This window comes from Anabrus simplex, chromosome 1, assembly GCF_040414725.1.
Source record: "Anabrus simplex isolate iqAnaSimp1 chromosome 1, ASM4041472v1, whole genome shotgun sequence".
Lineage (NCBI taxonomy): Eukaryota > Metazoa > Arthropoda > Insecta > Orthoptera > Tettigoniidae > Anabrus > Anabrus simplex.
Window position 1 is genome coordinate 970,414,119 of NC_090265.1, and position 576,716 is coordinate 970,990,834.

Consider the following 576,716-nt stretch of genomic DNA (forward strand, 5'->3'; position numbering starts at 1 on the left):
CATTGATGATTTATACAGCATATCAATCCGATGTCTTATAACTAATTACGTCAAGACTAGAGGCGGGGCATGGTAAACTCGTGTCTTCATCCCGAGGTGGTGCAGCTCTTTTCAGGCACACCCCCATTGGAGGTGAGCTGCATGTACAATTTCTACCACATACCAGCCCTCCTGTCAGTTTTAAATTTCTGGCAGTATCGGGAATCGAACCCGGGCCCTCAAAGACGGCAGCTAATAACACTAACCGTTACGCTACGGAGGCGGACGTGATTTGTTTGTGTCTTATACACTACCTGGTACCTGGTACGTTACAGCACTTAGTTTGGACTGAGTTCTTTTTAACCGTGATTTGGTTGGTTTCATTTTCTTTCTTTCTTTCTTTCTTTCTTTCTTTCTTTCTTTCTTTCTTTCTTTCTTTCTTTCTTAATCTGCTTACCTTCCAGGGTCGGCTTTTCCCTCGGACTCAGCGAGGGATCCCACCTCTACCGCCTCAAGGGCAGTGTCCTGGAGGTTCAGACTTCGGGGCGTGGGATACAACTGAGGAGGACGACCAGTGCCTCGCCCAGGCGGCCTCGCTTGCTTTGTGAACAGGGGCCTTGCGGGGGGATGGGAAGATTGGAAGGGATAGACAAGGAAGAGGGAAGGAAGCGGCCGTGGCCTTAAGTTAGGTACCATCCCGGCATTTGCCTTGAGGAGACGTGGGAAACCACGGAAAACCACTTCCAGGATGGCTAAGGTGGGAATCGAACCCACCTCTATTCAGTTGACCTCCCGAGGCTGAGTAGACCCCGTTCCAGCCCTCGTACCACGTTTCAGGCCGGACTGGTTTCATTTTACTGAAACAATTATGCGGTTACAGGGTATAGAGTTTTTTGGTTTTGATGATTTGTTTTAGGTAATATACCGAGGTACTGCTTCTGTATATTACACCTTTTGTAATATTTACAGTAGTCATCAGTTAGAAAAACATTGTTCATGGTTATACCGGGTGGTCCACCAGCCCTTGCGATCCAGTTGTATGTATCCCTTGACATTTACTACAATTCTGAAAGACATCGGTCCCTCTCCCTAAACAGGAGTAATATAACAAGATTTGTGTTTACGGGGTAGAAGAGAGCAGGCATCGTGAGCGCCACTAATAATTCATTATGGGTACCTCGAATGAACTCGTAAAACGAGTACCGGTGCAGATACGCAAAAAACGTATTTTAAAACAGGGGGTGACCCATAGACCGGGAGCGCGGTACTGTATAGCTTGGGAAGTGGGCGCCGTTGATCAAGTGTCGTTGTGGCTCACATGGCAAGCGGGTGGGGAGATATGTGATAGTGGACAGTGCTCGAGGTAGGAGGTTCGAACCCCACATACGAATTGTTTTAACAGCCAATTGCCTGGGATGTGGTAAGGTTGCATACTTGATTGCTTCCAACGACTGATTTGTTTATTTTACCCTGTATCGTTGTATTGGGTATGGTGCTGGGTTGGACGAGAATGAGGAGATGATGGTCTGTGGCCGGTTCGCTACGCCGTACATATTCCAAGCTTCTTAGAACGCAGATAGGGCAAAGTATGCCCCATTGGAACGAAAACAACATGCGATGGCAGGAAGTACAGTATGTAGCTGTGCGAATTTTCTGATTGGTGGTTGGTTCAGACACATGGGAACCCCAGTATTGAAATGGCGTCACCGAAGCCTCCTCAGTAACCCAAGCCCTGGAGAGCGTCACTCTGTGTTAAATGCTTGGATAGTGCGGAAGCACAAACTCTGATTGGTGATCGTGATTAACGTAGTGATATTCCAGTAACAGTAACTGGTTCTAAATAATATTTTAAATTGTGCAGTTGGAAGATTTTACTGTTCCTGAGTAAATGGAAGAGTATATTTTGGCAGAGTTTACTTTCAATATATAAAGACGGTGTTTAATGACCGCTGTGTAGCAAGTGTAGAGGAGATGTGCTATTGTTTCACTACTCCGCGACGGGCGCGTTTCGCGAGGAACTTTCGTAGCGAACCGTGTGCTGCTCTTAAAACTGTATTTTTACCCTTTAAGTTAAGTGTTTATTATAAATGTATCAGTGTGTTTAGCTGATCTTGTAAAGAGAAAGGGTATTCCGGCTCGTAGCATTGAGCGGCGAAGATTTTGTCAACCAAAGTCTTCTGTGTTCCAGTGAATTATTTTCCAGCAAGATGATGGCTATGCATGTAGAAGAAGGAAGTGCATTCCCACATGTTAATGCTGTGATTAACATGGTGTAAATCCCTCAATCAGCGGGGATGTAAGCTGCTATCCTGGTATCCCGAGAGTCGTCATGTGAAATTCAGTTAAGACGCATGTGTTATTTATGGCATGATATGTAAATTATGTTAAGGTACTAGGGCAGTGTAGATAGGATATTTTAATTTCATGTAAAGTAAGCCTGACGGCATGTGTTTGTTTAATTTTGTTACTGTGATCGATTCGGATACGATAATAATGCATGTTTATTTTATTTTCATTTTGCTTTATGATTAGATGATTGGGAAAATGAGGGATTGATAGGATTAGTTGTTGTTTATTTATGTATGTTACCTAGTGTAGGATATTCCGAGTTTTCCATATATATATATATATATGCTAGAAGGGCTAGATTGACAGGTTCATCTTAATACAACATTAAATACGTATTATTTCATTTTATTTCAGTTATTCAGAGAGACAGGGATAGCTAATCTGCATGACGCATGATTTTACGGAAGCTGACTGAAGGAGCTGCAGAACGTCGTTGTTAGAAAAAGATCTTTGAAGTTAAGTTGGATTCTGTATTATATAAGTATTTTTCAATATAAGTGTAATGTATGTATTAATATGTTTAAGAATATATGTATATAAGTGTTTTTCATAAATGTAACTCCTTAATAGTATACATATGGTGTGTAATTTCAACTGCCGCATCTAAAAAATAGCTTACGGAGATATTATATTTTAGTGGTTTGCCCCCCTGACAAATCTCCTAGTTCCGGCCCTGGTTATATATTAACTGGTGACACCATCAACATGTGAAATGTTAAGGCCGGTCTCCACTGATTAACATTTAACACCAACATGTTAAATTTAGCATGTTACAATTTACATGTATATTGTGATTGTGTCTTCCAATTGACTTTGCATGTTAACTCAGAATGTTGAGGTTAACACTTTTAACATGTTGGCGTGTTTTCCGCTCCAAGTGGAAAACATGTCAAGTCAATTCGTTGTTCGGGAGATGTTGGCACAGCTTCGGCAACTTCCTTTCCGTTTCCATATCAACAGATAGCCAAACGATGCAAACGACGTGCTTCTCGTGAAGTAGGATTATAGTTACAACACTCCGCAACACTCATTCTCTTTGTTATAAGCTACAAATACAGTACTGGTACCGATACGCGCACGTGTGTCGTTCTCTCTGCACTATACTAAAATTTATAGTCAGAAATGGAGTAGAGCAAGATTACTTTGGACTTAATTAATGATATAATAGAAAAGCCTTGTTTGTGGGATGTCTCATCATAGGAATCTAGTGATAAAGCGAAGTAAGCCAACATTTTCCAGGAATTCTAAATTATCTATAATTGTTCCCGCGAGTGCATCGAAAAAACCTAGCGTTCCTCCGCTACCAGTACAGTCGAGTATTGCTAAAAAAAAATTTTAAAAAAACAACCGAAAATTCGGGGCGGGAGCGGACAAAATTTATACTTCAAAATGGTTTGCTTTTGAAGCAATGAGCAGGATGACGGGAGGAAAATGTGTCTAATAGAACTGCATTTCTAAATCATAACAAGAAGCAACAGTGGCAATAACAAAGGCAAAATCCTCTTCATCTGAGTCCATTGTCCTTGTCTGAAAATACCAGACACCACCTAAATGTATTACCACAAATTGATATGATGAACTACCTATATATAAACAAAGAAAGTCAAGTTTAATATGTTTATTAAGTGTGGACACAATGTTAAATGAAACAGTATTCAACATTTAACATTTAACATGTTGATGGTGTCACCAGTTAACATTTAACATGTTGTTGTTAAATGTTAATCAGTGGAGACCGGCCTTTAGGCTTAAATGTTTAATACTGTTTCGTGTAACATTGTGTCCACGCTTAATTAACATGTTAAACTTGACTTTCTTTGTTTATATATAGGTAGTTCATCATATCAATTTGCGGTAATACATTTAGGTGGTGTCTAGTATTTTCTAACAAGGACAATGGACTCAGATGAAGAGGATTTGGCCTTTGTTATTGCCACTGTTGCTTCTTGTTATGATTTAGAAGTGCAGTTTTATTAGACACATTCTCTCCCCTCATCCTGCTCATTGCTTCAGACTTTTCTGATTTTTTTGCAATACTCGACTGTACTGAGAGCGGAGGGACGCTAGGTTTTTCGATGCTCTCGTGGGAATAATTGTAGAAAATTTAGAGTTCCTGGAAACTGTCGGCTTTCTTCGCTTTAGCTCTATTGCTTTGATGAGACATCCCACAAACAAGGCCTTTCTATTATGTCATTAATTAAGTCCAAAGTAATCTTGCTCCACTCCATTTCTGACTAAATTTTAGTATAGTGCAGGGATAACGACACGCGTGCGCGTACCGGTACCGGTACTGTATTTGTAGCTTATAACAAAGAGAATGCGTGTTGCGGAGTGTTGTAACTATAATCCTACTTCACGAGAAGCATTTCGCTTGCATCGTTTGGCTATCTGTTGACATGGAAACGGCAAGGAAGTTGCCGAAGCTGTGCCAACATCTCACGAACAACGAATTGACCTGACATGTTTTCCACTTGGAGCGGAAAACACGCCAACATGTTAAAAGTGTTAACCTCAACATTCTGAGTTAACATGCAAAGTCAATGCAATGTTAAATGAAACAGTGTTCAACATTTAACATTTCACATGGTGATGGTATCACCAGTTAACATTTAACATGTTGTTGTTAAAATAATGTTAGTCTGTGGAGACGGACCTTTACACAGGTCAATCGCGATACCGTCCATTTTACACATTTAAAAAAAAGTACTGTTGGCAGCTCACTGTCAAGGGCAGGGAGTAAAGAATACAGGGAGCTGCCCGCTACACTACTCTCTGTGGCTATGCTTGAAGCCAACGGCCACGCCCCCCATGGTTACCAAAACATGACAGTTCTTACTACAGGGCCCACGAGAGTTGAAGTCTGACGTTTAGCGCCACTGGCAAGAAAAAATTGACTAACGCTGTTCGAAATTGGCCTGTTGCTATGGCAACGATAACAGAGTTGCAACACTTTAGGACGCTATCACCACGTGGGTTGGCTTGCTCTCGGTCGCTTTTGTGATAGTATTCCGAATGGTACTGTGTTAGCTGTACTAGTCGTTGCTGCTTAATGTGTATGTTTTCAGAATATTATGTTAGGTGTTAGTTTATTTCTTTAAGTTTATCGGTGACTAGTTGTTCCTAGTTTTGTTCGTCTGTAGATGTTAGCGATCTTGTAGTGTGACTATAGTGTTAGTGTGAAGTACTCCATTATTCGTTAAGAATCCGTGTAGTTTTATTTGATCGGTTCTTTTGAGTGTTTAACAATGACTTCCAAGTCAAAAGAAACGCCAAAAAATACAACTGGCCGAGGTGTGACTGTTCAAAGCCAGGGAAGAGCAATGATTGTGTCAGTGACAGTGACAACGAGCAGGATAGTACAGGATATGATATGGATGGGATAGAGCCCCTTCTAGATGACTGATTGCTGTCGGCAGAGCAGTGAGTACCTTTTATTATTTTACAAATATCTCGGTTCAGTGCTTTGTGTACATTGCATGTCTGTACATTTTATTGCTATTTTCTGAGCAATTACAGGGGAAAGTCCGAATGTCTCCTTAATTCCATCATTGTCATTCATATTCTGACTGATTTCTTTTCTCGATGAAATACCGTCTTCCTTTTGTGTTTATTATACCGTAGTTTATTCCCGAATTGTACAGGTACCGTTAACAATCGGCGTTAAATAATAAAAACTATCAATGTGGGTAGTGTTGTTCTATACTGTAATTAACATGTGCATTTGTTGAGGTTATTGTCAGAAACTGATGTTTTTGTTAGTGATTATGAAATCTCTTTTTTATATATATCGATAATGTCGTGTTCTGTCTTAAATGCTGGAATTATTAACACGAGCTTAGGAACCGGTCAAGGGTAAATGAATTGCATTAGGCCTAGGCCTACATGTTTTATTAAACACTCAGCCTGTCTGAAAGGTGGTAGACCGCGAATTGAGGTAACTATGACAACGCAGCGTACTTCGTAGTTACAGCTTTCCCCGCTCACCTGTCAGACTTCAACTCTCGTGGGCCCTACTAATTTCTCGGGAGTAGGGAAACTTCGAATCGCTCAATTAAGTAGAATCATTTAAAAATAACACGGCGACTAGCTGTAACAAAATTTTCTGGCGAACAGACCTATTAATGCTTTTTTACTAAGCTCTAAGAAAGCGATTCTCATGACCCGCAGCCTTAAATCTACTCTCTCGCTAGTTGACTATCGGTACTATAAACCCAGTATATTAAAAATAGTAGATGCAAATCTTCATCAGATATCAGTAAAGATAAGGAGTAGGCTATTAATAAGGGCATACCGCAATCTGAATGCTTTAGGGGAATGCGTAATGAATCACCAAACTGGGCTTAGCAACATTTCTTACTGCATATTTCGGAGTGTTGTTGTGATTATTGTTTTAATAGGAAGTAAAACCATCAAGTAAACCATCCTCTGACACAACTGGATACAATGCAGGACTCAGCTAAGGGCCCCTTGGACGCCAACCCACACTCCGAAGTTAAGACACCGTACCTTTAGGTCATAATCGCCTTTTACGACACGTGGTGATGATTATTGTTTTAAGAGGCAATACAACTACTCAACCATCCTCTATTAACACTAATCACAGAGAAATGAAGATATCGGCCAAAGAAAGACAAGGGCCATGTAGGCCGAGAAAATTAAAGACTCCCTAGCCCTCTAATCCTCTTACGGCCTCGGGGTCGGAAAAGAACAAGAGTTGACCGTCGGAGGTCGGAAATGTTAGATTAAAATTAGCCTGGAAAAAGTAAGTGGAAGGAATGCCAGGACTCAGCTAAGGCCCTCGTGGTTGCCAACCCATGCTCCCAAATTGAGAGTTCCTGGGGCCCCTTCCAGTCGCCTCTTACGAAAAGCAGGGGATACCGTGTGTTTTATCCTACTACCCCCACCTCTCTACGGACTTTTACGACAGGCAAGAAGTACAACTGGGCAATCATCCTCTATTAAAACTAATTAGGAGGGAAAATGGGAGGTATCCGATACTTCGAAAAATGAAGGTATCGGCCAAATGAAGACAAGGGCCACGAAGGGCGTGAAAATGAAAAACTCCCTAGGCTTCGAGTGCTCTAATTCTGTAGGAAGTAATCGCCACGTAACGAAATACCCCAGAAAGTAAATATCGCCGCCCGATGCTCTTCTTTTCTCTTTTTTGTAATGGCTGATCACTGCTGCCAACCTGTCTGATTACATATTAAAATCACCAGACATAACCATAACAAACTAACCTCAATGTAAACACCGATAATGAATGTTTCCCTACCCTAGTAAATGATAAAAGTTAAGATGAAATAAATCAAGATATTCATAATTAAGTCGGTTTCCACGCTCAATGAGAAATTAAGGAAATAAACACCCTTTCTCACTCAAATTAATGTTACATATATCTGTCTTTATTTTGATATACAGTAGGCGTACTATAACCATATTCTTGAAAAGAGGGACGTGTTAAACGATGCAATTTGTTTAATAAGTCTTTGCAGTGTGATTTTCGAAAGTTCCAGACATCCAATGACTTCCCTTTCTTTTGCGCGAATATTTCCTTCTCTCTTCAATACCGGTAACCAGTAAGGAGAGAGACCGGGCATATTTTCAGCCTGCAGGCTGGTTATATTTCACGGTTATCAGGAAACATATAGGAATACTAATGTGCTAAGCTACGTGAACGGAAATTAGGTCAGCTTTCAAGCTCACTGCAGAATTGAATATTAGTTCTACTATCTACTTCTATCGTTTTCACATACACCGAGGTGCCAGTATTTCGTCCCGCAAGAGTTCTTTATGTACCAGTAGATCTAGACATGAGGCTGGCGTATTTGAGCACTTTCAAATACCGCCGAACTCGAATCCGCCAACCTTAGCTAGTCATACATTCTCTCCTTCACTCAATTAAATTAATTTTAAACATTTCCTGCCTTTATTCTGATGTATGCATTACTATAACTGCATTCTTAAAGGAAGGGGGGAGGGAATACAGATTGTATAATTCATTGCGATTTCTGCAAGTTCAAGGACTTACCACATAAGACATATGTCCTTCCTTTTAATAATAATGCTAACAGCTTTACATCCCACTAAGAACTTTTACGGTTTTCGGCATTTGGAATTTTAAACATATTTTCAGCTTACAAGTTGGTGTATCTCAAGCTGTCAACATTACGGAAACCAATGTACAGGAGCACTATGAGTCAAACAACATTACCAGATTTTTACATATATATTGGCTTAAATCACATGAAGACAGGTTGTGAGGCAAGAATTGGATAGGAAAGAGGGCTAGGCTTTAAAATGTAAATAAGCGCACAGACACAGCACTAGCCTGAAATGAAAATGACGGGCAAAAAAAAACTTCAGACCTACCGACTGTGGGGTTCAAATCCATCACCATCTCCTGAAACCAAGCTCACAGCAATGTGATCAAACTGCACAGCCAGTTCACTCAGTTTCCTATGACGCGTAATAGGCCTACCACATGGGCGACCCACTTACCTGTATATGGATCTTCAATTCTTCAATTATACATGTATGCAAAAACATTATGCACCTGAGTAAGAGGTACTTCCCTAGTTGGTTCTCTGATTGGTGCACGTATAACAAATATGTTTGGGAAGAAATACTTTTATTTTATATTTATATCATAAAGAAGTCATGTTGTCATAGCAAAACGAATATGCCACGAAGAAATGAATCCGAAGAGAGAAGCATTATTTACTGCAATAAATATTAGTTTATTTACATGTTAAGCGATATGTAGTAATAATAATAATAACAACAACAAACGTGTGCAATAAGGAAAAAGGAAATAAATACAAGTAAATATAAATATAATTTACAACATTTAGAGCCATTCCATGGTCACTGAATTACAAAGCAGGGGTATGAATAAACAAACATAATAAACATGAATACTAATATTTAAAAAGCAAAAATCAAAGTCATCTCCGTACAAACCATGAAAGCCATTGGAAGGGTGGAAGGTGAAGGCTTCCGCTATCCATGACGTTGGCACTTGGTGGGGTGGGGTGGAGTGGTTAGCTCTACGCATGACCGCCTTTGCCCCCAATAGTTAACCTGGTACTCATTATTCATACGCAAAACATTCCTTCCAAATTACGTTAAACCCCTGTCACTCATTATTATTATTATTATTATTATTATTATTATTATTATTATTATTATTATTATTATTATTATTATTAATAATAATAAATTATTAATAAATTGCAAATGGGAAATATCCCGGTGGCAACGGTCACTTACAGTAATGTGATAATAAAGTTAACATAATTACCCAACTACAACGAACGAACGAACGAACGAACGAACGAACGAACGAACGAACGAACGAACGAACGAACGAACGAACGAACGAACGAACGAACGAACGAACGAACGAACGAACGAACGAACGAACGAACGAACGAACGAACGAACGAACGAACGAACGAACGAACGAACGAACGAACGAACGAACGAACGAACGAACGAACGAACGAACGAACGAACGAACGAACGAACGAACGAACGAACGAACGAACGAACGAACGAACGAACGAACGAACGAACGAACGAACGAACGAACGAACGAACGAACGAACGAACGAACGAACGAACGAACGAACGAACGAACGAACGAACGAACGAACGAACGAACGAACGAACGAACGAACGAACGAACGAACGAACGAACGAACGAACGAACGAACGAACGAACGAACGAACGAACGAACGAACGAACGAACGAACGAACGAACGAACGAACGAACGAACGAACGAACGAACGAACGAACGAACGAACGAACGAACGAACGAACGAACGAACGAACGAACGAACGAACGAACGAACGAACGAACGAACGAACGAACGAACGAACGAACGAACGAACGAACGAACGAACGAACGAACGAACGAACGAACGAACGAACGAACGAACGAACGAACGAACGAACGAACGAACGAACGAACGAACGAACGAACGAACGAACGAACGAACGAACGAACGAACGAACGAACGAACGAACGAACGAACGAACGAACGAACGAACGAACGAACGAACGAACGAACGAACGAACGAACGAACGAACGAACGAACGAACGAACGAACGAACGAACGAACGAACGAACGAACGAACGAACGAACGAACGAACGAACGAACGAACGAACGAACGAACGAACGAACGAACGAACGAACGAACGAACGAACGAACGAACGAACGAACGAACGAACGAACGAACGAACGAACGAACGAACGAACGAACGAACGAACGAACGAACGAACGAACGAACGAACGAACGAACGAACGAACGAACGAACGAACGAACGAACGAACGAACGAACGAACGAACGAACGAACGAACGAACGAACGAACGAACGAACGAACAAACAAACAAACAAACAAACAAACAAACAAACAAACAAACAAACAAACAAACAAACAAACAAACAAACAAACAAACAAACAAACAAACAAACAAACAAACAAACAAACAAACAAACAAACAAACAAACAAACAAACAAACAAACAAACAAACGAACGAACGAACGAACGAAGCAGATATATGGAAGGAAAGTATAACAAGAATTACTGCTAGTTTAATATTCTAAATCGAGCAACATCATATAAAAATTCACATACAACTTAAGTATTTACAGTGCTTAACAATATGGCTTACAATATTATAGGTTGACCTTACTACTAGCTTAACATTATAAGTGATAATAAAGTGAAGTTATACCGTAATTACCCTACAACAACAACATTACAACAAGCAAGTAATACTACTAATTTAACTTTCTAAATCCAGTGTCATTATATACATATTCACACACAACTTAAGTATTTCCAGTATTTAACACTACAAATTACAATACTATAGATTGAACTTACTACTAGCTTAACACTACAAGTGATAATAAAGTTAAATCATACTACCTAACAACTACAACAACTCAAGTACAAAAAGGAATTCCATGGAAAAAAATATTACAAGAAATACTACTAGTCATTCTAAATTCAGCATCATGTACAGTTTCATACACAATTTAATTATTTCCAATACTTGCCACTATGGCTTACAAAACTATAGATTGAGCTTACTACTAGCTTAACGTTACAAGTGATAATAAAATAAAGTTAAAAACATTGTTAATTAACCAAGAACAACAGCAATTACAAAAAACATGAGTACAGCAAGCACTTCCCTGGAAAGAGAATACCACAAGAAAAAGCCTCCCAGTTTCACAATCGAAACCAAGCAGATATTACACAACCTTTGCAGCTCATCTTTTGTAGCATTTTCTGATGGAGAAACTCCATTCTGCCTTAACCATGACTGTAAATTAAAGGAAAAATAAAAATTAATTTCTGTAACATCATTAAACATCATTCAGTAAAAGGAAATATTCAATGAAGTATAATTACCACTAATTGATCCTTCCTCCATTTTGTTGTCGGTTGATGCTCAACAAGCTTACAGTGATATGGTGCATTATCCATTACAATAACACAGGGTCCCATATTTCTTAATCCTACGATTAATTGCGTTTTCACCCACATCTGAAATTTCTCGCTGTTCATAGCACCATGGTAATCCTGATTTCTCTTCAAGTTTGTAGCAAATATCAAATCAGCACCTGTAAGAATTTTAAGTTTTAGTATGAAGTTATTTCTTCTAAAAAAAGTATTCCCTAAAATATGAGATCACCCCTCTTCAAGGATAGGCCTATTAATTGATTAAAAATGTGATTTCTGTTGAATGATACAAAAAGCTGTCTGATTTTAAGTGAAACCAACTACTAAGGAGCAAAGTCACCTGATGATGAAGTCAATGAATTACTACTTACATTACTTTATCGTAACATCTCTCATGAATGTATCTCCATTAGTAGGCCTATATCTGGATTAGAAGTCCACGATCACTTGCATTAAAGATATAAATATAAACACCCATTTCAATACCTTAGAACAAATGTAATTGCTGCGAACACTGAACCTATATCAGGCAGTAAGAAATAAGAAGCTTGGAAGGTGTTCAACAGTCAGGTAATAAGCACTGATTCAGGTGGAGATTGTCGAATGCAGAATAAACATAATAAATAGGCCTACAATACAAGTAATTTACTGATACAAATATCCAGTAACATTATATGAAAATACACTGGGGAAGTTGCAAAGAATTTGGAAATTTATTGAACATCTCCCTTGGTAAATGACTCCAATCCCTAACTCCCTTCTTAAAAAAACAAATATTTGCCCCACTTTTCATCAACTTTATCACTGTACTGTGATCTTACCTACTTTTAAAATACCACTGAAACGTATTCGTCTACCAATGTCATTCCACACCACCTATCCACTGACAGCTCGGAACATACCACTTAGTCCAGCAACTCGTCTCCTTTCACCCAGGTCTTCCCAGCCCAAACCCGACAAAATTTTTGTAACGCTACTCTTTTGTCAGAAATCACCCACAACAAATCGTGCTTCTGTCTTTTGAACTTTTCCAGTTCTCAAATCAAGTAATCCCAGTGAGGGTCTCATACACAGGAACTGTACTTAAGTTGGGGTCTTATCAGAGACTTATGTGCACCCCCCCCCTATATCCGTACTACAAACCCTAAATACCCTCATAAATATGTAAAGAGAGATCACCTCACTATAATAAAATGAAGTAAAATAAAGTAAGAACATACCAGGTACAAAGCCATCTTTCGTTCCAGCATGAACAATAACCAGTCTTCCTCCCTCAGACACAGGTCGACGAATTACTCCTTGAACATCGTGTCCAGATTTGTGTGGTTTATTCCAGGAGTATGTGGGTGACCCTGAAAGATAAATGCAGAATTGAAATCAAAGACACCTGATGAAGATAAATTTTTCCAAGATTTTTTTATATAAAATGTAATATATAACATATATATTCACCATTCATAAAATTCCAAGTCTCATCCAAGAAAACAACAGGTTTTGGTTTCTCACTGTCCTTATTACACATGTATTCCCTCAGAAAACAGGATCTCTTAAAACAAATGTCTTCATTTTCTCTAACATACGCATAGGGATCACCTTTACTCCACACAAACCCCATGGCCTTCAAAATTCTTCTTAATGATGCTTCGGAGCCCTTGTACAAATAAGTGTCATAATTTGCTTTCATGTGGTCGAAAACCTTTCTTACAGTTACGACTTCTCCTGTGGGAAGAAACAAGAGAGTTACAAGGGACTCAAAAGAGCTGTATGACAATACATGCACAAAACATTTCTGGGAGCTTATCTCACCTGCGTGCCAATTTCTATAAATAATGTTGCAACAGATTCCTTATGAAGTCACCTTACCTTTATGTAATTTATCATAAATAAACCTTGCTATCGCTTCCTTAGAAAAAACTGTCTATGTCGGTCACTGGATGTTCACGCTTCCGGCGTTTACCTGGTGTAGAAAATTCAACTCCCTTCTTGAAATTTCCTATTACTTTTCGGACTAAACCGAAACTACACTGTAAGAATACACACACAGAAATATATTACATACACATATACCGTAAGTCAACATGAATACACAAAGGTTAAGTCTACAAACCGTACCGAAGTCGACACAAGACATGGTATAGGCCTAGGCCTAGGCTTACATGATCAGGTTAGGTTAGGTTCAGAATGAAATACTGCTCCATTTCAACTGATTGTCATTATGCCAGAAACTTATCATAGAAACAAGATAAAAACGAACACTTACCCCAGTTAATAATGCAACTCTTGCCATTAGCTTCGTATCACTACGACTGATACCTTCTTCGTCGTCTTCCTGTTTCAATTGCTCGTAGCAATGTACAAGCATTTCTTGACCTGATGCTTGTAAAGGACGTAACCTTGGTTTCCTTTTCGGAGGAGTTCTTGCAGATTTTTCTTCCTTCTCAGACATCCCAATCGAATTCTGTTCGTATAAGTATGGGACGAAATAGGAACGTAATTAATAAAATGATGTGCTCATCATCTCACACAAACTATGTTATTAAATGCATTATCCGAACATGCCACAATTCTACTTACCTGGTATTAGCCAAATAGATTTACAATCCCACAGAAAAAGAAAATATGCTTTAAATATTCTCGCAAATGTGTCGCTAGTGACTTTAAAGGCAATGCGGTGGCAACACGCAATTCACGCTAGAACAGTGACTGAACGTTGCCAACGTGCCAGATTAACGGTAACAGTAAGACGTCGTATCGGCAAGTAGGGTCCCTAAACTGTACGGTTATCGACACTGAAAAAGACCCAACAGCAAGAAAAGTTACTGTAAATCAATACCTTAATATTACAGGGGAGAAAGGGTAAGGTTGCACCCTTAGGGTACGTCCTTACACGCCCGGGACTTCAGATGGGAACGCTTCAAAAATAGTAGCTACTGCATTCACCTTCAAAACAAATTTCTTCATGGATCGATCAAATAATTACGGTTTGAAATGTGCTGAACATATTCTGGTGTAAGGAGAAGGTATCCAATTTTCCCTTCTAATGGCCTTAATCCACTCTGCTCTCCTTTCTTCATGAACAGGAAACTACAGGAATAATTGACGATAAACAAGTCTAACCTAAATCTTCTTATAAAAAAGTGGACGATGCTTCTGAGACTCCTAAATACAATGGAGGTAGTATAATGTACTGTACTACATATTAAAAGCCATACTTTAGAATCTTACCTGTAAAATGTTATTCCAGGACTATTTTTGGATTTCCGATTCTTGCAACCGTATGCACAACACTACATTGTAAGAGTTACAACATCAACTAAATATTCGTATCTCTTTTCTTAGCCTACAACGAATACAAAGCCTGCCCAATATCCACTCATAGCTGTCCGCCCTATGGATGCTATATTTGCCGCTAGAGGCGCTGCAATTCAACCTCACATGAACACCTCGGTTGGCGGTATTTCTACACGTTGTATGCTTACTGGTGACGTCTACTACGAATGTTAATACTGGTAGAAATAATGAAACTAAATAATGATTTTATTTTGTCCGAATCCTTGGCTGAATCGTCAGCGTTGAGGCCTTCGATTCAGAAGGTCCCGGATTCCATTGCCGGCCGAATTGGTGATTATAATCGCATCTACTTAATTCTTCTGGCTCGGGGACTGGTGTTTGTGCTTGTTCCAACACTTTTCCTTTCATATTCAGACAACACACTACACTTCCAACCACCAAAGGAACTTGATATAATGATTACTAGACCTCGGATTTTTAGGTGCTAAAATGTTATTTTAGCTGCTTAAAACAGGCTCTCAAATAGGCTCTATAATACTTTTAGGCAGCTGCAGTTTTACTTATCTTAATATGCATTATTGAAAATACCATGTTGATTTTGCTAAATTCATTGTAATTCGTTAAGGGGAAATATAAGAAAAAAAATTCACTCACCTCTTTGCTGCTAACGTCACAGAATATAATTTTACCATCAGATGTGAAATGGGTAAACTCTTGTAAATAGAGGATGATTTAGAACCTGACACTTTCGGCTTAATTCACACACTGACGAAACGGGAAAAGGGTATTGTTAAAATACGTCAATTATATTACACTGGTGTACTGCTGCGTTCCGTTTTGTAAACAAGGCTTTAGAAATAAAGTTCTGGAAGTAGTTTCCATGAATTTCCTTGCCAAGAGTCAACTAGGGAATTATGGATTAAAGCAATAAGCAGACAATGTATGGTACAGTAAATACGCAGGCCTTGTGACGGCAAAAATTAGGTTACTCATTATTATTGCTCCTGTTCAGATGATAATAATTTCCTTATTCTGTTGTGTAGGTGGTACCAAAGATAAGTTATGGAACCCTAGTGACCGCTCCGTCGAGTGCTGCAATGGCATATATTGGAGGGTATTTGGTAAGAGTTGTCGAAGACCACATGCCCTGTCAATAGTGTGTTGATAAATTTAGTAATATCCAGAGTCCATCTCAACTAACGTCATTAATAAAAATCAAAGACAGAGGTGGTCTCACGTCTCAGGTATCAAAAGCCAAGTTTTGTTTCACTGCTGATGAAACTGGGGCAAGTAAGGGACGAAATGTTAGCGGTAACACTGTGCAGTCCAAAAATAGCACAAACATTAACCGAAATACTGTTGCCACGTATTGCTAAAAATCCTGTTCTACAGTATGGGAAAAGTGATCATCCTGAGGAACTAAGCAGAATAATACTGCAGAAGTTTCTGCGCCCCTCTGTCACTATCTACGCTAATGGCATGTCAGATGAGTATCGCCGAGAATAATTCTCGAGAAGAAAAACAATTTATGAGAAGAAAATATCAAGAAAAATGGTTAAAGTCGTTTCTTTCCACTGAAAATCTACAGTGCGCTAGTAAAAATATCTAGTGCAGACCTTATATCCTTTTAAATGACAGACAGTTACGTGTGTTATCTGAAACGAAAATCCCCAGCTGAATTGAACTCCTAGGGGAAAAGGTGAACATTTATTATTTTCTACTTCATTCTGCTCAGTAACGTATATAATATATAGGAAGTATAGTGTAGAGGTACATTTTTGCAGGTTTTAACTCCCGTTAGCAATGCTAGCGAGTGCTGACGTGAGGTGGTAAACTAGCGCTGCAGTGGTCAAGACGCGCACTGCCAGGCGGACACTGTTTCTGAAGAGAGCACTGCGAGTGAACAGGCTTTGTATTCCTTGTAGGCTAAGCTCTTTTACAGTTTAGCGTGTCGTACAGTGTTTGCATCTGAAAATTCCCACAATTACATTTTGCGTTCACCGTATTCAGTTCGATGAGCTGTGATAGATTTTAATATAAAAAAAAGAGCATGCGTTTTCGCGCCTATTTACTACCACGCCCCCTATGTAGACCACTGTCGTTTGGCTTCACTCTCAGCGCTCCAAGGCATCTCCCTGTGTTCTTTACTCCCTGGTCAAGGGGGGCGAAGATAAGCAGAGAGGACAGAGGGAAAGATAGTATACTTCACTGTGATGTTTTTCAATCAACGTGTAGCTCAGCTGTTGTGAAGTTTCTTTGTGCGGTTTTTGCTGTTGTATACTTGTATGTATGCGGCTGCGGGGGTGTAATGTTTACAATGACACCCATGTGGTGAATTATTTTTGTAGTTGTGCTAGTGGTATCAAAATGATTTCGAGTTACGGTCCAGTAGCACAAGCATTGTTAGGAACTTTGTTGACATGGGGTTTGACTGCGGCGGGAGCTGCTCTGGTTCTAATATTTAATGGGAAACAGGTTGGTATAACCTTGGGAAATGTTTATCTTTCCTTTAGGTGCAAAGTATATTGTGTTTCCGTATAGTGATTAATATAATGTGCAATATTTTTCACCTTACAAAATAATTGATTCTATTGCATGCCGGCAATTAAGAAATGAGATTCAAATGTAAGAGAGTCGGTCAGTCAATCTATCAATCATCATTCATCTGCATTTAGGGCTGTCGCCCAGATGGGAGATTCCTTATCCGTTGTTTACCTAGTCTTTTCTTAAATGATTACAATACAATGAACGTGGAAATTTATCGAACATTTCCCGTGATAAATTTACCAATCCCCAATTCCTCTTGCTATATATGAATACCGGTATATGCGCAAATTTGTCCTCTTGTATTTCATTTATCTTCATATTATGATCTATTCTACCTTTAAGCCTGGAACAGTACCCTTAATATTATAATAATCTAATCTAATAATCTTATAATCTTGTAAATATGTATTATAAGCTTGTAATTTCCCAACTGTTCAATGGAATTTTGTAAAATCACTTTATAATTACCCTGTCAAACTGTGATCGTTCAACCAACGGCATTAAATAGTGTTATGAACATTGACGCCAGACACTTTATACCCTTTCTCCCCAAACTGCTTCCATGTAAATATATGTATAAACTTTATAATTTCCTATGATTTTCTAATAGAGTAGCATCAATTATTCTTCGGACCACCACCACTTCTGGACACTGCTAAAATACCCTGTGATTTTACGCATTGGTGCTGACTACTGTGTCTATAAACATATATTGTTTTTCTGTATCAACACTGAACATTGGTGTTTTTCCCATTGTAATATGTTGAGTTTGTTTCTTAGTATTTACAATGTAAGTACTAATCAGGTACCTGATTTATGCTTTGAGGTGGTACTATGATTGATGATGCCCTCAATGAAGGACGAAACATGTCTCAAATGGAAATGGTAATAAATTCCTAAATGTTTAAAAATTTATAATGTATTGAATAGGTGACACGATAAACCCTTTAGCATCCTACTTCACCGTTTAGTCGAACAGCTAGTCTCCTTACAGCTAAGTCTTCCCAGCCCAAAGTGTGTAAGATTTTCGTTAGCTACCATTTTATCGCAAATCACGCAGAACCAATCGTGCTGCTTTCCTTTGGTTCTTTCCCAGTTCATGTATCAAGTAATCCTGGTAGAGCTCGGCAACTCCAACTGAGACCCTTAGGCATGCTCGACCAATAGTGTGTACAAGGGTGTGTCTCCTGACGAGCCAGTAGAAGTGAACATCTGCCAATGTTGCCGATTAGTGACTGCAATTCAGTGCTCGCCTAGCTCTCAAGGGAGACGTTTCCGTTAAGTCAGCATTGAAGTGCTCTAGCTCCGTGCTTTGTCTGCCACCGCGCACGGCTTGGCAACACCGAGCATGAGCCAGGTCTAAACCAGTCCTACCCACCATCCTCCCTCTGTCACTCCTACTGACGAAACTAGTGCTTACATCGCTCACATTTCAGGGTCTTACTTCAACTTGTCGTGCTATATAGACCCCATGCACTGGAATTTATACTTTGGCTGCACCTTAGATAGGTCTATAGCAATGCAGTCCATTTGATTTCATGAATCTAAATCATCAGCTATATCTTGCTGGAATCCTACAAGGTTGAGCCTCAGTGGAATAACCTTTCCTAAACCTCAACTGCCTACTATCCAACCACTTAGTAATTTTGCAAACCTGTGTATAATAATCAGAAAGAATGCTTTCCCAGAGTTTACAAGCAACACATGTCAAGCTGACTGGTCTATATAATTACCTGCTTTACATTTATCATCCTTTCCTTTGTACTATGGGGCTCCATTCATTTGGTATAGGTCTTTTATACAAACAGTAATCCAATAAATATTTCAGATGTGATGCTATGTCCCAACTCATTACCTGTAGTATAGCACCAGAAATGGCCATGCGGTTAGGAGTGCGCAGCTGTGAGCTCACATCCAGGAGATAGTGGGTTTGAACCCCACTGTTGGCAGCCCTGAAGATGGTTTTCCATAGTTTCCCATTTTCACATCAGGCAAGTGGTGGGGCTGTACCTTAATTAAGGCCACGGCTGCTTCCTTCCCATTCCTAGGCCTTTCCTGTCCCATCATCGCCATAAGACCGACCTATCTGTGTCGGTGCGACGTAAAATAAATAGAAAAAAAAATCTTATCAATTCCAGTTGCTTTTCCAGCTGTGTATCTTTTTTAAAAATAACTTTGTGATCATAGGTAAATTTCAGTACTTTGTCTGTATTAATCACTTTCTCAACCCGAACATTATCCTTATACCCAACTATCTTTACATATTTTCTCCCAGCTCCATCCACGGGTACGTAATCATGCAGCCCAGGGATTTTTAGATGTCACCCTTACTCTCTAGGTAACATATAACATACATAGCCTATTTAACTTAGTATCAGTCCTATGCTATAAACTCTAAAAATCTGAAAATTTGTACACACTTTCAAAAAAATGATCTTGTACTGGCCATGACTATTCATTTTATCACTCACTGCCAATTGAATTCTAACCGTGCACTTCAGAGACCTCGGGAGTGACACGTGTTTATTTAGATCACACATCGTACAATGCAGGAAATTATCCCAATTACACCAAGCTGTAGTAAAATGTTCATCTGCCCACTATCTACCAGCAAACTGATATACAGTGTCATCTAACATACATTAATAACTCTTTATTACTTAATTAATTAATAACTCATGGTTAAAAGCTGGCGCGAATTCGGATATGATATTTTACGCACATGAAACCTAATCTGACCATGGTCGGATATGGGATTAAATGTGTTAATATACTGCTGACTCAATACTTCTTTCTCCTATAAATCTTACATATAGGCCCTACACTTGCCTTGTCCAATAATGATCCCTGGAATGTCCTTCCAGGAACTTGTTTCTACTTTAAAGTACCTACATATATCCTTCCATTTTTCCCTAAAATTCATATGACAGTGAATTATGTTTGCCATCATGTTATTCATAGCTGACTTTTTGTCTGAATTCAATTTCCTAGTAAGTTCCTTTAATTTCTTCTCTCTTCCACAACCATTAACTCTTATTTCTTTCCCACTTTCACCTTCTTCTTAATCTCTCTATTTCTGTGTTATAATATATTAGGTTTTTACCATTGCTTTCCACCTTTGGCAGTACATACCTGTTTTTACACAATTCAACAATTGCTTCAAACCCATCACATAGACTGTTTTTATTTTTTATTTTCCATTGATTATAATTACTTTTTAAAAACTCCCCCATGCCTCTCTTATCTACTTTATAACTTTCTTTTTTATCACATTTATTCTTAACTATGGCAAACACAGCTTGATTTCACTTAGGCCCTATACCATCTATTACTTCATTTTCTCTATAGAATTCATCTTGTGTTAACTGCACCATATCTAGAATATTTTCCCCTCTAGGTGCTTTCATCACATTCTGATTCAGCTGTCCTTACCAGATTAACTTATCCACCATTTGTTGGTCATGCTTTTTGTCATTCGCATTGCCATCTCAATTAACATGTGCTAAATTGAGTTGTCTATCTTTATATTTGTGCCTTATACCTAGAATTTCATGTTTCTCATCCTTAAATTTTTCATATCTTACAAATTCTTGTTTTCACCAGTATGAATACTCCCCCTCCTATCATTCGTATCGTATCTCTGCCCAAATTTGTCCTCTTGAATTCCAACTTTATCTTCATATTATGATCTTTCCTACTTTTAAAACTATACTCTCAAGCTTATTCATCTGCCTATGTCATTCCACGCCAACTCTCCACTGACAGCTCGAAACATACCACATTAATCATGAAGAATTTAGGGCCTTTGAGAGTCCACCTACTCAATACAAAATACACTTTATCAAACCACTTAGTAATTTTGCAAATGTGTCTGATATAATCAGAAAAAAGCTTTCCCAAAGCTTACAAACAACACACATCAAGCTGACTGACCTAAAATTATCCACTTAATGTTTGTCATCTTTTCCCTTGTACACTGGGCCTACTGTTGAAACACTCCATTCCTTTGGTATCACTCCATCATGCAAACAGTAATGAAATAAGTATTTCAGACACAGCCCCAGTCCATAGCCTTTACCTTAATATATCCTCAGAAATCTTATCAATCCCAGCTGCCTCCCTAGTTTTCAACATTTGTATCTTTTTATACCGAGCTCGATAGCTGCAGTCGCTTAAGTGCGGCCAGTATCTAGTAATCGGGAGAAAGTGGGTTCGAGTCCCACTGTTGGCAGCCCTGAAGATGGTTTTCCGTGGTTTCCCATTTTCACACCAGGCAAATGCCGGGGCTGTACCTTAATTAAGGCCACGGCCGATTCCTTCCACTTCCTAGGCCTTTCCTATCCCATCGTCGCCAAAGACCTATCTGTGTCGGTGCGACGTAAAACAAATAGCAAAAAAAAAACTTTTTATAAATGTCTTTATTATCATAGGTGAATTTCAGTATTTTGCAAATATTAGTCACCCTTCTATCTGTACATTATCTTTATATCCAACTACACCTTTACATATTGCTGACTGAATACTTCAGCCTTCTGTAAGTCCTCGTATGTGCACTCCCCTTATTCATTAATGATCTCTGGAATATCCTTTGTAAAACTTGTTTCTACCTTGAAGCATCTGTACTTATCCTTCCAGTGTTCCCTAAAATTCATATGGCTGCCAATTATGTTTTTCATCATGTTATCCTTAGCTGATTTTTTCACTGAATTCAATTTGCTAGAGAGCTCCTTCAATCTCTCCTTACTCCCACAACCATTCCTAACTCTATTTCTTTATAATCTGCTCTTTATTCTTAATCTCTATTTCTCTATTATAATATAATGGATCCTTACTATTCCTTACCACTTATAAAGGTACATATCTGTTTTCACACTCCTCAGCAATTGCTTTAAACTCATCCCATAGGCTGTTTACATTTTTATTTACCATTTTCCATTTATCATAATAGCTTTTTGTAAATTCCTCCATTCCCTTTTTATCAGCCAAATGGTATTGCCTAATAGTCCTAATTTTATGACTTTCCATTTGAGCACATTTATTTTTATTTTTAACTAACAGCTTTATGATCACTTATAGCCTACCGTCTATCACTTCAGTTTCCCTATAGAGCTTATCTGCTTTTATCAGCACCACATCTAGAATATTTTTCCCTCTAATTGGTTCCATCACTTTCCAGTGTTCTCCTCAGAAATTTTTGTCAGCCGAATGGCAGGAATGAGTAGCCGGACGGTGAATACTTTGTAAAAAAAAAAAAAAAAAAGATAAAGTTTCAATTTATTCCCCTCAGGGCATTAACAATAATATCAGACAGATAAACATTAACTGCAAAACTGAACTAGTGTTATTATCACGAACATGACATAACGAAGTATTCTAAACTTTTACTGTTCTACTGCTCGCTAATAATCATATAACACCAGGGCTGTGGAGTGCCATACGGGTTTGTGACGTTGTGCGGAATCGAGTGCTCGCATGCGATTCTGCACTAACCCCCGCTTGTGCACAACATTATGTGATAGTCAAGGTAAACATTTAAACTCCGATGTAATTGATGCAATTATATCGATAATAATGAAAATTTTTCATTTAAATAAACAATTTTAAGGTCTTTACATTTTAATTTGAAGCACCTAATGATTCAAATATGTATTAATATTTAATATTATGTAATTAGCACATATCTAGGTTAAGTTAGCCAGGTGGTCTGTAAACACGGCATGGTGGTGTGTCCATTAAAAGGGTCCTAGGGAGAACACTGACTTTCTGATTCAGCTGTCCTTTCCATAATAACTTATTCACCATTTGTTCGTCATGCTTTCTGTTGTTCGCGTTCCCTTCCCAGTTATAATTTGGCGAGTTCAGATCACCCTCACCCGCTACAATAACATTCCTTTCTGTGTCGTTCCTCACAGAGCTGATCATCTTCTCAAATAATTTTCCATCAGCGTCAGCATCAGCCTTGCCAGGTCTGTGCACTCCAAAAACATCAAGTTGCCAATTGTCTTTAGAGATGAGTCTTACACCTAGAATTTCATGTTCTTCATCCTTAACTCTTTTGTAGAAATCATACAAATTCTTCTTCCACTAGTATAAATACTCCCCCTCCTATCATTCCTAACCTGTCTGTACGATAAACATTCCGGCTCTGTGAGAAAATTTCTGCATCCATAATATCACTTCTCAGCCTTGATTCAATTCTTATTACAATCTCTGGTAAATATCTCTTATCAAATTACTTAATTCTATTCTTTTCTTTACAACACTTCTACAGTTTACCACTAATAATTTTGTCATTCTTACTCGACTTTATGCTTCCTATACTGTCATCACTGCTCCCCGGTCCACCCCGTTTCCCTGAATGTACCTCCCTATAACTCTTCTAAACAAACCCGCTAACTTAGGCTATATGTAGCATTGCGGTTCAAGTGAAGGCCACCTGAGTGTAGATCCCTATCTCCTACCCATCCTTATCTACAAATCTCACTCCTAGTTTCCCACATATCCATTCCATAGTCCATTTAAATCTCCAGTCTCCCTCCATTCAATATCCCTCCTACACAGCATTCCACACCAGAAACATGGTCTGCGTTCATTTAACGGTTCAGAACACTTGTTGTCTTTATATTTGACTTGAAGAACTGCGGTATCTTTTAATTCCTTTAAATTTTTGAGGCAGATTTGTCCACCATACCTTCCTCATATACCTTTTTGAACATTAAATGAGAGTCCACAAGGAGACGGTGCTCTAGCTGTTCATCAGACATGTCAAAAATCAATCTGTCAAGTAACATTTCTTCAAGATCGCAGACCTGACAGTGCTCGCTTAATCGTTGCAACTCCGCTAAATAGTCTGGTAATGATTCATTAGGTAGCTGATAGCGCCTGTTAAATTTAAATCTTTGCACAGATTTGCTCAGTCTCAGGTTGTAATAATGTGATAACTAAGTGCATCACTGTATGATGAATCGCTTATCTTGTTAGGAGCCGCTAATGAGCAGAGTGTTGCATGTGTAGTTTTACCACAAGCTGAGAAAAGAATTGCTTTTTTCTTCTTCTTCTTTTTTTTTTTTTTGTTATTTGTTTTACGTCGCACCAACACAGATAGGTCTTATGGCGACAAAGGGATAGGAAAGGCCTAGGAGTGGGAAGGAAGCGGCCGTGGCCTTAATTAAGGTACAGCCTCAGCATTTGACTGGTGAGAAAATTGGAAACCATGGAAAACCATCTTCAGGGCTGCCAACAGTGGGGTTCGAACCCACTATCTCCCGGATTCAAGCTTACAGCCGTGCGCCCCTAACCACACGACCAACTCGCCTGGTGCTTTCTTCTTTATGTTGGAAGTAATATCATTTGCTTCAAAATAGAATTCTAGTTGTTGTGTATACATCTCCCATGATTTAGACGAGCCCAGCATGAACTTGCTTAAAGGACCAACTGTACCAGTAATAACCTGCTGCTTTCATGGTTAGATTTGGTCATTTTTTACAATCTTATATCAGTTGTCTCCAAGAATGCTATGTTGGAGTTTGACTTTGGGAAACTATGACTATTAGTTAGAATATCGCCATGGATCAAAGCATGCATGCAGCAGATTACCATTGCTGGATTTAGGGAAAACTCACCCCAAAACAGCAGATGTCTTGCTGTTGGAGGAAACTCCATCAGGCTCCCCACTAACAGCCAAATGGTTTGCGAAAGCTACAAAAAATGACTTGCTTCTATCAAGAGTTACTAGGGCAGTACTTCTTGGAATGGTAGAGGATCTGCCTGTAAATCAGTCATCAAAACTTACGGCGCTGAAATCTTGACAGGTAGCCATATTAATTTAATGAGGATGCCTTCTTTGGGGTAATTGAGTTGTAGTTCCGAAGAAATACAGAACTGAGGTACGTCAACTTCTTCATACGGTTCACCCAGGTATCTCCAAAACTAAAGCCATCACATGCAGTTACGTATGGTGGCCTTTTATGGATCAGGATATTGAGTTTATGATAGGAAATTTTCCACAGTGTGTGGAAGGACAGAGCGAACCCCCAAAGGCAAAAGTTATTCCATGGGAAAGTACTTCAAAGCCTTAGTCTAGATTACATATAGACTTCTGTGGATCATCAAATGAGCATGCTTTTTTGATCTTAGTGTATTCTTACTCGAAGTGGCCAGAGGTTCGTGAAACAGGAGGCATGATGACAGTTCAACGGTAATAGATTTCCTACGAAATGCATTTTTCACTCGTTGAGTTCCCAACGTTTTAGTATCAGATAATGGTACAGCATTTAAATCAGAGGAATTACAAACGTTCCTCAAAAAGCACAGAATAAAATATTGTTATACTGCCCCCCTGGCAGAAAGAATGGTACAAACAGTGAAGAGCCAATTTAAAAAATTCAAGTCATCTAATTGGAAATGGGAATTGGCAAATATATTGCTGGCCCTGAGAACTATACCGTCTGCAAAAACTGGTCTCTCACTTGCTGAGATGCTAATGGGTCTTGTTTGAGGACGATGTTGGATAAACTTCACCCAGACTCTACAACCACTAAAATGGAGAAGCAGTTATCAGGGAATGAAAAGACAGATCAAGAACTGAGATACTTTGGAGTAGGAGATACTGTATATTTCTGCAATTATGGCAAAGGCAATAAATGGTTACCAGGTAAGTTTGTTGGATCACATGATAAATGTTGTTATACGATTTGAATGAAGGAATGAACTGAAGTTCATAGACATACAAATCAACTTTGGAGCAAGAGAGAAACAGCAAATACTGCGGATGAGTGTGATGTGGAAGAGATTATGCTGGAGCAAGTTCGACCTAGACTTTGCTACAAGAAAAGACGAGGATGAGGTTGCTATAGCTACACCACCACAAGTAGAAGAGCAAGCAATCAGTTGTGAAGAGGTGGCCGTCACTGCCTCACAGTGGAACAATGGATGACTCTGCTGGAGAGATAAGTCTCCAACGTTCCAATTGGCAGTGCAGACCTCATAATTGGCTCGGAGACTGCGAGATAACCACAACAAAGAAAGATTGGGGGGGGGATGTCAGAGATAATTATGGGAGCCTTAACAGGAACCGCCGGCCCCGTGGTGTAGGGGTAACATGCCTGGCTGGTTCGAGGTCCACTCAGCCTACATGATTAGAATTGAGGAGCTATCTGTCGGTGAGATAGCGGCCCCGGTCTAGAAAGCCAAGAACATTGGCCGAGAGGATTTGTCGTGCTGACCACACGACACCTCGTAATCTGCAGGCCTTCAGGCTGAGCAGCGGTCGCTTGGTAGGCCAAGGCCCTTCAAGGGCTGTAGGGCCATGTGATTTGGGGGGGGGGGGGGGAGGTTAACAGGAACCTCTATCTAGAGGGCCATGCCTATGAATTCCAAGAGAAGAATTAAAACAATTGCAGGCTTGAGTAGGAGATTCTGTGCGTACGACACTGAATTGCATGTATAAATTTGGTTAATAAACATACCTACTCTTATGACACTGCCTCTTTCCTTGCTTGTAGATTGGTGCAATAACTACTTTTGTACGATCAGATGGTTCTTTACCAAAGTTCTGTGCTAACCTTACCACTCTTTGAAGTAATTTTATCCATATAAAATAAGAGATCCATGGCTATAATGATGATGCCAATAATGAATGATTACTCTCCTTGAATGAAGAGGGTGAAAAGGTATTTACATTGTTGAAGTTGCAGGAATGTGTAAGTGCTCTGATTACTTTCAGTGTTGAATCATAAATTGTACAGACTTTATGTTTTGACTGTCTCATTACTTTGTGCATAAGCTAATTCAATGAAAACCATTATATAACAGTGAGTTATAAGGCCATTTTTAAATATTTTATAATGTAGAATGTACATTATGAGAGAAATTGTAGGGGTGTTTTGTGTATTGTACTGATATTGTGATAATCCACAATGAGTATTAATTCACTTTAAGTAATGTTGGGTGACATGGGTTCTAAGATAATATGATAAGAATTGAGTTATTAAAATGCACTTGTTGTAGAAGATAATCTTATGTTTATGTCCTTATGGACATTATTGGTAAAGGAATGTTCTGTACTTTTTCTATGGAATCTTTGTGAAAATGCATCTTATGGTCAGTAGTTGGGTTCACTAATAGGAGCATATTTGTAATAAAGATGTGTGTTTAGTTTCTAAATGACTGACTCTTATGTATGTATGTGTGTATGTATGTATGTATGTATGTATGTATGTATGTATGTATGTATGTATGAATGAATGCTGTACATTTACCGCAATAAGATTAGAACTCATTGGTATAGATTTCTTTCATATGCAAGAACTGTTCCTGTCACGTGCTGAGTAGAGCAGACATGATCCTAGGTCTAAATATATTAATAGTTCATCGAGTCATGGTTTCAGCTATATGTAACTGTATAATGTACAATCGTGGGATGAACCTGGGAATTTGGGAATTTAAGTTGTAAGGAATGGAACATTTTGTAACTTATTATTATTTTTTAAAATGTGAAATATTTCCTCATTTTTGAGAAACCACATTATATTCAAGGATTTGCATTCTCATTTTGTTTTCAAAATCTTGACTGGATGAAATCACAGTCATCCTATGGCTGGCAATGAAATCTGTGCCAATAAATTGTAGTTTTATGCCTTTAAATATGACATTTTAACTAATTTATTATTTCTTGTTTTCAGCAAAAATTACTTGATGCTAGTCTTGGTTTTGCCGGAGGTATAATGGTTGCTGCATCATATTGGTCATTGTTGGATCCTGCTATTGAAATAGCAGAAGAATCCCAACTTTATGGAAAGAATGGGGAATACTCATTTATACCTGTTGCTCTTGGATTTTTGTTGGGAGCTGGTTTTGTGTATTGTACTGATATCGTGATATCCACAATGGGTATTAATTCACTTCAAGTAATGTTGGGTAAGTGACATGGGTTCTAAGATAATGTGATAAGAATTGAGTTATTAAAATGCGCTTATTGTAGAAGATATTTTGGTTGTGTCCTTATGAGACGTTATTGGTAAAAGAAGATTCTGTACTTTTTCTGTGGAATCTTTGTGAAAATGCATACAAGAGACAACCTTGAGCCACTAAGCATCATGGTGATAGTCACTTGTTACACTTTTGCCATATTTGGGGAGAGACATACTTTTGATATAGCCTACTCATGTGATTGCCTTTAATGCAGCAATCTCTGAACTTTCAGCATCATGTATGTTCAAAGTGGCAGGCTAATAGGCTTACAACAACCCTTGAATAACAGTCCTCAGTTTTCTCTTCTGTTTCAATTTTATGTCAACTTTTGTCACTGTAGATCCCAAGTCTTTCTACAGCATTGGTGTTAATACTTCCCTTGGTACACTAAATTGAATTTTGAAACTGTTACCACAACAGTAATACGATACACCAATGATATTTACATTTTGTGTAAATACTTAAGTCTCATTACAACGTGTGGTTCATTAAACCTAGAAATGTTCATTGAGTGATTTGCAGTTGCAACACTTAAGTTACGATATTAGCACCTTTTGGCTACTTCCAAATTTTCGTGAAATTAAACTGGTACTTTTGTGGTTATAAACATTTTGATCCATTACTTGATTGGCATAATGAAGTGGGTATGTGAGGAAATGGTAAAATGTGTCTCGACTTGTACGCAGTCAATGCTTGTGTATGGCACTTTAGGGATGTAGATTTTAAAAATCAAATCAAATGGACTACTTCTTTTTGATCTATTCTGAAAGGAATTAATGGGGATGGACTGATACAAAAAAATTGTAGAGATGAATAGCAATCACCACTTGATAGATACCCGAATGTCAGTTGTATTTTCAGTTCTGGTGATAAGGCTTCACACATTACAATGTATATGTAATCATATTTACAGCTTTCCCCAGCAGAAAGCTGAATTGTTTGAAATGATATGGGAACTTTTAGAATCTTCTACAACATCCCAAATGCAAATTCAGCAAGAATGATGTCACACGCATGCACAGTAGCAGCGATTGAAGATGGATTGAGGCCTTTCCGATACCTGAAGCCACTTCGGAATGCATCACCAGCCTGCTACAATACGAGGTATTCAGCCGCTACGGTTATCCGCGGTGCATTCTGTCAGACAACGGGAGTCAGTTCACGTCAAGGAAGTGGTAGCAAATGGTGACAGAATGGGGTGTAGAGCACTGGACAACCCCTATTTACAACCCATGCGCCAATCCAACGGAATGACGGAACCAGGAGCTGAAAAGGATGCTACGGGTCCACCTAATAGACAAACAACATCGGTTGTGGGACGTCAGATACTGCGGTCACTCTTTGCCCTGTGACGACACATCAACGACGTGGAGCTGTTTCTTGGTCGACAGCTATACGGCACCAGAGATTGGGAGATTCGTCCACCACCCACTTCTGGTCAAGATGATGCAGCTGTTTACCTAGCAGAGTGGCAGCAACAGCAGGACATCAAGGAGATGCGAGCTTTGGCCGAGAAGAGATCCCTTACCCAGGCCAAGGCTCAAGATGTCGAAGAGACTCATTTCTTCCTACCAGGCCAACAAGTACTGCGACATAACCACCCAGTCAGTAATAAGATTGGAGGGTTTCACGCAGATCTCGCACCTAAGTGGGTTGGTCCCATCAAGTTCGATAAGCAGCTGGGCCATGGGGTCTAGTTACTAAAAATCAACCTTCCTGTAAGGTCCACGCGTCGGAGTTGCGTCAAGTCACCCAACCGCTGCGCATGCAGAGTAAGCCTGGAGGAGAGGTTACTAATGACACAGCACAGTCTGGTCATCGGTGGGGAGAACGCATCAACTATCATTGAGGAAGATTCTGGCAGCGAGGTAACCCTGACTCCCGATACGGCACAAGCTGGTCAAAAGGAGGAGAGCACATCCAGCGACATCGAGAAAGGCAAAGTCGACAAGTGTGATAGTCTGTAGAAATTGTTTCAAGTTATAGGGGGGATATTGACGCAAGTGTGACAAAACTGATATAACTTGAAAATAATATTCTCTCACCCAAGGGTAAATAATGCAAGTATCGAGCTCGAATTATTATTATTATTATTATTATTATTATTATTATTATTATTATTATTATTATTATTAGTATTCGTGATGTACAGTACATCCACCTATTAGTTTCATTATTAGTTTATGATCGCATTATTTGTGAGGTTATATGAGTTTAGTTAATGTAAGAACCTGTGATTAATATTATATAATTTATTATTACCTGTATTAATGATTTGTAATCCATTACAGAATTGTGAAACACACTGTAACATCCAGAATGGTACTGGGTAGACGAGAACTCGGTAGAATATTCTGTACATTATATCTGGGCCTTAAGCACCCTAGAATGTATGAGAAAATGTTTCTTTCTAGAAGCCTGGCCAGGCACATATATAAAGAGGTGGTCTTGATGGTAGAGTTAGTTACTGTTTAGTTGGTGTTATGGTTTAATGGGAGTATACTTGTGGCCATGTGTTGTGTTGAACCGACATGTTGTCAGCAGTCAACTGTTTCAACTGTGTTTTAAGGTTGCGATTTCCATGTGGAAGTGCTTAGTGGTAGGCATTTTTTTAAAATGTCGGGTTGTTGATGTGTATATTTTGTTTGTGACAGCAGTGATTAAGGTTATGTGTATGTTTATCTGAAGTTAAGATGAAATAAATATGTTTACCAACTGACATCATATTGTGTGCATCTGTGTGGATACTTCAGGAGTCACGTGTGGTTAACTACGAAGAGCTTTATATGTTTCAGCAGCTGAATGTTCGGTTGTTAGCGCTGCACTTCTTGGAGGGCTCCAACGAAAGAAAACGGGAGCTTTGCGTAGAGAAGAGAAAATGAGAATCTTCTTGCGTTATGCAGGTGATCAAGGATTTCAGCGTGGAATGGGAGAAGATGTGGGAGTGAATCAGATCATTGTATCTCTAACATATACAAAAGTACGAGTGTGAGCCAATAAATAAGTCGCAAACTGAATTGAGGCAAAAATAATCAAAGTAACTTTGTGACATATATTTCACTTTTCCACATATTCACTTATCCCATCTCTTTACAAGTTCTTGAAAGCCAGCAGCAAAGATGTCCTTTGGTTGCTGTCGCAGCCAACGTGTAACCTCAAAGATTATGGCATCACCTGTATCAAAATGATGGCCACCCAAATGATTTTTTTAGGGGCCCAAACAGATGAAAATCATTGGGATGAGTTGATCCACACGCTGCAATGTGGTTGCAGTTGACACCTCCGCAGGACAAACAGGACGCTCCCCATCTCTGATGCTTTTCCTTCCATGGTTAAACTTATGGATCCAATTGAACGCAGCTTTCCGTGAGAAACAGTTTTCACCATAAACGGGATGCATTTCGCGGTGCACTTCTTCTGTGGACAGTCTTTTGGCCCACAAAAAATGCACAACTGCACGGTGTTCTTCCCGTGTACAGTCATGCAACACATGTGCCATCGTGCATTAATAGCCTCTGACTGACTGAGTGCCTGTGAGATATTGTATGACAAGCATACATATGCTGCCATCTGCTGGCAAAACTTGCGCGCGTAATTTCAAATAGTATAAGGTACACACATGTTTGCAACTTATTTATTGACTCACCCTCGTAATGACTGCCATCTTAGCAAATGCAGACCAGTGGATACGATTTCCTGTTAATGACAAATGCCCTTAAAAGCTGCAAAATTCGAATGGCAAGAAAAGTACAGATTTCCTGTGGCTATTGGATTTATCGATTGTACTTGTGTTTTCATAAAAAAAGCCTAGTAGATTCAAAGATGAATACATTAATTGAAAAGGAATTGCCAGCATTAACCTCGAAGCCACATGTAATGCAAAGGAATAATTTACAAGCATAGATGCTTCTGGACCTGGATCTCTACACGATTCTCGCATCTGGAGAAATTCCCATGTGTGCAGAGTACTAGGAGAAAATACAGCAGATGTTGTGCTACTTAGTGATGCTGGTTATGCAGTTGCGCCCTGGCTGATGACACCGTATCTGAACCCTGCAACTCCAGAGCAGCTAACTTATAACAAGTGCTATAAAAAGGAAAGAGTAACAATTGAAAGGTGTTTTGGTCAAGTAAAACAACACTTTCCTCTACTACAGAGTAAAGTAAAACTAGCTACAGAGAAAGAACCTTCACTGTTCTTTGCCGGTTTGTTCTACATAACATTGTTAAACATCTAAATAATCAGGAATACGACATGCCCGAAATTGACAAAAAATGTAAACGAAATCATTGGGGAAGATGAAGTTGCACCATCTTTGCTTACAAGGGAGAGAGAATAATGAAGGCAAGATGACATTGCAAGGATTCTATATGGTTTTCAGTGATAAGTGAGCAACTTTTTTCCAGTGGGTTGTTTGCGACAGTATTAACCCCTTGACTACCAATTTGATTTGCTGCACCATAACACTGGATACTTATTTAAAATGGAGGCTACAATACAGAATGCCCCATGCGACAAAAAACATGACATAAATCATACAATTCACTACATAAATCATTGAAATCTTGTGAACATGTTTAAAAATGTTTAGACATGCCTTTTCAGTAGTTGATATTGGTGTGGTAACTCCTGAAACAAAAATGAAGGTGTAAAGGTACTTCACATTTCTCGCATTCCCAGGTTGTTTCTCTGCGTTTTCCTTTCGAAGTACAAACTTTGCAGGCCTTAGTTGTATGAAGCTTCTTTGCTGTGGGAGGAATATGTCTTGGGAAGTGTGCCCATGTCTTTGCCTGGAGTCTAGCTGGACAATCACCATTCGAAACCCTTCCTCTTCCTTTATAATCGGGCAAAGTTATAGACTGAAGAATCTGATCCGCCAAGTCCAAGTGAAACTCTGGGAAGGGGGAGGTACAGTTGAGTGAGACGGTGGAAGAAGCAATTTGGAGGAATAGAAGAGTGGCAGTTTATGAACTAGACAAGGAAATTACAAGATAATAAACTTGGGGAGTGATAAAAAGAATTGGGGGCAGGTTGGCAGGGGGTTGAAGTGGTATCAATAATAAATTTTGGAAAGAAATTAGCAAAAATGGGACAATGATAAGAGGGCATAGTTAAACTATTCAATAAGATTTTTGATGAGGGGAAGTACCCTAGGGAGTGGGAAACAGGAATTGTATGTCCAATATATAAGGGAAAGGGTAGCAAAAATAGTATGAATAATTATAGGGGAATATCTCTGTTAGATTCCTTAAGTAAAATTTATACAGGGGTGTTAGCAAACAGGTTAAGTGAATGAGCCGAAAGAAAGAAAGTATTGTCAGATTACCAAGGGGGATTTAGAAAAAAGAAAAGAATAGTGGACAATATAATGATAGCGAAGACGGTTTTGGAGAAGTATATGAGCTTGTCAAGAGGTAAGGTCTATGTAGCGGCAATTGACTTTGAAAAGGCGTTTGATAAGGTGAATAGAGGAGCTCTGTTAGAGAAATTGGGTAGGTTGGGGGTTTCGGAAAAGATGATACGGGCAGTAGAGGCAATATATAAGGCGATGTAAAATTGGGAGACAATAGGTTGAGCAGACCCTTAGAGTCTAAGGTGGGTTTAAAGCAAGTGTGTAAATTATCGCCAGTATTGTTTCTTTTATTTATTAACGATATCTTGGATGGACATTGGGGAAACAACTGGGCCGTACCGGTGATTATTGGGTTGGAGATACCAGGATTGATTTTTGCTGATGATGTGATATTGATGACTAACTTCAGGGGAGATGTAGAACTGCTTAAATGCAGTGTCGGATTTCACAAAGAAATGGGCCTTGAAAATTAACAGGAATAAATCTAAAGTGCTAGTTGCCCAGGTACACAAAAGAAGGAAGGGGGATGGGAAATGGGTCGTGCAGGGAGAAAGGTTGGAACAAGTAAGTAAGATGGAAGAATATTTAGGGGTCATTATTAACAGAAAAGAGACTTGGGACGACTAAATAAGAAGAGCGAGAAGCAGGGGTATGGCGGCCCAAGCCTCAGTCAAAAACTTGCTGGCTAAATTTCCAGGTATCAGTTATAAAACCTTGAGGTTAGTTTTAAGATCGGTGGTTTTTGGTAGGGTAATGTATGGGGCTGAAGTCTGGGGGTTGGATGAGAAAAGAGTGGAATTAAGACAAATCATTAGTAATTTCGGTAAGTCGGTGATGTGGCTCCCGCAGTGCACAGCTAATGCAGGGGTGGAATTAATATGTGGGGAAGATTTCAAATTTGAGTGTGTGAAAAGAATAGTTAAATATTGGACTATTTTGAAAAGATAAGAAGGCAGGAGGGTGCTACAAGCCACATACGAACAACAACTGAAGTGCATGTATAAGGAATGCTGGCTAGTAAAAATTAAAAGATACTTGGAGATGATGGGCTTAGGGTACATGTGGCGGTAGGTGTGGACGAAGACAGAGGCCAGAAGGCTGAAGATGCTTTCGAGGAGGATTAGAGATATGCAAATGCAGAAATTATTGGAGGAAAGTAGACTAAGAAGTTCGCGTAGTGTTTTGAATAAAGTAGAGGAAGTAACAGGGATAAATATTAGATATGTTGATAGGTTAAACAGGGGAGGTTGGTATGGTGGCTGATGGGACTACATAAGAATAAGGGTTGATTAAAAGGTAGAGACAAGACAGTATGTATATTATGTGGGGCAGTGAACGACGATTTTCACTTACTAGGTAAGTGCGAAAAAACAAGTAAGATAAGAAATAGTTAATCGAGTGCCAAACATTGGAAACTATTAGGAAAAGGGGATGAGCAGACTATTATAAGGTGGATTATCAAGCAGTGGAAAGACGAGGGAGAGTTGAACAGGTATCTATGTGCGATAAAAAAATCCTTTGAGTGCAGGATGAAAGAGGGAGAGTCATAGGGTGGATATGTGCAGGTGTAAAGGATGTGAATGCATTGTGGTTTGTCTTGGTATGATGAAGTGATTGGTGATAAGTGTAATGGAGGTATGTGCAGTGAATTCAAAGATGATGAAGTATAGATTAGAGGGGGTACGGGGGTATTTGTTTGGAATGGTGATGTGTGTTCATGGGAAGCTTGTTGAATAGTTCGATGACATTTAGTGGATGGAGTTTGTATGGTGAATTTAATGGTAAGTGGAGTGCTGGGGGTGGGTACATAGTTGAGAAGGTAGAATTTTAGCCTGGAGGTTAATTATGACCAAGTTATAACACAGAGTATTGGGTTGGTGAATGATGTGGTGTTTTGCAACTGTAGAGGCCTTATTGATTGTGATATGGCAGGATGGTATGCAATTGTTGACTATCAGTGTAATGGAATCCAGCAGGAGTATTCCAGTGAACAAGGAATGTGGCGCAAGTAGCTGAGTGGACAAGGACACATGCGGAGTATGTTGAAACGCGAAGTCGGCGGTTCTTGCAGCAACGATCTTTTATAACTGATCTATGTAGAATGTAAGGAATGAGAAGGGCTAGGTTAGTCTTACTTAAGGTAGTCATTAGTATTTACTTAAGGTATCTAATTAGTATATAGATTTTGAGTTTATTATTGTTATTATTATTATTATTATTATTATTATTATTATTATTATTATATTTTTTATTTGGACATGTGCAGTTTTCTCACTATTTATATACAGTAAGAGATAGTAAGGAGTGGTAGGTAAGGGAGAGCAGGACATACCCGTAAGAGGATGGGGTAGTACGGGCCTACCCCATATAAGTAAAAGAGAGATATATGCTGAAGGAGGAAGGGTACAGGATGGGAGTGGTTTCAGCTTCACAAGACCGGCCGCAAATGGAATGGTGAGAAAGTTGCGCTGTCATCTGGTAGGGGTTGTTGGGTGCTTCCTTTGTGCCCCACAGATAGGGCCGGTCGTGTCATCACTGGGAGGGTGGCCTTTTTCTCACCAGGGTTGATGACATGGCCGGACAGCACTAGTAGTAGGTCGGTAGTTTATTTACATTTTTTAAATTTATTGATTTTTTTTTTTTTTCATTTCTTAATATCCAGCGGGGTCGATGGACGTGCCATGTAGGGACTGAGGCTGACTGCTGTGGTGACCCTCCCTAGGGAGTGTCACGTTTCGTGAGTATCTGATGGACCTCATGGCATGCCCAATGAGCCTCATGTTTTTCTTTTTTCCTTTTCTTGTAAGGTGTTTTCATTGTGAACATGTATTTGTATTTTTATTATTTTTTTTCTTTTCTTCATATCCAGTGGGGTCGATGGATGTGCCATGTAGGGACTGAGGATGACTGCTGTGGTGACCCTCCCTAGGGAGTGTCACATTTCCGGTGTATCTGATGGACCTCAGGGCATGCCCACTGAGTCTCATGTTTTTCTTTTTTCCTTTTCTTGTAAGGTGTTTTCGTTGTGAACATTTATTTGGGCTGAACGCCTGTTCTGTTCAATAATAAATACTAATACTAATCAGCTAGAACTTTCTCTGAGGATGCTCCAAATTTGGAAGATGATGAACCATTCTCACAACAGGAAGTTGAGCATATTATCCTTCTACAAAATGACAGTAAAGCTCTGGGTTGGGACAGTATATCAGCCAATATTATCAAAAACATTCACCTTTGTTTCCCATACTTGTTTGTAATTCTTTTCAACAAATCCCTGAATTTCTTCGCTTCTGCCTGGAAACTTGCAGTTGTTAAAATGATACCCAAGAAAAATTCCTTCAAATTCACCATTAAATCCTTCAGACCAATTAGCCTATTGCCAGTACTAGGGAAGATATTGGAGAAGTTACTAATTGATCATGCGATGAACCACCTGAATACCCATGGTCACCTGAGCCAAAAGCCTCAAAAAATGACCGAAGATGATGCCCTTGCCGTAGTTTCATGGATTCAGCAAGTTTTCAGAATGAAAAATAGCTGTATTGATATCCCTTGATGTAACAGGCGCTTTTGATAATGCTTGGTGGCTCTAAAATTCTATTCCAGCTAAAAGGAAAGCATACATTATCATTATAGACTGTTATGCCTTTCAGCGTTCAGTCTGCAAGCCTCTGTGAATGTACTAAACGTCGCCACAATCCTCAATTTGCAACTAGTGTTGTGGCCTCATTTAGTTCTATACCCCTTATCTTGAAATCGTTAGAAACCAAGTCTAACCATCGTCGTCTTGGTCTCCCTCTACTTCTCTTACCCTCCATAGCAGAGTCCATTATTCTCCTAGGTAACCTATCCTTCTCCATTCGCCTCACTTGACCCCACCACCGAAGCCGGTTTATGTGTACAGCTTCATCCATCGAGTTCATTCCTAAATTAGCCTTTATCTCCTCATTCCGAGTACCCTCCTGCCATTGTTCCCACCTGTTTGTACCAGCAATCATTCTTGCTACTTTTATGTCTGTTACTTCTAACTTATGAATAACATATCCTGAGTCCACCCAGCTTTCGCTCCCGTAAAGCAAAGTTGGTCTGAAAACAGGCCTATGTATAGTTTCGTCTGGGAGCCGACTTCCTTCTTACAGAATACTGCTGATCGCAACTGCGAGCTCACTGCATTAGCTTTACTACACCTTGATTCAATCTCACTTACTATATTACCATCCTGGGAGAACACACAACCTACTTGAAATTATCGACCTGTTCTAGCTTTGTATCACCAAAAGGAAAGCAATGTCCTAAAAACTTATATAAAATAATACAAGCATACTTCTATAATCAAAAAGTTACACTCAAAATTGGAAATGCAGTCACTACTAAATATGTCAGCAAGGGATGTCCACAGGGATCAAACTGCAGCCCGGGATTTTAGAATATCTTATGCGAAGATCTCCTACAATTGCCTCTTCCAACCGAATGTGATGTAATTGCTTATGCTGATGATGCACTTCTTCTAATCAAAGCTGATAACCTGCCAGGATTAAATGCTCATGCAAACTCATCCCTAGAAATATTCTTTCATTGTGGGTGTAATAACAAACTACAGTTTAATCGGACAAAAAAACAAAAAACAAAACAAAAAAAAGCATGTTTGTCACAAGAAGGAAGAGAGTTAAAATACCAAAAATTATGATGAGTGGTCACTTAATCGCCCTGGAGGATCGTCTTCTATATTTGGGGATTATGCTTGACAAATGTGTGACTTTTAGAGCTCATTTGAACAGACTAAAAACCAAAGCAAGTAAGTTTCTACAAGGTATAACCATTGCCTGTAGGCCATCCTGGGGCCTCAACTCTGAGGTACTAAGAGTAATTTACCACACAGTTTTCATACCATCTATTTTATATTGTGCTTCTTCATTCTGCTCTACATTGGGTAAGAAGATGGCTCAAAGAAAACTGATGCAAATTCAACAAGGTTTTGCTCTTCATATCCCCGTGTCTACCGCACTATGTCCACTAATGCTGCAGTTATCATCTTAGGAATTCAGCCTCTATTTCTAACTGCAATTGGTAAAGATGAACTGGCACTACTCCAGAAAAATAAAGCATCACCTTTTCGAGATTGCGTTGGAATCAATCTGGACATCCTAACACTTTTAGGAGACTAACCTTTCCATAACTGATTTACATCTTCACAGACGAAAGGACTTCACACCAAAGAGCTCTATCAACGTCGATAAACCTTCGACTTTCGTCCTTCAAATAAGATAAATACATCTATAGACAACCGAATGCTTTTTCCTTGCTCCCACAATTACGTAAGGAAGACTGTTATCTTATCATAACACATTCGACTTTCACTCCTTCAGCCAGTTAAATAGACTATAGGCAGCTGAACAGCCATTTAAGAGATCTGTTGTCGTATCACAACATACGATATTGACATCTGTAACAGTGTATCAGCTTTGCTTTTTCTTATCTTCAGGGAGGCACATTTCTGTTTCATTATAAAGACTGAGCTGTTTACTGCCCTATCCCAACAAGTTTTTCAATGCTCCGGAAAGTATATTCATGTGAACTTATGACATGCAGCTTGATACTGCAATTTTAGCCAAGGAGATTCTAATATTTTGTATGTTTAGACTGACACCTATAATGATATCCTCTTTTTATGGCTTGTAAGAGCAATCAGGATCCTGATTTTTCACCATACAGGTTTGAATTTGAGGCTGATGATGCCCTTAATATGGGCAAAACATGTCCCTTAACATTTTATAATAATATTTAATTTCTAAAAAGATCTCTTTGTATTGAATAGGTGGATATATAAATAAACACTTGTAACATACTTTGTATTTAGTTAACAACTGTCGCTCAAGCTATCAAAACTCCATCATCTACACAGACGGTTCTCGAATACCTGGTGATGTAGAGAGTGAACTATGCAAGTTATGTGTATAATTGTCAATTTTTTTTTTCGTGTAAGTTGTACTATCAGTAAGTAGAAGCAATATATTGTTGTATTTTATACCATTTGGGCAAAGTAAGTGTATGGCTGTGTTAAACAACCAAGGAATGAACACGGGGAATGTAACTGTGAGAACTTACAGAAGACAGTAAGAATTCAGTCAGCAGTATGTAAAGATGTTGGGATATAAGAATAATGTCCAGATAGAGGTGAATAATTCTGGAGAAGTATTGAAATTTAAGTATGATAATAAGTAGGGGCCGCATTTTTTGGTAGTAACGATATGCACAAGTTTTTTTGATATCTTCTTTCTTGTCTATATATGCCTTCCCAAGTACTAAAAACACCGTAATTTAGCAAAATGAACTCGTGAAATATCGCGAAATTTGATTTATTGCGCAAATAATCACGAAATATACACCACTTGGTGCGAAAAATGCGAAATGGCACCGGAAGAGCTCTCCAATAAATGTTTAAATGCTTCTGAGAACTTGACTATTGCAGTTTCCTTCTCATTTACTTGATAGCGCTGTATATTCTCCTCACAAATGCACACAAAGCGGTACGCACTGTGTATCGAAAGTATGTGTATTTAGTTCCGTGATATCTAAAGCAGTTGATAAAAATCAATATCTGTTATCGATTACAGCAAATAGCGCTGTGGTCGTAACAAGATACAAGACCGGTCGTAGATACAGCAGTGCACAATGAGAGTTCGTTACTTACAAACATTTATTGGCAAATGTCCAACAATTAAGTATAAAAATGCCGAAAACTGAAGTCACAACAGGTTTTTCGAGGGCCGAGGAATACAACAGTGAGGGGTTCTATGTATAGTACGCGAACTTTTTCTTGAGCCCTAGTTTCCATTCAGCACTATGGAGTTCAGGGCTCAAGAAAAGGTTAGCGTACTGTATTTGATGCTGCAAGAAAGATTCTAATGTACCAATAGTGTACCGGTAATATTCGTAAAGTGGAAACGTGCGATATACACTGCAGAGAATCAGAATGAAGCAAATGAACATAATTCTAAGCAGCAAATAACAATCAACAATACTTTACAGATCATAAAGGTGTTGAAAAATATAGAGAGCAATTTGTAATAGACACAAAAAAAGCATTCATGCAAGCCAACATTCCTCTAGAAAAATAGGATAATCCTGGATTAGGAAGAGAATGAATATAAAAGGAAAGGTAAATAATACTGTCTTTACTGTAAAATATGACGGTATTGGTAGGCCTATTGTAAATAAATCGCCTGCTTGAGTAGTAATAATGTTATTGTTTTTATGTCCCACTAACCACTTTTACGTTTTCCGGAGACGCCGAGATACCGGAATGTTGTCCTGCAGGAGTTCTTTTACGTGCCAGTAAACTACTGACACGAGGCTGACATATTTGAACTCCTTCAAATACCACTGAACTGAGCCAGGATCGAACCTGCCAAATTGGGGTCAGAAAGCCAGCGCTTTAACCATCTGAGATACTCATCCCGACCGGGGAAAAAGAGCATATCCATGAACATCTTCCAGAGCTGTATGACTTTGCAAAATGCAATGAAAGCACATCTGGTTGAGGAAGTGAAAGAAGACAGTGTTAGCAAAGTTTTATCAGGTTTTATAAAAGACCACAGTGAATTTGCATCCAAGTGTTCGCAAGCATTATGATTTCCGACATCTAATGTGGTCAGCGAGAGGAGCTTCTCTGCTTGCACAAAGACACTTCCTGACTGTCGCACAACTCTGCATGCTGTTAATGTTGAAACCATGCTTAGTTTATACTTTGGAGACAAGTAATTCAACGTCTAAAAATGTAGGCTATGTATAAATGTATATCACAGGGCAGATCATCTAACTTCATTTCAAATTATCAGCGATTTATATTTTTATTTCTATAACAATTTGCATATTTGGTTTTTCTAAGATTTAATAATAATCATACATTACAAAGGTTTGCTTTAAAACCCCTTATCAAAAAGTTAATGAGTAGGAGGCCAGCGCTCCAGCGGCATTATGGTGAAATTTTCCAGTTACAGCTTTATGCTGGGCTTCACAAGCGATTTTCAAGGCTGGTATAAGGAGCGCAGCAAGAGATCCACTCGGCCGAGGTCCTACATAGGAGGCTTGTTGTGGTTTCTCAGTGGTGTACTAGCCGCCAATGTCTTGGAAAATGTAGCAATCCAACTGATGAGCCCACTGCTACACTGGGGTCAAATGCTGGTATTTCACGATTGAAAAGGCAAGGCAGTTTGGGTTTTGGAAACATTATTCCAGTGAGGCTCAACTGTGAAGGATTACAGTAAGATACAGCATGTAATTAGATTAAGTTGATCAGATGGACTGTACTGCTATTGTCCTATCGAAGGCTTTTGATAGGGTAGATCATAGGAGACCGCTGATGAAAATGAGGGCTATTAGACTAGATAAGAGAGTGGTTGAATGGGAAATCAGGTAATTAGAGTAGGTAAAGCATTATCTGATCCTGCAATGACTAAGAGGGGTCCTGCAAGGCAGTATTATTGGTCTTTTATGTTTTGTTATGAATATTGATCTTTACTAATAACAACATTTGAGGTGGTATCTGGTTGTTTGTTTGGTTATGGATAGGCTCGAAAACTACAGGATTGATTGATCTGAAATTTGGTATAGCTTGAAATCGCAAGTCACACAAGGGATACTTTTTATATTTTTATATTTTTCACCATTTTGAATTGTGAGGGAGGGTTACAAATTTTGGCAGTGTTTGCCCAACATCAACTAAGATAACGGGCAAACAGTTGAAAAATGAAGTGCACAATGTGGCCTTGAAATTAAATTTTCTACAAGAAATGTCATACCCATTTTCTTTGTAATACTAATGGTTTTGGAGAAAATTCAGCCTTCTTGTGTTTTCAGCTGTGGTCCATAGCAAAATAACTAAAATTACAGGTGATCGGTTGACGTTTTCGATAAATGAAATGCACCATGTGGCCTTGAAATTAAATTTGTTACAGAAACTTCATTTGCAATTTTCATGATTTTTTTTGTTGAGAAAATTCAGCTTTTTAACCCTCGTGAAGTGGCGGTCATTTATCCTGTAGTGGCAGCGATATTTTACCGGAGTTGCAGACTTAGTACAAATTGTGTTAAAAATCGCTGACATGTTATACATACATAAACAGCACACCCTTTTATCTTCAAAAGTACAAGCAATAAGTTGATGATGATACTAAAGCTGTTATTTATCATCCAAAATGTGTAAGAACAAAAAATTTTGGAATGTTTATTTTATTTGTTTCTGCAAAAGTTTTGCTATGTTTATATTTAGGTAAATTTAAAAAAATGACATATACAACAGGAGCACCAGTTCATAGTAAAGAGTTGCGTACCAGTATATAGTTTATAATACTGTTCTTAGCTGGAAAAACTGTACAACAATGTACACAACAATTGTATGCTACCACTTGTACATTTCACTCAGAGTCACTTGGGTGGGTTTTTCTTTTTACTCCACGATATACAAGGCTCCAGAAGTGCACTAGTTTATGATAACACCCCTGGTGAATACCACCTTTACATCCTGGACACCAGAATATAGACTCCTTCTTTTCTTGCAAGCACACAACACTTAGGTGATTGTTATTCTGTGGCAATTTTTCGAGAGCATGAGAGGGGCCTCCTTGCATGACCTGTTGGCCTCACAACTGGAATTGTGAACTGTTCATTTAGAAATCCCCTAACTATACTGACAATGAAGTATCGTCTTGCTAAAGGCCTATCAGTGTTCTTTATGTACAGGATGTATGCATCAAATAATGTCATATCTAGAAGATTTGAGAAAATTTGCTTCCAGAACCTTCTGGTCGATCTGGAACAAGTGGCATGGTAAATGCACTTATCTTTATTATCTACACCTCCCATGAAGATATTTTACTTATGAATCAGTAGTGGTTTCAACCCTTCATTTCCCTTTCGACTCCTTACAACATTGTCCTCAGCGTGACATCCAGTTGTCAGACAATAAACTGGTTTCCGTGTTGTTGTTTTTTTTCTTCTTTATAAGCAGCCAGTAGAACGTCACCTTGCCTAAAGTAAACAGTTTGCCTAGGTTCAAGTTTTGTACCTAAAACAATCTGAGACATCCCTTTGAAGATTTATTCACTGTTCCTGTGAGGAAATGATTTAGTATTGCTGACATGAGTACATATCAACACTTCAGATAGATATCAGAAGGAAAACTGGCGATTAAATTTAGCTGGCTCAGTTGAGACATGTGTGGCTGGCCGCTGAGTATGTAGCAACTAGCACAAGACAGCAGGATTTTGACGCTAATTTGGCTACGATTTACACTAGATTAGTGCAGCATGCTATTATAAAAACTATTTCATGATTATGACCGAACATTTTTCCTTCAATTGATTCGTAATTAGCACATTTCGATAAATAATAATTCGATTACCGATATAAAATAAAGAGCATGTCAAAATGCCTGATATCAGGCATTGCCACTGGGCAAGTGCATAAAATGCCTGATATCAGGCGTTTGCCACTTGGAGGGTTAATATTTTTGGCTGTGGTCACCTTCACTAATAAATAGGCTGCTCATTTTGCCTTTAAGTAGGAGTCATATGAACCCATCTTCATCATCATTCATGTAAAGTCGTTGGTTTGTTAACAGGCCATCTGAAGAATGAACGCACCATTCTACGGAAAGCTTTTGGAGGCTAAAGTTGTGTTGTTGAGAGTGTTATGCGAGCTTATCCATATTAATTTTAGAACTTCTGTGGGCTATAGTTTATTTAGCCATTTTCATTATCACAGTGTTATATTTATATTCTTTGTTTCTATCTTTTTAATATTGTGTATTTTTAGTATTCATATTTAGTGGGTCAATAATTCACATTTTATTTGGATTACGTTTGTTTTCCGTGTTTTTATTTCTTTAATATTGTGTAGGTTTATCATTCATATTTATTTTATTTATTTATTGTCTTGTTTTATATGGCGGGACTCAGGCTATGAAGCCTGCTATTCTGTCCGACCATACATACACCTACATGAAGAGTTAAATATACACTAAATTATCTACAGTTTAATATCTTAAGGTATCAATTAAATGTTTTAATTAACGTAATAACTTAGCTATGATCTAATCCTACTATGTTATAAGAAATCATTATTATTTATTAACCAGGTCTGACAGAGTTTCTTAAAGCGGAGGTGGTTTGACACGCTCCTAATTTCAGCAGGTAGGGAATTCCAAATTCGGCTGGCGGCGACTATAAATGATCTGCTGTAGCCAGTTGAGCGGTGAATGGGAATGCTTAGTACTGCAGTGGATGATGATCTAGTAGGAATACTAGAAGGTGATGCTAGGTAATGGAATTGTGTGGCAAGGTATTCAGGTGTGTTAAGGTTCAGTATACGATGTAACAGGGAAAGAGTGTGTAAATTTCGTCGCTCTCTTAAGCGTAGCCATGAAAGCCTACCAAATGCAGGAGAAATATAGCTAAACCTTGGTATATCTGAAATAAATCAAACGCATGCGTCATGTGCCCTTTGGAGCTTGATAGAAAGTGAGGCGTTCAGGTTACTGTATACTACGTCACAGTAGTCGAATATTGGCATTACCATACTTTGGATAAGCAGTTTTCTTACATTTTGGGGGAGTAAATCTCTGACTTTTTTAAGGGAATGTAAGGAATAAAACACTCGCTGACATATACCTGTTACGTGATCATTCCAACTAAGGTTTTTATCCATTATCATCCCTAAGTTTTTAACTGTGTCTTTGAATTGTAACTGAGTGCCTCTTAATGTTACTGAGTGGGTATAGACGTCTGTAAGTCGTGTGTGGTTTTTTTGGGTAGCTAAAAGAATACACTGCAATTTTTGGGCATTGATTTTTAGTGCATGGTCATCGGTCCACCTACATATTCTTACTAGATCGTCATTCATATTATTTATTGCAGTCGGTAAGTCACGAGGATGTGCATGTGTATATATCTGTATGTCGTCTGCGTACACATGATATTGACAATGTTTAATTACTTGTGTTAGTCCTGAAATAAAGATCGAAAATAGGAGTGGCGCTAGCACTGACCCATGTTGTATTCCAGTCTCTACAGATTGCCATGAAGAGAAATTTTCACTTGTAGATACACACTGCCGGCAATCAGAGAGATAGGAATACATCCAGGATAGTGTGCTTTGTGAGCAATTAAGAGCACGTAATTTTGCTATTAGTATGTCCGTGTTAACACAGTCTAAGGCCTTACTAAGGTCTAGAAGAGTTAAAACAGTAACTTCTCCCTTATCCATAGCTACTCCTATGCCATTTGTAACTTTAAGCAGTGCAGTAGTTGTGCTGTGATTGCTTCTAAAACCAGACTGGTATTTGTCAAGAAGCATATTGTTATTTAAATATGCGGTTATTTGTCTGTGAACTATTTTCTCCAAAATTTTGGACAGAAATGGTAAAATGCAAATGGATCGAAAGTCTTTGGGTTTCACGGGATTGTTGGTCTTGGGGAGTGGGCGAACAATTGCATATTTCCAAAGGGAAGGGAATATGCCGGTTATCAGTGAGGTATTAATGATGTGGGTTAGAGTTGGTAGGATTACGTCTAGAGTTTTTAACAGTAACTGTGGAACAATCTCGTCACATCCTGTCACAGTTGTCTTTATTGATCGTACAATTTGTCTGACTTCTGCAGGAGTTACGAGGGAAAAATGTAACTGTTCTCCTCCGTTGTTAGTATTGCCATTGTGTAGAATTTTGTTAATTGTCTGTTCTTTTGTTGTCCCGTCAATGTTAACGGGTCTTGTATTAAAGTATTGGTTTAAATCATCCAGTGATAGTTTAATGTCAGCAGTATGTATTTTATTTCCATTAGGAAAGTTGTTAAAAGCATTTGTAAGGGGATTAGTATTAGGGGGCTGTGTAGGTATGGGAGCGTAGATTCCGCTCAGCTGACCACCAGTAACCTTGCCGAAAATAGAAGCATGTTCTGCACTCTCACTTTGAGTTGCCAACCTGTACGCTATCTTGCCTAGTTATTATATGTAAGTCTAATGAAGATATAATCTAAAAGTAATAGTTTGAATAGTAATTATAGTCTAGTAATTAAAAGTCTAGTGTCTAAGTTAGTTAAAACTGTAAAATGTGTAGTGCCGTGTTAGTTTCAGTCTGTCGGTTTATTTAATCCTGTCCAATTCCGCTCGGCTCGACACACGGTGTTTCACAATAATTGTACCGTCTATTATCCAACAGTTGGACACAGAAAATCTAGTGATCGCTTCTTGCAACAGTTTCATCCTGATTGACGTGAGGTCTTCTCTAATTGTTTTGCCCGTTCTTTCAGTTTCTTTTTAGATTTGAATAGTTTGTTCCGTTTGCGGTACGACACAAACTTCACTATTATCGAACGCGGCTTATCTATACTCATCTTGCCTACCCTGTGACTTCTGTCTATGTCCTCGTGCGTTAAATGTACTCCAATACTGTCAGCTAGCTCGATGACTATTTTGTCCGTGTCCTCGCCACTCGATTCCCGCACCCCGAACACACGCAGTGATTGCTGCTGCTGATATTGTTTGAAAGCATCGTCGGTCTTAGTTTCGAGCTGTTCCCTGAGGTCTGATATTGTATTGTCTCTGGCTTCGAGCGCTTCCCTCATCTCCTTGAGTACTTTCGTATTAAAATCTATCGTAGCTTTAAGTTGATCTATAACGGCCCTGGCTACCTGGTCTTGTATGATGTTTGCTAGCATGGCGAGTGTTTCCTTGTCTCTCAGAGCTTCCTGTTGGGCGTGCTTCACTGGGCTGTCTGTTGTTGCTACCTTTCCTTTCCCTAGCATGGCTGTTTACAAGAAGGATTATGTTCTTAATTACTTGTGATACACTTTGAACTGGCTGTTCGTAGCACGGTAGTTTTACTTATCACTTAGTTGAAAGTTCCACACGTAAATGCCGATCTTACACCTTCAAAACACTGATAAACCTGGAGACTGAAACACGCGCTACTAAGCACTGGTCGCCATTTTAGGGTATTTAGTAGGTATAGATTTCACATTTCACAGACTACAATATACACTACCATGTTCTGTAGCTTCTGACACCAGTTGTAACGTGTCGGTGGAGTAGACAAATAAACACAGCATCTGGTAGCATTTATTCTACATACATACATTATCATTATAGACTGTTATGCCTTTCAGCGTTCAGTCTGCAAGCCTCTGAGAATTTACTAAACGTCGCCACAATCCTCGATTTGCAACTAGTGTTGTGGCTTCATTTAGTTCTATACCTCTTATCTTTAAATCGTTAGAAACAGAGTCTAACCATCGTCGTCTTGGTCTCCCTCTACTTCTCTTACCCTTCATAACAGAGTCCATTATTCTCCTAGGCAACCTATCCTCCTCCATTCGCCTCACATGACCCCACCACCGAAGCCGGTTTATGCGTACAGCTTCATCCATCGAGTTCATTCCTAAATTAGCCTTTATCTCCTCATTCCGAGTTCCCTCCTGCCATTGTTCCCACCTGTTTGTACCAGCAATCATTCTTGCTACTTTCATGTCTGTTACTTCTAACTTATGAATAAGATATCCTGAGTCCACCCAGCTTTCGCTCCCATAAAGCAAAGTTGGTCTGAAAACAGACCGATGTAAAGATAGTTTCGTCTTGGAGCTGACTTCCTTCTTACAGAATACTGCTGATCGTAACTGCGAGCTCACTGCATTAGCTTTACTACACCTTGATTCAATCTCACTTACTATATTACCATCCTGGGAAAACACACAACCTAAATACTTGAAATTATCGACCTGTTCTAGCTTTGTATCACCAATCTGACATTCAATTCTGTTGGATTTCTTACCTACTGACATCAATTTAGTCTTCGAGAGGCTAATTTTCATACCATACTCATTGCACCTATTTTCAAGTTCCAAGATGTTAGACTGCAGGCTTTCGGCACAGTCTGCCATTAAGACCAAGTCGTCAGCATAGGCCAGGCTGCTTACTACATTTCCACCTAACTGATTCCCTCCCTGCCATTTTATACCTTTCAGCATATGATCCATGTAAACTACAAACAGCAAAGGTGAAATATTACAGCCTTGTCTAATCCCTGTAAGTACCCTGAACCAAGAACTCATTCTACCATCAATTCTCACTGAAGCTCAGTTGTCAACATAAATGCCTTTGATTGATTTTAATAATCTACCTTTAATTCCATAGCCCCCAGTATAGCGAACATTTTTTCCCTCGGTACCCTGTCATATGCTTTCTCTAGATCTACGAAACATAAACACAACTGCCTATTCCTCTCGTAGCATTTTTCAATTACCTGGCGCATACTGAAAATCTGATCCTGACAGCCTCTCTGTGGTCTGAAACCACACTGGTTTTCATCCAACTTCCTTTCAACGACTGATCGCACCCTCCCTTCCAAGATGCCTGTGAATACTTTGCCTGGTATACTAATCAATGAGATACCTCGATAGTTGTTGCAATCCTTCCTGTTCCCTTGCTTATAGATAGGTGCAATTACTGCTTGTGTCCAATCTGAAGGTACCTTACCAACACTCCACGCTAATTTGACTACTCTATGAAGCCATTTCATCCCTGCCTTCCCACTATACTTCACCACTTCAGGTCTAATTTCATCTATTCCTGCTGCCTTATGACAATGGAGTTTATTTACTATCCTTTCCACTTCCTCAAGCATAATTTCACCAACATCATTTTCCTCCTCCCCATGAGCTTGACTGTTTGCAACACCACCATGATGATTTCCTTTTACATTGAGAAGATGTTCAAAATATTCCCTCCACCTCTCCAGTGATTCCCTGGGATCTGTTATGAGTTCACCTGAATTACTCAAAACACTGTTCATTTCCTTTTTCCCTCCCTTCCTAAGATTCTTTATTACTGTCCAGAAAGGTTTCCCTGCTGCTTGACCTAGCCTTTCCAGGTTATTACCAAAATCTTCCCATGACTTCTTTTTGGATTCAACGACTATTTGTTTCGCTCTGTTTCTTTCATCTACGTACAAATCCCTGTCTGCCTCGGCCCTTGTTTGGAGCCATTTCTGATAAGCCTTCTTTTTACGTTTACAGGCTGCTCTCACTTCATCATTCCACCAAGATGTTCGCCTTTTCCCATCTTTACACACAGTTGTTCCTAGGCATTCCCTTGCTGTTTCTACTACAGCATCCCTGTATGCCACCCATTCACTTTCTATATCCTGAACCTGCTTACTGTCTACTGTTCGAAACTTCTTACTAATCATATCCATGTACTTCTGTCTAATTTCCTCGTCCTGGAGATTTTCTACCCTTATTCGTTTGCAGACAGATTTCACTTTCACCCTAGGCCTAGAGATACTTAGTTCACTACAGATCAGATAGTGGTCTGTATCATCGAAAAATCCCCGAAAAACTCGTACATTCCTAAAAGATTTCCTGAATTCAAAGTCTGTTAAGATATAGTCTTATTATGGATCTGGTACCCCTAGCCTCCCATGTGTAGCGGTGAATAGCCTTATGCTTGAAGAATGTATTCGTAACAGCTAAACCCATACTAGCACAGAAGTCCAGCAAACGCTTCCCATTCCCATTAGCTTCCATATCTTCCCCACATTTACTAATCACCCTTTTGTATCCTTCAGTTCTATTCCCAACTCTCGCATTGAAATCGCCCATTAGCACTATTCTATCCTTGCTGTTGACCCTGACCACGATGTCACTCAATGCTTCATAAAACTTGTCAACTTCATCCTCATCTGCACCCTCACATGGTGAATACACGGACACAATTCTTGTCCTAATTCCTCCCACTGACAAATCTACCCACATCATTCGCTCACTTACGTGCCTAACAGAAACTATGTTGCGTGCAATGGTATTCCTGATAAAGAGCCCTACCCCAGACTCTGCCCTTCCCTTTCTAACACCCGTCAAGTACACTTTATAATCTCCTATCTCTTCCTCCTTATCTCCCCTTACCTGAATATCACTTACTCCTAGCACACCCAGATGCATCCTCTTTGCTGACTCAGCAAGTTCTACCTTCTTTCTTCCATAGGCCCCATTAATATTGATAGCTCCCCATCGAATTCCATTTCGTTCGCCAAGTTGTTTCCAAGGAGTCCCTCGCCTGTCAATGGGAGTGGGACTCCATTACTCCCATAGGTCCGAGGCGTGCTTAAAGTGTTCTGAGCTCGGTAAATTCATGAAGCAAGATGCTGCCCTACTTGCACATAGTCCAAGTGAGGATCTCTCCTCTAACGGGTTATGAACCACCAGTGAATTGTGTAGTCCTAGCCGCCGGAGCACAAGGAGGGCCACGACTCAGAATATGTCCGAGATGCCCACTCCCATTCCATAGCAACTGGTATCCCGACTCTCAGGACCACTTACTAGGCCACTCAGCCGTTGCCCATGGTTCACCAACTAGGACGTGACTACAGTAACCCACAAACATGAACCATGCATTTATTCAAAGACTAATTAATTAACCCAGATAATTACTTAACAGCTACACAGGCACACCAGGACCCCTATTTACACTGCATGCATGTGCGCTCTTTCTTACTAATTGTTCACACCTGCTTGTACAGAATGTCGTTCAGGATCTGGGGACGAGTTTGAAGGCCACTGACAGCGCTGTTCAACTCGAGCACGTCAAAATGGGGAGTGATGATTCACATCAGTACTGAGAATGTATGTGTAGAGGAATTTCGTGACTATAGCTGCAACGATGCTGAAGCAGATTGACCCTTGCTGGGAGGGCTACATAACAGCCCTTTCCGATGCTAAATATTGCTATTCTGCAATCCAAGGAATGTGCAAGAAGCGTGATTTCTTGGTATCAAAGAACGAGATCAGTGCTGTATTGAATAATAAAAGGCAAAAACTGGGCTTAATTCCAGAGGGGAGAAAACAGGCAATTCCATGATCAGCCATCAGCTGTACACCTGAAGTGCTGAGAAAAGTGAAGGCCCTTGTCTCAGGTGGTAACCCTGCCTCCCAAACTACTATGGCACGTAAGTCGGCCAAGTCTGTTTCAACTGTTAACACCATAATCATAAGGACCTGCAATTAGAAAAGCGGCATAAGTGCCAAGTTAACGAGTTGTTGCCTCGTCACATTTCAGAATTGTCAAAACACATCAGATGTAAGGCTTTTGAGGCGTTTGCTCTATTAACCAGCGTTTCATCTTAGGTCTAACACTAGACTCATCAAGAGTGGGATGTGTTAGATCCTACCCACTGACGCTGGGGTGTATGCAGGTGAACTTATCAGAAGCCCTTATAAGAGGCACAGTCTGATAACTGCATACGGGAGATAAATCTCCACAATGGAATTATTGCAATTCCAAATGGAAAATTCTAAATTCCCATGGAGGGGACAGCTGGGAAAATTTGGTGACATTAAAGCATATGTGTACCTTAGTGATTGTTACAAACCCTGCTCTATTTACTACCGCCCTAAAGACAAAAGAAATGATCAAATGTTGTATAAAGAATGCCAGGAAATTTTCCAATGGGTTTCGTGATCAAAATTGGATACTGCTACATTGGCAAATTGTGTCGCTAATAATGTAAAGGTGAACTCTACATACTATCAGCAAGAGGTTTTAACACCAAAATCAGGTATGGGTACATCAAGATAAAGCATCCTGCCACACCTTTCGTTCAACATACCTGCCAACTTTCCCGATTTAGGCGGGAGACTCCCGATTTTCGACAGTTTTTCCCGCCTCCCGATTATTTTATCTTTTCTCCCGATTTTAGCTTATTTTTTGGTGAACTTCGAACATTTGATTTCAAATCCCGCCATTTCAGCTTTTTTACGCCAGTGGCCGGAAGTCCTTCGCTCATTGGCCGCTTTCAAACGAAATATCGAAGTTTATTAATGGGAGAAATGTGCGCGAATGTGCGATGTTTATTGAAACCTGTATATCGCGACGCGTATATCGATTGTCAATCTCTCGTTCTCGCGTGCTATGTTCGTGTTCGTTCACGTCAGTCTAGTCGATTCCATCCTCTTTGGTCGATTCTAGAGACTAGTCGCTTTCTTAGTAATTTAGTGACATAATTTCAATGATAACGACTAGTGACTTTTCTAGAGATTTTAGGAGCCATTTGGAGACAATTCTGACTAATTGTAATTTATCTCAGTATAAATAAAATGTTTTGTCTGTACATTGCTCAGAATTTAAAAAGAATGATATTTCCGTACCGGTCGTGACCATAGTAACAAGGGGGAAATACACGTTTTAATTTTCCGTAATTTCTGTCTGTCTGTATGTATGTCTGTACGTACGCAGGCTCATCACGAGAAAACGGCTGAAGAGAATTTAATGAAAATCGGTATGTAACGTTGGGGAATAAGTCGCTACAATCTAGGCCATAAATAATTTTATTCACGCTGAGTGAAATGGTAGTTTAGGGGAAGGCCTAAAATTTAATTCGCAAATGTTTATGTTATTATTGGCCCTAGCGATAAATACTACATAACTAAAGTTATATATTATTAAATTTCCTATGATTTATGTCTTATGCATTTTTACCGTACCGGCTGTGATAACGGAGATATTCATGAATGTGGATTTTTTTTCCTAAGTCCGTATCAGCGCCGAGGTACAAGAAAATGTGTGAACACAATTTTATGTAGTCAGGGAATAAGGAACTACAGTCTATGCTATAAATAATTTTATTCACTCTGTTCGAAATGGTAGTTGAGGGGAAGGTGCCAAAAATTTTATTTTTAATTACCTATCTTAGTGGTCATATTGTACTACATAACAAAAGTTACAGAGAATGCAATTTCTGATTATTTGTCTTATTCAGTTTTGCGAGAGACAATTCTCATGATTGATTCGTATTGAAACTGACTTAAGCAAATTATCACAAAAATATACTCTATTATCACCACCTATTCAATACAAGCCACATGCTATGTGAATGAAATCTACATGATACTATATACACTTCTCAGGGACATTTTTCGCCCCTTGTTAAGGGCATCATCAACCATTAGGAAACCTTAAGTTCAAATCTGAAACATACTTTTCATTGTAATCCATGTATGAATAGATAATGTTTCAGATATGTGACCTTAAGTTTACCTAAAGGTTGATGATGCCCTTAACAAGGGGCGAAAAATGTCCCTGAGAAGTGTATATAGTATTACGTAGATTTCATCCACGTAGCACGTGGCTTGTATTGAATAGGTGGTAATAATGGAATAAATTATTTTTGTGATAATTTGCTTATTCAGTTTTACCGTTCCGACTACAATAATATTGGTGGTGATGGTGATTAAATTTTGAAGATTATAAGAATGAGGAAAGTCATGAAGGAACGATCGCTTGAATAACACAAGAGGAAGTCATGAAAGAAAGGACGACTCGCTTTACATTAGATGCTCTAATATCACAGATTCGGAAGAAAACTAAATGTGAAGGCCTCCAATATAGAAAGCTCATAAAATTGATCAACAATTACATTGACCATTGTTTGTTGTGATGTGCTTTGTGTATTCTGCTGCCATTTATCTACGATAGACGGGATTACTGCTGCGTTTCAAGTATAACAGCCTGTTTGAATATTGGCGGAAAGAAGCTGGGGAGTGGGGAGTTAGATCTCTCTCTTGTTTAGCATGCCATTCTTCTGGTTCATAAATTTTCTGATACTACTGGTACGTAACACACTGGATCATCATAGTATTCCAGCTATTCGATCCCTACTCTGAGGTAGTGATTTGAATGAGCAGTGTGCACACTTAAACAGAATAATTACACAGGAATGTTCGCGGCTGTCTGCAGCCTGGTCATTCTAGCTCTGAAACTTTGAACTGATAGGTTGACACTGCAGTACTTTTCGCTAAAAGTGAGAAAATGTGCTGTTTTCATTTTATCGAATATTTCGTATGAAAGCATTGCTTTTAATCACGACATTCATACTGGCATCGTCGTAATGACATGTTGACTTCAGTTGGGAAAACTATAAGGACAGTCTTTCTGAGAATTCCATAGCGAAACACGGGAACATCAGCTAGTTATTTGATCCAAATAGCATTGCGCTTCACATAGTTGCGCGGGCACTTGATGCAATATATTAATTTTTGCATTTCTAAGTAATGGCACTGCCTGCTGTCATTTATTGATGGATACAGTACTTTTGCATCCATCTCTTGGCACAGGCCAGAGTAAAGTGTAGCTTCCACCGCAGTCCCAATCAACATCCATGGCTGTGACAATATGGAAGTTGCTGGGGTATGGGTAGTGCTGAGTAATGACATTCAGAGCACGACTGGTGCATCTGAGTGTTATGAAAGGTGCTGCTTATAGGGTCAGTCGTGCTGCAATAGTACTTTCTGATCCAGTGAGGAAAGCAATGGGAAACTACCTCACTCCTCATATTGCCTAGTATGCCTCATTTTGGTGCTGCCATTGGTTTTTGGAGTTTCCTTATAACTGCATAACCTTTGGTGGTGCTATTTGAGGATCCAACCAGCCTCTGGGCTGATGACCTAACAGACAGACAGAAGTAATGGCATCTAAGTGCATGACTGATTCACACATGTGGAGCATGAGTTCATACTATTTTCGGTAGGCTTATCAGAGACCGATTATCCCACTCACGTACTTCCTGTGAGGGAATAGAGATGTGTAATTTTTAGCCTTGTAGTCTCGTATAGCAACAGTCGGGCTTTGAGACATTAAGTCTTTTAAATATATCGTAGTACTGTGTTGCGCAAGACATGAAGAATAAGCAATTTTGACCAATTTTATCTCCTGATTTTTCCTGATTTTCAAATCGAAATCTCCTGATTTTTGGTTTTGTAAAGTTGGCAGGTATGCGTTCAACCTGTTTGTTCTTAGAGAGAATTGAGATGGAAACTGGAATCTGTGCAATTCCTTTTACTGACATTCCGATGAAGGCACCCGATGGGTCACCCATGAACTTCTATGCATTTTGACTCCTAAAAAGGGCTTTAGGAAATAGACGTCCACGAACTATCAATGGCCTCTGGAAAGCCTGTTAGGAGGAGTAAGATAAGATGGACATGCTAGCTGCAATGCAAATTATGTTGTTGGGCTGTAGCTAGAAATGCTGGATTTTCAATTGGGCATGATCATTGGTGGAGACATGGCTTTTCATAAGCTAATTACCCTTCAAACATCGTCCCCAAAGATCCCGAATGACCTTCTGTAGATTAACACAATTCACGCTTATGTACTTCCACAACTGACATTGACAGTCTAAATCAGTTCTACAGTTACTTTGGCTGTTGCTATCACAGTCGTACAGCTCATAGCCCATGCATGACAGTCTCACAATTCCTCATGATATAGACCATCCGTTCTCTGCCCCTTGCCGATCCCACGTTGAACTCTTCCTTGTTGCACCAGGTGTGATGCTCACTACACAGCAGCTGGGCGAAGAGACTCAACTCCTTGTCGACAGATAGATAGAATGAACACTTAAGTTCCATGGACTGAGCACTCACAGAGACTGACACACATTTGCACAAACAATATTCCGTTTTCATAATACAAAAATCTCTACTGAAAATCTCACTCCACAAGCCAACTGGTCGAGAGGTTTGCTGGGTTCTGTACCTGCTATGTACGATTAAGTACTAAAATATGATGCAGATGTGTATTAAGTAGCTTTTATATTTTAGTGCCCATTTTCAACTATTTTAATGATCTTAGTTCCTATTTCTGAAATTACTTTAAGTGCTTATTTGTCTGCTTGTTTTATCCAAAATAAATGTCTAAACTTGTGGACTTGGATATCTCACCCATAAATTTCACCTTCAAACTCAGGTCTTTATTAATAAGAATGATAAAATCCTGAAATTTTATAAATAAGAGCCATGAGTATTGTGTGTGTGATGATGTTTTTATTGTAAGTATAATACATTGTGCTACATTGGATAATATTTTTTCAGTATCATACTAGTATGAAAATGAAAACCTACAACCTGTTTTCCAATCATTGACCGGGTCAGGGATGGAATGAATGAAGCCCCCATGTTGCGGCGAGGATAGGAGTTGTGTCAGCTGCCGAGGCCTCTCGTACTCCTCTGGGGCAATGATTAATGACTGACAGATGAAATGATATTGGAGAGTGTTGCTGGAATAAAAGACGTTAGAGGAAACTGGAGTACACAGAGAAAAACCTGCCCTGCCTCTGCTTTGTCCAGCACAAATCTCACATGGGGTGATCAGGATTTGAACCACGGAACCCAGCGGTGAGCGGCCGACGCGCTGCCACCTGAGTCACGGAGGCTTATCATACTAGTATAAATTTTCTTAATGAGTGTTATATTGTAAAACTTGCATGTATTTTACTTATGATCTAACGAGTTCAATGGTTTATAATTTTCAGGTGCACCAAAAGGACATTCTGCCAAAGAAACTGCTGTAGATCTTGCTACCTGTAATAGAAATGGAGTTGATGGTCCTTGGCTCACTGAAACATCAATTGAAGGTAATCATAAGCAAAATGAGTGATTAAGTCGAAAGAATTTTAAGTACCATATGGTATATAATGTCGTATGTCACAGATTTGTGTTCTCACATTTTTAACAATGCTAAGTGTTACACCAATAAACATGAATGGCAGGGGTCACCAACTAACCCCATGATTTTCATTTGTTAAGCCATACAGATTATACATTATTTTTAATATTCATGATCTAGGAATTCAATATACAGTGAAACCTCGGAATGCGAGTAACTTGGTCTACGAGTGTCTTGCAAGACGAGCAAATATTGTAAATAAATTGTAACTTGATAAGCGAGTGAGGTTCCACAATACGAGCGTCATGTCTGCCTACGTTTTCCTCTCCCCTGTTCGTTTGTTGAATGGATGAACGAGGTTTTTGGTCCTGTAGTGAAGAAATACCTTTCAGAAAATAATCTGCCATTCAAAGTCTTGCTGGTTATGGACAGTGCTCCTGCTCATCCTCCAGGCCTTGAGGACAACTTACTGGAGGAATTCATGCTCGTTAAGGCCGAGTTCCTTCCTCCCAACACTACTCCAGCCTTTGGATCAGCATTTCGAACTTCAAGAAGCTATACATCAAAGCACTATTTGAGTGATGCTTCGAAGTGACCGAAGAAACAAACCTTGCTCTCAGAGTATTTGGAAGAAATTATTTCCCCATCATGAACTGCCTGAATATCATTGATAAAGCCTGGGATGGAGTCACCGAGAGAACTCTCACTTCTGTTTGTGGAAAGCTGTGGCCTGACTGTGTTCTTGGACATGACTTTGAGAGGATTGTTGGTGAAAATGAGCCGCCAGTTGTGTCCTTAGGAAAGACTATGGAGTTGGAGGTGATTGACGTGGACATTCGAGAGCTGGTGGAAGAACATAGCCAGGAACTGTCCACCACCGAACTGATGGACTTGCATCACAAACAATGGGAGGAGGTTATGGAGGAGATCTCGCGCAAGGAAAAGTCAATGGAATCTCTCACTTCAACTGAGATTCAGGAGAAATGCAAAATGTGGGAAACGATGCAAAATTTTGTAGAAAAACACCCCCTGAATAAGGCTGTAGCAGTACAAGCGATGAATCAGTTCATTGACAATGCATTGTCACATTTTCATGAAATCCTCAAAAAGAAGCAAAAGAACAGTCATTGGATAGGTTCCTCGTTAAAGTTGCACGAAAAGGAAACAATTCCAGTGAGCCAACAGAGAGCAGTGATTCCGTTAGTGAAACTCGTGCTACACAGTAACTCTTCTCATGTCATCGCTCATCTCCCTCCTACCAACAATGATTCTATTGTAAGGTAAAGTGCAGTTTAATTTGTTTTAAGTTATATTTTGTTTCAGAACTGGTATGCGAATAAATATTTTTGTGTTGTGGACGAATCATCCACGTTTAAATGGTTTCTAATGGGAAAACTTGCTTTGATATACGAGCACTTTGGATTACAAGCATGTTGCCGGAACGAATTATACTCGCAATCCAAGGTTCCACTGTATTACATTTTCTGTTAGGTTTCATAAAATGTGATGAATAAAGCAGTTTTTCAGTGAAATTTTCTTCATTAGGGAAAGTTTATCAAAATTTAATTCTAGTACAAATAGATGGCTACTGGTGTAGGGATTTACTTCTTACTATCAACACTGTAAATTAATAATAAATTAATAATAATGATAAAACAGATGCTTTTCTATGCCCTAAAACTTCAGTGATATCCAAAAATTATGAACACTGAAGAATGAGTCAAGGAATAAGATTTTAAAAATTCTGTACCTTCGTAAGTTTCTTCTTGCCCACTAGTATCCATAACCTCTCTGGTAGGGGCTTGTTGAACAATATATTCAGTTTCAGTCTGAACTTTCACATACAGTAATTTGCAACTAAATTCACGGTCGGAGCTTTCGAGTCCCTCGTCAATTTCTTCCCCAGTCAGTTTTGGCCATTTTTACATTTTTTTAACACGTGATGGAAACAGAATAACGGTTCAAGCTACACATTCAAATACCACAGTAAGAGTAACACAACAAAAAACTGTCACTTGTCCCAACTAAACATACAAATCCAGAATAGCAATAACAAAACTGTGAACTGTCATCTGAGGCTCTAATTTTCGTCAACCTACAGAATATCCGTCGGAGACAAATTTTACAATTGTTTGAAATAAATGAACCAATGAAATGAGAGTTAGGACCAAGAAATGTCACTGGGGTCAATGACGAACTGCCTCGTTTGGTATGTGACTGTTAATGATCTGAAATGTATTGGAAATTACAAGAAAACTTTTCAGTATAAATGCTACTATAAATAAATTTATTTTCTCCAGATTTTACAGTTTTTCAACCTAATTAATCTTTACGGAAAAAATAGAAAAGAGAAAATAAATACAAATCAAGACAAGACCGAACTGGGAAAATACAAAACACTATAAGGATATAAATAATAGTCAACATTATTAATCAAAACCAGATGGCAAAAAACGGCACACAAAACAAAGCAAACCAAAAACAATGGCCTACCTATAAAAAGGTCTACTTACAATGGGCATGCATCAGTGCGTGTGTATCCACAGCCAGCTGCCTGTCCCATCATCAGCAGAGTCAGGCAGCGGAGTCCTGACCTACGACATCACTCTGACACACCCACGTCCTCACCCCACTCTGGCTGCTTACCTACATACCTGCTACTCCTATTATAACAACTACAACAGGAGAAACAGCATACATACATACATTCTTCTAAATTCTGCTTCCTTTAACCTCTTTATACAGCATTTTCTAACTACCTCTAAAAACTTGCTTATATTCCCAGGTTCTTTCCACTCCTTCACTGTCCAGTTAATGATCTTCTGTTCGTTATCTGGCTGTTTCATGGCTTCCAATTGTACCTCACTCATGAATTTTTCTCTCTCCACATGAGTTCCCTTACATGCTATTAACAAATGAAACTCTTCTCTTGTATCACCCCACAATAAACATATCGAATTGTCCTTCATTCTTGACTAATCCTTATTCATATAAATACTCACCATCCAACAAATTAGTCCTCTTCTCTCTGATCTGTTCACATTTTCTATTCTTATGTTTACTACTTGTTTGATTCTATTAAACATGTTTAGGGTCGTCCTTCTCCTACGTTCAGCCTCCAGCTCCTGTGTTTGAATATCTTTAATCCTTTTTTAATGTATTCCTCCAACACACTTCATTCCTCCTTTCCCATTCCTTCCCCCAATTGTTCCTAAACCCAACCTCTCACTAATACTTTTCACCTTATCAACCCAGTAATCTCCAAACACTCTCTTCATGATATCAACCTCTATATACTCATTGCACATAACTCTAGCCGCTGCATTAGCTGTGCAGTTTGGGAGGCCCATTACAATTTTGCTAAATCTGCTAACTATCTGATTCAGTATAATACGATCCTTCTTAACCCCCCATACTTCTTCTGTGTATAACACCCTACTTAATACCACTGTTTTAAATACCATTCTCTGTATATTAAAATCAATCCCCGGGAATTTATTTTCCAGTATTCTTATTTAATGTTAAAAATTTAATTATGGTCCGTATAGAATCGGAATTTACAATGTTAGTTAAGGATGAAAGGTTTCCACCTGTTCAATACATTGACATAGTTACTTAATTAAAATATCACATATTTGTTAGTATCATTATGGTACCGGTTTCGGTATCTCCCATGCCATCATCAGCCAATGAAAATTTGCAAGGTATTTTAGGTAATTACATGAAATATTAGTACAGTATAAAAACATATACAGAGCATGCTAACCTGTGTTGTGAAATTTTACAATGATGATATATACGTTAAAATCTATGTGGTTGAAATACAAAGGCCGATTGATCTTTTAGGGTGTTAGACACGCCATAAAACACAACACTTTCTTATATGTCAAAAAGATTTTTACAGCTAAAATATATGTGAATGGCCTTGGAGATTACAAGGTGTTGCTTTAAAAACTTCGTTATTATGCATAAAGCTGATTACATCCAAAAAACAAAAAACCTTTTCAACAATGACTTTTCCTATTATTAAGAAAGACCCAAGTCAGTCTTTACAGAAGCAATTGAAACAAACATTGAAAACATCTTCATTCCTCTTTAACGAATACAAGAAGCAGAAATTAATTAGCATGAACCCCGGCCTTCCTACTGCTAAAGCACTGCCAAAAATCCACAAGGCCGGAGTCCCCATTAGGCCAATTATTAATTACAGACCTAGCCCCCTTTACAAATTAGCGCAGTATATACAAAAATTCCTTTAACAACATTACAGATTCATGGCAAACAAATCCATAAAGAATTCCGTAGATTTCACTAAAGAATTAATTAAATTCCAATTACAGGATTACCACACTATACATTCTTTTGATATAGTAAATATGTTTTCTAACATCAAAACCAATAAATTGCTTCCCATCATTGCCAAGAATCTGAAAAAATACAGTCACTTAAGCAAGCTTGAAATCGATGAATTCATGGCTGTTTTAAAATTGCTGATCAGTAACAACTATTTCATTTTCGACCAGATTATTTATAAACAGAATGGCCTTGCAATAGGGTCTCCGGCCTCAGGAATTTTGGCAGAAATTTATTTAGATTTTTTAGAGGACACACAAATAAGTAACAATGAAAAATTCAAGAATGTTCTGTTTTGGTCTAGGTTTGTAGACAATACGTTTGTTATCCTAGATGAACGCATAACCAACGCCTCTACAACTCTTAATAATTTTAACACTATAGATACGGATATAAAATTTACACAAACTTCAGGTACAATTCAAAATGATTCAACCCACCCCTTAACTCACAAATGCGTAACCTATAACAGCTTAGTGAATCGTGCTTTGGATAAGGAAACTTGGATAAGGAACTGAACATCATCCGAGCTATGGCTAAAGCTAACGGTTTTAAAGGGATTTTATAGAATGAATAATAAGCAAATTCAAATATCGCCCTCATACGAATCTGATGAAAGATAGAACAGAAGCAAAGGAAATCAGTCAATGTTCTGGAAACACCCCGTTTACCGCCCCTACTTCTCCTTCCCTAGCGCTTCATCACACAGTACAAGATACAAGCAGACACACTCGTTGCGCTGCAGCCGTCAAGCAAGGTACACAGCTCTAGAGGTGAGTCAGCCGTATCAACATTTAGATTCAATCAGTTTCTCTATCAATTTTCTCGCTTTTCTTTCTTTTAACATAGGGTTTCATCATTACAGGTTTCCATTGAACTGAGAATCCATGTCCGCTTAACAACTGTAGGACAAATTAATATTACAGTTCAACCACTACACATACATCATTAAAAATACCACGTTTTTATACTCAACAAAGATAAGAAGACGGCTCAGTTTTAATAATCCTATTGTATATAACGAACTTTTAATCCAACAAAGTAACATATACAACTTCAATCCTTTAATTTTAGGATCGCATGTGAAGCCAGTATTACGAGTGTATAAGACCACTCACATACCAAATGAGGAATTTTATATTTTGACTTGCAAGAGTTTCCTTGTCACTCATTATAGTTTTAATCTAGCACAATAAGATGTTAATATTTAATTATAACAACATTTTATTGTCTGTATATATGGAGTTAAGTATGACAATATGCTGTTCATTGTTTTGAACGCCAAGTTTCTACACACTTTCCATGCAGCTAATGATGGTGTTAAAAATTGTGCACCGAAACATGTTCTGTAATTTGTAATAAATAATGTCGTAAATTATCATCCAACAACATTGCATATGTATTGAAAAGGTGGAACCTGCTATATGCTAATTTAATTGTGATCTCAGTTCAATACGGATAACAGCATGAAAATCCTTATGCATCTAAAATAACAAAAGTGTCATCTACATATCTTGCCCAGTCGTCATCATTATCATCATCTGGGTATCCTTCCAGTGGGCCGGGTAGGGCTTTTGTGGACAATATGCCTCTGTCGGTTCCTGTCATTATGGAGTTCCTCTCCTTTCACATCCTGCAGTGTTGTTCCTTTCTCGATAAGGTCTGCATTTATTTGGTCCAGCCACCTTCTTCTGGGATGTCCAACAGGTCTCCTTCCAGATATTGCCATTTCCAAGTATTGTCTGGGGTTTCTAGTCTCTTCCATCCTTTGCACATGCCCAAACCATTTCAACCGTGCAATGCGTAGTCTTTCTTCCATCGTACAGGTCACTTGCATGTCATTTCTAATGCACTCATTTCTAATTCTGTCTCTTGTTTTTTGTATAGCAGATTCTCTCTTTGTTTGGAACCATTCAGATCTACCATTTCCTATTTGTACACTGCTTTCACAGATTTCATATAGCAATTGGATCTTACGAATTAGAGAACTTGGAACCCTTAGTTTATGCAAACATTCCCATATTTTCTACTTGGAACACTGCCATAGGCTTTTTCTATATCTAGGAACACTACTATCAGATCTTTCCATTTTTCCCAGTACTTTTCCGTTAGTTGTCTATTGGCAAAAATTAGATCTATTGTTCCTCTGTTGCCTCTGAAGCCGTGTTGTTCTTCTTTAAACTGATGTTCTATCCTTGTTAATCTCTTTGCTATGATCTTTTCCAATAACTTGTGGCAGTGTGGTAGCAGGGTAATTCTTCTGTAGTTTGTACACTTTCTTCTGCTTCCTTTCTTGAATACTGGTATGATCAATCCTTTTTTTCCATTCATCTGGTATCTTATTTTCTCTCCAGATTACTCCTAGTGTTTGATGTAGCCACTGAAGACCTTGTATGCCTGCCGTTTTGATTATATCTGCAGATAATCCATCTACTCCTGATGAATTTCCTCTTTTCATGCGCTTAGGGCATTTTCTGTTTCTGACCACGTAATTGGTCTTTCTTCTTCTCCATGTTTGATAGGTTCATTGTTTTCGTGCTTCTCTTCTTCATTGCCATTTTACAACTTGTCGAAGTAGTTTCCCATTTCTTCTCTGATGTTTTTCATATTGCGGGTTACTATTCCATCCTCTGTTTCAATTGCTTTAATATCCTCTTTGTCTGATCTCCCACTCTTGAATATTCCATACAACATCTTTTGATTCCCTTTTGATTCCTCCTCTAGTTTTTAGGTGAACGTCCTCCAACTCTTATCGTTCTCCTCCTTCACAATTCTCTTCACTAATAATTTTTTATCTCTATATATTTGTTTGAGGTAGGCTATTTTTTGGTTATCTTGTAGTAAGACACTTTGCATTTGTTTTTGCTTCTCAACATCTTTATGTTTCTTTACCATATTTCAGTCTTTAATAGCTTCTCTTACTTTTTCACTCCACCAACTGCTCTCTTTCTTCATTCTTCCTCCACTTGTTTTGCCTCATACTTCTACTGCATAACTCACTAATGTTGTTTCAAACAGGTTCCATTCCTCCTGTGCACTTTGTGTTTCATTTTTTGGTACCTTTTCCATTACTAACTCTTGAAAAGGTATTTTATTTGCCTCATCTTTCAATTTCCAATCTTTTATTCTTGGTATTTTCTGTGTACTTGATGTTCGCACAACCTTGTAGTTCCAGTCAGCTATTAGTAGCCTGTGATCAGTCTAAACATTCACTGGGAATAACTTTTACCTCTCTCATGCCTTCTCCACTTTTTCTAAATGTTATTACATAATCAATGACTGTTTTACTTCTTCCATCCCAGCTGTATCTGGTTATTTTATGGCTGTCTTGTTTCTTGAGGAAAGTTTTTTTTATTATCATGTTATTTCTGGCAGAGAAATCTAGGACATTCTTGCCTTCAGCATTCCTTCCTCCATTTCCAACGGGCCCCATTACCTCTTCATAGCCTGTTTTCTATCTACTCCAACTTGGGCAGTTAGATCTCCTATTATTAAAATTATCCTCATGTACGGGGTCCTCCATTTTCTCAAGGAACTCTTGCTTTTCGTCATCATTACATCGTGTCTGCAGAGCATATACTTGGATTATTGTGAGACTGTTACTGCCAAGTTTTACTCTGGCTTTGATCATTCTTTCATTTATATATATGATATCTGTTATGGCTTCAATATCTTATTGTAGCACAAATCCAACTCAGTTCTTTGTTTCCTTCTTGTTACCATGCCAGAGTAGCTTGTAATCTTCCCTCAGTTTCTTTGATTTCATCCCCTTCCGTTTTGTCTCACTCATTCCTAATATATGAATCTTCCTCCTTTCCATCAGGTCAACTATCTCTTCACAGTTGTTGGTCAGTGTAATTATATTCAAGGTTGCTACTCTCAGTCTGGTTTGTTGGTAAGGTCTATTCTGGTTGTAATGTCTTTGATCGGTATATCTTCTTGCATTTTCAGGATAAGCATCAGCCTTCTTAGGGTCATCATTAGTTTCTGAAATGCCAGAAGTGGAGTGTTTTTCTAGTATGTTCGATCCGAGGCTTGTCCGTACATTGAAAGCAGTCAAACAATTACTTCTTTACTGGCTTGCTGGGCCAAACATAAAGAAGGATTTTCTTTTGGGGTTTACTCCCTTAGCCTTTGAGGATCCCTCCTCATCCCACAAGGCAGTGGGTTCCATCTGTACTACCCCAGAGGATGGGTTGCCTCTTCCGCCAGCTCTGCTGTACCGAATCATCATCTCCGCCTTCGCTGCCGTTGAGGTCTTCACCCGTAACCCTTCCGTGATATACCCCACGGGACTGGGTCCCTGTCTGAACTCAGCCATCCTATCACTCTGGCCTACTGGAGTGTAAGATGCCCACCCCCACGACGTGGACGCGCCAGACAAGAATTACTCAAGTGGAGGACAAGGAAGGTGGCCCTGTCTCCCTTGAGCAGGGTTGATGGTTGTATATGATGCCCTTTCTGTTGGTATATTGTGTTATCTGTATATATAAAAGAACATTTCCCGACCGACCGGAATGAATCTCCTGTTTAAGTAAGGAAACCTAGGTGATGTGTTTTCGGCAACTCCACTTAAGGGGAACTAAAAAGGGGGTGAAATTTTAAAACGAGCATGTCTACAGTATATCTCAAAAGCTTAACATGTTACAGAATTGAAACATGGTATTTTTTATCTCTGTTAAAAGTAAAAAATCATGTATTTTTTGTTTTTGGAAAAAACATTTAGGTGGGGGTAAAAGTGACTGAAAATGGGGTTGAATTATTTTAATTAAGATACTGATATCTCATAAACTGAAGATGTTACTGATATGAATTTTGGTGTTTGGAATCTCCTTTTTAAAAAAATATGTATTTTTTGTTTTCAGAAATCCACTTGGGGGGGCAGGGGGAATTGAAAAATTAGTTGAATTATTTGTATGAAGATACTATTATCTCAAAAACAAAAAAATTTTGCAGACGTGAAAATTAGTTTTTGGAAGCTGCTTTAAAAGTAAAGAAACACGTATTTTCAGAAAATCCAATTGAAAAATTAATTGAATTAATTGTATGAGGATACTACTACATCTTATAAAAACTAAAGTTGTTACAGACATGAACATTGGTATTTGGATCTCCTTTAAAAACAAAGAAAAATGCATTTTTGTGGGGAAAGGAGTTGAATTTCTTTTATGACACATTTCTCAAAAAACTGAAGATGTTAGAGTCGTGATAATTGGTATTTAGAAGATCCTTTACTATTAAAGAAACAAGTATTTTTTGCTGCAAAATTCACTGAGGGGGGGTGGGTGGGGTGTGTGTGTGTGTGTGTGTGTGCGTGTGTGTGTGTGGGGGGGGGGGGGAGAAAGAGAGAGACTTGCACCAGGCTACTGTCCAAGATTAATAAAAGATCTGATGGAAGGGTGTTTTCAATAGAAGAAAGGATGGCAGCAAATAATATACTGCTTAAACAATGGAGAGACGAAGACAAGTTCATGCAGTAATTGGGGTCTTAACAGGGACTTACACACTCTCTCCTGTACATCTTTACTACAAACCCTAAATACCCACATAATCATATAAGATATGTGTAACCTTTATTTATAACCTTGTTAATGTGAACCTGATTTTTCACCCTGTTGATGATCATCATCCTGCTGTCCATCTCACAATGTTGTTGAGTTCTTTCTTTTTGCAGTTGCTGACAATTCAGTGTCTTATTTGTTACTCTATACAGTAAAACAGTTGGTCACCCTTCTTGTGTTTGTAGATTTACTAGCTCATTAACCTCTTAACATAGCAATTATTTACAAAATTGCAGTTCTTTTTTTACCTATTTTTTATTGTTAAAATGGACTATTTATTGTAAAACAGTGACAGTAGTAACAATGAAAGTAGATTTTATGAACATAACAATGAAATATAAGCCGCTGAAAAGTTCCTGTTTGAAAATCCCGAGTATACTCGTGATATTTTTTTAATAGGTTCTTTTTTAACCCTTCAGTACTCGCGTGGAGTTTTGTCACACCAGTGCTCGCTCGGGGTAAAATGTTAAAATGTTACCCCGTTCCTTCGTGTATATTTACTGTAACTTAAAAATGAAATTATGCTCTTTTTATGACTCACTTGACAAAGGGCCCTGTAAATGAATAAAACACAATTAATGTAACTCCTACTATTGCCATTAGTATATACACTATGCAGAAAATAGATATCTTGCATAATTTCAAAGCAGACAATCTCGTTCATAATAGCACTGGAGTTCATAGTCTTATAAACTAGAAATATGAACATCAATCACACTTCATTACTATTTGAACACTGACGTTTAGCCTCTTTTAGTCACTATTGGTTTTCTTGTTGAGTCACGGTACTGAAATGGTTTTGGCACATACTTTTCACACAGCACACAAGAGTTTTCGCTTTTCCTGTCCCGACTTCTAGGACATACAGCACATCGTAGAGATGATCCTGGTGTTTTCCTCTTCAAGGTTGGAGTCAGAGAGGTCTGGAAAATTTCTTCCTTAACATTTGAACTCATTTCAAGGCTTTCACTCTGATACTGCGAGGCAAACTTGTTTGGTCTGCTCCAATGGCTATCCTAGGTTTCACCAGTCCCATTGCAATTGAGCGATCATCAATAAAAAAATTTAAAATGTAATTAGATCCGTAACGTCACGTGTTTTCAGCCTAGACCCAGGCAAGCACGATGAAACTTTGTTGTGAGCATGAGTATGAATGTTTTTAGGAGGCACTATGGTGCTCCATTTAGTCACCATTACGTCTATATATGTAGTTTTCGCAGGGCCTGTTTGAAGCGTCGTCATTTTCACTCCTGGATGCATTGGCACATTCCTCTTCAGGTAAGTCAGTAACATCCTGTTCTGAGAGTAAATCATGCTCTGATGTTTCTGTGTTGTCCTCTTCACCATCGTTGTCTGAATCCACTAATTATTTGTCAGATAATTCAGAAAGGAGTTGACGAATTCGTTCCTGGTCCTTGCTAATGTTCCCGGCTATATCATGACTCATATTTACTGTCTATACTAAAGTAGCTAGTCGTTCTCACAATAAACACACACGCAAGAATGAAAATCAACAAAACATGAGTCTGCCAATTTACTTCCGCCAGTGCTCGCATGGGGCAATATGTTACCCCAGTCAACTTTGTGTCACTGCCAGAAACGTACTGACGCACAAAGATTTATGACAGGCAGGTCAGGAGGTGCCACACAGTGTCCTTGAAAGGTACACAACAGCCCAGTATACAGTACACGACAGAAAAAAATCGGCGGCCGTTTTCCAAAGGTTGGGGTAATTTATTACCCTGCGTGAGTACTGGAGGGTTAACTTACATGTAAAATAAACAACACAACAGTAAGCAGATGGCAAGTAAGATAACATGACACTCAATACTGTACAAGAAAGACATTGTTCATATGTTTGTAGCTGTGTGAAATGCCCTAAAACAAGGATCAACGCACAATGCTACATCGTACTCCTTACACATGTACCTGGATTCCCTTTGTGCCTTCTTCCCTCTAGCATCGCACACTCTGCTACACATTCTGCATATCCTTGGATTTTGTTTGTTATCTGTTGGAGGAATTACGGAAGGAAAATGGCGGCCAGTAAGTCGCATTGGGGTTGCTTTTGCTGATGGATGACCTTCCGCTTTCGGAGAAAATTCCTCTCTGTGATGTTGTGCAATTGTTTTCTGAGCGACAGCCACACGAAAGTCAAGAGTATTCTTCTTTCCTCCGTGTTTTTTGAAGATGACAAAATCATTCCATACTGCTAGTTCTAAGAGGTAAAAAAATATCATCCTATAAAGCTTTTTTCCTCTCTGCCATGGCAGGGGGTTAGTAGCGGTTTGTTGATCTACTTTATCAACACCCCACATTGTTTCATTATACGCGAACACAGATTTTGATTTCACAACTTCCTTTTCCCGTCCTCTACATCTTTCCATTTCTGCATTATGGATGGTTGATAGGATGCAGACATCTCTTGTCTTTCCATTTTATTGCAGTCAGTTTACCTCGTTGGAATGCTGCAATCTCCCCCTTCTTGAGTTTCGTGCGCCAAAAATTTGGAGGCATATCTGCTCTATTGGTAGGCACAGTGCCTAACATATCCATGCCATTGGTAATCAGAATGTTGGCCAGTCGGGTAGAACTGTGATAGTTATCCACAGTTAGACAGTACACCTTATTTGACAGGGGTTTCATCAGTGTCATAACAACTTGTGATGGCATGGGTAGATGTTTGTAGTCATCATCAAATTTAGAGCCCTTATTCGTATATATGATCAGTGGCCAAACATAACCTGCAGCTGACTCACATAGCACGAATGTTTTGATACCAAATCTGGCTCTCTTGAGAGGCAGATATTGGACCCAGATCAGTCGCCCTGTATACAGCAACAGGCTTTCGTCAATTGTCACATCCCTTTTCAGGGTACACACAGTTCTGAATTTAGTAGACATGTGATTCAGGATAGGCCATATTTTCTTTAGTTTAGGTGGTGGATGATTTTTTGCAACATATGTACCATTATCTGAAAAGTGTAGGTACCTCTTTTTAAGTTCACAAATCTTCGGAAAGGAAGAAGTTAAGAATAATAAATTACACCACCTTTCCAATACTTGTCTTTCCTTATATTTAGGATATAAACATTACAACTGGTGTTGTAAGTTGGGACATGTTTCACTTAACTGTCGTAAGCATCATCAGCCGAAAATAAATCTTAGCCGGAAAGTATATTAGGGTAGGGCCCCTAACCAAATACGGTAGAGACAATACGCGACACGGATTTAGCCTTGTTAAAATTAGAGACAATTCGACGGTGGCGCCCCTAGTTACTTGACCTGAGAAAATCGCGCTAAAATTTAAATATCAATGGAAATGTATATACAGAAATGGATAAATAAATTACGTCTAGAAAGAAAGTGTTATTGAGATATTAATTTCGAAGTTGGTAAAGCAATTCTGGATAAATGAATGAAGAATTATTTAAAAGGTTATTATTCAAAGACTGAAATTAGACATATAAACAAGATGTGAAATGGACTGCTGTGAAATGGCTTGATCTTTCATTTATGCATTACTTTTTTAGCTTTAGCATTCCTGCCTGAACTCTTATGGTTGGATTTGTCTTTTTTCTCATTTAAAAACATTGTATCATCACATTAAGACACTTGTCAATAAAAATATCGGCACATTCCTTACTCTGCGAACCATGTGACCTTGCGGCGGTGGGGAGGCTTGCGTGTCCCAATGATGCAGATAGCCGAGCCGCAGGTGCAACCATATCGGATGGGTATCTGTTGAGAGACCAGACTAACGAATGGTTCATCGAAAGGGGGGTAGCAGCCTTTCGGTTGTTGCAAGGGCGGCAGTCTAGATGATTGACTGATACGGCCTTGTAATAATACTCAACATGGCTTAGCTGTGTTGATACTGCTACACGGCTGAAAGCAACGGGAAACTACAGCCGTAACCACCTCCCGAGGACATGCAGCTCTCTCTGTATGAAAGATGTACTGATGATGGCTTCCTCCCGGGTAAAATATTCCGGAGGTAAACTAGTCCCCCATTCGGATCTCCGGGTGGGGACTACACGAGAGGGGGCGATCATCAGGAAGATGGATACTGACATTCTGCGAGTCGGAGCGTGGAATGTTAGGAGTTTGAATCGTTGTGGTAGGTTAGAGAATCTGAAAAGGGAGATGGATAGTCTAAAGTTAGATGTAGTTGGTATAAGTGAAGTACGTTGGCAGGAAGAACAGGATTTTTGGTCAGGCGACTACCGAATTATCAACACGAAATCAAACAGGGGTAATGCAGGAGTTGGTTTAATAATGAATAAGAAAATAGGGCAGCGGATAAGCTACTACGACCAGCATAGTGAAAGAATTATTGTCGCCAAGATAGACACCAAACCAATGCCCACCACAATAGTGCAGGTCTATATGCCTACTAGTTCAGCGGATGATGAAGAAATTGAAAGAATATATGAGGAGATAGAAGATTTAATACAATATGTCAAAGGTGACGAGAATCTAATTGTGATGGGAGACTGGAACGCAGTGGTAGGCCAAGGAAGAGAAGGTAGCACAGTAGGAGAATTTGGATTGGGACAAAGGAACGAAAGAGGAAGTCGGCTGGTTGAATTCTGCACTGACCATAATTTAGTCCTCGCCAATACTTGGTTCAAACACCACAAACGACGGCTGTATACGTGGACGAGACCTGGAGATACTGGAAGGTATCAAATAGACTTCATTATGATTAGGCAGAGATTCAGAAACCAGGTGTTGGATTGCAAAACTTTCCCAGGAGCAGACGTGGACTCTGACCACAACTTGTTGGTCATGAAATGCCATCTGAAGTTGAAGAAATTGAAGAAAGGAAAGAATGCAAAAAGATGGGATCTAGACAAGTTGAAAGAAAAGAGTGTGATGGATCGTTTCAAGGAACATGTTGCACAAGGACTAAATGAAAAGGCCGAAAGAAACACAGTAGAGGAAGAGTGGAGAGTCATGAAAAATGAAGTCAGTAGGGCTGCTGAAGAAATGTTAGGAAGGAAGAAAAGATCAACTAAGAATCAGTGGATAACTCAGGAGATACTAGACCTGATTGATGAACGACGAAAATACAAGAATGCTAGAAATGAAGAGGGCAGAAAAGAATACAGGCGATTAAAGAATCAAGTGGATAGAAAGTGCAAGGTAGCTAAGGAAGAATGGCTGAAGGAGAAATGCAAGGATGTCGAAGGCTGTATGGTCCTGGGAAAGGTAGATGCTGCATACAGGAAAATCAAGGAAACCTTTGGAGAAAGGAAATCTAGGTGCATGAATATTAAGAGCTCAGATGGAAAGCCACTTCTAGGGAAAGAAGACAAAGCAGAAAGATGGCAGGAGCATATCCAACAGTTGTATCAAGGTAACGATGTAGATAATTTCGTTCTGGAACATGAAGAGGCTGTTGATGCTGATGAAATGGGAGACCCAATTTTGAGGTCAGAGTTTGACAGAGCTGTGAGTGACCTAAATAGGAACAAGGCACCTGGAATTGATGATATTCCCTCTGAATTACTGACTGCCTTAGGAGAAACCAGCATGGTAAGGTTATTTCATTTAGTGTGCAAGATGTATGAGACAGGAGAAGTCCCATCCAATTTTCGGCAGAATGTTGTTATACCTATTCCCAAGAAAGCCGGTGCTGACAGGTGTGAAAACTACCGCACTATTAGTTTAGTATCTCATGCCTGCAAAATTTTAACACGTATTATTTACAGAAGAATGGAAAAACAAGTTGAAGCTGAGTTGGGGGAAGATCAATTTGGCTTCAGAAGAAATGTAGGAACACGTGAAGCAATCCTGACTTTACGTCTGATCTTAGAGGATCGAATCAAGAAGGACAAGCCCACGTACATGGCATTCGTAGATCTAGAAAAGGCATTTGATAATGTTGATTGGACCAGGCTATTTATGATTCTGAAGATGATAGGGATCAGATACCGAGAACGAAGAATTATCTACAACCTGTATAAAAATCAGTCTGCAGTGATAAGAATCGAGGGCTTTGAAAAAGAAGCAGCAATCCAGAAAGGAGTGAGGCAAGGCTGCAGTTTGTCCCCTCTCCTTTTCAATGTTTACATAGAACAGGCAGTAAAGGAAATCAAAGAGAAATTTGGAAAGGGAATCACAGTCCAAGGAGAGGAAATCAAAACCTTGAGATTTGCCGATGATATTGTTATTTTATCTGAGACTGCAGAAGATCTCGAGAAGTTGCTGAATGGTATGGATGAAGTCTTAGGTAAGGAGTACAAGATGAAAATAAATAAGTCCAAAACAAAAGTAATGGAGTGCAGTCGAACGAAGGCAGGTGATATAGGAAATATTAGATTAGGAAACGAAGTCTTAAAGGAAGTAGATGAATATTGTTACTTGGGTAGTAAAATAACCAACGATGGCAGAAGTAAGGAGGACATAAAATGCAGACTAGCACAAGCAAGGAAGAGCTTTCTTAAGAAAAGAAATTTGCTCACTTCAAACATTGATATCGGAATTAGAATGATGTTTTTGAAGACTTTTGTGTGGAGCGTGGCATTGTATGGAAGTGAAACATGGACGATAACTAGCTCAGAAAGAAAGAGAATAGAAGCTTTTGAAATGTGGTGTTATAGAAGAATGCTGAAGGTGAGATGGATAGATCGAATCACGAATGAAGAGATACTGAATCGAATTGGTGAGAGGAGATCGATTTGGCTAAATTTGACGAGAAGAAGAGATAGAATGATAGGACACATCTTAAGACACCCAGGACTTGTTCAGTTGGTTTTTGAAGGAAGTGTAGGTGGCAAGAACGGTAGGGGTAGACCAAGGTATGAATATGACAAACAGATTAGAGCAGATGTAGGATGCAATAGTTACGTAGAAATGAAAAGGTTAGCACAGGATAGGGTGGCATGGAGAGCTGCATCAAACCAGTCTATGGACTGATGACTCAAACAACAACACATGATGCAATTAATTAACATTTAATAGCTTGTATTTTTTCTCTTAACATGAAGCCTACTAACAGCAAGAAAATCTATAAAATCCTGGCTCTAATCTGACAAGAGGGATAAAAGAAAGAAAAGGATGAAAATGTTGTCGATAGTGATGCTTTGAGGAATATTTATGTACAATTAGAGTAAAAATGTAACATACCCTTGGCTGTATAGTTGAGGATTTTTAAAGTCGCTGGCCTGGAAATGATCTGAACAGATCTTATAATTCTTATATAAGCGTAATGTCCCTTCTTTCTTGTACACCTTATCCAAATCACTTCTGTGACATTTCAAAACCCACATATCACACCTACAACAACACATTGGTATTGAAGGTTAACTGCTGCACTATACAATAAAATAGGCATATTACATTTTAAGCCAGTTAAAATATGGGTCGAGCAGGTCAGAAGATTATGAAGTACTATAAAAATCTGTCACTGGAAGAATATATATGCAAACACAATATTACTTACATTTTCTTGTCACAAGGGAACCTGAAGAACGACCACGCATTCTTCTCTACTTCATAGTTACAGCAGCCAAACACAGCACATACCTTTTCCCTCATCTTGAGAGGAGATAGCAAGGAATGACACACACTACTATTTAATTGTGTCATCTCACTGAAAATGCATAAATAACTCCAAAACTTCACACAAAAATACACGTGCTCTTATGACAGAATCAGTAGTTTTCAGGTCTACTCGCTAGAGAGAGCTCCAATAGCTGTCCCTCGATATCTCGCTCAGTGCCGCGTATTGTCTCTACTGTATTTGCCCTAACCTAGTGTCCTTAAAATACGTGGTACCCTAAGATTAGTCATTTAATTTATAGAAAATCAAATAGGCTTAAAACTAGTGTGGAAACACTAACAATGTTTGTCATGGCTAAGAGAAAAAACACACAATCATGTTGACAGAGGTTACAAACATAGAGTACAACATAGAGCTGGTAGTGAAGTACAGTAATTTAAAATGATATAGGATATCATTACTATCAGTTAGTCAATAAGAATGTTCATACATAAAAATGATTATTATATTTATTGGAATGAAGAAGGTAATTAGAACGGTTGACTAATTAAATCTCATTCTTGTATAGGCACGCGAGTCATGTACGAGAAATCACATATTGCAGTTAACATGAAGTAGTAGCACTTCCAAGGATTGATCACGCCTGAAGCTGCTTGTAGGTAGAGGCCAATTCCAGTTCCTCTAAAATAATGGTTAAAGCCGAAAACAGGTGTCCTCATTTTTACTGGGAGATCAAGATCATGGATGGAGAAAATAAGACGCAATGAGCGTAATTCAAAGTCTGAAAATTGGAAAGAGAAAAGAAAGTGTACTCAGTGCCTTGAAAATAGAGTGTTCAAAAAGAGAGTCTAAGATCGCTTACCTCTTATGTTGGAAGAGTGTTGACTGGTCACCTTAGCCGCTCGAGGGGGTCTGGTGAGCGTCTGCCCGTTGCTACTTGTGTGTATCGGTGTGCTTGCTTGGGCGGTGAGTAAGTCGGGAGAGGAGGGGTAGGCGCAACAATGAGATTGCTAGAAATTGGCAGCGGAGTTGTGTTATGGAGAGGGGGTAAGGTGGAATCTGCTATTACGACTGGAGGGATATTTAAAGGTTTATAGTTGAAAATTTTTGTGAAATTATTAAGATTTATGTCAAAATTAGTGAGTAACTTTGGGACTTGGGACTTGTTCTTCACTACACAGCTGCTGTTGTTCTCAGGGACATTGTTCATATTATTATTATTATTATTATTATTATTATTATTCTTTCTTTGTTTCGGCCTGCTGTGGACCACGTTATTTCAACCGTTTGCATCCTTGAGCTTTAATTCTTCCCCAGTACTCACGCATTCTCGTTCTGTGAGCCTCCTTCCTTTCATCAGTCCACTTCTTGCCTGTTTTCAACTTTGGCCTTTCTTGGAACCTCTTGTATCCCTGGAGCTTTTTCTGGAGAAGAGCACGTTTCTGGATGTCTTCGAGTGTGATTCCTATTTCTTGAAGGTCTTTTTCAACTTCGATAAACCAGGGTCCCTTGGTTTTCTTGTTAAGAAAGTAGGAAAAGATCCTATTGGTTTGTCTCTGTGTGCTCATGTGTGCTATATGGCCATAAAAATTAATCCTCCTTTTCCGAATCGTGTCCGTTATCCTCTCCATATTCTGGTACAGATCGCTGTTGTGTCGTCTCCTGTACTCACCATTTTCATTGATTGGTCCAAAAATCTTTCTCAGGATTTTTCTTTCTTTAGCTTCTAGCTTCTCCATCAGACCTTTTCTGTTCATTGCAAGGCATTCTGCTGCGTACAGTGCTTCCGGGTGTACAACCGAACAATAATGCCTAAGCTTGGCGTTGATGGACACTGATCTTTTGTTGTAGACATTCCTAGACAGCTGATATGCCACCTCCATCTTGTTGATTCTGCACATGATTGCTTCTTTCTCAGAGTTGTTAGGTACTATCCACTCGCCTAAGTACTTAAACTTTTCCACCTGCTTGATTTTTCCCTGTTCCACAATGAGCTCTCTGGGGGCTGGCTTGATGTTGGTTATAAACTCTGTTTTTTGGAAAGAGATTTGGAGGCCAGCTTTTGCTGCTTGGATTCTCAGTTGGTTAATTTGTTTTTCAGCAGTATCTAGGGAATCAGAAAAGATCGCTAGGTCATCTACAAAAGCTAGGCAGTCTATGATAAGATCATCTTTCTTATATCCTATTCTAAGGCCATTCTCAACCTCTTCCTTGCACATCTCCTTGCACCATTCCCGAATGATTTTCTCCAGAGCGCAGTTGAAGAGAAGCAGTGATAGTCCATCCCCTTGCCTAACACCAGTCTTGATTTCAAAGACGTTCGAAATTTCTCCCCTGAATTTCACCCTGGACGTAGTGCTGGTTAAGGTCTGTTGAATGATAGCTCTCGTTTTGTTGTCTAAGCCCATTTCCTTCAGAATGCGGAGGAGTGTGTGTCGGTCTATGGAGTCGTAGGCTTTTTGGAAGTCAACAAAAGTAACTACAAAATTCTTATTCCTGGATTTTAGGTACGACAGGACAGACTTAAGGTTCATGATCTGCTCTGCACAAGATCGTCCTTTTCTAAAGCCTCCTTGGTATTCACCCAACTGTGAATCAAGTTGCTCTTCTGCCCGAGTTTGAAGGGCTTTGGAGAGAATTTTGTATGTTACTGCGAGAAGGGAGATGCCGCGATAGTTGTTTACATCTGTTTTGTCACCTTTCTTGTGTAGGAGATGAATCAGGGCTGCTGTCCAATCATTTGGGATCTTCTCTGTTTCCCAGATCTCGCGAATGATCTCAGTTAGTTTATCGATTGCCTTTTCACCTGCAGCCTTCCAGAGTTCAGCAATTATCGCATCTTCTCCAGGTGCTTTGTTGTTCTTTAATGATGTAATTATCTGTTTGATTTCCTCTTTTGTGGGGGGAGAAGAGTCTGGGTTGGGATGTCTGGATTCTTCAAAGGTGAATTCTGATTCTGGTTCTTCGCAGTTAAGAAGAGATTCAAAATATTTAGCCAAGATTTGGCAGTTATCCTTGTCGTTGTAGGCTACTTCTCCATTTTGATCTCGGAAGTGTAGACTTGGTGGGGTGTACTTGGTGAGGTTGTGTTTGAAGGTTCTATAGAAATCCCTAGTATTATTCTTATTGAAGTCCTGCTCGATCTGTGTCAGTTGGTTTTTGTCAAATGCACGCTTTACTTGGCGGATCACTTTTGCTGCATGTTTCCTAGCCTCCAGAAAGTCTTCATATCTTTCTGGATTCTTCAGGGAATTCCATCTTTGCCAAGCGATTTGTCTTTGTGTTATGGCTTCATCACATTCTTGAGTCCACCACGGATGCTTCTTTGGTTTCTTTAGCAATACTGTCTCCTCAGCCATTTCAACAATGGCATTTTTCAGTTGTTCCCAATTTTCTGTGTCCAAAGACTGAAGTTTCTGAGTGAATTTTTCACTGGTTTTCAGCTTTTCTGTATCAAATTTGCTAGTTTTCTTTATCTTAACTCTTTTGGTGTTTCTTGGATGAAGCTTAATTTTGATCTTGGATAGATTGTGGTCTGAGTCAAGGTTAGCACTTCTCAGGACTTGAACATTTTGGATCTCTTGTATTGCTTTTCGTGCAATGGCAACATGATCTATTTGAAATTCTCCCAAGTGAGGATTTGGTGATATCCATGTCTTTTGTTTTCTTGGTAGATGTTTGAAGGCTGTTGACTTAAGAACAAGATTGAATGCCTTACAAAGCTCTATAAGCCTTTCCCCTTTTCGGTTGGTTCGTCTGTGGGCTGGATAGTTTCCAACGATATTTTGGAATTTCCTTTCTTTGCCAATCTGGACATTGAAGTCTCCAAGCAAAATGATTGTGTGTTTGTCAGGAATTTTTGATATAACATCTTCCAGGTCCTCCCAGAATTTGTCTGTTCCTTCTGGGTCTTTCTTGTTTGCCTGGTTAATTGGTGCAAGTACGTTCACAAGCGTGTGTACGTTGTTCATACTCCGAAAGCTAAGCATCGAGACCCTGCTGTTAGGAGAGCTGAAATCGGTGACTGAATCAATAATTTTCCTGCTGACAATAAATCCTGTGCCGAGGTGTGGAACAGTTTTCATCACACGTTTGCCAGTTTTCCCTTTGAAGATTCTATAACCTTGTGATTCAAACGCATGTTCATCAGTAAACCTTGACTCTTGAATTGCTGTAATTAGGATTTCATGATGGGAGAGGACATCCGTAAGATGTTTGAGTTTACCAACTTTCAAGAGGGAGTTGGCATTAAAGGTAGCAAAAAAATTTCGTTGTTTGTGGCTGATTCTGTTCCTAGGAGTCTCCGATACCTCCTTGCATGTAGGTGCAGGCTCCCCAGAATCCGAAGGCCTGCTTGCATCCCTCAAGGCGACGGTGGATTGGTTACCACCTGGGGTACAATTTCCTGTTGAGTTTTCCTCCATGCTTTGCAGTTGAAAACTTGTAGTTTGGGGTCGGTGTAGTTTTACATCGACCAAGTTACTTCCAAGGTTGTAAGCCTTGGAGAGAGCCTGATATTCGACTCGGGATGGCATTTCCTCCATACCCCATGCTTCGGTTCTCCCGCCGGTACTCGGGTGGCTGATTGCAGTGGTTTCCCACTGGGCGATGGGGGCGCCACGTCCCTACGCCATATTATTATTATTATTATTATTATTATTATTATTTAAAATATTGATCCAAAAAATGTATTTTCCAATCCGGTCATTAAGCTGTTTTTATTTACGAATTTAATAATGTGGGGGTCCTGATCAATTGTAGAATAATTGTGGCCAGAATCCCTCATATTATGGTTGCTCATAGCAGAGTATTTTTTATCCTTTAAGGCATTATAATGTTCCAAGTATCTAGTTCTAAAACTACAGCCAGTTTGCCCAATATAAAAAAATTCACGCTGGGAGCATTTAAGTCTGTAAATACCAGTTTGAAAATTTGTCCTGAGAAGTATTTACCAAGTTGGAACTAAAGAATATGTTCCGATTAGTGTTGCGGGTTCGGTAGGCAATTCTGATATTATGCTTCTTAAACGGGTTAGTAATGCTGTGTATTGCCGGGTTAGTGAAGGTGGCAGTGTTTATTCTTTTGGGCTTATCTGGACTTAAATTTGTAGCATTTTTTAATTTAATTTTACCAATAATCTTGTTGATAAGGTTAGGTTTATAGCCGTTAAGATTTGCAAGTTCTTTTATGTAATCAAATTCATTTTTCTGGTTAGGAGGGGATAGTGGAACATTTAAAACTCGATAAACTATAAACTGTAGAAAGTTGCTTTTTTATGAGATCGAGGATGTAGACTCATTCTTTATTGTCAAAGGAGCAGCGGAGGGCTTTCTGTAAATTTGGAAAATAAAATTATTATTGGCTCTGGTCATGGTTAAGTCCAAGGAGTTTAAAGACTTCTTGATTTCATCTTCCTTAGTGAACCTGATATTGCAGTCAAGGTCATTGAGGGTCTTTAATATGTTATCACTATTATTGTGGAGTGCGGCGATGATGGCAAATGTGTCATCGACATATCTTAGCCAAAGCTGTAAACCATTGATGTCCAATACGGTCTACAATCAGATTTATCACTTGTAAGGAAGAAGTTGACGAAAACTTGGTGTAGCTAATATAGGTGTCTTGGACCAATACATTTGATATGTAGGTTTCTTTACAATGCTTTGCAGTATTGTCAGCATGATAAAATTATACATGTTGTCAATTGTTGTGCCCTTCCATTCCAGCGCATTAGTCTGTCTTGCATATTTGTTAGTCTCGGTCACCAAAATATCTATAAAATCATTGTCAATGAACTAACTAATATAGTGCATAACGTCTTCACTACACAGCTGCAAATGTATTTCAGGGTTAGCCTTGAAAGGAAAATGTGGTGGGGCAGGTGGTAGTGTTCTGGAAGTATCAATTTCACACCACTGTCTGGTACTTGCAATATCACAGTCAGATGAACTTCAGCTATCACTTTCTTCTTCTGAACTGTACTCAAAAACTTCTTCAGAACTATCAGACTCACTAAACTCAATGTCAAACTCTTTTTCACTCTCCATTTTCACGTAACAGACAAAGTACACTTGGAAATAAATACGGAAAAGCCACTAAAATGAGCTGCCTGAGTCATCGACATCCACTATGGTTGAGTCAGAAATGTTTGTTTGCAAAAATAGAAACCTACAGTAATAATTTCTTAAACATCTGTTGGAAATATTGAGAAACAACAAGAAATTAGTATATTCTGGCCTTTAAATTAGGTGCCGATCAGTGAGTAACATAGTTTTGGAGGAGTGTTGGTGTATATGCAGGATATCACAGGAAGGTAGTTAATTATTTCTTGCATCATTGTGATGGAAACAACAAAACCTATGTCATTCCCGGTCCAGTTCACCTTTTCAAGAATGTTAAAGTCATGCTCAGTAATAACAAAGTGACTGGACAAGTAGAACCTGAGACCCTCTAGACCAAAGGCCAGTCTGCTAACCATTTAGCAATGGAGAGTGATGTGCACATTTCTGCGAAGGTTGAGAAAGCATGTTAGGTGATTCAAGACTCGAGCTCACACTTGTCATCATTTTGAACAGGTTAACAAATAAATGAAAGGAGATTTTAGAGTTACGATGTATTTCCTCAAACAGCAGTGAGCGATAATCATGTAAACAGTGTGCATGAAAGTGTAGGATATTGAAAAAATTATTCACAATGAGTGCAAACATTGTTGTTTAGTGCACCAATAGGTCATTGAATGGACCCTTCTTTTCAGCATTTGACGTGGTATCAGAGTAGTGACAGGAAATGAATTGTATGTCACCTCTTTGCACCAGGAACTAAGTGAAGCGAAATGCAATGGAAGCACCCAGTACCTCTACCACGAAAATAGTTTTGAGTTGCACCATGGGCAATGAAGGTGAAAGGGGTCTGTAACATATTATAAAGAACAAAAGGCCAGGAATGATGGGCTCTGGTGTTGTGTTATTACTAGAGACGAGAATTTGCCTATTTGCCTATTTTATTCCTGTGTTCAGAAACGTAGACTTTTGAGATATAAATCTGTTTTAGGGTCCTTTAAGCTAGATTGCGTTAGTTTTATTGTGCCTATAAATGCCTGTTTCAGGGGTTTGTGCCTATTTGGAGTATAATTGCCTATTTGATGCCTTTTCAATGTATTTTAAAGAAGCCGATTTTCTTCCAGTGCATTATATTGTAACTGATGTGCTCGACAGTATTATTTTCTCACTTCTCAAGATCTGTTTACCCCACGAACAAAAATGGGAATACTTGGGAGTCACTAGAAATAGTTCTTGGGAAATTTCCGTCAGGAGAAACAAGGAACAATTTGACCTTGAAGCCTTCAACCCCTCCAACCTTCTAAGACATATGCGAGAACCAATCAACGTTGAACCCTTACACCACCTTCTCGATGTGAACTGTTGTATGCGTGCGCTTTATCTTCAGAGCGTGTTGTGATTTATTGTGAAGAAGTGTGTCTGTGGCAATGCCCAAAGAAAAATCACTTGGCGAGTTGGCTGTGCGCTTAGGGGCGTGCAGCTATGAGCTTACATCCGGGAGATAGTGGGTTCGAGCCCCACTGTTGGCAGCCCTGAAGATGGTTTTGCGTGGTTTCCCATTTTTACACTGGGCAAATGCTGGGGCTGTACCTTAATTAAGGCCACGGTCGCTTCCTTCCCACTCCTAGGTCTTTCTTGTCCCATCGTCCCCATAAGAACTATCTGTGTCGGCGTGACGTAAAAAATGTAATTGCAAAGAAAAATCGTCGAAGTCCTACTAGCTGAAACGGTGGATCACAGGTGATCCCAATTTCACTACGGATGGAAGGGTAGTCTTCTGCCAAGCTTGCTGTATAGAGGTAAGATCGTTTGTTCCGTTATATTATTTTGTGACTGAACTACGATCGCATTTCATTGTAGCATTTATAGGACTAATTTACATAATGTGGTAAGTTGTTTTGTTGCAATGCTGTGTTAGTTGTGAACTTTCAATCATTTATATTGCTAAAATGTAAATAATCATTTAATTACTGAACGAGGAGTTAGAACGCCGGTGGCATTTTCTCACAGAGTGAATGAAAATTAAAAATCGGTATTTTGAACTCTGATTCAATTGCCGTGAAAATAGAGATTTACAACTGAAATATTTTCTTTCTTTCTTTCTTTCTCTTTCTTTCTTTCTTTCTTTCTTTATCTGTTTATCCTCCAGTTTAGGGTCTTCCCTTGGACTCAGCGAAGGATTACATGGATCCCACCTATACCGTCAATAGGGCAGTGTCCTGGAGCGTGAGACTTTGGGTCGCGGGATAGAAGTGGGGAGGAGGACTAGTACCTTACCCGAATGGCTACATCTTCTATGCTGAACAGGGGCCTTTGTGAAGGCATGGGAAGATTGGATGGGACAGGCAAAGAATAGGGAAAGAAGTGGCTGCGTCTTTAAGTTAGATACCATCCCGGCATTTTCCTGGAGGAGAAGTGGGAAACCACAGAAAACCACTTCGAGGAAGGCTGAGGTGGGAATCGAACCCACCTCTACTCAGTTCACCTCCCAAGGCTGAGTGGACCCCGTTCCAGCCCTCGTGCCACAATTCAAATTTCGTGGCAGAGCCGGGAATCGAACCCGGGCCTCCGTGGGTGGCGGCTAGTCATGCTAGCTACTACACCACAGGAGCGGACTACAACTGTAATGTCATTTTTAAAAATCGTGAGTAAATTTCGTCGCCTCTGTGGTGTAGTGGTTAGTGTGATTAGCTGCTACCTCTGGAGGCTCGGGTTTGATTCCCGGCTCAGCCAAGAAATTTGAAAAAGTGTTACGAGGGCTGGAACGGGGTCCTCTCAGCCTCGGAAGGTCAACTGAGTAAAGGGGGGGGGGGTTCGATTCCCTCCTCAGCCATCCTGGAAGTGCCCTTGAGGCGGTAGAGGTGGGATCCCTCGCTGAGTCCGAGGGAAAAACCAACCCTGAAGGGTAAGCAGATTAAGAAAGAAAGAAAGAAAGAATACTGCTAGATGCAGCTTGGTGAGACTCTGGCAAGCACATAGGAAGGATCTCTCCTCTACGCTACTCAGGTATCGTTTCACGTCATTTTTATGATTTTTCACTCGGCGAACTCGACAGGAAACTGCCAGATTATAACTGAACATTTTAGAGGACATATTTCCATGTAAATTACGAATTCTCTTGTTTCTACTTTAAAGTTTTGTACTTGGAGAAACATCACCTCTAATTGTCTTTCTCTATTTTGTATGAAACAAATGCATGTTTATACTGCCCGACTCGTTGGCTAAATGGTCAGCCTACTGGCCTTCGGTTCACAGGCTCCCGGGTTCGCGTCGGGGATTTTAACCTTAATAATGAATTATTAGTAAATTCCAATGGCTCTGGGGCTGGGTGTGTGTGGCGTTTTCAGCATTAGAAACCATCCTAGGTAGGGTCTTCATCTTCACAGACATTCAGGTCGCCTTATAGTAAAATACCCGCACCAGGCCTCTCCGGAGGCGATACGCCATTATTAAGTTTATACTAAGCATTACTGCCAATTAGCCCAGCTGTAGAAATACAAGAACATTGTAATTTAAGCCAATTTTATTATTTTTGAGATCAAATGTGAAAAGATATCATATAGATCAACATAGAAATACCGAGCTCGATAGCTGCAGTTGCTTAAGTGTGGCCAGTATCCAGTAATCGGGAGATAGTGGGTTCGAACCCCACTGTCGGCAGTCCTGAAGATGGTTTTCCGTGGTTTCCCATTTTCACACCAGGCAAATGCTGGGGCTGTACATTAATTAAGGCCACGGCGGCTTCCTTCCCATTCCTAGGCCTATCCTACCCTATCGTCGCCATAAGACCTATCTGTGTCGGAGCGATGTAAAACAAATAGCAAAAAAACATAGAAATACTGCGATGCATTTGACACGAATACAGAGAGCGTTGTCATCGCAGTTTTTCTACTAGTCGTCTGTGAACAGCGACCAACAACAATTTTCTATAGATCTATAGCTAATATTCCCCTGCATAAACTGGAGCATCTTCAAACTTCAACAAGCTGCCGGGAGCAACCACCGAGTTGGACACGAGTGGGTTTCGCCCGGTGGAGTCATTTAGGGTTGTGAAAGAAGTCAGGAGAAATTTTGACCGAACCTCTGGGAAGGTAGACGCTGTAAGCAAAAAGTTCCATAAGAGTCCTGCAGGCGAGTCCATGATGGAAAACGACAGGTTTTTTTTTTTTTTGCTATTTGTTTTACGTCGCATCGACACAGATAAGTCTTATAGCGACGATGGATAGGAATTGGAAGGAAGTGGCCGTGGCCTTAATTAAGGTACAGCCCCAGCATTTGCCTGGTCTGAAAATGGGAAGCCACGGAAAACCATCTTCAGGGCTGCCGACAGTGGAATTCGAACCCACTATCTCCTGGGAGCAAGCTCACAGCTGTGCACTCCTAACCGCACGGCCAACTCGCCCGAAGACGGTAAAAGTAGCCAGGGTGCTACGAGGTGAGGTAGATGAAGCTGTTGAACTAAAACCAGATGAAGTGGCTTCATTGAAGTTTTGTCCAATCACTTCCTGTGATACTGAGGGATTTCTCTGAGTACAAAACATTCTGCCTGACAGGAGAACAAGATTGTTACCCGAAAACATTGAAACGTTGCTTGTTGTAAATTACTTTTATAGTAATTGAGCATGTTATTAATTATAAGTATTTTTTCATGCCTATTTTGTTGCCTATTTTACACGTTAGTGCCTATTTACATGCCTTTTTTGGCTAATTTAAGAGCCTATATGCCTGCCTATTTTAACTGTTTTTAGTGCCTATAATTCTCGTCTCTAGTTATTACATGACCAAAGTATTCCCATGAATTAGGTGCTCTTTTATGCAAATTGCTATAAAAGATCCTTGAACTTTCACCCTGTAATCTAACTCTACAATTTCTACTTGTTTTTTCCCTCTGAAGGAATTGCTGAGTGATCTACATATTTATATGAATAACAAAGTGCTGATCTTTGTGACCGCTAAGTTCCCATTATAGCCCAGATAAAACTGTAACATCCTTCTAGCTTCTAGCTTACAATCACTGTGTCTGTAGGCTTTCAGCTACCTTGAAATGGTATGTAGAGAATATGCAGCCAATACTGACTCTTGTAATAATTTTTATATAATAAAACATTATTTTTTTAATAGTTCTTCATGAATTTGGGCATATTTAACCACTGTTCTAAATGTATACAAATTTGTAATTTTTGTTGTGGATAATTATCAACAAATTTTTGTTCCATTTTTGGTATAATTGATTATGTCTAAATTTATTAATTTTTCTCCAGTTTGGTGTATTTTCAAAAATGTGGTGTAAATTGATAACAAAATATTCATATACTGTTAATTATTATAATTATTTTCTTTCATATTCCTTGCAGGGTTTCAGGACGGTAATTATCAGTCCTCAGCTTCATCTAGGAGAAGGAATGTGAATTCAGCAACTCGCAATGTCCGCAATTCGATGTATCTAAACCATGAGACTGAAGATTCAAATACTGAAGTAATATTGAAGAATAGTAGATGGAAAAGAATTCTGCTTTTAATAGTAGCTGTGACTATTCATAATATACCAGGTATGTTAATTACCCGTATATACAACATTCCATGTAATTTATTTTTTTACAATTTTCTTTACATCGCACCTACATAGATAGGTCTTATGGGCAACGATGGGATAGGAAAGGGCTAGAAGTGGGAAGGAATTGACTGTGGCCTTAATGAAGGTACAGCCCCACCATTTGCCTGTTGTGAAAATGGGAAACCATGGAAATCCATCCTCAGGGCTGCCGACAATTGGGTTCGAACCCACTATCTCCCGAATGCAAGCTGATAGCTACATGACAGAAACCACGCAACCACTTGCTCTGTGCATTCCTTGTACAGTTACCTATTGGCACTATTACAACTTTAAAATATCTCTCTTTTGACATTACAGGATTTCAATCAATCCATCACTACTGATCTGCATTTAGGGCAGTCGCCCAGGTGGCAGTTTCTCCATCTGTAGTTTTCCTAGCCTTTTCTTAATAGATTGCAAAGTAATTGGAAATTTATTGAACATCTCCCTTGGTAAGTTATTCCAGTACTTAACTCCTCTTCCTATAAACAAAAAATTGCCAGAATTTGTCCTCTTGAGTTCCAACTTTATCTTCATATTGTGTTCTTTCCTACTTTTAATGATACCACTCAAACTTATTCGTCTACTATTGTCATTCCACACCATGTCTGACTTGTTGGCTGAATGGTCAGCATACTGGCCTTCAGTTTAGAGGGTCCCGGGTTTGATTCCTGGCCGGGTCGGGGATTTTAACCTTCATTGGTTAATTCCATTGGCCCTCGGGCTCCACCACAATAACACGCCGTTACCGCCCACCCTCATCAGAGGATCTGCCTTACAAGGGCTGCAACCGGCTAGTAATAGCCACACAAATTTATTATTATTATTCCATGCCATCTCTCCTCTGACAGCTCGGAACTTGCCATTTATTACAAGTAACTAACCTCATGTTTTAATCCGTATTGAAAGTCTGTTTAATTACAGCAAACAGTGTTTTATGATAAACCACCTATTCAATACATCAAAATGTTATTACATTTAGAGATTCCTCATTAATACAAAGTTATATGCGAGACATGTCTCGCTCCTTTATAGAGCATCATCAACCAATCTAGAATCTCAAAGTTTGGTTTTTGTTTGTAACTAATGACTTAAAAACTATTGGTACATTTTACAATCTTAAACTTATTTTACTAAAATATCATAGAAGGCAGAATCATTGGTAGCGTGCCTTATTAACAAGGACTTAATAGTGGAGAAGTTGATAAAAATACATTCATTTAAAATTATGGTAGAATAACTTTGCTCTCAAATATTTTTAAACAATTAGTATGTCTAAAATCTTGAAGAATGACTTGTGATTCAATCTTAAGAACTAATAAGTAGGGTATAGTCATTTGAAATTTGAAAATGAGATTGGGCTAAAAGTTTATGTTATCCTTTGAGGAAAGAGTCCAGGAAAGAGTCTATAAAATTCTAAGATCTCGTTATCTTGATAATTGAAACATGTGACAGGTTAAACCTTAGTCTTCACGAAATTTAAACTTTTCTTGTCATTTGACAAGTATGTACTTGTTGACATCAATGACCAGAGATTTGAAGCAATGAATGAAAATGAAGAGTGGTTGAAAGGGACGTAATTCGACAAACTTTGTAGGTAAAAGTTGTTGAATAGGCTATCGCTTGTTGGCATGTCCCTCCAATTACTGCTTGTCTGTCTGGTGTTGTCTAAAGTTGCATAGTGACTGCGTATTGTTTGTTTGTTTGTTGTAACTTACCACTTAATCGAGCAGCTCGCCTCCTTTCTCCCAAGTCTTCCCAGAAAACCAAACTCTCATTTAAATTTCGAGGAATTTTGAATGTAATGTGCACTGTTCAACCGCTGGGAAGCAAAACATTGGCTATAACATGAAGCTCTAAGTTGAAGCACATATCCTAAATGTTTTTCTAGTGCCCTTGGGATCATAGATAAAAAATGCATTCTTTACATTTGTGTTGTTTTATTGGAGCATGTCCGTGATTTCATTAATAATTGAAAGTGGTTCCTGGTTTGTTATGAGTAGACCTCAGATTTTAGGCAAAATCCTGTTTTGTTCCTGAAGAGATAACTTAAAATTAAGTTGTATTTACATGTATCATGTATTTATAAAGTTAACACATTCGCGCCCGGATCCGAGTTATTGCCTATAGTGCATGACCATGCTGTGGACCGTATCTGAGTTAGCCCTGATAAGCGCAACCTTGAACTGGAGCTGTTCCTACACCGCTGGGATCTATTTTGGTCACAAATATGTGCAAGAGAGATGAAAATAATACCCTTATGAATGCTTCTACTCACCAGAAACCACATGGCCATGGCGATTTTCCCTCCCAATACACTTTCTTTGTTTTGTTTCTGAAGGTAGCGTAGCGCTGGCACGACTAGCTACGCTGTTGGTTTGTGATTGCACAAGCGTATGTATAATTGCGTTCTGAAGTGTAACCATGGTGTGTAGGGACAATATAAATGATGCAAGTGATGTGAATTTACAAAGCACAGTTTTTCAGCTGCTTGAAAATTACCTTGGCCAGGGGTATAGCGTTGGACTCGCGAAACAATTACGGAAACAGAACACTGCCATATGTGGAACAATACGGTCAAATAGGGGTGTACCAAAAGATCTAAAAGAACACCAGGCAATTCTCAAACGGGGGAAAAAGTGAACCCGACATACATGTACAGTCACCTCTCTCCGAAATCTCAGCTCCATCTACTTCATCAGCTAAAAGTCAATGTCCCGCGATTTTGCCTCCAGAAAGGGCACCGGCCAAGGATCCATCATTTAGGTTAGATGGAAAGAGAAAAGAGTATATTCTCTTGAAGTTTCCACCATCAAATATTGTCAAGTTCCCCTGAAGAAGGTGCAAAGTGTGCTTCAAAAATAAAATCGCTATTTTTGTGGAAAGTGTGGTGTTCCCATTCACCCAGCAAAGTGTGACATTACCTACCACACCCTACAGGGGTACTAGAGTACTTCATTACGGTATGTGGAAAATTTTGTTTCCATATCTTGTTTAGTTTAGAACTTATTGTGAACAGAATTTGTTGTTGTTTGCTCTGCCACTAACAGCTGGAATAGCTGGGCCAGCCTTTTAAATAACCACTCAGATTATGGGGATGAATGTGTTAAAAACGGTGGTCTGATAGTGCCTAAAAATGCCTAAAATGGTCTTAGTACCTATATTAGCCTCTATTCCTGTAATTCCTAAATCAATTAAAAATGTTAACTTGTTCTGAGGAAGTAAAGTATTTGCCGACTTTTTTTTTTTTTAGTGGCTTTATGTCGCACCGACACAGATAGGTCTTATAGTGATGATGGGATAGGAAAGGCCTAGGAGTTGGAAGGAAATGGCTGTGGCCTTATTTAAGGTTCTAAGAACCTCCCACAGTAAACGCCCATAGTCTGTGTGTCACGAGCAGGGAGAAAGTGTTCATTCACCTGATGGGAACAAAACTCCTTGTTTCATTCTGTCAGAACATGTCAGTGAGTCCATTTGTTCATTGTGTGTATTACGCCAAAAGTGTCACCTTACAAGTCATCTGTAATTAAACGGTGGTTATAGGAGTTTTCTCATTTCACATGGGATGGTAAAATTATATTTTTCACATTTCGCCAGTGGCGGTGCGTGCTATATGTTCATTGGTTCAGTGAACCCCCTAGAAATTAATAAGTCTATGTAAAATGGTATATTACAGCCTGTTCCTTTAATAAGCTCTGTATATCCACACGCGTAGTGGGATTTTTGACATCAACACTCTGTTGCTCTTCGGAACCAGCGGAGAGGTTCAATTTCAGGACTGTGGTAGCGGGGCAGTGAGATGTAAGGAGGGTGCACAAGGCGAGGGGCTGTGAGGAGCAGGGAAAACATAGCCCAGGAATCGCTGGTGACTGGACCAGCGATAGACACGAGTTACATCGAGCAGTTCCGAAATTAGCCGAAGCACTGTTAGAGCGCGCGGTTAAAGTTTGCCGTATGCAGTAGACAGACCTTGCCGTATGTGGTAGGTTTGTGAGGGGTTTTAATTTGACGATTTTGCAGTTCTGATGTAATTAACCACAATGAGCCAGAATATTTTGGTAACTACGTTTTGTATAGAATCAACAGGCGTTCGTAGCCTGTCTTTTTGTAATTAATGAGTCGTTTCATTTGTAAGTAGTGATGGCCATTATTGTTTTAAGAGGAAATACAACTAGGCAACCATCTATATATAAAATAAGAGTTTTGTCTGTACATAGCTGAGAATTTAAAAAGAATTGTATGTCTGTGTAACGGTCGTGTCCACAGTAACAAGGAAATGCACTTTTTCGTTTTCCGTAATTTCTGTCTGTCTGTCTGTATGTATGTACACGCATCATGAGAAAACGGCTGAAGAAAATTTAATAAAATTCGGTATGTAAAGGCTGAGAATAAGTCACTACAATCCAGGCCGTAAATAATTTTATTAACACTGAGTGAAATGCCAGTTTAGGGGAAGGCCTAAAATTTAATTCTCAAATATGTATGCTATTAGCGGTCCTATCGATAATTACTACATACCTAAAGTTATATAGAATTAAATTTCCGATCATTTATGTCTTATACATTCTTGCTGTATCGAATATGATAACAGAGATATTCGTTAATTTGTAATTTTGTTGCTAAGTCCATATCATCACCGAGCCACAAGATAATGGATAAACAGAATTTAATGAAAATCGGTCTGTAGAGTCGGGGAATAAGAAACTACAGTTTAGGCTCTAAATAATTTTATTCACCCTGGACGAAATGGTAGTTCAGGGGAAGGCGCCTAAAATATAATTTTTGTATGTTCTTGGTCGTATCGAAAAGTACTACGTAAAAAAGTTATAGAGAATACCATTTCCGATCATTTATGTTTTATTCAGTTTTACCGTACCGACGACGGTGTTAGTAATATTTCAGACTGGAAGAAAACTAAATCTGGGGGCCTACAATATCGAAAGGTCATGAAATCGATCAACAATAACATTACATGGACCATTGTTTGTTGATGTTCTTTGTCGTTTATGCTGCCACTCATCTTCGATAGATGGGACTACTGCTGCGTACCTAGTATGACAGTCTGTCTGAATATTGGCGGGAAGTAGCTAGGGAGTTGGATAACTTTCTTCTTTAGCATGCCATTCCTCTGGTTCATACATTTTCTGATACTGCTGGTACGTAACACACTGGTTCATCACAGTATTCCACCTATTCGACCCCTACTCTGAGGCGCTGATTGGAATACTCAGTGTGCAAACTTAACAGAATAATAACAGAGTGGAAGCGTAGTACAGTTCGTTAAAAGTGAGAAAATGTGTGGTTTTTCATTTAATTGCAACATTCCTACTGACGCCATTATAATGATATGTGTTGATTTCAGTTGGGAAAACCACTCTTTCTGATGTTGTAAAAAGGCTTATGGAGAGTGAGTGTCTGCCATTATAATGAAAATTCTACAACTTGATTGTAACTGATGGTAGGCAACAGGGCCTACCATTAACATGAAAATTCCCTAAACCAGTCTTCCATGAGAAAAGATGTCTGGTAAATTCCCCGTCGCGTTTCTGGAGTAATGTTAAGAACTATGCAATTTAATACAATCTTACTCACAACGTGTACACTACCTAATCAAGAATTCCACAGCGAAGCACGGGTTAATCAGTTAGTCCTCTATATAACACTAATCATAAAGAAAAAATGGAAGGGATCCTACGCTTCGAAAATGAAGGTGTCGGCCAAAGAAAGCCAAAGGCCGCGAAGGGCGTGAAAATGAAAGACTCCCTAGGCCTCGAGTGCTCTAATACTGTCGGGGTCGGTAAAGAACAAGACTTGATCAAGAGAGGTCGGACAGTGTAGATGAAAGTAAGGATCCTGGTGCAAGTAAGTGGAAGCAATGCCAGGACCTTGCTAAGGGCCCCGTGGTTGCCAACCCACGCTCCCAAGTTGAGAGCCCCTGGAGCCTTTCATTAGCTATACGTGTTTTTATAAAAGTAAGCAGCAAAATACGTCAATACATAAACAACAGTAGTCTGCCTAAGACGTTCTTGAAGAAGTTATTTGTACACAAGCAACGTCTCCAAAATCAGAGGAAATTGGATCAGCACATCATATTCTCTGTCCTTCATCTTCATTATTTTGGTAACTTCTTCGAGTTGTAGCCATGTCCCTTCAAAGAAAAGTCGCGTTTCTAATCAAGCAATGTCACTACTTTACATCTATGTAAACATCAAGTAACAATAAATCTCAACACGTTATTTCCGACAGCAGTGAACCCCCAGACGCTTTATCCACGCGCCGCCACTGCATTTCGCCCTAAAGAGTTATTATCAATTTAGGAAAATAAAGATGGTATTTAATTTATAAATGTTTATTAAAATAACTAAAATTGAAGCTGCCTAAAATATATTTTAGAATCTGTTTTTTCACATTTGGGAGCCTATTTCAGGCACCTAAAATAAACATTTTTTTGCACCAAAAATCCAATGTCTAGTTATGACATGATGGCCTACTTGATTCCTCCTGGAATCCAGATTCAGTCTCATGAGATGTGTCCTGGAACAGATCATGTCATAAACTTCTTCTCCTTCTTCTTCTTCTTCTTCTTCTTCTTCTTCTTCTTCTTCTTCTTCTTCTTCTTCTTCTGCTTCTGCTTCAAGTTGGCTCTAATGTTTTTCAGTTTTACAGCTGCATGTGTTTTCTTATGGCAACTCTGTGCAGAGGGGTGTTGCATATTTTTGTTGTGTTTTGTAGTGCGATGTTTTGTATGAAAGTGATGTGTATGAAGGCAAAGTCAAACACGTAGCCCCCGAGCTGGCGGAATTTACCAAACATTGTTACAATCTACGGTCCAGCCAGGAATCGAACTTGGGGCCCTCTGAATCCAAGACCAGTACATTTTAAGTAGATGGACATCCTAGTCTTACTTGTGCAGAATTATTGATTATGAGCAACCTTGAGCAAGATGTTTAAAAGGGCAAAGGAACACTACATTGTAACCAACAATTAAGCTATCACAGTCGTAGATTTACCTGCTTACATTTTTCCACCTTGATTCTTAGATCTGTGCAGTAATAGAACTAAAATCTCTGCTTTTCAATAAGATTTAACTTACAAGAAAACCCTTCCATCTATAAATCTCCTATCTGGATTTGGTACGATGACTTCAGTATGAATGCTTTATTCTGCCATATCAAAATTAGATGCCCAGTTAATATATTTATCACCTATTTTGGGGTGTCAGAGCTTGCTCATTTAATCACCGCATAGACAGGAGTAAGCAGCCGGAAGCAGGTAGGAAACCAAACTGACAATGGTCGTTTTTACAGAAGTACTAATATCCCATGCCCCTGTAACTCGGTGACTATGGCTGATTTTATAGAATATGTGATGAGCATCCTATTATTCCCATTCTACTAGTAAGTTTTGGTACATTTGGATATTGGTTGTTTTTGCCAGAAACCCTTCAGTTTTCAATAATCTCAGTCAGCATGTTGAGATACCTTTGTATTATTGCACCAAAACAAATTGAGCAAATCTTGTAAAAAGCTGAAGAGCAAGTCTCCTCACTTACCTCAGCACCTCGTCTTGTGCCGCCTGCTAATCTCCTTGTTGGATAACGCTCATCAGTCATCAAAAATACACTCAGTTTCCACAGCAACTCACTCACTAACTTATTCACAAAATAATCACTGCCATGTTATGGCATGTGGCCTCCGGAGAGGCCTGGTGCAGGTCTTTTGAGTTGACGCCACATAGGCGACCTGCGCCGTCTGTGATGATGGGGCCCTACCGAAGATGATTTCTAGTGTTGAAGACGTCACAAACACCCAGCCTCCAAGGTATAGGAATTAACTAATGAAATCTCCCCTGTGGGTGGGAGCGGTAGAATAACACCCACGGTATCTCCTGCCTGTTGTAAGAGGCGACTACAAGGGGCCCCAGGGGCTCTGAACTTTGGAGCGTGGGTTGGCGACCACGGGGCCCTTAGCTGAGTACTGGCATTGCTTCCACTTACTTGTGCCAGGCTCCTCACTTTCATCTATCCTATCCGACCTCTCTTGGTTAATTCTTGTTCTTTTCCGACCCCAGCGCTATTAGGTTTGCGAGGGCTAGGGAGGCTTTCATTTTCATGGCCTCCGTGGCCCTTGTCTTCCTTTGGCCGATACCTTCATTTTTCGGTGTCGGATCCCTTCCATGTTTTCCCTCCGATTAGTGTTATATAGAGGATGGTTGCCTAGTTGTACTTCCTCTTAAAACAATAATCACCACCACCACCATCACTTAACTAATGAAAATTAAAATCAACGACCTGGCCGGGAATCAAACCCGGGACGAAAGGCCAGGATGCTAACCATTCAGCCATGTTGCTGGACACGAGAACTACTGTGCATAATACATAATTTATTTTGCATTTTAACTACTAGGGTAACATTTAATATACTGTGAATAACGACTTTAATAGGCCTCAATATATATTTAAGGGACAATACTGTAAATATCTAACAAAATAGTTTAGTAATACTGTATTAATCATTATTAATCAATTAATCAGTCAAGCAAAAAGTGAAGTATTTAAAATCATTTAAAAAGCAATTACTGTGCAGTCACTAATCATCATCTAAGGGTTCAGTTCTGGACATTTCGCTATCACTTTCGTCAGGTTCACTTCCACTGTCATGGCTGCTGTCATCTTTGTCATTAGTTATTATGATATACCAGGCAAGTTGGCCGTGTGTTTAAGGGCGTGCAGCTGTGAGCTTGCATCCAGGAGATAGTGAGTTTGAACCCCACTGTCGGCAGCCCTGAAGGTGGTTTTCCGTGGTTTCCCATTTTCACACAAGGCAAATACTGGGGCTGTACCTTAATTAAGGCCACAGCCGCTTCCATCCCAGTCCTAGGCCTTCCCTATCCCATCGTCGCCGTAAGACCTATCTGTAATAGCAATATAAATGGTCCGTTATTGATAAATTTTCCAGCTAACTCATTCCCGGTTGCCAGCGTTTCGCCCCTGTGTGCTAGGCTGGGCTCATCAGTTGGTACCTAGCACACCTACCAAGATGCATGGCTAGTGCATACCATGGAGGCCACTGCGTAGACTAATTGTAGCCACCGGCAGTGCCAATGCACTATGAGAGACTGTCTCATTACCAAAAAGTGATGCCTGCTTGGCTATCAGATGATATGGTTGTTGATTCCCATAGGGAATCTGAATCTCCACAGTATGCACATCAAAATCTATATCAGACCTATCTGTGTTGGTGCAACGTAAAATCTGATCCCAACTTGGCAAGTTTGATCCTGACTCAGTCCGGTGGTATTTGAAGGTGTTCAAATACGTCAGCTTAATGTCAGTAGATTTACTGGCACGTAAAAGAATTCCTGGAGTACAAAATTATGGCATCCCACTGTCAGTAGCCCTGAAGATGATTTTCTATAGTTTTCTATTTTCACACCAGGCAAATTTTCACACGGTCAGTTTCTCCCCACTCCTAGCCATTTCCTGTACATCGTCACCATAAGATCTATTTTAAAAAATAAATATAAAAATGTATGTGTTTTGTCGCAGCTTTGTTAGAATTTGATTTTGGGGCCATGGCTTTCTGCGTGTTGTGGTATGAGGCGTTGGCAGTAACAAGAACTGAATTGGGTTCCAAATTAGGGATCAAATTTGTCTTTCAACAAACGAGTATAATATTAACTGTACATATCTTTGTGGTAGTCTTCTCATTTGTTGTGAGACTGGTCATTAATCGGTGCATTAGGAACAAAACCTCTCATACTACCAGCATGGAGAATAATCAGTCAATCTCTCGAGACGGGGAGTAACACTACTGAAGTACGATTGTCAGTCCAGGCTTTGGGCATAGTGGAATGGCTACTATGTATGTATGTATGTATGTATGTATGTATGTATGTATGTTTCCATATTTGATAGAATGACCTTCTTCCATAAAAATTAACTGCAATGTTGTTGTAGTTCATAGTGTTCCCGGCAGAAGCCTAGATACCTGTTACCGTGAGTGCAACAAGATTGAACCCTTCCTCAAGTTCTTGGTTTCTGCCGCAGTCTTAAGAAACGGCAGGCATCATAGACTAAGAAGAAGGATAGCTGATTACTTGACAAATACAAAACAGTTCGAAGTATGTGAAGAACTAACCAGTACGTCAACGGAGGGTTCCGTTAAATGACCGGACATTGTAGTCTTCGATAGCAAATCCAACAAAGGTTTCATTATTAATCCAACAGTCAGATTTGAGCTAGATGAAAAGCAGTCCAAATAGTTTGATACAGAAAGGAAGAAGACTATGAGCTTTGCTTTCATGATTTGGGGCACAAGTATAAAATGAATAACTGGATAAGTCATTGGTATATTGTTTGGCATGACAATCACAAATTTCTCTGTGAATATTTTCAAAAGGTTTCTCCTCCCTACTAATGTTCTGCAAGAAAGGTCAACTGTGATTTTAAGAGATTCACTCCAAATTGTACATATAATGTGTATGACTTAAAAAAGTAATGCCCCCCAAAAAATGTTTATTGCAACATTTTAAAAATTCATATGAAAATTTGTTAAATGTATTTTAATTTCTTAGTGTCCTTGTGGATTAATCGGTAGGCTGAACCTTTGTAGTTTCTCTAGTATTAAGGTAACTATCCTTAGTTGATTTTCTCTCTCTGACAAATTTCTTTTCGATTTAAACCCTGTAGGTTTGCCAAAGATATGATGTGCTTTTCAACAAAGGTCTGCTTGAATATTTTAGGTATTCATGGGCTGATATTTGGATGCCTGGTGGAGGGACTTACTGTTCTATAAAGCTTGTCCGTGTTGCTTTCATGCAGCTGGTTATTATGTGGCATGTTTCATTTAGGGCAACTTCAATTTTCTTGGTGTGAATGGATCTGTTCCGTGCTGGACAAGCATATTTTACTGTTGAGAAACAGAAGCCTCTCCTTGTTCTCTTTAGGACAGTGGGGTTTGCACCCCATTTACTGGACGTGAGTTTCTTCAGGGTGTCGTTCCTTGCCACATCTTTCTTGGCTGTATAACTGCAATGCAACCCATTTACTGCACATTAACTTCTTCAGAGCTGTGCGGTTAGGGACGCGCGGCTGTGAGCTTGCATCCGGGAGACTGTGGATTCGAAATCTCCGCTGTTGGCAGCACTGAAGATGGTTTTCCGTGGTTTCCCATTTTCACACCAGGCAAATGCTGGGGCTGTATCTTAATTAAGGCCACGGCCGCTTCCTTCCAACTCCTAGACCTTTCCTATCCCGTCGTCGCCATAAGACCTATCTGTGTCGGTGTGACGTAAAGCCACTAGCAAAAATCTCTTCAGAGTGTTGTTCCACACCACAACTTTTTAGGTTTTATAACTACATTTGTTCTTGTGAGTGACTTATACATATGCCCAGGTATTGGGGTGAATCTGCTTGCTTCAGATTTTGCCCTTACTGTGATATCTTCAGTTTTTTTTCTCGCATTTTTGAACGCAGGTGGAAGGCGCACACCAGTTTTTGAAGGATTTGGTAATGCATTTTTTCAACTTGGTACGTTGACATGACAGACAGGGCATCTGAGAGGATAGTATGATAACTTATATACAGTTAAACAAGTACAAACACTAATCTTATCAAGCAGTGAAATACTCATCCATTCTGTTCACTGTTCCACCTGCTCCTCAAAAACAATGTTTCAAAAGAAATCTGTTTCTTTTCAAGATTTAGATATAAAATATGTACATTGCATGTTAAATATTGAGGTTAATTATTCAGACCCCCCACCATGTAGGGGTAGTGTGCCTGTCTCTTACCCGGAGGCCCTGGATTCGATTCTTGGCCAGGTCAGAGATTTTCACCTGGATCTGAGGGCTGGTTGAAGGTCCACTCAGCCTACATGATTACAATTGAGAAGCTATCTGATGAGGAGATAGCGGTCCTAGTCTAGAAAGCTAAGAATAACGGCCGAGAGGATTCATCGTGCTGATCACATGACGCATCGTAATCTGCAGGGCTTTGGGCTGAGCAGCTGTTGCTTGGTAGGCCATGGCCCTTCAGGGCTGTTGCACCATGGGGTTTGGTTTGGTTTTATTATTCAGACTGGTTATCTTTGAAATATGTCCTCCAGAACAAGTAACTCTTTGGATATGTAAATGGCAACTGGTTCATTACAAATAAGTGTTTCGAGGGGCAGAATGACCTGCAGTACTTTTTATAGTATACCAAATCACAGTCCGAGTTCATTATTGGTGAAGTTGTACTATTGCCTCTTTCGTGGGACAGTACAACACCCTTGAGAATAATTGTTGTTGTGTTGGTACGTCAACATTATATTATTATTGAAAACGCACACATGCCGTGCAATGAGAAATCATTACATTACATTTACATTACTTTTCTTTGCTATAAGCTACGATGGATTTCTGTCTATTCCTGCATTTTATAATATGGTATCTATCACAGAGTTCCAAGCATAACTCACACACACATGTGTCGTTTGGTTCGTGATATAATTTGTTGCGACACACCTTGTGGTGAAAACCATGGATCGCCAGTCTCGTCGTCACGTGTCGCACAGCATGATTAGCTTCCATCCAGGTCCTGTCTTGCAAGTCCTTTGGTATGTTGTTTTTCTTCTCATTCAGATCTTGTATAAGCTGTTTAAAGCTGGTACTAGCTGGAAGTATGAGCTCGCATCTCAGATCCTCTATTAAGAAGGTCTCCCTGGTAAGCTCATACACTAGCCTCGATCTTACATTCTGCGGGACTCCTAGAATTCTCTTCAGGTATCTGGCCTTTACTCGCTCCAGTTCTCCCAGCTGTTTGTATGTGAGGTATTCTCCCACTAATTCTAGGCCATATGTCAAAACCGGTAGTATCTTCAGCCTAAACAGGTCCATAGCTGTGTTGATCGATAGTTGCGTGATGTTTCTGATTTCATTCATAGCTCTAGTGGCCGCCACTGCTCTAGATCTTATATGTAGTCTGGAACTCTTTCCTGTCGTTTGGATTGTGATACCTAGGTATTTAAAATTGTTACCCCTCTTGAGTAGTTTACCATTGCATTTGACGTTTTCTGCTTCAGTGAGCCTCCCTTCCTAAACACTACCAATTCCGTTTTCTCTTCGTTTATCTGGATGTCGTTTCTCTCCGGCCATTCACATATTGTGTTTATCGATATTTGCAGTTTATCTATATCTGTCGCTGCGATGGCCATATCATCAGCGTATATGTATGTGCTTGTTCCTGTCATTCCTTTGGTGACATCGTACGTAAGGACATTAAACAGGATAGGGCTGAGTGGGTCGCCTTGGAGGACACCATTCGTCTGCGGCAGCCAGTCTGATATGCCTATTCCATCATGTATCTGTATGTGATTTTCTGCCAGTATATTTGATATCGGGGTCGTTGTGCTCGTTCTCCCAATCAGTTCCTCCAGTTTATCTATTAGTACCTTTCTGTTGACTATATCAAAGGCTTTTGAGTAGTCAACAAAAACCACATATAGTTTTCCTTTTGGCCTTTCTATCGTCTGCTTTATTTGCTCCAACAGGTTTCCTACTGCCAGAGTCGTGGACCTTCCCTTTCTAAAACCAAACTGTCCCTTTGGTAGAATGGGTTCTAGCTTCTCTGCCAGCCTATTGGCAAGGATTCCTGTTAAGAGTTTCAGTGATGTAGATTCCAACGCTATTCCTATATACGCGTTTGGGTTCTCTGTGTCTCCTTTACCCTTGTATAATTTGATTGCTGACTTTCTCCATTCGTCTGGTATGCTTCCTAGCTCTAAGCATTTATTTAGAAGGGAGGTCCATATCGGTAGGTATTCTTGTGCTGTTTGCTTTAAGTGTTCACTTCTTATTCCATCTATTCCTGGAGCTCTGTTATTCTTCATTTTCTGTATCGCTCTCGCAGTTTCATCCGTGGTGAAGATCTCATTACCTTGTGGAGTCCTAGGTGTCTTAATCATAGGTCTTGTTTCTTTTGAGCAGATTACTATTCTTATATGATCTATCCATGTTTCCATGGGTATGTTGGGCTGTATTTTCTGCTTTTTCGGTCTCAGAGCTCGGTAAGGGTCTTCTTCTGCCTCCTCTACTATTTTCTTATGCTCTTCTTCCAGGTGTTGCTTTTTCTTCTTTCTTATTAGGTTCTTGTATTTCTTTCATTCTCGTTGTATTCTTCAGTGGTTGCGCTTGCCATTTGTTCTCTAGTTTTATGTAGTGTTTTCAGTGTCAATTTTCTTTGTTCATAACATTCTCTGTCGAACCATGGCCTCGCCTTCCTATTTGTATCTTGTGTGGTGGCCCCATTTATTATAGTTGATTTCAGCCATGTAGCGGCCTCATCAATATTTCCTGCTCTTATTGCTCTTTCAACCTTATCTTTTTCTTTCATTTTCTCTTTAATTTTTTTCATGTCCAGGACCTTGTCAAATGTTATATTTTGTCTTTCTTCTAATTTGCTAGTTCTGACGTTTTCTATATTTAATTGTACTGGAGTGTATTAACGGAATACTGCTTCTTCTTTTATCACTGTATGTCAACATTATGCAACCTGCTTCTTATTTAAAATCTTTCTTCTATGCAGTATGGAAAGACAGTGTTTCTGCCAAGAAAACTGCCTGTGAAAATTTGTTTTTCTCCAATGTGTGTGTACATTTTTTTTCTGCAATCACTCACCACATGCTGATTATATCAACAATATACTGCTGTAACCATGACAACAAACCTGCAGTCACTTCCTTCTGTAAATGTATCTTTATTTTATAATAGAATACACCTTTCCGAAAGGCACTGTTCTGAATAAAATATGAAGACCTTCATTCTGACCGGTATCAAATTTTCTTTGATTTGTTAAATTAGGCCAGCCCATGGTGTAGGGGTAGCGCGCTTGCCCCTTACCCGGAGGCCCCGGGTTCGATTCCCGACCTGTTCAGGGATTTTTACCTGGATCTGATGGCTGGTTCGAGGTCCACTCAGCCTACGTGATTACAATTGAGGAGCCATCTGACGGTGAGGTGGCGGGCCCGGTCTAGAAAGGCAAGAATAACGGCCAAGAGGATTCGTTGTGCTGACCACATGACACCTCATAATCTGCAGGTCTTCGTGCTGAGCAGCGGTCACTTTTTAGGCCTTGCCCCTTCTGGGCTGTTGCACCATGGCATTTGGTTTGGTTTCTGTTAAATAATGTCCACTGCCAAACTCATACTCTTTTTGCAAGGGAATCCTATCTGCATCTGTATTACAGTATTATACTAAAGCTGTATGAGGAAAATAGATGATGATGATGATGATGATGATGATGATGAATATTTTTAATTTGACCAATTCTCTTACTAGACTTGTTAGGCATTTTTAAGCATTTATTTAAAATTGACATTGATATTTATGAAATGAATTGAGGATTTGTTATCTTGCAATTTCTTTGCAGCTATGGCAAAATTTTCTCTGAATTTATGTCTATCCTGAAATATTATCATTTCCTGGTTATATTCATATGCAGTTTATTATATCTATATCTAAATTACAAATTGCACATTAGTTCAACTTTCTTTTCTTAGTGTAGTTTTTTTTTACTCGTGTGTTATTGAAATTGTCATCTTATCAGGTAGTGAAGTGATAACATTTTTCCATTCTGTTCACTGTTCCTCCTCTTTAAAAGGAACATTTTTAAAAAATCAGTGTCTTCTCAAGATGTATATACAAAATTTACTATCTTTTCACAGTAATGTTATTAAATTTTGTGTATTATTTTCCTGTATATTAAAAACACCTTTACTTGTTCCATCTTAAATGGGCACATAAACAGTAACCTCTTTAAGATCTATTCATGTAACCATGTACAGTGTATGACATAGATATGTGCTTAATTTTTTAGAGGGACTTGCGGTTGGTGTAGGATTTGGAGCCATTGGAATTTCTCAGTCTGCAACATTTGAGAGTGCTAGGTAGGAAAAATACTCTTAATTTCTGTGTTTAAGGATTTGCATTTATACCACACAGTGTGAACAAATCCTCTGTGTATCATGAGTTTAAACCTTAGGATTCACTGGTTTTTTCTCTTCTGAAATGGCAATAACAACAAAATTTTTAAGTTGCACTAGTCAAATTGTTACTGTCAATGTTGCACTCTGTTGTGTGTATAGTAAATAGCCTATTGTATATATTCATTTTCTTTGCATGTTGGAGGATGATATGAAAGGGAATGGTATAGTTTGTCATTCATCCATTTTCCTTGATTGAGAAAAGGAATTTGGTTTTACGCGAAGGTCTTGGAAACAATTGTGGGACTAGCATGTGCATTTACTCTTTCCCTCAACATGCTTTGCCATGCAAGATCTGCATTTTTTCACATGGCTTCTTTTTTTGTTCCTATTTCAGCTTATACTCTTTTATGTTTCAAATATGCAAGCCGTTATTAACTGTCTTAGTGCCAGGCCCGGGTGCTCACAGTATGCCAAGAGTGCCAGACAGATTTAGAGAATTTTGCAGGTTCTCACTCTCTGGACTAAATAGTTCACAAATGCTATAACTATGACTTGAAATTTTTATTGAATGTTAACAAGAACACACTCTTACTGCTGGCCTAAATTAAAACACTAAAATGCCCTTGGGTATTTTGAAAAAAAAAAATTCCAATTTTCAAACACCAAAATTTAAAAATCAGAAACAAAACAGAAAAAACCAGAAAATTTAACTTAACGATATAAATTGATGACTTCTTTGCAATGTCCTATTTCAGATGAATAAACATGTAAAGTTTTACATTTTTATCTTGAGTATTTTAAGAGTTATGTACAGTGGTATCGTAATATACAATTGGCATGGCCAACAATGGGATCGAACCTGGCACATGGGTTGTAGTCAGGGTGACCAGATGGTGATAGATTATCATAGTTCACAAGATGAAAGAATCTCAAGATCAATTGGAATCTGTTTTTTGAGAACATATTTCCATACCATGGAATATAACGGGAGTTTTTTACCCAATAATAAAATATGCTCGGCCTTCTAGCTATACCCATTTCCAACGAAACAGCAATGAAAGCCTTCATATCAGTTAATGTAACCGGGCGCCACTGCTGTGCTCTGGCATGTGGTGACAAGACATGATTTCTCATATCTGTTTGTCTCTGTAGTTATGAGGTTCCATAACTGAGCCGTGAAAAATAAAATAAAAATACGCTATAGGTTTGCGTCTGACGAAGGGGCGTGTCTTGGGCCAGGAGTATCATAATAATCACATGAGGGTTGGTATTTTACATCTTGACCTAATTGAATTTCACGGAAAACATGAAATTTTTGCTGTTGGGTATTGTTACAGCCATCATCATCAATACTGTCACTCAGACGGTCATTACCACTTTCAATGTTTACACTCGGACAATGAGCACGTGGTTCAGTGTTTACAGAAAACTCGCCGTTATCACTCCAAATAACACTTTCACTTTCCCCTTCCTCACATGTTGGAGGAGTGAATTCCTTATCTGAGTCTTCATCATCCCCTTCTTTACTAAAAATTATTAAGATATACAGCCAGTTCGTCATCGTTAACAAAAATAACTTCTCCCGCTAGTCGCCATTTTACTCACACGACATGGAGATCATATTGAAATAATAACATTAAGTTATTTATTAGACCACCTAATCAATACAAAATCGTCTTGGATGATTTAGCTAACAAATTTATGTAAATCATCCAAGACGATTTTGTATTGATTAGGTGGTCTAATAAATAACTTAATGTTATTATTTCAATCTACATCATCAATACGGACCAAAAATGATATTTATTACATGTAATGGAGATCATATGTCGTAGATGAACACGGACTTTAGAAATTCAGTGCATGATAACGAATGAATTTACGCACTATCTAGCGACGTAGTTAAAATCTAATGACAATTCTCTATGGACTGGACACATAAAATGTTGCAATTTGATGGCCCATGTTGTACAAACTCGTATAGAATTGCGCGCTATCCAAACAACGATATATCGTGGTTGGCACTTTACGTGTATATACGAAACAACTGGCTCTCTACGGGTTAAGAATGAGAATTTGCTGTTAAATATTATAATCCTCATTGTAAATCACTAAAATTCTTATTTACAGGATATTAATAGGTCCTGAATTAATTAGTCCTTCAGCAAGATAGTTGGGAGTCAAGTGGATATACATTTGCATCAGTGTGCCCCTTTTAATCAGTAAATGATATTGTTACATATTTCAAAAGAATTACTATGTTGAATATAAAATAATTAGAGTGCAAAATGTAGATACAGAATATTTTATTGTTATTTATGATGATAATGCTTGTTGTTTAAAGGGGCCTAACATCTAAGGTCATCGCCCCTTATTGTTATTTAAAAGACTAAGGCATTATGAGAATAATTATGATTGAGAAAAGTGACATTTACCCTGATTTCATGTTGTTGAACATTTAATTCATCCAAGTGCCTTATTTAAATATGGACATTAGCAGCCTAGTCATGGCTCCCAGCTAGGCTAGAGCGAACAGTTTTAACATCATGCGGAGTGATGAGGTGGCCAGTTTCTTTCTGCTCATCCAAGTGGTGACAATGCTCAATGTTGCTTAACTTCGGAGATCCATGGGATCTGGTTTTTCAACATGACAGTGTCGTTAGAATATATTTTTTTCAAATAAAGTATTATTCCAAATCAACTACAACAATATTAGAATTAAATGCATGATCCTTGGACCTTGCATGTTATCATCATAATCATCATAATTTTCCCTCTCAAATTTCTGTGGTGTGGTTTGCTATTACTTCTAATCTTCAATCCCTTTAAATACTGTATAAACATTTAATATGACTGTTCCTCTAAAACCTTATATTATTTTATAACTTCCCTGATTATAGGGTTGTCACTAGAACATTATTTTTATTATTAATAACTAAAATGTATGTGCCCATTTACACAAAATTGTGAAAATTGTGTTTTCATATTTGTCCTTGTCAGTTCTTTCATTTGCTCCCCTTCTCACACTGACCTGCTGTGGTGTTTAACCTATTCATATTTCTTTCCGTAAATGACTTGAATCACTACAGTTTTGTTCCTTTATGTTACTTCTAGTATATTTCACTATACACATGGCACTGGGCTACAGGCCCTCACCCTGTCTCTTCTATATAGTTGATATTGCTAAGGATTGTAGTCAGTCTAATCTTTTTTTAGTTACTTCCCAACCCCAGTCACAATACATTTATTTTCATTATTGACTTATGCTTTTCAGTGTTTCTTCTGCAAATCTCTGGGAATGACAGAGCATCTTCAAAATCCTTGATTCACAGCCGATATTGTGATCTATCATATTGCATACCTACCAACTTTCCCGATTTACGCGGGAAACTCCTGATTACAAGTAACTATTCTCATTTTGGTTCCGTATTGAAGTTGACGTATGTCTCAAGTATTATTACAATATTATAAGTCCGCCTGTTCAATTCTCCTGATTTTCGACAGTCTCTCCCGCCTCCCGATTATTCTATTATTTCTCCCGATTTTAGCTTTTTATTATTTGTGAACTTCAAACAGTTGTTTTCAATTCCTGCCATTTCAGCTTTTTTTCTTCTACGCCAGTGTCCGGAAGTCCTTCGCACATTGGTTGCTTTCAAACGAAATATGGACGTTTAAAAATGCGTGAAATGTATGCGATTGTGCGATGATTATTGAAACCTGTATATCGCAACGCGTATATCAGTTATCCTTCTCTCGTTCTCGCGTGCTATGTTCGTGTTCGTTCATATCAGTCTAGTCGATTCTAGATACTATAGAGCATTCCAACCTTAAAATTCAGTACAGCAGTAATGGGATAATTCCGTCTCTTTCCTTCTCCCATGTTTTGCAGGTAACGCTGTCCTACTCTAATTCAGCGGGTTTGCAAAATACTGTATCCGTAAATCAGAATGTTATCGGTTAAAACGTGTGAATATCGTGTTATGTACAGAATTTCAAGGCGCATTTGATACCGTTGACAAAAAAAAACCTAAAAAAATTATTTAGTGTGAAAATGGTAATATAATGGAAAGTTTCACCGCCGTTGTCCGGTCCCAAGTCCGGAATGAGAAAGGAGGAGGGTTTGCTGGTCTGGCACCCAGCTGTAAAACTGCCGACGCTGAGTGTTGGGCAGCGGTAAATAACCTGACTCCCTAAGGGGGCCAACAGCTTCGTGCGGATGAACCCCTTTAGGTGGGGTGATGATCCCCACAGTGGAGGAAATGCCACTGGAATCCATTATGCAGCGTCTGTTCTCTAGGTTAGGGGCGGCTGCACAAGGTGTCCGTACTCCAGAGGAGCGGCCTCATTATCATCTCACTGGATCGCATCCAGAGTTGTAGCTCGGGACCTAGTCCCACACAGGTGACACCTTGACAGTCAACCATGGAAGGTCTTTTAAGGAATACTCCACCGGCTGAACCAAGAGTTCAGAGAAGGCAGCATTCAGATACGGTGGGCTGCCACCTAAAAGATACCATGAAGTCGGAGGCACGGAAATACCCCAGTACTTCATACACGAACGAGACAAAATCAAGAATCAAACCAAAGCAGATAACATACTTCTCTACACACAATGTAAACTCCCTCATGCAAATCGGTAAACTAAAAGTGATTACCGACATAATGGACCAACACAAAATTTTTATCATGGGATTACAGGAAATTAGAAACACTGACCAGGATGCCTTTGAGTCACAAGGGTACAGACTTTATAAAGGTATACCCGAGAAGAGAGTGATGTAGAAAACCCCACAATTTGGAACAGGATTTTTGGTCAGCCTTAAAATAATGAACTCAGTTCAAGAATTCAAATCACAGTCTCCACGACTCTCAACGCTCACCTTAAAAGCATCTAATAAAATCTATACTATAATAAATGCCAATGCTCCCACTAATGATAAAAACAACTCCTCAAAAGACCACGAATAAACAGAAGAATTTTGGGACCTATTGGACCAGACCATAGAAAACATCCCCAAACACCATGTAAAATTATTAATAGGCGACTTCAACACTCAACTAGGCAGAGAATGAAAATACCGTGACATCATCTGAAAATGGCCAGCACACAAGAAGAAAAATAAAAATGGAGAGAGACTAGTTGACCTGTGTAGAAACCATAGTTTAATCTCAAAATCTACATGTTTTAAGAGGAAACCTCAAAAACTTAAAACATGGAAACACCCTGACTACACATCTGTATGGACAAATGCCACCACAAAGAGATGTATAACGTCAAAGTCCTCCGAGGAATAGACACAGGTTCAGATCACTACGTAGTTAAAATTAAAATTAAACTCACTCCCCAGAGGAGACAGCACAAGCATGCCCTTAAAACTAAATGAAAAATAGATCCTACCCAGCTAATCAACAACAAAAATTACCGGAAAGCAACTGAAAAAAATAAAAATCACTAATAAACTTGAAGACTTAGTACACAACCTTAAACAAATTGCAGAAGACCTGGCTCCAATTAAACCACGTAAAAACACCAATGGTGGAACAGTGAATGTGATGAAACAGTGGAGAAAAGACATGGGGCATGGCTATTACATCAGTCCCAAAAATCAGAGATATCAAATTCTAGTAAAACAGAGAAAAGAAACTACCCAAGTCTTAAGAAGAATAAAACGACAGCATCATAAGGACACACTGCAGTTAATTGAAGAACAATTCAATAACACTCTATCAAGGGACTATTACAAAACCTTCAGAAAGCAGCTCCAAAAATATCAACCCCGGACCCTAGTGATGAAGGATAAAAATGGTAAGCTGGTTCATAACAATAAAGGCAATGCAGAAATTTTGGCTGAATATTTCAACAAGCTTTTAAATTGTGAGGAACCTACAGAACTCCTTCATTTGGACACCAACACCCTGATAAAAACACCACCAGAGAACATCAATCCCCCCACAATAAAGGAAGTCTACCAAGCTCTGAATAAATTAAAAAACTACAAAGCGCCAGGTGAAGATGAGACCTTTGCGGAAATCTGGAAATATACAGGAACTTCAGCAAAAGTTGCCCTCCATCAACAACTTGTCTCTATCTGGATTAAAGAACAACAACCAGAACACTGGACAACAGCCCTCATTCACCCATTGCACAAAAAAGGAGACAAAACTGACCCTAATAACTACAGGAGAATCTCGCTGCTAGACATAACATACAAAATATTTTAAATAATCATCCTTAATAGGATAAGTTTACAACTTGAGAAAGAACTAGGAGAATAACAAGGAGGTTTCAGACCTTGGAGGAGCTGTCCTGATCAGATCATGAGTCTTAAGTTGATAATGGATTATAACAGGAGGAGAAATAGAGATATGGTGATAACATTTGTAGATTTCAAGAAAGCTTATGATTGCATCCATAGAGAATCTCTGTTCAAAATTTTAAGACACGTTGGACTGCACCCCAAATTAATAAACATGATAAAATTGACTCTTTCTAACACCAAATCAGAAGTGAAGTTTAGGGGTAAAACATCAGACACATTTGAAATTAAAACTGGACTACGGCGGCGAGATGCTCTCTCACCACTATTATTTAATTGTGCTCTAGAAATGGTAATGAGGGAATGATTTAGGAAATGTCCCCCCCAAAATAAAGATTGGCCAAAAAATCAAAACAAACTGCCTGGGATTCGCTGACGATTTAGCATTACTAGCAGTGGACATAAAAGAAGCAATGAACCCAAATATCAGAACTTCAAAACATTGCAAATAAAATTGGCCTCAAAATATCATTTGAAAAACAGAAATTATGCTCCAAAAACCAACACAACTAAAAGAAGTTACCATAAATGGTAATAAAATCAAAATAGTAACTCAATTTAAATATCTTGGAGAAATAATAACACATAACCTAAGTGAAAAAAAATCTCAATCCAAACAAGAACAAATAGATTAGCTAAAGCACAAAAATTAACATGGGATATCTACAAAAAGAAATGTCTATCAATAAATGCAAAAATAAAACACTACAGAACAGTTATAAAACCGGAAGCTACATATCCAGGGGAAACACTTTTTCACCTGAATAAACAATCAAAGTGACAGACTTCAGAAAATTGAAAGGAGGATTGGAAGAACCTGCATCAACAAAAAATACCAGAAAGATGGACAGTGGCGGTTAATACGTAACAAAGTCATGTACAAAGAGCTAGAACCCATTACAGATACTATGCGTAAGAGGAGACTGGGATTCTTTGGACATATCATGAGGATGCAGAATTCGAGACTTCTGAAACAACTAGTACAACACAATCTCGTCTCAAAAAATACCACAGCAGGATGTAAATGGATCAGAGAAGTAAGAGAGGATCTGAAGGAAATAGGCCTTACAACAGAAAACACCACAAATAAGATAAAATTGAATACAAAACTCAAGAATACAAACCTCCGCTTTACCCTTACACAAAACAAACCAACAACACGCATATTTTCAACTGAGGAAAGGGCAAGAAGATCGAAGCGTCTGAAGTACTGGGAGCACCGCAAAGCCCGAACAATCCCTTCAAAGAGACCTGAACGACGGACTGACTAAAGTGATCCTATGTGGTCATAAAAGAAGAAGAGCCGGGCTGAGTGGCTCAGACGGTTAAGGCGCTGGCCTTCTGACCCCAACTTGGCAAGTTCGATCCTGGCTCAGTCCGGTGGTATTTGAAGGGGCTCAAATACGTCAGCCTCGTGTCGGTAGATTTACTGGCACGTAAAAGAACTCCTGCGGGACTAAATTCCGGCACCTCGGCGTCTCCGAAAACCGTAAAAGAGTAGTTAGTGGGACGTAAAACACATAACATTATTAAAATAGGAAGAAAAATGGAAAGTTTCGCCAAATGCAAAATCTTCATTGCATAGAACTTATCATGTTGTAACTCCTATTTTGTATTAATTATTTTCCTAATTTTTTCACTGCTGGTAAAGAAACATTTCAGCTCGATGTAGATAAGTTTATTTTTAAATTTAAATGATAAAAAAATGCAGTATATGCATTTATTTTCAGTCATGTTCAGGGAATTTTATGTGCAGGCACGAAAAAGTCAGTCGCTGGCCAGTGTCTTTCCTATTGAATTTGCATGGGGGGTCAAAGTGAGGCAAATGGTCTTCAGATATGGTAGTTATTTTTAAAACAATCCCGAAGTTCTTGTCTTGCTTAGTTCTTAATTTGTGACAGGAAGAATATCTCCTTGAATTTTGGTTTCCTGCATGACTCATCTGGCTGTCTGTCTGGCTGGCTGAAGTACCGGTAGTGATCTCCCAAACATGCGCTTTTAACATTTCCAGACAGTCGCATGCAGTGCAGTGCTCATTTTGTCAGTAGTATGTATAATAGTGATTAAATACTTATCAGTGACATGTACAACTCTTGAGGGAAAGTGTATTTCGTTTGTGTGGTTTGTGAGTTCGTGCTCATGCGTGGGAATCTAATTTCGAACAAAAAGTGCAGAAGGATCATGGCGTGGTTAAAGTAAAGCAAATGGTCTTCGGATATGGAAGTTATTTTTAAATCATACCTCAAGTCCTTATCTCATTATCTCTTAATTTATGACAGGGAGAACTTCTCGTTTGTTTACGTTTCATGAGTGACTCGGCTGGCTGAGCTTTTAAATGTACTGACAGCCATGTGCAGTGGTGTTCATTTAATTAGTATTATAAGATTGATTAAATAAAGATCAGTGATATATATAAAATATTTAATGGCGTGTGGCCTCCGAAGAGGCCGAGTGCAGGTTTTTCGAGTTGACGTCACATAGGCGACCTGTGCGTCTATAAGAATGGGGCCCTACCTGTGATGAATTCTAATGCTGAAGACGGCACACAAACCCAGCCCCCGAGCCATTGGAATGAATCAATGATGGTTAAAATCTCTGACCTGGACGGGAATCGAACCAGGAGCCCTCTGGACCAAAGGCCAGCACGCTAACCATTTAGCCATGGAGCCAGACAAGATCAGTGATAAATGTATAGTTCTTGAGGACAAGTGGATTGTGTTTGTTGTGTTTGTGTAGTCTGTGTAGTTGTCAGTTCGTGGTCGTGCTGGGGGGGGGGTTCTTAGTTCGAAGAAAAAGTGCAGAAGGATGTACAATGGATCGTCAAATTAAAAAGAAACTGTCCGTAGGTAAACTCAGGGGAAAAGAACGCAATATTATAATGAGTGTCCTGGATTATTTTTGAAAGACTATGAATATGAGCTGCACAGTCAGTGAAACAGCTAAAGCTATAGGTTGTTCCAAAAGAACAATCTATGCTATAAGGAAGGAACACACACACACACACACACACACACACACACACACACACACACACACACACACACACACACACACACATGGACCTTTGTGAACTCCCGGGGGGGGGGGGGGGGGGGGAACAGAGGAGGACGGCAGAAAAATGCAAGGAAAATTAAATATGATGAAATTGTGGAAGTGGAGTGCGTCGGGTGGTTCACTCTCTTTTATTTGCTAACATACTCCCGAATTATAACATGAATTTGAGTCGGGTAAATGGAGAAGATCCTTTGCCACAATTTTCCAAAACTACGTTGTATCGCTTCTTACATGATATAGGCTTCCGTTATTTAAGACGGGGTAATAAAGCAGCTTTCATTGAATTTGATGAAATTATTAATTGGAGGCACAGATATCCCAGGGAGATAAAAAATTTGAGAGCACAAAATAAAGCTATAATTTACACAGATGAATCGTGGATAAATATTGGGCAGACAATGACAAAAGAATGGAAGGATACGACAGTGAAAAGTGCATGGCAGGCCGCCATTGAAGGGGTGAGTTCGGAACTTGGGCCACCGAAAAGCCGAGGACCGTGATTTGCCTTAGTCCATGTGGGTAATGAACATGGTTTTGTTCCAAATGCTGAACTAACATTTTTATACCATAAAATTACGGTGGATGCCCACGAGGGAATGACTGGTGAAATTTATGTGAAGTGGTTTTCGGAACTACTGATGCCAAACACTCCCGAAGGTGCCGTGATCGTGCTGGATAATGTTGCTTATCATTCTCGTAGGTTGGAACCTTTGCCAGTGGCTTCTTGGCGAAAAGATGACATCGTACAGTGGTTACGTGAAAAACAAATATCTATTGAGGACGGGATGCTCGAGTGAGAATTGTTGCACATCACTTCTCAGCATAGGGTTCTGTATGATAAGCAGAGAATAGATGAATGGCAAAAGCGGCAGGTCGGCAGATTCTACGTCTCCCGCCTTATCACTGCGAGTTAAACCCTGTTGAGATGGTGCTGTCCCAGGTGAAAAACTACATCTGATATCATAACGTATCATTCAAGAAAAATGATATGGAAAATTTTATAACTGCTGTGTATAAGAACATAAGACAGTTGGGCAAATTACGTGAAAGAAGTAAAGAAAAATGAAAGAGATTTGTGGAAAGCAGACGACTTACAGGATGATGTCGACGATGAAAAGTTTTTAATAAGACTTTCTTCATCTTCTGGATCATCCTCAAGTTCATCTCCTGAACCCAGTTCATCCAAACCGGGAACATCAGGACTTGCAGAAATGATAGAAAGTGTACGTCCAATGTCTGAGAGCAACGCCAGTGATTAAGGTATGTTGCATTTATTTTACCATCCTACAAATATTAATTTATGAATGAATGAACTTAAAATTACAAACGAAAAATGTGGTACTGTGACGCCCTGTTTGAGTCATACTCAAGTGTGATCTTCACGAGTCGATTTCGCAACAGCCTGCTCCATCTACGCTGTACTGCAATTTAAGGTTGGAACGCTTTATAGTCGCTAGATATGGATTCTTTCTTGGTAATTTTAATTTAGTGACAGAATTTCAATGATAACGACTAGTGACTTTTCTAGAGATTTTAGGAGCAATTTGGAGACAGTTCTGACTTTTTAAAATTTATCTCAGTATAAATCAAATAAGAGTGCCTGTACATTCAGAATTTAAAAAGAATGATATTTCTGTACCGGTCATGACCACAGTAACAAGGAGAAATGCACGTTTTAATTTTCTGTAATTTCTGTGTCCGTATGTATGTATGTATGTACGCCCATCACGAGAAAACGGATGAAGTGGATTTAACAAAAATCGGTATATAAGGTCGGGGAATAAGTCGCTACAATCTAGGCCATAAATAATTGTATTCATGTGAGTGAAATGGTAGTTATGGGGAAGGCCTAAAATTTAATTCTCATATATTTATGTTATTATTGGCTCTATCGATAAATACTACCTAATTAAAGTTATTAAATTTCCTATCATTTATGTCTTATACATTTTTACTGTACCGGCTATGATAAGGGAGATATCCATGAATTTGGATTTTTTTGCTAAGTCCATATGAGCGCCGAAGTACGAGAAAATAGGTGAACAGAATTTAATAAAAATTGGTATGTGAAGTTGGGGAGTAGGGAAATTCAGTTTACGCTATAAATACTTTTGTTCACCTTGTTTGAAATGGTAGTTTAGGGGAAGATGTCAAAAATTTAATTTTTAATTGCGGTACCTATCTTATTGGCCATATCGAAAAGTGCTACATAACAAAAGTTATAGAGAGTACAATGTCTGGTTATTTGTGTCTTATTCAGTTTTACCAAACCGACTATAATAATATTGGTGGTGATGGTGATTATATTGTGAAGATGATTATAAGAATGAGAAAAAAATCATAATAATAATAATAATGTTATTTGATTTACGTCCCACTAACTACTTTTTAAGGTCTTCAGAGACGCCAAGGTGCCAGAATTTAGTCCCGCAGGAGTTCTTTTACGTGCCAGTAAATCTACCGACACGGGGCTGTCGTATTTGAGCACCTTCAAATACCACCGGACTGAGCCAGGATCGAACCTGCCAAGTTGGGATTAGAAGGCCAGCACCTTAACCGTCTGAGCCACTCAACCTGGCGGAAAAGAAAAAAAAAAAGAATCGTGAAGGAACGATCGCTTAAATAAGAACACAAGAGGGAGTCATGAAAGAAAGGAGGACTCACTTTACATTAGATACTCTAATATCACAGAGGCAGAAGAAAACTGAATGTGAAGGCCAGCAATATAGAAAGCTCATAAAATTGATCAACAATAACATTACATTGACCATTGTTGTGATGTGCTTTGTGTATTCTGATGCCATGATCTCCGATAGATGGGATTACTGATGCAATATATTAATCTATGCATTTGCTAAGTAATGGCATCTGAGTGCTTGACCGATTCACACGTGTGGAACACGAGTTCATACTATTTTCGGAAGGCTTATCAGCCTGCCTGAATATTGGGAGGAAGTAGCTGGGGAGTTACGGTATATCTCTCTCTTCTTTAGCATGCTATTCCTCTGGTTCGTAAATTTTCTGATACTGCTGGTTTGTAACACTCTGGATCATCATAGTATTCCAGCTTTTCTATCCCTACTCTAAGGCAGTGATTGGAATGATCAGTGTGCACACTTAAACTGAATAATGACACAGGAGTGTTCGCGGCTGTCTATATCCTGGTCATTCTAGCTCTGGAACTTTCAACTGTTAGATCAACACCATAGTACTTTTCGTTAAAAGTGAGAAAATGTGCTGTTTTCCATTTTATCGAATATTTCATATGACAGCATTACTTTTAATCGTGACGTTCATACTGACGTCAAAGTAATGACCTATGTTGACTTCAGTTGGGAAAACTATAAGAACAGTCTTTCTGAGAATTCCATAGCAAAGCTTGGGTATAACAGCTAGTTATTTGATACGAATAGCATTGAGCTTCTCATGATCATGCGGGCGCTTGATGCAATATATTAATTTATGCATTTGCTAAGTAATGGCATCTGAGTGCATGACCGATTCACACATGTGGAACATGAGTTCATACTATTTTCGGAAGGCTTATCAGTGACCGATGGTCTCACTCACATACCTACTTTCTGTGAGGTAATAGAGATGTGTAATTTTTAGCTTTGTAGCCTCGTATAGCAGCAGTCAGGCTTTGAGACAATAAGTGTTATGAATATACCATAGGACTGTATTGTGCAACACATGTAGAATAAGCAGTTTTGACCAATTGTATCTCCTGATTTTTTCCTGATTTTCATATCAAAATCTCCTGATTTTTTTGTTTTGTGAAGTTGGCAGGTATGACAATCCAGTATATTTACATAACCCTTTGCAAATTCCATTTATGCAGTTCCTTGGCCTAAATTTGAGTATTCATGCAGTGATTATTGATAGCATAACGTCAAGTCCATCGACATTAGAAAATCAACAATATTCTGGATCTCTTTCACTTGAAATGTGTATACTATTATTACAAAAGAAGTCCCTTCTTGAAAACAGTGATTCAGATGTGGCTACATGTTCAAGCTAAGGGTTAACATGATGTCAGTATGTCCATAGCCCAGAGCTATGTATAATAGTGAAATATACTAGTTACATAAAGAAACAAAAAGGTAGTTATTCAAGTCATTTATACGAGGGTAAGTCAAATATAAACAAGCTTTGTTGTAACTATTTTGTTTATGAGAATTGCATACATTTTGCATTGTTCTTACTTTTCAATATAAGTCTCCATCCTAACTATACACTTTTGCCACCAGATAGGTAGTTTCTTCATGCCATTTTCAAAGAAGGTAACCAGGCATATCTGAAGCCAATTGTGCACAAACTGTTTCACCTCCTTGTTTGTTGTGAAGCACTCTCCACCAAGAGCGACCTTCAGCAGCTCAAACGTGTGGAAGTCACATGGTGACAAGGCTGGACTATAGGGTGAATTTAGCAGAACAGTCCAGTGCATTTGTGCGCATGTTTGCTTTGTTAGTCTTATGGTATGGCGTCTGGCATTGTCAGGAAGGAGCAGCACAGAGCCGATTGGGATGACGTGCCTTTTTGATCTGTAGGCAACGTGAACCTAATGAAACAGATTGCAGTAGTAGGCCGCAGTAATGGTCGGACGTTCCTCGAGAAATCAACCAGCAGTACTCCTCTGTAGTCCCAGAAGACCTTGCCAGCAGACAACCACTTCTGTGCTTTCACCGGTACCCCCTGTGGGTGGGGGACGCAGATGAAGAATATACCCACAGTATCCCCTGCCTGTCGTAAGAAGCAACTAAAAGGGGCGACCAAGGGATGATTGTATTAGAACGATGAAACTACTTGTGATTAGTACCATCACACAGGGATCACCATGGGTTGCCTTTACTTGCGAGTAGTACCACTATGTTAGGTACACAACAGGTTTGTGATTAGTGGCAGCAGAGTGGCTGCACTGTGGGTTTACAGTACCTGTGATTAGTACTACTATATGAGCGACACCATGGGTCTGCGTTGCCTGTGATTGGTACCCACTATGTGAGGAACACCACGGGAATATCGGCGCCCATGATTACTACACCTATGTGAGCTATGTGAGGAACACCATTGGTTTGCATTGCTTATGAGTGGCACCATTATGTGAGAAATACCCTACGTCTGCGTTACCTGTGTGACGTACAATACTTGTGAGTAGTACCATAATGTGTGGAACACCGTGAGTCTACTCTACTTTTGATTAATACCACAACATGACAAATACCATGGTTCTACTTTACTAGTGATAAGTAGCATTATGAGGGGCCGTTGAGCTGGATTTTGGACCCCTTTAGACATCAAGCATCATCATTTCACGAATGTGCTTTAGAAGCAGTCCCTTGGTCAGTAATACTATTGTTTTCAGATAGTTTCTGGGAAGGTGGGGCATTACGGGTCGGATCCACTGATTGTCTTAAATTCATATTCATCCATCATCATGTTTTGAATTCTGGTCAGCGGTTTCTTTTGGGCTTTTAAATTGTCATTACATTTCGTCTCATTTCATTCCATTAGGGGCCGATGACCTAAATGTTAGGCCCCTGTAAACAACAAGAATCATCGTCATCACCATAGCTTTCACCTGTGGCTTCTCGTCGCACTTCCACCACTCCTTACTGGCCTTTTTTGATGTGGAAGTGTAATGGTGGACCTAGGTCTCATCACATCGTCTCAAAAAGGTGTTACCTTCCGCCTCGTGCCTTTTCAGAAGCTCGTGAGAAATTGCAAGCCGTGCATCCTTTTGCTCTTCATTCAGCAGCCTCGGGACCCAACAAGCTGACACTTTTTTGGAATCCCTGGTTATTCTGGATGATTGTCAGAACACTCCCATGGCTGATCTGAAGCACAATTGTTCGCGTATCAATTTCAATAAGCTCTCAAACAGGCGCAATGTTTGTGCTATGATGCTGGTGCGAGGGTGGCATGTTTACAACTCTCTCACGTCCATCCTTGAATTCATTACATCTTTACTTCACCCAGACCCATGAGAGCGTTCTGTCCCTGAACTGTGTGTGTAACCAGCGACGAATTTCGGCAGCTTTGACATTTCCTCGGACAAGAAATTTGATGGTGATGTGTTGTGCAACGTGCGGGTGTACTTCCCTCTCGCTCATCGTGAGACTCAATATAGCATGGATGAGACATCCTAAGCTATGACGCCCCTCCTAGAGACCCCTTCTTGCGTGCTCTATTGGCCTCAAACCACATGCGCACCAAACAAGTGCCAGAATCAAAAAGGCTCATTTATATATGACTTACCTATGTAGAAAGGAACATGAATAGGATAAACACCATAGCTGTGTGGAAAGGGGAGCAACTGAAAGAAGTAACAAGGACAAATGGAAACAAAACTTTGTGCATATTGTTGGATTCGAACCCTGGACTGGCCAACATGTAGTCCTGACTTAAACCCCATTGAACATGTATGGGATTCACTTAGAAGGAACATCAGACAACAGAACAACACCTTTCCACAGTTGAGAACAACATTGCTGAAGGAGTGGGATAGCAGAGGCTATCCAACAACTTGTGAACAGTATGCCCGAGCATTTACACTACGGGTGGAATAACCCATTTTTACTGACTAATGTCCTCATGAAGTGCAATACAAAATTTAACTTTGTTTTGTTTGGCCATAAATTTAGTAACAATTGACAAAAACTGCCTGAGAAGAGATCAAAAAGAAGAAAAATATCAAGAACTTTAAAATGTAAGGAAGGTTTTGAGTTAATGCATGTTATAAAATATGCTTTTGTAAAATTTAAATGAATATTGCGAAACCAGTACATTTTAATGGAAGAAATTAAGATTTTGCATAAGTAATTGAAGAGTACCACTTTTTTTTTTGTTTGTTGGTTAGTGTACGTTGTTTTAAGAATATTCTCTTGACAAAATTTTGACTTGATTGTTGTTTGATATATCCACCTTTAAGGGAAGATCAAACCACTTGACAAAAATATTAAACACCGGAGACAATGAAACTTAGTTGTTAAGACTCATTAACAGGGCCGGGATGTTTATGACCTAAAGATGTTAGAAATACGCAAGCATTTATGACATTAAAATGTTTGAAAATATGACAGTTGACTAAAATATTTTGGTCACATTTTCAAAATCTTCAAAATCTTGCTGCTGTTGAAATTAAAATTTTATTGAAAATATACTCTTAAATCTAGCCCATTCAAAAATAATAAATAAGTAATAATAGTGATTTGTCACATTTTTATGGGCGATCAGAAAGAATTACCGTAGCAGATGACATACATTTTAAAGTTTTCAAATAGGAACGATCTTCTGTTTTCACGCAACATTGACTTGTAACGGAAAAAACACCGCTCAACAGGATGTTATTGGGGCATATTTGAAATAAGTCAAGTCAATTGAGGCTCACCTTCATGGAATGTTGCTTCTTGCCACTCAGAATGTCGCTAATCTTGGAGAAAGTAGAGTGCTCTTCATTCCGACCCAGCACACACTGTAGTTTTACATTTACACATTCACCAACTTCACCACGCACAGCCTTTAACTCACTTTCAACATTTTTCACCAGTTGAAGGGCATCACAGAGTTGAACACCAGTTTCCTCTAATTGCATGATTGCTGTTGATATTATCGTGAAATTTGACTTGATATAAGCAAGATCTCCTGTCGGTGTGGTACTTGAAAACAGCGTCTTGGCAGTTTTGATGGAGGAAGCTTCGCCTTTGTTCATTGCATTTACAACATCTTTGATAGCATTGTAATTAGTACAGTAGTAGTCTGCGGTATTAAGCCACGTTCCCCAACATGTGAGGATGGGTTGGGGAGGCAATGGCACAGAAGGAACCATTTTCTTGAATTTCTGCACTCGTAGTGGAGCTTTGATGAAGATTATTTCCTCTACTGAAATTAACTTATGCGCATCAGGAAAATGTCCACAAATTTCTTCCGCAACTCTATTTAGTGCATGTTAAATGCATATTACATGTATCATTTTAGGGTAGAGAAGCTGCAGACCTTTGTCAGCTTTCACCATATAGGGAGCTGTATCAGTGACTAGGAGTAGAACGACTGAGCTCGATAGCTGCAGTTGCTTAAGTGCGGCCAGTTTCCAGTATTCGGTAGATAGTAGGTTCGAACCCCACTGTCAAAAGCCCTGAAGATGGTTTTCCATGGTTTCCCATTTTCACACCAGGCAAATGCTGGGGCTGTACCTTAATTAAGGCCACGGCTGCTTCCTTCCCAGCCCTAGCCCTTTCCTGTCTCATCGTCACCATATCTGTGTCGGTGCGACATAAAGCCAATAGAAAAAAAAGTAGAACGTTTTCTCTCTTCACTCCTTCAGGCCACAATAGATTCATTGCATTATTGAAGGTTAAAAAGGAATTGTTGAGTGGTTAGTTCTGTCCAGTGCTTCACAGGAAATTAGAAATTTAGCTCCTGCTCGGTCTCCCCATAGAACACCAACAACAGCGTTTGCCACGTATCTCCCTTCAGCGTCGGTGGTTTCATCAATAGAAACCCAGATCTTGTTATCAGCAACACAGGATCTTTTTCTATTTAAAACATCTTCGTAACAGGTAGTCACGGAGTTCTTGCGAAATGTTGTTGCATTTGGAATGTGCTGATTAGTGTATTTCTTCAAAAACTTGCTGAAGTTCTGATTATTAACTTTCTCCAGTGGTATATCAGTAGAGATCATCATCATACATAAATCCTTATTAAAATCTGAAGTTTTGCTTGTCATAGACGGTGACAAAATTCTCTGGAACAGGAGCTGTTGATGGTTCTGTGATGTAACATTTCGAACCAAATTGTTTTTATTTTTTTCTGTACTGCAGTGTTGTTCAACATTAAACCACTTTTTAGCTTCTATTTTAATTTCACACAGCTTACAGAACAAAATAGTGCCACCTGTACTGAAATAATTATCTCCAAACTCCCGCACAAATACTCGTAACTTTTCACTTATCGAACCGTTCGTTTTTTGGCATAATGAACCGAGAGTATTCACGATCAAACACGCATACAGTGAAATCTGTCCAGTAACTGAGCCCACTGTACCTTTCTATCACCCTCTTCTCCTTTGGCACCCCCGTAAAAACAATTCTACCTGCTAAGTTATTTACAGAAGCGGTTGACCTTGGCACAAAACCTGACAGTAGCCATCCTCAACTGTTCTTATGCTTCCTTTGCATCTGTCACTTTCTACTCATCTGTCTCTTTCTATACACCTTACCTGCCAATTCCACATAAATATAGGGCTGATGACCTTCGATGTTAGGCCCCTTTAAACAACAAACATCATCAACAAGCAGCACATAAATATATATTTCTAAGAAAGATAGTTGTAAGAAATTACAGACAACAATTAGGAGATGTGAAAATTCTGTCTTTGAGATGACTGCAAACAGGTATGCAAAAATGGAAGAAAAAGAGTTAAAAACATGACAAAAATACGAAAATTCACAGGGAAATATGACCATTATGTGAAAAATTACTGGAAAATGACAAAGAAAACATTAATGAAGCCAGAATATTACTTTATATGACCCATGGAAAATGACTACAATTTTAGTCACCGTAGATAAAAACATGCTTAACCTGTATTTTCCATGAAAATAATTTAAAGAAAAAAATATGGCATCTCATCAACATCCGGGCCTTACTCATTAATATAAAGTGGCTTTAATCCAGATATAGTATTTGTTTTAATAAATGACAGTGACATGAAATGGCCTATGGTTTTCAATGCCAGGAGTGTCCAAAGTCATGTTCAGCTCGCCAGGTGCAGGTCTTTTGATTTGACGCCCGTAGCCGACCTGCACGTTGTGATGAGGTTGAAATGATGATGAGGACAACACATACACCCAGCCCCAGTGCCAGCGAAATTAACCAATGATAGTTAAAATTCCCGACCCTGCCGGGAATCGAACCCGAGACCCCTGTGACAAAAGGCCAGCACGCTAATCATTTAGCCATAGAGCCAGACATCCTATGTTCATTAAGGTAGAAAGTTGCATCCCCAAGTGTAAAAACTTATTGTTATTTCACATAAAAACACATATTTTCACATTTTTTAAATGTATATACATATTTTAAGAAAATCTATAATAAGCACATAAATCGGCAATATTTGCTAATTAATAAAATTTAAAATGCTTCCGTGTTATAAAATAATGCTCATATTTTCATTTTACGATTATGGTATTGTTTTTGACAGTGTATTTAACATCCTGTATCTGAATATTTCGGCTATTTACAGACTTCCCTCCAGAAGTTCTAAAACTTGCTGGTCACTGGCTACGTCGTTACATTTAGACAGCGATTTGATTTGCTGCACAAGATGTTTCCTTGCATGATGTCATTCCAACTCGCTTTTATAAGTCAGCCTGCTCGTGTTTTGTTTATAGAATATCAGCGAAAGGCAATCACGGAGTGATAAGGTGACGGGTAATAACGTTATGACATGGGAGACTGGGAAGAATATTGCCTTACCATTAGGTAGTGGGATTTCATTACTCCTAAGGTTAGCTGTTCGGGTCCATATATCATTCCTGTGGTCGTGTGATTTTGTATGGATTTCTATGAAATATTTCCTTCAGTGTCCGCTGCTATTCTTTTTATTGAAACAGTGATTCATCGTAAATGCGTGTGTAGTAACCTGCAAAATAATGCCAAAAGAGAAGTCTAGTACAAGGTCGCGTCTTCAATAATATGTAGTGGAATTTAAAAGCATTTTCACTACTGATGGAAAAGTATTATTTTACCAGCCGTGTGGTAAAACAGTAAGTGCAGATCAACGTTCTCAAGTAACCCAGCATTTGTCTGGAAATAAGCATACTGCGGCTGCTTTGCATGTGCGTTCGTGACAATTACTAATAGCTGAACCGTCTACTTCAAATGCAGGCCCATCTAAATATTCCCAGTATTATTTAGATATGTGCAGAGCATTTGTTTGCGCCAAAATTCCTCTTGGCAAAATAAATAATCCGGGACTGAGAAATTTCCTAACAAATTGACAGTATAAAGGCCTAGAAAAACATATCAGATTTCAAAATAACTGTCAACATTTTAGATCAGAAGACTCCAAATTTTAGTCCACTGGGGGTCAAATAGGGACTTTAAGTGGAACTCAGATGCCAGAAAATGACATTTCCTGATAGGATGGAATTTATTTTTTATCTGTCTAATGAAATTTCAATTAAAGAACAACAAAACAGATAATATTTCACTAATTACGTTTTCAAACATGCATAGGCATATGGGCACACAATTGTACACCTAACATTTTGCAATTGATACATATTGAGGGCTACAAAATGAAAAGTTAAAATTTCCATTACAGATTTGCTTTTTTTTTTTTTTTTTTTTTTTTTTTTTTTTTTTTTTTTTTTTTTTTTTCTAAATGACAGAAATGATCAATTTAAAACTTTTAACGTACCCCAATGAGACCAGTGAAGCTGTGTTTTTAGACTCCAACATGATGTTGACAATGTGCCTCCATTTGTTACGGTGTTGGTATGCTTCTTCTCTCTGTAGAGCATTCCATGTTTCTTCTGTCTTCTCTAATCTGGTCTAACCACCTTTTCCTAGATCATCCAATGGGTCTTCATCCCAGAGCATTCGTCTCAAAATACTACCTTGGAATTTGAGTCGGCTGCATCTGCTTAACGTGTTCTAGCCACTTCAACCTTGCAACACTCAGCCTTTCTTCCATTGTCAGGCTGACCTGCAGGTCTCTTTGTATCTATCTGATCATTCCTGATTCTGTCTTTCCTGTTTTCTGTACAGCTGATCTAAGGAACTTCATTTCATAAGCTTGCTGTTGACTTTCTTCTATTTTATGCATGATGCAACTCTCCAGACTATACTGTATGTCATGATGGGCAGGAGAGAAGTTTGAAACATGGTCTCTTACTCTCTAAGGAACTCCCTTGTCCCATACTATGTCCCGTACTTGATGTAAGAAGTTGGATCCTTCTTGCACCCTGTTCAACACCTCATTCTTGGTATTTCTATCATTTTATATTTTATTCTCCAGATATGCGACAGGCTTCGGCAGCCGGCACAGTTCCTATCCTCACCACCAGTCGGGGGCTTCATTCATTCCATTCCCGACCCGGTTAAATGACTGAAAACAGGCTGTGGATTTAAATTTACTCCCCAGATATTTAGTATTCACATATTCAATCTCCTCTCCCTCAAGGGTTAGGTTAAAAGGTGTATGTGTCCTGCCAACTTTTATTACCACAGTTTTGCTCTTGCCCACAGTTAACTTTAAACTCAACTTCCAAAGATCCAATCTCCTCTGAACATCCCTCTCACTTTCTCCCCAAATGGCAACATCATCAGCAAAAACAAATGCATCAAAATCTTCATTATCTTTTACTTTGAGTTTTCTTGTAATAGTATCCATGAGTGTAATAAAGAGCAATGGGGAAAGAGAACTGCCTTGTTGGACACCTCTTCTTATTTTAAACCACTGAGATCTTCACATGTGAGAGGCTATTTACTCCTTGCATTTCTTATTGATTTTATTCAGATAAACACCATTATCTGAAATGAAAAGCAGTTTCCATAACCACTCTTACCAGAAAGTACTTAATTTTGTTGTTTCTTCTCTGTCAAGAATATTTCAGATTCAGTGTGGCTTACAAGATCTTTTCGAAGACTGGAGCCCTTTGCAGAGAGGCAGCTGGAAGACTGTCGCTGTGGGTTCCGGTGCAGCAGATCAACAACAGGTCTCAAACTGTCGTTACGGCTCATCCACGAAAAATTTTATGAGTTGTACATATACACTGACTGACAGTGACAATGCAACACCAAGGAGGAGTGGTTCGAAAGGGATGAAAGTTGGGGAAAAAACAGAGACGGCACGGATGAATAATTGATGTTTTTTTCAAACCGATATGCAGGTTACACAATGCGCACGGCATCGACTCAGTAGGATGTAGGACCACCGCGAGCGGCGATGCACGCAGAAACACGTCGAGGCACAGAGTCAATAAGAGTGCGGATGGTGTCCTGAGGGATGGTTCTCCATTCTCTGTCAACCATTTGCCACAGTTGGTCGTCCGTACGAGGCTGGGGCAGAGTTTGCAAACGGCGTCCAATGAGATCCCACACGTGTTTGATTGGTGAGAGATCCGGAGAGTACGCTGGCCACGGAAGCATCTGTACACCTCGTAGAGCCTGTTGGAAGATGCGAGCAGTGTGTGTGCGGGCATTATCTTGCTGAACAGAGCATTGGGCAGCCCCTGAAGGTACGGGAGTGCCACCGGCCGCAGCACATGCTGCACGTAGCGGTGGGCATTTAACGTGCCTTGAATACGCACTAGAGGTGACGTGGAATCATACGCAATAGCGCCCCAAACCATGATGCCGCATTGTCTAGCGGTAGGGCGCTCCACATTTACTGCCGGATTTGACCTTTCTCCACGCCGACGCCACACTCGTCTGCGGTGACTATCACTGACAGAACAGAAGCGTGACTCATCGGAGAACACGACGTTCCGCCATTCCCTCATCCAAGTCGCTCTAGCCCGGCACCATGCCAGGCGTGCACGTCGATGCTGTGGAGTCAATGGTAGTCTTCTGAGCGGACGCCGGGAGTGCAGGCCTCCTTCAACCAATCGACGGGAAATTGTTCTGGTCGATATTGGAACAGCCAGGGTGTCTTGCACATGCTGAAGAATGGCGGTTGACGTGGCGTGCGGGGCTGCCACCGCTTGGCGGCGGATGCGCCGATCCTCGCGTGCTGACGTCACTTGGGCTGCGCCTGGACCCCTCGCACGTGCCACATGTCCCTGCGCCAACCATCTTCGCCACAGGCGCTGCACCGTGGACACATCCCTATGGGTATCGGCTGCGATTTGACGAAGCGACCAACCTGCCCTTCTAAGCCCGATCACCATACCCCTCATAAAGTCGTCTGTCTGCTGGAAATGCCTCCGTTGACGGCAGCCTGGCATTCTTAGCTATACACGTGTCCTGTGGCACACGACAACACGTTCTACAATAACTGTCGGCTGAGAAATCACGGTACGAAGTGGGCCATTCGCCAACGCCGTGTCCCATTTATCGTTCGCTACGTGCGCAGCACAGCGGCGCATTTCACATCATGAGCATACCTCAGTGACGTCAGTCTACCCTGCAATTGGCATAAAGTTCTGACCACTCCTTCTTGGTGTTGCATTTGCTCTGTCAGTCAGTGTATATCATCAGCATGGAGAGGTCAAGGTTGCAGCAGGTGTTGGAAGTGATGTGCCCGGGCTTAGTGGTTCAGACGGTTGAGACAATGATGTCTTGCTCGAGAGAAGTGTGAACTACCTGACGGAGTCTCTGCGGCACATGAATGGAGGGATCACAACGTCTGAGCTTGGCAAGTTTGATCCTGGCTCAGTCCAGTGGTATTTAAAGGTGCTCAAATACGTCAGCCTTGTGTCGGTAGATTCAATGGCATGTAAAAGAACTCCTGCAGGACTAAATTCTGGCACCTTGGCATCTCCGAAAACTGTGAAAGAGTAGTTAGTGCGACATAAAGCAAATATCATTATTATTATTATTATTATTATTATTATTATTATTATTATTATTATTATTATTATTATTATTATTATTGGACGTGATGCAGATACCAGTGAAGATCACCAACCCTGTCTTGATGGGGCAAAGTTAAGATCCAGGGGCAGATTCCAGGGAGTTTGAAATGCAGAGGGGGTGGAAATAAGGAAACACATTATCAACCACCCTGTTTAAACTCTGTCTGGAGCATGTTATGTGTTGAATACCACTGAATCCAGGATGTACCATCTACAACAGAACCCTCCAGTACCTGACCTTTTTGGATGATGATGTCTTGCTCGGGAGAAGTGTGAACTACCTGATGGAGTCTCTGCAACACATGAGTGGAAGGATCACAACATCTGGGCTTGTGGATCAACCAGGACAAAATGAAGTACGGAGTAAACACTATAAACAAAGCAAGATTTTATATCACGTGAGGCTGGAATGTGCAGGTGACACCTACAAGAGAATGGCACAATTAAAGTACCTGGGAGCCCTCATGACTGAGTACAACAAGGTCAGCAAGGAGATAAAGGCAAGGGTGACAGCTGGTAATGGGTGTTACTTTGCCTTCTGGAAGATTGAAACTCACCCTGTGCCAGGTCATAATCCATACGTTTGAGACATGGACTCTAAGCGAGTGCGACAAGAGCTTTCTACGGGTGTGGGGGAGAGAGATCTTGAGGAAGATCTTTGATGTGGTTCACGATCAAAGGGAGTGGTGCATCAGGACTAATGAAGAAGTTTACGCCCTGTACGGTGACTTTGAGATTTTCACAGGGGCCAAGAAGAGGAGACTGGGATACCTCGGGAAGGATCGACCAGGACGGATCAACAAAGAAGATTGTTGACCAACATCCTAGCAGCGAATGCAGACAGGGTAGGCCAAGGACAAAATGGCTGGGCAACGTCTCAAGAGATTTGGAAGTGTTATGGATCTGGGCCTGGAGAAGGAGAGCTCTGGACCGAAAAATGTGGGCGATTGCTATTGGAGAGCCCAGGGCTCTTCATGGAGTGTAACACCAAGAGAGTGAGTGTGCATAGAGAATTTTTTTTTGCCACATCTCAGCCATCTTATAGCAGTATGATAGGGAAGATCAGGCTTCACTGATTCAGTATCCTGTAGGAAAGACTTGAACCAACTGTGTCGTAGTCCATGTAAGCAGATAAAATTGAAATAGAAATCACAGGTATCATTACGGAAGGCATGGTCACTGATTTTCCACATAGTGCCTTGTGGTGAAGGACACAATGAATGGCGATGGTTTTACTTCTTTGGCCTCACGCTCTGCATAAATTTTTCCTAGAACACCAGTTTTTGTTCCAGACATATTCCTTTCACCATCTGTAGTGACACTTTTCAGTTGGGACATATTGAGATTTCAGCACTTCTTTGAAAATGTCTTCCCTTGTAGTGTTTCCATACAAGCTAATAACATCATCTGTAACTGAACGAGTTGGCTATGCAGTTTGGGGCATGTAGCTGTCAGCGTGTATTCGGGAGGTAGTAGATTTGACCCCTCCCCTGTTGACAGAACTGAAGGTGGTCGGTCGTCTGTGGTTTCCCATTTTCACACCAGGCAAATGCTAGGGTTATCCCTTAATTAAGGCCATGATTGCTTCCTTCCTACTCCTAGCCATGTCTTATCCCATCAGCACTGTAAGACTTATCTGTGTTGGTGCAACATGAAACAATAGCAATAATAATAATAATAATAATAATAATAATAATAATAATAATAATAGAATCTCCATCATTGAAAGCACACCTGCTCATGAAATTTGTCATGTTCCTTGTTTATTAATAGTGAAGCAGACAACTTGTGGATATAGAATTGTTTCGATTTCAGTTTGTGCAGAAGACTATTACTGACCTTGTTTGCTTTGAGCACTTCATTATGTGATAAACACATGTTAGTTCACGGTAATTTACACACACAACTGTCATCCAGTTCGTTGAAGGACTTCGTTTTACAAATCTTATAGTGATATTCATGTATGGCCAAAGAGTTGACAAAGTATTGGAGGTCCTGGTTCGTGTTGGTCCATGTCTTGTTTAACATTGCTTTGGTCGAGCAGAATTCCGTCCATATACCATCCCTTTCTGCCATTCTTTCTTCCAAGAGTTTCATCCAACTGGTTGTATAAGGTGGAGCAAGCTGGAATCTCAATTCTTTGATGGAGAAAGGCTCCTTTTCAAGCTCATACACCAGTCTTGAGTGAGTAAATCTGGACACACCGGTGGTTGTCTTTAGGAAACATGCCTTGAATTCTTGCTGTCATACATGGTTTTCATGGTGGCTGCTGGTGCTGCTCTTAGTTCTGTGTGAAGCCTAACGGAGTTTGCTATCATTTGTAATATCAAGCCAAATTATTTAAAACGTCCGACTCGTTGGCTGAATGGTCAGCGTACTGGCCTTCGGTTCAGAGGGTCCCGGGTTCGATTCCCGGCCGGGTCGGGGATTTTAACCTTAATTGGTTAATTCCAATGGTCCGGGGGCTGGGTGTTTGTGCTGTTCCCAACATCCCTGCAACTCACACACCACTCATAACACTATCCTCCACCACAATAACACGCAGTTACCTACAAATTGCAGATGCCGCCCACCCTCATCGGAGGGTCTGCCTTACAAGGGCTGCACTCGGCTAGAAATAGCCACACGAAATTAATTATTTAAAACTATTTACGGTGTATAATATATTTTTGTAAATCACTCTGTCATATGGAGATATTCTACCTCACTTCCTGAAGTTCATGTATACAGTCTTTTCAGTGTTCACCTTCAATTCATTTGTATCTGTCCACTTTTCCAGTGCATCCAATGCATTTTGCAGCTCATTGATATCATTCAAACCTATTACCATATCATCAGCATACAAATATATGATTATGTCATTTGATTCCTCTCTTATCACCCTGTAGAACGCCAGTTGTCTGTGTGATGATGTTACATTGTCCGAGATGATGACCTCAGCACGTTCTGAACCAGAATAGTGGGAGCTTTGTCCTCCACTGGCGTATCAATTTTCGATGAGATCTTCTACTCTTTTTAATTTTATTTTACAAACTTGGTTTTACATCGCCCCTACAAAGATAGGTCCTATGGCAGTGATGGAATAAGAGTGAGAAGGAAGCGGCCATGGCCTTAATTAAGATATGATGTTCATTTTGAGATTGTCGAAGGCCCTAGAGAGATTTATAAACAGCGTTTTTTCAGTGGGGCAGTGTGAGGAAGTTTCGTATGTCGTCCAGTTGGTTTCTTACAGCATGTAGTGTACTCTTGCAAATCCGAACTGCTCGCCAGGAAGTTTGGTGTTGATTTCTTCTGTGATTCATTTGGTCACTAATTTTGTGAGTATCTATAGCAGATTATTCTCTAGAGCAATCCCTCTGTAAGAGATCAGACCATGCAAGTCACCTTTTCCCCTTTGTATAGAACTTTTAACGTGGAGATTTTCCATACATTCGGAATGACCCTAGCAGCAAGCATAGATTTATTAGAGATAGGAGTGCCGAGCGTGTTGGCTGTGCGGTTAGGGGCACGCAGCTGTGAGTTCGCATTTGCGAAATAGTTGAACGAACCCAATTTTCGGAAGCCCTGAAGATGGTTTTCCATGGTTTCCCATTTTCACACCAGACAAATGTTGGGGGTGTACCTTAATTAAGGCCACGGCCACTTCCTTCCCAGTCCTAGCCCTTTCTTGTCCCATCGTTGCCATAAAACCTATCTGTGTCGGTGCAACGTAAAGCCAATTGTAAAAGAAATGTTTTTAAAAAAAAAAAAAAGTTTGGAATAGTGCATCACCTGGTGTGCATACTAAAAGTGCCATCAGGTCTTGGTGGTTTTCCGTCCTTTAGAATAAGGATGGTTTCATTGACCTCGTTGATTGAGAACAAAGTGATGCTGTTGTAGTCTCTTTCTATGTACTAATTTCTTGGATAAACTTTTGTGGAACTCTGCTGATTTAGAATAAGTGTGAAGTGTTCCTCCCAGGTGATCGTATCTATTTTTCCAGTTGTTGGAACTTGTCATGATCTTAGTGCTAAGTATGGGTCCTTCTTTGCCTCTTCCATGATCCTAATTGCTTTGAATTCAATGAAATCATTTCTAGTTTTCCATAGTAATTCTTTATAAAGTTTCTTCTAAAGGCTGTAGTTTGTCAGATCTTCTACATTCTGGTTTGTCTTCACCACATGGAGAACTTTTAGGACTTGTTTTCTTTTCAGATAGCAGTCCTGGAACTTTACGTGATTACCGTGATGTTGGCAAACTTGATAATGTCTTCCAGTACAGATGCCACAGGATCCAATTCTTTCCCCTTTATCTTATTGTTGTTTAATTCAGCGATTTTCTGTGCGCTTTGCTTAAGGATGCTCTTGTTGAGTTTTGAGAATGATATTTGGCACTTAATGATTTGAATGTCCATCTAATTCAAATGTCACCGAGACAGGCCAATGTTTCTTTAATGGTGTTTCGGAAGATGAGTATCATAATCAGCTATGTGGTGAACGACACAGAAAGGAACGTTATTGCAGCTGATGATCTGAACTTGCCAAATGTTAATTGGGAAGGGGATGCGAATGACAGAAAGCATGACCAGCAAAGGTGAATAAGTTGTTACGGAAAGGACAGCTTAATTCGAAAGTGATGGAACAGACTAGAGGGAATAATATTCTAGACGTGGTGCCGATAAAACCAGATGAGCTCTACTGGGAAACTGAAGTGATAAATAGTGTAAGTGATCATGAAGCTGGCTTTGTTGTATTTAAAAATAAGTGTGCCAGAAAGGAATGTCGTAAAAGTAGGACCAGTAGGAAATACCATATGGCTGATAAGAGGGGATGGGGTAATGGAATGGGTTTAAAGCAATTGTTGACGTGTGTGAAAACAGGTATGTACGTCTAAAACTGGTAAGGAATAGTAAGGACCCATTATATTATAAAAGGGAAATGAAGAGATTAAGAAAGAAGTGCAGATTAGAAAGAAATAGAGTTAGGAATGATTGCAGGAGTAAAGAGAGATTAAAGGAGCTCACTAAGAAATTGAATTCACTGAAAAAATCAGCTGAGGATAACATGATGGCAAATAAAATTGGCAGATATATGAATTTTAGGGAACAATGGAAGGAGGAGGCAACCCATTCCTCTGAGGGTAATACAGATGGAACCCACTCCACTGCCTTGTGTGATGAGGAAGGATCCTCCAAGGCTAAGGGAGTAAACCCCGAAAGAAAATCCTCAGTTACGTTAGGCCTAGCAAGCAAGTAAAAGAGCTTATTTGTAGTTGCTTTCAAAATACACAAGAGCCTCAGAATGTATTTATCAACTAAATTAAGACTCCAGCATGAACAGACTCATGTCATGGATGATGGTTTATGGCCTGATGATAGACAGAGTCTTGCAAAAATGCAAAAATCCCGGTGGAGACTAACACGGATTGGGACCATCAACTTACTCAGCCTCACAGGAAAATGTGAAAAACTAGTGGACCTCATGGAAAGGAGGAATTTAATGATACTGGGGCTGAGTGAAACCAAATGGAGAGGGAAAGGAATAAAGAAATTAAGAAAACAGTATACACTGTATTGGCATGGAAATGACAAAGACATGAGGAACGGTGTTGGTTTCATCATGAGTAAAGGTCTAGAAGGAGACGCTGACATTCAGTATGTTAGTGAGAGAATAATAAAGGTGACTGTGCATTTAGGGAAAGAAAAACTAACTTTGGTACAGGTGTATGCACCTCAAATAGGATCTTGTCAAGAGGGTAAGAACCAGTTTCTTGATGTTGTGGAAAAAGTTATTAGTAAAGAGAGAGTAATCATTATAGGAGATCTGAATGCACAGATAGGGACAGATAGTACAGGACATTAGAACGTAATGGGACCTCATGGATATGGTGGAAGACATATAGAAGGTGAACATCTCCTTGACTTCTGTATGAGGAATGGGTTGATGGTGAAAAATAGTTGGTTCAAGAAGAGACAGAGCCATAAGATAACACGATACAGTTGGGATGGACTCCAAAAGACTGTAATTGATTATGTCATCTCAGATGAAGATGTCAGAGTAATACCCAGCGAGAGTCTTGACAGTGACCACCGTCTATTAGTAGCAGACGTGAGAAACTTCTATGTACCAGGGGAGTTGGCTGTGCGATTAGGGTCGCGCAGCTGTGAGGTTGCTTCCTGGAGATAGTGGGTTCGAACCTCACTGTCAGCAACCCTGAAGATGGTTTTCCGTGGTTTCCATTTTCACACCAGGCAAATGCTGGGGCTGTACCTTAATTAAGGCCACGGCCGCTTCCTTTCCTCTCCTATCCCTTTCCTTTTTCAGCATCGCCGTAAGACCTGTCTGTGTCGGTGCGACGTAAAGCTCCTAGCAAAGAAAAAAAACTTCTATGTGCCAAAAGTACAGAACAGGAAAATGCCAAAAATCAAAGTATGGGAACTCCAGAAAACAGACAAGACAACTGAGTATCAGAACCAGATAAAAAACCCTGTTACCAAGAGATTAAAGGAAAAATAGAGAGGCAGAATAGACCAGATTAAGGGACACATTGGTTAAGGAAGCAACTGAATTTTATGGAAAAACAAGTATGAAAACAATGGAGAAGGAAACACCTTAGTGGAAGGAAAGAGTGAGAGCAGCAATCAGGGAAAGAAATCTCTTGCGGAAAGAAAGGGATCGGGAGAAAAATAAACCGGATCTTACTAGAAACGAGGCAAAGGTCAGAAACCTCGAACAATCATACCGAAACAAGAAACTGGTTGTTATAAGAACAGTCACAGAAGAAAAGACCAAGGCATGGAATATATTCACTCAGAAACTGGAGGAAGACGGCAGAGGCAATAAGAAACTACTGTATGGTGTTATCAGAGGTAAAAGGAAGCCAATAAATACTATAAAGGCACTTGAAGATGAAAATGGAAATCTGGTTAGCACAGAAAGTGTCATGGGAGAAGTCCTGAAGAACCATTTCGGCCACCTACTGAATAGACCAGTTCAAGAACAAAATACGGAACCAGAAATCTAAGCCTACAGTGAAGAATCTCCCATCACCTGGACAGAAACTGAGACAGCCTTAAAATCTATGCTTAAAGGAAAATCTTGAGGTGCAAATGAAGTGAATGCGGACATGATAAATGCAGCAGGCATCTAGGGTATACAGTGGCTGCACAGAGTACTAAATGTCGTATGGACAGACAACAAAATACCTGCAGATTGGAGCAAGGGTGTTATAATTCCCATTTCAGAAAGGCAGCAGATGGAAACCCACCAACTATAGGCACCGTGTGTATAGCACTGTGCTGCTGCGAGTGGATACTACGAGAACTACTTAGAGGTATCTTCATCAACAGCTCACCATAAGAAGCTGAAATATGTGTGTTGTTTACATGCATTTATTCAATTATTTTTACAATGTTGTCTTAAGATTATTATTTTTTAATGACGCAATGTTCCGACAGAATGATGTGCTTGTGTTGTGACTGCATTAACAGATGCTGTAATACAAAGCTTTCCTTCACGACCTCATGAAATGGATTTGAAAAGACTGTGTCGTAGCAGTAAATCGCAAGAAGTGATTCAGGATTTGTACATTTATTTAATACATAACACTTTACAAAATGTAAAGGTTAACAATTACAAACAAATTATTATAGCAATGTTAAATTTCAAAGTAAGCTACATTAGGCCTTCTTTTTTAAAGCACACACATCACAACAGATACATTGTATTCTATTAACATAGTCTTAATGATAGCCATAATAATAATAATAATAATAATAATGAAGAAGTTGGATGTCAACACCAACTTCTACAATACCAAGCAGAAGACGGTGGTAATTGCCACGACTGTAATTGTACGGAAATTTATGGGTTCAATTTCTACGTTAAAATTTAGTGTAAATTAAGTTTTATTGTGCTTTGATTTCCTAAAATCTGTACAATTGCTTGAATATCATTACCACAAAAGTGTGCAAAATAAATAAATAATAATAATAATAATAATATACCGTATTGTACTACAGACCACAATGTGACATTTTATAGTGTTTTGTCACAACATCACAAAATGGATTTTGAAAGGCAGTAGACATATATAATTACAGAAATAGGCCTCCGTTACACAATATCAGTAGTTCACAGATATTCCGCATTGTACATACGTAAAGTTCTGTCCTCGCCCCGAGGTTGTGCAACTCTTTTCAAGCAACCCCTAATGAACATGAGCTGCATGTACCCTCATGTCAGTCTTAAATTTCTGTCTGTATCGGGAATCAAGCCCGAACCCGCGACGAAGGAAACTAGTGGCACTAACCGTTATATTACATAGGTGGCCGTGATCATCATATTATAAATACAGACACAATCACTTATTGGCAATGTTAAAATATTCTGATAGGTTCGTACCCCACTGTCGGCAGCCCTGAAAATGGTTTTCTGTGGTTTCCCATTTTCAGGCAAATGCTGGGACTGTACCTTAATTAAGGCCACGGCCGCTTCCTTCCCACTCCTAGCCCTCCCCTGTCCCATCGTCACCATAAAACCTATCTGTGTTGGTGCGACGTAAAGCAACTAGCAAAAAAAAAAAAAAAACTGATATTTTCTCCTCCTGCAATGTTTTTGATAGTATACATTTGGTTTCAAAATCTGGAATTTCAATTGGTCCAGCATCAGACCTGTGCCTTTTTATCAGACAAAGGTCCTTTAAGCTCTTCTCCGTGGTTTATTTCTCTTTCCCCGCTTTTTAAGTGTGAGGTCGAGACCATTCACAAGGGTGATCAGTACGCGACGTGACATGTTCTGAGTAGATTGTATAAATAACAGCAGAAATATTCTTTTGCCATAGCCTCCCTAGCAACATTAACCTACACTAACATGATAACGTGTTAGAATTAGAACAAATATATTTTTCTGAAGACAACATTGTTGAATGTGTACATGAATAATCTCGTTATCACCACAAATAATACATAAATTACTATGATGCCTCTATCATTTAATGGTAGTGTATCTAGTCTCCTATCATATTTGCAGTTATTCGCTCTGTTGCTATTTCCTGCAAACAGTTTTTCTTTAAAATGTAATACATGACCACTTTCTGGAAGTTCGGAATACTTTGGTCGCTTGTTGTTGCATAAAACACTCTGAAATCCCACTGTTATTATTTAGTCGGCCATGGCAGCACGCTGTCAGACAGCAGAGATATGTACGCGGTGATCGCATTAACTTACAGTGTTCGCCACTTGTAGCGCAGCGGTGCATTTTTCTCATAAGCGCACGGCCTATAGAGGAATAACACTGCTGTCTCATGGGCTAAAAATTCTAGAGAAGGTCATAGAAAGGAGATTGAGAACCATCATTAGCCACAGTTAGAGGAGGAGCAATATGGATTCAGAAGTAACGGATCAACAATGGAATTAATTTTTAGCACTCGCATGCTGATGGAAAAGTATTGGGAGAAAGGCAAGATCCTGGTCATTGTATTCCTGGATATAGAAAAGGCCTACGATAGTGTTATAAGAGATAAGATCTGGGAGTGCCTAAGGAAAAGAAATGTGCCTGAAGGACTGGTAAGGAAAATTCAGATGTTGTACAAAGACTGTACTAGCTGTGTACAAATTGGGGAAGGTCGATCATCATGGTTTGAGACCAAGAGTGAAGTTGAGGAAGGAAGTGCACTGTCCCCACTACTGTTCATCACTGTTATGGACAATATAATGAAGAATGTCAAGGAAACGTTACGTGAACTGAATGCAGTGACCTATGCTGATGATGTCATGATTTGGGGTGAAACAGAAGAGGAAGCACAGACCAGACTCAACATGTGGAAATCCCAGTTCCAGGAATATAACCTCAACATCAGCGAGACCAAGACAGTAGTGATGGCAGTCAACAGAGAAGGGTGTCCAGCAAGTGTAAATCTAGGAGACCACCAGCTAGAGTGTGTGGTTAGTTTTCCTTACCTTGGAAGTGAAATCTCCAGTGATAATTTGATCAGAAAGGAAATTACAAACGGAGTGCAAAAGGGATCAGAATTCTACCAACAATTAAAAACACTTTTATGGGATGACATTATTCCAAATCCGGCCAAGAGATTCATCAAGACTGCAGGCATCAGAGATCAAATTTCTTAGATCCACCATCCAGAAGACCAAGATGGACAAGAAATGAGGAGGTGAGGAAAGAAGCCAGAATAAAGACATCTCTATTAGACAGAATCAGCACATCCAGACTACAGTGGTATGGACATGTGATGAGGCCTACTAGAACAGCCAGAATAAATTTGGAAAGGCAGGTGGAGGGGAAAAGACGTGCAGGAAGACCTAAAACCCAATGGATGGACATGATCAAGATTGATCTAGTTGTCGGAGGATGAACAGTGGATGATGTTCTCCATGACAAGTTGTATATGGAGAGGAAGAAGTGAACAGTACCCGGGAAACTGGAACTTTACAGTGATGATGATGACGATGATGACGATGATGAATGGAAAGATATGTATAAATGCTTTAAGGCAGAAATAGGTTCCAGAAAGGACATTCCAGGGATCATTAATGAACGAGGGGAGTGTAGACGTGTATATGTGAGGACTTAGGGAAGGCAGAAGTATTTAGTCAGCAATATGTAAAGGTAGGTGGATATAAAGATAATGTCCTGATAGAGGAGGTGACTAATACGGGTGAAATACTGAAATTTACCTATGATAATAAAGCCATTTATAAAAAGATAACAAATTTGAAAGCTAAGTAGGAAGCTGGGATTGATAAGACGTGTGTATGTATTACAGGCTATGGACTAGGATATAGTGCCATATCGGAAATACTTATTTGATTACTGTTTGCGTGAAGGAGTGATACCAAGTGAATGGACAATTGCAATAGTAGCCCCAGTATACAAGGGAAAGGGTGACAAACATAACGCAGATAATTACAGGCCAGTCAGCTTGACATCTGTTGTCTCTAAGCTCTGAGAAAGGATTCTTTCTGTATATATTAGACACATATGTGAAATTATTAACTGGCTTGGTAGAAGGCAGTTCGGGTTCAGGAAAGGTTATTCCAGTGAAGCTAAAGGTGTAGGATTCCAGCAAGATATAGCAGATATTTTAGATTCAAGAGGTCAGGTGGACTGTATCACTATTGACCTATCCAAAGCTTTTGATAGGGTAGATCATTAGATTACTGACGAAAATGAGGGCTATTGGACTAGACAAAAAGGTAGTTGAATGGGTGTCTACATTTCTAGAAAATAGAACTGACCCCTCACCCATTGACAGCATTGGTCTTCCGTTGTTTACCGTTTTCACACCAGGCCAATGCTAGTGCTAGGTCACGATTGCTTCCTTCCTAATCCTAGCCCTGTCTTATCCCATCGTTGCCATAAGACTTGTCATTATTACCCGAATGCTAGCTCACAGCTACGTGACCGGAACGGCGTAGCAGCTCGCTACGTCACGATGTACATTGACATGCCAAAAGTCTTGAGATAGCAGTATAGTCAGTGGCATCTTGGAAGTGCCCAGACCTGTATCAGGTATGAGCTGACATCTCGAGAATGAGTGTAAACACCGCATGTGTTGTATGTAATAGATAAGAAAAATGTTCCACCAATCAATAAATTTATTGTGGATGAATTACTACACTAGTACCGGTTTCGACCTAGTGTAGTAATTCATCCACAATAAATGTATTGATCGGTGGAACATTTTTCTTATCTATTACATTGAATCCAATCAATACGGAATATGAAACTTATAAATAATAAAACCGCATGTGTTGGTCGTGGCAAGGCGACGTGGAGTGTTGTCTTTCAAATGGGTCGTGATAGTGGTGGCCATATGGATGGGGAACATTGCATTGTCGAAATTGTGCGGCCATTTAACATTCCTCGATTGATGGTGTCACGTGTGTGTTGGGAATACCTCATGGAAGGCATTACCACCCACAGTGAAAAGCGCAGTTGCCTACAATTGTTGCTTAATGGTCACGATTAGTGGTGTCTAGCTATTATAATTGTCCGTGGTAACAGACAAACCACACTGGCTCATATCACATTCACATTCGATGCAGGAGGTACCAGACGCATGTCCAGCAGGTCAGTGCAGGTAACGTCAGGGGGATATAGGAGCAGGAGACCTATCAGAGTGTCGTCGTTAACACCATGATACTGGGCACAGCAGCTCACCTGGAAGTGTTACGTTGCTAATTGGACCCTGGAGGACTGGCGTGATTAGCCGATGGTCTGATGAATCACTGTTCCCAGTATTTTGAGGTGAAGCAGGGTTAGGATCTAGCGCAGGGTCCACCCAACATAAACTATTTTAAATAGTTTCTTTGATAGATTTAGACAAGTCAATACAGGATCAAATAAAATATCTAATATGGTTAAGTTTATCAACCACCTGAACAAGTCGTTGACCAGTGACTGCTATGTTAAACTGCTTGGTGTCCACTTGCAGCCCTTCATGGATTTTAGTTATCCAGGAGGATAATGCACCATGTCATTGAGGAGCGTTCTGAAGAGTTTTAACGGCTGCTGTATAAATGCTTCAGCCATTGCTGTAAACTTGTGAAAACGAACGCAGGAAGTGATTATGATGGTTATAATTCCAATGGAAACAGTGCTGACATGAAGGAGCTAAATTAAGATGTGCCTGTAAAACGTCTATGTGCTTACAATTGTAAATGTGAAATGAAAAATGACGTTCTTGGCACAATGTCCAAATAACTAATACATATGTGTACAATGTATAATAAGTACCAATTTAAACAAATACTAATAAAATATTATGTAATGATAGTAAGCCAGTAAGCCTGGTTGTCATTCTGTAGTCTATTTCCTAGACTTGACACTAGTTATAAAATTGTAATCATGTGTGTCTGTTCAAATATGTTGTCATGCAAAGCCCTAGGACTCCCTGTAACACCCACACCAACATCTCCATTAGTTGAAAGCGACACTTCCAGGACTAAGGGGTTTTTACCGCAAGAACCGAGCGAGTTGGTCGCACGATTATCGTTGCGTAGCTGTGAGCTTGCATTCAGGAGATGGTGGGTTCGGATCCCGCCCTCAGTGCTTTCCCATTTTCACGCCAGATAAATGCTGGGGTTGTACCTCAATTAAGGTCAAAGCCACTACCTTTCCAATCCTCTCTTTCCCATCATTGCACCACCGAAAATCTCATTTAAAAAAAAAATTTTGTACAATTGGCTTAATGTCGCACCGACACAGGTAGGTCTTATGGCGACAATGGGATAAGGAAGGCCTAGGAGTGGGAAGGAAGCGGCCGTGGCCTTAATTAAGGTACAGCCCCAGCATTTGCCTGGTGTGAAAATGGGGAAACCACGGAAAATCATTTTCAGAGCTGCCAACAGTGGGGCTCGAATCCACTATCTCCCGGATGCAAACTCACAGCTTCGAGCTCCTAACCGCACAGCCCACTCACCACCATTTTCCTTCTGTACATTACAAGGTTCCTAAAATGTGACTTTCTTCACATTACTCGACTCCTGTCTGGCTCCATGGCTAAATGGTTAGCGTGCTGGCCTTTGGTCACAGGGGTCCCGGGTTCGATTCCCGGCAGGGTCGGGAATTTTAACCATCATTGGTTAATTTCGCTGGCAGGGGGGCTGGGTGTATGTGTTGACTTCATCATCATTTCATCCTCATCACAACGCACAGGTCGCCTACGGGTGTCAAATCGAAAGACCTGCACCTGGCGAGCTGAACTTATCCTCGGACACTCCCGGCACTAAAAGCCATACGCCATTTCATTTTCACTCGACTCCTGTGAGAGACAACCATTTGAAACTTAGGTTCTCTGTATTTAGATTTTGCATGTTGTTGCCATTTAGCGATCAACGTTCACTTGACACTGGTCACTAAAATCAGAACACGTAAAGGAAGTTGTGCTGTGCTTACCTTCCCTGTCAGCCAAATACAAATACCTATCGATCGATGGATTGTCAGAGGCCTGGTATTCGGAGCAAGAGGCACCCTTCCTAGTCAGACTTTATTACAAAATGTGAAAGTTCCATTCTGACAAATATTAAAAGAATACAATAGAATTCCGCTGTAACGAACACCAGTATAACGAAATAACTATTTTTTTTTTGTCCCTTCCTTTTTCCCTATTTTTTGTGTGTTAAAATATTTCATTTTAACGAATTTTGTAGTTTTAGTTTAATTAAAATGGAGCTCTTTTCTTTTCCAATTTGACCATATTTTCTCAAATTAAAACTCAAATTCATCCTGTTTTATGACCAACAATTTTCTTGTTACATTATTTCGTTATTCAGACGATATGATTGCCATTTTCCATATATGTACCGTACACGATCGAGAAGGCAATAGCTTTTTTGTAACCAATATGCTTCACCTGTCATCCAATGTAAGACATCACTCTCTTAGCTGAGTAGGAGCACGAAGTTTGCAATCCACCAATGAACACTACACTTTGTGTAACGAATAGGCTTCACCCATCAACCAATGTAAGACGTCACACTATTGACTGAGTGGGATTGCGATGTTTGTAATCCATCAATGAACGCAACGGTTTTGTCGCATCATGAATTGCACGTTTCTTCTTCATATTTAATTTGCAAAGCAACTTGTTTCTGTTAAGGTTATATCATTAAACTTGCAAAGTTCGTGTGCATTTCGTTAAATAAATAATTTCATATAATCGCAAATGGATAAGCAGAAGTGGCAGCAGTTTTCATTTAGTGAAAAACGTATAATACTTGCGGAAGTAGAGAAAGGTGGAAAGAAAGGAGAAGTAGCGAAGAAGTATGGCATTAGCCCGTCAACACTTTCTACTTTTTCAAACAGAAAAGTAAAATAGGGGAAAACATTGATGCTGATGCCCTAGGTCGACAGCGTTAGAAGATCAGGACAGCCGACTACAAGGAGGTGGACCAAGCCGTCTATACGTGGTTTGTGGAAATGCGGAGTAAAAATATTCCAATGAATGGCCCACTGTTATGTGAGCGTGCACGATCTTTCGCACGTTCGCTTGGGTCACCTGAGTTTATGGGTAGTGCTGGTTGGCTTCATAGGTTCCGGGAGAGATATGGCATATACCACAAAATTATAAATGATGAAGCTACCGATGCCCCGAAGGAAGTTGCGTCTTCATGACGGCTGGAGACTCAAATGGATGCCTTGAAGGAATATTCGCCGGCAGACCTTTATAACGTAGGCAAATCTGTGTTATTTTATAAACTAAGAACATATCTCAGCTCTTTTGTGTACCAATTCCACGGGGACGGACAAACTGAAGCCTCACATAATTGGGAAGTTTGGGAAGCCAAGGTGCTTCAAGGGGGTGCAACAACTGCCCTGTGAATACAGGCATAACTCTAAGGCATGGATGACATCTTTTTGCTATTCAAAGAGTGATTGTTGGACTTGGAACATTGGATGAAGGCCGAAAAGGAGAGACTTCTTTTATTATTGAACAATTGCTCTTCTCATAATTGTGTGCCTCGCCATTTGGAGCATGTAAAAGTTGGATTTTTGCCTCCAAAAACAACTTTTCTGCAGCCGCTGGATCAGGGTATAATTCATGCAGTAAAGCGGCATTACCGAGCTCATGTGGTCCGTCGAATGCTGTGCAATGTTGCCACGAATAGAGACATTAACATCAACATGTTGGGAGCAATGCAGATGTTTAATGCTGCATGGAAATCCCTGAATGCAGACATCATCACAAGCTGCTTTAGAAAAACTGGAGTGGTTTTTATAGAAGACGTCGCAGAAAGTGAAGTGTTGGATGATGTGGAAACCAAGGAGAATGGAAGCATTTGTGTACAACGTTGGATGTGCCATCTACGGTAAGTCTTACCGACTACATCAATGTAGATAGTGATGTAATAGTTCACAAAGAAATCACCAGTGAGGAAATTGTGGAGGACATTACAAATGATAGAGATCCATGTGATGAGGAGGAAGAGGAAGGCAACTCCCAAAATGATTGTGATCGACAGAGCTTGACTCTTCAGCAGGCAACAGGCATGGCACGCAGTCTTCAAGATTTTCTTGTGTCACAAAGTGATGTGCCAGAATCTGTTTTAAATTCATGTGCAGTGGTTGTTGACTCTTTGGAACGAGCTTTTCTGTCTGGATCTGTTCATAAGAAAATCACATACTTTTTCAAAAAATGATGTTCTGGAACAATGTGTAGACTTGCTGGTACAATGTAAAAATAGATTTTCTGAAAACATCTGTCAATACTGTAATTCATAATGGTATTTTGAAGTTACATAGATCCTGCAACAGATATAACAGGGCAGATGACGTCGTAGTTCCGCCCCTAAAAACAATAATAACTAACGGATGTAAAACTGGGTGAGTTCTTAAGAATCGACTTATTTCAGTATAACAAATTAATTTCAGAGGTCCCCAAAATGTTGTTAAACTGGTATTAGCAATACCGATTCTGAGAGAGACTACAGATCATTCATTTTTATCTCTACCTCAGAACGTGATTAACACTCCTCGCCAAAAAGAGAAGACAACACCATTAACAGTTACAAATGTCTACTTTTTGATATTTGTAAATTCTTTTGAAATTGTATCCTGATTGTATTCCGGATCCGAATTATCACCTTTGTTGGAGGACGGAAAATTTATTTATTTCATTAATTAATATATATAATCTCACACACACTTGCATGCATAATCCTTGATATAGCCCTTTTAGGCATTAATGATGATGATGCTTGTTGTTTTATGGGACCTTACATCGAAGGTCATCGGCCCCCTTTTAGGCATTAAAATTCTTTTCGGTTGTATATATCGTCCACCAAAAGTCGGGTTCATTGATACATTCCTGAATTTTATGTATTCTCTTGTAATTAATTATAAAGATATATTCGTTGTAGGTGATGTTAATGCTCGGTTCAGTACTGGGACGTTTCAAAGGGAAAATATATGTGGTGTGCTCAATGCTTATAACCTCGACTGTCTTCCATTCAATCCAACCTTTCATACTGCCACTTCCGATAGTACTCGTGACATAATCTTATCCTATTGCAATGAGTTGGTGGTAGAATGTGGACAGGAACCAGATGCCGGTTTTTCTCGTCATGACATGCTGTATGCTGTATTCACTTTATCCATGCCAAAAAAGAAAATCCTAAAACAATTCTTGTTCCGAGACTTTAGTAAATTTGGCTTAAACAATGTCCATGCTGATGCTGAATTAATGCCCTGGAATGATGGTTTTTTTTTCATTTTTTTTTTTTCAGTCTAATAACGTAGATCAAAAAGTCTCTCTCTTCAACAGCTTTGTATGACAAGCATGCACCCCAAAAAAGAATTCCCGTAAAACACCAGTCATCACCAAGGTTCAGTAAGTATTAAGGAGTTGAGAAGTAAACGGGACAGAGCCAGGAAGAAATGTATTAAAACAAAACTTCCAGATGATTGCAAGCGATTCAAAATCTTATGTTAGGAGACAAAACAAGCCATTGTGAACACGAAAGTGAAGTACCTGTACCTGTAAGAGCACCTCAGCTTCTTGGCGTGCTGGAAAATCACTTGGTATTGGAGTCAGTCACTCTCTAGATAGTCATATGCCTTCTACTCCATCTGAGTTGAGCTAATGTTATACAATGAGTGGCCAAATGTTACAGGAAGGGGTGTCCTATTAGAAAATATGCAGTGTATGAACCCTGAGCATTGCGCCTAGCTGCAGTGTAGCTGAGCAGTCTGCCACAGACACTAGTGTCCTGGAGATGGCAACAAGTCACGAGTTACCAACTTTGAACGTGGGATGATCATTGGCGCACGGTGCATGGGTCATAGCATTGCGGAGGTTACAGGCAAATTTGGATTTTCGATGTCAACAGTGTTGAGGGTGGATTGCAGAGAGAATATTACCACCCACGTAAACCGCTGCATGGGAAGACCATAGGTATTTCATGAACGGATATCACATCGTCTCCAAAGAACCGTACTGGGCGCTTGACGGGCTACTTTGAGTCAGATCACTGTCTAGTTGAATTTTGGGAGTCAGGAACCCATTTCTACCAGGCCTGTAAGGTGGCAACTGCACCACATAGGCTGCACCAACCGACGACCAACTTGTGTCCCTTTGCTGACACCTCAATACAGAGCTCAACGATGTACATTGGCCTGGGAACATCGACAGTGGACCATGGAACAGTGGCGGTGTGTGGTAAAGTCAGATGAATCCTGGTTCCAGTTGTATCGAGTTCCAGTTGTATGCCCCATGAAGCTATGGAGCCTGCGTGTCAACAAGGTTGTGTCCAGGCGAGGTGGCTCAGATTTTGTCTTGGCGGTGTTAGGCCCCACTGTGCGGCTGCAGAGAGCACTGACAAATGCACATTATGTGGACATTTCTTCAGACCACCTGCTTTGCTTTCTGGCTCTAGAGTACCCTGATGGAGATGCCATGTTTCAGTTGGACAATGCACCATGTTACCGCCCTGTGGTGGCACGCAGGTGGTTAGAGAAGCACTCCAATGAAGTTACGACCATGATTAGCCCTTCCAGATCCCCTGATCTTAATCCAGTCGACACTTTATGGGATGCTGTTGATGCTGGTGTAAGCTCCATGAACCCCGCACCAACTCCACAAGACCAATTGTGGGTAGCAGTGCAAGATGTGTGGGTCCAGATCCCTCGAGAATGATTCCAGTACCTTGTAGATTCGATGCCTCACCATATTGCTGCTGTTTTGAGGGCTCGCAGAAGAGCAACTCATTACCATCACATTCATTGTCTTCCCATGGCTTTTGGCCACTTAAGTGTATGACGTCAGTCTCAACTCCAACTCTCCAAAAGTATCAGAGACTGCCAAACATTATAGATTTCTTCCTCCAAGTAAGAGAGATAAATTCTATTTCTGTACATACACGTTATACAGGGAGAAAAAGCACTCAGATCAATTGGAACTACAGCTAAAGGTCAAAATAATATTTCATTGTCCATGATTTCTACCTGTATTGACATATATCAGTGAATCAGTCAGTCAATCAATCAATACTAATGTGCATTTAGGGCAGTCACCCAGGTGGCAGATTTCCTATCTGTTGTTTTCCTAGCCTTTTGTTAAATGATTTCAGTGACATTGGAAATTTTTTTAACATCTCCCTTGGTAAGTTATTCCAATCCTTAACTCCCCTTCCTGTAAATGAATGTTTTCCCCGATTTGTCCTCTTGAATTCTAACTTTATCCTCATATTGTGATCTTTCCTACTTTTAAAGATGCAACTCAAACTTACTGTATTCGTCTACCAATGTCATTCCACGCTATTTCTCCGCTGACAGCTTGGAACATACCACTTAGTCGAGCAGCTCGTCTTCTTTCTCCCAGTTCTTCCCAGCCCAAACTTTGCAACATTTATGTAATGCTACTCTTTTGTTGGAAATCACCCGGAACAAATCGAGCTGCTTTTCTTTGGATTTTTTCCATTTCTTGAATCAAGTAATCCTGGTGAGGGTCCCATACACTGGAACCATACTCTAGTTGGGGTTTTACCAGAGACTTATAAGCCCTTCTTCTTCGCATCCTTACTACAACCCCTAAACACCCTCATAACCATGTGCAGAGATCTGTATCCTTTATTTACAATCTCATTTATGTGATTACCCCAATGAAGATCTTTCCATATATTAACACCCTGATACTTATAATGATCCCCAAAAGGAACTTTCACCCCATTAATGCAGTAATTAAAACTGAGAGGACTTTTCCTATTAGTGAAACTCACAACATGACTTTTAACCCCATTTATCATCATACCATTGCCTACTGTCCATCTCACAAGATTATCGAGGTCAGTTTGCAGTTGCTCACAATCTTGTAACTTATTTATTACTCTGTACAGAATAACATCATCTGCAAAAAGCCTTATCTCTGATTTCTCTTCTTTACACATATCATTGATATATATATATAAGAAAACATAAAGGTCCAATAATACTGCCTTGAGGAATTCCCCTCTTAATTATTTCAGGGACAAATATACTTTAATTCTCTGAGCTCTGTTTTCTAGAAACATAGTCACCCATTCAGTCACTCTTTTGTAAAGTCCAATTGCACTCATTTTTGTCAGTAGTCTCCCTATCAAATGCGTTAGATAGGTCAATCACGATACGGTCCAATTGACCTCTTGAATCCAGGATATCTGCTATATTATCTTGCTGGAATCCTACAAGTTGAGCTTCAGTGGAATAACCTTTCCTAAACCCAAACTGCCTTCTATTGAACCAGTTATGAATTTCGCAAACCTGTATTATATAATCATAAAGAATGCTTTCCCAAAGCTTAAATGCAATGCATGTCGGCAGAGTGGTTCAGATGGTAGAGCGCTGGCCTTCTGAGCTCAAGTTGGCGAATTTTATGACACCACATGGCAATATGGTATCCTTTCAGTCCTGCAAACTGACTGGCCTATAATTTTCAGCTTTATGTCTATCACCCTTTCCTTTATACACAGGGGCTGCTATAGCAACACTCCATTCATTTGGTATAGCTCCGTCATGCAAACAATAATCAAATAAGTACTTCAGATATGGTACTATATTCTAACCCATTGTCTTTAGTATATCCCCCGAAACCTTGTCAATTCCAGCTGCTTTTCTAGTTTTCAACTTTTGTATCTTACTGTAATTGTCATTGTTGTCATAGGTAAATTTTAATACTTCTTTAGTATTAGTCACCTCCTCTATCTGGACATTATCTTTGTAACCAACAATCTTTACATACTGATGACTGAAGACTTCTGCCTTTTGAAGATCCTCGCATACACACTCCCGTTGTTCATTAATGATTCCTGGAATATCCTTCTTGGAACTGGTTTCTGCCTTAAAGTACCTGTACATACTCTTCCATTTTTCACTAAAATTTGTATGGCCACCAATTTACTATGCAACGGGGGAAAAACGTTTTTCACACTGGTAGGTGTACTTTGTGTATTTCTGCCTCCTGAATTCAAAAATGACACTGAAAATATTGTATCACCCACAGCTTTGGCACAAAACGTATACTTTGTTAATAATGATATCGCATATTGAAGTAGTACATATATATGGCACATGAATCATGCTAACAAGTTTAAACCAAGAACCTATTGAAATATGCACACAGTGAACAGATGCATACAGAGAATGTGGTAAAAACATGCACTAACGTAATTCATTCTGTGCTTTCTTAGTTGTCATGGCGTGGCCCCTGCTTTTCCTCTTATGGGGCATGTCTGTGTGCTTTCGGGGAAGCATCCAGCAGTAGTCACTCACATCCGAACATCCCAAGTTCCTTGGTATTGTCGTTCCATGTCCTTTATATCCTGATGGAACCTTTTACCCTGTTCCTCACTTACAGCATCCAGGTTTGGAGGGAAAAAGTCTAGGTGAGAATGTAAAAATTGTAACTTCAAAGTCATTGAGCATCCCAGCATTTTCAACTTCGTCAGCATGTTCTCCAGTATGTCGACATACTCTGGGCTACAATTGTTTCCCAGGAAGTTTTGAACCACACACTTAAAGGCAGTCCAGGCTTCTCGCACCGCGGCATTCATTGAATTAAGGAAATCATCTTCGAGCATTACTTACCGAATATCAGGACCATTGAACACACCCTCCTTCAGCTTAGCATCTGACAGGTTGGGGAACTTGTTACATAGATATTTGAAACAGTTGCCATACCTAGGTAATGCTTTGACAAACTGCTTCATTATGCCCAGTTTGAAGTGCAGAGGTGGCAAGAGTATTCTGTCTCTTTCCACTAGAGGGTCACACTTGATATTTTTGTCCCCTGGAACCAATTCCAACCTTCGAGGCCACTGATTTTGCTCCCAATGTTTGTCCCATTCACAGATGAAACAAGGAAACTTGGTATATCCGGTCTGTTGTCCTAAAAGCATACCCAACACTTTCAAATCGCCACACACCATCCAGTTGTGATTCTCATAATGAATGGTAGTAAGAAGCACCTTCATGTTGTCGTGTTTCCTTCAGGTGCACAGAATGGCCGACAGGTATTGAGGCATGCATGTTACGATTGTGCAGCAGAACTGCCTTCAGACTTCTTTTAAATGAATCAAGGAACAGTCTCCAGTAATCGGGTGCGTACGGAATGGTGAACTGACCCATCAAACATTCTACATCACTGCAGTACACGTCATTTTGAGAAAAATATTGCGTGAATATAAAGTCCCTTTTTCTATAAAATGTAACGGACGTTCCGGGTGCTAAGAAATGTCTTTCACGCACTCTTGACCCTAGGAGCTCTGCTTTATCCTTTGTCAGTCCCAGATCTCGGTCTAAATCATTTAGATCTGGCTGAGTGTACAGAAGCGGGGCCTCATCTGTGCCTACTTCAAAGTCATTATCATCAGTCTCCTGCACGGCATCCATGTCATCACTCTCATCCGTATCTAATGTCTGCGGAGGCTGTGGTACAGGTAAATCCGGGCCATGTGGAATAGGACGAATAGCTAAGCGAATGTTGTTCGGATACTCAATAGTCTTCTTGTTGACACCAATTACCTTACAAGAGCAGAAGTAGCAGTCGTCGGTATGATCCTGTTGCTCTCGCCAGACCATAGGGATGCCAAATCGTAATGACTTCTTTCCTGCCACCCACCGTCGTAAATCTTCTACACAGACAATGCGCACGACCTGTGGAGCCCATGGTTTATCGATGTCGCCGAGTTTCACTCCGAAATAGGCATGGTAGACCTTTTTTCACGAAAGTAGTAATGTATCTTCGGTCTTTTTTTATCACAAGTTCACCACACATATATAACAAAAACTGTTAGGAGAGTTTACACAACCTCAGGTAGACATTCTGCACTAAGACTAACACGTATAGTATTATACTTCCTTCCACAAACACAACACAGTGACGAAAAAGCAACGTCATTTGCAACGTGACAGTTCTCTACGTGCCACTAGGAGCGCAAGTGTTGAACAGTTGAAAGCGATGTACCGGTACCGCTTCTGAGCTTCATATTGTGTTTTCATGTCTATTATAATAAACACTAAAACCCCATATGAAGCTCAGAATATCAATCGGAATATTATTATAATACCATTAAATTGCATTACCATTAATGACAAATTTATGCGATTTGTGCAAAAACTGTGGATGATACGATGTTTTCAATATCATTTTCGAATTCAGGAGGTCGAAATACACAAAGAACGCCTACATTTTCGAAAAACGTTTTTGTGACCTTAATATTTGTTGCATGGTGTTATGCTTGCCATCATGTTATCCTTAGTCGACTTCTTTGCTAGATTCAGTTTCCTAGTAAGTTACTTCAATTTCTCCTTACTTCCGCAGCCATTTCTATTTCGTTCCAACCTGCACCTCCTTCTTAGTCTCTTTACTTCTCTGTTGTAATATAGTGGATCTTTAAAATTCCTTACCACCTTTAAAGGTAAAAACCTATTTTCACATTCCTCAACAATTGCTTTAAACCCATCCCAGAGTCTGTTTACATTTTTATTTACCGTTTTCGACCGATCATACGTTTTGAAAACTCCCTCATGCCTGTTTTATCAGTCATATGGTACTGTCTAATAGTCCTAATTTTAATATCTTCCTTTCACATTTATTTAACTACCACAAAAACAGCTTCGTGATCACTAATACCATATATTACTTTGGTTTCTCTATAGAGCTCATCTGGTTTTACCAGCACCACATCCAGAATATTTTTTCCCTCTAGTTGGTCCCATCACTTTCTGAATCAGATGCTCTTCCCATATTAACTTATTTGCCATTTGTTGATCATGCTTTCTGTCATTCGCATTACCTTCCCAATTGACATTTGGTAAATTGAGATCACCCACTATAATCACGTTCCTTTCCTTATCGTTTTCCACATAGCTGATTATCTTATCAAATAATTCCGAATCAGCGCCTGCGCTACCCTTTCCTGGTCTGTACACCAAAGACATCAAGTTGCCTATTATCTTTAGAGATGAGCCTTACACCTAGAATTTCATGTTTGTTATCTTTAACTTTTTCGTAGCTTACAAATTCTTCATTCACCAGAATGCATACTCCCGCTCCTACCATTCCTGTCCTATCTGTACGATACATCCTCCAAGTTCCGTGTTAATGGGTCTTCAGTGCTCTCAAAAAAAGCGCAGGAGCTTACAGAAACAAGTTAAAAGCTGACGCTGTAATGGCATTAATGGCTGTAAGGGAGGAAATCGAATAAAACGGGTATATTAATTTTGAGAAGTCAGCCAAGGTGAGGAGCAGAGAGAGAGCGAGAGTGAGTGGAAGAAATGAATATTTTTCGTGAGTGAATAATAAAATGCATACGAGTATGTACATTTCGACGCCTGATACGTCAAATTATTTTAAAATTAGTTTTGTTTTATTGTAAAGTGATGAATATAGTGCTTTTCTAATCGAAATCGACTTTCAGTCTATTAGCTCGTGTTCCATACATTGGTACGTGTTGAAAAGATCTTAAGTACGGAGCAAAACTGGCCAACCGGACACCAGTGGGATCCGAACCCACAACCTGCCGATTTCGCGTCGGTTGCTGTACCAATTGAGCTATGGTGACCTAGGTCATCCTTGTTCTGTTGGAAAGGATCTAAGCTACAGGTCTGGCACTACTGCCATTACACTGTAGAGTGCGTGTAAGTCGCCCGTTGAGGGCCAAGTCAATGAATATTGAATTTTCACGACCGCATTGTAATGGAAATCGACTTTCAACCTGTTAGGTCGTGTTACATACATTTAGTGCGTGTTGAAGAGATGTTAAGTGCGGAACAAAAATGGCCAACCGCACACACAGTGGGATGGTTGAAGAAATGTTAAGTACAGAACAAAAATGGCGAACCGGACACACAGTGGGATGGTTGAAGGGATGTTATGTACAGAACTAAAATGGCCAACCGGATACCAGTGGGAGGTTGTGGGTTCGGATTCCACTCTTCAGCTGTGGCACGGAAGATACCCTAGTACTTTTAATACTAAAACAGGTTCCGGGAAGGACATTCCAAAAAATTTTAATTAACACGGGAGTGTGTATGTGAGGATTTACAGAAGGCAGAACAGTGGGAGGTTGTGGGTTCGCACATTGTACAAGCATGCAGACTGGTTGCGTGGCTATGTGGTAAGAAATGCGTTCCTTTGCTGCACGTGTTGGTGGCTATGAATTCTGGTGATCTCGTGGGGACCTTAAGGCTGATGACACACGAAGCGGTTTTTGCCGCCTGTGATTTATACACAGAGCGGTTTTTGCCGACTGTGACGAAACCATTACCTGCTCGATCTTCTGCATCTAAAATGACTGCTTATAAGCAGTCATCGGGTGCGTAACGAGCAGGCAGTGGACAAAACACATTAGTGAGCGCGACGTTAGGTGAGGAAGCTAGCTAACATTATATAAAAATAAATTATTATTCTTATTCCAAAAGTCTACTTACTCTATATGTCCTTTTACGCGTATATTATTGAATTTCAAAGATACTTCATGATATCTATTACAGGAATACCTACCAATGATGCAATCGCCGTGTAAATTCAGCCACGGCCGACTGGATCCCTCGTTAGAGCGACGCATCAAATCGGCCGTGATTCAGCTAAATGTATTAAATCAATGGCGCTAGAGCGCGCACAAAGTCTTCAAAACGCTCGCTGCACCTCCAGCTAAATGACAGGCCGAGTCGGCAAGTCTGCCGCCTGTCGGCGAGCACCGCTGTGTCTGTTTCATTCCATCTGATACAATAGAAACATGCGCCGACTCGGCAAAAACCGCTCCGTGTGTCATCAGCCTAAATGGCGTTACGGGCCTAAAACACTTGAATGAGAAAGTTTAAAAAAAATAGAATCTACTAGTGTAAAGCATATAAACAGCGGTATTGAGTTCACGATGCCTCCTGAGGTAGACATCATGTAACAGACAGTGTGTATAGGTTGAAAATAAAGGAGTTCATTGAGAACGTATCGAAAAACCGTTACATACTCATTATACTGATTGACTGCATTCAGTTTTGTGGAAAATTTTTGCTCGCACTGCGAGGACACGATCCTTCAGTTGATATGTGACGAGATTTCTCGGAGACAACCAGAACAACCATTACTGTCATCATCCACAGTCTTTCCTAGGCACTCGGTTCACTTTTATAGACGGAGACATTTCTTACGCATCGTGTCTTAAAATTCCAGTAGAGAATTTTTTTCGGGATCTGTTTCTTAACGATCTCAACTAGTACGGTTGTCCGTTTAGAAGATTTGGAGAAAAATGAGCAAATTACTAAAAAAAAAAACCTTTCACTTGCTTGTTTTGGGTTGCACAGCGCTCGTTTATCAAGTTCGGTTAATGGGCGTAACAATGAACAAAGTGCGCATTGCTGTTCACGGTCTTCATTCTTGCCTATACACCTGTGTGTTTCCCGCTCGTCACATTCGAATCTGACCTATTACTTTTTCAGGGGACTTACTTACCTCCACCTTCTCTAATTCGGCAAATAACGCTTGACTATTTCCGTATATATGCAATTTTCACATCAGATTCTCAGTGATGACGTCCTTTGTGTGGAAATAAAGAGGGTCGTTGGTAATATAAATAAGGCATTCTGTCTGTATTTTGCTCTGTTCGAGTGCAGTTGACAGTTTTGAGTTGTTTTGTGTGAGATTATGAAGAAACAAAGGCGCAGTTGTAAAAATTCTTCGAATATGTTTTGCTATGTGTGTGGCGAGTTGTCGAAAAAATCAGAGGTTTCAAATTACTTAACTTCTCAAGACAACCTATAGATAGAGCCCAGCACGGATGCGAATATCCGCGGATATCCGCGAAGTTCCCACATAGCTGATTACCTTATCAAATAATTCCGCATCAGCGTCAGTGTCACCCTTTCCAGGTCTGCACACCCCGAAAACATCAAATTCCCTATTATATTTAGAGATTTTCATATGTTTCTTCCCGAACCTTTTTGTAGCTTACTAATTGTTCTTTCACCAGTATGAATCCCCGCCCCCCCCCCCCCACCTGCCGATCCTGCCCTGTCTTAAACACTCCAGTTCCGTGAGAAAATGTCCGCATCGATAACAACCCTTCCGAACCATGATTCAACTCCTATTACAATATCTGGTAAATATCTTAGTGGATGCTATATAGTAAAAGAGGAGGTCATTCTTAGGACAGCCCGTCGCTTGTGTAGTTTATTTTTATGCCTCGTACCACCCATTGCATATATCATGAAAGGTTTGAAACAATTGGAAGAGGATGAATCGAACATATGTCAGGTGAGATTACAGTGACTATATTAATAATAAGAATATATTGCAGCCAGATGACCATATAATGGGTTACAACAGTAGGTTACAAGGTTACAGAGTAAACATGAAATATTGTCACACGACATACTGCGATTTAACAGATGCTCGAGGCGGTTTAGTCTTTGCTATAGTCAACTATGCTATTTTCCTTGTTGCCACACAATGTTATGTGGTATTTGTCGCATGGCTTCTCACACATATACATTTTTTTGTTCGGTTCATGATATTTTATGTTTTTGAAAATTTTGTGATGGAAGCCGTGTACGGCGAGTCTTGTGACTACGCTTCTTATTTCCTGATTTTCCTTTGTTCATCGTCTGTCGTTCATTGCTTCCGTTGCGTAGAAATCCAGTGGTATGTCATGTTGCTTCAGATGCTTCAGCTCAAGTACCTTCTCCATTTGCAGGGTAGATGGCAGGTATAGTTTGAACAGGAGGTCTTCGATATAGAAAGGTTGGTTCCCTTGCTAATTCATAGATTAGTCAGGGCGGTGATGTTCTTGCCACGCCCAGTGCTCTCTTAAGGAATCGTGCTTTCACTTTTCCTATCGTGGTGAGGTCAGTTGTGGTTAGCCTTTCCCATATTAGCTCTAGGTCGTATGAGATAGTGGGATTTATTTTGGCGTGGAAGAATGTCATTGCTGTTCGTAGTGAGAGTTTGGTTATGTTCTTCAGATCGTATATTCCTCTGATGGCAGCTGCTGCTCGTTTCCTTATGCGGTGTCTGAAAGACTGGCACGTTGTTTGCAGGGTGATGCCAAGGTATTTGTAGGTATTGACCGACGTGAATTCTTCTTCGCCGAGGGTCATTTTGTTTTCCTCTGCTAGTCCCCCCCCCACCCCCTTTTTCGGAAAGCCATGTACACTGTCTTTCTCTGGTTTATGCTGAGATCGTTATCAACTGCCCAGTTGTGAAGGTGGTTTAGTACTTTCTGTAGCTCTTGCCGGTTTGGGAAACCCGGGACCATGTCGTCTTCGTATAGATAGAGAGAAACTGAAGTTGTTTCCCCTAGAATCATTGTGACGTCTGCTGTCGCAACGTTAAACAGGGTGGGGCTCAGTGGGTCCCCTTGCAGTACTCCTTTTCTGGATTATTTATTTTTAGACCGATATTCCGTTGCATACTTCCACTTTGTTGTAGGCCAAAATCACCCGTGTGGTCCCGTGGTCCTCCGTTAACATATATTCTGGTTTCTGAATAAGCTTTGATCTGGTCAGTAATTCGAAGGCCTTTGTGAAGTCTACGAATACTGTGTGAAATATTCCTTTGGAATGTCTAAGTGCTTCCTGTATGTCTTTTAATAGATTACTTATGGCATGCAAGGTGGACCTTCTTTTCCTGAACCCAAATTGCTGGTCAGGGATCATTGGATCTAGTGCCGGAGTGAGTCACTTGAGGATTAGGTTTGTAAAGACTTTGAAAATGTTATTCTCCAGGGCAATACCACGGTATGAGTTTGGATCATTGCTTTTGCCTTTGTAGATGACTTTTATCGTGGATTTCCTCCATTTGTCTGGTATTTCCCCTGTTGATAGGCATCTATTGAACAGGTCTGCGCATAATTCGCTTAGCGTTTCTGCTGAGTCTTTTAACCAGGGGCGGCCTGCAGCACATTGCCTATTGGGAAAATAAATTAGTTTAAAAATATCTGCAATCAAATACAGTGCATTGAAAAAGACGTCAGCCGAAGAATAGGAAATTATTCAACTCCCCTCACAACCAGATAACTACTGGTACGCTCCACGCCGGGTGCTGTGCGATCACAGCTCAGCGAGCTTTTAGCCAGAAACCAGGAACTCTGCTTTTTGCGCATGCGTGCCGAACTTTTCCGATACAAAGAGAATGTGTTCCGATAGGCTGTGGAAACAACAGCCAAGACGTCACTTCACAGCGATTCTTCGTTCGACCACAGAGAAGCAGCACTTGCATTACGAACGATACGAGAACGTGGCAGCTGGCACCCTCTTGTCTCAGCGGTAGTATTTAAGAGCGGATCGCTCAAAGCAAACGGGAAAATAAAATACTGCAGAGCTGTTCGCGCCAGATCTTCTAATACCAAAGAGGATAGAATACTACCAACTTGCCTATTCCATAGCCACATTTGTAAATCGAAGAACTATAAAAATTGTACATTTTATGTTGTCAAAATAAGGACATGATTTTGTAATTTTCTTTAATTAAAAATGTCTAGTTTATAAATAACACTATAAAAACATAACATATAATTTTGCATTACGACGTTGCTGGTTTTATTTCAATGATGTTGGTGACATCGGGAAGTTCTGTTTTTGCGCGCTCACACCATGTGTTTCAGTTCGTGAATATTTTACCATTGCAGGTGTTATTGTGTGTTTAATTATATTAATTATATAGTTTTATAGTTCTTATGAGGAATGTGTATATGTGTTGGGGTGGTTTGCGTGTTTGTTCAGTGTGGAAAACTCAGTGGAGAGCCTCTTGAAAACCACATACCGGTATGTTTCTAAATATTTTTATTTTTTGGAATGGGGATGGGTTACAGCACACAACTGATTTTCTGCACCAGCCGCCACTGCTTTTAACATCTCATTAATACAGTGTGTCCAAGTCTGTGCGGCCGCCATGTTCGTCCCAACCAGTCCAACAGTTGCTTGTATCACGGCAAGGTTAGGGACAAAGAAAGCGAAAAAAATGTGAATTATTTAAAACGAAACATTCTGAATCTCATAATTATAATCTCTACTATATATTTATTACTCGACAAAACAGTAAAATAATGACACTAACGGACAAATGTAATATCATCCAAGTTCTATATTAGGTTGATAGCATGTAGTCTACACAGATTGCATGAGCTTATAACTGATTCTACTGAAGGCTACATACTGCGTGTACATAAGGTATATGAGAAAATGTTAAAACTCTAGTTCACAAGTTATTCGATGTCAGATAAACGCTAAATGGAAAGAAGTCTCTCGGACATCTGGGCTTCTTAATCATGAGGCGATGACATGGATGATTCACACCGATTGAAATAATTTATCCCATATATACTCAGGGCCTACCAAAATAAAAATTCGGGGCCCCTCAAATAAAATCTAAAACCTATTAATAACTAATATAAATTTAATCACAACAGGTTCAGAGGGCCCCGGGTTCGATTCCCGGCCGGATCGGGGGTGTTAACCTTCATTAGTTAATTCCAGTGGCCCTGGGGCTGGGTGTTTGTGCTGTCCCCAACATTCCTGCAACTCTCACACCACACACAATACTATCCTCCACCACATAACACGCAGTTACCTACACATGGCAGATGCCGCCCACCCTCATCGGAGGGTCTGCCTTACAAGGGCTGCACTCGACTAGAAATAGCCACACGAAATTATAATTATTAAAAATATCTTGCAATAGGTTTTATTTGACTGTCTCCTTGGTTTAAGCCGCTGAACTGTCAACTGTACACCACTGGCAATTATTCCTCTTAGTACCAATTATAAAACAAACTATTTCGACTGATTCTACAAAACCGCCCTGACTATTTCCGTGCAGAGAGACATTAGGCTTTTTTTTTCTAGGAGTTTCCGGGCTCCGTAGAGGCCCGGGCCCGCCTGCAGTTCAGGCCCTAACGTTACGCCCCTGTATATACTGCGTAATACAGTGAGACAGGCGACTTCTACATACGGTGACCAGATGGATTATCTTCAACTGCACTATGTTCCTAAACCGGTTTACTTATTGTGCATGATTCTCTACCTGCCCAAATTTTCCTTTACACTCTTTCCCTGTGCAAGTGTGGTGGAATCATTGTAGTCGACACTGAGGCGTGTGATTTAAGTGAAATTTAAGATGAAACTCATCTATGAAGTGCTCGGGGTGATAATTAGAAAGGAGTATCTCAAATTGCTGGAGGTGGCAAATTTTCCCAGAAGTCTTAAGTGAGTGTCCAGTGTTATTAACTACTTGCATGTGCATAACATTTTAAGTTAAACAGGTGCATCTGACAAAATTCCCATTGATTTACCACACTATTTTGGGATCACTTTAGTGTATCAAACACAATTTAAATTACAGATGCATGTGCTGCTACAGATTTGCTGCTAAAAATAGTTTTACATTTCTTTCTTCTCGAATGAGTATTTAGCCTAAATGCAATGTAGCTCGTTATGAATGTGTTCAACAACTCATGACAGTCAGGCATCAGAATTGCAGACATTTCGTTTTTCACTTTAGATACCAAAAAGCGTTTTATGTCAATAAGACTTGTTTTACGACTTCAATACATCAGTACAGTTAGAAAATACTTATACTATTTCGAATACAAACTGAAATGCAAGCTCATTTAAAACCACAATATGCTCTCTTTGAAACATGTAATTTGAGTTAACCTCTCATTTAAATATTTCTCGCAATGCCTGAAATTCTTCTTAATGATCTTATTTAGATAACCTAACTAACAATACAGGGAATTTTTTTCACTGGCGGTCAAGCCTAGGCTCGTTTTGCTTAAATGTTGAGATATTTCATGTTCTTGCATTTGCACTTTTTGCTGACACACTAATTGCTTAGCGTAATCAATAAAACCTGTTATAGCCTATCATCCTCATCATAGCTTCGTTTTGTCACATCCGTCATACATTGAGAGAGCATGATCAACTTCAAGTTCTCTTGGAACTATAGTGCTATAGGGACCGTGCGAATGGCGAGTGGTGCGCTCTTGCGACTACCTCAGAAAACGTTTGATGGGGTAAGCTGCTGGCCAGCGCTCCATTTAGTTTATGTCGGGGTTAACTGAAAGAATGGAGAGTCGAAGGAGTAAAAGCAAACAAACTTTCACTCATCTCCCAGTAAGGAATTTACATTAACTTTTATTGAAGGGGACTTCTACTTCAGATTAAAATGAACTAGCCTCGTTTTATTCACCCTGCTTTATTATGAGACATAAGGTGGATTTTACAGCATGGCAAGCCTCTCAACATTGGCCAAAACAGAGAAAGCAATGTCTCTTCAACCCCTGAAAGCGTTTGGGACCGAATACAATGTATCTTTGTCACTGTAAGTACGTCAGTGTGCAAAATAAAGAGGTAAAAGTGCATACACGTGCCCCTCAATTTGACAAGCAAGAAAGAGTTTTCTTAAGAAAAGAAATTTGCTCACTTCAGACATTGATATAAGAATTAGAAAGATGTTTTTGAAGACTTTTGTGTGGAGCGTGGCATTGTATGGAAGTGAAACATGGACGATAACTAGCTCAGAAAGAAAGAGAATAGAAGCTTTTGAAATGTGGTGTTACAGAAGATTGCTGAAGATGAGATGGATAGATCGAATCACAAATGAAGGGATAATGAATCGAATTGGCGAGAGGAGATCGATTTGGCTGAATTTGACGAGAAGAAGAGATAGAATGATGGGACACATCTTAAGACACCCAGGACTTGTTCAGTTGGTTTTTGAAGGAAGTGTAAGTGGTAAGAACGGTAGGGCTAGACCAAGGTATGAATATGACAAGCAGATTAGAGCAGATGTAGGATGCAGTAGTTCCGAAGAAATGAAAAGGTTAGCACAGCATAGGGTGGCATGGAGAGCTGCATCAAACCAATCTATGGCCTGATGACTCAAACAACAACAATCTTTGAACAATCTCATCATCATTCACAGCTTATCCCGCCTGCGCAGAGGAAGTACACTCAAGAAGTTGTCGCCATGAATTGCAGGTCGGTTGCCCTTCCTCACTCATTTATTTATAAACTGAAAATCTGCTGGAATTTCAACCACAGTCATCGGGAATTGAGGCAAGCCGCTCGCTACCTCCTTTGTAATAGTAGAATAACTGAGGAAAACTGGCTTGTTTTCCCTATTTTAGCTTAGCTGCTAGCCTCTGACTTTAGTGACCGTGGTTTGAACCCCAGTGTCACTGAAGTGCGATTTTCATTGGAAAGAATTGTGTTTCAGGAAAGGCATCCGAATTAAAATTCATGATTACAACTCTTATAAGACTCAGTGTATGTAATGGCCCCGCGCAATGATTCATTAGTGTATAACTAAAGTTATTGTGAATAAATAATTAATTAACAATTTCCCGAAGTAGGAATAAAATATAGTAAATAACTTAATTTCAACGTTGTATGGTGGCTGATCAATACTCTTTTCCCTTAGACACTTGCCGTATATTTATTGCCCTAAACGTTCCTTCACGTCAAAGACATGGTTACTGCTATTTAAATCTTCACCTTTCTTTAGCGTGGATTCCCGGAAGTAATCGGAGTGTTGCACTGTCTGAAACCCTATATAAATTGTAGTGGTCGCTGCTACTGTCGAAGCCATTATTGTCTGGCTTTACCTCTTTATTTTACTATCACTAGTCAAAGCTTACTGCCTGGTTGCAATGAACTGCATTGTCAAAGGTCTCGTGAGTGCCCCATCAAACGACTGCAGCTGTTTCCGTTAGGAGCGCTAGCTACTAAAAATCTCGTGCGCGCACGGTCCCTATAGGGACAGGTTGCTTGGCTCTTACAAGACTGAAAATGTTCTCTAATGAATCTTGTGTGAACCTGGTAACTCATTCAGTAACACAGCCTGCAACTCTAATATGTTTTTTTTGCAGAGAATAATTCCAGTTTGTACAGGTTTCCAAGCACCAAGATTCGAGAAGATATCCACAATACATTTGAGGAAGGAAATATTTTCATTATATGCATCAAAATCGTGTTTACTGAATGTCATGGTTGTGCTACGAGAAGTCGTAAGTCCCAACCATTTCTCAACCAAGTCTACGAACCAAGCAGTAGCGTAAAATTCTGGACGATCTAATTCTTCAGCTGGGAAATTCAGAGGACTACTGACAGAATGGCTTATCACCTTAGTTGAAGTTGATACCCACATTGAAGTGAGAGGGGTACAAATCTTTTTCAGTAACTTTCGGTGCTAACTTGAAATTGAATTTCTCTTGGTATGCAGTTAGTTCCTCTACCTGGGATACCTCGACTTCAACAGAGAGTAGGCCAAATTCTTAGTAATTGATTGTTGGATAGTGATCACTTTGTTATTACTGAGCATGCCCTTAATAGGGTTGAAAATGTGAACTGGATCTTCTGGAATAACATAGATTTTCTTGTTTTCGTCACAAGGATGCAAGAAAGAAATAACTACCATCCTGTGACGTCCTACATATACACCGACACTCCTTCAAAATCGTTGATTTGGTGCGCCCTCATCTGAAACGACTGCCAAAATATTAAGACCGTTTTTCTTTTCTTAGTTTTGTTTTCATTATAAAATCTGAAATAATATTTACATACACAGTGCCATCTCTACTGTCTCCATTGAAAAAGTATGCAATTGTCTGTTTCCATCTACTTATAATCCACCCAAAATAAACACTAAAGCATGTGTAACTTGCCCGTTGTGACCAGGTAAGGTACTTTTCCTGTGAATGCTTTGCATGTATGTCATATTCATTCCCTGGTGTAATGGACACTTCATCCATTAATAGATCGCATTGTTTTTCTTCCCGCATAATAAACAAATCTGATCACTATTGAACACTTTTCCCAGGTTTTTCTTTTTAAGCTCGACATATGATTTTGTTTTGTCTGATAATAACTTTATAACATATGTGTTTCAGTCTGCGATTTTGCTTCTCGAGCTTTTTGTAATGATTTTCATATCGCTGCATCTTCTCATTCAAATATTTTACTGTGACTACATTTGAATGAGGTTGGCTGCAACTTGCTGTTGCAGGCTCGTTCCGTGAAGCAATTGTTGAGTTAAAAATTACACCATTATCTGCTTTACTTGTCACTGCAGTGTCTGGTAGATTAGATAATGTATTCTCCGTTCTTTCTGCATATTTATTCTTTTTTGATCTACATGGTTTCAGGGTGATGGGAGGTTTCCTTCCTTTCGGAGAATCTCGGCGAGAGAAAATTGTGGGAACGGCATTACATCTCAGAATTCTTTACCCATCCTCGCTTGCATTTTCCTATATATGTGGCTCAAAGTGTGCCTAGTCAAATCAAATAACATGCCGGTCATTCCAGCCAACTACATTGTGGATACTTAGATTACCTTAATAAAAGTATGATGGACTTACTTCACATAAACACGATGCGTCAGTAGGAGACCACTCTTCTATTTTAACCATAGCAGCCCATTGCTTTCTTCGAATTGGGTCCCTGGGAAATACTGTCATGATAAATCCTTTCTCCGGCCTGTTGGTGCTGCCGAAAGCACAACATCCCGGCATTTTCACCAACTCTGCGAACTATTCCGACCATTAAAACATGTTTACAATACAGTGCTAGGGACGAATGTGGCGGATCGATCGCAATTCGAGGCACAGCCAATCATAAATCGAACCGAGTTCGCCGCCATGTTCGTCCCAACCACTCCAACAGCTTATTGTATCACGGCAAGGTTAGGGACAAAGGAAGCGAAGAAAATATGAATTAATTACAACTAAACACTCTGAATCATAATTATAATTTATATTACATATCTATTAGAGCCTCCCCTGCGAACCATGTGACCTTGCCGCGGTGGGGAGGCTTGCGTGTCCCAATGAAGTAGATAGCCGAGCCGCAGGTGCAACCATATCGGATGGGTATCTGTTGAGAGACCAGACTAAGGAATGGTTCATTGAAAGGGGGGTACCAGCCTTTCGGAAGTTGCAAGGGCGGCAGTCTAGATGATTGACTGATATGGTCTTGTAATAATACTCAACATGGCTTAGCTCTGTTGATACTGCTACACGGCTGAAAGCAACGAGAAACTACAGCCGTAACTAACTCCTGATGACATGCAGCTCTCTCTGTATGAATGATGTACTGATGATAGCTTCCTCCCGGGTAAAATATTCCGGAGGTAAACTAGTCCCCTATTCGGATCTCCGGGTGGGGACTACACGAGAGGGGGCGATCATCAGGAAAATGGATACTGACATTCTACGAGTTGGAGCGTGGAATGTTAGAAGTTTGAATTGTTGTGGTAGGTTGGAGAATCTTAAAAGGGAGATGGATAGACTAAAGTTAGATATAGTTGGTATAAGTGAAGTACGTTGGCAGGAAGAACAGGACTTTTGGTCAGGCGACTACCGAATTATCAACACAAAATCAAACAGGGGAAATGCAGGAATCGGTTTAATAATGAATAAGAAAATAGGGCAGCGGGTAAGCTACTACGACCAGCATAGTGAAAGAATTAATGTCGTCAAGATAGACAGCGAACCAATGCCCACTACAATAGTGCAGGTCTATATGCCTACTAGTTTAGCGGATGATGAGGAAATCGAAAGAATGTATGAAGAGATAGAAGATTTAATACAATATGTAAAAGGTGACGAGAATCTAATTGTGATGGGAGACTGGAATGCAGTGGTAGGCCAAGGAAGAGAAGGTAATACAGCAGGAGAATTCGGATTGGCACAAAGGAACGAAAGAGGAAGTCGGCTGGTTGAATTCTGCACTGATCATAATTTTGTCCTTGCCAATACTTGGTTCAAACACCACAAACGACGGCTGTATACGTGGACAAGACCTGGAGACACTGGAAGGGATCAAATAGACTTCATTATGATTAGGCAGAGATTCAGAAACAATGTGTTGGATTGTAAAACTTTCCCAGAAGCAGACGTGGACTCTGATCGCAACTTGTTGGTCTTGAAATGCCATCTGAAGTTGAAGAAATTGAAGGAAAGATGGAATGCAAGAAGATGGGATCTAGACAGGTTGAAAGAAAAGAGTGTGAGGGATTGTTTCAAGGAACGTGTTGCACTAGGACTAAATGAAAATGTTGAAGGAAACACAATAGAGGAAGAGTGGATAGTCATGAAAAATGAAGTCAGTAGGGCTGCTGAAGAAATGTTAGGAAGGAAGAAAAGATCAAGTAAGAATCAGTGGATAACTCAGGAGATACTGGACCTGATTGATGAACGACGAAAATACAAGAATGCTAGAAATGAAGATGGCAGAAAAGAATACAAGCGATTAAAGAATGAAATGGATAGAAAGTGCAAGATAGCTAAGGAAGAATGGCTGAAGGAGAAGTGCAAGGATGTTGAAGGTTGTATGGTCCTAAGAAAGGTAGATGCTGCATACAGGAAAATCAAGGAAACCTTTGGAGAAAGGTCTAGGTGTATGAATATTAAGAGCTCAGATGGAAAGCCATTTCTAGAAAAAGAATACAAAGCAGAAAGATGGCAGGAACATATCCAACAGTTGTATCAAGGTAAAGATGTAGATAATTTGGTTCTGGAACAAGAAGAGGCTGTTGATGCTGATGAAATGGGAGTCCCAATTTTGAGGTCAGAGTTTGACAGAGCTGTGAGCTACCTGAATAGGAACAAGGCACCTGGAATTGATGACATTCCCCCTGAATTACTGACTGCCTTAGGAGAAACCAGCATGGCAAGGTTATTGCATTTAGTGTGTAAGATGTATGAGACAGGAGAAGTCCCATCTGATTTTCGGCAGACCGGGCGAGTTGGCCGTGCGCGTAGAGGCGCGCGGGTGTGAGCTTGCATCCGGGAGATAGTAGGTTCGAATCCCACTATCGGCAGCCCTGAAGATGGTTTTCCGTGGTTTCCCATTTTCACACCAGGCAAATGCTGGGGCTGTACCTTAATTAAGGCCACGGCCGCTTCCTTCCAACTCCTAGGCCTTTCCTATCCCATTGTCGCCGTAAGACCTATCTGTGTCGGTGCGACGTAAAGCCCCCAGCAAAAAAAAAAAAAAAAAATCTTTTCAGCAGATTGTTATACCTATTCCCAAGAAAGCCGGTGCTGACAGGTGTGAAAACTACCGCACCATTAGTTTAGTATCTCATGCCTGCAAAATTTTAACACGTAGTATTTACAGAAGAATGGAAAAACAAGTTGAAGCTGAGTTGGGAGAAGATGTTTGGCTTCAGAAGAAATGTAGGAACACGTGAAGCAATCCTGACTTTACGTCTGATCTTAGAGGATCGAATCAAGAAGGATAAGCCCACGTAAATCGCATTTGTAGATCTAGAAAAGGCATTCGATAATGTTGATTGGACCAAGCTATTTATGATTCTGAAGATGATAGGGATCAGATACTGAGAACGAAGAATTATCTACAATCTGTATAAAAATCAGTCGGCAGTGATAAGAATCGAGGGCTTTGAAAAAGAAGCAGCAATCCAGAAAGGAGTGAGGCAAGGCTGCAGTTTGTCCCCTCTCCTTTTCAATGTTTACATAGAGCAGGCAGTAAAGGAAATCAAAGAGAAATTTGGAAAGGGAATCACAGTCCAAGGAGAGGAAATCAAAACCTTCAGATTTGCCGATGATATTGTTATTTTATCTGAGACTGCAGAAGATCTCGAGAAGTTGCTGAATGGTATGGATGAAGTCTTGGGTAAGGAGTACAAGATGAAAATAAATAAGTCCAAAACAAAAGTAATGGAGTGCAGTCGAACGAAGGGAGGTGATGCAGGAAATATTAAATTAGGAAATGAAGTCTTAAAGGAAGTAAATGAATATTGTTACTTCGGTAGTAAAATAACTAACGATGGCAGAAGTAAGGACATAAAATGCAGACTAGCACAAGCAAGGAAGAGCTTTCTTAAGAAAAGAAATTTGCTCACTTCAAACATTGATATCGGAATTAGAAAGATGTTTTTGAAGACTTTCGTGTGGAGCGTGGCATTGTATGGAAGTGAAACATGGACGATAACTAGCTCAGAAAGAAAGAGAATAGAAGCTTTTGAAATGTGGTGTTACAGAAGAAAGCTGAAGGTGAGATGGATAGATCGAATCACGAATGAAGAGATACTGAATCGAATTGGTGAGAGGAGATCGATTTGGCTAAATTTGACGAGAAGAAGAGATAGAATGATAGGACACATCTTAAGACACCCAGGGCTTGTTCAGTTGGTTTTTGAAGGAAGTGTAGGTGGTAAGAACGGTAGGGGTAGTTCAAGGTATGAATATGACAGGCAGATTACAGCATATCAGTCAGTCAGTCAATCAATACCGATCTGCATTTAGGGCAGTCGCCCAGGTGGCAGATTCCCTATCTGCGTATGTAGGATCCAATAGTTACGTAGAAATGAAAAGGTTAGCACATGATAGGGTGGCCTGGAGAGCTGCATCAAACCAGTCTATGAACTGATGACTCAAACAACATCATCTATTAGAGAAAGCAGCAAAATGATGACACTAGCAGACACATGTAATGACATCCAGTTTCTCCGTGAGGTTGACAGCATATTGTTTACACAGATTGCATGAGCTTATAACTGATTGTACTGTAGACTACATACAAACTACACGCTGTATATACATACGTTATTTGAGAACATGCTTTGTTTACAATCGATGACAGTGGTAGCTCACAAGTTATTCGATGCCAGACACGATCAATGGAAGGAAGTCCCTCGGACATTTAGCTTTCTTGATCATGAGGTGGTGAGGTGACATGGATGATTCACAGCAATATTCAGCCTTTTCTTTCATTGCACAAATGTTTCCGGTGTTAACTTCTTCAGTATATACAGCGTAATTCATCGACACAGGCCACTTCAACATACGGTGGGCAGATGGATTATCTTCGGCATTCTGCTCCTACATGGGTTTAATTATTGTACATTATTATCTGTCTGCCCATACCTTCTGTTACACTCTTCTCTGTTTTATAGTAGTGCAATGTTTGTAGTCGACTATGAGGCATGTGATTAAAATAAAATCTAAGATAAAAGTGACCTATGAAATGTTCGGGGTGACCATAAGAAGTACTGGTATCTCAAATCTGAAGGTGGCGAATTATCACAGAAGTATTAAAAGCGAGTACTGAATGTTTTTAACTACTTACATGTACATACTATTTTGAGTTACGCAGTCGAAAGTTAAGCAGGTCCATCTGACAAAATTCCCCGCATTATTTTGTGTCTTCCACATTGACATATGTAGTTGGTCAAAAGAATTCTGGTCACCTTTGGGTATCCAACACAATTTAAATTACAGATGCATGTGCTGCTAAATATAGTTTTACATTTCTTTCTTCTTGAATCAATGTTTACCCCAAATACAATGTACCTCGTTATGAATATTCAACAAATCATGAAAGTCAGGCACCGGAATTACAGAAATGTCGTTCTTCACCAAAAACTTTTTTTATGTCAATAGGCTTGCTTTGTGATTTCAATACATCAATATAGTTAGAAAACAAGTCTTCCATTTCTAATACAAACTGAAATGAATACTAATTAAAAACCATAATGTGCTCTCTTTGAAACATTTAATTTGAGTTTACCTTTCATAAGGTAAGCCATAGGGCTCTAAACTATCTAAGTTCTGTAAACATTTCTCACAGTGCCTGGAATTCTTCTTAATGCTCTTAATTAGATAACCCAACAAACGATACAGAGAATTCTTTTCAGTGGAGGTCAAGCCGAAATATTTCATGTTCTTGCATTTGCACTTTCTGCTGACACACTAAAACCTGTTAGAACCTCCCTATCATTCTCCTCATAGCTTCCTTTTCTCATATCCTTCATATACTGAGAGAGCATGATCAACTGCAAGTTCTGAACTGTAATGCTGTAGGGACAGGTTGCTTAGCTTTAAAAAAAATGAAAATATTCTCAAATGAATCTTGCGTGAACCTGGAAGTTAGACCAAAATAATACTGGTACTCATTTAGTAACACAGCCTGCAACTCGAGTTTGTATCTTGTACAGATAATAATTCCAGTTTGTACAGATTTCCAAGCCCCTTTCACTCCTACTTTGAGGTTAGAAAGATGTCCACAAAACAGTTGAGGAAGGAAATATACCGAGCAAGTGGCCGCGTGCTTGGGTCACATAGCTGTCGGCTTGCATTTGGGAGATAGTGCGTCCGAACCCTAAAGATGCTTTTCCGTGGTTTCCCATTTTCACACTAGGCAAATTTTGGGGCTGTACCTCAATTCAGGCCACGGTCACTTTCTTCCCTCTCCTAGGCATTTCCTACCTGGTCGTCGCTATAAGACCTATCTGTGTCGGTCGGACGTAAAGCAAATTGTAATACTAATAAGGAAGTAAGCATTTTCATTACATGCATCAGAATCGTGTTTACTGAATGTCATGGTTGTGCTACGAGGAGTCATAAGTGCAAACTATTTTTCAATCAAATGTACAAACCGAGCAGTAGTGTAAAGTTCTGGACGATGTAATTCTTTAGCCAGGAACATCAGAGCACTACTGACAGAACGGCTTATCACCTTGGTTGAAGCTGATACCCACATTGAATTGAGAGGGGTACAAATCTTCTTCAGTAACTTTCGGTGCTAACTTGACATTGCATTTCTATTGGTATGAAGTTAGTTCCTCTACATGGGATACCTCGACTTCAACAGAGAGTAAGCCAAATTCTTCAGTAATTGATTGTGGAATAGTGATCACTGAGCATGCTTTTAATATTCTTGAAAAGGTGAACTGGATCGGAAATGAGATATATTTTCTTGTTTTCACCACAAGAATGCAAGAAATAAATAGCTACCTTCCTGCGACGTCCTGCATATACACCGGCACTCCTCCAGAATCCTTGATTTGCTGCGCCCGAATCTGACACTGCTGCCAAGATATTAAGACCGTTTTTTTTTTTCGAGTTTTCATTATAATGTCTGAAATAATATTTTCATACACAGTGTCATCTATACTGTCTCCAGTGAAAAAACATGCAATTGTCTGTTTCCATCTACTTGATAATTCACCTAACTTAAATACGAAATCCATTGTCCATTGTGACTAGGTAAGGTGAATTTCCCAGTGAATGCATTGCATGAATTATCATATTCATTTCCTGGTGTAATGGTCATTCCATCCATTAGCAGAACACATTGTTAAAGAGATGGCCTTTTATGTTGAGGAACATAATAACATCCTCTGGAATGCCGGGCTGAAAGAAAGTATTATGAACTTTCCTACGAAGTATTCATAGGAAAGGAAGCGAATAATTTTGCTCTAAGAGTTGTTCATGGCATGTGTTTCAACAAGGAAATTTAAATTTGAGAGAGTTTTTGATTGTCACATTTGACCAAAATGTCTTTTTCCCGATTAACAACAAAAATCTGGTCAGCATTGAACACTTTTCTCAGGTTTTTCTGTACGCTGGGCATATCATTTACTTTGTTTTGTCTGATAATACGTTTAGGTTTCGAACGTATGTGTTTCAGTCTGCGATTTTTACCTCTCAAGCTTTTTGTAGTGATTTTCGTACTGCTGCAATTTCTCATTCAAAAATTTTGCTGTGGCTATATTTGACTGTGGCTGGCTACAACTTGCTATTGGAGGCTCGTTCGATGAAGCGATTGTTGAGTTAAGAGAATTGTGGGGACGGCATTCTATCTTTTTCCAACATACGCGGCTCAAAGTGTGCCTATTGAAATAAAATAACATGCAGATCATTGCAGCCAACTATATTGTGGGTACTTAGATTACCTTTAAATAAATTAAGTATCATGGACTTATTCCACGTAAACGCGTTACGTCAGTAGGAGACCACCCTTCTATTTTCTGTTTTAACCATGGCAGCCCATTGCTTTCCTCGAATTTGGCTCCTGGGAAATACCTTCACGATAAATCCTTTCTCCGACCTATTGGTACAGCCGAAAACACAACAACCCGGCATTTTCATCAACAATGCGAACTACGGCCATTAAAACAACGTGTTTACGATATAGTGCTAGAGACGAATATGGCGGATCGATCTCAATTCCAGGCGCAGCCAGTCAAAAATCTAACAGAGTTGGCCGCACTTATCTATATTAGTCACTGTAGTAGAGATTATACAGTTGGTAGTAATTTAATGAAAATTAAGTTTAATAACACAGTGTATCCTGGGCATTAAATGAGTAAAACTTCTTCTTTGTTGTACTTTGTACAACGCAGAAGTGTTTGCAAATCAGCAATATAAGCTGTATATTAAAGCTTATTAGCAAATTGGTTTTTGGTATGAATATGTAACCTCTTATACTTCGCGGCTGTGCTGTTCAGCTGGTATGCCAAGTCACTTTGGCCCAAATAAATGCATATATTTTAAATAATGATCCTGCTTGGATAAACTACTGGAAAAATTTTATAGGGCGTGAAACGAATTTCACGCGGTTAGTTGAAAAAAAAAGTTTTTTTGATTCTCTTTGAGGATCCAACCAGCCATTGGGCTGATGATTTAAGAAACGAGCGAAAGAAGAACGATAGTTCGAAAGGTGAAATAATGGATGGTATGAAAATAGAAGTCATTGTTTCCGGTTACTAGCTTGGTGGATGTAGTCTTCTCGGCAGAATTTCTAACACGAAGCAAATTTGCTCTTCAGACTGATTTTCTGTGGAGTATTTAGCTGTGACCGGCTACTGCTGCAGGCTCTCAAGAACTCTGAACCAGGCGCACATTCTTCCTACCATCATTCTTGTTCAGTGTTCTTTTGTGACCGAGTGAGTTGGTCACGCGGTTAGGGTCGCGTAGCTGTGAGCTTGTATTCGGTAGGTGGTTGGTTCGAATCCCACCGACGACAACCCTGAAAATGGTTTTCCGTGGGTTCTCATTTTCACACGAGGCAAATACTGGGACTGCACCTTAATTAAGGCCACCTTCTCAGTCCTACCTCTTCCCGATCCTTACGCCGCCGTAAACCTTCGATGTGTTAGTGCGACGTTAAACCAATAGCAAAAAGTAAAGATTTTGTGTGAGTACTAGTAGTTGCCAGTAGATGGCAGGTTTTAGTACATTGTCTGAGATGTAGAGGGCGAACGTATAGCTCTCCAAGCACGAGCCTGGCTTGTAGGAGGTCCGAATGAATGAAACTGGCCGGGTGGGCTCCTGCCCCATCAAGTGAGGGGCAAAGGAGGAAGAATGCTGAGCCCTCCGGCGCCGGACATTCCTCAGCTTGCCTGCCAGCTTGGTTTACTGGTTAGGGTCCGAGACGGAACGACATGGCTACTAGCCAACTTACAAAAATCGAGCTGTAAGGGTGACCTCCCAAGGATGTTAAAGGGTGGAGTTAGTTACTTGGCCCAACTTTCATATTTCATCTCGTTATTGATGTTGATGGCTAACTTGCAATTTCCAGATACATAACTGCGGTCATTGTACGCATCTTCCTTAAAGGTATTGGAATGCAGTGAGTCGCGAAACCAGGAATACCAGTCACAACATCGCCCTGCATACCAGTCCACTTGTTGTCTTCTGTTTCTAATTTAGGCTATGGTTAATGACAAAGGCATGAGAAGTTAAAGCCAGGTACCGGTATTACTTTGTTTAGTTTTTTTTAAATGTATATGTAATAGTAATAACTTACAAAAATACCGGTTGCTCTGAAATTTAGTCTGGAGATTTTGTTCAAATATGGTTGCGGATTTGTCTGTTCAGCAGGTGATGAAGACACTTATTGTCGATGTTACGGGTCAGCAACTTCTGCCTGCTGAGTTAAATTTTGTTCGTCCACAGTGAGTCTAAACTCGAATATCTCTACAATGACCCAGTACATAACTCTCTTCCTCCTGTCTTTTCGACTAGTTGAATTCGATTTAATGCTGTAGTACGGTGTTTATGTTAATTGTAATATTATGAGATTAATACTCATTTTCCCTTTGTTATGGTGGTGTTCTACCATTCATAGGCTAAGAACAATCCGGTAATCAGTCCTATATAATTATTGTTAGTTTGCCAAGTCTGGGAATTTCTGCGTTGTTGACTGCTACTATGCGGTTTAACGTCGTACAAATACTACAGGTTTCCGGTGTCGAACAGATGTGGCGGTGGCCTTCATTAAGGTGCAGGCTCGGTATTTGCGTGGTGTGAAAGTGAGAAACTACGAAAAACTATATTTAGAGTTGCAGACGGTGGGGTTCGAATCTTCATCTCCCGAAAGCAAGCTTGCAGCAGGGTTACCAGTTTGTCCGTTATATGGTTAGATATGGCCATTTGAAGTACAAAGTTAGCCAAATGTTTTCGAAAAAGCCACTTGTGGAATTTTGGCCACTTTATTTTCCCAAATTGGCATTTCTAGCCTTATTTACTCTGGACGTTTGTGTTGTGATTTTCAGCGTAATTAGATACTTTAAAACTGCTAGTTCGGGCATTTTGTGAAATATTAATGATAAAGCTTTCACAAAGAGTTTCCCAAATAACCACCTGAAATCCCGATTCACCTTTTCTGACATGTTCGTCTTCCTTGGCTGCATAGCATACCTTGGTTTTTTAGTAGAGAGTTAAATTAAAAATTCCAAATTGTCATATTATTTTTATTTATTTATTTATTTATTTATTTATTTATTTATTTATTTATTTATTTATTTATTTATTTATTTATTTATTTATTTATTTATTTATTTATTTTCCTTACATTGTTCATCTACAATTTAGGGTGGTAGATGGAGAAAGGGCAAGCCCCACAAAGGCGGAAGTGTCTCCATCCCCACATGTATGCTTACATAAACTCTACTGAATATTTGCATATATGGAGACAGTTTTAAATTTACATATTTACACTCCAAACACTGTACTCTTAGAATAATAATTATATTGATTTATTCTAAACATATTAGAGTAAGAAGACCCAGTCATTTATACCCTCACTCATACCCCTGTATTCACACTCATTCACAACCACTCCGACACATGACAGCAAAGAAAAATTTAGGAGTGTGCATTTTTCAAGAAAGTTAATTAAAGACATTCAAAATCAGCTGCTTGAAGACATCGAAATTTTACGAGAAATGGTACACTGAATGAAGTCTTGAAAACAGTTGAAGAGCCTGTACAGGATTTGAAAGGAGTATTGGCAAAACTGAAAATCAGTGGAGAAATCTAATTTTTCATAAGTGGGTAAATAGGTCCTCTATGACTGAATTCTGACCGGAATGTATTTAGTATAAAATAACTCCAGTAGAAAATCCCTATTTAGAATTGATCTCATTGCTTTTTTGGCCCGAAATTTGCCTCATTCAAATCCAGAAGTGAGCATGTGTTCAATCAGGTTACTGTAACATTGTTAAAAACATACTAAGAAACAAATTAAAAACCAAAATATTGTTTTGCATTTAAGATCCCGTCGGAAGTTTTTGAATTTGTTGGAACAAGTGCAGTTTACTTATTATCGGCAAAGAAAAAATCTCTCTGTGTGTGTGTGTGTGTGTGTGTGTGTGTGTGTGTGTGTGTGTGTGTGTGTGTGTGTGTGTGTGTGTGTGTGTGTGTGTGTGTGTGATCATACACTATATCGTGATTTGCAGCCATGTACAACTATATAGCGACTAATTGCAAGCTACTCCAAATGTTTAGCCATTTCTGACCATTTTGGCTATCAGTTTTAGGTAGTTTTCGTCATGCATTGTCGGCAGTACTGGCTTGCAATTGCAAGAATCGCCCCGCGTGGCCAAATTTCTCTGTTCTGTCTTAAATCGTAAGACCGCAGACTGCTTGGATCCTCGAAAAGCGTTATCAAAGGTTAAGTGATTATAGGGAAACTGCAAAAGCTTTTGGCGGTGCCACAATGAGGAGTGAGATGCTTTATCACAGCTTTCTTCACTCTTATGTAAATGGAACTAAAATTAGGAAAGTGATCCTTAGACGCGAAATGATGTACTATAGTGCTTAAAATGCGAGAGTTCTATGTCGTAGATTGACTAACACGTTAAAGAACTCAGAACAAAATTCTGGCTCTACAGCGTCTCTTAATATCTGTAGCCATAGAAGGAGCGGTATTATTGTTGTTATTATTATCATCACAGCTCTTAAGATCGATCGCTGCGGTAGAACTCAGGATTTTGACCGTATTATCCTAAGTACACTTCGATCGGTGTGTATCTCCACGTCTGTCATGGTGAGTGGAGATAAATGTTGCAGCGAATGGAATTCAGGTCGTTTAAAATGGGGTAAGAAAGTGGAGCTGTCTAGGAAAAGCTGTCGAGTTACTGAGTAATTGATTAGCGTTCACTTCTTTTACATTCTTCACTACGTTTCATGGCTTGCTGGAATCCGTGATTACGAACTTTGTGGACACTGTTGAAGTTAATTTTATGATAATAATGAGCTCTTATCGTCTTTAACAAGTTTTTGTTAGTCGGGTCAACATATTGTTTCCGCAAATAATAATAGTATAATAATAATAATAATAATAATAATAATAATAATAATTTATAGTTTCAGTTACTAATTTCGATTTTGTAAGACGCCGCGGTGTCGGAATTTTGTCCGCAGGAGTTTTGTTATATGCTGGAATTCTGCCGACACGGAGCTGGCGAATTTGAAACCTCCTAATGCCACCGGATAGAGCCGGGAATAAACCCGCCAACTTGGCTCAGAAAGTCAGTGCTCTACCGTCTGAGTCGCTCAGCACGCATTTGATAGGGTGTATCATGGGAGACTACTGGCCAAAAATGAGTGCAATTGCACTAGACAAAAGATTGAGTGAATGGGTGATTATATTTCTAGAAAATAGATCTCGGAGAATCAAGGTAGGCAAAGCTTTATGTGACCCAGTGATAATTAAGAGGGAAATTCCTCATGCAGTGTTATTGGACCTCTATGTTTTCTTATGTATATAAATGATATGAGTAAAGAAGTGGAATCAAAGACTTTTTGCGGATGATGTTATTCTGTACAGAGTAATAAATAAGTTGCAAGATTGTGAGCAACTGAAAAATGATCTCGATAATGTTGTGAGATGGACAGCAGACAATGGTATGATGATAAACGGGGTTAAAAGTCAGGTTGTGAGTTTCACTAATAGGAAAAGTCCTCTCAGTTTTAATTACTGCGTTGATGGGGGTGAAAGTTCCTTTTGGGGATCATTGAAGTATCTAGGTGTTAGTATCAGGAAAGATCTTCATTGGGGTAATCACATAAATATGATTGTAAATAAAGGGTACAGATCTCTGCACATGGTCATGAGGGTGTTTAGGGGTTGTAGTAAGGATGTAAAGGAGAGGGCATACAAGTCTCTGGTAAGGCCCCAAATAGAGTATGGTTCCAGTGTATGGGACCTTCAACAGGATTACTGTCCGACTCGTTGGCTGAATGGTCAGCGTACTGGCCTTCGGTTCAGAGGGTCCCGGGTTCGATTCCCGGCCGGGTCGGGGATTTTAACCTTCATTATTAATTCCAGTGGCCCGGGGCTGGGTGTTTGTACTGTCCCCAACATCCCTGCAACTCACACACCACACATAACACTATCCTCAACCACAACAACACGCAGTTACCTACACATGGCAGATGCCGCCCACCCTCGTTGGAGGGTCTGCGTTACAAGGGCTGCACTCGGCTAGAAATAGCCACACGGAATTATATTACACCAGGATTACTTGATTATTATTTCATTATTATTATTATTATTATTATTATTATTATTATTATTATTATTATTATTATTATTATTATTATTACAACTGCCACAAGGACAACACAGTATTTTGTCTTCTAAGTTACTGTTGACTTTGCTAGTGTGCCAGGTAGAAAAATCACCACAAGGGTCAGGAATAAATTTGCAATACGGTTCTTCAGATGTTATATAGATGATTACGGAGTATGGTCACTGAACCTCGTATTGCGGCGATAGCGATGTCGTGAAGTCGTGTCCGGCTGAGACCGAGAGAATCCCATAGCTGTACAATAAATTTAGGGATTGTTTCCTCGAACTCCGATCATGAGTCCATGGATGGAAATATGTCTAGGTGATATTTATCTTTATAGTAGTTTACAGTTGGCTGGCAAATTGACTTCTTTTCGGCGTCCACCTCTTCGGCCTGGCCAACGTGCGACTCGAAGCGTATCGTGGGATCTAAGATTAGGTGGTTGAAAGGCTACCATGTCAATACGCCTGTTACTCCCGTCGGTAGGTAGGCCAGAGACCTCTTCGTGCACCGTGAAACGGTGATTCCTCAGCGAGGTCGCAATCATGTGTCGTATTGTATGATGGCGGGAATTTCTCAATACCTCCCAGTGAGGGCAGGCTCCCAGGACATGGGCAAGAGTTTCGTGCTCTCTGTGGCAACGCCGACAGAGGGTGTTGTCTTGGGACCTTCCTGGCACGGAGCGAACGGCGCACACATTCACTGTCATCTTGATGGCCTCTCTCCATTCCGCACAGGATAAGCCTCGGTGATCTCTTATCCATTTGTTCCCTGGCGTGTATTCCTGGAAGAGTCCAACGCCCTTGCCTTTGTGCGGCAACTTCGTCCATGACTGAACTTCTCTGTCTCGTAGTAGCTGTCGGACCTTCCTTACATTGGGAAGATGGCTATTTTTGGACATAACTCGATCATTCATTTCTATGCCTAGATCTTGCAAACAAATTGTACGTTCTTGTTCCAAGTTCCTAGTTGCATTAATGTAGCCGTTATTTGCAAGCGATAATTTATTACAGATGTCAATATGCTCTAGTTTGGCTTCCCAAGTAGCGCGAAACAAACCGAGGCCTATACTTCCTTTCGGTGTATACCATGTGAGCCGGAACGTCTGCTAGTAGTTGTAATAATTCTTTAGTTCCACTCTTTAATATTTTATCCGCATCTGATAGAAAAGTTTGAGGTATCTTGTTTAGGGGGGGGGGGTGTAACTTGGAGTGGCTAAATAAGAGTAGGTGATATTGAACTATTTAAAATTGAAAATTTCTGGTCAGATTGCAGCAATGGTGAGCTGACAAGGGTGTCAATCTTGTTTCGCGTCTTGTCGAGTACGGCTTGTGGATCCAGTTTAAGTTCATTGATGAAATTCACACCTAAGTAACGAATCGCACTTCCGTTGCACTGTGATTTTATTTCACAGTCGTCATTAATGATGATATTCTCCTCCGTTAGCCGACCTTTCTTGATAGAAAGACAAGCTGATTTTGAAGCGCTGATGTCCAGGCCGAGTTCCTTAAATCTTTCTATGGCGATCCTGGCTAGTTCGGCAGCAGATTCAGTGTTTTCCCCAAATATTACCGTATCGTCGGCGAAACACATTATAGTGAGGTTAGGCTCCTCGTTTGCAATCGAGTAACCGTAATTCCTTGCTAAAGAATCTGCAGATTGTTCTTCCACAATATGATTGGTAGCGATGTTAATTTGATGGGTTTTGTTCCTTGTTTTCGTGTCTGTATCTGTGTTACGTTTCCCTCTTGTAGAGCAATTATCAGTCTCGTCAGTTTTTCGGGCACTCCGACCGACTCCTGTGTGCTCTGGAGGTGGGCATGTCCGACGTTATCAAAAGCTTTGCGAACGTCGAGAAATATAATGCATGCGTCGTTCTTTTCTTGCCTAGTGTGCTGTAAAGCGGCTTCCAAAATTGAAGTATTTATGTAGGTACCGGGTGTATTGGTGAAACCCCTTTGATTGTCATGAAACACAATGTAGTTCCGAAGCTGTTTATCAAGAACTTTCTCGATGACTCGTCTAATAACTGAGCATATAGTAATTGGACGCCAGTTACTGGGATCATTTACATCACCTCCTTTATGAACCAGAATTGTACGGGCTTTCTTGAAAGTCGATGGTACTAACCCTGTTGTTAGCATTTTAGTTGCGATGATTGCGATTATCTCTGAACTGGGGAAAAATCCAAAGAAAAGCAGCTCAATTTGTTGTGGGTGATTTAGAACAAAAGAGCGTTACAAAAATGTTGCAAAGTTTGGGCTGCGAAGATTTGGGAGAAAGGAGTCGAGCTGCTCGACTAAGTGGTATGTTCCGAGCTGTCAGTGGAGAGATAGCTTGGAATGACATTAGTAGACGAATAAGTCTGAGTGGTGTCTTCAAAAGTAGGAAAGATCACAATATGAAGATAAAGTTGGAATTCAAGAGGACAAATTGGGGGCAAACATTCGATTATAGGAGTTACGTCAGTCGCTTTCTGATGGGATACACTGTTCTCAGTAAATTACTTGGATCACTACAGTTACTGTCTACTCCTTGGTCCCGCTTCTTGATACGGGGTCAGGGATAAGATGAGATGAATTTATAAGACATGGGTTTACGGCCGGATGCCCCTCCTGAAGCCAACCTCAGTTGGGTCCGGCATTTGCTTATAAGTGAGAATGGGAAACCACCGAAAACCATTCTCAGGACAGTCAACGGTGGAATTCGAACTCACGCGCTTCCCGAATGCAGAGCTTTGGCTCCATAGCGCGTTAATGCGCGCGGCCACTCCGCTCGGTACTTGTATCATCAGTTTATTGACTTGAATGATTCCCATCTTACAAAAACTAGTTAGAGCAAACGAATCGTATATCTTAAAGCAGTCAGTAATACTACCAATAATACCAGTCACATTCGAGAAAGGACAATTCGATGGTGTTGGTGATGATTATTGTGTTCATCATCATCATCATCATCATCATCATCATCATCATCATCATCATCATACAAGTTGCTTTACGTCGCACCGACACAGATAGGTCTTATGGCGACGATGGGACAAGAAAGGGTTAGGAGTGGGAAGGAAGCGGCCGTGGCCTTAATTGAGGTACAACCCCAGTATTTGCCTGGTGTGAAAATGGGAAACCACAGAAAACCATATTCAGGGCTGCCGACGGTGGGATTCGAACCCATCATCTTCCGAACGTGAGCTTACACCTACGAGACCCTAACTACATGGCCATAAATGGCAAGTTGACCAAGAGGTCGAACCGAAGAAAACAACAGGAACAACTTCGACGAGAGAGAAAAGAAGCAACAAAAAACCAAATAGGGGAAGGCGGACAAATTCCTTCAAGTACTTTGCTTAGTCCTAAATGGATTTATTGGAAATAATAATATCAGTGTTTAATGTACAAAATAGGTCGTGCAGAAAACTTAATAGTTCAAGTTCTTATAGCGGAATCTCTCTCCCGTAGAGGGCCGATGACCTTCATGTCAGACCCCTTTAAACAACAAACATCATCTCTCCAACAATTGCCAAGGATCATTGGTAGTGAAGAAAGGATGGTGGAGACAGACAGGCCCACTGTTCACCTCTTTGGGTGAAGGATCTACTCTACCGTATTCCCTTGCTGTCACAATATAAGCTTAAAGGAGCTACCTCCAGGGATCTCAACTTGAAAGAATGGGATGACATTCATCAGGCTTCTAGTTGAGTCTGACTTTGCTACCGCTTACTTGATACCTCCCTTGGTCAACTCGTTTTCTCTTCCGTGCAAGGCGATCTTACGTTTGCCACACGTGCGGAATCTTTTAGTTTCACGCCTTTCGTGACCCTTTCCTTTCTTTTGCCGATACCTTTATTATTTAAAGGTCGGATTTTCCCTTCTCTTATGAATATTACTGAGGCCCGGTTTCTTCAACTCTATGTTAAATTTTGCTTAACAAATGTTAACTAACAATTGTTATTAATTTAACACTTCGTTTAAAAGTACCCTGTTTAACGAACATATTTCCAACATTTGTTACGAAACAATTGTTAAAGACAAATTAACACATTTCCGTAAGATTTCTGAACGCGTTTGGCAGTGAGCGTCTTTTGTTTCTTTACATATAGCGCTCCTAGTGGCGTGTTGAAATAGTATTTTGTCACACAGACACATGGTTGACATTATTATAGGTTATGGTTAGCGGAGACCGCTAAGAAGTAAACATGTCAAGTAAGAGGCAACAACAGCGTTATTATGATGAATGCGAGACAAATGTTGTTATAGTTTTAATTTAAAATTAAGCGAGAGTGCTTAAAAAATGAAATAACGGACTGTTATATCACAACATTCTATATAGCCTATTCTTGTAGGAGTGCAATCTAAGGTTCCTACATCACCGGGAAAATGTGATAATTGATATGTTTTGAATGATTTTCGGGCATTATTTTATTGTAGTAGTAGTGCCTTGTTAATGCTGCAATGGCAGCAAGAATTCTTTGTAGAATTCTACACACTCTTTTCTTGCCCTCGTGAACATAGTCGCCTACAATTAGGCCTTTTTTTCTTTTTAAAAAATACTATTTGTTCGGGACGTCGACCTATGAAGATCTTTTGCCCCTACAATTAGGCCTACATGGAAAGTGTCTCGAGGTCAGATGTCATTACAAACCTCCGCTTCGGACGAAGTGGAGGTGATATAACACTAAAGGCGAAAACTTCTGAAAAAATGATGAAACCCCGATTCCAATGCAAGGCGTATATATTTAGGAGTTGTGGCATAGTGGTCATCGTACTTGTCTGCGAGCGTCGTAGACGTGAGTTCGAGTCTCGTTTCAGGGAACGTTATTTAAAAATTGGAACAAAAATATTACGCAAATTGCTATACCGGTACACTTTGTTTTCTACCTGAAATTAATATAGGTCTAAACGTTCTCACAGTTACTGCTGGATCTCTTCTTAATCTGTTTATCCTCCATGGTCGGTTTTTCCCTCGGAGACATTGGGTCGGGGGATACAATTGGGGAGAATGATCAGTACCCCCCCAGGTGGCCTCACCTGCTATGCTGAACAGGGGCCTTGTGGAGGGATGGAAAGAAGATTAGATGGGACAGGGAAGGAAGCGGCCGTGGCCTTAAGTTAGGTACCATCCTGGCATTTGCCTGGAGGAGAAGTGGGAACCCACCGAAAACCACTTCGAGGATGGCTGAGGTGGGAATCGAACCCTCCTCTACTCAGTTGACCTCCCGAGGCTAAGTGGACTCCGTTCCTGCCCTCATACCACTTTTCAAATTTCGTGGTAGAGCCAGGAATCGAAGCCGGGCCTCCGGGGGTGGCAGCTAATCACGCTAACCACTACACCACAGAGGCGGACTATATTAATTTGAGGTAGGAAATAAAGTTCCACTGCAATTTGATCATTACTTTTATTCGCATTTTTACCTTCACATTCCCTGAAATAATTAATTAAATTTGTATTTTTTAAAAAAGTACTCTAACGCGGGACTCGAACTCCCATCGTCGTGGTTTGTAGACAAGTACGATGACCACTCTGCCACTGCTACACTTGACTAATGTGCAACTTTTTCTATATACGCGGTGCTTTACAATCGGGAATTCGTAATTTTTTCGGAAATTACTAGGTTGCGGACCTAACAAGTTCAAGTTAAATGTGTTCGCATTTTAGTGTTCTATCCCCTCCACGTGGTCCGAAGCGGATCCTGCCTCATGACATTCGTCCTCATTTATTTCGAAAACGAAACTGTACGGTATTGACCCAAACCCTTCTACACGAGTTACTGTTGAGTATCCCCCAGCAGGTACATTCAGCTAGTTGAAATCGATTGGACGCAGGGTCTGACCCATCCTTGTAAAATCTATAAGCAACTGCTGCACTGGAGAGATTGGTAAGTTGCAATCTGTTGGAAACTCTAACCTATATCGTCTAGTAGGTACCGTACCTTGTTCATTATGGCTTCGGTAATTAGAAATCTTTCTTCTGACAACTCTAAAAGGTCGTTATTTCTTAGTAGGGGTCGTCCTTTGCCTTCTTCAGTTTATAAATAGTCCTCATACGGCAGTAAAGCTTCAAACTTACGTCTTCTACATGTCTCCATTTCGAAATTTTAGCAACTGTTAAGAGGTTTAACACAGGAGTGCTGCTAGGTTAATTTAACACAAGATTTAACAATTGTTATTGTTAACAATTCTTGATGAGACGACCATTTTGTTAAATTGTGTGTTATGTCTCCTTAACAGCAGTGTTAACACTTAACATTCGTTGAAGAAACCGGGCCTGAGAGGGGATGGTTACCTATTTATTCTTCACCTTAAACAGCACTACCCACTCACTGGTCCCCTTCCGCCTCTGTCCTTATTACGCCTTCGCCATACTTCCACTCATTACAAATGTCAGAATACAGGCGTGTGTTCAATACAATTTCGCCTACAACATACATTATTATTGTGGACCCCTTGGATTATCGACGCGGCCCCCCGGAGGTCCGCGAACCACAGTGGCCGTTTCAAAGAGTATGGCAATATATCGATGTTTCTCAGTTATATTAAATTGCATTCTTAGTGAAACGTGTAACCGTACAGATTACTATATTTTAAGAAAGAGCAAAGTTGATGAATGTCTCATCGCAATCGAGCGCTCTTCGATAAGACTGGGAGGTTGGGAGACCCCGATCCGAGTCATAACATTTGGTGTAGAGTTGTAGCATATTGCTTTTAGTGTCGGGAGTGTCCGAGGACATGTTCGGCTTACCAGTTCTGTAGCTGTTTTTCCCGATACACCCCATGGGTGTTGTCTGTGGGTGTAATTGCATGGGCTAGGTGTAGGAAGGAAGGAGTCGTGGCCTTGAGAAAAGTTCCGTGCCGGCAATTTTCTACAATTGAAATGGGAAACACCGAGCGTGTTGGCCGTGAGGTTAGGGGCGCCCAGCTGTGATCTTGCATTCGGGAGATAGTGGGTTCGAACCCCACTGTCGGCAGCCCTGAATTTGGTTTCCCATTTTACACAAGGCAAATGCTGGGGCTGTACCTTAATTAAGGCCACCCGCTTCCTTCCCACTCCTATCCCTTTCCTGTCCCATCTTCGCAATAAGTCCTATCTGTGTCGGTTCGACGTGAAGCCAGTTGTTTTAAAAATGAAATGGGAAACAACGGAAAACCATTTCGAGGATGGCCGGCGGGGTATTCGAACTCACCTGTCTTCCGAGTACAGAGCTAGCAGCCATAACTGCCCGTGCTGCAACGCACTGAGCTAACCTGCTCGGAGGTGTACAGTTAGATAGCAACGTTGAACCATCAGTGACAGTTACCAGTCTTAGACGTTATCCAACTATTGATCAAGATGTTTCATGTAAAAACCATTGTGTTTAAGGAGGAACTCTCCTCTCTCTATATTCAGCTCTCTACATAAAAACCATCACCGTACATTCCGGTGCTGTTATATCTGGACATTTTAAACGTAGAAATGTATTAGATTGGAACGTTTAACTTACGAACCCTCCAGACAATAATGGCATATTGTTATTAAAGCCTAGATTATCAAACAAAAAGATGATACCAGACAGTAATGTCACATCGTCAAAGATGGAATTATGAACACGCAAAATATGATTTGTGGCTATCACGTCGATTAACTCAGATGTTACATAAAAGCTTACAGATAATTGATGTTGAAAGGTTAGATGTTGAATCTTTGGAGGACGATTGGTTTCTAAAATTATATGAATTCACGGGACATACAATACATACTCGTTGATGCTTAGCGTTATATAAAGACGTATCATCACTTTCATTGAATTGTGTATATTCAGTTTTATATACGAATGTCCATACCTGCCAAGTATTCCGGTTTTTCCGTAAAATGTAGGGATTTTTAGTGTGTTTTACGGTTGTACGGATGAACAACGTTATTGTATGGATTTTGAATATCCGCGCTTGGTTTCGCTTTCTGCGATCAAATCGGATTTGACTTTCGATAGTAGCTGGTAATACGAGATGCAGTGTTTGAAATTCGACTTGTAAATGTATCGATAATCACATTATCGATTATCACCGTGCTTTTGTCACCTTTTCGACCTCAACTACTATTTCATTCACTGAGATGTTCCCAAACAAGTAGCAGGCTGTGATTTTGAAGAAAAGAAATCCGTTAAAAGTAGCAGGCTGTGAATTTAAATATAACAACTTTAGTAAGTGCGTCGTGCTTCGTAGAAGCTGTGAATGGCTTTGTTTGTGTGTGGGTGTGAGTAACATTGGCGGTAGTTCTGAAACTCGTGGAATTGTGTGACGAATTTTTAAGCGTTTTAGTATTTCTAGTGGTGTTCGTAATGAGTTCAACTAAGAAACGAGAAATGAGTTCAAGTGAGAAACGATATTATCAGTCTTTGACATATTCTGCTTAATTTCCTTGTTTTTTACGATCACGGAAAGTATTCCCAGTGTTAAGTAGAAACAGATGAGCACTCATCAAGTTCTAACTTTCTGTAAGTATTTAATTTCTGGGGTGATCATAACATATATTTGGCTTGTATGAGTATTGTTTATAATCTTACCGCTTGCCGTCCTTTCTCATTATGTCTCAAGACTTGGCGACGCATGCGCGTGTTGTTAAAAAAAATTCCGCTTTAGGATCTTCCGGATTTCTCTTTTTGAAAGTTGGCAGGTATGGAATATCAATTACCATCAATGAAGGCAAGGTAGAAATATTGTAAGTATCATTATACTGTATGAAATAAGTACAACATAAATATTTCGTTTGTTTTAAGACGTTAGTACTCCTACTGTTTAGATGCTGTACGCCAGAATTTGGGTCGCCGAATACTACGAATATATTTTATTTTGGTGGGTAGTTCGGTAACAAGTCTCCACATTTCCCATAAAGCATCAACGATTCGAATCTTATTTGCCTGCGAGGTTTTCAAACTGCTGCTGCTGCTGCTGCTGCTGCTGCTGCTGCTGTTGCTGCTGCTGATGATGATGATAATGATGACGATGTTGTTATCAGAGCCATAAGAAGGAAAGAAGAAGAGAGTTCCGTTCTTCGGAGAATAACAAGTAGAGAAGAAGGATTTGTGATCGTCCATGTCGTATTAGAACAGTAGTTTATGAAAGGAGTTTTGACAAGAGAGATGAAAGAGATGAGCTTGAGACCAGCTCTGAGATTACTATATTAAGTTCAAAGTAGCCGTAAATATTCTTTTTGATTAATTAAAATTAGGCGGGATATATGTTGGAGGAGTACTTAATATTAATCGATTGCCATGTACGTTTAATTCGGAGGATGAAATTGAGACGACATGTCTTTTATAAAATTAATATTATTATTTATTTATTCGATTAGGCCTACTTGGGACTATGCTTGTTGAACTGTTGGACTTTGTTCTTTGCCCATTATTGTCGCATATTCTCCCGGTGTAGCTCCTTTCTTTCCTCCGACCAGGGAGTTACCTTTCTTCTGCAGTAATTTTTCCTGAACCGACTTTCTTCAGGATCTGTCTCACAGCCTGTCTGTCTTGTAAGTCTGTCAGCCGGAGTTCTTTTTATGCCCTTCTCAGTCTCCATCAGTCATGTGATACGGACTTTTTAGTTTTTCCAGAAGGTAGAACAGGTAGTTGGTTAATCTGCTGGGAGACAGTCTAGCCACATGACTATGGAAAGCTACCCTCCTCCGTCTGGCACATTCATAGAGCCTCTTTATCTGTGAGTAGAGCTCTGAATTATGACGTCTCAAATATTCTCCATCTTGGAGTACCTCACCTAGGATCTTTCTGACAGTTCTCTCTCTAACTTCCATTTTGTCAGTGAAGCCTTTTATATTTAAAAAACCCATGGCACTACAGCCCTTGAAGGGCCTTGGCCTACCAAGTGACCGCTGCTCAGCCCGAAGGCCTGCAGATTACGAGGTGTGTGGTCAGCACGACGCATCCTCTCGGCCGTTATTCTTGGCTTCCTAGACCGGGAGCCTTTTATATTTAGTGACATATAATGATGATGACAGTAATAATCATCAACATCATCATTTTTCAGACACATTGGTCTTCTCCTTGTCAACTCTTCTTCATTTCCGACTCCGACACCATTAGGTTTTCAAGGTCCAGAGAGTCTTTCATTTTCACGCCCTTCATTTTCCTTTGCCATCATGGACTTCGTAGCTGCCTGGCCATCCGTGATACCTTATTTTATTATCGATTCACGTTCATCAGAAACATCTCGATTAAATTCGGTATTCACGATCGCCACGTGTGGTACATCAGATGTCTCCAGTAGCATTTATTTTACCCTTACATAGTGAAAGCGTCTGAGATGTATGGCTTGTCACGGGCCGCGGACCAGGAAAATTTCGGCATGGAGAAATGTTGACGTATTGCATTTCTCTGTTGTGGGTTAGGCTGTGAAATCCTACAACGATAAATAGAATATTATTTGCGACATCATTGTGAACTTCATAGTATCGTAATTTGAATATGTTTATAAAGGGCACTTAATTGAAATAGTATAAGAAGAAACCATGGCTTAAGCATGGCTGAGACATACAATATTAGGGGAAAAAATCTTTGTGGAACTAGACATTTGATCAGACTGAAACGAATAATCCTTGAAGAAGGTAGTTTAGATTTAGCATTTCATCAATTTAGAATATTTCGGATCAGAATAACAGAAGAAGAGGAATCCAGCAAAAATACAGCTGTCGCTGCTGACCCCGTTCAAGTGAAACTTACTGTCGTTGCATCTGATTGTGTTATGTTTTCTCTTAGTTTTAACTTCCAAATGTAATCGTTGTAGAGGGAAAGGTAAGCTGTTGGATACGTAGCAGCCTTTTGGGTGCGGGGGTTAATTCGGATAGTACATACGCTATTATCATTAGATTAGAGTGAGTGAAGAATCCTTTAAAACACGAATGATGGCTGATTTTTATTTATCGTACGGCAAGTATACAAAAGCGTTCACATATACGAATCAATGTCCAGTTGCTAGTCATTCTAAAAAGGGAGGTGTAGCACTGATGACATCTCGGGCTGGTCCATCATACTTCCTCAGAGGGCACTCCTCAATAATGTGCGGCACTGACTGGAAAGGGGCTCCGCAGTCATTACATAGAACTCGTCATTCAGTACCCATAGTGGAGCGGCAAAATATGTTTTAACAGTTCATGTATCTCTGATCTGTAGCGCAGCTTGACTTAAGGAATCTGGTCCTCTTTCGCATTCCTTCCACACACAATGTTGTGTTGCCCCAGTTATCTTCCTCCATGCGCGATGGTGCTTAGTCGCTCAGTCGCTCATCTATTTTCTAGCATCTCTCAGCCAGGGTAACTATTAATCACTGTACCCATCTGATGAGCAAATGTAGGCAAAGTATGTTTCCATAGTGGTGTTCGAATTGTAAGCTGCATTTTGTCGTTGGGTTTCGTTCAGTGTTGTGAGTACAGTGACTTGTGTATGGAACATCCTTGCAAGAGTTGATGACCATGTTTGTCATTTCCTTGATAGTCATGCGTAGACGGGTAAGGCCCTGGCTTTCTGAGCCACATTTAGCATTTCATCAATTTAGAAGTTGGCAGGTTCGATCCTGGCTCAATGCGGTGGTATTTGAAAGTGCTGAAATTCGTCAGCCTCGTGTCGGTAGATTTCCCGTAAAAGTAGTTAGTGGGACGTAAAACCAATAGTAGTAGTAGTAGTAGTAGTAGTAGTAGTAGTAGTTCCTTGATTTATTTATTTATTTATTTATTTATTTATTTATTTATTTATTTATTTATTCGTATGAGAAGCATTAATACTGTAACCGTACAACAGGGTTACAGATTCCATTCAGTATTTTTTATTATTATTATTATTATTATTATTATTATTATTATTATTATTATTATTATTATTATTATTATTAACCCGATTCATTAGATTTTATATTCTGTTTCTCATCATTTAGACTAATAATTAGGTATCACGCTTATTATTGTATTTAATCATAGGTTAAGTGAAATTGTTTGTAATTATGCTGTATATTAGTAAGTGAGATTTGTTGGTTTGATATAGTCATTCTGTGGCTTGTAACTCTAGCCACATGTGTTAGCAGAGTATTTTGCAATCGAGGCTATGTTTAACTGAGAATGTTATGTGCAAGTAGGTTTTCCGATGACTCATGCAGCATAGTCAACTGTAATCCGCTTGGGTACGCTTATACGACACATGACTGATGACATCAGTGCGTGGGCACGTGATTGCGACCAAGTGTCAGTATTCGCCAGCTACTGTATGTTGAGGTGGAAGGGATGAACAGAGAGTAGGGAGATGAGTCGTCATCGCAAGGTTGTAAAAGTCGATGCAACGGTGGTGAGAGGTATCAGATCATATGTATCAGTCAGATGTATTAAATGGAACAAGTGGTCTTAGAGTGATGGTCAGAGCTAAGAGTTGTGTTTGAAGAAGTCTTATAATAATCGAGGTCTACAAGTGGTGGTTGTATCCGAGCAGAGACGGATACTATGCTGATAAAGAAACATCATCTTCTTGTGAGGATGGACTTCACAAGATGTTTCAATAATATTTTCCTATTTCTTATAATACACTGACTGACAGAGCAAATGCAACACCAAGAAGGAGTGGTCAGAACTTTATGCCAATTGCAGGGTAGACTGACGTCACTGAGGTATGCTCATGATGTGAAATGCGCCGCTGTGCTGCGCACGTAGCGAACGATAAATGGGACACGGCGTTGGCGAATGGCCCACTTCGTACCGTGATTTCTCATCCGACAGAAATTGTAGAACGTGTTGGCGTGTGCCACAGGACACGTGTATAACTACGAATGCCAGGCCGCCGTCAACGGAGGCATTTCCAGCAGACAGACGACTTTACGAGGGGTATGGTGATCGGGCTGAGAAGGGCAGGTTGGTCGCTTCGTCAAATCGCAGCCGATACCCATAGGGATGTGTCCACGGTGCAGCGCCTGTGGCGAAGATGGTTGGTGCAGGGTTATGTGGCACGTGCGAGGGGTCCAGGCGCAGCCCGAGTGACGTCAGCACGCGAGGATCGGCGCATCCGCCGCCAAGCGGTGGCAGCCCCGCACGCCACGTCAGCCGCCATTCTTCAGCATGTGCAAGACACCCTGGCTGTTCCAATATCGACCAGAACAATTTCCCGTCGATTGGTTGAAGGAGGCCTGCACTCCCGGCGTCCGCTCAGAAGACTACCATTGACTCCACAGCATAGACGTGCACGCCTGGCATGGTGCCGGGCTAGAGCGACTTGGATGAGGGAATGGCGGAACGTCGTGTTCTCCGATGAGTCACGCTTCTGTTCTGTCAGTGATAGTCACCGCAGACGAGTGTGGCGTCGGCGTGGAGAAAGGTCAAATCCGGCAGTAACTGTGGAGCGCCCTACCGCTAGACAACGCGGCATCATGGTTTGGGGCGCTATTGCTATGATTCCACGTCACCTCTAGTGCGTATTCAAGGCACGTTAAATGCCCACCGCTACGTGCAGCATGAGCTACGGCCGGTGGCACTCCCGTACCTTCAGGGGCTGCCCAATGCTCTGTTTCAGCAGGTTAATGCCCGCCTACACACTGCTCGCATCTCCCAACAGGCTCTACGAGGTGTACAGATGCTTCCGTGGCCAGCGTACTCTCTGGATCTCTCACCAGTCGAACACGTGTGGGATCTCATTGGACGCCGTTTGCAAACTCTGCCGCAGCCTCGTACGGACGACCAACTGTGGTAAATGGTTGACAGAGAATGGAGAACCATCCCTCAGGACACCATCCGCACTCTTATTGACTCTGTACCTCGACGTGTTTCTGCGTGCATCGCCGCTCGCGGTGGTCCTACATCCTACTGAGTCGATGCCGTGCGCATTGTGTAACCTGCATATCGGTTTGAAATAAACATCAATTATTCATCCGTGCCGTCTCTGTTTTTTCCCCAACTTTCATCCCTTTCGAACCACTCCTCTTTGGTGTTGCATTGTCACTGTCAGTCAGTGTATATTGAGTGGACGTAATTACATTGGAGCTCCCTACACGCGTACATGGTATGTAGGCCAACTCCTTGTTATATAAGAAGATAACAGCAGACGGCTCCCGACTTCAGCTCATATGTTTTCCCAAGAATTTCAAGTTCAACAGCGGTGTATGCAGACATCAAGTAATTAAAGCATCAGACATATTATGCATTCATAACATGAAGAAGAATGTAATCAACGGCGATATCACATTAAATTTTCTTTCTAATATTACCGCAAATCTCACTATATATATATTTTTGTTAAATTAAAAGACGTCAATGCTTGTTCATTGTGACGTAAAGTATAGTCATAAACTCAGTTTTATTTTAATTATAATAAGTGATTCCAGTTCCATGTACAATCCTCAATTGTGGAAATGCAACAGTAATTTAATATTGTCCTGATGCATATCCCTGTATATTGCCAGATATGTGAGTTTATCACCTCACGCCTTGAGATAATTGATATAAGAGGTATGCTCTACCAAATTTTGTCGTTTTTATTTAAAAAGCAACTGGCGCTCAAACAAATGTTATGTGTATTGTGTGAAGGAGATGAAGGTATGAGTAGTGGTTGGAGTAGCAACAATACTATAAATACATATATATATTCTTACTGAATTAAAAACATTACATACAAATTCACACTTATAAGAAAAATTCTATACTACTTTTGCCCAGAAATTGGCGACATCCAGTGCATTTTGTGTTGCCTGAAGTAGATCTTGTACTGTGCATGTTTTAGGGCACTTACTACACTGCAACAAATGAGGCGTCGTCTGGATTGCACCACACTCCCACAATGATGACTCGATGTTAAAACCCCACTTCTGCAGGTTGCTTTTACATCTTGTCACGCCTACCCGTAATCTGTTCAGTGATCTCCAAGTACTCCATTTCTCCATGTGACCAGGTGGTAATTCTTTACTTGGTGTCAACCATTCTTCGGAGCGAGTGCAGCTTGCGCGCCACATATCAATTCGGGATTGCTGAGGTGTCCCATTAAGAGCCTCTGTTGTCCTGAGGAAACTTTTCCTCGATTTGTGTCTTGGAGTAACTGGCCTGTATCCATACAGAGGGTGAGCTTCGGATGTTTCCGCCTTCTTCCTCTCGTTTTTTGCTGCAACCTATCGACGGATAACACCGAGCGAGTTGGCCGTGCAGTTAGGGGCGTGCAGCTGTGAGCTTGCATTCGAAAGATAGTGCGTTCTAACCCCACTGTCTGCAGCCCTGAATATAATTTTCCGTGGTTTTCCATTTTCATATCAGGCGAATGCTGGGACTGTACCTTAATTAAGTCCACGGTCGCTTCCTTCCCACTCGTAACCCTTTGCTATCCCATAATCTCTATAAGTCCTGTGTCGGTGCGACGTAAAGCCAATTGTAAAAAAAAATAACCGAATCAAACTCGGTTTCGAATTATATTACATCAAGATGGAGCGAATAACACGGAAGTGCTCGCCGTAGCCATCCTGAGTATGATCGAACTTTGGACTTCCCTTTCAAGAGCGAGGCGTTCTTGATGATCATTAGTCTCAGTAGCTCCCTCTGTGGATCAGTAGTAGAGTGTTGGCCTCCGGATCCCAAGTTAGCGGATTCATACCAGGCATTGGTAGTCAGATATTGGAAGGGTGGATAGAAGTCCATTCGTCACTCTATAAGTAGGTGTTTACCCGACAAAGTTTACAAACTCAGCCATAGATAGCCCAAGAGAGATCCAGTTTACTCTGCGGTCTGGCAGAATCAAACGGAACGTCGAAATTGACGTACAGGCAACCTAGACGCCGTCATATTAAAATGCCTGCACTCGGTAGTGGAGGCCATACGACTATTGTTATTACTTTCAGTTGTGTCAGGATCTTTGCTGTCTTTTTCACCTTTCCTGCTCGACCTTTGTGGGTCAGCTACTGTAATGTTCATTTTTTCCGACCGTCTTAGGTTTGCATGGGTTTAATAACCTATGCCACTCCCCCTTAAATTGTGGTCGTGGTAATTGTAGTTTTAAGTGGCACATCAACAGAATTCAGACCCTTAAAATGCATCGTCAATCAACCCTTTGTTATAAAGTGAACAGTCATGATAACATACGCGTAAGTAAATGTTTCTGATGTGGCGTAATTCTGGGCAAAGTAATTGTTCAACTTCATAGCTCATTCAGAGGGGTTCGTTATCTAGGTGTACTTCTCCTTTAAACGATAATCGCTACGGTACCACTCCCTGGGACGATTTTTCAGTCATGCCAGTATTTTGTAAAAGATAATACTTCTTGGAAATGAAACTGTTAGGGTATTTGATATTACAAGTTTTTGAATTAAGAGACTCTCGAAGAGACAATTTACATTGTTTAGTACTAAGAGTGTTAGATTAAAAAAATATAACAATAATAAATTACGATATAAAAGTAACCCTGTTGTGTATTATTTTATGCCGTATTAATGCGAAGTAGTTTCCTCTGTAGATCAGTGGTAGAGTGTCGGCGTCCGGATACCGAAATCGCGAACTCAAACCAGGCAGGACTATTTAGATGTTTGAAGGTTAGAAAAAGTTTCATTCGGCATTCCACGTCGTACCATAGCCTATCGTGATGAAGTGTCACATCCATTGTGGTAAACAAACTCAGGCATAAAGCAAAGCCATATCCGTACAGACCCCGAAGGACCTTGGAGAAGTTGAATGAAAATGTTCACAGTAGCTGAGGCCATACGAATAGTATTTATCTTTCGTTATCACTTTCAGGCTCCGTATGTAAGAGTCCCATTAGTCACACATTTTCATTTTCAGTGTTTTCCGTTTCAAAAGTTTGAAATTACACAGGTTACATATCAAATCACCGGCAAAGGGGTATCGCGCTGACCACAGGTTCGAGGTATCCTTAATTCCGTGATTTGGCCTACGTAGGTGTTTGTGCTGCCTGTAGACTTCTCTGCAGCTCATACTACACGTTAAGGTGCGGCCACACAGAGCGCTACGTATGTGACGGTCGCAACGCAAACAGAAAAATAGCTTCCTTTGTACACAATGTGACGACTGGCTACACAGAGTTCAGTGCGCTACGTTAGGTGCGTCGCGCAGTGTATGATTCTCGGCTATATTTGGAAAACGTCGCGCTGAATGGGCATGCGCACTGGACCATATAGCTGCGAAGTGTCATTGCGCGCCTATTCTTCGTCACAAATTTCCCACTCTACTTACAACTCGTGTTATTATCTCTCATTCAGCGCAATATTTGCTTATTTAAAAATTACTCTTGAGCCACTTATTGAAGAAGCAGGGAATCAAACACTAGAAGAATACCACCGCAAATGCGGGAAAATGCCTCGGACATGATTTCTAGAGAATTGGATAAACCAGGTAATTTGCACACGTTGTCTCTTTATTATGTAGAACATACAACTTATCTGAACATGTTTCCACCAATTCTATTCAAGGACTATCATTCAAAATTGAACTTTCATGTATTACTTACAAGGTTGCATTGTTGTTTGAAATTTTAGAGTACCGGTAAGTTTAGGAATATCGGACGGAGGTTATTTCTTCCGTGCCGTTTTCTGCCTACTTTTTAAACATTAGCCCACGGCTTTTAACATACTCTGTTATTGTCTTCTATACGTTCTAAATTTGTGTATCAGTGTTACAAATATCGCCATTGTTGCTAATGTTTATTGTCGTATAAAGAACTTTCATTGCCGGGGTATTCCTGCTTCACCACACCAATGTTGTAAGTACATGACTGAGTGAGAACATCAAGAGACAGCGTGCCGAAGGCAGTCACAAGATGGTGAAATCTTGTTTCGTGGGGTTATATCGGACACTTAAAATGAAGAAATATAGATCTTTCCAATAATTTCTAAAAATTAAGATTTGCTTTATAACTACAGGAAATTTTGGACAATGTCACTTTTTCAGAATGATAAATATCGTATTTAATAAGCTGTATTCAGTAATATTAAAAATCCGACCATTATTACCCCACTCTGCGATATTTTTAATTTTATATTTAGCTTAGCAATATAAATACATATTTAAAATAAATTGTGCATAATTTGGACATATTCATATCACACCTAGTAACCATCACTTCCTTCAGGCTAGTAAGTTACACGATTTACTATTCTCTGTTGCCATTCAACTCGACCTTCATCAGACAATCATGAAGTATTCCATGCATGTATTTCGGATGTGTTGTGCTTCTAATTGTCGAGTTTGTTGCAGGGGTAGACCTCCAATTGAACAAAATAGTTTGCGTGTATGCGTTCTTCACCATCTGCAACTGCAGCAATGTTGGCCGGGGTTGATTCCTTTAGTATAAAATTGTGCAAGACAACGGTAGCTAGTATTCTCTTGTCAGCAAGCTCAGCATGGTATTCCAAAGGGCGATGATATATCCTCCAAGTATTAGTAAGGGAACCGAAAGCATACGAACATGTTTTCACTGACTGTAGACCTATTCATGTGAAATGTGAAAGCCATGGGATCGAAACGAATTCCCAGTTACTAGGCACCTGAAATTAAGCAAACATATGATCATACGTCTTAGTTATAGGCCTTGTTTATTAGTATCAAGTACTCTAATATATGCATTACGATTTGTTCGTAATCATTCGGAAATATTGGGAGGTAACTGGTCCACAGTCTAACAAGGTCGCTTTGCCGTCTGATGTGAGGAGGCTGAATGTTGCTCAGTAATGGTAATCATTGAATAGGAGTAGAGCGCAATGTTCCAGATATAATTCTCATTGTGTGGTGCAGTTGGACATCAACCAGACTAGTGTGGGAGCTATTGAGCCATACAGAGGAGCTATATTCAGCTGGTAAATATACTATTGCTAGAGCAGTTGTTCGTAGTGTGCATGCATCTGCACCCCCATGAATTACCAGCTAGTCTACCCAGCAAGTTGTTACGGCTTTTAAGCTTAGCAGCCAGTTTCTCAAGATGGCGTGGGTAGGTTAAGGACCTGTCTAAAGTTACACCAAGATATTTTGGGCTGGTATTACACTGCAATGTGTGGTTTCCGAACCTGATCGTAGGTTGATAGTTTGCCATCCTGTTATTTAAGTGGAACGTAGCTACCTCTGTCTTTAATGGACTAGGTTTCAGGCGCCATTTATTTAAATAATCACCCATCTTGTCAAGGTCTTGGGATTGAATTATTTTCTGCCTCATTGAAGTCTGTTATCTGTATAGTGAGGTTGATATCATCTGCATAGATGAACTTGCGAGATACAGTTGATGGGAGGTCGTGGATGTATAAGCTGATCCCTGTGGCAAGCCATTATTAAGTATATGGAATCTGCTACGGACATGTTCTGTATGGATTTGGAAAATTCTATTACTGGCATATTTTTTATCAGGGTGAAAATTTTAAGACATGGTATAGCCCTGATGAGTTTTAGGAAAAAGCCTTCTTTCCAAACGGTGTCATAAGCAGCCGTGAAATCAAGGAACACAGATAGTTTTTTCATTTTCCTCTCGAATCCTGCTTCAAGGAAGGAAGTCACCGCAGTCTCGACCATACCGGAAATCAGCTTGCTCAAGTGGAATAAGGTGTTCAATTGCAGGAGATATTCTGTTGAGGAACAGTCTTTCTAGAAGTTTATATGTAACACTTAGTAGAGCTATGGGTCTATAGCTTTGAGGTGATTTGGGATCCTTGCTTTGTTTCAAAATAGCAATAATTTTAGCTGTTTTGAATAGAGGAGGCAAACGGTCCGATTGCAGAACATCGCCGAAGAAAGAAGCAAGCCAACGTTTGTTTGCTGGACCACAGTTCTTTATAAGTTCAGGGTATATGCCATCAAGTCCTGCAGCTTTACCATTTCTGAGTGTGTCCAAACCTTTTTGTACCTCTTCTGAAGAAAATGGACTTGTATACTGGTCATTTGGCTGGGTGTCTTGTTTTCTCTGCTTTGCTTTTTTTTTTTTTTTTTTTTTGCTACGGGCTTTACGTCGCACCGACACAGATAGGTCTTATGGCGACGTTGGGAGAGGAAAGGCCTAGGAGTTGGAAGGAAGCGGCCGTGGCCTTAATTAAGGTACAGCCCCAGCATTTGCCTGGTGTGAAAATGGGAAACCACGGAAAACCATCTTCAGGGCTGCCGATAGTGGGATTCGAACCTACTATCTCCCGGATGCAAGCTCACAGCCGCGCGCCTCTACGCGCACGGCCAACTCGCCCGGTTTTCTCTGCCTTAGTTCCGATTTAACCTGCTTGGTGAATTTCTTATCCCCAAGTCCGCGATTGAGACGAGGTGATTAGCTATGGTTTCCACATTCATTGAGGAGTGATTTCTTGATGGTGTGGAAGTTGGATCAAGCTTGCGGATGAGAGACCGTGCTTTTCTGCTGGAATGTGTGAAGTTAAGATCCCTTACAGTTGTTACCCACTTCTCTCTTCTAGCATTATCTAAGGATTTGAGGATTTCGATTGTTTTCTCTTGAGTACATTCTTCCTCATATTCAGCGGACAAGCGACTGGTTTCCTCAGTCCAACCTGGAATATAATCCTCCCGATAGCCTCGAGTTTTTTTTTCTTTTCGGCAGATTTTATTAGTCCAACAGACCTACCGTGATTTTCTGAAGTTGTAGCTATCCATCCAGTATTGGAATCTGTGTGCAATGCATAAGCATTCCAGTCAGCTTTTTGAAAGTTACAGCGAGGTTTAGGTATAGACCTAATGACAGGTATCTGCAGGCCAATTTTGTAAATTATGGGTTATGTTGACTTCGAGGGAAATTTTTCAGTACCTGCCTGTGTACTGGGGAAATTCTCATGAGATTGAAAGAAACGAAACAGAGATCGGGTGAATAGTCTTTATTCAAACGGCGAGAGTGGAACGTCCCTATGTCGTTAGCACCGTAGAGTAGCTTAAGGTCTCTCTTGTCCATCCATTCAAGCAGTCTGTCACCATTCTCATCACACTCATATCCCCATAAACTGTGGTGGCTGTTGAAGTGTCCAATGATTGTTATTTTCTGTAGGTACCAGCACGATGGGATCTGGCCATCTGACTGTAGGTGGCTTATATACATTGCTTATCACAACATTCTGCACTTGTGTAGATGAGGAGAAGAAAGTTTGATTCAGAGCATTTTCAAGTACATCATAGTTCACTATATCTTTCCTGACCAGGGTGGCAATGCCATATTTAGGATGATTTACTGCTGTTGCTATTTGGTATCGAGGAATGTTACCCCTACTGTTCAGTTGAAGGTCATCTTCTGTATGAGTTTCCTGAAGCACGACTACATCCACGGAGTGATCCAGAAGGATTTTGGATAAATATTCACTTTTTGCCTTATTGATTCCTTCGATGTTAAGTTGGCAGTTTGTTAACTGAGAGCCGAAGGTTCGGGTCTGGAAATGCAAGTGCTCAGAAGGACTGTTTTTATTATTATTTAAGTTGATTTCTCGATTGTCATAACCGTGAGGCCCTGTAGGGCAGTACGGCGGTATGCCATTGTTATTGCTCTTTTAGCACCACCCAGAGGACACGTGTAGGGTTCTTTAAGGTTAAACCTACGGACGTTGAGCAACGTTGTACCCCGGAGTCATCACTGCTCACCCATGACACACTATCAGCCAGCATTTCGGCCAAGACTGGGCAGTCTCGTACAAAACTCAGCTTTCTGTGTGGCCACGTGGGCTAGCCTAGCGAACGTACCACACATCTCGTACGTAGCGAACATAGCGTAGCGTTCTGTGTGGCCTCAGCTTTACTCTACTGCTCTTGTTCACTGTATCTCACAAAGCAGACGCCCGCCGCTCAATTTTCCACAGAGGGTCTTCCTACGAAGATCTGCTCCCAGATTAGGATAGCCACACTAATATTAATTAAACCATACTTTACAGCTCATGACCAATAGGCCTGCTTACGTTAATGTTATAAACAAATATACATTTTTGTTGTATACTGTTTCAGGAATCTCTCTGAAATCGTTAGTGAACGAACGATGCCATAGACGATGCACATGTAGGCCTACTGAGTATTTGGTATAATCCTTTATTCACAGCTGACACTGTGGTTACATCTGCTTCCAGGCCTCTTACTTTGAGTTCATAAAATACAGAGTTTACAAGCGTATCCTTGCTGTTCCCTATTCCTCTTACCCTCTACATCATCAGCCCAAATCGATCAGGAAAATAATTGAATAGCTGAAATGGCGTATAGTTTTTAGTGCCAGGAGTGTCCGAGGACAAGTTCGGCTCGCCAGATGCAGGTTTTCTGATTTGACTCCCGTAGGCGACATGCGCATCGTGGTGGTGATGGTGATGATTATGAAATGATGAAGACACATACACCCAGCTCCCGTGCCAGCCGAATTATGGTTAAAATTCCGGCCCTGCCGGGAATCGAACCCGGGACTCCGGTGACCAAAGGCCAGAATGCTAACGATTTGGTCATGGGGCCGGACATTGAGTTGCTTAAGAGCAAAGACGGGCATCTGAATACATTGCATTAGGCTTGCATTAATTTCGTTTTAATGACAAAGGCTATTTAGCAAATCCAAGAATAGGAGACACCTTGCTTAAGATGTAATTCTTCTTCTTTCCTGGTCGTATATGCACCCATAAAACGGGCACTCCCGAACTCACTCAAGGTCGGCCCGTCTGGCTCGGAGAGAGTATGTCCGACTTTCTTGTATCATATCTGGTGGCACTTCACTTTTCCTTAAAGTAGCCTCAGCAGTTTGTTTCCATGATGCTTTAAGACACCCTCTTCCTCTCTTCAGCTCTTTGATGGCAATAACTTTCTGTACTAAATGGTGTTCATTTCTTCTTCTAGCGTGACCGTACCAGCGAAGCTGTTTTTTCTCCCCTTCTTGTCGCTGATAGACACACCTTTAAAGGATCCTCGCACATGTTCATTGCGAACTTTGTCATGCAGAGCGCCTCCCGCCGACCATCGCTACATCCGCATCTCTGTGACATGCACGCGGTGGCCGTGCTTTTTGTGCCTTGCCCAACATTCGGAGCCGTACATGAGGGCAGGTTGGACAGTACTTTTGTACACTTTGCTCTTTATTTGACTGGCATCCGCTTATAACACAGAACACCAGTAAGAGATCGTCATTTTATCCAACCAACTCTGATGCGGTGCTTGACATCTGCATCGATATTACCATCCAAGATATTTGTACTTGTCGGCCATCATCAGTGGTTCTCCAGCAAGGAAGACAGTGTTGTGTAGGCCCGCTTGCCCTGGTTGCGCAAAGTTGAAAGAACATGTACTCTGTCTTCGTGAGAGTTCTTCTTAATCCATTTGCCTCTTAGTATTACTCGCTATCGTTCCAAGACTGCCTCAACCTTCTGACATGACTCATCAACCAAAACAACATCGTCTGCAGGTAGTTGATGACAATGTTGAACAGTACCGGGCTCAGTGCCGACCCCTGATGTACACCAACTGAGTATTGTAATCCTGGAAATCCTAACAAGTCTCTTTTCTATCTCATTGACATTTATTTGAATAATTGGCTCAACCAGAAAACTAATGGTTTGGAATTTGTGTATCCTGACTTTGATGATTTTACTAAAGTTAAAATTGCATCTTCCAAAGCTATAAGGGACTTGTTTGAGGTTGCAGGAAATAACTTTGTAAAGCATGGATATCGTTTGACTGTTAAAGCTCTGTTAAAATTCCACAGCTACATTACTGGGAATGAGTGTGAAAGTATGCAGAAAGATACAAAATAAGTTAATTCTAGGCCTAGTGAATTGAACACTGAGGAGGATAACCCCACATTTAATTTAATCAAATCACAGTTAAAACTTTCCTTAGTTCCTAAACACAAAAGGGAGTATGATAATGATTTTCTTGTTATTTGTTCAATCTTCCAACTGATTTCTCCTCATGCTTACAAATTTATGAGACATGTGTGCCTGTTAGGTCATCAGCCCAGAGGCTGGTTGGATCCTCAAATAGCAAATGGCAAAGGCTATGCAGTTATAGGGAAACCACAAAAACCAATGGCAGTACCAAAATGAGGCGTACTAGGCAAGACGAGGAGTGAGGTAGTTTGCCATTGCTTTCCTCACTGGGCCAGATAGTGCTATTGTAGTATAGTGATTTCGGGAGAGATGGTGCAGGGTAGGCCAGTGCGGCAATCACCCGCTAGATCGCTCGACCACTGCTTCTCGTGTGTACAGCGTGTTCGTGAGAACAAAAGCTATCTGTTGGATGTCAAACGTGGTGCGAGTGATTTCGCCTGAAATCCTGGATATTTCTGGCAAGTACATCTTCTCTACCTCTACCTACGGCATGATATAAAAGCCCACTGACTGGGTTGTTCAAGTTAAATTAACTTTGCATTGGCACAGGCGGGTGACTAGGTTAGTCAACGACTATGCTGGTGTGATATACGCCATGTTGGGCCAACGCAGTTCTTGGGGCAGGGGTGCGCCATCTCTCCCCAAATGTCGGGAGAGTTGGCGCGCTACATTTCCGGGAGAGATGGCGCGGTATTCTTTGAATTTCCATTTAGGTATGACATGTGTTTCCATCCTCCGATCAGTTTGTTAATATAATATAAAATATATTAGATAGCCTATATGCATTTTTTAAAAATTCTGTGTCAAATTATACTAATTATGGAGAAGAGGAAGCAGCTACAGCCTAATCGAAGTTTGTGGTACATGCCTTTCATGAAACTTTAAAGCGTAACATCTCCAACAAAAGAGATATTTCAGTGAACGGAAAGAATAAATTGCAAAGAAAAATTGCAACCACTGCCACAACGGGAAAGAGCAGGAAAGGAGAAAAACCTCATTCCAATGAAGCAGCCAAAATGATTCAAGGTGGGCAAAATAATGCAATATCCGATTATTGCAACAAGTGTGTGGAGTGCTGGGAGAACTATTATTTCACATCAAAGAAGGATGATTGGATTAAGTGCACCGTCTGCAGCAAGTGGCTGCATGAATTGTGTTCAGTGTATAAGAACTTGTGTAATGATTGTGGACGAGAGAGATTAAGCAGAAACATATCCTAAAAGGACTGAGGGATAAATCTTGAAGTTTAAATAATTAATTGATCTATTAATGACCAAGAAATAATAGACAAGTGAATGTAAATAATGTAAATAAATGTATTAAACCTGTAGTCATAGTTTACTTAATTTCTTCCCTCCTTAGCATATCAAGTGCATAACACCATCTCACCCGGACACTACGGGAGAGATGGCGCAGGTGACACACTTTCAAATAAACGATCTCTTTCTGTAATCCTCTTACATTCAGACCATTTCCTTCAAAAGACAGAGAGGAGAGATATAAGGAATGACGACTAGCATAAAAATAAGCTAATCGAAATGTTGGCGAAGACTTGCTGCACGATCATTACAAAATGTGCGCCATCTCTCCCCGACTTACTCTACAGCTAACCCTATGAGCAACACCTTTCATGACACCCAGACACACTGGTTGTGCTATGAATGTCATTACTCAGCACCACCCACACCCCAGCAGCTTCCATATTGTCACAGCCATGGATGAGACTAAGACTTCAGTGGAAGCTACACATTGCTCTGGCCTGTGTCAAAAGATGGATGCAAACGTACTGTATCCATCAAGAAATGACAGCAGGCAGATTATGAGACATAAATGTAATTTAATTTTGCCACATGTCAATACTTTGAAAAGAGTATGTTCCAGTCTGAATTGTAGCCCAATGTTAGAACAGCATTCTACATATTTTCTGGAACACATAAAACAGAAAGTTCAAGGGTTTCAACAGAATGACAAATTTGTAACATTGATGGTAGATGAAATTCACATTAAACCATACATGGACTTCAAGGGAGGAAGCATTGTAGGTTCATGTGTTAATACTACCAATGTTCGACGGCTACGTCATGTGTCCTTAGCTGGCTTTCCAGCAAGCAGGTTGCGTGCATAGCTGCTACATCCTACAGTGACTCTATATGTACAGTGTGGCCAACGAGTGCTTCATTCTAATTGGCTCCGCCATGTTTTTGCCAAATGTCCCGTCAGCTGATTTAAACGTATGTTTTCAGCACAGGGTAAGATCATTCTTTATGCAATTTCAGCGAAGTGCAGGCTACCTGTTTTAACCTTAATACACCGAAAATATGTTCTTATTAAACACGGAAGATTATTTAGTATTATTAGTTAAGAAATGTGTGTGAATTTGCGTATTTCTGAGGTCTGAGTTTTGAATAAAATTACGCCAGGCTGTTATGCTTATGGTTGCAGAAACAGATCAGGAAAGGTTTTAAAAATGAAATTAGGTCATTGCTTGTTTTCAGCACGTTATAAGACGCTCCCAACAACGAGTAGAGTTGTTTCGTGCATTATGATGGTAACAGTAATAACAAAATGGGTTAGTAATTTTATAGAGTCCAAGACAGTAAATGTCAGATTTCTCCGTTAATATTCGCCGTATCGAAAACCTGTACATAATGAAAGTTGTTTAGCATATCATTTCCGACATTTTACGTTTTGTGCGATTTTACCGTGTAAGGAAAATAACAGAGATTTTCACGATTATATTATTTTTCACAAATTTTCAAGTATCTCCGAAAATATCTGTTTTATCTGAAACCTGTACTTAACAAAACTTACAGGAAAGGTCACTCCCGATCATTCACTGTAAGTCTCATTCATGTTCACCGTATGAGGTATTATTATTGATATATTCTCGAATTACCGGGCGAATTGGCCGTGCGCGTAGAGGCGCGCGGCTGTGAGCTTGCATCCGGGAAATAGTAGGTTCGAATCCCACTATCGGCAGCCCTGAAAATGGTTTTCCGTGGTTCCCATTTTCACACCAGGCAAATGCTGGGGCTGTACCTTAATAAAGGCCACGGCCGCTTCCTTCCAACTCCTAGGCCTTTCGTATCCCATCGTCGCCATAAGACGTATCTGTGTCGGCGCGACGTAAAGCCCCTAGCAAAAAATATATATATATTCTCGAATTCAAACTTTTATGGCTATTCATCTATTGAATGACGTGGTTGGTTATAAGTGCCGCCTAGCATCAGGTTGAGTTTTCCCACACGTTATAATGATAATAATAGTCTGACTCCTTGATTGAATGGTCAGCACACTGCCCTTCGGCTCAGTGTGCCCCGGGTTAGATTCCCGGCCGGGTTGGGCATTTTAATAGCTCGAGCTTGGGGACTGGGTGTTTGCGTTTGTCCCAACACTCTCCTCTTCATACTCAGACAACATACCACACTACAAAGCACCACAGAAACACGCAATAGTGATTACATCCCTCCATATACGATTTGTGTCAGGAATAGCATCCGGCTGTTAAACGGGACCAAAGCTACATGTGTGACACAGTTCCCACCCACAACCCCACAGTTGTAGAAAGAGCGGCAGAAAAAGAAGGTATTGATAAGTGATAACAATGCATTAGCAAAACCTATAGTAGTACATATAATGTTTAAAATACAGCGGATATCTACCAGTACTAACCGAACCGGGGCACAGAATTAGTTGCACATCACTGAAATCGAACAGCGGGTGGTCGATAATTGAGTCTTGAATACAAGTACACCGGGACCAGGAAAACTGCTTGTTTTCAACGAGCAACAAGTAGTATTTTCTCAAACGATAGGCCTGTTGTATAGTGATACTAATATTTAATTCCTCGTTGCGGGGATCAAACCGTAGCGATCATTAAAGGAGCACTATACATAACCCGGGGACCATGGCAGTTGCTTGTTTTCGTCACTAAAGAGTAGCAGGTTTTCGCTATTATTACTATTAGTACGACGAGTAAAATGGTACAGTATATTATTCTAACTTATATTACGTTAACATAAATATGGAGGTAGGCAATACCATTTTGTCTACCCATCGGTTAACTAGTCATATTATTTTCTATCTTCTGCGTGTGTTCAGATGATATACATACCGATAAGTCGTATATAAAAAGTACATTTTATGTATAGTTTTATGATACTGCGTTGTACATTCTGATATGTAAAAACCATGTAGCCTGATGTATGATAATGTTATAATTTTTAAAATTTAAATGACCGGGCGAGTTGGCCGTACGGTTAGGGGCGCGCAGATGTGAGCTTGCATCCGGGAGATAGTGGGTTCGAACCTCAACTGTCGGCAGCCCTGAAGATGGTTTCCGTGGTTTCCCATTTTCACAACAGGCAAAATGCTGGGGCTGTACCTTAAATAAGGCCACGGCCGCTTCCTTCGTATTCCTAGGCCTTTCCTGCAACATCGTCGCCATACGATCTATCTGTGTCGGTGCGACGTAAAGGAAATAGAAAAAATATATAGGCTAACTCTACAGTCATCACATACATTATTCAAGACAATGACTATACTATTTTATGCCACATGTATTATAATATAAATGTTATGATAGGCCTAGCTACCAACACAGAACTTCTAACCTCTTCAGTAATTATGACTTGTAGGTCTATACCACGTATAACTCTAAATTTTGAAGTCTTACGTCAAGTAGTCAGACTCTGAATATAACAAATACTGATAGGCCTATATCCATACAGCATAAGCAAAATAAATAACATATTAAAACATCGACCTAGTCTATTCTTTACTGAAATAATAATAATATCACTCTACTTCATCTATCAGCTGATTGAGTACTTGGCTAAAATATGGCGGCTGGACTGGGCTTGGCCACACTGTACATATAGAGTCACTGTACTACACCCGTCACCTGCGCGTACAGCGGTCTTTTCAAACCTCTCGTACAGCTGCTTTTACGAGTTGCGCCCATATGCACCAGAAATACTTTGATAATGAATGTCGCTGTGACATTCCCGTTTCAATATATACATATACACTGACTGACAGAGCAAATGCAACACCAAGAAGGAGTGGTTCGAAAGGGATGAAAGTTGGGGAAAAAACAGAGACGGCACGGACGAATAATTGATGTTTATTTCAAACCGATATGCAGGTTACACAATGCGCACGGCATCGACTCAGTAGGATGTAGGACCACCGCGAGCGGCGATGCACGCAGAAACACGTCGAGGTACAGAGTCAATAAGAGTGCGGATGGTGTCCTGAGGGATGGTTCTCCATTCTCTGTCAACCATTTGCCACAGTTGGTCGTCCGTACGAGGCTGGGGCAGAGTTTGCAAACGGCGTCCAATGAGATCCCACACGTGTTCGATTGGTGAGAGATCCGGAGAGTACGCTGGCCACGGAAGCATCTGTACACCTCGTAGAGCCTGTTGGGAGATGCGAGCAGTGTGTGGGCGGGCATTATCCTGCTGAAACAGAGCATTGGGCAGCCCCTGATGTACGGGAGTGCCACCGGCCGCAGCACATGCTGCACGTAGCGGTGGGCATTTAACGTGCCTTGAATACGCACTAGAGGTGACGTGGAATCATACGCAATAGCGCCCCAAACCATGATGCCGCGTTGTCTAGCGGTAGGGCGCTCCACAGTTACTGCCGGATTTGACCTTTCTCCACGCCGACGCCACACTCGTCTGCGGTGACTATCACTGACAGAACAGAAGTGTGACTCATCGGAGAACACGACGTTCCGCCATTCCCTCATCCAAGTCGCTCTAGCCCGGCACCATGCCAGGCGTGCACGTCTATGCTGTGGAGTCAATGGTAGTCTTCTGAGCGGAAGCCCGGGAGTGCAGGCCTCCTTCAACCAATCGACGGGAAATTGTTCTGGTCGATATTGGAACAGCCAGGGTGTCTTGCACATGCTGAAGAATGGCGGTTGACGTGGCGTGCGGAGCTGCCACCGCTTGGCGGCAGAAGCGCTGATCCTCGCGTGCTGACGTCACTCGGGCTGCGCCTGGACCCCTCGCACGTGCCGCATGTCCCTGCGCCAACCATCTTCGCCACAGGCGCTGCACCGTGGACACATCCCTATGGGTATCGGCTGCGATTTGACGAAGCGACCAACCTGCCCTTCTCAGCCCGATCACCATACCCCTCGTAAAGCCGTCTGTCTGCTGGAAATGCCTCCGTTGACGGCGGCCTGGCATTCTTAGCTATACACGTGTCCTGTGGCACACGACAACACGTTCTACAATGACTGTCGGCTGAGAAATCACGGTACGAAGTGGGCCATTCGCCAACGCCGTGTCCCATTTATCGTTCGCTACGTGCGCAGCACAGCGGCGCATTTCACATCATGAGCATACCTCAGTGAAGTCAGTCTACCCTGCAATTGGCATAAAGTTCTGACCACTCCTTCTTGGTGTTGCATTTGCTCTGTCAGTCGGTGTATATTACTTTCACAAGAATTATTTAATTTAAATTTCTTTCTGCCACTGCAGATTGATTGCCATAGGACAAAGACTACAATTTTCATTAAAAACGAAGTCACAATACAACTTATATGCTAAACTGTTTGATAAAGTTTTCTACATCTGCTTCTGGTTATTAATCATTGACAGTATAAATGATTCCGCAAATTTTATACTGAACTTTTCAGTGCGAGAACGACCACTTATTGGCTTTATCTATCTATCTATCTATCTATCTATCTATCTATCTATCTATCTATCTATCTATCTATCTATCTATCTATCTATCTATCTGTCTATCTATCTATCTATCTATCTTCTGTATCTGTAAAATCAAAAGTAACTTTGTTCGCTATACACATCTGCACACTTCCACCGATCAGTAACAAACTTTGCACCAAGGCTCATGGGACACTTGATCGGATCGTAGAGGTAGTAATATCATCAAAGATTTCATTAAATAAAATTGTTCATAATACGTAATATACGGGTAAGTTAGGCGGTTTTATGTGTTGACACAACACCTCCTGGATATAAGGCCTAACAACTGTTCCAGGTGTCTACCGTGACGTCAGCACCGGGAGGCAAGCTTGAACCTTCTCAGTCTTAAACTTTATTTGTTGGTATATAAGTTATTCCATAGGCTAAAAATATTAACATAATGTTTGTGTGTGACCATGCTTCGCGTTTCTTTGCATTGCAAAATCGCCTCCTTAGCGTGACGACACAGCGCTGTTGTGAGGCCTTATTGTCAAGGAGGTGTTGGTTGACGCCATTTTTAATACCAAAGCTCTTAAGGAATATAATCATCATCATCATCATCATCATAGGTTGTTCTGCCATCCGGCAGGTCCAATCACGGCTGTGACCTCCATATCTCTCGATCTTGTGCCCTTTTCTTCACTTATGCATAATCTTCCTTTCTTTTTCTAATGCTGTCTAATACCTGATATCGTCTCCTTCCCCTTCCTCGTTTTCCTTTTATCATCCCTTCAATTGCTATTCGTAATAAAGTATTATGTCTTAGATTATGCCCTATCCAATTTTTCTTCCTTTTTGGATTACGGTCAGCATGCTCCTCACTTCTCCCACTCTCTTCAGAACTTTCCCATTAGATATTTTATCTTCCCAGCTTACTCTCTCAATTCTTCTCCAACTCCACGTCTCAAATGCCTCTATTCTTCTCCCTCCTTCCTTAATGTCCATGCTTCAGCGCCATATAGAGCTATACTCCATACGTAACACTTTTCAAGTCTCTTCCTCAGATCTTTCTCTGGCGGGCCACAAAACAGTTTTTTGTTCTTGTTGAAGCTTTCCTTCGCGAAGGCAATTCCAGCTTTTATGTCTGTAACAGAGTAAAGGTCTTCAGTCACAATACTTCCATTATATTTAAACTTATTCACCTGCTCAATAATTTCTCCCCCTATCTTGATTGTCGCTTTTTCACCTTTACCTCCGAGTATCATGAATTTTGTTTTCTTTTTGTTAATGCTCATTCCATACTCTTCACATTTTTTGTTTAATTCTCTCAGCATTTTGCGGAGGTCCTTCACATTTTCAGCTCTTACTGCCATATCATCAGCAAATCTTATACATTCAGTTCTCTTACCTCCAACGTTGACACCTTTTACCATCCAATCATTCACAAATAATTTCCTCCAAGTAAATATTAAATAAAGTTGGTAATAAGCAGCAACCTTGTCTAACACCGTTCCCCAGTCTGATTTCTTCTGTTAATTTTCCTCTTATTCTCACTCTTGCTGTTTGGTTGTAATATAATTCCTTGGTCAGTTTTTTCTCTCTCTCTCTCTCTCTCTCTCTTTCTCTCTCTCTCTCTAAGAGCTTATCCCTCTATGTACCTTTCTCCTATGACTTTCAGTAAACCAATGGCATCCCTTGTGCCTACTCCGTGCCTAAATACATATTGTTTATTCACCAATACAATTCTCTTTTCGTCTGTAAATCCTTCTGTTTATTGCTCTTAATGGTATTTTAGCTGCATGAGAAATTAAACTTAGTGTCCTGTAGTCCTCACATTTCTTAATATTTTTACTTTTTTCTATTGGTATTATTATATTTTCCAGAAAATCTTCTGGCCATTTCCCTTTTTAAGTATATTTCTTGACAAAGTTGTACAAATATATCCTTTCCTTTCCCCTGCAGTACTTTGAGTAGTTCAACTGGTATTTAATCTACACCAACTGCCTTACCATTCTTCATTTCCCTAATAGTTGCCTCTATTTCCTCTTCTAGTATACTGAGCCCAATCTGACCTTCGTTCATTTTCCTTCTCCAAATGTGTACTACTCTCATCTGGTCTGCTGTTCCAATCATATAAACATACTATGTACTCTTTCCATCGTCCCTTAACTTTTTCAGGCTCACTTACAAATTGCCCATCCAATGTTTTAATCTTAGTCATTCCACTTCCATACCTTTTATCTTTGAATGTTAACTCCATAGCTTCTTTGCACATCATGTCATTTTTACCCTCACTTTCCAACCGTCCTATTTTGCTGCAGGTTTCTCTGATCCACTTTTCTTTAGCATGTTCAGTTTCCCTTATTAATTAATTATTTCATATTCTATACATCTTTTTTCTTTCTTGAGTATTTACGTTTTTCCATTTTCTCCTTTCTTCCATTTTTTCCAACATTTCTTCAGTTACCGATTCCTTTCTTAATTTTCTCCTTCGTTTTTTTCCCAGAACTTATTTCGCTCTCTCCTTAATATTGTTTCTAAATCTCTCCCATTTTTCATTAACATAGTTAGCCTCATTCTCATTTTGTAATTTTTCAGCATACCTCTCTTCCAACTCTACAACATTTTTGTTTTCCTTCAAATTTTCAATTGAATGCACGGTTCTGCAACAACTAGGTTGTGATCACAACAACATCTGCTCCTGGATAATATTTTGCATTTTTTTGTATCATAATATAGTCTATTTGGTAACTTTCATTATTAATACTAGATGTCCAAGTATACCTACGCCCTTTACTATTTTCAAACAATGTATTGCCAATAACAGTGTTGTTTCTTTTACAGAAGTCAACTAACATCTGACCTCTGTTATTTCTAACCCCTAGCCCATATTTCCCAACTATTTTGTCTTCATGTCCTTCTGCAATAACGGCATTCCAATCTCCCATTATCGCCACACATGTATTCTTCATTTCTCTTCCACTAATCTCTTCTATTTGCTCGTAATATTCCTCTGCCTCCTCTTCTGGGTGTTGACTGGTTGGCATATAAACTTGAATTATTACTAAATCTTTCTGATCGCCTTTCAGTCTTAGCATAACTATTCTCTCATTTACATATTCTATATTCAACACTTTAAGCTTTATATGTTTCTTAATTAGTATTCCTACTCCATGTTGTCCACTATGCTCAGCACGTGAGTAATATAGTGTATACCCTCCACTATCCAGTTCTCCACTACCTCCCCATCTCATATCACTCATGCCTAGTATGTCAAGTTCGTTTTTAGCCATTTCTTGTTTAGCATTTTCCAATTTTCCTTGCTGTAATAAAGTTAGTACATTCTATGTACCTATCCCCAAAATCTGTTGACTTTTTCTAGGGCTTTTACTCATCCTTCCTTCATCTCTATTAGAAAACGTCGATGTATTCCCCTCCCGGAGATCCGATTGAGGGGAAGTTTTACCTCCGGAATCTCTTATACAGAGGACCATTGCCATGAACTTCTTGGGACGATTTCAGTGGTGGTTTCCCGTTGCTTTCCACTGACCTCCAAAATCTGTCTGCTCGCCGAATCAGTTTCCCGTTGAGGTTGGTTACCCAACCTTCCAATAAATCGCTCGGCTTAACAGGGGCACCACGTGTAGGTGGGAAGTTGGAGAATTGAGGTGAAAGAGACTTGCTGAGTTCTTATAATAGCATATCACCCTCTTTTTTTTTTTTTTTTGCCAAGGTCTCAAGGGGTTTGCAGAGACTCCCCCCAGGTCATCTTCCGAAAAGCATGGAACATAGAAGTACAGGATTAAACTCTTCGTTGATACTTCCCTGCATTCTGCTCTATGATACATCTAGCAATTTATTCTTTGGAAAATTCAAATCAGTACTATAAATGAGTCGCACGGGTTGTAGAGGTACAGTCAAAGCCAAGAAGTGGTCGTTCTCTCACTGAAAAGTTCAGTGCAACTTTTGCGGAATCATTTATATTGTCAATGATTAACAACCAGGAGCAGATGTAGAAAACTTTATAAACAATTTAGCATATAAATTGCATTATGACTTCTTTTTTAATGAAAATTGTCATAATATGTTATGTAATGTTAGAAGGTTTTACGTGATGACGCCATTTTTATACCAAAACTCTGAACGGATACACTAAATGAACGAATAGCATGGAAGTTAAAATAGCAAGGAATATCTATGATACAATCTAGCGATTCATTCTCTGGAAAATTAACCTCAGTTCCATGAATGAGTATGGAATGATTGCTTTCAAGTGCGGATTATTTGCTTCAATTGTATGTACCATAGGTTTGCATTCTCTTCGTTTCTTGAGTTTTAAACGATGACTTTTATGCGTATTTTTTGACTCTGTTTATTCTAGCCTGTAGAGACTTCGTTTTAGTTGTATTCGTAGATTGGGAAATTTGTTTTGAATCCTTCACCTCAACGTCGTCATTAGGAGAAATCATAACTACATGCTTAATAGTAGAAACCGTTGCTGGTTTATGAGATTGTACTGTAGAGGCGGCAAACTATCGATACTATCGATAGTTTTCAAAAATGGAACTATCATATCATTATGCCTGAAAATACAGTAGAACATTTATTGAACACAATCCACAAATATCAGTAGAAAGCACAACTATTTCATGCTATGTAATTTCTGAAATTCAAACCGGAATCACTCATAAAGCTCTTCAGTGGCACGTCAGAGACATTCTCGGGCTGCACGCGCTTGCCCATAACGTGACCGACCTAGATATTCTCGTTCAGCTGCAGTGTTCATTTTGCGACATATTCTCGGGTACTGCAATCTCTTTCGAAAAATGTTTTACAGCATTCTCAACAGATGGCAGGAGAGATTTCAGTTGCTTTCATGAAGTCTTCGATAAAAAATGTGCCTTATCTTCTCTCGCCTACATACAAGCTCTGACAACTTATAAATATATTCTTTTTGTACCGTATTGGCATCAACTCAACTATTGTTAGGCGCTGAAGTCGTAGGTACACAGAGATACTTAAATGCACACCTATGAATTTGAACAAACTCCTCACCAGATAACTGCAAACAGCTCTACAATTCCGTTAGCGCGAAAAATAAGCCCAATAAAGGCGCGGGGGGGGACTATCGTTGACTTTCGATAATAGGCAACTGACTATCGATGTGAGACGATAGTGGTTGCTATCGATAACTATCGATAGCACTGTTAATAGTTTTCCGCGTGGTTTGTACTGCATCAGTGTTGTGAAACGTAATATTGTTTATCGTACGGCCCTGGATTAATGATTTCACAGTTAGAAAAGATGTACTAAATGAATCGATATCAATAATTAATTTACTGCTAATTTTAATCTTAATTTGCATATAAGCAATTATCTTCCATTTACGACAGAAATGATAATGAAATTTCATGGATACGATTCGTTCACGTACCCAGTTCAAAAAGTTACTAACCATTAGAAAAACAAATGTAGTACAATTTCTATTTGTGATTCATTTTCAGGTGTTTGATGATATAATTTTACATTCTATTACCATAACAGTTCATGTGGTATTATTTAATTAATTTCATTAATTCGAAACTTTGCAAGTACATCCGTGGGGACATTAATGAAAAATATCACACATTGAGAGCGAAGCACACGGGTAAATGCTAGTAGTTTAAAAATCGAAAATAACTTGCAGAAATTTAGAAATGTCCTTGGAATAGTTCTACGACTGCCGGTCATTAACCCAAAGACAGAGACGTTCTCCAGTGCGTATTTCTTTAAATATTCAGCTGTCGGTTCGTATACCTTTTACGTCTCACGGCCAGCATACATACATATATTCTTCATTAAGACTGTTATGCCTTTCAGCGCTGAGTCTGCAAACCTCTGTCAATTTACTAAACGCCGCCATAATCCTCTATTTGTAACTAGTTTCGTGACCTCGTAATTCTATACCTCTTAACTTAAAATCATTAAAAATTGAGTCTAACCTCATCGTCGTCTTGGTCTCCCTCTTCTCCTCTTACCCTCGTTGACCAAGTCTATTATACTCCTAGGTAAACCTATCCTCCTCCATTTGCCTCATATAACCCCACAACTTAAGCCAGGTTATGCGTTCATCTTCATCCATCGAGTTCATTCCTAAGCCTTTATCTCCTCATTCCGAGTACCCTCCTGAAATTATTCCCACCTGTTTGTACAAGCGATCATTCACGCTGCGCTGCGTCCATGTGTGTAACTTATGAAAGATATCCTGAGTCCACCCAGAATTCAGTCCCGTAAGGTAAAATTGGTTTGAAAACAGACCGGTATAAAGATATATTCGTCCGAAAGCTGACTTGCTTCTCACAGAATACTGGTGTCCGCAACTGTGAACTCAGTGCAATAGCTTTGCTGCACCTCGATTCATCTCTCTTACTGTACTACCATCCTGCGAGAATACACGTCCTAAAAACTTGAAATTCGATTATCTTCGGTTTCTTACTAACTGACATCAATTTATTCTTTGAAAGGCTACTTTTCATATCATAGTTATTGCACGTGTTTTCAAGTTCCAAGGCTGCAGGCTTTCGGCACATTCTGCCATTAAGACCAAGTCGTCGGCAGAGGCCAAACTGCTTACTACATTTCGACGTAATTGAATCCCTCCCTGCCGATTTATACCTTTCAGTTGATGGTCTATGTAAACTATGAACAAGAAAGGTGAAATATTACAGCCACGTGTAACCCCTGTAATGACAATGAACCACGAACCCTTTCTACCAGCAATTTTCACTGCAGCCCAATTTTCGACATACGTGTCTTTGATTGGTTTTAATAATCTGTCCTTTATCCCATAATCCCCCAGAACGGCGAACATATTTTCCTTAGGTACCCTCTCATATGCCTTCTCTAGATCTACGAACCATAAACGTACAGTAACTATCTTTTCCTCGTAGCATTTTTCATGTACCTAATGCATAATGAAAATCTGATCTTGACAGCCACTCTGTGGTCTGAAACCACGCTGGTTTTCATCCAACTTACTCTCAACCACTGATCGCACCCTCCCTTCCAAAATGCCAGTGAAGACCCTGCCTGGTATACTGATCAGAGAAATACATCGTTAAATATTGCAGACTTTCCTGCATCGAGCTATTTGGCCGTGCGCTTATTGTCGCGCAGCTGCGAGCTTGCATTCGGGAGTTAGTAAGTTCGAATCCCACTGTCGGCAGTCCTGAAGATATTTTTGTGGTTTCCCATTTTCACCAGGCAAATGCTAGTGCTGCAACGTAATTAAGGCCATGGCCGCTTCCTTCCCACTCCTAGCCCTTTCCTATCCCATCGTCGCCGTAAGACATATGTGTGCCGGTACAACGTAAAGCAAATTGCATATATGTACATAGGGTGTCTGTCCTCAAAAAACTCCGACAAGTCTTAGTATGTTGTGCGGAATTGCGGACTGATCGGATTTCAAGGAGGAGCCCCTGTCCGGAAATGCACGGTTTGGGCACTGGAGAGCATCAAAGTCTGAGAACGGTTGTGACAATTTGTTCGGATTTGGTGTTTTATTACGGAAGGTATGCAACCCTTTAGCCATCTGTGTACTGCGGATGGACAACTTCAGCCTCACAACATTCCTGTGCATGCGCTACATTCCTGCACAGTCCTTGATGCGCATCCTACTGCGTTACTTGGGTAGTGCAGTCTGCCAGTGCAGTAACGTTGTTAACAGCAGTGCGGCATGTGCCAGTTCACAGCTGGGGAATTGACTGTCATAGTGCTTGCATACGGCAAAGCGGATTGCAATGATAGAGCTGCTGCAAGATTGTATGCGGAACGTTTTCCAAACAGACGTACCCCACATCATTCCACGTTCGCGGCAATCGAGAGACGACTATGAGAAATCGGACAGTTCCACGTAGGTAGAGTGAAGAGTATGGTGTATGACACTCTTGTAACGTCAGCGGAGGACCTTATTGCTCAAGTCCACCGAGCGATTGAAATTTTTCGAAGACAACCGCACGCGTTGGGTCATGTGGGTGAGGCTCAGCACCGCCAGTGTAGGCTCTGCAGTGATGTAGGAGGTACACAGTTCGAACTCCGTTTGTAATGAGCGCGATGTGCTACTCATGTTGGGTTTATTGACGACATGCGGAACGCACATACATCTCACACTTCGATGCGCTACAGCGTCCAAGCCGTGCGTTTCTTAATATGGGTTCTTTATTGCAAACGGATCTGTATGTCTTCCCGCACAACATACTAAGCGTTGTCGGTATTTTTTGGGACACCCTGTATATATATACTGCTTTCGTCCAGTCAGAAGGTATCTTCCTAACATTCCACGCTAATGTTTTTACTCTATGAAGCCATTTCATCCCTGCCTTCCCACTATGTATCACCAATTTAGGTCTGATTTAATCTATTCCTGCTGCTTTATGACAACGGAATTTATTTAGCGTCTTTTCCACTTCCGCAACTGTTATTTCAGAAGCATCAATGTCTTTCCATGAGCTCGATTGTTAGCGATGTCTCCAGAAGGATTTCCTTTTACGTTGAGAGAAATTTCAAAATATGCCTTCCACCTGTGCAGTGATTCCCTGGGATGTATTATGTCTTCACCTGATTTACCCAAAACGCTGTTCATTTTATTTTTTCCTTCTTTTTTCTAAGATTTTTTATTACTGTCCTGAAATTTTTTTCCCTGCTGCATGACCAGGCTTTTCCAGGTTATTACCGAAATCTTCCCATGACTACTTCTTGGATTGAACAATGTTTTGCTCTGTTTCTTTCATCTACGTACAGTTCCCTGTCTCCATCAGTTCTTGTTTGGAGTCATTTCTGATACGCCTACTTTTTACGTTTACAAGCTGCTTTCACTTCATCATTCCACCAAGACGTTCGCTTTTTCCCATCTTCACACACAGTTGTTCCTAGGTATTACACTGCTGTGTCTACTACAGCATCCCTGTATGCCGCCCATCGCCAGCTATATCCTGAACCCGCTTTCTGTCTATTGTTAGGAACTTTTCACTAATTATATCCATGTACTTCTGTCTAATTTCCTCGTCCGGGAGATTTTCTTTTTACCCCTATTCGATTGCAGACAGGTCTGACTTTCTCTATCCTAGGCGTAGAGATACATAGTTCACTGCAGTTCAAATAGTGGTCTGTATCATTAAAAGTTCCCCTGAAAACCCGCACATTCTCAACATATTTCTTCAATTCAAAGTCGGTTATGATATGGTATATTATGGATATGGGGCCCCTCCTCCCACATGTAGCGGTGAATAGACTTTTTATTGAAAAAATATTCGTAACTGCAAATCCCATACTAGCACAGAAGTCCAGTAAACACTTCAGTTCTATTTCCAACTCTCGCACTGAAGTTGCCCATTAGCGCATCCTATCCTTGCTGTTAACCCTGACTACGATGTCACTAAATGCTTCATAAAACTTGTCAACTTCATCCTCATCTGTACCCTCACATGGTGGATACTCTGAGACAATTCTTGTTCTAATTCCTCCAACTGCCAAATCTACCCACATCATTCGCTCATTTACGTGCCGGACAGAACTATATTGTGTGCATTAGTATTCCTTTAGTAGTCCTACCCCACACCCTGCCCTCCCCTTTTTAATACCCGTCAAGAACAGTTTATAATCTCCCATCTCTTCCTCGTTATCTCCCCTTACCCGAATTGATTAACTCCTAACACGTCCAGACGCATCATCTTTGCTGGCTCATCCATCTGCTTTCTTTCTTTCTTTCTTTCTTTCTTCCATAAGCCCCATTAATATTGATAGCTCCCCATCGATTTCATTCGCCAAGTTGGTTTCTGGGAGTCCCTCGCCTGTCAAAGGGGATGGGAACTCCGATATTCCCATAGGTCCGATGCTTGCTTAAAATGTTCTGAGCTCGGTAAATTCTGTGAAGCAAGGTGATATCCTACCTACGCACAGTCCTAGTGGGGATGTGTACTCTAACGGGTTAGGGTCATCCGTGGATTATATAGTCCCAGCTACCCGAGCACAAGGGGTCATGACTCAGAATTTGTCCGAAATGCCCACTCCCATTCCATAGCAACCGATATCCCTACTCAGGTCCACTTACCAGGCCATCCAGCCGTTGCCCATGGTTCACGAACTAAGACTTGACTACTGTAACCCACACCGCGAGCCATGAGAATATGCCCGTTAAATTTCAAACGTCTTTTCCTAAATGTCTCTGAGATTTTCTCTGAGTGTTGGTATTAGTTGTGAGATTGCCTTACCATCTAGTTTCCCCCTGTACAGGCTGGTCCATAAACTTCCTTAAGATCTTTCTGTCTTGTTTTTCTACATCTTTTATCAATGATCTGACTCAATGATCAGAGTTTCAGAGTATATAGTGATTCAGGCTTGATTACAGTGTTGTAATGCCTTCATTTGTCATTTGGGGCTGTGGATTTTTAAAATCATGTCTGTTCCAAGTGAGTCTGTACGCTGCTTGTAGTTTTAGAGACTTTTTTCTTTCTATTCAGCCCTGAAGGTTGGACGACTTCTCCCAGGTATTTGAATTTAGACACTTGAGATATTTTGCCAGATAGGGTTTTCATTTGTTGTCCATCTAGATACCGAAGATTTTCTTCCATGTGGTGAGTTTTCTGATATTAGATTGGGAGTCCTGTTCTGGGTGGATTTTCATGGATTTTTTTCAATGGATGCAATCTCTTTCTGTCGGTTATTGGACAAGATTGCTAAGTCATCAGAGAAGGCCAAACACAGAAAATGAATTTTGTTTTCACGTCTTTTTCCCATGTCCTAATCACTTTTTGAAAACAAGATGAAGTATTATAGGGGACTGCTTATCGGACTCGTGTTTTAAGATCAAATGGTTAAGATAATTCCCATAACAATTTATCCTTTGAAGTGGTGCTTGTTAGTAAGATACGGTAATTGCTGCAACAAAGGTGCGATATAAACACATTCGGGTAAGTTAGATGTGTTAGATCAAAATGTACGTTCTTTAGTCCTTGAGTGGATAAGAGGCAGTAGGGAAATATAAAGTGTTTGGAGCTCAAGATATTTTTAAATCGCTGTATTTCAAATAAAACCACTACAAAAACAGCTCTTTGGATTGTATTTACTTATACTCTCTTTATACTTCATTCAGTTTTATTGAACCTGGGTCATTTTGTTCCTACAGTATGTTCATCCTCTGTATACCAGCAGAGAATATGTTCATGTTACGTTTCATATATAGCTAATTTTTAAGAACAATATAGCTAGATATGTTAGTACCAGTGAAGCTAGTAAGCATACAAGGAATAGTAGACTTATTATTCCCTGAAGGAAATAGCATGAAATTTATTCTTTTTACAGGAAACTCATACCACTTCCATCGGGCATTTACCTAATATTTCTGACAGTTAACGTTTGAAAAGCCACAAATTGAGTGTTTATAGAATGTATCTTACCGAGTTACAGGTTTTGTCGGATATCAGATTTTGGACGCTGGACACTACATTCAGTTACACAAAGACAGTTGGATAATCAATATTCCTAGCGGTTTAGTGAAGTTCCTAATGATTCTTTATAGATTTGGGATGTGATCAACTTAGCATTGCATAATACAATATGCCCTTGCATTAACAGGCACCTATACGTGGGTAAATGTAGAATAAATTATAACGTAAAGTTGTGAAGCTTGTGATACAACATTCGAATGAGCTTTGTGAAAGTTTAAGAGGAATTAATGAGTTAATGTTGGTCTTTTATCTGCAAGGACAGTGTTGTGCCACTATCAGAATAATATTCCGTTAGCATACCGTCTGGCTGCGTGAGAAGCTCGCGAACAGCAGGTCAGCGACCCAACTGATTGCTGGGCCATGGAATGCTACCAGGTTATCGGCCAGTCTGATGCAAATCCGCCCGAAATTCCTCTCAAAGCTGCCTTCTCCAGGACAATGCACGTGCCTTACATTAGTACTCAGCCCCAGGCTTACCTACTGCTTTGAATATTTGCATATTTTTTTAGTTTCTGGGAGGCGGAAGAGATTTTAATATTTTTCACTGTATTTAAAAGATTTACCAACTGTAGTTTTGTTTAGGTTCGCTATGGCATTACGTTTCATTTAATAGACAAAGTCATTTTAGCTTGCTTTTAATTTTTACGTTCAAGAATTATCGTTCTGAATGAAAAATCAAATTATCTACTTTTGGCGATCGTTGCGTAAAAGGCCGAAACTGAACCAAAATTTGTTTCGAATGCATTTTTGTGCCCAGATATTCACAAAATGACCGCTTTTATATACCTGCTATTTTTATGTTGACAATTTAACATGTTGACCATGGACGGTTATCATCCACTTTTAGTGTCTTAATATTGAAGCATTAGGTCTATTGATTGTCTTTTACTGAGAGGACTGATTTATACTCATATGTGACCATAACATATCCCATAAAAATGAGTTCTGTGTTTGTATTAATGCATCCATTCTATACGAAAAAAGAGGTGTTCTTTAAATATGTATAAACACATAGTTTAACCTCTCTAGATAACCAATCCTTTAAGTTAACCACGCCTGTCACCGACCTCTTTTATCCGGTGCGTAATTATATTCTCATAAGATCAATGTGTATTCACCCTCTGTAAGACTACCGTACCTTTTCCCAACCAGCGACCATGAATTTTCGTCAATGAATCAATAATATGTCCCCTTTCAGACAGTCCGAAAACTGTGAAAACTGCTGGTCTTGCCGTGTACCGGTAGCGAGCTTACGTCACTCCCCGAGACCTCGGGTTCGATTCCCGGCCAGGTCAGGGATTTTTACGTGGATCAAGGGTTGGTACGGGGTCCACTCAGCTTGCGTGAAAACAACTGAGGGGCTAAATAAACTAAGAATAATATTGGAGAGGACTCGTCGCGCCGACTACGCGCGAGCCGGTCGCTGGGTAGGCCATGGCCCATTCAGAGCTTTAGTGCCACGGGATTTGTTTTCATTCTACATCCCTGTGTACCCTTAAGTGCACTATTCTTGAACTGTTTGATTCTTATTGTTACTAGAGAGCAGTGAGTGCATCGTTATAGCCCGTCATGGCGAGTATGCATAAGAGAAAAATGAATGTTCTTTCACTGGAAGAACGAATTTGTGTAATAAAGAAGTGTGTTGAAGTAAGATCTCTCTGTTATATAGCAAACAAGTTTAATGGGGAAAAAATAAAATCCGAAACTGTATTGTAAATCGTAACCGTTACTTAAAGGAACATGAATGCGAATAAAATCATTAAGAAAAGATAGTAGCAGCCATACGAAGAAGTGAATAATGCGAATCAAATTCTTCGTGTTACATTTTGGATTCAGAAGTGATGGAATAATTTATTTCGAAACTGTTATTGTTTATGTGCTTCTTCCTTTGAGTTATTCAGGCTTCTAAAGTTAGGAGTGAATGTGGAGGGAATGACCACATAAAGCCTTCGGTATGAATTTTGAGTCTTTTAAATTAACTGACGAAAGAAAATCAGTTTATTAACTTCTCATTAGTTTTTATTTTGAGCATACTATACAAACTATTTTATCATTCCAAAATCAAGGTTATTTTTAGCTTGTAATATTGTAAATCATACAACTCAAAGTCACGATGTTCAGAAGCAGTTTGTGTAAAACAGGAGAGAAGTGTCGTCCATGTCTGTACTGTAACAAACAGTCCGGACTATATAACTGAAATAATATGATACACGAGACAGTGCCTAATTGCGGACCGTAATGAATTACCTCTATTTGATTTAGTTATTTAATATTAATGGAAGGAAATAGTAAAATGGTGTACAATTGATAGTGGTCTGGAAATTTCGAACAGGATTTGTTTTACCAAATATTTGGCGCGTGGTATGTTCGCTTTAGTTTTGGGCTCTTCTTCTTAAAACATTATTTTTCAAAATACATAGGACGAAAACTGCATCTTTTCCCTTTTACAGTGTTTGATATTGGAGGATGGGGGTGGGGAATTGATATTTCAATTATCTGTTTGAATCGTACGAAATTATGCCCTTGAAATATTTGTGTATGTCCTTTATAAATCACTCCCTCGCAGCAAGTTATAATCTCACCTATTACACAGAAATATCGGACCATATGTTATTAGGTTTACCTCATTGATGTTTCCGTTATTACTTTGTAGAGTATTCTCGTTCACTATTTGTTCATTATGTTGGGAGCCCATCGCTCTGTCGAAATTCAGTTGTTAGTGACGTGTGGCTATTTAATATGAGCGGTTCGTTCTATTTCATAAAAGACGAAGAGAATATATCCTAGAAGAGTTCGGTCTTCAAAGTCGATTCATTTATTGGATTCCAACCCTACGACCTCCATTCCAAGGCGTATTCAGAATTTTGTTCCTGCTCATGTAGAATTAATTTCTAATGGTCGAGTAACCTTTCCTGTTGGCACCGCAATTGAGTTCTTGGATCACTTGCAGAATGTCAACCTCTGGATCTCCAGGTCGCGCGTTCAAACCCGGCAGACGGATCCAGATTTTTGAGGGGCTGTACTCCGGCACTCCGTAACGTACGATGTGGGTATGTAAAAGATCTCTAATGACACTATTAAGGTTTACCCAACAAAGTCAATCAACACCGAGCCATAAATCTCTCAACAGACCCGTTTCTGTGCCATATGGTCGAGTAAAACGGATTACAGCCTGAATGGTGTGAAATCAGAATGCCTGTCTACGGCAGCTGAGGCCACATTGTTGTTGTTATTATTATTATTATTATTATTATTATTATTATTATTATTATTATTATTATTATTATTATTATTATTATTAACCCCGTTTTAACTCCTAGTGTTAACGATTGTTTGAAATATCATTGACAGCCCTCAAGAAACGCTGCTGGTCCACAACCCCGAAGTTGAATGTGTGCAGTTAGCCTTCCTTTCATCAACTTATGAGCGCACTCGGCGTCTAAAGCGAGTAAGATTCACGTAATATCGTTAAATTCAGCCGCCATCTCAAGCTGTGCTCTGAAGACTTATTGGTATTCAGAGTCCCACGGCTGGTGATTAGAGAATTGCCGACCCCGAAGTAGCTCTTCATTCAGTGGTTTGGCGATAGACCCATACACACTTAGGATTTATGAAACAGTTGGAGGTTTATTTCAACAATCACTAAACGTATCTCCCGAAAAAAAAAAAAAAAACAATTTCTGGTTTTACCATAAACCTCTCCGTGGTTTCCTTCTTGAACGACACTGTTTTTAATCTTGTGATCATAAATCATGGGCCTTGTAGTTTTATATGAAATTCGAACCTCAGAAGTATGACTTTCTAGGCTGTTTAAAAAATCACACATACGTTAACCGTGATTTGAACCGTGATCGTCTTAATGGGAAGCCCACATGTAAATCATTGAGCTATCGCGCCCCCATTGTGTGTGTATGTAAATAATGTATGCTGTCGTGATCAATGAATGAACGAGTGAGTGTAGCTCTAAAGGTCACTTCGGGTAACTGCCGAAAGTTGAAGAAGCCTAGGGTGAACTACTTCTAGAACTGTAGTAGGACAGTTGAATTTCTCTTTCTTTCTTTCTTTCTTTCTTTCTTTTTTTCTTTCTTTCTTATCTTTTGTCATTCTTGTAAATGAGCTTGAAGTTATCTTACGTAATAGGCCTATACCTTATTACAGAAAGAACATGCATTACATAATATATACAGTTTTCATCAATGAGAACGTATATCCGTAACTGTCAGCTGGTGAAAACGATGAATCTGGTAATTGATTGTTCCCTCGGCGGTGAACATCCCTTCTTTTCTATGGCCCTCCTCTGGTTGAAGAGATAAGGATGAAGTGGTTAGCCCCACGCCCCTTACGTCCTTTTTCCTTGAACAGATCTCGCCGGTACATAATTGAGCCGACCAGGAACCGTCTAAAAGTTAGTAGGTGAACATGTTGAAGCTTTCATCTTAGGTCGCTAGTTCTTTGGAGTAGGTGGTACTTCCACAAGTAATGTTGATGTACTCATGCTCCCTACTTCCCTCTCGTCGTTGATCAGGCCATTGTCAACATTCGTCCACGAGTGACTATCATGAGGAGCGATCTTTAGCCTACTCCCTTACATGATTGTGTCTAAGTCACTCTTGAGATGTTCACAAGTGGGAAGATGTGGGAAGTGACTGCATGGTCCCGAGCTTCCTCTTATTTCTGTCATCCTCCCCGTCTGATCATTCGATATTATCATGTTTACTTCCTACCCGATGCTAAAAGAGTGCCGAAGGCAAGGCTGTTCTCGATTTTCCCACCGTTAATAGTCTTATTCTGGACTGACACCTTTGTTTCTATTTTTTCTTCCTTAAGAGGCTGAACTGGAACAAAATCATCTGCATGTCGTTATGTCATATCTCGCCGTTCTTTTTTCCTCTATTTGGTGTCATCTGTACGGAAAACTAGTCCACTTTCCGTGTGGAATGTGTCATCCAGTTAGTTGATGAAGTAATTGTGTGGTTGTTTCTAATCTAGTAGTAGGTAAATCATGATTATCAAATCCATGTGTTCCCTGCGTGTACATAAATCCTTTTCCATAACGTACTTGTGTTGGCACAATGTACAGGTACAGTACATTAAGATTAGGTTGTGTACGCTGGGATATAAAATAAGGAGGTATCATTGGCCTGGAGTGACGTGAAAAACACCCGGAGGTGGGGGTGGAGGGGACACAGCCAGAAAATCCCCATGGTGCATGTTTGTACTACGTGGTCCAGTCCCTCCTAATGTAGGTCCTATGTGCTATTAGGGCACTCGACTGTGTAGGTAGTTGGAGGAGAGATTCTGTTGTAGACTCTCATCTAGTATTTTGTAACAGAATGCTTGTGGTCTGCAAAAGATGGTTGTGATGACGAACTTGTTCCGTCCAGAGCTCTGTAGGTGTGAAACCGGGTTTGCTTCGTTATGTATGTCACCGTCTCGTTGCGCCGCATTCCTGGCGGATTCGAACCCGAGACATGGCGGACTCTACGTTCCGCACTACGGCTCGCAACTAGACCAGCGGTTCAAGTGGCCTACTTTTCTGCCACACTCCAACCGAACAATGTCTCGCCGGTACAGGCAAATAAAAGGTCGGCCAATTTACTGTTTAAAAAAGCATATTTTTATTTGTTTTCCTCTTCTAATCAAAAATGAAAACGATACTTCCAGAAAACTGCTGACTCTTCTTTCTGTAGTTTGAACACAGCGCACTGTTTATATTAAAAATATATAGACAATATTGTGATGCACGTTTCGAAATATTTCATGTGGTATTTTGAATGTGAAATTGTCCGGTTCCATTTCTAAATGGTTAGCGTGCTGGTCTTTGGTCACAGCGGTTCCGGGTTCGATTCCCGGCAGGGTCGAGAATTTTAACCATCCTTGGTTAATTTTGCCGGCACGGGGACTGGGATATATGCGTCGTCTTCATCATCATTTCATCCTCATCATGACGCGGAGGTCGCCTACGGGTGTCAAATCAAAAGACGTGCATCTGGTGAGCCGAACATATCCTCAGACAATCCCGGCACTAAAAGCCATACGTCATTTCATTTCAGTGTGAAATCTTGTTTGATCTTCACTTTAATCGGACAGAGCACATGATGATGAGCTTACTATGTAAACATACTAGGAGCGTCATAGCCGAGTGACTTATTCACCAGCTTCTCACTCAGGTGACCGCGGTTTGAATCCCAGCCAGTGCGTGAGCGATTTCAGAAATGAAAATTCTCGCCCCTTTGGTTAGGAATCCACGTTTCAGCATCCACATGTAACTACAAGCTTGCTTAGTGTATAGATATATTTTTTAGGTTCGGATCACACTTTTTTTAACAGCATGTAATTTAACAGATTTTCCTTACGGTACGCTATTATCCGAATATTACCATCGAAGAAGGAATAATTAGAAATATTCGCTTATAGCATGGGAACCAGAACTGAGATATTTCTAGTAACCTATAGTAAGTGCAGTGCAGATTAATTTACCCTCGACTTCAGCTGTGTTGACTTTTTAACGGTATCTAATATATGTCAGAATTTACTCCATTGACTTGTGTAGTAAATGCACTACTACTTATTTTAATTCATTTAAGGAACTGCAGACCTTCGATCATCCTCAGGTACTTGTATATATGAATCGCTCCGTATATTAGTGTGTGGGAGTGTGATGGCCCAGATACAGTAGATATCCTGGACTTGAATTGATGGATTTCCATAGTTTCTGCCTGGAATGATTGTTTAAAGAACCGGGAGAGAATATGTAAGGTCAACTGTTCTAAGTTATAGTTGCCCAGGATCGTTTATTGGCTCAATTATGAAGTTTATACTGGTGGTCTTCGTTGTTTTAAGGGATAAACCAAGTGATCAGGCTCTCATAAGATTGGCTAATAGAGGAATAATTCGAACTCCTGGAAGTTATAAGTGAATGAAGGGAAGTTGCCATCACTGTAAAGTAGGAATTCATAAGACTCTCGAAGCTTGTCAAACCTAAGCCATCGAGGTCGTAAAACAATAAAACTTGACAATGAGGATCATAATAGGAAAGATCGAAGGGAGTAACATGGGCTATATAAGGGGAAACTATGCCAGACTCAGTTGAAAGTCCATGATTATTACTGCTTTTTCACAAAGTATGAGCACCGGGAAGACTGTAATGGTGGATACGGAATATTGTTGATATTGTTTCTTTATGTGGGGGGCTTGGTACATCTTGATCATTAGCCCCGTATACTTAATGCGTGTGACGTGTTGTCGTATAACTTGTGTTGATGTGGTGTCTGTAGTTTACATGTGGATTTATTTGTAATTAACTGGCGCTAGAATTGGAAATGAAGCAACTGTGTCCTATATGTTTGGTGTTATATCAGTATTCACGTGAGGTTAATGTGGGTAAACCAAGGACGTTCCCTGTTCACCCGGATGGACGTGGATTCGATCCATCTTCAAGAAGTCGAAACAATTTAGAACTGACTCAGGCTGCTCAAGAATCTTTTATTTGCGTATAATAATCCTAGGACCATCGACAGTAAAATGCTTTCTTAGATTATATGTCCGGCTCCATGGCTAAATGGTTAGCGTGCTGGCCTTTGGTCACAGGGGTTCTGAGTTCAATTCCCGGCAGGGTCGGGAATTTTAACCATAATTAGTTAATTTCGCTGGCGCGGGGCTGGGTGTATGTATCGTCTTCATAATTTCATCCTTAAAACGACGCGCAGGTCGCCTACGGGAGTCAGATCAAAAGACCTGCATCTGGCGAGCCGAACTTGTCCTCGGACACTCCCGGCACTAAAAGCCATACGCCATTTCATTTCATTTACTTTATCTCAAGTATTTCTGGAGTCGCAGGAGCCGCCCTGGCTCATTTTGGATGTTGCCGAGGTATTAAGCCCTTCCTGACGCCATGTGAGTTTTCAAGAGAAAACTCCTCTCCAGCTCGGGATTGCCGGAATTCGAATCTCAGCTGTCAGGGTGGAACGTCAGCAGCTAAGCCATTGTGCTAATCATGCTCCCTCCCCCTTCCCCACCCCGCCATAACTATTGGCATAATCTCACTCATATTTTTGCGGTCCTTTGATCTTTTTCTTCACTATTATGTTACGAAAGACACCCCCTTCGTCTGTTAGTCGACGCAATTACTTCTGTGGCCAGTATATAATATTACTTGTTGTCGATCCTCATCTATTTAATTCTGAGACTCACAGATCTTTGTTATCTCTTAATAGGTAATGATATGACTTCTTAAATGTTCTCATCGAAGGACCGATTTGTTGGGAACATCGTACTGTTTTTTGTTCTTGTTCTAAATATCCTTTGCGTTCAGCTGTTAAATTTTAATCCAGTCATTTTAACGCTGTCCAGGACAGGATAGAGTAAGTATACGGGTGAAATAGCAGAATGGAGGACTAGAGGGGATGTGGGAGGCATGGAGTATCACCCCTTACCAGTTTGCCTTCCAGAAGAAACATATTTAAGAACGTTCTGTGCTTTCATGTAGACTTAGATTTCTGGGCTTTTCAGTTGGATCTTCCAGGGAGTTTCACTTCCTAAGTAAATAAATAAGACCAGGCCATGAAGGCTCATAGAGTAAACGGTGAAGCTTTCAACTATACCTAATCTCGGCACTTAATGGTATAGACTGGTTAGCTTTATGCCCGGTCGCCTTACTTCCAGAAATTAACACGGTTGGAGGGCTGTACAGCATTGGAACTCTGTTTTCTATATTTCTCCACTTTCTGACAGAGAACCGAACCCACACTCTTCTAGGTAAATAGAACGCCATATCTGCCTTGGATAGGCAGCCCTTAATTCATCTTAATAATCGACCTAAATGTGTACAAAATGTTCGCGGTAGACTGCCATATATTTTAAAGATTTCTCACAGAAGTAATTTTCTACCAAAGGAGGAAGTTTTTCTTGACTCCTGTGTTCTCTGTATATTATGTTGCTCGTTTTGCTGATGAAGCTTGCCAATCACTGCTCGTTGCGTTTGAACTATGTCTAACAGCATATTACTCGTCGTGCGCCGTCTCTTTCACTTCCTTGTCCCGTGCGCATACCAGACACAAACTGGTATGGAATCCTGTCCCACTCATGTTTTTATAACTAGTATCGAACTCATGCTGCTGCCATTCAACTTGTATGAGCTGTGTACTGTTTTATTAAGACATTTCGTTTGGTGCGTACATAGATATACCACACGTTCTTGGTCACGACAGTGATAATCGTGACCTTCGTGAAATTCGTTCATTCGAATGGTGTTTTGCTGTTTTTCTGCTGCCATCTTCACTAATCTCATACTTAAAAGAAACGGCAATGAAGTCTCTAAACTAGTGCTTCCATAATTATGCGAAGAGCAAGACGCGCGCTTCTCTTATCAGATTAAGATTCCTTTACAATACGTTTGATACTTCTGTTGACTAATGGACTGGTTAGGAAATAATAATAATAATAATAATAATAATAATAATAATAATAATAATAATAATAATAATAATAATAATAATAATAATAATGCACACGGGAATGTGGGTATGATGGGGCGTTGAGGAGGATGAGGGAATAATTGGGAAAAATAAGGGATGTAATTAGACACCTAAAGGGGGGCAGGAATGCAGGTAGGTCTCACTCAAACAATGTACAGGATACATTAAGTATACAAGAGGGAGGGGAAAGAAGGGGAGAAGTTATGGAAGAGAGGTGGGCTAATGTTTTAAGGGGAAAGAAACTGTAGTCAAAGGGCTCTATTCAGTGGTAGAATTTAGAACAAATATCGGTGAGAAATCGATACCAGTCACTGCAGGTAGAAGAGCAGAAGGAACTGTGAAGTGATAAAAGGGGAAGGGGGAGGTAACAGGAAAAGAAAAGATAGGAAAGGGAAACGCAGAGTCCAGGATAGGAAGATGGAAGTTGAGCAGGGTCATAAGAGGGAGAAAAGTGAGGATGAAGTAGGATCCGCAGCGGTCAGGCAAGATAAGGAAGACCAAGAGGAGAGGGGATCTAAAGAGGTGGATGGGATTGAGGCTCTGATCATGGGAAAAGTATATGGTGGAAAGGAAAGCAGGGTAGAGTGTTATCCAGGAATTGGGTCTATACGTACAGTAGGTTGAGGAAGGTAGAAGGGAAGAAGGAGTGTATGGAGGTGGTAGATTTCACACGTTGGCAACGATCCGGTAAGCAGTAATACGTGCCAGCACGGGAGGATTTTTTTTTTTTTTTTTTTTTTGCTAGTTGCTTTACGTCGCACCGACACAGATAGGTCTTATGGCGACGATGGGACAGGAAAGGCCTGGGAGTGGGAAGGATCCATGTGAAATCTGTGCTGAACAAAGCGGAGGCGGGACAGGTTTTTCTCCGGGTACTCCGGTTTTCCCTGTCGTATTTCACTCCAGCAACACTCTCTAATATAATTTAATTTCATCCTTCATTCATTAATCATTGCCCCAGAGGTGTGCGACGGGCTTCGGTAGCCGGCGCAGTTCCTGTCCTCGTCGCTAGATGGGGCTTCGTTCACTCCATTCCTGACCCGGTCGAATGACTGGAAACAGGCTGTGGATGTTCATTTTCATGTGGAAAACAGAGTGAGATCTGTACATCCTAATGTGTGGGTGGGGGATGAGATCTGCGCTCGGATGGCCTGCACTTGAACCGCAGGGATATGTATAAGTTAGGAGGTTTGTTTAGAATGTTTATAGGGAAGCGGGGTGGACTGGAGAACTGTGATTGGAGTAGAGGAAGCTCGAACTCAAGGATGGCATTAAGTTGTTAGTGTTAAGCTGTAGAAGTATTGTAACGAGAAGAATACAATAACGATATATACCTGATACTGTAGTAAATTTGAATAGTGGCTGAAAAGATATATATTATACTATAGATGGGGATTGTTTATCGTAGACACAGGGAGAGGAGGGGGAGAATTCACGGTGAAAGAACAATTTGTAAGCTATGAAAAGGTTACGGATAAGAAACATGAAATTCTAGGTGAAAAGTTCATCTGAAAATAACGGGCAACTTGATATTCTTGGGGTGTACAGACCTAGAAGGAGTGTGACGTCGACGCTGATGTAGAATCATTTGATAAGATAATCAGTCATGTAGAGAACGACATAGAAAGGAACATGATTATAGCGGATGAGCTCAATTTACCAAATGATAATTGGGAAGATAACGAAAATGACAGAAAGCATGACCAACAAATGGTGAATAAGTTACTCTGGGATGGTCAGCTGAATCAGAAAGTAATGGAACCAACTAGATGGAAGAATATTCTAGACGTGGTGCTCATAAGACCAGATGAACTGTATAGAGAAACGGAAGTGTTTTAAGAGGAAGTACAACTGGACAACCATTCTCTATCAACACAAAATGGAAACAAAATGGAAGGGGTCCGACACTTCAAAAAATGAAGATGTCGGCCAACAAAGACAAGGGCCAAGGGATGAATGGAATGAGTGTAGTACCTCATTGGAACTGCTGAATGTACCTAGACGCTAATATAAGGAAAGATCTCCATTGGCGTGATCACATTCATGAGGTTGTAGTAAGGATGTAAAGGAGAGGGAGTATAATTCACTGGAAAGACTCCAATTAGAGCATGGTTCCAGTGTACGGGACTCTCACCAGGATTACTGGAAAAGATCCAAAGGAAAACAGGACGGTTTTGAGCTATTTCAGACAAACGATTAGTGTTACGAAAATGTTACCATTTTTTGGGCTGGAAAGGTTTGGCAGTAAGTAGACGAGCTGCTCGGGTTGTCAGTGGAGATACGGCGTGGAATTGTATTGGTAGACGAATAAGCTTGAAGCTTCAAGGGTAGGTATGATAACATGAAGGTAAGTTTGAATTCAAGAGGGCTAATTGGGACAAGTAATCGTTCATAGGGAGAGGAATTAGGGATTGGGATATTTACCTAGGGTGATAGTCGATAAATTTTCAAGTTTGAAATTTCATTAGAAAAGACTAGGTAAACAAATGAAAGGGAATCTGCCATCTGGGTGACAGCCCTAAATGCAGATGATCAGTTGTAAATGTGTAAAATATCTTCCGGAAAGAGTGATAAGAACTGGAACTGGCGCAGAGTAGTAGGTGAACTGCATTCTCCACCAAGATGGAGGGAGTACTGAAAATCCATAAAGGTTGATAAATGTTAAGCGTGGTCCCAAGTGGTCACAATGATATGCAAAAAGAATGGTATTTGTTTTACGTTCCTCTAACTACTTTTATGGTTTTCGGATACGCGAAGTATTGGAGTTTTGTTCCGCAGTAGTTCTTTTACGTTTCGATAAATTTACGACACGAGGCTGGTGTATTTAAGCATCCTCAAATACCACCGACTGAGCCGGAATAGAACTCACCAACTTGGTTTCAGAAAGCCTGCACTCTACTGCCTAAGCCGGAGAGAGTTGTTACGCTAAGAATGCCTCTTAGTAGGAACGCAACCTTTGAAGAAAAGCATTTTCCGATCTATAACTCATAGAGTAGAATTCTGTATCTTCCTACCGTAACACATGAATGAACAGGGAACAAATAAATGCATACCCCATGGCACTACAGCCCTTGAAGGGCCTTGGCCTACAAAGCGACCGCTGCTCAGCCTGAAGGTCTGCAGATTGCGAGGTGTCGTGCAGTCAGCACGGCGAATCCTCTCGGCCGTTATTCTTTTTCTTTCTAGACCGGGGCCGCTATCTCACCGCCATGTGTTGTATGTTGGGTATTCAGCCCGAAGGCTGGTTTGATCCTGTGCAGCTCCGCCAGCAGTTGTCATACACTGACTGACAGAGCAAATGCAACACCAAGAAGGAGTGGTCAGAACTTTATGCCAATTGCAGGGTAGACTGACGTCACTGAGGTATGCTCATGATGTGAAATGCGCCGCTGTGTTGCGCACGTAGCGAACGATAAATGGGACACGGCGTTGGCGAATGGGCCACTTCGTACCGTGATTTCTCAGCCGACAGTCATTGTAGAACGTGTTGTCGTGTGCCACAGGACACGTGTATAGCTAAGAATGCCAGGCCGCAGTCAACGGAGGCATTTTCAGCAGACAGACGACTTTACGAGGGGTATGGTGATCGGGCTGAGAAGGGCAGGTTGGTCGCTTCGTCAAATCGCAGCCGATACCCATAGGGATGTGTCCACGGTGCAGCGCCTGTGGCGAAGATGGTTGGCGCAGGGACATGTGGCACGTGCGTGGGGTCCAGGCGCAGCCCGAGTGACGTCAGCACGCGAGGATCGGCGTATCCGCCGCCAAGAGGTGGCAGCCCCGCACGCCACGTCAACCGCCATTCTTCAGCATATGCAAGACACCCTGGCTGTTCCAATATCGACCAGAACAATTTCCCTTTCCCGTCGATTGGTTGAAGGAGGCCTGCACTCCCGGCGTCCGCTCAGAAGACTACCATTGACTCCACAGCATAGACGTGCACGCCTGGCATGGTGCCGGGCTAGAGCGACTTGGATGAGGGAATGGCGGAACGTCGTGTTCTCCGATGAGTCACGCTTCTGTTCTGTCAGTGATAGTCACCGCAGACGAGTGTGGCGTCGGCGTGGAGAAAGGTCAAATCCGGCAGTAACTGTGGAGCGCCCTACCGCTAGACAACGCGGCATCATGGTTTGTGGCGCTATTGCGTATGATTCCACGTCACCTCTAGTGCGTATTCAAGGCACGTTAAATGCCCACCGCTACGTGCAGCATGTGCTGCGGCCGGTGGCACTCCCGTACCTTCAGGGGCTGCCCAATGCTCTGTTTCAGCAGGATAATGCCCGCCCACACACTGCTCGCATCTCCCAACAGGCTCTACGAGGTGTACAGATGCTTCCGTGGCCAGCGTACTCTCCGGATCTCTCACCAATCGAACACGTGTGGGATCTCAATGGACGCCGTTTGCAAACTCTGCCCCAGCCTCGTACGGACGACCAACTGTGGCAAATGGTTGACAGAGAATGGAGAACCATCCCTCAGGACACCATCCGCACTCTTATTGACTCTGTACCTCGACGTGTTTCTGCGTGCATCGCCGCTCGCGGTGGTCCTACATCCTACTGAGTCGATGCCGTGCGCATTGTGTAACCTGCATATCGGTTTGAAATAAACATCAATTATTCTTCCGTGCCGTCTCTGTTTTTTCCCCAACTTTCATCCCTTTCGAACCACTCCTTCTTGGTGTTGCATTTGCTCTGTCAGTCAGTGTAAATAGCCTAGGCGTCACTGAAGAGGCATACTAGGGAAATGAGGAGTGAGGTAGTTTCTCGTTGCTTTCCTCACCGAGCCAGCCGCTGCTATTACATATCAGTCTGCCAAGCCCACTGAAATGCATGCAGCAGCCGACCGTATGAGCGATATTTTCACACCATTCATAACAGGGACTGGCTGCATAAGCAATGGTATTACTAGCATCATTCATACCTCAGTCACTTTCATGTTGTCAAAGTCAAGGATGAGACTGGTCAATGAAAGTAACAAATTTTATATAGCCCATACCAGAAGACATAGTGCACTGTAAACACTACATCTCGCCAGCAAAGGCATCTCACCGTCATATAGCTCCTCAATTCTAATCACATAGGCTGAGTGGACCTCGAACCAGCCCTCAGGTCCAGGTAAAAATCCCTGACCTGGCCGGGAATCGAACTCGGGGCCTCCGGGTAAGAGGCAGGCACGCTACCCCTACACTACGGGGCCGGCAAATAAATGCATGATAGTTAAAAATTAAATTTTCGTCGGATGGTATTGTCTTGGCTGTGGGGTAATGAAATCACTACTCTCGTCAAAAGTTACGAAGTCCTTCGATAGATTATTTTCTGTCACTTCATTTGACGATAATACATTTCATATTTCATCATCTTTTATTATATTAAGCCATCTAATTTGTCCCTGTTAAGTTCTCTACGGAAATAATCAAGCAAGCAAATAAGCGACGCGAAATAAGTTCAGTACTCCTGCACACGCAACTTACAGTATGCTCAAAGGTTTGTGTAAATCCTACTAAACATCGATCATGGTGGTTATCGATATATCCAGATAGTTAATGTTAAATATTTCCAGCAATGTGGAATTTTGTGGTTGATAGAGGAGAAATGTGAAAAAGGAAAGCTTGAGCCGACAGGTGTCTTCGCGGCAGTTTTAATAGAATCTACAATATTAGAAAGGTCTACCGGCTGATATCTGGGTTATTTGGCCTCTTTAGATTTGTATGTTTTCTCTACCTCCGATATATCCATTGTAGAACGTTCCTGAACGTAAATAGATTATTATTATTATTATTATTATTATTATTATTATTATTATTATTATTATTATTATTATTATTATTATTATTATTATTATGACTTCTTCTATACCAAAAACTTAAAACTGGTTAGTCATACTCAACAATCAGTCATCCCTACGTAAATCTGACCGATTCAGTGCCAGTGTATAAAGGGTTGTCATGCCGGCACGATAAAGAACTCTTATGGGACAAAATTCTGGCATCTCGGTGTGTTCGAAAACTGCAAAATAAGACGTAAAACTATTATTATTATTATTATTATTATTATTATTATTATTATTATTATTATTATTATTATTATTAATTGCTCGCTTCGATCTTTCTGCACCCCTCACCTTGAAATAGTTCAGCAACGAAATATTTTAATACATCTGGGCCCTTTAACTCCTTGAAGCATAGTTCACTGATCATTCAGAATCTAAATCTTATTCCAGATGTGTTTAAAAGATAACTAGGTTCCGCACTAAATTATTATGTTCTAAGGCGCACCGTATAACGCTCTTTAAACGAGACTGCCTTCTTGCTTTGTGTGTTAAATAAACCATTGGTATAAGTTTCACCCCCCCCCCCCCCCAAAAAAAAAAAGAACGACAGGAGTTAGATTAAGGTGACGACCGATTTGCTTCCTTGTTTAGAGGAGAACAGGAAATGGAAATGCTTAATAGAGGCTCTGCAAAATGTTCCTTCCAGGCTGTAATACATGGTTGTCTAATCGAGCTACCTAGTCGGGGCGGTAAAGGCGAATTCGGTTCGCCAAAAGGACGTTAGTTCCATTCCCTGTCAGGAAGTCGGAACACGCGGAAAGAAGATTTCCACTTCTATAGAGACATATGGCCCCGAGATTCATTCAGCCTACACCAGAAATAAAGTAAAGTAAACTCGTGTCCTCATCCCGAGGTGGTGCAGCTCTTTTCAGGCACACCCCCAATGGGGGTGAGCTGCATGTACCACTTTTGCCACACACCAGCACTACTGCCATTCGTAAATTTCTGGCAGTACCGAGAATCGAACCCGGGCCCCCGAGGACGGCAGCTAATAACACCAACCGTTACGCTACTGAGGCGGACTACATCAGAAATGAGTACCGGGTTAAATCCTGGAGCAGTGGCGATCGGGCATAGAGCTAATCACTGTATTCCGTCTGGTGCCGCGGTTACGGATAATAGTAGCCTTTACCTTCCACTCCTCCACGGACCTTCATTGCCTGTACGGAAATGGCTTTTGTGATAGCTAAATACACCTCAATGACTTCCAACCTCCCACACGGATCCTTCCCAAATGAAACGACTACAAGAGAACCTATAAAAACTTTTTCTGGAACACTGACGTAAGAAGTACTAGGATAATATTGTTTCCATTCTTTCTTCTATCGTGTTGTCAGGAAATATCTAATTTTATGTTCGATAGATAAATACTGTAATGAATGGTTCTTATGTGTGCGTCATAAAACTATATTATATGTTTTATGCTCTGCTTGATGAAGTCACTATTGCCTTAATTCGTAGCCTAATTTATAAAATAATATAAAAATTAAGTTCTGTTCTTCTTATCCTAGTTATGACATGAGCCTATAAAACGTGCAAGGCAGTCTTGGGGCACTAACCATCTCGGTCATTGCTTGCTCTTTTAGGGTCAGTCTCCACCCTATTTTATTTCTTTTCTGAGTAGCTTCCCGTAGGGATCAGGTTTGTGAAATCGTATCCTCTTTTACCTGAAATTCTCAAGATGACTTTGGAAAATCTGGTCACCGTACTAATTAACAACACAGTATCGCAACCGTTCGTTCGACAGTATAATCCAGAACCAGTATTTTTGTACCAAAGTCTTTAGTCAATTCTGTACACTGTTAGAAGAATGTCAACGAATTCCTTCATTTTCCATTGACGGTGTTACTGACATCATGTAACTAATCAATTTTTCTCCTTAACTGTATTCTAAACCCAGACAGTGGATCTTCACCATATTGATGGATACGTATGTGTTGTTGTTATATCAGTGCTGCTACCTACATATTATTACTTGGTACAAATGTTAACACTTGATTCATTATCTCTGTGATTGCAACATCAACTCCATATTTCGTTTGATACGTACTAGTACGTTAATGACCTATACTATGTGAGGGATTAAATTGACTACTGTAATTCGATCCTTATAATTCTCAGATCAGGGAGTATATTCGGTTCAAATCCATGGGTTCGGTTCGCGGCCGGTTCGGGGATTTGAGCCGCGTTTGGTTAACTGCTCTAACTTGCGGCTGGTGTTAGTTTTGTCTCAATACACACCTCATCATACACACACAACACGCCACACTACCAATCACCACAGAAACATACAATAATAAATATTTGCCTCCACATAGGTTTTGTGTCAGGAAGGGCATCTGGCCGTATAACATGACCAAATCCACACGTGCTATGCAGTTCGCACCCGTAACCCGTCCAAAGTGCGCCAAGAGCGGTGGAAACAGTACTGTACAAGTTGCTTTAATTCGTTTGTGTGCATTATGTCTTCTTGAAATCTGTTTGTTTCCAAGTTATTATTTTATAATTGTTGTTTGCGTAATGTGTTACATTGCTCAGAAACGTTTTGCGTAATGTGGTCTCGAACACGTTTAATTTTGCTATGTGTATATATGTACATTATACAGTACGAAGGATATATGTATACAACAACAAAACATTGTCAGCTATGCAAGAGCAACTGAAATGCAACAAAAGGACGAATTTGTTAATGGGATTTTGAACACGAAATTGTTTGTGTGGCAAATCAGCACCGTGTATAGCCACCTCGGACTGTGCGGCATGCTTCAACACGACGAGACAGACATACTGAGCACCAAAGAATCCAACTTGTTTTAAAGGAAGATTATCCCACTATTGGATAGCAGGTTCAGTCAGTTGCTGAATGTTAACAGGAGGGTAAGGACGGAGGGCATTTGCTCCCTTCAGTTCACACCATGCATGTTCAACATAGTTCATGTCCACAGAATATGCCGATCACACCATTCGTTGTACGACTTGCGTCTCAAGGAATTGACTGACCACTCTGCCTCCATGGGCACGAGCATTATCATCCACTAGTGCAAAGGCCTAGCCTATAGTGGCAGCAAATCCTGTAACTACAGGTTGTAAGATATTGTCTCTGTATATCAAACCAGTCGTGTTCCTCAGGGTAGGAATTAGAGACGTACGTCGACCAAACATGATCTCATCTCAAAGCATGACGAAACCGTCTTGTTGCTGATAGCACTCCAGGCTGAAAGCTCGTTCCATTTCTCACAGGATCGTCTGCAGACTCTAATGCTCTTGTAGTAAGGGTGCAAGCCTGCGGTAACCTTATAAGTAAAGAGTGTACGCTTCCACTGTCCCTGATGCCATGGACTGTGAATTGTTGCCTATCTCACACGAGCTGCTCTATGGTGTTGTTTAAAAGGAGCTTTTGGTATAGGCCTCCTTGTTATCAGTTCTCTGCCGTGCAGCCGATTTCGCACTGTCTGATCTGACACATTAACTTCCATTGGGTAGTCCTCCGAAGATTCTGGTGGAACGAGGTGGCAGTAGCAGTGGGCCTACGACGTGTTGTCAACAAATACGTATCCGTACGAATAGTTTTGTGTGGGCGTCCCGTCCGTTGTCGATTAGCAACCGCTCGTGCCTCCCTGAAGTTTTCTCAAACTCTGGAGACATCACTCACCCACTCCAACTCGTTTCGCAGCAATATCTCAATTCGAATGTGGTCATCGGCAGAAATAGATTCCCTTAACATGTTAACCTCACATATTAACCTATACACCGCCGACCTTACAAGTGATGGCGTTCATCTAACCAACACGAAAAATGCCTCCTGTCGGACAAATAGCAAACCTGATCTGCGTTCAGCATTAGTGTTTCATACGTTGGCCTACAGTGCATAGTGTATATATTTTAGGTATCGGTGAAACCGTTATATGCAAAACTTCTCTTGAGCCCTGTGTCATTGGTTCATCTCCTGGCAGTACAAGTGAGAAAGGCTCAATGTAACTCGTTGATAGCATTTTATAGTAATGGTTTGAAGAGCTATCTTTTTCTATTTTTTAACTACAAATAATACTCAGATCATACCATTGTATGTTTTGATGTTATCAGCTACATGTGGCAGACCTATCTTCGTAGATAACCAACATATTTAACTAGGTGTAGTACCCGTCTCTGCCCGGGCACTTTCTTTGAATGTTTAATTTTAGTATTTGTATTCACTGTTTGAAGTATTTTTTTTATTTCTTCATTTTGACGTTGACTGATAGTTCACAAACTTTTTTGAAAATGTAAAGTGTTTGTTATGTGTTTTAGTTTGAGATTATAATTTCGCGTTAAACTATTTCCATGTGGCAACCCGGATAATCAAAGTAAGTTATACTGTAACTGTATATATTTACGCCTCGCACTGTAGATATGATGTATACGATTCCAGCTGTCACTGGGACTGTCACCAATCAGGCTAGGGACCTCGGACATGAACTCGAACGGCATACAGGGTGTCACAATTCATCTTAACGACCCTGAAAGCCATGGATTCGACACTAATGTTGGTCGTTTTCGCTTATTTTTACATGTCTACCCCTCCCCTAGGGGTCCTAGTGGTGTCTTATCCCCACAGTATTTTTTTCCAGATAGTAAGTCATGTGTGTATTAAGTTTGGTTGAGAGCTATGCTGGTACATACATACATACATACATACATACATACATACATACATACATACATACATACATACATACATACATACATACAAACATACATACATACATACATACATACATACTGTAACCGAAAAAGTTTATTTTGGTAGCTAGCTCGAACATGACTCGGCGCAGGTGGTGACCGGTCACTATCTGAATGGTTACAGAGGAGAGGGAAGTGAGATAAGTATAATGGGACACTGATTCTTTATAGAAAAAATTATTCATGAAAATACAGTCAGATTACCACATCACCTCAGTGTAGTAGTTATGAGTACTTCTAGTTGTCTCCATAGATACTCCTTGTGGAACGGAGACCCAACCATGGGAACATGATCCCTCAAAGGCAGCAATCAAACCCTGGAAACACGATCCTTCGTGTTCAGCAACCGAACCATGGAACACCATCCGTTGTAAGCTGGTCGTCGTTGATTCTAGAAGGTCTTGGTTCGAGGTAACCACTCACCGATTATGTTACGTGAGTGTCCACATTTGACAGTCCGAGTAATGGAATCACAGCACTTCGTAATCGTGACGTAATAATAATTGGTTATGCTCTGACTTAGAACAAAAATGTTAGTTTAGAAAAATAGCATGCACTTCTGTGAAAAGATTGTGATTGTTTGCTCACACACAAAGGAAAAATCAAATTTGAATCCCTACACTGGCGTGGTGTCTTCCCACGAAACTAGAAATTAACACTGTTTCTTTACACTAATAAATACACAGTTTATTCTTAATCACATCAGAAAATATAGCGTCTGATGGAATTACTTCATTTGGAGATAATTCCTGAATATTCTAGAATGGAATTAAATGTCTGCAGCGACCGACCAAAAGCACTTGCGAGATGACGTGTCAATTAGCACATCACAGTTCAAAATGGAAATATCACTCGTAATTACTGTATTCTATACGAATGTTTAAAGCGATTTAAGACTGCATTCGTGTCATGGAATGTCTATTCGTAAAGTACAATTCACACGGAGCACTTATTATTATTATTATTATTATTATTATTATTATTATTATTATTATTATTATCTCCCGTCAGCAGAATTCAATTCACTAAAACATGTCACTTATAAGTACTGCATTCTTCACAATGTCTGAAGTGAACTACTAGAACACTTGCAATACGTAAAGTCCATTAGAAAGTACCTGGATATTCTATCACTCATGTCGAAACGTCAAAGTTCAATTAAATTCACTTTGAAACTGTTCTGACGTATGTGACACACGTAAGTATTGGTTCTACTATGATTTTTTTCTCTTGTCACAGCAGTGCCTAGAGAGACTGGTCCCTTGAATGATAGGACCGACTAGGGTATTGTTTAATGACTTGTGGATAATGGATATTCCTAAGTAACGTTACCTCTGGAACCTCCAGGCCACAACTTTGCATGTGCTATGTAGAATTTTTCGTATTTTACCTGTAGGCACCTTTTTATTTCTTTCATTGGGGTTTTCTCCTGGCCCTTATCAGCACCTCCAATACCACGCGCCTCGATACATCTTAACAGTATGTCGGAGGCGTTGTAGATTGTGTTGATCGCCAAGCAGGGGAAGCGGCCTTCGGTATCGCCCCACAGTGTCGTTTTGATGCTTTGCTCAGTACATGGATGAGCCGATAACTTCGATGTTTGATCCCTTAAAACAGTAACAATCCTTATCATCGTAATGTGGAAGAAATATTCTGTATAGTCTTATTGTATGGGATACGAATTTCGAGAAAGTCTGTTTTTCTTGTTTCATTTCTTTGTATTCGTGATGTAACTTTGCTCATCCCCTTTGGAAAATTGGCAACTTAAATGTCATCGAATTTAAGAATTATGTTCAAGCATGTCCGGCTCCATGCCTAAATGGTTAGCGTGCTGGCCTTTGGTCGCATGGGTCCCGGGTTCGATTCCCGGCAGGGTCGGGAATTTTAACCATCATTGGTTCATTTCGCTGGCACCGGGGCTGAGTGTATGTGTCGTCTTCATCATCATTTCATCCTTATCACGACGCGCAGGTCGCCTACGGAGTCAGATCAAAAGACCTGAACGTGGCGGGCCGAACATGTCCTCGGACACTGCCGGCACTAAAAGCCATACGCCATTTCACATCATAATTTAAATAACTTTACAATGTACGCCTTCATTATTCTCTTCGTTGTGGAGGTTGCAGCCTTTTCAATTTATGGTCCGTACTGATCATTCAGGAATGTTCTAACGATGTTGCAGCCTTTTATGCCACTTTGTGAGTGAAGATGGGAAGCTGTAGTTTCATTAAGTTTACTGGAAATTATTTTGGTGTGAGTCCAGTGGGAGAAAGGAGAAAAGGAAGAATTGTCACTCAGTCTTGTTTCCAGATCCTTGCTACTTCCATAGCCAGAGGAGTATATTTATCGACCTCCTTGTATTTCTATTTCATTTTGTGGTCATTCGAGATAGCGATGTCAATGAGATGTGTGTTTATTCTGTGTATCTGTTAATGTAATGTCTGGTCTATTGTTTGGAATTGTTTTATCTACTTGTATCGTTCGATCTGAGGAAGGACACGAGAACCCACCTCATTACCGTTCCCAAGACAACCCAATGGCTTTGTCCAATTCTAAATATTCGTACCTACTATTAAATATAATTCCGGAGTTTCAAGTCCCCCAATCGGATCTCCGGTGGGAACAGGGTTGAGAGAAGCCTCTAATCAAAGATGTTCACTTCGCAGAGAGATATTATGTGGAACCTGGAATGTGAGGGGTTTCCTACAGACTGGCAAACTATCAATTGTTGAGAGAGAAATGGCACTGTATGGCGTGAAGATCTTGGGACTGTGTGAGACACACGGGAAAGGTGCTGGGCATTTCACCGCTACCAATGGTAACACAGTATATTTCTCCGGACATAATCATCAAAGTCGAAATGGTGTAGCGGTCGTCGTTCCACAGAAGTTATGTAGCGCAGTCATTGGATACTATCCAGTTAATGATAGAATTATTTCCATCAAGATAAAATTCAACACCTTGTAAATTAAATATTGTACAGGTGTATGCACCAACATCTTCTGCCCCTGAAGATGAGATAGACGAATTCTATAGTCAATTAGAATGCTTTTTTGATAACCTTCCTCAGAGAGAAGTTCTCATCATTCAAGGTGACTTCAATGCTAAGATTGGTGACACGTCATCCGATAACCACCTTGGTGTACATGTTGGTCCATGTGGGCTTGGGACTAGAAATGATAGAGGAGAGCGTCTTCTGCAATTCTGTATAGAAAAGGAAATGGATGTTACCAATACACTCTTTCAACATCACCCTCGCCGCCGATATACGCGGATATCCCCTGGAGACAGGGTACGAAATCAAATTGATTTTATCCTGATCAGAAGTCGTTGGAAGTCATCTGTTTTAAACAGCAGAAGTTACCCTGGTGCTGGATGTGGTTCAGACCATATCCTCGTCATCATGAGAATGCGACTAAAACTCTAAACCACAACAAAGGTACGGGAAATGAAATTTCATGACAGCTCTATGTAGCTTCGGCGAGGCTATTCGTCCCAAACTACAGTCATAAGGAATAAATCCCACTGACACTGCAGATTCGATATGGAACAACTTGAAGACTGCTGTGAGTAGTGCAAGCAAGGAAATACATGGGCAGAATTCATTTCCTAGGAACCCATGGTTAAGCGCCGAAACTTTGAGCCTAATAGAGGAAAGGAAACAGCTAAAAGGAAACAATTATGAAACCGATGAATATTTAAAAATACACGCATCACTATCTCGGAAAATTCAAAAGCAGTGCAGATTTGATAAGGCAAACCAAATTCATGAAATCTGTGAAGAGATTGAACTGCATAAACAGCACTGTCAACCTCGTGATCTCTTTATGAAGGTAAAGAAATTTACCTGCGACTTCAATTCCCGTTCATGGGTCGTGGAAGATGAAAATGGTACCCTCATTGGAGAGAACAACGGGCCATCGGAAGGTGGAAAAGATACTGTGAAAATCTATATGCAGATGCGACCACCAGGAATGTTTGCAAAACGTACTGCCCTAATCAATCTAACTCTGAAACAGAGCCTTCAATATTGAGGAGTGAAGTAGAAGATGCAATTAAACACCTGAAGAATCATAAAGCACCAGGAAGTGATGGCATCACTGGGGAAATGATTAAGGAAATGGGAGAAGAAGGGGTACGTTTAATGCACTTCATCTGTAACAAGATATGGGACAGTGGTGTATGGCCACAAGACTGGCTCATTTCCATCTTCATTCCACTTCACAAAAAAGGATCAACAAGGAACTGCGGGAATTATCGAACCATCTCACTAATATCACATGCAAGTAAAATATTATTGCATATCATAAATGAACGTTTGAAACCTTACATTAGATATCAGCTCCCATCAGAACAGGCTGGCTTTGTCAAGGGAAGAGGAACTAGAGAACATATTCTAAATATACGTCAGTTGGTTGAAAAGGCACATGAATTCAACATTCCTTTGTTTCTGTGCTTCATTGACTACCAAAAGGCCTTCGATTGTGTTTTGTGGCCGAAGTTGTGGTGCGTTCTAGAGGAAATGGGAATTCCATCTCATCTCATTTCACTTATAAAAGGCTTAAACGATAACAACTTGGCCAAAGTCAGAGTTGATGGTGCTCTATCATCAAGTTTCAAAGTCTCCAAAGGTGTGAGACAAGGATGCATCTTATCACCTCAATTGTTTAACATCTATGGTGAATATACAATGTGGCATGCCCTCGACAGTTGGGAAGGAGGATTTTCGATTGGTGGGAAGAGAATTAATAACCTCCGTTTTGCAGACGACACCACACTTGTAGCCAGCAGTGTACAGGAGCTTGTCTAGATAATGGATCGTGTACAACAGGAAAGTCACAAACTTGGCATGGAAATTAATTGGAACAAGACAAAACTAATGATTGTCAACAAAGGTACATAATTTATGATTTCGCTAGTTTATATTGAACTCTTACTTTAACATGAATTTTCTCAAAATTACATTACATTACATTTTTCAAAATAAAAGCCCCGTTTTCTCAGGAACTACTGGTGGTGTCTCCATAATTATATTGCACACTGATACTGTGGATCCTCGACGAGTCAATTTGCTCAAGTAGATATTTTTTTTTAATCTCCAAATATTTATTGAAAAATTAGAGGTTTAACGAAAACATATTTTAAAAATTATATTAAAATTTCCGTATGAATGAGGATCAGTACACTGAGGAAGAACCAATAAACAGTCTGTAAAAAAAATTAATTCATAGATCTAATAGATACTGAGAAAATGGGGCATTTATATTGTCATGTTAACATTAGCAATGTAGGGCTTTACAACTCCCCTTAAATATGGCACGGTGTGTGTTTTTTGTTATTCTGATAAACCGCTGTTTGTGTGCTAAAGGAGAAATAAACTGATGGATCATTGATTGTGTAGGAGAAGATAGTGACACAGCTATGAATGAAAACCGGCAACATTCATTAGTACGAGCTAGTCAGTCTTTATACCAACTAGTTGATGCTGTTTTATTATGTAATTCTCTTCTCTTAGGAGCGCGGCTTTGGAAATGATCACAGCTTGCTTGGGAATATTATCTTCCAAGTGTATGATCAATGCGGAAGGAAGGTTAAACAAAATGGTTGCCCCTCAAAACTCAACACGATTAGAAGAAAGAAACAGAAACCGGAAATCTCTTCACTGAAAACACAATAATGCATATACTGTAACACCATCACATATATAAAACTCATTTCTGCATCAGGAAATGTACAGTAGTTATAGGCCCCTAGGGGAACACAGTTTGGTTATGTATGCCATGTGTATCAGAGTAGTGAAATGAACTGGCGTATGGCTTTTCGTGCCGGGAGTATCCTAGGACAAGTTCGGCTCGCCAGATACAGGTATTTTGATTTGACCCCCGTAGGTGACCTGCGCGTCGTGATGAGGATGAAATGATGGTGTAGACGACACATACACCCAGCCCCCGTGCCAGCGAAATTAACCAATTAAGGTTAAAATTCCCGACCCTGCCGGGAATCGAACCTGGGACCCCTGTGACCAAAGGCCAGCATGCTAACCATTTAGCCATGGAGCCGGACATCAGAGTAGTGATATCATAATAATGATATGCCACGCTTTTGAAACAGTCGTAATGGAATTTAGTGAGATGTAAATTTATTATCGTTGTTGTTCTTAGAATCTGTTGCAAAGGAATATACATTTCGAAAGAATGTATACCATGAGCACATCCATTGAAAGGGTTTGGAAGTTAGGGTAATGCCCCTATAAATGTGCTAACATGCCAGATTTAAAAGAATAGGGTATGTTCCCACTATCTGGATATCAACGCCGATACAAAGCCCGTATATTCTCCATTCATTTGATATAGCCCCTTCATGCAAACAGTAATCAAATAACCACACCTTTTTCTAGTCGAACAGTTCGCATTTTCGTCAGCAGTCTCCTATGATCTATCCTATCAAAAACCTGGAATAGGTCAGCAGCGATACAGTCCATTTGACATCCTAAATCTAAAATATCTGCTGTATCTTGCTCTAATCCTGTAAGTTGAATCTCGCTGGAATAACCTTTCCACCGCCGAACAGCCTTCTATCAAACCAGTTAGCATTTTCGCAAATGTGAATCTAAAATATCTGCTATATCTTACTCTGATCCTACAAGTTGAACCTCACTGGAATAACCTCTCCGTCACCGAACTGCCTTCTATCAAACCAGCTACCAATTTCGCATAAGTGTCTAATATGACCAGAAAGAATGCTTTCCCAGAGCTTACATGCAACACATGTCAAGCTGACTACCCAGTAATTATCCACTTTATGTTTACACCCTTTCCTTTATATACTGGAGTTACTACAGCAACTCTCCACACCGTTTGATGTAGCCCCTTCATGCAAACAGTAATTAAATAAATATTTGCTACCTTTAAAAGTTCCACTCGACCTTATTCGTCTGCTAATGTAATGCCACGCCATCTCTCTACGTACACTAGTGTTCGTTTAAATCTCGGGCGAGAAATATTCATTTCAGACAAGGAAATCGGTACAGCCTTTAGAACCGCCCAGTACCAGTCTGCTCTCTCTCTTTCATTCGTCAGATTCATGCGGAAGTATAACGCATGGGCACACCTGAAGAGCGAGGGGGAGGAGGATGGGGACAGCGAATGACGGGAAATCTAACATGAACCAAACACCCACAGAGAGGAAGGTACTTGCTTCCCCGCCTGCCCACGCGTACCCCCTGTCTAGACCTTAAATATGCGGCAGAGAGGGGAACGAAGGCAGGAACCACACGGGCTCGTATGTCAATTCATTGAGGATCAAATTATCCTATTTCTTAGTAATTCTTTTTGTGCGAAGGTTGGATGAAATGTTAGCGGTCTCGACCATGACCTTATTGTCAAATGACATCCTTTCCGACCATTGTAAGGAAGAATGACCCTTCTTTTCGTCAATATAGGACCTATTAAATTGCTCTACATTAATAACTTTGCAAGCACTGTCAAATAAAAAATTGATATATTTTGCAGTAAAATACGTACGGATATCAAATTTGGTCGCAAGAAATTAAGATGAAAGAAGGTAACTTTCACTAAGAACTTAGCGAGGGGATTCGTGTTTCATTTGAAGACATACTCTTTTACTGAAATATCATACCATGCTTTTCTTAGTATGATTATGGGAAGTTGGAGATAAATGGGATAAAAATCACGTATAAAGATAACAGACATAGACAGTGCTTACATAAAAGACATGTAAATGAAGAATATTATTCACAATCCAAAAAAAAGAATAATGATAGGTGAGTTATAATAAATAAAAATAAGATATTCACATAATATCATAGCAACACGCCTTAAAGAAACAAACAAGTGCATTTTATAAGGAAAAAGTAAATAAATAAAATTAGCGCTTCCTGCACACGAAAATAATTGTATATGCATAAAATGAAAAGTAGAGTCGGAAACAGTGCACTAGTACTCCACAAAAATAATAATTTTCTAACCATTCAAATGATTTGGAAGAAACTAATCAGGGAAAAATGGAAACTGAATGGTTCTCCATTACGTTATTAATAGGAATGGATTTTCATTTCTGGCTTCTAAAAGAGCTGTCTTGCCCTCTACTTGTCTTCTCAATTTGCCCCAATTGTCTGCGAGTTTTAAGGCCCTCCGTGCCCTCTTCCTGGTATCTTCGTATCTAAAACCAAACTATGTTTTCTGGTGAGACGGCAGAGTAAAAGCATTGAAAACGCGTAACAGTCGCTAACTATTGAAGCATTTTAATGTCTGTATGCAACTCCATTGTATTAGCAGTTTGTAGACACTGAATTACAGGAGAAATCCATATTCATGGGAGCCGGATCATGATCAGTATTCGAAAGGGTCGAGGTGCTGTGTACTATTCTATATTGCCGAAAATACATTGATGAAAACCTACAACCTGTTTTCCAGTCATTGGCCGGGTCAGGGATGTAATGAATGAAACATATATAGGCTGTTATTACAATGGGGTCGCCACTCCCAAGGTGATTTATTAATGAGTGATAAATGCTATGAAATGATAATGGAGAGTGTTGCTGGAATGAAAGATGACAGGGAAAACCGGAGTACCCGGAGAAAAACCTGTCCTGCCTCCGCTTTGTCCAGCACAAATCTAACATGGAGTGACCGGGTTTGAACCGCGGTATCCAGCCCGAAAATACATTACAGATTCATTATTTATTCACAGGGGGAAACGTGGTAAGTAGGTCAGTCTTTTCTTTTCACCAACTGCCTTGTGTAATAAAAATATTCCTTCTTATTATGACCATTTTTTTTACCTTTATAGAGCCGTTGAATTTGAAATAACTGCTGAGTTTATTTCGCATAGGGTGTACTATTATTATTATTATTATTATCATTATTATTATTATTATTATTATTATTATTATTATTATTATTATATCTTCAACACCAAACTAAAAATAACATGGCATTAAATAATTGTGATCATCAAAGACGCAGGGGTGTTCGGAAAACCGTTCCTATAAAGATTGTTAGCGCTGATCAAACACTTATATGCCATACGTATTGGGGTGGGATTACATCGTGCATATTTCTTCACAATTAAATTACAGGTAAATTGATTTCCTTGATTAGGAGAAGCCGGTATAGCCAGAATGTTTAACCATAGAATCACCTTAATCATTACCCGAGAAAATGGTGTTGGGAATGACCTCTGAGTGCGTAACATCACAGGCCACACCTCCTGGAAGACGAACACATGTGACGTTACCTCGCTTACTTCCCCTTCATCCTCAGGGTTGACCAAAATTTACGCCCGAATGTTACCTGTTTTCCTTTCCACCGGGAATTCTTGTGATCACGGGTGGACAGCTTGGAATATACCGCTTAGTCGAGCAGCTCGTGTCCTTACTTCTAAGTCTTCCCAGCCCAGTGTGTGCGACATTTTGGTGACACTGCTCTTTTGTCGGAAATCACTCCCAACAGATCGTGCTGATTTCCCTTGGACTGTTTCCAATTCTCGTATTAATTCTGGCTTGAATGCCATACTCTAATTGAGATCTTACCAGAGACTTATACGTCCTTTCCTTTACATCCGTACTAAAACCCCTAAATACCCTCATAGCCATGTGAATAAATCTGTAATATTTCTTAACAACCTCGTTAAAACGTTTTTCCCAATGAAGATCTTTCCTTATATTAACACCTAAGTACTTACAGTGATCTCTGTGAGGTACTTTCACTCCATCAACACTAATTATAACAGAGAGGACTTTTCCTCTTGGTGAAACTTAGGACCTGACTTTTCATCCTGTTTACCATCATACCATTGTCTGCTGTCCATCTCACAACATTGTCGAGGTCTTTTTGCAGTCGCTCATAATCCTGTAACGTATTTACTACTCTATACAGTATAACATAATCTGGAAAAACCTTAACTGCGATTCCAAATCTTTACTCATATTATTTATATACAGAAAAAAATATAAAGGTCCAATAATATTGCCTTGCGGGGCCCTCTATTCGTTACAGGATCAGGCAGTGCTTCAGCTACCTCTAATTCGCTGAGTTCTGTTTTCTAGAAATGTATCCACCCATTCAACCACACTTTTCTAGTCCAGTAGCCCTCATTTTCGTCAGTATTCTCCCATGATCTACCCTATCAAAAGCCTGGGATTGGTCAATAACGATGCAGTCCATTTGTCTTCCTGATCTAACATTTGCTATAGCTTACTCTAATCCTATACCTCCTCTAGGGACACCATGACCTTGACATCAATGTGGGGGCTTGTGTGCTTGTTGATCCCGAGGGCTGTGCCTGCTCAGGGTTACCCATGCTGGATTGGCCTCGGTGTAGGGTCAGACTAACAAGGTACCCATGCTGGTTTGGCCTCGGTGTAGGTCAAACTAACAAGGTGCCCCCCGAGTTGCCTGAGAGGTCTCTGTGCTCTTTATTCTTCATCACTCTTTCTACCTTTCTATTCTTACCTTCTTAAATTCAATTCCTCTTCCTGCCTAGCCAACCTCTCTGCCTCGGGTAGTAAAGTTCTACGGAGGTTCAACCCTCCCCCAATCACAAGTTTCGGGTCGTGGCGAAGTGATGCATGGCTACTGGGATAGTAGTTCTTAGCGACCCCCCTCCAGATACCGGACGCTCTCTGGCGTATATAGGCCTTCGGTACGCCAGGGTTCTGGCGAAGGTCGACCTTTTATATCCCGGGTACTTGTGGGACTATGCATGGTTTTTGAGTTTGGTTTTGATTCTCCGAAGGCTGCAGGCGTTAAATCTGCGTCCTTTAATTGTTCAGTTAGGAAATGTAAACGTTTCAATCGTGTTGACCTGTCTTGTAAGGAATTTCTGAAGAGCGTCTGCCGCGATTTCTGGTTGCAACCAGAATCGATGGATATAGCTTTCTTCAAGAGAACCCGTTCCTGATAAACAATGCTGTGGAAGATCTTGTTGGTGAAGTAGATGAAATGAGGAAATTGTGGGATGGTAGCGTACTCCTAAAGACTAGTACGCTCGTGCAGAGTAAAAAGTTATTGGAAGCCACAATGTTCGGCCCAGTGTCAGTTAAAATTGAGAGCTACAAGTCCCTTAACTCCTGTAAAGGAGTAATCTTTCGTAGGGACTTGAATAAGGTCTCCGATGATGACCTAATCCGGAGCCTTGCTCGTAGATGTGTATCCGACGTTAAACGTCTCAAGTGGCGTATCGGTGACAACCTCTACGACACGGGGGCTTTCATCTTAACTTTCGATCTTGAGAAACTGCCCGAACGTATTAAGTTATCCATGTACACATTTAGTGTTCGGCCATATTTTCCTTCTCCTATGAGGTGCTACAACTGCCAACGGTTTGGCCACACCTCACGACATCAGCGATATGCAGCGCATGTCGAAAAGCGGCACATGCCGGTGCGGAGGGCACACCGCCACCGGTGTGCGTTAACTGCACTGGAGAGCACGCCCCTCGGTCCAAAGAATGCTCTACATTTAATCAGGAGAAAAAGATCCAGGAGATTAAGACTCTGGATAAACTGCCTTATCCAGAGTGGAAGATGTACAAATCAATGGCTCCACCGGAATTCGCCGTCTCCTTTGCAGAGGAGGCTGCTAGTGTACGCTTATCTCCCGTAAGTTTTGTACCCTCTGTCCCACCATCAATTCCGCAAACATCAAGTACCCAGCAAGTAATCGTCAAATCACAGGTTCAGTCAACAAGCACGTCATTGCCGAAGACGTCCGGGAAGAACTCTTCCCAGACACATTCGGCTGGGAAGTCCTCCATCACAAGGGTGGAGGGAAAATACTTCCTCAACAAGGGCTGGAAAATCACCTTCCAGCCATCCTTCAACTGGCCCTAAAAAGTAGGAGTAAGGGAAACCTAAATGCTCCCCTACATGTTTGGAGAAGGAACCTTCTCTAACGAGATCGGGGGTCCCAGGATCTCCAAAAAAGCCTGGTATGTCATCTGCCAGCCCTCCTCCAAAACGTTGGAAAACGGTGGACAAGAGTGAGGAAACACGTTGTTCCTCTACTCGATCACTTTCTGGGGAGCGAAGTTCTCCCAGGAAGAAGGTCCACCGCTCACGATCAATGAGATCACCGTCTGCGGAGTGCCCAGCCACCGCGTCTCCTTCTAAGGAGACGATGGAGACTGAACCGCTCATTGTCTTGGACGATGACGACAATACAGAAAAGAAAGGCGGAAAATGACGGGTAGTGAACCAAAAGAAGGGCAAGCAATTGTCTTAATTTGTTGCATTATCTATCCACACAATGGCACTATTGCAGTAGAACTGCAGTAGTTATCACTATCGCCTAGCTGAGTTACGTCAATTGATATCCGTCAATGCGGCCTCCATAGTGTGTCCACAGGAATCTCGTTTGAGACCTGGACACGACACGACTATGAGAGGATATCGTCTTTATTCTAAAGACAGAGTAGTTATAGATGGCATTGTGACTAGGGGTGTTTGTACCCTAGTTCACTCCGACATCTTTAGCGACGTAGTACCGCTCCATACTCAGCTGGATGCAGTTGCAGTTCGCGCTTCGTTGCCAGTAATGACAAAGGTGTGCAACGTGTACATGCCATCAGACTACGATCTTGCAATGCATGCACTACAAGAACTGATCGCTCATTTACCTCCTCCTTTTCTCATGCTGGGAGACGTGAACGCCCGTAATACACTCTGGGGTTCTCCGTCTTCCTGTGCTAGGGGCAGGATGCTCGAGCGATTGATCAACCATTTCGATCTTTGTGTGCTAAACACAGGGGAACCGACACATTCCAGCAGCGCACATGGTACATTCTCACACCTGGATGTCACTTTGTGTAGCCGTGCGCTGATTCTCCTGCTTTGGTGGCAAGTTCACGATGACCTCTGTGTTAGTGACCACTTCCCGATTATTCTATCTCTCTTGAATCAAAGACAGTCTGTTGCCGACCACGTTTCTTCCATTACTACTGGAATTTTGGCTGTTGCAGAGGAAACAATTCCTTCTTCGTCCAGCATTCCTCGCCGGAAACAGGTCCCATGGTGGACGGACGAAATTGCAACGGCCATTCGTGATCGCCAACGGGCTTTTAAACATTATCGTTGGAATCCTACGATGGCCAATCATATCACATTTAAGTCTGCGCGCGAAGGCCCGTTTTTTTTTTTCTTTCGAGAAAGTAAGAAAGCTACGTGGGAACAGTATGTGTCTTCCATGACAGCACATACTCCGTTATCACAAGTGTGGACTTAACTCCGCCGTATTTTCGGAGTACAGAATGTGCCTTTAGTCCCCGGTATCTCCATGAATTAATGTATTTATTATGCCTTTGTAGGTGGCGAAGTTAGTGCTCTTGGCCCTCTCTTACACTTAACCACTGTAGTGATACATCATTGGGAGCAGAGTTTGAGTACATTAATATTATTAATATTATATAAAAAATTATAACCTACACAAAAATACATTACACTTCTCTAACTCACATTCATTCGATCATCCAGTCATGCAAGTTAGTCAGCTGCATTCAGCAGGTAGTCTCGGCAAGCAGTCTTAAATTTAAGTAATGAGGTGGAATTTCTGACACTGACAGGCAGAGAATTCCAAAGTCTAGAACCCGTCACAACAAAGGAATTGTTGTACATAGAGGATCGGTGAACAGGAATACAAAGGGTGGAACCAGAGCGGGTATTACTGCTGTGAAAGGAGGACAAATACTTAAGCTGGGATGAAATGTATAGTGGTCTGTCTTCAGAGAGCAGTCTGTATATCTGTATCAGTATGTGATACGTTCGTCGTTTGTCAGGTTTCAGCCATGAAATGGTGTGATAGTATGGGGTGACATGTGTATCATAACTCAGACTGTATATAAATCCAAGGCAACAATTAAGCGCTCGCTGAAGTTTCGAAGTCTGCTCTTTTGTTGCATCTACCAGAACGACGCCACGGTAGTCGAGGACGGGAAGCACTAGTGTTTGTATGAGTTTTACTCTCACATTATAAGGTAAAATATCCCTGTTTCTTTTAACCGAATGAAGTATCGAAAATATTTTTGTGCACACATTTTTAATATATTCAGACCATTTTAAAGTTTCGTTCATTGTCACTCCAAGATCTCTCACAGCTTGGCTGAATGGAATAACTCTACCGTTCAGTATAACTGGAGGAATAGTTTCGTATCGTAGTGTGGTCAACAATTTTTGAGAGCCAATAATGATTGCTTGAGTCTTAGAGGGGTTAAGGAGGAGGGAATTTTTCAAGGAGTAAGCATTAAGTCGCTGGCGGTCAGCATGATGTCTGTTATGGCATGAGACAAATCAGAGGTCTTACAGTGGCAGTATATCTGCAAGTCGTCCGCATAAAGATGGTAGCTTAAATTAGATGAAATGTCGTTTATGTACAAAATAAAGAGCAACGGGCCTAACACACCACCCTGAGGCGTGCCTTCCTTCCTGGTTAGCGATTGAGAGGTTTGGTCAAGGGTTATAATTCGTTGCGCGCGATTTTTAAGGTACGATGAAAATAAATTAATAGTTCGTTGATCGAAGTAGTAAGATTGCATCCTTTTTAATAGAGCTTGGATGGTTATAGTGTCAAAGCGCTACTGAAATCGAGGAGAGTAAGTATTGTCACCAGTCTTTGGTCCATTGCGTGTCGTATGTCTTCAGTCACTTTGAGCATGGCAGTTGCTGTGCTGTGTCCCTTCTTGAAGTCAAATTGCAATGGGTCTAGGAGAGAATGGTTGTTTAAGTATTCCAACACCTGTTCATGAATGAGACGCTCGAGTGCTTTGGAAATCGCAGGTAAAATAGAAATTAGTCTGTAGTCGGGTGGTTGGGCGGGGTCAGGTTTCTTAGGCACGGGGATAACATTGGCTAGTTTCCATAGTGAAGGAAAGGTTCTGTTTTTAAGACAGTAGTTAAAAATGTGTGTAATAATTGGTAAAACAGCACCAGTAATGTTGTGTAAGAAAGTTATAGGGATATCATCCACTCCTCTGGATTTTGATTTGATAGAATATAATACTTTTTAAACTTTATTAGCAGTAACGGAGTGGAATGTAAAATGATGTTGATCAGGTAAAGGGTTCATAACGGAGTTGGGTACTGATTTTGGGGAATTTAGTACATTAGGTGGTGTTTTTCTTCAGTAAAAACTCATTTAACTTATCGAGTGGTATGTCTGGCACATGAGGTTGTTGCAGAGGTTTCCCTATGCCTAAGGAACGAAGCGTGTTCCAAGCACTGCTAGAATGCATGTTTGCAGTCATGTTTTGCAAATATGTAAATTTACGGTTTCTAACGAACTGTTTAACTCTATTTCTAAGCACTCGATAATTTTCGAAGTCACTTTGGTCACCAGTTCGTTTAAAGCGTCGGTAAAGTGCATCGCGGTGGGCCATCATGTTTTTAATTTCATTATTTACCCAAGGACTAGCCGGGCGAGTAACTTTTATCTGTCGCTTAGGGGCGTGTTTATCGTACAGAGTGATTACAAGGGAGTTAAACATGTCTACTTTCGCGTCTGTATCGTCCAATTGGAGTCATTCCAGAGTAGATTGTAAGCGCCATGTCTTAATTCGTCCATATCAATGCCTTTTGTGTTTTTGGAAATAACATACTGAGGTTTATATGTTGGCATTCGGAGGGAGTAGGATATGTAGATAAGGTCATCAGTGGAGATGGCTGGGACTGGAATCTAGCCGTGAGTTATAACTTTGTTTGGGTTATTTGTCATAATGTGCTCAATGAGCGTGTGTGTTTCGTAGTATTCTTTGTAAGTGTGATCAGTAGGCTCTAAACGGAGGATGGTCATATCACATGAAGAAAACATGTCAATAAATTGTTCAGTCTCGTACTTTTTAGTAAGTAGGTTAGTGCTGAAGTCACCTATGACAATAATATGCTCGTAACTAGGCAGTAGGTCAAGTAAGCGAGATTCGAATTCAGCCATATTTGTTATTTTGGGCGGCTTGTATACAATAACTATAAGGAGTTTCTGTTGTTTAATAATGACTTCAACAAACATGAATTCTGGCCCTAGCTGTGCATTGTTAGATGATACACATATCACCCGGCCATCGGATCTATCATGACGTAAGAGGGAATACCGGTCGAGTTGTACCATACCAGAGTGTATGCTCGGTGTAAGCCAGCTTTCGCTAATACCAATAATATGGGAGATATATAGTTATAGTTACGATAGTTACGATTCCTTCAGTCATTGCAGACCACATCGCGTCACATTTCGGAGATACGTCCAGCTCCGAGAGATACGACTCTGCATTTCTTCCAATTAAGCGCGAAGCAGAGGCACACCATCTCTCTTTTGCCTCTAGTGCTTCGCATCCCTACAACGTGCCTTGTGGAATGCACTATCGCTATGCAGAGACACGGCTGTTGGACCGGACAAAACCCACAATCAAATGCTGAAGCATCCAGCATTTGAGTGACAGATGTCTAGGGAATATCCTCACCCTATTCAACAGAATATGGAGTGAGGATGTGTTTCCATCTCAATGGTGTGAGCGAATTCTTTCTTCTTTCTTAATCTGCTTACCCTCCAGGGTTGGTTTTTCCCTCGGACTCAACGAGGGATCCCACCTCTACCGCCTCAAGGGCAGTGTCCTGGAGCTTCAGACTCTGGGTCGGGGGATACAACTATACAACTGGGGAGAATGACCAGTACCTCGCCCAGGCGACCTCACCACCTATGCTTAACAGGGGCCTTGCGGGGGGATGGGAAGTCTGGAAGGGATAGACAAGGAAGAGAGAAGGAAGCGGCCGTGGTCTCAAGTTAGGTACCATCCCGACATTTGCCTGAGGAGAAGTGGGAAACCACGGAAAAACACTTCCAGGAATGCTGAGGTGGGAATCGAACCCAGCTCTACTCATTTGACCTCTCGAGGCTGAGTGGACCCCGTTCCATCCCTCGTACCACTTTTGAAATTTCGTGGCAGAGCCGGAATCGAACCCGGGCCTCCGGGGGTGGCAGCTAATCACTCTAACCACTACACCACAGAGGCGGACGTGAGGGAATTGTGATACCAATTCCCAGGCCAGGTAAATATCCAAAACTTGTGAATAGTTATGGGTCAATATGCCTTACAAATGGCCTTTGTAAGCTATTTGAAAGATTGGTTAACCGGCGTCTTTTGTGGACCATGGAGAAGGAAGGTCTCTTGTCTAACTATCAGTGTGGTTTTCGCCCTCATCGGTCTGTCACTGCTCATCTGGTCAGACTGGAGAGCGCCATTCAGGAGACCTTACTCCGGAAGGAACATCTAGTCGCCGTGTTTTTTGACCTGGAGAAAGCTTACGATATACTACCTGACGATATGGGATTCTCTACACACCAGTGGGGGTTTCGGGGAAATTTGCCTAAGTTTATTGAGAATTTCATGTCTCTACGGGTCTTTCGAGTCCGAGTAGGGAATGCTTTTTCTCAATATTACGTTCAGGAAAATGGAGAACCTCAGGAATCGGTACTGAGTGTCACGCTCTTCGCAATCGCCATCAACGGCATAGTTGCCGTAGTTGTTCCATCGCTGTATGTAGACGATTTAGCTCTACATTACAGCTCCGGAAGGGTGGCGCTTGCTTAGAGACAGCTTCAGCAAGCGATTAACCGAGTCGACATGGTTTTCGATTTGCAGCGGTGAAAACCTCAGTTGCACACTTCTGTCGACGTCGGCTTGTGCACCATGAACTAGAGCTCCGCTTGCGAAACAGTGTTTTACCAGTGGTAGACACCTGCAGATTCCTGGGACTCCATTTTGATAAGAGAATAACGTGGCAGCCCCACATCAGTCAGTTGAAGGTTGCCTGAACGAAGAGACTTAATTTGCTTAAGTTTCTCAGCGGCACTTCGTGGGGGGCTAATCGTGCGGTGCTGCTACGTTTTTACACGGCGACGGTCCTCTTCCGAATTGAGTATGGAATGCAGCTTATGGCTCAGCATCAAAATCTACCCCGAGCCTTTTATACAGTATTCACCTTAGTGTAGTTAGGCTGGCAACGGGAGCTTTCCGTACCAGCCCCATTCCCAGGCTACTCGCTGAAGCGGGAGTTCCATCTTTACGGATAAGGAGGCAGCAGTTACTCCTCACGTACGCTGCCAAAATTCGTGAAAAGCCGCTACATCCAAGCTATCAATGCATATTTTGTACCCAATACCACCAGAGGTCCAAGGCCGACCGAATGCCACACGGCCGGTCAGGTTTCGAATTGATAGCTTGTGTCGTGATTTAAATATAGATGTCGGTGGTTGTCTTGAACAAACTCTTAGGGAGGTACCTCCGTGGTTAGTTCCGCGACTGAATATACGTCTAGATCTACTCCGTGGACCCAAGGTGAAGACGGATTCCTCCGTTTATCGGAGGTATTTCCAGGACTTCGTTCACCAATATCTGGCCGCGAGACATATCTTCACGGATGGTTCTAAAATCGGTGATAATGTTGGGTGCTCTTTCGTCACCGATGATATGAGCTAAAGATATTTGTTCTCAGCTACGTCGAACCATCTTGGCGCCCTGGGAATCGGAGTGGCTAGCTATCCGAACTCCCAACAAGCTGAGAGCAATTCGGAAGACAACCACCGTGTGGCGGTCCTCTTTCCGGCCTTTACGGAAAGAGGCCATAATATTGTGTAAGTTGATGATAGGTCATTTACGATCTACGCACTCTTATCTCCTAAAGAGGGGAGATCGCCCTTCCCCCCCCCCCCCCCCCAGTGTGTTCTTCTGGTGCCGACTTAACCGTGGCCTACATCCTCACAGAGTGCGTCGATCTCTCTGGTCTAAGACGGATCCTCGGCCTGAAGGAAACACCCGAACGCATACTAGCTGATGACGCGACTACTGCTTATCTCGTCATCCGCTTTATGTGCGACAGTGGATTAATCAAGGGTATTTAAATTAGAACTCTACTGTTACTCAGGGAATTCTCGTTTCCTTTTGATTCGTTAGTAATTTTTTTGGCTTAATTCATTAATTTTTTGTTTTATTTTGTACTGCGTTTTAATTTGTTCATAGAGGATGATTACCTAGTTGTACTTCCTCTTAAAACAAAAATCACCTAACTGGAATAACCTTTCTGAAACCGAACTGTCTTCTATCAAACCACTTACCAATTTCGCAAACGTGTGTAATATGATAAGAAAGAATGCTTTCCCAGAGTTTACGTGCAACACATGTCAAAGTGACTGCCCTGTAATTATCCGTTTTATGTCTTCACTTTTTCCATTATACACTGCGGTTACTGTAGCACCTCTCCATTCATTTGCTATATACCCTTCACGCAAACGGTAATCAAATAAATATTTCAGATATCGCACTATATTTCAACTCATTGCCTTTAATATATCCCCAGAAATCTTATCAATCTCAGCTGCTTTTCTAAGATTTCAACTTTTGTATCTTTCTGGAAATGTTTTATTATAATAAGTACATTTCAATACTTCGTCAGTATTAGTCATCTCCTCTACCTAGACATCCTTATATCCAACTATCTTTAGATATTGCTGACTGAATACTTCTGCCTTTTTTATGTCCTCACTTATAGACTCGCCTTGTTAATTAATGTTCCCTGGAATGTCCTTCCTGGAACCTGTTTCTGCTTTAATGTACCTATACATCGCATAAAAGCCTGCGATTCACAGGTATCGCACTCGCCGATATCAAAACAGTATTGTATAGGAGTCGTGAATAGAAAATATTCTTCATCTCTACATCTAAACTTATAAAAATCATACTTGGTTAAGTTCTGGAAGCGAGGAGCGGAATACTTGAAGTGAACAAATGCTTGAATTTTGATCCCTATGCCATGTAATCTGGCGATAGGGCAAGAAACATTTCTGTAAATCGATGTGATATGATTATAATGATTATATGCTGTGATCATATCATGAGATTAATGTTCATTTATGCGATGAAAAGCAGATAACGGCGTATTAACGAACAACATAACGATGATGTTAGCTACAATGGGTAACTTTAAGGAACATTATCGCAGAACATTTTGTACATCAGGTGAAACAGACTACATTATGTCTGCTTTGTACGAGCCAGGTTTCATATTGCTGCTCAACTTACTTCGGTTGTGAGTGTGATGTTCTCTGCTTTATTCCGGGAACGGAATGGGATAGTGCTTTATTAATTTCCCTGGACATCGCTCCAAACCAGGGCCCCTAATAATAGCGTTCTTTAATACTGGCCGTAGTTACATAGTCAATCACAAGTAATAACTAATTGTAATCACTTAATTACATACGTGTAAGTACAGCTAACGTGCTAGTCGATCTCCTTCTTCGAACTTTCTCATGCTCCTGTGGTTTTTAGAATACATTGTCATAGAACAATCTAATAAATAGTGAATACGAATAAAATAAAGTGTATTCTTGACTGGGTAAGTGTTTTATTTACCTAACAGGACGTTCGCATGAAGTAGGTTAGTTGGCGGCCTCGATAGCTGGCGAGTCTCGCTTGTCCTTGTCCTGTTGGTTGGCCCCGTGGAGCCCCGCAGTCTACTCGCAACATACCTCCGGGGCCTGACAATTTATTTGCTTACTCTTCCCTGATGGATAGACTATACCGGTACTATTTAACTTGTAACTCCGGTTTTCAAGGGCGCATGTGCTCTCTCTTCAGACCTTCAAAATCTCCCATGGGCTTCTCATTACACTTATTGAAACATTGAAGTATGTCTGAGCAGACTCGCTGTCTCTTTGTGTAAAAAGTGGCAAGTTCGCTTGGTTAGTATGTAGGCTACGAAAAACATGTGTTATGTCTAAGGTTTACATTCCTGTCGTTCTTGCAATGTTTTCAGCTACTTGCAGCTACTACATTGATGATATCCGTACAAAATATGTTGCTCTGCGGACTAATGCACACAAGTTCAGTAACTTTGTGTATAATTCCTTACCGCGATCACATTAATAAGACACCGACACCTTTCAAGTAAAAGTTGTTAAAGTTTCTGGCAGTCATTTTTCGCAACCTTCCCTAGTGACTTCTGCACTGCTCCTTTTATCTCATATTGGTGCAAGATGACGTCCCTTAGATACCTTTTTCGTTCCTGGAAAGAGACAAAAGTCGTAGGGAGCGAAGTCAGGTGAATAGGCGAGTTGTTGAAGCACAGACGTTTAATATTTGGCTAGAAACTCTTGAGAGCAGCTGCGTCTTCATGGAGAAGATACCATTGTATAGTTTGCCACTTCCGACGGATGGACTCCTGAAAACGATGTACAGGAAGTTGTCGTGGAGAAGTTACCATTGTCCACTTCCGCCAGATAGACTCCCGTCAACGATGTCCAGGTGCGTTGTGATAGAGAAGATACTACTGTCCACTTCTCCACTTCCAACGGTTGGACTCGCGCAAACGATGTACACATGTGTTGCTATGGAGGAGGTACTATTGTCCACCACTTCCGACCGATAGACTGCGCAAACGATATACTGGTACGTTGTCTTGGAGAAGGTACCTTCTTCCAATTTGCTACTTCCTGCGGATGGATGGACTCCCGTAAATGACGTAAAATAGCCAAATAGAGCTCTGTTGTTTAGTGTTTGAACCTCGGAATTAATTCCAAATGTCCACCAAAGCACATGTAATCGGCGATGTCTTCTCGGCCCTTTTTAATACGACGATCCTATTTGATCATTTGAATAGATATCACCATTGTAGTGTTAACGCATACAACTGTTAGCATTATGATAGTCTCCAAAGGTCTGTCGTAGTTTTTATTTTTATTTTCTATTATACGTTCACCAATTCCATACAAAATGATAACCTTCAGCTTCAATAAACGTTCCCAGTCCTTCACGCAAAGATTCGTGTACATTCACATTCCTAATACCAAATGCTCTTCCTCATCTACAAGGTATGTCCTCTAACATCGGAGGAAGTTCATGCATTAGGAAAGTGACATACTTGTTGGAATTCAGTGGCCTGTCTTAGATCTGGAGGTAGTGGCCTACTATTCCGCACCACATGTTTACACTCCTTGGACTTTGACGTTCCACTTGACCAAACCAGTAGGGATTGTTTACTGACCAATAGTGCATATTTTTAAGTTTGACTTACCCATGGTTTCTAAACTTTGCTTTGTCAGTAAACCAATTCGACAACTATTTGCGAATCAGCTATGAAAACACTAGATGTGTAACAAATCCGGTGTATCGTATCTTTATCCCCATTCGTAAACATAGACACTATTCTGAAAATAGTTTATATGTAGCCCTTGAGGGAGAGGGACGTGATGCGGATGGAACTTATTCCGATGCCTGACTCATGCCACTATACCTTGCGTTATTCAGGGAGCTAATGTGTGGATCTATTGTACATCAATTTCGCCTTATTTTCCAGTCAACAATTTGATTGATTAGTTTATTGAAAACATTCGCAGCTAATCTTCGAGATGATTGACGTCTATCTGGATATTAATCAGCGTACACATTCCACGAAACCACGGTATTCCTTCTACATTCTCCATATGCTAGGATCATTCGGCTTTTTCAGCATTTGTGAATACAATCGCCTTTTGCACAGTCAGCACAACTTACTTCTATGCAATATCACAAAATATTTGACTTGGGAATCTCTATCTTCTTCTTCTTCTTGGCCCTTTCCCAGTTACCTGGGGTCGGCTCTTAAATGTGGTTAAGTTCAATTTTTCGACCGGGTGTCTCCTGATGCCAACCCTATGTAGAGGGATGTATTGACTACTGCGTGTTTCTGTGGTGGTTGGTAGTGTGGTGTGTTTTACGTTTATAGAATAATTCACATACAGTTCTCAACCCAAAGAAATTAAGCAGACACGGTTAAAATCCCGCATCCGGTCGAGAATCGAACCCGGTGCTCTTTGTGGCGAAGACTATATGTTGACCTTTCGTCCAAGGAATAGGACACTAAGAAGTCTCAATGTAGTCCATATAAGGGAGAAATTAAACGTAAGCATTAATGTACTCACTTGTACGGCTGAGATACTCACTCAAACCCTAGTAATGAGTTAATATGGAGCAGACAATACTCAACGATTCATCACCCTGTGAATGGGGGGTGTAGAATAACACCTACGGTGTCCCCTGCCTGTCGTAAGCGTGGACTAATAGGGGCTCCACGCGCTCCGAACTTTGGAGCGTGGGTTGGCGATCACGGGGCCCTTAGCTGAGTCGTAGCATTGCTTCCACTTACTTCTGCCAGGCTTCTCACTTTCACCTATCCTATCCGACCTCCCTTGGTCAACTCTTGTTCTTTTCCGACCTCGATGGTATTAGAGCATTTGAGGCCTAGGGAGTCTTTCTTGCTTTGGCCGATACATTTATTTTTCTCTCTTATTATTGTTATATAGAGGATGGTTGCGTAGTTGTACTTCCTCTTAAAACAATAATCACCACCACCACTCAACGATTCAAATGGCGTTATTTCTTTTCCGGTCATACAAAAATCTGCAGTTATGAATCTAATCTTACCTCCTTTTTTTGGTAGTGTCAGTTGGAATTGTTCCGTTTCCATTTAATGAACATAAACTTCGCACTAGAAAAGTTTTCTTTCTTTCTTTATTTCTTTCTTTCCTTCTTTCTGTCTTTCTTTCTTTCTTTCTTTCTTTCTTTCTTTCTTTCTTTCTTTCTGATCATTGTTGGAAGCTCTGTTTAGGCTGCAATTGTAGGTTCCTGTCTGTACTTCCATTCTGCGAAGCAGGGCATCAGTTACACACCACGTTCCGAAAATGATTGTTTTTACGTCCCTCTAACTACTTTTGGGTGTTTTCGGAGATTCCAAAAATTATCTTGGTGGTATTTTAAAGTGATTCACCCAGTTTAAGAACTGAGGACTGTATTAAGACAACGAAAGGTGGGGACTATATAGAGATATCGCATAGATTCGTGGTATATCTTCTTTGTTATTACCTTTCCATTGAGAGGATACCATACCTGCCAACTTTCCCGATTTAGGCGGGAGACTCCCGATTTTCGACAGTTTTTCCCGCCTCCCGATTATTCTAATATTTCTCCCGATTTTAACTTATTTTAGTGAACTTTGAACATTTGTTTTCAAATCCCACCATTTCAGCTTTGTACGCAAGTGGCCGAAGTCCTTTGCTCATTGGCCTCTTTGAAATAAAAAATTTCGACGTTTATTAATACAAGAAATGCGCACGAATGTGCGATGTTTATTGAAACCTGTGTATCGCGACGCGTATATCGACTGTCAATCTCTCGTTCTCGCGTGTTATGTTCCTGTTCGTTCGCATCAGTCTAGTCGATTCTAGAGACTAGTCGCTAGATTTGGAGTCTGTTTTAGTAGTTTAGTGATAGAATTTCCTAATGATTTTAGGAGCCATTTGGAGACAATTCTGGCGAGTTTTAATTTATTACTTGATAAAAATATATTGCGCTTCTCATAATCGCGCCGGCACGAAATGCAGTATATTAATCTATGCATTTTCTAAGTAATGGCATCTAAGCGCATGCCTGATTCACACGTCTGGAGCATGAGTTCATACTATTTTCGGTAGGCTTATCAGAGACCGATTATCTCGCTCACATACTTCCTGTGAGCCTCATATAACAACAGTCGTGTTTTGAGACAATAAGTGTTATAATATACGGTACCATAGTACTCCTGTATTGCGTAAGATATGTAGAATAACCAGTTTTGAGCAATTGTATCTCCTGATTCCTCCCGATTTTTCCTGATTTTCATCTCTAAATCTCCTAATTTTTGGCTTTGTAAAGTTGGCAGGTATGGGATACAAATGGAGAGAACATCCAGAAATTCTACATTAATTTGGAGTTCACATGCTGACATGCTACCTGCTGCACGTGAAAATGAAACCTTTGTAGATCTTCTCTGTTACCGAGCTTCATTTGCTTTCGTTATTTGCTATCGCTTGCATCCAGTGTATGTTGAGAGTGGGAATAAAGACCGTTATACATTGATGTGCAATTGACATGGACTTCAAAAGATACCAGAAGCATTGAGGAGCCATACGATCCATGACCGCTGTACAGCCTCCCATTATGTACGGAAATTGTTCGGAGAAGAGCCCAAGGTGCGCACAACCCTCTCGACAGCATCCCAGATGTTAAACAGGATTGAGGTCGTGAAACCTTCAGGTCAGGCAAGAATTCTTATGCCCATAGACTGTTCATTAAACCATTCGGCCTTAATTCGGGAGGGATGCGTCGGCGCATTGCCTTACCGTAAGTACCAAGGCTCCCGGAGAGTGCTGGAGTTGAACATATGGATGGACGATATCATACGGCAGGTTTCTGTATCCTTCGCCGATGAGGGGCGTTGGTGGATGTACCTGGGGTTCCATTTCAATCCCTGTGACCGGTCCCCATACTATTACTTTCGCCAAGCCTACCTCAGCACCATTTTGCCAAAACGCAGCTATCTCCAGTTCAGTTGCACATCGCTATCGGTGTACATACTTGAAGATAGAAGAAATTTATGATCAAATGGAAATATTACTGGAGCCAACTAATAGAATGTAGAAAACTTTTGAAGGGTTGAAGATGGTGGACAGTCTTTCTTGAGTCTTTGGAATAATCGTCGTAGGAACTTGAGTGCGAAATAAGATATACTTAGAGACCAAAGAAATATACCTTCAGACTGCTCCAAAGTTCTGTTTCATAGCCTTGTATATGGATAATAATCGTCTAACCAACGACACTACGTGCATTAAATCATTCCCTTTACTTAAGAGGGATTTTTTTCATTTTAATTTGCGAAAGCTTGACAGTCAGCTGCAACACCGAACTATAGCTCAATTAAGATAACCTGAAGTGTAAGAAATGATTGTCAATAGTCGGTTAGTTACCTTTGTCGTTAGAGTAGTTTCTTAAACTGCACTGCTAAATTAAATCTGCATGTAGCCATCCCTCGTGAAAGTATAACAGAATTAAAGGACGGACATTGTAATACTTGAAATCGTACCGTCGAGAATGCTGTATCGTCGTACTGCGAACGCTAGAGCGCTGTATGAGTGTTAAGACTATGGCGAGAAAGCCAGCTTCGGACGTTTGATAGTGTACACATAAAACGTTTACGTCTGAATGGCCAGTTCAGGAGGTTTGGAACAATGTTTTGTTTGTCGATGAATGTCACATATGTCTTATTGCTGACAATCGTCGACATTGTGTATAGAGAGAATTCTGAAATTCTGCATGTCTGAGGTACAGTGTACAACGAGAAGGATCATGGATATTACGAGATAGCCTTACATGAGTTCACCGTGTGCATCTCGTGTCATTTAGACGACCTTAAAGGCTCCTCAGTACTGGGACGACATTCTCCAATTCTCTGTGGAACTATAAGAATTTATCTAGATGGACGACAGCTTCTCCAGATAACGTCAGTATCTGTCTTCCTTATCTAGGTATCGGCCTTCTCGAAAGGACTCGTTGCTCTCCAGACATCAGCATCTTGATCATGACTTGAGTTGTTTAAAACATACCGTTCTGGACGTTCTGACGGATCATGCAGTGTGCAAGACGAGTGGAGAATCGTTACGTGGGACGAATTGGGCCGACAGTAGTCTAATGGACTGATGGGTGATGTTCCAAGAAGGATATAAGCATGTATCAGTGCAGGGGAGCGAGTTGGCTAGTGTTAAAGGTAAAGAGGATGGTCCACGTAATGCAAGCTGAGATGACGTTCTGTTCGTGAATCGATATTTTTTCATTTGTCTTTTGTTGAACTATAGGTATAGCAGATATGTAATGTTTATTTGTGCCACGTTCACTTTTGTGATAAATGTCCTGAACTGTTCAGTTCTTAGGTGTTGCAAAACGTTTTGATGTGTATACGTACGAGAATACTTGTCGGTCGAGAATTTTAACCTTAATTGGTTAATTTCGCTGACACGGAGGGTGGGTGTATATGTCGTCTTCTTCATCATCATGGCATCCTCATCACGATGCGCAGGTCGCCTACGGGAGTCAAATCAAAAGACCTGCATCTGACGAGCCGAACTTGTCCTCGGACACTCCCGGAACTAAAAGCCATACCCCTTTTCATTTGACTTGTATTATTATTTTACTTTTCCCCGTAGTATTCAGTTTCATTTAACAAGAGAAACATCATGACGACCTGAATAGAACGCTCGTGATTTTAGATAGAGTATAGTGGAACCATCGGTCGTCTCGGCAGTAATCTTAAGAGAAGGGCGTCGTGAAACATACAAAGGATTGTTAAATTTTATACGTCCTGCAAATTGATCTCTGCAAACCTGCAGTTTGCTAGAAGAAGGGAGGAAAAATGGATTATACTTGCGCTCATTGTCATCATTAGAGTATTTCAGAATTGAAATGAAAATTAGTACGGTAACGAAAAGTTTCAATAATTATTTCGTAATTTGACTTCATATTCTTCAATGTACCGAAGATAGGCAGATATTTCTATGGAAATTATAATTACTGGCCTTGTGAAGTGAACTAAATTACTATACATATGCGAGTTTTGGGTCATAAGTTATGACAACTGTTATTTGTTTTGCACGAATGAGGGATCTACTAGACAAATGGCAATATACAAATGGGAGTGAGGAGCTGTGGAATGTATGGTTAAAAGCGAGTATGTTTTCCAGGTGTAAGATAGAAAGCGCGGAAACTGTCAGCCATGAAATCCTTGTGCTATACAATGTCAATTCTCAGAGAGCAACCTTTACGGTAAATTCTCAGAGTAGTCTCCTAGATTGTCCACAACATGCTGTCAGCGATGCGGGGCATGTTGGATACCATGCATGATATTTGCAATCTCATGTTTTACGACGTTGGCAATGTCCTCTCGTGTCCCAGACCATCACCCACACAATAGTTCTTTCACTTTAGGGATGAGGTCAACGTCGCACAGAGACCGATCTGATGAGTACGGTGGGTGTTCCAATACACCCCACGTTGTTCTTGCCTCGTCACACCCTCGTGGTAGCACCGTGCAAATGTAAAAAAAACATTAGTTGTCATGACTTATGCCGCAACCCGCGTATTCATCTTCTGCCGCTTTTCCCACAACGTCGGATCGTGGGTTTAAACGGTGTCACACATGTGGACTTGGCCCTGTTTTAGGATCAGATTCCTTTCCTGGCTTCAACCCTATGTGGAGGGATGTATTAACTTTTGCGTGTTTCTGTAACATGTCATCATGTTAGAAGAATATAAGGATTCCATGAAAAGAGGCGTTTTGTTCTGCCATTTCTCTTTAATATTATTAATAGAATAATTTCGTTTTGATGATTTAACCCCAAACGACACTGGTTTTTAAGAAAATTCTTCCCATCACTTTCTGCTTATTAGTATTAAATTTGCAGTTCTCTACAGAAATATTGTAGAACGAAGCTTATTATTTTTCTAGAGTGAGTTTTTAATGAAAAACTAGTGTAGAACTCATTTTGCACTTAAAATCCTTAATATCTGACTTGTACTCTGTTTTAGAGACAAGAAGATTCCATCCTCTTTGCATCATTTCAAAAGGCGATTAATTTCGGAGAGCTTCAAACAGTTTAATGATACTACTTTGTATGAACAAGTGATGAAGGTCTCCTTCTGTGTGTGGGAATATCTTAAATTTGCATAGCAGGTTCAATTTGTCATAGAGTTATTATATTTGTGCCGGTGAAGTAGACCGCATCAATGGGCGTAGAATATTGGGAATGTTGTCCTCATGTACGTAGATTAATACAGAAGCCACATTTTTCGCAGATTATGAACAAAGTACATTAACTGTTCTCTCGCTACTTTTAAATAGCATTGAAGGTCAAAGAGCGTTGGAAAGTATAATCTAGCATGGAATTTGATTAATGAAATTCAATTACTTTTCTGTTATGCAACTAAAACGTAATTCATTGAAGACTAAGCTCTAGTTCAGCTTTTAGATGATAATCTTCGTACCAACTCCAGTGATAACGTGATTCATTCTCTCTTTCTGTAATCGGGAGATAGTGGGTTCGAGCCCCACTATCGGCATCCCTGAAGATCGTTTTCCGTGGTTTCCCATTTTCACACCAGGAAAATGTCGGGACTGTACCTTAATTAAGGCCACGGCCGCTTCCTTCCAATTCATAGACCTTTCCTATCCCATCGTCGCCATAAGACATATCTGTGTCGGTGCGACGTAAAGCAAAATAGCAAAAAAAAAATCTGTTATGTTTTATCACTCCACTTTTACTTCACGCTAGTTTTCAAGTAATACAATTCCTCCTCTTCATCCTCTCCTCCTCTCCTCCTCTCCTTCCTTCAGCACTACAGCCCCGATAAGCTTTGACCTACGAAGCGACCGCTGCTCAGCCCCAAGGCCTGCAGATTGCGAGGTGAAGCATGGTCAGTGCGACAGACCCTCTCGGTCGTTATTCGTACTTTTCTAGACCGGGGTCCCCATCTCGCCGTCAGATAGCTCCACAGTTGTAATCACGTAGGCTGAGTGGACCTCGAACCAACCCTTAGGTGCAGTTAAAAGTCCCTGACCTGGATAAGAGGCGGGAATGTTACCTCTAGACTGCGGAAATAATACAATCGACCTTTTCAATTATAGTGTAACGATTGACTGTTAAAAGTCGTCTTCGTCTTCGTCAAACTCATCATCATCATCATCATCATCATCATGATCATCATAGGCATTCACTTCCTGGAGGGTACAAGGATTGTCTTCCGAGTCCTAGATAGATGAAGATACCAATTTAGAACCGTAAGCTCTGCCGCTACGCTGGCACAAGCTTCTTGCTGTGTAGAATGCGGTGGTCATTTTTTCTCATTTTCTCACGCAGCTTGTTGGCTACGTGGAACGAGGTCTCCCGTTTTCACTCTAGGCAAATGCTGTGATTGTACCGTATTTAGGCCATGGCCGCTTCCTTCCCGGTCCTGGCTCATTCCTCTCCCATCATCGTCGAAAGTGTTCATGTGACGTTAAAAAACTCATTATCTCATTTATTTCAACTATCACTACTGCTCAAAATGTTCTGGGCCCTCGTCGACATCGGCCGATCAGACACCACATTCTCCCCCTAATTGCCGATACCAGTTTAGTGCTTCTTCATAATGCGAATATTATTATTATAATGTATTGAAGGTAGTTTCACTAATGCAATGGTTAATCAATGTTATGCCACTGAACACAAAGTCTCCGCATAGAGTAAAATGTGGATAGTTACGGACAAAACAGCCGATCAACATAAATTGATTTACCTTTGCTTTACTAAACTTTTACTTTGGAAAAATTATTAATGTTATCAATTATCATTATTCATCTTAAAAGTTGCATTAGGATTTTTCATTCTCTTTGGGGTAGACCCTGCTTGGCCAAATAATCTCGAGTGTCGTTCAGTATTCAAACTGCCCGGGACGAGAACTAAAAGGATTCAAATAAGCTAAAGGTAAAAATGAGGAACCAGCAGATGGGATCAGTATCTTCAACATATTATCATTGAATGTACGTATAGCTGAGTGCAGTTTGGTGTAGGTGGTCGGGGTGTTGTAAATTAATGAGCAAAGATCGCCTAGGAAACAAGTGAACTCCGCTCTAAGAAGCAGAATTAGACCCTCTCTTATTTGAATCCTTTCAGTTCTCGTCCCGGGCAGGGTATTTTGCCATAGACGCAAAAGCTGCGAACCTGTGAAAATGAATACTTACGTCGCAGAGGCAAGGAGAGGGATGTATGTGTATACAGTGACAAGCCAGAAGTCATGGGATACGGGTCTAATATCGGTAGGCCCTCCTCTACCTCGGCAAAAACAGCAACCCGTCGTGGCATCCATTCCACATGCGGAAGAAACACCTGTGAGAGATTCTGACCAATGCCGTTTGGATAGCTACCCACAGCTTCTTGCTATTTGTAGGTGCAGGGTCTTGGCTGTGAATATACCTTACCATCTCGTCCCATAATGGTTCATATCAGGTGAATGAGGTTGCGCCAGCAGTCGTTAAAACTCTCCAGAAGGCTCCTCGACCCAGTTCTGAACACCTTGGACCAGATTATACGATGCTGGAATATCTCATCGTTGTACGGGTACGTGAAGTCCACGAAGGGCTGCAAGTGGCCCCCGAGCAGTCATTGGTCAGCGACCTGTTTTTTTGGATCAGCGGATCCAGTCCTTGCAACTGAACACACCCCGCGCCATTATGGAGCTACCACCAGCCTGTATGGTGCCTCGTTGACAACCCTACCATCAGCTCGAAACAACTAGAACAGTGACTCATCGGACCAAGCTATACTACTTGCCATGTAAGCTTATACATTAAGGGAACAACCTTACACTTCCTCCCCTGTTAATACTGAATATGGTGATTAATAGTTAATTTCTAACTGTTGGGTTCGATTCACTGTCGCTAATCATACAGTTTAGGGACCCTACTTGCCGATATGATGTCTTACAGTTACCGTAATATTAATCATGCACGTTGACACTATATAGTCATGCTTTTCTTCGTGATTTGCGAGTTTTACATATTGCCTTTGCCGTATTGTGAAAATTACTAGTGTTATATTGGCGGGTATAAGTAAATCATATTTTCTTTTTCTATTGGATTATACATCTGTTTGGGTAATGCATGGTAAGTAGAATTGTGGCCTGTTCGAATAATGCATTTAATAACGTAGTTGGTATTAAATGACGAACGCAGCATTTTAATAACGCGGTCTTATTTTGTCAAATTCGTATCTATAGAATGCAATTAGGATGTTTAAGAAGCAAGAAAAGTCTGCAAGAACTCCCGAAAAGGAAAGCAATATTACCTCCTCTATGAAGATCACAGTTCAGTTGAAATGGGTGGAAATGTAATTATCAACTTAACCTAATTTAACCCTGTCCTGTGATGACTTTACGGTTTGCAGACTTAGCCTTTTTATCGACATATGTACATGTCATATATTTGCTTGTGTGTATTATTACAGCTTGGTTTCCCTTCAGTCCGACAAGTAATAACAAATTTCAAGAAGGAAGCTGAATTATTTACACCAGGCAAACGCCGAAGAAAACGGTTATAGTAATGCGTGTATCAAAATAAAGGCAGAAATATATAGGCCAACTAATTAAGTGAGGGTGAGAAAGAGTGTGTACCGAGCAAGTGGCCGTGTGGTTAGGGTCGCACAGCTTTGAGCTTGCATGCGGGAGATAGTCGGTTCGAACCCCATTGTCGGCAGCCCTGAGGATGGTGTTCCGTGGTTTCCCCATTTTCACACCAGGAAAATGCTGGGATGTGACTTAATTAAGGCCACGCCGCTTCCTTCCTACTCCTAGCACTTTCATATTCCATCATCGCCGTAAGATCTATCTGTGTCGGTGCTACATAAAGCAAATTGCATAGAAACGAGAGAGAGAGAGAGTGTGTTTTTCCTTAATTCATCATAGAGCTTGAAAACCGACTTATTATTAGAATATTTTGATTGATCATTTACTTCGGTAGGGGAACCTCCATTATTGATACATTGAGGTTAGTTTGTTGATGCCGGGCTGAGTGGCTCAGACGGTTGAGGAGCTGCCCTTCTGACCCCAACTAGGCTTTTTCGATCCGGCTCAGTTCGGTGGTATTTGAAGGTGCTGAAATACGTCAACCTCGTGTCGGTAGATTTACTGGCACGTAAAAGAACTCCTGAGGGAAAAAATTCCGGCACCTCAGCGTCTCCGAAAACCGTAAAAGCAGTTAGTGGGACGTAACGTAAATAACATTATTATTATTATTATTATTATTATTATTATTATTATTATTATTATTAGTTTGTTGATGGTTATGTCTCGTGATTCAATTGTAACTAGTCAAGTTGGCAGCAGTGATTAGCCATTAAAAAGGAGAATAGGGCAGCGATATTTGCTTTTTCGTTTATAGCGTTACGCGACGAGTACTATACATATCGCCAGTCCCCCAGGGTCCAGTTAGTAACGTCACGCACGAAAGACACTCTGGTAGGTCTTCCGCTTCCATATCCCACTGACGTTAAAGAAGGCTGCACTGACTTGCTGAACATGCGTCTGATACCTACTGCATTGAATGCGGATATGATTTGAGCTTATCTGTTACCACGGATAATTCCAGTCAGACGCCGCTAATCGTGATCTTTAAGCATCCGTGGTCGGCCACTGCGCTCTGCACTGTGGCTACCATGAGGTATTCTCGACACACACGTGGCACCGTCGATCGAAGAATGTTAAATGTCCGCACAACTTCGACGATAGAATTTTCTATCCGTCTGGCCTCCACTATCATGCTTCGTTGGAAAGACATTTCGCGTCCCCTTGCCACGACCAGCACAAGCGGTATTTACTTCCTACTTTTTTTTTTTTCTGAAGCCGATAGTATTAGGTTTCGGATACGTTTGTGTGTCATTTTTCCGTCATTCATAGCATTTTCCCCTTTTTATGCAATTCCTCATTTTTCGAGTTATCCCGATCCCTCCAAACGTGATCCTGATAATCTCAATATTCGTACCTTTTGACAACTGTGACCACCGTGAGAGATTTATAGCTGTCATTACAAGAGATATGATTCGTTTACTTCAGTGAAATCTTCGCTAGCTTCTCATCACGACAGCTAAAATTCAAATCTTGATCAATGCATGTGAGATTTTCGAAATGAAAAGTCTAAATTCATTCTTCATTAATTCTGAGAATAAAATGAAAATCCGATCTATGAATAATAGTGTGACGATTTCCTTCATACAACATTGTGACTTATGTCAACGCTGTACGGGTAGGTGTGAACGCCCGAGGAGCTTGAATTTCATGAACGAGAGAGTAGTTGTGAATGGCTGCTGACTGGTCCGTGAAGGCAGTGAAAGTAGACGTCCAGCTCTCACCTGACTTGAACTGGATCCTTTCCCAAGTCCTGCTTTGCGAATGCCTGCATATTACGCACATCGTTTAGTGCATCATCTACATACCTGCATGCGTCTTATTTTGTATCCATGGGAATTGTGTTGCGATTGGTTTAGAAATACCGAGTGTCCTAATAATAATAATAATTATTATTATTATTATTATTATTATTATTATTATTATTATTCCTGACTTTTCCTTCCCGAACAAATTGGGGTCGGCCCAGTTTTACGGCTGGATGCCTTTTCTGACGCTAACCCTTTGTGGAGAGATGTGCTCAGTATGTTTGTATGGTGTGTTTCTATGGTGACTGTAGTGTGGTTTGTTGTATGTAAATGAAGATGTGTATTAAGACGAACACAGACACCCAGTCCCCAAGCTAAAGGAATTAACTAGACGTGGCTAAAATGCCCGGCCCGGCCGGGAATCGCACCCGGGGCCCTCTGAACCGAAGGCCACTACGTTGACCAGTCACCCTAGGAGCCGGACACCGAGCGTCGTGATTGTACGTCCCTTATTATGTTACAGAGAATTCAGTGAACGGTCATGTTCCGTTAACCTGTCTGGCTTGGTGCATATTTTTAAGCTCACAGCACTCATCATGTGGTGTTATAGTTTATTCCCCACCTGAATCTGTCTTTACATCCACTAGCGGCACCGGACTGCTTTCTGTCATATCTTTGGTTGGTCAGTTCTGATTTTCCTTCTACTCTTGTGACATTAAATTTGAAGAATTTCAATGAAATCCTCGTTTTCGAAGGGTTCGAACTCCGCTCTTTCATTGAATGTTACGAAGAACTAAAAGTCTTGCTTTGTCTTGTATAAATTAGTCACCACAACCACCATCCGTTCTCTTTTCAGAAATAATAATATTCGCTGCGATTGTTCCACCTATATTAATATTGAAATAGTCATCTCAAAATCTAGTACATGTTTTGGCCTTTCTGTGGCCTTCTTTAGCAGACTCAAAATTATTTGATCATTTGGTAGTGACGTGTCGTGGATGAAATATATACATATAATGTATTATATATACATATATATGATGTCGGGTAACAGGCTAGGGCAAGCGATAACACATTCGTTCAGACGATCACTTCACCTAACATTAACACCGGGATTGGGAAGACAGGACATTTGGTAACTTCTTTATGAAGATTCACACGAGTTCACCTATTACAATACAGACACCATAAGAATCCGTGTCAACACCTAATTTTAAATATATTATAATACACAAGATTGATAGTACATCTCATCCGTAGTGAATTTTTCTTCCAGCACGTATTCGACTGGCATCTAGCATAACATCTGTCTCATCAAATAGTGTCGTCTACAACAACAATGTTTACCTAAGTTAATTCAAGAACAGTTTAAGCAAACAAACTATTTACGTAATGCAATAGAAAAATGTGCCACATTTGTTTTAATTTGTGCTAGCGGTATAGTTTTAATGTATATACTTTATTTATAATGCGTCGCTACCATGTGGTTAAATACTTGTGATTCTTGCTTAAGATTGCCGCAGAAAGGCCGAATCATGTACTAGTTTTTTATGATGACTATTTAAATATGATTAATTAGTAGGGAAAGGACTTTAAGGTGGAAAGTATGATCACAAAATGGGGGAGGGGATAAGGTTTTGAAAATACATGCAAAAGAAGTGCAAAAGAGGTGTTGATGAAATCTCTTTTATTAAGGTTTAAACCAGTTATATGATCTTCCGTTATCCCATTTACTGGGTTCTAGTAATGAACTTGGTGTAAACTGTTACAACATCATTGTTTAAATTTTAATTTGATTTCACAGCTGCTTGCTATAAAAGAATGAAGATATGGATCACTGTGGTTTCCATAAGTTATATTTCAGTATTTATTATTTTTGACTAGTTTTGACCTCTAATTAAACAATAAAATTAAAAACCTGTTCTGGAAGAGAAGAAAATAGAAAATAAAAACACAAATAAAATCTACTGAACTGCGATCCACCAATTGAAAGACTACAGTTTGATAAACCTCCACCAAACCCAGACGCTCAGCCCCCCAACAACTCAAGAAATAAAAGAGACAATCCAATCGCTCAAAAGTAATAAAGGCCCTGGGAACGATGGCATAACTGCAGAGATGTTGAAAATAGGAGGAGATGACCTCATCAGAAGAATTCATGCACTCTTAACAGAAATTTGGGATACTATGATGACTCCGAAGGACTGGAAGAATGCCATTATCCATCCGGTACATAAGAAATGCGATCGAGTGGATCCCAACAACTACAGAGGCATATCCCTTTTACCAGTTATATACAAGGTTCTATCTAAAGCGTTATTAAACAGAGTTGAACAACCGACAGATCATTTGATTGGTGAATACCAAGCAGTCTTCAGCAAAGGTAGATCGTGTACTGAGCAAATTGGGAGTCTGAAGACGATAATAAGGATACGCCGCAGTATCACCACATTTGTCACCTTTATGACTTTAAGAAGGCGTATGGCTCTATCGACAGACAGACAGACGAACTGTTGTGGGCATCCTAGGAGAGTTAAGTGCGGACAAGAAGACCACAGAATTCATCCTCCAGACTCTCACAGACACACCATCTCAAGTGAAGTTTCTAGGTGAACTATCAGAGCCTTTTGAAGTGCATACAGGAACAAGGAGATGGTCTCTGCCCGATCCTTTTTAACTTAGTGTTAGACAAAGTCATCAGGGAATGGGGAAAATAAATCAAAGGTATAAACATTGGTGTTCGGGGACAAAGAATGAACGTGAAGTGCCTAGCTTTTGCTGATGATCTAGCTACCTTTACCAAGACTAGTAAAGAAACCAGGTATGCCATAGAGAAGTTACATGAGATTGCATAAATGACAGGCCTCCGAATATCGTATGAGAAGACTCACACCATGGCTAATGTACACCAGAATATCCAAAGATCCCCACTACAGACAAATTATGGAATAATCACACAGTTCCCTTCCTTCAAATATCTTGGAGAAATCATTGTACCATCCGGACTTGGCAGGAAAGCTAATTTAGAAAGAGCCACCACACTCCTAAAAGCATACCGAATAACATGGAATCACTACAATAAAAGAGCGATGTTACGAAATGTAAAACTTCGGCATTAGAAGACTGTTGATCTTCCGGGAGCTTTGTATGCCTCAGAAACCACATCTCTAGGAGGCCACTCTAATATTGATGAAATTGAAAAACAAGAACGAAAAAAGTCTTAGGAAAATATATGGCCCCGTTCATGTGAATGGTATATGGATCCACAAAAAAACTGTACATTTGTACAAAGCAATCGACAAGCTCACCGATACCGTACGCAGGAGACGATTGAAATTCTATGGCCACATCTGTAGAATGGACGACACTAGATGTGCAAAAAACCTGCTTGCTATAATTAATTCAAAGAAGGTCAAAATCAGCTAGTTAGAAAAAATAAAGCAGGACTTAAGAGAAATGAACATCACAGAATATACCATCAGGGATCGCAAGGCTTTTGGAACTCTGGTTGCAAAGCACACGTTCACGGAAAAGGCTAAAAAAGAACCACAGGGAAACAATGGACGGTAGAACGCAAGAAACAGGATAGCGAGTTCATGAAGAGATTTTGAGAGGAGGAGAAGAAGAAAGGAAAACCATCATCCAGCTAACAAGTTCCAACGCGCTCTGTAAACGGGCATAACGAAGAAAGAAGAAGAAATAAATGTGGAGGAAAGGGTGCTGAAGCATGAAATAGAAGGGAAATGGTGGCAAAATGTAGTAATCTCACAAAAAGGTGCAATAAATTGTGTTTATTTAGCTTCATTTCATGTCCCCTTCTGCATATATTGACCTATCTATATTAAAATAGGTGTATTTTTTGGAAAGGTGTTGCACCTTAAAATCCTTAATTCTGTATTGAATAGGTGGAATTTCGGAATAAATTACTTTTGAGAATCAAGTTCATTAAGGTATCTACTTGTCTGTGTGTTGTTGCGTAATATCCTTCATCTTCCTAACAGTATTACGTTCCAGCAGTGCCACGTAAACCTAGATCCATCTCTGGTAGAAAGAACATTTACAGTGTTGTAGTTCTTCTGTTATGGGCAAGAATACCTTTGTTAATTTCTTTGTCCTGTCTCAGTCTACACTGTAAAGGTCTTCCTAGCCGATGCGGCAAAGGCGTGCTCCGTTCACCTCGAAGGACGTAGTTTCGATTTCTCGTCAGGAAGTCGAAAATTTAAGAAACGTGATTCCCACTTCTGGAGAAGCACATGACCCCGAGATTCACTCACTGTAGAAAAAATATAAGTACCAGGCTATAATTTACAGGGGTAAACGTTGCCGGACATAGGCTAAACACTCTGTCCCACTTAGTGCCTAATTACGAATAGGAGCCTTCATGACCTTTACGGAGGTGGCGTTGCTTTTCTTTGTCTCAGTCTATATACTTGATATATGAATGTAACTGGGGTATGAATAACATTCATGCAGCCACTGTTATAAATTGTGGGAAAATTCTATTTAAGAGTCGGTTCGTGCATACGAAATGGAACTGGGCAACCATCCTCTGTACTCAACATTACATACATACATACATACATACATACATACATACATACATACATACATACATACATACATACATACTTATACTACCCTGTACTAGTCTAGTAACTGACGTGTACGAATTTCTTAATCGTACTAATACAGTAGAAACATGAACGCATTATCGCCTTGAGCAATTACAGATTGTGCTGCTGCGACTACTGAAAGTCTCACTACCTTGTCTGGGCTTTCACCATCGATCGTGCAACTCATTCACTCCCAGTTTTCGTTTTAACCCTTTCCAGGCCTATGATTCCCTTTGAAATCACTGTTCTATTTTCTTGACTTTTCCTGAAATTGTATGGATGTTTGCACAGACACTTAAGTCATAACTATTTGAAGGGAATTTTCAAGAATTTTCTTGTTCATATGTCAAATAAATTTGGGCTGGAGAGGATTAACTTTCAAGTGGAGCATTCTCTGTAGTAAAATTGTCGCAGACCAGGAAGTAGGTAGTGGGAATGTACGGTGTTTTATTCTCATTCTACAAGTCTATAGACTGAATGTTTAGTTTATTTGTTTGAACTGAACACACCACCTCTTTCTCAGCCTCTCGACGTTAAATTTTCTGCTTGAATTTTTTGGAACTTAGTCGTCATAATTTAAACTTCCTTAACTCTCTCTTGGCAAGGAGGATCTATCAAAAGTTGATCGAAAGTCATATTTTCCGTGGTGCCTATCTTATGTTCAGAATAACTTTTTTTTTTTTAGCCGATCCGCAGTGGAAAGTTTGTTTAAACGCGAATTAAATAGGTGATTAAATACACTTGTATAAAGAACTAACAAAAATAAGGACTGGATAAAAAACACCAAAAACTGAAAAGTATATACCCCGAAAGAGGCTATTTGTTTACAACTTGTGCATTGAGTAGTTATTTTACTTACCGTATCATTTAAGTATATTATTACTCTTCTGCTAAGGGTGTTGTTCTCTGCCATGCCGTTTGTGATAGTATTTGTATTTAACGATTTTAAATCTTGCATCAGTTGGCATTTATGGAGCAGCTCTTTCAGTTATTGCAGAACTCGGTTATTTTGAACTAAAAGAGCTACATGTGACGGCTTATGGTTGCGACAATGTCTGCTTCCAGTGACAGTCATCGCTGTGAAAATGAGGAATGGACAGTTCACAGTGGTGATTTACTTTACTTTTAAAAGAATTTGAAGATTTGTTAAAGGTGAACGAAGTTCTTATTCTACCTACTATGCCTATTGATGAGCTCATTAATGCATACACAATGGTCAAGGGTAGTGGTGCCATTATACTTTTCACACAAACATACTCGAAAAATGTGCCCGTACCGATCAACTGAGTAGCTGTCGAATGATCCTTTGGAGTATTCCAAATATCTTTCAGGATAGGTTTGAGGATTCTCTGGAATAGTCGGCCTGTTAATCGTTATTACTGTTACACTGCAGGTTTATTATTTTTTGCTATTTGCTTTACGTCGCACCGACACAGATAGATCTCATGGCGACGGTGGGACAGGAAAGGCCCAGGAATAGGAAGGAAGCGGCTGTGGTCTTAATTAAGGTACAGCCCCAGCATTTGCCTGGTGTGAAAATGGGAAACCACGGAAAACCATCTTCAGGGCTGCCGACAGTGGGATTCGAACCCACTATGTCCCGGATGCGGTGCAAGATTATTAAACGTGACATATTGCGCTGGAATGCTGTAATACAAACTGCAATCACTTCGGTCGTCATTTATAATGATATTGATTCTACTTGACTTGGGCTGAATAAAATTCCAATAATAATCTGAAATGTCCGTAATTTGGGCGCCAGAGTTCACCAAATTGGTTCCCTCGAATTTAGATATAGGATCATCATCTTCTCTTCTCTTCTCTTCTCTTCTCTTCTCTTCTCTTCTCTTTGATGACGTGCACAAAAAGCTGTGTGCTGGTATATTCGCTACGAAACCGACCTAACCCTCTGAAAACGATTAAGCTGGTGGAAACTGCACCAAGGTTATCTACCTCAAAACCTCCACGATGACTTGGAATAAACTAGCTATATACCATGACATTTATTATTTTTTTTATCGTAGTGCAGGGAGTGTCCGAGGACATGTTCGGTTCGCCTGGTGCAGATCTTTGTATTTAACACTTGTGGGCGACCTGCGCGTCTGGATAAGGACGAGGACGACGATGGTGATGATGACAATGATGTAGGAAGAGGGTGAAATCCGGCGTCATCATATAGCCTACCCATGTCGAATAACAGCAGGGATTCTGCTCAAACTTAACGTTCCCATCCGACAGACCATCAACAACGTCATATGCCCTCATTCCATATTAACACAGCGGACAGGTGTGGAATTTAATCCAGGCTTTTGGAACGCAATCTAGTGATTAGAAATTGTATACCACCACCTCTCCTGTCTTTGCCGGCCATCATTCTGATGGTGAACATTTTTTCCGCCAACGGGACTCGAACTGGCTAACCATGGTGTCTGACCATATAGGAACACCGTAGATTTGCGTTCCTTGTAAATGGCGCCGCAATGTGAGAAACACCATAGGTATGTGTTACATGTGCGCATTACGTTACCTGTGAATAGTACCATAATGTGTGGAATACCGCGAGTCTACGCTACTTTTGATTAGTACCGCAACATGACAAATACCATGGTTCAACTTTCGTAGCGATAAGTACCATTATGAGGGGACGATGACCTGGATTTTGTACCCCTTTAGACTACAAGCATCATCGATTCAGTATCGTGCTTTAGAAGCAGTCCCTTGGTCAGTAATTAACGCTGGTTTCTGGGAATGTGGGGCATTGCGGGTCGGTTCCACTGATTGTTTTAAATTCATATCCACCCATTCATTCTTCGCCCTCACGTTTTGAATTTTGGTCAGAGGAGGATTGTGGACTTTTAAATTGTAATTAGATTTCGTCTCGTTTCGTACCATTAAGAGCCGATGACCTAGATGTTAGGTCCGTTTAAACAACAAGCATCATCATCATGTCTCTATCATCGGTGTAAGTGCCCCTTCTGGCGGGATCAACTATAATTCTTAAAGGAATATTTATTTTTACAGTTGGCAAACCTTAGGTTTTGAAGATTGTTTTGTTCATGTATCAAATCTGTCAACACTTCTGTTGGTTCCTTCTACAGTGTTGAGGAATCCAGCCTATCAGTAAAGAGTTCTGGAAGCTTCCCCACAAAAATATTATAAAACCTGGGTGCTTTAGGACCGTATGGTATGAAATGCTCCAGTGTGAGGAGGGTGTATTTACGTGAAATAGGAGGCAGGGGCGTGGGCGGCGTTAGGAAGGCCCAGAAACTCAAGGTAATTACAGAATTTTCATAAACATGTGATAGCTCCTGCGGATAAATTTGGTGGTTTAAATGTAGAATTTTTGGCAAGTTTGAGGACACTGTTCTACTCCCTACTGGGAAATATGTAATATAAGGGAATAAAGAGTGAATACCCTCTGTCGGTTCCCATTCAACTTGGCATGGGGTGACGACAGTTTTTAAAGCCTCTAAATTTCTTTAATCATATTTGGCTTTAATATTTCTTACTTAGTCACCCCGGTGTAGAATAGGTTTAGCCTCGGTATCATTGGGTCATATGCCCACGCAGGGTTTTAAATATTTCTATAAGGAGGGCAAGTGTTTCACCTTGTAGCCTTTTGTTTATGGCCAGTCATGTTCAACCTTTTCTTTTTACACTAAGGCTACTTAGTATGGGCAATTGTGACCCTGCACATTTATTAGTGTGTGTAGAGGTTTTTTTGGTGGGGAGGGAGGGGGGGTAGTTCCCTTTTGTGAGCAGTGAAACATATAGCTGTTGAGCAATAGATAAGCCCACATCAGGGCAACAGTGTGTAAATACTTAATTGAGGACAACCGATAGGTTGTAAGTGCGCCATGAGAACATTTATACCTCTGCGAGGCTGGACTATGATATAGTTGGAGCGCAGACTCCTACGAAGTGTTTTTCCCCGAGCTTTTCTAGCTCGTATAAAATTTTGTACCTGGCAAGAGCACTAACGCTCTTTTATATGTAAATCAACCAAACTATTAACAATTGTAAATTTGGTACCGGTACCTGATTTTCGGACTTTTAAGTCCTTGTTATTGCTAGAACCGACGAGCTCATTAATATTGTTGCTACTCATTCAGAATTTCCATTTATCAATATTTTTTAAATTTTTTTTTAATTTTAGGAAAGGCATAAAATTTTAAAATGTGTTGTGTTAAGTGCTGCTCTAGTTAATTCCTTGTCCACCCATTCAACCCTCACGCTCCTAACCCTCTCTCATCCACAATATTTCCTTAACAATTATTATAATATAAACAGTGATGATTGGCAACACCAGTATTTTGTGCAGTACACACAATTTTCAGGGAATGTTCCACCGACACGTGGAATCCTGATTCAGTTCACCTTTATTGTACTGTGCCCTTTTTAACCACTCACTGACTTTAACACAAGCATAATGATATTGTCCATTAATTTAAAAAAACACGTATCCTTCACAAGACTCGTGAATCCAGGCCACAGACTGTAGCAGTTCACCAATCCATACTAGCCAACATAACCAAGAGATACTGGACCTTAGGGCGGCCCAGGAAAACTGTACAACCGACAACAAATATAAATGATAGATGATTCTTTGACCGACCCTGGATTAATGACACTAGACCTCCAGTTAATAGACTCGGCTCCCCATGAATAGATGGCACATCTGAATTTCCCGTTTTTGTCTTGATTTCCCCTATGTACTTGTCAAGTATATATAAGCAATATCAACTATGGACAACTTTCCACCTTCTATATCAGGGCGTCTCAAACGCCCAAAATCTCACGCGTGCAAACTGAGGCGCAGTGTCACAGTGCATCGGCCCCACTCGGCTAGGCTCGGACCACCGCTTCGTCTCTGGGCGACTCGGCTAAGCTCGGCTCAACTCAGCTCGGATTTCGAGCGCTACGGAGCAAGTGAGGAAGAGGGAGACAGGCGAAGCGAGCTTGACAGGCGTGGGGAAAGAGAGAGACAGTGCTATTGCTCCACATCGAGGAGTGGAGGTGTGCACTCTGGTCACCAAGCGAAGTCGTTTTTTGCACCGTGCACAACGCAATGCACTGGGCATCCTGAGAGGCCCTGTTCTCTATTAACTTAACAACTGAATGATTTAACAGAATATACGCCTCCATAATATTAAATATAATAATAATGTGTAATATCACAGTGTACAGCAAAAATGAAAATGAATATGAACAGCTTATTTCAGAAAGGGACCTCAGTCAGTTTTTTGTAGGATATGAGTTAACGATATATTAATGTTCTCCTGTAATAGACGCACGTTTTAATGCAGAGAAGACCCTGAGTCATGGTTTCCTTAGAGCTATAATGAGGTTGTTAAATTTTCATGTACCGGGTGAGTCAGCCACGCCTGACGTTTTATGCTGTTAGGCATCCCACCAAATGTCACTGGTGTCGTTATGGTCAATTCTCCTTTGCCGTACACCAAGCAACAATCGCCTTTAATTACTCACTGCACTATTCCCTTTGCAAAAACATGTACCGTATGCGACAGGCATTTACACAATGTATCAAACTGCCATACGGTTATGTAAAAAGTACGTGCCAATTATGAGTTTTCAGTAGGGTATTAAATGAACGCTAAAAGCGATGGCATACTGATAGAAAACGTGTGTGATTTGTGAAGCGGAAGTAGTAGTCCATCTAGTAGGCTTTCTGGAAAACTACTCGCTGGAGTCGCCGTGGTGTCACAGGTTAAGTGCGGTGCTGTTAATTCAGCTGCGTTTGATAGGTGGGCTCGAATCCCACTCGAGCCTGTAAATTTTATTCACATTTTGTGCTTTGAGAATCATCCACAGAGCCAATGTATCCGAACGCTCTCGCGTCGTGGGTTTATTTATTTATTTATTTATTTATTTATTTATTTATTTATTTATTTATTTATTTATTTATTTATTTATTTATTTATTTATTTATTTATTTATTTAGTTGGGCACTGTTCTAGGCCATTAGGGCTGCTTACGTGGATGTTTTACAAACAGGGATGGACGACGATAGAATGGTTGGGGGTTTGAATGCGCTTGACTGAGCAACAGCCTGTTAATGCTGTAAGTGTTCGCATAGATGGCCTTCTGCATTAATGCACGTTTCAGCATGCCGTAAACTACCATTCGGGCTCTTTGTAGCATTGTAAGTGTTACGGATTCACAGGCTTCCGTAATAAGGTTTCGAAGGCTTTAAAGATTTTCCGGCTGCTGAGCGTACACTACATCCTTCATAGCCCCATAGGAAGAAGTCCAGTGGCATCAAATCGGGCGATCTAGCAGGCCAGGTGACAGGTCCCTCCCTTCCTATCCATCGACCGAGATGTGTAACATTCAGGCAATTGCGAACATCTGCTGGCATGTGAGGGGGAGCTCCGTCGTGTTGATCCCACATGGTTTCACGCTCACTCAGGAGCACATCCTCTAGCAGCAATGGTAGTTGCTCTTGAAGAAACTGTAGGTGCCGGGCTCCTGTCAAATGATCCTCAAAGAAATATGGTCCATTTAGGTGATCACCCAGTATACCACACCAGATATTTACTCCCCATCGTGCCTGAAATGCTGCCTGCCTTAACCAGTGGAGATTTTCATCACTGTAGTAGTGCATATTATGACGATTAACACAGCCATTATTATGAAATCGTGCCTCGTCCGAAAATAAAATGTGCGATACTAACGCTGGATCATTTGCCACTTGCGTCAGTATCCACGCACAGAAATCAACATGAGTTTCGAAATCTCGTCCGTGAAGTTCTTGATGTAATTGCAGGTGATACGGACGAACAAAACTGGAATGCAATAGCCTTACAACAGACGACTGGCTGATGATGGCCTGTTGTGCTACTACTCGGGTACCCCTGTGAGGATTCTCCCGGTAAGTGTCCAAAACCATCTCAAGCAGTTTTACCGGACGTGACTGGTGCCTCTCTTAAAGGACCTGTTCGGGTAAGTGACGAAGTTATACGCAAACGTCACTCCACCTTCCTAAACGTATTCGCGTTTGCTTGTTGTCTGTGTGGAAATCTTTCCTGGTACAGGCGTTGTGCTTTCTGTGCGTTCTGTCTTGCTTCGCCGTAGATGAGGAGCATGTCAACATACTCATCTGCTGAATACATAGCGAAGAAATGACCAGAACTGCTAGGCTACACCAAGTGTCAGGCCACTACACATTCATCATGCATGCTATTGGTCGAATGTGGCACGAATGGCCTCTTATTTGATCCTCAAAGTTAAAAATGTGAATAAAATATTTATCGCTCGTGGGATTCGAACCCACCTACCAACGTAACATGCGTCAACACATCTGTGGTTAGTCCACTACACCACGATAACTGTTGCCTCCAGTTTATCACAAAGCGTACGTGGTGTAAAACTACGTCCCGCTTCAGAAAAATAAGTTTTCTATCAGTATGCCATCGCTTTTAGCTATAATTTCATAACCAACGGAAAGCTTATAATTGGCACGTACATTTTACATAGCCGTATGACAGTTTGATGTATTGTGTTACTACCTGTCGCATACATGTTTTTACAAAAGTCGTGCAATGATGACGCAGTAAGTGCTTTAAAGGCGACTGTAGCTTGGTATTCGGCAAAGGAAAATCGACCATCGCCCCACTAACGTTCGTTGGGATGCCTAAAAGCAGAAGCGTCAGGCGCAGCTGACTCACCCGGTATTTCAGAAAGGTACCTGAGTCATTGACTCGGGTACTTTTCTGCAGAAAACGCTGGCTATTGTTTCAGCTGATGATCAGGTTGAAGTTGGTAACTTGGTAACGTTACATTAAAACGTACGTTCCGGACACTGGGACCGAACTTCATATTTTCTCTGACAATTGTCCTGGTCAGAACATGAATCATACTTTGTCCAGACTCATGCTGAATTTAACAGACACTGGATGTTCATTTCGTGCATGTGACCGAAAGCTTTGTATAATCGAACGCCCAATAAAACGCTTCAGCGGGATTTACAGAGTCAAACTATTTTGCGAATTGATAATTGCCACGGATAGTTGTCGAAACACACTAAACATGGTTGAAAGTGAACATCTTATTGACTAAGAAAATGGTGGCTCGTGCTGTACAAGAAAACTGTCTTCTCAATTGAAAAAGCAGAACGCCCACACAAGGAGAGGGAACAGATCAGTTTATCTGAAAGGAAAGCTACCATCTTGGCATCAGAATACATTCATACAGTGTGCTCAGGAGACAATCAGGGTTATTACTACAACACATTCCTATTGTTGAAGGGAAATGACTATAGTGTGTGCATGCCCAGTATTCGTGCATACCCAGTCAGGAAGGCTGTGGATTTAAAGAAGGAAATGAAGTACGTTCCATATGAATTCAGAATTTGTATGATGAAATAATGCTACTGCCTACAGATTGTGATTAAATCATATCAAACAAGTGCTACAATTTGAAGTTACTTTTACTGACGTAACAATTTGCTGGTTATTGTAGTAGTCTTGACAGTTATTTATGTATTGCAGGCGAAAATTGTGTATTGAAATACATTTTCAAATGTGATTCATGTATTCCATTCTGTTTTGAGTATAAAAGTTAAAATTTAATAAAATAAACAACGTGCATATTTTCAGTTCTTGATTTTTTTTTCAGAAAGGGACTTCTTTCGGCAATTTTTAACAATTATTTCCTGGAAGTAAACTGGCATAACTCTTGTTTAGAGAAGTGTAAATCATGCATTTAATACAGGTAAACAGTATGACACAAGGATAACTTGTATAACTCAAAATTAAACATATTAGTATGTTTTTTGGGTATTTTTCTCAAAACTATCGAGGAGTGATTCAGGTCTCTTTCTGAAATAAGCTGTTCATATCTATACTAGCTGGTGTATCCGTGCTTCGCTATACAGAATTCTGTATACAGAATTCTAGATGAAGTCGTGTCCACGTTGTGAATACGATTTCATTAAGTTGCTTAATAAATATTTAAAAAATAATTGTAGGTGCCTTGCCCTAAACTACCATTTTATCCAGGGCGAATAAAGTTATTTATAGACTAGATTGCAGCGCTTTATTCCCCGACTTCACATAGCGATTTTCATTCAATTCTGTTCATCCATTTTCTCGTGGCTCAGCATTTATTGATGTGGACTTACCAACAAAAATCAAAATTCATTAATATCTCTGTTATCATAGCTGGTGCGGAAAAAAATGTATTAGACATAAATTATCAGAAATTCAATCCTTTATAACTTTAGTTATGTATCTTTTATCGATGGAACCACTGAAAACATAGATTTTTGGTAATTGAATTTTAAACCTTCCCCTAAACTACCATTTCTCTTAGCGTGAATAAAAATAATTTACACCCTAGATCGTAGTTCCTTATTCCCCGACTTCACATACCGATTTTCATTCAATTCTCTTCAGTTATTTGTTTGTGATGCGCGCCATACATACATACATACATACATACATATATACATACATACATACAGTGTGATAGACAGACAGACAGACAGATAGGCAAACAGACAGAGATGGCGGAAAATTAAAAAGTGTATTTCCTTTATTAGTGTGGACACGCCCTATACAGAAATGCTATTCCTTGTTAACTCTGAGCAATGTACAGATAAAACTTATTTTATGTGTATAGATGTATGTGTGTGAGAGCGACAGACAGACAGAGAGAGAAGAACATAAGTATAATGTACGTAAATGCATATTGCTTAGATTTCAACCGTATATAATCATTAGTTTACTTGCATAATTGCAATTCCCCTTAAAACAATAGTCACCACCACTACCAGCATGCTGGTCTGTATAATTTTCTTGGTATATGTCTCTGTACTTGGTATATGTGGACGGTATTGATAGTCAGAGAATCTGAATAATATATTTTCCATTTTTTCAGGAACTTGGCCATTGGAATTGGAATACAAAATTTTCCAGAAGGCTTGGCTGTAAGTTTGCCTCTCAAAGCGGCTGGCTTTAGTACATGGAAGAGTTTCTGGTATGTTATTTCTTTTTGGTTCACTTTAGTGTTAATTTATGTTTCTAGTCTGATAGCTGAAGTGTGATATTTGCTCTTTTGAAAACATATTCGAAATTTTCTGCTGATCAGAAAGAGTAATTTAGATTTTCTAAGTATTTCTAAGGGTGTTTAATTATATTATTACTCCGAAAATGTCTTGGGAGTACGCATATGGTACTGTACCTGATATTTCGCAATAGTGGATAGGTCGTAGTGGTCCGATTACTTGGCCTGCACGTTCACCCGACTTGACACCGCTAGACTGACTACCTGTGGGGTCGTATGAAAACTTGATTTACGAGACCCCTGTGTTGCCTCTACAGGGTGTTTCTATATTCCCATTACAGACTTCGAGGGCTTGCAGTGGGGACCAAGATGGTTAAGTTTAGCATAGAAACTTCTGTCCGGAAACGTACCGTCTTCCCGCTACCAGTAAAAAACCACCACAGCACACGTTCAAATCTCCCGCATTTTCGGCGCCACTGACTAGGGTACGTATGTCATTGAACGATCACGTTATGCCCCATACCCGTACAGTTTTTTTGACATTCCATGCCATTCAGTTAAGTGTGTGGTCCGCACGGAGACGTGTTGTGCTTGCTGTTGTACTTGTGATTTTCGTTCATACTAGAATACAGCGGTAATTCCTTACTGCGTACACAGCTGTAAGCTGTACGTACAATAGTTCATCTGCACCAAAGATTTGCTTGGTCTGCACGTTCACCCGACTTGACACCGCTAGACTACTACCTGTGGGGTCGTATGAAAACCACGGGTACGTGACTTTTCATTTCAGATGCTGCTACAAGAGAACTAAATAAACCATACCGCTTTGCTAATGCGATAGAAGGTAAAATCAAAATGAATGCAAGACGAAGAATGCATAAATAATGTTTGCAGTGAGGGTCAAATATTTGTGTACGAAAATTACGAGGGTTGGGGCTAACGTCATTGCAACTATTTTTTTCTTGCAGATATGTGAGCGGATCACAAACTGCTATTTGTCGCGTGGAAGCTAGGCGGACATAGTGTGTATTCATAACAACAGATGGCTCGATCATTGCTCGCAGTAGCACTGAGAGCGCTGTGAAATCATTTGTGTGGTGAGCGTCGTGCGAGATAGAAGTAACCCATGTTGAGCAGCGCGCATACATCAAAATAGCCGTTCTCCGGGAGGTGAAATGCGATAGAATGTCACACTGAGTGGAATTCCGTGGGAATAATGCCCTCCCATACCGTACAGTAGCATGGTGGGTAGGAAAGTTTCAGTAAGGAGGTGTGGCAACCGGTAATCAGCAACGCTCGGGATGACCTGTCAGTGTGTGGACCGACGTGGCACGTGTTATCAGCGAGGAGCTCCTGAGCATTTGAGTGACAGATATATCAAGGATATCGTCACCCTATTCAACAGAATATGGGGTGAGGGTGAGTTTCCATCTCAATGGCGTGAAGAAATTGTGATACCAATTCCCAAGCCGGGTAAAGATCCAAAACTTCTGGACAGTTGTAGGCCAATATGCCTTACAAATGGCCTTTGTGAGCTATTTGAAAGGATGGTTAACCGGCATCTTGTTTGGGCCATGGAAAAGGAAGGTCTCTTATCTAACTACCAGTGTGGTTTTCGCTCTCATCGGTCTACCACTGATCATCTGGTCAGACTGGAGAGCAGCGCCATTCTGGAGACCTTTCTCCGGAAGGAACACCTAGTCGCCGTGTTTTTTGGCCTGGAAAAAGCTTACGATATTACCTGGCGATATAGAATTTTCTCCACACTACACCAGTGGGGAATTCGTGGCAATTTGCCAGCGTTTACTGAGAACTTCATCTCCCGGGTCTTTCGAGTCCCAGTAGGGAATGCTTTTTCTCAATATTATGTACAGGAAAATGGAGTACCTCAGGGATCGGTACTGAGTGTCACGCTGTTCGCAGTCGCCATCAACCACATAGTTGCCCGCGGTCATTCCTTCGCTGTATGTAGACGATTTAAATCTACATTACAGCTCCGGAAGGGTGGCAGTTGCTGAGAGACAGCTACAGCAAACTATTAACCGAGTCGACAGATGGGCCCTGCAACATGGTTTTCGATTTGCAGCGGCGAAAACCTCAGTTGCAAACCTCTGTCGACGTCGGCTTGTGCACCATGAACTAGGGCTCCGCTTGCGAAACAGTGTCTTACCAGTGGTAGACACCTGCAGATTCCTGGGTCTCCATTTTGATAAAGAGACTAACGTGGCAGCCGTCAGTTGAAGATTGCCTGCATGAAGAGACGAAAAATGCTTAAGTTTCTCAGCGGCACTTCGTGGAGGGCTGACCGCGCGGTGCTGCTACGTTTTTACACGGCAAGGGTCCTCTCCTGAATTGACTATGGAAGTGCGGCTTATGGCTCAGCATCAGACACTATGCTCAGCCTTTTAGACAGTAATCACCATAGTGGAGTAAGGCTGGCAACGAGAGCTTTCCAAGCCCCATTCCCAGCCTACTCGCTGAAGCGGGAGTTCCATCTTTACGAATAAGGAGGCAGCAGTTACTCCTCGTGTACGATGCCAAAATTCGTGAAATGCCGCTACATCCAAGCTACCAATGCATATTTAGTACCCAATACCACCAGAGGTACCAAGACCGGCCGAATGCCACACGGTCGGTTGAGTTTCGAATTGATAGCTTGTGTCGTGATTTAAATATAGATATTGGTGGTTGTCTTGGACAAACTTTTAGCGTGGTACCTCCATGGTTAGTTCCGCGACCGGATATACGTCTAGATCTACTCCGTGGACCCAAGGTGAAGAGGATTCCTCCGTTTATGTGAGGTATTTCCAGGTCTTCGTTCACCAATATCTGGTCGCGAGACATATCTTCACGGATGATTCTAAAATCGGAGATAAAGTTGGTTGCTCTTTTGTCACCGATGATACGAGCACGAAGATCTCGCTTCCTAGTGTATGTAGCGTGTTATACTGCGGAGCTTTATGCCATCTTAGAAGCTCTGCAGTTTGCACTGTGTGACGAAAGAAGTCACTTTCTTATGTGTACTGACTCGTTATGCTCTCTGCAGTCCATTGAAACCTGTTTCTCGCAACACGCACTGGTACAGCAGATTCATGACCTTCTAGCCAGGTTAAGTGATGCTGGCACCAGAATTACTTTCGCGTGGTTTCCAAGCCACGTTGGGATTGCGGGAAACGAACTTGCGGATGAGGCGCAAAGGAAGCGGTACTTTTACCTGCAAGACCTATTTTATACCTGCAAAATATATTTGTTCTCAGCTACGTCGAACCATATTGGCGTCCTGGGAATCGGAGTGGCTAGCTATCCGAACTCTCAACAAGCTGAGAGCAATTAAGAAGACAACCACCGTGTGGCGGTCCTCTTTCCAGCCTTCACGGAGAGAAACCATAGTATTGTGTAGGTTGAGTATAGGTCATTTACGATCTACGCACTCTTCTCTCCTAAAGAGGGAAGACTCCCCAGTGTGTTCTTGTGGTGCCGACTTCACCGTGGCCTACATCCTCACAGAGTGCGCCGATCTCTCTGGCCTAAGACGGATCCTCGGCCTGCAGGAAACACTCGAACGCATACTAGCCGACGACGCGACTACTGCTGATCTCGTCCTCCGCTTTATGTGAGACAGTGGATTATTCAAGGGTATTTAAATTACAAGTGTACTGTTACTCAGGGAATGCACGTTCCCTTTTGATTCGTTAGTCATTTTTCGGCCTAATTCAATAATGTTTTGTTTTATTTTAAATTTGTTTCCACTAATTTGTTCATAGAGGATGATTACCTAGTTGTACTTCGTCTTAAGACAAAAATCACCACAACCAGCACCACCACCACCACCAGCAGCAGCTCCTGCAGGAAGACGGACGATGGACGCTACTGGACTTAGAGAGGGCAAGTGGCATCGAGAAACGCACCATTCACAGGATATTGCGTACAGAGCTGCAATTGCGCAAAATCGCATCGCGGTAATTACCGCATGCACTGACGGAAGTTCAACGTTCAGCGTTGCAGGGGACTTCTTTGAGAGCATTGATGTATACTTTTTACCCGAGTAAACGTTCGATTATAAATTCTCTGTATCACATTCGAATGACGAAACAGTCAAATCAACTAAGTTCGTCACAAAAAGCATTGGAGCACACAATTACAGTCGAAATAAATTCAATATAAAATAAATTCATAGTGAGGAACGTTGATGAATAGTGGCGGACTTAGAAACTTTTGAACATCACGACAACATTGATTGCAAAGTATGGGCGCTAGTTAAGGTTGGGATGATGGATTGTGTACGTTGGAAGATAAATTCTGAAGCAGAATCAGACCGAGGTTGATAAGAGGCGTTAAAATGGCAGGTGCTTGAGTATCTTACTTGTTATTGTTACGGTAGGGTAAATATAGTTCTAAATGACTTGCGAATCTGTGCTTGTCTTCAAAAGGGTTGACAGAAGGATCGTGAGATTGAGGTCCAATTTCTAGAAATTCGTTTCACAAAAAGCGTTTCAGAAGAACATATTACAGTTGAAATGGTTTGAATAGTATTGGAAATGATATACAACATTACTCATGGGCTGCTGCCCGCGGATATTTGAGTGGCTTATGGTTAGCGCGACAACTTTATCAGCCATATAGGTTGACATTCGTGAGCTGGTGGCTATATCTCATATTAGACAGCTCCTCTGTTGACCTCACGTGGTTGAATGAATCCCGTTCCAGCCCTCAGTCCAGGCGTAGAATATTTGGATTGGACGAGTCGAAAATCGAATCCAGAGACTCAGTGTAAGAAGCAGGTAGGCTACCCATGGCCTACACCATGCGGCTGGTAAAGCAAAGCAAAGTAAAGCTATCTCCGTACAGACCGTAACCGCGGCAGTATGTAAGTTGAGTGGTTAGCTCGGCTATGCCCGACCGCCGTTGCCCCCAGGAATTAACCTTATACGTATTTCTGATGTAGGCTGAGTGAACCTCACAGACATATGCCTCTCCCGAAGTCGAAATATATATTTCTAAATTTTTCGACTTCCTGACGAGGAGTCGAACCGTCGTCCTTCCGGTTGAACTGAGGATGCCTTTATATCCCCGGCTAGGCAGCTGTTATGAGACTGATACTGGAAAACAAATCGGCCATAAGCAGGCTATTCATTAATTGGAATTAAAATTGTAGGGGTTTCATCTACCAGCCAAGAACCCAGATTAACACATCGTTACAGAGTAGAAAGGGCAAGTTGAACAATCGCTGTAAACCAAAATTCGTGTTATTGTTATTGTGAAAACACTAACCATAGGGAAACCTCACACGGATGTATGAGTAACAGTTGACTACAGGATGGATAAGACACGAAACCTCAGCTTATTTGATCGTTGCCACATTGTCGGCGGCAGACGTAGTGGTCACTCCATTTCTGAAATCGTGCAGGCATTGGGCTTACCAAGGCCTACCGTATCAAGAATGTACGATGAATACGTGGACAGCAAAACCACCGCCGCCAGGGTCAACTATCGTGGTGTACGACGCGTTGATGACAGGAATAGCCGTCGGTAAACTGGTATCGTAAGAGCGGATAGACGGGCCACACTGCAGCAGATCATCCGTCAATTCAGTGCTGGACAACAACGACGTGTGAATAGCCATGCCATCCAGAACCATCTCCTAACTACTGTGGGGTACAGAATCAAGCGTCCCACAATGTTCCCTCTTCTCAACAGCCGTCACAAGACAACGACTGGCACGGGCAAACGAACGTCGCTATTGGACGCTTGAAGTATGAAAAAAGTTCGTTGGTACATGCCGATGGCCGGGTAAGAGTGCATTGTAAACCACATGAGGCAATGGATTCCTCTTGCCAGAAGGGTACAGTGGTGGTGGTGGTGGTGGTGGTGTTCTCGTATGTGGACTGTTCACTTGGAATGAAGTGGGACCCCTAGTACATCTGACAACGTCCCTCACCGACGAACGTTACAGGAATCTGCTGGCAGATAACATTCACCCCTTTGTTCGTTACCAGCACCGTCCCGAATTATGGCTGACTGGCTTGATGAGTACTCCACGTATGTGACGATAATTGCCTTGCCCCCGAGGAGCCGCGATCTCAATCCCATTGAGCACATCTGGGATGCTGTTGAGAGGGATGTGCGCGAGCCCTGAACCCTGCTCCGACCAATCTTCGTTGATTATACCGGTATTATTATTTCTCAAATGTGTACAATCTTATAAACTGGTTAATTTTGTCACTGTTTCCGGTGTAAAACAATTATATTATTGTCACGGTATTTTCATTGTCCTTGCAACTGCGCAATGTGGGAACTTTCAGACGTTATTGTCATCACCTGCTTGTTTATTCGCGGATGTTCTCTTACTACCTTTCCATCTATGTATAGTCTCTGGGCTGACTCTCTTGAGCATCCGGCAAGCATGCTGATGTTCCATCGCGTCATATCTTTTATCAACATCCTTTAAATCATTATGGAACATTTCACCCTGTTCTTCACTTAAGGAATCCAGATTCTCAGGGAATAACCAAGCTGTGCGTGTAAAACATGAACTTTCAGACTTATAACACCACCACCACCTTGAATCCATGTAGTATTTTTCCACATTTGTAATCTGGAGACTTGTTACCAAGAAATTATGTTATGACCTCTGTAAAATCTGTCCATGCTGCTTTCTCTTCTTTTAGCCGGGCTGAGCGGCTCTGACGGTTGAGACGCTGGCCTTCTGACCCCAACTTGGCAGGTTCGATCCTGGCTCAGTCCGGTGGTATTTGAAGGTGCTCAAACACGTCATCCTTGTGTCGGTAGATTTATTGGCACGTAAAAGAACTCCTGCGGGACTAAATTCCGGCACCTCGGCGATTCCGAAAACTGTAAAAGTAGTTAGTGAAATATAAAACCAGTAACGTTATTGTTGTTATTCTTTCCTTTTACAATTTGCTTTTCGTCGCGCTGACATGGATAGATCTTACATGAGCTCTCTGATATTAGGACCATTCAATATTCCTTCCTTTAATTTTGTTTCAGAGGGAGAGGGGAATATATAAATGAAAATGTTTATATCATTCCTATTAATATTTAATTGTCTCAATAATAATATCCCATAAATATAAAACTCATAACCAAACAGTCGATGCGTGCTAGAAATATTCTGGTCATTGTTCTTGATCTGGGGTGGTGTCAGTGACCTAAAAACATATACAGTTCTGAGGCAGGCTAGTGTAATGCATTCACTCACTCACTTCTTAGGGTTGGATTGTACAAAAGGAAGCCCAAGTATTATTCAACTCATAGAGTATACAAATTTCGTTTCAGCTTATGGTTTTTTAACTTCATGAAACAATATGTTTAATAGTATTTCTCTTAGAAGCACTCTTACTACGTAGCTGTGAGGTTGCACGCGGGAGATGGTGGTTTCGAACCCTACTGTCGGCAGTCCTGAATATGGATTTCCGTGGTTTCCCATTTTCACGCCGGGCAAATACTGGGGCTGTACCTTAATTAAGGCCACGGTCGCTTCTTTTCCAGCCCTAGCCCTTCATCACCATAAGACTTGGTGTGTCGGTGCGCCGTAAAACAAACAGAAATAAAAGAAGCATTCTTCAGGCGTTGCCACGTAATACATGGTACAGCCAGATATTGTTTTTGGAAAGTTGTTAGATGTGCTGTTTGTGCATTGAATTGTTACCCGGAGATTGACTACAGCCTTAAGGCGCTCCATCGTGTGGTAAAGAGTTATAGGAAAACCCTCGAGAGCCAAGAAAATGCTTATATGTTGACAGTATCAAATATTAACAAGTAGTGGCGGGTAGACTTCCTAGAGTTTAATATAGAGCATTCGGGAACTTTTAAGAATCAAAAGTTGTATTCGAAACTATGTTTTCGGATGCTAAAATAAAATCGTTATAACTCGGATAATGATTCTAGCCTCACCTAAATAGTCATCGAATAGTTCACTCACACAAAGGAACTTGAAAGTTCTTGGAGAGGAATTCAGTGGTTATTCTTCCATTTGTTTATGTATAAAGTTATAGTGATAGTTTCCTATGGGCACTATTTAACATCACTCTCTTTTTCAAAGAAGAACCGAAACATTAGTTTATATTTCATAAGGAATATAATTATATGCAGTATATGATCACTTACAATAACGTTCCAGCTGTTATCCCATGGTGTAATATTAATACTTGTTAGTAGTTGTATGGCAAATATAAAACTTTTCATATAAATGTAATATCTTTGCTCGTAGTAAAGTAATAGCCTATTCGGGATATGACTTTAAAAAATTGAACCATATAAGAGAAGATAAACATTCGAAAGGATTTCGCTATCGTGTTGGGAGCTCTTGTTTCAGTTGTACTCATTACTTTTAAATTAGGGAACAAAAACTCGATTAATGTAAGGAATCTACCTCGTGATTCGTTAGTGTAACAAGAGAGTAATAATTCAGATTTTATCTGTAAATATACTCTTGGTTTGACTGCAGAATCTGTATCATCTCCCTAGAACTCCTTTTTTGTTTTGTTCTTGTCTCGAAAATTTTGCAGTAACGGTGGCTGAGAACTGAAATGAAAATACCTCCTACAAAAGTATTCGAGTACTTTTTTCTGGACTCGTATCGAAAACTTAAGGAATCGAATTCTCGAACACTCCCGCCTCTACCAACCAGTATTATATTTTTAAAGCTAAATCGTCTTTTCCGTATAGACCATGAAGGACCGTGGAAGGTCCGTTATTCGTAAGTTCGACGCCGTATTGGTTAGCTCTATGTCCATCCAGCTTTGTCTCTTGAGTTAATCTGGTACACGTTTCTGTTGTTGGCTTTGTGAACTCCAATTGTGGAAGTTTTGTTTCTAAATGTCTCGACAATCTGGCAGTGATGCAACCCACGCCCTTCCTTGCATGTCTTTTATCATCTCGAGATGGCAGCTTCAGGGAGACATCATAATAGGCGAATTTTTCGTTTCTCTAGCATGGGCGTGGCTGTCGTTCTTTCAAGCACTCTGAGATAATACCAACAATCTGATGTTGAATACACTTTCGTCTCCTTGGGTGTTTAATGCTGTTAGTATCAACGAATGCATTTGAAGTCAGTTTTACCGAGATGTCGTGTGGTGTCGTAGGCCGAAGGTCATTAAATCGAGAGGTGGGCACAGCGTGAGTACGAGTTCATTGAGGCTGTTGCCTTGTTTGGCGGGCGCGAGCGAGTGGCAGGCAGGATGTGAGGGAGGAAGGTTCGAGGGAGGGGGGGGGGGTAGAAGGGGAGGCCGGAAGCAGGAACACTGAGAGTTTCCTGATTAGAACGCTGCCGCACCACACTCCCTGCTACGATCTTTCAGCCTTCAGTCCCTAATGGATTTTCTACTTCAGATATGGTACTTTGTTACGATGGTCTGATATTCTTGCATTTTAATCATAATGTGAGCGTATGGCGCTTGTACCTGGCAGACAATAACATTTGCAACTTATAGATTCTTTGCGACTATCATAGCTAACTTCTCAAGGTATTAAGGTATTTTCCAGATAGTTGCATGTTACCCGAATGCTTGTTTACTTCTCTTAAACTTATGATCTCATTTTAGCTGGGAGAGTGACTGAACGGAGTGTAAGTTCAATTGCCCAGCTCTACTCCATTAGCAGAAAGAACGCACACAGTTGGCTCTATGAGTGGCGTCAATGAGATCCAGAATGACGAGATTTGATTAAGTCATACACAGTAGTAATACACTGAAGTAACTTAAAATGTGATAGCAATATTAAAATATGTGTAATTAGCACGTACCATATGCTGATTACAGTATTCTCAAAACAGTACCGGTACTTTTCCATTTTTATTTTTAGAATTTGCTTTACGTCGCACGTGGCTCTAATTAACGTACCGTACACAGCCAGCATTTGCCTGGTTTAAAATGAGAAACCACGGTAACCATATTCAGGGCTGCCTACAGTGGGATTCGGACCCACTATCTCCCGAATGTAGGCTGACGGCTACGTACACCAAACCACGCGGGCACTCACTCGGTTACAGAATACGATAAACCAGACATGAATAGAATAGGTTGTACGTTTACAGTGAGTGGCCATCGAAAAAATATTTCATTGAAATTCTGATCCTAAGACTTTGTAATAGCGTATACATCCATGCGTATAAAATGATCGCTTGATTAAGCTCATGAAGTGTGGACGGAGAACTGGGCAAGAGCAGGTACTTGCAGTTTGATGAAGTTATCGTGTAATGTGGTGCTGGGATAAGACATAACGTGTGTACTAGATTTTATATATTCTTGTAATGACTGAAGAGTTCCCATCATTTCCTCATATTTTTCAACTGCAGTACATAACTTACTGATATTATATTTAAAGAATAGGAACCAGGTTGTAAGTAACGAAGGGCACTCATCTTCCACATTTGTTGTGGAGGATCTAATTTAGACGCATTACATTTTCCTTACTTTAATAAAATACTGTGACATCGTTGGTGTCTGATGGTTACGTTAAGCGCCGGATATCCCAAAGAGTGGATACCAATGAATGAGGGTGGTGAATGCCTCAAATAATGTCACACTAATAGTTATCATGAGCAACCAGAAATACTTGAATACTTGAAATTATCACCAATCTGACAATCATACGGCGGCATCCTAGCAGACCTGGTTACCATCATAATAAATATGTATACATACATACATACATACATACATACATACATACATACATACATACATACATACATACATACATACATACATACATACATACATACATACATAACATACATCATTATAGACCATTATGCCTTTCAGCGTTCAGTCTGCAAGCCTCTGAATTTACTAAACGTCGCCCCAATCCTCTATTTGCAACTAGTGCTGTAGCATCATTTAGTTATATACCTGTTTTCTTTAAATCGTTAGAAACTGAGTCTAACCATCGTAGTCTTGATCTCCCTATACTTCTCTTACCCTCCATTACAGAGTCCATTATTCTCCTAGGTAACCTATCTTCCTCGATTCGCCTCACATGATCCCACAACCGAAGCCGGTTTATGCGTACAGCTTCATCCATCGAGTTTATTCCTAACTTAGCCTTTATCTCCTTATTCTGAGTACCATCCTGCCATTGTTCCCACCTGTTTGTACCAGCAATCATTCTCGCTATTTTCATGCCTGTTACTTCTAACTTATGAATAAGATATCCTGAGTCCGCTTAGCTTGCATTCCCGAAAAGTAAAGTTGGTCTGAAAACACACCGATGTAAAGATAGTTTCGTCCGGCAACTGACTTCCTTCTTACAGAATACTGTTGATCGCAACTGCGAGCTCACTGCATTAGCTTTACTGCGCCCTAATTCAATCCCACTTACTATATTGCCATGCTGGGAGAACACACATCCTAAATACTTGAAATTATCTGCCTGTTCCAGTTTTGTATCACCAATCTGACATTGAATTCTATTGAATTTCTTACCTCCTGACATCAGTTTAGTCTTCGAAAGGCAAATTTTCATACCCTATTCATTGCACCTATTTTCAAGTTCCAAGATATTAGACTGTAGGCTTTCGACACAATCAGCCATTAAGACCAAGTCGTCAGCATAGACCAGACTGCTTACTACATTTCCCCGTAGTTGAATCCCTCCTTACCACTTTAGACCTTTCAGCAGATGATCCATGTAAACTACGAACAACAAAGGTGAAAGATTACAGCCTTGTCTAACCCTTGTAAGTACCCTGAACCAAGAACTCATTCTACCACAAATTCTCACTGCAGCCCGATTGTCAACATAAATCCCTTTGATTGATTTTAATAATCTACCCCTAATCCCATAGTCCCCTAGTATGGTGAACATATTTTCCCTCGGTACCCTGTCATATCCTTTGTCTTTCGTATCTGCGAAACATAAACACAATTCTCTGTTCCTCTCATGGCATTTTTCAGTTACCTGGGGCATACTGAAAATCTGATCATGACAGCCCCCCCCCCCCCCTGTAGTCTGATACCACAATGGTTTTCATCCAACTTCCTCCCAACCACTAATCGCACCCTCCCTTCCAAGACGCCAGTGAATACTTTGCCTGGTACACAGATCTTGATATACCTCGATAGTTGTTGCAATCCTTCCTGTTCCCTTGCTTATAGATAGGTGCAATTACTGTTTTTATCCAATCTGAAGGTACCTTACCAACACCCGATGCTAATCTTACTACTCTATGAAGCCATCTCATTCTTGCCTTCCCACTATACTTCACCATTTCAGGTCTAATTTCATCTATTCCTGCTGCTTTATGACAACGGAGTTTATTTACCATCCTTTCCGCTACCTCAAGCGTAATTTCACCAACATCATTTTCCTCCTCCCCATGAGCTCGGTTGTTCGCGACACCACCATGAAGAATTCCTTTTACGTTGGGAAGATTTTCAAAATATCCTCCACTTGTCCAGTGATTCCCTGGGATCTGGTATGATTTCACCTGAATGACCCAAAACACTGTTCTTTTCCTTTTTCCCTCCCTACCTAAGATTCTTTATTACTCTCCGGAAAGGTTTCTCTGCTGCTTGACCTAGCCTTTCCAGGTTATTACCAAAATCTCCCAAGATTCCTTTCTGGATTCAACAACTATTTGTTTCGCTGTGTTTCTATTAAATATAATTGAAACTGAATTATTGTCAATATATATATGACGTCACCAAATTACAACTCTTAGTCATACATGTAAGGTTTACGCATGACCATGTAAATACAGCACAATAACTCCAGCTAGACATGAGATTCTGATCTCGTAAGGGTAGCTTCTCACGACAGATAAACACCACTTAATAATAATAATAATAATAATAATAATAATAATAATAATAATAATAATAATAATAATAATGACCTCAACATTTCACCGATAAGGTTAGGAAGAGGAAACAAAAGGATCGAAATAAATTGTCTTGCATTTGCAGATGACTTTGCAATACTTTCTGAAAATGTGACATCTGCTATAACCCAAGTAAATGTCTTGGAAAGAATCGCCAGCAGAACTGGCTTAAGAATTTCTGCAGAAAAAACAAAATTTTTAACAAATATTTGGGATGCACCAAAATTTCTGAAAACAGATATTGGCCAAATAGAGAGGGTAAAAAAATTCAAATATCTAGGGGAAATAATTCAAGAAAATGGTTTAGAAAAATCTGCAGTAGAGGTGAGGGTACATAAAATGGAGAGAGCTTATGGTGTCACCAAAGATATCTACAATAAAAGATGCCTATCCAAAAATGCAAAAATAAGGCTTTACAACACAGTAGTGAAGCCAGAATGCCTATATGCAAGCGAATGTCTGGCAATAAACTATAATTTAGATAAACTAGAAATACTAGAAAGGCGAATCATGGGGAAAATATTAGGCCCACAAAACACAGCAGAAGGTTGGAAATTACGAAGTAATGCTGAAATATATAAAAAAATAGAAAATATATCAGATGTAATGAGAAAAAGGAGACTTATGTTTTTGGGACATTTATATCGAATGCAAGATAGTAGATTAACCAGTAAGATTTTCAGATATTTGTGGGGTAAGAAATAATAATAATAATAATAATAATAATAATAATAATAATAATAATAATAATAATGTTATTTGTTTTACGTCCCACTAACTAGGGGTAAGAAATCAACGACAAGCTGGGTCAATGAAGTAAGAAAGGATTTAGAAAAAAACAATATAACAACAGAAGAAATAAATAATAGAGAAGGCTTTCGGGAAAAAGTATTGAAAATAGAAGGATTCCAAGGTAGGAAAGTAAAAAAGACTGGTTCAAAGTGGTCTGACGACAGAAAGAAGAAACATAGTGAACAGATGAAAGCGTACCGGAAGAAAAGGAAAGAACAAAGAAGAAGGAATTGAAATTGGCAGGTGGTCCTCTGGTGGCCCATTCGAAAGAATAATAATAATAATAATAATAATAATAATAATAATAATAATAATAATAATAATAATAATAATAATAATAATAATACCTGATACAGACAGACGTCTCGTACAATGCCAGTAATTTAATACAAATGAAGGGATATGAAAGGATTCCCTATGTTGTTTGAGTCATCAGTCATAGACTGGTTTGATGCAGCACTCCTGCCACCCTATCCTGTGCCAATCTCTTCGTTTCGACGTAACTGTCGCATCCTACATCTGCTCTAATCTGCTTGTCATATTCGTACCTTGGTCTACCCCTACCGTTCTTGCCGCCTACACTTCCTTCAAAAACCAACTGAACAAGTCCTGGGTGTCTTAAGATGTGTCCTATCATTCTATATCTTCTTCTCGTCAAATTTAGCCATTTCGATCTCCTCTCACCGATTCGATTCAGTATCTCTTCATTCGTGATTCGGTCTATCCGTCTTACCTTCAGATGTCTTCTGTTACACCACATTTCAAAAGTCTCTATTATATTTCTATCCGAGCTAGGTATCGTCAATGTTTCACTTCCATACAATGCCATGCTCCAGATGAAAGTCTTCAGAAACATCTTTCTAATTCCTACATCAATGTTTGAAGTGGGCAAATTTCTTTTCTTAAGAAAACTCTTCCTTGCTTGTGCTATTCTGCATTTTATGTCCTCCTTACTTATGCCGTCGTTAGTTATTTTACTACCCAAGTAACAATATTCATCTACTTCCATTAAGACTCAATTTCCTAATCTAATATTTCCTGCATCACCTGCCTTCGTTCGACTGCACTTCATTACTTTTGTTTTGGACTTACTTATTTTCACTTTGTATTCCTTACCCAAGACTTCGTCCATACCATTCAGCAGCTTCTCGAGATCTTCTGCAATCTCACATAAAATAACAATATCATCGGCAAATGTCAAGGTCTTGATTTTCTCTCCTTGGTTTGTGATTCCCTTTCATAATTCCTCTTTGATTTATATGTAAACATTGAAAAGGAGGGGGGACAAAGTGCAACCTTGCCTCACTCCTTTCTGGTTTGGTGCTTCTTTATCAAAGCCCTCGATTCTTATCACTGCTGCCTGATTTGTATACGGATTGTAGATAATTCTTCGTTCTCGGTATCTGATCCCAATCACCTTCAGAATCGTGAATAGCTTGGTCCAATCAACTTTATCGAATGCTTTTTCTAGATCTACGAACGCTATGTGCGTGGGCTTGTCTTTCTTAATTCCATCCTCTAGGATCAGATGTAAAGTCAGGATTGCTTCACGTCTTCCTACATTTCTTATGAAGCCAAATTGATCTTCTCCCAACTCAGCTTCAACTTGTTTTTCAATTCTTCTGTAAATAATACGTGTTAAAATTTTGCAGGCAGGAGATATTAATCTAATGGTGCGGTATTCATATTTGTCAGCACCGGCTTTCTTGGGAATAAGTATTACAACATTCTGCCGAAAATCGGATGGCACTTCTCCTGTCTTATAATCTTACACATTAAATGGAATAACCTTGCCATGCTGGTTTTTCTTAAGGCGGTCAGTAATTCAGAGGGAATGTCATCAATTCCAGGTACCTTGTTCCTATTTAGGTCTCTCACAGCGCTGTCAAACTCTGGCCTCAAAATTGGGTCTCCCATTTCATCAGCATCAACACCCTCTTCTTGTTCCAGAACCAAATCGTCTACATCTTTTCCTTGATACAACTGTTGGATATGTTCCTGCCATCTTTCTGTTTTGTCTTTTTTCCCTAGAATCGGCTTTCCATCTGAGCTCTTAATATTCATACACCTAGATTTCCTTTCTCCAAAGATTTCCTTGATTTTCCTGTATGCAGCATCTACCTTTGCTAGGACCTTACAATTTTCGACATCCTTGCACTTCTCCTTCAGCCATTCTTCCTTAGCTACCTTGCACTTTCTATCCACTTCATTCTTCAGTCGCCTGTATTCTTTTCTGCCCTCTTCATTTCTAGCATTCTTGTATTTTCGTCGTTCATCAGTCAGGTCTAGTATCCCCTGAGTTATCCATTGATTGTTGAACTTTTCTTCCTTCCTAACATTTTTTCAGCAGCCCTACTAACTTCATTTTTCATTACTATCCACTCATCCTCTATTGTGTTTCCTTCAGCCTTTTCATTTAGTCCTTGTGCAACATGTTCCTTGAAGCAATCCCTCACACTCTTTTCTTTCAACTTGTCTAGATCCCATCTCCATGCATTCCATCCTTTCTTCAATTTCTTCAACTTCAGTTGGCATTTCATGACCAACAAGTTGTGGTCAGAGTCCATGTCTGCTCCTGGAAAAATTTTGCAATCCACCACCTGGTTTCTGAATCTCTGCCTAATCATAATGAAGTCCATTTGATACCTTCCAGTGTCTCCAGGTCTCGTTGTTTGTGGTATTTGAAACAAGTAGGCCTATTGGCAAGGACTAAATTATGATCAGTGCAGAATTCAACCAGCCGACTTCCTCTTTCGTTCCTTTGTCCCAGTCCGAATTCTCTTACTGTATTAGGCTACCTTATCTTCCTTAGCCTACCACTGCATTCCAGTCTCCCATCACATCATAAGATTACATACGGGATGGCTAGTTTATTGACACACTTTCTTGGGATTGTTGTGGAGGCGCTACATTACATTGCTAATGCAATAAGAGGGAGGTTGGCGATAATGGCGGTATACTGATCTGTAACAATGACATACTTGAAACAAGGACAATAAAATGTCCGTTAAATCTTGAATTTAATTCCCAAATAATTGTAATACCAGTTAGTCCATGTGAAGAATTTACAATAACTCTTTATATTATTTATTATTATTTATTTACATATTTTACGCCCACATTGGAGCACTGAAATCAATACATTTGAGTTAATTTCTTCTTCTTCTTCTCCCAGAACTTTTTCATCCTCTCCGACCTGGAAGCCCTTTGTGTGTCCGATATAGTATATTGTTTCCGTTCAACTGCTTTTAGTTTGAGACTTATGCTTTTGTTCTTCAAAATCCTCTTCTCTTTTCTGTCTTTGATTTGTTGCCGAGTTATACCCAATTCTTCCAAATCGTCCTGAACTTCTTTGAACCAATTATTATTGATTTTATTCTTCAAAAAGTAATCGAATAGTTGTTTCAATATCCTGGTGTCTGCTAATCTTGATATGTGACAGAAAAAGGAAATTCTTCTTTTACGCATTGTAGATATTGATTCACATTCACGATAGACAATGTTGTTAGGCAACAATCTCCACTGTCCATCAACTTGGTGTTTTTTATTAATAATTGTTCTAAGAATTCTTCTCTCAGTTTTCTGTAATTTGTCTGTTGTAGATTTTACATTTAATTTGAATAAAGTTTCACTAGCATAGGTTGCCTCTGGTTTAACTATGGAATTATAGTGTTTCAGCTTAGCGTTTATCGAAAGAGATTTTTTTTATAGGTTGGCCAGGTAAGTCTTTGTGCTTGTTTAAATTTAGTTGTTCTGTGTTCTATTGCTTCTTTTTCATTTGCGTTCCATGTTATTATTTCCCCAAGATATTTGAATTTCTGAACAATTTTAATCTCTTTATTACTGTTCAGCTGAATAACTGGTAAATCAACTTTAAAAGTTGGCATCATTTCTGTTTTTTCAAATGAAATTTGTAATCCCATTTTTTTAGCTATAATTTCTAGTTGTTCAATTTGAAATTTAGCCTCTTCTATTGTATTTGCAAGTAATGCTAAATCGTCCGCAAAAGCAAGGCAGTTGAGTTTAATATTTCTACCGATCTTGATAGTTGGTTGGCATTTCTTGTTCCATTCACGCATAACCTTCTCCAATGCACAATTAAATAACAATGGTGAAAGTCCGTCTCCTTGTCGAAGTCCAGTTCTTATAGTGAATGATTCTGATAATTCACCTCTAAATTTAACTTTTGCCTTCGTATTTTTAAAAGTCATATTAATGAGGTTAACAAGTTTTTGATGTAAGCCAAATTCTTTAAGGCTTTTTAATAATGAGTCACGATGAATACTGTCGTATGCTTTTTTAAAATCTACAAACGTGATGACCAGACCCTTACTTCGAACTCTTTGGTGCTTCATTATCCATTTTAAACTAATGATTTGATCTGGACAGCTTCTACCTGGTCGAAATCCTCCCTGATATTCTCCAAGTTCTTGGTCGAGTTGTTCTTGGATTCTTGTGTATATAATCTTGGATAAAATCTTGTATGTAATATCAAGTAAGGATATCCCCCGATAATTATTTGGATCGGAGCGATCACCTTTCTTGTGCAGCGGGTGGATTATCGCTGTATTCCATTAACTTTAAATCAATGAATGATAACGAGATATAAAATGTAATACTTGAAAATATTATAAGAAAATGACTTGAAATACCATTTGAAAATCATGGCTTGAAAATTATGACTTGAAAAATATGAATTTGAAAATATGATTTGAAAAATGACTTAAAAGATATGACTTTAAAATGTGAATTGGTGACATGTGGCTTCACTCGCCCGCGGTTCTAAAGCAAAATCCTCACGTCAGTATCAGTATTCGCTTTTAGGTTGTTACCATTTCAACAAATACACAAATTAATATTACATCAATGGCAGTAACATCCAGATATTCATTAAAATATGAAAAATATTTTCCCTCTACCAAATCACGTAGTTCAATGTAAATATGGATATCGTGAAATTGAAATGACTCATTTTGAAGATATGACACGCAAATATGACATCATCTCAAAGTAATAAATGAATTATACACCAACATGCTAACAGAAATAATAATAAAATGACGCAGGCTCGTTACCTAGAATGGATAAAATATATTCCCAAAATACACTTCAGTTGCATAGCCACTCTGGATCTACGGTTCCGGATCACTCCGTCACGAATAGTTGTAATAAATCATCATGCACATGCATAATACTACAATCATGACGCTGGTCACAGAATCTGGTCAGGTTTCAGTAGAATATACCTAAAAGAAATATAACGAGAGCAGAACCTGACACGCAGCTTCTAATTTCTATTATGGTTCATATCGAAGATCACTATATTCTGTCGCCTTCATATATTTATTCATTACTGTAAACGACCTACTCATTTTCATATATGAAGATTCTATACTCAACATAATTCCTCTCTATCTGTATAAAACGTAGATTCACAATAAACACGTAGATTCACAATAAGTAAATAAATAAATAAATAAATAAATAAATGAGATCATAACACAAATCGCGTAGATATCACAGTCTTCGCTCCTCCTGTAATAAAATTCCTGTACTACTTTACAATAATTCTGCTGCACTACGCTGCAATAAAATTCCTGCTCTACACTGCAATCCAGTTACAAAATCAAGTAATTCTACGGCGTATAATTATCATCTCGAAGATCCTAATTTATTCTCACCAATGTAACATCATTGAAATTAAATATATTGACTGAATGACTTCCAGAGATGAAATTATATGAACTGAGGTACAATTAAATTATTCGAAATCTCGCAGTATTTGGTTGTTGAATGAAGATTGGCATCCCTAAATAATTTGATTTCACTCGATGACACATCAGTTTCATATTTCTGATCTACATGTTCTGCCCATGTACTACACTAAAGGATATGTACCAAAATTCAACATCCTGAAAGAAAATAACTGATTATTAACTAATGAAGCAAGGACTTAGCTTTCGATGAACCGGACACCACCGGGGCCTGGTGTCGTGTTGTAATCTGTCCTGGGCGGTGTCCTTACGCCTCACATATTTATTCCATCCTGATGACACATTCACAAATTAAGAACACTTTCACTTCCATCGCGCACTGAAAAATAACATCACTCATTGTTATGCCTAGGCCAAGCACAAATATTTAATATCAGTTAAAACACACAATACGTGGTAAAGAAACCGTCTCAAATGCAGTATTAACAGAGAATCACAGTTAATAGTTCTCTCCCCGATATTAGAATTATTGTTGTCCGACCGTACGACAGTTCTCGACCCGTTCTGTCGTCTTCACGGCGACGATACGCGTATGTATAACACGGCGGTTACGAGTGCAGATATGCCAATACTCAGCGTTTTCAACTGGCCTCAATCACATTCAAATCAAAAGTGGGCATTAACGACAACTGGCGGTACAATCTTGCCGCGTTTATACAACTCCGGTCATGTCAGATCTTGAATCCTGAGTTTCCATGCGTAGCTTCTTAAATATAAATGTGCGTAGCAGGGGGACAGGTGATACTCCCACGTAGCGCGTCCCAGGTGGCGGATAGGGGGGTCCTAACCGGCTTGCCGGCGGACTTGAGGGAAATAAAATACCTCTCGCGGACCAAACACACAACCCCCTGTGGGTGGGGGACGCAGACGAAGAATACACCCATGGTATCCCCTGCCTGTCGTAAGAGGCAACAAAAAGGGGCGACCAAGGGATGATCAAATTAGAACCATGAGAGTACTTGTGATTAGTACCAACACGCGGGAAACACCATGGGTCGCTTTTACTTGCGCGTAGTACCACTATGTTAGGTACCCAATAGGTTTGTGATTTGTAGCAATAGAGTACGTTGGCGGCTTCTACATTACCTGTGATTAGTACCCGTGTATGCGCAACACCATGGGTTTATCGACACCACGGTTCTGCCTTGCTTATGCTTAGTACCCACTATGTGAGGAACACCACGGCATAGTGCGGGTCCCTTTGGTTAGTCCACTTATGTGAGGAACGCCATAGGTTTGCGTTGCCAGTATAGGTTTGCGTTGCCTGTAAATAGCGCCTCAGTTTGCGAAACACCATATGCCTGTGTTACAAGTGCGAATTTCATTACCTGTGACTAGTACCAGAATGTGTGGAATACCGCGAGTCTACGCTACTCTTGATTAGTACCGCAACATGACAAATAGCATGGTCTGTTTTCCTAGCGATAAGTACCATTTTGAGTGGCCGATGACCTGGATTTTGGACCCGTTTCGCTTACAAGCATCATCGATTCAGTATTGTGCTTTAGACGCAGTCCCTTGGTCAGTAATACTATTATTTAACGCTAGTTTCTGGGAATGTGGAGCATTGCGGGTCGGATCCACTGATTGCTTTAACTTCATGTCCATTCATTCTTCGTCCTCACGTTTTCGAATTCTGGTCAGTGGAGGATTATGGATTTTTAAATTGTCATGACATTTCGTACCATTAGGGGCTGATGACCTAGATGTTATGCCCCTTTAAACCAAAAGCATCATCATCATCATCATCATCAAATATAAATGTGGCAATATCATATTACTGCACGGACATAGGTACGTTATTCATTAGACTATCACAACCCTGAAATTCGACACTCTTTAATACAAACATGCTTTCTTTTCGTATACTAGACATGTGAACTTACCCTGTAGCAGATGGTGCGTTGTCCCATATCGCCAAACGCTATAGTCATTCTGTGTTCATCCTTGCAGTGAAATGCCAAGTAGACGAATACAAACGTTTGACAGGATTCAGATAGTGGCTTTACTTTCGGCAGGCCGTACCCAGCAAGATGTTGCCGATTGGTTATATGTCAAAGCAGCATGTCTAAGTTGTAGAGAAAGTACAGAAAGACGGGAAATGTGAATGATAGGCCTCGTTCTGGCCTTCCGCATGTTACAACACCAACCTGGGATTGTTATCTCCAAGTGTCGGCTGGCTGACGTCCAACATCAACTGCCAGGAATGACCTCTCCAGAGTAACAGGGGTTTGTTTCGCAGACCAAACAGTGCGCAGAAGACTGCATGAGGTTCGTCTTCAGGCCAGAAGGGCAATGAGAAGCTTTCCACTGAACCAACGGAACCGAGCGTATCGAAACAATTGGGTTCTTGCTTATCAACACTGGACCATTGCAGAATGGGTTAATGTAATGTTTACCGATGAGACTAGGATTGGTTTGAGACCTGACACCGACGTACAAGAATATGGAGAACCTCTGGACAACGTCATCAATATAGGCATGACCAGGAAGTCCATCCATATGCTGGCGGAAGTTATGTTCTGGGCAGGAATAATGCTGGGACGGCGGACCCCTCTCATTCGCATGCAGTGCAGGGAGCACTGAATGGCCCCAGATACATTCAAGGGATGCTACAACCATTTGTGTGGCCATCCTGAACTGCATTCGGAGATCATTTCAGCCTAGCAGATGACAGTGCAAGACCTCATCATCTTAGGACAGTGTTGTGGTGTCTCCAGACACATCCATCGAATGGATTGACCTGCACAGTCCCCGGACATCATTGCAATTGACTATGCAATTGGCCATTTTAAAGCATCCAAATCAACCGGACAATCTTTAGGAACTTAGAAGCTGCAGTAAAGGAATGGGACTGTTTGCCTCAAGACAAACTTGATGACGTCATTTGAAGCATGCAGTACAGGGTGAGAGAACTCATCCGTACGCGGGTTGGTCATACCCATTACTTAAGACTGCTAGCAACGTGCGATGAAGAGAATTTCAAAGTGTTGTTGTCTGGACTTGATTTCAGAAGATGCCTTTTGTTTTGCTTGTGCGGTATATATTGTTAAAACTGTTTTATTCAGAGGGAAATATGCTTATTTTGTTAAATATGAATTGTAAAACTACCAAATGGTTTACTGTAAGAATCCAATATAGTCGTATACATGTTATTCCAAACTTTTGTTGAGCAGTGTATTTAGATTTCCTTTTAAACAGAATGATTTACCGTTTAAACTCTGTGGATAAATGTGTAACTATGGCATTTATTCGGAATGAACGGAAGATTAATTATGACGATGCAATGTACCGTAACATACTAAACTTGTATCAGGTCGAAGACGGATTAAGAATTATATTCAGTGTAGATTAAAATTAAAGACCATATTCAAATAATGACCAATTATGCTCTTAGAACATCTTAGGATTTGGGAGGAAAATTCAGACTGTGTCCATTTCACCTCAAAGGAAATGGCGATGTGGCCTAAAACGGAAAACCTCGAGGGAAGATTATGCCTATCTCATTAGAACAAGCAAAATTAATCCTGAAAAGAATAGTTTCGATTTACAAAAACATTTGGAGCGTGCAAGAATAAAAACTGAATCATCAATACATGTAATCTTGATGACTTATAAAATAATTTCAAAAAATAAAATTATATATCTGTTCACAAGACTGTAATTGAATAAAAATAATCTTCACTTATAATCGTTACGTTTCACCAAATGTATTTTTGCTCGTAATTTACTTCTTGTAATAGAATTGTAATCGTTACGTATTAGTAATCAATAAACATCGCATCGAGTGTTAGGCAAATATGGAGCCCCAATACTCGCAAGGCGTCGCGCCAAGGGTATAAAAAGGCTACGACGCGCAATGGTTCATTTACTCGCAGCTTGTTGTGGTTACTATTGAGATTTGCCGTAGATACTCGTGTCCTACGTGGTCGAGAATAGAACCGGAATGAATATTTGACGAGGAGGTGGTTAAAGAATTTCCATTTCCCTATTTGAAGAAATATTTTGAATTAGTTGGCCCTGAAAATGATGAAAACTTTGCTTGGGAACGATCATGTCGAAAGTTTGTTTAGTCGACTTGAGTGATGATAGCCACTTAATGTCTCTATTCTAAAAATAAAAAATAAATAAACACACAATGAAGAAATGACTTTTCTGTGCAAACGTTACTACCATTCCAAGCCATGTGAGAGACATGTCAGTGATTTCCTAAAGACTCGCCTTCTGTAAAGTAATTGTAATTAAGTAAAATATTTCTCATGTAACTGTTATTTATCCCACTTTTGTACTTTTCCTATCACCGATTATGATTAAGTTTATGGCGGCAGTATCTCTTTAAAGTTTTGTTTGATGTTGAATCAGATGTCACTTTTGATGTATGTGCATTCTGCGAGCAAGATCATCATTAGGCTGGACGGCCCGATACACTGCCCTCGGGCGTCCGAGCACCTTGGTATTTTCCGCTTGTTGCTATTTTTATCATGAATATTATGAAAATATTTTGTTTCTCTCGTAAGGTACGGCCAGCTGTCCGGTATGGTAGAGCCGGTGTTTGGGGTGCTGGGTGCTGCCACGGTTGGCCTTGCGCAGCCCATTCTCCCGTACGCCCTGGCCTTCGCTGCTGGGGCCATGATCTACGTCGTTGTTGACGACATCATTCCTGAGGCCCACGCGAGGTATAGTAGCCGTACATCATTCTTTTATTATTATTATTATTATTATTATTATTATTATTATTATTATTATTATTATTATTATTATTATTGTCCTTTAATTTGGTCTATTTGTAAACCACTCACTCACTCACTCCGTAGGCTTCTGAGGGACGTGAAGTTCCCGTGCCGATCTCACAATTCTCTTCCATCGTTTTCGATCTTGAACCTGCTCTTCAAAATGAAAATCCATAGCCTGTTTCCAGTCATCGACTGGGCCAGGAATGGAATGAATGAAGCCCCCATCTAGCGGCAAGGGTAGGAAACGTGCCGACTGCCGAAGCCTGTCGCATTCCTCTGGGAGTCCGCTCTTCCCAGTTATCAATTTGGAGGGTCCGGCATACCTTGTTGATCTCCTTTCAGGTGCTTTGGGGTCTTCCTGAAGGTCTCTTCCCATTAAGAGATCCCTTGTATAATTCTACTGGTGCTCTGTTATCCTGCATCCTTAGTACATGTCCAGCCCAGCATAATCTGTTGGATTCTATCACGCCCATTATAGTGTGTTGTTGAGAGAGGGTATAAATCTCATAATTAGATCTTTTCTGCCAGCTTTGGGAGATAGGATTGAACAATGGGCCAAATATGTTTCTGTAAACTTTATTCTCAAAGACTTGCAACTGCTGCTGCTCTTTGTTGATTATATTTCATGTCTCGGAACCATACAGAAGTACTGGTCGAATGATTGTATTGTTGATAATCATATTTTCATTCCTCGTTAAAAACTTGGAGCCTGGTATAGGGCTCATAGAGTAAAATGCTTTATTTGCATTCTTAATTCTAGCTTGGTGTTCCTGATGCTTTCGGTTTTGCTCATCGATTAATACACCGAGAAATTTAAACTCCTCTACTTTTTTAAATATATCTATTTCCCAATCTTCAAAGGCAATCTGTCAACCTCCTCATGATTCCGTCTCTGTACAACCATGTAATGTGACTTTTTATCATTCACCCATAAGCCAATTTTTGCTGCCATTTCCTCTACTTCCACAAATAACTGATTTTCTAATTCATTGCAGCCAATAAGAACAATATGATCTGTATATGCAAGGACAATGCTGTCTCCCCAATATGATGTCAGCAGGTACAAGAGCTAATCTTCTCCAGTGTAATGTTGAATAGAAGAAGAAATAGTTCATCACCTTTTCTCAATCCAGTTTTATTCTGGAAGGGACTTAATTTTCTACCCTTGAACAAAACACAGCTAACATTAACCATCCATACACTGTTTGGACATGTTAATTAATTTTATGGGAAAGCCAAACTCCATCATGATGTTCCACAGCCGTTCTCTATGGATTGAATCATGTTCCTTCAAGAAATCTATAAAGGGATAATGAACCGACTCCTTGTGTTCCCACACCTTATCAATAATAGTCTTAATTGCAAATATGTTGTCTGTAGTGGATATGTTACTGTGAAAACCGTTCTGATAGTCCCCAATAACATTTTCAGCAAATGGTTTTAAACGCTGTAAAATAATAAAAGACAGTATTTTGTAGGCCGTGTTTACAAGAGATATACCACGGTAATTTTGAAGTTCTTCCTTATCCCCTCCTTTATGAATTGGGACAAGAAGTGATTCCTGCCATTCTTTTGGGATAACTTCATCCTGCCATATCCTTAGAATGACCTTATATATGTATTTAAGTAATCTTTCCTCACCATATTTAATAAGCTCAGCAGGAATGTTGACACTACGTGAAGCTTTATTGTTTTTAAACATATAATACTTTGTAATACCTCTTGATATGGTGGTTCTGATATTTGTTCTTCTGATGGGTAACTAGATGGTTCACCAATACAGGTTTCTGGATCTACACAATTCAGCAAGGAATCGAAGTATTCCTTACAGTAATTTAATAATTTGTCTTGATCATCAATTAAATTTCCAGACGTTCCTTTTTTAATTGTGTTGACAGTTCCATACATCTTGCGAATGTTCCTGTTTCTGTAGTCTAGTTACCCATCAGAAGAACAAATATCAGAACCATCATATCAAGAGGTATTACGAAGTATTATATGTTTAAAAACAATAAAGCTTCAGGTAGTGTCAACATTCCTGCTGAGCTTATTAAATATGGTGGGGAAAGATTACTTAAATACATATATAAGGTCATTCTAAGGATATGGCACGATGAAGTTATCCCAAAAGAATGGCAGGAATCACTTCTTGTCCCAATTCATAAAGGAGGGGATAAGGAAGAACTTCAAAATTACCGTGGTGTATCTCTTGTACACACGGCCTACAAGATTCTGTCTTTTATTATTTTACTACATTATTTCTGTTTTTCTCTGTATAGTTCCTCAACATCTATATTCTTATTAGATTGCAGCCACTCATTACGCCATATTGCCACTTCATTAACTGCATCTTGGCATTCCTCATCAAACCATTTCTTTTTCTTACTAACACCTTTTTGATATCACTTTCATTGCTACTGTTGTCATGATTTGTTTCACATTATTCCACATTCGTTCACAAACTTCGTCAATTGTTTCATCAATGTCTTCTGTAGGATCTTCTCCCAGAATATCAAATCTGTTTGTAATTTACATATTATGTTTTAATCTTTCATCCTGTTTCTTCAGTTTCTCAGTGTCAACTTTGCACCTTTCCTCAGTCTGTCACTTACATGAGGTTTTCAATTTAATTTTAACAGAAGCAATTATCATATTTTGATCAGATTCCATCTCAACCTCTCTGTAATTTCTGATTTCAGTTATGGAGCTTCTATACCTGTTATCAATTAGTACATGATCTATCTGGTTGGCGGTCTTACCGTCACACGAATATCATGTTTCCATATGTATTTGTTTTTGTGGGAAGGTGCTACTCCGCACATTCATGTTTATGGATGTAGAAAAATTGATTAGTCTAATGGCATTATCATTGCTTTTATCACGCAAACTTTACCTTCCTGTTGTTGGCACAAAAATTTCTTCCTTTCCAACTTTTGCATTGAGATCACCCAAAATCATTTTGACATCATGTTTGGGTAATTTATCTCACAGTTCTAACAAATCCTGGTAAAAGGAGTCGTTAACATGATCATCCTTGTCGTTTGTAGGGGCATACTGTACCTTCTTACCTGGCCTTTTTCCCAATTACAATGGTTCGACACTAATCTGCATTAAGCGCAGTTTTACTGCTTGATACCCTTGTTGACGCCAACCATGTGCAGAGGAATGTTTCCACTACTGCGCGTTTCTGTGGAGGTTGGTACTGTGGTGTGCTGTATATAGACGAAAGTGTGTTTTAAGACGATCGCAAACACCAAGCCTACAGTGACTATAATGATAGATAGTGCAGCCAAGTCGGTTCGACTTCAGATTGGCCGCACCTGGAGTTGTGCTCGATCCTCTATATTCCTCCCTCGCACTATATTGTAAACACATTATTTTAATGTTAATTCGCAGAGTTGGTGAAAATGCCGATTTTTGTGCATTCGACGGTACCAACATCCACTGTGAGGATTGTTTTAAGAGATTAGGACTGAGCGAGTGGCTGCGTGGTTTGAGTCATGTAGCTGTCAGCTTGCATTCGGGAGATAGCGAGTTCGAATCCCACTCTCGGTAGCCCTGAAGATGGTTTTCCATGGTTTCCCATTTTCACACCAGGCAAATTCTGGGGCTGTAGCTTAATTAAGTCCACGGTCACTTCTTTCCCCACTCCTAGCACTTTCCTATCCCTTCGTCGCCATAAGGCCTATCTGTGTCAGTGAGACATAAAGGAAATCTGTATTTAAAAAAAAAATGATTCGGTAGTTTGGAGCCTTATGTCTTACCTTGTGAGAAGTTAACTGGAATTCATTGTTTCAAAGAGAACACATTATGTTTTGTAAATGAGTTTAGGTTTCTGTTTGTGTTAGTAATTGAATTTTTTTTTTCTAACTATATTGAATATATTGAAGTCACAAAGCAAGTCTCAATGGCATAAAAAGGCTTTGGTATCTAAAGTGAAGAACGAAATTCCTGCAATTCCGGTACTTGACTGTCATGATTCATTGAAACATTCATGATGAGGTGCATTATATTTAGGCAAAAAATTGATTCGAGATGAAAAAAAGTAAAACTGTCTTTAGCAGCAAATCTGTGGCAGCTCACGCATTTGTAATTAAAATTGTGTTTGATACACTAAGGTGACCAACCAGAATTCTTTGACTAAATACATACTGCATATTAATATGAAAGGCACGAAATAATATGGTGAATCAGTGGGAATATTATGAAATGTATCTGCTTAACTTTTGACTGTGTAACTCAAAATGGCATGTACATGCAAGTAGTTAATAACTGGGGAACGATTTTTATGTAAATAAATTATATATATAGTCAATATATTTTATTTTTTGCTCATAGATAAAATACCAACTACGACAGAAATTTCGAACTCGGAACACTGTAATCTGTGTATAAAGTTTTATTTCACATAGGGTAAGAGAAGTAGAGGGAGACCAAGACGACGATGGTTAGACTCAGTTTCTAACGATTTAAAGATAAGAGGTATAGAACTAAATAAGGCCACAGCACTAGTTGCAAATAGAGGATTGTGGCGACGTTTAGTAAATTCACAGAGGCTTGCAGACTGAACGCTGAAAGGCATAACAGTCTTTAATGATAATGTATGTATGTATGTATGTATGTATGTATGTATGTATGTCTGTATGTATGTATGTATGTATGTATGTATGTATAAAATAAATGTTTTATTAACCTTGAGCGCATGTTCTGGCTTCCTTTGTCAAAGGGGAATATCTCATGAGGTCTTATGCAATGTGATGCGCACGACAAACAATCAAAAATCAAACAATCAATACTGATCTGTATCTAAGGCAGTCGCCTAGGTGGCAGGTTCCCTATCTGTTGTTTTCCTAGCCTTTTCCTAAATGATTTCAAAGAAATTGGAAATTTATTGAACATCTCCCTTGGTAAGTTATTCCTATCCCTAACTCCCCTTCCTATAAATGAATATTTGCCCCAGTTTGTCCTCTTGAATTCCAACTTTATCTTCATATTGTGATCTTTCCTACTTTTATAAACGCCACTCAAACTTGCTCGTCTACTAATATCATTCCACGCCATCTCTCCGCTGACAGCTCGGAACATACCACTTAGTCGAGCAGCTCGTCTTCTTTCTCCCAATTCTTCCCAGCCCAAACTTTGCAACATTTTTGTAACGCTACTCTTTTGTCGGAAATCACCCAGAATAAATTGAGCTGCTTTTCTTTGTATTTTTTCCAGTTCTTGGATTAGGTAATCCTGGTGAGGGTCCCATACACGGCGCGACACAGTGTTCAGTTCATTCAGTCACTGCCCTTGGCATATTAGTGAAGTGTAAAGTGATTGTGATTGGTGATATAATCCCGGAAGGGAAGTCAAATATATGTTCTCGTTTGCAGCAATATGTGGCTGAATTTAGGGGATATTTTTACAAGTAACGGCAAAATTCTATTCTGCCAAAAATATGGGAAACCTGTAAGTGCGCAACAGCGATCACAAGTCTTGCAGCATTTAGCAGGAAATGAATACAAAATAGTCGCGTCACCTACTACCTCGAGACAAATTATTTTAGGTGAAGTAGCTTCCTCTGTACACACCACAGTTTCAAAAAGATCCGGATATTATGCAAATTTGTGCAAAACTTTTCTTTCTTGTGATATTTATGCATATAAATTAACAAGTCTACAGCTTAGAAATTTTCTTACAAAGAACACATATTTTGGAACACCTAATTAATCAATTTTAAGAAAATTGTATGTCCCTGCATGTTACTAAAGGATGCAAGGAAAGATCAGAGCAGAATATGAAAATTAAAAAATATGGGTAAGCATGGACGAATCACCAGACTCTGGCGATAGGAAAGTGGTAAACGTTGCGGTAGATGTGCTAAAGAAATAACGAAACAGTTTGCAAGAGGTGTTTTCTGTTAACATATAGAGAAATATAATCGTCGAATCATGTAACAATGGCTAGCTTATTCAGTTAATATCTGCAGTTGTTATGGACGAATAGGTGAAATTTGATTACGAATTAATTCATTACAAATGCTGTTCCGTAGCCTATATGAAGAAGGCAGCAGATGGCCTCTCTGTGAGCTCCCCCAACTAGATATACGTAACTTGTGTGGCTTACACAGAGTATGTGAGCAGATACGTGTATTGTATCCTAAAGTTGACAACTTTTTTCTGAAAGCGCCAACAAGGATTTATTTATTTTAGAAGTGAAGCTTCCACGGTGTGCAGTTATTTAGTTCTTCTTCCGGGTTGAACCGTGTTGTTGTTTTCTGTACATTTCGTACAATTTGCCGACGTTTCGAATACATTGCATGCGACTGAAATACTCCTACTCGATCCGAGGTAATCAGTCTCCTAGGAATCACACACTGTTGATACAGTCAATATAACCCAGCTCCGGAGTAAGAGGAATTAACCAAACGTGGCTAAAATCACCGACCCGGCTGGGAATCGAATCTGAGGCCCTCTAAACCTGACACCACTACTTTGATCATCCAGCCAAGTAGGCGGGAAAAATACTATACCTAGTTTATACATATAATTAACTTTCAAAATTAACAGTCTGGGTTGTTTTTTTTTTTTTTTTTTTTAGTGGATACCTTGTTGCCAATGATGCACGACAGGCCATAGACCTGTGACTTTGTAACTTTGACTGGTGGTTGTAATGGTGATTATTGCATTAAGAGGAAGTGCAATTGAGCAACCATCCTCTCTTAACACCAGTCAGAAAAACGAAAGTCCCGACACTTTGAAGAATGAGATCATCGGCAAAAGAGAGGGCCTGATCACAAAGGACGGTAAAATAAAGGACACAGTAGGCCTCGCAAACGTAATACCGGGGGGGGGGGGGTGAAAGAAAACAAGAGTTGTCCGTGGTGGTCGGATAGGAAATATGAAAGTGACGAGACTGGCACAAGTTAGCCGAAACAATGTCTGCCTCAGCTAGAGACCCAGTCTTCTCCCATCCACTCTCCCCGGTGGAGAACCCCTGGGTATCCCCCTTTTAGTCGCAATTTACGGCAGGTAGAGTAAACCGTGATTCTGCCGCCCCCGCCCTTAGAGGAAAGGAGGGTGACTGTGGGTGTCTGCATAGTCTGTTAGTGATGATAGCGTATTTCAAAATAATCCCATAATAAGAGAATTATATATCTGCAGGTACGCCAGTTACCGCATGTAGGTAGAAGATGAGTACTTGATCCACAATATGACTGTGTGCTCGCATGTCTAAAACGTTAATAAAGTCATTTTTCTCGATGAGTCTTTAGAAGGTTGTTCGTAAAACGCTGTCTTCTTTTTCAGTGGCACATTAAGGGAAATCACTATTTTTATTTTTATTTTTTTAAACATAGAATTAAAAATGTATCTTAAGCAGATCTGTTAACTTAGTATTCGTATCATCCCCCTCGATTTACCGACGAAGTATAGTTAATGACCTCATTAAATATACAGAGCGTAGAAAAATAGCACCCCAATAATCACTGTCAATGAGGTCCGGCTCCATGGCTAAATGGTTACCGTGCTAGCCTTTGGTCACAGGGGTCCCGGGTTTGATTCCCGGCAGGGTCGGGAATTTTAACCACAATTGGTTAATTCCCCTGGCACGGGGACTGAGTGTATGTGTCGTCTTCATCATTTCATTCTTATCACGACGCTCAAGTCGCTTACGGGAGTCAAATCAAAAGACCTGCACCTGGCGAGCCAAAGTCCTCGGACACATCCCGGCACTGAAAGCCATACGCCATTTCATTTCACTGGCAATGATAGAGGGGACCAGAACTATTAAAATGAGGATGGGAACGAACCCTCAAAACACGCAATTTCCATCCTGAGTCAAGTTTTGAAACCATAATGCATTAGGTGAAGTCTTCGCGGGCGTTGAAGTTGGTCTCAGTGCTATTTTTACTTTCCAACGACGATGTGAGTGAAAAAGGTCGACTTCCGATTTTTAACGGATCTTGACACTTGACCGAGTTTCAGAAGAGATATCTTAATATTGATTTACAAGATCAGTGTTCTTTAAGTACTAAACTAGACACCAAAATGTGGGTATCGCAATATAACTATGGATTAACATGTCGTTCGGTCTCCTTTCGAGGCACTTGGGCGGCAGATTTCGTCTAAAACGACGTTACTTTACTTGCTCTATTTGAATCTGGATGAAAATTGCAAGTTTGAGGATTGGTTCCTGTCCTCATTTTGAATTACTCTGATCCTTTTTATCACCACCTATGATTTTCAGACATTTTTCCTTCACCCAGTTTATTACTGTTTCTTAATTTATTAATTCATCTCAGAAGGCTAAAGAACTAATCCTGTATTAGACTGGAAGAGCGTTCATGATGTTAGTTTGTGAAACTGAAGAAGTGAAGATAAGCAAATATTTGTTATTTTTGCTAGGAATTTAACGTCGCACTAACACATCGTAAGGTTTTGGTGACGCTAGGAAGAGAAGGTAACGGCCGTGGCCTTAATTAAGGTACATCCCCAGTATTTGTCTGGTGTGAAAGTGGGAAGGCACGGATAACCATATTCAGGGCTGCCGACGGTGGGATTCGAACTCGCCATCTCCCGAATGCAATACAGATTTGATTCAAATCATCCTATATTATAGTTGCAGGGATTACATTAAACCTTTTCTTGAATGAAGAAGGTATAGACGGTCTGACCAATGAGAGATGTATCCTTTTCATAAGCTTCTAATACACATCCACATCCGCCATCAAAATGCACACCGTGAAAGTACAAATAAAAGTGAATTTTTCAGCCTCGTTTTTTCCGAGTGTGGAGAGAAAGAGGTATTGATATTATTGCCACTTAAACTGCAGACTTATTCGACATGGTGTGGCGACCACGAATGCTCGGTTGAGTCTGCCATTGCGTCGACTTAGTTGTGCCCGGCTAATCTCTTTAATCTTTCCTATACTACATCCCTCGGGCAACGCTTGTTCTTTTCTGATCTCACGACGAATTTGTATGATGTAGGGAGTCTTAAATTTTCTTGCCATTCATGGATTTCCCTGTCATAAGCTGAGACACTTTTTAGTTTAGAGAGTTTAGCCCTATCATCTTGGATACCCATCAACACTCTCCTAGTTGTAGGTGCAGGATCGTGGCAGCGTACTGACCTCTCAACCAGGTTCTATGAATAGTGGATTATTATGATTTATCTCGCGTGAATCTTTCATCTGAACTGTCAAGTTTACTCTTCAGACTAATAAGTTTGGAAGTGGATTTAATTGAGAAACGTCTTTCCAGAGCAAAATTCCTCTCTTTGACGCATCGTAATAACGATATTAGTTAAAGGGACTTGTGATTTAGAAAGAGAAAACATCGGTAGTAATTTAAAGGACGAATAACGTCTGATGTAGATGGTATTAGTTTGAAAATATTTTATTCTCAAGATCACCCTGTGAGCGCAAGAGTAAACTCAGTTTGATTCGGCGTAAGTCATTACAATAGCAACGTTTCATGTTAGCACGACTTGGGAGTACTGAGCGTCTGTAGCTTCAGTAGTAAGACCTCATTTGGAAATATTTACAGAGAAAAATGATATATGATATTTTTCTAACAGTGCACGATATAATTATGTATTCTGCTTTTTTGTGTGTGAGTGCGAGCCGAATAAGCAGAAGTTTCATCGATGTAAGTGCTTAGTACCCGGGGTCGATCTCTTGGTTCATGTAGATGCTGATATACTGTACCTGTATGGAAACCTGACATCTCAAGAGTATCTGGGTAACATTAACGGTACGTAGGTGCATAGAGGACATTTAAATGAAAATTAAGAAAAATGTTTAAAGGCATTAAAATTACTATTTTTTATATAGCAAAACATCCATATCCTAACAAAAAAGAAGATGATAATGATTATTATATTACGCTTTACTATTAAGATTCAGTGTGATCTATGCTTGACAAAATATGTCTCATGATTGGACTATCATCCAAAATATACATCATCATCTTGATTTGAATTGGGTATAAATATTTATAATGCCCGTGCCAATAATCAGTTATGACATTCATTCAAATATTTAAATGTTTAGCCTTAAGTTTCATTTGGCTCGTTGATGCTTAATTATTGAAAACTTTCTTAACTGCAAACTTTTAAGTGTCTAATATGCCTGCATTCATTTGACTGCACATTTGCCTTGGTTTAATAACACGGTTTCTTGATTTAGTAACACGTTTTTGCTGATTTAGTGATCCATTAATTATTTCGCAGAAGTAAAAGTGTTTTATTTTAACCTGTCTAAATCTATATCGATTCTTATTTGCTCACACAACTGAATGGATCCTAGCTCAGGAATGTCAAACCCTTTAAACTCCTAAAAACCTGTATACACCTCTACAGCTCTCTCGTCAGGCACAAAGTAGAATACACAAGCGTTTTATGGAATCCTGCAAACAAAAAATATATTGCACAGATCGAAATGATCCAAAAGAAATATTTAAAATACTTACATTTCAAAAAACCCGGTAATTATCCACACATAGCATTCAACGAACTTCTCCTAAATTTTGAAATAGAAAGCTTGGAACTGAGGAGCAAAAACATGACATGAAGTTTCTGTACAAAACTGTGAATTCTGTTATTGACAACCCTGACTTTTTATGCCTCTTTAGCTTCCACGTGCCCCGCATTAATGCGAGGACAAATGTAACTTTTCATAATAAAAAGGTCAGAACAACCGCTCACAAAAATTCCCCACTCTACAGGCTGTGCAATGTCTACAACAGTGCAGTTCAGAAAAATAATTCTGTAGACTTCTGTGTACCTCTAGACCTGTTTTTACAACAATTCACCATCTCCGTGAAAACTCTCTAATTTGTAATGCTGATTTGAACCACAACATGTATTATAAACATTCTACATTAAGCCTTATCCCATAAATGTAATTATAAGTACTAGAACTAGAAGAAAATAATAGTTTAGATATTAAATTACGATTTTTATTTTTATTTTACTCTTTCTTGTAAAGATTAAATTAGATTAGATGTGAAATACTGGTCCTTTCTCGTTGTAAATATATTAGAATAATTCAGATATTACGTTATTAGACTAGTTTAGATACGAAATTATGTTTTTTATCTACTTGTTTCTTGAAAGGATTAGATAAGTAATATTATTTCTTTCTCAACGTAAATATAATATTAGAATAGTTCAGATATTAGGTTATTAGACTGATTGAAACATTTAAAAAAACGTGTAAACATTTGCCACTGTAATTGGGATTAGAAATCCTTTAGTTCGCAGTAAGTAAATAAAAAAATACTATTAAAAAAATACTATTACTAGGCATAAGGGAACAAATCTATAACACAAAAGAAAAATATATCGCTGTAAGCATCACTACACGAGGCCTAAGCTACAACATCCAAATGAAAACATCTCACGTCTACACGACACTACCCATATGAAAATGCATGAAGACAAAATACACCTCTAACTTTGCATAAAATAAGAATGAGGATCATATCATTAAATTGTAAGTCAAAAGTGACGCATTACATCTCCTGTAAAACGACAAACAGTGGGTTAGAAGATTTAGTTTAAATACCACACGTTTCAACACGAAAATTATAAATACCAGACATGCTCATATAATTACTTAAATACCTTTAAGATGACCTAAATATAGTATCATAGTACTGGGGTATCGTCAGATGAGATAGACTTTCTTGGTTTAAACGTTCAATAACGTTGGCTACGGAAAATATCACAAACGTAGGTACACTCAGAAATATCTTAACATTACTCCCAAGAAAATACTAGAATATCATCCTCTTCTATACAACATCGAATCGTTTACGAATACCTGCATAATAAGGATACCGTTATATTCCACGCAGTTACAGAAAATACAACGCTACTCCAACAGGCAATATCATGCGTCACGCTGTCAATTACTACTCCAGAAGACCTAATATTACTTAACATATTTACCAAGAAATCTATCACAAAATCTGTCATGATAATTTACAGTACTAGACGGCGACATAAACATCGACAAAGTCGACACTAAAATTGACCTAGAACATGCCAGAACTCTAATTTGTCTCGTAATAAAAATGGCTATGTACGAACAAATGCACCACTGATGTGCATGTGGGGCTCGCGCCAAACCAGCCCTATTCCGAATGGAAGGGCCTTACATTTCCCATGGCCCCACCGTCGCAGGTTTTCAAGGCACGTTTTACAAATTACGTGGGCAGCCCACGCCTAGTCCAATTTTACTTTAAAATACGCATAATATAAAGTTTCACCGTTGCAGTTAGTGGCCTACTCTGCTCCTTCATTATATAACATCCACGCCCGTAACAGAAGAGTTTGGCTTATTCACACATCTTCTAATTCGTGACAAACTCGCCATTTTCACAACACAACACAATAAAACAACAGACCAGACTTCCACCACACTCACGACGCAACTGACTGCCGTCGAACTAGGTCGCAACTCTGAATTTCAGGCGGTAACAACTCTAGAAGTTGTTATATCGGACGAGTTCAAGGAAGGGGTTGGAGGGTGTTGGATTGAAAAATACGCACAACAATAACAAAGCAAACCGTGGTCACACTAACTACAGATGATTCGCTGTTGTTGCAAAGCACACCGAGCCGCAAATACACATTTTTAGACGTTAAATGGCGATTAACAGTAAAACGAGACGTGATTTAAAATAAAAAACGCTGTGACATTTCTGAAGTCAGAAGACCTTATTTAGTCACTTATCAGATGCTTTGCCGCAAAAATCATGTTGAGCAGTGTTATCCGTCTCAAAAAGTCACATTAACATTAAACCAGTCTATAGCTTTTGCTTATGATCGCTCTTATTTTCTTATCTGTCCAACTGTTTGACTACTGTGTCCGGCTCCATGGCTAAATGGTTAGCGTGCTGACCTTTGATCATAGGGGTCCCGGGTTCGATTCCCGGCAGCTTAATTTTCCTGGCACGGAGGCTGGGTGTATGTGTTGTCTTCATCATCATTTCATCCTTATCACGACGCGCAGGTCGCCTACTGGTGTCAGATCGAAAGACCTGCACCTGGCGAGTCGAACCCGTCCTGGGATCTCCCAGCACTAAAAGCCATACGCCATTTCATTGTTTTTGACTACTGTAAGAATTACACCTCGAATCGCCTTGCTAGAATGTATCTTAGTATGTTGTTCGTAGTGGTGACGGTGTTGCTTCTTTTTCTTTTCCTTCTTCTTATTTGGTGCTTAAGACATCTTTTGTCAGTTAGTCCAGTCTCTTTCCGTATTTAGAAGCCAACTGCTCAAGTATGTTATTGTGAGATCTGTGATGGGGAGACTCGACTAATTCCGCAGGAACTAAAATATATAACTTCACTGCGATTGTACCCCAGCCTGAGGAGGCTGATCAGCTTACTACGTCCTCTTAACATCCTGTTCTCTGAAGGTAAATATTTCAAATTGTACTGTGGATCCCTTTGGTGGTAGTATCAAGAAACTTCAGTACTTATCCTTCTTGCTGTGTTTGGAAGATCTTTAGGGGAATACTCTGCATTATGTATTACTACTTCCCTGTAGTATTATTTGCAGTGTTACTGGCAGTGAATCCATGGACTGCTGCTTAATTAGCCATACTATGCTGCGGATTTAGCCGAAGTATTACAGTTATAATTAAGGGAATTCATTGAAAAAGTAAATTACAATATTATCTGAAGTACTAAATAAATATAGCAGAAATAAATGTTGTTTCTTTGTTATTTTGATACTTCAAATTTTCCGTTAATATTGTGGATTTAACTGAGACTCCCTTGTGTGTGTGGGGGGGGGGGGTTCACTCATCTCCCTGAGACCAAGTGCTCTGTGATACGAGAGATCACATCTGGTCAAAAATCCAAGCAATACGACTGAGGATGTCGTCTCGCTGACCAGGAGACACTCAAGTATCTACAGACCATCTATCTGGACAGCAGTCGTCTTGGCAGGCCAATGCCGTAACGGGCTGTTGCGCCACGGTTTGTTTTTATCATCGTCATCTCCTATGCTTATCCGTCATTTGCGTCCGCTTCCATGCTAAACAGCAAACAGCTCTTAGTTGACGTTCTTCTCGCAGGAGCGCTAATAGGATGTCACTCTTACTGTGACTCTATATGTACAGTGTGGCCAAGGCCAGTCCACCGCCGTGTTTTAGCCCAAGTACTCAATCAGCTGATAGATGAAGGAGAGTGATAGCGTTATTATTTCAATAAAGACTAGACTAGGTCAATGTTTTAAGATGTTATTTATTTTGCTTATGCTGTTGTATATAGGCCTATCAGTATTTGATATATTCAGAGTCTGACTACCTGACGTAAGATTTCAAAATTTAGAGTTATACGTGGTATAGGCCTACAAGTCACAATTATTGAAGAGGTTAGAAATTCTGTGTTGGTAGCTAGGCCTATCATAAAATTTATATTATAATACATGTGGCATAAAATAGTATAGTCATTGTCTTGAATAATGTATGTGATGACTGTAAAGTTAGCCTACATTTAATCTTTTTTTCTATTTGCTTTACGTCGCACCGACACAGATAGGGCTTATGGCGACGATGGAACAGAAAAGGCCTAGGAATGGGAATGGCCTTAATTAAGGTACAGCCCCAGCGTTTGCCTGTTGTGAAAATGGGAAACCTAACCGCACGGCCAACTCGGCCGGTCATATTAAAAAAAAACATTACTATATGTCAGGTTACATGGTTTTATATCTCAGAATATACAACGCAGTATCATAAAACTATACGTAGAAATCTGCTTTTTATATATGACATCGGTATGTATATAATCTGACCACTCGCAGAAGATAGAAAATGACTAGTTAAGCGATGGGTAGACAAAATTGTATTACCCAGCTCCATATTTATGTTAACGTAATATAAGTTAACATAATATACTGTACCATTTTACTCGTGGTACTAATAGAAATAATAGTGAAAACCTGCTAATCTTTAGTGGCGAAAACAAGCAACTGCCATGGTCCCCGGGTTGTGTATAGTGCTCCTGTATTGATGGCTACGGTTTGATCCCCGCAACGAGGAATGAAATATTAGTACCACAATACAACAGGCCTATCGTTTGAGGAAATCCTACTTGTTGCTCGTTGAAAACAAGCAGTTTTCCTGGTCCCGGTGTACTTGTATTCAGGACTCAATTATCGACCACCCGCTGTTCGATTTCCGTGATGTGCGACTAATTCTGTGCCCCGGTTCGGTTAGTACTGGTAGATATCCGCTGTATTTTAAAGATTCTATTTGCTACTATCGGTTTTGCTAATGCATTGTTATCACTTATCAATACCTTCTTCTTTTTCTACCGCTCTTCCCCCAACTGTGGGGTTGTGGGTGGGAACTGCGTCACACATGTGAATTTGGTCCTGTTTAACGGCCGGATGCTATCTCTAACGCAAATCGTATATGGAGGGATGCAATCACTATTGCGTGTTTCTGTGGTGATTTGCAGCGTGGTATGTTGTCTGTGTATGAAGAGGAGAGTGTTGGGACAAACATAAATACCCAGTCCCCAAGCCCGAGCTATTAAAATACCCCGCCCGGGCGGGAATCGAACCCAGGACACTCTGAGCCAAAGGGCAGTACGCTGATCATTCAACCACGGAGTCAGACTATTATTTTTATCATTATAACGTGTGGGAAAACTCATCTTGATGCTAGGCGGCACTTATAACCACGTCCTTTAATAGATGAATAGCCATAAAAGTTTGAATTCGAGAATATATCAATCATAATACCTCATACGGTGAAAATGAATGAGATTTACAGTGAATGATCGGGAGTGATCTTTCCTGTAGGTTTTGTTAAGTACAAGTTTCAGATAAAACGGATATTTTCGGGGAGACTTGAAAATTTGTTTATAATATAATCGGAAAATCTCTGTTATTTTCCTTACACGGTAAAATCGCACAAAACGTAAAATGTCGGAAATTATATTCTAAACAACTTTCCTTATGCACAGGTTTTCGATGCGGCGAATATTAACGGAGAAATCTGAGATTTACTGTCTTGGCCTCTATAAAATAACTAACACATTTTGTTATTATTGTTACCACTAAAATGCATTAAACTAGTCGTTGTTGAGAGCGTCTTATAACGTGCTGAAAATAAGCAATTGCCTAATTTCATTTTTAAAACCTTTCCTGATCTGTTCCTGCAACCATAAGCATAACAGCCTGGCGTAATTTTCTTCAAAACTCAGACCTCAGAAATACGTAAATTCACACACATTTCTTAACTATTGATACTAAATAATCTTCCGTGTTTAATAAGAACATATTTTCGGTGTATTAAGGTTAGAACAGGTAGCGTGTACGTCGCTGAAATTGCATAAGGAGTGATCTTACCCTGTGCTGAATGCATACGTTTAAATCAGCTGTCGGGACATATGGCTAAAACATGGCGGAGCCAATCAGAATGAAGCACTCGTTGGCCACACTGTACATATAGTCACTGTAGTCACTCTTGACAACCTTCGTTCCACTAGGCAAGCATTTCCCTTGTTATCCGCACGTAATGAAATGTGTGTGATTGTGAATGAGTTTCGTATTCACCGAGCTCGATAGCTGCAGTCGCTTAAGTGCGGCCAGTATCCAGTATTCGGGAGATAGTAGGTTCGAACCCCACTGTCGGCAGCCCTGAAAATGGTTTTCCGTGGTTTCCCATTTTCACACCAGACAAATGCTGGGGCTGTACATGTTCCTATCTCTGTTTACATGATTTATCTAATAATGTAAGTGTTGAAATAGCCTACTTGTAAATCGGAATAATTATGTTAGCTTTAAATATGATAATGGTTCATGTTTGTGGGTTACTGTAGTCACGTCCTAGTTCGGGATACCAGTTGCTATGGAATGGGAGTGGGCATCTCGGACATATTCTGAGTCGTGGCCCTCCTTGTGCTCAGGCGGCTAGGACTATACAATTCACCGGTGGTCCATAACCCGTTAGAGGAGAGATCCTCACTTGGACTATGTGCAAGTAGGGCAGCATCCTGCTTCATGAATTTACCGAGCTCAGAACACTTTAAGCAAGCCTCGGACCTATGGGACTAATGGAGTCCCACTCCCATTTGACAGGCGAAGGACTCCTTGGAAACAACTTGGCGAACGAAATGGAATTCGATGGGGAGCTATCAATATTAATGGGGCTTATGGAAGAAAGAAGGTAGAACTGGCTGAGTCAGCAAAGAGGATGCATCTGGATGTGCTAGGAGTAAGTGATATTCGGGTAAGGGGAGATAATGAGGAAGAGATAGGAGATTATAAAGTGTACTTGACGGGTGTTAGAAAGGGAAGGGCAGAGTCTGGGGTAGGGCTCTTTATCAGGAATACCATTGCACGCAACATAGTTTCTGTTAGGCACGTAAATGAGCGAATGATGTGGGTAGATTTGTCAGTTGCAGGAATTAGGACTAGAATTGTGTCCGTGTATTCACCATGTGAGGGTACAGATGAGGATGAAGGGGACAAGTTTTATGAAGCATTGAGTGACATCGTGGTCAGGGTCAACAGCAAGGATAGAATAGTGCTAACGGGCGATTTCAATGCGAGAGTTGGGAATAGAACTGAAGGATACGAAAGGGTGATTGGTAAATGTGGGGAAGATATGGAAGCTAATGGGAATGGGAAGCGTTTGCTGGACTTCTGTGCTAGTATGGGTTTAGCTGTTACGAATACATTCTTCAAGCATAAGGCTATTCACCGCTACACATGGGAGGCTGGGGGTACCAGATCCATAATAGACTATATCTTAACAGACTTTGAATTCAGGAAATCTGTTAGGAATGTACGAGTTTTTCGCGGATTTTTCGATGATACAGACCACTATCTGATCAGTAGTGAACTAAGTATCTCTAGGCCTAGGGTAGAGAAAGTGAAATCTGTCTGCAAACGAATAAGGGTACAAAATCTCCAGGACGAGGAAATTAGACAGAAGTACATGGATATGATTAGTGAGAAGTTTCGAACAGTAGACAGTAAGCAGGTTCAGGATATTTAAAGTGAATGGGTGGCATACAGGGATGCTGTAATAGAAACAGCAAGGGAATGCCTAGGAACAACTGTGTGTAAAGATGGGAAAAGGCGAACATCTTGGTGGAATGATGAAGTGAGAGCAGCTTGTAAACGTAAAAAGAAGGCTTATCAGAAATTGCTCCAAACAAGGGCTGAGGCAGACAGGGCTTTGTACGTAGATGAAAGAAACAGAGCGAAACAAATAGTTGTTGAATCCAAAAAGAAGTCATGGGAAGATTTTGGTAATAACCTGGAAAGGCTAGGTCAAGCAGCAGGAAAACCTTTCTGGACAGTAATAAAGAATCTTAGGAAGGGAGGGGAAAAGGAAATGAACAGTGTTTTGAGTAATTCAGGTGAACTCATAATAGATCCCAGGGAATCACTGGAGAGGTGGCGGGAATATTTTGAACATCTTCTCAATGTAAAAGGAAATCATCATGGTGGTGTTGCAAACAGCCAAGCTCATGGGGAGGAGGAAAATGATGTTGGTGAAATTATGCTTGAGGAAGTGGAAAGGATAGTAAATAAACTTCATTGTCATAAGGCAGCAGGAATAGATGAAATTAGACCTGAAATGGTGAAGTATAGTCGGAAGGCAGGGATGAAATGGCTTCATAGAGTAGTAAAATTAGCGTGGAGTGTTGGTAAGGTACCTTCAGATTGGACAAAAGCAGTAATTGCACCTAACTATAAGCAAGGGAACAGGAAGGATTGCAACAACTATCGAGGTATCTCATTGATTAGTATACCAGGCAAAGTATTCACTGGCATCTTGGAAGGGAGGGTGCGATCAGTCGTTGAAAGGAAGTTGGATGAAAACCAGTGTGGTTTCAGACCACAGAGAGGCTGTCAGGATCAGATTTTCAGTATGCGCCAGGTAATTGAAAAATGCTACGAGAGGAATAGGCAGTTGTGTTTATGTTTCGTAGATCTAGAGAAAGCATATGACAGGGTACCGAGGGAAAAGATGTTCGCCATACTGGGGGACTATGGAATTAAATGTAGATTATTAAAATCAATCAAAGGCATTTATGTTGACAATTGGGCTTCAGTGAGAATTGATGGTAGAATGAGTTCTTGGTTCAGGGTACTTACAGGGGTTAGACAAGGCTGCAATCTTTCACCTTTGCTGTTCGTAGTTTACATGGATCATCTGCTGAAAGGTCTAAAGTGGTAAGGAGGGATTCAACTACGGGGAAAGTAGTAAGCAGTTTGGTCTATGCTGACGACTTGGTCTTAATGGCTGATTGTGTCGAAAGCCTACAGTCTAATATCTTGGAACTTGAAAATAGGTGCAATGAATAGGGTATGAAAATTTGCCTTTCGAAGACTAAACTGATGTCAGGAGGTAAGAAATTCAATAGAATTCAATGTCAGATTGGTGATACAAAACTGGAACAGGCAGATAATTTCAAGTATTTAGGATGTGTGTTCTCCCAGCATGGCAATATAGTAAGTGGGATTGAATTAAGGCGCAGTAAAGCTAATGCAGTGAGCTCGCAGTTGCGATCAACAGAATTCTGTAAGAAGGAAGTCAGTTGCCGGACGAAACTATCTTTACATCGGTGTGTTTTCAGACCAACTTTACTTTTCGGGAATGCAAGCTAAGCGGACTCAGGATATCTTATTCATAAGTTAGAAGTAACAGGCATGAAAATAGCGAGAATGATTGCTGGTACAAACAGGTGGGAACAATGGCAGGATGGTACTCAGAATAAGGAGATAAAGGCTAAGTTAGGAATAAACTCGATGGATGAAGCTGTACGCATAAACCGGCTTCGGTTGTGGGATCATGTGAGGCGAATCGAGGAAGATAGGTTACCTAGGAGAATAATGGACTCTGTAATGGAGGGTAAGAGAAGTATAGGGAGATCAAGACTACGATGGTTAGACTCAGTTTCTAACGATTTAAAGAAAACAGGTATATAACTAAATGATGCTACAGCACTAGTTGCAAATAGAGGATTGGGGCGACGTTTAGTAAATTCAGAGGCTTGCAGACTGAACGCTGAAAGGCATAATGGTCTATAATGATGTATGTATGTATGTATGTATGTATGTATGTATGTATGTATGTATGTATGTATGTAAATATGATAAATTTTGTCTTCGCTTCTTGTCACATTTGTTATCAGTTCATGTTTCAGATATACATAAGACATTCTTCTACTTCCCTGTCCTTTTTCCCAATTATGTAGGGTCGGCAGTGATGTGTATTAAGCTCTATTTTGTGGTAGGATGCCCTGCGTGCCGCCAACCCTATGTGGAGGGATGTATTTACTATTGCGTGTTTATGTGGTGGTTAGTAGTATGATATATTGTGTGTAGGTGATGACTTGTATTAGGGTGATGACAGCGATGCAGTCCATGAGCTGGAGTAATGAACAAAGCTTGATTAAAATCCCCGGTGCAGCCGTAAATCGAACCAGAGGCCCTATGGAACTAGGTCCACCATGCTGACCATTCAGGCAAGGAGGCGGGCGGGCTTTCAGAAATTAAAAAAATCCAGACATTGTCCGTAGCCAATAGCAAAGAATTTATATAACCTATTCGTTTCTTTAAACAAAATATTAAATTTTATTTTCAAATTTTACAAGGCCGTACTGTACTTCATCCCGAATAGTTTTCGTGTATCCATGCTTATAAATGAAAATTAATTAATATTTAAACAATTCATGCTGAACACAAAAGATCATCATTTCAAATTTTCCTTCCAGTAACTGTATTTGTAAAACCCTTACGTGGTCCGATCAACAAGGGAGGGTCACGATATGTTGTTGCACCAATTGTACTAATACTATCCGAAGTACTCGTTCTTCGTACGGATTTATGAGCAAGGATTAAAGGGGTTACATTAAGGTGGCCTACAAGTATATATGCGTCTTACAACGCGCTATTGTAGACGATATTTACGATTTTCTCATCAGGTATATAAATATATACGTATGCCCGCCCACTCGACACCACGTAAAGCAATGAAGATGAATAATTAGACAACTTGAAGGGAAAAGGCCCGAACCTTCGACAAATGAAGGTATCGGCAAAGAAAAGGGAAGAGCCGTGAAAGGCGGCAAAATGAAAGCGTTTTTAGCGTCAAATGCTCGAAATTCGAAGTCTACGCAAAATGATACCTGGGATACCTACTAAATATGAATACTAAAGCTACACGATATTAAAAAGATTGTCCAAGACCACGCAAAAGATAGAAACACGAAATTAAATACAGTACATTGACGATAATGATGATGACGCAAAATGAAATGTAAAATTATAAATCCGCTAATATTATGAATCCTAAACTTGCACAGTATTTAAAATATAGAATCACGGAATATATATAATACGATCATAATGAAAATGGCTGAATAAATAAACTACAGCCCACAGCAGTTCTCAAATATGGGTAAGCATGCTTAGCACTCTCAACAATACAATGATAGCCTCCAAGAGCTTTCCGCAGCATTGTGCGATCATTCGTCAGCAGGCCTGTTAGCAAACAAACGACTTTTCAGGAACCATAACGAATCAGGACGAGCATGGCTTCACGCGACTCCTACTTATGCGCAAAATGAGTACCCTATTCATTAGTGAAGGCGACCGCAGCGAGAACACAAGAAAGTTAAATGTTCTCGGAAACCATTAGAGTTACGAAGAAAATGCATATGATATGCGTTATATAAAAATTAATTTCAAGGCCACGTGTTGCACTTCATTTTCCTATTAGGCTAACCTTTATCCGTTATTTTAGTTCACGTAGGGCAAAATTTGCCCATATTTGGGGGTATACCCCTGTAAATTCTCACATTAATTTCAAACGGTGAAATATGTCAAAGTCGAAAGTATCACTTGCATGACTCGAGATTCCAATTCCAATTCAATCGCTCCAGTAGTTTTCGAACCTAAGTCGAACAAACAAACAAACAAACACACAAACACCATCTCATTTGTATTAATAGCATAGATCAGTGGTGAATGTGACAGCATAATGGCGGTCTTCCGTTATGTTTCTCTAGGGACCGGACTGATGGTAATATTGCAAGAAAGGGAACTCAAGGGTCCAAATATCTGGTTGAATAAGACAGGTGCTGGTCTTGCTTACGGTGATCGGTTACTCTGCATAACAATTATTGAAAAAGTTAATACTGTGCATGTTAGTATCAATTAGCACTGTACTTCCCTACGTTTTTGAATTTTAGCCAGTGGAGTGTTTAGATATAATGCATTCACATAAAAAACTATATTTTAGACTAGCAGAAGTACCCGTTCTTCGTACGGGTTATCATAAACTGCTTTAGTTACTCATGCTATCGGTGTGACTGACTTCATTAGATATTTATATGACTGGTGTATTTACTTAAGTACGTAGAAATTATTTGTCATGCTTGTAATTATAGTGTAAGTATCTTATTATTTTCTTCATGGGGGCCTCTAAATATTAGTTCCTAATTAGCGTCGACCTATAAGATCTTTTGCTACCATGTTTTTCCTTCATTCCCACCTAGATATACCTGCTCCCTTCACAAAGCTGCAGGTTTAGTGTAAGTATACTTCCGCTAGATAGTACCACAAATATAAATATTATTGAATGTATTTGTTTGATCCGACATTTCGTAACTATTACAAATGATCAAGGAAATACGCGATGCATAAAATAAACTACTATAATTATCGAGAATTATAATTCTCAGGACTTGTCACTCATGTCGCACATCATATAATGAATCTGAGTATAAATGTTGAGATCTTTTTTTTCAAGTCGTGGGCGCACCGTCTTGACAATTGTGTACAGTATATAGATTGCTTTCATGGTTATAATGAACGTAAAAGTGGACCGAAATATCGGCACTAATAACATCAGTGATCCTATTACTCCATGATTTGATAAAAAATAGTTTAAACTATAGGTAACAGACTTCGCAAAATGCTGAAACCTAAGCCAGTACGTAAAAACGGAGGCCCGTCGGCAACCGCTGGTCGCTGTACTACGGAGATCTCCGGGGCTATTATTTTTATACTTCACTCCCTTTCCATCCCCGCCCAAAGGAGTGCTATGAGCGTCTTACACAACAATTTATATTTTCCAGATAGTAAGTCATATATGTATCAATTTTGGTTGGCAGCTATGCCCAAACGTACATGCAAAATCTAGCTGCTATAGAATCCTGGAGCTGACATTGCCATGGTTACGGCCGTTCGTTTCTTTATCCGATTCCTAGAGCAGGGGTAGTGTGGTTCCAATATCTCCATAACGGTTGGTTTTAGGGCCTTAAAACATGGTTTTTCGGGCGAGTTGGCCGTGCGCGTAGAGGCGCGCGGCTGTGAGCTTGCATCCGGGAGATAGTAGGTTCGAATCCCACTATCGGCAGCCCTGAAAATGGTTTTCCGTGGTTTCCCATTTTCACACCAGGCAAATGCTGGGGCTGTACCTTAATTAAGGCCACGGCTGCTTCCTTCCAACTCCTAGGCCTTTCCTATCCCATCGTCGCCATAAGACCTATCTGTGTCGATGCGACGTAAAGCCCCTAGCAAAAAAAAAAAAAAACATGGTTGTGAGTTTTGTCTCGTCCTTGTACGACAAATTCGATTTCGCCTACTTTAGCCTATTATTTTAATATTTTTGTATCTCCCCCGTCGCCCCCCTCCCCCATCGAATTGTTTTGAAAATAAAATACAGCCCATGTTACTCACTGGCAATGTAGCTTTCTATAGGTGAAGTAATTTTTAAAACCGGTTCAGTAGTTTTTGAGAGTATCCGTTACAAACAAATATACAAATTTTTCCTCTATTTATAATATTAGTATAGAAGTATAAATTACATCCCTACACATACGGTTACCGTCAGGAAGGGCATCCACCATTAAAACAGGGTTTAACTTACATGTGCGACACAGTTCGCACCCGCAACCCCACAGGTGTGGGTAAAGCGATAGAAGAAGAAGGTACTCATTTTAAAAATTCACCCGCTTCCTTATTCTTTTCACCCCTTAAGCGGATTTTCCAAAAAGAGTGTGTTCATTTTAAAGGTTATTCCAAGTACCAATTTTGAAGTCTGTGACTTCATTTTTTGAGATATATGTATCCTCGTATAAATAATTCAACTCCTTCCTCACTTCTCTTCACACACATACACACACACACACACACACACACACCCTTAGGTGGATTATCTGAAAGCGAATATTTGTGATCTTTTATTTTTAAAGGGGATTCCGAATATCAATTTTCATGTCTGTAACATGTTAGGTTTTTGTGATTTATTGTAGATATTCGCTGCTGTAGAATTCTGGAGCTGACGTTGCCATGGTTACGGCAGTTCATTACGTTATGCGATTCCTAGAGCAGGGGTAGTGTGGTTCCAATATCTCCGTAACAGTTGGTTTTAGGGTCTTAAAACGCGGTTTTAGGACCTTAAAACACGGTTTTCGGGCCCTTAGGGCTTGCCGAGTTTTGTTCTTTGCGTCAAGAGGATTAAATTGAGCTTTGTCTCGTCCTTATACGACAAATTCGATATTTTGCCTGTATTAGCCTATTCTTTTATATCTTCCCCCCCCCCCCGTGCCCCCCACCTCGAATTGTTTTGAAAATAAAATACAGCCCATGTTACTCACTGGCAATGTAGCTTTCTATAGGTGAAGTAATTTTTAAAATCGGTTCAGTAGTTTTTGAGCCTATTCGTTACAAACAAACAAATGTTTCCTCTTTATAATATGAGTATAGATCAGTTATATTTTTAATTCAGTTTTCATACGTACACATAAAATATATAAGGCTAACACTCAGCCTCATTAATGGAAGAAATGCCATGTTTTGTTTTATGAAATCTTTCAAACTTTGGAATGCATGAAGTTCCAGCGGTGGTTAAGCAGTCCAGTAATTCTGGATCTGAAATTACACTAGTGTCCAAAAGTTAAGCATAATCAATAAACGAGGCCATACCGCCTGATAGGAATGTCAGGCGGATTGCTGAACGAACGGAAGCTAAATCACACACCATGTCACACAACTGTCCAGAAAAAACAGTGTCAGAAAGGTTCTGATAGCTGAGGTACATCTTTGACAACAACTAACAAAACTTGGCAATGTCTTCTACAACAAAATATGCTGTTAATATGGTGTAAGGTTACCCCTAACGGCCACACATGATTCGCAGCGACGTGGCGTGCTCGCTGTCAGTTGGTCCAAGAGCTCATGTGGCAGGCGATTCTATTCCTCCAAAAGGGCAATGCGAAGGTCTTGGGGGGTCCTTGGTGGAGGCTGACGGGATGCATTTCGCCTCCCCAGTGCATCCCAGACATGTTCTATAGGATTCAGATCCGCAGACCTCTCTGCCCAGTCCATGCGATGAATGTCTTCCCTAGCCAGAAATTCATCCACCAGAGCAGCGCAGTGCGGTCGGTAATTATCGTCCATTAAGAGGAAGTCTGGACCAACCGCATCTCTGAAGAGTCGAACATGTGGTCTCAGTACCTCATCCCTCTATCTCCGAGCGTTAAGTGTTCCTCGGACCACCCATGAAGACGTGCAGGTCCGTACGGCCATTCAACATGATACCGCTCCACATCATGACGCCACCACCACCATACTGGTCCCGTTCCACGATGTTCCTGTGGTTGTATCAGCTACCCGGTTCTCTCAAGATTAATGTGCGACGGAAATCGTTCTGCAAACGGAAGCGCGATGCATCTGTGAATAGCACATGCCTCCATTCATTCATGGTCCAGTTTCGATGTTGACGGCTCCACAGTAAACGGGCCCATCTCTGTGCTGGAGTGAGCTGGACGCACACCGCTGGACGTCGGGCAAACAGCCCTGCTGTTCTGAGCCTTCGGTACACAGTTTGCCGGTAAACGGCAACCCCTGAGACGGCTGCAACATCCGCCGACAATTATCTTGCAGGTGCACTCCGACTTCGTCGGGCGGTTAAGGAAAGATATCGGTCCTGCTGTGGGGTGGTTACCCTTGGTCGGCCTGGTACTGGCCTACGACTAACATCTCCTGTGTCTCGAAATCGTCTCCAAAGCCTGGAAATGACACTTTGTGGCACATTCGTGGATACGGCGAGTTCGGTCTGTGTCTGGCCTGTTTCCAGGCGGCCGAGTATTCTACCCTGCAAAACGGGGTCCAAATGGAGTCGTTGTGCTATTATGTTGTCACGTTCCCCACGAGACTACACTCCGCACACTATAACAGGGCAAACATGACTGAGGGAATATGTGGCGCAGGTGCTGGCTGTGTTTACCTTGCGGTTACGCCGCTAGTCAAAGCAGGGAACATTCCTTTCCTGTACAGAGCGAACACGTAAGGTTGGTAGGTGCATATGTCGTGCGAATTTCTGTCTGTTTCCTGGTGCCCTGCTTACTCGTAACTTATCCTTAACTTTTCGGACACTAGTGTAGTTTTCACAAAATTAATATTGGAAAACATAATTTCAAACAAATATGTTAAACCTAACATTGTCAGCATATATTTCGAAAAATTGCGCAAGTTAGGGTAAGAATGTCTACCAAGAGAGATCCAAAACGACACATCAATTTTCCCTGTCCTTTCTTGTGTCATCTTCATCTGTACTATTTCCATCGGTGATTCTGCCGTGTCCAAGCTCCGTATTTCACTTGCTTTGGAAGATTATTCTCCTCGAGTTTCGACGGAATATAGTTTTTCCACAGCCTGAAAAATGCCTTCCAATTTGTTGATTTACATGAATCGTTCTTCAGATTCTCTCCACAGTTGGTATTAAAAAATCTGAGAATTTTTGCAACAAACCTTCATTACTAGATACCGAAGGAAGTTTAGAATAATTATGTTTTTCCTCCTTCAAGTATTGAATAAAGAGATCTAAGTTAGCTGTTACTTCCTCCACATACGAATTCAAAAATAACTCTACTTACTGAAGCAGGAAAAAACTGCTGACTAGAGAAAAACCAAGCAAACACTCACTCATCTATGGAGCAAATATTATTCTAGGCCGGGGTACGTATACGTCGCACTACTCATTAAAATATTTTAACTTCTTTAATCGTAATTGTTCTCTTTCTTTCATACCTTCGACATTGTATAAATCGTGCAGGTCCAGGAAAGGCATCGGGGTGCGGATCCGGATCGCAGTCCGTTATTTGCAAATTGCTTTACGACGCACCGACTCAGATAGGTCTTGCGACGACGATGGGATAGGAATGTGCTGGGAGTGGGAAGGAAGCGGCCGTGGCCTTAATTAAGGTACAGCCCCAGCATTTGCCTCGCGTGTAAATGGGAAACCACGGACAACCATCTTCGGGGCTGCCGACAGTGGGCTTCGAACCCGCTATCTCCCGAGTACTGGATACTGGCCGCACTTAAGCGACTGCAGCTATCGCGCTCGGTAGTCCGTTATTTTGAAGACCTCTGTTATAGATATACTTAGTGTAGTTAGCTGCTATAGACTATTATAGTTATGATGAAAATACTATAAACTGTGGAGACATCGTATGAATTATTATGAAACAAATGGATTATTTGCGACAAATCGTCAATAATATGACATAAGTCGTAAGAAGTGGTCTCTGTGCATATGTTAATGTCGGTGTCAGAAGATACCAAAATTGAATCTGTGATATATTTAACAATTTTTTTGTATGAACGGAAGAAAACGTCGGCAAGCTGTACAATGCCTTTACTCTTTGTAGAATTAGCTTCTTGATAAATTCAGTGCCTTCCGGAACTATTAGAGTTTTATAGTTCGTAATCTCCATTCGCTGCCCAGGAGGCAACCAAAAGAAGAACTGTAGTATGTCCCTGTATATGTGGTCACATTATTTGTTCTTGGAAGACCTTTAAATATCTTTTAGTCACATTAACAGATTCCCTTGCAAATGCCTTGATGTTCGGTAAATTGATGATCATATTTGCAGGAAAATGGCCAGTGGGCTCCGATGCAAGGACATGCAAATGGGTATCAGCGTACCATCCATCACAATCTCTGGCATTATATAAAACTACAGTAGCTGATGTACCCGTGCTTCGCTACGGAATTCTACATTGTATACGGAATTCTACATTAGGTAGAGTACACGTTGTGAGCAAGACTGCATTAAATTTCATAGTACTTAACGTTACCCTAGATACACGACGGAGAAATCACCGCTTGCCTACCATCAGTCACAATCAGGCTGGGGAATGTCATAATGGCAGACACTCACTCTTCACCTGCCTGTTTACATCCGCAGAAAGACTGTCTTAGTGGCCAGTAGGAATGGCGTGAGTTAAAGCAATGCTTTCATATGAAATGATCGATCAAATGAAAAACCAAACATTTTCTCACTTTTAACGAACAGTACTACGCTGCCGATCTAACAGTCCAAAGTTCCCGAGGTGGAATGACCAGGTCGCAGACAGCCGTCTTCCGTGAACATTCTTCGTCTTTTTTCCGGTGAGGGGTCGAATAGTGACAGCCCCTGGGCAAAGCCTATGCCCTTATACTAATCTGTTTCCTAGGAGTACCCGATGAGTCGGAAAATCCCAATTGACTACACTGGCGGCGGAAAAATCTGTCTGACTGGGAGGCAATTTTTTCCACCAAGCCACAGGAATAACCCCCTCTTCACTGTTAATTTGGAATAAATTGAATGTAGAATTTAATAAAAGTGAAGAGGAACAGGCTCTTCTTAAGAAACGGCTCTTTCCAGGATTGAATTTTGAGTTTTTTTAGTGAATTGTAGTGCTATAATTTGGAATACGACTAAATTGTATTCCTAGACCAGGTCATACTACTACTACTACTAAATGAGCCTTTGTCTTAAGTGTGCACACTGCTCATTCAAAACAGCGCGTCAGAGTAGGGATCGAATAGCTGGAATACTATGATGAACCAGTGTGTTACGTACCAGCAGTACCAGAAAATGTATGAACCAGAGGAATGGCATGCTAAAGAATAACGTTTTCTAACTCCCCAGCTATTTCCCGCCAATATTCAGTCAGGCTGTTATACTCGGTACGCAGCAGTAATCCCATCTATCGGAGTTGAGCGGCAGCATAAGAGACAAACAAAGAGAAACAAACATGATCAATGTAATGCGCTTTCGATATTGTAGGCCTTCACATTTAGTTTTTTAACCCCCTCTTCACTGTTCATTTGGAATAAATTGAATGTAGAATTTAATAAAAGTGAAGAGGAACAAGCTCTTCTTAAGAAACGGCTCTTTCCATGGTTGAATTTTGAGTTTTTTAGTGAACTGTGGTGCTATAATTTGGAATACGACTAAATTGTATTCCTAACCCAGGTCATACTACTACTACTACTACTACTACTACTACTACTACTACAGTATAATTGGATGGTTCTGCCGCACCTCCGCCGCCGCACGCCTCCTCCGCCGCCTCCTCCGCCGCCTCCTCCGCCGCCTCCTCCGCCGCCGCCGCCGCCTCCTCCCGCGGGAAATTTGAATTTTGGCGGGAGATTTGAATTTGTAAACAAAGCCACGTGCTTTTTGACAGCTGTCATCGACAACAACGCATCGCTAACCTCACTGCTGCCATCTTGACGGGCCTAAACCTCACTAGTGCCAACTTAACCTAACTAGCATGAGGTAAACAAAGCCACGTGTTTTTTGACAGCCACGTGCTTTTTGACAGACAACAACGCATCGCTAACCTCAGTACTGCCATCTTGACGGACCTAAACCTCAGTAGTGCCAACTTAACCTCACTAGCATGAGGTAAACAAAGCCACGTGCTTTTTGACAGCCACGTGCTTTTTGACAGACAACAACGCATCGCTAACCTCAGTACTGCCATCTTGACGGACCTAAACCTTAGTGGTACCAACTTAACCTAACTAGCGCGAGGTAAACAAAGCCACGTGCTTTTTGACAGCCACGTGCTTTTTGACAGCCACGTGCTTTTTTGACAGCTGTCATCCGCCATCTTTAAACTACAGAGCACCGTGCTGCCCTCTTTCGTCACCTTTCATCGGCAGTGCTGCCATCTTGACGGGCCTAAACCTTAGTGCTACCAACTTAACCTCACTAGCTCGAGATAAACAAATCCACGTGCTTTTTGACAGCCACGTGCTTTTTTGATAGCTGTCATCCGCCATCTTTAATCTATAGAGCACAGTGCTGCCCTCTTTAGCTACTTACCTTTGAAATGTGGTGGCGGATAATTTGAAAAATGCTTTTCGACAGCAGCCATCTTTGTGCACCGTGCTGCCCTCTTTAGCTAGATACCTTTGAAATGTCGTGGCAGACAATTCCACGTGACAGCAGCCATCTTTAATCAAGAGAGCACCGTGCTGCCCTCTATGTGGTGGTGGTAAATTCTACATTCTCTTGTTTGGAAACAAACCCATGCGCTTTTTTTTTTTGACAGCTGTCATCCGCCATCTTTAATCCAGAGAGCACCGTGCTGCCCTCTTTAGCTACTTACCTTTGAAATGTGGTGGCGACAAATTCCACGTGCTCTTGTTTGGAAACAAAGCCATGTGCTTTCTTGACAGCTGACATCCGCCATCTTTAATCTATAGAGCACAGTGCTGCCCTCTTTATCGTAGTAGATGTAAATTCGTCACAGCTGTCATCCGCAGTGCTGCCATCTTAACGGGCTTAAACCTTAGTGCTACCAACTTAACCTTACTAGCGCGAGATAAACAAATCCACATGCTTTTTGACAGCTGTCATCCACCATCTTTAATCCATAGAGCACAGTGGTGCCCTCTTTAGCTACTTACCTTTGAAATGTGGTGGCGGATAATTTGAAAAATGCTTTTTGATAGCAGCCATCTTTGAGCACCGTGCTGCCCTCTTTGTGGTGGCAGGCAATTCCACGTGACAGCAGCCATCTTTAATCATGAGAGCACCGTGCTGCCCTCTATGTGGTGGCGGCAATTTGAAAAATTCTACATGCTCTTGTTTGGAAACAAACTCACGTGCTTTTTTCTGACAGCTGTCATCCGCCATCTTGCATTACAAACCTCAGTGCTGCGCTCTTTAGCTAGATACCTTTGAAATGTGGTGGCGGCAATTTGAAAAAAATCTATGTGCTCTTGTTTAGTAAACAAAGCCACGTGCTTTTTATGACAGCTGTCATCCACCATCTTTAATCAATAGAGCACTGTGCTGCTATCATGCAGGCAATTTCATCACCTGTCATCCGCCATCTTTAATCTACAGAGCACCGTGCTGCTCTCTGTAGTAGCGGGCAATTTGAAAAGTTCTGTTAGCTGTCATCCGCCATCTTTAATCAAGAGAGCACCGTGCTGCCATCTATTTGGTGGTGGCAAATTCTATGTGCTCTTGTTTAGTAAACAAACTCACGTCCTTTTTGTCAGCTGTCATCCGCCATCTTTAATCTATAGAGCTCAGTGCTACACTCTTTAGTTGAAATATGGTGGCGGATAATTTAAAAAGAAAAATTCTACATCAGCCATCTCTCAACGCTAATTGCACAAGATGGTGGCTATACATGACTCCTTAAAGGTGCTTATGCAAGATGATCGCTATACATAGACGCCCTTGGGATGCTTGCGCAAGATGGCGGTTATACAAGGCTCCTTATGAGGGATGCTTGCGCAAGATGGTGGTTGCTCTTATGAGGCGGCTTAAGGGTCCTTGCACAAGATGACTAGAGACGCCCTAAGGATGCTTGCGCAAGATGGCGGACGCAAGATGGCGGCTATACACGACTCCTTATGAGACGCCTTAAGGGTGCTTGCGCAAGATAGCTGCTGCTCTTAGCTTAGAGGCTAACGTGTCATGCTAGTTCGATTCATTAAATTTGGGGCTTAAATGCAAAATGTTAAATATCTCGAAAACGGTACATCGTAGAGCAAAACGGACAAAATTTTTCTGCCCAATACCTCGGTTCGCAGTACGAGGAACATGATAGCATAAGTCTAATGATGAGATCGACGGTTCGGTTCCTACTTAGGCCCTTTGGCATTCACTCTGTTTTAGCTTGTATTGAAGCAAGTCTTCGTAACATGATCAGGTCTAGCTATGGTAGAGAGTATAACGTGCCGTGCAGGTTCGATTCATTACATTTAGGGCTTAAATGCAAAATGTTAAATATCTCGAAAACGGTGCATCGTAGAGCAAAACCTGATACCTAGGTTTTCAGTATCAGGAACAAGAAAAAAACATAGTCTAATGATGAGATCGACGGTTCGATCCCTACTTAGACCCTTTGGCATTGGCAGCTATCTAATTCTACAAGATGGCGGCTATACATAGCTTCTTATGAGACAGCTTAAGAGCGCTTGCACAAGATGGCTGCTGCTCTTATGAGACTCCCTAGGGGTGCTTGCGCAAGGTAGCAGCGACAAGACGGTGACTATACATAGCTGCTTATGATACGGCCTAGAGGTGCTCACACAAGATGGTGGCTGCTCTGATGAAGAAAGCTAGCTTTGCATCGTGCAGGTATCTTTACAGCACTAAACCTCATACCTTTGAAATGTGGTGGCGGGTAATTTGAAAAATTCGACGTGCTTTTTCATAAGCTGTTAAGGCCTCCTCTTATGTCAAGGCATAGCTCTATCGAACAAGTTTAAACCTGCATCGGGATAGCTAGAGTAAGCGCGTGCTGCAGTGATGACGTCATTATGCATGTTTAGACTTGCAAATCACAGAAGAAACGTAACAAGGCTGGAATCGAAAACTGCACTCTATGCTGTTAACTTTATCATGTGATCGAAACATTGATTGAAGTATTTAGAACACGCAATAAGTAGAACCAAACACTGTACTCGATACAACATGTGTTTAGAACATGTCAGGGGATATCTTTGTTCTAAGAAGATTAGTTTACCGCACATTCCTTGGCTAAAGGGCTAATGGGCTAAAGGGCTAATGGGCTAAAGGGCTAAAGGGCTAATGGGCTAAAGGGCTAAAGGTGCAACAACCTCATCGATCGCTATCAGCAAGAACGCTTGTACTTTGTTAAGTGTAGAAAATTAATCTTTATTTGTAAATGGTTTCATGTTCAGAACAAGGAATGGAACCCCGAGGTGCGATGAGTTACGTTTTTCGAACTAGTGTTTGGAACACTGAACTTTTCAAGATGATAGCAGAGAGTTTAGCAATGGTCTGTTGTTGGATTATAAATTCCGCGCTACAACATGCATAAGGTAGCAACCTTGAGGTTTACCGCCGTAAAGATGGCAAGGGTGAGGTTAGCAATGTTCCGTTGTTGGATTTTAAATTCCGCGCTATAACATGCATAAGGTAGCAGCCTTGAGGTTTACCGCCGTAAAGATGGCAGCAGTGAGGTTAGCGACGCTCTATTGTCCTTCAAAGTGAGGTTAGGGTTCGTCAAGAAGACAGCTGTCAAAAACGCACGTGGCTATGTTTACCAAACAAGAGCACATGGCTGTGACGTCACGGTCACGTGGTATGCTGCGTCAGCATGAAACGATCAATGTCTACACCTACGTAATTAACACTCTGCTATGTTCACAAGAGTTTGTACACATAAGTATTCCTTATGCTTTACGTTCGTGTACATAGGTTATGTTAAGATAGCACCAGATACAAGCGATGGTCACACGCTCTAGTGGAAGATGCATGCATTATCAAAACGCTTTTAAACATTGCTATTCTTACCGCTGCCATGTTCACAAGATTTTTAAACATCGCTATTCTTTGTACTTTAAGTTCATGCACATAGGCTATGCTAAGATAGCAGCACAAACACATGCGTACTTTGTACATTCTAGTGGAATAAGTTTAGTACTGCGTGCATTATAGATACATGATGTGTACGTGCATTTAAACATGGCTATACTTAATGCTGCTGTCATGTTTACAAGATTTTTATACATTGCTATTCTTTATGCTTTAAGTTCGTGCACACACAAGCGATAGTCTTACGCTCTAGCAGAAAAAGTTTAGTACGATAGTCGATACATACATTATCGATAGGTGATGTGTACACGCTTTAGAACATAGCTCTTCTTTGTGCTTTAAGTTCATGCACATAGGTTAGGGATACACAAAAGCGATTGCTACATGCTCTAGCGGAAGAAGCCTTGTACGATACTCGATGCATGTAAAATCGATAGGTTATGCTAAGATAACAGCACACGTACACGATTTTAGCACAATCTAATAGGAAAAGTTTAGTATGATAGTCGTTTCATGCAAAATCATTAGGTAATGAGTACGCGCTTTGAAACAAGGCTATTCTTTGTACTTTAAGTTCATGCGTACAGGTTATGCTAAGATAGCAGCACAATCTAGCGCAAGAAGTTTAGTACGATATTTGTTGCTTGCAAAATCGATAGGTAATGTGTACACGCCTTGAAACATGGCTATTCATTGTACTTTAAGTTTATGGGTATAGGTTATGCTAAGATAGCAGCACAATCTAGGGGGAGAAGTTTAGTAAGAGATTCGATGCATGCAAAATCAATAAGGAATATGCACACGCTTTGAAACATGGCTATTCTTTGTACTTTAAGGTCATGCGTATAGGTTATGCTAAGGTAGCAGCACAATCTAGAGGAAGAAATTAAGTACGAGAGTCGATGCTTGCAAAATCGATAAGTAATATGTACACGCTTTGAAACATGGCTATTCTTTGTACTTTAAGTTCATGTGTATAAGTTATACTAAGATAGCAGCATAATCTAGCGGAAGAAGTTTAGTACGGGAGTCGATGCATGTAATATCAATAAGTAATATGCACACGCTTTGAAACATGGCTGTTCTTTGTACTTTAAGGTTATGCGTATAGGTTATGCTAAGGTAGCAGCACAATCTAGAGGAGGAAGTTTAGTACGAGAGTCGATGCTTGCAAAATCGATAAGTAATATGTGCACGCTTTGAAACATACCTATTCTTTATACTTTAAGTTCATGTGTATAAGTTATGCTAAGATAGCAGCACAATCTAGTGGAAGAAGTTTAGTACGGGGGTCGATGCATGTCATATCAATAAGTAATATGCACACGCTTTAAAACATGGCTATTCTTTGTACTTTAAGGTCATGCGTATAGGTTATGCTAAGGTAGCAGCACAATCTAGAGGAAGAAATTTAGTACGAGAGTCGATACTTGCAAAATCGATAGGTAATGTGTACACGCTTTGAAACATAGCTATTCTTTGCACTGTAAGTTAATACGTATAGCTTATGCTAAGATAGTAGCACGATCTAGCGGAAGAAGTTTAGTACGAGAGTCGATGCATGCAATATCGATAGTTGATGTGTACACGCTTTGAAACATGACTATTCATTGTACTTTAAGTTCATGGGTATAGGTTATGCTAAGATAGCAGCACAATCTAGTGGAAGAAATTTAGTGCGATATTTGATGCATGCAAAATCAATAAGTAATGTGTACACGCTTTGAAACATGGCTATTCTTCGTACTTTAAGTTCATGTGTATAAGTTATGCTAAGATAGCAGCACAACCTAGCGGAAGAAGTTTAGTACGAGAGTCGATGCATGCAATATCGATAGTTGATGTGTACACGCTTTGAAACATGACTATTCATTGTACTTTAAGTTCATAGGTATAGGTTATGCTAAGATAGCAGCACAATCTAGCGGAAGAAGTTTAGTACGATATTTGTTGCATGCAAAATCGATAGGTTATGTGTACAAGCTTTGAAACATGGCTATTCTTTGTACTTTAAGTTCATGTGTATAAAATTATGCTAAGAGAGCAGCACAACCTAGCGGAAGAAGTTTAGTACGATATTTGTTGCATGCAAAGTCGATAGGTAATGTGTACACGCTTTGAAACATGGCTATTCTTTGTACTTTAAAGTCATGCTAAGATAGCAGCACAATCTAGCGGAAGAAGTTAAGTACGAGAGTCGATGCATGCAAAATCGATAGGTGATGTGTACACGCTTTGAAACATGGCTATTCATTGTACTTTAATTTTATGTGTATAGGTTATGCTAAGATAGCAGCACGATCTAGCGGAAGAAGTTTAGTACGATGGTCGATGCATGTAAAATCGATAGGTGATGTGTACACGCTTTGAAACATGGCAATTCATACTGCTGCTCTGTCCCCAAGACTTTTAAGCATAGCTAATCCTAATGCTGCTCTTAACGACGTCGAGCTAAGGATTGATTACATGACCGTGACGTCACAGCAATGTGCTCTTGTTTGGTAAACATAGCCACGTGCGTTTTTGACAGCTGTCTTCTTGACGAACCCTAACCTCACTTTGAAGGACAACAGAGCGTCGCTAACCTCACTGCTGCCATCTTTACGGCGGTAAACCTCAAGGCCGCTACCTTATGCATGTTATAGCGCGGAATTTAAAATCCAACAACGGAACATTGCTAACCTCACTCTTGCCATCTTTACGGCGGTAAATCTCAAGGTTGCTACCTTATGCATGTTGTAGCGCGGAATTTATAATCCAACAACAGACCATTGCTAAACTCTCTGCTATCATCTTGAAAAGTTCAGTGTTCCAAACACTAGTTCGAAAAACGTAACTCATCGCACCTCGGGGATTTTATTAGGTAAGACGTAACCCCTAGGTTCCATTCCTTGTTCTGAACATGAAACCATTTACAAATAAAGATTAATTTTCTACACTTAACAAAGTACAAGCGTTCTTGCTGATAGCGATCGATGAGGTTGTTGCACCTTTAGCCCTTTAGCCCATTAGCCCTTTAGCCAAGGAATGTGCGGTAAACTAATCTTCTTAGAACAAAGATATCCCCTGACATGTTCTAAACACATGTTGTATCGAGTACAGTGTTTGGTTCTACTTATTGCGTGTTCTAAATACTTCAATCAATGTTTCGATCACATGATAAAGTTAACAGCATAGAGTGCAGTTTTCGATTCCAGCCTTGTTACGTTTCTTCTGTGATTTGCAAGTCTAAACATGCATAATGACGTCATCACTGCAGCACGCGCTTACTCTAGCTATCCCGATGCAGGTTTAAACTTGTTCGATAGAGCTATGCCTTGACATAAGAGGAGGCCTTAACAGCTTATGAAAAAGCACGTCGAATTTTTCAAATTACCCGCCACCACATTTCAAAGGTATGAGGTTTAGTGCTGTAAAGATACCTGCACGATGCAAAGCTAGCTTTCTTCATCAGAGCAGCCACCATCTTGTGTGAGCACCTCTAGGCCGTATCATAAGCAGCTATGTATAGTCACCGTCTTGTCGCTGCTACCTTGCGCAAGCACCCCTAGGGAGTCTCATAAGAGCAGCAGCCATCTTGTGCAAGCGCTCTTAAGCTGTCTCATAAGAAGCTATGTATAGCCGCCATCTTGTAGAATTAGATAGCTGCCAATGCCAAAGGGTCTAAGTAGGGATCGAACCGTCGATCTCATCATTAGACTATGTTTTTTTCTTGTTCCTGATACTGAAAACCTAGGTACCAGGTTTTGCTCTACGATGCACCGTTTTCGAGATATTTAACATTTTGCATTTAAGCCCTAAATGTAATGAATCGAACCTGCACGGCACGTTATACTCTCTACCATAGCTAGACCTGATCATGTTACGAAGACTTGCTTCAATACAAGCTAAAACAGAGTGAATGCCAAAGGGCCTAAGTAGGAACCGAACCGTCGATCTCATCATTAGACTTATGCTATCATGTTCCTCGTACTGCGAACCGAGGTATTGGGCAGAAAAATTTTGTCCGTTTTGCTCTACGATGTACCGTTTTCGAGATATTTAACATTTTGCATTTAAGCCCCAAATTTAATGAATCGAACTAGCATGACACGTTAGCCTCTAAGCTAAGAGCAGCAGCTATCTTGCGCAAGCACCCTTAAGGCGTCTCATAAGGAGTCGTGTATAGCCGCCATCTTGCGTCCGCCATCTTGCGCAAGCATCCTTAGGGCGTCTCTAGTCATCTTGTGCAAGGACCCTTAAGCCGCCTCATAAGAGCAACTACCATCTTGCGCAAGCATCCCTCATAAGGAGCCTTGTATAACCGCCATCTTGCGCAAGCATCCCAAGGGCGTCTATGTATAGCGATCATCTTGCATAAGCACCTTTAAGGAGTCATGTATAGCCACCATCTTGTGCAATTAGCGTTGAGAGATGGCTGATGTAGAATTTTTCTTTTTAAATTATCCGCCACCATATTTCAACTAAAGAGTGTAGCACTGAGCTCTATAGATTAAAGATGGCGGATGACAGCTGACAAAAAGCACGTGAGTTTGTTTACTAAACAAGAGCACATAGAATTTGCCACCACCACATAGATGGCAGCACGGTGCTCTCTTGATTAAAGATGGCGGATGACAGCTGTCAAAAAGCATGTGGATTTGTTTATCTCGCGCTAGTAAGGTTAAGTTGGTAGCACTAAGGTTTAAGCCCGTTAAGATGGCAGCACTGCGGATGACAGCTGTGACGAATTTACATCTACTACGATAAAGAGGGCAGCACTGTGCTCTATAGATTAAAGATGGCGGATGTCAGCTGTCAAGAAAGCACATGGCTTTGTTTCCAAACAAGAGCACGTGGAATTTGTCGCCACCACATTTCAAAGGTAAGTAGCTAAAGAGGGCAGCACGGTGCTCTCTGGATTAAAGATGGCGGATGACAGCTGTCAAAAAAAAGCGCATGGGTTTGTTTCCAAACAAGAGAATATAGAATTTACCACCACCACATAGAGGGCAGCACGGTGCTCTCTTGATTAAAGATGGCTGCTGTCACGTGGAATTGTCTGCCACGACATTTCAAAGGTATCTAGCTAAAGAGGGCAGCACGGTGCACAAAGATGGCTGCTGACAAAAAGCATTTTTCAAATTATCCGCCACCACATTTCAAAGGTAAGTAGCTAAAGAGGGCAGCACTGTGATTAAAGATGGCGGATGACAGCTGTCAAAAAAGCACGTGAGTTTGTTTTCAAACAAGAGCACGTAGAATTTTTCAATTTGCCGTCACCACATAGAGGGCAGCACTGTTCTCTCTGGATTAAAGATGGCTGCTTGTCGAAAAGCATTTTTCAAATTATCCGCCACCACATTTCAAAGGTAAGTAGCTAAAGAGGGCAGCACTGTGCTCTATAGATTAAAGATGGCGGATGACAGCTATCAAAAAAGCACGTGGCTGTCAAAAAGCACGTGGATTTGTTTATCTCGAGCTAGTGAGGTTAAGTTGGTAGCACTAAGGTTTAGGCCCGTCAAGATGGCAGCACTGCCGATGAAAGGTGACGAAAGAGGGCAGCACGGTGCTCTGTAGTTTAAAGATGGCGGATGACAGCTGTCAAAAAAGCACGTGGCTGTCAAAAAGCACGTGGCTTTGTTTACCTCGCGCTAGTCAGGTTAAGTTGGTACCACTAAGGTTTAGGTCCGTCAAGATGGCAGTACTGAGGTTAGCGATGCGTTGTTGTCTGTCAAAAAGCACGTGGCTTTGTTTACAAATCTGTCAAAAAGCACGTGGCTGTCAAAAAGCACGTGGCTTTGTTTACCTCATGCTAGTGAGGTTAAGTTGGCACTACTGAGGTTTAGGTCCGTCAAGATGGCAGTACTGAGGTTAGCGATGCGTTGTTGTCTGTCAAAAAGCACGTGGCTGTCAAAAAACACGTGGCTTTGTTTACCTCATGCTAGTTAGGTTAAGTTGGCACTAGTGAGGTTTAGGCCCGTCAAGATGGCAGCAGTGAGGTTAGCGATGCGTTGTTGTCGATGACAGCTGTCAAAAAGCACGTGGCTTTGTTTACAAATTCAAATCTCCCGCCAAAATTCAAATTTCCCGCCAAAATTCAAATTTCCCGCGGGCGGAGGCGGCGGCGGAGGAGGAGGCGTGCGGCGGCGGAGGTGCGGCAGAACCATCCAATTATACTACTTACTACTACTAAATGTGCACACTGCTCATTCAAAACAGCGCGTCAGAGTAGGGATCGAATAGCTGGAATACCATGATGAACCAGTGTGTTACGTACCAGCAGTACCAGTAAATGTATGAACCAGAGGAATGGCATGCTAAAGAATAACGTTTTCTAACTCCCCAGCTATTTCGCGCCAATATTCAGTCAGGCTGTTATACTCGGTACGCAGCAGTAATCCCATCTATCGGAGTTGAGCGGCCGCATAAGAGACAAAGAGCATCACAACAAACATGCTCAATGTTATGCGCTTTCGATATTGTAGGCCTTCACATTTAGTTTTCTTCCGACTCTATAATACCACTCTTATCATAGTCGGTACGGTAAAACTGAATAAAACATAAATGATTGGAAATTGTATTCTCTATAACTTGTAATGTAGTACGTTTCGATAGGACCAATAAAAAAATAAACTTTAGGCGCCTTCCCCTAAACTACCATTTCATCCCGGGTGAATAAAATTGTTTATAACGTAGACTGTGGTTTCTTATTCCCCGACTCTATATACCGATTTTCATTATATTCTGTTAACCAATTTTCTCGTGGCTTGGCGTTGATATGGAGTTAGCAACAAAATTACAAATTCATGAATAATTGTGCTATCATAGCCGGTACGGTAACAATGTATGACATAAATCCTCGGAAATTTAATTCTTTATAACTTCATTTATGTAGTATTTATCGATAGGACCACTAATGATATAAATATTTGAGTATTACATTTTAGGTCTTACCCCAAACTACCATTTCATTCAGCGCGGAAAGAATGATTTATAGCCTAGATTGTAGTTTTCGTTTTCATTAAATTCTCCTCTGCCGTTTTCTCGTGATGCGTGTACATACATACATACATACATACATACATACATACATACATACAGACAGACAGACAGACAGACAGAATTACGGAAAAGTAAAAAGTGCATTTCCTTGATACTGTGGACACGACCGATACAGAAATACCATTCTTTTCAAATTCTGAGCAATGTACAGACAAAACTCTTATTTTATATATAGAGATTGTGCGGTTGCCGCTATGGATCCAGTTGTACCAAATATGTGCTTGCTTCCCTTCATTGCAAGGGTTCGTCCAGGTCGCAAATGTTGATTGGTCGGCATTCTGGTACAGGCATTTTCCTCAATGATATTGTTGTTGATGCTGATGAAATGGGTGGCCCAGTTTTGAGGTCAGAATTCGACAGAGCTTTGAGAGACCTAAATAAGAGCAAAACACCTGGAATTGATGACATTCCCTCTGAATTACTGACTGCTTTAGGAGAAACCAGCATGGCGAGGTTATTCCATTTAGTGTGCAAGATCTATGAGACAGGAAAAGTGACATCCGATTTTCGGCAGAATGTTGTTATACCTATTCCCAAGAGAGCCGGTGTTGACAAGTATCAAAACTATCGCACCATTTGTTTAGTATCTCACGCCTGCAAAATTTGAACACGTATTATTTACAGAGGAATGGAAAGACAGTTGAAACTGAGTTGGGAGAAGATCAATTTGGCTTCAGAAGAAATGTAGGAACTCGTGAAGCAATCGTTGCTTTACGTCTGATCTTAGAGGATCGAATTAAGAAGGCAAGCCCACATACATGGCGTTCGTAGATATAGAAAAGGCATTTCATAATGTTGATTGCACCAAGCTATTTGAGATTCTGAAGGTGATCGGGATCAGGTACCGAGAAAGAAGAATTATCTACAATCTATATAAAAATCAGTCTGCAGTGATAAGAATCGAGGGCTATGAAAAAAGAAGCTGCAATCCAGACAGGGGTGAGGTAAGACTGCAGTTTGTCCCCGCTCCTTTTCAATGTTTATATAGAACAGGCAGTGAAGAAAATCAAATAAGAATTTGGAATCACTATCTAAGGAGATGAAATCAAATCCCTGAGATTTGCCGATTATATTATCATTTTATCTGAGACTGCAAAAGATCTGGAGAAGTTTCTGAATGGTATGAACGGAGTCTTGGGTGAGGAGCACAAGATGAAAATAAGTAAGTCTAAAACTAAGTAATGCAGTGCAGTCGTACGAAGTCAGGTGTTGCAGGAAATATTAAATTAGGAAATTAAGTCTTGAAGGAAGTGGATGAATATTGTTACTTGGGTAGTAAAATAACTAACGATGGCTTAAGTAAGGAGGACATAAAATGCAGGCTAGCACAAGGAAGGGAGGCCTTTCTTAAGAGACAAAATTTGTTCACTTCGAATATTGATATAGAAATTAGAAAATATGTTTTTGAAGACTTTCGTTTGGAGCGTGGGACAGTATGGAAGTGAAACATGCACGCTAACTCGCTCAGAAAGAAAGAGAATATAAGCTTTTGAAATGTGGTGTTACAGAAGAATGCTGATGGTGAGATGGATAGATCGAATCACGAATGAAGAGATACGGAATCGAATTAGTGAGAGGAGATCGATTTGGCTAAATTTGACGAGAAGAAGAGATAGAATGATAGAACACTTCTTAAGACACCCAAGACTTGTGCAGTTGGTTTTTGAGGAAAGTGTAGGCGGTACGAACGATAGGGGTAGGCCAAGGTATGAATATGACAAGCAGATTAGGGCAGATGCAGGATGCAGCAGTTATGTAGAAATGAAAAGGTTGGCACAGGATAGGGTGAATATGACAAGCAGATTAGAGCAGATGCAGGATGCAGCAATTATGTAGAAATGAAAAGGTTGGCACAGGGTAGGGTGGCATGGAGGGCTGCATGAGACCAGTCTGTGGACTGATGACTCAAACAACAACAACGAGCCAATTGCTTGCGTTCAGTCACTATTGTTTTCTTATGGTGAGAATATAATATTTAACTGTTGACTCCTGTGGGGTTTTTTAAACGTCACGCTACTTCTCCCGCCTCTTAAAAGTAAGGTGTTCTAGACCATTATTTCTGCGCTTATTTTTCATACCTTCATATTAAATTTTTGAGTTACATAATTATGTTACTTCTTCACGTGTCTTGAAATATAAAATGGATGGACAACGAAGGTTCTGTCTGTCTTAAGATGCGCAATTAGCGCATGATATACTTCACGAAGAAAGTGTACAAAACGAACAAGATGAAGAAAGGAGTGAATCAGAAGACTTGTAGAAACCCGTAAAGAAGTTACAAATGCTGAATAGGACATCGACAACAGTGATATAAGTAATCCTGATGAAGATGTAAGTGATATTCTTGAAGTGTTTCATTGAACGTGAGAAATGTTCGAAGGGCATAAATCCTCCAAGAAACGTTCGCACGATATCGTTACTCATTTATCGGGCGTGAAGGGCTCAGCAAAAATGCCTAAAACCTCCAAAGAGTGTTGGAAATGCTTATTTGACGAGAAGATAATTTCTCTGGTTGTTAAATGTGTAAAGAAACATAAAATTGAAGTTCATCCACGGTACATCAGAGAAAGGGATGCCAAACCACCTGATTCAGTTGAATTCAAGGCATTGCTTGGCATATCATATCTGTGTGCTGCTAAAAAGGACAACCATACTAATGCAATAGATATATGGGCAACTGATCAGACTTGTATAGAACCGTGTGTTGTTTTATGACGGAAAGCTATTGCATTGCTTGCGATTTGACCATAGTGACACAGGCAGATCAGGAAACAAGTTGTCAGGTTAGCCGCAATCCAAGAAGTTTTTACTTTATCAAAGACTGCCAAAAGTCGTATTGTCTTGTGGAGTATTACACAATTGATGAGAGATTAGAAGGCTTTAGGTGTCAATGTATCTCCGGACAATTTATAATGAGCAAACCAAGTATGGTAAGTATGGCAATAAGATATTTGCACTGGTAGATGCTAGAGTATGTTACACTGATAATCTTAAAGTGTATGTTGGTAAACAGCCCCGCCGGTACCTTCGATATCGACGAAAAGCCATAAGACATAGTGATACGGCTCAGCTCTGTAATTTCGGGACAGAACGGAACGTGACAGCTGGCAACTGATTCACGAGTGTAGAGCTCGCGAATGACTTAATGAAAAGTAATATTACACTTGTATGAACAATCCGAAAGAACAAGAGGGAAATCACTAGTTGCTTCGTGGAAACAAAGCCTCGAGAGCCGCATTCAAATAAATCCAATTTCAAGGACAAGTGCACCCATGTTCCCTGTCTTCCAAGAAAGGGAAATAATGTTTTGCCTATTTCTATGATGCACCATGACGCCAACATTGATATTCCCACAGGAGAGAAGAAGAAATCTGACTATTTGTAATCCAAAGAATTCTGGTGTTTATCCAGTTAACCAATTGAGTAGTACTTACGACGTAAGAGAAGTAGCAACTTATTCACGAGTGTAGAGCTCGCGAACGACTTATTGAAAAGTAATATTACACTTGTAGGAACAATCCGATGGCTGTGGTTATATTCAGTTTCTAACTTAAAAATAATAGGTATAGAACTAAACGAGGCCACAGAACTAGTTACAAATAGAGGATTGTGGCGGCGGTTAGTAAATTCACAGAAGCTTGCAGACTGAACGCTGAAAGGCATAACCTGTAATGAAGATGTATGTTGTGTGTGTGCATATGTGCATGTGTTACTGTTAAAGAGTACGCTTAACATTGTATCTTATAACCTACATGAATTTTATTTTGAATTGATCTAAACATTCCAGTTTATTTGCTACCGTAATTTAAGTTTATCGATCTATTTCTAATAACTTTGTATGTGTATATATACCAATTTTATCTCTTCTTTCGTATCAAATTAATACTGTACAACACCTGAAACAGTAATTTGAAATCTCCAGAATAAATAATACGCAAGAAGAACAGTTAAATGAATGGGGCAGCAACCTCTTTCTCTAACCTGTAACTTCCTGATATGCGACTTGTGCAGGGTTACACAAGACAGTTGTTAGGAAGGAAATATAACCAAAAATTGTTGTACATCTTTAGATCTAGAGCCAAAAAGCACTGGCGTTGAGAAATAGTTTTCGTTTACCTGTAGATGATCTTTCTTTTAACAAACGTCAGCGAAAATCTTGAATAATATAAATACAAACAATGAAGGTCCAACTACAATTGGAAAGGTAAACTTGTATCTTAACGTTCTTGTTGTGACAGCAAAGGGAGATAGCACGTCTTGTACTTCGCCCTTTCTCGGAAATGATAACGGTAAATTATCATTAATTGGTTGAGTGAGAACATATGCTTACGAGTAGGAGTGATAAGGCACTAGCCGGAAGTGGGGACTCCTCGCAGACTGTCATTAGTGCCCGCAATTTCCTGGGCGGGGTCGCTGATACGGTACAACAACACTATTGTGTCTGTCTGCGATAGAAAAATTGATTTGCAGGAAAGGAAATTCGGCGGCTCCCTGTAACGACATTTTACTGTACAATCTATTTCATGGTGTAGTACTTACGTACGCGTAGAAATGAAAAGAGTAGCACAGGCTAGGGTGACATGGAGCGCTGCATCGAACCAGTGTATGGACTGATGATCCAAACAACAAGTTTCATTTGTATGTACGTTGAGTCCTCACCCGAAGGCTGATTGATAGGCTTCCTCTTGAACCAACTGTAGGCCTCTGAGATGTGAATATAGTGCAGAATGTTGCAAATCCCATGAGTAGACCACATCACCAACGAGGAGGTACTCCGTCGTGCCGGGAAATCATCTGAAGTTTGTATATTCGCAAAACGCCGGAAAACTGAGCGGTTTGGTCGCGCGGTTAGGGTCGCATAGCTGTGACCTTGCATTCGTGAAATGGTGGGTTCGAATTTCGACTCTTCACATCAGGCAAATGCTTGGGCTGTATCTTAATTAAGGCCACGGCGCTACCTTCTCAATCCTGGTCCTTTCCCATCCTTGCGTCGCCGAAAAGCTTCGATGTGTTATTGTGACGTTAAACCACTAGCAAAAAAAAAAAAACGCGCTGGAAAGCAACGTATTTCGGTCACATCTTCCAAAATGATAAATACAACCTAAAATAATAGTATGGCCTCAACTACCCTGTGCAGACATTGTGATCTGACGCTATATTGGCACCTGCGCGCCAATTTCGACGTTTCGTTTCACTCTACCAGATGGCAGAGTAAATCAGATTTCTGTTGGACGAACTAGGACTGAGTTTTGATTAATTTTGTCAGGTAAACACCAAAGATGTTTTACATGCCGATGTCGTACGACGTGGATTGTCGAATGCACTTTCTACCGCCTTTCAGAAACCTGACTTCATCTGTCGGATTTGAACCCTGGAGGCTGACACTTCACCTCTGAACCACGCAGGATGCTAAATACAGTCTTATACTGCTAATCAAAGAAGACAAAATAAAAGGAAATTATGGACGTTGGCGGAGATGGTTATCCACGGCGCGGAACCTCCGACATTGCTTCGACATCCACGAAACGGCGAGCACAAAATAGGAATCATTACTCCACGATGCTCGCCCTATGAGGAGACGGCATCTGAAGAAGAAGGGTTAGTTTTATTTTGTGAATCTAGTTACTTGTGGTTAGTACCGCTACATGAGGAACACCATGGTTCTACTTTACCAGCGATTAGTACCATTATGAGGTGACCTGGATTTTGATTCCCTTTAGACAACAAGCATCATCGATGTAGGATTTTGTTTTGGAAGCAGTCCCTTGTTCAGTTTATACCATCGTTTTAAGTGCGGCCAGTATCCAGTATTCGGGAGATAGTGGGTTCGAGCCCTGCTGTCGGCAGCCCTGAAGATGGTTTTCCGTGGTTTCCCATTTTCACACCAGGCAAATACTGGGGCTGTGCCTTAATCAAGGCCACGGCCGCTTCCTTCCCATTCGTAGCCCCTTCCTGTCCCAGTACCATCGTAGCCATAAGACCTATCTGTGTCGGTGCGACGTAAAGCAAATAGCAGTAATAATAATAGTAATAATAATAATAATAATAATAATAATAATAATAATAATAATAATAATAATAATAATAATAATAATAATTCTCAAATATTTATGTTATTAGTGGTCCTGTCGATAAATACTACATAACTTAAGTTATATAGAATTGCATTTCCGATCATTTATGTATTATACAATTTTGCTGTAGACTACTGACTGTGATAACAGATATATTCATGAATTTGTCATTTTGTTGCCAAGTCCATATCAACACCGAGCCACGAGAAAATAGGCAAACAGAAGTTAATGAAAATTGGTATGTAGAAACGGGGAATAAGAAATCACCGTCTAGGCTATAAATAATTTTATTCACCCTGGATGAAATGGTAGTTTAGGGGAAGGCGCCTAAAATGTTTTAAATACCTATGTTTTTGGTCCTATCGAGAAGTTCTACATAACAGAACTTATAGGAGAATACAATTTCTGATCAATTATGTTGTATTCAGTTTTACCGTACCGACTATGATAAGAGTGGTATTTCAGAGTCGGAAGAAAACTAAATGTGAAGGCCTACAGTGTTGAAAGCTCATAAAATTGATCAACAATAGGCCTAACATTATATTGACCATTGTTTTTTGTGATGTTCTTTGTCTATTATGCTCCCACTCATCTCCGATAAATGGTATTACTGCTGCCTATCGAATATAATAGCCTACCTGAATATTCGCGCGAAATAGCCGGGGAGTTAGAAAACTTTCTTCTTTAGCATGTCTTTCCTCTGGTTCAAAAATGTTCTGATACTACTGGTACATAACACACTGGTTCATCATAGTATTCCAGCAATTCGATCCCTACTCGGACGCAGTATGCAAACTCGGAATACGGCAGAGGAGTGTTCACAGCTGTCTGCGGCTTGGTCATTCCAGCTCTGGAACTTTGTACTGTTAAATCGGCAGCATAGTACTGTTCGTTAAAAGTGAGGAAATGTGTGGTTTTTCATTTGACCGAGAATTTCATATGATAGCATTGCTTTTAAGCGCGACATTCCTTCTGACGTCATTGTAATGACCTATGTTGATTTCAGTTTGGAAAACGCCTAAGACAGTCTTTCTGAGGATGTAAAACGGCAGGTGGAGAGTGAGTGTCTGCCGTTATAATGAAAATTCCCCAACTTGATTGTAACCGATGGTAGGCAAGAGGGCCTACCATTACAATGAAAATTCCCTAACCCGGTATTTACGTGATAAAATACGTTTGGTGACTTCCCCATCGCGTTTCTGGGATAACGGTAAGAGCTGTGCAATTTAATACAATCTTACCCACAACGTGTACACTACCTCACCTAGAATTCTGTAAACAAAGTAGAATTCCGTAGCGAAGCACGGGTACATCAGCTAGTATTCCTATATAAAGATCGAAGTATGTCACTGATTACTATACCAGGCAAGGTGTGGATGAGAAAGATGGATGAGATCATTGGTAGAACATGAGTCGGATGAAAACCATTATGATATCAGAACACAGAGGAGTTCTCAGGACCCGATTTTTAGTATCCGTCAAGTGATTGAAAAGCGCTATGAGGGGAATAGACAGTTATATTTTTGCTCCGTAGACCTAGAGAAGGCATATGACAATGTACCAAGTGAAAAGATGTTAGCTGTACTGGGATATTCCGGCATTCGGGGCAAGTAAGTTATTACAGGTAATCAAAGACTTCAAATTTGGCCACTGTGAGAATTGATGGTACAATGAGTTCTTGGTTCCAAGTAGTTACGGAGGTTAAACATTGGTGAAATCTTTCACGTTTGTTGTTCATAGTATACATGCATTGTTTACGGAAAGGTAAAAAATGGGAAGGGATTTGGTAAAGTGGACTTTTAATAAGCAGTTTGGCCTATGCCGGTGTCTTGGTCTTGATGGCAGACTGTACTGATAGTGTGCAGTCTAATATTTTCGCGGTTAAAAAGAAGTGCAGCAAGTATAATATGAAAATTAGCATTTCCAAGACTAAAGTATTGCCAATAGGGCAGATCGAATGCCAGGTAGGGAATACGAAACTGGAACAAGTGGATCGTTCAAAGTACTTAGGATTTGTATCCTCCCAGGATGATAATATACTTAGTGAAAGTGTATTTTATTTATTTATTTATTTATTTATTTATTTATTTATTTATTTATTTATTTATTTATTTATTCATTCATTCATTCATTCATTCATTCATTACACATGCTTGTGACAGAGTTGCACTCCAGTTACAGGAGACATTGCAAAATATATTATAATAGGTAATTCAAGTGAGTCTCCGTGGCTCAGACGGCAGTGCGTCGGCCTCTCACCGCTGGATACCGTGGTTCAAATCCCGGTCACTCCATGTGAGATTTGTGATGGACAAAGCGGAGGCGGGACAGGTTTTTCTCCGGGTACTCCGGTTTTCCCTGTCATCTTTAATTCCAGCCACACTCTCCATTCTCATTTCATAGCATCTATAAATCACTTTGGGAGTGGCGACCCCATCGTACTAATAGCCTATATCTGCTTTATTCATTCCACCTCTGACCCGGCCAATGACTGGAAAACAGGTTGTAGGTTTTCATTTTTCAGGTAATTTAAATTAGAAAAATCACGAAAAAATTAACTATAGTTTTTAAAGTACGGTATATTAATGAAAATTAGAAAAAAGTGACGAAAAATTAACATTAGGTTTTTACAAATTTGATATATATACAGATCAGGATTAGATGTTATCTACATTGTAAACATTACTGGCTACTGATTCTATAAATGAGAACTATCTAAGTACTTAACGTCCAGAACGGGCGTGTACTGACAGATCACGTGCATAATTAATAGTATAGAAATAAAATCCCGAAGTTTACAGACATTTGATGTCCATTTGGATAATAAATTGACAAAGTGATTGTATACTGAATTCCATTTCCTTTTTTATAAAGTTGATTTTTGTGAAGATAGTTTAAGTACAGGCCTATTGGCTGAACTAATTCAGTAGACATTTTTTGATGTCTAGTAGGGACATCGAGAGATCTATGCCATAGCTTTTGAGTAAGTCATTAAACGCAGTACACATCTCTTGTGAATCACAGTAATATGTTGGAATGAAGGTGCAGCAAAGCTGATGCAGTGAGCTTGCATTTGCGATCAACAGTATTCTGTGAGTAAGAAGTGATTTCTCGGACGAAACTTCTTTATGTAGGTCTGTTTTCAGACAGACTTTCCTGTGCGGGAATGAAAGCTTGGTGAACGCAGAGTATCTTATTCATACGTTGGAAGTAACTGGCATGAAAGTGGCAAGAACTATTGTTGGTACAGATAGGTGGTAACAACGACAGGAGGGTACTCGAAGGGAGAAGAAGTCTAAGTTGGGAATAAACTCGATGGATGAAGCTTTACGTATAAACCGGATTCGGTGGGTGAGTAATGTGAGGCGAATCGAGGAGGATATGTTATCTAAGAGAATAAGGGACTCGGCCACCGAGGGTAAGAGAAGTAGAGGGAGACCAAGGTGACGATGATTAGATCGGTTTTAATGATATAATGGTAAGGGGTGTGGGACAAAACGTGACTACAGGGCTAGTTGGAAATAGAGAATTTTGTACGGGCATTTAGTTAATTTACAGAGGCTTGCAGGCTGAACACTGGAAAGCATAACAATCTGTAATGAAATTGTGCGTAATGTAATGTATGTACCTGTTTCTTGGCGTAGTATTTTTTTACAATGTATCTACAGCCGTTAACGGTAGCAGTTGGAGAATTGACATCATAGCCTACAAAGAGGCGGAGGATGTGGGATATATAATAGAAATCACAGTTCGTTTTGAAATCTCCACAGACCAGCCGAAATATGTTGATAGGGAAAAGAAGCTTATCTTTGAACCCACCGTGATTGATTATAAAGATAAATATCGATTGAGGGACATTAAATTGATAATGATAGGAGCTCGAGGGACTATTCCTCGATTCATTGTGAGGTTATGGAACTACGAACTATGTCTTTGTTAACTTTACGAGGTTCCATTTCATTACTGAGAAATCATTGCTACGTGTTATAACTCTTATAGTCTAGAAACATTATGAGAAAATATAATCAACAAAATTATTGTAAGTCAATATTATAATTTAATTTATTCATTATGCTTTATCCACGGCAACTTTCGACTGAGGGAAGTTTTGTAAATAAAAATAAATTCGCACATTATTTGAGCTTTTGCTTCTTTGACTTCCTGACATAATTTTGTTTGACTGTATTTATACGTTTGTCTAATATGTACAATGTTTTCATTCAAGGCTCTACTTTCTTTTCTGCCGTAATCTGCCGAACTTCCTGTTAAAACAATAATCACCACCACTACCACGACTCAGAAACAGGCATGTTTCCTCCATGTTATTCGTCATGTAGGCCCTACTTTCATTACGTGGAAGAAGTAGCTTTATAAGAATACTCATATGTGTGTGTTTTATCCCTTTTTCGTGAGACTAAGAACTAGTGATAATCAAAGAATTTAATAGTTAATACTTTTAATACTTTAATAGTTTAATACTTGACAAGAAAAGCAAGAAAGCATTTTGCCGAGTTGCGTGGTTTTCACCGTTGCGGTCATAAGGAACAAGACCTACAAATGTTTAAACACCGGGGTATGGCTTTAGGTACTTTTAAAAGATGTTTCCATGCATTACGCGAACTGCGGAGCCTTTATTGAGAAGCTAACAACGATCGCAACAGAACTTTGTTACCCGGAACTGGGTTATGAACTTTGTTTCATGGCCCATTAATTGTACTTGTGCGCTTTTCGGAAATTTTGTCCCAGAATAGTTATTTTGCGTACTAGTAAATCTACCGACGAGAGTCTGGCGTATTAGAGCACCTTGAATTACACTTATCAACAAAAAATGACTTTCGGTTGATATCTTGATATCCAACACGCGTTCTAAGATAACTGAAACATGTTCATTCAAAATATACAAACCATTTGTCTCTATCACCCACCGTTCTTGATATATTCTATATCAACAGTTTACAATTCACAACTCACAGATAGAAGTTTCATCGAGCTCGATAGCTGCAGTCGCTTAAGTGCGACCATTTTCCAGTATTCGGGAGATAGTGGGTTCGAATCCCACTGTCGGCAGCCCTGAAGATGGTTTTCCGTGGTTTCCCAATTTCACTCCAGGCAAATGCTGAGGCTGTACCTTAATTAAGGCCACGGCCGCTTCCTTCCCACTCCCATCCCTTTCCTGACCCATCGTCGCCATAAGACCTATCTGTGTCGATGCGACGTAAAGCCAATAGCAAAAAAAAAAGTTCACTAGAGCATTGATTGCTACATGGAGTACTAATGAACATGGCTGTAGCTAAGATTAGTGCAAATTCACCACATGGTACACATTGGATTTGTTTGTTACATAGCTGCACACGCAGCAAAACAGATCTGGTGAATTTATGCAACCTCTGGACGCCATAACGTCCACTGTTACTGACAAAAAAGAAGCAAATGAAAATGTTCGACATTGTATGAAAAATAACGAAAAGCAATTAAAACAGTCCTCGATGTACGCTGTTCCATGAAAAATAAAACTGCCACATCTTCAAAACCTAACGCAATAGAACAAAACAGTTTTCATATTTGAAATTAGCATTAAAAACGACACTAGAAACAGTAAAATCATGTCAGATATCTATCCCTTGTAAATCCGTGTTATCACTGGGCTGAGCTGGCATCGAACCACCAACTTGGCTCGGAAAGCCAGCGCTCTACCGTGAAAACCACTCGGCCCATCCCTTGCTGATGTAAGTTCAAGGTGGTCAGGGCAAAATTATCTGAACATCGAACCGATTGTGCCGAACCATACTGTGAATACTATAAGTTAAATTTACTATCAATAAATTCTTCTATACACAAAATTTCAAGATTGAGTAAAGCCCAGTTTTCTCCGAACATAGCTACTGTGTGTCTTAGTTCGGATAGTGGTGATTACGTCCATATGCCTGACACGCATTTTTCAAACAGTTAATCATGTAGTTCATTCCGTATTGAATTCATGCCTTGAAGATGTGACCTGGTGAATTTAGACTGAATTAAATTTACCTGCCATCAATCAAACTTATCTCTGGGAGACTGATTACCTGGGATCGAGTAGGGGTATTTCAGTCGCCTTGACAAAGAATACTGCAAATTATTCGAAACGTCGGCACGCTGTACGGAGTGTACTGAAAATAAAACAATACGTTCCAACCCGGAAGATGAACTAAATAACCATAAAACCCGTGGGAGCATCACTTCTAAGGTGAATGTTAGTTGCGTTTAACGTCGTCCTTTCAACTGCTAATGGGTGTAGGAATGTAAATATAATTGGTGGGAAGGAGTTAATTTGTAACCATGAATACTATATTTCGTGAACTAGTAATGTAATTCCATGGAAATACAAATCATCACAAACGTAACATTATAGTTACATCGTAATTCGTAAACTATGTTACCATGTGTTGTGAAACTCAGTCATTCCATAGGGCTCATCAAGGTTCATATACTGTTGTACATTTTGTAATTTGTGGTATTCCAGGGTTTATAACCTTCTGTATTCCAATTTACTTACTAGTCAGCTCTACAGTCCGTGTAGAACCTTGACCTTCTTAGTCACCTGTCTCGATACATCTTCGGCTTTTCTTCGCCAGACTCTAATGTCTAATATTTGAAGGTCGTCGTTTATCCACTGTTTCCTGGATTTACATTTTCTTCTCCCGTCAAGCTTTCCTGTAAATATTCTCTTGACAGTCTGAGTATCAGGTATTCTCTGCACATGTCCAGCTCACCTTATTCTCCCCTGCTTAACTTTCGCCACAATGTTCGGCTTTCCAGACAGTTCTTGCAGTTCTATATTTGTCCTCATTCTACAGCCTTCTTCATCTCTCGCTGCTCCGAATATCTTCCTTGAGATCTTCCTTTCCCACCTTAAAAGTCAACCTTCATCTCTTGCAGTTATCATCCAGCACTCTGAATCATACATAACGGAAGGTCTCACTATAGCTGCATATTTTAATCTTGGTTCTCTATATGGCATTTGTATATTTAAACACGTTTTCAAAACGTAATAGAATCAGTTTCAACTTGCTGCTCTTCCCTGTATTTCTACTGATATTTTGTAATGATTATAAGTGTGTTCTAATGTGTCGTAAAACGTTGATGTTGGTTATGTAATGACATCTTGGATGTACAAACAGTTGTATGTCCATTCAGCTCATTGTTTGCCATGCAAATCACGTATGTTATTTTGTGCTGTGCTTGTGTTTTGATGTGTCTGTAATTTGAGTTTGAGTGAAAAGTATAATTCACTGTATGCTGCGGATTCATACTACGACTGATTTTACTTCTTAATTGTATAATTATAAAACTTCCTGGAAAAGCATTCAAAGTATCAGAATTGTTGTTTAAGTTTTGTAGACCTTTTTCAATGGCAATTTTTCACAACTTTTATTTTCATAGGAATAAGGTACATTTGTTTTACAGACTACTGTAGTCAGTCAATTTGGAGTTATTAAATTATATTGTTGTGCATTAATCCGATGGACAGTAACAATAATTGTACCCCTCGTAGAACCTCAGAAAAAAACGTGGATTTTTCTTGTTTATGTCATTTTTTTTGGAAAAAAAACCATTTTGAAGGTCAACTTAAATCACTCATCCAAGAATGTTTAATTGGGTTGTAATGTATGAATTCTTCTCTGAATGTGCCTGTTCTGAAATATCTTACTTTGATAGCTAGCTCATAAAAGTGCCTTTCATTGTAAGCATAGGAATTCGTTCATTTATAATGTTGGTAACAGCGGAAATATGTTCGGTTATTGAATTATCTGTGAGTATAAATTTTCATTAAAATTTTGGATCACTGGTTCTGGTGGTAGGAGCGTACTATTGGAACAGGAGCAGTCTGATATGCAGGTCAGTTAGTGCCATGTAAATACTGGTATATCCAGGTCAGATATAGATGAAGAAAGTTTGCTTTCCAGAATACAGGCATTTAATGGAACCATTGTGGTAGTAAGTTGCCATAGATCCTATTCTGTCATGTTGATCGTCATATTGACGGTAAGCTGATCGGTTTGTCCATTACCTTTGTTGCAGTGGGAACGGCCAGCTGGCGACTTGGGGAGCCATCATTGGTTTCGTAATCATGATGATTCTGGATGTTGGACTGGGCTAGATGCATTCCTTCTTCCACGCACTGTTGCTGCATTACTTTGATAATGCATGCGTACTTAAGAGCTCTGCGAGGCAACATTCTAATCACACGTAATATTTACGTGTACATTTTCATCTCCATTTTTACTATGTGATGAAAAACATTCAATGGTTGTTGTATGTAGAATGACAATACTTTCATTTTGAAAGGTATTTTTAAGAGGGATTGTTAATAAGGAAGTACGCGTACTTTCTTAGAGCTGAATTGTAGTTTTTCTTATGGTTTCAAGCCTTTACACATATCTAAGCTGGTTGAGATTTTAAGAGATTACATGGAAATGTACATTTTTTCGATATCTTTTTAAAGCAAGAGGTTTTTCACTGGCCTCGTAAATTGTTCTTCCTTCTATATGTAATGGATTAATAGCACACGTTGTCTCTAAGTGGAGCATAAGTTTTATATATATATTGGGTTACGAACTGTAAAACAAAATAAACTTCGTATTGCGTAATAATTGACGGCGCCAATTTTCCTTCGTTTTCAAGATGAACTGCGTCTATTCTTTGACCATCCAGTTTATTATCCTAATGTTAGATACCACTTTTGTGAAATATAGAAAACTGTATTTGATTTGTGGTCATCATCATTCAGGAATTCTGTGAGACAGCATGCACAACACACGTAATTGCTACGTGTATACGTTTTTCCGTATGATTTTACTGTGTGACGTTATTGTATTTTATGAATTACTAAGATATAATTGTATGTATAACTAACCCTTAATCGCGTTTCCTGACGCCAATGAGGATCTAATGAAGATGAAATGAATGATGGTGAATGAAATTGGGCAAAGAGGTGGAAGGAATCGGCTGTGGTCTAAGAATAGGAAATGTCTCGGCATTTGCCTGGAAATGTAACTGGGAAACCAAAAAAAAAGCATTCTTCTCAGGACAGTCCACTCCGCTCGGTAATTACAAAAATTCTACAGTTAGTAGACATCTTAACCTTAAAAGGACTCTCCGAAAAATTAGAATCTTCCCGTGTGAATGGATGGTTGACATATTTTCTCGTGTGATAGAAATTATTACCATCTTGCTTATAACTACGTCAGGAAAACGAGTGTGATCTACTTGGACACAACCCACCCAACCAGTATTAGAACTATTATTGTATCTGACTTGATATACTGGAATTCATAGACCTCTATTAGTAATCAATCTTGCTGTGAATATAGTTTCTCTTTCTCTACTAAAGATGCGAAACGTGTCTAGCACAGCAACCATATTCGTTTTTATAAAGCCCTTTCTTTACTATGCCAAACAATTGCGGCATTTCTACTTAAAGGGCTTAACGTACAAAAACCAGTGAATGTTGACCAGTATTCTTCTTTCTAGAAACTATTAGTTCCTACATTTAAGTGTAACAATTATTATTACTGAAAATAAATTGTGTTGAAGGGTGAGTTATCTGTGCAAAATGTATGAAGTTTTATGTAATCGTATTGCCAACTCCTAGAATTTGTAAAGGGATCTGAGTTGGCAAACTGTTAATGGGGAACTGATGAATGGAACAAAATGAAGCGAAGAGTTTGCAAAGCTTAACAACTCTTATTTTCGTAGGTCCAGTGTTTGTTGTTGTAATATTAATTTCTGTTCCAATTAAAGAAACTGCTGAAACCATTCGGAACAGCAATACCACTGCTGCTATCACCACCATAACAAATCCTGTCTGGTGACTTCACATGGTATAAGACATTATTAGCTTATAGCATGGAAACGATACACATCTTGAGCGGATTTCCTAATTAAAACCTCTGACCCTTTCTTAAACCTATGAGTTGGTAATAAGAATTTTCAGAAGGAGTGTGTGATGAAATTTTCAACATAAGACCCAGTGAGTATTACTCTACTTACTGATGTTATCTTTCTTTATTACCTCTATGTAAAGAAGTAGGTAATAAAAAAAGCCAACTGTGAAGAGATTAAATATTTCCTGTGAAGGAGTTGATGGTTTTGAGTAGATACTTGAAATGTGCCACAGAGTCGAGGAGCTGAAAATTCAGTGCTTCCGATACCCTTCGTGTGTCATTGTTTTAATATATGTGTATACTTGTTGCTCTGTTTTGAGCTACCTTAGCAGATTATTGTATCCTTTAAAGAGGGATAATCGTAGGTTCCTTATATTCGGTGAATCCAGTTCGGTGTCCCATCTTCTAAACAACTTCCAACTATTTGTGATGGTATGTCTCACTAGAATTTGATTGACAATTCCTTTCAATTTACGTAATATTTTGATCGCAAAAGGTAGGCCTACTGGACTTTTTTGCTTTCATTCATTCCGTACAATTAATAATGGTGTTTACATAACTTCTTGAAAGTTTTATCTATAATATACGAAGTCAGTTTATGTAATTATTTATTAACTGTAGAGAAAGAACACAGCTCGTTCTTACCCATGTAGGCATAGACTATTTTAAAAACAGACTGGCATATACCTGTTGTAAAAGTAGTCAGTGGAGGACACTTCACCCCTACTGCTGTTGTTCGTTTTCTATGCCAGATAACTCCACGTAGATAACAAAGAAATAGGTTATTTAATCAGTTGAAGTAAAACCTATCATCTACTCTATTGGTTGAACCCGTTTCTGAGGTTGTAAGCAAGCCGAGCGCACGCTCGTTTATCACGATGTGGATTAATTAAATCTCATGAAGCAATCGGCCGTAGTTCAACCTGTAAAGCACATGATATTTCTTACTGCAACCAGTTCAACAGCCTATTTTGTTCGTATCTAGTTGGTAGAGAAAGCGAACAGCAGCAGTAGGGAGGAACTGTTACCCCACTCTTCAAAACCTCCGTTGTATGTCACTCTTACTTTAACATTGACTGTAGGTGTTTCACTGTTATTGCCTAAGTCGTACTTTCTTCTAAAACAATAAAAACCACCGCAACTACGAGTAGCCTCAGCGATAGTGGAAGAATAGAGTGAGTGGCCATGGGAGGATGTGCGCGCAGTCATTCTATCTCGGTCTGCGCAAAACTCAAAGCCTGTACGAAGCCACGGACAGTTTGTGCCTATGTATGAAGCAGATTTATTACCTGCCCTTCCAGTGAAGAAATGCACCTTGAACTTCCACCGTTTAAAGTGCGGACTAGTCATCCTTAATTATCAACAGACCTATGTCACCAGCATATCACCAACGCTGTTATCATCCTGAATGGAAACACCATTAAAAGACTGTCACATTTCAAGCACCTAGGATGCTAGCTAACACAAGATTCCGGATGTGGAAATCAAAACCAAAATTGGCATTACAAAAGTGTGCTTTGGAAATTAAAAAATCTTGTGTGTAACAGAGATCTCCCATTCGAAACTCTTTGGCGTAGCGTGAAGTATTACCGGAGCTTTTTTTGCGGTATCGAAGGATGGACACTAAAGATTTCGTCAGTGAACCTATTGTAGGCTTTTGAAATGAGGATGTATCGCAGAAAGGCAAATACTCCATGGGTACAGCGCGTCGTGCCGTGAAATCATACCTCTTGCGGAACGGTCAAATCTTCCGAAATAATAAATACAGCTTGGTACAATTGATCATAAAAGAGGAGATAGGAGGTAAACAGGAACATAGACAGATGGCCAGGTGTTGGACTCGTATACGCTACTATGATGTTCGCGTGTAATATTGTCGCTTGGAACTATTGAATAATCGGTAATTCTAAACTAAAATTTACCGTCTGAAGTACCAGAGTGAAGCTGCTAAGTACTTTTGTAGTGACTGTGGTTTTAAATCTGCATTTTGGAGATTAGTGTTCATTAAAGGATCAATCTCATGCCTATAACCTTATCCTGTTAGCTAACCGATAATGGCCGCCTCTGTTGATGGAGGTCGGCAAGATTTTTCTAACTCACTGAATCAAAATAATGAAAATCAGCAAGTCTCAAGTAACCTCATGAATCTACAGGATAAAGAAAGCATAATTCCCACCCGTACCGGTGAACCAGGTAACCTCATGACAACCTCTATTACTGTTCCTAACACACTTAAACAATCCAAGGTTAAGTTACTCCGCAGCAATGCAATCCTATCCTACCAAAGATCAAGCTATTGTTATTGAATCTTGTGATGATATTAGTATACGAGATTATATTCTAGCAATTAGAAAAGTGACTAACCCTAGTAACATGCGATTTGTCTCATGGATGTCTAATGGAAGAGTATGTATCTTCCTTGCAAGTCAAAAGTGGGTTGAAGAATTAATTTCAAAACATCCCAAGATTCTCATAAATAATGTTTCCTTGGAAATAAGACCTCTCCTAACTAAAAACAAACGAGTTATTCCATCTAATGTTTGTCCTGTGATTCCTAATATTGTAATTGAAGAAGAATTTCTCAAACTCGGCATTAAACCAATGTCAAAGATATCACCTATAAGAGCAGGTTTAACAATCCCTGGATTTTCTCACATTCTCAGTTTTCGGAGACACCTTTATGTTCAAAATGAAGACTTTAACAAACTTCCAGACTCACTCCAAATCGAATATGAGGGTACCAATTACTGGATTTATTTATCCTCTGACACACCCACCTGCTTTCTTTGTAAAACTGAGGGGCACTTAACTAGAAACTGTCCTGATAATGATGAAATAATAAATGAAGGCTCCTCATTAAATCAAAGCAGTCATTCTCGTGGCAAGATCAATCTAACAAATTCCCCAACTAGTAGAGAATACACAAAAAATTAAAACAAACAACCAAGAAAATATTACCTGTACTCCCTCGCAAACTACTCTTCAGACAACTGCTACATCTACATCTCTTTAGTGTTCTCAAAATTAAAACTGTGGGCATTTACGCTCCGTCGAAACGACTCCAACCCCTCCTTTGGAATGTCCTCAAAACCCCCCATGTGTTCATCTTGCTGGATCAAGGAGGCCAATATCACTATCTAGCAGTGAAACTACAGGCAGAAAAGATCTTGATTTTAAGAAACCTCCCTTAACAACTGAACCTGAGATAAGTGAACAGACAGGGAAACACAAGACAAAACAAACTTACAAGAAACCAAAGACAGAAAAAGAAAGCACAACTATTAGTGATATGCGTAAGCCAATTAAGCAAGTTCTAGAAGCCAACCCTCAGTCCTTTCCCCTCAGTTACCTACAACTCCAATCTTTTTTTGAAAACAGTATTGGAGTTAATAACATAGCAACAATAGCTACCAATTACACCCAAGATCTAGAGGGTTTAGCCCAAGCCGTTCAAATAATATATCCATACTACACTGAAAAATCCATTAAGAACAGGAGTACTCGAATAGTCAACAAACTGCTTAAGGATAGCAGTGAAAACCGAGGTGAAGCAGTTAACAGTTTAGTTCCAGATTACTCCAGCGATGACTCTACTTCCCTCACATAATGATGATAAAATTCCCTCTACACCTGTTTGTCATTCTTATGACTATAACATTACTTCAATGGAACCTCAACAGTTTTCGACCACAGCGAGAGTATTTACAACTTCTACTAAATAAACATCAACCTTCAGTTGTCTGTCTACAAGAAACTAACTTTAGAGACAACTTTATTTCCCATTTAAGACAGTTCAGCGTGCATTATAAAACCGAATTAATCCAAATCATGCAAGTGGAGGCGTAGCTACTCATGTTAAAATAATTTACACCATCAAGAGGTTCCTTTAACTACTGATTTAGAAGCTGTCGAAGTTTTATTATACCTACCACAAGCTATATGCGTATGTAATGTTTTTTTTTTTACGAATAATACATCTCACGCTGATGATTTAAGAAACCTAATACACCAACTCCCCAAACCCTTCATTTTGATGGGTGGTTTTAATAGCCACAACAGTTTATGGGGTAGTCGCAATACTGATTCAAGGGGGAAAGAAATAGAGAAGATACTAGATGGATTTACTCTAGTATTATTCAACTCAACTGCTCCAACCCGTTTTGATATAGCACACGGAACATGCAGTAGTATAAATTTAACTATATGTACGTCAGACATAGCTGCACTATTCAACTGGTCCATTTATTCAACTCTACAAGGAAGTGACCACTTCCCCATCATAATTAACGATGATCAAAGTTCTCCAGACAACACATCAAAACCCCAGTACTGTAAATGGAATTTAAATAAGGCAAATTGGCAATCATTTAGAAAGACTGTAAATAACTATTTAAATGATCTAACTCCAACAAATAAATTTCCTTCTAAGAACATCAATGATATTGTTCAAGACTTCACTGAAGTAATAATTAAATCAGCTGACCAGAGTATCCCAAAAGCAACTCCTATGCCCTTCAAGAAAACGGTTCCCTGGTGGAATGACTCCTGTACAGAGGCTATCAAAAATAAAAACCGTGCTTACTACCTGTACAAAAGAAGTCCCACGCCTGAAAATAAAATCAGTTTTCAAAAATATCGAGCAGTAACACGAAATGAAATAAAATAAAGTAAGAAAACCTCCTGGTTAACATTCGTCTCCTCCTTAACCTCCCAAACTTCACAAAAAGTTATGTGGAATAAAATCCAAAGAATAAGTGGTAAATACAATAAATTCTGTATTACTGTACTTCTCTAAGAGATCCCGTCACTGGGTCAATTGTAAATGAACCTCAACAAATAGCTGATCAACTGGCTAAATCATTTTCAAACATCTCTAGCGATAACAATTATGAACCTGAATTTCTTCACATGAAAACAACTCGAGATCCAATAGACTTAAGTGAAACTGTACCTACACTGAACTATGCTTATAATGATACTTTACAGTTACAAGAAATTGTTACAGAACTCAACAAATGCGGCAGATCTAGTCCTGGCCCCGACACCATTCCATGTGAATTTTTAAAACAGCTTCCACATTAGTGCACTCAATTATCTACTTGCTATTTTCAACTATATATGGAGTTCCAAACTATTTCCAGATCAATGGCGTTGCGCTATTGTAGTGCCTATACTCAAACCAGGAAAGGACATTTTGATCCCAGATAGTTATCGCCCCATCGCCTTGATAAATACAATGTGTAAGCTAATGGAGAAAATTGTTAACAAGAGATTACGCTGGTATTTGGAACATATACACTTTTTTAGTGATGGACAAAATGGTTTTCGTAAAGCACGTTCAACAACAGATACTCTGATATGTTTAGAATCAGAAGTCCGAGAAGCTTTTCTGAATAATCAGCACCTCATACCTGTTAGTTTAGACATTGAGAAGGCATATGACATGGTGTGGAAAGACTATCTAATTGAAACATTGATGAAAGATAATATTTCAGGAAACATGCTTTACTTCATTTATAATTTCCTTGAAGATCGCCGAATTCAAGTCAGGACAAATGGAACTCTTTCACATGAAGTAACCATTGACAATGGAGTTCTCCAAGGATCAGTTATCAGTGTCACATTATTCCTCGTTGCAATAAATGGCATTGTCTCCAACATTCACCCAGTAAAGGCGTGCCTTTTTGCCGATGATTTGCCTATACTAAGTGCAGGAAGAAATAAACTAACTACTCAACAGCTACTTCAAGAATCAATTGATAATATCCAAAAATGGGCTAAAGTTACAGGGTTCAAGTTTTCCAAAACTAAAACCAAATGCATACTCTTCTCCAAATGTAAACATACTGTACAAGACCCTGAGCTGTACATGGACAATCACAAAATCGAAACAGTAACAACTATGAAAATCTTAGGAGTTTTATTCGACACTACGTTAAGTTGGATACCTCAGCTGAAAAACCTTAAAGATGACTGCTTGCGAAGGCTGAACATAATGAAGATCCTGGCAGCAAAGAACTGGGGGGGGGGGCAGACTACCAAGTGCTGATGAACACGTACAAAGCCATTATTAGGGCTAAATTAGACTATGGCAGTATTGTATACAATTCCGCAAGAATGTCTTCACTCAAAATCCTTGATTCCATCCAGTCCACAGCTCTTCGACCAGCATTCAAAGAGAAGCAAATGAACCACCACTCGCAATTAGACGTAGACTACTAAGTTTGACTTACGCGCTCAAGGTAGCAACTATGAGTGAATCAAGAATTAATTTGTATGCGTTTCCTAACAAGCACCAAGGTCCACACATTAAATCAGGATCACAACCACAGCCCTTCAATGTCAGAATAGCCAAGTTTCTTGAAGAATTAAATTTAAATATCCCTCCCAATACTCCTCGCAGACAATTCTCTTAATGTCCCACCATGGACTATTACCCTTCCAACAATTAACTTTGAAATAAATTACAGTGTCAAAGATGAAATTGATAGATCTCACTACCATCAATTATTTCTTGAAATTTCTAATAAATACCCAAGGCACACTGCAGTCTTTACGATGGATCAAATTGTGAGGGAAAAATTGGATGTGGGATTATATATCCTGAACGTACCATGCTATACCGATTGCCTGACTACTATACAGTCTTCTCTAATGAGCTGTACGCAATAAAGCAGGCTATGCTACATATTTTAAAAACCAGTACCTGCAATAACTCCTTCATCAGTGTTCCTGATTCAAAACGTGCATTAAATGCAATAGAAAGTCCATCATCGAAACACATCCTTGTACAAGAAATACAACTATTGTTTAACAACATCATGAAAGAAGGCAAACAAGTCATCCTTGTGTAGATACCCTCTCATAGAGGTATTCAAGGCAATGAATCTGCTGATCAAGCACCTGAAGACGCTACTTACCTCCCGCTAGGCGATCTAACAATAGCTACCCCTTACACTGGCAATATTGCCTATGCTGAAACAAAATTATACCAACAGTGGAAGATAAAATGGCTTCAAACTTCAAACAGCAAACTCCACGAAGTAACAACGGAATCTACAGTACAACACTATTTTCACAACCTTCACAGTCAAGATCAGGTCCTAGTATCTAGAATACGGATCGGCCACTCCAAGATAAGTCACAGCTACCTCCTTGAGAAGAAACTGCCTCCCATCTGTACAGCATGCAATAGTGTGTTGACTGTGAAGCACATCATTACAGACTGTTCACTGTATGACAAATGGCGCCAGTACCACGGTATACCTAAGGATATTAAGGGGGCACTCTCGTTTCCTTCACTGTGCAAACAAATTATCAAGTTTTTCAAAGACACTTGTCTGTATTCAAAAATTTAACTGTTCAGTTTAAAATACCAAAATCTTTTATATTCTTTCATTCTTCACTCTACTGTAATTTAATGTAAATTCTACAGTTAGAAGTCACGATTAGACCTTAGGGTTAAAGTGACTCTAAATTAACTTAATAAAAAAAGGAACATAGATGGAATAGATTATCCTGGGCGCAGAACCTCCGACAGTGGCTCAATATTAACCATACTGTAACCTTAATACGAGAAACGCAAAATAGGATAAGTTACTTTTTGATGGTCGCCCATCTTCTGTGAGAGACGACTCTTTTAGGAAAAGTGCTCCCGGACAGATTTGCCGAAATTGCACAACTGCGAATTTCTGAATCACATCAGTACTCTCTCATCCAATATCCACACATATACTCACTGAATGAGTACTTTGTAATGCGTCATATTTATACTTCACTTAACTGTAAATTTAAAAGTAAATTGCATCCTTATCCTAAACCGTTATATGCGCTGTTTAAGCTGAATATCGAATAATTTGTAACTTACTTCAGAAATATTCTAGAGAGATGATGAAGTATTGATTAATATATGATTTCGGACAGTAGGTGAAACCTGTTGGATGACTGTAGAGATTGCAATCTTCATCGAACGTTGTTATACACATTTCATTAACGAAGTATTTCACGTGCATTTGTTTTTGTTTTTATGTACATTCTACCGCACAAAAGTTTGCCGGCAAAGAAATATTTAATTATATACATTCTCGAAACGCAAGGATATTCGTAAGTTGTGGATAGCAGTTAGCCAAAGAAATATTACTCTGAATCTTACCACCTGGACAATGTGGTCATCCATTTCAACCAAGAGGATTTTGAAAGTAAGTCATCTTCTGCGACGGCCAACTTTTGTGTGGTTGAGTGTACATTAGTCATCGTAACGACTGTGTTTTAAGACTATTTCTCGAAATCATCCTTTTATCATCCTCATTCATTAATGCCGGTTGTAATGTGAAAAAGGGCAAGGACTTTTTTGTTTGTTTTACGTCGCACCGCCCCAGATAGATCTTATGCCAACGGTGGGACACGAAATGCCTAGGAATGGGAAGGAAGTGGCCGTGGCCTTAATTAATGTACAGCCCCAGCATTTGCCTGGTGTGAAAAGCGGAAGCCACAGAAAACCATCCTCAGGGCTGCCGACAGTGGGGTTCAAACCCACTATCTTCCGTATGCGAGCTCTCAGCAGCGCGCCCCTAACCACACGGCCAACTCGCCCTGTAGGACGGCTTTTGAGCTTGGTTTATTTCTATCATACGTTTTAAAACTCTGTATATAACAAAATATCCTCTCTAAACTAGCATTTGTAAATGAAAGGGCCACAAGATGTTTAAATATCTATGGTTAGAGAAAATTAACACATCTCGTAAATGTTTCATACCGTCACTGGTGCCTTCTGGAGAAAGTGTTGTATTGCGATATTCAATGGTAAGGCAAGAGAGATCTTGAACAAAAGGAATAATTTCATACTAAAATTGTCTCATCATGAAATCAAATTAAAAGTTCAGTATCCTTGCAAATCCGAGCAAGTGTGTTTACTCGCTAAGTCTTACGTTCTTTAAAGTTACACGCATTTCTTGGAATTACACATCATTTGTTAATCTTGTATCTGTCTTGCCATTGACGACATTCTACAGGATAACAAACGTCTGAAGATTCTCTTGATCTCACTCTCTAGCTGTGGGTAGGTTCTGTTGCACCGGACTGCGTCATTGTATTACACCTGCTTGTTGCATCCCTTCTGTTTATGTGTAGAAACATTGAGAAACGTAATCTTGGTTACGTATCTCTCTATATTATTCCTCATGCCTGTTTGAATTAAAGGTCATTCCTCCAGTTTTCTAACCTCTCTACTACTTACTTTTTTGTATATATGTGATACTAGTCTCTAAAATCCTGAGATTTATTGGCTGGTGTGCAGATGGTGGTAAATGAGACCGGTATATCACATAGGAAACGTCTGTATGGTACTTTGAATAGTTTTAATTATTGACATGGGAAAAATTATACTCAAGGCCTCATTGTTTCTTGTGAAGATGTCCGAAAGGATCCAGCCTTTATGTAACCGAACGGCACATGAAAGAGATTAACACCACGGCCCCTCTACGATTTCGTGTACGGTACTAATAATACCATTTTCTAATTATTTATCAGCATGAACAAGTAGGAAACTAGTTTGAAGACTGGAAGAAAGTGTCTCAGTTTCAGGATGAAGTTCAAAACATTATGTGCGAAATAATAAGGAGGGGGGGTGGTATATTCATATTCCCTTGCTCCTCACAATTACTTAAAAACATCGATCCACAAACTATCAGTAATGCAGTCCAGACAACTGCTTTCTGATCCTGTTGTGTACTTTTATTCAGAGCAGTGTACACTGACTTAGCAAATGTCATGGGATAGTCACCTAATAGCGTGTGGGGCCTCCCCTGGCCCTGCGAACTGCAGTGAGACGCCGTGGAAGAGTCGACAAGTCCCTGGTAGTCCTCTGGGCGCAGCTGACAGCAAATCGTTTGCAGAGCGGTAGCCAATGCTGGTCTGTTCGTGGGTGCAGGATCCATAGCACGGAGCCTGTGTTCCAGGACATCCCAGATATGCTCGATACGGTTCATATCGGGGCTGCTGGGTGGCCATGGCGGTCGTTGGACCTCCGCTGCATATTCCTGGAACCATTCCCGGGCGACGTGGGAGCGATGTGGCGGCGCGTTATCATCTTGAAACACTGCAGAACCGTCTGGGCGCTGGAAGGCCAAAAATGGGTCGAGATGGTATCCGAGCAGCTCAACATACCGCGTACCATTCAAAATCTCTTCCAGAACACTAGGGAGCCCATTCCATACCAAGAAAATGCACCCCAGACTATAACAGAGACACCAGCTCCCTGGAGCACACCTTCAAGGCAGGCGGGATCCATCGCTGCATGTGGTCTGCGCCATACACGGGCCTCCCATCGGCATGGTGCAGTTGAAATTGTGATTCGTCCGACCATGTCAGGTTACGCCATTGTTCCAGTGTCCATCCCTGGTGACTGGCGACAAATTCGCGTCGCTGTGCCCGATGACATTGGGTTAACAGTGGCACCCGTGTGCGGCGCCGGCTCCCATACCCCATAGAACCCATGTTCCTACGGATTGTCTACTGCGAGACGTGTCTAGCGGCCTGTGTTGAACTGAGCCGTAATTTGTTGCACGGTTGCCAGTCTGTCACTATTGACAATCCGTCTGAGATGTCACGGTCATCGAGGGTGGCTGGACGGACGGTCCTTCGTCTGTTGTGGACGGTGACACCCGCATTCAACCATTCACGATACACCCTGGACACGGTTGATCATGTGAAGTCGAATTCCCGCACCACTTCCGAAATCGCACGTCCCATCCGTCGGGCACCGACTACCATACCCCGTTCGAAGGGTGTCAGCTCACGACGACGTTCTATGTTGCACTTGTCACATGCACAGCCACTGCACAGGGGGCGTGTGGTGCGCAGACAACACACCTGCCCATCAGTGCTCCGCTATCCCATGGCATTTGCTCAGTCAGTATAGTTCACTCATTCCCTCATAATTAACTTTTCCTGTATTTCGCTATAATCTCAAATTTGTAAGAATAGTTACATAGAAGTAGTGTCATTTTATATGAATCCCTTTCATCTGTGAGATATTTTAATTTTCAGTCACAGCCCTGTGTTTATTGCATATTAAGAATATGGAAACAAGTTGTAACGAGGTATTGCTTAACATTTGTTTAGATTTCTTCTAAAATAGTTTACTTCTGTGAATAGAGAAAACCTGAATTTATCAGAATTCGTCGTCTTTCTTTAGATGTTCTATTCGATTTTATTTTTTACGTCTAAAAAATGTCCACACGTTTTCCTGTTCTGTCTTCTATATAAATAAAATCGTAACGACCGTGTGTCTGTACATTGATTATTTTGGCGTAATTTCCGTACAGTTATCCGTTTCAGGTGTAATAATTACCATCTGCATCATTTTTAGCTTTGGTGTCTGTTTGTCTGTCCGTCTATAACTTGAAAACTACTGGATATATTTCCACCAAACTTCATATTTATAATCCACCTGTCCTTGAGTAGGTTTTAGCGCAAATATCGTTTCTAAATCCCTGAGCTGAGTGGGGATTTTTACGAAACCGAAACCGTGATTTTGCACGCCCTCAAAGTATACACAACCGAACTTAATGGAAATCTACCTGCCTTAATGAAAATTAATTTCTAAACCTTTTTTCTCATGTGCATCATTTCGATAACAGGATTTATAAGGGAGATATCATTAACGGACCGTTTTTCGGTAGAAATTACAGCGGACTTAACGCAAGAGCGGGTGCGTGTAAAGCGTATTTCTTACAACTTGATAACTACTGAAGATATTTGAACCAAACTTTATATATAGCGTCCATCTGTCCAAGGGTAGGTTTCCTTGGTGTTTGTTTGTTTGTTTGTTTGTTTGTTTGTTTGTTTGTTTGTTTGTTTGTTTGTTTGTTGGGCTGTTTGTCTGTCTTTCTATAACTTGAAAACTACTGGATATATTTCCACCAAACTTCATATTTAGAATCCACCTCTCCTTGGGTAGGTTTTGGGGCAAATATTGTTTCTAAATCCCTGAACTAATAGGGGTTTATACGAAACCGAAACCGTGATTTTGCACTCCCTCAAAATATACACAACCAAACTTAATGGAAATCTACCTGCCTTAATGAAAATTAATTTCTAAACCTTTTTTCTTATGTGCATCATTTCGATACCGGGATTAATAACGGAGATATCATTAACGGAGCGTTTTTCGGTAGAAGTCCCACCGGACTTAACGCAAGAGCAGGTGGGCGTAAAGCGTATTTCTTACAACTTGAAAACTACTGAGATATTTGAACCAAACTTGTATTTAGCATCCCCTCCAAGGGTAGGTTTTAAGGTTTATACCATTTCAAATTCTCGGAATGGACTGGGGTTTTATAGGGGACCGAAATGGTGATTTTTACTCTCCCACAATATATAAAATACAAGACCAACCTGACTGGAAATCGATCAAACTGTTTGGAAATCCAATTCTAATTTCTTTTTCTCATGTGCATTTTTCAACGGGAGGATTAATAAGGGAGATAACATGAAAGGTCGGTTTTCAGGCTAAGTCTAGCGGACATAGCCCGAAAGGTATTATACGTGGAGCAGATTCCTTATCTACCTAGATAAATCATATCGTAACGACCGTGTGTCTCTGCATTGACTATTTTGGCGAAATTTTCGTACAGCTTTCCGTTTAAGGGGTAATAATGACCACCTGCATATTTTTTAGGTATAGTTTCCTGGAAGTCCTAAATTCCCCCTCCCCCTTCGCCCAAAATTTGTCACACGAGCTGAAAAATTGAAATTAAGCACATTTATACGTTTTATCCGGTAACCTACGGAATACTTCCAAGATCTTTAAATATTTCACTTTTTATGCCGAATAATATCGACATTTAGGCAATTTAATGACGGTGCAGACCTTCGTTTCGAGGTATTTCGCGGCTAAACGGTAAGTCCTATCACAAAACGGATGGCACGATCTCCGTTCAATTTCGAGTGATCTACAACTTTGGTCCTGTGATATTTTGTCGTATCTCTCTCTCTCCCTCTCTCTCCCTTATAGGGTAGATTTGGCTGTATATTTCAATGGTTCGTAAATTTTGTGCTTTTTACACATGTATTACATAGTTTGACACACTTATAGGAAGGTAGAGTCATCGAATTTGGCATGCATATTGACACGACCAATGGCTATATGCGAACCCAATTTCATGATTCTAGCTTCCACACAAGTATGTGAAAAATAATGTAAAATGATAAAAATGTACCCAAATTTCACCCCATTCAAATATCGTCAATCGAACCCATAATAATAATAATAATAATCGTATGGCCTCAGCTACCGTGTGCAGACATTTCAATTTGACGCCATATGGCTGTCTGCTCGTCAATTTCGACGTTCCGTTTTACTCTAGGCCCACTAGATGGCAGACCGAGTGAACCGAAACTCTCTTGGGCGTCTATGGCTGAGATTTAATTAATTTTGTCGGGTAAACACCAAATGTGTCACCAGAGATCTTTTACATGCCGACATCGTACGACATGGAGTGTCGAATGGACTTGTTTCCGCCCTTCAAAAATCCGACTACCTCTGCCGGGTTTGAACCCGCTATCTTGGGATCCGGAGGCCGACACTCTACCACTGATCCACAGAGGCAGCAAAAATCGAACCCATAAATATGTGAGATACGAGAAAATGTTTTAACACCAAACATGTAGAGCGATAAAAGGGACGTCTGTGGGTGCAAACCGTTTGTTGGTATGATGTAGCGTTTAGGAGCAGTAAATCTCGAAATGAAGGTTTGCACTTTCAAACGTGCCCATGCTTATCTGTCATCTATATAAATATAATCGCAACAACCGTCTGTTTATAAATTGGCTATTTTGGCGGAATTTCCGTTTCAGTTGTAATAATGACCATCTGCATATTTCTTGACTTTGGTGTCTGTTTGTCGGTTTGATTGTATGAGTTGTTATAACTTGAAAACTACTGAATATATTTCCGCCAAACTTGATATTTAGAATCCGCCTGTCCTTGTGTAGGTTTTAGGGCCAATATTATTTCTGAATACCTAAATTTACTGGGGGTTTATCCGAAACCGGAACCATGATTTTGCACTTACTCAAAATATGCACATCCGAAATTAATCGAAATCTACAATCCTTAATGGAAATTAATTTCTAAAACTTTTGTTCTCATGTGAATTTTTCGACAGGAGGATTAATAAGTGAGATATCATAAACGGTTGGTTTTGGAGGTTAAGTCCAGCGGACGTAGCCAAAATGTGTTGTACGTGGAGCAGATTCCTTATCTATCTATTAATTTTGTCGGGTAAACACCAAATGTGTCACCAGAGATCTTTTACATGCCGACATCGTACGACATGGAGTGTCGAATGGACTTGTTTCCGCCCTTCAAAAATCCGACTACCTCTGCCTCTGTGTGTGCCTGTACATTGACTATTTTGGTGAAATTTTCGTACAGATACCCGTTTGAGGGGTAATAATGATCGTCTTCATATTTTTTGGTTTAATTTCCTGAAAGTCATATTTTTTACCCCCTCACCCTAAATCCAGATTGCAGCATAATCTGCCAGACAAGCAAGAAAATTGAAATTTGGCAAAATTATACGTTTCAGCCTGTAACGAACGAAAAACTTCACAAATCTGTAATTTTTTCATTTTTATCCCCGAAGAATATCGAAATATTGAAGCAATTTTAATGATGGTGCAGACCTGGAAGTCCTATCACATAACGGATGGCACAATCTTCGTTGAATTAGGAGTGCTCTTCAACCTTGGTCTTATGACTTTTTGTCGTATCTGTATCGCTTATACGTTAGATTCGTGTCTATTTCTCGATTTTAAGTAAATTTGGACTCTTTGCCTATATAATTCATACTTTCAATCACTTACAGGAAAGATAGTATGATCAAACTCTATACGAACATTGGCCTACCCAGTACCCATATGTGAGCCAAATGCTATGTCACATAATTATCCGAAAAGTAATGCAATGTAAGATAATCTTACACAAATTTCAACTTATTCAACGTTTCTGACTCAATCTGACCCATGAATAGATGAGATGCGAGAAAATATCATAGGACCAGCCATTTAGATCGCTAAATACTGCGCCTTACGGTACAATCCTTTGTCAATATGACGTACCGTTTAGCAGCAGTTAATCTGTAAATGAAGGTCTGCAATATTGTAAACATGCATATACTTTCGTATGTCCATCTATATATATTCATTGATGTCGATTTGTAGCGATCGAGAAAGGGTGTGCCTGCTATTGTAATCAGTACTCCCTACACCGACTTTGACTGCTGGCAGTAGGAATGGGGTCGTTCTCCAACTTCTGTGTAACTGGCATTAGTAAGGAGGGCCTACCATTTTAATGAGTAATTCATTTCTCGATTTGTCTTGCAGAAGGCAAGAGATCGTGCAGTTTTGTTCGAAATTCCCCTACCCTATTGTGTTTGGCTCTAGGCCAGGGTGCCCGCCATTATAAACAAATGTTCCAATCTAAAATTTGACTAGCATTAGGCATAGTGGCTTGCTATTTTCATGGAAACTCACTAATTCTGTGTGACTGGCAGTAAGCTGGCTGGCAGCAGTAAAAAGGGCCCGTCATTATAATGATAACTGCACAACTCAATTTTGATTGGTGGTAGGGAAGTTGCCTGCTATTATAATAAAAACTCCTCAACTGTAATCTGTCCGAAAGTAGGAAATGGGTCTGCCATTGTAACTAAAACTCCCCAAATCGATTGTGACCGCACAGTAGGCAATGGGGCCTGCAATTATAATGCAAACTTGCCAACTCGATTGTGAATGGCAGTAGGCAAGTGAGCCTGCCGTTATCATCATAACTCCGCAACCTTCACTTTACATTGGAAACAACGTATGGGGACCTCCCCATGCTATTTCTCGGATAAGGCTAGGAGACATTCAATTTTAAAACAATCTCATTTACTGCACGCACAGTATTTACGTCGATATCCGTATACAATGTAGAATACCGTAGCGAAGCACGGGTACATTTGCTAGTGTAAAATATACATGCAGCTGATGAGATGGTACATTGGCTATTGTATGGTTTAAAGGTGGTCTCATGGCGATGCTTGCAGGATCATTTGATGTTAATTAAACAAATCTTTGTGTTATGTTGGTATGTAAGTAGACTGCAGTAGTGACAAAACGCTTTACACGTGCTATATATTGAGTCTCCGATTGTCCTCTTCAGCGCTGAATTAATGTATCTGTTTTGCCTGTCGGCCACAGTTATCTGCGGCAATCGGCTATTTTCGTCTTTTCCTGTTCGATAATCGGGACTGACGAAGATCTGAAATATATACAGAAACATAACTGATGCAACTAGGTGGGGAGTTCGTGCTCATCGTGTATAAGGACTCCTACCGTACACTTTCTTACCTGTAGTAGTGCAGTACTGCAATCACTCTGTATAGTCTATATTATAAGTCGATGCAGACGCTTATGACTGATCTCAGTAAATCTATGCTGGCAGCGTTCAAAATATTTCCGCCGAAAATATGTTTGTTTCCGTAGGCAATTTTCCACAAAAACTCATCTGACATACTGCAGATATCAAACTTTTAAGAGGGGTCCGCACGCAACGACATATGTGCAAATGTCTGCTTAAATTAGATTGTTGCAAACAAGTCTATACAAAACTGTCCACATGGCACAGTTTTTAGCACCAATTTTACCACTCAGTTTTGTAGAAATAATCATGGAGGAAGTTTTACTGTGGTCAGTTTTCGCATTTTATCTTGCAAGAAAACGGTGAATTAGACTTTATCTATGGTATTTATAGACCCCCTCAGAGTTTCATGATCACTTAAAGAATCGACTGAGTTGTTTCATTTTTGTGACCGTTTCTCCCTTTACTGCTTGATCAGTCTCGTTGTACTTCAGCATCAAAAGCGTCATAGGCCGGATGCTTTTGTTCCCGGCCACTATATTCTGTTGATTTAATATGCCCCAAGCACGGAAGCACTTGTATAAATCAGTGAACTCCGAAAGAAACTCACGTATACATGGGCGGAGATCTGTTATAGTTAAACAGTAATCTGATAGTGTTCATGTACTAAAACCAGGAAACTTGAACAAGATTCGTGATGTTTGACATGGAACGTCTTCATGCGACGACTTGTCGTGTTGCAGATATTTATGCTCTTGGTCTCGAACCTCAAACCTCTACTCCAATATCTGCACAGTTCTCAGTTTTGCGGTCCACATACGACGACTTACCTTCAACGATCTAATTCGCACAGACCTTTGCACAGACAAGTCGTTGCGTGTGGGTCAGGCTGGCCTTTATATGGAACCAATATCAGGGCAGGGGCAAGTTATACAGTTCCGCGTTACATGTGTTCAAGAGCAACTTATATTCCATTGAATTCCATTCCGAGCTCGGCTAATGTGTATTCTTATAGTACTTAAGGGTATGTCTCTCATTACAGAGGAGATATTCGAGGTAATGTATTTCAGAAAACTCTGAAATTTTTATAAACTATTCAGAACTTGCTCCATGTATACGTCAAGGTTTTTGTATTGTGTACTTTTTATATGTCGATTTCCTACTCTATCAGTCATTGAACTGTTCGAACTTGTAACTTATCTGAACTTGTTTACAATATATTACTTTTAAAATTCTATAACTTTCTTGAGGTCGTTAAAATGCAAATATACTACCAACTTAGCGCTGGGTCACCGTGGATAGTCTGCATAGCGTGTTAACTTCTATCGTTCTTTGGCCATTTTGGCGAGTTGGCCATGCGGTTAGGGTCGCCCAGCAGTGAACTTGTATCTGGGAGATAGTGGGTTCGAACCCCACTGTCGGCAGCCATGAAGATGGTTTTCCGGGCTTTTCCATTTTCACACCAGGCAAATGCGGGGATGTACCTAAGTTAAGGCCATGGCCGCTTCCTTCCCATTCCTAGCCTTTTCGTACCTCATCGTCACCATAAGACCTCACTGTGTCGGTGCGACGTAAATCAATATTTTTTTTTAATTATTGTGGTTGACAGACTTCAGGATTCAAATCTAGTACCATCCTTGCTACTGAATTGCCATCACTGCGCAGTACCTACCCATACCACTTGCCACCCAATATCTTGCTTTTTATCGGCAGTTACTGCTACCCGAAATGTCTTCCGAAAATCCTGGTTCGGTTCGTGATCTATCATACTCAGTCTAGAGGTCATCTTCTTCATGACCTATAGAAATTCTGTGTGCTAATTTGTGGCTGGCGAGCACTCCGTCATATATAGTGTCAACTAGGCGAACGATTGTCCAGTCAGTGCGCATAGGATACGAGGTCTTTTTATCAACCAGCTTTTCACGGAGTCCTCTCCTTTATCAAGGCTTGAGACTGGCACCAGCATTTTGAATATTCATATTGACGCAGTTCAAATCTATCCGTATATTGTAACAAAGCCGTTGAAATTATTGCACGATGCTGTTTGAACGTATATTCCTTAGTACCGGTAGCCATCTTGTTAGTGTACTGCCGTCGGTTTTGATGATTTCCCTGTAGCCATATAAGGTTCAGTGGTGAATTTTGAGGATCCAGACAACTTATGGATTGATGTTTCAAGCATTTAAACCCCTAGCCTCACTAATCGCACCTGAAGTCGGAAATAGCGTTGAAGTTCATCAGAGCTGTTTTGAGTCCTGTATTTACTGTAATGGCCCGCCCCGTAGTGTAGGAGTAGCATGTCTGCCGGAAGCCCCAGGTTCGATTCCAGGCCAGGCCAGAGATTTTAATTCTGGACTGGGGGATGGAATGGAGTTCTCTCAGCCTTGCTAACTTGTGAAATCAACTGAGTAGCTGACTGGCGCGAGAGACAGCAGAACCGGTCAAGAAAGCGAAGTAGGGCTATACTTCTGAGGACGTCGTGACACTGATCAGGTTATTCTTCGGTACATGGAGACCATTTGGCTAATCACCAGTCGTAATGGAAGGCCAGGGTCCTTAATAGGCTGTTGCGCTACAGGTTTGTTTATATTTGCTGTGATGATACTCGTTCACGCTACTCAAAAAGAAATTCCGAATGTTTAGTAATGTATACAGTGTATATCGTAATATATGAGACCCAAATGACCAACGGGCTGAAGACACCAAAACAAAGGGAAAACTGTATGAACATGTATCCCATTGTAACCTCGTTTTCGAGTTATCGCTAGGTGCTCGTACTTTTGTATCTTAGCTATTAATTAGTGGGTAGATGAAGTTTGCTATAAGGCGGAGGTACGCGGCATACCATACACTCCGTGTCACGTGAACTGTTGATTAGGTAAGTGTGTGGTTCATTTCAAATTGTTCGCTTAGTCGGTGTTGTGTGCCAGATATTACAAGATGAATTACTTAAACCAGGAAACGGGAGATATGCATCCGATGTATGGAATCGCCGAATGAAATGCGGCAGAAGCAATGCGTCTGTCTACTGAGCGAGTGGCTGCACGATTTGGGTCATTTTCCCAATGGGCATTTTCAGACAAACATTCTAGTGATTACATGTACTACTGCAAGATACTGGATCGTTTCAGAAGCGAGTGATGGAAGTGATGGACTGTAGCAGACAAGTTATTGACCGAACTGTTGCCCTTGAAGAGCGTGCCTTTGAGTTCTTTGAGGAAAGTACAAGTGTGTGTAAGATGGCTGACAACTAATTTCGCAGACATCTGGTACGTTTGAAATAGTGCAGGATTTTACAATACGACGGCTGCATGCTTTTATTCAAGCCGCAGATGGGCATTTTAAACTCTTCCTGTAATAGTAAGCATCTCTATTGCAACAGAACTGGAATGATAACTCGGGGTACGGTTAAATGGGATATGTATTCACATAAAGCTTTATCTTTGTTTTGTTTCCTATCCGCTGGCGACGTTGCTTCCTAGATTGAGATACATCCTGTATATCAGTTTGATATTAAAATCATGAGAATCATAAATAAAAGTAATTATTGTGTGGCATTTCTTAAGGAAAGGACGGTTGCGATTATAAGTGGTAGTAAGATGAGCTGTATAAAATATTAGACGGCCCACTTGAAATGGTACAATTTTAAAACTGTATTTAATGCTGTTTTTTCTTTATAAAATCTAGGCTACGGACCTTTGGTGGATTCTACGATATCGGTAATCAACCAATGGCGATTCTCTGTCCATTGAATCTCTGTTTTCCAGTACAGAGTCACTAACTGTAAATTTTCTGCTGTCTTCACCAGCGTAGCCAACTTCTATCAAATCTGCATTGTAGTTGCTGTAGCCGCCTTCTAGATATGATATCTTTTATATGTAACGCGTATTATCGAAAAGTATTATTTAAAATTTTCTTCTAGGCAAAAACCAATTACATTGTAGTTGATTCCATAATGTTCGAAAATGAAGCCTTCCATGATTTTTTTAATTCCTTACTCGCATTTTTCACACAATCGTAACTTAGGTCCAGACCATTGTCTTTCCCTTCATGCAAACAATGCAAACAATGAACTGAGCAACAGTTGGTAGGTTTTCTTGATTTTTTCTAGACTGTCGGGCTGAGTGGCTCAGGCGGTTGAGGCGCTGCCTTCTGACCCCAACTTGGCAGGTTCTATCCTGATTTAGTTCGGTAGTGTTTGAAAGTGCTCAAATACGTCAGCCTCGTGTCGGTAGATTTACTGACACGTAAACGAACTATTACGGGACTAAGTTCCGGCACATCGGCGTCTCCGAAAACCTTAAAAGTAGTTAGTGGGACGTAAAGCAAATAGCATTGTTATTTTACTAGACTGCCAGTTTTAAGTCGCACCGACACAGAGAGGTCTTATGGCGACGTTGGGATAGGACAGAGCTAGGAATGGGAAGGAGACATCCGTATCTTAATTAACGTACAGCCCCAGCCAGAATTTGCCTCGTGTGAAAGTGGAAACACACGGAAAATCATCTTCAGGGCTGCCGATAGTGAAACTTGAACCCGCTATCGCTTGAATGCAAACTAACAGATACGTTACTCAAACCACGTAGCCAGCTCGCTCGGTAGGTATATATATATATATAGTATAGTATTTATTTATGAACAAACAGGCTTTCCGCCCCATTACATGTTCACAAAGCAATAAGACACAATATTAATAATTATAATAAAAAATAACAATATTAGTAAAATCAATAATAAAATAATGATAACAGTATAATAATAATAATTATTATTATTATATTTAACTAAATACCTAATAATATAATAATGATAATAGTGATAATAGGAATAAATAATAACAAAAATGATAACAATTCTGTAGCAGTCATCGGCTCGAGGATCCAGCAAACTCATCACTTGTCCTTATGCCTACAGCAACTTTCGTCACATTCATTTTCCCAGACCTACTCCCGATCAGTACCAAAACATCGACAGTCAGCACTTACATTCTAACCAGCCATAACACAAACAAAAGTCCTCCACGTTCACAACCATAAATAAAACAATCATAACACAGCAGAAAATAATAATAACTTACAATCAAATTTCAACACTGGTCTCCCTCCACACTTACCTTAAATACCACTTTTCTTTCAACACATTAATACCACTCATGTTGCAACTTATCCTTATTTACTCATGCTTGATCTCATTTTAAAACCCAAGCCATGCTCAGCATTACATTTGCTATCGCAACCACCACTCGTTACGTGTCCTTGTGCATTCAGCACATACGTCATCTTCATTGTCCTCTAGCTTACTCTCTGTCCAAACCATAACAACCAATATTCCGCAATTGCCCTTCAATCCATCATACACTACATTTACCAACCCGCACTTAATACAATCACCTCTCCAACTCCAAAAATTTCAGCAATAAATTAAACCATCTCATTACCAAACCATCTTCGACTACAAAAACCAAACACTCATATACCAACACTTCTCCCACTCCACATTTCGTTTCAATCGGTAATAAAATCACCTCTCTATCACTACAATTTAATACCAACACATTACCTCATATACCACCTCTCAATCTCCCGAATTCAGTAATCAGTGCTCCGTTTACATCATCTTACTAATACCAAACACAAATACAATAATACCACTTCCCAAATCTAAAATAATACAGCAATAAATAAACCATCTACGTACAAACTCCCGGATTCAGATACCACCTCTTACCCACAATTTCCATTCCAGATCCACCTCATATACCTTCCACAATACACCACCAAACCAAAATTTACAATATCTCAGATTTACAAAATAACACCACTTCTCACCACATTTCAACCATAGTCCTCAATAACTGCGACCATTTTATACCACCACTTCTCCAACACCTCATTTCAGCAATATGACACATCATAACTTAATCATAACACATAATCACATCTAGATACCAAGCCATCTTCACCTTAAAATACCAAACACTCATATACCATCTCTTCACCAACACCACATTCCAATCTCCACCATCCAAAACTCTGCTCCCTCTTAACACTCACTTAGTAAGCATTAAAAGAAAAAAACCTCCTACCAAACCAAAAGCTAATACAACTACCCTTCAATACCAACACATCGTTTCATATACCACCTCTCAATCTCATACCACACTATCATGCTATCCTCTCTCTTATATACATAACAATTCCACCCCCCTACCCCCTTGTCCACCCTCTAACTCACCCTCCTTCATTTTACTCTCGCAGGCCTTTTTTGTCGCACATAAATACCTGTTCAATTCACCCCCTTTTTCCCACTGTTTAATAATCCATCTCAAGATTGCTTTCTCATCCCCTCTCCCCAAAATTTTCCGATGCTCGGCACTCAATAATCCATGTCTTATCTCCCTCGTTTTCTCACAGTCTCTTAGCAAATGAAATTCGTCATTCACAGCTCCACAAAGTATACACCTTGTCTTATCCCTCCCGTGCAGCCAACCTGTATTCCTTGGCAATCCTAACATCCACCACATCATCCCATACCGTTTTGACCTATCAATGTATCTTATATTCAACCCTGCTATCTCCTCTATTTTCGTCAAAACATTCAGCGAGTTTCTCAGTCTGCTTTCCCCCAATAATTTCTGCCTATGGATATCTCTAATTCTCCTTTCAAGTATCCTCATCCCTCTCACTTCTGTCTTCGACCAGACCTCCCCCCCCACAGGTGTCCTAATCCTATCCTCTCCAAATATCCCTTTATTTTTTCTAGCCATCCACCCCTATACATGCTCCTACGTTGCTGTTCATACGCTACCTGTAATACCCTCCCACCTTCCTGTCTTTTCAAATTCATCCAGTATCTAACTATTCTCTTCACATCCTCTGATTCCAAATCCTCCCCACACATTAATTCCGCCCCTGCATTTGCCGTACACCTCGGTAAGCCCATTACCAACTTAGCAAAATTACTGACAATCCTTCTTAGTTCCTCTCTTTTCTCGTCCAGCCCCCAAACTTTTGCGCCGTACAATACCCTCCCAAAAATTACCGACCTTAACACTAACCTCAGTGTTTTATAACTGATACCCTGGTATTTGGCTAGCAGATTTCTGACTGCGGCTAGGGATGCCAATCCTCTATATTTCACCCTTTTGATCTGGTCATTCCACGTTCCTTTATCATTAAAAATAACTCCTAGGTATTCCAATTTCCTTACCTGTTCCAATCTTTCTCCCTCAATTACCCATTTACCTTCTATCTTTCTTCTTTTGCCTACCTGGACTACTAATATTTTAGACTTATTTCCATTAACTCTCAATCCCCATTTCCTCGCAAATAGCTTTTTTTTGCTAGTTGCTTTACGTCGCACCGACACAAATAGGTCTTATGGCGACGATGGGACAGGAAAGGGCTAGGAGTGGGAAGGAAGCGGCCGTGGCCTTAATTAAGGTACAGCCCCAGCATTTGCCTGGTGTGAAAATGGGAAACCACGGAAAACCATTTTCAGGGCTGCCGACAGTGGGATTCGAACCTACTATCTCCCGAATACTGGACACTGGCCGCACTTAAGCGACTGCAGCTATCGAGCTCGGTTCGCAAATAGCGTCACTGAATTTAACGCCCTATTCATCCCCCCTAAGGTTAGCGTCATCAATAACACATCATCCGCAAATATCAGTCCTGGTACCTCTAAACCATTAATTACCGGCACAGCCCAATTTTCTGCCCCAAACCCCTCTAAAAATATCGTTGATAAATAAAATAAACAATATTGGCGATAACTTGCACCCTTGTTTTAAACCCACCTTGGACTCTAAGGGTCCACTCAGTCTCTCTTCTCCTAATTTTACACAAAACCTGACAACCCTATATATTCCTTCCACTGCCCTCAACATCTTTTCCGAAATCTTTAGCCTGCCTAATTTCTCTAATAGGGCCTCTCTATTCACCTTGTCAAAAGCTTTCTCAAAATCTATTGCTGCTACATAAACCGTACTTCTAGCCATATTCTTATACTTTTCTAAAATAGTCTTTACTATCATTATATTATCCACTGTTCTTTTCTTTTTCCTAAATCCCCCTTGATAATCTGACAAAATTTCATTTTCTTCCGCCCACCCGCTTAATCTGTTCGCTAACACTGCAGTGTATATTTTACTCAAGGAATCCAACAGAGATATGCCTCTATAACTGTTCACACTGTTCCTGCTACCCTTCCTCTTGTATATAGGGCATATAATTCCTGTTTCCCATTCCTTCGGGTACGTACCTCCCTCAAATATCTTATTGAATAGTTTAACTATGCCCCCTATCATTATCTCATTTTTGCTAATTTCCTTCCAAAACTTATTATTTATACCATTACATCCCCCGGCCGACATCGCTCTGACTCTGCTTATCACTCTCAGGATTTCCTCCCTTGTAATTTCTTTATCCAGATCATAAATTGCCACTCTCCTATTCCTCCAAGTTACCTCTTTCCCCATCCCTCTCCATCCTTCTTCCCCCTTTTCCCCTAGTAATTCATCAAAGTGTCTGACCCATTGCACTTCCTTAATACTCGTTTTCTCTATATTCCTCCCACCCTTAATAATTTTATTAATCTTGTCCCAAACTCTCTCAAAATTATTTGCCTTGCAATCATTATTTATGGCTTCAATTTGTTCCTCTAACCACGCCTTTTTTGTCTCACAAATTTTCTTTTTATACTCCTTCCTCAATTCACAGAAAATCTCCCTTTCTTGGCCCCCACCTTTCTTTCAATATTCTCCTAACGCGTCCATCACCTTCCTCCGCATTCTTTCGCACTCTCTATTAAACCATTCTTCTCCCTCTTTCTAGCTTTCGCCTTCTGCGCTATTATCTTTATTGGATGTAGCAGCAATTCCAAGGCTTTATCAGTATTATTCTCTTCTAACGCCCCTTCCCACCCATATTTCAGAAGTTGTAACTCCTTTTTCTGCCCTATTCCAATCCCGGCCCACCTTCTCTGACCATTTATACTTATTATAACTACCCCCTCGTTTATCATTCGTCTCATCCTCCTTCTTTGTACACTTCTCTACCCCCCTTTTCAGCATAACCCTCACCGGGAAATGGTGTGATTCAATCCAATCTATTATTTCCATTCTTACAATATCCTCAATCACCCCTTCCGAACTTAAAACCATATCTATCACACTACCACCCTTCTCAGTAACATATGTCAATTTCCCCATCCTGTTACCTTCTATCCACCCATTCAGAATATACAAATTTCCCACAGCACACATCTCTAGGAGCTTCTCTCCATAACTGTTTATAATTTTATCCTCACTCCTTCTACTTTTCAGCAAACACATTCCATCCTCTCTACTATATACTGGGCTCTGTTCCCCTATTCTCGCGTTCCAATCCCCGAATAACAGCATATCCTCTTCGCCTGGAAACATTCCTCTTATCCTACCAATATCTACCAATAACTCTTCAAAAAATATTTATTTGCATAAGCTGAATTACTCGGATGGCAGTAAACAAAAGCTAGATTTATTTTCTTCCTCCTTCCCTCATCCCCTCCCATATTCAATCTCAACCACATGGTTTCTTTCATATCGGTCTCTATATCTTCTACTATTTCCCTAATTTCTTCCCTAATTAGAACTATCATCCCTCCTGGAGCTCGTCCCTTATTCTTCTCTTTTCTATATTTATATTTTATCACAAACCCCTTCCATGAAATCTCCCTCCCTGTTTCCAGCCACGTCTCTAAGAGTGCCACAACATCGAAACTTTCTATTACTTCCCGAACTTTCTTATTTCCTAATTTGTTCCTTAGTCCCTCAATATTCACACATCCTATTTTCCAATATAGTTATAACTTTCCCTCCCTCCCTTCTAAGTCTCCCCCTCTATTCTTACTTCTTGTAGTTATCGACCTCTCATCCCTTATCTCCAATCCTCCTTTTTTAACCAACCTATTCCGTTCCATGTCCTCTGTATCTTCCAACTCTTTAAGTACTTTTCCCCAGATGTCTTTTAAGCTCCTACTTTTTCCTTTACTCGTAATTTTTTTTACCTTCCTGCCGATCAGTCTCCTCGTGTCCTTTCTTGCTCACTACACCACTGCACTCAGCTCTCACCGATTCTTGCTGCTCACCCCCACTCACCCCATCACTATTTTGGTCTTCTGAATCCATACTGCACTGTCCGTTCTCGTCTGCGCTGATCTCCTCTCCTTCCACGTCTCCCCTCCTCTTTGTTACTTCCTTCTTCTTTCCATCTTGCCTTGTCATCTCTCCTCCCTCGGAAGTAGCGCTTTCGTCCATCTCCTTTAGTTTCGCCACTGAGTGCTCCCTCATCCATCGTCCGTTTGTCACCACCAACCTCTGACCTCTTATTCGGGCCTTTAGCCCCTGATTCCTCGCTCTCCATAAGTGCCTGTTCAGGATCTTCATATTTTCACTCCCTTCCCTTCCTAAGTCTCTTTTCACTCCTACTTTCTGTCCCTGTAAATTATTACTGTTACATAACACAATATCTGCCATTAAGGTTGAAAAAAATGTTACCCTAGGCCTCCGACCTCTGGTTTTTCCAACTCTCTCTACATCATCAATGTCTACTTCACTGAAGTTTATCTTCATTCTGTCTCGTATGACTTCCACCACCTTGGATATCAGGTCAACCTTGTCCTCCCTCCCACCTTCCTCAACTCCATATATAAATATGGCTTTCTTCAATCTCTCCTGCCTGTACCCCTCCACTTCATTCTTCATCTTCGTCACCTCATCTTTCAAATATTTCACTTCCCCTCTCAATAACTCGATTTCCTTCTCATTATTATCCGCTCTCCTGCTCGATTCCTCTGTCTTCGTTTCAGGCCATTTCTTCATGTCCCCTAACTCCTTTCTCTGCTCCTCCATCATGTCCTTTATTTCCTGCACCTTATCCCATTGACACTTTTCCTGAATTACCTCACTCACTACCACCTTGAGTGCTGCCAAGTCCTCCATGCTAAATTTTCCGCTGGTATTTGGGCCTGGGTTTAATTCCACCCCCACCCCCCAATAACCAGCAACACCGCTATCACCGTCACTACCAGCACCGCTTCACTCATTATTACTCCTTCTTTTCTAAGCACCCGTCCATTCTTGGTCTCCTTCTTCTTCGCCTGCCATCTCCCAATCGCGGCCCGTTACTGCTCAATACCGACCATGTTCGCGGCACGCACTACACCACCCCACCTCGCTCCTCAGCTGCTCGAGCTAGACTGTGATATATATATTCCCATTTACATACAAGTCTTGACGTTCGTTCAAGTCATCCTTTCTTCGGATGTTCAGTTGTGTCCGGAGATGGTTCTATTCAGGAGAAAATTAGGTACCGTAACGTAATTTTATTTACAGTTTACTTCACGTCTCACTGACATAGGTAGGTCGGGAGCATAATTATGTATGCGGATGTAACCATTAGAGTTGCGGGAAAGAGATAAGAGAGGCACTAGCCATTACAACTTTGAAATATTTATGAACGTTCATATATCACATTTTAGTGGATTTTACAAGTATTGCAACTTAAATAGTGGCAACACTGCTGTGGAGACGCTATGCAACGGAATCTAATATTGTCGTTGATAGCACACGTTGGTTACATACCTCCCTTACCTCAGAGCAAATGGGCTCGCCCATTCCACATCACCTGCGTGCGCACAAGCGAGAGAAACACAGTCACTTGTGAGCTAGCGGTCTAACGTAACGTTGTCACTATGTTTTCCAAACAGGAGCAACGGAGTTGGATCAAGATTGAATGTGCCAGAGGTCGTACAGCACGACAGTATCATCAAGGTCTTCAAGAGGCTTGCGGGGAATCTGCATTGTTTACAGATCAGTGGCACGTTGAGTAAAAGCCTTCAACGATGGTCGGCAAACTGTGGCGGACATTCATCGGGCAGGTCGTCCCGCGAGCGTCAGTGAAGAAGAAGTGCATGTTCTTGCCGCATTACTGGACAGTGATCGAAACCAGACGATTCGTGATCTCGTCCAAGAAACCGGATTAGCGCATACGACTGTGCTTCACATCCTGAAGGAACGCCTGGGCATGCGAAAAATTTCATCACGATGGGTTCCGCGTGATTTGACGGAAATGCACAAATGGTTGCGTTACGGCGCTGCTAAGACTCACTTGGAGCGCTATGAGATTAAGGAACCACTTCGTGGCATTCGCTTCAGAACTGTTGCAGAGATTCCACAGGCAGTAGACCGCTCCATTCGCACCATCAACAGAACAGGCTCTGCTAAATGTATACTACGACTTCCACATCGCTGGTAACGGGTTATACACAACGCTGGTGACTACATTGAAGGACAGTGAAGGTTGCTAACATGTAGCTCTTTTGTATCTGTTGTAAATGAATAGTTGCCACTATTTAAGTTCCAACCTTCGTATTTAATAAAGTTCTGCGTGAGCGGGGGTGGGAGATAGCGTAATGGCGTAGCTGCTGGCTTTCTACCTGAAAGGCCAAAATTCTATTTCTGGTCGACCCCGGGTTAGAGTTCACCTGAAAAAGGAAACGTGGTGTCAGGGAGGGCATCTAACCTTAATTCTCGCGCCGAACTCAAAATGAACTTGAGTGGTACCAACGACCTCACAAATAACTGGGATCTGAAGAAAATTTTTAGTTTATTGAATAACGTTCCATGTATTGGATTGCATATTTTTAAAACTAACAGAAAACTTCAGAACGATGATGCGTGTCAGTTTGAGAAATATTATAATTCCCTTCCGTGATGGAGAAACCTAACGAATCTACAGAGTACCGGTCTTTACACGTTCACAGTTGTTTTAATGTACTTTAACTTTAGGTCACCCCCGGACCTATACGATAATCTTCACTAAACCTTTGTGGTAATGAACCGTAAATAGATGTTGTATTTGTATTTATGTGCATTTTGTATTCCGTTTTAATTTCACTTTGTCCAAGTTAGTTGATACTTAAAAGAATATACTGTGGGTGGAATATCCTAATAGACTCTTTGAATGTTCTGGTTCAACTTGCTTTGTTTGATTGGGATTATTGGTGAAAATTTTCAGTGTGTTAGTAAAGAAAAGTGTGAAATAAATAAGTACCTGGTGTGTATGAAATAGCCCTTTTGTACTTGTGTATTCCTTTCTTAAAAGGTGTTACCTCATGTTTCTACGAGGGTAAGTCAAGACGTAAGTATCCCCTAATGTTTTACAGATAAACAGATAAGAGACAACCAAGATAAAGATCACAGCTTCATTTCGGAATCATTCCTTCATTTTTCGACGTAATCACTATCAAACATTTGTCATACCGTAAAATGTCACCTTTCCTTTATGATAGAATGTTCAACTCCTCTGTTTGATTCAACGTTACACATCTTTTCTCCCATACCGTTTCATTATTGACATTAACGAATGTGTCTTGTTGATCGACGGCTCTTCGCCGTTCACGATCGTTCGAGTCGCTGCAAACATCACTTTCCCTCCGGTACAAACATCCGGTGAATGTCTACTGATTTCATGGTGGTTTTTTTTTTTTTTTTTACAAAATTTGGAGCGAGCTCCACTCCTTTGTTTGTCAGCAATAAAACAGAGAAGCTTACTTACTGACCTGCCGTCATATGCAGAAATCTTCAATGAGATGTTATTATTTTTGGTTTGGACTTATTAGTTAAACCCAGTTTTTTGACTCCCGTGCACACATTACTGTTTTGAAATTACATAATAATAATAATTTCGTGTGGCTATTCCTAGCCGAGTGTAGCCCTTATAAGGCAGACCCTCCGATGAGGGTGGGCGGCATCTGCCATGTGTAGGTAACTGCGTCTTAATGTTGTGGAGGATTGTGTTGTGTGTGAGTTGCAGGGATGTTGGGGACAACAAAAACACCCGGGCCACTGGGATTAACCAATGAAGGTTAAAATCCCCGACCCGGCCGGGAAACGAACCCGGGACCCTCTGAACCGAAGACCAGTACGCTGACCATTCAGCCAACGAGTCGGACTTGAAATTACATTGAAAGTTATATTGAAAAGCAGCTCAGTTTGTCCTGGGTGATATCCGACAAAATAACAACGTTACGAAAATGTTGCAAAGTTTGGGCCGGGAAGACTTGGGAGAAAGGAGACAAGCTGCTCGACTAAGTGGTATATTCCGAGCTGTCAGTGGAGAGATGTTGTGGAATAACATTAGTAGACGAATAAGTTTGATTGGTGCCCTTAAAAGTAGGAAAGATCACAATATAAAGTTGGATTTCAAGAGGACAAATTGGGGCAAATATTAATTTGTAGGAAGGGGAATTAGGGATTGGAATAACTTACCAAGGGAAATGTTCAAATAGTTTCCAATTTCTTTGAAATCATTTAAGAAAATGCTAGGAAACAACAGGGAATCTGCCACCTGGGTGACTGCCCTCAATGCAGATCAGGATTTATGGATTGATTGATTGATTGATTGATTGATTGATTGATTGATTGATTGATTGATTGATTGATTGATTGATTGATTGATTGATTGATTGATTGATTGATTGATTGATTGATAACCTTTTTCGGTGAATGTCGTATGGTGGTTAGTTTAACATCATTGAATGAAATCTGCCCACGAGGGAGCCTGTATGTGACATAGGGTACGCACACAAAATGAGCAGGTTTCCCGCTTTCAGACAACCATCGCGACCAGCGCCACGAATGTTAGAATGTTAGCAAATGAGACACGTACATGTGAGAAGCAGGTTCATGCTTGTCACAGCTTACGACCAGCGTCACTAACTTTGCCGAAATGAATCGTATAGTTCTTACACGCTGCTTATCGGCGCAGGTCGAGTGAAGACAGGGGGAAAAATGAGTAGCGAGGTTGTAATCGCTTCTGTATACAATAAACCTCCCATATGGGACAAAAAAAGTACCATAGCACCAGAAATGTGGTGGATAAGTGCGGAAATGAATGGAGATGGTAAGTGCAAAATAATGATTGATTAGTTTATATTTATTAGCTTGAACACAGTGATTGTTGTTGGTTTCAGCTTTTAATATTAACAGAAAGCAACAATAATAAAAAATAATAGGCCCCTAATGGTTGTACTGAATATTTTCACAGTGCATCCATTGCTTTAATTTTTCTCAAATTTCACTATTCATTATAATGCAGAGGATTCTTTGAAAAACTTTACATAAATATCTTCTCACAATTTAGCTGTAGTAGAGGTTCGCCCTGTCATTTGTCTCTGCCTGTTACGTCAATTAAATACAGCAGATACGTCTGTCAACTGGCACTCGAATCCTTGTTTATCAATGATGTTTTTATGTAAAACACAAATACACTCTACAGTTTTACCTGCTGCAGCTACTTCCTTTTCTATAGACTTCGAAAGCAGGCTTCATTTGGGATATATAATTCTGAAGGCGCTGAAGTACAAGTCACGAGAGGGAAAGAAATGGCAGGGCCTAAGCAACTGGATAAATTACCACAAAAATCCCAAAATGATCTTTTCTTTTTTGTTTGTTTCCTTCTTCTTTTAAAGCAATAACAGTGTATAACAAGTGATAACCATAGGAATAACAATATAGAAAGGGATATTACGAAATAAGTTTTAGAGCTTAATAATTAACAGGAGAGAAAGAGCTCTCAATTACAAGACTTGCTAGTCTTAAAATACATTTTTGGTAGAGAAAGACTCTGTGGTATTTAGCATAAGACGCAGAAGCTTCCCAACATTTCAGTTACACAATAGAAGAGGAGATAAAACTACCACATTTCATAATCATTGGGCAGACGGGCCCAGGATTCACGTCAAAGTACACTAAAAGCTTATCGGCTTTACCCAGCTTGTCACTCACTGCCCTTACTTAGATGAAGCAATAACACAAGGTTTAGAGCCTGAATGTCTTGGACATTTTATGCGGACATGTATACTTACCTGGTGTAGGGGTTACCCAACAACCTGGGCCCAATGCTCGGGAAGCCAGGCCCTGCCTGTCACAAGTCAGAACAAAGGGCGAGTGATACAGGAGTAACATCTCTTTAAAAAACCTTGGTCCAGCTGACCCGGCTGGTGGTCCCATGTAAGAGTCCCTTGCCAGGGTTGCGGTAAGACCTCAACGACAGTGAAGGCGGAAAAGAGGGACTTCGGAACGGTGGAAATGACGGTAGAGGCACCATAAACGTCAGAGAGAGAACGAAAATGAGATGAACCCCTCCATTTGAAGTCTACTTCCTCACGTTTGGAAGATCCCTCCCCCCGCCCATGTCTAAATTGCTTTCTTTTAGACATCGGATTCAGGAAGCTGTTGAAAATATGCATACCAGCAGCATTTTTCCTCTCCAAGCACTTCCCATTCTTCTCACTCCACTCTAGCCGTGATATTTCATGAAATTCCAGAACCTAGCCGATTAGTTACCCTTAGTGATATTTCACACTCTTTATATGTCGATTCACACTACTCAGTGGAATTAATGTGATTTTTTATGCTACTTGTTTTACGCCGCACCGACACAGATAGGTCTTATGGCGACGATGGGACAGGAAAGGCCTAGGAATGGGAAGGAAGCGGCCGTGGCCTTAATTAAGGTACAGCCCCAGCATTTGCCTGGTGTGAAAATGGGAAACCACGGAAAACCATCTTCAGGGCTGCTGACAGTGGAGTTCAAACCCACTATCTCCCGGATGCGAGCTCACAGCTGTGCGCTCCTAACCGCACGGCCAACTCACCCGGTAAATTAATGTAAGATAAATATCATTCTTATGTAAATTCTTCGTGTACCGTTTTTAAGAGGAAATACTGGGCCTGTGTTGCACGCTCCTGTCTATTAATATACGCTTCTCTCGTAATAACAAGCCTCTCTTGCTCCAAAATGGGTTGCTTATACCAGTTTCACCAAGTTTTGGTTAAACGATATTCTGGCTGACTTAAAATACAATTGAAGGTTTCCAAAGACATTTTGGTATATTGAAAAAGGAATCTCTCTTCATATGCTTTTAGCTCCCTAAATAAGTGATGATATTCACGATATTCATTATGTCTTTTCCTGTAATGATCTGTTGGATGAATACCAATTGCTGCCTCTCTTAATTTCAAGATGGTGCTATCAAGAAGATCTTCGTCAGATGACCTGAGCATGCTCACAAATGGCTGGCTTGACCTGTTTTAACCCGCGTTCTTTATATTCACAGCTCAGCGCCGAGTGGCGCGGGCAATCGGTGTCACTCGGCGCTGATTTTCTGAAAGTAGAGAGCCTGCTATGCCTGCTTCCTTTGTTTTGCGTGCCTATAATTTACACTAATAAACCATAACTTTTTAAATGTCCTACGTAACATGTTGTTGCGCTCTTCTCGGTGTGAACGGAAGAGCTCTGCACGACATTGATTCTATAGAACGTACGAAAGTGCAATATCACTGCTTCCTGAGCATTCATGCACCACAGCCGTTGCTGTGAAATCATTTTCCACAGAGAAATGGTTGAAGAAAGAATATTACTCACAGTTGATTTTATTTTTTCACCTTTGTACTGATTGCTTACTTCATAGTACATGAAGAAAGTGAGCTCGCTGCCCAAAATAGCCTTACATAAATCTCTTTCCAGACTGCCTTTGCTATATAGAAATGAGAGGTGGATGGGCTCGAAATATCCATATGAGTAAATTGGAAGTGACGTTCGTGAACGTATCGGTAATGATTGCTAGTACACGCATGCACAGAAATGGTGTTCCGATATAAACAAAGCATGGCGTCCCCTCAACTCATCGCCTAACGCATCGTTGCAGACAGACAGCCCGCTACAAGATTTTGTTGTGATGGAAATCGGCACAATGATGGATGTATTGAAGAACGGCAGTAAGAAATATGATAATTAAAGTATCAAGAAGTAAAAGTATTTGATGCCAGTTAAGAAATATTATATAGCTGCGTCATTTTGGGTCATAAAAACATCATTCACTGGTTCGCAACTTGGTTCTAGATTTTACTGAAGTTATGTCATCATAGATGACCTACTTCGATATACTGTAGAATTACGATACACTCTAAAAATAGAAAATGAAAATGCTAAAACATTTTGATACGTAAGTTTGTTTATACATTCCTTTATAAAAATAACTGAAAATACATTTTACTTCTTGAACAAAAGCAATTAATCTGAAATATTTTGATTTTGTCCGAAAACATACAACAAAATTGTTATTATTGCAACATCTCAACATAAATAATTATTGTACAATTGCGTAAATTTTTACAGAAGTGTATTTTAATCGAAAATATGAACCTATCACGTCTTTCTAGAAAATATATAAATAAACTTACGGTAAAATAATAAACATAATGCACCGTTCATAGTTACATAATCAGAATCATGAATTTTAAGAAGAAAATAGAAATTAACGCAAAATTGATTGTGAAATGGATATTAAATAAATAAGAAGTTGTGTCAAATACTGACTTTACAATAAGTGTGACGATTTCGTCCTCCCTGCCAGAATATTATTAATCTGTCCAGGCCCCATTTCTTTTTATCACTTGTCCCAGCCGCTTGGGAATGGAATCTATGGTATGGTTGAAAAAGTCTGGTTCATTTCTCAGATTCGCCCAAACTCAATGGCAGTACATTAATAGAGGCTCTTGTTCTCTCCTGACCTGGAACCCATGTGTTCACCAGTCCTGTCCAAATATGTCCTATTATGTTTAAGTCAGCCAAATTGGGAGGCCAATCAAGCACGTAAACGTCAGACTGCTGTTTGAAGAAAGCGTTGGTTACATGTACAGTGTGAACAGAGCAGTTATCTTGCTCAAACCTCATAACGGGCACTTCATTCACGAGGTAAATAGCTCGAACACCACCTTCTAAAATGTCCACATACTCCCAAGCAGTCATAATGTAGAGTGAGCTCTACCAACTCTCATGGACCAGCATCACGTATCCACCACAATAAGCCACATTTGACGCGACCCCACTGATTAATTATCTGGACAATGGGCTCTTCACAGCGCTTACCAACTGGACGCAATCACTTCAGCTGTTTACCTGGATCTGAGCAAAATACATTTTCAGATTGTTATTTCACATTCCTGTTGTGAGTAAAACTTTCTTGTGGCGAAAAACCTATACGAGGCTCTCTGTGGATAGGAAGAAGTCGTCGTCCCTTTTTCGCAGCTCGGCAATTTTGAAAACCAGGCATCGTCAGTCGAGAACGAAATGCCTTCGGAGCCAGTTTGCTCCCCGCTCTCGCAGCTTAGCGAGCAAGTAGGGGAAGTGCATGACATAGTACGTACTGCAGGCCAGTGGCGCAAAGGTATAGCACATCTTTCTGGACAGGTTAGATTGCGAAACGATACGCGTGAACTCATGTGAGGTGACAGTAGTGTTTTTCCGTCTTTATCTTCACACCACACGATGTTCAAATCTAGTCGGTTAATGTTGCATTTACTGTGGAAGAGAGTTCAGCACAGTGTAGGCCATCGACGCCAGCAAGTTTCAAACCTTCCTGGGAAAAAAGTATTTAATATTTCAAGAAAATAACAGCAAAATATTTAATATGTAATAAAATCACATTAAACATATTAGAAGAATATGAAGAGGTTTTAATGTCACTATGTGACGATTTAGAGAGTGGATTTCATGACATTCAGGCATTAGAAAAGGATCTGCAGGTGTTCGCTATGCCCTTCTCAGTGGATGTATAAACTGTTAGACCAGAACTGCAGCTAGACTGATTGACTTACAGTGCGATACTCAAATGAAAGATAGGTTTGCAAACACAGACAGTTTGAATGAATTTTATGTTCGTTTTCCGCGGGAGAGTTTCCCTACATTGCACATATTTAATGCTCATATTGTAAGTATATTCGGATCAACTTATTTATGTGAACAGACATTTTCATTAATGAATGAAGATTCGTAAATCTAGACACAGAAGTAGACTCACCGATGAAAACTTGAAATGTGTCTTGCGAGTTGCCAGTACGCAAACAATAGTACTAAACATAATACAGCACTATCTAAACGAAACCAAAAGTCTCGTGAAGGAGGAGTACACCAGTGATAAGTTTCAGTTCGCGTGTTTAATACAAAGATTGAAATGTTTGTTAATGAGAGTGCAAAGAATATGTACAAATCACATAAATTGTATTTTCTTTCGGTAAATGTACGTGTCCCAATGCTTCAGTTAATCGTAAAAAAATATTTATTCAGGAAATATTGCACACTGCTGTATTTTTCCTTTGTCAATGAATCATTTTCTTGTCCTGTTATACTCTGTAAACTGTGTCCTGTTCGTCTCACATGATCCATGCTCCAAATTATTATTATTATTATTATTATTATTATTATTATTATTATTATTATTATTATTATTATTATTATGAAAGCTGTTGGGAATTGAATGGAGCGAGACTTCCAACTGTAGTCGTCGAAATCCCGTTCGTGCTTGTTGCCAAGGTACAACATGAATTTACTGAGTTTAATTCTTAGTAATGTACAATTTAGAATTCCCAGGACACGTGATCGAATCCTAGTAGATTATATAAGGCGACAGAGTGCGCGGGAGAGCAGGTTGCGTGAGTGTATGCTCGCCTAGGGCAAGGCGACCGGAAGTAAGTGGCTGCTTGGAATTCCTTGCGGTTTACTCAGGTATGGTATGGGTGAGGGCCAAGGCCATTGCTGGATGATGAACCAGCAAACATCATCAATGGAGGAATTTGTCCAACTTCTTTATTTTTAATTTAAACCTCCAGCATGAAAACAAGATAAATTATGCAAATTAGTGAAGTATGCACTATAATTCCTGACCTTCATCGTCTCTTCCTCATATTTTAGGTTTGTGATGCCCTCAGATTCAATCAAATTTAAGGAATCTTAATCCGTCCCAGAGAGATTTCAGGTCCCATCAGTTCAGGGAGTACCCACAGGCCAAGCGCTGTGTCCCCTATAGCATTTGGAAAACAATACTTTAAAAACACCTTCTCTCACTATTAATAACGTGCAGGCGCAATAGCGAGACAACATATATTTTATAATTTAAGCACCTCTTTATTATGAGAAGACTTTCCTCCTTTATTTTATAACGAATAAAGTGATCTGCAAGTAATCGAATTACATTTTTTTTTCTTGCATCAACCTTCCTGAAATACTGAGTAGTGACAAAAGTTGAAATCTGTTCGTTCGTACTGATGACCTCAGATAAGACTCTGCACGCCTTAAAAGCGTGTATTTGGACAGCATGCTCAATCTACCCGGAGAATTATATCTATACGGACCTCCTTGCAGAGAAATTGAAAAGGGTACGACAAATTTGCATTTTTCTCGTCCGCCCGCCCCGTCCCGTCGTCCCCCGCCCCCCCCCCCCCCCTCCCTCCCCACACCTCGTCGTGAGAAGTTTGCAGATAGCAAGTAGGATGCAAACATTTGTAGAGCAAGATGAAGTGAAGATGATCTTGATTTTTACATTGTTGACAGCGACGTCGATAATTAATACAGTATTATTAAGGTTTGCTATTCCGAGTACTACTAGTTTCTCTCTCTTTAAACTATCGTTCGTGATGTTTTAAATGCTACATGAAATCATTCGTGTGTTCATAAAATAGGCGTTCCGATAATTAGTCTTTAACTTGGGAAGGTTTACTCAGCCCTACAAAAGCGCCACTCTAACCTCAGGCCTATGAAGGCTTATTGAAAAATCCCGGCCTGCATCAGTGTGCATAAAGCTAAAGTTACCGTAAGTTTGGTACCAAGTGGTGACTACGAGACCCTAGATGAGCGTGGCATTGCTTTCACTTTCTTTGCTAGCCTTCTCTCTTTCATCTTTCCTATTTGACCTCCCTTTGTCATTATTGTTCTCTTCCGGCTCCGACTGTATTAGGTATATGATGCATTAGAAATCTTTCATTTTTACGTCTTTCAAGGCCCTTCCCTTTTCTTGGAGTGCCACTTTCATTCTCACCTTTATTTTAAGATCCGTGTTAAGAGGAGCTGATAATTCAGCTGCTTTTCCCCTTTAAACAACAATCACTCTTTTTTTTTTTTTTTTTTTTTTTTTTTTTGCAAGTTCCTTTACGTCGCACCGACACAGTTAGGTCTTATGACGACGATGGGAGAGGAAAGGGTTAGGAGTGGGAAGGAAGCAGACGTGGCCTTATTTAAGGTACAGCCCCACCATTTGCCTGGTGTGAAAATGGGAAACCACGGAAAACCATCTTCAGGGCTGCCGACAGTGGGGTTCGAACCCACTATCTCCCGAATGCTGGGCACTGGACTGCAGCTATCTAGATCGGTGAACAACAGCAATCACTAGCAGTATTTAAATAATAAGGAAGACGGTGTTGGGGTTTTGAAATTAGCTCTCTGAACTTGCCTTGCTGATGAAACGCAGAATTGCAAATATAACACCAATATAGGACTATTGGATTAAGCATTCGACATTGTAGATCCTAAGAAATCTCTTGTCAGATGGATGAAATATTTTGAAAACTCTTCTCGACATAAAAGGAAATATTTATTTTGACATCCCGAACAATATGACGTGAAGAAGAACGTTGGCACTGAAATTACGTTCGAGAAAGTGGAAAGGATGGTAAATAAACTACTGTACATTGTTATGACCCTTCAGGAATAAATGAAATTAGACCTGAAATGGTGAATTAAATTGGGAATCAGGGAAGAAATGGCTTCATAAAGAAATAGGAACGGCATGGAATGTGAGTAAGGCCGTACTGAAGGATTGTGGGATTAGAGGTAGGCAGTCAAAGACTCGGCGAGAACTGGTGGTAGAATGAGCTCTTAGGTCAAGGTACGTACAGGGGTTAAATAAGGGTGTAATCTTTCACCTTTGTTGTTCATAGAGTACATGGATCATCTGCTGAAAGGCATAAAATGGCAGAGAGGGATTCAGTAGGGTGGACACTGGACATGTAGTAAGCAGTCTGGCCTAAGCCAACGACTTGTCTTAATGGAAACTGAGCTGAAAGCCTGCAATCTATTATACTGGAGTTTGAAAGATGCAGCGAGTCTTCTTCTTCTTTTCCTACCGTTTTCCTCACAACTATTAGGTCACGGGTGTGAACTGCGTCGTCACAGGTGTGGATTTGGTCCTGTTTTACATTTGGATGCCCTTCCTGACGCCAAACGTAGGAAGAATGTAGTCATTTTTGCGTGTTTATGTGGTGGTTGGTAATGTGGTGCGTTGTTTGAATATGAAGAGGAGAGTGTTAGGACTAACACAAACACTCAGTCCCCGAACCAAAAGAATTAATCACAAGCGATTAAAATCCCCGATCCGGCCGGGAATCCAACTCGGGACCCTCTGAACCGAAGGGCGTCAAGGATTCGGACAAGGTGCAGCGAGTATTATAGGAAAATTAGCATTTCCAAGACTAAAGTGTTGTCAGTAGGGAAGAAACTTAAGAGGATTGAACGCCAGCTGGGGAATACTGTAACATATTTTTGATGATAATAATAAATAAAATCATGAATAAAAATATATAAATAAAATTACTCAAAAACTTAATAAAATTAATAAGCATAATTAACCGAAATGTCCGTAGTATGGGCGCCAGAGTTCACCAGAATGGATCCCTCGAATTTAGATAAGAGCATGATAAACTTTATATCCCAGGGCGTGTACATAATGCTGCGTACTGGTACATCTGCTGCAGGCCTTACCTAACCTCCTGAAAACGACTAATTAGGTAGGAACTGCACCTAGGTTTATCAATAACACTGATTCTAAAATAGCTAACTATATTCTGAACAAATTCCGTGCATGAGCACCTCATCAACATACAACATTATACATATAATACACACATAAAATATTGCTGGAAGACTCCATATTTACAACAACAACAATAATGAAAACCGTGGGAAAACGAAAGCGAGAACTAAGCTACCATTTGTAGATGGTCCGATGAACAATGTACATGTATGAAGATAAACACCCTTCACTGTCTCTATATCAGTTCGATTTACCGATTCTCATAATCGGCAGTTATCACATCACACAGATACTGTACCTTGTACTACTGTGTTCACATATTTTAACACTTGTTGTAAAGATATATACACACGTCTGTCTATCCTCAACATATAAATTTATGGAAAGTCTGAGATAGCTTTCACCAACATATAATGCTAGGCCGCCACAAGTGCTACAATACTTAATGCGCAAGCACTCTCCACAATCAGCCACTTTCCACAAACATAACAAGACTACGCTCCACGAACGTTTGAAGTCCAGTCCATTGCAGCCGTGTCACTCCAGTACCGTGTATCAGCACCACTTCCTTCCCGTACAGTGCGTCAGTTGTCGTTGTAGTTGTAGTTGTAGTTATCTTCCTTCTCTTTCCTTTACAGTCACCTCTACAATCACCCTTACAAAGTTTCTTTACAATCTCCCAGGTTGCCGCCGTATGATCAACCTTTATAGACATCAACATCCCCCTCCTCTCAGATGATACGTCTGGATTGGTGCTTGCCCACCAATCATGAGTGAACCTCTTGTCAAGACCAAGCCCTGAACTACTTCTTCCTCCCAAGACAATAACAAACTCTCGGGAGTTTTACATGAATCGTCAAATTTCCCTGGTACAACAACAAGCTCATCTCATCAGGCTGGGATATATACATGACGCATGAATTTCCCGACACAAGTACATCACAACAGACACTGGGGTAGCCATATGACTCGTTCGAATTACCAGAGTTATTAAAGCAATGTTTTCCCACTCGTGCAAAACAAATTACTCATACCTACATATGTGGATATCTTCCAGCTTATAAATATAAATGACAAAACATACAATTGAAATACCAATAATAATAATAATAATAATAATAATAATAATAATAATAATAATAATAATAATAAATCGAATACTGACAATAATATCTCTACCTTCTACATATAATTCGGGGTGTGATATATGTACTATCACATAACGCCCCCTTGGTGAATCGATGATATCACATATTACGATTCACCATAAAACAGAACTTCATACATAACCTTATAATGGCATAACTGAACACATAATTTACTGTAATAATGATATATACATTGCGTCTACTGCATTGTATTCGCACACACGAAATACAATTTGTCCAAACAATAATAATAATAATAATATGGCTATATACACACAACTCTGATTGTTTCATATAGCATTGAACACAATCCCTTCTTGCTACAGTACACATACATTAAAATTGATAAGATATACATCCAAGGTGCAGATCATATCTCTTATATCTGCGAAGGCTATAGATATTAAATGTCCCAAGAATCTTATTTTCAGCGGTTAGGAGCCTATAAGCACACTTGCCTATTCTACTGTCCACAGTATACGGACCCTGATCTAAATGAAAAAAACTATACATAAACTTAACATTGGCATCGATAAGCGAGGAATGCGTACCGTAATAAAACTAACTACGTCTAGAATACACTCTATCTCACACACAAACATTCATACCAGCCAGTCACACAAGAATTATACAAACTTTCATTCGGAACATTCATAATAAAGAAATCCCTCTTTCTGAAATACGCGGGAATCTCACAATGTTTACTCTTCCACAAAACCATAATTAATGCAAGCAAACAGATCACATACTTTTTCATACATTCCACATCGATATCACACAGCACGTCATTCAAATCATTCACACAACTCTCAGACTTAAATAAAACATTACGCACTTCATTCTCACTCACGCTCACTCTATTATTGTAATTCTTACCATAATACACTTTGAAATTGCTGTCATTACTACTTAATGACCCAACAATTAATCCATCTTCACCACCTTCCATATCAGTTCCTACTCGCACTACCTTCATGCCAACAACACTGCTACTTTCGACTCTCTTACCAGAAGTTTCATTAATCTCAAGGTCACCATTTTCACACATAATGGTCCTAACTTTACTCTCCTCACGTACACTTAAATCAACAAAAACATCCTCATGATGTATACTCCGTGAACACTCTTCACTCACAAAACAACCTTCATCAACTTCACAAAAAACTTCACTTTCAATTTCAGAAACTTCCACAAGATTATCGATCGCAACACCGCTATTACCATCACCACTAGCACAAAGTAAGTCATCCGACACATCATTCTTACTTTCATCACGCCCCCTATACACAAAATCTCCCTGAACACAAAACACATGGTCATACAATAATTCCTCTTTCACGTCTACCTCGTAACTTACCTGTTTCATCGCGTGAATAGGAATTTCGGTATCGGACTGCCTATCTGACCCAACTAAGAAGTCCGATTCCGGTTTAAATTACTTGACGTGGACTGTTCACTGTTATCATTTCTCGGCACTTGATCTGGAGGTCTTTGATCCGTACGCCCCCCACTTTCTGATTCCTCTTGATTACAGAAATTCTGATTATTCCTATCTCCCCCTAGCTGATTACCTTGTCTCCCATTATCCCCGTAATTCCTACCTTCACATTGCCTAGTCCTCCCCTGCCCTTCCAAAGCATCAAACCTCTCTAACAGCTGCTCTAATTCCTTAATCGTAACAATATTCTGCATACATGCAGCTAATCCGACCTTCTCAGGAAAATGCCTCAACATCTGGCGGACTGTATCTCTCTCCGATGCTAGACCTTCAATATTCTGGCTGATCAGAACATGCGCCAAGAAATACTCCGTCATAGATACACCTTCCTGAGGTTTATACTTGCCAAATAGCACGCGATCTCTTTCCCTTCCCTGAATAGCTTCACTCCAAAATTTAGAACTAAATTTCTCCCTAAATTCCTCTAAACTCGAAATACCCTGTCTGTAAACTTGAAACCAAGATCTCGCTTCTCCAACAAATGCAACATCCAACAGCTCATCAACCATACTCCAATCAATCAAACCATCGTCAAGATTCTTGGAAAACCGTTTCTCCACCGTTTTCAAGAATTCCATCGGATTAAACTGCCGACCATTAAACTTGGGTAATTCAGAGTCCTTCGTACAAGATACGTACCTATTACATATGCTGCTACCTACTTGGATTTGACTGATCTCCTGCCTTAACTTTACATGACATGCTTTAATTCCTTCTTCAACTACCATTCTGGCATTTCCTTCTACTGACTTGAGGTCATCTTTTACCGACTTAAGGTCTTTCTCCAATTTCTCATCCTTCTCATCTATACGCTTCGCTAAAACGTTCTGATTGGATTTAATTCTATCTATTTCTTCGACTTTATCTTCCACTATTTTTATTCTCTTATCACATTCCTTGCTGTTTTCAACAAATTCTTTCCTACATTAAATCGGCATTCAATTTTCTCAGTCAATTCCAAGCATTGAGCTTCTACCTTGTTATTGAATTCCTGAATTTCCCTGCTTTGATGGTCAAACTTCTGGTTTAATTCATCTATTCTACCATTTACAGCACTACTTAAACTATCAATTTTACTAGACAATTCAACACTAGCTAAATTTAACTCTGCACTCTGCTTCTCAATCTTACTGGACAGCTCCGTACTAACTGAATTTAATTCACTGTTAATACTGTATATTTCATTACTTAAAAAACTCAGTTCACTCTTCAACTCTTTACTCTGACTATCAATCTTGCTAGACAATTCAACATTATTATTATCGATTTTACTGGTAACAGCATTTAATTCAACACTCACTGAATTTAACTCCTTACTTTGACTATCAATCTTACTGGACACTTCATCACTCTTACTATCAATCTTAGTGTTAATAACATTTAATTCATCCTTGAACTCTTTATTCTGGATAAGAATCAACTGTAGCAAACTACGAATGGAAGCCTCCTCTAAATCCCCTACATTCTGAGTTTGAGACGGGTTACTCGGTTCCTCACCCATCGTTGCCAATAGATCCTTCCTACTATCAGCCATTTTGCTACTCTCACTTAAATTAGATAAACTCAATGTGGTGGAATTCTTTTGCCTTCTCTTCTCCTGATTCTTAGTGCCAGCAACTTTAAAAACCTCTCTATTTCTTAATTTTATAATACTCGACTCGCTACAACATTTCTTCATACTCCAGCATACATATCACGTACATATAAAACACTTCACTGACATAGTTTGCAGAATTCCAACCACACCTGACAAGTGCACCTACGCTTATAAGCCTAACAGATGTACCAATCATTCAGCCACACGTTTGGAAGCCAATTGTAACATATTTTTGATGATAATAATAAATAAAATCATGAATAAAAATATATAAATAAAATTACTCAAAAACTTAATAAAATTAATAAGCATAATTAACCGAAATGTCCGTAGTATGGGCGCCAGAGTTCACCAGAATGGATCCCTCGAATTTAGATAAGAGCATGATAAACTTTATATCCCAGGGCGTGTACATAATGCTGCGTACTGGTACATCTGCTGCAGGCCTTACCTAACCTCCTGAAAACGACTAATTAGGTAGGAACTGCACCTAGGTTTATCAATAACACTGATTCTAAAATAGCTAACTATATTCTGAACAAATTCCGTGCATGAGCACCTCATCAACATACAACATTATACATATAATACACACATAAAATATTGCTGGAAGACTCCATATTTACAACAACAACAATAATGAAAACCGTGGGAAAACGAAAGCGAGAACTAAGCTACCATTTGTAGATGGTCCGATGAACAATGTACATGTATGAAGATAAACACCCTTCACTGTCTCTATATCAATTCGATTTACCGATTCTCATAATCGGCGGTTATCACATCACACAGATACTGTACCTTGTACTACTGTGTTCACATATTTTAACACTTGTTGTAAAGATATATACACACGTCTGTCTATCCTCAACATATAAATTTATGGAAAGTCTGAGATAGCTTTCACCAACATATAATGCTAGGCCGCCACAAGTGCTACAATACTTAATGCGCAAGCACTCTCCACAATCAGTCACTTTCCACAAACATAACAAGACTACGCTCCACGAACGTTTGAAGTCCAGTCCATTGCAGCCGTGTCACTCCAGTACCGTGTATCAGCACCACTTCCTTCCCGTACAGTGCGTCAGTTGTCGTTGTAGTTGTAGTTATCTTCCTTCTCGTTCCTTTACAGTCACCTCTACAATCACCCTTACAAAGTTTCTTTACAATCTCCCAGGTTGCCGCCGTATGATCAACCTTTATAGACATCAACATCCCCCTCCTCTCAGATGATACGTCTGGATTGGTGCTTGCCCACCAATCATGAGTGAACCTCTTGTCAAGACCAAGCCCTGAACTACTTCTTCCTCCCAAGACAATAACAAACTCTCGGGAGTTTTACATGAATCGTCAAATTTCCCTGGTACAACAACAAGCTCATCTCATCAGGCTGGGATATATACATGACTCATGAATTTCCCGACACAAGTACATCACAACAGACACTGGGGTAGCCATATGACTCATTCGAATTACCAGAGTTATTAAAGCAATGTTTTCCCACTCGTGCAAAACAAATTACTCATACCTACATATGTGGATATCTTCCAGCTTATAAATATAAATGACAAAACATACAAATGAAATACCAATAATAATAATAATAATAAATCGAATACTGACAATAATATCTCTACCTTCTACATATAATTCGGGGGTGTGATATATGTACTATCACATAACGCCCCCTTGGTGAATCGATGATATCACATATTACGATTCACCATAAAACAGAACTTCATACATAACCTTATAATGGCATAACTGAACACATAATTTACTGTAATAATGATATATACATTGCGTCTACTGCATTGTATTCGCACACACGAAATACAATTTGTCCAAACAATAATAATAATAATATGGCTATATACACACAACTCTGATTGTTTCATATAGCATTGAACACAATCCCTTCTTGCTACAGTACACATACATTAAAATTGATAAGATATACATCCAAGGTGCAGATCCTATCTCTTATATCTGCGAAGGCTATAGATATTAAATGTCCCAAGAACCTTATTTTCAGCGGTTAGGAGCCTATAAGCACACTTGCCTATTCTACTGTCCACAGTATACGGACCCTGATCTAAATGAAAAAAAACTATACATAAACTTAACATTGGCATCGATAAGCGAGGAATGCGTACCGTAATAAAACTAACTACGTCTAGAATACACTCTATCTCACACACAAACATTCATACCAGCCAGTCACACAAGAATTATACAAACTTTCATTCGGAACATTCATAATAAAGAAATCCCTCTTTCTGAAATACGCGGGAATCTCACAATGTTTACTCTTCCACAAAACCATAATTAATGCAAGCAAACAGATCACATACTTTTTCATACATTCCACATCGATATCACACAGCACGTCATTCAAATCATTCACACAACTCTCAGACTTAAATAAAACATTACGCACTTCATTCTCACTCACGCTCACTCTATTATTGTAATTCTTACCATAATACACTTTGAAATTGCTGTCATTACTACTTAATGACCCAACAATTAATCCATCTTCACCACCTTCCATATCAGTTCCTACTCGCACTACCTTCATGCCAACAACACTGCTACTTTCGACTCTCTTACCAGAAGTTTCATTAATCTCAAGGTCACCATTTTCACACATAATGGTCCTAACTTTACTCTCCTCACGTACACTTAAATCAACAAAAACATCCTCATGATGTATACTCCGTGAACACTCTTCACTCACAAAACAACCTTCATCAACTTCACAAAAAACTTCACTTTCAATTTCAGAAACTTCCACAAGATTATCGATCGCAACACCGCTATTACCATCACCACTAGCACAAAGTAAGTCATCCGACACATCATTCTTACTTTCATCACGCCCCCTATACACAAAATCTCCCTGAACACAAAACACATGGTCATACAATAATTCCTCTTTCACGTCTACCTCGTAACTTACCTGTTTCATCGCGTGAATAGGAATTTCGGTATCGGACTGCCTATCTGACCCAACTAAGAAGTCCGATTCCGGTTTAAATTACTTGACGTGGACTGTTCACTGTTATCATTTCTCGGCACTTGATCTGGAGGTCTTTGATCCGTACGCCCCCCCACTTTCTGATTCCTCTTGATTACAGAAATTCTGATTATTCCTATCTCCCCCTAGCTGATTACCTTGTCTCCCATTATCCCCGTAATTCCTACCTTCACATTGCCTAGTCCTCCCCTGCCCTTCCAAAGCATCAAACCTCTCTAACAGCTGCTCTAATTCCTTAATCGTAACAATATTCTGCATACATGCAGCTAATCCGACCTTCTCAGGAAAATGCCTCAACATCTGGCGGACTGTATCTCTCTCCGATGCTAGACCTTCAATATTCTGGCTGATCAGAACATGCGCCAAGAAATACTCCGTCATAGATACACCTTCCTGAGGTTTATACTTGCCAAATAGCACGCGATCTCTTTCCCTTCCCTGAATAGCTTCACTCCAAAATTTAGAACTAAATTTCTCCCTAAATTCCTCTAAACTCGAAATACCCTGTCTGTAAACTTGAAACCAAGATCTCGCTTCTCCAACAAATGCAACATCCAACAGCTCATCAACCATACTCCAATCAATCAAACCATCGTCAAGATTCTTGGAAAACCGTTTCTCCACCGTTTTCAAGAATTCCATCGGATTAAACTGCCGACCATTAAACTTGGGTAATTCAGAGTCCTTCGTACAAGATACGTACCTATTACATATGCTGCTACCTACTTGGATTTGACTGATCTCCTGCCTTAACTTTACATGACATGCTTTAATTCCTTCTTCAACTACCATTCTGGCATTTCCTTCTACTGACTTGAGGTCATCTTTTACCGACTTAAGGTCTTTCTCCAATTTCTCATCCTTCTCATCTATACGCTTCGCTAAAACGTTCTGATTGGATTTAATTCTATCTATTTCTTCGACTTTATCTTCCACTATTTTTATTCTCTTATCACATTCCTTGCTGTTTTCAACAAATTCTTTCCTACATTAAATCGGCATTCAATTTTCTCAGTCAATTCCAAGCATTGAGCTTCTACCTTGTTATTGACTTCCTGAATTTCCCTGCTTTGATGGTCAAACTTCTGGTTTAATTCATCTATTCTACCATTTACAGCACTACTTAAACTATCAATTTTACTAGACAATTCAACACTAGCTAAATTTAACTCTGCACTCTGCTTCTCAATCTTACTGGACAGCTCCGTACTAACTGAATTTAATTCACTATTAATACTGTATATTTCATTACTTAAAAAACTCAGTTCACTCTTCAACTCTTTACTCTGACTATCAATCTTGCTAGACAATTCAACATTATTATTATCGATTTTACTGGTAACAGCATTTAATTCAACACTCACTGAATTTAACTCCTTACTTTGACTATCAATCTTACTGGACACTTCATCACTCTTACTATCAATCTTAGTGTTAATAACATTTAATTCATCCTTGAACTCTTTATTCTGGATAAGAATCAACTGTAGCAAACTACGAATGGAAGCCTCCTCTAAATCCCCTACATTCTGAGTTTGAGACGGGTTACTCGGTTCCTCACCCATCGTTGCCAATAGATCCTTCCTACTATCAGCCATTTTGCTACTCTCACTTAAATTAGATAAACTCAATGTGGTGGAATTCTTTTGCCTTCTCTTCTCCTGATTCTTAGTGCCAGCAACTTTAAAAACCTCTCTATTTCTTAATTTTATAATACTCGACTCGCTACAACATTTCTTCATACTCCAGCATACATATCACGTACATATAAAACACTTCACTGACATAGTTTGCAGAATTCCAACCACACCTGACAAGTGCACCTACGCTTATAAGCCTAACAGATGTACCAATCATTCAGCCACACGTTTGGAAGCCAATTGTAACATATTTTTGATGATAATAATAAATAAAATCATGAATAAAAATATATAAATAAAATTACTCAAAAACTTAATAAAATTAATAAGAATAATTAACCGAAATGTCCGTAGTATGGGCGCCAGAGTTCACCAGAATGGATCCCTCGAATTTAGATAAGAGCATGATAAACTTTATATCCCAGGGCGTGTACATAATGCTGCGTACTGGTACATCTGCTGCAGGCCTTACCTAACCTCCTGAAAACGACTAATTAGGTAGGAACTGCACCTAGGTTTATCAATAACACTGATTCTAAAATAGCTAACTATATTCTGAACAAATTCCGTGCATGAGCACCTCATCAACATACAACATTATACATATAATACACACATAAAATATTGCTGGAAGACTCCATATTTACAACAACAACAATAATGAAAACCGTGGGAAAACGAAAGCGAGAACTAAGCTACCATTTGTAGATGGTCCGATGAACAATGTACATGTATGAAGATAAACACCCTTCACTGTCTCTATATCAATTCGATTTACCGATTCTCATAATCGGCAGTTATCACATCACACAGATACTGTACCTTGTACTACTGTGTTCACATATTTTAACACTTGTTGTAAAGATATATACACACGTCTGTCTATCCTCAACATATAAATTTATGGAAAGTCTGAGATAGCTTTCACCAACATATAATGCTAGGCCGCCACAAGTGCTACAATACTTAATGCGCAAGCACTCTCCACAATCAGTCACTTTCCACAAACATAACAAGACTACGCTCCACGAACGTTTGAAGTCCAGTCCATTGCAGCCGTGTCACTCCAGTACCGTGTATCAGCACCACTTCCTTCCCGTACAGTGCGTCAGTTGTCGTTGTAGTTGTAGTTATCTTCCTTCTCGTTCCTTTACAGTCACCTCTACAATCACCCTTACAAAGTTTCTTTACAATCTCCCAGGTTGCCGCCGTATGATCAACCTTTATAGACATCAACATCCCCCTCCTCTCAGATGATACGTCTGGATTGGTGCTTGCCCACCAATCATGAGTGAACCTCTTGTCAAGACCAAGCCCTGAACTACTTCTTCCTCCCAAGACAATAACAAACTCTCGGGAGTTTTACATGAATCGTCAAATGTCCCTGGTACAACAACAAGCTCATCTCATCAGGCTGGGATATATACATGACTCATGAATTTCCCGACACAAGTACATCACAACAGACACTGGGGTAGCCATATGACTCATTCGAATTACCAGAGTTATTAAAGCAATGTTTTCCCACTCGTGCAAAACAAATTACTCATACCTACATATGTGGATATCTTCCAGCTTATAAATATAAATGACAAAACATACAAATGAAATACCAATAATAATAATAATAATAAATCGAATACTGACAATAATATCTCTACCTTCTACATATAATTCGGGGGTGTGATATATGTACTATCACAATACGAAACTGGAACATGTTGAATAATTTCAGGTACGTAGGAGGTGTATTCTCCGAGGTTAAAAGTATAATAAGTGTATGTGAATCAAGGTGCGGCAAAGCTAATGCAGTGAGTTTCGATCAATAGTAATTCTGTAAGTATATATATATATATATAATATTTGGTATTGAACCCTTGGGCCACTATGAAGGGTACCTACCTTACTTATCAGCAATTTCATGAGATCTGTCTCTTGGGCCATTACGGGTTTTTCGTCACTTGCTGAGGTAAAAGGTAGGGTTCCGTAATCCTAATCTATCTAGTCAAATGAAAGGTATATTAAAAATATTTGTATTTATTAATGAAATTACGAAACAACAAGAATAATAAGGCAGGTTAAAAGATCTTTTGAAAAATCGCAGCTAGTAGAAATTGAGAATAATTTTGTAAGAAATAACTCCCGAAATTTCTATCAGACCTTTAAGAATAACCTGAAAGGTCATCAATCCCGGAGTATTTGCTTCAGAGATGCAAACGGTAATATTGGCCTTAACAATGCCGAGAATTGTGAGATTCTGGCAAAACACTTCAAACACCTGCTGAGCTGCCCTGATCCAAATCATAAATTAGAATTTTCAAAAATTCACGAAAATCTAGAAGCTGATTCACCTCCAACTGCGGAAGAAATTAAGGAAGCATTAAAAAATCTTAAAAATAACAAAACTAGTGGGGAAGTCTCCATAACATCTGAACTTTTAAAATGGCTTGAACCGAAAATTATAGAAGATCTACAAATAATCTTTCAAGAAATTTGGGAAACAGAAAAGATCCCAGAGGATTGGAAAGTGGCTCTAATACACCCATTACACAAGAAGGGTAACAAGCAAGATGTCAACAACTACAGAGGTGTATCTCTCTTGCCAGTTGCTTACAAGATATTTTCAACAATACTACTAAACAGAGTAAAATCGACACTGGACAGTCAATTGGGTGAATATCAAGGTGGATTTATAGAGGGAAGATCTTGCTCTGAACAGATTTTCAACCTGAAATCTATAATTCGACACAGATTAATAAACTCCAAAGACATAGTTGTAACATTTATTGACTTTAAAAAAGATTTTGACTCTGTTGATAGGGAAACCCTAGATAAAGTTATCCGGGAATTTGGAGTTAAAACTAAATTGGCAAACCCAATTCGTGAAACACTTACAGACACTAACTCGAAAGTAAAATTTATAGGTGAAATATTTCGACCTTTCAAAATAAATACAGGTGTCAGGCAGGGCGATGGTCTATCTCCACTCCTTTTCAATTGTGTCATGGGGAAAATTGTAAGAATTTGGAATGAAAAACTGAAAGAATCCAAAATATTGCCACTCATGCTGGGGAAGAAGAACAAAGGTGTTGCAATAAATTGCCTAGCATTTGCAGATGACTTTGCCATACTTTCAGAAGGTCTTACAGGTGCAGCAATGCAAATCAATCTCCTTGAAAAGACAGCCAATATGACAGGCTTGAGAATCTCTGCCGAGAAAACAAAATTTTTGACGAATATAAAAAGTGCCCCAAAGTTTTTAGTAACGGATATTGGTCAAATAGAAAAGGTAAAGAAATTAAAATATTTGGGTGAGACAATTCAAGAAAATGGTTTAGAAAAATCTGCTATAGAGGAGAGGATACAAAAGACGGAAAGAGCTTACGGTATAACTAAGAATACTTATAACAAAAAGTGCTGATCAAGAAAACTTAAAATAAAGCACTACAACACAGTAGTGAAACCAGAATGCCTTTATGCCAGCAAATGTCTAGCACTGAACTACAAGCTCGATAAATTAGAACCGAGCTCGATAGCTGCAGTTGCTTAAGTGCGGCCAGTATCCAGTAATCGGGAGATGGTGGGTTCGAACCCCACTGTCGGCAGCCTTGAAGATGGTTTTTCTGTGGTTTCCCATTTTCACACCAGGCAAATGCTGGGGATGTACCTTAATTAAGGCCACGGCCGCTTCCCTCCCACTCCTAGCCCTTTCCTATCCCTTAGTCGCCATAAGACCTATCTGTGTCGATGCGACGTAACTAGCAAAAAAAAAGATAAATTAGAAATATTAGAAAGAATAATTATAAGGAAAATGTTAGGTCCCCTAAGAATTGCAGAGTTTTGGAAATTAAGAAGTAACAATGAAATTTACCAGAACATAGAAAACATATCAGAAACAATAAGAAAAAGGAGATTGCTATTTCTTGGACACATTTACAGAATGGATGATACTAGACTAACTAAACAAATCTTCAAGTACCTTTGGGAAAAGAAATCAACTACCACCTGGATTCAAGAAGTCAAGAAAGACCTGGAAAGGAACAACATACGAGAAGAAGAATTATTGGAAAGATTTTTAGGAAGAAAGTCTTACAAATGGAAGGATTCTAAGGGAGGAAGGAAAAGAAAACAGGCACAAAGTGGACTGAAGACAGGAAAAAGAAGCACAGTTAAACATGAAAGAATACTGGAAGAAAAGGAAAGAACTAAGGAGGAAGAATTGAAATTGTAACGTGGTCCATAGAAGGCCGGAACGCAAGAAGAAGAAGAAGAGGAAGAAATCACGAAAGAAAATATTAAAATCAATATAATTTGGACTCAATCTTGTCCACTTGACACCACAATAATTTAACACAGAGAAGCAGAATACTGGTTTGAGCCTTTGACTTAACTGTCTGGTGGGCATCCGTACTAGAAACCATTGCCACCTATTATGAATGAAGAAAAGAAAGTCTGGAAATTCTTAAATTCGGCTTTCATGTGAGACTGCATGTACCATCATAATGATTATTGATGGTCCAGCCCTCGTAACACGAACTCTGGGCTCTGGGTATAATTAAGGCAGTCCAATCGGTGTGTGCCACACAATGGTTGTACGGCATGGACCCTTAATTGAATCGATGTGACCTGCGACTACGTTATGGACCGACATCTAAACTTCGAATTTACTTTAAAGTCATTGTGGATGATAACGGCAAGGAAAATGATGCTACAGTGGCATATGGCCTTAATCTAAGTCACTGAGGTTGATGACCCCATGACCACCCAAGTTTCTAAGCTGAAGGCTGAACACAATTAATTTACATCGGTTGATGACCAAAGTTTCCACTTTACTAATCCCAGCACATTTAATGCTAAATCAATCAAAGTTAAATAATACAACAACAACGCTCACAATACTTTGCGGCAGTAAAATCCATTATCTTCGGATATGTCCCCTTAAGCGTTACGTTAATATTTGAACTTTCCCAGAAAAATAAATTATGATTTCCAGAATGCATCTTCAAGTTATTCAATTGGTTTTAAGTTGTTTCACAAACACGGTTTCCACTGAATTTAATAATTTAATAAATTTAAATGATTTAACGAATATTAATGAACAGCAAATTCTATCTCCGCGGACGAATGGTTTCTGTAACATGTCCCTACTCAAAATCTGACGTAGTTATATTTATCATTGTTACAATAGTTTATCGTCGCTTAGAATCGCGCAACTGGAAGAAAATTTTACATCATTTACGACTATTTCCAGTATTATATCTGTTTCATGACATCACACTTTAAATCTAATCTAATACTAGCCATTATTAATACATGGATAACCCTAATAATTAAGTACAAAACAAACTCTGCATAAGTATCTCGCCGTAAAAATGTAAACCAATTTCTATACAATATTCCACCATGACATTTCACTAAAGCTTTGTGCACCCCTCACAAATAAATCAATCATCACCACCATCACTCTATATTTTGAACAACCATGGAATTGACTAACGTCGCTCATTATACTCTAACTTCGTGGTTTCAAATATACGTTACGATCTCAATTAAACAAAATAATAGTATCTAATAACCTATACGTTATTCCCGAATGAAAATTCAACTGGTTCGCGCACATTAATGATCTCCGTTTCAAACAATGCAATCTCATTTTCAACACGTAATAAGCAGCACAACTCCCGTTATCTTCGAACTACCACCCTCGATCAGCTGGCGGCATTGGAAACAAGCGACCCTCCTTGCTGTCAGCTTTGATATAAAACATCTGTCCTTCACGCTTAACTGGTCCCACAAGAATGAAATCTTCGACTTCGCAAATAGAATTAAAATACGATATTCCTGACCAAACAGATATGCACATAGATTTTACTGTTAAAATGTCCTTCAATAATTGTACACGTCGCAAATTAACACTTGCGTGGATTCTCTCACACTTTCCCATCCCAAACATTATAGAAATATCTTCCTCGGGCTCACATAAAATCCCCGCATCATTACAGGCTTCCAATCACCTGATTCGCAAATCCTATCTCAACTCATACGGCAAATCTAACCTCTTGCCTCAAACTCGATGACTCTCACTGACAAAAAGAAATGGAATAAAATCCTTAGAATCCACGACGCATAAATTACGCACATTACTTTAATACTGAAAAACTTCGCATAAAATGATCTCGTATTTTTAAAAACTGGATTTTCACAAAAATGACTGACAAACTTTACTGTTATTTATTGTCAATCAGACACAGTTTAAACTGATATCGAATTGCATTACACTTCGTGACAGATATTCACCGATCTGCATTACTCAACACGACAGCTCGCTTGCACCCGACTGAAAATGGGTTACCATGGATATCTTGCACCAGTTTCATCAAAATTCAAACCGAAAATTTTTACGTCAAATAAGACATCTTGACATCACAGGGGCTTTAAGATCAGTCTCCGTCTCGGTTGACTTCGGTGTTATGTATTTTCTGTCATTTTATGGTGCCGAGACTTGGACCCTAGCAGAGAACACCACCAAAAATCTTCCATCTTTTGTGATGTGGTGCTACAGACGCCTGCTCAGAATGTTGTTGTTGTTGTTGTTTTAAGGGGCCTAACGTCGAAAGTCATCGGCCTCTGCTCAGAATATCATGGGTTGACATAATACGTAACACTGAAGTACTCCAACGCCTGAACAAAGAGCTAGAGATCATGTATGTTGTATGTTTAGTCCTCAGCCCGAAGGCTGGTTGGATCCTCAACAGCTCCGCCATAAGCTGTCATAGATGGCCTAGGCGTCACTGAAGAGGCGTACTTGGGAAATTGAGGAGTGAGGTAGTTTCCCGTTGCTTTCCTCACCGAGCCAGAAGTTGCTATTAAGAAACTTGAGTACTTTGGCCATATCATTCCCAATGATAAATATAGACTCCTTCAGCTTATCTTACAAGGTAAAAATGAAGGAAGGAGAAGTAGGTGAAGAAGGAGAATGTCTTGGCTGCGGAATCTACGAGAATGCTACGGGCTCAGTACTCGCGCTCTTTTGCGAGTTGCTGAGAACAAGAACCAGATCGCCCTGATGACAATCGACATGCAATGAAGATATGATACGAGAAGAAGAAGAAGACAGCATTATATCCATCTTCTATTTGTTCAGTCGTCTCCAAACGTTCAATTTCTTCCTTACGATTTGTCTGAATTTATTTGCTCTGTTTATCAAAGTTCTGGTTTAACTCCTCTATTTTGCAGTTAAAATCATCATTACTTAGGCTATCAACATTATTGTTAATAGAATTGATTGTTCGTACTATATCTCGTTACATGAAAAGATCAATTCACTCTTCAGCTATACATCTACAAAATTGAACTCCTTACTTTTGTTATCAGTCTTACAGAGCAATTTCTCCCTGTGCATGGGGGCGGTAGAATAACATCCACGGTATCCCCTGCATGTCGTAAGAGGCAACTAACTCTTCTCGAACCTTATATATTAGGAGACCCTGATAATTTTACTCCTGCCAATCCCTTAGTTACACCTGTTCACATTCAACCTGAATATTTCCTTTTTGCATACGCAATTTTACGATCCATTCCAACCCACGGGATCTTTACTTGGGAGCATGGATTGGCGACCACGGGACCCTTTGCTGAGTCCTAGCATTGCTTCCACTTACATGTACAAGGCTGACTTTCATATATTCTATCCGACCTCCTTTGGTCAATTATTGTTCTTTTCCGACCCCGGCGGTATTAGGTGTCGAGGCCTAGGAAGACTTTCATTTTCACGCCCTTCGTAACCCTTGTCTGTCTTTGACGGATACCTTCATTTTTCGAAGTTTCGGACTCCTTCCATTTTTACCATCTGATTAGTGTTATTAGAGGATGGTTTCCCAGTTGTACTTTAAAACAATCATCACCACCACAACCACCACCACCTTACATGGCAATTCCGCACTAACTGCATTCAATTCACCCTTCAACTCTTTACTAATCGAATTGCATTCTTTACTCTGACTTTCAATTTTACGGATAAGTAATGAAACATTTGGATGTTGGAAGTCCTCCTTGTTCTGTTTTATTATCAACCCCTACATGCCGAGTCTGGGTAAGAGTACTTGATTCCTCCTCAGAATCCTCTCTTGTCTGCGCCGATCGATCTTCATTAATATTAGCCATTTCGCCAATATTATCTAAATTACATAAACTCGATGTGGTGGAATTCGTTTGGCCATTTTTCTCTGAGTTTAGAGTAGAAAACCTATCAGCAATATTTCGATTTCTCAGCTCAATAACGTTCGATTCACTATAGCATCTCTTCATCCTCCTAAGTTCGTTTCACGTACTCATCAAACACTTCACTGACTATATCTCGAATTTTACTCACACCTAGCAAGTGCACGTTGGCTATTTCCAGAGCCTACTTAATGTACCAAACATTCAGCCACACGTTGGAGAACCATTTTAACCCTGTAGTCATTACAATTGCCTCCCAGTTGGATGTTAATTTATACTTTACTGATTCTAGTTGAAACAATAACACTGCTCAACAACCATTTTGGTGCCCGTTAGATCTGAGTGATTTTAGATTGGCTTCTGGATGCTGATTCCGAATATGATAACGGTTTTGCTCAGTTGGCTCTAGTTTTTGAGATGTTGAAAGTCATGCCAGAAAATATTTTAAAAACAGGAAAATAAATATGAAAAGTATAATCTACTCACAAACAGTCTGAAAACAAAACCAAATCATTACAAAGTGATCATATGAACTATACAACACCACTAGATTCAGTTCATAACATAACGCATAATAGTTTTCACAATTATTGCTTGAAAAACTCTGTCTGTATGATTGTCTTCTGTGTGAGTAATCGGGATAGTTGCGTTGGAAATTCCAGCAGTAGTCTGCCATCATGAGCCTGTCCCACCTTCCTTGATACCTTTCCTCCATGACTTCGATGTCTTGATGGAACCTCTCCCCTTGTTCCTCACTAAAATCACCAAGATTGTCAGGAAACCTATCTAGGTGACTATGAAGGAAGTGTACCTTTATGCTCGTATTAGCCCCCAAATTATGAAAGTTTGTGAACATGTTGTGTACCAATTGTTCGTAGTTCTCTGCTTTACGGTTCCACCAGAAGTTCCTCGCAACACAGACAAAACTACACCAGGCAGATACTTCGATGTCAGTCATGACTTTACTAAAATCTGAATCATTGATGAGCTGGTGAATGTGAGGAACATCGAAGGTCCTGCTTTAAGTTTTTCAAAACTGAGTCCCGGGAAAGATCTGAAAATGTACTTGACGAAATTTGAACTTCTGTCCAAGGCCTTAACAAATTGCTTCATGAGAACTAGCTTTATATGAAGTAGAGGGAGAAGGATTTTGTTCCCTATCAACCAATGGCTCATGTATGATGTTCGCTGATCCAACTGTCATATTTCTCGTGGACCCCATGTCACCTTTTCCCAATTATGTTGCTTAGCCCTACTATCCCACATACAGATGAAACATGGGTGTTTTATGTAGCCACTTTGATGCCCAAGCACAATGTTGACCATCTTCAAATCGACACAAATTAATCATCCGTGCCGATGATAACGAATTTTCTGCAGAATCATATTCATGTTGTTATATTCTTCATGAAGTTTCGTGGAGTGGGCAAGTGGAATGGATGCATAGCAATCCCCATTGTGTCACAGCACACATTTCAAGGTTTTCACGGATTTGTCGACAAAAAGTCGCCAGTGTCTGGTCGATGCTCCGGCAAATCCATTTCGAGTGTAATATCATTGCAGTACACAGTTTCATCTTCATTGAAATACGGAAGAAGCCACTTTTCTCTAGTTCGGTAAACTGTAATATTAGTTTGTGGCTTCAGACTGTTCATTTCTTTGAGCCTGGATGCCAAGAGGTCTGAATCTTGCTTAGATAGACTGAGGCCTCTTATCAAGTCACGGAGTTGTTCCTGAGAGAACTGCCGAGATGTAGAAACACTGGCTTCATATTCACTGTCATCAGTATTACTTTCCACGTCCTGCAATACTTCAACATCTGACGATGGAAGTTCAGGAAGTGTAGTAAATACTCACACCGGAACATCTTTGCTATGTGGTATAGGTCTCCTTGCTGAATTCAAATTTGGACAATCCCACTTCTGGTTTTTTTTTTGTGTGTGTATTTATTGAAACCTTTTACACGTGCAACACAGAAATAACAGTCATTGTGATGGTTTTGTTATTTTCTCCAAACCATTGGCACTCTAAGATTTAAACTTTTCTTTGTTCCGTTTGTCCACTTTCTCCGACCTCCCACACAGCTTTTACAAACCTTACGGGGACCCCAAGACTTATCTTGGTCCCCAAGATGAATATCAAATTATTCAAATTAGATTTTCTTCACAAAGACGGTGATGTTTTTTTTTCTGTTTCTCAGTGGAGAGTATTCACCACACACATAACAGAACTCATCAGGACAGTTCACACAACCTCGTTGTGAACTCGAATTTCACATTTCACTGTAAGCAACAGATAAAATGTAAAGTTAATGTTTAAGTTGACATAATATAATGTTACATATCAATAAACTATCAAAGATAAATTTAAAAAATAAGATTCGCCTCCATAAGTCAGCGGATATAGGTAATATCAGAATACAAGATTAATTTAATGAACACCTTTTATCTTATAAATTAGAGCCATTCTGTAAAAATCAATGATAGATTCGTATTCAGCATCACCAAAATACCCCATATTCGTTGCAATTTCCCTGGCACCTTGAATTTTTTGGCCAGCGTAATAATAATAATAATAATAATAATAATAATAATAATAATAATAATAATAATAATAATTGAACTGTCCGTAAATGGGCCCCAGAGTTCACCGAAGTGGATCGAGTTTAAATAAGTATAGGTCGTGATGAATTTCTCTTCTCTCAGGGCGCGTGCGTAATGCTGTGATTTGGTACATGACTAGAATAGAATTCTTCCATCCCCTAGTTTCGGATCGCCTGGAACTAAGGAGAGAGAAATCATTTATTGCGATTCATAGTATTTTGATATATGAATGCTTTTCTTATTGAATTAAAATTTATCTACTACTACCTTTAAAATTACACCTACACCTAAATACTATTTACATCTAATCTCTAAATTGTAGGGATTTTTAAATTATTTATTTTTGCCCTAGACATTAACAGTGCTTTATACGAGTAGTCTAGGACAACATGTATCTTACCCTTATTATTAACTAGCTGATGTACCCGTGCTTCGCTAGGGAATTCTCAGAAAGACTGTTTTTGTGGTTTTCCCAACTGAAGTCAACATAGGTCACTACAATGGCGTCCGACTCGTTGGCTGAAGGGTCAGCGTACTGGCCTTCGGTTCAGAGGATCCCGGGTTCGATTCCCGGCCGGGTCGGGGATTTTAACCTTAATTGGTTAATTCCTACGGTACGGGGGCTGAGTGTATGTGTTGTCTTCATCACCATTTCATCCTCATCACGACGCGCAGGTCGCCTACGGGGTCAAGTAGAAAGACCTGCAACTGGCGAGCCGAACCCGTCCTGGGATATCCCGGCACTAAAAGCCATACGACATTTCATTTCATTTACTACAATGGCGTCAGTAGAAATGTAGCTATTAAAAGCAATGTTATCGTATAAAATACTCGATCAAATGAAAAGAGCACATTTTCTCACTTTTAACGAACTGTACTACGCTGCCGATCTAACAGTCCATAGTTTCAGTGCTGGAATAACCAGGTCGCAGACAGCCGCGAACACTCCTCTGCCATTATTCCGTTAAATGTGTACACTGCTCATTCCAATCAGTGCTTCAGAGTAGGGATTGAATAACTTGAATATCATTATGAACCAGTGTGTTACGTACCAGTAGTATCAGAAAATGTACGAACCAGAGGAATGGCATACTAAAGAAGGGAGAGATCTAACTCCCTTGCTACTTGCCGCCAATATTCAAGCAGGCTGTTATACTCGGTACGCAGCAGTAATCCCATCTATCGGAGATGAGTGGCACCATACGAGACAAAGAACATCACAACAAACAATGGGCAATGTAATGTTACTGTTGATCAATTTTATGAGCTTTCCATATTGTAGGCATTCACATTTAGTTTTCTTCCGAGTTTGTGATATTAGGGCATCTTATAAAATTATATATAGCGTAGACTGTAGTTCATTATTCTCCGACTTTACATACCGTTCCATTACATTCTGTTTACCCATTTTCTCGTGACTCTGTGCTGATATGGGCAAAGCAGTAAAATCCAAATTCATCAATATTTCTGTTATCGTACCCGGTACGGTAAAATTGTATAATACATAAATGAACGTTGATTTAATACTATATTACTTTATTTATGTAGTATTTAACGATAGTACCATTAATAACATAAATATTTGAGAATTAAATTTTAGGCCTTCCCCTAAACTACCATTTCACTCACCGTGATTAACATTATTTATGCCCTGGATTGTAGCGACTTATTCCCCGACTTACATACTGACTTCCATCAAATTATTTTCAGCCGCATTCTCGTGATTCGTGTACATACATGCATACATACATACAGACAGACCGACAGACAGACAGAAATTACGGAAAATTAAAAGGTGCATTTCCTTGTTACTGTGAACACGACCGATACAGAAATACCATCCTTTTTTAAATTCTGAGCAATGTACAGACAAAAACTTCATTTATATATATATATATATAGAGAGAGAGAGAGAGAGAGAGAGAGAGATTAGTGCGAGTATTTGTTTCGTTACGAGTCCGTGCAGATTTCTCCTTAGCTTAGTCTTGTTAATTAACTGAATGACTGTACCAGAGCAGCCATTCTCATAGGTCCCGAAGGACCAGTGAGTGATTGTAGCCCTTCGACCTCATTTTGAGCCTTGAGTGCTATTTCTTAAGATTCTCGCTCGATGACTTCACTTTCTTGGTTGTAGCTGATTTCCAATTTCTGAGTCTTCACTGGTCAGGATATGACCTGGCCCCTTGCGGGGCGGTTGGAGAGGTAGACGTTGATACTGCGTAGCCGGAGCCCAACGTAGTCCAACGTAGTCTGCAGAGGAGGGTCACCCATCCAGGTGGTGACCACTCCCGATGCTGCTTCGAAATCGTGACGCTTGATTACATTACAGCGCTTAGGACGAGGTAGGTTGGGATGGAGAAGGGTATTTTCTTGGCGTTACAGTTGGCGTAGGAGTTGAGTATCTTGGCGGGGCAGTTTACTGGATAAGAAGTTGCTGGCTTGGCATGGCGGGTGCTTGGGGAGAGAGGAGAGGAGATAGAAGGTTTAGTATTGTTAGAAGGAGGGTTGCATTGTCTTGGCGGGGCTGCGGGAAAAGGGGAACTTGGTTTAGGGGTGGAGATGAATTATTGTTCGTGTGTAGGTGTTGTGCGTACTTGTAGTGTGCTCGAATTGCCCATTTAAAGAATGGGCAGCCAGGGAACGAAGCGGCATGACTGCCTTGGCAGTTGGCACACTTCGCCTGGGCCTTTGGTACCTTACAATCTGTGTGGCGGTGACCACCACCACACCGATTGCAGCGGGTGGCTTCCGTGCACGTAGCAGCGGTGTGATTTAGTTTAAGGCAATTATAGCACATTGTGACTATTGAGGAGTGTGCGTGCGTGGGTGGGTGGGGGCGTGAGGCAGTGTGTCTTGGTGGTGTAGACTTGGGGGCAGGTTTTTTACGTCTGCCCTTGGTCTGAGTGTTTGTGTCTGTTAGAGGAGGTGCAGGATTTGTCTGAACTTGGGTGGATTTGATAGGTGAGGGTGGCAGGGGTGGTGGAGGGGGTGGTGGGAGTGGGTTGGTTTGGGCTTCGGAGTGTCGAGTGTTGGTGGTTTTGGTGGTGCAGGTGGCGGAGGGGATGGGGGCCTCGTGACATATGGAGTTATCTGCAGGATTTACTATGATTGGGGGTGGAATGTCGGTTTGTTTCAGTTTGTTGAGGATGGTCTGGATTGATTTGTTGCGGAAGGGAGTGATAAGGAGGTGGTTGTTGTGGGTCTCTTCAATGATGGCTATGTGGTTCTTTATGATTGGTTCTATGGCTTGGATGACATGTTGTCGAGTGACAGTTATGGGTCCTGGGTTGGTGGGAGGAATGATGAGGAATTTACACTTGGTAGTGATGGGGAATGGGGTGTCTTTACTGGTGTAGTGGTAAGGATGTTCGAAGTCCGGTTCTTCTTCTTTCCTTCCAAATTCTTCTTTTTCTTCTTCAGTTAGGTCTATGGCGTATGCTGCAGCAGGGATACTGTTTTCAGAGAGTGCCTGTACGAATGAATGAATCGATGGATGACTGCATGCCTGGATGGGTTGCTCATGAATGCACGAATGAATAAACACTCGTCTATCCCAGTCACGGATAGCCGCCAACTGAGGAGGGAGCATTTATAATTAAGTGAAATTTTGGATGAATTGAATGCTCTCAGCCTACATCTATGGAGCCCCAGCAGATAAGGTGAGAACCCTCCAGTGTGGACGGATGAATGATGAATGATTGTATGAGTGAATAAATGACTGAGCTGAATTAAAAGTCGAATAACCACCAAGTGGGGAGAGAGTCCTTATTACTGGATGAATGACTGGATGGATGGATGAATGAATGGATGGATGAATGAATGGATGGATGCAATATTCTGGTACTTCTCCGGCTCCATGGCTAAATGGTTAGGGTGCTAGCCTTTGGTCACAGGGGTCCCGGGTTCGATTCCCGGCAGGGTCCGTAATTTTAACCATTATTGGTTAATTTCACCGGCACGGGGACTGGGTGAATGTGTCGTCTTCATCATCACTTCGCGCAGGTTGCCTACAGGCGTCAAATCAAAAGACCTGCACCTGGCGAGCCGAACATGTCCTCGGACACTCCCGACACTAAAAGCCATATGCCATTTCATTTAATTTCTGGTACATCTGCTCTGGGACTTATCTAACTTCCTGAAAACGACTAGAAGGGTAGACGTACCTAGGCCAACTACCTGAAATAACTTCTCCACACTGACTATGAAATAAGTAGCTATTGTACATTCTGCAAAATTCACGTAGACGCGCTTCATCTATACACAAGTAAACTGAACCCTAATCAAAACAGATTTTGACGTTCTCTTTAATCTATATATATAAAATAAGAGTTTTGTCTGTACATTGCTCAGAATTTGAAAAGAATGGTATTTCTGTATCGATCATGTCCACAGTAACAAGAAAATGCAGTTTTTACTTTTCCGTAATTTCTGTCTGTCTGTCTGTCTGTCTGTCTGTCTGTCTGTCTGTCTGTCTGTCTGTCTGTCTGTCTGTCTGTCTGTCTGTCTGTATGTATGTATGTATGTATGTATGTATGTATGTACACGCATCACGAGAAAACGGCCGAAGAGAATTTAATGAAAATCGGTATGTAGAGTCGGGGGGTGAACCGCTACAATCTAGGATATAAATTATTTTATTCACACTGAGTGAAATGGTAGTTTAGAGGAAGGCCTAACATTCAATTCTCAAATATTTATATTATTAATGGTCATATTGATAAATACTACATAAATAAAGTTATATATAATTAAATTTCTGATCATTTACGTCTTATGCGTTTTTACCGTACCGGCTATGATAACACAGATATTCATGAATTTGGATTTTTGTTGCTAAGTCCATATCAACGCCGAGCCCCGACAAAATGGGTAAACAGAATTTAATGAAAATCGGTATATAGTGTCGGGGAATGAGAAACTACAGTTTAAGCTATAGACAATGTTATTTATCCGGGGTGAAATGGTAGTTTAGGTGAAGGCACCTAAAATTTAATTTTTAAATACCTATGTTCTTGGTCCTATGGAAAAGTACTACATAACAAAAGTTACAGAGAATATAATTTCCGATCATTTATGTTTTATTCAGTTTTACCGTACCAACTATGATAACAGTGGCATTTCAGAACCGGAAGACAATTAATAATGTGAAGGCCTACAATATCGAAAGCGCGTAACATAGATCAACAATAACATTACACTGACCGTTGTTTGTTGTGATGTTCTTTGTCTCTTATGTTGCCGCTCAACTCCGATGGATGGGATTACTGCTGCGTACCGAGTATAACAGCCTAACTGAATATTGGCGGGAAATAGCTGAGGAGTTAGATAACTTTCTTCTTTAGCATGCCAATCCTCTGGTTCATACATTTTCTGATACTGCTGGTACGTAACACATTGGTTCATCATAGTATGACAGCTATTCGATACCTACTCTGACGCGCTGTTTTGAATGAGCAGTGTGCGCACTTAAGTCAGAGGCTCAGTTAGTAGTAGTAGGAGTAGTAGTATGAACTGGTCTGGAATTACAATTTAGCCCTATTCCAAATTATACTACCACAATTCACTAGATAACTCAAAATTCAACCCAGAAAAGAGCCGTTTCTTAGGAAAAGCTTCTTCCTTTTCACTTTCATTAAATCTACATTAATTATCTTCCAAGTTAGCAGCGAAGATGTGGTTTCTTCTCTGGCTTGGAGGAAAAATTGCCTCCACGTCAGACAGTTCTTTCCCCCGCCAGTGTAGTGAATTGAGATTTTCCGACTCATCGGGTACTCCCAGGAAACAGATAAGTAAACGGGCATAGTTTTTGCCCTGGGACTATCCACTATTTGACCCCCCCCCCCCGCGCCGAAAAAAGGACGAAGATTGTTCACGGATCACGGATGTCTGCGTCTTGGTCATTCCAGCTCTGTAACTTTGTACTGTTAGTTCGGCAGCATAGTACTGTTCGTTAAAAGTGAGAAAATGTGTGGTTTTTCATTTGATCGAGTATTTCATATGAAGGCATTGCTTTTAATCGCGCCATTCTTACTGACGTCATTGTAATGACCCATGTTCATTTCAGTTGGGAAAACCACTAAGAGAGTCTTTCTGAGAATCTATACAGGCAGGCGGAGAGTGAGTGTCTGCCATTATAATGAAAACTCCCCAACCTGATTGTGACTGACGGTAGGCAAGCTGGCCTACCATTACAATGAATATTCCCTAACCCAGTCTTCATATGAGAAAATACGTTGGTGACTTGCCCGTCGTTATTCTAGGGCAACTTTAAGAGCTATGCAACTTAATACAATCTTGCTCACCACGTTTACACTACCTAACCTAGAATTCTGTATAAAATTTAGAATTCCGTAGCGAAGCACGGGTACATCAGCTAGTATTAATATAACTGCAACCCTGAAATGAAGAGCATGAGAAAATAATTTGCTGATAACCATTTGTAGTTATCGTTTAGAACATTCAAATGACAACACTTTTCACTTTGTTTGTGTAGATATACACAAGTTGCACCATTGATGCCTGGTTTTGTTTTCACAGTACGTTAATAAATTCTCACTGATTTCAACACTTGTTTCAATTTTGTCTGATTTGAACCCTTGTTGAAAATATACCGTTCACTTTTTTTTCAAACACAATCCATCATATTGATGAGTTTCGCCTATACCTTGAAAACTGGTCGTACAAAATAACAAATGTTGTCAACTGATTCACAACTACTGTACATTATTACCATTGCCGTTCCAGCAACTACGATACGAAGATTATCGGCAGACACGCTGTCGTACCGACAACTTATGAGAATCAATAAATCAATACTGATCTGGATTTAGGGCAGTCACCCAGGTGGCAGATTCCCTATCTGTTGTTTTCCTAGCCTTTTCTTAAACGATGTCAGAGAAATTGGAAAATTATTGAACATCTCCCTTGGTAAGTTATTCCAATCCCTAACTCGCCTTCCTATAAATGAATATTTGCCCCAGTTTGTCCTCTTGAATTCCAACTTTATCTTCATATTGCGATCTTTCCTACTTTTAAAGACGCTACTCCATAGTCTCATTTTAATCTCCAATAACCCTCCAGTCAGTATCCCTCCTACAAAGTATTCCACTGATAATAATCTCAGCTTCCTTAAACTTCACCCGTGCTCCATTTACCAGATCCCACACATCCCCAAGTATGTTGGTACGTATACCAGCTTGCCTGTCGTTGTTGGTACCAACTGAAACACTACCACCTCCTCCTTCCCCTCCTACTTCTCTTCTACTTTCCTCAACATCTGCCTCAACCTAATTCCTGGATAACACTCTACCCTGGTTCCCTTTCCTCCACACACTTTCCCCACATGTCTAACAATGGAATCCTCCATGACCAGAGCCTCAACCTTACCCACCTCATTTGATCTCCTCCCCTCCTGGTCAGCCCTTTCCTGATAGCTGAAGAAGCTACTTCCTCCTCCCTTTTCTCCTTCCCATAAACCTGTTCCACCTGACTTTTCCTATCCTCTACTCTATATTTCCCTTTCCTACCTTTTCCCTTCCTCCTACGTCCACGCATCTCAGCAACAGTTCCCTGGTCCTCTTCTTCCCTCTGTTGTTCTAACTGGAGTAACTCGTACCGATTTCTCACAGACACCTGTCCTGAATTCTGATCCTGAATAGAGTCCCTAGCGTGCAATCTCCTTCCCCTTAGAACATTAGACCACCTGTCTTCTACAATTCCACCTTTCCTTCCCCTCCCTCTTTTACACCTACTGTAACCTGTACATTGTTTGAGGGAGGCCCTCTTTCTTCCTGTCTTCAGTGAGAATCCTAATTATCTCCCTCGAACTCTCCAACCCCCCCCCCCTCATACCCCTCAATGCCTCGCCACACCCACAGTTCCTACAGTTGCACTCCTTAACCATTCTTTACTGAAAAAAATGAAAAGAATAGGAAAAATAAAATAACTTATGTGCAAAAAAATGAAAGATGATCGGAAGGGAATATTGTCTAGGATAGTACTCAAATATCAGACGGCAATAAGGTAATTATTATACGACTACACTACAACACTACTTAGTCGTACTCTATTTTTATCCTACAACACCCTAACAGGATAAAAACTGCTGTTAATTACTGAATACCGAATACACAAGAATTACACAATTCTAAACTGCAGTTAAGCCTATCCTAATTACAACAACAGAATTTTAGTAAGAGAATTTCTACGGATACCTGTACTAAAATACACAAATATTTTACAATAATAAAATAAGCACGCTAATTTCTAATAAGATATTACTCGTATACTACTGTACAGTACACTACAATAATTTTAAACTACGTTCAGACGTATCCTAATTACAATACCGGAACCGTATACCACTACTAACCACAAACAGAAATGAAAATTGAAAGTTCGAAATTTGCAAGAACTACTGTACTCAAACATTACCAACAAAGCTAAATGCTTAGACAGGTTATTGATAGTACAATGCTCTAATAGATACACGCGAAAGATACACACACAAAGATACACACGAATATAGCAGGCAAGATACGGTACTATCTAAATATACTGTATCTACACTACAATTCTCAACTGAAATGTGGTTATATGATTTACCGCTGGTCGAGTACTGTTATTTTCCATATCACACGGGACGAAGAATAAAAGTGTCCTTAAATGCTGAAAAGTAAGAGATTGTCTACAATAATTTCTGTCAAAACTACACCGGGGTCTTGAACTGCAATATTATTGGGATATAGGAATTTGATGAAAAAATGAAATGGCGTATGGCTTTTAGTGCCGGGAGTGTCCGAGTACGTGTTCGGCTCGCCAGATGCAGGTCTTTTGATTTGACTCCCGTAGGCGACCTGCGCGTCGTGATGAAGATGAAATGATGATGAAGACGACACATACACCCAGCTCTCGTGCCAGCGAAATTAACCAATGAGGGTTAAAATTTCCGACCCTGCCGGGAATCGAACCCGGGACCCCTGTGGTCAAAGGCCAGCGCGCTAACATTTAGCCATGGAGCCGGACTAGGAATTTGATTATTAACTTTTACTCGATGAATAAACGAAGGTGGAAAGTACAAAGTATGCAGGGAACTTAGACTACAAATTATCGGAATAAAGTAATCAGCTGATTTTGTATTTGTTTACACAACTACCATGTGCATGTAGCAACAATCGTCAGCAGTCCAAAAACTGTGAAGTCCCGTAATTATCCAGTGATTTTACCGTGTATTCTCTTTAACTTCTTTTTAAATCTAAGTTTACAGGCGTATCGTGTTATTTAATTTAACAAATTGTTACGTTCGTGATAGCGTGAACGGATATCTATACGAAATACCGGAAATGTTTCGGCGCTAGTTACAACTCCTTATGATAATATGCCTTTGTAAGTATTATACCAACGAGCCTACATATATTTAAAACTACTTTTAAAGGTAATATTTTCCTTTCACAGACAGACGTTGTCATGCAAATGACTGTCATTAGAAAAATGGGTTGCTCCATCCTCCCCCCCTTCCCCGCCCCCCACCCTAGGAAGGTGGTGCTTGAAGCTTGCAGCCCCCTGCGTGGCGGTCAACACAAGTTGCATCGCCTCTGACTGCTGTTACTTCTAATAAGGACTAGTTGTACCACCTAGGGGTAAAGTAATGCGCAACTGCTACGCGTAAAAGGTAATTTTTGTTCGACCACTCCCGGGTAGCGCTGTCGGTAGCATAAATCGTAGTTACCCGGCGCGTAAATTATCGGCCACTTCGGAGGTCAGATAGGACTTTACCTGCCGGGTAAGTCTTCATAACTGAACATTATTAGCTGTACGTTTTGTGACATACAACTTAAATTAGTTCTGTTATGTTGATAAAAACGTGGTACCGTAACAGTGATCGGTATTGTATTGCAGGTTTATAATCATGAATGATACCTGTGAGTTGCTACAATCGCATCGCTCTCTCGTGTCCAGTGTCGGGGACACCCATTGTATGTCAAACTTTCGCGAGGAAAATCTACATGAGTACAAAACTTATTTGGAAATCATCTCTAATGGGCTTTAAATTTCGAATTTTAGTTCTTCAGTTTTCAAACACTATAGTTATAAGTTGGCATATATGCTGACCGTTGGGGAGGCCATATTGTAGCGTAATGACCAATATGCTGGCTTCGTAACATGCGCTCCGCAGGTTTGAATGCCCCCCAATCCGGATGTTTCATAATTTATTACCGGGCGAGTTGGCCGTGCGATTAGGAGCGTGCAGCTGTGAGCTCGCATCCGGGAGATAATGGGTTCGAACCCCACTGTCGGCAGCCCTGACGATGGTTTTCCGTGGTTTCCCATTTTCTCACCGGCTGTGCCTTAATTAAGGCCACGGCCGCTTCCTTCCCATTCCTAGGCCTTTCCTCTCCCATCGTCGCCATAAGACCTATCTGTGTCGGTGCAACGTTAAGCAAATAGAAAAATTTAAAATTTATTAACTGTTGTACTCATCTGTACGTTCTTTTATTGATAATATATTTCATTCAAATGCTTAATCACAATATTATATCTATTAAGAAAATCATTGATATACAGTGGCTCAAAAATGTATTGGTCTGCCCATAGCCGTGGTATGATCGGAAATAATGGTTACATATAATGGAATTACACGTATGTAGATATGTAGGACAGTCAAGTACATCAGTAGGTTGAATATGGAGTCATAGAGATTCACGGTGTTTGCAAACGGACCAGTAATACAACGGCGTGCGTCAATACACGCCAAACAAGTGTTGGTCTAATAAACAATATCATCGTGACATCGTGCTTTCTGCCGCAACTCGGGCTCATTATGTCTGTGCTGACAGGCTGGAAGGTAACATTCAGCACTGTTTCCGCGTTCAGCTGGCAATGGGAAGGTAAATGAAAGAAACAACCATGGAAGAAAGGAAGATTGCAGTGCGACTATTTCACAACGGTAAATCTTTCAAGGACATAAGTGAAATTATTGGAAGAGCTGTTACAACTGTTAAAAATATTGTGTACAGGTACAAAAGATCAAAGACAATAGAAAATAGACCAAGAAGTGGCCGCCCTTCGAAGTTATCAGTACAAGACAAACAGCATATTGTGCGTAAAGTGGCCCAAAATCCTCAGCTAAGTGCGCCGAAGATAGCAACTGCGTTACAACAAGATGTAGAAGTGCAAGCGTCATCTGAAACCATCCGAAATGTGCTACCCGATAGAGGATATGTGGGGAGAACAGCCCGTAGAAAGCCGTACATCAGTTAGGCTAATAGAAAGAAGAGACTTGCGTACGCTAAAGAGCACAGACATTACAGCTATATGGTGTGGAAGACAGTCGTTTTCACCGATGAGAGTAAATTTACCCTCTTCGGGTCAGACCAACGTGTGACTGTGTGGAGGAAAACGAATTCTGAACTTGAAGAGAAGAGCCTGACAGCTACTGTGAAACATGGAGGTGGTTCCCTGATGGTGTGGGATTGCATCAGTGCGAATGGTGTAGGTGTATTAGAATTTATTGAAGGGACTATGGATCACAAAGCAAACATTAACATCCTCAAGACACATCTTTCATCATGTGTACAAAATATGGAATTCTCAGAAAAGTATACGTTTACGCAAGATAACGACCCCAATCACACAGCCCTGAACAAGAAGCTATGGCTGTTATATAATACAATGTTGGATGAAAACTCCACCAAAATCTCCAGACATCACCCCCATCGAGAATTTTGGCACTATTTCTATAAAAACGTAAGAAAGCATGCAATATCAAACAAAGCGGACCTGAAAGAAGCCTTACCCACCGAATGGAATAACATACCATAGGAAACTACGGAAACATTGGTGCGATCGGTGGCAAATAGGTTACATGGGATTATGAAGAGGAAAGGAGGACCTACCAAGTACTGAAACGTTCACGAAGGATCAAGAAACTGCGTTATGTTAATTCAGACCAATACTTTTTTGGAGGCAAGTGAAAATGATTGTTTTAAGTTAGTTTTTTTAGTTATATGGACATCGAAGAATTATGCTTTTTTACAATGTACATGTTACACAAGATGATAAATAAGGATTCTAGTATATGTCAATTTTATCATCATTCCATTCGATTCCTCGTCCTCACATGTAGCATCTCTCGATAGACCAATATTTTTTTGAGCCACTGTATGTGCTACTTTGAGAAAGTGATGTTATGATTAAGTATTAGAATAACCGAGCGAGTGACTGCATGGTTTGGGTCACGTAGATGCCGGGTTCGAACCACACTGTCGGCATCCCTGAACACGGTTTTCCTTGGTTTCCCATTTTCATACCAGGGGCTGTACCTTAATTAAGGCCACGGCCGCTTCCTTCCAACTCCTAGCCCTTTCCATCCCATCGTCGCCATAGGATCTATATGTGTCTGTGCGACGTAAAGCAAAAACTAAGAATTTAAAAAGAAATTAAAAGAAAGATGCCTACATTGGAGGCCTACAGCCTAACATTTTGTGTATAACTCATGTAAGGATAAGTTATGGGCTGGATGGTCCAGAGGTTATAATAGTAGTCGAAGAGTGTCATGTACAAATCATGACCATATTCCGTCCTGATGTTGATATAGGGGATCAGTTCATCTCGGCATTCTGTGGTTAGCGCGGGGCTTGCGAGTACTAAGCCATGCCGTGAGAAATCCTAGGACCTGCGACACCGCCTGGTCTCCATGAGGTGCCTGGTACCAAGTCTCGAATCCCGGAGAATGATGCCGAGCTCGCAGAGGCGGGGTACTAATGGCGGTGGAGGGGACATGGCTACCATGATGTAAGTATACTCACATCACGATGACTACAGGCCTTCTTCCTCTCTGCCTGCGCCATGGCGCGGTAAACGGGGCGACTGTGATGAGAGGCCATGTTATCTCGCGCATAATTGACTCACACTGGCGCAACCCTGGGTGTCAAGCAAGCTGTGTGGTGATCGTGGTCACCAGAACAGCGGTTTCATCGAACCGGGAGCCCACAGGCAACCTGACGGTGCCCCCACCTCATACAACGGAAACACTGGTAGAAGTGTTGGAAGTCATGTTTAGTGGCTGCCACTTCCTCTTAAGGTCCTGATTGGTCGCACGGTCGAATGCCTCCCTGGGTGGGGTCGTGGCATGTGGCTAGGCGGCCCTCTTCTGGAGGGCTGGTTTCTTCCTCTTCTTCTCCTTCTTCTTCCTACTGTGGAGGTTGCGTTTTCGTCTTGGGACGTTCTCTGGTCGGCGGAAATTGAGGCAACACATCACAGCCTAGGTGCAGCGAGGGAGCAGGCTGACCCGCTGTAGCTTCTTCTTCTTCTTCTTCCTTCTCCTGGCTCGCGGCGTCAGTAAGCGCTGGCGCCCTGGTGTGGTCCCTGTGCTGTAAGGCACATTTCAGTGTCTGGGTCGTGGAGGTGGCGCTGGCAGGCCGTGAGCTCTTTGTAGCAGGCTCAGAACGCCAGGGGGTGTCCTCCTCCACCTCCTTGCTGCCGTCTGCTGTTTGGCGCACCGTCATGGATTGCACCCGGGTGGCAAACCCTTTCTTGGTGACCCGTGCAGGTGGTAGACGTTCCTGCCAGTCGGCTTTGGGCGCCTGCGTCCATTTCGTGAAACAGAGCAGGATAACCTGGTTCGCGCCATCGGTATAGGGCTCCCTATCGTCTGCCATCACACCTGAAATAAATTCCTATAAAGCAAAACGGAAGTAATGTTTTGCTAGTGTTTAACGCCGCACTAAGACATTAAAGGTCTTGAGTTCCATTCCCCGTAGGGCCAGGGTTTTAACCACATCTGGTTAATTCATGTAGCACGGGGCTGCGGGTTTGTGTTAATATGCATCTGAATTTACATACATCACATCGCACTACAAACCACCACAGAAATAAATCCCTCCACGTACGTTTGATGTGAGTAAAGGCAACCGGCTGTAAAACTCGGCTTAATCTGCTAGGGTGCAGATCCGAAGATCTTCCGAAATCAAAACAAAACCTTAATTAAGGTACAGCCCCAGCATTTGCTCTGAAGAGAGTTTTCCGTGGTTCCCCATTTTCACACCAGGCAAATGCTGGGGATGAACCTTCATTCAGGCCGCGGCTGCTATCGTCCAAATCCTATTCCTTTCCTATCGTTGCGTCGGCGAAAACATTCGATGTGTTAGTGCGACTTTAAACCAGTAACAAAAACATGAAAGCATGGAATTTGCCTGAAAATTCAAGTAAGTTTGCATGTTTTAACTTTCCCAAATACGTGCTTTTTTCACACATTGTCTTTAAGTTCAATTAATCTTTCTGCAGCACTTCCCCTCTCCTTCTTTTCTGGAAGTTTTCCTTTGGTAGTAGTTGATTGTGAAATGGATGACTGCCTATGCAATATGGTTGGGAGGGCATCATCAGTTAATTTTCTTTTTCCCATTGGCACAGCTAAAACAGAACCGTTTGGTCTCCTTACATTTGCTACCCGAGTTTAACAGTTTTATAGTAAAATGTCTGATACAGACACACGCATATTTGCTGCGTTCAGAATCAGCTCGGTTTACATGACGAATCTACTTACCTCGTTTCTCTTTATCACTAGAAAGCGCAAATGTTGAAATAGCTCCTTTATTTGAGTGCTAATGAGATGGAGGACTAGGCACACCACGCACTCGCACTATTTCGTAAAGAGGGGCCTTCTGCGTACTACACTAACACATTATATTAATAATCATAACTGTTTACTAAACGTTAAACCCAGTTAGACATGTCACAGAAGGTTTCGAAGGCCTTCAGGATTTTTCGGCTGCTGAGCGTACACTACACACTTCAAATAGGAAGAAGTCCAGTGACGTCAAATCGGGCAATCTAACACGCCAGGTGACAGGTCCTCCCCTTCCTATCCATCGACCGGATGTGTAATATTAAGGTAGTTGCGAACATCTGCTGACATGTGAGGGGGAGCTCCCTCGTGTTGATACCACGTGGTTACACGTTCACCCAGGGGCACATCCTCTAGCAGCAATGGTAGTTGGTCTTGAAGAAAATGTAGGTACCGGGCTTCTGTCAAAAGATCCTCAAAGAAATATGGTCCAATTAGGTGATCACCCAGTATACCACACCAGACATTTACTCCCCATCGTGCCTCAAATGCTGTGGGGATTTTAAACATTCCAGTAATGCATATTGTGACGATTCACAGAGCCATTATTATGAAATCGTGCCTCGTCCGAAAATAAAATATAAGATACAAACGCTGGATCATTTGCCACTTGCGTCAGTATCCACGCACAGAAATCAACGCGAGTTTCGAAATCTCGTCCGTGGAGTTCTTGATATAATAAAATAATAATAATCGTATGGCCTCAGCTACTGTGTGCAAACATTTCGATTTGACGCCATCTGGCTGTCTGCTCGTCAATTTTGACGTTCCTTTTTACTTTAGGCCCACTAGATGGCAGACCGAGTAAACCGGATCTCTCTTGTGCGTCTGTGGTTGAGATTCAATGAATTGTGTTGGGTAAACACCAAATGTGTCACCAGAGATCTTTTACATGCCGACATCGTACGACATGGAGTGTCGAATGGACTTTTTCCGCCCTTAAAAAATCCGACTACCTCTGCCGGGTTTGAACCCACTATCTTGGGATCCGGAGGCCGACACTCAGTTCTTGATGTAGTTGCAGGTGATGCGGACGAAAAAAAACTGGAATGCAATATCCTTACAACAGACGACTGTCTGATGGTAGCCTGTTGTGCTGCTGCCCTGGTACTCGTGTGAGGATTCTCCCGGAAAAGGTCCAAAACCATCTCAGCAGTTTCACTGGACGTAACTGGTGCCTCTCTAACAGGACCTGTTGGGGAAATTGACGAAGTTATACGCAAACGTCGTTCCACCCTCCTAAACGTATTTGCGTTTGGTTGTTGTCTGTGTGGAAATCTTTCCTGGTACAGGCGCTGCGGTTCCTGTCTTGCTTCGCCCTAGATGAGGAGCATGTCATCATACTCATCTGCTGAATACATAGCGAAGAAATGACCAGGACTGTTAGGCTACAACAAGTGTCAGGCCACTAAACATTCAACGTGCATGCTATTGGTCGAATGTGTCACGAATGGCCGCTTATTTGATCCTCATGTTTAAAATGTGAGTAAACATATTTATTGCTCGTTGGATTCGAACCCACCTACCAACGTAACATGCGTCAAGACGTCTGTGGTTAGTCCACTACACCACGGTGACTGTTGCCTCCAGTTTATCAGAAAGCTTACTTGGTGTAAAACTACGTCCCGCTCCACAAACTCTTACACGTTTTCTATCAGTATGCCATCGCTTTTAGCGATAATTTCATAACCAACGGGAAGCTTATAATTGGCACGTATATTTTACATACCCGTATGACAGTTTGATGTATTGTGTTACTGCCTGCCGCATACATGTTTATACAGAAGTCGTGGAATGATGACCCAGTATGTGCTTTAAAGGCGACTGTAGCTTGGTATGCGGGAAAGGAAAATCGACCATCACTCCACTGACGTTCGTTGGGATGCCTAAAAGCAGAAACGTCAGGCGCTGCTGACTCGCCCGGTATAAAGGAAATGTCATAATACCTGTTATGATTCCGTACAATTTACCTGTTTTTAACATGGGAAATGTAACGTTTCGTAAGATACAAACGTGTTCATTTCAATTTGCAATTATATTTTACATGCTAATTTTGACTGTTGAAGACAGGCTTACATACTAGTAAGTTATAAATTACTCACTATCTAAAGGTTTAACTGAGAATTGCTTTAATAGGGGGCCAATTCTGTTCTGTACCACTGATACCAGTTAAGGGGTAGGAAAAAAATATCACACCAATTAAATGTTAATAGTAGAACTTCGTGCGATAGTACTGAGAAAATGGAATAATTTGAATAAACCAATTTATTTTGAATGTATATAATTGATTTTAATATAAACTAAGGGCTTCGTCGGTGTAATTCCTTAGGCCAGAATCAAATTCAAATATTTTACTATCATTATAAGTGATTTAAATCTGTTGATTTGTTAAAATACATTATAAACCTAACGCAGTACAGTATATACATAATATTTTTGATTAGAAAATTAGGATATTGAATTAGTTTTATTATTTACAGGAAGGAAAATGTAAATTGCAACACCATGAAGAAATGAGTCCTTCATGTTGATATTGGAGATATGAAATGGTGCCAGCTAGGTGCGAACATCACACTGGTTTCAGGACAATCATACGACTCTCCTCACCTGATTGATCACGAAATCTCTACCCCCATTAACAGCCTTGGATAGTTCAACAACGGTACAGTCCATTTGACCTCTTGAATCCAAAACATCTGCTATATTTTGCTGGAAACCTGCAAGTTGAAATTCACTGGAATAACCTTCTCTGAACCCGACCGACTTATACACCTACTTCTCAAATAGTGTTTTTCTTTTCTTTCTTTTTTGTCATTTTATATTTGAATTATACTGGACGTGGTGCCTTTACCTCACATAGAAAGTAGAAAACAAAATTAGCAAAGCACTTTGTCCTTATCTGCCAAAGTTAACTTATGATACAGTTATAAACAGGACTCTACAGTTGTTTCTTAAAACCCAGTATGTTATTGAACTGAAATACATTTCTAAGTATTAAAGTAGGTATAAAGTATTACAAAGGTTACTGTTATTTTAGAGAATTATTACAATGTTATGTTTCTAACAACACAATACGTTGTACACGATAATTAAAACAGTCGCAAGAGCGTTCTTCAGCTCTGAAAAGCATCGAGAAAAGTGGAGGACATAAAATTTTAAAAGACAAAGTATTATTACTACAAATCTTCCAAAACAATAAACTTACTAGCAAATACACATGATATGAAGTACGGTATTCTAAGTATAATAATAATAATAATAATAATAATAATAATAATAATAATAATAATAATAATAATAATAATAATAATAATAATAATAATAATCAGAAATGAGAGAAATCGTGTGAATATTAAGGTATCAGGTTTTAAAGAAATTGCAAAAAATTTATCAACTGATAATAGAGGGCCATTATTTTATTGAGGCCGCTTTGCAGCTGCACCGTGGCCTTGGGCTCGTACCAGTCGATACTCCAGTTCGTTCCGCGGGCCGTATCTTTATTTCCTTTTATTAACTTGACATCCCATCACGTTTATCATTATTCCTTAGTGATCGAGCGTCCGACTCGTTGGCTGAATGGTCAGCGTACTGGCCTTCGGATCAGAGGGTCCCGGGTTCGATTCCCGGCCGGGTCGGGGATTTTAACCTTCATTGGTTAATTCCAATGGCTCGGGGGCTAGGTGTTTGTGATGTCCCCAACATTCCTGCAACTCACACACTACACATAACACTATCCTCCACCACAATAACACGCAGTTACTTACACATGGCAGATGCCGCCCACCCTCATCGGAGGGTCTGCCTTGCAAGGGCTGCACTCGGCTAGAAATAGCCACACGTAATTTTAAAAAAGTGATCGAGCGAACTGTCTGTGCACGTGAGACTACTGTGTGTCGCTCAGTAGCTGACCTACGGTGCTGTATAGTTGTGCATGTGTAAAGGAAGAAATAGTCACCATGAGAAAAGAAGAGTTGACACGAGTTAGTGAACATTTATTGAGACACTAAATGCGTTTTATGTTTATGGTTGAGAATGTGGGTGCTTCGGCCCGCCGAAGGAACTGGAGTGTTGGTAGGCGAGTGGTGGGTGCCCGAGGCTACGGTGCAGCTGTAAGCGGGTCCGAATAAAATTATAACCCTGAAGAATTCAATGTTTGAAAAAATAAACATCTCTACCATATTACTATGTCGGACGATGATGGTGGTGATGTTTAAAGGGGCCTAACAGCCAGGTCATCGGCCCATGTGGGATGTTCATAATTACTGAAGCATTACACAAAATGAAAATTTGAATCATCCATTGGAAATTCTTCCGCAACATTGATGGTTGTAGGCTCCGTGGTTGAATACCCAGCGTATTGGCCTTAGATTCAGAGGGCTCCGGGTTCGATTCCCAGCCGGGCCGGATTTTAACTGCGTATAGTTAATTCCTTTGACTCGGGGACTGGCTGTTTGTGTTCGTCGTTATAAGTTCTGAATACAGCACACCATGCGTACATCCACTATAATGAAATGGCTTATGGCTTTTAGTGCCGGGAGTGTCCGAGCACATGTTCGGCTCACCAGGTGCAGGTCTTTTGAGTTGACCCCGTAGGCGACCTGCGCGTCGTGATGAGGATGAAATGGTTTGGAAGACGACACATACACCCAGCTCTCGTACCAGCGATATTAACCAATGATGGTTAAAATTCCCGACCCTGCCAGGAATCGAGCCCGGGACCCCTGTGACCAAAGGCCAGTACGCTAACCATTTAGCCATGGAGCCGGACCCATCCACTATAGAAACACACATTAGTGCATACTTCCCTCACCGAGCGAGTGGGCCGTGCGATTACAGTGGCGTGTCTGTGAGCTTGCATTCGGGAAATAGTGGCTTCGAATCCTACCGTCGGCAGCCCTGAAAATCGTTTTCCGTGTTTTCCCATTTTTACACAAGGTAAATGCTGGGGCTGTACCTTAATTAAAGCCATGGCTGCCCTTCATCATTTTTGCGTCGCCGAAAACATTCGACGTGTTATTGCGACGTTAAACCACTAGCAAAAATCAAAACAAAACTGTATATAACCCTCTACATAGGGTTGGCGTCTGGAAGGATATTCGGCTTAAAAACTGGGTCAAATCCACACCAGGTGCCGAACCCACTGACACTAGGAAAAAGGCCAAGAAGAAGAAGAAGAAGAAGAAGAAGAAGAAGAAGAAGAAGAAGAAGAGTGCTTACGATTGTTTGTCCACTAGGTACTCTGTACCTCGACATTACTATGGCACATAGTGCATTTTCCCTCTGGATAACTCTATTATTATTATTATTATTATTATTATTATTATTATTATTATTATTATTATTATTATTATTATTATTATTATTATTATTATTCGTAGGAGGTAGCGTCTTGCACCTCGGAGAAAAATGTAGAATATACCATGAATATACGTCAAAATCTCTATTTTGTAATACTGTATAGTATATACCAACACGGACATACTGGCCTCTAACTCCGGTGCACAGGTACAGTATGGACATTGCGTCTCAGACTCTAAGTGAACAACAACAACATTAACTGTGGTACAGTGAAGGCAATAACCCTATGTTAGAGCGGTGCAAGGTTGAAGTTAGTCACCACTAAACACTGACCGCGAAAGATTCCTCCGCGCGGTTCGTTTTCCAGGTAAAGGCTACATGCCTGCAGTGGGTGTATCCGATCACCTTCAGAAAACACTGTTCAAGGTGAAGGGAGCAAGAAGTCCTGCTCTGGTATGCTGTTGTGTAATTCTTTCCATACAAAGTGAAGTGAAATTCAGGGAAACACGTCTTCTTATGAATGGTAATCTGAATTGCGGTTTCACTTATGAATGGTAAGCTGTCATTTATTACGTCAACAATTGGTGGACTGGACAAGGATGGTCCAAGTGGATTGCTATTTCATGACGAATCGTGTGGTGCGTGCCTGCTGCAAGACCTTGAACAATTAAAGGAAGGGATCACGCAAAACGAGATGAAGGTCGTTTGGCAACCGGCAGGGTACACGATGATCTGAACATCCTAACGAGCCGCTCGTGTTGCTAAACACTGAGAAATCTAAGTCGATGCTTCCCCGTATGGCGGATTAATGGGTAATTTTGAACTTTGTCCTCTGAAATTCGCCACTTTGCCAATAACGTGCACTTAATAATCAGAAACATGTCGATTATGGTCGACTTCCTTTAGGGACTATTACTGTTCATTTGTTTGTAACGATATCACGGGGAAATGGCTTATATAATTTCTCGAAACTCGGTATTTAAGTTCCGGGATAGTCCGGATGTGTAATTGATTAGAGTAGAGTGGTGTAGCAATATTAAGGGGTCAAAATAGCAAATGTCACCGTCAATATATTTTGTATCGGAAAACTGTACATAATAAAAGTCATGCAAAATTTAATTTCACCGGGCGAGTTGGCCGTGTAGTTAGAGGCGCGCGGCTGTGAGCTTGCATCCGGGGGATAATGGGTTCGAACCCCATTGCCGGCAGCCCTAAAGATGGTGTTCTGTGGTTTCCCATTTTCACATCAGGCAAATGCTGGGGCTGTACCTAATTAAGACAACTGCCGCTTCCTTCGTACTCCTAGGCCTTTCAGATCCTGTCGTCGCCATAGGACCTATCTGTGTCGGTGCGACGTAAAGCAAATAGCAAAATAAAAAATTAATTAATTTCGATCTCTTACGTCTCATACTTTACCCCACGAGGAATGATAACAGAGATATTCGTAAGTATTACATTTTTACTGCATTAACTAAAAAGTGTAAATTAAAAATATAGAAAATGTTATGTCCAATATTTTGCGTATGATACCTTTTTCCCGTAGGAGCTACAATAACGGAGATTCACGAATTTAGACTTTTTATTGCCAAATCTTATCAACAGTGAGCATCGCTGAAATACTGACATCTAACCGCCTAAGCCACACATGGGCATACATTTTAAGATATACTGTAAACTAGAAATACTAAATAATGAGAAGAAAGAGGTTTATATTTTTCGCCATGCTGTCCTTCTGACTTAGGATTTAAATTTCTTAAATACAGTAAATCTAAAATATAGTCTAGTACAAAAATAACTGATCAAATAATAATAATAATAATAATAATAATAATAATAATAATAATAATAATAATAATAATAATAATAATAATAATAATAATAATAATAATCTCTACATAGTATAAAATAAAGTCCTCGATTGTCTGTCTGTCTGTCTGTCTGTCTGTCTGTCTGTCTGTCTGTCTGTCTGTCTGTCTGTCTGTCTGTCTGTCTGTCTGTCTGTCTGTCTGTCTGTCTGTGACTGCTAATCTCAAGAACTACTGGATGGATTTTGATGCGGATTTCACCATTCTAGAAAGCATTTCTCCAGAAAGGTTTATATATATATATATATCATGCATCTATGACCAAATGAAGCCGAGCAGTAACAATTTCAGTTAAACAAGTCGAAGAAAAAACATCTTCGTACACCTTTTTACCTTACGCTGTCTAAATCGTTAAAGTAGTATCTTACTACAACGGTAAGAATTGTTCAGCATAAAAATCTACAAAAAAAGTTATAAGTCCGCGACAGCATATATCTACCTTTAACACATAGTCCACTATAAGGGTTTTAATGTTGCAGTTTGCAGAAAAAAACGTCAAGTGTAGAAACAAGTTTTTAATCAGTTAATCTTTATCAAAAGGAATTGTTTATTCACCGCAAGTAAGCAATGTCGATTAAAATATCACTTACAAGTAAATTTCATTTATACGTAGGAGATATCATCGTTTTTATTTTTCCGCGCAATCTCCATATTAAAATATGAAATGTAAACGATTTAAGTGAAGTAACTTGAAGATAAAACTTCCGTCCATGCGTCTTTTTAGCTTACGCTGGTTAAAGCGTTGAAGATAGGTTTACATATAAGCTATAGAATGAGGGTAAGAATTGTTCAGCATATTAAGTTCTACAACAATAAGTCCACGACAACATATAACTATCCTTTATACTCGTACACAGCCCACTATAACTGCTTTTACCTTACAGTCTGCAGTGAACAACTTTCAAAACTTTTTTCTTGCTAGTCGCTTTACGTCTCACCGACACAGACAGGTCTTATGGCAACGATGGGATAGGAAAGGCCTAGGAGTTAGAAGGATGCGGCCATAGCCTTAATTAAGGTACAGCCCCAGCATTTGCCTGGTGTGAAAATAGGAAACCACGGAAATCCACCTTCCGGGCTGCCGACAGTGGGATTCGAACCCACTATCTCCCGGATGCAAACTCACAGCCGCGCACCCCTAACCGCACAGCCAACTCGCCCAGTCTTTTCTTTTTACAATTGGCTTCATGTCGCACAAACATAGATATGGCTTATGGCGACGATGGGATAGGAACGCCTAGGACTGGGAAGGAAACGGTCCTGGCCTTAATTAAGTTACTGTACAATAATAGTTTTCCAATGACTTTTTCGTTATGTGTATAAAATGTGTGGAAACCCACCATGCCGAGACGGAAAGCGAATATAGACCGTTCTTCATTGCATTTGCCTGATTTGAAAATGGTAAACCACGGAAAAATACCTTCAGAGCTGCTGACAGTGGGGTTCGAACTCACTATCACCCGAACGCAAGCTCACAGCTGCGCGCCCCTTACCGCACGGCCACTCGCTCGGTACAAATTTTTAAATTAATCACTTAATCCTTATCAAAATAAATTGTTTATTCAGCTCAAGTAACTAATAGACTAGATTAACATGTCATTTACAATATGTAATGTTTATATATATACTTTCAGAGATATCGTCGTTTTCATTCTGAAATATATAAGTATAAATGACCAACTTCAGAACGAGTGAGTACATAGCGAGCTCGCGCGCTAGCCCCTCATCCAAGTTTCAACGGCAGCGATCGAGTTAAGACGTCAGAGAAGAGTGGATGTGTTGCGAGTTTCGCTATTCATTCGATTCACCTCCTTTTCTTCTGTGATCCGTCTGTGAACATTCGTTGCACATACTACGACACAATAATAGTTTTCCAGTGACTTTTCGTTATCTGTATAGAATCTATGATAACCCATCATGCTGAGACGGAAAGCTAATATAGACCGTTCTACATCGCGTCCGAAATACATTGTCTACATCCGTTAAAGTTATACAATGGGATGCGATTGGTAGTGGAAACTTTGAAGAACTGTTTGATTGAAGCTGCTATTTTATCTGGCTGTAGCACAGGAGAAACGGTCTTAATACTGAAAATCCCTATGCTTCCTTCATTTTCTTTTGATTTCAAACGAGTCCAATTCCCGGGAAGAGTTTGCTTTGAACGACAATTTAAAAAAAAGCCCAGGGTCAGACGCTTAGCGTGGATGGAATTAATATCTGGGGATAATTTTTTATGTACATATTTACGTGTCCCTTTCGCGTGTTACATCAAAACGACATCTTTTCGTGTTCACTACTGGAGGAAAAACGAATAATGTCGTATACAAGGAAATTTTTAAGTCCTCGGTTAAAAATAGCCTATCGCTTTAAATTTATAACTGGTCCCGTGAGAAGCCGGGTGGGTAGCTAGTAATACACTGCCGGAAAATAATGGTACGAGGTCATTTTATTCACAAGCTATGTGGCAGGTAGTTCATTATTGCAGGAGTATATGATTACAAATGCAGATATGTCGCAATAAAGGGTCCTCAAACAATCGCATCAATATACAGAGTACCCCCCTCTGGCAGCAATGCAGGCGTATATTCGCGCATGCAAACAATCATAAAGGTGCCGATTGGCATCCTGCGATAGATTGTCCCAAGCATCTTGCACCATTTGATGCAATTCGACAATGGTTCTTTCAAGCTCTGGAGAACGCGTAAGTTCCCGTTTCATCATATCCCCCACGTGTTCAATTGGTGAGAGATCCGGTGATCTTGCTGGCCAGAGCAGTTGTTGTACACCACGTTGAGCACGTTGCGTCGCCCGTACATTGTCCTGCAGGAAAAACACATCACCTTCCTGTCGAAGAAATGGCAGTTGCACGGGGACAACTTGTGCAAGGTCATTATATTCACAAGCTATGTGGCAGGTAGTTCATCATTGCAGGAGTATATGATTACAAATTCAGAACAAATGAAACACACATGTCGCAATAAAGTGTCCCCAAACAGTCGCATCAGTATACAGTGTACCCCTGTCTGGCGGCAATGCAGGCGTATATTCGCGCATGCAAAGGACTGGTTACGTTACCGTACAGAAACACCAACTGTGACCGCGAGTTCTTCTCTAGTCGACTCTTTCACGACACCAGCGTGATCGTAATCCTGCTGCAAACAGACGGTTCCCAATGATCCTTGATGACACAGCAGGTGCAACATGTGACCGGAATTCATTCCTGGATGATGTTCGGTCGGTCACCGCTGCTCGTACAATACGTCGAATTTGACGTGCGTCTGTACTACGTGGACGTCCGGAGACTGGTCTACGGGTGAAGGAACTTTTCACAAACCACTGCTGAAAGCAGCGACACACCATCGATACATTGTGCCCAACATGTGCACGTCCATCCAGCTTCCCGCAGGCCCACTATGCGACCCCGTTCAAAATGGCTGCAGCTGTTCAGCAGGAGCACGTACTCGTGGGCGGGGTATTGTTGTACCCTAGAATGAATGTTGTAAATGCTGTTCACTACTAACCTCAGCACAGTTACTGCCTGCAGAGTGCGCACGGACAGGCCTCCTGAGCGCCATCTGTGTCAAATGAATCACTAACACAACAACCCCTCAGTATGCACATATTATACCCTTGTGCTAATGAACACAGTCCCTGAGGATGTTGCATGTTTTTATTTTTTTACGGCAGTGTATAATCAGAATGTACTGACTCGTTACATTCGTTGTTGCTATTTCGAGAGAGTTGATAGTATACACGAATCGGAGACGATATATACAATTTTAAAGTGTTGTCATTATGCCTGTCTATCCGTCTGTCCGTCTGCCTGTCTGACATTCTACACTGGCGGAAAATGATATTCCAAGGACATCAGTTTAGAGAAATGCAATTTAGGCTAAGAAGTTATCTAAAAACCAAACCAAACCCCACGGTACAACACCCCAGGAGGGCCATGGCCTACCAGGCGACCAATACTCAGCTCGAAGGCCTGCAGATTACGAAGTATCGTGTGGTCAGCATGACGAATCCTCTCGGCCGTTATTCTTGGCTTTTTATGCCGGATACACCCTCCCATCGTCAGATAACTTCTCACATTGTAATCACGTAGGCTGAGTGGACCTCGAACTAGCCCTAAGATCTAGGTAAAAATCTCTGTGCTGGCCGGGAATCAAACCCGGCAGGCATGCTACCCCAACACCGCGGGGCTGGCCAACAATTATCTAGATAACATATATATTTGATTAAAGTTTCCAGTTCACGGGTTCAATTATGCGCGAGAAGATATGTAACATGGTGATACATTAATAAAGTTTGTAGTTACCGCGATTTCGAATGCAAGCGTGCAAATGTGCATGTATTGTGTCGTATAGATGCCATCTGTCATTTTGTGGGATGGAGTTGCATGCCTGTTGCACTTGGTCAGTCAGATCAGCAACGGTTACTGCTGGTATTGGATGACGCTGGATTTGTCATCCCATAGTGTCCCTTACGTGTTCAATGGGCGAAAGGTCTGGTGATCTCGCAGGCCAAGGCAACTCTTGACACTCAGTAGAGCACGTTGGGCGTCAACAGTGGTATGAGGACGAGTGTTATCCTGCTGGAAAACATCCTACTGAGTACTGCGAATGAATGGCAGCACAACTGTTCTGGGTATAACGACGAGAGTACTCCTGCTGTCAAAATAAATTGCTCACCCGATCATAACTCGTGGTGTAGATCCAGTGCGTCGACGCCGCAGGCAGCTTGATTCTAAACGTTCACCTGGCCTCCTTACCAACCTACGGTAATTACTGCCTCCAAGACAGAAACGACTCTCATCTGAGAACACAACAGATCTCCACTCCGTCCTCCAATGAGCTCTAGGTTAACACCACTTAAGTCGCAGGCGGCAATGATTCGGAGTTAGTGGCATGAGCACTACAGGGCGTCTGGCTTGGAACTATCCCTCAAGTAATCGATTCGTTACAGTGTCAGTCTGGTACCAACTGAAGCTCTAATGTCGGCCGGAAATGCAGTACGATCGACCACAGCCATGCGGCGAATACAGCGGTCTTCCATCTCCGTAGCGGCGGGTGTGCTGTCAATTGTGTCTTCTCTAGACAGTGCCTTCCCGTGACCATTGTTGCCAACACCGATGCACTGTGGATACATGCCTGCCGGGTCTTTCTGCCATTTTTTGGAAAGAACATCCACCTTCTCGTAGCCCAATTACACGGCTTCGTTCAAACTCATTAAACTGTTGATACTGTCTCCTTCGTCTCCTTAAAGGCATGTTTGATCATACCTACCTGACAACGTCAACACCGGATGATGACTAACGTTCATCAAGTGAACGGCCCGTGTTTAAACAAACTGGCTTTGGAGGGTCATAGTGGCGCTGCTAACACCACTCTTCGTCGACTAGCGCGCCAATTTGAATAGGTGTCAACTTTCAGATGTGCAAACACGCCTCCCGAAAAAAAAAAAAAAAAAAAAAAAGCAAATACTGTTAATCCGTTTTTCATGAAACTTGTCAGATATCCAGGATTTGCCTACACTTTGTTTCTAATTGTCTTTTAAGTAGGAGCTGGAAAAATAACACTTTAAAGTTCGAGAGCACTGTTTCAGCCAGAGAGAAGCGAACAATGAGTTCAGCGACTTACCTCGCGGGATACGGGTACCACGCCCAGGCCCACTATTGATTTCTTGGTAACAATAGCGGTTGTGTTCGTTTCTCTACACCTCTACTCCTTCTCTCCGAAAATACTTCTACCAACAAATCAACCGAAACCAACATGTTCCAAAATTGCTCATATGTATCTGTACCTATACCTATCCCGACTGATTGTCAATCAACGCCCAGGCAACAAAACAACTGTACATAAAGAAATATGCATATCTATTACAGTGTAGGTTTTAGAAAAAGAGTTTCAAAAGTTTCCAAACCTAAGGGGATGAAACGGAGATAAAAACCCTGAAAGCTAAATGTTCATTCATCCGAAATCGTTCACCGGACAAACTTAAAATTTCACACAATTTTTGCTTCTTTATGTAATAGATGTTAAATAAGACAAGTTTAGAGAAATTAAACCCTTAAGGGATTAAATGGGATTAATTCCCGAAAATAAAAATGTTCTTTTCTCTGAAACCGTTTGGCATACGACGTTGAAAGCTTACATGATGGTTGCTCCTATATCTCTTAGATTTTAAGTAAGAAGTGATTTTAAAAAACCAAAGGGGTGTAGCGTGGGGAGTGAGGCCCGATGACAAAAATATTCATTTCTCTGAAACCATTTCACTTGGGAAGTTAAAATCTAACATGATGCTTGCTTGCTCCTCTATGTCTTAGATTTTAGACATTTGGAACAATACACTCCTAGAGGATTTTGACTTTATGACAAAAATATAATTTTTTTCTGAAACTGTTTCATTTGAAATTTCAAATTTTATCCTAGGTGTTAAAACAAAACACCTCTGGGATTTAAATGGGAGTTAAGATCCGAAAACAATTCATTCATCCAAACCGTTTAACGAATCAAGACAATCTAGATGATGGTATATGTTTTAAATCCTATGTGTGAAGTAGGAAATATTTTAAAACAATCTATCCCTAAGGAACTAAATGGGGTTAGCTCCAGAAACGAAATTATTAATTCCTCCAAAACCGTTTGACTTACGCAGCTGTAATTTTACAAGAATTTTTTTAATGTGCAACACAGGGACGCTTAGGCGTCAAATATCATATTGTAACCACAAAGACGCACACAGGAGATGTCAATTGTGCACACTGTTTTATTTACAAATTGTATACACATTATACACACACACACTAATGGACTGCCATCTTGAACAAAAGACTGCTACGAAGAATAATAATAAGAAGAAAACTGCTACATTAGAATGTCAACCAATTATCAACACAACAAAATCACAACATGAGTTCACACACTTGACTAATGACTTTCACTAACAATTCTGCCTAACAACTCTACACCGTCTCTTTATATACCTTGCCTGGCCAGGCTTCTAGAAAAGTATGACAGAACATGTTTTCTCGAATTTTCTTGAGTCCCCAATAACCTATTCACAAATGAATAGAACATTCTATACAGCTCTAGGTACAAGATGCGTTGTTCTGTACTATTATCCTGTGTTGCACAACATTACATTGGATTTATACATCACATTTACAGGTTATAATAAATTATATATTAATTACTTTTTCTTGCATTAAATAAAACCGGGCGAGTTGGCCGTGCGCGTAGAGGCGCGCGGCTGTGAGCTTGCATCCGGGAGATAGTAGGTTCGAATCCCACTATCAGCAGCCCTGAAGATGGTTTTCCGTGGTTTCCCATTTTCACACCAGGCAAATGCTGGGGCTGTACCTTAATTAAGGCCACGGCCGCTTCCTTCCAACTCCTAGGCCTTTCCTATCCTATCGTCGCTATAAGACATATCTGTGTCGGTGCGACGTAAAGCCCCTAGCAAAAAAAAAACTCTCCATCGGAAAATTGTTTCCCTTTCGTGGCTAATAATGTGTGCATTAAATAAACTCTTATTAATATACATACAACAGCTATATCGTGACATAACCTCACATATTTTGTTACTCAAGATAGATCATACAACACACAAATAATAAATGATACGACAAGGAATTATACGAAATAATGTCCGTACATAGCTACGTAAATAATGATACTAATAGACGTAAACAACTTAATAATAATAATAATAATAACACCTACTAATCGAGCTCGATATTTCACTATTTACCCATGGGTTTAGAGAATTGTTTCTAAGTTATACTAGTCCATTACACTTGCATCAATATACTTCAAAATATCTTCCCCCTAAGGGGTTTAGATGGGGGTTGACACTGAAAATCCCAATATTCATTCTTCCGAAACCTTTTTACGTACGGAGTTAAAATGAAGATTGGGCCTCTGAGAGCGGGATATTAAATATTAAATATAATATTTTTAGAACATTCTACCTTTAAATTAAAACATTCATTTCTCCATTCCTATTCAATGTACAATTCAAAATTTCATACGTTGATCGCTTCTACGTCTTAGATGTTAAATTAGAAAGGAGACATTATAATTCTATGGGGTTCAGTTAGTGTTGGGTCCGAAAATGAAAACCATTCCTACAAAGCACGGCTACCTTGCTACTGTATATATATTTATTAACGGAACCAGTCTCCTGTATTTACGGATTGCCATTAAAACAAATTGTGTCTATAAAGTTGTACTGATAGGGGTAACTTGTGAATACATGTAAGGAACTGAAAATGAAGATATGGTTTTATGACTAGTGTGATACTTTCGCACTGTGTCTCAGGATCTTAATGGAACCTTGAAGGATGAGGGTCACGATTTCATAGATGCACTTCACCGGAAGTGGGAAGCTCTTGCAAGTGGCGGCAGATTGGCGAGGTACGGGACCACGAGTTCCGACCATTAACCCTGTAAATTCAATTTCCTGAAGGTCGTATTTAGATTTGTAGTGAGGGATGGTAGGTTAGTATTCTTCCTTCTCTTCTAGATTGACCTCATCTGGTTGGCCGCTATGGTGCTCAAACCTGACACTCACAAGGATGCAGTCGCTTAAGTGCGGCCAGTATCCAATATTCGGGAGATAGTAGGTTCGAACCCCACTGTCGGCAGCCCTGAAAATGGTTTTCCGTGGTTTCCCATTTTCACACCAGGAAAATGCTGGGGCTGTACCTTAATTAAGGCCACGGCCGCTTCCTTCCCACTCCTAACCCTTTCCTGTCCTATCGTCACCGTAAAACCTATCTGTGTCGGTGCGACGTAAAACAACTAGCAAAAAAAAAAATCACAAGGAACCCTCACGTGTATATAAGAGGGCGACAGCAAATGAGTACAGAGATCAACCTTCTATGGAATGTATGTGTAACACTGCTCAAAATGGATTTCGTCGATGTTTACAGAATGTTCAAACCTTTGACTTGCACCATGAACACCGAATGAGAGATGGCGTACCACAGTGACCACAAAAGTTAGCGCCAGGTAAATTAAAGGCGAACGCCTTGGGAGTTACAAATCGTTCAGGACCATCAGCTAGGTATCCACTCTTACAGAATGCTCAGATAATCTTATTGATACAACGCGGTGACGAGAACTCATGGAAAGTGATGGCATGCAACCGAATGCGTACTAGTCTGTCATGCAGTTTATTGTGAAACTGACTATCCTTTTTAGCGTAGCTACAGATGGAGCGTTAGTATGTTTTGTAGACACGAAGAAAACAGACATACAGTGGTTGAATTTGTCGCGTGGTTCCAGGTGGTATGAATAGCAATGTCACACACGTTCCACGAAGGATGGTTTCTTCTAACACAGTATGATTTTATAGGCAAACCACTCTCGCTTGCTATGACTATGCTACTGCCCTTGCTAGGTCCTTGACACGCGACAGAGACAGACCATCTCCAACTTCTCGCAGCACAATAAATAACTTCCCAGCCAATTTGCCATTCAGATTAACAATAAGCATAATTATATACGAATGCGTTAGGGCATTGAGGTTTGTTGCTCGTGCTATAACTCTCTTGGTACCTCTAACTGCCAGGGTGCCTTTCGTATGCATTTCTTCGTCAAATGCCGATTGGTCGGTGTTGACAACGAATTCCGCACTAAATGATGTGGTAAGGTTGTTTGCCTCCTCTACAAATGCTCGAGCCGATTTTGCAGTTTTGCTGTGCATCGTCAAATTGCCGCTTTTATTGGAATCTCTTTATTTTGTGTCGCCCAATGTTGTAGCTCTGTGTGAAGTAGTGCAACCATCCACTACACCCCTTGAAGTCACTGTAACCTATGTCCTTTGCAATTTGATGCCCGTAACGTACAGCAGTAGGTCACTATCATGTACATCGTGTAGCTAATCTCGAACGTCCTTGAATCGCGAACAACAATCTTTTTAATAGGTTCACTTTGGCCTCCCTTGAAGTACCATAGCTTTTCTATTGCACTACACGGTCATATTGCTGCGCACGTATTCGAAATCTGTTAGTAATTGTCTTTAACTATGTTGTGGATGGTCATTCATGTACGTAATTATGTCTGGTGTCCACTTGCTAGACAATAATATTGTTCTTTACTACGCTTCAATGGATCTGGGAGTTGTGGCTCCGACATTGATGATGAACTGCATGCCTGGCCATATAGTTCTAAATCAGTTTCACCCGTATCATCATCAGTGCAATCCACATCTGCAGTGTCCACATAGTCGAGAGTATACGACACTACACATTCCACCGGCTCATCTTGAAAAAACGCTAATATGTCACCTGCCACTTCCTTCTCACTCTGCGAAAGTCAATGTCCGCAACTGTTGTTGTTGATAGAAGGCAATGTTTGCTTCGTTTATGGTTACCATTGTACTGGTTTATATGAATACTACTAGCAGTATAGCACTGTTGCTGCCTGCTGTCATTTCTTGATGGATACAGTACTTTTGCATCCATCTCTTGGCACAGGCCAGAGCAAAGTGTAGCTTCCACTGAAATCCCAGTCTCATCCATGGCTGGGACAATATGGAAGCTGCTGGGGTATGGGTGGTGCTGATTAATGACATTCAGAGCACCTCACTCCTCATCTTGCGTAGTATGCCTCATTTTGGTACTGCCATTGGTTTTTGTGGCTTCCCTATAACTGCATAGCCTTTGGTGATGCTATTTGAGGATCCAACCAGCCTCTGGGCTGATGACCTAACAGACAGCACTGTTGTGATATACGTGTGGGATGTGGCGTTTAACTGCGTCTCATAGCCTCACGCTCCATTCTCATTTGGATACCTACCTATTGCCATTAGCAGCCAATGTTGCGCATGTGGGGTAGACGATAGATGGGTCTTCGAACGCATTCAATACCATTCGCGACCTCGCACTCGCCCTTGTCGGATTTAGAACGAATCCCTGAGAACTATTTTCTTTAAAGGCTATCATGTCATTTGTCTGTGAACTGCTGTTTATTGCCTGTCCGTAAACCGTCATGTACATTGAATCCCTTCTTTCTCAGCCCTTCAGCGATGAAGGATCTGATGCGATGGTGTTATGAGTTTCTTAGGAGCTCTCCACGTCTGCAGAATCCCAGGACATGACCAAGAGTTTCTTTCTCTGCGTGGCAATTCTGACAGAGGTTGTTGTACATGGCTCTGCCTGGCACCGAGTGCACAGCAGAAACATCAACATTCACCTTTATTTCATCCTCCATTTGTTGCAAGACAGTTCGTTGTGATGCCGTACTCAAGAGTTTGCTGTGTATACTCAATGCAAAGATGCATTCCCAGTCCATTTTGTGGTAATGAATACCAGGAGGTAAATTCTCGTTCTCGTAGCTCTTGGCCGGTATTCTTTGTGTCATGTAGGTCGTTGTAGATGATGATTTCCCGAATATCGGTAACCGTTAATTTCAATCGTGCTGTACATTCTCGACACTCCGCTTGATAATTCCTCGAAGAAGCAGCGAGTGGATTGTCTATCTTAAGTTAGATGTTGCAGGCGTCTTCATTGAAGGTAGACTCCCCATGTGGCTTTACAAAGAGCGATCCATTTTTATTTCTTTTCACAGTACACCGTGCCATCTGGCATATTCGTTGGCAACCGTAATATTTCCTTTTTTACACTTTTAATCATTTTATCGCTATCCCGTAGAACTTCTATGCGATTTCCTTGAAGCTGCATGCCAGGAATGGATGTATTAGGGTGGACCAGATTGAGAATTTCAGGTCTGTGAGCTTTTGATCTTCTTTAAGCAGTGGCGACGATGTTAGAAGTTGAAGTTTATTATGGAAAGATCTTTCATAACCTCAGTCTCATCGAACACTAGTGTGTCCCTAAAGGAAGTTCCCAGATAGCGAATTTGTTCGCCGTCTGCAATTAAGTTAATGCTATGTAGTGACCCTTGTTTCAAGTCGCCCCGGATTACACATCTCTCTGTACTCTTCTGAAAATCTATATCAATTCCAATTTCTTTATACCTCCTGTGGACTTGCCGTGTAAGATCCAAGGATGATTTTTTGTTCTTCCCAACGATGGCGGTGTTGTCAGCAAATACCATGCCAGTATCCAGTAATCGGGAGATAGTGGGTTCGAACCCCACTGTCGGCAGCCTTGAAGATGGTTTTCCGTGGTTTCCCATTTTCACACCAAGCAAATGCTGGGGCTGTACCTTAATTAAGGCCACGGCCGCTTCCTTCCCATTCCTAGGCCTTTCCTCTCCCATCGTCGCCAAAGACCTGTCCATGTCGGTGCGACGTAAAGCAAATAACAAAAAACAAAAAACAAAAGCAAATACCATGACGTTTATAGGCAGTAGTTCGTATATTAGAGATGTCCCGTATTACTGTGAGAGATTATCTTCGCTTAATTCGTCCAAAATATGGTCGATAGCTAGATTGTAGAAAGCTGGCGATAATGGAGATCCCTGCATCACACCCCTCTTTATTGGTATATTGGTATATTTTTCTACCTTGCTTCGACTTGAGGGACGTTCCCTGTCTGAAGGTTGAAAATTATGGCATGAAGAGTGTTCTACGAAGGACATTCCAGGAACCATTAATGAACAAGGGCTGTGTACCTACAGTATATGTCTGGATTTACGGAAGGCTGAAACTATTCAGTCAGAAATATACGAATAAAGACTGTTGGATATTCGGGTAGAGGAGGTGACTAATACTAACGAAATATTGAAGTTTACCGACGATAACGAAAACATTTACAATGAAATACAAAAGTTGAAAACTAGAAAAGCAACTGGAATTGATAAGTTTCTAGCGATACACTAACGGCAATGGGTTGAGATATAATACCACATTTGAGGTACTTATTTCATTACTGTTTGCATGGAGGAGCTATACGAAATGAATGAAGAGTTGCTATATTTGCTTCTGTATTAAAAATAGTGTGATAATTATAAAACCGATAATTACAGGTCAGTCAGCTTGATATAGTTTGCATGTAAGCTTTGCGAAAGCATTCTTTCTGATAATATTAGACATCTTTGCCAAATGAATAACTGGTCTGATGGAAAGCAGTTCGGGTTTAGGAAAAGTTATTCCACTGAAGCTCAAGTTATAGGATTTCAGCAAGATATAGCAGATATTTTAGATTCAGGAGGTCAAATAGACTCATTGGGGACACTACTGGCAAAAATGAGTGGACACTACTGGCAAAAATGAGTGTAACTGGACTAGACAAAAGAGCGACTGAATGAGTGGCTATATTTCTAGAAAATAGAACTCAGAGAAGTATTATCTGCTTCTGTAATTATTAAGAGGTGAATTCCGCAATGCATTATTATTGGACCTTTTTTCTTATATGGCGTACATAAAAATGTGAGTAGTAGATTAATTGATGGAGGAAAAGTTGACCGGGCACAGGGCTACCAACTCTTTCCCACTTAGTTTCGACTGTCGAATGTAAGAATAGTGAATTCTGTGACTGATTGATTTCTTCACCGTAAATCCTGTCTGTTTTTTTCTTTCCCACTGTTGTTCTATACGTAATTTTGTTTTACCAGCTCTGTTTCCTTCCGATCTCCAGCATTGCTACTACTTCCATTTTGTACTCCAGTAGCTCTTCTTCCAATTTTCTGCGGGCTCCAGTCTGGAAGATATATCTCACATTCTATGTCTGCAATACAAAAATCTTTTCTGCTTAACACACACGTCGTATTTTTAAGTCAGTCCGGTTCTCTCCGTGATTTTGAACATGATTTTTACGATGTGTACATATGGGGAGGGGGTTATTCCGACGCTCAAACCCAACCTGGATAATGAGGGTTAACCCATTTAGTCTGGATTAATCAGCTTCCACCTTCCCGGCTTCGGAGACCCTATCAGCAGCTAAGCCACCGCCAGCATAGCTCTCACCATGCAAGCTTCATCACCATAACAACGTAGAATACCAACGGGCAAAGGTTCTGGGACATTTCGTACCATCGGACATTTCGTACCGCTTGACCGGCTGATTACCTGCGAAGTGCCAGTTAATGACTTTAAAATATTTAGGAGAGGACATCCCGTACCACTTGAAAGAGTGGGGAATATTGCGAAGTAAAAACGATATCCTAATGGATGTATCCATTTGTATATCCATTGTCCACTACTGGCGCAGAAACCTCTGCACGGTGTTACCACTACTGATGTTAACTTTCCGTCGGGCGTTACTGATCTGATTGGTACACGTGTTAATTCTTATCTCGCATTCGTCACTCGCGGGGACCTAGCTACTTCCACCTTTAAGTAGTTTTCTGTTTCCGCGTGGCCTTCAAGCACGTATCGTCCAGCTCATCAGCATCTTTTATTTTACTTAGTTAATATTCACAATAATTGTAATATTATACATCCTTGTGCTCGTCAGGCACATTGTGCCCGAACACGATGTGTATTTCTATTCCGTTGTTTCGTTTCAGGATTTATACTTCAAAAAATTGACTTTCTTACGATAATATTTACGTAAACATAAGTAATAAGTATAGTTTAAAGGGCAGTTATTAAAATAATAAACAGTAGAAGTTTTCTTCAGCAAATGTAAATTATTTTTGTTTCTGACTTCTAAAGTGTGTCTGTCAGACTCATTACGCCCGCTGACTTGGAAAAGAAATTCTAATTTGACATCAAGTGGTACGGATTGTCCTGGTTTAAATATTTGAGGATTACAGGAAAACCGTTCGCAGGTAGATAACGACCTATTTGGTACGCAATGTCCTCAAAAATCAAGTGGTACGGAATGTCTGTGGTACGAAATGTCCGGACACCCGGGCAAAAAAGGAAGGGGGTGGAGTAGAATTATATGGAAAATAAAATATCAGTATTTAATATTTTGCACAACATATGTTAAGTTCTCCGATACAGTTAATATTGACGGATACATTTGATGTTTGCTGTTTAGGTCGATTTAATATTGCTACGCCACTGCACAGTAACAACTACTAACACATTGTCCAGTGCATCAACTAATATATCGATGGCCGAGAACGAAAGGGTTACAGTTCACAATCCATGATTTTTCAGGAGAAGAATTTAAAGTTTTAGCAGTTTACATCATTGCATCTAAAAAATACACTTGTTACCCCATTTACATGGAAATTGGTGTGCACATAGTTCTTACATCATTTATAATAATCTGGAAAAGTGTTAAGACTCAAAATGACCGTTTCGAATTAAGCAAAGCAAGTAAGGTCAAAACACTGAAAACCATTAGAAGTGATTCCTGTCATGAATACATCAGATTTTTTGTTGTAACATTTTCGGATGTTGTAGAGGTCGAAATAAGCTATACGTTGATGATAAAATCTCAAAAATGCATTATTAGTAGGTGTAACCCTTTCTTTCTCAGCCATCGATATATCCCCAGCTATCCCTTAATTTAAATACCGGCTTTCGAGAAATTCTGCTTAGCTGTTTTCCTGTGATACCGTATCATCATCATCGTCGTCGTCGTCGTCATCAACTAAAGGCAATGCCTTGTCGCTATAGCCACATCTGGCGATCTTCTGCTAGCCTTTTCCTGTTGCTGTATGACCTACATGCCAGTTCACCGACAGAGTTCCTGATGTATGACGTCCTTAGTCGTACCCTGGGTCTCTTTCCCAGTCCTGTACCTTCAGCGATGGTTTGAATGTCTATATGTAATGTCTCAGGACGTGTCCAAGGAACTTTATTTTCCCCTTCTTTATCGTATTTAATAAACATCGATCCTCTTTTACGTTCTTTAAAAGAAGGCCATTTTTTAATTCTTTTGTAATTCTTCTCCAAAACCACATTTCTGCAGCCTCAAGTTTTGTTTCTTTTCCCTAATGTCCAGGTTTCGCATCGATACGGCAGAACACTCCAAACAAAGGTGTTGAGAAGTTATTTTCTGGTCTCAAAACTGAGATGGTTGTTTAGCAATAAGTTTTTCTTATTTTGGGAGCTTGTTTTGCTACCACTACTCTTTTCTTGATTTCTGAAAGGGATCTGTTATCAGAGGTAATTACACTACTCAAATAGGAGAATTCTATGCCTTGTTCTATCGGTGTGGTATTTTATTTTGAGTGTTTTCTACCTGTAGGCTTCTTTTTGTCTACTATAATTAATTTTGTTTCATTTATTTATTTTTAGTTTAATTTTTTAAGGATTTGTTGAATGTTCGTAGCATCTTACTCATATCCTTTTTGAGAATTAGATAAGACAGCAATATCATCTGCAAAGCGGATACTATGCACCTGAATACCATTGAAGTTAACCCCTTTAGTATGCGCTTTCATTTCTCTAACTGCATTTTCTATGAACAGGTTAAAGAGATATGGTGACAGTGGGCAGCCTTGCACTCGTCTTCTAATTTTTGCTTCTCTTGTAGTGCCATTAATATTACCTTCCGTGGTTTCAGCTTTATGTAGATTCAGAATAAGGCACCTGTCTTTCCAGTCAAGTCCCATATTCCTCATTACTTGAAAAAGCAATTTCCGCTCAACATTATCGAAGACTTTTTTTAAAACCAACAAATAAACAAACAGACAGACAGACAATTTTTTTTTTTTTTTTTTTTTTTTGCTAGTTGCTTTACGTCGCACCGGCACAGATCGGTCTTATGGCGACGATGGGACAGGAAAGGGCTAGGAGTGGGAAGGAAGCGGCCGTGGCCTTAATTAAGGTATGGCCCCAGCATTTGCCTGGTGTGAAAATGGGAAACCACGGAAACAGACAAAATTTGAACTGAACCTTCTTTCAACTTTGTGTATACCTAATCTATATAAATAAAATTGTTTCTGTTTGTCTGTTTGTCTGTTTGTCTGTTCCACCATCACGTCGAAACGGCTGGATAGATCTCAACCAAACTTCATATTTAGAGTATACTCATCCCGGGGAAGGTTTCGATATGCATATCATTTTAAAATCTTTGAATACACGGGGGGTTTATAGGAAAACCAGAATGGTTCTTCCACCATCACGTCGAAACGGCTGGATAGATCTCAACTAAACTTCATATTTAGAGTATACTCCTCCCGGGGATGGTTTCGATATGCATATCATTTTAAAATCTTTGAATACACGGGGGGTTTATAGGAAAACCAGAATGGTTTTTCCACCATCACGTCGAAACGGCTGGATAGATCTCAACCAAATTTCATATTTAGAGTATACTCATCCCGGGGAAGGTTTCGATATGCATATCATTTTAAAATCTTTGAATACAGGGGGTTTATAGGAAAACCAGAATGGTTTTTCCACCATCACGACGAAACGGCTCGATAGATCTCAACTAAACTTCATATTTAGAGTATACTCCTTCCGGGGAAGATTTCGATATGCATATCATTTTAAAATCTTTGAATACACAGGGGGTTTATAGGAAAACCAGAATGGTTTTTCCACCATCACGTCGAAACGGCTGGATAGATCTCAACCAAATTTCATATTTAGAGTATACTCATCCCGAGGAAGGTTTCGATATGCATGTCATTTTAGAAACTTTGAATACACGGGGGTTTATAGGAAAACCAGAATGGTTTTTCCACCATCACGTCGAAACGGCTCGATAGATCTCAACTAAACTTCATATTTGGAGTATACTCATCCCGGGGAAGGTTTCAATATGCATATCATTTTAAAATCTTTGAATAGGCGGGGGTTTATAGGAAAACCAGAATGGTTTTCCTCCATTTTCTCTTATACTATTGATTTTCTGTAAGCTTCGTTTACCGTACGTGAAACGTCTCTTCATTATAAACAACTTTCGTTATGTTCATAATTTACCTTACTCTTTACATGACGGAGAAATTTACAATTTTCTGCTGGTACCATGCTCTGCATTGAGTGACCGACAGACCGACAACGAACCTACAGGTTACCATGGCAACGTCTCTGACTGCTTTCTTCCTTAATTACGCCGTATGTACGCGAGTGCTACAAACTACTGGATGTATTTCCACCAAGACTCGTATTTAGAATACACCTGTCCTTGATAGGTTTTAGGGCAAATATTGTTTCTAAATCCCTGAACTGACTGGAGGTTTATACGAAACCGAAACAGTGATTTTGCACTTCCACAAAATATACACAACCAACGTTAATTTAAATCTACCTGCCTTGGTAGAAATTAATTTCTAAACCTTTTTTCTCATGTGCATCATTTCGATACGAGGATTAATAAGGGAGATATCATTAACGGACCGTTTTTTTGTACAAGTCCCATCGGACTTAACTCACGAGCGGGTGCGTGTAAAGCGTATTCCTTACAACTTGAAAACTACTGAAGACATTCGAACCAAAATTCATATTTAGCATCCACCTGTCCAAAGGTAGGTTTTAAACGTAAATAACATTTCAAGTTCCGGAATGGACTGGCGGTTTATAGGGAACCGAAATGGTGATTTTACTCTTCCACAATATATACAGAACAAGACCAACCTGACTGGAAATCGACCAAACGTGATGGAATTCCACCTCTAAACCTTTTTTCATGTGCATTTTTTCGTCAGGAGGATTAATAAGGGAGATATCATGAATGGTCACTTTTGCAGGTTAAGTCCAGCGGACATAGCCAAAAAGGTGTTTTACATGGAGCAGATTCCTTATCTATATAAATCAAATCGTAACGACTGTGTGCCTCTACACTGACTATTTTGGCGAAATTTTCGTACAGCTTTCCGTTTAAGGGATAATAATGACCATCTGCATAATTTTTGGTTTAGTTTCCTGAAAGTCCTAATTTTTACCCGCCTCGCCCAAAATCCAGATTTCGGCATAATCTGCCAGAAGAAAAAGAAGATAATTGAAATTTGACAAAATTATACGTTTTAGCCTGTAACGAACGGAAAACATCCAAGATCATTACATTTTTCACTTTTTATCCCCGAAGAATATCGAAATATGCAGGCAATTTTAATGATGGTGCACACCTTCGGAAATTCCTATCACATAACAGATTGCACAATCTCCGTTCAATTTGGAATGATCTACAACCTGGGTCTTATGACTTTTTGCCGTATCTGTATCCCTTTTACGTTTGATTTTTCTCTATTAATGGATGTTAAGTCAATTTTGAATTTTCACATGCATAATTCATACCTTAGATTACTTATATGAAATACAGAATCATCAAACTCTTCACGAAAATTGGCCCACCCAGAAGCCATATATGAGCCAAATGCTATGTATGTAGCTGTCACATAATTATCCGAAAAGTAATGTAATGTGAGATAATCTTACAAGAACGTTACCCTGTTCCACGTTTCTAACTCAATCTGACCCAAGAATAGATGACATATCATAGGACCAGCCATTTAGGCCACTAAATCCGGCGTGTCTTATGGTATAATCCTTTGTCGATATGACGTACGTTTAGTAGCAGTTAATCTGTAAATGAAGGTCTTCAATATTGTAAACACGCATATACTTTCGTATGTCGATCTATATATATTCACTGATGTCGATTTGTAGTGATCGAGAAAGGGTGGGTCTGCTATTGTAATCAGTACTCCCCACACCGACTTTGACTGGCAGTATGAAAGGGTTCCTTCTCCAACTCCTGTGTAACTGTCATTAGTAAGGAAGGTCTACAATTGTAATGAATAGTTCACTTCTCGATTTGACTTGCAGAAGGCAAGTGAGCATGCAGTTTTGTTTAAAACTCCCCTACCCGATTGTGTTTGGCAGTAGGCAAGGGTGCCCACCATTATAAAGAAATGTCCTCATCTAAAATGTGACTGGCATTAGGCATAGTGGCCTGCTATTTTGATGGAAACTCACCAACTTGGTGTGACTGGCAGTAAGCTGGCTGGAAGTAGGAAAATGGGCCTGGCATTATAATGATAACTGCACAACTCAATTTCGAGTGATAGTAGGGTAATTGCCTGCCATTATAATAAAAACTGTAATCTGTCTGGAAGTAGGAAAGGGGGGCTGCCATTTTAACGAAAACTCCCCAAATCGAATCTGTCCGCATAGTAGGCAATGGGGTCTGCAATATTATAATGTAAACTTCCCAACTCGATTGTGAATGGCAGTAGGCAAGTGAGCCTGCCGTTATATCACAAATCCATAACGAACACTTTACATTGGAGACAACGTACGGGGACCTCCCCATGCTCTTTCTGGGATAACGCTAAGAGACATGCAATTTTAAAACAATCTTATTTACTGCATGCACACTATTTACTTCGATATTCGAATACAATGTAGAATACCGTAGCGAAGCACGGGTACATTCGCTAGTCCGACATAAAAATGAAGTATGAGGCAAAGATTTGAAGTGTTGAGATAAAATGAAAATTTCAAGTTAGGCCTATACTTTAACGTCCCACTTAACGTCGTCATGTTAACCACGTGACATTTAAATATCTATGGATTGTCTTGCAGGTTAGCAGAAGTCTTTTAATGAGCTGTATGTACTACCACTGGGTTAGGTTATGTTCTATCACAATGACAATTTTTTTTTTAATTTCGTTATTTTATTTCTTGTATTTACTTTACATAGGTGCTTCTGTAAGAACACGAACATAGAAATTAGGAACTCGTTCGCAAAATCACTTATATCGAGCACGCTGCTTTATGAAAGTGAACGCTAGACATTAGGCAAACAGGAGAAGAGCTGCCTTGAAGCAGTAGAATGTGGATATGATGCATAATGATAATGACGAGGAGGATTGAAAGAGAAATATTAAGATGAGAGGAGGTTGTTAAAAGAAATGGAAAAGAGGGAAATTAAATTTATTGACATATCATTTGATACAAAATCATTACCGTCCGCCTCTGTGGTGTATTGGTTAGTGTGATTAAGTGCCACCCCCGGAGGCCCGGGTTCAATTCCCAGCTCTGCCACGAAATTTGAAAAGTTGTACGAGGGCTGGGACGGGGTCCACTCAGCCTCGGGAAGTCAACTGAGTAGAGTGGGGTTCGATTCCCTCCTCAGCCATCCTCGAAGTGGTTTTCGTAGGTTTCCCACTTCTGCAGGCAAATGCCGGGATGGTATCTAACATAATGCCATGGCCGCTTCCTTCTCTCTTCCTTGTCTATCCCTTCCAATCTTCCCATCCCCCAACAAGACCCCTGTTCAGCATAGCAGGTGAGGCCACCTGGGCGAGGTACTGGTCCTTCTCTCCAGTTATATCCCCCGACCCAATGTCTCACGCTCCAGGACACTGCCCTTGAGGCGGTAGAGGTGGGATCCCTTGCTGAGTCCGAGGGAAAAACCAGCCATGGAGGGTAAATAGATTAAGGAAGAAAGAAAGAAAGAAAGAAAGAAAGAAAGAAAGAAAGAAAGAAAGAAAGAAAGAAAGAAATCTTCATTACCAGTATTTTTAAAGACAAATATTTTCGGAAACAGAGGGAGACTTATACTTCTGGAGGGGCACAGCGCTGGGGTTAATACAGCCTACGACCTGTATATTGGGGTTTATAATCGAAGTGTGGAAGTTGTAGTAATAGCATCTACATGGTAGGTACCGCGCCTTTTCTACCAGAAAAATAGCCCATTATTATTATTATTATTATTATTATTATTATTATTATTATTATTAGTGAGATATTGTGGTGGATAGAGAAAGAATAAATAGAAAGATTAAATAGCAATTTAAAATATATTTCTTTCCTGATTTCTCCTTCTTTTTTTCAAACTTTACACTTTGCTAAGCAATAACAAATAATCAGGTACAAGGTCCAGCTCGTGAGCTCAAGGAACAGTATAAGAAAATCTATAACAATTTCACAACATCAGCTGGAAGCTCCCCCTTTCAAATTTAACAAGAGCACCGTCGCTTCCTTCAGTACATACTCAAGGAGACAGAGCTCCAAATTTTACATCAGCAGAAGGAGCGACTTGCTCCACACAATTACTCACTAGGGGACTATTATCTGAAATTTACAAGTTCAGGCCCCTGAAGGCACAATCTACATTTCACCAAAACTAAACAGTATTCACTGCCTTATCTGCTCAACAGTTTGATTTACCTTGAAATAAAATGAATAACAGAAGTTGTCTTTAACAGGGGTAACAAGTACGTGGCCTTATTTAAAAGGAAAAGGTTAAAGTTACTGGCTGAAAATCAAAATTTTAGGAGTGAAGACAGGCACTCCTTGAATTTCACGTGAATATACTTAAAACCCTATGTGGGCGTTACAGAGGCTAAACGTAAAGTTTTAATTTACAAAATTAAGAGGTAGATTTTAAGGATTACAAAAGCATAGTCACCTTAATATCAAGTTGAGAGGGAATACAAGATGGTTCTCACTATTTATTCCCTAAGTTCGCTTAAGATTTTTAGACTAGTTTTCTGAGTTTACATTGAGAAATAAAGTTACATTACGAAAGAATTTGAAACATTCCCCTCGAACTATCTTTCAGAGACTATTACATGATTACACGGAGTCTGCCATTACCTTGAGCTGGTGGACCTCCTGGCGATGGACGAGGCAGCCCTTCCCCTGCCTCCGCTACGAGCACACTCTAAACCTCTTGACTGGAGCTATCGAAAAGACAGCATGGCCTGAAATATCCCAGCTTTTATAGCGGAGAAGAAGGTTCCAGATATATCTGGGCTGAAGCCCTGACACACCCACAATTTCCATTGGACAGTCAAATAAATAAAATAAATAAATGTACAACATTTCCTATAGGCTACAGTTTTAAGCTGGCCGGAAGAGATAGACATGTTAATAACTTTAGAACACCAAAAACAATCAATAAACAATTCATGTTGCCATTGATGCTTTCACGGACCGTACTTATTGACATGATATAGGCTTTTGGGCTTATGCCGTGTCAAGAATATAAGGTGGAATTCTTTATGTTTCGCAGAAAACTATGCTCTGCGTCATCAGAAAAAAATCTCGACTGTCCAAGAGACGCTTCTTAAAAAATGAGCTTTTGAATTTAGACGTTATAATAGAAGTGGAAATGGTACGACCATTCGTCACCAGATGGCTCCCGGGACGCGGTACAGCGCTAGCGTTCGAAGCGGAAGCTGACGGAACCATCAGAATCAGTCTAAGAGGGTCACAAAACATGCGTAGGTAACTTATGCCATTGACAGGTGTATGACATTGACACAAGCCTGGAATGAAACATGTGGCGATGAGGAACGTACGAATTAAAAAAAAAAAAAAAAACACTGAGACGAAACAACAACAGTGAAGGGCCAGGGAAGGGAACTACCTACGTAAATCCTTAATGGCTGGCAACCAGGTATTACTTAATTGATAGCCAGTGTCCCTGTTGAAATTGTTAGGATTTCTACGTATTTCCACAGCTTCCCATATAATTCTGGACCTGTAGTGTCTAGTGTGGGTAAGAGCTCGAGCATCTTGGAACATGACATCATGACCCGACGATAGAGCGTGCTCAGCTATTGCTGATTTGTCTGGCTGGTTGAGACGAATATTACGTTCATGTTCCTTGATACGAGTGTGTATCATCTTCACCATTAGAAATCATCATAGGAAGGGCCCCATCCTCACAGACGTGCAGGTCGCCCATACGGCGTCAACTCGAAATATCTGCACTAGGTCTCTTCGGAGGCTACACGCCATTATAATTATTATTACCAGATGTACTCCCGTCTTCTGATGTTGTTCCTTTGCCGGTGTTTACGAAGGGTTGGTGAATTTGTAACCATATTCCGGTTAAGATACATTGAGCGAAGTGACCATAGAATCTTTTTTTTAGCTAGTGGCTTTACGTCACACCGACGCAGATAGGTCTTATGGCGACGATGGGATAGGAAAGGCGTAGAAGTTGAAAGGAAGCGGCCGTGGCCTTAATTAAGGTACATCCCAGCATTTGCCGCACGGCCAACTCGCCCGGTGACCGTAGTATCAGTTGCAAAGATGGGGTGAACGACGATTCTCGCGATGCTTTTATCTTTCACAAAAATAAAGTATGAATACGATGGTGTAATTGTTATATTCATGTAATTAGGAATATGATAAAGGAATAATGAATGATTATGAATAATATTGGTATTTATACCAGGTGGCCCACCGGCACCGTACTTTCTACTTATAAGTGTCCTGAATGCAATAATGATGAATGGGGTGTCTAATAACTGAAACTTTCTTCCAGTCCTCCATTATTCAAGCAGAACTTCTTGCTATAAAATATGCACTTCAGTGGATAAAAGAAAGAAAGTTTAGTGCGTGTATACATAGTGACTCGCAAGCAGCTCTGAAATCTACAAGTAACAAATATAACTTAAATTCTTTGGCATGTAGCATTAGAACGGATCTCTCACAGTATGGAAGACATATCTGTTTTAAGTGGGTTAAAGGCCGTGAAGGTCTATTAGGTAATGAAAGATCTGATGAGCTTGCTGAACTTGCAGCATTTAGTGACAATGAAACTGTATACAAAAGAGCCCCTATATCAAAAGTGAAACGTGAATTATGTAAATTCACAATCAGTGAATGGTCAAAGCTGTGGAACTCAAGTAATAAGGGTGAAGTTACAAGAACAATATTTTTTTCCACGGTACAGGACCGTTTGGACTGCAGTTTATTGAAACCAAACTTCGCCAGCACTCAGTTTCTTTCGGGTCATGGAAAATTTAAATATATAAATTCAAAATTAGTAGTAATAACAGTTGTGTTTGTGGAGATGAAAAACTGCACCTCACCTTATTTTTGATTGTCCATTCTTCAGCAAAGCTAGATATATTTTGGAACAACACTTAAATTGCTGTACAGTAATGTTAGTCAAACCTATTTTTAGGATATTTCACAAGATCTGTTGTTTAAATTATTTTTTAAGTTTATGCAGTTTATTTTAGAAACAAAATTAAGAAAATTGTTTCCTTTTCTCCCAGTTTAGTTAATTTGTGTGTGTAATCACTCACCTCAAAAATTGTGTATTATATGTTTGTACTATTTAAGGTAACTAGTTATAACCTACAGCCCTAATATGCTAGACATAGGGCTTTTTCATGGATAATAAATTAATAAGAAATAAATAATAACTGATTTTCACAGGGGTATTACTGCCTGCAGGTTATTCACGTCAGAATATGAAGAGATTACAACCAGACGGCCACTCGCTGCACGTTCCTCAGCGCTGCGCCTCCTTGCGTTAGTAAGCCTCGTTTTGAACGCTCAGTAGTAGGCTGGTACGTGGTACAGTAGCACTACAGTTGCTGTCAATATATCGACAATGACTGGTGTGTTCAATAACGACTAATACACAGAGATAAGTTTAATCTGTGGAAAATCTGGTCGGAATGCAACCGAAGCTCGCAGATGTTTCGTAAGAACCGCCTGCCTTCTGTGCACGTATTTCGCCGAACAGAGTTGCAATTAAGAGCTTATGTGTCGTTCAAGGCACATACAAGAGGGTGCATCCTTGGCGTGTTTACAAATACACCCTGTTAAAGAACGTGTAGAGTAAAATGGCTGCTATTTGTTTCACATCCGAAATACAACACGTTGTAGTAGTGACGGGACTATCGAATGAAAACTACCGAATTATTCGATAGTTGTCAACTACCGTTAAAACCGATTGTTTCCGTCTGCATTCGGTTATTCATTCAGATCACAAATTTCAATTGTTTCCACTAGCCTGCGCTGAAATCGGCCTCCTCTTTCGTTATGGAGTGAAGTCCGTCATTTATAATAAATTACTAGATATCTGACTCAAAGTTGTATAATAATAAATGCAATTTTATTACTGTGCACTTCATTAATAGATAATCATGTTACAGTTTTTATAAATACTTTCCATATACTAACCATGAACCTCTAAGGATTGAACATTAACCTTAAATGAATGAAATTATTTTTAAACTAAAATATGCATTATTACTTGGTCCTAGGAAAAAATATGTCGTTTTTTCATTTAGTTTAGTTTGCAGTATTCACATTAAAAATATGGTGTCATTACAATAAGGTGTAAACCTAACCTTTGTCTGAAATTGCCTAACATTTGTTATTTTATGAATAGACTATCTTAAATTCATTAACTTGCGGTTAGGGGCACAAACATGCATTTTATTTAATATGAAACATAATGACCACAATTACTTTAATCGGGACATTTTATCCTATTTTATAGACTGAAGTATTTCAGTTTCCAATCACTTCACTTGAACATTGTGTAACGTTTGTTAGTAGTCTCACTATTTCTGCTTATATTACTAGCATCAAGAGAAACATGCTATAAAATTCGGTAGTATAATACAACAAATGACTAATTACCAGTTACTAGTACTACCGCAGTACAAAACGTATATTACTACTTTATAACCGATTTCAAACGGAATGAAAACTATCGAATGTTTTCATTCGATACTCACGCCTCACAATCGGTAGTCTACCGATAGTTTAAAACATTCGATATTCTCATCACTACGTTGTAGTGCTCTTTTGTAAGCTAGCAATTAGGCATCCCATTCATCATTATTGCATGCGGGACACTTATGAGTAGAAAGTATGGGGCTGTATGGCCACATGGTATATCCACCTTTCACACAAATAATTAACAAATCACACTAGGCCTACGGAAGCTTTAATGAACAATTTTAGAAGATTATTAAAGCGAAATTCCAATGCGACAGAATCTGTTTCGCGAAAGTAAACGAAAAAAAGTTTCCTTTCCACGAAATCGTACAAACATTTGTGCGAAAAAATCATGTCTTTAATAATACTTTTCGTCATGGTCTTGTACTCTTGTACTATTCATCACTGACTGATTATTGTATATTTCCATGTCAGTGACGCTCCCCATGGATGGACTTCGCAAAAAGTCCCCCGTTTCCCACCTTTCCTTAATATCTCCGTTATTATAGCTCATGTGGCAAAATGTATGGGGCAAAAACTATTGTGAATTCCATTTTCTACGCCCTTTTTATATGCTGGTATTAGATAGAACTGATATTTGATGAAAATATAATTTATAATAAGAACGTTATTGCAGCCAGTGGCCAAACTAATACGTTCATAAAACATTTAACAGTTACTTGTAAGCAGACCTTCAATCTTCATTGCAAAGCCAAGTGAGTGCCCTGTCTTTGTTTGCATCACATCACGTGATATCTATCACACTGTTATCTATATAGCAAGCAGATGCACTGTAGGTCCCGCTGATGGTATTTATTTTTTGCTGTACACTTTACGGTGAAAACCATGCACCGAAAGTCTTGTTACTATATGACGTACTGTAGATCGTACTACTGTATGTATGCATCGTATCAGTGGTATAAAAGTCGTCCCATATCTCTTCTCTATTTCTATTCATTTCTATCAGCAGGGTCTCATATCCAAGCGTGATGGGCAGCAGTAAGTTTAGTTTCAAGTCTTCAACAACATATGGTTCTCTACTTAGGAGATATACTGGACGGCATGGCGTGTACTTGGAAAGGCATAAGGCTATCTTGAGATAGATTTTTATCCTTTCCCGATCTGCCAGTTGTTTCCTATTGATGTGTATCCATATATTTTCTAATCCATAAGATGTGATTGGTGCTATTTTTACTTGAAATAGTTGGATTGCTGTCTTTAGGGACAATTATGAATCTGTTTTATGTCACGCATCGCTTTCACTGCACCGTTCAGTCCGTCTCTCACGTGAATGGTAAAAATGTTTCCGAGCGTCTGAAATGTTATCCCGAGATACCGATGGGAGAAGTCTGTCTGTGTATTATATGGTTCCACGTTTCCCACCTCTCCTGGATGTCATCATAACCGTCTTGTCCTCGTTGAAGCGTACTTCATTATCTTCAGCCCTGTCCACCAAGTTGTTGAAACCCAATTTGAGATCCTACGTACTTGTTGAAGCCAGTGCCATATCGTCTGCATATATCTGTATGTATAAAACTTGGCATTGTCCGTCGATATTGCTTCTACAATGTCCGCTGTGGCGATGTTAAACAGCAGGGAACTTAGAGGGACTCCCTGGAGTACGCCATTAGTTCGCTGTATCGACTTGTACTTTGAGATGTTGTCACTAATCTCCATTCCGTATTATTCTGGCCAAATAGTCCTCTTCGCCTAGTAATTTCTCCAGTATTCTCGGTAGGATTGTTCTGTTTATCGTTTCGAAAGCCTTGCTTATTTTATTATCTCCGTTATTATTACTCTTCCTTTTTTTCTTTTCTTTCTTAATCCATTTATCCTCCAAGGTTGGTTTTCCCCTCTGACAGGATCCCACCTCTACCTCCTCAAGGGCACTGTCCTGGATCGTGAGGCTTTGAGTGGGGGGATAAAACTGGGGTGGAGGACCAGTACCTTCACCGGGCGGCCTCACCTGCTATGCTGAACAGGGGCCTTGTGGGGGATGGGAAGATCGTAAGTGGGAAAGAAGCGGCCGTGGCCTTAAGTTAGGTACCATCCCAGCATTTGCCTCGAGAAGTGGGGAAACTACAGAAAACCACTTCGAAGATGGCTAAGGTGGGAATCGAATCCCGTCTACTCAGTTGACCTCCCGATGCTGAGTGAACCCCGTTTCAGCCTTGGAACAATTTTTCAAGTTTCGTGGCAGAGCCGGGAATCGAACCCGGGTCTCCAGGCATGGTAACTCAACTAATCACACTAACCACTACACCACCGAGGCGGACTCCCCTGTAGTCTAAATGATAGGAGTAAATCATGCTCTCGTAAATTTTGTACCTGCCAAGAGCAATGTAGCTCTTTTCTGTGTAAATTAACATTTGTAATTCTCTCAATTTTTGTACCTGATATTCGGATTTCTAACTCCACTATATTGTTAGAGCCGACGATCTCATTATATGGTTGTTAATCATTCAGATTTTCTATTTCTCCAATTTTAAACTCAAAAAAAAAAAGGGGGGGAAAATAATTTTCAAAATTTGTTGTGTTAAGTTCTTCTCTAGTTAATTCCTTGTCCACCCATTCACCCCAGGCGCTTCTTATCCCTCTGTGATCCACGGAAACTCCGTAATAATAATAATAATAATAATAATAATAATAATAATAATAATAATAATAATAATAAAAATAATAATAATAATGGGTAATTCTGACATAACCTGTTTTGGCCCCCTAATTATTGCTACGCCCCTTTATAGAAATCAGTATAATAATATATAAGTAGAGGACCCATGCTGCTTCGTAACATTCGTTATAAATAGGTCAGATAACTCGTCTTGATATGCCTGTTGTAGTCATATTGTTTTGCCTGCCCTTTTCAATGGTTTGATGAACATTTAATAAGAACCGCTTTATGGTATACCGCAGCTCATAGTCAGAATTCGTCCATTCTGACGTCATTATGCCGTCTGTTTGGTAAAAATCTATCCATATATTCGCATTTTTATCCTGCAGTTCTTGATGTGAAGCTTGGTATTGTGTCGTAGAAGGCAATGTTATTTTTAATAGCAGATCTTTTTTTTTTCTTTTTTTTTGCTAGGGGCTTTACGTCGCACCGACACAGATAGGTCTTATGGCGACGATGGGATAGGAAAGGCCTAGGAGTTGGAAGGAAGCGGCCGTGGCCTTAATTAAGGTACAGCCCCAGCATTTGCCTGGTGTGAAAATGGGAAACCACGGAAAACCATTTTCAGGGCTGCCGATAGTGGGATTCGAACCTACTATCTCCCGGATGCAAGCTCACAGCCGCGCGCCTCTACGCGCACGGCCAACTCGCCCGGTAATAGCAGTTCTTGTGTATAAAACGGATGTCTTGAGAGCTCATAGGGTAGTCTCCAAGTAGCGTGTTTTGTCAGGCAAAGAACATTTTTAATACATATGGCCTTCACTCTTTCTAGTGTAGCTAGGTTACCCTTCGATAGATGTTCCCAGGTAATGTCTATGTCATGATGAGGTCTCTCTGTACGTAGACTTTTTTCTCTTAGCAGCATGTAAGTTATTAGTAACGTTCTGCCATCTTTGAGTATATTCAGAAGCTGGGTAAGGTCAGAGAATCAAAGAGTATCTAGCAGAGAATAGTATTCTTCCATTATGAGAGGAAGTGTATACTCTCTGACTTGACAAGTAGTAACCAAACATGGCTGCATGCAATGACATTACTAAGGATGAACATCACATATATCAGATTATTAATGAAAGTGTTGGTCGCTCAACAACCTGCAAAGTACAGAATGTATTGCGGGTTAGGATAAGCCTTCCCCTGCAATTGGACTGATCATTTAATGATTTGATTTTATGATTACTCAAAGTTGGCTCAACTTATAGACCTATCAATGTCTCATGATTCACCGGCAGGTAAGTCCGGAGAGAATAAAACAGAAATTAAGCGAATCGGTCCAGTAGAACGGACGGACGGATTTGTCAAAGCTGTTTTAGTGAACTCTTTTAATATATAGATATATAAAAATAAACAATATAACCTAGTCCACATCCTAGCTGAACTTAAATACCGAGTTTTGAGACATTCTGTAGAGGCATTTTCCCGTGATGTCCTAAAAAACAAACAATCAAAATAGACACACAGAAAAAATGAACTCAAGCTCCTTTCGATTTTGTATACCTAATACGAGAAAAACCAAGTATGAGTCTATGAGTCAATAATTTGAAGGGTCCAAACAAAATCATAATTTTATTTATATAAACAAGTGTCCGGTAGTTATAAACGTCCTGGATATTCATTTTCATGTGAATTGTATTTTTCCTTTGTTGATGTGGAAGGCTTAAGTTAATGAGGTATGTGGTCACAATATTAACAGTGACGTAAGTGAATATGAATACTCTGATGTAAGAATGTCGTTTTATTTCATCAGTCACATATCTAACACCAGTATAACATTGCAAACTGATTCTTCCACTGCTGTTGAACTCTATAATATAAAAAGTTATATACAGTAAAGATTTAAAAATCGGTTGTAAGATCAGTTCTTCTGTCCCTCTGTCCTGTTCCAAATGCAAATTCATAAATACCATATAATGCAAAGATTAGGCGTGAGGAGAATTTTGCAAGATTTCAGGGAACTGTGTATTATCCTCAGAAACGATTAGAATTTTCTCATAAAAATGCATTCCTTAACAAAGGGGAACATTAAATTTAGTCCACAGACCGGATGCTGGTAAAAAATGTCTAAACTATGAGAAATAGTGTGTCAAATTATGCCAAGGAGGTTAGTATTTCTTGAAGTGTACCTCCCTTAAACACAATCTGGGGAAGGATGTTTTCTTGAATACATTCGAAATGAACCGATATAACAAACAATTGTACACCTGAAATGGTCAAGCACAGTTGTTGATTCTTATCAATTATTTAATAAATTATAACACCGCGTTCTTTATGTGGCGTGTGTAGAATTAAGTATGTTGCAACGACCATGATGTGTCCTGTCGGTATTCCATTGTAGATACGAATTGTCTGTTATTTATGTCAGCGCGCGGGGCGTTAAATATGTTTAAATTTTTTTTAATAGTTCAATATTACAATGAAAATTAGTGAAATAATGTTCGGACCGGTATAAGTTATAATAGTGCTACTGATAAAGATAGCCATTATAAGTGCGATCAAGTTAAATAATAATAATAATAATAATAATAATAATAATAATAATAATAATAATAATAATAATAATAATAATAATCACGTTAGGATTAAATAGAGATAATAATGCATTCAGCAGTTAGGTAAACGAGATTTGCAGTTTATATCGAAATCCCACTCAAGGTTTCCCCAGTATGTTAGAATAAGTTACACAAATCTTCAAATATAAAGAATATCCTATTTATTTCTTTATATATGTGTACCAAAAGAAGAAAAAATGACATTCGTTCTCATCAGCACGTCAGTTTCCAGATTCATTTCTAATTTAAATGGCATAGTCATATCAAACAGATTATTCTTTAAGAATAACGACTTGCAAAATATTACACTTTGTATGTAGCCTACCCTATCAGCATTACCATGTTATAGTAGGGCCAATTTATACAATCCGGTGTGTATCACCGATAGACACCTTTGCTAAGAACTTCTGTTTAACTTAACATAAATTTAAAAATATCTTTAAAAGATAATGCATCTCTTAAAAAATGAGGTTAATTTCTCTGTGTGACCTCTTCTTAATGGCCCGGTCATCAGAACAGGAAGATTGGAAATGTGTTTCCCGAGAGAAATATAATAATTATTAGAAAATGCAGTGAAATACTGCATTCTTGCTTTGGATCAACGTATTTGTGTAAAACTGCATTTTCGTATTTGAAACCAATGAAGATATAATATCGCTCCAGTTTGACGGATCCCCATTCGGAAAGTTCTTTAAGACTAGCTCTGCCACAGTACTGTAGAAATCTTATTTTGGAAGCCTGGCAGATGACATGAAACCACAATCTCCTCATTATCGCGGTACCAGTCTTTAAATTTAATTATTAACCGGGCTGAGTTACTGAGACGGTTGAGGCGCTGGCCTTCTGACCCTAACTTGGCAGGTTCGATCCTGGCTGGCTCAGTTCTGTGGCATTTGAAAGTGCTCAAATACGTCAACCTCATTTCGATAGATTCACTGGCACGTAAACTAACTCAAACGGGACTAAATTCCGGCACCTCGGGATATTCGAAAACCGTAAAAGTAGTTAGTGGGACGTAAAAGCAATGGCATTATTATTATTATTATTATTATTATTATTATTATTATTATTATTATTATTAAATTTAATTAATATCTTGTTTAAAGGTGTTTTCAAGTATTTTGTATTACTTATTATATTACTTAAATGCTTGTAGATTTCAATTATTAGGTATTTGTGTTCGTTAAGATGCTTGAATAAATCTATTCTGATATCGCGTGTGGACGTTTGTATTTGTAGTACTGAGAAAGTGGTAAGTAGATGGAGGAGCTCGCGACTAGTCTTAACGGGAAAAGGTCGATCAGTTATCGTTTGGGTCAATGTTGCCCGATTTTCAGGGTTTTCTATTCTTTTTCTGGTTTTGCTCTCCATAAATCATTCTTACATTGCGTTTTCATTCTTTGGAAGACAATATTATAAACAATTTCAAGATACTTTTACCACCCACGTTATGCATTGTGATTGCGTTATAACATGTTGTGACAAATTTAACTGATTTTTTCTTGCATATTTAGTGATTTCATTGAATAAAATTTTAGTAAGCACATTTTTGCTCCTCATTTGATGTAGTTATGCTCTCCTCTGAATCCTATCGATTGGTCAATGAAGTGACTGAAGAAAAAACCGTAGCGACCCCAAGATCCAAGAATCGACATTGTTCTACCGAAGTAGCCTAGGCAGACGACCAACGATGGAACGGTAAGTTCAACGGTTCACCACAAAATATCCAAGACAACCTTAAAGGAAATCTACCAAAATTAATGGAAACCTATTTCTACAAATGTTTTCACTTGTACACCTTTTCGATGAGAGGAATAATGAGGGTGATTTTATTGTGGAATATTTCACAAGCATTTACATCTCTAACTACAAAAACATAATATTTGAATTAGACAGACCTGTAATTGTGCCGCTTGACGTGGCGTAATCCAGGCTACATCTTAATATCCAGCAACCTCTGAATTTAGCCCCTTATAATAGTAGGAGGCATTCTTCGCTTAAATACTACCTTACCAATACACTGATTCTGCACTCGTCTTGAGGCAACACACATTAATTTTCTTGAACACGGCTCAACCTACTAACAAATTTTATTATACACACTAGCTGATGTACCTGTGCTTCGCTACGGAATTCTACATTGTATACAGAATTCTAGGTTAGGTAGTGTACACCTTGTGAGCAAGATTGTATTATTGCATAGCTCTTAACCTTACCCTAGAAACGCGACGGGGAAGTCACCAAACGTCTTTTCTCATATGAAGACTGGGTTGGGGAATTTTCATTGTAATGGTAGGCCCACTCGCCTACCATCAGTCACAATCAGGTTGAGGAGTTTTCATTATAATGGCAGACACTCACTTTCCATCTGTTTTTTTACATCCTCAGAAAGACTGTCTTAGTGGTTTTCCCAAGTGAAATGAACATAGGTCATTACAATTACATCGGTAGGAATGGCGCAATTAGAAGCAATAACGTATGAAAAACTCTATCAAATGAAAAACGACGCATTTTTTCACTTTTAACGAACAGTACCACGCTGCCGATGTAACAGTCCAAAGTTCCAGAGCTGGAATGACCAAGCCGCAGACAGCCGTGATCCGTGAACACTCTTCGTCTTTTTTCGGCGGGGGAGGGGGTGGGAGGGGCTCGAATAGTGGAGAGTCCCACGGCAAATCTATGCCATTTTACTAATCTGTTTCCTAGGAGTACCAGATGAGTCGGAAAATCTCATTTCACTACTCTGGCGTCGGAAAAATTTGATTTGGAGGCAAATATTTCCTCCAACCCTGAGGAGAAACCCCCCTCTTCACTGCTAATTTGGAAAAAAATGAACGTAGAATATAATAAAAGTGAAGAGGAAGACGCTTTTTAAGAAACGGCTCTTTTCAGGGTTGAATTTTGAATTATTTAGTGAATTGTGGTGCTATAATTTGGAATAGGCCTAAATTGTAATTCTAGACCAGGTCATACTACTATTACTAAGTGAGCCTTTGCCAAATGTGCACATTGCTCATTCAAAACAGCGCGTCAGAGTATGGATCGAATAGCTGGAATACTATGATGAACCAGTGTGTTACGTACCATCAGTATCAGACAATGTATGAACCAGAGGAATGGCATGCTAAAGATAAATGTTTCTAACTCCCCAGCTATTTCCCGCCAATATTCAGTCAGGCTGTTATACTCAGTATGCAACAGTAATCCCATCTATCGGAGTTGAGGGCACCGTAAGAGGCAAAGAACATCACAACAAACAATGGTCAATGTAATGTTATTGTTGATCAATGTTACGTGCTTTCGATATTGTAGGCCTTCACATTTAGTTTTCTTCCGACTCTGAAATACCACTCCTATCATAGTCGGTAGGGTAATACTGAATAAAACATAAATGATCGGAAATTGTATTCTCTATAACCTTTGTTATGTACCGTAGTATTTTTCTAAAGGACCAATAACATAGGTATTTAAAATTTAAATTTTAGGCGCCTACCCCTAAACTACCATTTAATCCAGGGTCAGTAAAATTGTTTATAGCTTAGACTATAGTTTCTTCTTCCCCGTCTCTATATACCGATTTTCATTCAATTCTGTGGCTCGGCGTTGATGTGGCCTTAGCAACAAAAACCGAAATTCATGAATATCTGTGTTATCATAGCCGGTACAGTAAAAATGTGTAACACATAAGTGATCGGAAATTTAATTCTATGAAACTTTAGCTATGTAGTATTTATCGATAGGACTGCTAATAATATAAATATTTGAGAATTGAATTTGAGGCCTTCCCCTAAACTACCATTTCACTCAGCATGAATAAAATAGGGATGTATAGAACTAGCACCGATAGAGCCGCTAATATCGACGAATTTAAGTTGTTTAAATTGTTATTTTCGTGACTATGCCGAGGTATTGCAGTGTTCCTCTTTGTAAAAATCAGGGAAGCTCGTTTTCGTTTCATCAGTTTCTACAAAATAAAGAAATGAGGAAGAAATGGTTACATGCTATTAGAAGGAAACATTTCGGTGAGAAGAATCTGACCGAAAATATTAAAGTGTGTTCCCATCATTTTCAACCCGGAGACTTCACAAAAACTTTGTTGGGTAAGTGCGACTTACGAACGGAAATAATTCGTATTTTCTACCTATAAAGTGATTAGGCATTTCGATAAAAACCACAGAATTTATGTGTTTGTATTTAAAGGTGAGAGAGCAAGATTAAAACCGGGCGCTGTTCCATCGATTTTTCCATGGACCACGAACACAACAAAAAGAAGAAAGAGGCCATACACCAGAAAATCGCCGGATTACCACGATAAGCTTACAATATTGGAATCTGCAGAAATCAACCCCATTGAAGTACGGGAAGAAATCGTGAATATACCCGAAGAAGTGAATGTAACATCTGTGACTCCCATTTTCAAAGACGTCAGTACTCAGACAAATACTACAGGTAATTTGGTTGTTGAGCAAATAATGAATAATCCTGATGCCGTATTGCTTTATACAGGGTTTGCAGACGTCCAACATTTTAATTTGGTGTTTGCTGTTTTGGGAGAAAACAGATACAATTTACAAATATTCCCTCTTGAACCCAGACTGTGTTTCTTATTGACAGTTATGAAGCTAAGGACCAACAAATCTGACCAAGAACTAGGCCTTAACTTCGGAATCCATAAAACTACTGTGGAAGAATATTTAATGTTTGGATTAATTTCATGTACTGCCAATTTAAAGAGCTGAACATATGGCCTTGAAAACAGCCCCCTTGCTTTTAGACAGAAATACCCCTCGACTAGAGTAATAATTGATGCAACTGAGATTACAATAGCAAAACCTAAGAACCCTACAGCACAGCAAGCTACATTTTCTACATACAAAAATGCAAACACAACAAAGGTATTAATAGGTATAAATCCATCTGGTTTCATGTTTCATATCTGATGCAAATGGTGGAGCAATATCAGATAGGCAGTTATTTATCAGATCAGGAATGTTGGATCTCTTGGAAGAAGGAGATTCAGTTATGGCAGATAGGGGGTTCAACATTCAGGATCTGTTATGCACTAAAGGTGTAACATTAAATATCCCACCATTTCTGAAAGGCAAAAGGCAGTTTACTTCATCAGAAAACATTGAAACAAGGAGGATAGCCTCTAAAAGAATACACATAGAACGGGCTATATGACTTGCTAAAACATACAAAATACTGCAGTCAAAATTGCATGTCAGTAAAATTCGTCTTTCAGGGAGGATAATATTTGTATGTTTTATGTTATGCAATTTCAGGAAAACCATTATGTCAGGTTAGGATGACTGGAACAAAATATTCATGGTAAAACTTGTCTAATTTTGCCACCATTTCATGAATGAAAATGTCATCTCTCTCTATTTCCAACACTAGCATGTCAACATCAGTGTACACAACAAAGCTACAATAATGTCTGGCTGTAACAAACAGCTGGCCTTGCACTTGGAAGTAATGGTTGTGATTTTTCTTGAGTATCACTGCACCACTCCTCTCTCCCAAGTATGGAACACATTTGATTGAAATAGCTTCATTTTTATTACTTGGCAACCCTTTAAGTTCCAAGACTCTATCCTGTCCAATTAATCCATCACAAGATGCTGCCAGATAATGTCTGGTAGGATGAATAATGAGGCCACACTTTTGGACTACATGGCCTGTTAGCTGAGAATATCTGTCCTTTGCTGAGTCTTCCATTTGAAGTCCCCATTTCATATCACTGGAGCAAAACAAACTTCCCTTGAATAAGGATTTTGCTAGGGCTTTAGGAGTTTTTGAGGGACAAGATTTTCCCAAAATTACTTGCTGTCAAACGATATTTCCTCTCTTTGAACCATAGACTTTGCTGGGATTGTTGTCTAGTATTTTCCTCAATTTTCTTCCTTTCCTCATCATTGACTCTTACAAGATTTTCAGCTTGTGTCGCACATGGATCCACACCATAATGGTGGTCATGAATGACATCAAAGCAGCTGGCCTGTTCTTTTTTTAGAGCAAAAGAAAAAGCAAGCTTATGTTGGGAACTTTTTACAATACCTTCAACATATTGCTGATATCCAGGCTGATTAACTCCTGACAATGGCCTAACATTATGGCAGGGTTCCTGGAAAACTTGTTCCAAGGGCAAACATTCCACTTTCATAGGGCTAACTGGCCTCAACCGTTTGGAAGGGGGATGGTGAAAAGTTTGTAAATTTTGGGTGCATGTTTCTGAACACTGAATAATACCAGTCTTGGAGAAGTGCTCTAATGCATAGCTTACAGCAGCAATATGCTTACAACATGCCTTGGGGCCTGCTCCAACAACACATTCACATTCCCCTCCTATAATGTCACCAGGTAATCCTAAAATAACCTTCACATTATAGCTCTTATGTTTTGTGTACTCGGATTTCACAGCACTGCATATTAGAATTTCATCCGATTGAAAGAAACATTTTATAAACTGAAAAGTCTGTATCCAGCATCACACAATGATTTGTAGTTGGAAACAGGTGCTCCATCTATTTCCGATTTTCTAAATACAAAATAATCCATCAAATGCACATTTGTGATGGTGATCTTCACCTTATGGTTGATGGTCAATTCTTCAAAGGAACCGGTACTAGGAAACTGAAGAAATTCACATGCCTTTGGTGGTGGACAAGGCTGTATCTGCAGTTTCATGTAAGCCATCAACCTAAAAAAATACGTGAATTGAAGACTATAAGCAAGTAGAGTAAGTGCGTATTTAAATCTCTACTTATGATTTAAGTCTTGTGGAGGTATATTTATATATTTCTCAATGTACAATAATCAAGTAATTGTAATCTTTAGGAAAAGGCATGCTGTCTCCTATTCATTATTTAGATAATAAAGCGTGTTAGAATTTTGTAATTACCGCTGTACTAATTCTTCCTTCCTCCCGCTAGTTTTAGCGCCTCTGGTCCGTAGCTCATTTTGCAGCTGTTTAACGCTTAAACGCTGAAAATCGTCCATAATATACTAGGGGATATACCTGTACAAATAATTAATGTAGTCTTGGAGTAAAATTAGAGAATATATAGTAGGCTTTAGCTTAGGAAACTCGGTCACAATCTGTACATTTCTCGCAGCTGACTGGGAAAACATAAAACATAAGACGATCGCCTTGCGCTTACCCAGTAGTACACGAGCGCTATCTGGCGCGAACTTTCTCTGCCTACATCCCTATTATTTATAGCCTAGATTGTAGTGGCTCATCTCCCGACTTTACGTACCGATTTTCATGAAATTCTCTTCAGCCGTTTTCTCGTGATGCGTGTACATACATACATACATACATACATACATACATACAGACAGACAGACAGACAGACAGACAGAAATTACGGAGAAGTAAAAAGTGCATTTCCTTGTTACTGTGGACATGGCCGATAGAGAAATACCATTCTTTTCAAATTCTGATCAATGTACAGACAAAACTCTTATTTTATGTATACAGATATACACAAACACGAGTCACATCGCCTCGTACCGACCAGTCAACTCGTACAGCCGCGGAAAATTTCCACATCCTCTTCACAGGTGTTCCCTAGACGTGGATGACCGTGGGGCAATGATTCTATCTCTGCCAGAACCCAACAGTTCTCCTTTACAGATTATCAAAATAACCTTGTCGGTAATAATTGCAAAGAGCTATGTATGTCTTCGCTGTCTTTCTGTGCAGAATTTTATGAATCCTACAAATAAATTCCTATGATATTTCCACCTACCAGGAGGGATGTCGTAAATGCAATGTTTCAATATCTAAGCCGTCCCCACTTCTCATTACTACTTTGTTTCGGGCTCCATGGCTAAATGGTTAGCGTGCTGGCCTTTGGTCACAGGGGTCTCAGGTTCGATTCCCGGCAAGGTCGGTAATTTTAACCATAATTGGTTAATTTCGCTACCACGGGGACTGGGTGTATTTGTCGTCTTCATCATCATTTCATCCTCATCACGACGCGCAGGTCGCCTACGGTGTCAAATCGAAAGACCTGCATCTGGCGAGTCGAACTCGTCCTCGGACACTCTAAGCACTAAAAGCCATACGCCACTTTATTTTCATTACTACTTTGTAAAATGTTTCGTCTCTCAAATGGCTTTTGAGATTTCCCAGTCTATCTCCTACACTTTAACTTTTGGAAGTCCTTTCTCTATATCAATTGACGTAGGTTCTTCCTCTCGGACCACTGAATGCTGATTGACTGTCTTGTTATAGTCGGGGTATTTATTTATGCTTTAAAGACGCGGTGCACTGCATTATCTATCATTGTGCAATCTTTCCATTTGAAGACCGCTGGACTGATTTCTTTGAGACTCACCTCAGAGATTCCGCCTATTTTTCCAATCACAATGGTGTTGTTAGCTGATTTCACCAGCTTCTTTCACGGGCGTAATTCATTCATTCCGTGTATGATGATTCCCGCGTATTTTGACCGTATGTCCTTGACACGTGTAACTTCACTCTGCCTTCATGAGTGCTAACTTCTCTCTGAGCATTATTAAATACATTTCCACCCTGTGAAATTAGCTTCATCAAACGTTTCCCAAAATTCTTAATTATTTCCTCGCTAATGACAGTGCCGAAATCTCTCACAATGAGGGTTATTAGCCAGAATTGCGTTATTAATTCCCCGAGGTCTTCCGAAATGTCCCGACCTCGTTTGATGTTTCGGGTATCACCTCCTGCTGTGAGTTGACAAGCCACGGAACACGAGGTGAGCTTGCAATAAAAAAATGGATGCGGGTTTTTTCTCCCTTTCGCAGTTCGCCCTACATAGGCGTAAGCGGGGCTTTCAGCAATGTAGAATTATGGGCTCAGTGGGGGTGTAAATTCACTTTCGGTCTTCTTCAACTTTACAAACTTTATAAACACCTCATCCATTTAGGGATTTTGAAATTGTTCGAAACCTAAAAACTACATTTAGATAGGTAGATTATAAATTTTGGTTGAAATATGTCCAGTAGTTTTCCATTTATAAGAAATCAGTTCTATGCGCACCCGCTGCTGGGCTATGTCTGCTAGGAATTAGACTGTAAAACAAAAGACAAAGTCACCTCCGTACAGGTCATGAAGGCCCTTGGAGGGGTGGAAGGTAAAGGCTTCCACCATTGTTAACCGCGGCACGTGATGGGGTAGAGTGGTTAGCTCTACGCCCGGCCGCCTTTGCCCCCAGGAATTAACCTGGTACTCATTTTTGGTGTAGGCTGAGTGAACCTCAGGGCCATATGCACCTCCGGAAGTGGAAATCTCGTTTCTTAAATTTTACAACTTCCTGGCGGGGATTCGAACCCACGTCCTTCCGGGCGAACCGAGCACGCCTTTACCGCCTCGGCCAGGCAGCCCCTAATTAGACTGTAAAATACTTCGTTAATAATGTGTCCCTTATTAGTCCTCCTATCGAAAAAGTGTACTTGAGAAAACCGTTTTAGAAGTTGATTTCCATTAAGGTTGGTAGATTTAATTTAAAGCTGGTCTGGGTAATTTTTTGAGAGAGTAAATTCACTGTTTCGGTCTCATATAAATCCTCAGTCCATTCAGGGCTTTCGAAATCGTATAAAGTGGATTCTAAATATGAAGATTCGTTGAAATATCTCTAGTAGTTTTCTAGTTACAGTAGAGGATATCATTATTACCATAGCGAATAGAAAGAGGAAGCGAGAACACTTCGAATCGTTTCCCATTACAGCAATGGAGAAACTAGTGGCTACAGTGTGGAGATTTGCCACTGCAGCGCAACGATCGCTTTGGGTGAACAGATGGCATTGTTTATACTGGGTGCGCGCGTTTTTACTTGTAGCGGGTGTGATTTTTTTGAGTGTAATAACTACATTTTGGAATATAGTGAGTGTGAAAATGTCGCCGTGCTTTGTGCCGGGGTATCGATCTGCTTACAGGTCAGGTGAAGGTAAACATTTCTTCTCTCCACCTGAAAATGTGGAGCATTTCTCTCAGTGAGCTACAGCGAACCCAAGAAAATACATTCAATTTATGCGTAAGTCTAGGATTTGTGAATGTCATTTTTCGGAAGATCTTATTGTAAAGGTAGATTCGTTTATTATTAATGGGGAAAAGGTTGACATTCCGAGAATAAGGTGGAGCCTAAAGCCAGGAGCTGTCCCTCACATTTTCCCTAACTTACCGTTCTATTTAAGCAAGTCCCTGAAAATTCGAAGTGTCAAGTGAAGCTGAAGACAGTCTTAAGTTCCTTTGCAAGAAACAAAAAGTAATTGTGGACACAACGCTCAAAAAATGTAGCACCAGCCCGAAGGGTATGAGCTATTCTAATGAATTTATATTAGATAGTTTGCTTTTGAAAATCAAATCCCCTAGGCTTAAGGGTTACAGACATTGTTTGAAGCATGTGTTACTTCCTCTCACCACCGAAGCTCAATTGAGACGACTATGCAAAGGGTTCAAATGTAATTATGGTATTAATGGAAATGCAATTAAAGATTTTTATTTAAACGAGCAAGACGAAAACAAGCGACTAGGTATAGTGATTTTTGATTAAGTAAAATTGAGAGAAGACATTAGGTTTAATACAACTACATTGACAGTTGACGGATTTTTGGTTTAGGAGATGAAACTCCCTACGACAAAAAAGAAAGTCCTTGCCAATCACAGGCTTGTATTTATGTTTGTCCCTTTGTTGCACAGATGGATCCAGCCTGTAGCAGTGTATGCTAGCAAGAATGCAATTCCTGGAGAATTATTGTCAAAAATAATAATTCAGGTCATAATTCAATTGGAACAAGCTGGTGTGAAAATAATTGGTTTTACGTGTGATGGAAGTCAGTGTAATAAAAGGGCGTGGATGAATTTGGGAATTTCAGGTAAGAATGATAAAATTAAATGCTCCATTGAAAACCCGGCAGGTCATTAAAGGCGAGTGTGGGCATTTTCGTATTCCGTGCATATTTTGAAGTGCATACGTAATTATTTCCACGATAACGTTCTTTTGCTGTATAAAGGAAAGAAGGTGAATTACAACTTTTCTTTTCTCCAAGGTTTCGGACAACTAACGCTTTCGAGGGTGAGTTAACATTTTTTGTATATGTCTTAGATAATGTAAAATGCATAATAGTTTCAACTATATCTCAATACTTTGTAAGTCATTTCAGAATTACTGATGTTCAAATCTTTTCAGAGGATAACATTAAGCCGTTAAATTAGTGTGTTTAGCAGCTTCCTCTATTCAAATATTCCTGGACTGTACACACATGGCACATAAAAGGGAATAATTTAAAGGTCATTCTGGGAACTGGAAGTCTTAGAGAATTTATTTCGTGTACGTTTTGTGTACCGCGCCCGCTTATTATATTAACGCGAGCAGCGCTCTTCATCCATAGCTACACTAGCGCAGTCTGCCGCCACCGCCTATTAACTACGAGAGAGCACTCACTTCCTCTTTCAGTGCGCTGTGGTATTACGCACACCCGCTGCTGGGCTATGTCCGCTAGGAGTTCGACTGTAAAACACTGCATTAATAATATCTTCCTTATTAGTCCTCCTATCGAAAAAGTGTACATGAGCGAAACATTTTACTAATATATCTCAGTTAAAGTGGTAGATTGCCACTAAAGTTGGTTATGGGAGTAAAATCACCGTTTCGGTCTTCGTATAAAACCCCCATCCTTTCAAGTATTTTGAAATGGTATGGACCGTAAAATCCACTTTTGTATATGTGGATTCTAAATATGAAGTTTGGTTAAATTTAGTCCAGTAGTTTTCCCGTTGTAAGAGAGCATTTCTCTGCGCGCCCTTTTTTTTACTATGTCCGTTAGGACTTAGGCCGTAAAATATTCCGTTAATAATATCTCCCTTATTAGTCCCCCTATCCAAAATAATATACATGAGAAAGCAATCTAAGATTTCCATTAAGATTGATCATGGATATATTCGGGAATTCTGAAATGGTTTGAAATGAACCCTAAAACCTACTTTTGGATAGGTGGACCTAAATATGAAGTTTGGTAAAAATATGTCCAGTAGTTTCCCAGTTATTAGAAATCAGCTCTGCGTGCATCTTTTTGTTTATGGGGGCTATGTCCGTTAGGACTTAAGACTAAAATTTTCCGTTTATAATATCTCCCTTATTAATTCTCCTATCGAAAAAGTGTACAAGTGAAAAAATGTTTTAGAAATAGATTTCGTTAATGTTACTAGATTTTCGTTAAAGTTGATCATGAATATTTTATGGGAGAGTAAAATCACTGCCTTCCCTATGAGGGCCATTTCAAAACTTCTGCACAGACTGCATGTGTCTCCGTAACAGTGGAACGATTCCCGCGCACGAAACGTCAGTTGTGAGCAAGACTTTCAGCTAACACCACGTGTTTTCAGTAGTATGATAATTTGTGTTTTGAGTGAGAAATTCTGATTTGAAATGGAGAGAGAAAATGGTTTAGGTCAAATCTCACGTAGTAACATAAAAATGGAAAATTTGCGGGGGAAAACACCTAGCGAAATTAATAACGCTCTAGTTGAAGTTTGTAGGGATAGTATCACGGTGGGCTTCCCGTTTCCGCGACGTTCGGGCAAGTATTAAAGACAACCCAAGGAGTGTGCCGGTAAGTGCAACAGACTACACTTCCGCTGTCATCATTGACAACATTTTGCAAGAAGATAGCAACAGATAGAGTGTCCCAGGGAACCACTATAACAGGGTGATACTACACGGACTTTCTGCAAAATGTTTTGTGGGCAAAGATTCGCCAAAGAAGGTCCGGTATTTACATTTTCCATATTCTGTTTCCGTCTCCTCCATCTTTTGTGTTTGTTTAGAGGATGCGTGACTGGGTATACCGCTCCCAAGCGAAGCCCATTAAATTATACGATCAAGACAAGACAAGACAAGGTCCGGTACTTTCGCAGCTGGAGTGCTCATTCTGCATGATAACGCACGGCCGCATACTGCCGAACCAGTACACAGAGTTTTGGAGAATTATGGATAGCACATCCTTCCCCATCCACCGTACAGTCCTGACATGAGCCCATCAGACTTTGATTTATTTCCAAAACTCAAGAAACCACGTTTTCAAACCATTGAGGGACTTCTGATGCAGAGACTCGAGTAATCAGACAGATCAAGAGAGATGGCGGCCCAATGAAAACAGGAGACTTGCCGAAACGCTGAACCACTGTTATTGAGAAGAATAGAGATTACACTGAAGGCCTGCAAAGTCATTTTGTGAAATAAAAGTAATTTGAACCTTAATTTTACGGTGTGCAGAATTTTTGAAATGACCTTCGTATAAAATTTGGTTAAAATATGTCTAGTAGTTTACCATTTATAAGAAATCAGCTCTACGTGCATCCTTTTTTTTCCGGACTATGTCCTCTAGGGCCGACCCCGTAGTGTAAGGGGTAGCGTGCCTGCCTCTTGCCCGGAGGCCCCGGGTTCGATTCCCGGCCTGGTCAGGGATATTTACCTGGATCTGAGGGCTGTTTCGAGGTTTACTCAGCTACGTGATTATAATTGAGGAGCTATCTGACGTTGAGATAGCAACCTTGGTCTAGAAAGCCAAGAATAACGGCCGAAAGAATTCGTCGTGTTGATCACACGACACCTCGTAATCTTCAGGCCTTCGGGCTGAGCAGTGGTCCCTTGGTAGGCGAAGGCCCTTCAGGGCTGTAATACCATGGGGGATTTATGTCCTCTAGGACCGAAAAATCCGTTTATAATATCTCCCTTAATAATCAGTCTGTCGAAAGAGTGTACGTGAGACAAGGCTTTTAGAAATAGATTTCCATTAATGCTGGTAGATTTTATGGAAGAGTAAAATCATTGTCTTCTTATAAACCCCCGGTGCATTCAAAAATTTTAACATGGCATGGACCTTAAAATCTTCCTTTGGATATGGCGATTCTAAATACGAAGTTTGGTTCAAATACATCCAGTAGCTTTACAGTTATAAGAACTCAGACAGACAAATACCGAAGCTAAAAATCTGTAGATAGTCATTATTACACCTGAAACGGATAATTGTAAGAACATTTTGTCAAAATAATCAATAATCAATGTCGTTACGATTTCATTTTTATGGACCGAGCGAGTGGCGGTTTGAGTCACGTAGCTGTCAGCTTGCATACGAGAGACAGTGGGTACGAACCCCACTCTCGGCTGCCTTGAAATGGTTTTTCGTGGTTTCCCATTTTCACACCAGGCAAATGTTGGGGCTGTAGGCCGCGTTAATTAAAGCCACGTTCGCCTCCTCCCCACTCCTAGCCTTTTCCTATCCCACCGTCGCCATACGACCTGTCTGTTTTGTATAGTTTAGTTTTGTACAGTTGTGTATTTGTATAGTTTCTTCATCAACCTAACTTCGTACGTGTGTAAAGATTACATTTTAAAAAATTCTCATTCCCCAGATGCTGGTCGGTCGTGTTTAAGCAACTAGATTGTTCTATTATCATTACGAAAACAGCAAAATTACGTAATATTACGTTTAATATGCAACATGTAGATATATAATATTATGGAAAACATTTTCAAAGATATTTTTGCGTGATGTTTGTTGTAGGGCCTTTCTCAAAGGACACCTTCATAAGGATATTTAGCCGTAGCTATTTAAAAAATTAAAGGCCGTACAATGCATAAAAGAATGGTATATCTTGTCAGGAATTTTATGGTTACGGGATTCCGTATTAAAACAATAAGACCGGGCGAGTTGGCCGTGCGTGTAGAGGCGCGCGGCTGTGAGCTTGCATCCGGGAGATAGTAGGTTCGAGTCCCACTATCGGCAGCCCTGAAAATGGTTTTCCGTGGTTTCCCATTTTCACACCAGGCAAATGCTGGGGCTGTACCTTAATTAAGGCCACGGCCGCTTCCTTCCAACTCCTAGGCCTTTCCTATCCCATCGTCGCCATAAGACCTATCTGTGTCGGTGCGACGTAAAGCCCCTAGCAAAAAAAAAAAACAATAAGACTCAACAACGATGTCAAGAATGCAGGATACGAAAAGAGCCAAATGTGTTTATTCAAGCGATGACAATATACAGGACTTATTCACAAGGAGTGGACGTCCTCCATGCAGTGATAGAGCACCGCGCACCGCCGCTGGAATGATAAACGAACCAATCCCAGAAGCCGGATGCCATGCGACGTGCAGCATAGCCATTCATAATACAGTGGCAACACTGCATTGGAAATAGCCTTTGTTTGCCACAGATTCCGCAAGTCAAGTTCCTATTTCATATCGTCGTTGCGTGTGATTACTGATTAATGAACTCAGATACCATAATTTGTTCACGATTAAGTTCCGTCGATAAGAAATGTCCAACTCATTCTGCACTGTGAGGAAATGAATAGGCCAGTATAATCAACTCTGCTCTGTACTATTATTTGAAACATTGTTATGCATATGGTATTGATAATTCACTGTCACCACTGCGTTTGGAATTATTATATACATTAACGGAAAATGAAGTGAAGAGAAAGACTATGCACTTAATTACTCTGTGACAGCTGTAGTTTAGGAAACAGACCTGCATCCTGCCTCATATTATAAGATATTTCCAGGCAAGTTTCGTGACAATTATGAATATCTTGATCCAATTTGGAAATTATATTCACAAACACTATTCCGTGCACAATCATTGGAATGAGACCATATCCATCTGTACAGCATCCGCAGGACGTGTCGGAAAGCCGTTTTAGTACTCCGTACTCTCTTTGGTAGCAATTCTGGTCGCAACTCTCATATGAGAATGATCGCAGAGATGACGAATATCATTAAACGAGGTGGAGTAATATCCTCATTCCACTGGTGGTGCAGCAGGGCAAAGTTATCGCCTGGACCGACCTCGTCCAGTCTAGTCCTACATAATGACAGTAAGAGGGGGACATATCTGGTGATCGTGCTGGCGAGGGAATTTGAATAATACCTTCGAGTTAGGTTGCCACACACTGTATGTAGTTTGTCATTATCCTTTTGGAATAGAACCTCTCTCTCTCTATGTGAATATAGATCGGGTTGACCGAGCAAGTTGTCTATTTGGTATGGATCGTGTAGCTCTAAACTTGCGTTCGGTAGGTGATGGTTTCAAATCCCACCGTCGGCGGCCCTGAAGATGGTTATCCATGGGTTTCTATTTTCACACGAGGCAAATGTTGGGACTTTGTCTTAATTTAGACTACGGCTGCTACCTTCCCTTTCCCTTTCTTGCGTCGCCGAAAACCTTCCTTGTATTGGTACGAGCATACGATTTTAGAATGCCAGCAAAACGGAGTTTCACACACGGTTGTAGTATTCATGCCCATTGGGCAGGTTTCTGTATACCGACGCCTCAGTCAAGTGGGGTGTATGCCTGGGCGCCACCGAGATGCATACCATTGATCACTGTTCACAAAACTGCCTGCTTAGTCCAGAGATCAGTGGACTGCGTGCTGTTTATGGCGCACGTACGCCCCACCATGTCGTGACCGTTTCCCTGTAACAAACCTGCTGTGCAGATACAATATGTCATCCATCAAGAGGATGCAATACGTGCACAATCCTTGTTCATGGATGATAACGTCCACCCTGTTATCCTGATCTCAGCTCTATCAGACAGGCTGCGCTTTTAGAGGGGTATAAGTACCTCCACGAAAAACTCATAAGCTTCAGATGCTGCTTAGGTCTATACAATCAAGCTGTCAGCATGAGAATTCACCTTCTGTGCACCATCTCTCTTTTGACTCACTATTACATCATTAAACTCGTGTCCTCGTCCCAAGGTGCCGCAGCTCTTTTCAGGCACACCCCGTGTGGAGGTGAACTGCATGTACCATTTTAACCAGATATCAGCCTTCCTCCCATTCTTAAATTTCTGGCAGTGCCAGGAATATAACCCGGTCCTCCAAGGACGGCGGCTAAATAGTGATAACCGTTACGCTGCGGAGACGGACGCAGCTGCATCATGCATTCTTCTTCTTCTTTTCCTGCCGCTTTTTCCCACACCTGTGGGGTCGCGGGTGCGAACTGCGTCGCACATGTGGATTTGGCCCTGTTTTTACGGCCGGATGCCCTTCCTGACGCCAACCCTCTAGGATGTAAGCACTATTGGGTGTTTCTGTGGTGATTGGTAGTGTAGTGTGTTGTCTGAATATGATGAGGAGAGTGTTGGGACGGACATATATACCCAGTCCCCGAGCCAGAAGAATTAATCAGAAGCGATTAAAATCCCCGATCCGGCCGGGAATCGAACCCGGGACCCTCTGAACCGAAGGCCAGTACGCTGACCATTCAGCCAACGAGTCGGACACAGCTGCATCATGCATGCCTCATGCAAATTATCTCTAAGTCCCGATTTGCAACTTCACTGGGCAAATACAACGAGATGTTTCCAGCCCTACAATCACCAAATCTACCTGCATCAGTTGTTCTTTTCTGTAGGTGAAATCAACTAGCTGACTTCAGTGGCACGATGGGTTTTCTTCTGTTCTCAAGATAGCGTGGTCGATCCTGGCTGAATCTAGTGGTGTTCGAGGGTGTTTAAATGTCACAACTCCGTGCCGTATACTTCGGGGTCGTTAAGAAACATGTATAAAATTTTGTACGTTTTAGCAGTAATTTACTATATGCCTGTGTTTTTTAGAATTAATTTTGTAAATAATTATTATTTTTGCAATAAGTCAGTAACATCTAGTAGTTTTTCGTGTTAATTCACAAAATACCACTTTTTACGAATAATTTACTAAATACTAATCTCATTTCGGCCTTGCCTGCACTCGCGCACTTGCCTACACCGGGTCTTATTTTACTGTAGAATCTTTAACTTTTGAGCAATAATTCACAAAATATTAGTAATTTTAGCAAATATTTACTGAATACACCAACTTTTCGCCAATAATTTACTAAATTCTTGTAGTTTTCGCTAATAATTTTTCTAAATTCTTGTCGTTTTCAGCAATAATTTTCTAAATCCTCGTATTTTTAAAGAGCTCCTGCAGGACAAAATACCGACACTCTAGTATCTCCCCTAAGGTCTACTGCAATTGAATTTATTAAAGTTGCGCTCTCTGACTTTCTCTCTGGCTTTGTGAAGATACATTTTAAGAACATCTTATATTATTCTTTCTTAAACTTCCTCTACGCGAATATTTCCAATGTTATGTACTTCATAGCTGGCAAAATCAAGTCCACTCCAACGTCCTAGCTACCGGTTCTGAGCCGCATTCTTCCACCTCAGTTGAGAAGAAAATATGCCTTCCTGAGGGAACGAAGAGAGCAGACAAGCATCAGCTACCAGTGTTCAGTTAGGTGGCCGTTCAGGTGGTCTTACTGATGCTACAATTACCAAGCTTACCAGCTATTATAGGAATTATATTGTACAAAACACACTTAATGTTGCAAACATGAAAAATGCTATTCTGCCACACTCTACTGTTACATATCCACTGACAGTAAGCCCCAACATAAGAAATGCCCCCAAGGCTTAGGTGATGCGGAGACAGCTCGGGGACAGTCAGCAGCCAGAGAGGGAGAAGGCAACAAGTGATTATTCGACTGATCCAAGAGGACGCCCCGCAGGCGACTCAACGAGCTCCAGAACTGGCATGTCAAGACAACCACCTATAACAAACTCATTCTCGCAACAAAGGACGCCAGCACCGAAAACCCGCTCACGCAGCCGGGATACTGCTACCGACAGAGAACCTCTGGAGCCGGGCCACACACCCCGCATGGCCACCGCGAGCACTGACCTCACTACTCTGCAAGCAATTCAGGAACTAAAGACGCTCGTGAACAATCTCTCTCTGCAACAAGTCTCCTTTCAACAGCAGCTAGAACGGCTTCAAACGTACGACGACGGGTCCGAACCGGACCAAAACACCACCGTGATGCAGCCCACAGACGAAGACGTCCAGCAGCCACCTCAGCGTCAAGCATCAGTATGGAGACAACTACGCCCTCAACAGCTCACTCAAGGCTGGACCAACCCGGACCCCAACAAAGTCCTACAACTTGCGAAGCACTTGGAGCAACAGCTACTCCTCCTGCCCTCGGGACGAGATCGCCACGATATCGAAACCATCCTATGGGCACTGTCAGCATGGGAGCGACTCGACCAGGCACAGCGGACCTACTTTGCAATGGTGCTTCTATAACAAAAACATAGCAGAAGGTAAGGAACCTCAGAGTCATGATAAAATGTCGGTCAAGCTTTCTGAGCCATTAGTGTGTAAGATTATACCTGTGTATCAGAGACTGGCCTCTGATGAAGTACCCTACTATCCCCATGTGTCCGTTGTGCCATGCAGCATCAGAACAAAAGTCTACATTCTAGCATCTGGAGAAAGTGTCCAAAGGAAACTTTTGTATCAAGAAAGAGACTTGAAATTGGTGTATGCAGTGTTGTGGCAGAGTTCAATATGGGGTGCAGTGCAACAATAGACTTGAGGTCGGATATCAAAAGAAATTCAGTCCCTCATGTGAAAGATAAAACAGTCCTTAGGCTGATGCTCGCAGGAAGTATGAAATACAGCGATCGTCCTCTGAGAAGATGAAAGCAACTCGACGGAAGGCGAAGGTCACAAACATAAAGAAAGAGGCTGAAAAACGGAAGACGGAGGGTGTGACTTATGCTGCAGGACAGTTCTAATGAGTAAGTCAAGTGAAAATATAAAAATTATGCATGATTTTAGAAAAATGCTATTTCCTCAGTTTCACATTTTCAGATGTATAAAATGTCCTACGCATTACAGATATGATGCTATCACCTTGAAAATTCACATGAATGTTCCTTATTACATTATCCATAAACGTGTGCGTTACTTTTATAATTGAAATTCTGGTTTGCCTGTAAAAAAATTCAAACCTTAGAATTTCAATAATTTTACAAAAAATAAACTTCAACAGGGGAAAAAATCCGATCTCCATAGTAAATAATACAATCTCAAAAATGATGCACAGTTCCATTTGTATAAGAATAAGGTACTAGATCATTATTTAAAAAATGTGCTATCTGGATCGCTTTGATGCGCTTAACATTTAGAATATTTGAAAAATGTGCATATAAATATTGGAAAATAATATCTATGAAACTAGTAAAGTTACACTGATCAAATTTAGTACAGATATTCATAATATTACGTAACTTGAGCCAACAAAATATTAAGGTGATATCTTAATTTTTACAGGAATTAGAAATTTCAGTCCCAGTCTTGATGTTGGCTTTACGCCACCCTTACTACTTTTAAGGTTTCCGGAGATGCCGAGGTGCCGGAATTTAGTCACAGAGGAGTTCATCTACGTGCCAGCAAATCTACCGACACGAGGTTGAAGCATTTGAGCACTTCAAAAGCAAGCTAATGGTGGGATCTAAGACCATTGCTTTAATGTCATTTCTGTTGATGGCTATGATGTCAGCCCTCCGATTAGCGTCATCGGTAGAGATGCAGTGAACCTCCTATTATAAATCAATCAATCAATCAATCAATCAATCAATCAATCAATCAATCACTACTGACCTGCATTTAGGGCAGTCACCCTGGTGGCAGATACCCTATCTGTTGTTTTCCTAGCCTTTTCTTAAATGATCGCAAAGAAATTGGAAATGGATTGAACATCTCCCTTGGTAAGTTATTCCAATCCCTAACTCCCCTTCCTATAAACGAATATTTGCCCCAATTTGTCCTCTTGAATTCCAACTTTATCGTCATATTGTGATCTTTCCTACTTTTAAAGACACCACTCAAACTTATTCGTCTACTGATGTCCTCCCACGCCATTTCTCCTCTGACAGCTCGGAACATACCACTTAATCGAGCAGCTTGTCTCCTTTCTCCCAAACTTTGCAACATTTTTGTAACACTACCCTTTTGTCGGAAATACCACCGGTCTGAGCCAGGACCGACCAGGCAGGTTGGGATTAGGAGGCCAGCGCCTCAACCGTCTGAAATGTAAATGTTGCTATAGTTCGTATGGTTTTCAGTATATTTAATATGTAATTGTAATGACTACGCTTAATAATAATAATAATAATAATAATAATAATAATAATAATAATAATAATAATAATAATAATAATAATAATAAAAAACTCCAGTGCCTTACATACCAAATTCCGCCTATAAGATAGGCCCGAGCCATATTCAAGACACCAGCTAACTTGGACTCAGAAGCCTGCGCTCTTAACTGTATGAGCTACTCAGCCTGGCAAGCAATGTTTTACTATCCCCGTAGTTGACTTTGAATAAAAATTACGAGTTAGAGACCGGTTCCTATCATCATTTTAATTGTCCTGGTCCTCTTAACCACTTCCTGTGTTTATTGGAAGGCATTGTTCATATTTTCAGTACATCAATTCCATCCTATGTACGGAACATATACATTTTCAGCATACGAAAATTTGGCATAGGAAATCTTCTTAGTTACTGAGACTATAACGTTGATAAAGTAGGGTCAGTCAATCATATATCCAAGATTTTCAGGCACAATATTAGAAAACTCGGGTACGTGTACAACAAAGAAGAAGGTAGTTTAATGGTACCGGTATCCTATTAAATGCTGGTTCATTTGTAAAAACATTTCTGAAAATTCCATTGTCTACCCAATAAAAGAGTTTGTTCCCTCAAAGCGATAGGCCCAAACCTTGTTCAAGACACAGCAGTTGAGAAACTATCAGCGCATTTAGTTGTTAACCTTACTTACCTGGTGGCTGAGGTTTACTTGTTTCGGCTAGCAGTCATAGTAGAAAGAAGTCTGATAAAATTACGTGCTGGTATTGTTTCCCGTATACTGTGTATAGAACATAAATGGCTCAGCCTCATCTTTCTTCCTTAAAAGATCATTGCACATTCTTACGTCATTGGTAATACGCTTGTTATTAATTACTGTAGCCAGCACATGACCTTGCTGCACGCCTAATTGGGAAGTCCGGAGAATCTTTAATACCAACACATGGCCATTCTCGTATTGGTGCTTTCTTCTTGACGCATTTCCGTCTATCTTTTAAACTCCGTCACTCCCTATTCATAACCTTAATCGATAAGCATAACCAAATAAACACTGAACGGGGAGACATCGCGGAAGTAATGCTTGGAATCCGGCAGAATCTTGTTGATTAGGGAACAAACATAGCACTGTTGTGACTCATAAGGCTGGTTTAGAATACCAGGTCACTGTTAGAAGTATCTTTCACTTATGTGGACTTGGTTTTCGTTTGTTTGCTAAGTGTTCCAGTTTGTTCATTCCATTTTCTCTTTATATTTCTACATGTCCGCAGTTCCACAACTGAGCGCGCTGATAGACGCCCAACAACACGGCTGACAAGCTAAAGTTTAGATGTTCGATTCCGAGCTCTGAAGTTGGTTGTCGCCCATATGTTCCATAGTCACTTAAAGCAAATAGTGCCTTATTTTAACCACCGGGGTTCGTGGGACACACGCATTTTTGCTGCAGATATCTTAATAACACAGATTATCAGACGGGTTTCAGATAATAACCTATATATCATCTAAGCCCAAAAATGTCATATAATCTTGAAAAGAATCATGAATACGGAAGTACTTCCTATGTAACAAAATTGTCCCTGTATAATTTATTTATCTACGAAGTAGTACGACACTTGTTTGTTATCCTAAAATACAATTAATGTAGGAATGAATGAATGTATGTCGCCGTGTTTGGTTGTAGACCAAGAGGATGCAGAAAAAGTGGCTAAAGAATGTAATGCAATGCGCATAATATGTTCGTGTTTAATGTCGCACAAGGGATACTCGTATTGCAATCAAATTTATTTATTTAGGTGTTTGCATTGCGTGCAACATTCTTCAGGTCTGTTTCATCGCAAGTGTAGAATGGTGTTGGTTATTATTGTTTGAAGGGGTTACAAATGTGATAGTGATCCATTCTTAACTCTAGGTCCAATCAGAGGTGAAAAAAAAGAAGAGTTCCAATCCTTCGAAGAATCAAGTTACCAGAAAAAGAGAAGAACCTGAAAATGAAAGACTCGCTAGGCTTAGCAATCATAATCGGGGTCAGGGACAACACGAGGAGGCTAAACAGGAAATTTGAAAGTGAAGAGACTGGAACAAGTAAGTGGAAGCAACACTAGACTCACGTAGGGACCCCGTGGTCGCCCAAATTGAAAGCCCCTTGGAGATCACCCTCCCTCCTGTGAGTTGGGACATGGAATTCAACATCGGTATCACCTGCCTGTCGTAAGAGGTTACTAAAACGGGGCCCTCCCTACTTGGGAGCGTAGGTTGGTGACCATAAGGACACCTAGCTGAATCTCATACTGCTTCTACTTGTGCTACTATAGGCTCCTCGCTTTCTATCCCTTGTTTTCTTCCGACCGAATATTATTGGGTTTGCAAGGTCTTAAAAGTCTTCCGTTCTCACATCCTTCGTGGTCCTCCCGTCCTTTTGCCTATATCTTAATTCTTCGAAGGGCTGGAACTGAAACTCTTTCTTCCATTTTTAAATCTGTCTGATTAGTGTTTGGGCGGGGTGGTCGCCTACCTGTACTATCACTACTATTTTTTACTACCTCTTGTGACAGGCAGTGTATCCTATCCCCGTCCACGGGAGTGTACATTAATAACGGTATTAGTTTTATTTCTCATTAACTACTTTTACAATTTTCGGAGACGCCGAGGAGCGAGAAACTTGTCCCACAGTAGTTCAGTAAATCTACTGACAAGAGGCTGACGTATTTAAGCATCTTCAAGTACCACCGGATTGAGCCAGGATCGAACGAGCCAAGTTGGGGTCAGATGGCCAGCGCCTTAACCGTCTGAGCCACTCAGCCCGGCACAATCATTTTTTAGAGAAACCTTCCCTTACCCCAAGTATCTACTACCAAGGGATTTACTGTACTAGTCCGCCTCTGTGGTGTAGTGGTTAGTGTGATTAGCTGCCACCCCCGGAGGTCCGGGTTCGATTCCCACCTCAGCCATCCTGGAAGTGGTTTTCCGTAGTTTCCCACTTCTCCTCCAGGCAAATGCCGGGATGGTACCTAACTTAAGGCCACGGCCGCTTCCTTCTCTCTTCCTTGTCTATCCCTTCCAATCTTCCCATCCCTCCACAAGGCCCCTTTTCAGTATAGCAGGTGAGGCCACCTGGGCGAGGTACTGGTCATTCTCCCCAGTTGTAGTCCCGATCCAGTGTCTCACGCTCCAGGACACTGCCTTTGAGGCGGTAGAGGTGGGATCCCTCGATGAGTCCGAGGGAAAAGCCAACCCTGGCGGGTAAACCAGATTAATAAGTAAGTAAGGATTATTGATGTTGTATAGCTATTGACAATGTGTCAATAATTATTATTAATACTATTACTGTTTTATTATTATAGACCATTTGTCCTAAGTCCGTCTTCTTAGCTGAATGATCAGCGTACTGATCTTCCGTTTAGAGGGCCCGGGTTCGATTTTAACTTCGTATGGTTAATTCCTCGGGCTCGGGGACTGGGTATTTGTGGCCGTCTCAATGTACGTTTCTTCATCTACCCGTACAACACACCACACACTACCGACCATCAAACAAACACACAATAGTGAATACATCCCCACACAGATGGTTAGCGTCAGGAAGGGCATCTTGTCGTAAAACTGGGTCAAATCTACACATGTGCATTCCCCAAGAAATATTGGGAAAAGGCTAGGAAGGAGAAGGAAATATAATTTGTCCTAACAGTTTTTAAGATGCAGGGGATGGAAACATTTTCACTTTGGATTTGCGTATAGCCCTGAGGTTCATTTTTAAAGATTTTAAATATTTTTAAAGATCTTTAAAGATGCAAAAGTTGAAAGCTAAAATGGCAGCTAGGATTGATAAGATTTCTGGAGATATATTAAAGGTTGGGATATAGTGGCATACCTGAAATATTTGATTAATGTTTGCATGAAGGAGCGACACCAAATGAATGGAGAGTTGCAATAGTAGGTGACAAACATGAAGGATATAATTACAGGCCAGTCAGCTTGACATGTGTTGTGTGTAAGCTTTAGGAAAGCATTCTTTCTGATTATATTAGACACGTTTGGGAAATTACTAACTGGTTTAGTAGAAGGCAGTTCGGTGTCGGAAAAGTTCTTCCACTGAAGCTCAACTTGTAGGATTCCAGCAAGGTATAGTAGGTATTTTAGATTCAGGAGGTCAAATGGACTGTATCGCTATTAACCTATCCAAGGGTAGATCATGGCAGATTACTGACTAAAATGAGGGCTATAGACTAGACAAAAGAGTGGTTGAATGGGTCTCTACATTTCTAGAAAATAGAACTCGGAGAATTAGAGTAGGTGAAACGTAATCTGATTCTGTAATGATTAAAAAAAGGGTATGATATGAGTAAAGATTTGGAATCACAGATGCAGTATGGCTATTTGCGGATGATGTTATACTGTATAGAGTAGTAAATGAGTTTCAGGATTGTGAGCGACTTCAAAAAGACCTAGACAGTGTTGTGAGATGGACAGCAGAAAATGGTGTGAATGTCAATGGGATGAAAAGTCAAGTTGTAAGTTTCACCAAGAGGAAGTGTCCTCTCAGATTTAATTATTGTGTTGATGCCTCATGGAGAACACTGTAAGTACCTAGATGTTAATATAAGGAATGATCTTCATTGGGGTAATCATATTAACCAGGTTGTTAAGAAATGTTACATATCTCTTCGCATGGTTATGAGAGTATTTAGGGGTTGCATTAAGGATGTGTAGGAGAGTGCGTAAAAGTCTCTGGTAAGACCGCAGTTAGAGTATGGCTCCAGCGTATGGGACCCTCACCAGGACAGCTTGATACGAGAACTGGAAAAAATTCAAAGGAAAGCAGCTCGGTTTGTTGTGGGTGATTTCTGACAAAGGGGTAATGTTGCAAACTTTGGACTGGGAAGACTTGGGATTAAGGAGAAGAGATGTTCGACTAAGCGGTATATTCCGAGCTATCGGTAGAGAGTTGGCGTGGAATGACATAAGTAGACGAATAAGCTTGAGCGGAGCTTTTAAAAGTAAGAAAGATCATAACATGAAGATAAAGTTGGAATTGAATAGGACAGATTGGGGCAAATATTTATAGGACGAGGAGTAAGGGATTGGAATAAATTATCAAAGGAATTGATCGATAAATTTCGAAGTTCTTTGAAAATGTTTAAGAAAAAGCTAGGTAAACAGATAAGGCGTCTGCCACCTGGGCAACAGCCCTAAATGCAGATCATTGATTGATTGATTGATTGATTGATTGATTGATTGATTGATTGATTGATTGATTGATTGATTGATTGATTGATTGATTGATTGACTGTCATTCAGCCTACACCAAAAACGAGTACCAGGTTAATTTCCGGGGACAAAGGCGGCCTGGCGTACAGCTAACCACTCTACACCATCAAGTGTCGAGGGTACGGATAGTTAAGAGTTTTTATCTTCTACCCCTTCAAGGCCTTCGTGACCTGTACGGAGATGACTTTGCTTTTAGTGTTTAAAATGTACAAATATTTGTTCGCAGAACGAGTCCGTGATTGTTCGATGTATTGTCTGTATGCGCATGCGCGGTTGGCAACTAGTCTGAAATGCGGCCAGCTAATTTCCACTACGAACGGAAGTGGCTGGAGACGTCGGCTGTTTTGAACCAACTGTGATTTTCAGACATTAATTAGGATTTTATTCGTATCTTCAAATTTAAAAATGGATGAACACGGTAAGATAACGACGTGAATGACTAAATAGCATTCGTTGAAAGTCTGGAATATGTGTACTTAGACTTATGTAGAGAAGTGGGGTTATATTTCTACTTTTATATTTGGTAAATTTTGTTTGTTTTGCAGATTAATTGAGAAACTAATCACGGCCGTGAAGAAATTCTCAGATCAGTTATAAAACGAACACAGATGGCACTGGGAATCACGCACATATTCTTTTTTTTTTTTTTTTTTGCTAGTTGCTTTACGTCGCACCGACACAGATACGTCTTATGGCGACGATGGGATAGGAAAGGGCTAGGGGTGGGAAGAAAGCGGCCGTGGCCTTAATGTACAGCCCCAGCATTTGCCTGGTGTGAAAATGGGAAACCACGGAAAACCATTTTCAGGGCTGCCGACAGTGGGGTTCGAACCTACTATCTCCCGAATACTAGATACTGGCCGCACTTAAGCGACTGCAGCTATCGAGATCGAGCACATATTCTGACTTGCTGACTGAAATAGTTTTCGTCCAGGATTAGAAACTGTTCTAACGGTTTGCTGATAGTTTCCAACAGTTTGAAAACCTTGTAGGAACAACACATTAGTAGTCAGCAACTCCGATGGTCTCTACTAAGAACGCGAATTTGAATGTGCGCATACACATCTTATAGGGCAACAGTTTCTGATTCTACTACAAACAAAGCTAATATCAACGAAAGAGGTAATATATAAATAGGCTTGTTTTTCACTCTCTGAACGGTGTATGGTAACTATGACCACGGCAGAGTACACGCAAGCGGTATAGTGTGTCATTTTTGACCAAGTAGGTCCTTCGGGAAAAAGGAAACAAAATCTACGTTAAACGCTTACAGTTAGTTGGTTTCCCTGCCGAACACATGACCATTCAGAGATCGATGCAATGACAGCGGTTAATAACCTGAATGTGGAACTTTATTTCAAGTCCCGGGTTATCTAGGCCTGCATAATTGCATTAGTGCTACAACACAGGATACCAGAAAGTCCGTGGCACGAACAACAACACCTGAACGACTCCAGGTAGCTAAGTAGCACTTTGCTGCAAGGAATGATTATTACAGTAAATTCTCAAGAAATGTTCGTTTCCTGGTACGAGAAACTGGTCCCGTGCTATCCCGGAAGACCTGCTCCGCTCTATGAATGGAGGCTAGAGACGCGACAAGGTCACGGTTCTTACTCGCGACTTATGAATGATGTTACAAGAATTGTGAGTAATCTTATTTCTCACCGCTCCTGCTACGTTCTTTATGAATAAGAGGCCTACGCTGATTCATAACACTCACTCGCCCACACATCGCATGCACTTTGTGAAAAATTACTCCCGAAGGTCATTCAAGTGGCGATGATTGTACAATCTGCATATTTGTGACATGATCTCATCACAGCGAAGCTTCTAGAATTCTACATTACTGTCTACTTCCTCGATGCTAATGATGGACCTCACTAAACAAGTGGTTAAGAATAAGAAAATTAAGAGCGAAGACAAATGAACATCTTTATGGGTTGTTGGATATGGCGAGATAACAAAGTGTTTCCGTTGGTGATTCATCCTGAACGTGTTCCATTCTCGGTAAGGGCAATTTGTTCAAGAATAATTATTACATCTTCACAGTTGAGACAGGGTGATAAAAACACACTAACTCCAGTTATTTACCAAATATGCGACAGTTATGGGTTCTAGGACATTTCGTACCACTTGACCGGCTGATTACATGTAAAGAGTCAGTAAGTGACTTTAAAATATTTAGGAAAGGACATTCCGTACCACTTGAAAGAGTGGGAAGTATTGCGAAGTAAAAACGACATCCTAATGAATGTGTTCACTACCGGTGCAGAAGCCTGTCCATAACTAAAAATTTGTACATTTTCAGCCTCCATAATAAATTTTATTTAAATGCATATTACATTGTGCCATTGTGTTTACGAAGTAAGAAAAGAATTAAGGGTCGTTCTGTCTATAAGAATACTTAATTTTAAGTTATGTAACATACAAATACGAACAAAGTAAAAAAATACTTATACAAATCATTTAAGTGTCCACTGCCTTATGTTTACCTTATGTTTTATAATTTTTCGTGTTTTTTGTATCCAAACGAATAACAAGTTCGTCATGGTATGTTTCATTCCAAGTTTTGCTAATATGAGAGAGCTTTCAAGTAATCCCCCCCTGTGGGTGGGGGCGGTAGAATAACACCCACGGTATCCCCTGTCTGCCGTAAAAGGCGAGTAATAAGGGCCCCAGGGACTTTGAAATTTGGAGCGTGGGTTGGCGACCACAGAGCCCTTTGGTGCGTCCTGGAATCTCTTCCACTACTTGTGCCAGGCTCCTCACTTTCATCTATCCTATCCGACCTTCCTTGGTCAACTCTTGTTATTTTCCGACCCCGACGCTATTAGGTATCCGGGAGCTAGGGAGTCTTTCATTTTCACGCCGTTCTTGGCCCTTGTCTTTCTTTGGCCGGTACCTTCATTTTTCGAAGTGTCGGATCCCTTCCATTTTTCTCTCTGATTAGTGTTATATAGAGGATGGTTGCCTAGTTGTACTTCGTCTTAAAACAGTAATCACCACCACTACCACTTTCAAGCAGGATCTCAGGTTTTAATTTTCTTCATAGCACTTCATTCTTCTTTTATTGTTTATTGTTTTACAAGTTGCTTTACGTCGCACCGACACAGATAGGTTTTATGGCGACGATGGGATAGGAAAGGGTTAGGAGTGGGAAGGAAGCACTGTGGCCTTAATAAAGGTACAGCCCCATCATTTGCCTGGTGTGAAAATGGCAAACCACGGAAAACCATCTTCAGGGCTGCCGACAGTGGGGTTCAATCCCACTATCTCCCGAATACTGGATACTGGCCGCAATTAACTGACTGCAGCTATCGAGCTCGGTCTTCATTATTCTGCCAAGCCGTTCATCATTTTTTTTCCCCTTTGAATTTTCAATGACAGGGCGAGTTGGCCGTGCGGTTAGCGGCGCGCAGATGTGAGCTTGCATCTGGGACACAGTGGGTTCGAGCTCCACTGCCACGGCCACTGCCTTCTCACTCTTAGCACTTACCTATCCCATTGTCACCATAAGGCATATCTATGTCAGTGCGACGTAAAACAAACTGTTAAAAAAGAAAAAAACGGAACTTTCAATGCCCGTTTGTACTTTATGAAGGCGCAGTTGGTCTTTTCTCCCTCTCCTTTCAAACACATCACCACGTGTTTTATTCCGGGGTTGCCTTCCTAACAGTCTGTTCAAACGGTTGTTCCAGCCCTCGACAGAATTTGTTGACCTATGACGCCTTTGGTGGCAGTTCCACATTTCTATTGGAAAGTCCGGTTTCTCCAGCCAATTATCAACCAAGTAATAAAAAACAGTCTTAACTTGGCGGACTCTGCGGCTTCAGAATGAATCTCCTCCCAGTCATCTTGAACATCCTCTAGTTTTAAGAAAGCCAGGGCTGCACACATTCGGATGTGGAGACGTATATCGTCGTTTTCACAGTACTCAGTTGAGAGTCCTATTTCTTGTAGCCTACTCTGCACCAAAGACATTTTTTCATGTGAGAAAAGCATCCATTGACCTGTGCTAAAGGTAGCACTACTCGAATCACGTTTCATATTCCACGTTCACCGTTTCTGGATTCCACTCTGGAACAGCTTGACGGATTAATTGATACAATCGAATGCAGGTTTCTTTCTTCTTGATGGGCAATAGGGCGAACACAATGGGGTTGACGATAGTTTCTTCATCCGTACTCTCAAAATCCTCATGAATGCTGTATTTCTGAGAAACCTCTATACTAGAGCACTTAAATGTACCATCCCTGAAAAGTTTTAAAAACATTTCAAAATCTCTTTGCCCTTGTCACCACTGAAAACTATAATTCTGTCCTCTTCTCCAACGTCGGCGAGCAGAAAAATAAGTTCCGTCAGCCATATTCATTCTTCATCGAAAACCACTTCTTTGGGGTTGTTCGGCTCTCTGGTGTTTACCTTGCGCAGTATTTCTGTGCCGACATAAAGAAGGTTCTTGTAATAGATTGCTGAGTGGGCATTTTCGCAACTAAGTCTACCCTATAAAAATGACAGTCTTCTTCTTCTTCTTCTTCTTCTTCTTCTTCTTCTTCTTCTTCTTCCTCTTCTTATGCGGAACTGGGTCAGTTAGGACCTCGCGAAATCAACATTTGTTGAGCTTTCCTCCTTGCCCAACAGTTCATTTTCATCAATTGTTGTAATTTCTATTTCTCCGTCCAAGTACGTTGTGTTGGTTTCCTCTCATCTTCCTCAAATCCCCCTGTGTGAACAATTTTCCGGATAACATTGCTATCCTGCATATTTGGTGATCCTAATTCAGTGAGGTCTTTCTCTACTTGCTTATATCCTTTTGATCTCATACGTTTGATTTCCAGAAATTCGTGTATTCGATAAGTAAGTCTGGTGTTATTCATTCTTTCCAAATGGTTTGAAAATTGAATTCATCGCAGTCTCATTGAATCCGTAGCTGTACATATTTTTAAATATATTTCCGAGTTGGGTAATGTATCCAATTTTTAATTTTGGGCCCTAAGATGTTTTTTAAATTTCCTTTCTTTAATATATAATTGTTCCTTTAAATCGTTATGGTGTAAATTGTGCATTTCTGAAGCATAAAGATCTTCGGGTTTGATCTCTGTTAACTAATGAAGAATTTTACATTTCCAGGACAGCGTTTTTTGTTTTGTTATAAACATTCATTGTGTGTTGAAAAGCAATTTCCATTTTCTGAATTCTTGAAACTCTGATTTATTTTCATTGCCATTTTCAGGTATCCACATCTAAGTAATTAAATTTCTATACTCTTGCAATTTTATTCATATCAATAGTAAGTTGAGATGGAGTATTTTTGATATTTGTCATAGCTTTTTCATACGAAATTTTAAATCCCACTTTTGCTGCTTGCTCTTCCAGTATAGCAGTCTCTTTCCGTGAATCAGAGATGTTTTTGTCAATTAGTGCCATATCATCAGCAAACGCTAGACAGTATAATAAATTATTATTATTATTATTATTATTATTATTATTATTATTATTATTATTATTATTATTATTATTCCGGGATGTCTGTGGTTCATAGTGGAATAGGGAGCGCCTGGGTTGAATGGCTGGACAGGGGATTACTTAAGAGCAACTTTTAGTACAACAAATTAGGAAAGTGTATTTCTTTCCTTTCTTAAAATTGAGAGATGGAAAATTGAATAGAACAACAAAGAACAGTTGAAAAAGTTAACAATGAACTCGTCAGCTCTAACAATGCCTTGAACTTAGAAGTCCTCAATCAGTTACAAAATAACTTGGGATAAGCTATCAGTCTTTCAATTACCTATGAAAGTGCTTCTGACAGGTACAATTTTGTGAAAGAGCAAGGTTTGCTCCGAGCAGGTACACTTCATAGGAACCTCAGCTCCAAAATACAAGAGTCTACCCTCAGTTTCTTTTGACACACTAGCAACCCGTAGGGTGACCCCACTACAAAATGTTCATACACGGTTGCCCCATGGTAGGCTTTTCAGTTGCAATGCTCCACAATAAGTTCAATTACTGTGCCCATAGGGAACCAAAATTAAGACAAAGTTACCCTAAGAATTATACAGAATAAACAGGGTTATAGTTACCCATACCACAAGGCCTAAAGAGTAAAAGAAAATGTTGCACAAAACTGACCATCAACAAAAGGCAAGGGGGCGAAGAATAAGAACCTATGCGAGCTTAAGGACAGAGGCTAATCCCATACTAAATAGGGTGACTAAAGAAGGAACAGTTAAAGCCGAGAAAAGATTTTCAAAATTTAGAGGTTGAAAACTCTAGTCACCCAATTCAAAAGTTGAAGGGGAGACGACTGAGGGTCAAAATTCGCGTTCCATTATATTACATATTTCCCCGTAGGTAACAGATATAGTGTGAAAAGACTGCACAGTAGGTCCTACACTGAATTCACCAAAATACAAAATTACATTAAGAAACGGCTGAAACCTTCCCGTCAAACTACCCGCAGGCACTATCACATGTTTAGGTAAATTCTGCCATTACCTTGTATCGCTGGATCTTCTTCAAGCAGGACGCGCCCCTGCCTCCCTACCCCTCCGTCTTGTCGCAGTCTCAAGCACTGGAGCAATTCAGACAAGACGGCTCCAAAGTGCCCTGCTTATATAGTTCCATAGGGTAAAATTCCGGACTGAATTAAACTACAAAGTGCTGATGGGCTGAATTTCCATATACACCCCCGAGTTTGATTGGCTAGAGAACATATTTACAAGCATATGATAGGTAGATTACGATAGAGGAGGAACCAACTGAAGTGATGACAACTTCGGTACATGAAAGAAACAATCCCAAAAAAAAGTGTTACCAACTCCCAAAATAAACATTTCTCTGTTAAGTAGTTTGTGTCTAGTCAAAAGAGTGCGCTAATAAATTAATGTTAGAGCCCTCTAACCGTCGAAAAAGAAAGTTTTGGGACTTTAAAAGTTCATGTCCGTTGGCATAGATGGTCTTAGAGGAGGCGCGCAGTTTAAATAGCCGGGGAGGTGTACCCCTGGTATAAAATAATAATAATAATAATAATAATAATAATAATAATAATAATAATAATAATAATAATGATAAAGTATTAAAGTAAACAATAACTTTTAACAATTATTATGAAAAATATTCAGAGTTGACACTGAAAAACCTCTATATATATTGAAACTATACGACAAAGATCTTAAAACTTGTAATCGCCATTTAGGCTCATCCAGTTATTCGTTTACAACGAATAATAACCCCCTATATATTTTTCAGTAATCCAGATTATATACAAAGTGCTTTACTAGTGTAGTTTAAGTCTTTTAGGCTTGGTCTAGTTGTAGTGTGAACACAGTATCTATATAAATAAGTGTTATAATTTAACAGTTGCTATTGTTGAATGAGTCTTACAAACGATTATATAATTGTCTACCTAATTTCCTCCTTTTAATATTTACTACTTTTTATGTACGAATAATGTTTCGCTATACCAAATTTCAAATATAGAACGGTACCTACCCGTAAGGGTGTATGGTATTGTAAAATAAAATCTATAATTATAGTGATCTACAGAATGAGACACTGCACTAACCTTGGTCGTGAAGATCGCCGAGAGCCTGGGTGGGAATTTTTGAAATAGGTGTTTCTTCTTCCCGCGCCCTTTTCTTCGCCAATTGCGTCCGTTTATTTACTTCTAACTGCGCATCGGTCGGAACTCCACATACGTGACTAGTTGAAAGGCCACTAATAATTTTATTTTATTTTGATTTTATAGTCGCACAATACTTGTCCTATCGTTGCTTTACACAAATCCAAGTACCAGTATCGTCCATCGGCTGACGCTTCTTCCTATATGCGTATCCCTCGAAGTGTACACACAGACCGTCCTTAGTCGTAGTACACAACTCCATGTTACAATTCCAAAATTGTAAAAGCCGCACCGTGTAAATACTACTGATGTTAAGCTTCCATTGGGCACAATTCCGTGTGACCTTCAAGCCCAAATCGGCCATTTCATCATAATTTTTTATTCTACTTGATAATGAAATAATGCAGTAGTTTTCAAATATAGTTTAAATATAGTTTTTAATAATAGTAACATTATCCATCCTTCTGCTCGTCACGATGCAGGCCTATATTTCTATTGTACTATTTTGTTTCACGATTTATACTAAAAATCTACTTTCTTATGATAATATTTATATAAACATTGTCCCCGTTCTACCATCAAGGTAGTTTGCTCCAGACTAGTCAGCCGCTCCCAGGGGTGCTCAGTTCGAACTATGATAAAACAATGCCCAAAAAATACATACACTAATATGGACACGGTGAGGGCAACTAAAGGTTATAAATAAAGTAAGGTGAAGCATGACATCAGTTTTGGAGGAAAATCTGTTTATTAAAATAAACAAGAAAAATATTTAAAAAATAGCAAAAAATATCAAATGTTCCATATTTTTACATGACTCAAAATGTTTCTTTCAGCTTGATAAAGTCCATATTGATAATCAAAAATATATTACAAATATACAATTGTATGCCGACACACATATTTTACATATCAAATCAAATCTTGAAGTTTCTCTAATTTTACTGCTTGGGCTTGCGTACTCGCACCACGCTCCTGGCTTTACTTTTGTTAACACCTTCAACTGTATGAGTACAGTTCCCTTTTCCGCACACTTTACATTGCAGTGGCGGTCCCTAACCTTAAGAAAAGACGTGACTTAATGTGCAAAACGGGAGACAAAAACTAATCTAAATGTACAGTATATAACACGCTGAGTGGTAAAACATCCTACAAATAAATACACCCTGAATCTGAGCAACCTAATGAGCATAACCAAACATTGTGGATCGGAACAACACACAATAAAATCACATCACATAAAAGGCAAATATACACATTCAAAGAAACAAAAACAAGTCTTTTTTCCAGGCCTCACCAAGAAAGCAACTCTCATTCACTCAAAGCCTCGATGGAAAATTTAAGGAAATAAATTTACACTTTAAGCAACACATCCTATTCAACGTAGATTCCTGAAATAAATTACATGACACAAATTCATAAAAGTAACAGAGTAGGCTGTAACTTTCTACACTTAATTCATCGTTGGTTCCTGAAATAGATTACATGACATAAATACTTCTCAGCACGGTTATATCATAAAAGAAAATACAAACTAAACGTCGCGATATCAAACATCTCATCTACTGCAACAACCGTTAATATGGACAAAAACCAATAAAATCATGAAGTATATGCCGCTAAAATAAAACACTCCTCGGTAGACACGCATATCACCCTCGCCAACACACGGCGCAATGACTCAAATGCAGAGATTCTATCTCCAAAAATAATTCAGCAATCATCAAAAAACACAGAGTCGAACCCTTTACACACACTGCTCAACAGTCTACCCGAGGCAAGTCACACAAGCATGAAAATGCAGGCCGTTCAAATGAGGAAGGCGTCCTCTTACTCAAAAAAATACAAAATAATATCACTTTCCAAAGTTGCCAAAACTGAATAAGTATATGAAATGACGTCGTCTAATATTCGCTCGCATGAAAAGAAACAAGAACGCGCTGGTTAAAAATCGAAGCACTCGTGCTCGTAAAGTTAAACATAAATAAAAAAGTGACCAACTCTGTAATAAATATCATAATCTGAAACTAGGCAATTGCCACATAGACAACCGATCATGTCTGAACATCGGAAAGTTACTGAAATATCTCAATCTTACAACTCAAGAAACTCGCATTAATAATAATAATAATATAACATTTTACAGAAACATTGATTCTAACTATTCGGAACTTGGAATACAAACCTGGGTTCGAGGAACTCGCGAATCAAACACTAACTTACGCTCATCTAGATATTCAAAATAGTCGTGAAGTTGATGCTATCAAAATTTGTGGATCCAAACTCTACCGTCTCACACATTCTCGTTCACACATCATGCAATAAATCTTAGAAAGCGTGACGGCAAGTTTCCATACACTTTGAGCTCCCATTAAATATACTTGAATCTAGTCCTTCCTGACTTGAATTTATATTCTTATTTACATTTATCTTGAGACGTACATTGCGTCTCAAACATCAAAGCAAAACAAATCAAAATAAATTAGGCTAAAATAAGAAATTGACTCGTAAAAGAAATGACGCTAACCACTCAGTTAAAAATCTGCATAAAATGAAAAGAAAGCAAACTGTGACCTTCTGCAAACAGTCCACATTTACGTTACCATATTTACATTAACAAGCTTCCTCACATTTACTTTAAATAGGACGTAGTCCTTCCAAACAAAGCAAAATTTACTGATATGAAATATTAAAAACTAACCTATCCCCTTTTGCTACATTAAAACACGTTCACATTCACATAATTACATTGAAAATTCTGTACTCATCTATTTCGTTGACTTAGCCGCCAGCCTTTCGGAACAGCCGGCATCCCATCGTTTTAGCCAGCCATATCGAAAGTGGTGCCTTCAGTAAAGAACTTGGTCAGCTTTTGGGTCTCCATCCTCCTGGCGTTGAAGTGGTGATCTTGTAGTCTTCGTCGCTGCTCCTGGATGTTAGTTAAAACATCCCCTCGTTCAGGGGTATAAAACTGGGTCAAGATTAACCCACCAGTTACTAGAATACTACAACCGGGTTAATTTCCACTGACCGTGAAACCAGTTCCCATTCGGTCGCGGAACAAATTCTCTGATGCAATCTGGTAACTAGGTCAAATATTTCCCATTTAAATGCTGGATTGTAAGTTACTGAATTTGATGTCCTCGTAAAATCTGTTTACACCGGCAAGCTACTAAACGTTGAATGACTAGCTGGAAACTGTTCTTCCCTCTGGAAATCGAAAAATAAAACCCATTCTCAAAAGTTTAACATCTTGAATAATTGAAATGCAGACTGAGCGTCTTAAACCGAAGTTCAAGTCCCCACACGATCAAGAAACATAAGTTCTGACCGTACTCGTGTAAATAATACTTCTCTCGATGTTAGCTGCACAGAATCTCGCCGAATAATAGGGATAGCTAGCCCACGCGCTCATCGCTTTTATCAATTCGTCCTCTAAGACGTCGTTGTATCCTCGATCGGGGCCATCATTTACATAGACCAGTGCCTAGCCAAAGAACGGTGACGCTATCATATCATTGGTCCAGCACATCGCGCTCGTGATGCTTACTTCAAACGTATATTTCCAGCTCCTGTAGCCTCTCGCCGGGCCTCCGAAATGTTGTCCGTTGGTCTGTCCGTTGGAGTTCTATTGTTTCCTTGTTCTGCTTTGTGTACGTGATGTTGAAATTCCTCCTTCTAAACTTAGCTGGCGAGCAAATAAACCCGAACTCCAAGCTTCCTGCAGAAATTGCGACATGTGCTGCTGAATGTAGACTTCCCTGCCAGTTACTAGTACTTAATAAAAATGAAATATTCTCTGTACATCGAATAAATGACTGATTAGTTAAATGAGCACTTCAATAAGGGTTCGACATAAGTGATATGTATAGTTTAAAGGGCAATTATTAAAATAATATAGACGTTTTCTTCAGCAAATGTTGTAAATTATTTTTGTTTCTCATTCCAAAGTGCCAGTCAGGCTCATTACGACCGCTAGCGCAATGTGTGAAATGGAATTCCCATCTGTCACTAAGTGGTACGGATTGTGCTCGCGTAAATATTTGGGAATTATGGGAAAACCGTTCGCAGGTAGGTAACGACCTAGGTGGTACGAAATGTCTTCAAAAAACAAGTGGTACGGAATGTCTGTGGTACGAAACGTCCGGACAGCACAGTTATGAGGTGGATGCAGTTTTTTGGTTGCCTCGCACACGGAGAAAGCAAGAATACTCTAATTCTTTTCTTTGTCTGCATTCAGGACGCTGTTTTAAAATTCATGGAAGCCGGGATGGGTGGCTCACACGGTAGAGCGCTGGCCTTCTGATCCCAACTTGGCAGGTTCGATCCTGCATCAGCCCGGTGATATTTGAAGGTGCTCAGATACGTAAGCCTCGTACCAGTAAATTTATTGGCACGTAAAAGAACTCCTGCGGGACTAAATTCCGGCACCTCGTCGTCTCAAAAAACCGTAAAGGTGGTTAGTAGGACGTAAAGCATATAACATAATCAAAACTCATGGGAATTCCACTTACTCAATGCTTTTCATGCGTAATTCCCAGATAGATGGCAGCTCCATTGTTCAACCAGCTCATTTCTGACATTCAAAGGTTTTCATTTTTCATTTCATAATCCCATAAGAGGAAACTGTTTCGTAGCAAATTAACGTGACTTATGCCAGACTGAAAATTAAAAGGAAAAAGAAACGGGAAACGCCAGGCGAGTCGTTTGACTTTGTAAATCACACGGTTGAGTTCTGCACGTCAAATAATAAAGAATGTAAAACACTGTAACTGAAAAAATCCTCATATCAGAAAGTAAACTGATACGATATTCGGTATTTCACAAAAATAAAATGAAAGTAAGAAATACTATGAAGGCATGGAGCTGATTAAACTTTCAAATACCAAATAGTTCATCATTCTGCAGTGAAGTGAACTAAAACTCAACTATGTCACTCAAAGAGAGAGACTAGAGAAAGGTTTTCATTACTTTAATACAGCTTATTGCTCAAGAAATAAGAAAATTTAAATCTTTGTTATATCTGTATATATCCCATATACATATACATTTTACATTCTGGATGTAAAAAATCCCCTAACACCATTGTTGTTTAATTAAACTAGTAGTAATACGCAATGCTGATAGGTTTCGTTGGATTTCATTAATGGAGATTGTATCTTTTGAAAGTATGAATACATCTCCTTCCTGACCTTTTACTAATTACCTAGGGTCGTCACTTTGTATGGATTTAACCAATTTTAACGGCCGCATGACTTTCTCGACGCCAACACTATGTGGATGTAAGCGATATCAAGGATGTTAAGAAGAGGGCTTATACGTCTCTGGTAAGACCCCCAGTTGTAATATAGTTTGTGTATGGGACGCACACCAGGATTAGCTGATGTGAGAACCGGAAAAGATCCAAAGGAAAACAGCACGATCTAATCTAGATCATTTCTGACAAAAGAGTAGTATTACTGAAATGTTGCAAAATTAGGTCTGGGAAGACTTGGGAGAAAGGAGACGAGCTGCTCGACTAAGCGGAATGTTCCGAGCTCTCAGTGGAAGGGCATTAGTTGACGTATAAAGTTGACTGCAGCTTTTAGGGATAGGAAAGATCATAATCTATCTGTCTGTCTATACATATATATAAACTAGCAAATGTACCCGTGCTTCGCTACGGTATTCTACATTGTATACGGATACCGACGTAAATACTGTGCGTGCAGTAAATGAGATTGTTTTAAAATTGCATGTCTCTTAGCCTTATTAAAGAAATAGCATGGGGAGGTCCCCATACGTTGTTTTCCAATGTAAAGTGACGGTTGCGGAGTTGTGATGATAACGGCAGGCTCACTTTCCTACTGCCATTCACAATCGAGTTAGCAAGTTTACATTATAATTGCAGGCCCCATTGCCTACTGCGCGGTCACAATCGATTTGGGGAGTTTTAGTTACAATGGCAGACCCATTTCCTACTTTCAGACAGATTACAGTTGAGGAGTTTTTATTATAATAGAAGGCAACTTCCCTACCACCAGTCAAAATTGAGTTGTGCAGTTATCATTATAATGAAAGGCCCTTTTTACTGCTGCCAGCTAGCTTACTGCCAGTCACACAGAATTAGTGAGTTTCCATGAAAATAGCAGGCCACTATGCCTAATGCTAGTCAAATTTTAGATTGGAACATTTGTTTATAATGGCGGGCACCCTGGCCTAGAGCCAAACACAATAGGGTAGGGGATTTTCGAACAAAACTGCATGATCCCTTGCCTTCTGCAAGACAAATCGGGAAGTGAATTATTCATTAAAATGGTAGGCTCTCCTTACTAATGCCAGTTACACAGGAGTTGGAGAAGGACCCCATTCCTACTGCCAGCAGTCAAAGTCGGTGTAGGGAGTACTGATTACAATAGCAGGCACACCCTTTCTCGATCGCTACAAATCGACATCAATGAATATATATAGATGGACATACGAAAGTATATGCATGTTTACAATATTGCAGACCTTCATTTACAGATTAACTGCTGCTAAACGGTACGTCATATTGACAAAGGATTGTACCGTAAGGCGCAGTATTTAGTGATCTAAATGGCTGGTTCTATGATATTTTCTCGCATCTCATCTATTCATGGGTCAGATTGAGTCAGAAACGTTGAATAGGTTGAAACTTGTGTAAGATTATCTTACATTGCATTACTTTTCGTATAATTATGTGACATAGCATTTGGCTCACATATGGGTACTGGGTGGGCCAATGTTCGTGTAGAGTTTTATCATACTATCTTTCCTGTAAGTGATTGAAAGTATGAATTATATAGGTAAAGAGTCCAAATTTACTTAAAATCGAGAAATAGAGACGAATCTAACGTATAAGCGATACAGATACGAGAAAAAGTCATAAGACCAAGGTTGAAGATCACTCCTAATTCAACGAAGATTGTGCCATCCGTTATGTGATAGGACTTCCCATTTATCTCACGAAATACCTCGAAACGAAGGTCTGCACCATCATTAAATTGTTTCCATATTTCGATATTTTTTGGGGATAAAAAATGAAAAAATTAAAGACCTGTGAAGTTTTTCGTTCGTTACAGGCTGAAACGTATAATTTTGCCAAATTTCAATTTTCTTGCTTGTCTGGCAGGTTATGTTGCAATCTGGATTTTGGGTGAGGGGGTAAAAATTATGACTTTCAGGAAATTAAACCAAAAAATATGCAGACGATCATTATTACCCTTCAAACGGGTATCTGTACGAAAATTTCACCAAAATAGTCAATGTACAGGCACACACAGTCGTTACGATTTTATTTATATAGATAAATAAGGAATCTGCTCCACGTACAACACATTTTGGCTACGTCCGCTGGACTTAACCTGCAAAACCAACCGTTCATGATATCTCACTTATTAATCCTCCTGTCGAAATATTCACATGAGAACAAAAGTTTTAGAAATGGATTTCCATTAAGGATTGTAGATTTCGATTAATTTCGGATGCGCATATTGTGAGGAAGTGCAAAATCATGGTTCCGGTTTCGGAAATATTCAGAAATAATCTTGGCCCATAAAACCTACACAACGACAAGTGGATTCTAAACATCAAGTTTGGTAGAAATATATTCAGTAGTTTTCAAGTTATAAAAACTCATACAATCAAACCGACAAACAGACACCAAAGTTAAGAAATATACAGATGGTCATTATTACAACTGAAACGGATAACTATACGGAAATTCCGCCAAAATAGCCAATGTATAGACAGACTGTCGTTGCGATTATATTTATATAAATGACAGATAAGCATGGGCACGTTTGAAAGTGCAAACCTTCATTTCGAGATTTACTGCTCCTAAACGGTACATCATACCAACAAACGGTTTGCACCCTTAGACGTCACTTTTATCGCTCTACATGTTTTGTGTTAAAATATTTTCTCGTATCTCACATATTTATGGGTTCGATTGAGTTACGATATTTGAATGGGGTGAAATTTCGGTACATTTTCATTATTTTACATTATTTTTCACATACTTATGTGGAAGCTAGAATCATGGAATTGGGTTCACATATAGCCATTGCTCGTGTCAATGTACGTGCCAAATTCTATGACGCTACCTTTCCTATAAGTGTGTCGAACTAAGTAATACACGTGTAAAAAGCACAAAATTTATGAACCATCGAAATATACAGCCAAATCTACCCTATAAGGAGGAGAGAGAGAGAGATACGACAAAATATCACAGGACCAAAGTTGTAGATCACTCGAAATTTAACGGAGATCGTGCCATCCGTTTTGTGATAGGACTTACCGTTTAGCCGCGAAATACCTCGAAACGAAGGTCTGCACCGTCATTAAATTGCCTATATTTCGATATTATTCGGCATAAAAAGTGAAATATTTAAAGATCTTGGAAGTTTTCCGTAGGTTACCGGCTAAAACGTATAAATGTGCTTAATTTCAATTTTTCAGTTCGTGTGGCAGATTGTGAGGCAATCTTGATTTTGGGCGAGGGCTGGGGGTTAATTTAGGACTTTCAGGAATCTATAGCTAAAAATATGCAGGTGGTCATTATTACCCCTTAAACGGAAAGCTGTACGAAAATTTCGCCGAGATAGTCAATGCACAGACACACGGTCGTTACGATATGATTTATCTAGATAGATAAGTAATCTGCTCCACGTATAACACCTTTTGGGATATGTCCGCTAGACTTAGCCTGAATACCGACCTTTCATGTTATCTCCCTTATTAATCCTCCCGTTGAAAAATGCACATGAGAAAAAGAAATTAGAATTGGATTTCCAAACAGTTTGATCGATTTCCAGTCAGGTTGGTCTTGAACTTTATATAATGTGGGAGAGTAAAAATCACCATTTCGGTCCCCTATAAAACCCCAGTCCATTCCGGGAATTTGGTATAAACCTTAAAACCTACCCATGGAGGGGAGGATGCTAAATATAAAGTTTGGTTCAAATATCTCAGTAGTTTTCAGGTTGTAAGAAATACGCTTTACGCGCACCCGCTCTTGCGTTAAGTCCGGTGGGACTTGTACCGAAAAACGGTCCGTTAGTGATATCTCCGTTATTAATCCTGATATCGAAATGATGCACATGAGAAAAAAAGGTTTAGAAATTAATTTCCATTAAGGCAGGTAGATTTCCATTAAGTTTGGTTGTGTATATTTTAAGGGGGTGCAAAATCACGGTTTCGGTTTCGTATAAACCCCCAATTAGTTCAGGGATTTAAAAACAATATTTGCCCTAAAACCTACCCAAGGACAGGTGGATTCTAAATATGAAGTTTGTTGGAAATATATCCAGTAGTTTTCAAGTTATAGAAAGACAAACAAACAAACAAACAAACAAACAAACACCAAGGAAATCTACCCTTGGACAGATGGATAATATATATAAAGTTTGGTTCAAATATCTTCAGTAGTTTTCAAGTTGTAAGAAATACGCTTTACACGCACCCGCTCTTGCATTAATTCCGCTGGAATTTGTACCGAAAAACGGTCCGTTAACGATATCTCCCTTATTAAATCCTGTTATCGAAATGATGCACATGAGAAAAAAAGGTTTAGAAATTAATTTTCATTAAGGCAGGTAGATTTCCATTAAGTTCGGTTGTGTATACTTTGAGGGAGTGCAAAATCGCGGTTTCGGTTTCGTAAAAATCCCCACTCAGTTCAGGGATTTAAAAACGATATTTGCGCTAAAACCTACCCAAGGACAGGTGGATTCTAAATATGAAGTTTGGTGGAAATCTATCCAGTAGTTTTCAAGTTATAGAAGGGCAGACAAACAGACAAACAAACAGACAAACAGACACCAAAGCTAAAAATGATGCAGATGGTCATTATTACACCTGAAACGGATAACTGTACGGAAATTTCGCCAAAATAATCAATGTACAGACACACGGTCGTTACGATTTTATTTATATAGATACATCATACGTTTTTATTATAGACTGTTATACCTCTCAGTGTTAAGTCTGCAAGCCTCTGTGTATAAACTAAAAGGCCTCCACAATCCTCTATTTGTAACTAGTTCTCTGGCCTCCTTTATTTCTATACCTCTTATATTTAAATCATTAGAAATCATTAGATCATTGGTCTCACTCTACTTCTCGTACCCTCCATGACTGAGTCCATTATTCTCCTAGGTAACCGATTCTCTCCATTCGCCTCACATGACTCCACCACCGAAACCGGTTTATGCGTACAGCTTCATTCATCGAGTTCATTCTTAAATTAGCCTTTAACTCCTCATTCCATGTACCCTGCTGGCGTTGTTCCCACCTGTTTGTACCAGCGATCATGTCTGTTATTTCTAACTTATGTATACGAGCTTTCACTTCCGCAAAGCAAAATTTGTCTGAAAGCACACCGGTGTAGAGATGGTTTCGTCCTGGAACTGACTTTCTTCTTACGGAATACTGTTGTTCGCAAGTGCGAACTCACGGCGTTAGCTTTGCTGCACCTTGATTAAATCTTACTCACTATGCTACCATCCTGGGAGAATGCACATCCGAAGTATCTACGCCTGGAGCCACTCGGATTGTTTCGGCTCTCTTCGGTTTCACAAAGTAGGCTAGACTTGAGTAGCATAAGGCGCCCTTGAGAACTACGGAGGGGGAAAAGGGTCACGGTTTTGTGCCTGGTCTGTTTTGATGTGTTTGTGTTGAAGTTTTCTAGGCTTTTTAAACTTTTTCTCTGCTTAAGAGTGCCGTAGTGAGTTGAAGGTATTATTACTGAAGGGGTGGATAGGCGTAATTATCTTGTGTTTGTGTTCAGGTTCTCTAAGCATTTTAAAGTTTTCCTATGATTTATAAGAGTGTCGTAATTTGAAGGTATTATTACTGAAGGGGTGGGTAGACCTAATTATCTTGTGTTTGTGTTCATGTTCACTAGGCATTTTAAAGTTTTCCTGTGATTTAAAAGAGTGTTGTAGTGAGTTGAAGATATTATTTCTGAAGGGGTGGATGGACATAATTTATCTTGTAATTATGGATAGGTAAAATTGTAATTTCTGCAGTGAGTCATTTAGTGTCAATAAAAACTTACTGAGGCACATCAGTACCAAACATCGTGGCAACCAAAATTGGAGTTTTAAGTGCAACTTATGCGATTTCTTCACTGTAAGACGTGACTCTCTTAAGCGGCATACATTCAGCATATATGAAAAGGTCTCCGCAAAAGTTGAGTCAAAAATACTTTGTCCATTATGTAAATATGACTGTGCGTCACGAAGCGAGATGCTTCGGCATTACTCGTCGCAACATGATATAGACGTAGTTAATGGAACTAAGGAATTTTCTAGTGAGAGTGATTTTTATAACTGGAAATCTAAGGTCGAAAAAGATCATCTATGCGAGTTTGTACGAGCGCCACCAGAAAATATTTTGAAGTAACCAAATTGATGGATACTGCCCAACCAGCATGGATGTCACATGTCATCCTTCTAGCAAAGTTCAGGTTCCATTCTGCAAAACGCACGTAGGTCATCGGGCTGAGCTAGGCCGGTTAAGACTTTCAGAATCAGAAAGGGACGAAATTGCAAGGAAAATATCACTGAAGATTCCCTTTGACTGCAATTTAGACTCTTGTTATGTCTTCAATTGAAAGCAGCGAATTAGAGCGCCGCGATTTAACCTCAAGGAAAGATCTTCACAACATAGCGAGAGATTATAACTTAAAAGCCGAGGCAGTTAGACATGCGAATGACAGCATGATTGTGGGCTCTTGGGTGAAGGAAAGGCCAGCAGTAGATTCTGTAGTCCGGTTCTACAAACCTCAGGGAGTTAGTTTGGAAGCCCATCTACAGCTGCGCGAAGAAGACTTTGTCTTAATTATAATGAATGAGGCGTAGATTGAAATGTTACGCGATTATGGAAATTATTGTATTTGCATGGACAGCACACATGGGCTTTATTATTACGGATTTGAACTGACAACTCTTCTTGTGTTAGACGAGTTATTTGAAGGTTTTCCTTGCTCGTTCGTGTTTTCCAACAGAGGAGACCTTCCGATTATGGAGATCTTCTTAACAGTTGTTCTGGATACTCTCCGTGCTCCACTTCAACTAAATGTACTTATGTCTGATATGGCAGAAGTATTTCATAATGCCTGGTTGAAAGTTATGGAACCACCTCAGCATCGACTGTTCTGCTCATGGCATGTAGATTGAGCTTGGAGGAATAATATTTGCAAGATTAAAGGGCGTGAAAAACAAGCCGAAATCTGTAATATCATTAGAACGCTAATGCAAGAGAGATATGAAGAGGACTTTCGAAAGATGTTTGAGGAGGCTCTACGGCTTCTGAAAGGAGACCCAGACACTTTAGAATTCGGTATATATTGCATCTGCTCCAAGCTGGGCGTATTGTTATCGTCAACACTCAGGTCTCAATACGAACATGCACTTGGAGAGAATGCATGGAGTGATCAAACATATATATCTAAAGGGAAACAAGCGCAAATGATTAGGTATTGCCATCCATGCTCTAATGAGGCATCTGAGGGACAAACTCTACAATATATTTATTCATCTGAATAAAAATAAAGTGACCTCAAAGCTTTCGGCCATAAGGCAACACCACAAATCGGTATTTCAGCTCGACCCTGAAGATGCAATATATGACAATAATGTGTGGATAGTGCAGTCAAAACATTCCAACGAACTGTACAAAATAAGGGGAATGAAAGCCTGTACAAATGCGAATTGCTTTGTACAGACGTGCACATTAATGGTGTCCCGACATAAACAATCAACACTGCCCCACTCCAGTACTGAAAAAAATGGGAGAAAGTGAAGGGGTAGTGTTGAAGGCCAATCCAGTACAAAACATGAGGGAAGAGAGTGAAGGGGTAGTGTCGAAGGCACAATGGCTCACCTTCTCGCTTAACGCATTGCTGCATGGACCGCATGCAGACAGCCCGCTACAAGACTTCGTTGTGATCGAAATGGGCACAGTTACGGATGTATTGAAGTACAGCGTTAGGTTACCTACTCGTCCGGCCCCGCGGTGTACGGGGCAACGCGTCCGGCCGCCCCGAATTCGATTCCCGGCCGGGTCAGGGGGTTTTAATTGTAAATGATTAATATCCCTGGCCTGGGGTCTGCGCATTTGTGTCGTCCTTAACACTCAACACTTCCGCAATTCCAATTACATGCAGGTTCATATATTGTGCAAGTAGGGGAAAAAGAACTCTATAGGTCGACGCCCCGAACAAATAGAATTTTAACATAAACAATTAAAAAAGTAACCTACTCTGATAATTACAGCATTAAGAGGTAAAGGAGGTTTTTAACCGAAAAGTATTTTATGCTACAGTAGTTAGGAACATTTTGTAGCTGCGTTATATCGGGTCTACCAATCCTTCTTCACCTCGTTCTTGCCATATTTCTATCCATTTCCAAAGTCTTAAGACTGCATGGTATTGCTTCTGCTATTGCTTGGGGGACCATGTGAGCCTCCCACATGCCAATAATACGGCCTCGATTCACCTGCGATAAGATATCTTGGTGAAACTGGACGTAATGAAGATGCAGATTTGCCATCTTATTACAATGTTACAGTGTAACGCCGGAATACACACACTGTGTATTCAGCACTACCTGTTCACTCCCTTCCTCTCCTTTTCAGTACTGGAGTGGCCTTCAACACTATCCCTTTACTCTCTCCCCTCCTTTTCAGTACTGGAGTGGGGCAGTGTTGATTGTTTATGTCGGGACACCATTAATGTGCGTGCGTGTACAGAGTGCGAGACATGCCTCCACACATTCACTTGCAGCTGTCCAGATTCAGCAATCAAATTCAACGTGTGTAAACACATTCATTTGATATGCAGAATAGCAAGTAGAGTGTCTTCCAGTGTAGCTGAATCTACAGACAATAATTTAATAGCTAATCCACGAGGCATCCACTACAGATCAGCAACAACTTGCAATAATCCAATAACTGCAATGCCCTAGAGCAGCAAAGTCCTGGGAGAGTAAAGCGAAGAGGCGGGAAATGCTGGATAAATTCATGCACACCCTAAATGAGACTGAATGTGACGAAGACTTCGACATTATTGACAAACGTCTGCAAAATGAATTGCCAAACATTCAGGCCCGCAAATCTGCATCTTCATTACGTCCAGTTTCACCAAGAAAAAAATCTAATTTTGAACCTCAGAGAAGATTTAAGCCTACCATAAAAAGACGTAATTATCCATCGCAAAGCCCACAGCCACAGAAGAGCAAGACATTGCAATGAAATTACTGTCACCTTAATCTGAACTGCGGTGATCAATCATGGGTCTTCTAAACAGGATAGTAGGCGGTATATAGCAATATTTATATTATAATTATTGGCAGGCGTGTACTTCAAAAGTAGTTCTCAGTTAGCTACTAAATAGACCAGTAATTATGTTAGTGAAGTGTGTGATTTGTGACTTTCCAAACTCTAACATCCATACATACAGTATGAGCTTAAAGTATGTCATCTGGATTTTTTTTTCAGTGCGGTTCAACGAACAACTGGAACTCAAGCCCATCGTGACTAAAGGTATGTCATAATTTTATGATATTATTCATTTTTCAAAGACTTGAAAACGCTTTAAAAATATAGTTAAAATTCTAGGTTATAAAGTTATACAAACGTGTATGGCGTCTGGAGGGACAGATTTTATTTGTAAGTTACTATTGCTTAAGAATGAAGGAATTCATACTTAAATGTGGTGCGCTAACCGACCAGCAAAAGCCACATCCACTGCAACAATTGACATACGCAGTGTATATATAGTACCTAAAACCGAAGAGAGTCGAAACGTTCCGAGTGGCTCCACACGCTGCGCTTCCGAGACACAAGTTACTGTACCTCTTCCAGGTTTGTATTCCCAGTCTGACATTCAAACCTACTGAGCTCACTTGAGTCTTGGAAAGGTTAATTTTCATATCATACTCATTGCACCTACTGTATTTTTATGTTCCAAGATATTAGGCTGCTGGCTTTTGGCACAATCTGCCATTAAGACCAAGTCGTTGGCATAGGCCAGACTGCTTACTACATTTCCACCTAACTGAATTCCTCGCTGCCATCTTATACCTTTCAGTAGATAATCCATGTAAATCATGAATAAGAATGGCGTATTGTTACAGCCATATGTAACCCCGTAGCCCAATAGTCAACATAAATGCCTTTGATTGATTTTAATAATCTACCCTCAATCCCATAATCCCCCAGAACGGCGATCATCTTTTCACTCGGTACTCTTTACTGTGTAGATCTACGAACCATAAACATAACATTGCTGTCTTTTCCCCTCGTAGCATTTTTCAATTACCTGGCGCATACTGAAAATCTGAATCTGAAAGCCCCTCTGTGGTCTGAAATCACACTGGTTTTCATCTATCTTACTGTCAACCATTGATCGCACCCTCCCTTCCAAAATGCCAGTGAACACCTTGCCTGGTATACTGATCAATGGAATACCTCGAAGTTGTTGCAATCCTTCCTGTTCCCTTACTTATAGATAGGTGCAATTATTGTTTCCGTCCAGTCAGAAGGTACCTTGATAACATTCCATTAAATTTTATTACTCTATGAAGTTATTTCATCCCTGCCTTCCCACTGCATTTCACCATTTCAGGTCTAATTTAATCTATTCCTGCTGTTTTATGACAATGGAGTTTCTTTATTATCCTTTCTACTGCACCCTTCTTGAGTTCCTTCGGAACTGACTGGATGCCAAATGTTGCCACGGCTGCCCTGAAAAAAAAATACTTACCGAAGGTGTATGAGATCTTCTTCTCAGGCGCGATCAGTACCCCGTCGTCCAATAGGGATGCATAGGGATAGTGCTTTTGGGTTAAACTACTCTTTATGTTAATTACGACACAGACTGATTTCAATTAAAATGTGTATATTAAATTTTATTCATAAAATCAAGAAAAGTGAAGATAATTTTATAAAATGTTAATTAATGTGAAATAAATTTTGTTGATAGCATGTGATTACATTAAGAGACTGTAAAAAAAATTTCCTTAATAACACACATGACCACTTCATTAATTAATTTCAAATTTTTTAAAATTAATTATTGAATTTTTATATCTTATATCAAATATTAATTACCAGATTTGTTTATCAAATTCCTAGATACCAGTGTAATTGTACACATTACCAGAATATTAGTGGTCATATAAAATAACAGGTGGATCAATAAAATAACAATAATAATAGGAATAATAATAATAATAATAATAATAATGTGAATGAAATTATTTGTGGCTAAATCAAATTAATCATCGGAATACTATTTGCCATCTATCAAACTTAATATAAGATAATAATAAATATTTCTAAGATATGTAAACAAATAAACACGTTGCCATAATAATTAATTAATAAAATTTATGATATTACTGAAATGCATTATAAATTGTTTAAAAGAACTTATAAATGTCTCCACAATGTCTCACAAATGCCTGTATTAAATTTTGGAAAGCCAAAATGAAAATGTAATAAAATAATAATAATAATAATAATAATAATAATAATAATAATAATAATAATAATAATAATAATAATAATAATAATAATAATAATAACTGAAATAATACGACGACTATCCGTAAATCAATGTTCAGGATTGCTATTAATAATTCATCAAATTCAAAAAGAAATTGACTAACAAACATACTAGAAGTTAAAATAAAAATGTTAAACTAATTAAATTGCAATCAAATTAATTAATTAATTAGTTTCGTAGCTGACCATTATAAATCATTTATATTATGGCTCCAAGTCCTCCAACCCCAAATTATCAAATGAATTGGCAACGTACTGAAATATTGCAATAATAATAATAATAATAATAATAATAATAATAATAATAATAATAATAATAATAATAATAATAATAATAATGAGTTTTATTAAATGAATATTTTGGTGGCTATCGATAAATAAATCATTAAGAATACTAATAATTTGTCCACCAAATTCAATATTGTTGATAACAAAACATTTGATAAATTACATAAAAATAAATGTTAATATTTAATAAATTAAATTACAATTAAATTCGCTATTTCCTTATTAAATACACGACTGACTGTCTAAAATGATTGATATTATGCCTCATTAGGCCTTCCAAATAACCTGTGAATTACACTGGTGAGATACTGAAATAATGATAACAAATACTAATAATAATAATGCTAATAATACTCATAATAATATTTTATCCTGACACAGAAATGTAGTCACTATTAATCCACCATCCTTATAGACCATTATGTGTACGTATCTGGTACCTCAGAACATTCATATTACAACAATCCATACCACTGGTAACCAAGTTTCATTAATAGAGCTTACTGAACTTCAATTTATAAAACAATATTTGCCATGATAGATTATAATTCAACGAAATAACTGATTCACTGTGTAAAGGCGTAAATATCATTTTTTTCCATATACAGGTGGTATGACATTAATAATAATAATAACAACATTGATCTGAATGAAATTGTTACTGACTTCGCATATGCAATTCATGATTTATAACCTGTTCTTTACAAAGTACAATAAACGTTAATTTTAAATCTTAGAATTCAGTAACAGGTAACTCAAGCTAGGGGATTTGTTGTTGCTGTATGAGAATCCAAAACTTTGCTTTACCATGTGTGCGAGTGTCTATCCTACTTTAACTTATATTAATTCGGAGAGAATATACTCTCCCACTTGAAATAAAATAGTTTCTAAATTACTCTACTATGTACACCACGCGAGATACACAGCCAAAAACAATAACCTAATGCATAAATTAGTGTTAATATATACATAAAATATACATTGAAAAATCCTCATATCGTTAGCCTCACACCAAATTTTTGGTTTATTCCAGCGTCCAAGTGATTATATTTCGCTGAAAATTGACCACAAGTCTGAATAATTATTCCTGTGGTCCACACACCATAGAATACCATGACAGTGTAAAAATGCACCTAATAATGCTAATAAGGATCGTGGCAAAAAAATAAAAAAATTCCAATAATAATAATAATAATAATAATAATCATTCGTGGTGTTCAACGAAAGTAGTTCCTACTAGCGAGACCTAGCAAGCATTCACAATAACTCAATTGGGTGTTCACTGCTGCCAACATAATATTGAAATTGCAATCAAACGTGTATAATAACTTCTATCTCAATAAGCGATATTGTGTCACAGTTAAATAGCATAAACGTCATCTGGTCTTTTCGAATCATATATTATCTTTGACTGGCTTATTTTCCCACTATATTTCTCAATATGAAGTCATTTCCACTCCAATCTGCCTGTATTCATTAACATCTCAGCTGTCACGCTGGATACCTTTATTCCCAGTCAACCTACGGAATATGTTCACCATATTTCTTATTTTTCCTTAGCAAATAACGTCGTGTATCACTTTATTATCTTATATAAGGACCTTTCAACATCTCAAACATATTGCCGTCACCCAACATCGCGTCTTTTGCTCAACAGCACTTTAACTACTCGAACAGAAATTAAATACTAGTACTGACCACCCAACTGTTTAATTATGGTACTTGCTGCAACCAAAAAAAAAATATATATTTTCGTCACCGTCAGCCAACCAGAATTTTTGACAGTAACTCTCATGGATGTGGATTCAGCACTAATTAAATTCATCATTCATACACCACGGTATCCCCGTCTGCATTTAACAAATAAAAATACATGTGTATATCAATTACTAATAATAATAATGCAAATATACAAAAACCGATAATTTTAATTACCTCAAAAATAAATGTACTTTAGACGATAGAAGAGGATAAAACTGTGCTTCCTGCCTATATTACACATGATATTAATAATAATAATAATAATAATAATAATAATAATAATAATAATAATAATAGCTATACTGATCATGAAAAAAATTACCTTAAATATCTGGCTGTGTTCTCGGGCCCTTTTTACACTAATCACTCGCACATTTTTTTACATCTAGATAATTTATTAAAGAAAAGCTTTAGATTCTACAAGTAATATGAGATTGGTACTCACATTATTACCACCTCTCGTCACCCAACACTCGAAGCGGTCATGGTGGTTTATAGATTCATGACAGACATATTTATCCCAATCTTCATTTTTCCAGTATCCATATTTGCTTACGTACTAATTATCACCGGTATTAACACATTTGCACACGTTTTCTCTTGATGATAACACTGATATAAACAACTTGTTATAACACTAAACATTTATAATATACACAGCTTACACAGTGCTCAAATGCCTGGTAACATAAGAATGATTTACCGTGCTGAGCGCTCGTTCAAGTTTGCTTCTGGTGCAGTGAAATCTCTCGCGGTATCTGCTCTCCCTGTGCTTTTACAAAATAGCTGTGTAGGGTTTCGCACCCCCTCGACCTAAATCCATGTAGTAAGTCCTTTCCCGCACAGCACTCTAACCACTAAATGACTGCTCTCTGTAGCAGGCAAAGATATTCTCCACTCAATTACAGTTACGTGCCTATTAGAATGTCAAGCTTCTCTTATGGGCTTACACCTTACAGTCATGTTATACGTGATGTAACTATTGTGCAATTTCAAGTCTCACTTGAACAATACGTAGATTGAACATTATAAAATATGTTGATATGTTAATCAGCTCAATAATATGATTATAAACACTTTCCAATACAGCTTGTACTTATAAAACTTGATTTCACCTAAATAAATTGGTGAATACACTTAGCTCACTGCAACTTTAACCGAAGATGGAGCGAAGGCTAAAACACGTCTGGTCACGATGAAACTCCGGATGCTGACTGAAAGCGGAAAACTGCTTCTCGAGGGTGGTTGGCGCACTTATCGGCGGAAGAATGCTAATTTCGACACACAAAAATCCCAACTGAACAGCGCTAGAATAGCTCCGAAATAAAATTTACTCAAAAGATGAAATGCCTTGCACATAAAATTTCCATAGTTGCTTGTTAGCACCGTAATGCAGCGTGATCGTAGAACTGTTCGTAATTTATCTCACAGTATCGTTGGCGTTAGCTGGACTATATCTCATTCTACGCTACCGAATCAAACTCCACACTGGTAGGGGCTTTCCACTCTTGTTGCCACCCAATATCTGAGTACGCAAATGTTTCAATTTATTTCCAATAAGCCATTAAGTTGGTCAAACATTATTTCAGTAAATATTGACATCCTATTGTGACCCAATCTTCATTAATTATTGGCCTGGATTGTTAATGAGCTACATACAACTTTGTCGCGCTACTTTTGAAAATATTTGAATTCAATGATCTGATTGGAGCACACATTACGTTATTCAACTGTATGGACGGGTCTATTCCAAATCAAGGGAATTCAGGTAGTTATGACCGTGATTTTCTGTCTCTCTCAATCCCAGTATTTTTCCATTACTGCTGCGTAATTTCCAAAGCTGATGCAACAGCAGGTGTTCCCGAGATAACAATTTATTTTTAGAGAAGAAAGGAAGCGTGGGCTTCTATTGAAGCTTTGTTCTCATGCGCTGGCTACTTGAAAATCCTAATGCTGTCCTTGTTTTGACCTATCTGACCATTATTATTCGTTATTAAATATAATTAATAAAATCAGCCAATCGGACTCATCTGATGGGTGCACTACTTCTTTAAACATAATTCCACCAACAATATTGGCCTCCTTCCAATGAGTTTGATTATTTGTGATGTCACCTGTAAGATTTCCATTTACGTTGACAAGATTGTCAGAATATTTCCACCTCTCCAGTGATTTCCTAGCATCTGTTAATATTCACCTTATTTACCGAAAACACTATCAATTTCCGTTTTTCCCTTTCTTTGTTTATTACTGTCCAGAAGAATTTCCTTGCCACTTGAGCTAGCCTTCCCAGGCTACAACCGAAATCGTCCCACGACTTCTTCTTGGATTCAACAATTATTTGTTTCGCTCTGTTTCTTTAATCTATGTATAATTCCCTGCCTGCATTATTTCTTGTTTGGATTCATTCCTGGTACGCCTTCTTTTTATGTTTACAAGTTGCTCTCACTTCATCATTACACCAAAATGTTTGCTTTTACTCATCTTTACACACAGTTGTTCTTAGGTATTCCCTTGCTGTTTCTACAAAAGCATCCCTGTATGCCACCCATTCTCTTTCTATATCATGAAACTGATTACTGTTCATTGTTTGGAACTTTTCACTAATCATATCCGTGTCCTATTTCCGTCCAGTTTCCTCATCCTGGGAATTTTCTACCCTTATTCGTCTGCAGACAGATTTCACTTTCTGTATCCCAGTTCCAGATATACAGTACTTAGTTCACTACAGATCAGATAGTGGTCTGTATCACCAAAAACTCGCAAATTCCTAACAGATTTCCTGAATTCCAAGTCGGTTATGATTTAGCTGTTATGGATCTGGTGCCGCTACCCTCTCATGTGTAGCGGTGAATAGTTCTTTTGCTTGAAGAATGGAATCGTAACTGATAATCCCGTACTAGTACAGAAGTCCAGTAAACGCTTCCCATTCTTATTATATTCCGTATCTTCCGCACATTTACCCATCACCTTCTCATGCCTTCACTTTTATTTCCAACTCTCACACTGAAATCGCGCATTAGCACTCTCCGTTCCTTGCTGTTGACCCTGACTATGATGTCACTTAGTGCTTCATAAAACATATCAACTTCCTCCTCATATGCACCCTCACATGGTGAATAGACTCAGACAATTCTCGTCCTAATTCCTCCAGCTGCCAAATCTACCCACATCATTCGCTCGTTTACGTGCCTAACAGAAAATATGTTGCATAAAATATTATTCCTGATGAACAGCCCTGCCCCACATTGTGTCCTTCCCTTTTTAACACAAGTCTGTCTGTCTGTAAGATAGGTTCTTCAGTCTTCAGTCTGCCGAAACTAATGTTGAAGAAATAAATTTATAAACTACGTGAAAAGTAAAGAACTCGTTATCTCCCCTTACCGAATAGTTTTATCTCTTAAAACATCCAGACGCATCCTCTTTGCTGTCTCAGTCAGTTCTACTTTATTTCTTCCTTAAGCACCATTAATAGCTCCTCATTGAATTCCATTTTGTTCGCCAAGTTGTTTCCGAGAAGTCCCTCGCCTGTCAGATGGAAATGGGACTCTGTTACTCCCATAGGTCTGAGGCTTTCTGACAATATTCTGAGCTAAATTCTGTGAAGTAGGATGCTACCCTACTTACACATAGTTCCAGTGAGGATCTATCCACTAACGGGTTAAAGACTATCGGTGGATTATATAGTCCTATCCGCCTGAGCACAACGAGGGCCATGACACAGAATGTGTTTGAGATGGTCACTCCCATTCCACAGCAACTGAAATTCCGACGCTCAGGACAACTTACTGGGCCAGTCGGCCGTTGCCCATGGGTCACGAACTAGGACTTAACTGCAGTAACCCACATTACGAACCATCTATCTACCTATCCATCCACGTATCTACATTGGCGGAAAAAAACATCCAAACACCATGTAACAGGGAATGTAGAATACGGAAATTTTGGCAATATATTTGTCGAGGTAACATATTTAATGGACTACAGGTACAAGACTGCATGTTAATATCCGCGCGAGTAAAGCCATCGCAAATGTGGCATGCTGGTCCATTAACAACCGGTGTAATCGCCTGACTGTAGAATGCACGCATGCAAACGTGCATGCATTGTGTCGTGCAAGTGCCGGATGTCAGCTTGTGGGATGGACTTCCATTCCTCCTGCACTTGGTCGGACAATACAGGGACGGTTAATGCCGGTTGTGAATGACGCTGGAGTGTCCAATAATGGCCCATACGTACTCGAGTGGGGACAGATCGGGGGGATCAAGCAGGCTAAGGCAACATGTCGATACTCTGTAGAGCATGTTGGATTACAACAAGGCATGGGGGCGTGCACTATCCTGTTGGAGAACACGCCCGGGTATGCTGTTTATGAATGGCAGCACAACGGCTCGAATCATCAGATGGACGTACACATCTGCAGTCAGGGTGCGTGGGATAACCACGAGAGTGCTCCTGCTGTCATAGGAAATTGCTCCCCAGACCAGAACTCTCGGTGTAGGTCCAGTGTGTCGACGCCGCGTACAGGTGGAATGCAGGCGCTCACCTGGCCTCCTTCTAACCACCACACGGCCATCACTGGCACCAAGCCAGAACCGGCTTTCATCGGAAAACACAACGGACCTCCACTCCATCCTCCACAATGAGCTCTCGCTTGACACCACTGAAGTCTCAGACGGCGGTGGTTTGGGGTAAGTGGAATGTGCGTTGCAGGCCGTCTGGCTCGGAGCTGTCCTTCAGGTAACCGATTTCAAACAGTTCGTTGCGTCATTGCGGTGCCAACTTCCACTGCAGACACTCCGCTGTGCCACAGCCATACGCCGAATACAGCGGTCCTCCCTCTCGGTGGTGCCACGGGGACGTCCGGAGCCCGGTCTTCTTGCGAGCGTACCTTCTCGTGACCACTGCTGCCAGCACGCATGCACAGTGGAGACATTTCTGGCAAGTCGTTCTAATAGCGCGGAACGAAAATCTACGTTCACGCAGCCCTGTTATACGGCCTCGTTCAACCACAGCGAACTGTTGATACTGGCCTCTTCGTCGTCATAAAGGTATTATTGACTCACTCACAGTCACTCCGTCCAATCTCACAGGTAACTAACGCTCTCTCTTTTTTTTCGGGGGGGGGGCCGAAGCCCGCTCCCCCCGCGTGACCAACGACTCAATCTACATGGCCTCCGACATGCTATTATTTCTAAGAAGAAGAAAGAGATAGCAGGGAGGAGTGGGAAGTGATACAAGGAGTATCTGCCGGTTTCCGAGTCAGACTCGCTACCACGGCAAAGTTTGTATTGGTTGGATAGTGTTAAGGTATGGTATTGAAGGGTCAGGGAAAAACCACATAGGCAGAAAGAAGAAAGAGCCTACATGTAAAACCTGACATCTTTTGATAGCACATGCAAGGATGTGGGCTGGAAAAAGACCAGAGGTTGTGTTAGTTAGGAACAGGTAACATGCACAAAACATAAACCAATTCCTCGCCATTCCATCGCCTGGGGATCAGTCCGTCTGGGCACTGCTGGGACTAGCGCGGTCCTTGCATGCTGCGGAGCCATGCGTCAAGTACCACTAGGGCCTGTCGCACGGCTCCACCTCCTTGGGGTACCTCGTACCCAGTCTCCGATCCCGGAGAATGAGGCCAAGCCCGCCGAGGCGGGGGCCTCCTGGAATGGGGTGGGTCATGGCGCCGGGCCTCCTTCCTCTCTGCCCGCGCCATGGCCTTGTAGACTGGGCAACTGCGGTGGGAGGCCGGGTGGCCCCCCGCGCAATTGGCGCACACCGGCGCCTCCTTAAGTGTTGCGCAGGCCGTGTAGTGGTGATCACCACCACAGCGGTTGCACTTCACTTGGAGTCCACAGCTAACTTGGCGGTGGCCCCACCTCAGACAGCGGAAACACTGCAAGAGCTGCTGAGGGGGATGTTGTACTCTCACCTGACTGCCGCTACCCGCTGAGGTCCTCTCCTGATTGGCTCCTCGGTTGACTGCTGTCCTGGGCGGTCCTCTCCTGATGAGCCAGCGTCGCCTTCTGGTTCCTGGTGCGGCGTCGTCTTCTTCTTCTTCCCTGGGGCTGCTTCTCGGCTGGGGGGGGGAGGCCTCGTCCTGGTGGCCCTCCTCCCGACCTGGTGACCCCGGGGTGACTGGTGGTTCCGCTGTGTTGCCATCTGCTTCTTCCTCCTGGGTGGCGGCGGCGGCGTCGGTCGGTACTAACACTCGACTGCGTTCCCTGTCCTGTGGGGCGCACATCGAGGTCTGCATCTCGAACGACATGTTGGCTGGCAGGGCCTGGACGGCGGCCTCAGCACGCCAAGGGGCGTCCTTGTCCACTGCCGTGCTGCCATCCACCATCACGGGCGCTCTCCTGTTTTGCGCTCGGGTTACAGGCCCCTCCTGGTAGGCCTGCGTCTGCGACCACTTCGCTTTGGTAGGTGGGCGACGATCCTGGTTGGCGGCCTTGTTGGTCTGCGTGTACTTCGTAGAGTACAGCTTTCCAACTGGGGTCGCGTCGTCGCGGCGCTCGGGAGCGCCGCCGTCGTCCTCGGTCATTGGCTCCGTCTGCGTGGCTGCCTCCTGGTAGCCCGAGACGTTCAGGTGCTCCCTGAGTCCTGGTAGCCGGGCAACCTGGAACTGATGGGACGCGCGCTCCTCGTAGACCCTGAAGCTGGCTGCGTCGTTAGGGCGAAGGATGATCGCCCAGGTAGCAACCATAATGCCGATGATCGGCAGGAGTGGCTCTCCGATGAACTCCGCAGTCGCATTCAGGTTGTCGAAGACGCGCAGCGTCCCCTGGTGGTCGTCTTCCCCCGGCCGGTTGAACACCACCAGTCCCGGGCGTTCATAGCTGGGGGCATCCGTCTCGAAGAGCGCGTCTTGTAGCTTCTCGACGGCTCCCTCGTAGTCGTAGTCGACCAGTCTCACTGGTAGGGTCGGCTTCTCCATCTTGGTCCTCCTGTAAGATAACCTGAAACAGAAGAAAGAGCGAGCACTGAGAAGTGCTACAGCACAGACAATGCTCCTTCGAAATGTACTAATAAGTACAAGTGCCTGGCTGATACTTGAAAAGTACAGAGCGCCTGGCAAGGAGAGAGAGAGCGCAGCGAGAGGCACGTATGTCCTTTCACTTCGGCAGTCACCTCGTCCTTACTAACGCTCTCGCACAGTAAGCCCTTATTTAAAGCAAACCTGGTATTAACGTCATAGGGCCGCTAATGCGATTTGCGGAAATTTTGAATCAACGTCATCTTTCAGATGAATAACATGCTTACCAACGTTCGTTAATCTAACACAGCCCCTTATTTGTATTTGGATATTTTCCCGCCAGTATATCTATCTATCTATCTATCTATCTATCTATCTATCTATCTATCTATCTATCTATCTATCTATCTATCTATCTGTCTGTCTGTCTATCTATCTATCTATCTATCTATCTATCTATCTATCTATCTATCTATTTATAAACGTGTGTGTGGGCATGTCTGTTTGTGCTCTAACGCAGCTCTGGAACGCATGAAGCAAGTTCAATGAAACATATGGCTTTCTGAAAAGCAAAAAAAATCTGTGGGGGTAAAGCACCCGTAGGGACAGGGTTGGGAACGGGTGACTTTTAAAAATTGAGTGAAAAAGACCAATATTTGTGTCGAAACCATAGTTTTCGGGGTCGTAAGATGGATAGTGACACTCCGGCTGCCGTTTAAGTCCAGGTTCATCCCCCCCGTCGACATGGTGGGGTGAGAAAAAGAAAAAAGAAAAAGAAAAAGAAAATGTCCCAAATGACCGAAATGTTGAATCCGCAGTTTTAGGAGTCACTTGGCTTATTCTTGACAGCTCCATTGACGTTTGGAATCTTGTGCATCATATATATATACACTGACTGACAGAGCAAATGCAACACCAAGAAGGAGTGGTTCGAAAGGGATGAAAGTTGGGGAAAAAACGGAGACGGCACGGACGAATAATTGATGTTTATTTCAAACCGATATGCAGGTTACACAATGCGCACGGCATCGACTCAGTAGGATGTAGGACCACCGCGAGCGGCGATGCACGCAGAAACACGTCGAGGTACAGAGTCAATAAGAGTGCGGATGGTGTCCTGAGGGATGGTTCTCCATTCTCTGTCAACCATTTGCCACAGTTGGTCGTCCGTACGAGGCTGGGGCAGAGTTTGCAAACGGCGTCCAATGAGATCCCACACGTGTTCGATTGGTGAGAGATCCGGAGAGTACGCTGGCCACGGAAGCATCTGTACACCTCGTAGAGCCTGTTGGGAGATGCGAGCAGTGTGTGGGCGGGCATTATCCTGCTGAAACAGAGCACTGGGCAGCCCCTGAAAGTACGGGAGTGCCACCGGCCGCAGCACATGCTGCACGTAGCGGTGGGCATTTAACGTGCCTTGAATACGCACTAGAGGTGACGTGGAATCATACGCAATAGCGCCCCAAACCATGATGCCGCGTTGTCTAGCGGTAGGGCGCTCCACAGTTACTGCCGGATTTGACCTTTCTCCACGCCGACGCTACACTCGTCTGCGGTGACTATCACTAACACAACAGAAGCGTGACTCATCGGAGAACACGACGTTCTGCCATTCCCTCATCCAAGTCGCTCTAGCCCGGCACCATGCCAGGCGTGCACGTCTATGCTGTGGAGTCAATGGTAGTCTTCTGAGCGGACGCCGGGAGTGCAGGCCTCCTTTAACCAATCGACGGGAAATTGTTCTGGTCGATATTGGAACAGCCAGGGTGTCTTGCACATGCTGAAGAATGGCGGTTGACGTGGCGTGCGGGGCTGCCACCGCTTGACGGCGGATGCCCCGATCCTCGCTTGCTGACGTCACTCGGGCTGCGCCTGGACCCCTCGCACGTGCCACATGTCCCTGCGCCAACCATCTTCGCCACAGGCGCTGCACCGTGGACACATCCCTATGGGTATCGGCTGCGATTTGACGAAGCGACCAACCTGCCCTTCTCAGCCCGATCACCATACCCCTCGTAAAGTCGTCTGTCTGCTGGAAATGCCTCCGTTGACGGCGGCCTGGCATTCTTAGCTATACACGTGTCCTGTGGCACACGACAACACGTTCTACAATGACTGTCGGCTGAGAAATCACGGTACGAAGTGGGCCATTCGCCAACGCCGTGTCCCATTTATCGTTCGCTACGTGCGCAGCACAGCGGCGCATTTCACATCATGAGCATACCTCAGTGACGTCAGTCTACCCTGCAATTGGCATAAAGTTCTGACCACTCCTTCTTGGTGTTGCATTTGCTCAGTCAGTGTATATAGCTAGCTAGAGCCCTGCATGGATGCGAATATCCGCGGCGAAGTTTGTGTGTTGGCGGGTGCAAACTGTATGACAGTGCGCATAATTTTGCTGATAATTTCAAAGTAATAAAGTTTATTAATGTTCCCTCAGGCACACTCTTATTTTCGCTTGTGCTTAGACGACCCTTGACAGTGGTATGGGGAAATGGTGATATATAAAGAGCCTTGCGACCTTAAAGCCGTAAATCTGACCGTAACATAACTGGCTCCTGCCCGCAATCAGTGGAAGGAAGGAACAATGTTCAATACGTCGGTAGTTGTCGCAAAAGAATCCCTCATAAACCTGTGATTGTGGGGGCTCTGGTGTTAGGTACCAGGCCTGTTGTATTATGTTAACAGACCTTTCCGTTTCAATATATTGGGTGTAATATACTGCAGTTAAACATTTACAATATCAGTGGATAACCATTCGCGGATCGGATCTCCATTTGCGGATGCGGATGAAGGAAGTGCGGGTGTGGAGCGGATACGGATAATATTTTGTATATAGTGCGATGCGTAAATATAATTATACAGTTATCACTTATGCCTTTTGTTTGTTAGAAAGGATCTACAGTACTTCCTGGACACCTAGGGTGACATGTAATAATAATCGTAAACGACCAATATTAGTGTCGAATCCACAGTTTTCGGTGTCGCTGAGATGAGTTTTGACATTCTGGACGGCGTTTAAGTCCGTATTCAGCTCCCATCGGCATGGGAGGGAGAAGGGGTGAAATAGAAAATGTCCAAAATGATCGAGGTGTTGAATCCACAGTTTTCGGGTCTCTGGCCTAATTGGTGACAGCCCCATTGACAGATGGAATCGTGTACATCATATCTAGAGCGATATATTCAAAGGTAAGGTAAGGGTTATTCTGCCCGAAGGCAGGTCCGAACCTCCGCAGAGGTGTTCCTGAGCCGGAGTTTACGTGCGGTAGGGTGGCCAGTTCCTTTCCGCTCCTCCATTCCCTTACCCCCCACTAACAACGCGTGGCAAACCATCCAATTCCTGACCACGGCCAATGTTGCTTAACTTCGGAGATCTCACGGGATCCAGTGTTTCAACACGGCTACGGCCGTTGGCCGATATTCAAATACGTGTAGTTATAACTGTTTTTGTTTTCTTTGAAAGGATGAACTACTTTCTGGAGAATCTGGGCTGCCACAAGCACAAAGTTTAACATGAAACAAAATCATCTTAAATTTAGACGTAAGCACGTAACAATAACTCTAAACCTGTAATATAGTTCGTAAAATACCAGTCATCGTGACGATAAAGAAATCTACAAAGTTCACTTCACACATAGCAGGTAGTAGAAATCCTAGAAGTGTACATTTAGAAAGTAGCTACTGCTGTTTGCTTTACGTCGTACCGAGAAAGATAGGTCTTATGGCGACGATGGGATAGGAAAGGCCTAGGCATGGGAAGGAAGCGGCCGTGGCCTTAATTAAGGTACAGCCCCGGCATTTTTTGCCTGGTGTGAAAATGGGAAGCACGGAAAACCGTCTTTAGGGCTGCCGACAGTGGGGTTCGAACCCTCTATCTCCCGGGTGCAAGCTCACAGCTGCGCGCCCCTAACCGCACGGCCAACTCGCCCGGTCATTCAAAACTAGTACCCCAGCTAGTATGATGATAAAGATGGAATTCAAGAGGACAAACTGGGGTAAATATTCATTTACAGGAAGAGGAATTAGGGATTGGAATAATTTATTAAGAGGAATGTTCGATACATTTCTAAGTTATTTGAAATGATGTAAAAAGCCTAGGTAAACAACTGATAGGGAATCTGCCACCTGGGTGACAGCCCTAATGCACAGATATTGATTGACTATTAGTGTTTCTGTGGTAGTTTTTAGTGCGATGTATATCGTACTATCTGTCCTACCTGTCGATGCCAGTTCATTAAACACCTTAGAACCACACGGTTAGAAGGAGAAGCTAATTAGACATCACTCTGTTGACAGCCAAATGCTCAAATGGTATTTCCGGTGAAGCGATAATGTAGGAAAATAACCATCAGTTGATGACTGAGCAATATTTCAATATAAGTGATGTTCGCCGTTGATGGAATTACCACAAAAGTCTACATTAGTGAATATCTGCATTATTGTAGTCTGTACGGTAACAAATATTATATACAGTGTATTAACAAGTAAAACAACACTTGTTAACATTTTCACACTGCCCTACAGCACTATTCTAGATAAATAAATCTGTTGCATAATTTTAAAGATAAATATTCTTATTCCTAATCTGAAAGCAAATAATGGCTCTGAAAGACTGAAAAAATTAAAACGTTTTTTTTTTCTCTCTCAGAAGTGAGATGTTTCAATTAATGTGTTTTGCTTGTAAAACCTACGAAATAAAAGGTTGGAAATTAGATTTTCCCTCATATTTGTTATGTGCACTTTTAGGTAACAGAAATTTGTGAAATGTAATAATCGTGAATATATCCGTTATTATTCCTCGTACAGCAAAACCGTATGAAACATAAAATATCGGAAATTGTATTTTGCACAAATACAGTTTTGATCCTGTTTTGATCCCCTTAATATTGTTACATCCCTGTATACTAATAAAATAATGTACTGTATAGCCTATACAGCGCGTCGGCCTCTCCCCGCTGGATACCGTGGTTCACGCTCTTATTCAGTCATATACTTTATATGGTGCATATTTGCGCATGTTGCAGTAAAGAGCTCTTTCAGACTGTTGAAAACCTACACAGAGAACATTAAAAATACTGTTTAAGCTACCTACATTGACACCAACAGCTTATCTATACAAACATTGTAATGATCTTCCACTTGAGGCTTTACGTCAGAAAGCTTCAGCTGTGATGGTCTATAAATTGATAAACAATCTGACTCACCCCAATACTTTATGTGTGACAAATTCTGACATACATTCATACAATACAAGAGGTATCAATAAAATTCACATGGAATTAATTAACTCAACTAAATACGGCAACAAATCTGTATGGTACTACTCAGCACATGTGTATAATTCACTTCCTGAACATATTCGACAGGCTGCTTCATTTACTGTATTTAAGCAGAAACTAGTAAAATATTTACATAACATGCTATGAACATCTGAGATACCTTGACTATGTAATATGTAGGTCTATACGTTAAATGTATAGTACCTCTATAATGAGTTTAACTCACTTTACGTTTATTCTCATGTAAAACAAAGATTCTGTATTATCTCCTAATTCTGCTACATGTATATCAGATATGTATTGCACCTATATGAGCCATGGCTCATGTGCCCTTTACGAAATAAATAAAAAAATCCCGGTCCCTCCATGTGAGATTTGTGCTGGACGAAGTGGAGGCGGGACAGGTTTTTCTCCGGGTACTCCGGTTTTCCCTGTCATCTTTCATCCCAGCAACACTCTCTATTCTCATTTCATAGCATATATCAGTCATTCATTAATCATTTTGGGAGTGGCGACCCCATCGTACTACTAGCCTATATATGATTCATTCCTACCTCCCTGACCCAGTCAAAGTCTGGAAAACAGGTTGTACGTTTTCACTGTATAGCCTATAACCTACTATACAACCCGGCTGTCCCTGAATTTAAATACGGGGTTTTGAGAAATGCCGTTCAGCAGTTTTCTTTGCCGTCTTGTGTGTGCGTGTGTTTTGCAGTCCATAGACTGGTTTGATACAGCTATCGACGCCACCCTATCCTGCGCTAACCTTTTCATTTCTACCTAACTGCTGCATCCTACATCTGCTTGTCATATTCATACCTTGGTCTACCCCTACTGTTCTTACCGTCTACACTTCCCGCAAAACCAACTGCACAAGTCCTGTGTGTCTTAAGATGTCTCCTATCATTCTATCTCTTCTTCTGGTCAAATTTAGCCAAATCAGTTTCCTCTCACCAATTCGATTCAGTATCTCTTCATTAGTGATTATATCCATCTCACCTTCAGCATTTTTCTGTAACATCACATTTCGAAAGCTTCTATTCTCTTTCTTTCTGAACTAGTTATCGTCCATGTCTCACTTCCATACAATGCCACACTCCAGACGAAAGTCTTCAAAAACATCTTTCTAATTGCTAACTCAATGTTTGAAATGAGCAAATTTATTTTCTTGCTTGTGCTAGTCTGGATTTTATGTCCTTCTTACCTCTGGCGTCATAAAACAGACAGAACCGAGCGAGTTGGCTATGCTGTTCGGGTCGTGTAACCGTTAGCTGTATAAGGGAGATGGGGCTTTCGACCCCCACTGTCGGTAGGGCTGGAGATGGTTTTCCATAGTTGACCACTTTCACATCAGGTACCTTAAGGCCACGGTCGCTTCTTTCCTAGTCCTATCCCATAATCGCAAAAAAAAAAAAAAAAAAAAAAAAAAAAAAAAAGCCGTTTGTGTCGGTGCGTCGTAAAACTAATATAAACAATGCAATAAGGCAGACAGACAAAAATTGAACTGGACTTACTTTCGATTTTTGTAGTCTGTGCCTAACCCGAGATAAAACTAAGTATGAGGCGAATACTGAAGTGTAGGCTACATACACAATTTTAATTTTATTCATGTATTTATAATATTTCGGTTACCGCAACATTAATGCAAAAATCGAAGTATGACGCATTTTGAGAATGATTATCAAAACAACATTTATACACTTCTGCTACATTTATTTAGATCTTGAAAATAATATTGTTATTTATTTTTTCAATGAATTGTAATACTTGGGGTAAATCCACAGCTGTCTGGATAATTCATCAGCGTAGTATGGCTGCTTCTGCAGTAATCCGTAAATTCAGTAACACTGCACATAATAGTACTACTTGAAGGTAGTAATACATATTGTAGAAGTATTCATCTTAAAGAGGCCTGTCTTCCAAACACAGTAAACATGAAAGTTACTGAAGTTTCTTGATGCTGCCACCAAAGGAATCCACTGCATAGTTTATAACGTTTACCATCAGAATACAAGATGTTCAGAGGACGTAATAAGCCGACGAAACCTTCTTCTCACGCTGAGGTAAAGGTATTTTTGCGGTTACTGCAGAATTAGTTCTGCTGTGTATTTAACCTATTTCGACGTTTGTTGCTCTCTAACAGATGCTTATAGATGATTACAGTCAATGTTACTAGAAACAGAACCAGGAACTCTATATATTTGGAATTCCGATAAATTTTCTCTATGAATACCAAATATGATTTTGTCATCAAGAACGGCAATTCGAGCTATAGCTTTTCCTGTCTTCGGTTGTACACCAGCCCCAGACGGGATCGAACGCTTGGCAACTTGTAAACGCGGAGTTTCGACCACGAAACCGTAGCTGAGCCTAGTATTGCCTCCATATAGTCTGTGAGCCAGACTCTTTCATCCCCCGACTTCCCTGGGTCATTTCTTGATTCTCTTTCGCCTACGATAGTATTAGGTTAGCAACACTTAGGATCTCTATGATCCTCCCCTTTCTTTACCTAGAACTTTCAGTCTTTAAAGGGCCTCACTTCTTCCTATTTACCTTAATAAAAGAAACAAAACGTGACTGTTGATATCGTGATCATAGCCAGGGACCTCTAATTTCACGTGGAATCTGAACCTTCAAGGACTTTATCCTTTCCAAAATCCAACATGCGTTTGCCGGGATTCGAACCACAGCCGCCTTGGTGAGAAGCCGGTGACTATGCCACTTGACTATCATATTTCTTTGTCCTACGAATGGTGTTAATCAAAACGTTGATACACGGTAAAAGATTGAATCGCTAAAGGAAACTATAGGAAACAAGAATGTAAATGAGGAAAGAAACTCTTCTCGATCCAAACAACTCATAAAGTAAGCATAATGCTGCAAGAAACTCCGTACAGATACGGTATACCGGGCGAGTTGGCCGTGCGGTTAGGGCGCGCAGTTGTGAGCTCGCATCCGGGAGACAGTGGGTTCGAATCCCACTGTCGGCAGTCCTGAAGATGATTTTCCATGGTTTCCCATGTTCACACCAGGCAAATGCTGGAGCTGTACCTTAGTTAAGGCCACGGCCGCTTCCTTCCCATTCCTAGGCCTTTCCTGTCCCATCGTCGCCATAAGACCTATCTGTGTCGGTGCGACGTAAAGTAAAATAGCAGATACGGCACAACGAAAGTGCAACTCTAGTTACGTATCCTGGGTTCGCACACATGTTGCCTTGTATGTGATTTGTTTTAAAACTCTATCAAATTATTTAATGAAGCCTTCTCTTCTTCAGAAATATTATGAAACTAAGCAGCACTAACATTTAAAAGCAAGACTTTGGAATATTTCTAGGAAAAACTCTCCCAATTATTGTCGTAAATAACAATTATCCTCAGGACTTGAGAGATCTGGGGTAGTTTTACAAAGTTAGTTTACGTACAGCTAAATGTGAGACAACATCAGAGAGTCATTAATATTACTCGCAGCAAAAGATATGGTTAGTTCAATTCTGGAAGGAGAACAGCAAAACAACTTGAATTGATTCCATTATCTAATGATTGTTTCACGAAGTATTTTTGAATTAGACATGAGAAAGATACAACTAATACATACAACTGTGTCCAGAAAAAAAAAGCCTTCTCCATACAGGCTACTAAGGCCCTTGGAGGAGTGGAAGGTAAACGCTTCCACATCCCGTAATATCGACACTCACTAAGTGGGATCGAGTGATTAGCTCGGTAGCCTCTGACTGCAAAAATGAATCTGATACTCATTTTGGATGTAGGCTTGTGAACCTTAGAGCCATGTGCCGCTCCAGAAGTGGAAATATCGTTTCTTGAATTTTTCTACTTCCTAACGGGGAATCGAACCCACTTTTGTATCCAGTAGATTGAAACTAGTGACATAAGCAATATTACCCCATATTCTTACATAGGCCTAAATATGTAAGGTTCGTAGATTAAAAGACGCGAAAAGAAAAACACTCGTTTTGTGAACAATGGCTTGGCCAAACGACTTCAAATGCAATACTGTATTTACAACATTAGACAATGAATGGCATACAGTGGAAAGCAAATGTGTTGATGTTCCATTAGGACCGGGCAAGTTGGCCGTGCGGTTAGGAGCGCGCAGCTGTGAGCTTGCATCCGAAAGATACTGGGTTCGAACCCCACTGCCGGCAGCCCTGAAGATGGTTTTGCGTGGTTTCCCATTTTCACACCAGGCAAATGCTGGGGGTGTACCTTAATTAAGACCATGGCCGCTTCCTTCCCATTCCTAGGCCTTTCCTGTTCCATCGTCGCCGTAAGACCTATCTGTGTTAGTGCGACGTAAAGCAAAAGCAAAAACAAAACAAAAAAGTTCCATTGGAGCACGTTCATTGACTCGTAAATATAGTGCGATTATTACCAAAGTCAGGTATTCACTCCCTAAGTAGTTGGATGTGTACATTGCATCATTCATCGCGGGAGTTCGGCTTCGAGAAGAATACAGTCAGATTACTATGAAGCAGTGATAGTTGTCGAGCTATGAATGCATACCGGTTTTCGATTTTATTGGCTCGGTTATGTGACTCACCAGAGTATATGTATTGAGCTGTCTGACTGAACTTCATTCAAACTGCACAGTTCCATCTCTGGCACCCTAGAGTTAATCCATTTCACCGGTGACTGTGGACAACATACTCTAGTATACTGTAGAATTATTATTTCGCATCAACTAGCTGAATAAAAACTTACAGGGCAAAAGCATTTCAGTAGTCATGATAAAAGACAAAATCACAGCTCTAACAGTAACTCGAGATCATAATCGAGGGAGTCGATTGTGAAAGCGTGGTTTCCTTTCCATTGTGAAATGCTTTCTCAACGCACCTGCTTTCTAGGAAAACTGGGTGATAACAGATTTAGTATTACCGGTACTTGTGATAGTGAGATCATAATCATTTTCTTCCACTCTTGATAACAATGAAGTACAGGTTTTTTTTTATAAAGTGACCAAAAATAATATACCTAACACGCTTTTAACCTCAAGATCAACAAAACATGAGCATTTTATAATGTCAGTCAATCATCATTGATGTGCATTTAGGGCTGTTGCCCATTTGGCAGATTCTCATGATATAATGTTGATTTATAAAATACTTGATTTTTTCAATATGACTCTGATGTATAGTTTACAAGCAGAAGTTTACCAGTGTTATCAACATTCATGATTGACAGAAAGGAAAAGATCGGAAAATTTTCGACGCCTAAGGTAGTGATGGCGGCGCTGATAACAAAAGACACTGAAGAAAACCTGAAAAGAGGCTACCTAAAAGTTCCATATTCCTTGATGCTGTATTCAGTCTTTGCTGTTATGCGAATACTAGATACAATCTTTCCAGGATATTATGAATAGCATTACAGTCAAACTTGTTAAGTAGGTCTAGATAAGAATCTGAAAGAGAAACGATGTACGAAAGACGAAACTAAGGAAGATATGAAGGAAAAGAAAAGATTAAGGATGAAACACCGTCCCTATAAAAGCATGGGGATTACGGCTAAGAAGAAGAAGACAGTTGAACTTGTTACGATAAAAAAATAATTAGGAAAGGGATCTAGTGTTTAAAATGGTAAAATGAGAAGATTATATGGCTATATTTTATTCAGTTATGAATTTTCCGTTTTTCCCCTGAGCATACTGTTCCCTGTCCGGCTCCATGGCTAAATGCTTAACGTGCTGGCCTTTGGTCCAAAGGATCCCGGGTTCGATTCCCGGTCGGGTCGGTTCGGGGGGCTGGGTTTTTTGTGATGTCTACACCATTAAAAATCCGCTTAGGTAGGGTCCCATCCTCGAAGACATGCAGATCGCCTACAGCCCGTCTACATGAAAAAGACCTGCACCAGGCCTCTGCGGAGGTCATACGCCATTATTATTATTATTATTATTATTATTATTATTATTATTATTATTATTATTATACTGTTCACTGTTTTCTCATACAACATTCCAAATTTGAAAAAAAACATCGAAGTGCCCATATGATCTAGAATACAAAATCATTTAAAATCCATATCAAATGTAACGGAAACAGCGAATATTAAAAGTAAGAAAAGAAGGAAGATTGTAATAAAGACGAGTAGTTATAAAATTATTCCCAGAGACTTCCACGGAAAAATTAGGAGAGTGTTCGACGCTACGGCCCTGGGCTCTATGCCGTCCAAGCTAAATTTAAGGACTGCAAATCCATAATAATAATAATAATAATAATAATAATAATAATAATAATAATAATAATAATAATAATAATAATGAACAAGAAGAAGTGGTCTCCATGTACGAATACTTCTTGTCTGGCTGCTTGATTCCGTAAACATCAAAACTATAAAGGGTTATGGTTGCCTAGTTGACTTGGTTCTTCATTTGCTCACCGTACCGACGTCTGCGTCCGTAGCGTAACGGTTAGTACTATTAGCTGCCGTCCTCGGAGGCCTGGATTCGTTTCCCGGTACTACTAAAGGAAAGCTGGTATATGGATAAAATGGCACAGGCAACTCACCTCCACTGGGGGTGTGCCTGAAAAGAGCTGCACCACCTCAGGGCGACGACACGAGTTTACTTACTGTGCCAATACATAAGAAATAATGAGCTGTGTAGCTAATTAGCGTACGCTGTTGTAATCCATGATTTCAAATGTTCTTTCGTAAAGCCTCAAGGGTCAAACCATAATTGTTCTTTTTTTTAAAATGTATATTTACATTCATAGCAATGAATCCTCTAAAAGTGTGGTAGCTGGACACATGACAAGGAGCTGCGAGGCATTCCATTCTGTTGGCATCCGAGACATGGAGTCTAACTAGACTCGCTGACTTGGGCCGCGTTGCCAATGTTCTCATAAGCAAGTGCATATTTGTGCTGCACACACTCGCTCCTCATGCTTTGTACTTCTTTAACGAGGGAGAAACTTATTGACTATTAACTCGCAAAATTCCAGTTAATTAATTCCTCATATTAAGCCCTTATCTTTCGCGATATTCCCGATTATCATCGAGCGTATGGGATAAGTGGAGTTTGGTGCGTAGATGCCAAAACTCGAACTAAAATGAGTGTTTCATTGAAAAATCCTAAAGCGTCTTCCGCTGGGGCTGTACCTTAATTAAGGCCACGGCCGCTTCCTTCCCACTCCTAGCCCTTCCCTGTTCCATTGTCGTCATAAGACTATCTGTGTCGGTGCGACGTAAAGCAACTTGCAAAAAAAGAAAAAGCGTCTTCCATAAAAACATATACAGTAAACTCGCGGTTACTCGGGCTAATGAAGCATGAAAAATGAAAGGACATGGATAATCCAATTCAATGAAAATTCATGGAATAGCTTGACTTTTCTGTATATGTTCTCGCGGTGATGATAACTTTTGTTGTTGTTCTTGTTGTTGTTGTTGTTGTTGATGATGATGATGATGATGCACCACTGCACAGAAGAAGCGTGTCATAAGTAGGCTTTTTTGACATCTTACGCTCGGAGGTCCACTGCTTTAAATGTTGCACTTGTTCTCCGATTCCATAATCTGCCGCCAATTTAGCAGCCGATTCTCGATATTTTTCTTCTGTAACTTCCAATTTTTGCTTTATTGCTGAAGCAGTATTTTTTAAACATTTCTCTGCTGTGACGAGACAAAACGGAAGTGATTAACTATAAAAATGTTCAGAGACGGTAGACAATGGTTACGGCACTCTATTATCACGCGGCATTAAATTTATAGTTGTCATTACTTAGCAGAGTCCGTCTCCATGGCTGAATGGTTAGCGTGCTGGCTCACAGGTGTCCTGGGTGCGATTCCCGGCAGGGTCGAGAATTATAACCATCATTGGTTAATTTCTCTGGCACGGAGGCTGGGTATATGCGTCGTCTTCATCATCATTTCATCCTCATCACGACGCGCAGGTCGCCTACAAGAGTCAAATCGAAAGACCTGCACCTGGCGAGCCGAACATGTCCTCGGACACTCCCGGCACTGAGAACCATACGCCATTTCACTTAGCAGAAATACGAAAAATAATGCCACTTTTCTTCTTTCGACGCTTTTTCGACATCCTGTGTCGCACATATTGGCAAAAGCCTTTCCTGACACCAACCCTATGTGGAGGAATGTATTCACCATTATGTGTTTCTGTTGTGTGCCTGAAGATGAGTGTGTTGGGAAATATACAAACACCCAGTACCCGACTCAGAGGAATTGAATAGACACGATTAAAAATCCCGACCCGAGCGGGAGTTGAATCCGAACCCTCTGAACTGAAGGTTTTGATGCTTCCCATTCTTATTTATTTATTTATTTATTTATTTATTTATTTATTTATTTATTTATTTATTTATTTATTTATTTATTTATTTATCAACTTGTGAAAATTTAGATTTTATAATTCCACTTTTACAATACTGTAATTGTCTTTATTAAAAAGACTACATTCAATTACACTCGTGAAACATGTTTCGTCCTCTTATAGGACATCTTCAGTCACAAATACAAATACATAACATTAAAAATAAGACGAGGACACATTAAAATAAGTAAATGTAAAGTCTTTGTATCCTTGACGCAGCGTGATAGCGTCTTGTCAATCTTCACCATTTTAACAGTTCAAATATCGGTGAAATATTACAAGTCTTTATGACTTTGATGTTACACACACGTTAATTTTCTAAGTCTGAATGTGTGACGAATTGCAAGTCCCACAATTTGTAAGTCACTCACTGGTATTTGCAAAAACTAAGTGTCAACTCGTCGTCGAAATTTTCTAAGTATTACGATGTCCTGTAGTAGGAAGACTGAGTTTGTCCCGTCGCGTGCAGCATGACCTGCTAGCCAGCTGTGAAGGATGCGAACTGAACTACTGTTTTTTTATTTATTTTTTACGGGGGGCCCCCGTAGCCCGCTCCCGCGGCGTGGCAATCGACACAATCTACATTGCCTCCGACATGCTATTAGTTCTAAGTAGAAAGAGATAGCAGGGGGAGTGGGAAGTGATACAAGGAGTATCTGCCTGTTTCCATGTTAAACACGTTACTAGGCGATTTTGTATCGTTTGGATGGTGTTAAGGTATGGTATTGAAGGGTTAGGAAAAAACCACATAGGCAGAAAATAGAAAGAGCCTACATGTAAAACCTGACATCTTTTGATAACACATGCAAGGATGTGGGCTGGAAAAGTCCAGAGGTTGTGTTAGTTAGGAGTATGTGTCATGCAGTCATAACCATTTACCTAGCTTTTGTCAATTATTATGGGGAATCAGTCCTTCTTGTCGCTGCCTGGTGCGGCTCGGGTCCGCTGGCGTCTGGACTTTGGGCCACAGGTTAGTCCCTTGGTCCAGCAGCCAGCAGTCCCTGGTGCCAAGTCTCCTTTTAAGGAGAAGGGGAGTAGTGCCAAGCCTTACTTATTGTAAGGGGCATCTTCTTTCTCGCCTGATGACGTCCCTTCTTTGCGGTGTTGGTGGCAGACACTTGTCTCTGTAACTATATACACATATATACACTTATGCTATCATATATACATTACTACTTTTCTTCTGTAGAGTGCGGGCCGCTTTTCCGCTCTCGTGTCCTATAAAACAAGTACAAGTAAATTAATAGTTAAATGGTATTAGCAGGGGTGGGTTTTTCGTCCACTCCTTTGTCACTGGCGGGGGGCGGGGTTGGATTGGATCGTCTCTTATTATGGCTGTGTTGCCTTCGTCATGTTGTATTTCTTCTCTCAATCCTCCCTGGCTTGATTCCCTGTGGTGGCTAAATCTGCAACATAGTAATAACATAATCTAGGACAATGATATAGGTAGTAAACAGGCATATACATATATACAGGTGTTGTGGTGTGTGTGCGTAATGTTAAGAGGTGCGGTGTAGTGAGTTGGTGTCAGCTTAAGAGGGGGAGCGGTTTTGGGCCCCCGGCCTCCTAACCCTGTGGCTGAACAGAATGTGTTTCGGTGTGCGGTATTTGGTGTATAGGTCGACGTCATAGCGTCCTATTCCACTGACTAGTGGGTTGACCTTACTACCCCATGACTTCGTGTACATTCGGAGTGTTTGTTTTCGTATATGTTGCCTTATCGAGCTGACTTTCGCAATTGCGCGCAGGTGGCGTATTGGTGTGTCATACGGGAGTCTAGCCGCTGCTCGAATGCATTTGTTTTGTATTAGTTCCAGCTTATCTAGGTTCGTCATAACAGTGTAACCCCAGGCGGGGGCTGCGTACGTTATTATTGACCTAATTAGGGCCTTGTACATGTTGATTGCTACTGAATCTTTTGTTCAGCATAGGATAGAGCTGTGGCAGTCGTGCGTGTGTTTTCCGCTGGATTTCTTTAATGTGATATAGCATGGTTAGTTTTCTATCTAGGACTACTACTAGATATTTGACCTTGTCGTGCCATGCTATATCTTGATTAAATCATTTGAGCGGTTTTATATTGGCTAGCCTATGTGTGCGTCTGTTCTTCTTAGTGAACATCACAGCTTGGCATTTGTCAACGTTGATCTTGATACGCCATTTGGTTAGCCAGGGCTCGAGGGTTCGCAGTGCTACTTGTAGTCTCTTTCGGGCGCATGCTAGCTGAAAGTGTTGTACTGTGATAGCAGTGTCATCCGCGTAGAGGTGCGTGGTAGTGAGTTCCGCTGTCGGCATGTCATTCGTAAATAGGATGAACAGGATTGGGCCTATTAATGACCCCTGGGCTACGCCCGCCCTGATCGGTCGCGTGCTTGACAGTGTGTTGTGGACATTTACTTGGAACTCTCGGCCTTCCAGGTATGATTTAATTAATCTTATGTACCCTGGGTGGAATTCGAAGTCTATTAATTTCGCTAATAGGCCTTCCTGCCAGACTTTATCGAATGCCTTCTGGACATCGAGGAATACCGTGCCTGTGTCCCCGCGCTTGTTTAGTCCGATGGTCGCTTGTTATAAGACCCGGGTAAGCAGTTGCGGGGCGGAGTGGCCGTTCCTAAAACCGAATTGTTCATGTCGAATGATTCCTCTTTCCTTAATATGTGCTATTAGCCTTTTCAGCAGTATTTTCTCGAATACTTTGCTGAGGGCGTCCAGGAGGCTGATGGGCCTGTAATTATTAGGGTTAGACTTGTCCTTGCCTGGTTTGCCAAATACAAGGATTCTCGCCTTTTTCCACTGTTCCGGATAGTACTGCAATTGAAACATTGCGTTGTATATTTTAGTGAGTAATGCGAGGGCTTTCGGTGTTAGCTTTTTTAGTATTATGTTCTGAATCTCATCTGGGCCGGGTGCCTTCTTCGGGTTAAGGTGATCTATTATCCACTTAATTTCGTGGGTATTAGTCTTTTTAACCTCAGGCTTGGGTGCGTTTGCTAGGAATTCCGCTACATTGGCCTCTGTTTGTCTAATGAAGGCGGGATCTGACGGTTCGTCATTGGGCGTGAAGGCCGCTTCCAGTGAGTCAGCTATCACCTCAGCTTTATCATGGTTTTCGCATACTGGTCCATTAGGTCCCTTGATTGTTGGGATCACATGTGGTTTTCGCGTGAAATATCTCGCTAAGTTCCACACCGGTCTGGTATTAGTGTAAAACGTACTCAGTTTGTTATTCCAGATCCGTGACCTATACTCCATTAGTTCGGTTTCGATTTAGATTTTGAGTTCATTTTTACGTATCCGGTCTTCATCGCGGTGGTATCGGGGCCATTTGCGCTTGTGTTGGTTGCGCTGGCATATTAGATCTTTAATGTGGGCCAGTATTTCGATGTTAGTGTGTTGTCTGGGTTTGTGTACCGGGATGCTCGCAGTTGTGGCTGCCTGGATCGCATTTATGAGTGTTTTTAGGGATTCATCCCTTTGGGCTGGGTTTACTATTTGTATGTCCTCAGTCCCCTGTAGGAGTGAATCGAGTTTTCTTTCGAATTTACCCATTTGGCTGCTTTATAGTTTAGTCGGCGCTTGGGTTTTTTCTCATATTCCTCCGGGTTCGCTTCCAGTGTAAATATCACTGGCTGATGCCTTGACCCTAGGTCGTTTATGACTTTGATGCTGTGTCTTTGAGGAATATGTCGCAGTAGGGCTATGTCTAGAATATCGTCGACCTGTTCGTTTGGCTGGGGGCTGTTACCACATAGTCCTGGGTTAGCATGTGGTTGTATAGCCTTTCACCGTCTGCGTTAGGCTTCAGGCATTCCCAGCTGGCGTGTTTCGAATTTAGGTCTCCTCCTAGGATCGTGTTTCGATTTAGCCTTAGTACCGCTTCAATGTCTTGTGTGTTAAGGCTTTTAGGTCGGGCGTATGCCGATATGACATTGATGAGTATTCCTCGCACTGGCATGGCAATTCCGCATGCCTCCAGCTCGACCAGCTCTGGTAAGTCTAGTTCCATATGTCCTTCCTTACCAGAACTGCCACCCCTCCGACTCTGTTAGCCTTGTCGCTTCTGTGTAATTTATAGCCTCTTATGGTGAACTTCTTCCCCGGTGGGAGGAAGGTTTCTGTCAGGAGAGCTACGTGTATGGTATTCGCGGCTAGGAAGGCTTCGAGTTCATATTTCCTAGACCTGACGCCCTGGCAGTTCCATATTAGAACTCGAAGCTCCTGCGTGTTATTATTATTGTTGTCATCGTCGTGTTGCTCAGGCATCTTGGGTTAGGAGGTCAGCGATCGCATTAACCAGATCCCTTAGCCAGAAGAATGGGAGCATGTTGGCCATCATAACCCCAGTAGTTATGGCTGCCGTGAGGTTCAGGTTCGGAAAGAAGGTTTTCAGGATTTCTTCTATCCTTTCCCTGAACGCCTTTACTGCCATGTTTCCCTCTTGTTGTTGTACCTGTGTTAGTGTTACAGGTGCAGGTGGTGAGATAGGTGTGACTGTTGTTGTGCAGGGGTCGGGGGTTGGGGGGGGGGGTGAGTCGGATGCTGGTTTATTGACGGCAGGTTCCTTGCGGGGGGGGAGGTGGAGCTGGCCTGGGGCGGGCCCTGGGACTGCTCCGGGGCAGCGTGCGTGGGCTTAACCTGCCTTAAGTTGGGTCTTGGGGGGCCTTCTTCTTTCTGTTTTTATTTCCGGAGGTCTTACTTTGAACGGAGGTAGGGGGTGCTTGGGCTGAGGGCCCAGTTTTGTGTGTACCCTCCGTCCTTGGGGGGTTGCAAGGTTACTTTGCCTCCACCTGAAGGGTCTAGTTTTCCTGATTGGCCTTGCTTTTGGCCCTTGTTGCCTGAATGGCCTGTAGGTCCTGAAGGGTCCTTTTTGCCTAAGGGGCCAATTTTCTGTCTACGTGAAGCGTCTATGCCTGATGGGCCTGCTTGGGCTTTAGGTTTGCCACGCTTGTTACCCTTTGGCGCTTTGCCTTGATAAGCGGCTTCGTAGTCTTTGCGGCTGGGACATTTTCTATAATTAGCCGCGTGTTTCCCCTCGACATTGGCGCACTTAGAGTACGCTGGGTCATTGCCGTGGGGGCAGTCGCGAGACAGGTGGGAGGCGGCGCATCTGCGACATCTGGGATCCAGCTGACATGTCGCCCCCGAATGCCCATGCCTCTGACACACCCCATATTGGGGGCCAGTGGCTTGCGGGCGGTACGGTTCGACTGTCACCAGCATGTTTTTCAGCATCCGCATTTTCCGCAGGTTGTCCGCTCCTGGGGTGTCCGCCACGGCAACTAGGAAGAGGCAGCCTTTGGCTGGCCTGTTTCCTGTTCGCATCCTGTATATACTAAGAGCTTTAATACCCTGGGCTTGCATGGCTAGCCCGATATCACCTGGCTCATACGTGTTATTGGGCGTTCTCACCACAAATCGCTTTACTATTGTGTTGGGCAATATCTGTACAAACTTGATATTAAGCCCTTTCAGCACTTGTACAGCGATTTCGTAGCTTTCAAAGCTGGACATATGTAGCAGGACCGCTTCATGCGCGTTTATTCTCGGTTTAGAGAAATAATAATTTTTCTGCTCATATGTCAGCTTTTTGAGAAGCTCCATTTCAATATGCTTGATGTTGTTACTGTACACCGTAAGGGGTCGACCCCTTATGTTTTTTTGAAGTATTTTCTCTTGTGCCTGTCTCGTGTTTGTGTCTGGTGGTGGCATGATCGAGTTGAATGAGGTGTCTGTGGAGCTTTCGGCTCGGGTACTCGTTTTCCGACTCCCGCCTTATTGGGTCTTGCGGCTCAGAGGCTGGGGTCCTTCCCTTTTCCCTCCCCTTTTCTCCTTCCACTTTTAGCCTCCCTGAAACCATCTTCCTGGTTTCCCGGCTGGGTGGCTGGGTCCGAGGTTTCGGTCGCCCCGCGCTCGCACAGCTCCTCTCCCTCTGAACCTTCAGTGTCGGCGTCGTGGGATGTGCTTGATACATCGATCACCAGTTTTGCCTCATCTGAGTCCGAGTCCGATTTTCCGGCTTGCTTGGTGGGGGGGACTTTACGTGGCGCCTTCCGCCCAGTCCGTCTTTTCTTGCCCCCTTTCCTTCCCTTGGGCGCCGCCTCATCGCTCGGGTTGGCGGAACTGGGTCCCGCTTTCCCGGCGTCCGGCTGGCTTGCCACTAGGTTGGGTTTGGGGGCAAGGTTTGTGTTGGGGGGGGAGAAGTAGTCTCCTGTTTATGTTTGAGTGTCTCCCCAGTCATTGGCTCAATGGAGTCATGTGATTGTTCCTTCCCGAGTGCGAGTTCTGGCACTTCAGGGTCGAACCCCGGTTCCCGTTCACTCGCATATAACGTCAAGCCTCCTGGTTCGATTTCCCCGCGCTGCGCGCTCTTTTCTTGGGGCTCAGCTCGAGAGCCAGCCGGCCGAGTGGGCAGCAGCTGCACAGGTATATGCTTACCAGCGGCTACTGACGGGGTGGTCATGGGAGTTGCCCTGGTTGTGGTGGTGGTGGTTGTAATAGTAGTGCTGGAGAGCGCAAAGTACTGCGTGGCGCACCCCGTAACGTGAGCGTCCTGTATCAGGTTTACTTGCACAGAATCAGTGGTGAAGTCTGTTCTGTGCTCCTCTGACATATTTCGCTCCCTGCTCACGGGGGGCACGCTGTGGTGGGTCGCCACCGATCCCCGCTCGGCCGGGTCCTTGGCCGTAGCGGGGGCCGTTAGCGCTGAGCTGCGCGCTTGTGGTGAACCATCCAAGTACTGACCAAGGCCTATGTTGCTTAACTGCGGTGATGGGATTTTCACCGGAGTACTCAGCATAGCATGGTCGCTGGCAGCCTGTGATGGGCTCACAGGAGACATGTTAAGTACATATTCCTTCATGCAGACCTGTATGTTCGATATGGGGCTGATCAGCCCCACCTTTCTAGTAGTGGTTGGCAGGGGGGGGGGTGCGCTGTGACAACTGCTCTGTACCCTCCGCTGGTGGGCTGATGGCCGTGGAGTGAGTAGTTTGCCGTGATAACGGCAGCCCCTCACTCTCCGTCAGTTCCTGCAGATCGTCGTCGCTGTCTGTAATGGCCCCAGACTCACTGACAATTTGCTCTTTCCCAAGCGCATTTTTGCTCTTTTGAAGATGAGTCCGGAGCCGTGTGTTTTTGTGTGGGGACATTCGAAAACGAGCTAGTGGACGCGGGATGATCCGTTGTTAAGCGGGTCCCTGGGTCACAGAATCCCTATCTAACCCTAGGTACCGAGAAGTGGTAACCGGTGGGGGCAAGTAGTGTAATCTCTCGAAGGTCTCGGTGAGAGGAGAGAGACAGCGGAGCGAGAGGTACGTACGTCCTTTCGCTACTACAGTCAGCTGCTCCTTAAAACTGCTGTGGTCTGGCCTGCTGCTTACATCCCGTACGACTCAAGGCTGCTTGCTACGTCACAGAGGGGAAATGTGCTTATATCTCTTGAATGCCGTGACGGATTTTATTGAAATGATCATATGTTTACATTTAGAACATGAGCTACACGATGATGTATGTCTCATTTCCGTAACTTAATTGGCTGAAAAGTTAGACATTTTCTTCTAGCACATTCGATAGAGAGGTATGCAACATGTGGCCGTGACGTCACCCGCAGGTTCCTTGCTCGTGACGTGTCCAGCTCGCCACGAGGAACTTCGTATTGCGCTAGCACAAGATGTCAGGCATACGAACATATTATCGCCGTCCCTTTTCCATATGTTCCGGCAATTATAAAACAATGTACAGGGCTGGAACAGTTCCTGGTACTGCATATTTCTGTTTAATTTGTTCATTTCGCAATCTGTTTAAATCCCATCTGACTTTCTTCCTTTGATTATATTTTAAGTCTGAAACTGCACTTTGCCATCACAAGTGTGTTATCACTGTCCACTTCAGCGCCAGGGTAGCTGTGGCTTGAATTGATTCGATTTGATTTCTGTACCTGGCTTTAACTAATATGACATCAATTTGGTATCTTTGCATGTCTCCGGGACTTTTCCAGGTATATCGTCTTCTCAAAGGCACTTCGAACATGGTGTTAGTTATTACCATATCATACTGTTCACAAAAATTTAGTAGCCTTTCACCTCGGATGTTTCTCTTTCCCAGTCCAAACTTCCCTATTCCCATTCTGTCTGGTTTTGAGCCACCCACAGCATAGAAATCTCTCATAATCACCAGACTTTTCTTGTCATCAATTTGTTTTAGTAGATCATCAAGACACTCATACAGCTCTTCAACCTCATCTTCATTACTGTTGGATGTTGGAAAGTACATTTGTATAATGGTCATATCCCTGGGTTTTGCTTTGATCTTCACCATCAGTATTCACAACAGACAATGGTATGATGATAAACGGGGTGAAACGTCAGACTAAGTTTCACCAAGAAGAACATTCCTCTGAGTTTTAATTAGTATGTTGATGGGGTGAAAGTAACTCACGGGGATCACTGTAAGTACTTACTGTCTGTGTTTAATTATATTCATCGGAGTAATTACATAAATGGAATTATAAAGAAATGTTACAGATCTCTTTATATGGTTATGATTGTATATATGGATTGTAGTAAGGGTGTAAAAGAGAGGGCGTCTAAATCACTGGTAAGACCACAACATCAGAGTCTGGTGTACGGTACCAACGGGACCCACGCCAGGATTACTTCATTCAAGAAATAGCTGATGTACCCGTGTTTCGCTACGGAATTATACTTTTGTATATAGAATTCTGGGTTAGGTAGTGTACACGATGTGGGTAAGATTGTATTAAATTGCATAGCTCTTATCGTTATCCCAGAAACGCGATGGGAATGTCACCAAACGTCTCTTCTCTTGTAAAGACCAGGTTAGGACATTTTCATTGTAATGGTAGGCCCTCTTGCCTACCATCAGTCACAATCAAGTTGCGGAATTTTCATTATAACGGCAGACACTCACTCCCCACCTGCCGTTTTACATCCTCAGAAAGACTGTCTTTCCAGCTGAAATCAACATAGGTCATTACAATGACGTCAGTAATGCGCCGTTCCCGCGTCCAGGTCGAGTCGCATGAGATCCAGGCTGGCTTGCATACAATACCATTTCTCGCTATTCAAAGTTTATGGGCTATGGGTTCCGCATCAGAGAAAAGATCACCGATTTATGCTAGTGGAAATACCTAACTTACGCAGAGGACGTCTCCTACCCGTATTTCTAGTTAGTTTCCAGCTTCGGCTTACGAAATTACCAAGTGGTTCTCACTTACATCTAAGCATCTATTCTAGAAGACATTAAAAGAATGGCTAAGTTTTACCATGCATCATTTATTGTAAATCAAGAAAGATCTGAGTAAATGGTTGTCATGAATTCCTCTTTGAAACGGCAAGTAATAAGCATTGAGATATCTTGAAATTATCTTGAAATGTAAAGTTGGAAATATTAAATTGAAAATAAAATTTCAAATTGGAATAATTAAAATGAAAACATCACATTAAAAGACATTAATTAAAAAACATTACATCGAAAATCTATCTGATTAAAAAAACATTAGGTTGAAAATGATATTAGATTCATCTCATTGAATGAATGAAAATTATCTCGAATCACAATATATACACTGTCGTAGATTGAGAGTCTTTAAATGTTGGACGCAGTTTCCATACTTGGTTACCAATAAATTAAATTAGAATCACATATTTCATTATATAAATTCTTATGAAATTATTCCGAAAATCCTACTTGCTTTTATCTAATATTCGTTAATTCCTTGCAATAAGGTAACTTTGCTTGATTCAAACAATTTGTGCTCAAATACACAACCAGATTGACATGAGAAAATGTCTTCAGAAATATTTAAAACTGTTAATATGTATCGCACTTTTCAACACGTTCTCAAATTTCTTGGTAACTCTTCTTGCAGAGACAAAGATAACCCCTTTAAGTCATTATATTCTTTAAAATATTATGATCAAACATCATATCTATAAATTACGCAAATCGATCTCTTATTTGAGAGCATTAATTAATTCAAGTGCATATTTATGTCATATAATTGTGCTATCAAGTGTATCTGACCATCACTCAATCAATTCATACAGTAATTGGGTGGTCTATCTTGTGAGAAGACTCTACTTACTACCAACAACTCTCAGTTGTGAAGATAAGTCACCAATGATATCGGATAATGCATTGGAATAAACTTCAAAGCTTCCCTAATATGTGAGAAAATTCTTACGATCAGAAGAAATACATGGATGTAGGTTAATTTCATATCATCTTCCTCATCAAGAATCATTTGATGATCTACAATTAAAATATCAACATACGGACGTCACTGAGATCGTATCCTACACTACCTATGGCTTATTCAAGGATCAACGGTCGATTGAAGACAAATTATATGCATTCATCATCTCAAAAATACGTAACTTGAAATACTATCTTCATTAAAATAAATTATGACCTTACTCACGGTGAACAATAATCATCACCAACATTAATCATCATAACCTCATATCATTATTTACATATAAAACTATCAATCCACATTATTTATCTTACATAACACTTCACATCATAGTAAACGCATTAATTCATTCCAACTCGACGTATATCTGTCATCATTGACCGTTTATCTGACTACTCCGTCGTAGTCTCAATCTTTTAATAATTCCGTAAAATATTACCATATCCTTCTATTTAGCAAAAATATCCTACATACGATTGATGTCATAAGTTCTCACATAAGCCTAGTGTTTATCGCAACGTCGTATAAAATTCACCAAGAGATAAAAATTTAACCTCTTTTCATATTACATTGACAGCATTACGAACGGAATTCCTTATCATCACTGGTTGACTACATCCTATACATGGATTTGACGTTTAGATCCGATGAATACCTAGCAACCTTTAACCTAACTATGGAATTCGTCTTCCCATATCTATCATTTCACTGACATTAATTAAAATAGCACTTTAAAAAATAAATAAATTTCAATTTGTAGCATTGATTTAAAGAAACTTATCTTTGCTCTGATTCCCCCGTAGTCATCTCATGTCCGGGTGAATGGACATGTGGGCACAGCTCACGGCATTTCCCTCATCTGTTTGGGAACATCTGGGACTGTCTCGGCTGGTTATCGGTCCTTATGGGCTGGAAATGTCATCCCGTGTCGCCATAACCTAGGTAGCTTCGCCTCCATTTTCTTAGTGCATGCTGCTGCTGGTCTCTCGAACAATCGAACAAAACAAGACGTCAGTTTGGTTAATGTTGTCATTTTATGGATATGCTTTTCTACAATCTGAATATGATATAGGAATATTGCTCTTTAGAAAATTGATCTTGGAAGTATTCTAAACTTTGCAATGCGTAAAAATGAATATTCCAATTGAATTTGGAAATATATGTGTATATATATTCTTCTCTCTCTCTCTCTCTCTCTCTCTCCCTGTCGATATTACAGCTATGTAGCCTTTTGGAATTGATTGTATCGGCTAATACGTCGTCTTGGGTAGATATCGTGACGTAGCAATGTGGAAGTCTTTATATTCCAAAAGTACAATTTAATTTCACGGAGCGAAATATTCTTGAACGCTAATACTTCGTAAAACAATTTGTGGACAAAGGTTTCTCTCTATTTTATGACTAGTATTTTGATAGAACGATGTTTTCCTCCCTCTTGAGTACGCCCGTGATGTTCTCCTTCTGTGCGAATCGAATGTTAAGTTTTTAATAATAACTCTTAACAATCTTCTCACGTCTTTCTTTACTACCGCCTTCTATGCTCCTTTCTCGTCAAGCGCTTGACGAAAAAATTACTCCTTCGGCTCACAGTAGTACTCTGACGCTTTATTATCGACGTTCTGATGGCTTGAACTCCATTTTCGTTCCAATTAGATCTTGTTGGGAACAGTGAAATGGCACAGTAGTAACGTCGCGCTTAAAAGCAATGCTATCGCATGAAATACTCGATCAAATGATGAACCACACATTTCCTCACTTTTAACGAACAGTACTACGCTGTCGATCTAACAGTGCAAAGTTCCAGAGCTGGAATGACCAAGCCGCAGACAGCTGTGAACACTCCTCTGTCGTATTCCGAGTTTGCATACTGCGTCAGAGTAGGGATCGAATTGCTGGAATACTATAATGAACCAGTGTGTTACGTACCAGTAGTATCAGAACATTTTTGAACCAGAGGAAAGGCATGCTAAAGAAGAAAGTTCTCTAACTCCCCCAGCTGTTTCGCGCCAGTATTCAGGCAGGCTATTATATTCGATACGGAGCACCAATCCCATCTATTGGAGATGAGTGGCAGCATAAGAGACAAAGAACATCACAACAAACAATGGTCAATGTAATGTTGATTAATTATATGAGCTTTCGACACTGTAGGCCTTCACATTTAGTTTTCTTCCGACTCTGAAATACCACTGCTACCACAGTCGGTACGGTAAAACTGAATAGGCCTACAACATAAATGATCAGAAATTGTATTCTCTATAACTTCTTATATGTAGTATTTTCGATAGGACCAATAACATAGGTATTTAAAAATTAAATTTTAGGCGCCTACCCCTAAACTACCATTTCATCCACGGTGAATAAAATTATTCATAGCTTAGACTGTGGTTTCTTATTCCCCGACTCTACTTATTGATTTTCGTTGAATGTACCATTGTCGCCGATAACCTAATATGAGTTAATGCGACGTTAAACCATCAGCCAAAAATGGGGGGGGGGATAGGACTATCAGTTACAGCAATGCGACCTATCGGTACTAAAATAAACTTTTTTTTAACAAGTCGCTTTACGTCCACCGACATAGGTAACGTTGGGATAGGAAAGGCCTAGGAGTGGGATGGAATTGCCCGTGGCCTTGATTAAGGTACAGCCGCAGCATTTGCCTGGCATGAAAATGGGAACCCACGGAAAACCATCTTCTGGGCTGCCGACAGTGGGGCTGGAACCCACTATCTCCCGAATGCAAGCTCACAGCTGCTCGCTCGGTATCAACTTTATTCAAATTTACAAATGTGAAAAACATTCCGAGACATAACACCTCTCAGCTGGAAGGACAGGAAGCAACATGCAACTACTGGTATTGTTGCTCTTCATAGGAAATTCTGTCAATTATGTGGGTCATATTTGATTCCAATATACCAGTTAAAAGTTAATTTGCGTTAATTAAGTATTCTTTCTGATAGAGAACAGGTAGCGAAGATGGTAACGTTTCGATATTCCTGGTCGTGGTTTATGGACACCACACAAACATAGGTTGGCAGACAAGTTTTACACATGAAAGTAACAAGTACAGTTTTTCTTTACGTCGCACCGACACAGATAGGTCCCTTGGCGACGATTGGATAGGAACAGGCTGGGAGTGAAAAGGGAGCGCCCGTGGCCTTAAGTTAGGTACCATCCCAGCATTTGCCTGGAGAGGAAGTGGGGAAACCACCGAAAACAACTTCGAGGATGGTTGAGGTGGGACTCTCGACACCCCTTTCCAGTCCTCGCACCACTTTTCAAATTTCGTAGCAGAGCCGGGAATCGAACCCGGTCCTCCGGGGGGGTGGCAGCTAATCACACTAACCACTACGGACAACACACGCAAGTACTCGGAGCCAGTCATTCAAGATATACTGGCACCTACGATGAATCATCACCAAGCTCTCAGTCTTTTTGTTTGTTATGTAATAGAGTAGGTACATCGAGGGGCACCGCTCTGGAAATACTCGCTCGTTCCTGGAAGGAATGTTCCTCCCACACACGATGAGTCACTTGGCCGATTCCAGATATAATAACCGGGAAGATTGGTCGTGCTTTAGTTGACAATAGAGGTGGGGAATCTGATTCTTTTAGAAGAACCGATTCATTTGAACCGATTCACTAAAATGATTCGTTCATTTGATTCGTTCATTTAATTCGTTCATTCCAATACCGCGTGACGGAGAGCCGAAAGCGAAACCATGGACTCAGATGAACCATTCCGTTATGTTCTTTATAACTGCTACTGCTTTACATGTTTACAGGTTACAAGCAGTGAAATGTTCAAGGTATAATTATAATAATAATTGATAGCATTTTAACAAGAGTAATATCGTTTTTAGAGGTTACAGTTGAGAAATGCTACACAACTGTCTGACTAATCCTTTCCAAACTTAAGTAGCTACCATTCGAAACTATACGAGAATCGAATTTGAAATTTATAGTAGATATGAACATTTTTGTGGCCATGTTTCACACGTTACTTCACAAGAACAAGAACGTGAGCGGGAACCTTGAAGTAAACTTAACCTAACATTTCGCAACGAGCTGAAAGTTGAGTGTAGCTTAAAGTTCCGAGAAGTGTGTGACTTGAAACTACGTGATAATTTCTTATTTAAAACATTTTTTTTTTCCTGTAAGGTTAGGTTAGAGTATTTGACTTGTGAACAGGACTTTTAGTTCAGGTTAAATAAAAAATAACAGAGTCGTTCTTCACAAGTAGTCATTGATTCAAAAATGGTGGATACCCGATTTGGCGATATGAATCAGAACGAACGAGGAACCAAGGAACGAGTTGCGGCTGCCATCTCTCGATTCACAAACGAGTCGATTCATTTCGCTCACTGATTCATGATTCAATCGTTCAGTGCAATGATTCGTTCATTTTGAATCACTCGTTCAGAATCTCCCCATCTCTAGTTGACAACCGACCAACCGATAGACGAGGTACAATCCGTGACATGAGCAACACTGTGTTTGAACTGCCTTCTCACAGTTTTCAATGGTACAGTGACATCTAAATAGTGACCGGAAATGGAATCAAAGGCGAAGAGCAACAGGTGTGAAGGCTGACTGTCAAAGCTCATTCATCCCTCGCATTAGACAGGGCGCCCGCCGAAATGACCATTCAGTAATCAGCAACATGATTTTCTCCGAGGATGAAGATATTCTAGCGTTAGGTAGTAGATTTCATTAACGGTAATAATGAACAGCATAGGGAAATGCTGCCCCGGTGGACCGCTTCCCCTTGTCTATCACTTCCAAACTTCCCATCCCCTACAAGGCCCCTGTTCAGCATAGCAGGTGAGGCCACCTGGGCAATATACTGATCCTCCTTCCCAGTTGTATGCTCCCGACCTAAAGTCTCACGCTCAAGGACACTGCCCTTGAGGCGCTAGAGATGGGATCCCTCACTGAGTCCAAAGGAAAAACCAACCCTGGAGTTTAAACAGATTAGGAAAGAAGAAAAATAAATCCTTTATACTTCTGTGAAAATGACTCCACGACATTTTAAAAGTCAAAGCAATACGAAGACTACACTTTGAAAAAAGAATAGGATAGGAGGCCCAATATCCGGACAGCTCCTATTTCCGGACACTTGCAACGTTTATGTGGTTTACATCTATATATACAGTGACATCTAAATAGTGACCGGAAATGGAATCAAAGGCGAAGAGCAAGATAAGTTTACTTGAAACACGTGTGAAGGCTGACTGTCAAAGCTCATTCATCCTTCGCATTACACAGGGCGCCCACCGAAATGACCATTCAGTAATCAGCAACATGATTTTCTCCGAGGATGAAGATATTCTAGCATTAGGTAGTAGATTTCATTAACGGTAATAATGAACAGCATAGGGAAATGCTGCCCCGGTGGATCAGTGGTAGAGAGTCCGACGCATGATCCGACGTAAATAGCTTCAATCCTGACTGAGGAAGTCTATTTTTGAAAGACAGTAAAATAATCTTGGCACTCCATGTCATTACGGTGGTTTAGCTAGTGGTTTTTCGTCGCGCTAAGACACTGAAGGTTTCCAGGCATGTCACTGTGGTTGGCATGTTAAAGATCTCTGGTGGCGTACCCTGTGTAAATTAACTTAATCATTGGTATCCCTTAGACAGAACGCCCATCGAAGTAGCTGAATTCCGCTTTCGTTCTTAGACAGCAGCCCAATCGGAACACCGAAACTGGTATATAGGCCGCTTAGATGGCACCACTTCAGAAAGTCTGCAGATCAGTAGCTGAGGCCACATGATGATGATGATGATTATTATTATTATTATTATTATGGTGACGTAAGTGAAGGTGGTGCCTTCAACATGTGTACAGTGTTGAGTATGTATCTTGAAAGTTTTCTGTCGTTTAACAGGAATACACGGATATTTCATTACAAAACTGTGGAAATTAATATTAAAGTCTGGACTATCCTTCATCCTTAAATATGCAGTAATTAACAGAAACAAATGGAAATGAGGAATCCTCACGCGTAGCCATTAATTTGGATGCAATACGCGGCATAAAGTGGAGCCGGCAGCACTCGCCTCACAGTGAGGTAGCATGTCACGACTGTCCGCCACGTAGCATCAGTCCATCGAACGATGGTACAGTCGCTCAAAATAAATAAATAAATAAATAAATAAATAAATAAATAAATAAATAAATAAATAAATAAATAAATAAATAATAATAAGCGCATGGTATGGTATGTTCCTCGAATTTAATATTTTCTTTCTTTCTTTCTTTCTTTCTTTCTTTCTTTCTTTCTTTCTTTATCCGTTTACTCTCCAGGATTGGATTTTCCCTCGGATCCCACCTCTACCGCCTCAAAGGCAGTGTCCTGGAGCGTGAGACTTTGGGACGGGGATTCAACTGGGGATGAGGATCGGTACCCCGCCCAGGCGGCCTTCTCTGCTATGCTGAACAGGGTCCTTGTTTGGGGATGGGAAGATTGGAAAGGATAGATAAGGAAGAGAGGAGGAAGCGGTCGTGCCTTTAAGTTAGGTACCATCCCGGCATTTGCCTGGAGGAGAAGTGAGAAACCACGGAAAACCACTTCGAGGACGGCTAAGGTGAGAATCTACCCCCCCCCCCCCCTTTACTCATTTGACCTACCGAGGCTGAGTGGACCCCGTTCCAGCCCTCGTACCACTTTTCAAATTTCATGGCGGAGCCGGGAATCCAACTCGGGCCTCCGGGGGTGGCAGCTAATCACACTATCCACTACACCACAGAGGCGGATCATTTAATATTTTACCAAGCAATTTTAGTTAGTATCAAAATATAAGTGACCTCCCATGTAGATACTAACTCTGTGAATACACACGACCAGCATTATTATCTATAGGTTCAGTTATTTCTGAGAAAAGTATATCTGCGTAGAATTGATACAATGCCACGCGCTTGTTCTTTCTTTCCTTTTTTTTTTTTTACTGAGCGACTGTACATTTGTTTTTATTTATTTAATCTGAGATTGTATGGTAGATACTGTGCTCGACATTTGCCAGTTACCTCGATGGGCACTCAGGCTTAAGGGGATCAGTTACTCCTCTTTCAGACTAACAGCGAGGATGATGAGGCTTGAATGGGCACGGTGTTACGAACATTTAAGCACCTGATTTATCACTTGTGGATTCTATAGTGGCATATTTGGAAACCGACATCCAAAGTGAAAACTTATAAATCTGGTATCAAGACTGTTTTGTTTAATTCCTCAAGGATAATATTCTTATTTATCGTACACAATCCCGACTGTTCGCGAACAGTACATGCATGGCTAGGCTTTCAGCACAATGATGTGAAATGACAAAATAAAAAATAGTATCACGTTGCATTTGAGCAACCCGATGACATCACTTGTAACGTTATGTAGCTCAGTATTTCATCGTCAGGTTGAACAGGTCTGTTCCACTAGGAAGCTGATTCTCTTCATTTTGCCTCAAAGTTTGCAACCAGGAATCAAAGCTGCCAGGAGGGTGACAATTACAGTCTACTTCGACCTTTAATGGGTAAGTCTTATTCAGGGTATACAGTATGCTTTCTACTAAAGTAGAACTTCGTTCGGGACCGGATCCGATCCGAATGACCGAAAATTCTAATAATTCGAAGAATTATTTTTGGCATAAATAATGGTTTATAAACATTTTACTTTTACAACACTATTAACAGAACAAGGAAAAGGAGGTATCTAAATGTACGTACAATGCGTACCGTACAAATTCGACATCTGTTTTTAGAGTATTGACAATTAATTCAATTAATAAACTTGTGAAAAAGGGGAAGTGTTGCCTACTCCAATTTAACTTCTGCACTTACAAAAACCTATTGAGTGAAAAAAAATTTTCCCAGACAGAAATGTACCCACACCTTTATTTCATGAATAAGTGTAGCAAGGTAACAAGATAAAAACAATTATTGTTTTACATCAAGAGGATCCCATCGACAAATATTAATCGTGTATTATAATATTCTTAATTTTTAATTAAGAATAAATGAATATTCTCTTCAGAATATTTCAGAATAATCGTCTAATAAAATAATGTTCGTCTTGAAGTGAAACCTCTTAAATGCAAATTATCATTCATGTTAGTTTTAAAACGATAACTTTTAAGAGTGTTTAATGCAGAAATATTATCTTTAAAATCGTCCCGGATAAATCGGATATCCAGGTTAACGGGATCCGGATGAACGGAGTTCTACTGTATTTCATCCTCAGCTCTTTTTAGATGCCTATTAAAATGTGAGAATTAAAAAAAAGGTGTATTGACATTCTGATGTATGAGTGCGTTTGGTTAGAAGTTCAATGTTATGCTCAGGATTGAGGGATCGTGTCCCGGCAGAGATGGTTGGCATTTAAGACTGCTTAAATGCAAAAAAATCATTTTAATAGATGTATTGATAATTTTAGAAGACGTATTTTAATTGAAGAAACCCGTACCTCAGTGTTTATATTACTGAACTTTCGTCAATACACTTTTAAAAATTGTGGTTTATTAATTTTAGGATATCTTCATCTTCTACCTCGTACTGTTGGGAGATCAGAAGAATGCACATGCCCGGTGAGGCACGGGGCGTAGGGGTCTTCACCAGCAGAGCCAGTGACGCAATTGTTACCATAGCAACTCCGCTACTACCCAGGCGACGTTATATTAACTTCTACTGGCAGCTCTTCGCTCTTGTCAGTTGTAATCCACCAAACTGCAAAGTGTGAGTCAATGTTTTCGTGTAGCAGATAAGAGCAGATAAGAGCCGATCTGTCTGGGCAGAACAGAAAGTTCGTGCTTGCAGGCCACATTCCTTATTCTTGCATTCTTCTCATCTCTACACAGTACTGTCTTGGTGTACTAATGTATAAATAACATAAAATGAATTGTGTTAACTTTGTATCCGCAGCATATTATGTAAATATTATTATACGTTCTCAGGACATGAAATAATATACTCTCCCAACATTTGGCTTGAAACAGGGAAATGATAACCGAGTGACGTAACTGGCTTCTCTGCGAGGCCGCCGCAGTTTAAAAATCCCGGCCATTGTGTATGGGAGGTATGAAGCGAAATGTCATATCCGCGTGATTCGGATCCCACATAAAACAAAAGGTCTCGTTGGGGAAATCACGATATCAATAGTCACGGATTTAAATGTGTGGTTTAGAGCCTAGAGCAAAACTACTGAACGTCAGTTCCACGAGCGCGTGTGAGCGTATGTTTAATTTTATGTGAATTTCAGTTTATTTCATAATGCATTCGTTTTCTTGTAGTGAACTTTTTCAAGCAGTTGAAACGAAGGTCTATTCAACCACACTGTCTGACAAAAAAGTTAAAGCACCCAGAAGGGAAAGGTGAAACGAAATGCAATTTCACGTGTTGAGAGTGCATGTGATATTATTTCAGTGATTACAAAATCGAGTCAAATTTACAAAGAACTTGGCAGTACGAGCCCACTTATCAGTATGACGTTGCACCCCTCTGGCCTGGATGGATGCACTGATTCAGTTGAGAAGGGTGTCATAAAGCTGTTGTATCCTCTCCTGAGGCAAGCTGGCCCACAACTGTTGAAACTGGTCCTGGATATCCTGGATATATGGGCACTGGGACAAAGTTGACGTCCGAGGTCGTCCCACACATGTTCTATCGGGGGGACAGATCTGAGGATCTTGCTAGCCACAGGAGTACCTCAACATCACGCAGACTGTCCATAGAGACACGTGCGTGTGTGGACGAGCATTGTTCTGTTGAAAACTGGCACCACAATACTGTCGCTTGACAGGTAACACATGAGGACGCAGGATGTCCGTGACGTATCGTGGTGCTGTCAGAGTTCCCTCAATCACTACCAGCCGTGGCTTGAAGTCATATCCGATGGCTCCCCACACCATGACGCCAGGAGTAACACCGCTGTGCCTCTCCAAAACATTGAAAGAATGGAACCTCTTCTCAGGTCGCCGCCTATGGTCATCCGGTGTAGTGCATAACCGCGATCCATCGCTGAACACAATGCGACCCTATTCGACAGCAGGCCATGCTTTCTAGTCACGGGACCACTCCAAACGCAGCCGTTTGTGTTGTGGTGTTAACGGCAGCCTGAGCATGTGACGGTAATTCCCTAGTCCGGCTGCTGCTCGTCTCCGCCCAATGGTGCGGGATGACACAGAATGTTGCAGGGAGTCCACTACTTGTTCTCGGATGGCAGGCGCAGATGTGAAGGCGTTACGATGTGCTTGGTGCACACTATGGCGATCCTCCTTTGGGGTGGTCAGGCGTAGTCGAATGAAACTTTGACGACGAGTATGCCTGCCCTCACGTTCTCCTGCAGTCCAACATCAAGCCACTGTCACATCCGAATGCCCCACAGATGCCCCTTTCAAACTCGATTAGGTGTCTCACACGAGTACTCAGCATCTCCGTGTCCTTCACAGTGATCGCTCAACATCTGACGCTGTTCACGCCCCTTATGTACCCTACCAGGCCTGATAACAACACTTAACGCGAACAGCATTAATACGCTCTAGTGGCCGTTCTACTTGTCACAGAGAATTGCAACTCTAATCATTTTCATACCCGCCGATGTTGTGTACGAAGTTATATTGGCATCCGATCATTTCTTCTGGGTAGTTCGATTTTTTGTCAGGCATTGTATATCAACCACGATTGCGGCCGTATGACTGCAAGCTAGAATTTAGTACAGAGACTCTTAACTTATGGCATGTGAGTTGAACATATTCAACAGTAATTTTCTGAGAATACTTTTAAAACCTGCCTGCTGTCAGTTCTTGATGGATACAGTACTTTTGTTTCCATCTCTTGGCACAGGCCAGAGCAAAGTGTAGCTTCCACTGAAGTCCCAGTCTCATCCATGGCTGTGACAATATGGAAGCTGCTGGGGTGTGGGTCGTGCTGAGTAATGACTAGGGAGCGGATTTTTATGTAATTACATATTTTTTTGCGTAAGTTTTATCGCAAGTTACGAAGTTCATTATTCCTATTGTGCATCCCGAAGTGTAAAAACTGAATCTTATTTCACATAAAAACACATATTTTCACAATTTTTTAAATGTAAATACATATTTTAAGAAAGTCTATAATAACACATAAATCGCCAATATTTGTTGATCAATACAATTTTAAATGCTTTTGTGTTATAAAACAATGCTCATATTTTCATTTTACGATTACGGTATAGTTTTTAACAGTGTATTTAACATAATGTATCTGAATGTTTCGGCTATTTATGGACTTCCCTCCATAAGTTCTAAAACTTGCTGGTCACTGGCTACGTCGTTACATTTAGACAGCGATTTGATTTGCTGCACAAGATGTTTCCTTGCATGATGTCATTCCAACTCTTTATGAGTCAGCCCTCTCGGGTTTTGTTTATAGAATATCAGCGAGAGTCAATCACTGAGAGATTAGGTGACGTAATTCCGTTACGACATGGGTGACTCGGAAGAATATTGCCCCACCATTAGGTCGTGGAATTTCATCACTCCTAAGAGTAAGGTTAGCTGTTCGGGTCCATATATCGTTCCCGTGGTCGTGTGATTTTGTATGGATTTATAAGAAATATTTCCTTCAGTGTCAGCTGCTATTCTTTTTATTGAAACAGTGATTCACCGTAAATGCGTGTGTTGTAACCTGCAAAATAATGCCAAAAGAGAAGTCGAGTACAAGGTCGCGTCTTCAACAATATGTAGTGGAATTTAAAAGCATTTTCACTACCGATGGAAAAATATTATTTTGCCAACCGTGTGGTAAAACAGTACTTGCAGATCAACGTTCTCAAGTAATCCAGCATTTGTCTGGAAATAAGCATACTGCGGCTGCTTCGCGTGTGCGTTCGCGACAATTACTAATAGCTGAACCAGCTACTTCAAATGCAGGCCCATCTAAATATTCCCAGTATTTAGATGTGTGCAGAGCATTTGTTTGCGCCGACATTCCTCTTGGTAAAATAAATAGTCCGAGACTGAGAAATTTCCTAACAAAGTGCATTAATTTTGAGCCTCCAGACGAATCCACATTAAAGAAAAACTATCTCCCAAAATGTTACGAAGAAACTTTACAGAGAATTCGGGCAGTATGTGATAGCGAAAAACTGTGGGTGAGCATTGACGAAACCACTGATTCAAGTGGCAGAAAAGTAGGAAATGTTGTAGTTGGTGCGTTGAAGAATGACAAAACTGTCTGCGAACATTCTTATTTGCTAGCGTGTAAAGAAATGCTTGCTGCAAACCACGTCACTGTGGCTAGGTTATTCAATTAAGCCATGCACTTACTTTGGCCAAAAGGTATAAAATACGACCATGTATTGCTTTTCCTTACTGACAGTGCAGCTTACATGAAAAAGGCAGCCGAAGGCCTATCTGTGAGCTTTCCAAAAATGATACACGTAACTTGTGCGCGCTGTTGAAAATAAATTAGATTCACTCCCGACTTCGCAGGTACAGGGACTATTAAAGGTCAAATATCAAAATTTGTTCAGGAAAAACAGAGGATTTCAAACAATGTGCCAAATTTCTAATGTATTAGAGGGTACTCATGTTGGCGAAATTGATGGCGTTATTGTTGGTGACATTCCTCTCTTTAACTATGCTCGTCTGACTTCCTGTGATGTGGAGCGATCGTTTTCGCAGTATAAGGCGTTCTTTAGAGATAATCGGCATGCATTTGTGATGGACAATTTGGAGATGACCTTTGTTGTTCACTGCAATTCTAAGACTACTTCTAGCAACTAATAATGGGTGAGTACGAACTAGTACTATTTTTTCAAAGATGATAGGTTGCTTTTGCCATATTTAAGCAAATCATTACCTTTAAAAAATAACCATTCATAATATCTACTCTGGAATATCAAAAATTAATGTACCATACAGCACGTTTCCATACACAGACATCATTTTGCCTTAAGGAGCACGTTTGGTAGCACCATATTCTAATAGAAAACATTATACTTATTTACTTCTCGAGCGCGAGTAGTTATGTGATATTTAAAGGAAAATAATTTCAGTTTTTTATCACATATTTTAAAGTTTTTCAGCACATAAAAAATAAATATTTTTCACATTTTTAGCACATAAAAATCCGCTCCCTAGTAATGACATTCAGAGCACAACCAGTGCGTCTGAGTGTCATGAAAGGTATTGCTCATAGGGTTAGTTGTGCTACATTAGCACTGTCTAGCCCAGTGAGGAAAGCAATGGCAAACTACATCACTCCTCGTCTTGCCTAGTACGCCTCATTTTGGTATACCACTGTTTTTTTGTGGTTTTCCTATAACTGCATAGCCTTTGGTGGTGCTATATGAGGATCCAACCAGCCTATGGGCTGATGACCTAACAAACAGACAGACACTTTTAAAACGTTTTAAATACCGTATTTAATTTGCTAAATTTGTAATTTTTGCTTTGTGGGAGTGAAAGCTAGGCAGACGCAGGATATCTATTAAGTTGGTAGTAACAGACAATAAAGTGAGAGAATGATTGCTGGCATAAATGGATGAGAACAATAGCAGGAGGGTACTCGGACGGAGTAGGTGGATGTGTGTGTGTATAAACAGGCGGATCCGACAATTCGAAAAAAGAAGATATCGGTCAAAGGAAGACAAGGGCCACGAAGGGCGTGAAAATGAAAGACTCCCTAGCCCTCGCAAACCTAATAGCGTCGGGGTCGGAAAAGAACAAGAGTTGACCAAGGGAGGTCGGATAGGATAGATGAAAGTGAGGAGCCTGGCACAAGTAAGTGGAAGGAATGCCAGGACTCAGCTGAGGGTCCCGTGGACGCAACCCACGCTCCACAGCTCAGAGCCTCTGAGGCCCCTTTTAGTCGCCTCTTACGACAGGCAGAGGATACCGTGGGTGTTGTTCTACCGCCCCCACCCACAGGGGGTGCTTTGGTGGTGGCGTCATGTCAAGCGAATAAAGGAGGGCATTCGGCTTTCTATTCATGGCGTTGCCTAGGTCACAGAGCCTGTACTTACTGTCAGCCATCTTTAAGACAGGCAATGTGCTTGTTTTTGCATGCCGTTGCCTAGTATACTTCCGCTGGCGCTGTCTATATTGACCGCAGGCGCTGCCTATAAAACAGAAAGTCACGGTTTATTT

At 40.4% G+C, this 576,716-nt stretch overlaps 1 protein-coding gene across 2 annotated transcripts; it reads left to right on the plus strand.

Annotated features, from left to right (window-relative positions):
* Nucleotides 1-17,333: 17,333 nt before the first annotated feature.
* Nucleotides 17,334-365,866, plus strand: Zip48C (Zinc/iron regulated transporter-related protein 48C). 2 transcript variants are annotated; one of them, XM_067136812.2, is made up of 8 exons: nt 17,338-17,585; nt 28,340-28,574; nt 57,339-57,440; nt 86,310-86,504; nt 102,405-102,474; nt 285,284-285,382; nt 309,334-309,492; nt 364,347-365,866. In XM_067136812.2, exons 1-8 carry the CDS (start codon nt 17,400-17,402, stop codon nt 364,423-364,425), a joined length of 1,125 nt encoding a protein of 374 aa, XP_066992913.1. In that variant the 5' UTR covers nt 17,338-17,399; the 3' UTR covers nt 364,426-365,866. The 2 variants fall into 2 exon arrangements, with proteins under 2 accessions (XP_066992914.2, XP_066992913.1); XM_067136813.2 differs by lacking the exons at nt 102,405-102,474; nt 285,284-285,382; nt 309,334-309,492; nt 364,347-365,866 and adding an exon at nt 160,305-161,206 and having other exon boundaries at nt 17,334-17,585.
* Nucleotides 365,867-576,716: the final 210,850 nt, after the last annotated feature.

Coding starts and splice junctions, on each gene's coding strand:
- Zip48C (XM_067136812.2), top strand. CDS start 17,400: ATGCGGCTGCGGGGGTGTAATGTTTACAATGACACCCATGTGGTGAAT. Junction 102,475..285,283: donor GCAACATTTGAGAGTGCTAG/GTAGGAAAAATA, acceptor CCATTTTTTCAG/GAACTTGGCCATTGGAATTG. Junction 309,493..364,346: donor ATTCCTGAGGCCCACGCGAG/GTATAGTAGCCG, acceptor CCTTTGTTGCAG/TGGGAACGGCCAGCTGGCGA.